This window comes from Panthera onca, chromosome C1, assembly GCF_046562875.1.
Source record: "Panthera onca isolate mPanOnc1 chromosome C1, mPanOnc1 haplotype 2, whole genome shotgun sequence".
NCBI classification, from domain to species: domain Eukaryota; kingdom Metazoa; phylum Chordata; class Mammalia; order Carnivora; family Felidae; genus Panthera; species Panthera onca.
In genome coordinates this window covers 141553181-142031863 of record NC_138346.1, presented here as the reverse complement: position 1 = coordinate 142031863, position 478683 = coordinate 141553181, and the positions used below count along the sequence as shown (strand labels likewise).

Sequence of the window (478683 nt, the reverse complement as noted above, 5' to 3'; positions counted from 1 at the left end):
CAGTACTAGGTGGGTCAGTGGGGCGAAAAAAATTGGAGGTCTTAACACTATCAGATATCAAGACCTATTATAAAGCTATAGAAATAGTAACTGGCAACAAGAATAGACAAACCGACCAATAAAATAGAGAGTCAGGAAGCAGATCTACGTTAAATGGCCACAATTCATGTCAGAGATACTGTTGTGATGCGCTGAGAAAAGACTATATGTCTTTTCAGTAAATGATGCTGGATCAGCTGAACATTCACATGCAGAGAAAGGAAGAATCTTGACCCCTACCTCACACCATGCCAAAGAAAAAAAGCAATTCCAGATGGATTTTAAATCTGAATGCGAAAGATAAAATATTAAATTCAAGGTAAAAAATCAAAAAAACATCTTCATGACCTCGAGGTAGGCAGACTTCCTAAACACATATAGTACTAACTATAAAGGAAAAAATTCATCATTGGACAACATTAAAATTAAGAACTCCTGTTCCTCAAGACACCATTAGTGAATAGTCAAACCACAAAGGGAGAAAAGATCATTGCAACCCATGTATCCAATAAAAGACTTGTATACAGAATCTACAAAGAACACTTACAAATCAGAAAAAGAGGGCAGGATATCCAACTGAAAATAGGCAGAATTTTTGAATAGCATTTCTTAAAAGGGGGGGGTGATAAACAGGCATTTCTCAAAACAAAACAATAAACATATGGAAAGGTTCTCCATTATTAATCACCCCCAAAATGAAAACTGAAGTTGCAATGTCTCACTTTACACTGCCCAGAATGGCTAAAATTGGAGAACTTTGTATAACACTTTACAGACCTAGGTGGTATTATCTACTAAAACTAAATTAACATGTAGCCTGTGACCCAGCAATTCTATCCTTAGGGATCTTGTCTACTGAACAGAGAGGTATACACATACTCACCAAAAGACATGTTCAAAGATGTTTATAGCATCTCTCTTTATAACAGCCCCAAAGAAACAACCCAACTGTCCATCATTGGAAGAGAAGATAAACTCTGTGAAATACTATACAGGAATAACGACTACCTCTATACTCAACAAGATGCATGATTCTAACAAATATAATGTTGAGTGAAAGAAGATGAACACAAATGGGTACATGTTATATACATCCACTTATGTGAATTCCAAAAACAGTCTAAACATACCTATGATGTTAGAGGTAAAGATAATGGTTATCTTGAGGGTTGGGAAGTGATGGAAAGGGAGCCCAGAGGGGGCTCCAGATGTTAGTAATAATCCATTTCTTGATCCAGGTGCTGGCTATATCAATGTATCCATTTTATAAAAATTAACTGTCCTTCAGTCTATAAAAACTAATTGGCTTGTGCACTGTTCTTCTTGTATGTTCTACTCCAATCAAAATGCTTTAAAAATTGTGCCATGTTGTGTATATTTTATGTCATTTTCATCCCCCTAAGAAAGAACTATATTGGCAAGTCTGTAAGATTCTAAGTGCAGCATCCCTAAGAATTCGTTTCTAGGGGCACCTGGGTGGCTCAGTGGGTTAAGCAGCCAACTTTGGCTCAGGTCATGATCTCATGGTTTGTAAGTTCGAGCCTCGCGTTGGGCTCTGCACTGACAACTCAGAGCTTGGAGTCTACTTCAGATTCTGTGTCTCTCCCTCTCTTTGTCCCTCCCCCACTCATGCTATCTCTCAAAACTGAATAAGGGTTAAAAAATTAAAAAAAAAAAAGAATGAGTTTCTACATTTTCCTCATAGGTGTTTTTGTGGATTGGTCTTTATCTTCCCTACCTCATGACAGGCACATGCTTTTTATTTTTGTTGAATTTTCCCAAAATGTTCAGCACAGTGAATGTCAAACAGAACAGCTGGTTTATTTCTGAACTGAATGATTAGAAATACAGTGACTGACTTTCTGCTGCTCTGAAGTGTCACTAAAAACAGTGATCAAACTTGCATTGGATTTTCTTGATTTTCAAAATTCCCTGAGCACCTACTATATGTAAAGCTTATACTTTGTGGAGCATCATAGGCAGGTAGCCATAAAGAAAGACTAGACAATTCACACCTAGAGAGGCCTTGGCAAGTCACTGTTCCTCTCAGTTCTTCCTTTTCCTCATGAGTGAGTGAGCAAATGCACATGAGGAGTCAAGGGAATAAAAAGTGCGAAAGTGACTGGCATATAGTGGTCATCATTAGCTATGCTCTGATTCATGACAGTCTATGTCTTCCCAAACCCCTGTGAGATGGGAAGCGTCTTTATCCCCATTTACGTGGGAGGAAACAGACTCAGAAAGGTTAAGTAACCTCAACCATAAATTGATTCAACAAAGATTCGTTGCATGCCTACGATGTGCCAAGATCCATAGCTACTAGTAAGAGGCAGAGGCAGAATTTGAATCAGGCGGTTTCACTTCAAGTTCAGTGGTCTTTCTGCCACACAACTCCTTTCACACTTGTATCCCCAGTGTCTAGCTCACAGTAAGTGCTCAATACGTTAATGGCTGGATAACAGTATTTTTAATATACAGTTGATCCTTGAGCAACATAGGTTTGAATTGTGCAGGTCCACTTATAGAAGGATTCTTTTTGATATATATAGTACATTTTACTGTAAGCGTATTTTCTCTTCCTCATGATTTTCTTAAAAACATTTCCTTAATAACAATAACAACATATAATACATGTAACATACAAAATATATGTTAACTGACTGTTTATGTAAGGTAAGGCTTCTGGGCAGCCACAGGTTATTAGTCAAGTTTTGGGAGAGTCCAAAATTATATCCAAGGGCACCTGGGTGGCTCAGTTGGTCGAGAAACCAACTTTTGATTTCGGCTCAGGTCACGACCTCACATTTTGTGTGGGCCCCACGTTCTGTCAGGGCAGAGCCTGCTTGGGATTCTCTCTCCTCTCTCTGTCCATCCCCGGCTCATGCTCTCTCTCTCTCTCTCTCTCGTTCTAAATAAACTTAAAAAAAATTTAGATGCAAATTTTCAACTGTACTGAGGTTGGTGCCGTAAACCCTGCATTGTTCAAGGGCTGACCGTAATTTTTGATTGGGTAACACTGAAAAATACATATAATGGCAGACAGTGAAAAGTCCCCCTCTCAACTCTGTCTCCCATCTGCCCAGTTCCCCTCCCATCAGAGGTAACAATTGAATTGCTATTAATATGTAGAACCATAGTTCTACACTTTGCTGTTTTGTTTTGTTTTGTTTTACCTAACCCTATATCTTGGAGATTTTCCCATTTTAGTACATGGTACTCCTTTGAAGAGATGTGCTGTAACTTACTTAATCAGTGCTCTATTCATGGACATTTAGGTTGTTTCCAACCCTTTCTTAATACAAACAATACTGCAATGAATAATCTTGGATATATGTTATTAGTATGTGCAAGTATATCTGTAAGATAAATTTCCCAAGGTACAATTGCTGAGCCACAGAGTATATGCCTTTGTAATTCTCAGAAGTAATGCCAAATTGCCTCCCGTTGGCATCATACCAATTTATACCCTCCAGCAATTTAAGGAAATGCCTATTTTCCCCCTATGCTGGGCCGAAGTTATCATTAAACTTTTGAATTTTTGTCAATCTGATAAAATGTGAATTTTAGTGCAATTTTAATTTGCGCTTCTCTTAGTATAAGTGAGGCTGCTCATCTTTTCATGTTTAGTAGCCATTTATTTTTCCTTTTTGGAATTTGTACCCCCATTTTTCTATCCATTTGTAGGTCCTTTTATGATCAACGTTCTACAACTTCCTTCTATATTAGCTCTCTGTGGAATGAGCTGCAATCTTTTTTCCAGTGGTGATATTAAAGAAAAGAGATGATATATGCTAAGCACTATTATTTTAGGAAGCTCCTTCTGGAAACCAGGCAGAATGAAGCAGAGAAGTGAGAGGCAGGATACTGATTAGAAAGCTGTGGTAATTGTCACATGACAAGGTCCTTGAAGAGGCTGGTGGCAGTGGGGATGGAAGGACCAAAATAAGCAAAGTTATCGCCAAGAAATAATTAGCAAGAGTTAATAATTAGCAATGATAACAGAAGCTACAATTGGGTTAGGAGTAACTACTAACCAAATACTGTGCTTTAAGTCTTTACAAGCCTTAAGCCATGAGCTGGTATGATATCACCCCATTTCACAAGTGAGAAAAGTGAATTTTTAGCAGCTAAGTAACCCACCCAAATTTGCACTAGATGTAGGTAGCAGCACCAAGGCTAACTCCAAGTCCATCTGACCCCAGCTGCCTGGCAGGTGGAGGAAAATGATCAAAGGTCTGCAGTCCAAGTGCCTGAGTAATGCCTGTCTTGACGACAGATGTAGAAGTCAGAACGCAGCTGCCTCTGCTAGAGAGCAGCAGGATCACTTTCAGGTACACTGAGCATTTTTCAAAGCCTCTCTCATGTACATGATCATTCTTTCCACAATGTCTGTGAGTCAAAGAGGGTTAATAGTATCCCTATTTTACTGATGAGGAGACTGAGGCACCCTGAAATCAAATGACCAATCCCAGTTCAGATGTCCTATTCTCTGGGAAACCTTCCCAGAAACCCAGAACAGGCTCTCCATCAATATGTGCCCCATAGACCCCTCTCCTTCTTGGAATTCATTACAGTTCATAGTCACACATTTATTTTTGTTATTTCTGTTTAACATCTGTTGTTCTATAGACTCTAAGATCCATGTCTGGTTTTACTTCTGTTTTGTCCCTAGTTTGGGGCCTGGCACATTATTGGTAGTTAGTACATAGTTACTGAATGAATGAATGAACTCCAGGACTCTAGACCCTTTGCCCTTTCATTTTACACGAATGCTAAAGCTCCCTCATAAGCTAAATAAATATAATGCCAAGGACGTGAGCTGTGCTATAAACAATTTTCAGATTCAGATTTCTTCAGGTGCACAGGCAGCTCCCACATTAATGTTTAAACAGTAAAACCCTGGGCTAAAAGAGACTCATAAAAGGACAATGTAACCAGTGATACGGAGTTGATGTCTTCTGGACAGTGTAAGAGGCTTTGTCAGGGAGCACTCCACCTAGAGTGGATCCCTTCCTGCCACAAAGTAATTTGTTGATCCCCACCCCCTCCAGGACATCACTAGTTAAGAGGCTGCTGGGGCAGACATTGGGTGAAACGTATTTTAATGAAAAATAACTCCTAAAATTCTGGCTTTCCCCAGCCTTAAATGGTAAAAAGTAAGGAACACCAGATATTTAAGCTATAACCGATAAAGACCAAACGGAAAATCTGAACTTGAACAACTGCAGACAGAGAGACAGAATTCCCTGAAGTTATATATAATAAACCACTGACACAAAGAGCTGGTATCTCTGACACGCACTTGGGCAGCAAGCACTGCAAGATTTTCAGAAGCCTCACCATTCAGGTTCCTGCTCTGTGAAGAGCTAACCATGGACTTGGTGTCATGGAAATCCCCAGTCTACCAAGCAGGGAAGTCAACTCACCTCCCAAAAGGTCTGGGTGATGGCTGCCAACTAACTCAGTCATATCGGCTACAGAAGTCATTGCAGGAGGGCCATGGCTGCATAGACCCTCACATACTCACTGAATGAGTGAGTGAGTGAAAAAGACGCAGTTCTTGACAACAGAGGCTCACTTTCTACACAAGATACACCTTGGCCTGGTGGTCTACATTTGAACTACTATTTCAGGTCCTGCCTCATCACCAAAGTCTGGACACTTGTTCCGTAGTTACTTTCTTAATTTAATGACAAGGTTTGCATGAATTAGCTTCTCCACTTATTTAACAATTGAAAGAGAATACACCAAAATATCTCTGGATAATTCGGGAAATCCAGATGATTTTAATTTCCTTATTTACCCAGCTCTCCTTTACAGGTTTTCCTTTTTCAGCAAACATGTATTATTTTTATTATTAAAAATGTCAATCTGGGGGTGCCAGGGTGGCTCAGTCGGTTGGGTGTCCGACTTCAGCTCAGGTCGTGATCTCACAGTCTGTGAGTCCAAGCCCCATGTCGGGCTCCGTGTTGGCAGCTCAGAGACTACAGCCTGCTTCAGATTCTGTGTCTCCCTCTCTCTCTGCCCCTCCCCTGCTCATGCTCTGTCTCTCTCTGTCTCAAAAATAAATAAAACCATTAAAAAAAAAATTTTTTTTTTTAATGTCGATTGGTGTGCCTGGGTGGCTCAGCGGGTTAAGCCTCTGACTCCAGTTCGGGTCATGATCCCATGGTCCATGAGTTCAAACCCCAAATGGGGCTCTGCACTGGTGGTGTGGAGCCTGCTTGGGATTCTCTCTCTGTCTCCCTCTCTCTCTGCCCCTTCCCCACTTGTGCTCTCTCTCTCTCTCTCAAAATAAATAAATTTTAAAAAATAAATAAGTAAATAATAAATAAATAAATAAATAAATAAATAAATAAATAAAGTCACTTGAATAGGGTGCCTGGGTGGTTCAGTTGGTTAAGCTTCCAAGTCTTGGTTTCGGCTCAGGTCATGATCTCAGCTAACAGTGTGGAGCCTGCTTGGGATTCTCTCTTTCTCCCTTTCTCTGCACATCTCTTGCTCACTCGCTCTCTGTCTCAAACTAAAGAAATAAACATTTTTTTAGAAGTCACTAAAAAACAAATTCATTAGGCCCTACATTATGGAAAGCATCACTAGCCTGGGGAGATAGGGAGCTGAGTATGTCATCAGATAGCATAGCATAGATAGATACAGAGAGAAAGACTGGATCAGCTGAGGCCCCTGTGCTTTGGAACACAGAGAAGGGAGAGCTGAAAAGTACTGGGGACAGACTGTTGACGCTGGTGAATTTGCTGAGAAGGAGTTTGGGAAAAGAAATGCTTCACTATGGAATGAAGGAAGAGGAAACACATGTATGTAAAACCTAGTGCAATGGCCACTTGGCTGCCATCTTGAATCATGATGGGAAGGGGCTTAGTTTAGATGCTGCAGGTTGCACCAGCACGGGGTGGAGGGGAGCCCTGCAGCAGTGTCTAGTGCAGCAGAAGGAACCTGGAAAGTTGTAGGAAATGAAGGGAACATGAAGTCTGCCAGCTCCCCTAAACAGGAGGAGCCAGGCTGAAAGAAAAGCCTGATGTGCTTAGATGTACTAATTCAATCTTTGATAGCAAAGCTGGTCTCCCAGATAAGTGGGCTTCAGCCTAATAGAATGGTTTGTGGGATGTTGGTAGCACTCACTCACCATCTTAAAAAAAAAAAAAAAATCTTCCTAACAATGTTATCACTTAAAACTCCATGATTAGCTGCTCATTCCTTTGTGTTAGGCACCAACTTCTCTCTACAGTTCTCTGTTCTGTAAAACAATGTTAATCCTTAATGGATGACCTAATAGAACACTACCTCTGAATGTGTTCTTTGCCCCACAACTCTCCTTCTGGGAATCTCTCCGGCAGAAATACTCACTCACCTGTACACACTAGGATATTCATGGCAGCATTGTTTGCAGCTTAAATAAAAACGTGTTTATCTGTAGAGAGATGACTACATTACACTGTGCAACTGATAAGAATGAGGTAATTCTATAGGAACTGATACAGAAACATATCTGAAACGTCATAAAGTGAAAAAAACCAAATTGCACTGTTAATGTAAAAGTAGCAAACATATATTAGTGTGGGGTTATGTGTCTACATGGACAAAATGTCTGAAAGGATTTTCTCCCATCAAACTGAGAGGTAAAATTGACAGGTGAGCAGGAGAGGACTTTGCTTTGTCCTTCATGTTATTCCAAACTGTTTGAATTTTTTCCTTGAGCACTGACTGTTTTCATAATTAATGATAACTTACATAGTGCTTTCTATGTGCCAGGTACCATTCTAAGAGCTTTATGCATGTTAACTCATTGAATTCCAACAATGATCTTATGAGGTGGCACTATTCTTAGCCCTTTTTATGGATGAGGACACAGTTCCTGCCCAGGTCACACAGTGATATGTAAAGGCACTGAGCTTTGAACCCAGGCCATCTGGCTCAGGTTTGTGCTCTGAATCACTAGGTTATAATATCTTACAAAGAGGATATAAACAAACAAATAGCAGTGCTTTTAGAGTCAGACATAACTACATTTGAATCCCAGTTTTTGTGGATTGGTTCCATGATTCTTGGCAAACATCTTACTTCTGTCAGTTCCTCATCTGTAAAATGGGGATGATGGTCACATACCTGATGACACTGCTGTGAGGACTGCACAAAATATAGTCGGTGCCTGGCACTTAGTGACCACTTGATAAATAGAGACTGTTTCCTCAATTGAGATTAAATTACCAGCCGTTTTGTGAATATTAATGTAAATGGCTGTTTTTTTCATTGGCTGTCTGGAAGCATCTGATGCTTTCAGGATAAGCAGAGAAGGGGGACTTGGGAATAAGGGGGAATTGGCTCAGATGCAGAATGTGGGAAGTGCTGAATTAACCCTTCACTTTTTTTACAGTTTTGCCTAAAGCCAGTGCAGTTAAGAAAATATAATGAATAATCCTTATATGGGTTTTTAAATCACTCTGGGATAAAACATCATCATCCCCATTTTTTGAATGAGGTAGGAGGTTCAGGGGTTTGCCCAAGAGCAAATCAAATAACAGAACAACAGCACTGAACCAATTAAACAACAGAGCCAGGACTGACATGTAGATTTTCTCATTCTACAGTCCCTGCTCTTTCCTGGACCCCCACTGCCTGAGTAGGTGTGGGGATGTCATGGCTGGGGGGTGGTGACCACAGCCTCTCAGAAGGAAAGCACTATAGAAATGATGACAGTATGGTAATAATCATGCCTCTGGGAGAAATGTTTCATCAGTTCATCAGTTCATAGGCTGCCACTGCTGAGTGGGGACAATGGCCTCCTCCCCACCTCAGAGCTAAAGTTGATTCACTGATAAGTGTGACAGACCCCCTCCCTATGGGGTCCACACAGCTCAGGGTCAGATTACACTATCCCTTTCTCTCCATTGTTTAAGGTGCTTATCAAAAACAGTAGTCATCATTCTACAAAACAGGACGCAAGCCATCCTGGAGGACACTGGTGACCTCAGCAGGCAGGTGGCTTCTGAGAGATGGTCGGAGGGTCCATAGTGGAGGCTAGCTCATGGCTCACAGCTAAGCAATCTCTTGCCTCTGTCTGATCCTTCCTCATTTTCGACTCAAGAGTAGAGAGGGTCAGTCAGGAGCAAAGAGAGGACACTCCGTTTGTGAGGCTCCAATGGTACCACCCATTTTTCGAGCTCGGTCAATCCTGGCCATGTAGGGGTTACTACCATTCTCCAGAGGGAAGAGATGGCAACCCGAAATGAATTGGAAAGATGCAGAATTTTCAGCCTTTTTTCCAACAAGACATGAATGTTGTAGAACTCACTCCCAGGTGAGTGCAGGGGTATGCAATCCCAGGGCATGATACCACAACTTTCTCTTTCACTCAGGACACCCTTTGCTGGCCCAAATGTGGATAATTATTAAAGTTGGGATTCATTACACTATTTTCTTTACTTGTGTGTATGCTTGAAAAACACCATAATGACCAGTTAAAATTTAAATTTGAAAAGCCATTTGGAAGGCAAGCGCATAAAAGTGATATTAAGATAGAGACAATCTTGTGTCTGCCAGTTGACTTTTTAAATTTTTTTTTTTTCAACGTTTTTTATTTATTTTTGGGACAGAGAGAGACAGAGCATGAACAGGGGAGGGGCAGAGAGAGAGGGAGACACAGAATCGGAAACAGGCTCCAGGCTCCGAGCCATCAGCCCAGAGCCTGACGCGGGGCTCGAACTCACAGACCGCGAGATCGTGACCTGGCTGAAGTCGGACGCTTAACCGACTGCGCCACCCAGGCGCCCCTGCCAGTTGACTTTTTAAATACGTTATTTACAATCTGCAGTACTGCGGTTATTAGTAATGAAGTGCTTGCCACACACATCTTAATACCCAAGTGCAAGGGCATCTGGGATAGCAAGCTGGAGGGCTGGGCAAGGTCATCAATTTGGTCCTTTCCTTTCTGGTTCCTTCTTCACACGAACCCCTCCCCCCCACCACACACACACTCAGTTGGTGTGGGGCACTCCTCGTGGGTGGCGGCCATTTGGAACTCCTTTGAATGGGGTACCAAGATTACCAAAAGGTAAGGACACAGTCAAGCATGCCTAGAATTGGTATAGGTGTCTGCCATGAGGGGCAGAGGACCCAAGGGCCTGTGGGAGGAAACACAGCCCGAATTCAAATTCATAGCTATGTTCTTAGTGCTGGACTAAGAGCTTTACACATCACCTTGGTCAATCCCTTCAGCAACTCAGGTGATTAAGCCCATTAATCACCCAATAGATGAAAAAACAGAGGCCGAGTAACCAGCCAAGTTCACATAGTGAAGACACGGAAGTCTCTCAACTGGACTTCCTGACTCCGCTGTTCACATCTCCTCCCAGTAAACCCCTATTTCTCATAGTGAGTGGGGGAGTCAGGGTTGAGTTGCTTGAGAATGGCACGACTTAGCAAAGTGACTCTTAAAAGAAATAAGCCAGCTGGGTTAACTCAGTGCCCGGCACTTGGTAGGCATTCGGTAGATATCTATGAACTGGACTTTTGAACAGACTTTCAGGCACAGGGTGCAAGCGGTGGGAGTTTTCAGTGGGTTGGGAATCACAGTCTGCCTCCACATACACTTACATTTCCTCCATGGCAGGAAACCACATAGAAGGGCCTTGCCCTGGGTCAGCAACCCTCTTACAGGGGAATGTGCCAGTCATCCTCCTCGTCATCCCCAGGCAGCCTGAGGAAAATTCCTTTCTCCTGTTGTAGATTTAGGGGGGCTAACTAAGCTGCTGCCCTGTTCTCCTCCTGCTCAGAGGACCTGTCTGAATGAGAGCAGGAGGCAGACTTCTTGGTTGTCAGCATTTCCAGGAAGTTCAAACCCCCGTGTGCTCCCCATGTGACCTCATCTGTCTCGGTCTTGGGGCTTCTGAACTTGGAAGGCATAAGAAGAACTCTTCTTCCCAGCGTGACCAGGCAGTGACAAATGCACCACATGGAAGGAAATTAGTGAATAATCCTTGCATATTCTGAAGTGAGTCACATTGGCCTTTCTTAAACACTGCACCCCAGATGATTCGACTTGTGGTTTCTGTTCCTTCAGAGTATGTTATTAATGAACACCCAAAGTACTAAGTGCTAGGGACAGCAGATCAGGTAGTCCCTGACCTTGAAGCATGTATACAGAAATAATACTATACTGTTACCACCTCTGGTAACAAAGTAAAAATAAAGAACAGGTAAGATGCCTCTGTGAACCTGGACTGCAGTGATTCTGGTAACTACTGGAGACAGAAACTAGTCAACAGTACCTCCAGGGACCCTTACCCCCTGTACTCTCCCTCCCCAGTCCCTTTCTCTGGGTTCTCCATGCAGATTGCAGTCAACAGTGATCCATAGTGACTGACTCTGCCAGGTACTTGAGCACCTACGCCTGGCACTCTGTGCTTTGCCTGTCTAATCTGCACAGCAGCCCCCAGAGGTAGATATAATGCCCTTCTTCCCAGAAGAAGAAATTGAGAATCAGGGAAGTTAAGTTGCTTAAGGTCACATGTCTAGAAAGCATCAGAGGACTGGAATATAGATCTGATAGGGATTCTAAAGCCCACGTCTCTCCTTCCACACCTGGCTGCTTCAACCTCACCTGCCTCCTTGTGGAATTTCAGGTGAGGAATGCATACTGAGTTGGGCAGCGGTGGTTGTCATACTGGTGGCCGCCGACTCCACTTATGTATCTATCTGCTGCCGGCTCCAGGACCCAGCAATGCCCTGCTTGAATCACCACAGGGTGAAAAGAGGAAACCCTCCAGTCCTAGAGGGTTATCTGAGCCTATAAAATTTCAGAGATGGTGTGAACTCCTTCTTAGAATGGCCTTTTAGCTTTTTATTGGCTCTATTTGGAAACAGAGATGAGGTAACTTAATAAAGCCCCTCTGTGTTTTGAAACCCAGTGACAAGTTCCGGCCATTTTCTCTTGGGACCCGCCAGGATGACAGCCAGACAACAAGGAAGAGGAAGAGAGGCAGAGGAGTTGATTTGACTTTCAACCTTCCCCCTATTTACAGATGAGACAATTCAGAGGAGAGACGATCCAAACCCACATCCACAAATGATTCAGCGACTAGTGTTCCAGGCACACTCTCCCGTCTTCCCTACCAGGACCAGAAGTTGACTGTGATCCAGTTCTGTCACACAGTAAAGAAAGGGGAACCCTTGCTCACCATCCAAAATAAGCCCTCTGGGCATGGCTTCTCTCCACCCTCTTCAGGGCCCTCTTACCTGGCCTGCCTCTCTCTGCTTCCTTCCCAGGGCGTCTTCCAAACCTTTCCTCTATCCATTCTTCTCAAAATCCCCCCTTCTTCACCCTGATATCAATGTTCTCCAGTTGGCCTGATCCTAAGAATCACCTGGGGAACTTGAACATGCAGATTTCCAGGCTCCTCTCCTACAGGTCTGGGTTGGAGAGATCCAGGCAGAGACTTGGAGAACTCGTGTTTAACGAGACTCCATGTGTCCTTATGATCACACATTCTTGGGAAACCCTGGACTGTGCTCTCCCTGTCGTCGGACACTCCTCCGAAACCAGCCTGGAGCTGGCCAGTCCTCAAAGCCACCTACGTCTGTCCTGTGACAACACCTCCGGTGCTCCAGTGTCAAAGCACACTGACCTCCCACCTCCAGTGATCTGCACCTGAACTCCATCCCACCTACCAGGTACCACCTGCCATACTACCTCTCTCCTTTCATTCACCGGCGGATCTGCAGTTCCTCTGCTGAAAGTGCTCTCCGTGAGGCTGACAACAGCCTTCAGAGTGCATGACCCAGCAGGCATGATTCGGACATTGCGTGATTGACCTTTCTGTTACATGTGACACTGGTGACCGCTTCCTCCTTCGTGAATCTTTCTACTCCCTTGACGTCTAATACATCGTTTTCCCCTGGTTCTCCTACCTCTCCAACCCTCTCCAGCCCACCTTCCTTGTGGGTCCTCTTTCTCCAACCACCCTGAAAGTGGATGTATCCAGGTCCTGAATTCAGCTCACTCTCTCTGGTTATCACACACACTCCATAGTTTTACTGCAACCTGCTTCTTGAGCTACAGTCTCACATCCAAATGGTCTGCTAAATGTTGATTTTGGTACAGACAGTTCAAAACCAGTACATCCCAAAGCTAACTCACCCCGAAGCCAGTCCTTCTCTTTTCTTCCACATGTCAGGCTACTTGCCTGAGCTGGAACTCTGGGAGCTGTCCTGGGTCTCAGTCTCCCTTCATCACCGCCCCACACAAATGCACACACGCAGCCAAACTATGCACCAAGTCTTGGGGACTCTATGCCTCAACGGTCCTCAAATCCATGCCCTCCTCTCCTTCCCCACTGCCACACCAGTAGAGGTCCTTCTCTTCTGTCACCTGGACTCTGTCACCTTAGCCTCCTGGCTGGTCTCCCGCCCTTCCATCCTGCCCTTCTCTAACCAGTCTTGCACCCAGCCGCCTGAGCGATGCTGCTAAGATGTGGGCCTGATCCCATCTCTCCACCATTTACAGCCCCTCAAGAGCTTCTTGCCACCCACAAATTACAGTCCAAACTCCTCAGGGTGGCTCCCCTGAAGCCCTCACTTGTCCCAAGCCGCCACGTCATTGCTCAGTTTCCCTCCTCCTTCATCCAACTGCCTTCCGCCCCACCACTACCCCCAGCCCAGGCATCGCATTCCCCACAACTTCTTTGCTGGCTCTACACAGCTGGGCTAGTGCCCTTCCAACATTTCCCTATAACACACTACATTTACCAGATTACCTGGGAACATCCAGCTATTAACTAGGGAGAAAGTTTGGGGATTGTTTTACAGGTTTACAGCGTCTCTCCACCCTTAGTTGTTACCACAGTGACCAACGGCTGGCTCTTCCTTGCACCTATGATTGTGTCTCAAGTCAATTCTCCCCTCCTTCTGCCTTTCAGAATACAGCACGAGGACCACCCAGGGATCGGCCCACCTCTATCTCTGTTCCTCAAAGGGAGTGGCCTCTCCTGGCTATTGGCAAAGCTACCAGAAACTTGGCTTTGAACCATTCGTGTCTAACAGGTGGTCCGGATATTCTGACAGAGACTGTGGGTTTAAAGAGAGGGAGAGATGGAATCATAAAATGCCATGTTTTCAGACCACCCTGAACCCCAAGGGCCAGTCACTGGTGAAGGAATACTGTACTGTGGAGTCTAGGTGGGAGAGAGGACACTGATCCACATACCTGCCCCTTCAGGAATTCTGGGATGTCAGAGCAGGCCTTTAGGAAGGTTATTTCCAAGCCAACCTGCCAGACCTCTGGGAGGAATGGTGAAAAGCTAAGACTGATGCTAGAACGCCCAGGGCTATAAGGTGTATACTACCATAGTGGAGGGAAACACTGCCCTCAGCCTCTGCAGGAGCTCTTTGGATAGACAAGGTATTCATACTCTATAGGAGATGGGGTAAATCTCCACCTGGGCTTAGGTTGCTCAATAATGTCACAAAGATTATTGCTGAATTGGACTCCATGGAGCCCTTCAAATGTCCTCTGACCCAGCCCTAGTACTAATGGATCACAAACTTCTTCAAAGAGGGGCTGGAAAAGTTGATAGTGCCAGGCTATCTTTTGTAACCTATCAATAGCTGGCCATGCTATGGGAAGGGAAGTGGAGACAGGAGCAGTAAGTTCGGAATAAGCAGCAGAAGCAGCATGGCCAATCCAGACCATTAAAGCAAAGAATGGAAAATGGGCTGCCGTGCACAGTTGTGCAGGTTGTTCACTGCAAAAGGTTGCTCAACTGAAGGAGCAAATGGAGGCTGAAATCTAGCCCGTGCACCCATTTCCCAAGCTCTTTGTCCTGGTGCAGAACTGCATTTGCTGGAAAGAAGAGGTGCCTGTTTCTAAATTGCAAAAAGGTACCATTTGGGATTGTTGTGACTTTGAGGGAGAAGACATTGGCAGCAGCAATGAGAAAAGCTTATATGAATGCAAGAGAAAGCCAGGATCTGGCAGAAGACGGCAAGGGCTTTGAGAGCCCCAGGAACCCTAATGGGTGGAAGCTCAGAACGTCAGCCTACTATTGATATGCTGCCCAGACCCATGATTATGCCCTACTTCTCCCTATCACCTCCTTTACCATCATCCTGCTCCCTCGCAGCCCACCCCCGGCCATCCAAAGTCTCCCTGGCCAGAGGAAAGAAGGCCAGTCTATCCACGGCTGTGGCTCCAGTCACCCAAACCCTAATGACTCATTCCTGAATGGGGTGGAGGATACCTGGTAAAGACAGGCAGTCTCCCCAAGCCCACCCTGTGACTACCACCAGTCTTGGCTATTATCAGAGACCTCAGCTGGAGAGCTAGGCCACCAGCCTTTGGCTGAATGCCAAGTGAGAAAGGGTTGTTGAGTTTCCCCCCTTGTTCCATTTCTATTTATAGCCTCACCTTAATAACATCCACTCCTGGTGACAGCTCACAGGTTCTAACCTGCCAGGAGCACTTCTAGAAAGATTACAGCCTTGTTCAGAAAACTAACAGCACAGAACAGAAAGGAGCCTGGGGATGGCCTCCTGCCTTTTTTGCTTGGGACCAAAGATGGACAGGCAGGTAGAGGAGCCTCTAAGGCACAGATGTCCAGGGGAGGCAAGGGGAGGGGAAACTAGCTTTTCTGAGCCCCTGTTTTGTGCTGTGAGTAGCTGATCATATTTCAGTCTCCAAAAACCCTGTAAAATAAGTATCATTATTTCCATTTTACAGATGAAGAAACTAAACCTCAGAGAGGAGAAATACCCTTGGCCAGCTGGTAAGCGGCAGGGCTCTGATTTGAATTTTCTGATCTTTCTGGCTCAGACACATGGGGTTTTTTAACCCAAAGTATGTCACCTGCAAAGTATCTCCCTTGGGGAGAGAGAAACTCAAAATAGTGAAAAGGAACAGAAAAAGCTTACAGAGTTTTGCTTCAGCAACTGAAGCCAATCTCCCTACTATCTTCTCCCTCCCTGATCATACTTCCTGGGCACCCTCAGGGGAAAATTACACTCCTTGCTCCCCACACCCCACCCCTAAGGATTTTTATTCAGATGAAATAATTGTATTAAAGCTGTACCTTGTGGCGGGGAGGAAGGGTGAGTAGAAGAACTCATGAGCTGATTAAATATGAGCCAGCAAGGGAGAAACTTCTTTCCCTCCATCCAGCTTCTCAACCCACTACTCAACCAAAGCATCACCTCTCAGGGAATAACTGCCAAGACCCACAGTTTAGTTAATAAAATGTGAGAGCAGGAAGGGGCTGTAAATAATAATAACAATGTTTACCTAGTGCTTTTTATGTAATAGCCAAGCACCGTTCCAGGGATGGGATATTACACAGAGACCCATTTAATACACACACACACACACACACACACACACACACACACACACACACAGTACAAATGGGAAAACTGAGACCCAGAAAGGTGACAGAATGTGCCCAAAGTCTCTCAGCTCTTAGGAAAGGGACTTGGAATCAAGCTCACACAGCCTGGCTCCTAGACGCTCCCCTGCCTCTCAAAGGTCATCTCTCCTCACTGTCCCCTCTGCCCCCACAAAGGCAGAGTCAGGCAAGATGTTGGGTCTTCTGGCTGGGACCCAGGGCTCATGTCACACCCGAGGGGCTTGGCACACTCAAGACTCCAGGAGGGTGCTAATGGCACTTCATTCAGTTCAGATTTCAGATCCCACCAAACTAGAAAGTACTTTCTTTTTTAATTATTTTTTTAAACATTTGTATTTACTGTTGAGAGAGAGAGAGAGAGAGACAGCGCACGCGCGTGTACGCGCATGCATCAGTGGGGGAGGGGCAGAGAGAGGGGGAGACAAAGAATCCGAAGCAGGTTCCAGACTCTGAGCTGTCAGCACAGAGCCTGACACGCGGGGCTGGAATCCATGAACCGTGAGATCATGACCTGAGCCAAAGTCTGACGCTGAACCAGCTGAGCCACCCAGGCACCCCTGAAACTAGAAAATTCTTAAATACCTATTTATTTGTCTGACATCTGTGCTCTGCTGGGCTTATCGAAGGCTAGCTAGAACTTCCACTGGATTCTTCCCATTTCCCTTCAACAGAGATATGAACGGAAGCCAGAGGGACGGTGGCACCTTGCACCTCACACACCCAGCAGGGCCTGGCAATGGCTCTAAGCACTCCCTGCAAGGCCAGCAAGTATTTTGATAATCTTTTCCCTATGGGATTCTCCTGTGGAGAACACATGGACGCAGTCGAGAGCAATCTCTCAGCAGATTCCACAGGAAGGAACACTACATCACTGGAGGGCATTTTGACGCTCAGGGCTTGGGAGAAGGGAAGCAGGCTTGGAGGCAAGGGCTGCCCAGACGTTCGTGGACCCCTCAGCCCCCAGTGTACAGGGGTGGCTGGCTGCAGTGGACGTGGTCGAGTGGGAGGCAGACGGGGTGGGGGTCGAAAGCACAGCCTACAGAGTCAAACCTGGGCTTCAGGACTGGTCCCGCTGCTTGAGGCCACGTGACCTCCAGCGAACCGCTTCACCCTCTCTGGACCTCAAGTTCCGCCCTGGAAAACGGGGATAATAGAACAGTACTCACCTCTTGGACTGGCCCTGGAGAATCAGACACAATAACATTAGCAAAGCATTGAGCACAGGGCCTGGCACATGCATGCGCTGAGTCACTACCATACAGACAACTGTCATCGTGAGATCCTTCTCTTTCCTTGAAAACGAGCTCATGGGGTGTGTCCTCTGCTGTCACCGGTCCCCTTTATTGAGCCTCCTTTAGGGGACCCGGGACCCCACATCTGACCCCAAATGTGCCTTTGGGAGGAGAGGGAGAACCCTGAAACATTGTCCCTTGTGGCCACAAGTTCCTTCTGCCGGCACAGAAGTTCCAGGGCCCATCCTGGCTCACAGCCAACTCCCGACACGTGTCAGGTCAGCTGGGCAATGAGAAAAGCCCCACAGACTCCTAGCATGGGACATTTCTTCACAAAGGCATATAACTTTGAAAAAGATAAAACAAAATTAAACATTTACAAGAAGAGGAATAATACAAAGCCACTGGGGACAAAAAAGACTTGGTGCAGACCAAGGGGCACAGGGTAGAGTCCAGGCTGGTCAGGACCTCAGGGGCCTGTCTGACACGGTGGCTCCCCCCACCCCTCATGCCCATTTTCTAGCCCCACCCCCAGGGCCTCTTTCAGAAGACTGATTTGCATCTTTGGTATCTATAGGCCCCAAATGATACAGAGGATTGCCCTGGGGCCCAACATGCTCCTAGTGACTCAAGGTCAGACAGTGGATCCCTGAGGCAGAAAAGCCACTTCCTATGTCCCTAAGCCACCTGCCTGATAGCTACTTTCTCCTTTGAGGGCACCCGAGTCACCTGCAGGGGCAGGGCAGGACCTGGTCCAGAGAAGGGGCTGGGAGAACGAAGAGCCCAGGCCACACACAAACCTGTGGTTTGGGATGGTGTAGAGTGGACACACTGCTTATCCACAGAAGAAACCTAACCCTCCTGTAAAGGGATTGACCATCCCACCTGAACTTTAGGAGAGATAGTCTCACGTCGCAAGGTCTTGGGGCCAACACACTAATCCTTGTACACATCCCGCCCCCATCCCCCAACCTGTGCATACCCACATCACTGCCCTCCTGATCCCAGATCCCTCCTGAAGCCACAGGGCCCCTCTTTTTAAATGATCCAAGAATCCTGTTTGGTGTTATTGGGGGGGGGGAAATGTGTGTCTAGGTGTAGAGGTGTGTGTGTAGGGGTGGGTATTCATGTAGGGAGGGAGAAGGTTGACAAGAAATCCAAGCACATGGGCCAGAAAGAAGTCTTAAACACAACTGCAGCCTACCTCCTCTCTATTACCCCAACTTACTAGCTCAGGCCCAGGGTCACAGGAGGTCAGCAAGCCGACCTAGTTCCCACACCTGGCACGTGGCTTTGAGCAGTGGAAGTGGCTGCCGTGGCAACTAGGTCCTGCAATAAGTCTGTGGAGTCCTGGGCTCGGGCCCAGATCCTGTATGGTGGGGACAGCAGTGTGCCCTGTCCCTGATCTGACTATGCCGTGCCAGTCCCAGAAGCTCCCTCAGAGGCAGGCATGAAGCCAGAACACTTCATTAAGACTGGATGTCTGATAACAGCCCCAGCCCTCTGGAAACCTCACACTGGCCAGTGGCATAGAACCCACCAGGTCCCAGCCCTCCCTGGAGCTCTGGGCATCCGATTTCAGTGCACTTATGCTTCAGCTACTCCCACAGGAAGGAGAGGGCATGCTCCCACCCTGTTTTTAATTTCAGGAATACAGCAATCACCCATACTTGTGGTTTCATTATAGTCAGAGTGGTAGCTACCCACATTCTTCACAGACTTCAAACCTGATCCTAGTAGAGCCCCAAACTGTGACTCTGGAAGTAGACAAATAGGCCCAGGAGACCAGCAAAGGGACCCCACTCTCTGTGGTAATGGATGAGAACACAGGTACAGAGAAGTAGACACACTTAACCAAAGTCACACAGCTAGTGAGAAGGCAGAGCCGGATTTTAATTGGGTGCCATGGCCGTGGAGCACTTAGCCACTGTGCTGCACTCTGTCTCTGCAAAGAGATAAGGGCCATGCCCTAAATGCCCAGTGAGGAGCTGGGACCCATCTGGGTGTGACAGGAAGTCACTGTGTTTTTAGGCAGGAGAGTGACCTGATCTATTACACTTTTTGGGTAATGTTTATTTATTTATTGAGAAAGAGAGAGAAAGCATGAGGCTGGGAGCGGCAGAGAGAGAGTGGGAGAGAGGATCTCAAGCAGTCTCCACTATCAATAGGGAGCCTGATGCGGACTCCATCTCGTGAACTGTGAGATCATGACCTGAGCTAAAATCAAAAGTCAGAAGCTTAACCGACTGAGCCACCCAGGCACCTCTATAGCACTTTTAAGTGACTGATCTGCTCACAGTGGGGAGAATAGATTGTAGAAGATCAAGTCAGAGACTACATCATTAATCCAGGCACTAACATTATTGTAACTGACTAGCATACCAGCAACTCTTTGTTTTTAATTTTTAAAGCCTATCAGACATTGCACTTTTATTTTTTGTGGTTTATCTTCAAAGACTTTGGCAGCTAAAACAATACATCTTTTCTTTCCTTAAAAAAAAAAAAAAACCTCCAAAACTCAATAGACACACACCCCCAAAATGATTTAGGATAGGAAAGCCAGTTTTTGCCAGTCTTACCTAATTCCACTATAAAGCATCTTTTCTATGGTCTTTAGATTGTTATCAAATGAAGCCAATGATCTTCCTAAGTTGGGAAGTTGATTCTTGCTCCACCCAGGGTTGTTTCCACAGCTAGGAAAAGGGGGTAGAGTCTTAACTCCAGTGGGAACTTGGGGTGTGGGTTTATGTGTGGAAGAGAAGTTCATGGGCTCTACAAAATTTAAGCATCTGATCTTGAGCATTTAGGGGGGCGGGTATTAGGACTACAGTGATAAATCATGGCTCCCCAGACCAATTTACCCTGTGACACTGACTCTGGATGTGGTGTCTGTGTGTTCCAGGAGCTCTTGTAAAAGAAAACAATAAAGGCATATGGATAGACCTCCCAGGGAAAGATGCAGAAATGTTATTTCATACAAACCTCCAAGCTCCTGTAAACAATTGCCTAAGGTACTTATGTAAAACGCAACTTCTAAGGGCATCTGGATGACTTAGCCAGTTAAGTCTCTAATTTCCGCTCAGATCATGATCTCATGGTTCTCGAGTTTGAGCCCCACATCAGGCTCTGTGCTGACAGCTCAGAGCCTGGAGCCTGCTTCAGATTCTGTGTCTCCCTCTCTCTCTCTGCTCTCCCCTGCCTCTAGCATTTCCCTTCCAGCCCAGCTACCTTCTGATGCCCAGAGTGGGGTGGCCTGTTCTGGGGTGCAGGTTCAAGGCAAGTTTCCCTGCCCTGACACCCTTTCCCGGATGTCAGGTTGTCTAACTTCTGTGTGACTCCCTTGCCTCATCACTAAAATGATAACTATTGTTAACTATTGTTCACCCCGTAGTGTGCTTGTGTTTCTGCAAGTAAAACAGAACAATTATCATCATTAGTGATGACATCATATGATCATTACTGGAAGTGAAAGGGTAGGAGAGGAGGTGGTCAAATCTAAAGCACACACTCAAAGCTACGATGAATAAGGACCCAGAATTACCCAGGAAACAACCACCCTGGAGCCTGGGCAGGTTAGTCAGAGGATTCTCTTAAGCTCCCGGCGCTACTCCAGAAGCCACTTCATAGGCTGGATCAACACCATTCCACAACCCCAGGGCCAGCTTCTGCTGGCTCAGCATTGCCCTGAGCTCCAGGGCCCAGCACCAGGCTGGCAGCTTCCTACCTGGCTGGTCCCAGTCTCCCGAGGCTGGTTTGGATCAGATGCAGCTGTTCCTGTGGCTGAATGCAAAGCAAAGGCCTTCTGGGTTTGGTGTGAGGAAATTCCGGGAACTCAGGCAAGGCTGGGGCTGCCTTCCAAGGCTGGTTCTGCTGGAAGGGGAGTAAGCCGGGTCACAGGCTGGTTGGACCTGGGTCTGCAGCCTCTCCTGGGATTGCCTTCCGGGCTACAGAGCTAACACTGTCCATCCAGCCCAGATGCTTCCCTGCCCGTTGTCTGAACAGCTCACAATTTAATTCTAAATAACAGTGACTCACAGGACAGTCGTTCCTTTTTTTGCCAGAGCAGTCTTCTATAAATCAAGCCTTTCTCCTAGGTGGAGAAAGGTCTTTACTTTTCAATAGAGCAGGAGGCAAGCAAAGTGTTGTGATTGGAAGCACACATGTGCAGTCAGATTATCTGCATTTCGAGGTGGTTCCACCATTGACAAAGTGGTGTGACCTTGGGCAAGTTCTTTAACCTCTCTGTGCCATAGGTTCCCCACCTGCAAAATGGGGATAACAGTAGCACTTCCTTTATAGGGTCATGATGAGGGTTAAGTGAGTTTAGAGCTATGCCTGGCTCATAGTAGGCCCTTCTTCTATCAGTGTTTGATAAATGTCCAATCGTGGAGAACTGGTCATGTAAAATCTATATAATGGAATACTACACAGCTACTAAAATCTGTATTATAAAAGAATAGCAGTATGGAAATATATTCATCATCTATTATCAGGTGAAACAGTAGACTCTACAACAAACCACAGTGTAACCATTATTGTTGAAAAAATAATATAAATCTACATACGTGGAAAAATGTACTAAAATACACCAAGAGTGTTTTTCTATCTTCCAAAATTTGTGTTCTCTGTATTACTTTAGTAATTAAAAAAATAAGAAAACAATAAAAATTATTCAGTAATACAATATAGGAACAATTATTTAAGTGTAGTAGAGGTGCAAAATCCAGATTAAATGATCATGCTTTACAATGATGATGATGATGATGATGATGAGTGTCACCTGGGCGGCTCAGTTGGTTAAGGATCCGACTTTGGCTCAGGTCATGATCTCGTGGTCTGTGAGTTCGAGCCCCATGTCGGGCTCTGTGCTGACAGCTCAAAGCCTGGAGCCTGTTTCAGATTCTGTGTCTCCCTCTCTCTCTGCCCCTCCCCCGCTCATGCTCTGTCTCTCTCTCTCTCTGTCAAAAATAAACATTAAAAAAAATTTAAAAAAAAAAAGGATACAGTGCTTGATTTCAGCTCAGCTCATGATCTCATGGTCAATGGGTTTAAGCCTTGAGTCGGGCTCTGCACTGGCAGCACACAGCCTGCTTGGGATTCTCTCTCTCCCTCTCTCTTTGCCCCTCCCCTGCTGGCATGCTCTCTCTCAAACTAAATAAATAAACTTAAAAAAATGATGATGAAGATGATGATGATGATATTGGTTCTAACAGTCCCTAGCCTAGATCATTCAGAGCTGAGGCTAAGAAGTAACCACTACCACGTGATTTAATGGTTGGCAAATGTTATCATCAAAAAGAAAAAATAATACTACATGCTACGACATACTATTGTGCTTCTGGGAATAATCAAAAGCTAATCATACCAACACAGCCAGATTTAAAACTTACCTAGGCAACAGGTGACCCACATACGTAAAATAAACAAAAAAGCAAATGACCATGTGTAAAAGCAGTGAATTGAGAGTGCTTTGCAAGGTGGTGAGTGAAGGGGTGTCATGCAAGCTGCATGCATGGACAGGATGGGGTGGGGTGGGGGAGGGTTCCTCCAGCCATTGAGTCAGAGGTTTCAAGAAGGAAATGGAACTTCAGGCTGCTAAAATAAAGGAAGGAGATAAGCATCTCCTTTTACTGCTCACTTGTGTAGAACTCGAATGGAGAAAAGAATAAGTCGAGAAGTATCGCCCGAAACATGACCTTCGGTAATAAGCAGACTTCTCTACTCTGTCACCAAGCCACTTCTCCCTCTGCTCCAGGGTTTGACAAAACAATGAAAACCCCCAAACATGCTGCATGTGGGCTCTGGTGGATGAGGCTAATGTGAAATTGAACCCTTGGTGTGACAGAGAACAGGTAGTAGGAAGAATCCCCAGACCACTTTAACCTCACCTACAATGTGCCTCATCTGGTTTTGCCTGGTGTTCTTGTTAACACCAATAGTTTCATACATCCTTTTCCCAAATCCAACCAACTGGGGGTCCCTTTGCAAGTTGTCATGATCTTGTTCATCTCCATACTTTTAATCCATAAATTCCCTCCCCAGCATCCTGTTACCCTCAGAAGACACGAAGACATTTGCAAGGAAAAAATACTAATTGCAAATACTGAAATGTGCTGGCTGCATGAAACTTTTGACTGACAGAAACTGGTTTCAGTTCCTACTTTGTGGTTTCCACCAAAGTCCCTCATGTTACTTACCTACTCACAAACCACACTGATATCCACATGGAAAGGATCATCTCGACAATCTCCCAAACACCTGAGCTGGCTGGAATTCTTTCTTTCTTTCCAAAGACTCATGGGGTCCTGGGGTTGCCCTCCCAGGCCTGTGTCCAGTGCCCAGCCAGGATGAGGTTGGCAGGTTGTTTTTTCAGCAAGAGCCAACAGTGATTAGAATACCCAGGTGCTTTCTGTTGATGCTTGTGGGGAAAAGACTTCTAAGCTTCAGGTTTATAAAAACAAAATTGGTATCAGGAGGAGAACTGATTGCGAAGTTGAAGAAGGCAATGAAAAGCAGCAGCCGAAGTGCCACAATAACCTGAAAAAAAGTCCTCATTGTGTTCAGAGAAGGGAGGGCCCGGGAGCCCAAATGAAGTCAGTGCTTTTTCCCTTCCAAGAGCATTTGGTTCAAAGCCACAGAGAAGAAAGGAACGACAGGGTGTCCACAGGTGACCGCTCAGGCACATGTGATAACAGCAGGCCTTCCTGGTGGTGGGGGTGTCTCTCGTCCCTTCCTCTGCTTTCTGACCCCAAGAGTTGGAGAGGCTACATTGATTTACAGCCTCATCTCTTTCCCCTTCTTTCCGATCCTCCCAGTCTGCGGTCTGGTCAAAAGCACACTCAAGGGAGGGAGAAGCCAATGAATCTGCCTAACTGGGGAGGGGTTTTGAGCAAGCACTGACATTCTGACACGGACTTTGTTTTCAAATGTCCCCCACCCCCACCCTGCGCTTCAGTGGAGCAAGGCTGTGGTGTGGACAGGTGTTCGCAGGGGCCCCCAGAACACAGAGCCTTTTCTTAGCATAGGGCGACCCTGACGAGGAGGTCTTCAACTACTGGCATCAGACTAGGATTGACAGTGCTGAGTGCTCAAAGGAAGCCCTCCTCTCCATTAGAGTGGCAAGAAGGGGGGGAGGGCAATATCTCCTGGCAAGAAGCAGGGAGGGCAGTATCTCCTGGACTAGACATGGAGAGAGAAAAAAGATGGCAGTTTAGATACAAAAGCTGTTGTGTGTATGTTTTTAAAATTCTATTTCTCACTTATGGGGTTTAGATTGGAGGAAAAATTCTTTATCTGATCAATGCAACCCTCCTCTGTAAGGACGATCATATAATTCTTTCACATCTCTATCTTAAATATATGTTATTTAAAACAAGAAAAAATAAGTTAACTTTCTATAGTCAAGTCACAAAATAAATCTATCTGTTCAATGCTCTGTTTTCATTGCTTTCCCTCTGCAAAGGTGTTTTGGGGAACACTGAAATCTTCATTTTACTTATTTTTAAGAGAGAGAGAGAGTGCACAGAGCAGGGAGAGAGAGAGAATCCCAAGAATCTCTGCCAGCACAGAGTCTGAGCTCTATCTCACAAACTGTGAGCTCATGACCTTAGTCAAAATCAAGAGCCAGTGGCTTAACCGACTGAGCCACCCAAGTGCCCCCACTCATACCTTTAGACTCGTTTTTGCTACACAAAAAAGATCAGGCTAGCTTGACCAAATCCATAAGGGAATGAAATAAAAATCCAGGTGCCCCAGTACTTATTAAGCAGTATAAATCCATTCCTGGTGGGACAGGGGTTAGAAGGGTAGACAAGGCTGGCCAGGGGTGGCCTCCCTCCCTGCACGTGAGCCCTTGTTTCTGTCTTTGCATCTGCTGGAGGGGCCAGCCCAGGAAGCCAGGCGAGCATAGCTATGCTACACCTGGCAAAGCTGGGGCCGCAGAAGCCTCCCTGCTCTGCTGGTGCAGGTTATCTGCCCCCTCTTCCTCAGCCCCTCGAAAGGTAATTTGAGTACCGAGAACTAAAACCCAAAGTCACTAATTTGGAGAGACCTTACCCTAGCAGGGCTAATCAGAGCCGGAAGGGCCCATGAGCTCTGCCCTGGGGCAAACACATCTTAGGCGCTCAAACTGGGAAACTCATCCCTTTTCCCTAAAAGATGGCTGTTAGGGTCCCTTCTGCAGGTCACGTGCAGCCCCAAGTGATGCCTGTGAGTTCAAGCCCCTGAGCGGGGACTACTTTCCAAGGCGGCGCCAGCTGCCCCCCCCCCCCCCCCCAAGTACCACTGCTCTCCTACTTTCCATCTCTCTATTTCATCCAAGTGACTGTTCCTGTCCTTGAATGCTACACACAGATCCCTGAGTGAGTTCTCCAGGTTTTCTGAACACCAGTGTCTCTAATAGCCTCCTACTCCCTGGTTAGGTCTCCAACTGTCTAGTGACAGCAGACTTCCTAGGCCTCTCTGTGGCTCCCACTCCCTCTTCCTCCTTTCGCCTTTCCCTCCGCAGCCTCTCCAGACACTGCACTTCTCTCTCTCCAGCCACCTCTTCCTTCGCTGGCTCTTCCTCCTTCCTGCCACCATCCTCTCTTGTTCCACACGCTTTCCGCACTCTTGCCTGACCTCTGCTGCCTACGATCATCCCCGGCCACCACCGTAACTGGCCTTCAGGGTCCCAGGCTGGCATCACAGGGAGACAAGGAGCTGCCCCCACTGAGGATGGCCTCCAAAGGGGTTTTCCCGATTCCAGTTGTTACAAGTCGTGATGGAGGGCAAAGCAGGACAATATTCCTTAGACCTGGGTTGCCACCCTCTTCTTCTCACTAGTCTAAGAACCTAGGCTTCCTTGGAGTCCCCAGGCTGGTCCCCCCAAAATCTGATTTCTTGTTGCTCCTAGAGGCAAACTCCTTAGTAAGACCCACAAGGCCATGCTTGCTCTCTGAACCCTTGCCACATTGGTCTGCCTTCTGTTTCTTGAATGTGCTATAGTCCCTCCTGTAGGCCCTTCAGTCACCTCTATCTGGAACATTCCACCTCCTTCCCCTCTTTTATCTATTAACTCCTTTTGTTACTTATCTGTTGCTATGTAACAAATTAGCCCCCAAATCTGCCAGCCTAAAACAACACAAATTTGCTATTTCACAGTTTCTTTGGGTCAGGAAACTGGGAGCGGCTTAGCCTGATGGTTCTGGGTCAGGAGTCTCTCAGGAGGTTACATGTGAGCTGTTAACCTGGGTTTCTGTCATCTGGAACCCCTTCCTAGCTCCCTCACTTGGTGGTTGGTAGACCTCAGTATCTTCTGGACTATTGGTGGAGAGATGGGTTCCTTGTCACCTGACATTTACGTGGGCTGCCTGAGTATCTTTAGGATATGCAAGCTGGCTTCTTCCAGAATTAATGACCAGAAAGAGAGAAAAGGAGGGGCGCCTCGGTGGCTCAGTTGGTTAAACATCTGGCTCTTGATCTCAGCTCAGGTCTTGATCTCAGGGTTGTAGGCTCAAGCCCTGTGTTGGGCTCCATGCTGGGTGTGAAGCCTACTTAAAAAAAGAGAGAGAGAAAGAGAAGGAGCCTAAAACAGAAGCTGCAGTCTTTGGAACCTAATCTCAGAAGGGACATATCATCCCTTCTGCCATATGTTATTGGTTAAGTACACCAAACCTGGTACAGAGTGGGAAAAGACCACACATGGTATGAATACCAGCATATGAGGGTCATAAGGCCTATCATGGGAGGCTGACTTAAGTATCACTTCCTTTTCCTTAACATATATTTGTAGGATTTTCTGATTAAAGTTTGTCTCTCCCATTTGATCGTAAGCTTCTTGAGAACTGGTATCTGTTTTGCTCATGTATCAGTTAGTTCTTGCTTTTAAACAAACCAACTGAAGACTCAGTGGCTTAAAAACACATCCATGCATACGTTCTCAGGTGTCTATGGGTCAGCTTATGCATCTGGTATCATCTATTGGGTTAGCTGGGGCTGATAGGCCCAAAATGGCCTCATTAATCTGTCTGGGGGATAGCTGGCCATTGGCTGGAACAATGAAAGTCAATGGGCCACGTGTCTCTCATTATTTAGCAGGCTAAGCAGGGTGCGTTTGCATGACAGGTGTAGGGTTTCAAGAGTAGGAACCGAAAGGTACAAGGCCTCTTAAATGATTTGGTAAAGGTACAACAGCCCTTCCACCACTTTCTATTGGTCAAGACAAGTCATAAAGCCAGCCCAGATTCAAAAGGTAGAGAAATAGGGGCACCTGGGTGGCTCAGTTAGTTTAAGCATCCAACTTCAGGTCATGATCTCGCGGTTCGTGAGTTCGAGCCCTGCGTTGCGCTCTGTGCTGACAGCTCAGAGCCTGGAGCCTGCTTCAGATTCTGTGTCTCCCTCTCTCTCTGACCCTCCCCTGCTCATGCTCTGTCTCTCTCTCTCTCTCCCAAAAATAAATAAACACTAAACACACACACACACACACACACACACACACACACAAACCCAAAGGTAGAAAAATAGACACACGCTGGGAGAAACTGCAAAGTCACACTGCAAAGAGGTACGGATAATGGGAAAGGGAAAATGCAGCAATGTTTGTAAACAATTTATGACAGCACACCACAGTATCTCCAGAGCCTAGCACGGTGCCTGGCACATACAAGGTATTCAATAAAAAGTATTTCTTTCTTTCTTTCTTTCTTTCTTTCTTTCTTTCTTTCTTTCTTTCTTTCTTTTTTTACAAGTTTATTTCTTTATTTTCAGAGAAAGAGCATGAGTGGGAGAGGGGCAGACAGAAAGGGAGAGAGAGAGAATCCCAAGCAGGCTCTGTGTTGTTAGTGCGGAGTCTGATACAGGGCTTGATCCCATGAACTGAGAAATCATGACCTGAGCTAAAATCAAGTGCTGGACACTTAACTGAGCCAGCTAGGTGCCCCAAAAGAGTATTTCATAAATGAATGAGTTTGTTTGAACATTTTATCTTTAGCTGTCTTTATTTTGCTTTTTTTTGTTGTTGTTGTTGCTGTTGTTTTTTTGCTTTTCGCCCATCTCCGTTGCTGTTGTGCAAGCACTTTGAAGACAGGGAACTTATCTTATTCATGTTTGTGACCTCACGATATTGACACAGCATTGGGCAGGCTTCAATAGTGATGAATAAGCGTAATGCCAACTCTTTCAAACCCTGTCCACACATCACTATCATTTTGCCTTCCTCAGAGTTTAAAGGCTTCCATAGCAGATTTGTGTAGGCTCTGCAATGCAACAAACCAGGGCTTGGATCCTGAATCTGTCATTGACCAGCCGTGTGACTTTGGCAAGTCCTTCACCCAGCTGAGCCCCAGTTTCTTATTCCACAAAATGGGGGTGACTTCCCCAGAACAGCTGTATGGCTTCAGTGCAACTGGATGTGCGAGTACTGAACACAGTAGTAGGCACTGAATAAATGTCCCCCCCCTTTCCCTTTACCCTGATGCCCCACATCACCTTGACATCAGACCCCTCCGGCCCCTGCCCTGGCTCTCCTAGCCTTGCCCAGGAAGGCCACATCTGTTGCACACCCCTCAGGTCCCTTGAGCACAATCACTGATGTAAACCTAACAGCTAAAGCCCATCGGCAGTGCAATTCCTACGGACACAGATGGGCAGGAAAACTGTCCATCACAGGTGATTTTTGTCACTGCCTGGTCGAGCTTCTCTAATCCTGAGGCCAGAGGATCTTCCTCTTGTGCCCCTCAGGTGTCTGGAGGCCCAGCTGCCTTCTGTTGCTCTGTCCTACTGATCATTCACCCTCCAGTCACGATACAAGTGCTTACTGCTCGGGTCCTTTTAAAGATCCTCTATGTATTTCTTCTTCCCGGCTTGGCTGTCTTATCTCATGTTCTTCCCTTTCTTTCTTTACACCTTCTTCTCCCCTCTTCCTCCACCCTTTACTATTTTTGACCTTTTTTCCATATGCCAGGCAGCATGCTAAGCACTTTACACTAATTGTCTCATTAATTCTTACATCACACCTAATGGCATAAGAACTATTATCACACCACTGTTTCCCTGATGAGACTGAGGCTCAGAGAGTTCACCTAACTTGCTCATGGCCACACACTTGGTAGGTGGTAGAGCCAGGATTAAGCCTGGGTTCTTGCCTCAAAGCTTATACCATCTCCCTCATTTTATACTCCCTTTCCTCTTGTCACCTAGTTGTTCATCCTGCAGGGACTTCCTGGTAGAACATTCCTTCTCCTCTCTAGATGGCTGGTCTTAGAAGTTCTTCAAAATTACCTCCTTCCTCCTCAGCTCCTTACTTTCCTTTCTCCCTTGGGCAGCACAGTTCAACAGAACTTTCTGTGATGATGGGAATGTTCTCTGCACTGTTCTTTACCATAGTTACTAGACACATGTGGCTTTTAAGTACTTTTGATATGTGATCAGTATGACAGAAATTGCATTTTAAATTTTATCTAATTTTAATTAACTTAAATGTAAATAGCCACCTGTGGCTATTGGACAACACAGCAGTACGGTGTCATCTTTGTGTAGTGTCTACCGGAGAGAGGATGGGAAGTGGAGGTGGGGAAGGATACACGGGGAGAAAAGCAACTTGAGGAAGCCACAGACTATTTTCTCGTGAATCAAATTGACCTAAGACTAAGCTTCTCGTAAGGAAAAATCATTTAATAATGACCAGATTTCTGGTCCAAGATCTTTTCCTGGACTTCTGCCTTCCAATCACCAAATTCCTGGTGAGGTCATCAAGAATGCCAAGCTTTTGGAATCATGTGGAGGCTCTCCAGAGGGACAGCCTTCCTAAGCAACATGCAGGCTGAAATGTACTCATTTCAGTGTAGGGAGAGTGTGAAATCACTGAAATAAGGTTTCCTTTTTCAGTGTATTGCTGCTGAAATCCATGTGCCATCCATATGACCTTTGACTTGCAATTTACAATTCTATAGAGCTTCCCACTCTATAGAATTTCTGGAAATGCAGATTTAAAAACTCACCAGCAATAGTTTCAGAAACCCAGAGTGGCACTTTTTTTTGTCTTGAATTAAGACAGCTTCCAGGATTTATACACAAAGAGACCTCAGAAATGGTTTCTTGATGAATTTGATAATCATGAGCCTTCAATGATTAACAAATTTCTATTGGAAAAATCTGCCCAGTTCTGGAAGCAAAAAATTCATTCTTTTACTCATGTATTCATCTAACTATCCATCCATCCATCCATCCACCGACAAACATTTTCTGAGTTTATAGGAAGGTTTAAAATGCAGGTGGGGAAGGGAGCTGAAAAGAAAAAGAGAAACACAAAAACTTATAGATTCAACTTCCTTTTAATTTCAAAAGCAAATAGGTAGGTTTTATGCTAGTAATCCAAAGGACATATAGCACTGAGTCCCTGTTCTTAGTGTTTTCTACCAGGTATCTTTTATCTATCTATCTATCTATCTATCTATTAATCAATTAAATATTATCAAGTCCTTTTAATGCACAGACTGTTCATTTAGTTATTATCACATAATTGTGAAGTTATAAAGCATTTTAATTATGTTTTTTATTATGAAACTGACAGCCTTAATAAACTGCAATTTATCTTTTCATATACCTGCTTCTATCTCTAGAGTGGGGGTCCTAGAAGGCTAGGACATCACATTGACTGTTGTGTCCTCACACCCTAGAGCACTGCCTGGCACACATTGGGTGCTATTAAATGTTGGAACATAAAGCCACAGAAATGTGATACTTGGTTAGATCCATGATCCACCCAATCAGCAGTTTGTCTCCAACATGGGAGTCAAAATCCCAAAGGAATCTGAAGAACTTGTGCTGAGATCAATTCATTGACTCCCTCCCTTCCTGATTATATGTCTAGCTTCTGATGTCAAGGGATAAGAAATTCTCTAAGTATACTAATCACAAATAGGACCTCGTTTTTTTCCCCTCATTTCTTTTTGTACATGTGTCCTAAAACCTCATCACATTCAAAAGTTATTTGTTCCCTATCTACTTCTAACAACATAATATTTGGTGAAGATTTCAAGATTATCATAGTCTTATCCATGACTTTCACAGTTTTTATGAACTTTTGTCACATCCAGTTTTGACTTGTGCCTTTACAGACCAGAATGTATTCTTGAGAAAAGCCTTTTTTGAATATGGAAGTCACCCATTTTGCCATTTTGTCATGTCTGTACAGTCTTCTCTGGGGACCTTTCATAAGGTACAGGGACAAAAACTATATAGAATATTCATTCTTTTATTTATTTACTTGATGACTCATTCAGCAAATATTTATTGCATGCCTACTATGTGTCAGCCACTGCAGTTCTGTATTGGGTTAAGACTGAATAAAATTATAAATCCCCTCTGTTCCTCCCTTCCTGATGCTCTCTCCTGTTCAACTTCTAGAGCAAACATTATGTTTGCTCTTATGGGCTGAACTGTATTCCCGCCAAATTCAGATATTGATGTCCTAACCCTTAGTACCTCAGAATGTGACTATATTTGGAGATAAGGCCTTTAAAGGCATCACTAAGGTAAAATGAAGTCATACAGGTGGGCTTTATCCAATATGACTGGTGTCCTTCTAAGTAAGAAAAGATTAGGACACAGATATGCACAGAGGGAAGAGCATGTGAAGACATAGGAAGAAGAGAGTCATGTACAAATCAAGGAAAGAGACCTCAGACAAAACCAACCCTCCTGACACCTTGATCCTGGACTTCTACTCTCCAGAACTGTGAAAAAATTAATTTCTGTTGTTTAAGCCACACAGCCTGAGGTGCTTTGTTATGGCAGCCCCAGCAGACTAATAGCTTTGGAAACTCATAACCCCTGTGTATATATCCTTTTATTTCTTTTCCTTCATTTTCTTCTCTTTTCTCTTTTTTGTTTTGTTTTGAGGTGTTGATGATCTCTTAGAGATATTTTCTTTACTTTTCACATGTTCCTCTTTCCTTGGCTAGGTCATATGTTCCTCAAGGGAAAAGCCAAGGAAACAAGACACCATCTTTGGGATTTTCACCTACCCCTGAGCAATAGGCAGGGCCATTTTATTTTATTTTTCAACGTTTATTTATTTTTGAGAAAGACAGATAGATTGAGAGTTGGGGATGGACAGAGAGAGAGGGAGACACAGAATCTGAAGTAGGCTCTAGGCTAGCTGTCAGCACAGAGCCTGACGCAGGGCTCGAACTCATGGACTATGAGATCATGACCTGAGCTGAAGTCAGATTCTTAACTGACTGAGCCACCCAGGCACCCCAATGCAGGGGCCATTTTAGAGTTGAGGAAAAAGAGGCTCTGGAGAGATAGCCAAGTTGCCCGAGATCTCTCCAGTTGGTGAGGGAGGTGAGGGTGTGCTGGGTTCTCCATACACCTGCCTGGTCTCAAAGCCATCACACCTGCCACCTCACCAGTCTTCTTTCTTGAGTGCCTGAGCTGGTGGCTCACAATTAGTTAAATACTTCAGAGAGCTGAGCTCAGAGCTGACCCACAGCAGATGCTCAAAAACTGTTTATGGACTTCAGTGATTTAAATCAAGATGGTTTGGCTGACCCAGGGCGATTAACCTGACAGCACTTCTCTCACATAGTGGACAGACGGAAACTCTCTGGGAGAAATGTAAAGACCCGGGGTGTCAGGAATCACTATCTCTTCCTCCCCCCAGCTAACAGATAAAAGCTCTGTCTTAACTGTTCACTTTCAAATTTTCTGTCAGAACAAGTTGCAAACATTAATGTATTTGGTAGCGCTCAGTCAACTGGCAGTTATTTGTTGTGACAGGGCAAAAGATGGCATCCGCCAAGGATGTTGACATCCTCCAACCCAGCCCAGTTTCCTTTGGACCAAGAATGTCAGCATCCTTCTCCAGGGAGGACAACTGTTTCACCCCCAGCAGAGGCCTGCAGGCAACAGGATGCAGAAAGAGCCCCAGGGCAGGTTGCAGGGGCAGGCAGGGCCAGGAGCAGCCTCCACAGGAGTCCAACTCTACCATGGTTTAAAACACTCTGGAAACAATGGCCATTTAAATGCTCCTTTGGTAGTGAAAATGGTTATAAAAATAGATCTGACCTTTTGTGTTTTTCTAATCTTGCACCATGTGTATTTATCACCTATTCAAAAATAAATTAAAAAAAATTGTTTTAAGTTTCCCATGGTCTTACACCCAGAGCTTGAAACAGTGTAGAACTGACTTAAGAGCACTGGCCCGGGGGGTCAGTGAAATGGTATTAATTTCTGCTCTACCACTAACTTAGTTTCTGAAACACAAATTCTTCCTGCTTAAAATCCTCAGAAGCTCAATCACCCACAGAATAAATTCAAACTCATTAACTTGGCCTGTGAGACGAGGGGTGATCTAACTCCTACCTACCTGTCTTAGTGTAAGATCCCCCCAGAAGCAGACCCCTCCATAAGGATTTGGGTGCTAGTGCAAGATGGCTAAAGGGAAGTGATCCTTAGAGCATGGTAAGGCAGTGGGGGCATGAGAGACAAGGAAGGAAGGGATGCCAATAAGGGGTGGGAAACTTGGGTTCAATCCCTCAGGGTCCCTCTGAGAGAATGTGTAGACACTGCTTAGAATTATCTGACCAGGGTGAGGAAGCTGAGGGGTTTGTTCACCACCTCCCTTCCTCACCAGTTGAGGGTTGACCTGAGGACCCTGACTCCTTACCCCTTCTCATCTGCCTCATGTAAGGGCTGAATACATTCTTAGGACCAAAGAACACTCAGGCAGGGAGACGTGGGTGCTTGAGATAGAAACTACAGATGGGCTGGACAGACCATAACAACGTCCGCAGTGCCCTGCCGCTCTTTCCATTGAGAGGTGAAATCTACTTTTCTACCCCTTGAATCTGGATTTGCCTTTTGGCAAAGAGCATGCAGAGCATACAAAGTGATAGGAGTTCTTGGCCTAGGTCCCAAAAGACCTTACAGCATCTGCTCTTACACTCTTGGAACAGTGCTACCAGCTGGGAATAAGGCCAGGCTCGGTTGCTGAAGGATGAGAGACAAATGGGGCTGAGAGGAGTCATCAAGCTAAGCACACTCAGGTCAACCAGCACCCCGTCAACTTGCCAGCTGACCAGGAACACACGCCCTAGTGAGCCCAGCTCAGCCCAGAAGGTCGACTTGGCCTAATTTGCTGAGCTCACAATCATAAACTAAATAGGTTGTTGCTTCACACTACTAAATTTGGGGGTGGTTTGTTATGCAGCAAAAGCTAATTGATACAGCAATTTAAGGGAACTGACTGAAGCTGCAGGTAAGCTCTAGAGTAGGACAAGGGACACCAACAGCTTCTACCACACTACCTGTATTATTCTCTATTGCTGTGCAACAAATCACACTAAAACATAGCAGCTTAAAACAACCTTCCATTATTTCATATGGTTTCTGAAGGTCAGAACTGGGGAGGGGCTTAGCTGGGTGGTTCCAGCTCAGGGTCTCTCATTATGGGCGGGCAGACACAGGAAGGTTTGACTGGGACTGGAAGGTGTGCTTCCAAGCTCATTCACGTGGCTACTGACAAGTCTTTTGTTCTTTACTGGCTGTTGGCTGGAAGCCTCAGCTCCTTACCACATGGGCTTCCATAGGACTGCCTGCGGCACGGCTGTATTCTATCAGTCCACACAGACTAACTGTGGAACAATGTAGGAGAGGGCTGCCCAAGGGTGGCAATACCAGAAGTGGGATTGCTGGAGGCTGCCTACCCCACTGTCTTTTCTCTCTCATCCGCCCACATCCCCCCGCCATATATTCCACCCTTCAAATGACTCATTCATTCCCTGAATACTTCATAATGATAACAGCTATTACTGTTTTTGTAAGGCCACTAAGTACCAGGCACTGTGATAGTTCATGTATGAAAGCCGTATCTTTTCTTCATCTGTGAGTCCTCCTGGGAAAAGATCTCCTATGATATTGTGTTATAGTAAGAAATATGTATTTGGTCTCTGTTCTTCATCCTGGCACAGAGCTCTTAGAACCCTGGGAATTTCTGAGTGATGGGGTAAGAGGAATGTCTTCCGTTATTCATAATGAGCCCCCTTCAACCATACCTGCCTTCCTTGGAGGGTGGTGCCTTCTCACCCCCAGTCCCCTCCTGAGGCCACAGTGCCTGACAGAGAACCAAAGTCAGAGCAGAACCAAAGTCACTGTGGGAGTCACCCCTGCCACCCACAGGCAAAGATCATAAAACTTCTACCTGCCTATAGTTGTTTTCACTTTTGTTTTCCAGTGAAAGGAATCAGAATCGCTTTTGTTAAAAGAAATGAACAACAGCAAGAAAAGGTAGAAAGAAAGAGAACATTCTGAGGAACAAAAGAAACACACTCCCACCCAATACCACACACACTGGTTCTGGGAGCCTTTTGTCACTTGGGAGAAGAAAACAACGAAGAAGCACGCTGGAACCCCAGTGCTCTGTGCCTGTCCCTGTGTTCTCGAGGTACCTACCTGTCCTGCCACACGCCCGCATCAGGATCTTGAGTGGCTGCAATGAGCCTGAGCCAACTCCATGGGCACTGCTGGCTGAGGCCATGCTAACCCCTGATAGTGTGCACGGATCACAGCCACTGGCAGTAGCTGGATTGGCCGCTCTGGAAGCCTTAGAAATTCAAAGATGCCTCAGTCTGGAAAAATTTCATAAGCATTTAGGTGGGGCAGGAAGGAAGGGGAGAAGAGGCTCCTGTGAAGTCAGCACTGTAGGGGCCAGTGGTGAGGGGAAGAGCAATGGTTACTCAGTTCCTGCCATGCCCTTCAGACTGCAGCCCAGGTCCAGTGGCTCATAATCCTGAACGTCCCCTCCCCTGGGAAGCCCTCCTTGACTGCACACAGGAAGCATTCCTCTCTAAGAACACACATGGCCTTGTGTTGTGATTCTCCCTTTAATAACACTGAAATTTTGGTAGACACCCACAGCCCGGTGGGCTAGAGACTTTGGGAACCGAGTGGGACCCTCGGTAAGTGTTTGTTGACCTGAGGATGATGGAGAATATCTAAGGCGAGGCTCTACATGTGCTCTGAGAAGGAGAAACACCACTCACCATGCCTGTGCTTCTGGTGACCTCCACTTGGGAACTGAATGCATCCTTCCCACAGATGGCAGTTCCTGAGACGCTGAGTGTAAAGTAGGGAGGGGGTAACCCCTGGAACAAGGATTCCTTGGGCTCACATTCTGTCTCTACCACCTACTAGCTGTGTGGCTCTGAGCAGGTTAGAAAATAGCAAAGGCACCCACTGTGAGGACTTGTGAGGACGGAAGGAGTCACTACACACGTGAGTAGGTAGACCTGTGTCTGCCAGGTGACAAGCACTCTGCAATGTCAGCTCTTAGCATCTGCCCTGTCTTCCCCAGAGCACAGAAGCAGAACTCCAAACTCGTTCAGGGACTGCCCCGAACGTGCATGGGGACAGAGAGCGTGCTAGGGACTGGCTGTAACTGCTGCTCCAATAAGCTCACACCAGGTCCTGCGAGGGAGAGGGCAGCCCTAGGTCAGTGTCAAAGGAAAGGGCTCTATTAGGGAGGGGAGTAGAGGGTGACCTTGGCTCCAAGTGCCTGATCCCATGGACTTGTGAGGCTCCCCAAACCTCTGCACCCTGGTTTGGGACTCCAAATGAGGGCCTGCTTGGACCTTGGGCCTTTCTGTTTCTGGACTCCTGGCCTTTGCTGCTGTCCTCAGGGACAAGCTATTTTAGGTAGCAGTCAAAATAAAACTGAGATTAACCCAGAATTCTTGGCAGTCAAACAATACCATAATTATGTGCTTTTTAACTTCAGAAATCGGGCAGCTGAAGCTGAGCCTCTGGGGTGTGTGGGGTGCTTTGAGGATAAGAAGCCTCTATCCAGCACTAAGTTACCTTCACATGCCGATCGCCACGGTGGCCACCAAAGAACCTTCAGGGTCTTAGGGACACTATTTCTCCCCAGGGAGTCATATTGTCTGAACAGCAATACAACTTGCTTTCACACTAGACGCTGGCAGGTTGGAAGGGTAACTTATTACTTTCTATATCATAAATCCTTCTCCCAGAAGTCCTGGTCCCAGGGGCTGGTGGCCGTGAGGGAACAGAGGACGCTTGTGTTCAAGGGCTGGGTTTTCAGGGCAGGAAATCACCCAGAGGAATGTATTTGTGCTTTGATTGCCGACAAGGGGCGCGGACCCCCTAGTCGGGCAAATAGGCCCCTTCGTCTTTGCCAGGAGCCGAGGGGGAGGGGAGGGAATTAGTCACACACAAGAGTAACAGGATTAGGCCCCTGAGAGTAAAATCCTTCACTCCAACCAGAAAGAGGAAAAAGAATGGGGGATTCAAGTAGATGGGGGAGGGGGTTGAGATTATGTCAATAAAGGTCACTGCATGAAGAACAAAGAGGCAGCCGTGATTGGAGGCTCCAGGCACATCTTTAAGCTCCCAGGCAAGATCTCATAACACAAGGAAGGGAAAAAAGAACCAACAGGTCCCAGGTCCAGGGGCAGCCCCAGAGGTGTGGCTGAAAAAACAGTTTCCCACCAAACACTCACTTGGCCCTAGGAACAAGGGGCATCTGGAAACATGATGCTCTTAGAAGAGTGCTAGATATTTGCCAGGAAAGTTGACCTTGCAGGGAGAATGGAAATAGAAAAAATACACCCCAGTGCTCTCTAGCAGAGCCACCCGGTTGATATGGAGGCAAAAAGACACCTTGGATGGTGACAGACCTTCTCCATTCCTTTAGGGGAAGGCCATCTGGGCTTGGGCACTCTGCATGGCAAAGAAGTGATATGTGGGATGGTCCCTTGGCCCCTGCCCTCCCCACCGGGAATGCATACGGTTCCACTGTTGTAGTTGAGGGGTTTGCCCCTTTCATGGCTCCCGGGGCCCTTCATTTACCTCCTACCCAGGGTCCTGCGACCCAGTCTTCCCGACAGTTCTCTTGGGAGGTGCCCTGGGAGGAATGCATATCTTTAATGGAGGATGTGGACTTCCTACTTGGTTTTAGTTTGTGTGATTATTATTTTTGTCTCAAAAGCCTGAAACATCTTTCTCTGCCACACAAGCCAAAAGAAAGCAAGCCTTAGGAGGTTGACCCTGGGGACTGGACATGCCCAGAGAAACAAACCTGTCTCAAAGACAGAACCTTGAGTTTGGACTGGGGGCAGGCAAAGGAAAAAGAGGCTTAATGATAGACAGTGAAAGAGGTCAGCAGTTCTAAACAGGTGGGCCTGGAATGCAGGCCCCCCAACTGTTCTTCCTGGTAAAAGGTGATGGGTTTTCATGCTGGAAGGGCTGCCTTGCTCATACTTTTCATCCTGTGTGGTCTTTAATTGGAAAAGGAAGTCTCATTCCAGTGTGAAAAAGAAGCCACTTGGCCACCCACGTCTGGGGACTTCATGGTGGGGCCTTTGTCCCTGCAGACCTGGACAAAATGGGCTGGCCCTCTGTCTAGGGCAAAAGGGGCTTTGGACAAACAGGTTGGGTGGTAATAAAATGATTAACAAGGGCCAGAAACTGATCCCATTGGGCCTTAGCCAGTGTTTGGGGAGATCAGCCAAAGTGAAAATAAGGGAAACATTAGAGGGGAGCAGGGGCCCCATGAATTAAGATGCCAGCTGCTGGTGGTTGGGGCTCCACATCTGGCCTCCCAGGCTGCGGACATTATAAAGAAAGGACTACCACCGCACTGATCTCATTGTAGGAGGACTTCTGAGGTCTGTGTCCATTACCAGCCAATAGTGTCTTCCAGGCTGCTCCCACTTGACCAACACTAACCTCAGGCCAATGTATACATGGGAGCCCTCATTTGTTGGATTTTTTAGAAATTCCCAGGAGATAGACCCCCACCCAACTTGTACACATAAGCAGAGCCTGCAGAATTCAGAAAGCTGCCTTAAATTCTTGCTCATGCAAGGGGGTACATCTAGCTATCATGTTTCAGAAAATGCTTGCTTCCTGCCAATGTGGTGAGGCAGCATCTACAAGGGCAACTGGTTATCCAGTCTGAACAACCCCGGTGCTCCTCCTGCTACCCAGCCTGGGTGGCAGAGGACTTTCTTCCCTGAAAAGCTTTTCTCTAGTGGGTTTTTTGGAGAGGGAGTCCCCTTCTGTGGGATAAGCTGTAGGAGGGGATGGAGGAAAAGTGATGGAATGTCCCCTGTGCCTTACATGCCCCACCGCGCTGCCTCTCCTACCCCTGACTTGCCATCTGTACCTGAGTATGCTGGGGCTGGGGGAGGCATTCTCGAGTTTCTCCTCTCACCCACCCGCCTGCAAATATCTCTGAGAGGAGTGAGTCCTCCAAGCTGTTGTTAGCTGATACTCCAGGAAGCAACCTACTGAAGGGCTCAAGGGAATCCACGAGCAAGGGAGACGCTATGAGGCATACTTTGTTTAAATACCAGTCCTCAGAGACTTCTGTCCTGCAATCCACTTCTTCCCCCACACTATGCTTCCTCTTTATCCCATAGCATTCATTGCCTTCTAGCCCATTACTACCCAGTTACCTCTTCATGCTTGCCATCTATGTTCCACCCAAAATAAGCTCCATGAGGGCAAGGACTTTTGTCATTTTTGCTCACCAATATGTCCCAGGTGTACAGAACGTTTCCTGGCACCTGGCAGGCATTCAAAAATACATACTGAGTAAATGAGTTTCATATGGCATGTAGATGCATTATGGTATGTGAAATATTAGATGAAGCCTCCAAAAATAAGCATAGGTAGAGCCTGTGATGGTCTTAAAATGACCCAGCCTGCCCTGTACCTCTTTTGCTGATAAAGCTGAGAATCTTTCCATATATTTACCAGCCATTTACCAGGTGTTGTTTTTTGTTTTTGTTTTTGTTTCTGTTTTTTTTTTTGTTTTTGTTTGTTTGTTTGTTTGTTTATTTGGTTTGCTTTGTTTGTGAGTAAAATGCCTGTTTTTGCCTCTTGCTCATTTTCCCCCTTGGACTGTCTTTCTTTTTGATTTATAGGAATTCTTTGTATATTCTAGAAACCAATCCTTTATTGATTATATGTATTTCTCCCAGTTTGGAGATTGTCTTTTAATTTTCTTTATGGTGCATTAATTTTAATGTGTTTAATTCATTAATCTTTTCTTTTAAATCTGTGTCTTATTTAAGGATACTTTTTCTACCTAGAGCTCATAAACAGATTCTCCAGTAGTTTTTCTAAAAGTTTTAAAGTTTTGCCTTTCAAATTTAATTCTTTAATCCATTAAGGATTGATTTTGGGGTATGAGGCAAGGAGAGATCCAATCTTTTCCCTTATAAATCCTTAATTATCTTAGCACGTATTGACCAGTCTCTTTTCCTGAGATTTACAATACCACTTCCGTCATGTATCAAGATTCTACGTGTTGCCAGTTGTTTCAGGGCTCTCTATTCTATTTCATTGGCCAATTTTTTCCATCCTTGCATCAATACATTTCATCTTAATTGTTATAGCTTTATAATAAGTCTTGATATTTGGTAGGGCGATTCCCTCATCCTCATTCTTTTTCTTCAGAAGTTCTTGGATATTCTCAACACCATATTCCATTTAAAATTTAGAATTATAAAGTGCACCCCAACATTTTGTTAGGATTTTGATGGGAATTGTATTGACTCTATTGATCCATTTAGGGTATATTTATACCTCTATGATATTGAGTTTTCCTGTCCATGGGAACAGATTATTTATTTTTTAGATTTTCTTTAGTACCTTTCAATAAAGTTACAATTTTCTCCACATAGTTCTCTTACTTTTTACCATCATCTGAGCTGTGGCTTACAACTCATGGCATTTTTCTATAATAATTGACAGTCTTTTTCTTAGGGTTTATCTTATTATTTATGGTTTCCTGGATTCCATGAAATATGTACTTTTGTTGCTTTGCAAGCAAAACACACTAAATTTTTAATTTCCTATAGGTGATGATGAAATACAACTGATTTTTGTATATTGTTTTTATATCCAGCAACTCTTATTTTTCTAATAATTTATAATCTGTTGTTTGTCCCTTCTACTGACTCTTGTACATGGTAGTTTTGTTTCCTTGCGTATTTGCCAATCTTTCATTATGAGCATATTTGCTTGATCTTAATCCTTGGGAATCCCATGGGCCTAAAGTGGGTGTGTTTCCTTTAGAGATAATTTGCACTTGTTTCTGTCTAGATTCAGACTGATGCTATTAATATGGGACCATTTAAGCCCCTTAAGAAGTCCCTGGGTTCAATGTGGCAGGCTTACCTTGCTACTAGACCAAGGCTTATACTCCTGGACTGGCTCCCAGAATAACACTTATTCTCAGGTCAACTTTTACTCTTGGTTGTTCACTGCTCTACCCAGTTTTGGTTTCATCTTCCGTATTTTGGGAGAAAAGATTGGAGGAGAACTTAGAGTCACCATACTTCTTGTAAGACTAGCAATGTATTAAACATTATACTTTATTTAAGAATTTAGGATCTAATAGTTTTATAACGGGAGAGTCCTTTAGCATATCTATAGTCACCACCTCTTGCCCTCCATTCAGAGAGCAGGTACATTTTAATCCAGACTCTACACTTTAGGTCAAACTACCAACTTAAAAAAAATTACTCTTACAAAAGTAATACATGTTCTCTGTACAACATTTGAATTAAACAAAAAAGTACAAAAAAAAGAACATTTAAATCATCTATAGACACACTCGCACCCTAGGATAGAACATTTTTAATATTTTAGTGTGTATAGTGGTTTGAGTGTGGTCCCCAAAAAGATATGTCTGCCAACCTTTAGATATTATTATTATTTGGAAAAAGGATCTTTGTAGATGTAATTAAATTATGGATCTCAAGAGGAGATCATCCTGGATTAGTGTGGGCCCTAAAACCAATGACAAGCCTTAGAAGAGGAGAGAAGGACAAAATAGACCTGGGGAGAAAGCCACATGTATGCAGCCACCAGAAGCTGAAACAGGAAAAGAAGGATTCTCCCCTAGAGCCTTTAGAGGGAGCATGGCCCTGCCGACACTTAGATTGTGAACTTCTGGCCTCCCGAGCAGAAAGAGAATAAATTTCTACTGTTTTAAGCTATTCAGTTTATGGTAACTTGTTACAGTAGCCCTAGGAAACCAACACAGTGTAGATCTGCTATAGGTCAAGTTCCCCAAGAAACAGATTCTAAAGCAGAAGTTTGCATACGGGTAGTTTATTGGCCAGTGCTCTCAGAAATGATACCTGTAAGGCTATGAAGGAGGTCAGATCAGGCAGGGGAAGTGATGAACTGAGCTGTGGTTGTAACAGAGGCCTCAGCCTATCCGGGAGCCCTGAAGCTGGCACAGCCTTTCAGAGTTGTCTCAGACTGAGGCCAGGGAGCCAGACTGTGGCACCTGCATCAACCAATCATGGATGTGGGAAGTCCCATGGGAGGGTAGCTCTCTTCAGAGGAAAACAATGCCTGGGAAGGGACCATCACTCCCAGTATCTAGGGAAATGAGAGGCTCCGTCCTAAAATGGGGAACTGGGGATGCCTCAACTTGCACTGAAATACCCTTGTAGTCATTTCTATACTTCTGTCTAATATACATTTTCAGTTTTAGCATTTAATTTTTGAAACACTCGAACTTCTTTATGTATGTTTCTACATAAATTTAGCAGAATATTTTAGCTATAAATTTATTATTAAAATATCACTGAGCTTTATGTGTTAAAGTCTATAGAAGAAGCTCATTTTAAGGAAGTAGAAATATTCCACATGACTAAAATATCATGTGATTTTTCCAGGAAATAAAGTTTTCCTTCTATATATACCTCTCAGTTCCAGACATCCTGGCCTTCTTTCAGTTCTTCCAGATGCCTCTCTTGACACTAGTTTGTTTTTGATGTGCATGCTGTTCTCCCTCCCTGGCCAGCTTTTCTCCGGGAGCTCCCCCACCTCCCAGTCCCCTGCCTCTCATATGTGTGGCTCCCTCCTGCTCATCCCTCATTTCTCAGCTGAAACACAGCCTCACAGAGAGGCCTTCACTGGTGTCCCCCAAATGAACTCCCCCCAAAACACTTCAAACTTTCCTTCTTATTCCTCATCACACTTGTGGTTTCTGCTTCATCAGGACCTAGCACTGAGCAGACAGTGGAGTGCAAAGATACTGCTGAACTGCACGTAATCTTGTCCTGCACTGCCTGGGGTCTGATTCAGTCTTATTTACTGCAACAGGCCTTCAGCACCCACAGGGTGTCATGGACTTATGGGCACTTGCTAAATGGGGTCTGTGGCACCAGCCCTACAGTAGCCCTGGCACCACTGGCCTTCTAGTAAGTGCTCAAGGGTATTTCTGGCTTGCTTTAAAAACATCTCTGGCATCTTTCCTACAGGATTTCCAAGTAATATATGTGAGACCCCCTCCTCTGGAAGATGGAACTTGGCTTTTCCCCCCACCTTCCCTGAGTGTGGGCTTGCTTCCCAGGAGTGCAGTATGGAAAGAAGAGACAGTAAGGTGACAGCAGAGACGTGATCACTTAGGCAATCCAGGTTCACATCAGCGATAAGTTATGTTGATCATGTGTACCCTTGATAAAATAGTTGTACTCTACCTCTGTGTTCTTCCCTCCCCAAATTCATAACTTTAGTCTAACCATGACAAAAGCATCAGACAAATGCAAATTGTACAAAATACCTCACCAGTATTCCTCAAAACTGCCAAAGTCTTTTATTTTATTTTTTTTTAATTTATTTATTTTGAGAGACAGGGCAGGAGCAGGGGAGAGGCAGAGAGAGAGGGAGAGAGAGAGAATCCCAAGCAGGCTCCACACTGGTCAGTGTGGAGCCCGATGTGGGGCTCAAACTCGCCAACTGTGAGATCATGACTTGAGCTGAAATCAAGAGTTGGCCACTTTACTGACTGAGCCATCCAGGTGCCCCAAAACTGCCAAAGTCTTTTAAACAAGGAAAGTCAGAAACTGTCACAGGCCAGAGGAGACCAAGGAAAAGTAAATGCAATGTGGTATCCTAGACAGGATCCTGAAACAGAAAGAGTGGGAAAACTAATGAAATCTGAATAAAAGGCAGAGATTACTTAATTGTAATGTACCAGTGTTGGTTTCTTGGTGTGACAAATGTCCCCTAGTGATGGAAGATGTGAACAAAAAAGAAAAGGCAGGTGAGGGGTATATGGGAATTCTATTCTATCTTTGTAACTTTTCCATAAATCTAAATCTATTGTTTTTTTAAAAATCTGGGAGAAGTACAACACCAATTCCATGCCAGGGAAAAGCCTCTGGGCCTGCTCTGTCCTCTGATGGGCCTATTTTATTGGAGTGGGGAGGTAGGCTGGAAAGGAAGGAGGTTCAAGGTCAGGGACTCAGCTATAAAAACATGTCCTAAATGAGCTGAAAACATCAGTGGGAAGCCTGTGTCTTACATAAATAAATAGCAGATATTAAAATATTGCAGGTGCTATCTGAATCCAAGCAACTTTCTCTCCCTTTGACACAGTGAATGACTGAAAGCTTCCAAAAGGAAGTTCAAAAACCCACACTCTTCTTCCCTAGCTCAGGTCATGTGTAGACAGTGTTAACATCCAGCATCTCCTCACAAACAGTTCTATTCTATTCAGGAATGGGGAATGTCCTGGGCCCCTGGGGGCGGGGGCAACGGGTGGAGGGACCAGTGCTCTGAGGCTGTAGCTTTGAGAGGCCTTCTGTCACCCATCCCACCTCATCTGAGCGAAGAAGGCAGGACGGACTCTGACACTGGAGGCTCCCGGGAGAGCCCCAGAAGTGGGCCTGGCAGGCAAAGCTGTGAAACAAGTCTGTGGAACACTCAGGCAGGTCACTTCTTCCTAGTGCCAGGAGGCCCAGGAGATACTGTACTCTCCAGGGAAAATAAGAAAGAGAAAAAGATAGAAAACTAATTAGCATATTTAGGGAAAAGAAAGAAGTTCACAGAACCAGCTTCACAGTATGAAGCCAAAATTAGCAGAGTCGGTGGCATAGGACAGGACCCTGGAGATAGAACCTGCTCCCTGGACAGGAGCTCAATGCCAGAGGAACTTTGTAAGGCCAGCAAAGTCACAGGGACAGGAAACTAGCAGTGAGAGTGGGGAGTGGGCAGACAATGAAGGAGGACTGAGAAGGAAAATCTGATTGGGAAGACCTGTACTGTATTTATTTTTTTATAGTTTTTCAAGAAATGTTTATTTAAAAAATTTTTTTAAAAGTTTATTTGAGAGAGAGAAACAGAGCATGAATGGGGGAGGGGCAGAGAGAGGGAGACATAGAATCAGAAGCAGGCTCCAGGTTCTGAGCTATCAGCACAGAGCTTGATGCGGGGCTTGAACCCATGAACAATGAGATTATGACCCAAGCTGAAGTTGGGCACTTAACCAACTGAGCCACCCAGTCTCCCTATAAATATTTAGATTTGAGAGAGAGAGAGCAAACAGGGGAGGGGCAGAGAGAGGAGGACAGAGGATCAGAAGTAGGCTCCACATTGTCAATAGCAAGGCCAACAGGCCTGTGGGGCTCAAACTCATGAGCCACAAGATCATGACCTGAGGCAAAGTCTAACTCAACCTACTGAGCCACCCAGGCACCCCATAAAGACCTGCACTTTACAAAGTGACTTCGGCAGTTGCTGTGGAGTTAGAACAGCATTTTCTAAGCCACGGCCCTTGTGATGACCAGGCTGCCCATGTCAATCACTGGATCTCGGCCTATGGCTCTCTACCATCTCCTCTTGCCCCCTACCCCTGGGAGCCTCCACTGTCCTTCAGCCACATCATCTGCTTCAAAACCTTGAACCCCAGAAAATGTCTGTGAGGAAATCAAGAGATCTTCCCTCCCCTAGTGTCTGACTTCTCCTTGGGCAACAACTCCAGAATCTCTAGATATAGACCGGGCCCTGCCCAGTGGGACTTCTCCTCTGCCTGACCTGCAGCAATGAGATCATTTCTAGACAAATATTGGCTACACCCAAGCAATGGCAGCAGAAGGAGAAGTGTCTGCTGTGCATCTAAAACCCTCTGTCAGTGGGGTTAGGATCAGAGGCCCCTGAAAAGCAGCACACAAAATACAAAATTGAGAGCCGGGCAGCATTTTACCAGGCTTTAATGGGAAAGGAGTTAGAGGATACGATCTTTAATAGAATCTAGGTTCTAGACAGTTTTTAAAAGACTTTGAGGAGGGGAGCCTGGGTGGCTCAGTTGGTTAAGTGCCCGACTTTAGCTCAGGTCATGATCTTGCAGTCTGTGAGTTCAAGCCCCGCATCAGGCCCTGTGCTGACAGCTCCAAACCTGCTTTAGATTCTATGTCTCCCTCTCTCTCTCTCTCTCTCCCCTTCCCCTGCTCATGCTCTGCCTCCCTCACTCTCAAAACTGAATAAAAGCTAAAAAATTTTATTTTTAATAAAACTAAATAAAAGTCTCTGAGGATCCAGGCACCAAATGAGATACTCCCTCTACCTGCAACGGCCCTGCAGGGTCCACTCCAGCCCATTTAACCAGACTCACCCAACTTCCTATTTGGAGGAGGGCTTTAGATGAGAAGAAAACCATAGGTTCCCCCTTTGTTTATAGAGATTCAGAAGCCGCTTTCTACCAGAAGAGACATGAAGACTCAAGTTCATCAAAGGTTTATTCTGTCTGTCCTTTGAAGTATCTCAGAATCATGGAAGGCTAAATAACACCACCATGTGATTCTTGGAAAATAGGATTCTTTTCAGAAAAACAATTCATGGTTCTAAGGGATCTGGAATGAATATATTACAGGGGGATTATGAAGTGAACGCATAATATCTCATATTCAGTGGTAAACATAAAATAGTGAGAAGACGTTTGAAGAGAGTCAGGAAATTCCTGATGTTACTCACCACCACCCAGTTTTGTAGGTCTTTGGTCATTTATCCTCAGCTTGATTATCCAAAAAATGTAGCTTCTTCTTCAGTGGAATATATAGTTCATTGAAATATCTTAGATGTAGATTTTGCTTTTGAGAGCACTGAATTTCTATAGGAAAAGTAAAGAAGCAGAGGTACCATGGAACACAGGAACTGAATCTATATAATGTGTGTATATATATATATATATATATATATATATATATATATATATGCATATCTATATAATGTGCATATATATATGTGCATATCTATATAATGTGCATATATATAATCTATATAAGGTCCAAAATTAAACCAGTAATATGGAGTAAAGATACAAATTGATCGGGGCGCCTGGGTGGCTCAGTCAGTTAGGCGTCTGCCTTCAGCTCAGGTCATGGTCTCGCGGTCTGTGATTTCAAGCCCTGCGTCGGACTCTGTGTTGACAGCTCAGAGCCTGGAGCCTGTTTCAGATTCTGTGTCTCCCTCTCTCTCTGACCCTCCCCTGTTCATGCTCTGTCTCTCTCTGTCTCAAAAATAAATAAACGTTAAAAAAAATTTAAAAAAAAAGATACAAATTGATCTAATATAAAACTCACTTTGGACCTGTGAGACCCATCTGGACCAAGGCTGAGGCAAATACAGTTCATATGAAAAGAAAGGGTGCATATGAAGAACTCCCAAGCCAGAATACTGTGAAAAATTTTTAAGCAAATGAAGTCCATTATCATAAAAATAGTTGGCAAAAAAGAACAATCCCCAAGAAATAAGCAGAGCACAGAGGATTTCAGGGAAGTGAAAATACTCTGTATGATGCTGTAACAATGGATATATGTCATCATTATACATTTGTCCAAATTCATTGCAAGTACAACACCAAGAGTGAACTATAAGGTAAACTATGAACTTTGGGTAATTAAGATGTGTCAATGTAGATTCATCCTTGGAAAAAAAAAAAAAGCCATTCTGGTTAGTGATGCTGATAATGGTGGAGGCTTTGCATGTGTTCAGGCAGGGGGTAAATGGGAAATCTCTGTACCTTCCTTTCAAGGTAAAGAGAAAAAGTCCCTAAGCAATAAGCACACTGAAAATTCCAAATGTTTATCTTCTAATCCCCCCTCCCCAAACAGTGGGAGCCCCTCCCCAGACTGTTACAGTTGTTACAGAACACCCTGTTGGGCACAAGGACAAGAGGACATAGGTCTAGGGGCAGAGCAAAGTTTAGAGGGAGACCGTCATGGGGAGGCTGTGAGGATTAACACCCCACCTTCCTTGCAAGGAGTTTTCAGCCCCTCAGATGAAAGGTACGTCACCACAGACCAGCACCCTTTCCTCTACTCAGACTCTAGCACAGCTGGGTGGGGTTTGTGGGTATGTGTGTGCATGCATGTGTGTGTGCATGTGAGCGTGTGTGTATGTGTGTGTGTATGTGTGTGTACATTCACTCCTTTCTAGACCTTCTTCTTTGCTCAGAGCCTTGGCCCACTGGGTGACAGTGTAAATATTACTGAAACAACATTTTTTTCTTTCAAGCATTAGGCCACACAGGCAGCAGACAAGTTAATCTGAAAAGCAGAATTTAAAACCGAAATCCAATCTCTGAGGAGTAGAAACCAGTGGGTTTTCTCTTGAAAATCTGGCCTTATGTTGTTCCTCCAGGAAGTGGAACCAGGTCTTTATTGGAGGAGAAAGCTCCAGATTACTGAGGTGAATAGGGTGGCTGGCCTCTATCAGCTGGCAGACAAGATCAAGACAGATAACAACAACACATTTGTAATTACCCAGTATTTTCAGGTAGAGTGCAAAGTGTTGATGGACCTCATGTAATGACATAATTTTGGGGAAGTATGTAACAAGTGGGCAGTGTAAGCCCATTTCTGATATGGGAAAGCTTGGGGCCCAAAAAGATGAGGGATTCTCCATACTCTAAGGCTTCAAAGTGGGGTCTACAAACCCCTCAGTAGTCCAAGAAAGCATTCTAAGGTTAGCCATAAGCATTCTCTGTAAGAATTTTTTTTAAGTTTATTTATTTATTTTGAATGAGAGACACAGAGTGTGAGCAGGGAAGGGGCAGAGAGAGAGGGAGACAGATAATCCTAAGCAGGTTCCACATGGTCAGCACAGAGCCTGACGTAGGGCTCAAACCCACAAGCCATGAGATTATGACCTGAACTAATGTCAAGAGTGAGATACTTAACTGACTAAGCCACCCAGGAGCCCCATGTCTCTGTGGGAATTATTACTTTGTTATTCATTTTGATGCTAATTTTAAAAAATAAACGTTTTGTAACATGTGGTTGGCCACCTGACAACTCAGTACCAGCATGGTTTCAGGCACACACTGACGTTTGTATTTATAATCATGTAATCATATAAACATCTAGAAGTGCCTGCCTTTATCCTTCAGGTAGTGTTCCTCAAGCTGGGGTGCATGGATATATTTTTAGGGATCACTGGACGCGGGAAACACTGCTTCATGACACACAGCATTCCTGTAGGATCTGCCACAAGGTGTGGCTGAGCCTCAGGAACAAGCCAGAGGGAAACAGCGGGAATGTAAAAGGGTGATTTCTTTGTCAGAGAAGCCAAAGAGAGGGTAGCACACGAGGTTGTGACCTGGCCTGGACTGACCTCTGAGGAGGTCAGATGGGGTGGTGAGGATGTGGTGTTTGGGAGCAGGAAAGATGCCCCTAAACAGGTGGTGACAGCCTTACAGTTTTGCATGGGCCACCCAGGGGCCAGACGTCATCATGGGCAGAGGCTAGGACATCCAGGTGGGGGAGGGGCCTGGCACAACAGGCAGAGCCAGCCGTAGTGCCTGCAGAACTTAGGGCAAATCAGGAAACCAAGGCAGGGGTCAGAGCTATTACTGGGCCAACCCGGAGGGGCTTCAGCAGGCACACACAGGATGCACATCCCTGGCATCCCAGTACCAGGTGTAGGGTGGCGCAGGGCCTGTGTGAAAGTCTTTCCACGTAGTCTACTTCCCTTCACCCTTCAGTTGTCATGACTTAAATGCCAGTTCTTCTGGGAAGTTCTCCCTGGCCTCCAGACTAGCCTCTCTGCCCAACACCCACAGCCCCCTGCCCTTCCCTGTGACCTTTCTTCCTTTGGTGATGAGCTGTGCCAGGACTGGCCTATGAGCTTCCTGAGGGCAGGGGCTGTGCCTGGCCTATTCACTGTTGTATCCCCAGTGCTGGGAATATAGGAGGGCTCTGCAGGCATCTGTGGATGAAATAAAAACAATGGGAATTCCAGGTTTGGTGGGTCTGAGCTTCTAGAACACCCACTGGTCAGAAGTGATCTGGACCAGGCCACATTTGCCGGGGCTGCAGTGTCCTATGCCAAAAGCTGAGAAACAACCTTCCACAGGAATGTTCTGTTGTGCCAAAAGCCTGAATTGCAGGAAAATTTTGCTGCCATCCCACAGGATCTCCTGATCTGACTGCCCAGATAAGGGCCTTCTTTGACTCCTTAAGCCCACGTCATTGAAAGCCATGAGCTCTGTCACAGCAGGCAACACGAGCCCATGCTGAGATGTTCCTAAGCCCCAGGCACTTTTACTTTTGGAGTAATCCTATATCAAAAAAATCACTAAAATGTTCTGTCACTTCACATGAAATATAACATATTTAACCAGGTTAAGAGGTGAATTCAGATGCAGTTGACCAGCTGGAGTCATGTTGCATTTTGGAGATGTTTCATTAAAGATTTATCAATTTTAATTTCACAGTTTCTTTTTCTTATTTTGTAAAGTTTATGTTGTTTTTCAAGTCTTAAAAAATTTTATAGGCCTATATAAAGCTCATTTATCCATTTATTGGATAAAGTGGTCCTGGGTCCAAGGTAGCTATGCTCCTTGGCCTGGAACTCCCAGACAAGCTTCTAGCATCTGCTGATAGGAGCCAAACTTCTTTATGAGACTTGGACACATCTACTCAAAGCACAGCATTTGGCAGCCTTCCTAGGGACCCTGTAGGCAGAACAGAGGAAGAACATTCCCGCCACCAGAATGGAGGGCCATGTCTCTGAGTGGGTGGTGAGCATTAGCTCCCAAAGAAGGCATTCTGAATGCAAAACAATCCAAGCAGCCTAGTCATTGCACTCTGACCATGGCGAGGAAACTCTGGAGAATCCAGGAGAGAGAAAACAAGGAGAGTGGTAGGAAGGGGGTGTGGGGGTGGAGAAGAGCTAATTTAATACTATAATTTTTACATTAAACTCAGAAAAAAGTTCCCAAAGCTCAGTTCTAAACTAACAGATTGAACATGCAATTTTACAAAATGGGGAGTAGAAATGAGGAATTTAATTCCAAAATAAGCCAGGATTGGGGTGCTTGGGTGGCTCAGTCTGTTCAGTGTCTGACTTTGGCTCAGGTCATGCTCTTGTGGTTTGTGAGTTCGAGCCCCATGTGCTGATAGCTCAGCTGTGCTGACAGCTCAGAGCCTGGAGCCTGCTTTGAATTCTGTGTCTCCCTCTCTCTCTGACCCTCCCCTGCTCATGCTCTGTCTCTCTCTGTCTCAAAAATAAATAAAACATTAAAAAATTAATATATATGACATATATAATATATATTATGTATTATATATAATATTATATATATATATATATATATATATATATATACACACATACATATATGCCAAGATTATACTAAGTCCTCCAAAAAGGTAGGTGCCCTCAGGCAGTTCACATATATAGATCAAATCTCTGTGATTCCCTGGTACAATATGATAGTATGAATAAAGAACGTAAAGCAATAATTACGGGGAAATGGACGAGGAGACAGGGATTGATGGGACCTGAAGAGCCCAGGAAGATCTCACAGAGATCTTTTTAACTGGATCTTAAAGGATGAAAGGAATTTCTCCAGATGATAATAGGAGGGAACAAAATCCCAGGAAGAGAAGGCAAAATGAGCAAAGCTATATAAATAAAAAATAACAATGTTTAACTTTCACTGAGCGCTTTCTATGTGCCCGGTTCTGCACTAAGCACTTCATAGTAATTCTCCTCCTAACACTCTTATGGTAAGAAGGTTATCCCACTGTATGGCTGAGGAACCTGAGGCATGGGGAGGCTAAGCGATTTTGCAATCAAGCTCCAGGGCCCTGATCTTCTAACCCCTTGCCAGGACCTGTGCAGGCATGGCGGGGAGGGGAAGGGGGGTCGGAGGGAGAGGAGAGGGGAGGAGAGGGGAGGTGGGAGTCCAGTTGAGGGGATATAGGCTCAATGGCCAGGTCTAGAGAACTGGACAATGAGACTGAAAATGGAAGTTGGACCAGACTGGAAGGATTCTTTGATGCCATGTTAGGATTTGGCTTTTATCCCATAGGCCTTCCTCAGAGTGGGGGTCTCTGGATCATCTTGGACTTGTGAAAATACAGATTCCAGGCATGGCCCCTGATCTGCTGAAGCAGAAGCTCTAGGATGGATCCTGGCAATCCGAATTTTACAAAGCTCTCTGAGCGGTTCTTACGCATACACAAGGTCGAGAACCCCAGCCGCAGGTTATGTGAACATATGGCCATTTGTAAGTTGGGGGATAAGTGGTCAGATTTGCTTTTCAGAAAGCAAAGTTTTGAGTAATGGATGGGTTGGAGAGGGGAAAGACTCAAAGCAGAAGATCAACCAAAAGCCTGCTGTCCTTTCCAGCCACGTGAGAGTCTGGACTGATAGTGGTATGAGAGGTGTTTCAGTGACAGCATGAGAAAGACGGGGATCGGATCAGATTGGAGAGTGAGGTATGACCAATTAATTAATTATTCACAAGTTCCTGCTTGGGTGGCTGATGATGAACTTGGGTCGTAAGAGTGCACAGACGTGGATTTAGAAAACTCAAGTTCAGACTCAAGCTCTGGTACCTGCCAGCAGTAAGACACTGGCTCCTCAGTTTTCTCATCTCCAAATAGGGACAATTTTACCCACCTCATATGATGGTCGTGAGGATTCAATGACACACCATAAGGAAACACTGCATACACATGCCTGACACTCAATACTGTTCACCCTCATCTCCAAAAAGGAAGATTACAAGTGAAATGAAATAGAGGGGAGACCTTGACTAATGAGCATCCCCTACACCACACCGTCGGAACCCACTCCACGCCCACCCTACAGGAGGGTGATGGAGCCGAGCTTAGACCTCCCTCTGCCGCTGGTCTCAGCGCCAAGGATGAGCTGAGCTGGGAAGGAATGTGCTGAGGCTGAGCAGACCTGGCCGCGGGTCAGAGATGAGTCTCTGCCTGGCATCAGCATCTTCCATGGCAGCTAACAGCTCCTCTGGCAGCATGCCTGTGAGGTCCATCACCAAAGGGCTGGGCAGGCCAGGGCAGACCAGCAGCCAGGTCCAGGAAAGCTGGATGGAAGATGCTGGTGGGGAAAGCATCGGCTCTGGGAGCTTTAGTAGCTGTGCTGAAGCTGTCCTGAGCCAGGTGAGGGGGTCTAGGGTTAGCGCTAGGGCTGCCGGACAAAATGTTTCATGTAATGCTTACACTAAAACATTATTCATCATTTATCTGAAAGTCAAATGTAACCAGATGTCCCATATTTTTTGTTTAGTAAATTTAGCAACCTTAGTTAGGACCCTTAGTTAGGACACCTTCAGGTCCACACAGGTTAATCCTGGAGGCAGTACCAGAGAATAGGACCCATGGGAGAATGGGTGGGGGTGGAGGGGTGGGGGAGGTGGGCTTTGGCTCAGTGCTCTGAGGGTGACATGGCTCCCTGACCCCCACCCAGGAGACTGGTGGATCTAGACATGGCACTGCCTCTGACCTGGAATTCCGACCTCGACCTGCCGGTCACACATTGAACTTCTTTCTTCCTCCTTGTCATCCATGTTCACCTCCCAGATCTGGTTCCCGGTTTTCCAGATCTACAACTATGAGCTGAACTTCCCTTCCCCTGAAAACTGCTTCCTTGTGATTGGCATGGCTATATGACAACGGCCACATCCTCAGGTGACCCCCACTCCAGTTATGAGATGTGCTTTCGGAGTCACAGAGGAGCTGGTGAGATGGGAGTGGCAGTGGTACAAGGGTGGGAGAAATTAGGTTTATGATACGCAGCAATCAAAAACAGTCATGTATCGGGGCACCTGGGTGGCTCAGTTGGTTGAGTGTCCGACTCTTGATTTTGGCTCAGGTCATGATCCCAGGGTTGTAGGATTGAGCCCCTTGTCAGGGCTTGTGAAGCCTGTTTATGATTCCCTCTCTCTCCCTCCCTCTGCCCCTCTCCCCAGCTCATGTGCTCTCGCTTTCTCTCAAAAAAAAAAAAAAAAAAAATTATGTGTTAATGACTGCCATGCCTAGATGTTCATGTCTCCTGAATTCAATGACCTGTATATTTTTATACATCCAGTAATGACTAAAATCTTTATCCTTTGATCTTTTAATACAGTGTTATAATCATCTAAAACTAAAAAAAAGACTAAAAATGTACACTGTGTAATTTTTTTAAATATGAAATTTATTGTCAAATTGGTTTCCATACAACACCCAGTGCTCATCCCAACAGGTGCCCTCCTCGATGCCCATCACCCACCCCCCACCTCAGTTTGTTCTCAGTTTTTAAGAGTCTCTTATGGTTTGACTTTCTCCCTCCCTAACTTTTTTTTTCCTAGGGTAGATCTATTTTTATATTTTTGAGGAACTTCCACACTGCTTTCCAGAGTGGCTGCACCAGTATGCATTCCCACCAACAGTGCAAGAGGGTTCCCATTTCTCCACATCCTCACCAGCATCTATAGTCTCCTGATTTGTTCATTTTAGCCACTTGGACTGGCGTGAGGTGGTATCTCAGTGTGGTTTTGATTTGTATTTCCCTGATGAGGAGCGACGTTGAGCATCTTTTCATGTGCCTGTTGGCCATCTGGATGTCTTCTTTAGAGAAGTGTCTTTTCATGTTTTCTGCCCATTTCTTCACTGGATTATTTGTTTTTCAGGTGTGGAGTCTGGTGAGTTCTTTATAGACTTTGGATACTAGCCCTTTGTCTATGTCATTTGCAAATATCTTTTCCCATTCTGTTGGTTGCCTTTTAATTTTGTTGATTGTTTCCTTTGCAGTGCAGAAGCTTTTTATCTTCATGAGGTCCCAATAGTTCATTTTTGCTTTTAATTCCCTTGCCCTTGGGGATGTGTCACGTAAGAAATTGCTGCGGCTGAGGTCAGAGAGGTTTTTTCCTGCTTTCTCCTCTAGGGTTTTGATGGTTTCCTGTCTCACATTCAGGTCCTTTATCCATTTTGAGTTTATTTTTTATTTTTTTTTTAAATTTTTTTTCAACGTTTTTTATTTATTGTTGGGACAGAGAGAGACACAGCATGAACGGGGGAGGGGCAGAGACAGAGGGAGACACAGAATCGGAAACAGGCTCCAGGCTCCGAGCCATCAGCCCAGAGCCTGACGCAGGGCTCGAACTCACGGACCGCGAGATCGTGACCTGGCTGAAGTCGGACGCTTAACCAACTGCGCCACCCAGGCGCCCCTATTTTGAGTTTATTTTTGTGAATGGTGTGTAAGAAAGTGGTCTAGTTTCATTCTTCTGCATGTTGCTGTCCAGTTCTCCCAGCACCATTTGTTAAAGAGACTGTCTTTTTTCCATTGGATATTCTTTCCTGCTTTGTCAAAGATTAGTTGGCCATACTTTTGTGGGTCCAATTCTGGAGTCTCTATTCTATTCCATTGGTCTATGTGTCTGTTTTATGCCAATACCATGCTGGCTTGATGATTACAGCTTTTTAGTAGAGGCTAAAGTCTGGGATTGCGATGCATCCCGCTTTGGTCTTCTTCTTCAATATTACTTTGGCTATTTGGGGTCTGTTGTGGCTCTGTACAAATTTTAGGATTGCTTGTTCTAACTTTGAGAAGAATGCTGGTGCAATTTTGATTGGGATTGCACTGAATGTGTAGATAGCTTTGGGTAGTATTGACATTTTAACAATACTAATTCTTCCAATCCATGGGCATGGGATGTTTTTCCATTTCTTTGTGTCTTCTTCAATTTCCTTCATAAGCTTTCTATAGTTTTCAGCATACAGATCTTTTACATCTTTGGTTAGATTTATTCCTAGGTATTTTATGATTCTTGGTGCGTACACCGTGTAATTTTTGATTCAGTTAACCTTGCCTATAGAAATATAGCCTCTCAGGCCCAGGCAGGACCAGCTTCGTGGATGTGACTGGTACAGGGCTCTGAACTCAGAAACACCCCGTGCTTGGTCTACTGCTATACTATCACCATCTTGCGATTCTTAATGACTTTTGAACCAGGGCCCTACATTTTCATTCTGCACCGAGCTTCACATATTATGTACTTTGCCCTACCCTGAGGGCATGATGGGATATGCCCCGAAATCGAGTTTAGCACATGCGGGACAAAAAGAGCTTCTGAAACACCAGCCTTGAAAACCCTACACTTGTGCTGTGGTGGCACAAAATCATAAATAGGAAGGCATTTTCATTTGGGGGAGGAGAGTCAAGTCAAATCATATCAGGCAGGTATCCTGTCACCTGGAAGGCAGCTCACCGTGACAGGAAACAGTGACGATAGCTGCCAAGTGTGGCATGGGAGGCCTAGGGAAGCCTAGGAAAGAGAGCATGTCCACAAAGATGCTCCTTCCCACAGACACAGGGTAAACAGCACAAACTTAAGAGTGCGCTGTGGGGAGGGGGGCCTTCCCGCCTCCGCTATGACCTGGGCCATCCGTTTCAATCCCACAGAGCTCAACCTCTCCATCCGCAGCCAGAATCTCCCCCGCCCCCACCAACCTGTCAGGCTGGCACTGGGCCTCCCCTAGTGGACTCTGTCAGTGGGCCCTGGTGTGCCTGGGACTTGCAGCAAGGGGCAGGGCACTGAGAGCCAGAAGGGGGTACTTGGGCTTGTCTCCTCTGCTCACTCAGCACTCATTTCCTTCTCTTGTCTTCCTGCTCTGTCCTCTCCCCTCCCGACACTCCCCCCCCCCCCATCCCCCTACCCCATCCAGGCTGGAAAACCCTGATGCATCTGGATTCCCACAGGATCAGTCGCTTAGCGGAGCAGAGGTCAGGGAGGGGATGGCCTTTCCCATCCTTTTTGTTCTAGTCCAGCGGCTATCTTTGCTATCTTAGGTGATAGGCATTAGGGACTGTTGCCAAGCCGTAAGGCCGAGTGGGAAATTCAGTAGAGCGGGCTTTTTGTTTATTTCTAATAGGAAGTCAGGAATTACCCGAGAGCAAGGGCTGTGTTTCCAGCTGACAGCCTTGTGTTCAGCCTGGGATAAAAGTGCTCCTGCTGATTCCACATCCTCTGCCACCAGCCTGATTGATAACAGCTGCAGATGACCCTGGGTAGAGCTTGGCTTTCAGCCTGCTCATCTCTGCTCAGGAGTCCTTGCTTGGCCAACATCGAGTGACCAGTGCCCAAATCTGCCAGATGGTTTCAGACAATATGCTCACCAGAGTCAGATGTAATTCAAGAGGAAGTTCTAAGAATGTCACTTAGTGGTTGGGTTGGTTGTAGAGGCTCATATCCCACCAACATCCCAGTAACATCAATGGTAGCAGGGCCCAGACTTAGCAGCTCGCAAAGTGGGAAGGACATGCCAAATAATAATAGCTGATATTACTATTAATGCCTGACACCTCCACGGAGACATTACAGTGTGGCATTAAGATCATCGGTTCAGTTCAGATTGCCCAGATTTGAGGCCTCGCTCTGACATTTGTTAACTCTGTGACCATGGGGAAGTTACTTAACCTTTCTGTGCCTCAGTTTCCTCATCAGTAAAATGGGGATAATGAAAGTGCCTACTTCATAAGGTTGTTGTGAGGATTAAATGTGTTAATATTCATAAACATCTTAGAATGATGCCTGGTACATAGGAAGTACTTAATTACTGCCAAGTATTATATTTTTTATCCTCACAATGACCCTATAAGGAATGCATGTTGACAGATTAAAAACCAGCTTCAAAGAGTTTAAATAACTTGTCCAAGTGACACAGATTGTAAATGACAGAGCCCTGCCTTCGATCAGAGCCTGTATACCAACCTCCACACCATGGCGCCTCAGTACAGAGAGGTAAATGGAGAGGTGTCTGGGTCTGGCATCTCTATCCAGCATTTCTGACCCCAAAGATGTCCTACTGAGTTGACCCAGGACACCGGAGACAGGGAGGAAGGGGGTTGCAGGGTGCCAGAATGAAGACATCTCTTTGAAAGAACAATCTGCCAGCCAGAAGACTTTCACTCCAGAAGGAGTAGATGGAATTAAGGTGAGGACCCTAGACTTGTCCCATTCACCCTTCCCACTATAATCCAAGGAGCTCCTCTGAGTGAGATCATAGCAAGCAGGGTTGCTTCATGTAACTCCCTGAACCTGGTCTTTCATGGTCTCAGAGAGAAAGTGGTGGCTACAGTTTAAAGCAAAAGGCACTCTTGATTGCTGTGGTTGACAAGGTGCTAATGGTTTCTAATAATCTCCAAATCTCCATTAAGTGTTCCTCACCGCTGGGCTATGATTAAAACCCCTGCTCCCAGGGGACCCTGGTGAGCGTCTCTCCATCTGCCAGGTTCCATTTCCTCTAATTGGCTTGGGCACCTGGGCCTGCTTAAATAGAATTTACACCTATTAGAAGCAGTTTTCCATACACACAGATTCCATCCTTGCCATCTACTTTTGGTGAAAGAAACTCTTCCCCAAATTGAATTAGACTGAGAATAAAATCCCAGAAACTAAAAATCTCGGGTGTTTAAAAACACTGACAAAGTTATCCTGGGTTTCTGCTGAAGTACTTTTTTTTTTTTTTTTTACAAATTGAAACAGGGATCTTTTTTTTTGTAAACCTACTATTTAGAAAACAAACAAACAACGAAACACACATACAACTATTTCAGAAATGCCACCACACAGAAAAGAAATCCTCTTGCCAAAATGCCACCATGTAAAGAAGGCAATTGAAGAAAAGAGTATTTGTCAAAATGCCACTGCCATTATACTAAGTGGAACTGAAGGAAAATGAATATCCTGTCAAACTCTATAAACCTTTTTCCAAATCGCTTATTTTTTTAAAATGCAACCTATTTTATTAAATATTTATTGAACCACAGACTGTGAAGTTTCTTTATATAAAAATAATAAAAAGTATTTGACAAGGTTTTGGTAGCAGAAAAAATTGGAGTGCTACATTGAAAATGGTCGAGAGATTACTGGGTTGGGTAACAGGGCACCTGTATTCTTCACATAGGTGTTAGGTTCATTATTTATTGCTGCTTCACAAATCACCCCAAAACTTAGTGGCTGAAAACAATACCAATCGCTTATTGTCTCGCACACGTTCCCTGAGTCAAGAATTTGGTTCTGGCTCAGACTTTCTCGTGCGATTCTAGCCGGTGCTCAGCAGGGCTGAGTTATCTGAATTTTGCCTGGGGCTGCAAGAGCCCCTCGCAGGGTGGTCCACTCACTTGGCTGGCAAGTTGGTGTTGGCTGATGGCAGAGGCTTTGGCTCTTCTCCATGGACTTCTCCATGGACTGCTTGAGTGTCCTCACAGCATCGGGGCTGCCTTCCCCAGGAGCGAGTCAAGAGACAGAGGTAAAACCCACAGTGGCATTTGTGACCCCCATCATGCCCCCTACCAGACCCCGTGTGGGCAAACACTACACAAGGGCTTGAAGACCAGAAGGCAAGAATCACTGGGGGCCACCTGGGAGGCTGGCTACCACAGGTAGCTCTAACACTGCCCAGTTTCAAAAAGGCTTCTGTGATCTTCCAATTTGTGCCAAGTGTTCCTTTCTTGTTTTTTTTTGTAACACCTAACTGCATTCATCACCCCACTAAAGGCTTATGCTTTTTCAGTTATAGATGCCTAGAAATTTAGAGCTGAATAGCACTGTAGCAATCACCTATTCCAATTCCAAATGCCTCTTGAGATCATTTATTCAAATGATATGTTGGGACACCTGGGTGGCTCAGTTGGTTAGGCATCTGACTCCTGATTTCGGCTGAGGTCATGATCCCAGGATCACGGGATTGAGCCCTGCCTCAGGCTCCACACTGAGCATGGAGCCTGCTTGAGCTTCTTTCTTTCTCTGCTCCTCTCCTCCACTTTCTCTAAATTAAAAATAATCTTAAAACAATAAAATAAAATGATATGTTTAGGTGTTCTTCTCCTTTCCAGACTGTAAGCTCCTTGAGGACAGGGACCATGTCTTATTTTCATGGGTTCTCAGTGCCCAACACAAAGCCTGTAATGTAGAGGTGCCCTTGAAGGTTGATTGAAATGTTTTACTCACCTTGGTTGAATCATTTCATTCTCTGGACCTGTTTTCCCATTTGCATTGGACTGGATGATTTTTTTTTTTAATTTTTTTTAACGTTTATTTATTTTTGAGACAGAGAGACAGAGCATGAACAGGGGAGGGTCAGAGAGAGGAAGACACAGAATCTGAAACAGGCTCCAGGCTCTGAGCTGTCAGCACAGAGCCCGACTCGGGGCTCAAACTCACTGGTCGCAAGATCATGACCTGAGCCGAAGTCGGACGCTCAACAAACTGAGCCACTCAGGCACCCCCAACTGGATGATTTTTAAGCCACTTACCATTTTATCATGTGAAGAGCCTTTTTTCCTAATGGAATGAGGTCATGTGGCTTGATAGCTTTTCATCGCTTTCTGGAAGTATCTCCTTTTGGTTTGGGATAGAGAAAGTCCACTGGCTACGGTACTATAGAAGTGGGGCAGCTTATAGCAGACTCTCACAAAAACACTGGTGGAATAAATTGTCAGCCTAGGGTCCAGTCTTTGAGCCAAGACTAGTTCCAGAACACTTCCCTGCCGTGTTGTGGAAAGGGAAAAGAGGGATGACAAGTGAAGACAAAGAGACTCCCTTACTCTGTGAATTAATCTGATCATTGCTCCCCTGCTTAAAAGTCCTTTTCATCCTTCATTGCCAACAGAGCAAAACTCAAATTCCTTAGTCTGCATCCAGGCACCTTCCCTTTCATGGACCCCTTGCTCCAGGCATACATGCTGGCCATACCCTGTCCAGAGCTGTTTTCTTTACTGGTCTAATCCCTTACCCCTATGTGGCCTGTTCCAAGCAAACTCTACGCCAGCACCTCCAAAAACCACTCACACTGAGTATAAGTTTTTTTGGAAGTTGTATTCCCAAGAAACACTTGAAATAAATTTTTAAAAAACCAACCATTTTCTTTAATGTTTATTTATTTTTAATTTTTTTAACATTTATTTATTTTTGAGACAGAGAGAGACAGAGCATGAACAGGGGAGGGGCAGAAAGAGAGGGAGACACAGAATCTGAAACAGGCTCCAGGCTCTGAGCTGTCAGCACAGAGCCCGACGCGGGGCTCGAACCGTGAGATCATGACCTGAGCCGAAGTCGGACGCTTAACCGACCAAGCCACCCAGGCGCCCCTAATGTTTATTTATTTTTGAAAGAGAAAGACACAGAGCGTGAGCGGGGGAAGGGGCAGAAAGAGAGGGAGACACAGAATCCAAAGCAGTCTCCAGGTTATGAGCTGTCAGCACAGAGCCCGACATGGGGCTCAAACTTACAAATCGCGAGATCATGACCTGAGCTGAAACCAAGAGTCAGACGCTTAAGTGACTGAACCACCCAGGCACCCCTTGAATTAAATTTTTTTTAAGTTTGTTTATTTCGAGAGACAGAGAGAGTGAGCAGGGGAGGGGCAGAGAGAGAGAGGGAGAGAATCCCAAGCAGACTCTGCACTGTCAGCATGGAGCCTAACATGGGGCTCGAACTCATGAACCGTGAGATCATGACCTGAGCAGAAACCAAGAGTTGGACACTTAACTGACTGAGCCACCCAGGCGCCCCACACTTGAAACTAAACCTATACCAAGATGAGTTTAAAAAAATTATGCTGTGTAATTTTTCTTAAAACATTTCATCTAATAGGGTATGGGAAAAAGACTCTAAATGAATTAATTGAGCCTTTCTGGGGTTTTATCCGAGGTACTAAATCATACTAGAGAGAAAACTGAGCCCAGGAGAAAGAAAGATCTAGAGATGACCCTTTCATATCAGTGGGCTAGTTCCCCACACAGAGGTTGGTAGTCCTGTAAACAATCCTGACTACCCCATAGATCTCACATATCACAGTCTCTACTGCTCTGGAGCATACAGACTCTGCATTGGGAGCTTCATAAAAATTTACTCATATTTCTCCACCCAGCCCCTCTCACTGTTAAGAGATGGCCCATGAGGGGAAAGTGCTGACCCTGCTTTTCCCTGAGGCGTTGGACTAATGCAGTTCCAAGCAGGTGGTGTTTTCCCAGGTTGACTCCTTTGTTTAGAAAATGTTTGGGGACTTTGCTGAGAGCAGTCAATCACCCAGGAAGTACAGACAAGCCCATTCTTACCAAGTTATTCCTAAGTACACTGACCTCATTATTTGCCCATAAATGTGAATTGATATTTATTTAATGTGTCTGTTTGTATAGAGATTGTCGATTGTTCTGTGTGCCTGTCATCCCTCTGTCTACACTGCTGTTTCTTAAAAAGGAGGGTTACGGCTTGATGGTGCGATATGTCACAGGCTGCTGAGGAAGGGCACTGGGATCCACAGTAGGAGAGGACAGAAAATGCAGGGAAAACCCGTGGATCTAAACCAGCTAGCCCGACTAACCAGATCCTGAGAGACAGCAGGCTGGATGCCTCCAGAACCTGCACTGTATATTGCAGCTACCCAGAGCTTTTACTTCACGATGTCACTTCACCCCTGTAATGGCCCTGTTAGGTAGGCATTATCACTACTTCACAGATTATAAGAGCTGAGGCATAGAGTGGGAGGGTCTTTGTCACATTAGAACTTTATGGCAAAATCACTTATTTTTTTTAAAATTTTTTAATGTTTATTTATTTTTGAGATACAGAGGGACAGAACATGAGTGGGTGAGGGGCAGAGACAGAGGGAGACACAGAATTTGAAGCAGGTTCCAGGCTCTGAGCTGTCAGCATAGAGTCCAACACGGGGCTGGAACACGCAAACCATGAGATCATGACCTGAGCTGAAGTTGGATACGTAACTGAGTCACCCAGGTGCCCCCCAAATCACTTATTCTTAATGGAGCTTTGCTGCAGGGCCTGCTCTAGGTAAAGTCTGACGTTGGTGGGGTTGCCCTGCTTAGTTCTGGTCTCCCCCTCAGGACACATTCTAATGGGGGTGAACAGCCCTAAAACTAGCTGAACTCCAGGGTAGGTGAATTGAGAAGAACACAGTGCTTCTCCAGTAGTAGCACTTTCCATGAGCAACGGTGAGTACAGGAGACAATGTGGGACCCTCCCTTGGCTCTTCCACATCACATCACACAGGCCACCCACCTGCAGTGTATACTATAGAAGTTGACCCTTCTGCACACGAGGGAACCAGGATTTGAGAAGACCCCTCCACCCCCCTTGAGAAATCAAGAAGCACACTGGGGCTTCCCTGCAGGCTCTCTTGGGCACCTCCCTCGCAACCTTCATTCTCCCCCACTGTATTGTTGATTATAAAAGAGACCAAGCCTGAGGAAGATGGTTACCCTCCCTTTCCTCCAGAAACCCCTATCCCACCTTCCCTGGCTCAGCTCTCCCAGACCTCCCTCACTGACATGATTTATTGCTTTCATTAAATGGGATGCTCAGCCAAATTCAACGGATTTCATGTCTTCCCTACGAGGAAACCCCCTTAGGAGGCAAGTTGACATAGTGTCTGAAAGAAGAAAGAAGCTACAAATGAAAGCAATTTGCCCCAATTGTGCAGTCTGTCTTTCCCCTTCCAGGCCTTCTCTAACTTGACTGAGCTGGGCCAAGACCCAAAGGCATTTCTTTTGAACTTAATTATCTCCAGGGAACCGTAGCTAGAAATCAGGCACACACACGTCTGCCCTACACGACAGGTACACTCTTGTTGGATGGCTGGGGTCTCGGGGTCAGAGGTCTTACGGGTGACAGCAACTCTTCCCCACAAACAAACAGACCCTTTTAGAAAGCCATTGATGAAAGGTCTCCCAAGGGGGAACCCACCGCAGGGGCAGAAGCACACTGTCCACATCACCTGCTGGTTGAGTCAGGAGACAATCGGTGGGGCAGAAGAGGGACGCTGAAGGCTTGGCCATGCCACCCAGGGTAGGCAGTTGGATTCAGCCTCTGCCTGCCTCTGATTTAGGCACTTTGATGACAGACCGTTTCACCCTGCGGCAAATGAACAGAGCCTCTGTCAACAGCATCAGTGCAGGGAGCCGGGTGGCCCACTGCTCAGTTGTTTCCAGAACTGCTTTGTCACAGGCTTTTCTGGTTATTCACAAAGTACTCAACATTGTCTTCTTGGGCTAAAATCTTTCATGCAAATTAAAGGTGGGTGATAAATATGCATTTGTCTCCCATCCACTATCTTTTTCCCCCCTGAATCTACCCCCACCCCCACTCCCACTGCTTTAGCACAATCAAATAAACATTCCATAGTCTCTTACCACTTGATAGGCAGAAAAAAGGGTCCTGGGTCTCGTGTTGTCTCCTCCAGGTGTTTAGAACTCTGTGTGTGATTTATGAAAAGCCCACAGCTAACATCATCCTCAATGGGGAAAAACTGAGAGCTTTTTCCCTGAGATCAAGAACACGACAGGGATGCCCACTCTCACCGCTGTTGTTTAACATAGTGCTGGAAGTTCTAGCATCAGCAATCAGACAACAAAAGGAAATCAAAGGCATCAAAATTGGCAAAGATGAAGTCAAGCTTTCGCTTTTTGCAGATGACATGATATTATACATGGTAAATCCGATAGACTCCACCAAAAGTCTGCTAGAACTGATACATGAATTCAGCAAAGTTGCAGGATACAAAATCAATGTACAGAAATCAGTTGCATTCTTATACACTAACAATGAAGCAACAGAAAGACAAATAAAGAAACTGATCCCATTCATAATTGCACCAAGAAGCATAAAATACCTAGGAATAAATCTAACCAAAGATGTAAAAGATCTGTATGCTGAAAACTATAGAAAGCTTATGAAGGTAATTGAAGAAGATTTAAAGAAATGGAAAGACATTCCCTGCTCATGGATTGGAAGAATAAATATTGTCAAAATGTCAATACTACCCAAAGCTATCTACACATTCAATGCAATCCCAATCAAAATTGCACCAGCATTCTTCTCGAAACTAGAACAAGCAATCCTAAAATTCATATGGAACCACAAAAGGCCCCGAATAGCCAAAGTAATTTTGAAGAAGAAGACCAAAGCAGGAGGCATCACAATCCCAGACTTTACCCTCTACTACAAAGCTGTCATCATCAAGACAGCATGGTATTGGCACAAAAACAGACACATAGACCAATGGAATAGAATAGAAACCCCAGAACTAGACCCACAAACGTATGGCCAACTCATCTTTGACAAAGCAGGAAAGAACATCCAATGGAAAAAAGACAGTCTCTTTAACAAATGGTGCTGGAAGAACTGGACAGCAACATGCAGAAGGTTGAAACTAGACCACTTTCTCACACCATTCACAAAAATAAACTCAAAATGGATAAAGGACCTGAATGTGAGACAGGAAACCATCAAAACCTTAGAGGAGAAAGCAGGAAAAGACCTCTCTGACCTCAGCCGTAGCAATCTCTTACTCGACACATCCCCAAAGGCAAGGGAATTAAAAGCAAAAGTGAATTACTGGGACCTTATGAAGATAAAAAGCTTCTGCGCAGCAAAGGAAACAACCAACAAAACTAAAAGGCAACCAATGGAATGGGAAAAGATATTTGCAAATGACATATCGGACAAAGGGCTAGTATCCAAAATCTATAAAGAGCTCACCAAACTCCACACCTGAAAAACAAATAACCCAGTGAAAAAATGGGCAGAAAACATGAATAGACACTTCTCTAAAGAAGACATCCGGATGGCCAACAGGCACATGAAAAGATGTTCAACGTCGCTCCTTATCAGGGAAATACAAATCAAAACCACACTCAGATATCACCTCACACCAGTCAGAGTGGCCAAAACGAACAAATCAGGAGACTACAGATGCTGGAGAGGATGTGGAGAAACGGGAACCCTCTTGCACTGTTGGTGGGAATGCAAATTGGTGCAGCCGCTTTGGAAAGCAGTGTGGAAGTTCCTCAGAAAATAAAAAATAGACCTACCCTATGACCCAGCAATAGCACTGCTAGGAATTTATCCAAGGGATACAGGAGTATGGATGCATAGGGGCACTTGTACCCCAATGTTTATAGCAGCACTCTCAACAATAGCCAAATTATGGAAAGAGCCTAAATGTCCATCAACTGATGAATGCATAAAGAAATTGTGGTGTATAGACACAATGGAATACTACGTGACAATGAGAAAAAATGAAATATGGCCTTTTGTAGCAACGTGGATGGAACTGGAGAGTGATGCTAAGTGAAATAAGCCATACAGAGAAAGACAGATACCATATGGTTTCACTCTTATGTGGATCCTGAGAAACTTAACAGAAACCCATGGGGGAGGGGAAGGAAAAAAAAAAAAAAAAGAGGTTAGAGTGGGAGAGAGCCAAAGCATAAGAGACTGTTAAAAACTGAGAACAAACTGAGGGTTGATGGGGGGTGGGAGGGAGGGGAGGGTGGGGATGGGTATTGAGGAGGGCACCTTTTGGGATGAGCACTGGGTGTTGTATGGAAACCAATTTGACAAGAAATTTCATATATTAAAAAAAAAAAAAAAAGAACTCTGTGTGTGGTGGGGGTAGGGACCTGTCTTCTTGTCTTACTTGCTCGTTGGTTTCCCACCTCAAAAATGAGGCCATTCACAAATTTTACGCCTGGGCATATTTCTGAGGGTATGTGATAAGTGAAAGTATCCAGAACTCCTCAGAAGTTAGAAGCTTTTATCTACTCATCTATAATAATCGGGTGAACCTAGAGGTTGATGAGAGGTCTTTGGAGTGACAGAAGGTTACAACTTCAATGAATAGTTCAACAAAGTTCTAATGCTCTCCTTGAGTTCTATGAATCAGCTCTTAGATTTGTAAACATGTTGGGTAGGAGGATGTTGACAGCATCCAACTTGATGAGTCTCCCAGGACAGGCACAGAAGGCACAGCCACCAGCCCAGGTGCCAAAGGAGCCTAGGCTGGGTGTCATGCCTGTCCTAGAGCTGGAAAGGGAAGATGTCCTGGCTGAGATGCTACCAGGTCATGCTCAGTCCCAGTCTCTCCCTCCCAATCCATGCCCCCCCCGCCCACCATACTCCTTCAGGATGTCTTCTGCAGTGAACATGTGCAAACACTACATGCAAAGTTTGAGACTTTCCATGTTCTTAATTCCTGAAGAAGGAAAACTTCATGGGTAGTTCGGAATCTTAAAAAGAACACTAACACCTTTCGCTGAACATAGCAACGTTCTCAGAGCAACATAAAGTGAGAGGCCATTGCTAAATTGGTTCTTCCTACAATGGGTGGGCACCCTCAGGGAGCACAGGGTTGGCCTGGCACATACACCTATAAACATACTTGAGGTGCTTCAGGCTCAAAACCCAAATCCATACCCTCCCATCCTATGCCACTCCTTAGTTTTGACTTTCTTTTTCTTTGTTCTTCTTTTCCTGGCCAAACTTCTTGAAAGAGTAGTCTACACCATCTTCACTAACATAACACACATTCCTGAGTCCCCTATACTCTAGTCTTCACTCCCACTTGCTCTTGAAAATGCTCCCCCCAAGGCCCCTGGCTGCCTCTCAATCATCCAATCCAGTGGCTGTTCAGTCCTGCTCAAAGCCCTCTCTTTACAGGGCTTCTGCAACACTGCACTCTCTTATTTTTCTGAATCTTCTCTTAGCTTCTGATTCTTCCTTTCTGGTTTCCTTCACTGACTTTGTACCTTTTTTTCCTTAAATAATGGCTTTCCCCAGGGTTCTGGTCTTGGTCTTGGTTTTCCTCATTCCTCATATTTTTTAGTAGACATCAGTCTTTCTTTAAGGCTGAGCAGCCCCTCTGAACAGACTTCTGTAGGAGAATTCTCCACCTTAATAGTTAAGGTGGAACCAAAGATAGCATAGGTACTCAGTTTCTCAGCTTCCCTTAAAGCTGGCGTACAGGCATGTGCCCTGGGCTCTGGCAAATAGGTGCGCCTGAAACCCACCTTCGAGACGGGAGCCAGGCTCAAAAAGGCATGCACTGGTGGGCCCCATTCTGGTGAGGATAGATGCTGCTATCTCCAGGTGTTAGAGATAGTGGCCAGTGGCCAGTAGTACAAGCTATGGTCCCCTCGCCCAGTGTTACGATGGTCAGTGTGGGGGCGGTCACCCTTTGCTTTCCACAAAGATCCTTGTCTTGAGTAAGGGTTACATTGCCACATGTGCAGGCCTGTCATCTTCACCCCATGTCTTGACTGAGCCTCCTAAATACCTCTTTATTGTGTCTCCTGCTATGTCCAGAACCATTATATGAGTGTAGGATCTCATTAGCTTTCACCTGCACTATGAAAACAATCTCCAAATGAGTTTCCCTGCCTCTTGCCTCATCCCTTCCAAACAAATTTGCACCACTGCCAGGGTGGTCTTTCCCAAATATAAACCCGACTGTCATTCCCATGTTTAAAATCTTCCAGTAGCTCCACATGGCTTCCAGGATAAAATCCAAACCCCTTCACATGACATTCAGGGTCCATCTCCCACTGCTGCCCCACATACCCCATGCTCCAGCAACGCCCAGCCCCTCATGTTTCCTGCACCTGCCACACTGATTTACACCTTGAGGCCTTTGCTTACTGCGATCCTGGAAGCTCCTACCTACTCCAGTCTCACCCACCTACCAGCATTGATGATCCGCCAAATGCCTGTGCACCTGACCAAGAACCAAGCCTGCTAGTTCACTGGAAGGCCCTCACCTTAAGAGAATGGAATTGCCAGCTCCCCAGAGTCTTCTGTCCAGTGTCCATGGAGCAAAAGGAACCCTAGGAAGCCTCCTATTCTTCCCCTCTTCCTAACTCACTCACTTATTCCCTCAGCACATATTTATTGAATGACCACTCAATGTTAGCTACTGAGCCAGTGCCAGGGTGGGGCAGTAGACCATCCTCATGGAACACGGGACCAGCTGAACTCCCACTGTCTGAGGCTAGCCTGCTTGCCCAGGCTTCTGCACCATCTCCTGAATTCCACTCCTGTTCATCTCCCCACCCCCAAACAGCCAGCTTCTATCTCTGTCTTTCTTCTCCTCTCCCACAGGGGATGGCATCCTAACTCCTGCATCCTTTCCTCACCTGGCCTGATCTTCATCTCTGTCATCCACCCATCCCTGGGAACTGCTCCCTCCTAGAGCCCTTGGCACTGTGCCTGACTCCATTCCTTGGACCAGATGCCTTGACTATTAACGCTGGTCCAGGCTGGATTGGAGGTGGCCACTCTCAATGACCCTGTGACTTTAACTTTTAGCTCTTCTGTATCCCAAAGTATCTGGTCTGATCACCACCACTTTCAACCTCCCTTCCACACCCCACTGTTCATTTCTCCACTCATTGGGTCACTGCAAGTCTTGCTATTTATAATTCCTTCTTCCCCCATGATTCCATGCTTGGCAACTTTTACTCTTCCTTCAGACTGTGCAAAGGTCGTCTCCTCTGAGAAGTCCCCATCTCGCCTCTACTTTTCCTGCACACTGTCTTTGGGGTATGCTCGTATCTTTATTAGCTGTTACCCAATCCTACTGGAACTGTCTTCCCCACTCAACCGCAAACTCCATGAGGCTGGGTCTGTGTCTTAAAGCATTACTGTACTCCCGTGCCTGGCCCAGTATATGACATAGGGTGGAATATAAGATAAATATAAATGCAGTAAATGCAAGGAGAAAATCCAAATCCCATGCTGAATTCCTATCTCTAAAATTAGATCACCTTCCCTATGTTCCCATTTCCATTAATGGCACATAAGTATTCATGCAAACAACAATGCTGGTCTTCTCAGCCCTACTTTCTAAACCTAACCCACCTTCCATTTCTCCTTTTCCCTTCACTCAATGGCAAATATTAAATGGCTGGCTCTCCAGGAGAAAAGCCCTGTTTTGTAGTGTTTGCCATTTTCCATGGTGTAGACAGTCCCACCACCACTGACTTCAAGCTACCAAGGTGATGGCGCTAAACGTGGAGCTGGGAAAAGGTGTGCGCAGTGACTCATGTGAGGCAATAAGAGGAGCCAGCTCCAGCACACCACTGCCTCTTATCACCGTGAGTCAGTGCCAAGTCCAGCTAACCCTCCCTTAACCCCCAACATCCAATTCTTCTTCATCACTTCATGCCTTCTTTCCATACTGCACCTTTCTCCAGGGGAACCTGTCTTTCCAGTGTTACAGTTTTTCATTGCATTAGTTTTCCTGCCGCTGCTGTAACAAATTGTCACCGACTTGGTGGCTTAAAGCAACACAAATGTATTTTCTCACAGTTTGGAGGCTGGAAGTCTGAAATCAGTTTCACTGGTCTGAAATTAAGGTGTTGGCAGGGCCGTGTTCTTTCTGGAGACTCCAAGGAAGAATCTGCTCCTTGCCTTTTCCGGCTTCTGGGAACCGCTAGCATTGCTTGGCTTGTCGCTACATCGCTCCAATCACTGCGTCTCTGTGGTCACACTGCTTTCTCCCCTTCTGTCTGTGACAAATCTCCCTCTGCCTCTAACAGAGACACTTGTGATTGCATTTAGAGCCCACCAAGATAACCCAGGATAATGTCCCCATCTCATGATCCTTAACTTAACCACATCTACAAAGACCCCTTATCCTATAAAGCAACATAACAGGTTCCAGAGATCTTTAGGGGTCATTATTCAACACACTACATTCATTATTTTTAAAATGCCTAGCGTTCAAGAATATGCAATGGGAAAAAGATAGTCTTTTCAAAAATGGTGTTGGGAAAACTGGAGAGCTACATGCAAAAGAATGAAACTGGACCACTTTCTTATACCACACACAAAAATAAACTCAAAATGGATTAAGGACCTAAATATGAGACCTAAAACCATAAAAATCCTGGAAGACACCACAGGCAGTAATTTTTCTGTCATTGGTCACAGCAACATCCTTCTAGATATGTCTCCTGAGGCAAGGGAAACAAAAGCAAAAACAAACTAACTATTGGGACTACATCAAAATAAAAAGCTTCTGCACAGCAAAGGAAATGACCAAGAAAACTAAAAGACAACCTATGGAATGGGAGAAGATATTGCAAATGACATATCTAAAAAAAGGGTTAGTGTCCTAAATATATAAGGAATTTATATAACTCAACATTCCCCCCAGACAAATAATCCAATTAAAAAGTGGGCAGAAGGGGCGCCTAGGTGGCTCAGTCAGTTAAATATATGACTTTGGCTCAGGTCCTGATCTCACAGCTTGTGGTTTCAAGCCCTGCATTGGGCTCTGTGCTGATAGCTCAGAGCCCCCAGCCTGCTTCAGATTCTGTCTCCCTCTCTCTCTGCCCCTCCCCTGCTCACGCTCTCTCTCTCTCTCCTTCAAAAATAAATAAACATTAAAAAAAATGTTTAATGGGCAGAAGACACGAACATCTCTCCAAAGAAGACACACAGATGGCTAACAGACATATGAAAAGATGCTCAATGTCACTAATCATCAGAGAAATGCAAATCAAAACCACAATGAGATATTACTTCACACCTGTCAGAATGGCTATAATCAAAAACACAAGAAACAAGAAGTGTTGGCAAGGATGTGGAGAAAAAGGAATCCTTGTGCACTGTTGGTGAGAATGCAAACTGGTGTGGCCACTCTGGAAAACAGTATGGAGGTTCCTCAAAAAATTACAAATAGAAGTATCATAATATCCAGTAATGCCACTGCTGGGTATTTACCCAAAGAATATGAAAACACTAATTGGAAGGGGTATGTGCACCCCTATGTTTACAGCAGTATTATTTACAATAGCCAAATTATGAAAGCAGCCCAAGTGTCATCAATAGCTAAGTGAATACAGAAGATGTGATATATATACAATGGAATATTGTTCACCCATAAAAAGAATGAAATCTTGCCATTTGCAACAACATGGATGGATCTAGAAGGTACAATGCTAAGTGAAATAAGTCAGTCAAAGAAAAATACCATGTGATTTCACTCATATGTGGAATTTAAGAAACAAAACAAATGAGCAAAGGGGAAAAAGAGAGAGAAAGAAACCAAAAAAGCAGACTCTTAACTATAGAGAACAAACAGATGGTTACCAGAGGGGAGATGGGGGTGGGGTGGGGGTGGGGATGGGTGAAATAGGTGATGGGGACTAAGAGTACATTTACCTTAATGAGCTCTGAGTGATGTATAGAATTGTTAAATCACTATATTGTACACCTAAAGCTAATAAACACTGTATGTTAGCTACACTGGAATTAAAATTTGTAAAAAAGACAAAAAGAAAAATAAACATTTAAAAAATGCCTAGGCCTTCCCCAATCAGTGTTGTCCAAAGTGCTGACTGAGCCAGAAAGGAGAGTAAGCACCATCTTTTGCTCCCAACAGTGTGCTTGCTGCATTCTCCTGTGCTGTCTTCCACTTGCCTGGCCTTTTCCAGTCTGTTTGGTTTTCACCTCTGGTGACCTTTCAGCCATTAATGATTTTAATTTCCTGATGACAGCCTTTTGACTCACAGTAAATAGCAAGTTGGCTTTCCAAAGAAAAACAAACATGAACTTATTTTAATGGTTAGATAACCCACTGGATATTAGCTTTTAAGTGTGCTGTGCTCTACACTGGTGTGTGGGGTGGGGGGCGAGCTATGTCTTTCATCAGGACAGTTCTATAGGATGTGGAGAAGTTAAAGACATGGCCCTCTCAATCCCAAGGAAATGTTGATCATTGGTAATAAATTATGTCAGGAACATATCTCTTTGGACACTAGATATAATGATCCCATAGGATGCCCATTCATAAATGTTCATGTACTTAGAAGCCCATCCCTACCCCTAAATGTAAAATTTTGGAAATAGGGCAAGAACCTAAAGCAGCCTAGAGTGTAACCTAGCATAACCACTATTGGCATGTCTGGTGCTGATAAAGCTTTGATGATCATCTTTATGCAAACTGTTTTTCCATATTCAAGGCCATTTCTTTATATCCATGAAGTCCCAGAATGAATGAATCCAACTGAATATTGTTAAAAATATTTCATATCACTTCTGGGCATCAGTGCTCTGTACCATTTTTGGCCCTGAGATCCAGACCTCTTGTAATCAGCCCACCTCTACCTGTTCAAGCTTCCTCTACTTTATTCCCCCATGAGATCCATCCACAACAGCCAGGCTGGTTGGTCTACTGCCTCCCATTTGTCTGTGCTTTGGCTCTGGTATAGTTTCTCAGGTTCCTCCAATGGCCGCTCTTCTCAGACTGCTCATCTCTCGCCCCTCTTTCAAGGACCATTCAAGTCCCCTCTTGGGAAAATCTTCCCTTAAAAAGGCGGCCACTTTAGGGGGTTGTGTTATGCAGGGAAAGAGTATCTGATCTGGAGTCACAGTCTCTGGATTCATGTCCATGAGATGTCTGAGATAAAAGTCACTTATCCTTCTGGGGCCTCAATTTCCTGATTCGTAAAACAGGAGTTATGATCCTGGCTCAGGCTACATTCAAGGTTGCTTTCCAAAACAAATTAATGGGGAAAAAAAGGAAATAAAATAATGAATATGAAAATGTTTTAAAAGTTTCATAAGTGTACAGCATTCTGTTATTTCTTCCTTCACTAATTCTCCTTTTGTCCTTAATGTCTGTGCTACATATTTAATAGTACTTGATATATAGTCCTATTTATTCTTCAATAGCATCATATACCTGGACCTACATTCCTACTTGATATAATGTTGTATAGGAAGATGGCTTATTCCCTATGGCTTGCGTGTGCCTCAGCCTTCCTGCTAAATTGGGATGTACAGGAGTAAGAATAGTGTGATTGGCATTGTCTGCTTTTGTTCTGTGTGCTGCCCAGCACAACGCTAGACACAACAAAGGTGCTGAGTAACATTTGACTAGAAGCCTTACTACCAGCTTAACTTCCGTCTTAAAAAGTTTAAATTAATCATTTAGTTGAGAATTACAAGATAATCTGCATTAGCTACAGGTCATGGTGTACATCTCAAAGATATGTTACTGTGTCCTTCAACAGAAAAATTGCGGCGATGATGGTGGTCGTTTTGTACGCATCTTTCGCTATGGCTTCCAAAGCAACCGGAGAACAGACTTGGATTTATGTTTGGTCAATGTTCTTTCATGGTTCTCCTTTTTTTATCACCTTTACCTACACTTTCTTTTTAAATCATATTGAATAAAGTAACAGGAAAAAAAGTAGGTTAACAAAATCTTCAAAGTGGATTTCAACAATAGAAAGGTAAAAATTTCTAAAATCAGATTCTTTAACAATGACTAGGAAACAATGTAATATAGGTTGCCCACTCTTAAAGAAAATCCAATTGCTAGAAACCCAAATTTGTAAAATTAAAATTGGGAAGTATATTTTCACGGGAGTCTTTTACTAGGAAATTCCTCATTCTTATAAAACTCTTGAATCAACTAAACAGACAACGCAAAAATGTTTCATTTTCACTTACCAAATGAGGCTCATAAGTATCAAGTAAAGTAAATTGCACCTGCACAAACGGGGTAATTTTATACTCATTAAAATCTTAGTTCTTGGTATTCACTTGCTCAGTGAATCATTTGCTTAAAGGTGATCTTGATTTTTTGCTTTTCCTGCTTTGGTTGAAATATATAATAAACGGGGTTTCCTTATCTTAAGCGGAGGCACCAGAATTGGTCTCAATTGAAAGAATTTGTACTCCAACTGAGCAAAGACTGTTCTTTCAACTCTCCTTTGATACTTGGCACTGAAACAAGGAATCTAAAATTAGCTGCCTTCAGAATCCAGGTGTGGACTAAGTGGAAGCAATTCAATTTGCCCCAGGAAGTCACAGAAATCGTTGAAATAGCACATAAGGGTCTGGTCAAACCGCTTCCTTCACTAAAGCCAACTTTTCAGGACTGCCTCCCTCTGCAAGGAACAGAAAACCACCATACTGTAGTGTTGAAGGGGATCAGACAGAGCATCTCATATACACTCTTCATTCTGTAGCTCATGGGAATAAGTGACTGGCCTCTCTGAGCCTGTTCTCACATCTGCAAAATGGGGTCATATTACTTGCCAGTCTACTTCTCAAAGGTACCGGGAAGATTAAGTGAATGGGTTTTTTAAACTGTAAGCATAAGGCATGCTTTATTCATTTCCACAGATATTTTGGTGGTTTTAAGTCATGTCTATACATTCTTTAACACTCCTCCCATCTAGAAATCCCCTCCTTCTGAATATAGGCAGCCAACCTTAAAGGCTTGCTTACAACCAAGAGAATGTAGCCAGCTTCTGAGGCCAGGCTAGAAAAGGCAACTCAGCTTTCACCTGATTCTCCTGGGACACTCACCCCAGGAGAAGCTTGGCACCATATTACAAGCCCAGCTACCCTGAGACCGCCATGCTGGAGGGAAACCACATGTCAGCAATCCTCACCTTCAAGTCCCTCCCAGGCCAGGCACCAGTCATGTGAGGGAGTGATCCTTTAGATGACTCAAGCCTTCAACCATGGAGACACCCCAGATTTTGAACTTTCCTAGTTGATGTCCCAGACATCATGGAATAGGGACGAGCCATTCTTATTGTGTCCCTTCTGAATTCCTGACCCAGAGAATCCATGAACATAATAAAATGGTTGTTTTGTTTTGCAACTGAATTTGTGCTATTTGTTACACAGCAGTGGAAAAGCAAACAGTCACACTGAGTAATAAGGATCACAGCAACCACAGAAACAACACCAAGCACAGCACTTGCTATGTGCCAGAAACATTGGCAAGCATGGCACACATGCTTGCCCCGGGCAGGGACCCACTCCTCCCATATGGTGAGTGACAGTCAGGCCCTCAAGGCAAACCTTTGGTCTTCCACTATAAGGGCCTTTCCCTCATGTCCAGTCTGTTTGGTTCCAGTCTATTTGGTTCCTCTAGTTCCTCTCTTTTCCCATCTGCCACTTACAATCCCCTTCTCTCAAGAGATGGAATAAAACTTGGTTTTTCTGACTTGGTCAACTTTCAGACTGGTTTGGTATCACCAGGGAGGTTTCTAGCATTCTTCTGGCAGCCATTATGCCCATCCTGAATGCTGAATCAGCCATGTGGCAATATCTCAGAGCCCTGCTTTGCCTCATAGGCCAAGCCCATCAGATCTAGTTTTTTCTGAGCCGCCTGGAGAAAATAACAACTCACAGAGCAACTCATTCACACATTCTAATCTCAAAAACATGCTGTGTGACCCATTTGCTCTTGACCCCCAGAGCCATTAGCACACTTGTGACAAATTATCTAGAAGTTCTCCATACCAGTGCCAGCTCTTCTGGGCTGCCAGCCTCCAGATTTCTCCTACACAAGGGTGTGTGGTCCAGGCTGCTGCCCTGGCAGGCCTTCCCCATCTGGAAGGGAAAATCCACTCCAGCTTTGGCCCTGATACCCCAGATTCCTTGAATCTGCAGATCCACCCAAAGGCCCCAGGTAAAAACGTGTCTTTGAATGTCTTTAGGAACAGCACTCAGAATGAACCTCTTTGCCATGTATTTAAAGATCTACTTTGGCTTTTCAGGTTTATCCTCTGAACAGTACCACCTGCACACTCAATTTGACCAGCCCTCACCAAGTGCAAACTTCAGGCACCTCTGTCTGGCAAGGGGCTACTCTCTTCAAAGGCGGACTTTTTTGCATGTGGACTTAAGGGTACTTCACTGTGACTTAAATCACAGGAGATTTTGCAGAGAAGGAATAAAAAATGCTCCCATAGCTTTACCCCTTCCTCCCAACACACACACACACACACACACACACACACACACACAGGCAGACACACACACACACACACACACACACGCACACACACACACACATACACAGACACACACACCTGCCCTAGATCAGGCTTTGGCTCTGTGACTAAGATGATCTACCCAGTCACCTTCAGCCTGGAAGAATGTGGTGCCCATACTGTGACATGGGCACTGCTCATCATGTGCCATTTAAAGCCAAGGACCTTTCACCCCTCAGTTTAAGTGTTTCTCAATCAAAGTGCTTATTGAACTTCAAACCGAATGGTCACTTAAAGGCTGATTGCAGCACTCCCACAGTCAAAGAAATGAAACTTTTGGCTTTGTTAATGCTGAGTCTTGGCTCAAGGTTTGAAGGCTGCATGGAATTTTGCCCTGTTCTTGCAAACATTTGGAGAACTGCTCAGTCAGCCTTCCGGGAAAAACACGCCCGCGTCCTACTGTATGCCTTCAGCTTTGGTCTTGTCAACACAGGGATCATTGAGAGCCTAACTCTAAAGCTCTGCCCTCCTTTGTTCTCTGAATGTGGAGGACAAGATGCAGAGTAATCGGAAAACAAATGATGGAATTATGGTTATCAGTGGGGATGCACTTCATCTTTCCCCAGGACTTGTATGATATCATTGGACCCACATCTCAGAGGTGAAGTTGAGCTAGACTTTTTATCACCATTATGTGGATGAAGAGTAAGAAATGTATAAATACATAAAGAGATACAGAGCGAAAGAGTGTGTGTGTCTGCATGTCCAAGTGCACACATGCACTCTCATAAAGAAGGAAATACATAATCATTTAAAATTATCCAAGTTGACATCTGATGATAGGGGCTTTTGTATCATTTTAATTTTTTGTTTCATATTCCACATCAGGGTTATCTGGAGTCATGTTGACTGCAGGGCTCAGACCAAAGAGTGGGAATCCCCACAGGCAGGAGCCAGCCTGCAGTTGAAGTTCACTGCTCTTGACAAATAAGCAATGGGAGAATATGCCCCCTGTCATGTGGGCTGCATGGCTCTCCCATCTAGAGCCTCTGACAATTTGAGTGGATGGTAAACAACCAATAATAACACAGACAACATGCAAGAATCGATGATCAGAATTTTACAGCTATGTTTAATATTAGAGGACAAAATTAAGCTGCTTTTTAACTGCATGCAGTGTTCCAGGATTGAGTTTTTTCCCTACCCTGTGTGTTAGTGCCCTTAGTAGCATGAGTTTCTCCTCTTCCTGAAAACAATGTCTGGCCCAGGTCATCCAAGGGCTATTCTTGGAGTGCTCACTCTTAACCTTCTCCCCTCTACTCTGTCCCTGCAACACCAACCCCTGGTCTAATAATCAACCTTCTAACTAGTATAAAAATTTTTTTTAATGTTTATTTAGGAGAGAAACAGAATCCGAAGCAGGCTCCAGGCTCTGAGCTGTCGGCATGGAGCCCAATGCGGGGCTTGAATCCCATGAACCACGAGATCATGACCTGAACTGAAACTGGATGCTTAACCAACTGAGCCACCCAGGTACCCCCCTAACTAGTATGGAGCCTTCCTCACTACATGCTAGAAACCAGCCTCTGGCCAACCTGCAGAGCCCAGTATCTGCTTTATGTTATACAGGTTATTTCAAACTTTGCATTTCACTTTTCTTACTGTCTGAGATCTCTTGGTTTTGGTATAAATGCTGATGAAGTAAATTAGTATCTTATGCTTATTTTTCAATTTCAACTGAAATTGTTATAAAATCTATTTTTTAATGTACCTTTTATTTTTAAACAAAAACATTAACGGAGACTGAAGGGGCCTTGGCTGGTTCCTAAGAGGTAATATATCATTTGGACAAAAGTATGTCTGTACCCATTGTCCCTCCTGCATAAAGCACACCCCAGGGAATGCCCAGCTACAGCCTCTGGGAAGAACTGCAATGGTTTTTGGCACTAACAGCACTCAGAGAGTCCCATGGCTTTTAAAATGATTCCCCTGCATTCCTATGGCTGCTATGTCAGGGACTATGTAAAAGTTAGCCTCAAACGTGGGGATGTCTGGACTTATAAAATTTGCACTCTAGGCTCCTAGGGTTGCCTGGGATGGGAAAGGGAGAGATGCTGAGCTGTACAGGCCTCTCTGGGGTCAGGGAAGGGTGGGAGGAAGTGAGGAGTACACAGTGACTAGTTGTGGTCCAGCTCAGCCTCCAGGTAAGAAAGTCATAATGGCCGGGGTCTGCTCTGGACCTGATGGGCAGGTGTGTGTTTCTGGCCCCTGGGTTCTGGGGAAACAGTGCCTTTGGGTTCCTTATTGACGTGCAAAGAAGAAAACCCTCACTTCTGCTTCCTGTCATAGTCAGGGGGATTGTGTTCAGACTGAGGAAATCTAGTGGTCTTCAAAAGAAGCTCACAAAAGAAGCTGAGGGACAAGGCCAGGCCAAAGAATGGGGCTAGGCCTGGCTGACAACCTCCCTTCGGTTCCTCTCTTTTCCCAGAGTGGACCATACAGCTGCCTCTAGTTTCTCTTATCCCCACTTTCGCATTTACACCCCACCTATCTAATTTCCTGGCCAACTTCAAAAGGAGGGAAGTAATGACTTTGTAAGGTAAGTTTGTCCAGACACAGAATGAGATGGTTTCTTCATTAGGTGTTTAGTCACCTGTTAGATAAATGGTCAGCCCTCTCTAGAGAACACCATGACTCTTCAGTGCTTCTCTACCTCTTCAAGAGGGAGGAGACAATCCTCCCTGGGCTGCAGAGGGCCAGGCAGGTGTCCTTTAGAATTAACTCCTTCTCCCCTGGGTCATTCTTTCATCAACCTCCCCTCCTGGTGGTAGGGCATCCCCCTATTTCTTCTCCCCCACCAGCCTCACTGGGGTTGTAAAAGCAGCCTGCAGACTGTTCATGCCTAGACGTCAGCTGACCAGCCTCCTGTCTAATATCTCTAGGTGTCATGGGTTGGGTTCCCTGGCAACAGACTTTGAGAGAGAGATCTACATGCAACTGGCTTGCTGAGTAGTGTTCTTGGTGTGAACACCTGTAACGGAGTGAGGGAAGACGGCTCAGGCATACAGTGGTCAGTGTCCAGTGTACAGAGGCCTCAGCTGATCCCACAGGGAGCTCTGAAGCTAGGTTGGTCCTTCAGAGAGGTCCTGAATGGAGACAAAAGACTCAGAGCTTGGAGCTTCTGCATCATCCAGTCACTTGAATGCAGTTACCCTGGGCTGGGGGTATAACCTTGGGCAAGGCAGGGCCCTTTGGCTAAGGGCAATTTCTAGGGAGGGACCCAGCTACACCCCCCATCAATGGACAACACTCCTGGCAGTAAGGAGAATGAGTGCCTCTGTTCTGAAGAGAAATCTGGGCAACACCTTCCTGCCAGGGACCAGAGAAAGCTGTGGCTTCTAGTTCCCACTGTGGTTCCTAGTTCCCGCTGTTTCAGGTCAAACTCTTGGCCTGACCGGTCAGGAGATGAGGCCAGCAAGGGGAGGAGGGAAGGAGAGTTTTCAGGCAGCCCTGCCAGCGGCTGGAAAAGAACAAGCATTAGGTGTTTGCTGCTCGGCAGACCTGGCCTATAGAAGATGAACCAGCTGCCATCTTGGGGAGGGAGCTCAAGTGACCTACCTTAGGCTGAGGTGGAGAGTCCAACACAGCCCAATAATTCCTCTGGGAAAAGACGCTAATTGGGAGCTAGTTCTGGCATGGTCTAAATCTAGGCTACATTACTGGATTCCCAAATGTTATTGTAACCCAACTCTGCTTTGAGCTTCCCGGTGTATGTCACTTTTATTAAAAAAAAATTTTTTTTAAATTTTTTTTTAACGTTTATTTATTTTTGAGACAGAGAGAGACAGAGCATGAACGGGGGGAGGGTCAGAGAGAGAGGGAGACACAGAATCAGAAGCAGGCTCCAGGTTCTGGGCTGTCAGCACAGAGCCCGACGCGGGGCTCGAACTCACGGAGTGTGAGATCACAACCTGAGCCGAAGTCAGACGATCACAACCTGAGCTGAAGTCGGACGCTTAACCGACTGAGCCACCCAGGTGCCCCCCCCCCCAATTTTTTTTTTAATGTTTACTTTTGGGAGAGAGAGAGAGTGTGTGTGTGTGAGCAGGGGAGGGGCAGGGAGAGAGGGAGACACAAAATTCAAAGCAGGCTCCAGGCTCTGAGCTGTCAGCACAGATCCCGATGTGGGGCTCAAAACCATGAACTGTGAGATCATGATCTGAGCCAAAGCCAGACACTTAACTGACTGAGCCACCTAGGCCCTCCAGCCCCCAGTATATGTCATTTTTAAAGTAGGGCAGTCTCGGGGCGCCTGAGTAGCTCAGTCGGTTAAGCATCTGACTTTGACTCAGGTCATGATCTCGTGGTTCGTGAGTTCATACCCCACATCGGGCTCTGTGCTGACAGCTCAGAGCCTGGAGCCTACTTTGGATTCTGTGTCTCCCTCTCTCTCTGCCCCTCCATCACATTCTCTCCCTCTCTCTCTCTCAAAAATAAACATTAAAATTAAAAAAATAATAAAGTATGGCAGTCTCATGGGGACCTGGGAGGAGAATATCTGAGAAATGTTTTGAGAAATACTGACCAAAGCTAGAAGCAACATCTGCCTATCTTTTTATCTTTCTTCATTAAAAAAAAAAAAAAAGTTTATTTATTTATTTTGAGAGAGAGAGCATGTATGCATGAGCAAGGGGAGGGGCATAAAGAGAGACAGGGGCTCAATCCCGTGAACCCTTGAGATCATGACAGAATCAAGAGTCAGATGCTTAACTGACTGAGCCCACTTAGGTGCCCCTCTTTTTTATCTTTCTTGTATGTATTTATCTTCTTCCTTCAAATAACCTGAATTCACCAAGTCACTTAATCTGATCCAGTTTGTCTCCCCTCTATCTGTTCACCCACTTGGCACCATTGCCACATCTTTATTTTTCCATCTCATTTGGGAGGAGGGACAGTGGGTGGTGGCTGAGGAGCGGCTGTGTGAGTACAGAATGGGAGAAAAGTCCCACACTTTGCCACTGCCAACCCTTCTCCAGGCAAAGTAGGAGAGTGGTTGATGAGGCAGGTGAATGGTGGAAGGTTCCAGGCCTGTATGCCCCAAGAGCACACCCCATTATCTCTCTCCCTATACTACCAGGCAGAATTGGATAAAACACCAGCTCATTATCCCCTAAACTAATCCCACAGAGGACAGGCTGATGCAACACGAAGCCTGTGACACACTTAGCCAGCCCCTGGCAACAGCGTTCGAAGTATGGCAAGGGTGAAATATTGCCCTACTGGCTGAAAGAGCCTTTGCCACCAACAAAGAGCCATTGTGACAACAGGAAGACTCCAAAAGCTGGGTGCAGTGTAGACAGGAAAGAGCTCTCTCTACTTCTCCCCCTCAAGAAAGAGAGGTTTAACCCGCCAGTGTTTGGCTAATTTCCTAGGCCCATCCTCATCTGGGCACCCAGGAGGGGCCAGCGGCTCTTGGCTGGAGGGCTGCCTGCTGGGCAGGTCAGGGATGGCACCTGGGCCTGTCACCAAGTGGCTTCTGTAGGTGCTAGAGGAACAGAGCACCACAGGAACCTTACGGGTAGTTTTTGTTTTTTGAAGCCTACTGCTTTTCCTTGTTTTCATTCCATCTGCATCAATTAAACATTTAAAAAATCAAATGACAAATGTTTATTGAAAACGGACACTCTCTGAACACGAACATGGACACTCTCTGAAAAACCCTTGTTCTCTTCTTATACCTGCTTCTACCCATCAGGTCCTCCTCCCTCTCCTCTGCCGAAATACCCCTTCACGACCCAGCCTGAGGTCCACCCCTTTCTCCAAGGCTTTCCCGGTCACCCCTGCTGGTGACAACTTCCCTTCCTCTCTCTTTCCCTCCTGCATCGTGTTCCCAGCCCTCTCCATCCCGCCTGGGTGTCCCCAAACCTATTCTCTTCCCTCCACGTTTTCATGTCCCTACCACCCCTGGTCTAATGATTGCTCGCTCTTTTCCTGCTCTTCCTGCCTTTTTTATCTCGCCCCTTCCAATCTGTTCTGCATGCTGAACTATTTGTTCCAAAAGACAAATATGACCGGGTCATCTACCGGTCTGAATGTTTCTATAATAGCTAACACTTACTGAACGTTTGCTGCATGCCATGCTCTGTGCTAAGTGCTCTGCATGAAAAACTCATTCAAAGCTCACAGTAACCCTATGAAGCAGGCACTGTTTTTCCCATTTCACAGATGAGGAAACCAAGGCCCAGAGAAGTTAAGTAACCTGCCCAGGATCACACAGCCAGTAAGTGGCAGAGCCAGCATTTGAACCCATGCAAAGAGGATTCAAAATATCACCCTCTCTGGGGGTGCCTGGATGGCTCAGTCATTTAAGTGTTTGGACTCTTGATTTCAGCTCAGGTCATGATCTTACTGTTTGTGGGATCAAGCCCCATGGTAGACTCTGAGCTGACAACATGGAGCCTGCTTGGGATTCTCTCTCCCTCTCTCTGCCCCTCCCCCACTTGATCTCTCTCTCTCTCTCTCTCTCTCTCTCTCTCTCTTTCTTTCTCTCTCTCTCTGAAAATAAATAATAATAATTAAAAAAAACCCCACCACACTCTCAAGCAATGGACCATAATTATACTGCTTCTCAATGGCTCTCCACAGCTCTCAGGATAAAGTCCACACTCCTTAGCACTCAAGGCTTCTCATCTTAGGCTCATCCCTTTCCACTTGCTGATATGTACCCTTTACTCCCCTACACCCCAGTGGTGTGCAGCTAAAGGTTTAACAACTGGATCTCTGCAAAATAAAGCCCTGATTGGTAACATTTGCCAGTCTCCATGGTGTCAGTCCTCCCACATGGACAATTTCAGGATGTGACCACAGCATCACTGAATGTGGAGTTGGGGAGAGGTGGGCACAACCAGCTGGCAGGAGTAGCTCTGGGTTCAGGCACCCACACGCTCCACCCGTCTCTATCACCCACAATGACTCCGCCCACCCAGGACAGTCCCTTGGACCACAGACCACCCATCTGCCCTATCACTGACCCATGGTTCATGTGTGGATCTGGAAAGCTCCACTAAAAGTCGACAGACATTCGTTTCTTCCTGCTCACTACCCACCACGGGCAGTCTGAGAGCAGGGCTGAGAACATCGACTAGGCCATGAAGTCTGCTGACCATCCTTCGAACAGGCATGTGTCCCCCTGCATCTCTCCCACAGCCCCTGCCCTCCACCCAGAACACGCTACCCACAGCAGTCACATCTTTGCCCCTAAGACATAGGCCCAAGCTGCAGAGCATCCCTGCTGCCCTACTGCACCCTGCCCACAGCAGTCCTGGCCTCTCATCAGTGGATAGCTGCCTGAGGCTCATCCCTTAGCCTCTCCTCTTCTCAATCCACCCACACTTCCAGGGGCTCACGTCTTCATGTTTCATGATGTGATAATTTCTGAATATAGATGTCACTGGATCTCCGCTCAGACATCCCCCAGGCACCTCACGCTCAGGACCTCTCAGGCCTCATCTATCCTCTTTATTCACAGACCTAGTCTTTCCTCTCCAGCCCCAACCTCTGTGATTCCACCCCATAGTCCTTGGGAGCAGTGTCCTTCCAGCTGCGGCACACCTGTGTGTTTGCATCTCCTGTCTGAGCAGGGACTCACCCACAGGCCAGGCAGCCCCTGGGTGTTCCTTCTCAGAAGCTGGAGAATCTCCCTAAAGTCAGGCATGAGCTAGAACAAACACCCCAGGGGGTAGTCCTAGCAGAAGGGGACACCGCTGTCTTCTCCCTGCTCCTAATTAGAGACCAGGTAGTTTCCCCAAGGCAAGTACTGGCTTTCCCTTCAGTGTCCCTGATGCAAAGTGCAATGACCCACTCCTGCTGGGTGTGTGGCTTAGGAGCAACATCTTCTTATTAATTAAATATTTAATATGGTATGACTATGTAAATTGTGGATGCCATACACGAATGCCAGTTTTTACAGGTTCATGAATGAAACTTAACGCTTCCATGAGACTACAGAAATCTGCTGTTCTTGGTCATTCTGAATTTTGTGGTACTTGAGGCAGTATCTTTAAAAAAATTTTTTTTAATGTTTATTTATTTTTGAGAGAGAGAGACAGAGACAGAGCACGAGCAGGGGAGGGGCAGAGACAGAGGGAGACACAGAATCTGAATCAGGCTCCAAGATCTGAGCTGTCAACACAGAGCCCAATGTGGGGCTCCAACCCACAAACTATGAAATCATGACCTGAGCCGAAGTTGGACGCTTAACTGACTGAGCCACCGAGGCGTGAGGCAGCATCTTTAAATGCAGCTCAAGGTCACAGAGATCTGTGGGACAGCAGGTTAAACACAGAGAAAGTTTACACAGATGACGTTCTGGATTCACAGCTGAGCCATCAAATTGCACTGATGCAATTTGCCCTCCGGACCAGTGCAGAACCCTGTGGGGCAGTGACTGAAAAGCACTTCAGAGAAGTGAAAAATTGGGACAAATGTATTAGGTGGCACTAAGAGTGTGTATATGAGTGTGTATGTAGGGTGTAACTGCCCTGAGCAGTCTCAGAGATTGTCCCGATAATGACTGGGCTGCCAGCTGCCTTTCCAGCCACGCCCCAAGGTGATTGTGCCCAGGAAGTGGGCGGCCGTAACTCTCTAAAGGTTTATCTGCACAGACATTTCTCTTTCTGAATGGAGGAATGTTGCCTCTCCTATTGCCTGGTCCAATGACCTCTGTTCAGAGGAAGCCCTGACTTCAGTGCACACCCAGCCAGAGGCTGATCACATCTGCCTTCTCACACTTCCCTCCCAGCTCCTCTCCTTGGAGCCCTCTTCCGGTTATTTAGGTAACCACAAGGTCTCCCCCATTTTGATGGTGTCAGCTGGAATCAGGTCGTGATAAACCAATTGTGCTGGATCTTTCATGTCTATCTGTTGAAGGTTTCCAGGGAATTTTTCTAGTGCTTATCTGATTAACTGGGGCCAATTCACTAAGCTCCCAAGTAATGGAATCTGCTTTAAGCTTTGAGACATTGAAACAAAGACACTTAGACAAAGATGGCTGAGATAAAAATTCATAGTACAACAAAGGCTATGTTGTAGGGACAGAAAGACAAAGACCTTAGGACAGAATTTATATAGCCACAGGGGTAGGGGAGGGGAAGGTACCTCAATCTTAAGAGGCAAATTGGTGTCAGAGTGAAACAGGCCTCCTCTTCTATTTAGCCAGCGTGTCATTGTTTTTGAAGCAGCTAAATGATTTTGAATCTGGTATAAGATTATCAAGATCCATCAAGAACTAAGAAAGAGCTACAAGAAACTAAGCACTCAACTTGATTTACTCTGCTATTTTGGAAATAAATATAATATCCAATTCAACATTTTTATCAGGCAGATCTTCTAAAATCAGAGTTACAAAAGTACGTATTTCTAGGTGTGGAAAACACCATCTGTGAAAGAGCTCTGAGCCCTTTTGAGCTCTGCCTTAGTCTAGGGGCAGGGATATTGTGGGGCTGGCACCTTTCATGATGGGTGGGTCAAGGTGGAGAATAAGTGGGTTCCTGCGGGGCCATACTATCAGAGTCAATGGCCAGGGCAGTGATGAATAACCTTATCTGCAGAGAGAAACCCTCAGGGAGAAACCAAGTGCCAAGGAGAGAGGCTGGCAAAGTCCTACCCAACAGGCTGAGTGAGACAGGAGGGATGTGGACAGCTGCCAAAAAAGCAGGTATGCAGATAGGAGGGAACCAGTAAGTGGAATCCATGCCAAAGGATGAGATAAGCGAAGACAGAAAATTGCATCCTGGGGGTTTTCAGCTGAGAAGTGTGGTGTAAAAAGTATACAGCCCACGTGGGGAAGTCGGAGAGGCACTGGCCACTTAGAGCCGAGCTGGACAAGTATCTGTGGGAGAATGCCAGTAAAAACATCATCGCCCCCCTATTCTAGAGGGGGATGTGCTGAACTTTGGGAAAGTGGAGAAGTTAGAACTAGAAGCAAAAGTGCGATCTGGTCACCCAAAGAGAGAATGCATAAACAAAGTAAGAGGGGACTATGTAGAGGAGAAGAGTTTAAATTAAAAAGTCAGCAGCTATGAGAGATTTGATTTCAGCCAGGCCCCATTCTGCGGGGCCCCCCTGGGGGGATGTACAGATAAGGCAGCCTCAGAGGAAGGAAGGCTAGAAGGGCTCTTTGGGGCTTCTCTTCTCATGGAGTTAAGGTGTCTGGCAGCCTCCAGAATGGGGCCCTTCATGGAAGAGATGCAGGTTCCCCTCGAGCCATAAAATCTCTCCTCTGGTTCCCCATGGGCTACAGTAGGTCACCCAAGGGGATTGAACAGCCACAGATAAAAGCCATCCCTTTTAGCTCAAAGGCCATCCTCTCTTGCCCTGTTCATGGCCAGCAGGCTGCAAGACGTGAGATCTGAGAGTTACCACAGGTCCCAAGGGCTTTGAGCCCTGTCTCAGAAAGGCCTTTGAGTGTTCTGGGCTCTGTGGGGTAAGGTCAGTGTGCACATTTCCAAGACAAGCAAAGAGAGCCGGCTCTATAATTTCCTAACACGAAGGGAGGAGACAGAGGAGCGCAGACCATATAACTTCCCGAAAAGCACAGCTGGCAAGCTCACCCACACTGTGAGGTTACAACTCCCTAAACTAATTAAAAGGCAGAGCATGAGAATGTCTGGATTGCTGCATAAGCATCTCTTGGGGGAAAATATGTTTATGGTATTGCATACCCAAGGCTCCCTCTTCACTTCCGAGAGCCAAGGCTGACACAGGTGATTATGGCCTAGAAGTGTTAAGTGTGAGTGTGTGTGAGTGTGTGAGTGTGTGAGTGTGTGTGTGTGTGTGTGTGTGTGTGTGAGAGAGAGAGAGAGAGAGAGAGAGAGAGAGGGAGAGAGAGAGGGAGAGAGATGGGGTGGATAAGAACTCACGTAGAGAGGTATATAAACATAAACAAATAAAAAAACATAAAAAAGAACTCAGGGAGAGAGAATTACACTGTGATGGGAAACAGCTAAGACAGGATACATCTTCCCTGTGATTCTCCTCAAGGACACAACAATAAGCAAAGGGCTTGAATTGCTCCAAGAAGGAACTGGCATGGCCATTAGGGAAAAAACAAACAAACAAACAAACAAACAAACATTAAAAACAAAACCAGAAAAAATTTAAAACCAAAAGAATCCTACAACCTATAAGGGGGTGTTTCAGCATTTCAGTCTCTGGGAGGTGTTGTTTTACTCTCTAAGTATAAACAGCTACTGGAGCGACTGGGTGGCTCAGTCAGTTAAGTGTCTGACTTCGGCTCAGGTCATGATCTCTCAGTTTGTGAGTTCAAGCCCTGCATTGGGCTCTGTGCTGACAGCTCAGAGCCTGGAACCTGCTTCAGATTCTGTCTCCCTCTCGCTCTGCCCCTCCCCTGCTTGCACTCTGGTGCATGTACTCTCTCTCTCTCAAAAATAAACAAACATTAAAAAAATTTTTTTTAATTTTGAAAAATGGTAAGAAACATGAAACTCCATGAGACAACTTGGCTCATGATATCATGGAGCTTCCAGGGAAAGCCATCTGCTTTAACTGCTGGGACCCAAGAGTTCTGTTTCCTTAAGATCCTGCCTCATTACCTACAAAACTGGGACCGGTTATATGACTTCTCCAGGTCCTTATTTATTTTCCCAAGGGAACAGTTGAGTGGAGCAGGCATTGTGGGTGGATTTGGAATAGGTAAAATACTCTGAAGCTGCTAAGGAAGAAAAATTAGAATCAGATACTAGGAAATCTGCTCTGCTTTCTAACTTGCATGGTGTTGTGGCCTTGATGAAATTATCACAGATCTTCAGAGCTATTGAGACCTGCAGATGTTCAAATCCATGGTGTGAAGGACCTTCTGTGTTATTGGGGTGAATGCCTCACCCAGCATCAGAATGCTTCCAACCATACTCCTGAGACGGTGCTGGGACCAGGGAACTCTCTAGGTCACCAGGAATCCATCCCTTCTCTGTCAAGGCATCCAACATAGCATGCCATGGTGCTCGCCAAAGCTGCTTCTTAGATTGCACTGTATCTATCTCCCTCCTACCAGAGGCTAATTCTGCCTTCTGTAAAGGCTGGAGTAAATCAGATCCCACTCGCCCACGGCAGCACTTCACAGGAAGGTGAGTTATTATGCCCCCAGATGCTCTCTTCTGCAGGCATTCAACCTTATCTCCACAGCCCTCACCATCCTTGTCTCTCTTCTCTGAATGCACTTGTTCCCCTACGCTTCCACTGATTGTACAAATATTTAAGGAGTGTCTACCAGAAAGACAGTACATGTTGTGTGTGGACAGACAAAGCACAATCCCTGCCTTGAGTGGCCCCCTGGCTTGGAATGGGGTGGGGGGCGTCAAGCAGCTGCAGTATGGTGTGGGAAGTGCTATGACAGGGCTCTGGAAGCTCAGAGGATGGAGAAGCTGGCAGGCAGAAGGGCACACACGTGTGTGTGTGCATACGTATATGCATGCACACGTGTGTGTGTGTGTGTGTGTGTGTGTGTGTGTTAGAAACTGCATTCTAGAGGAAAGAGACAGAAGGGCAAGTTCTGGGAACAGCTGTGGTTTGGAACTGTTAGAGTCAGGGTTGTGGGTCAGTGAAGGGCCAGAGGTAGGCTTGCGAGGTCAACTGGGGCCAGATCATGAAGGACTTTGCATGAGACTATTCTGAGGGCAATAGGGAGCTACCGAAGGCTTATAAGCAGGAGACTGACACAATCACATTTAGATTTTGAGAATAATTACTCTGATTGCAAGTTGGAGAGAGGACTGGAGGCAGACGTGACAGGAGGCAGGAGATGCCATAGCCATTTCAGAGCAGACCCAAGCAGGACTCTAACCTCCCTTATTCTGAAAGCTGAACTTTTTTTTTTTTTTTTCAATTTTTATTGAAATTTATTTTGAGATAGAGAGTGTGAGGGGCAGAGAGAGAGAGAGAGAGAGAGAGAGAGAGAGAATCCCAAGCAGGCTCTGCATTGTCAGTGCGGAACCTGATGCAAGCCTTGAACCCATGAACAGTGAGATCATGGCCTAAGCTAAGGTGGGACGCTTAACATGACTTGAGTCACCCAGGGGCCACTGAAAGATGATGAGTTTCTATCAATGCTGCTTGTGATTACGAACTAGCCAGTGTCCACAGCTCACTCTTGTTTCACATGCACAGGCCACTGAACCTTTTCTGTAGGGACAGCAATGCCAGCTCTTTCCCAGCATCCATCTCTACAACCAATCATTTCAAATTTAATCTTGTCAATTTCAGTTCCTCCTTTCAGGCTATTGAAACTGTGCACATCTTGATTCAACCCCTGCATCTTTACTTAAGGGGAATTACTGAAGGATTTGCCCAAGGACAGGGGGTTAATCGGTGGTGGAAGCAACCCCAGAAACCTGAACCCAGGTTTTCTGACTCCTACACCAGGCAGCCTGTTACTCTGCCTCTCTAGGAAATCGATCTGTTTAGAGGAACTGGAATCAAGATTTACTTGGAAGAACAAGTCTTAGTTTACAGACCCCAAAGGCAGGAAGGGAGGACCCCTTACCCCTTTCTAGTATTTCCTCCTGCTGACTGAAAGGATCCCTGAGTTTGAATCTAAGATCAACAGGGATGGCGTTACATGTCCTCAGGCAGCTGAAGGTCACAGTTGTTCAAAGCCAATCACGGAGGCACTTGACAATGTCAGAAGGCTGAGAGAATTTCATAGGGTGAAAAAAAACCTTACAAACTAATGAATGCTTAACAAAAGCTCCTCTATGGAACTGAACTAGTTCAGGACGTAAAAGCTGTTCAGGGAGACTGGACAGGTGATGGGAAATGGGACACCCTGTGGGTGGGGGCAGGAGAGAGAAAAGGGGAGGGGGGCTGCAAACAGAAAGCTTCTCTGGCTGAATGCCCAGAGAATCAGGGTCTTTCTCAGCTGGGATCTAATCCACTTGGCCTCTGGACAGGATTTTTTGGGTGACTGGTTTTCCCCCGGGCCCTGCTCACTAGTGTCTGACCCTCGGTGCGCGGAATCAGCAGTGGATTACATGCAGAACCCGGTGCTCAGATTTACCAGCGTATCAGTCCACCCCCACACTGCACACCATACCTTCATTAGCTCTTTTCCTCTTTTCTTATTTTTCTTAGATGTCAATGCCTTCTTTCTTTCCTTTTTTTCTTTAAAAAAAACAAAACAAAACAGCCCTCATAGTGTATCTCCTCTGGCGAACTCATGGGAAGCCCACCCCTTCCGAAGACCCAACCCCTTTCCCATAAGCCATCCTCTCACACGTCACTTGAATCCTGACCTCAGGTTCCATGAGCGCAATGCTTTTTCTGTTCTTAAGCCAAATGCCATTATGGAAACCTTAGACCTGTTGGCTGAGCAAGAATTTTATGGATCCCTTCAAAATAAGCATATGTTTGTCTTTTAATAACTGTCAGTTCGCCCAATTTCATAAAGGGAGCTGAAAGCAATAAGGAGCAGGAGCAATTCCAAAATATACTCTTCAGGTAGGACTGTGCGGACAACCTTTACCTACTTTTCAAACACCAGGCACCATAAGCATTTTTTTTAAAGAGGAGAAACAAATTAAATCATATGCATTTTGCTGCGGGCCCCAAGCTGGAATAGAAGCCCCACACAGCCTGCAGGAGTCCTTGCCCTCTCCCAAAGCCTTTCCCTGCAGTCTAACAAAACTCTCCTCATTGAAGCAGGAGCCTGAACTTATCCAGTTTAGGAGATCAGGTGGCAAGAGCTTCACTAAAGCCATCGACTGGAGAATACTTGTTTCAATAGCATTTTCTATAGCTTTCTGTCTGGTTTCTCACACATCTTCAATGACACCTAAAAACCTTTGTTGAAGCGAAATGTGTTTGTCTGTGCCTGGGTGACTCAAATTGCTTCTCTTCCTTGCCAGGAAATTCCGATTTCTGGCAAGAAATGCCCACATAAAGTCCCACATGGCAGAAAAGAAAAGCCTAACTGACACAGAGACTTCCAGAGCATTAAACACTGACTGCTTAAATTAAAAAAAGAGAGAGAGAGAGAAATAAAGAAAAGAAAGAAAAAACTAAAATAAAAGCTTACTCTGCTTACCTACTCAGTGTGCCACTTTTTTTTTTAATTTTTAAAAAATGTTTATTTATTTTTGAGAAACTGACAGAAACAGAGCATGAGCGGAGGAGGAGCAGAGAGAGAGGGAGACACAGAATTCGAAGCAAGCTCCAGGCTCTGAGCTGTCAGCACAGAGACCGATGTGGGGCTTGAACCACAAACCATGAGAAAATGACCTGAGCCAAAGTCGGATGCTCAATCGGCTGAGCCACCCGGGCACCACAGTGTGCCACTTTCAGAGACAGAGAGATACTAGGCACTGAGCCACCCTTGGCCATCAGGGCACCAGTCCGCATGATCATTTTTGTGTCTCACTTTCAACATACTACCAACTGAACCATTGCTACCTCCTGGCAAATCTGAGTTTAACATCCCTCAGCCCCAGTGTCCTTTAAAGCCAGCAGACTTACCTAATGATTGGATGCTGATGCTTCACCTCTCCCGGGCTGGGGCATCATACACAAGGGGATCCAGGGGTGTATCCGCCACCCTCATCTGGGAAGCTGTCTGCTTTCACCTGCAGAGCTGCCTCAGGGTCCAGGCATGACCCCCACTGCCCAGCCTCTAGCTGCCCAGCAGCAGGAGAATCACCAGGTGAGTGGTCAGGTACAGGAGGTTTGCTACGTGATTGCTTCATGCAGCAGACCACTTCCTGTCCTGAGTTGGAAGAATGAAGGAGGGTTTTTTTTAGGAAACACAGATTTTTCAACAAAATTCCTTTTCGATGTGTGTACAAGAAGGTGCATTGCAATGTTATCTGTAAGAGGAAATAACTGAGAAAAACTGCTTGCCAAGTGGTGACTGAAATAAATTATGGTACAATAGTTCCCTCTTGCCCTTATAAGCCAGGCGTATGTTCCAAGACCCCCAGTGGATGCCTGAAACTACCTATACATACATACTCTAATAAAGTTTAATTTATAAATTAGGCACAGTAAGAGATTAGCAACAATGATAATAAAACAATTATGACAATATACTGTAATACAGTTATGTGACAGGCACCTGGCTGGCTCAGTCAGTAGAGCATGTGACTCTTGATCTCGGTGTTATGAGTTCAAGCCCCATGTTGGACATAGAGCTTACTTAAAAAAAAAAAAAGTTATGTGAAGTGGTTTGTCTCTCTCAAAATACCTTATTGTCCATACTTACTATTCTTCTGGTGATGATGTGAGATGATAAAATGCCTATCTAATGAGATGAAGTGAGGTGAATGATGTAGGCCTTGTGATGTAGTGTTACACTACCATATGTCAGAAGGATCGTCTGCTTCCACATGGCAGCTGACTTCAGATAACCGAAACCACACAAAGCAAAACCTTGGATAAGAGGACCTACTATATTTCCATAACGTGGAATTAAAGAGAAGAAAATCTATATTTGCTGCTGTGAAAAAGGTCTCAAAGATATACTGCTGGGTGAGGGGAAGAGGGCAAGTTGCAGATAGTATTTGTGATAAGGTCCAAGTTGTGTTTGTTTTTGTATACGCTGAGAAAAATGTCTAGAGTGATTCACAAGAAATTTGGAACTTTGGAGGCTCTGGGGAGAACTGGGAAGGAGAAATAATCTTACTTTTTTGGCACTTATTGGATTTTCTTTTTTACCCTCTTTATGTACATGGTATTTTTACAATTAAAAGAGGTTTTTTTTTAAATTCCTTTCTTGCCTAATGAAAAATATTTTTTTCAGCTAGCCAGGAGCTTCCAACAAACAAAATTTGTCCATTAACAATCAAGCTGCAGTGGATGACTTTGTAAAGAGAAACTCAATATCCCGCAAAAGTAAATTAAATAGTGGACAATAGCCAAACTACGGATAGAGCCCAACTGTCCATTGACTGATGAATGGATAAAAAAGATGTTGTATATATGTGCGTGTGTATGTACACACACATACACACACACACACACACACACACACACAGTGGAATATTATTCAGCCATAAAAAGATGAAATCTTGCCATCTGCAAAGATGTGGATAGAGCTAGAGTGTATTATGCCAAGCGAAATAAGTTAGTCAGAAGATAAATATCATATGATTTCACTCATATGTGGAATTGAAGAAACAAAACATGAACTTAGGGGAAGGGAAAGAGAGAGAGAGAGAGAGGGAAGCCATAAGAGACTCTTAGCTATAGAGAACAAACTGAAGGTTGCTGGATGGGCTAAATGGGGGATGGGCACTAAGGAGGGCACTTGTGATGAGCACAAGTGTTATATGTGATGAATCACTAAATTCTACTCCTGAAATCAATTTTACCATATATGTTAACTAACTACAATTTAAATAAAAACTTTGGGGGAAAAATATTGAACAGTAGAACTCAGGGAGTCCAGGGGAGGGAGATGTTTTCAGAAGATAGATTCTGATAATGCCCCAAGTTGAGAAACACTGAATGAACATACTGCATTTTTATTTTTATAATCTTATATGCCAGAAAATTTAAGCATATAAGGTAGAGAAAACACTACAATGAACCCTCATGTACCCAAACCTAAGCTTCATTAAATAACATAGCTAATCTGTTTCATACCTAAACCATCCCTTACAGTCTTTCCACCTTCCAAACATCATGTCATCTTATCTGAGGGTATGTATTCTGTTAAGAACCCTCTCTTTTTTAAACATTACCATCATACTATTAAAATAGATTTTAAGAAATTATCCATAATGCCTTTATACCATTAAATATCTACTAGTATTCAAATTTCCAAACAAAATCTATATATTGTATTTGGTTGCTATGCCCATTACGGCCACTTTAATTTATAAGTTTCTCTCCCTCTGTTTTTCCCTTGCAATCTATTTGTTGAAGAAACCAAGTCATTTGTCCTATAGAATTTCCCACATTCCGGACTTTGCTGATTATATGCCTGTGGTGTTTCTGAGTGTGCTCTTCTGTCCTTCTGTTTCCTGTAAATTGGTAGTTAGATCTAGACTTGTCTGATTATGGTCTAGTTCTTCAGCAATAATATATAATGCCCTAAGGGCGCCTGGGTAGCTAAGTTGGTTAAGTGCCTGGCTCTTGGTTTCGGCTCAGGTCATGATCTCATAGTTTATGGGATCAAGCTCCATGTTGGGCTCTGTGCTGACAGTGTGGAACCTGCTTGGGATTCTCTCTCCCTCTCTCTCTCTGCCCCTCCCCCGCTTGTACTCTTGGTCTCACTCCCTCTCAAAATGAATAAATATACATTCAAAAATTTTAAAAAATATATATAATGTCTTGTGTCTTTGAATTGTGTCCCCCTAAAAGATATGTTGGAGTCCTAACCTCCATGCCTGTGGATATAATTGGTTAAAATGAGGCCCACCCTAATCCAGCCTTTATAAAAGGAGGAACACTTATTTAAAAAAAATTTTTTTTAATGTTTATTTATTTTTGAGAGATGTTTAATGTTTATTTATTTTGAGACAGACAGACAGGGCATGAGCAGGGGAGGGGCAGAGAGAGACACAGAATCCAAAGCAGGTTCCAGGCTCTGAGCTGTCAGCACAGAGCCGGACGTGGGGATCGAACCCATAAACCGTGAGATCATGACCTGAGCCAAAGTCGGGCACTCAACCGACTGAGCCACCCAGGCACCCCTAAGAGGAGTAACATTTAAACACAGACTCAAGAAGATGGCTTTGTGACCACAGAGGCAGAAATTAGAGTATTGCATCTACAAGTCAAGGAATGCCAAAGATTGCTGGAAAATAACAAAAGCTAAAAAAGGAAAGGAAGGATCCTCTCCTAGAGTTTCAGAGGGAACATGGTCCTGCCAACACCTAGATTTCGGACTTCTCCAGAACTGGGAACCAGTAAATTTTTGTTTTAAGCCACCAGTTTGTGGTACTTTGTTATGGCCACCCTAGGAAACGAATATTCTCATCATTGTCTAGAACCATTACTTCTTTAAAGGCTTTGAGGATGGTGATATTCCCTCTAGACCTTCCTATAAAAAGAAACATCTCCTCTCCTACTATTTGGTTACCCTGAAGTTTACTCTACATGGAAAGGTATATTCTTTCTCTTTACTCACCTGTGTTCAGAACAATAAGTTGGTTCTCGAGCATCATACAAAAGTGACAATGGCAATATTTTTTCTATCATTACGAACTTGTGAATTTTCAACATGATTCATGTGTTTTAATCTTTTTTAGTTTTTCTTACTCATGTTTAAATGGTCCCATTTGTGTCACTGAAAGCCTTGATAAGTTGACTTCTGAGTCCTTTTGACATAATCCCAGAAATTTGGGGTACATGGGATGCTGTAGGCTCATCATATATATTCCTGCTTCGGACCAGAACCACTCATTTCCCCAAGGAGCCCTGGGTCCATTTAGTGAGAAATGCTATTTGAATACTGTGAGCTGGCACTAGGGGCATGCATTGCATTTGATTGCTCATTGTTTCTGGGACTTTTTAATGGACAGAGCTAGGAAATAGGTTTCTCAAAATAAGAAAAGTCTATCATAAATTCATACCAATACTTTTTATTCAAATTTAAGATTATAAAATGTTTACTAAATTTTTAATATATTTTTCCATTGAAGTATAATTAATATACAGTATTATATTAGTTTCAGATATATAATATAGTAATTCAACAATTCTATATATTACTCAGTGCTTGTCACAATAAGTGTACTCTTAATCCCCTTTATCTATTTAATCCATCCCCCTACCCACCTCCCTTCTCTGTATTTAAGAGTCTGTTCTTTTGTCTCTTTTTTGTTTTGTTTCTTAAATTCCACATAAGAGTGAAATCATATGGTATTTGTCTCTGTTTGACTTATTTTACTTAGTGTTATACTTTCTAGGTCCATCCATATTCTTTATATATAAAGAAGAAAGATCTCATTATTATGGCTGAATAATATTCTATTGTATATATACCATATCTTCTTCATTCATTCATCTATAGATGGACAGTTGGGTTGCTTCCATACCTTGACCATTGTAAATAATGCTTCAATAAGCATGGGGGTGCATATATCTTTTCGAATCAGTAATTTTGTTCTCTTTAGGTAAATACCCAGCATTGGCATTACTGGATATTATGGTATTCCTAATTTTTTGAGCAATCTCCATACTGTTTTCCACAGTGGCTGCACCAATTTGCATTCCCACCAACAGTGCAGAAAGGGTTCCTTTTTCTGCACATCCTCGCCAACACTTGCTATATCTTGCCTTTTTGATTCTAGTCATTCTAGGAGGTGTGAGGTGGTATCTCATTGTAGTTTGGATTTGCATTTCCCAGATGATTAGTGATGTTGAGCACGTTTTCATGTGCCTGTTGACCATCTGTACGTCTTCTTTGAAAAAATGTCTGTTCAGGTCCTCTGCCTATTTTTAATCAGGTTATCTGGGTTTTGTTTTTGTTTTGGGGGTTGAATTATTTTAGTTCTTTATAGTTTGGGGGCATTAACCCCTTATCAGGTATATCATTTGCAAATACCTTCCCCATTCACTAAGCTCCCTTGTTTTGTTGATGGTTTACTTCACTGTACAAATGGTTTTTATTTTGTAGTCCCCATAGTTTATTTTTGCTTTTGTTTCTCTTGCCTAGGGAGACATAATTAGAAAAATGTTGCTACAGCCTGTGTCAAAGAAATTACTGTTTATGTTTTCTTCTAGGAGTTTTATGGTTTCAGGTCTCACATTTAGGTCTTTGATCCATTTTAAGTTTATTTTTGTGTATGGTGTAAGAAAGTGGTCCAGTTTCATTCTTTTGCATGTAGCTATACAATTTTCCCAAAGCCATTTGTTGCAAAGATTGTCTTTTCCCTAGTGTATGCTCTTGTCTCTTTGTCATACATTAATTGACCATATAATTGTGGGTTTATTTCTGAGCTCTCTGTTCTGTTCCATTGATCTGTGTGTCTAATTTTGTGCCAGTACCATACTGTTTTGATTACTGTTGCTTTGTCATATATCTTGAAAACTGGGATTATACCTCCAGCTTTGTTCTTCTTTCTAAAGATTGCTTTAGCTATCTGGAGTCTTTTATAGTTCCATACAAATTTTAAGATGAATTGTGCTAACTCTGTGACAAATACTGTTGGTATTTTGATAGGGATCGCATTAAATCTGTATATAGCACGGGGTAGTATGAATATTTTAACAATAATGATTCTCCTAAGCCATGAACATGAAATAGAATATTTTCCCATTTGTTTGTATCATCTTCTATTTCTTTCATCAATGTTTTATAGTTTTCAGAGTACAGGTCTTTCACCTCGTTGGTTAAGTTTATTTCTAGAAGGTTTTCTGTAGATTGAATTTTTGTCATAGGAAAGTTTCAGGGAAAAAGTAATGTTACTGTTACAAGGGGACCCATAAATTACCCATGATTATGAGCTTATTTATCTTAGCCTCAATTAAACCATGAAACAAAACCATGGAGTCACCAGAACCATTGAGAGGCTGGATTCTCTTGGATTCTGGGACCTCTCACCTCTAGGAGCTAGGTCCCTTGGTAACCCTCACCCTCACCGCACACCCAGATCTGGACTCAAGCTTATGACGTTTGGTCAAAAATGACCCAGCCTTTCCATTTCGAGGCCTTTCACTGTTTTCCTCAAGCAGCCCCCTCAGGTGGCCTGTAGGGGGGGGGGAAAGTTCCAGTAAGTCAGCCTGACTGGTGTGAAGCAGCCTATAGCAAGTGGAGTGGGTTTCTTGGTGATGAAGAGCTGGGTGGCTGGGGACAGAGCAGCTGCCTCTAGGAGCTGTGGTTCATTCATATGTCTGTTGAACACCCAGCGTGTCCTGGGCACTGCACAGCTACTATTTAGGACAAGATAAAACATGCAGTTAATAGTTACTGTGGGGCAGGCATTTGGCTAAGCATTTTAGCTATGTGGCCTCATCCTAAAGTCACCCTAGATACTACTACTCTCTTTGCAATAAGGAAACTGATCCTCAAATGGGCTAATTAGCTTGCTCAGGATCATACAACTAGTAGTGTTGGAACTATGATTCCAACCTGGTTGTTTTTGGCCATAGCTTTAGCTTTATCCACTTCTCCCATGTCCTGCCAAGCTTCTAGCCACCTGGCACTTCTGGTTCCTCCAGCAGGCCCCATTCATCAAGTCTCGGGAACTTTCCCAAATACATTCTTTTTCCCAACCCTTCCTTGCTCAGCTAAATCCTACCCATCCCTCAGTTTATACTCAGATATCATTCCTTAAGGGAAGGCTTTCTGAAGTTGGCTCCTTCCCTATTGTCCTTATCATACTATCATATAATCACATTAATTATCAACCCTCCCACAAATTCTGGCTCTTAGGAAGAGGAGAGTGTTTGATTGTTTCAGTTATTAAAAAACCTACAGCTTTGGTATGGAGTCATGGTAGGGACCCAATTTTCTGACTCTGATCTCAGGTTCTGATATCTTGGTCAACATCAAAAAAAGGAGGTTAGGAGGAAAGGCAAGAAGGGGAGAGGGAGTGGTCAAAGCAAGAAGTGGAATTTCTAGCAATCAGATTTAGTTGTATAAAACTGAGAGAGACACTGTGGGCACTGACTTTTAGGCAATTCACTTTTTTTTTCTTCTTGGAGGCATGGTGAAGAGAAATTACCCAATGGTTAACAGAAGCATTGTAGGAACAACTTCTGAGAAATGAAATCCTGCAGGGCCATGTGTACGCCAGGAGGCGAGTGTGCTCTGTTCACCACTTTCATCCATCTAGTCATTCATTCATTTGTTCACAAATATTTACTAAGCTCTGCTAGTGTCAGGCACTGCTCTAGGCTCAACGGAATAGGGCAGAGAACAAAAGGAAGCCCTTGATCTCTTGGGGCTTACATTCTAGAAGGGAAGATAGTTAACTAATAAACAAATACAGAAAGTGTCGGGGGACTTAAGTGGAATTAAGAAAAAGAAATCATTCCCTTGGTTGCCTTTTGTTGATTATTTCCTTTGCTGTGCAGAAGCTTTTTATCTTGATGAGGTCCCAATAGTTCATTTTTGTTTTTATTTCCCTTGCCCCCAGAGACATGTCAAGTAAGACGTTGCTGTGGCTGAGGTCAAAGAGGTTGCTGCCTGTACTCTCCTCTAGGATTTTGATGGTTTCCTGTCTCACTTTTAGGTCTTTCATCCATTTTGAATTTATTTTTGTGTATGGTGTAAGAAAGTGGTCCAGCTTCATTCTTCTGCATGTTGCTGTCCAGTTCTCCCAACACCATTTGCTGAAGAGACTCTCTTTTTTTCCATTGGATACTCTTTCCTGCTTTGTCAAAGACTAGTTGGCCATATATTTGTGGGTCCAATTCTGGGTTCTCTATTCTATTCCATTGGTTTATGTGTCTGTTTTTGTGCCAATACCATACTGTCCTGATGATTACAGCTTTGTAATACAGCTTAAAGTCCAGAATTGTGATGCCTGCAGCTTTGGTTTTCTTTTTTAACATTACTTTGGCTATTCAGGGTCTTTTCTGGTTCCATACAAATTTTAGGATTGTTTGTTCTAGCTCTGTGAAGAATGCTGGTGTCATTTTGATAGGGGTTGCATTGAATATGTAGATTTCTTTGGGTAGTATAGACATTTTAACAATATTTGTTCTTCTGATCTATGAGCATGGGATGTTTTACCGTTTCTATGTGTCTTCTTCAATTTCTTCCATAAGCTTTCTATAGTTTTCAGCGTACAGATCCTTTACCTCTTTGGTTAGGTTTATTCCTAGATATCTTAAAGTTTTTGGTGCCACTGCAAAAGAGACTCTTAGATACAGAGAACAAACTGAGGGCTGTTGGAGGGGAGGTGGGTGGGGGAATGGGTTAAATGGATGATGGGCATTAAGGAGGGCACTTATTGGGATGAGCACTGGGTGACATATGTTAGGAATGAATCACTGGGTTCTACTCCTGAAGTTAAGACTACATTGTACATTAACTAACTTGAATTTAAATTTAAATAAATAAATAAATAGTTAAAAAAGAAGAAGAAAAAGAAATCAGGGTAAGATGATTGCAAGTAACAAGAAGGGCTGTTTGGGTGCAGGGCTCAGAGAAGGCCCCTCTTTGAGAGGAACCTGGGTGAAGAGCGGGGTGCTGCACAGATACCCGGGGGAAGGGTGTCCCAGGGTTGTATTAGTCATACCAACAGAATGTCATTCGAAACCTGAGCCTCCTCCTTCAGCCCTTTTAAGTAACTGCTTAGTATTGAATTCATCCAGGAAATGAGGACAAACTTACCAATGTCTGTACATGCACTTTGCTAAAGCTTTTTCCACCAAGGCAATGGCTTATGAGATGCTATCCATCTCCCAGCCTGCAGTGTCACCAGGCTTCTCCTGCAGGCTCCTCTCCCTCCTCCCCTGGCCCCAGGACAGGAACCACCCTACCCCAGCATCTCATTCAGAATTTGGGGCCAACTCATCCTGGGGTGACTCAGGTTCCTGCCACCCTCAGCCTCCACCCTAAAGGCAAACCCCGCAGGGCAATGCCTTCTCTGCTCTCAACCTCACATTGTTTTCACCATCCTTTCCACTAATATCACACCCCTACTGCTCCTGAACTCCCTCCAGCCCTTCGCTGTAGGTCCCCTGTGGCCCACACCCTGGACCTCCACCTTTCCCCCAGTGCTCTCTGATCCTCTGTGAGAGCCCCTCCCAGCCTCCCTTTACTACCTTCTCCAGGGCAGTCTGCTCATTGTCCCACATCCAGGGGACCCCAAACGGACCAGCTGTCCTAACTCTCCTGGTGCTTTGCAACATCCACTGATTCTGAAGCCTCTTTTCCTCTCTGCTTTTCCTCACCGATGCCCCTATCAAATCCTGGGTCTCCCATAATAGTTATTGAGGAATTGGCTCATAGTGTTCCTCCCACTCCAGCACTTACAACCACCTTGGGGAATCTGGCTGAAGAGTCTCTTAAAACCCTGGCCTCACAATTTCTTGGCTTCTTCAAATGCAGTGACCTTCATCTGTTCCCTACTTGGCCACCCACAGCAATCAAGCTGTCCAAAGCACAGAGACCACAAAAGAAAATAAAGATGGACCAACAGGAAGCAAAGAGAAAGCAAAACCAAAATGGTGGGAGCCAGGATTTTCTCTAGAAACGGTGAGGACGCTCAGAATTCCCTTTTGAGGGTGGATTTGACATGCTTTATGGATGATTTCACTTGGTTTAAAAATGTACATGGTTTGGTCAGAAATGAGAGCATTCTGGCTAATAAAACTTTTTTTGTTTAAAGAAAATGAGTCATGCATACATTATTCAACATACAAACAAGAATAAATTATACTGAAACCGCAATGAATATCACTTAACCCTTATCTGCTGAGTAATGCCATCCCTCACATTTACATAGTGCTTTTGCACATTTTATTTCATTTTATCTGAAAACAGTCCTGTCCTGGCTCCCCCGTATGATCCTTCAGTGACTCAGACTCGTTCAGGAATCTGGATATCAGTGCATTGTATCAACTGAGGCACTTCCTATAGGAAGGGAAAGGCTGCCAGCATGCACTGGGCTGTGGAGTGGAGGAGACAGCCCAGTGCTGCAGGGCCCAGCTGACTAAAGCTTTTGCCCCTAGTCTGATGGGTCTGTGCCAGGGGTCAGCAAACTCTCTGCAAAGAGGCAGAAACTAAGACAATGCAAAGGAAATAGCATGGCTATGTCCCAGTAAAACTTTCTTTACGGACACTGAAATTTGAATTTCAGTTAATTTTCACACATCATGAAATATTACTTTTATTTTGATTTTTTCAACTATTTACAAACGTGAAAAACATTCTTAGTTAATGGGCCATTACAGAAACAGCTAGTGACCTGGATTTGGCCCATGGGCCCCAGTTTGCTGACCCCTGTCCTGTGCCGATATACCTCTAAGGAACTTGACAGCTGGCATTCTGTTCACAGACTAATAGTGAGAACAACAGCTGCCATTTTGAACACTTTATTCATGCCAAATACTACGGAAATATTTTACATATTATCATGCAAGTTATTATGGTATCCCCACTTCACAGATGATAAAAACAGGGCTCCCAGAGAAAAATCTGCCTGAGATCATGCCACCAGTAAGGTTAGAGGGTTCCTCACCTGTCTATAGAGACTGCTCTTAACTAATATGCTGTAGTGTCCCTCACACCAGATCTCCGCCATATACATTTCTGGGTCTCAAGTCCCCTTGCTCTACCTACTTATCCTCCTATATCATCCTGTTGTTTGGCTGTTTTGATTCTTGCTTTCACCTTCTCTTTATTCCCCACTTTAAGACTTATCTTCTCTCTGGCCTGGCGACCATTCAGGCTGGATACCTAGACACTTATCTCTTTAACTTTATCCAAATCTATGGGTTTGGGTCATGGAAACTTGAGCCTGGATAAGCTGGAAGCATGCTGCCTTTCATGAGGCAGATTGGAGCTGTTGGAGCCAAAGGTGAGTTTCACCCAAAGCCCTTACAAGATGTGCCAAGTATCAAAGCCGGAAAACCCAGACCAATGTGAAGTCTAAAGGTGGGGGACCCAAGAGGGAGGGGCACCAAAGGCCAGGACCTGGGTGGAGCCAGAAGGGAAGGGAAGGGAAGCAAAGTTAAGTCCTCCTTGGTTTCCCTGGATGGAGCCAAGCTCCAAGGCTCTCCATTGTGGTCAGTTTTGAAGGGCAGTGGGCAGGCAGGCCTGGCTTGAAGGTACATACATGGTCAGAACAGGTAGGCTCATCTTGGGGCTCTCTTCCTGTGAGCAGCAATATTCCTGAGCACTACTCAGCATCTTTAGCTCCAGTCCATGTTATGGACCCTAAAGGCAAGTATTCCAAATGAGTCCACATGAAACTATCCACATACTATAGAAAACTGGAGCCCAACCTGGCCAGACTGATATCTAAAGGGCACTTCAGAAGTGCTGACACTGTAGGGCACTGTGGTTCCCAAGAAGTCAGTTCATTTTGAGGCCAGTCCACAGATGGCAGAGTCCAGTCCTGGGTGGAGAGGGGTAGAGAGGTCATGGAAAGAGTCCAATCTCAGCAGAGAAAGTGGAGTCCATAATACCCCCAAATCACAAACCGGAAGAGCTATTATAAGACTGATTAATTTAACTACAGAAAACGTAAGAACATCTATTGAACAAAAAGAAATAAGACAAGCCATGAAATGGGGCAAGATATTTGCAACACCTACAACTGACAAAAGATTAGCGTCCAGAATATATGAAGAACTCCTATAAATCAATTCTATAAAAAATGAGCAAGGTGTGCCTGAATGGCTCAGTCAGCTGAGCGTCTGACTCTTGGTTTCAGCTTGGGTCACGGGTTCCAGCCTTGTGTTGGGCTCTGTGCTACCAGCGCGGGGCCTACTTGGGATTTTCTCTCTCCCTCTCTCTGTCCCTCCCCTGCTCATACTCTCTCAAAATAAACAAATAAGCTTTAAAAAAAAATAGTTTGGAAAGCCATTTTTAAAAAGATAGGCAAAATATACAAACATGCATTTCAGAGGAAAGAAAACATGAATTAGCAAAAGCTAAGACGAATGGCAATATCAAAGGGTGTGGAGCATTCCACTCTGGCAAAGTGTAAACTGGTTCAATCACTTGGGAAAACTGTTTAGTATCATATAGTAAAGCTGAAACTACAGATACGATACCCCATCACCTGGGACTTCCACTCATATATATATACCTGACGCTAGGGTTTCTCAGCTTCAGCATGGCTGGCATCTTGGACCAGATGGTTCTGTGTTGTGGGGACTGTCCCATGTGTTGCAGGATATTTGGCAGCAGCCTGACCTCTACCCATCAGATGCCAGTAGCAATGCTCCCTACCTAGTCGTGGAAATCAAAAACGTCTGGGACATCTGCTAACTGTCCCTGACTTGACATTTCTAAAAATCACCCCTGTTTGAGAACCACTCCTCTAGGCTCTTGTGCACCAGCAGAGTTCTACAAGAATGTTCACAGCAACACTGCACAACACAGCAAAAAGCATAAACACATGAGCAAAAAAAAAAAAAAAAAAAAAAAAAGACTGTAAAACATAAATATCCAGCAAGTGAATGGACATCTAAATTATAAATAATTGCAAGGAAAGATCACACAGTTCTAAAAATGAATGAACTTCTCCTAAGAATCAAAATTACTCTTATAAACATTGGGGAAATAAAGTTTTAGAAGAACAGATTTAGTATAATTGTTTCTACAAAGTTTAAAACATAGGGGTGCCTGGGTGGCTCAGTAGGTTATGCATCTGACTTTGGCTCAGGTCATGATCTCATGGTTTGTGAGTTTGAGCCCCGTATCAGGCTCTGTGCTGACAGCTCAGAGCCTGGAGCTTGCTTTGTATTCTATGTGTGTCTCTCTCTCTGTTCCTCCCCTACTTGCTCTCTCTCTCTCTCAAAATAAATGAAGATTTAAAAAATAATAAAATAAAACATGTGAAGTTAAATGGTTTATTATCTAGGAGCACCTACATAGATGGTGTGGTAGACTGTACTTCCCAAACATGGCTGCAACAGTATCTCTGGTTTCATATGCTCTTCCAGAACCTTGTCACTCTTCACTCAAGGTGGAGTCAGTGTCCCTTCCCCCTTGAACTCAGGTAGGACTTTGTGACCACTTCAACTAACAGACACTATGAGGCTTCTGAGGTTAGGTCATAAAAGGTGATAGAACTTCTGCCTGGTTTTCTCTCCTGGGATGCTCACCCCTGAAACTCAGCCACCATGTTGTGAGGAAGCCTGGGCCACATGGAAAGGGCCACGTGGATTTAAGCAAGACTCTAGGCCTCACCCCAGCTCTAGCAGCCAGCTGAGGAATCGCTTTGGAAGTAGATCCAAGAGCCCTCAGTTGAGCTGCCCCAGCTGATGGTGTGAAGCAGAGATTAGTTTTACCTATAGAATCCTGCCCAAATTACAGATTTGTGAGGAAAAAAAAAAAAAAGAAGAAGAAGAAGATCGTTCCTGTTTTAGGCCACTAAGCTTTGGGGTAAGCAGCCAACAGCCATCTAGAATAGATGGTAAAAACTATAATGAACAATATGGGTTGAGAACATAAAACTTGGGACCAGAGTTACTAATGGGAGAGGATGGGGAATGTGATTGAGCAGGTGCATGTGGGGAACTGCCTGCCACAGAACGTTCTAGCCTGCTGGCTGAGCCTACCCTCCTAGATGAGTGAAGCCACACACCTCTCCTACTCCTAAGCACCTGCTGTGTGGAGGGTGAGCAGTCCTGTGTGGCATTCAAGAGCTAAAGAAAAAAGTTCAGCCCACAAGGGGAAGAAAGTGCCTCGATTCCATGGTGTGGACACAGCTGGCCCCACCAGTCTGCTGCCGTCTTCATGCAGGCCCGAGCTTTTCTGAAGGGCTAGACAGAGACTGTGCAGTGAAGGCTCTCCTTAGGCAATGCTCTTCTGGCAGTTTAATCAACACTTACAGTTATCTGCTGACACTCTGGAAACAAAAGCAAGAACCCTTGAAAGGACAACAGTGAACACTCTGTGTCTGAGCCACCAGGAATATTCAGAACTGATCCTCAACAGTAGCATGAACACTGGACACTTATCTTCCAGAGAGAAGGTCTTTGTGTGCAGACCTGGCTCTTGGCAAGGTTGTGGTGGTGGAAAACTGACACTGATACTCCCTGTATGAGATTCCCTTACTCCTATTGAGAATTCCATGTCCTGTGGATCCAGTGTTTTTCAGGCAGTGAAGATGGCAAATGCAAGGTCTCAAGAGGAATTCTGCTCAATCGTGGGGATTCCCAGGAGGGCCAGTCTGGGAGGGGTAAGGCTGGAACTCAGCAGCGGGATCATTCTGGAAGCTGAGGCATATCACTCATTCCTGGTCTCTAAATGAGTAGAGACCTGGGGCGCCTGGGTGGCTCAGTTGGTTAAGCGTCCGACTTTGGCTCAGGTCATGATCTCACAGTGCGTGGGTTCGAGCCCCGCATCGGGCTCTGTGCTGACAGCTCGGAGCCTGGAGCCTGCTTCAAAGTCTGTGTTTCCTTCTCTCTCTGCCCTTCCCCAACTTTCACTTTGTTTCTCTCTCTCTCAAAAATAAAACATTACCAAAAAAATTTAAATGAGGAGAGAGCTGAAGATGCCCTTCAAACAAGCAATGGTGACCTAACAGTGTCCACCAAAGAGAGAGCAGATTTAAAAAGAAAGAAACCCCAAAAGGTAGCTTTTTATAGAAAGTGCTTTGAAAATTAAAAAAAAAAATCACTATTATTTGCTATTTTTCTATGATAGAATCTGGGTCTATTTTTTCTAAAGCAGAAAAGCCTCAAAGTCAAATGCTTCTGAGACATAAAATGTAATGAGTAAAGGGTAATAGAAAGTGGTGGAGACTGTAGCAAAGAGACTAAGGACAAGCCTTTACTAAGGGGGCCACCACTACTCCCCTTCTGCCTGTTGCTGAGATGAGGAAAGCTTGCCCTGGAATGTACTCAATCTCCTGGTTGTAAAGAGAAGCCAGAAGTTCAGACGCTCACATAAAAATTCACAATTTCCAAAATAAGATGCCAGCTAAAACAAACATGTATATGAGTAGCATTTGGATGTGTGAAGAGGTAAATAACTACCTCACGGGGTTGTGGAGAGGATGAGTGAGATAGAATTTAACCAACAATCTTTACTTACTAAACAGGCATCAGAAAAACCTAGAAACGAAAATAATCAGCGTCTATTCACTGTATTTTCCAAAGACAGCCGCACTGGTACCTTCCATCCCACAGGCTATTTTTATTATGTAATCTTGACATTCCTTCAAGTGGTGGGGCTCCTTTTCCTCTCCTGAACCTGAGAAGGACGTTATGACTTCCTGAAGCAACAGTATGGTGGAAGTGATACTATGGGACTTTTGAAGCTGGGTCACAAAAATGCCATGTATTTCTGCCTTGCTCTCGGAAGATGGTCACTCTGTCACCCTGCCTCCATGCTAGAAGGGAGCCCAAGCAGCCTGTGGAGGCCGATGTTGAGTAGAACCAGAGCACCCAGTTCACACATCCAGCTGGGCTCCTCGCCAAGGCCAGCTCCAACTCGCCAGCAATATGAGCAAACCATCTCGAAAGTACGTCCTCCAGCTCTAATTTAAGCAGCCCCAGCTGAAACCATGTCAAGCAGAGACAAACCAGCCCTGCTGAGGCATGCCCAAATTGCAGATTCATAGGCAAAATAAATCAGTGTTGTTGTTTTAAGTCATTAAGATTAGGGTGTTTTTTTTTACACAGCAATAGATAACTGCAACAGGTTCAAACAACAAACTATTAGCCAGAGACACTCCCGGAAGAGTAAAGGAAGAGATCCAAGGTCAATTCAGGATCTCCTATGGCAGAGAAGCAAAATTTTGTGAGTCAAAAGGAAAAGGTGTTTTTCTTCCAGATTTCCAAGGCTGAGGCAGAACCCAATGAGACAAGTAGTGGAGGGGAATGGACACACTGAGCCCTAATTCAACCTAACAATCAGACTGAAGAAGGCACTGTAACCCTTCCACATCTGAGTGTACAGTCCAAATCCTTTTCAAGTTTGAACAGCATTTCTATTTATCATCTGGACAAGTGTTCCCCAGAACAGGTTCTCATACTACCCTCCCTCTATATCCAACTTTCTTAGAAGGGGGTCTGGGAAACTGCATTTTTTAAACCACCCGCTAGAGGATTATCTGTGCCAATTTACATCCACCCATCTCTCACGTAACGCTTTCAGACATTTTCTTGGGGTTATTATTAGGATAATGCTTATGGCTTAACATTTAGACAGCCCATGGCTCTGTCAGGGGAAGAGCAGGTGGGTCATTTTTTTTTTTAATGTTTCTTTATTTTTGAGAGACAGAGAGAGACAGAGCATGAGCAGGGGAGGGACAGAGAGAGAGGGAGACACAGAATCTGAAGCAGGTTCCAGGCTCTGAGCTGTCAGCACAGAGCCCAATGCAGGGCTTGAACCCATGAACCGTGATATCACAACTTGAGCTGAAGTCAGACGCTTAACTGACTGAGCCACCCAGGGGCCTCAGCTGTGTTGTTTCTCAGCCAGCAGAAGCCCTACCTCCTCAGTGACTGGGTATGATGGGCTTGGCATTAGGCTTCAAGAGGTGCAGGGAAGGGAGCATCCAAGACAGATGGTGGGTGAAAACTTAAAAATCAAATAAAGTCAGAGACAGTTGTGCAGACCAGAGCCTCAGTCCCCCATCACCCCATTCTTTGGGCATTCACCACCTTTTCCCTTCACCAAGTCACTTGCTCAGTCCCAAAGAGGACCCCAGCTGCACCTGCCTTCTCTTCAGTAGTAGAAATAGGCTACAAGAACTTAAGCTAAAAGTTAAAAAGTATGTGATTTTAGTAAAAGTGATAACTGAAAATGTCATTAAATATGTTCTCTTGAAGCAAAAGGAAATGCTTGCCAGCCAATGAAGATATAGAATCTAACACGTAAAAGCCTACTATGCGCAGGGCACTTTGCTAGGTACTCATTGCTGGGGAAGGCAATTGGACCATCTGTATCGGACAAAAGCCACAAAACGTTACATGCAAGTTGCAAAAATATACCTACAGGTATATGATGGTATCTTTATCAGGTAATCTGGAAGCTGAAACACCAAGCTAATCACTGTGGTTGTAACTTGGGGTTGGATGGGGTGGGGTTGGAGTGGGAGGCAGTGTGAGATTGTGAGGAAATTTCATTCCTTTTTTTTTTTTTTTTTTTTTTTTTTTTTTTTTTTTTTTTAGAGAATGAGAAAGGGAGCTCATGCACAGGGCTTGATGCAGGGCCCAACGTGGGGCTCAATCTCAAGTTGTAAAATCAAACCCGATGTGGGGCTCCATCTCAGGACTATGAGATCATGACCTGAGCCGATATCACCAGTTGGCATAACTGAGCCACCCAGGTGACCCTGGAAATTTCACTTTCTAAAATAAATTTCTCTGGGGCGCCTGATTGGCTCAGTCAACAGAACGTACAACTCTTGATCTCAGGGTTGTGAGTTTGAGCCCCACATTGGGTGTAGAGATTACTTAAAAATAATATCTTAAAAAAATTTTTTTAATGAATTTCTCTGAAATGTTTCTCTTCTGTTTTTATATTTTGGTGATGGCAGTGTATTAAGAAATTGTAATAAGAAATATAATAAAAACTGTAAGGATTATTTTAAAATACAATACTAGTACTTTAAAACTATCTTTGTGGGGGTAATATTTGTACACAAAAATGCACCTATTTTAAGCATACACTTTTGTTTGGTGAGTTTTGATAAAAATACACACACCTACAAACACCACCTCAATCAGGATATGGAATGTTTACATCACCCCAAAAAGATTTCTATCCCTTCTACCCCAGACAACCATTAATCTGCTTTCCTCACTAGAGATTATTTTTGTCTACTCTAGATTTCATAGAAGTTAGAAGAAAATGTAATGTTCTTTCCTGTATCTAGCTTCTTTTACTCAGCATGTTTTCTTTTTTTTTTTAATTTTTTTTATGTTTATTTGTTTTTGAGAGAGAGAGAGAGAGAGAGAGAAAGAGAGAGAGAGAGAGAGAGAGAGAGAGAGAGAGAACATAAGCAGGGGAAGGGCAGAGAGAGAGTGAGACAGAATCTGAAGCAGACTCCAGGCTCTGAGCTATCAGCACAGAGCCTGATGCAGGGCTCAAACCCACAAACCGTGAGATCATGACCTGAGCTGAAGTTGGACACATAACCAACTGAGCCACCCAGGTACCACTCTTGCTTTCTTTTTTTCTTAATTGATTTATTTTGTGTGTAAGAGAGAAAGGGAGCACAAGTGGGGGAGGGGCAGAAAGAGAGAGAGGGAGAGAGAGAATCCCAAGCAGTCTCCATGCTGTTAGCAAGAGGCCAATGAGGGGCGTGAACTCACAAACTGTGAGATCATGACCTGAGCTGAAATCAAGAGTTAGATGCCTAACTGACTAAGCCACCTAGATGCCCCTCACTCAGCATGTTTCTATGATTCATTCATATTGTTATGGACTGGTCATCTGTTCCCTCTTATTTATGAATAGTGTTCTATTGTATAAATACATAGCAGTTTATTCATTCCTCAGATGATGGACATTTGGATTACTTCTAGTTTTGAGCCATTTTGTATAGCATCAAATTGTTATGAATATTTACGGACAGGTCTTTGTATGGGAATATGCTTTCATTTCTCTGACGTATATGCCTCAGAGTGGAATTGCTAGGCTCTAAAGTAAATGTATGTTTAATTTTATTTTTTTAAAAATAGGTGTTTGGGATGCTCAGTTGGCTAAGTGTCCAGCTTTGGCTCAGGTCATGATTTCATGGCTCGTGAGTTGGAGCCCCACGTCAGGCTCTGCACTGACAGCTCAGAGCCTGGAGCCTGCTTTGGATTCTGTGTCTCCCTCTCTCTCTGCCCCTCCCCTGCTTGCGCTCTGTCTCTCTGTGTCTCAAAAATAAATAGACATTAACAACAAAATAGGTGCTTGCATTTTGAAGCAGCAATTCTCCCATCCAAGTACTAACCAGGCCCGACCCTGCTTAGCTTCAGAGATCAGACGAGATCGGGCGCATTCAGGGTGGTATGGCCATTCACTGAAGCAGCAATTCTCACAATTTACTCTAAATAAATAATCATGGCTGTATAGAAAGATTTAGCTATCTGGATCTACATTACAACATTGCTTATACATTTGCTACAATTTAAGGTATGTATAACCCTGTTATGGATTACCACATGGCAATTTAAAGGGATATTTCAGCCTTCCAGTTCAGGTTAAAGACTTAGCATAGGTATTTACCTTCTCAACTTCCACCATTAAAATAACAGTAAGTGGGTTGAAATGGCATAGACCCACAATAAACAGGGACAGGGGCCATCAATAGTCAGAGATTTCGGGGAGACTGGAGGAAGATGGCAGCATAGGAGGACTCTGGGCTCACCGCGTCCTGCTGACCACTTAGATTCCACCCACATCTACCTAAATAACCCAGAAAACTGCCAGAAGACTAGCAGAACAGACTCTCCGGAGCCAAGCGTAGACGAGACGCCCACGGAAGAGGGTAGGAAGGGTAGAGAGGCGGTGCACGCTACATGGACTGGCGGGAGGGAGCCAGGGCGGTGGAGGGGCAGCCAGCCTACCCGGCAAGGCAGAGCCCCCAAATCTGGCTTGCAAAAGCAGAGGGGCCGGATGGAGTGTGTTCTGACAGCCAGCAGGACTTAACATCTGGAATGTTATAAGTCAACAGCTCTACTCCAAGAGCGGGAGGGCTAGAAGACAACGGGAGGGAGAGTTGTTGAGCTCCAGAGGACAGAGCTCAGCTTGGCAGGGAACAAAGGTGCTGGAAAGTGCCATCTCCCTCACCCATCCCCCAGCCAAAATCCCAAAGGGAACCAGTTCCTGTTAGGGAACTTGCTTGCAACGCGCAAACACCCAATGCTGTGCTTCTGCGGATCCATCCCTCTGACGGGTCTGCCACCCTCCAGTACTGCAGAGCCCCTCCCTAAGCGGACCACCGAAGGCAAAGCGAGCTGAGTCTACCCCTTCCGCCCCTGTGCACCTTGCGGATCCACCCCGGCTAATACGCCAGATCCTATCAAAGCAGCACACAAGCTTGGCAGTGTGCAAGTAGCCCAGACAGGGGCCACACCACTCCACAGTGAGTCTTGCCCCTGGGAGAGGGGAAGATAAGGTACACACCAGTCTGACTATGGCCCCAGCGGCGGGCTGGGGGCAGACATCAGGTCTGACTGCGGCCCTGCCCACCAATGCAAGTTACTCCAGACAGCACAGAGGAAGAGCCCTGAAGTCCCGGGCCACCCCAGGGACTATCCAAAATGACAAAACGGAAGAATTCTCCTCAAAAGAAACTCCAGGAAGTGGCAACACCTAAAGAACTGATCAAAAACGATTTAAGCAATGTAACAGAAAATGAATTTAAAATAATAGTCATAAAATTAATCACTGGGCTTGAAAAAAGTATAGAGGACAGCAGAGAATCTATTACTACAGAGATCAAGGGACTAAGAAACAGTCAGGAGGAGCTAAAAAATGCTATAAATGAGCTGCAGAATAAAATGGAGGCGGCCACAGCTCAGATTGAAGAAGCAGAGGAGAGAATAGGTGAATTAGAAAATAAAATTATGGAAAAAGAGGAAGCTGAGAAAAAGAGAGATAAAAAAAAATCCAGGAGTATGAGGGGAGGATTAGAGAACTAAGTGACACAATTAAGTGTAATAACATACGCATAATTGTGATTCCAGAGGAGGAAGAGAGAGGGAAAGGTGCTGAAGGTGTACTTGAAGAAATCATAGCTGAGAACTTCCCGGATCTGGGGAAGGAAAAAGGCATTGAAATCCAAGAGGCACAGAGAACTCCCTTCAGATGTAACTTGAATCGATCTTCTGCACAACATATCATAGTCAAACTGGCAAAATACAAGGATAAAGAGAAAATTCTGAAAGCAGCTAGGGATAAACATGCTCTAACATATAAAGGGAGACCGATAAGACTAGTGACGGATTTATCTACTGAAACTTGGCAGGCCAGAAAGGAATGGCAGGAGATCTTCAATGTGATGAACAGAAAAAAATATGCAGCCGAGAATCCTTTATCCAGCAAGTCTGTCATTTAGAATAGAAGGAGAGATAAAGGTCTTCCCAAAGAAACAAAAACTGAAGGAACTCGTCACCACTAAACCAGCCCTACAAGAGATCCTAAGGGGGTCCTGTGAGACAAGGTACCAGAGACATCACTACAAGCATGAAACCTACAGACATCACAATGACTCTAAACCCATATCTTTCTACAATAACACTGAATGTAAATGGACTAAATGCTCCAACCAAAAGACATAGGGTATCAGAATGGATAAAAAAACAAGACCCATCTATTTGCTGTCTACAAGAGACTCATTTTAGACCTGACGACACCTTCAGATTGAAAGTGAGGAGATAGAGAACTATCTATCACGCTACTGGAAGTCAAAAGAAAGCTGGAGTAGCCATACTTATATCAGACAAACTAGACTTTAAATTAAAGGCTGTAACAAGAGATGAAGAAGGCCATTATATAATAATTACAGTGTCTATCCATCAGGAAGAGCTAACAATTATAAATGTCTATGCGCCAAATATGGGAGCCCCCAAATATATAAAACAATTAATCACAAACATAGGCAACCTTATTGATAAGAATGTGGTAATTGCAGGGGACTTTAATACTCCACTTACAACAATGGATAAATCATCTAGACATAGGATCAATAAAGAAACAAGAGCCCTGAATGATACATTGGATCAGATGGGCTTGACAGATATATTTAGAACTCTGCATTCCAAAGCAACAGAATATACTTTCTTCTTGAATGCACATGGAACATTCTCCAAGATAGATCACATACTGGGTCACAAAACAGGCCTTCATAAATATACAAGAACTGAGATCATACTATGCATACTTTCAGACCACAATGCTATGAAGCTTGAAATCAACCGCAGGAAAAAGTCTGGAAAACCTCCAAAAGCATGGAGGTTAAAGAACACCCTAATAAAGAATGAATGGGTCAACCAGGCAATTAGAGAAGAAATTAAGAAATATATGGAAACAAATGAAAATGAAAATACAACAATCCAAACGCTCTGGATGCAGCAAAGGCAGTCCTGAGAGGAAAATACATTGCAATCCAGGACTATCTCAAGAAACAAGAAAAATCCCCAATACAAAATCCTTTAGCACGGCTAAAGGAAATAGAAGCAGAACAGCAAAGACACCCCAAACCCAGCAGAAGAAGAGAAATAATAAAGATCAGAGCAGAAATAAATAATACAGAATCTAAAAAAACTGTAGAGCAGATCAATGAAAACAAGAGTTGGTTTTTCGAAAAAATAAACAAAATGGATAAACCTCTAGCCAGGCTTCTCAAAAAGAAAAGGGAGATGACCCAAATAGATAAAATCATGAATGAAAACGGAATTATTACAACCAATCCCTCAGAAATACAAGCAATTATCAGGGAATACTATGAAAAATTATATGCCAACAAACTGGACAACCTGGAAGAAATGGACAAATTCCTAAACACCCACACTCTTCCAAAACTCAAACAGGAAGACAGAAAGCTTGAACAGACCCATAACCAGTGAAGAAATTGAAGCAGTTATCAAAAATCTCCCAACAAATAAGAGTCCAGGACCAGATGGCTTCCCAGGGGAGTTCTACCAGACGTTTAAAGCAAAATAATACCTATCCTTCTCAAGCTATTCCAAAAAATAGAAAGGGAAGGAAAACTTCCAGACTCATTCTGTGAAGCCAGCAGTACTTTGATTCCTAAACCAGACAGAGACCCAGTAAAAAAAAGAGAACTACAGGCCAATATCCCTGATGAATATGGATGCAAAAATTCTCAATAAGATACTAGCAAATCGAATTCAACAGCATATAAAAAGAATTATTCACCATGATCAAGTGGGATTCATTTCTGGGCTGCAGGGCTGGTTCAACATTCACAAATCAATCAATGTGATACATCACATTAATCAAAGAAAAGATAAGAACCATATGATCCTGTCAATCAATGCAGAAAAGGCCTTTGACAAAATTCAACATCCTTTCTTAATAAAAACCCTCGAGAAAGTCGGGATAGAAGGAACATACTTAAACATCATAAAAGCCATTTATGAAAAGCCCACAGCTAATATCATCCTCAATGGGGAAAAACTGAGAGCTTTTCCCCTGAGATCAGGAACACGACAGGGATGCCCACTCTCACCGCTGTTGTTTAACATCGTGTTGGAAGTGCTAGCGTCAGCAATCAGACAACAAAAGGAAATCAAAGGCATCAAAATTGGCAAAGATGAAGTTAAGCTTTCACTTTTTGCAGATGACATGATGTTATACATGGAAAATCCAATAGACTCCACCAAAAGTCTGCTAGAACTGATACATGAATTCAGCAAAGTTGCAGGATACAAAATCAATGTACAGAAATCAGTTGCATTCTTATACACTAACAATGAAGCAACAGAAAGACAAATAAAGAAACTGATCCCATTCACAATTGCACCAAGAAGCATAAAATACCTAGGAATAAACCTAACCAAAGATGTAAAAGATCTGTATGCTGAAAACTATAGAAAGCTTATGAAGGTAATTGAAGAAGGTATAAAGAAATGGAAAAACATTCCATGCTCATGGATTGGAAGAATAAACATTGTTAAAATGTCAATACTACCCAAAGCTATCTACACATTCAATGCAATCCCAATCAAAATTGCACCAGCATTCTTCTCGAAACTAGAACAAGCAGTCCTAAAATTCATATGGAACCACAAAAGGCCCCAAATAGCCAAAGTAATTTTGAAGAGGAAGACCAAAGCAGGAGGCATCACAATCCCAGACTTTAGCCTCTACTCCAAAGCTGTCATCATCAAGACAGCATGGTATTGGCACAAAAACAGACACATAGACCAATGGAATAGAATAGAAACCCCAGAACTAGACCCACGAAAGTATGGCCAAGTAATCTTTGACAAAGGAGGAAAGAACATCCAATGGAAAAAAAGACAGTCTCTTTAACAAATGGTGTGGGAGAACTGGACAGCAGCATGCAGAAGAATGAAACTAGACCACTTTCTTACACCATTCACAAAAACAAACTCAAAATGGATAAAGGACCTGAATGTGAGACAGGAAACCATCAAAACCCTAGAGGAGAAAGCAGGAAAAAACCTCTCTGACCTCAGCCGCAGCAATTTCTTACTTGACACATCCCCAAGGGCAAGGGAATTAAAAGCAAAAATGAACTATTGGGACCTCATGAAGATAAATAACTTCTGCACAGCGAAGGAAACAATCAGCAAAACTAAAAGGCAATGAACATAATGGTAAAAAATATTTGAAAATGACATATCGGACAAAGGGCTAGTATCCAAAATCTATAAAGAGCTCACCAAACTCCACACCCGAAAAACAAATAATCCAGTGAAGAAATGGGCAGAAAACATGAAAAGACACTTCTCTAAAGAAGACATCCAGATGGCCAACAGGCACATGAAAAGATGCTCAACGTCGCTCCTCATCAGGGAAACACAAATCAAAACCACGCTGAGATACCACCTCACGCTAAAATGAACAAATCAGGAGACTACAGATGCTGGAGAGGATGTGGAGAAATGGGAACCCTCTTGCACTGTTGGTGGGAATGCAAACTGGTGCAGCCGCTCTGGGAAACAGTGTGGAGGTTCCTCAAAAAATTAAAAATAGACCTACCCTATGACCCAGCAGTAGCACTGGTAGGAATTTACCCAAGGGATACAGAAGTGCTGATGCATAGGGGCACTTGTACCCCAATGTTTATAGCAGCACTTTCAACAATAGCTAAATTATGGAAAGAGCCTAAATGTCCATCAACTGACGAATGGATAAATTGTGGTTTATATACACAATGGAATACTACGTGGCAATGAGAAAAAATGAAATATGGCCTTTTGTAGCAACGTGGATGGAACTGGAGAGTGTGATGCTAAGTGAAATAAGCCATACAGAGAAAGACAGATACCATATGTTTTCACTCTTATGTGGATCCTGAGAAACTTAACAGAAGTCTATGGGGGAGGGGAAGAAAAAAAAAAAGAGGTTAGAGAGGGAGAGAGCCAAAGCATAAGAGACTCTTAAAAACTGAGAACAAACTGAGGGTTAATGGGGGGTGGGTGATGGGTATTGAGGAGGGCACCTTTTGGGATGAGCACTGGGTGTTGCATGGAAACCAATCTGACAATACATTTCATATTAAAAAAAATAGAGATTTCAACAAATTTCTTGGAAACAGAAGGGGTTGGGTAAATATTGACTAATACAGCAGGGGGACTGGACTGTAACCAATGAGGGCTCAAGTCAGTCCACAGACCCTGAGAGATGCCTCAGCCTGCAAGTGAAAAGGATTCCAGACAGCAGACATGGCAAATGGGTCTGAAAAACCACTGTAGTTCCCTAATGCAGGAGCCGGCACCTTTGCTCCCTGATTGGACGGGGCCAATCACTTTCTCTGGGTCAAACACTGAAGGGCTCATTTCTGAACAAATTGTACACGCCCCCTGGGAGAACTAGGGCAGCCAATGGGGAGTTTAGAAGTCCAGAGTGGAACCTTCAACACTACTGCCTTCAGGGACCCCTAACAAGAACAACAACAAACACCTGTCTTCCTGCCAGCTTTGCCTGGAGAGAAGCCTGGGAGCGGACCAGTTCTGCCTTGGCTCTTCCAACCTCCCATCAGCTCCTTAATGCCTCAGTCTTAAATAGGAATGAAGAACCAAGAGTAAACAGATATGGGAGGAAAGTTGGCAATAGAAAAAAATTAAGAAAAAAATGAATCAGCAGGCCAATATGATTCTAGAGGAAATAGAGATGATTCATGGGACAAAAGAGGATTAAACAAAAACTTTTGAAAACCTCAGCAACAACTGGGCAAATATCACAGTGGTAAAACAAGAGAAGGTGCTATGAAGAAGAAACAATCAGAAAACAAAGAGTTCTTTAAAATCCAAAATATGTTTGAGAAAAAATGCTACTACTAACAATAATAGGGTTAGAACATAAAGTTGAAGAAATTTCCTAAGTATAGATTTTAAGATTTTAAAACAAATGCAAAATATGGCAGAAAAGCCAAAAGAAAGAAGGGGGTGATCTAGAAGTTTGAGATCTAAGTAAGAGGAATTCCACAAAGGGGCGCTTGGGGGGCTGAGGCCATTAAGCGCCGGACTTCGGCTCAGGTCATGATCTCAGGGTTTGTAAGTTCGCGCCCCATGTTGGGCTCTGTGCTGACAGCTCAGAGCCTGGAGCCTGCTTTGGATTCCATGTGTGTCTCTCTCTCTGCCCCTCCCCCGCTCACACTCTGTTTCTCTCACGCACTCTCAGAAATGAACATTAAAAAAATAGTTTAAAAAAGAGGAATTCCACAAAGAGAAAAAATAAATATAAAAATAGTAAATAATTTTCTAAAATGACAAAGGGCATGTCTTTGACTGCCAGGGCCCAGTGAAAGCCCAGCACAGAGAAATGAAAAAGTATCCACACATGGTCATAATCACCAGAAGCTGTCAGAACACCAGGAATAAGGAGTGGATGCTAAAAGATTCCAGAGAGAAAAAAACCCAAGTCTCCTCTGAGGGATTTGATGTTGGATTAGAATTGCAGACACAGCCAATTCATGAATCAAGGGGAAAGCTGAGTAAAGGTATTTGCAGTATCAAAGTATTTTATTTTATTTAAAAAAAATTTTTAACGTTTATTTATTATTGAGAGACAGAGAGACACAGAGCATGAGCAGGGGAGGGGTAGAGAGAGGTAGAATCCGAATGAAGCAGGTTCCAGGTTCCAAGCAATCAACACAGAGCCTCACACGGGGCTCGAACTCACAAACTGCGAGATCATGACCTGAGCCGAAGTTGGTCACCCAACCAACTGAGCCACCCAGGCACCCTGTATCAGAGTATTTTAAATTCTACCTCACGCATAGTTTATCCCAGGGAGTTACCTGAGGACATGCTCCAGCAAAATGAGAAAGGAAATGAAGAGAGAGGAGGCTCTGGGGGTCCTGAGAAGAGTGACTCTACTCACTGAAAGCCACAAAGGGAATCAGCTGCAGACCAAGAGAAACAGGAGCAGGAACATACGGAACTACAGAGAGCGACAGGCAGTTGGTTCTGGCTTTGCTTTCTGGTTTGCTTTGTTTTTGGAGAGGAGGTGGAAAGGAGAGAGAGAGAACCAATAGAAAAATAGCATGATTGAAAGCCTGGAAAACATGATGAGTGGATAAGATTAAGGAAATCAGTGAAATGTAAAAAAAGAAATAAATTTGTTCCAGAACATTCTCCTTTGAGGACAGACATTGGCCCCATAAAAAAAGTACTATAAACCTAGTTCCTACTTTGATCTGCTATGAACTGTATTTACGCAGCCAACAAGGGATAAACATCATTTTTTGGTCTTCAACTCTTAGAATCAACCTCAGACCCAGGTAAACAGCAATGATAATTTTAGAATATGTTGGGAGGTGGAAGGAAAGATAGGAAGGAGTGCCATGTCCTTACCTTACAAAGTGAGGAGTAAAGAGATACTATCTATAGTTGACAGGAAGTGGGGGTTTAATTATGTCCTTTGAAGTTGCAGGGACCAGGAAGCTTTGGGAATGGGGGCTTAACTATATTTAGAAGAGTGGAGGGAGGAAGTAGGAGTGGGAGAGCAGTGAACAGATCCTCACATATCACAGTGGGAAGTCAACAGAAAACACTGAAGTTGCTAAATAACAAAGAGCAGCTTATTTAGAAATGTGCAGGTAACCAACAAATGAATTTGAAATAGGAATATTTAAAATTTGTCCCAGGGGAGCAAGACTGGGCGGGGAGGGGGGGGGGGGGAAGCAGGTGACTCTCGTTTTGCATATAAGGTCTTTGGTATTATTTGATCTTAAACCATCTGCATACATTACTACTTGAAATCTTTAATGTGGAATTTCTCATAAGCAGTTTATAAGACTGTGGAACATAACGGCCTGCAAAAAGTTAGAGGGATATAAAGCCAACTGGTGTTGAAGTCATTGCTGGGTCTTTGGATAACAAATTATTTTATTTTCTTGTAACTTATACATATATACATCTTTTTTTTTTTTTAATTTATTTTGAGAGAGAGAGAGAGAGCTAGTGAGACTGAGCTGGGGAGGGACAGAGAAAGAGAGGGAGAGAGAGAGAATTCCAAGCAGGGTCTACACTGTCAGCGCAGAGCCCAATGTGGGACTTGAACCCTCGAACCATGAGATCATGACCTCAGCCAAGACCAAGAGTCAGTCACTTAACCAACTGAGCCACCGAGGCACCCCTACATCTTTCATAATAATTAGTGTTTTACTCTTACAGTAACAAAAAATAACTTAAAAAAAAGTTTATTTATTTTGAGAAAGAGAGCGTGAGTGGGGGAGTGACAGAGAGAGGGAGAATTTCAAGCAGTCTCTGCACTCCCCGTGCAAAGCCCAACAAGGGGCTCAGACCCATGAAGCTGCGAGATCAAGACCTGAGCTGAAATTAAGATATCAGATGCTCAACCGAGGCACCCAGGAGCCCCCAAAAATAACTTTTAAAGATGGACCCCACAAGTTTCTCCTGGGGGCACAAACTATCTCCAGGGGAGGAATACTCAAGGCGGTTATGGTTATGCCTGATCTGAAGTGCCCACCTCTCCCCTGTCCCCTCCCCGTCTCAGATGCAGGCCACTGGCCCAGGCCAGCCCAATCTGATGTCAGGGTCAGGAACCCTAGGATTCTGCCTGGCTTCAAACATATTACTAAAAATCTTACCAACCTACAGCATCAGCCTCCCCCATGCCGGCATCCAGCAGACTTCCACCGTCCTCCACAGGTCCTAGGACCCTAGGACCCTCTACAACCACCAGGGCTGAGCTCACTGGGCTCTCACCCATGTTTTGGGCCCAGATAGGATTGGTCAGGGAGTCACTCAGCCCGGTCCAAATATGAAGGTCCCTGGACTTCAAAACAAACTCATTTGTGGCTAATGAAACAGGGTGGGCATTTTGCTATAATACACCCCACATTAGGATAAAGATACACGGCATAGAGCTGTACTGTAGAGCTGGAATTCCCTTACATTCATTTATCTGTTCATTCTATAGACAAGAAATCGAGACCCAGAGAGGCTCAGTCACTTGCCCAAGGTCAAAACCTAGATCTGATTCCCAGTCTTTTGTCTATAGAATTTTAAAAGGAAGATAATTAAGGTGTCTCAAGTTCTTTGGATTACAGGTAACAGAATCTCAGTTTTAAGCCAAAGGAAAAAAATGACCAGAAAAACATTAGAATCCAAGGGCATGAAGTTCAGCTCAGGAGGGATCAGAGCGAGGTGGAGAATGCCTACAGACAGCCGCTCACCTCTGTCTCTCTCTCTCCAACTGGCTGACAGGCGTACATGGCTCCCAGGACGTAGCCCCACATGCCTGGGATACTCCTCAGATGGGAGGATGGATCATGCTGGGCAGACACAGGGTCTGGGCCAGCATAAGCACAGGGTGGGAAGGAAGTTATCTGGAATATCTTTGTTGCAGGGGGTTGGGAGTGAAGTTCTGACAAGCGTTGAATGCTTCTGGGCTATCCTGCTGGGGACATTATTAGTACAGGTACTGTCCTCATTTTGAAGGCAAAGGCCTGAGGCTCAGGGCAGATAAGCACATGGCTATTAAGTAGCACAGACTGTAACTGACTCTCCTTCCTCTTAGTGTAAGACGCTTTCCTTTATGCTCCTCCTCTCTTGTGAAATGATGCTATTAGCATTGGGAGCCCTGGAACAAATCCTGCCTCTCCTATTTGCCATTCTTTGGGGAGACCTGCAGTTATGTGAGGCTCAGTGCTTACTGCTCAAAGCCACCAGGTCTGTGGGCCTCTCTGGGTCCTCGAAATAATGCTGAAAAGCGACTTACCTGCTTTGTTGCCTTAGGGGCTCTCTCCATTTCCTGGTATTTTGTCTCCGTTCAGGAGTGTGTCAGGGAGAGCTCATTCTAGCTCCCAAGAGTCAACTGCTCTCTTTTTTGGAATTTTGCAAGCTAGCTGACATCATGTTGGCTGCCTGAAATTGGCCATTCTGGGAGAATCCTACAGCATGGAAATTGACAAATGCTATCAATCAGGGTTCTCTGGCAATCCCTGTCAGTTGTTAAATATTTATTAGCACATCACTGTCTCCATCTGCCCACTTCCTGCCTGGAAGACTATTGAAGATGTTCATGTGAAAACTCACACTTAATTTTCAGTTCTGAACATCCTTTATATATGCTGAATGGATTTTTAAAAATATCTTTGCAAACATGAATGCTTCGTATCAATTTCGGTGGTAACTCCAGGCCAAATGCCTAAGAGAACAAATGGATTCTTTGTGTAACTCAACTCCCACCCCCACCCCCCACCCCTTTAGCTATAATGCTTAAACACTCTTGTTTTCCACACTCACTGCCATGTCTTTACCTCAGGTCCTTATCTCCCATGGAGCCTGTCACTGAGACCCCTATCTGGTTTCCCTGTCTCCAACCCCCTCTTTTCCTACTCCATCCTCCAGCAGATCTCTGCCTGGTCAATCTTCTGAAAGCCCTGCCTCTGCCACATCTCCTATCAGAGGCTCCAACTGGCTCCTAACAGTTCAAGCTCCTGAGCTGGTGCTCAGACCACCACCCTCCTCTGTCTTTGCGCCCATTAATTCCCAGGGAATTCAAGTCATGAACCTGGACTGGACTGATCTTGGCTTGTGTGCATTCCCTCTCCCTAGAAGGCCTTCCTTCACCCCATCTTTTCTGAAACCTAAGTGTTATTTCATCCATGATACTGTCTGTAAACCCCATGGTCCAGCCAGAGGTGACCCCAGTCACCCTTGGACCTGTTAGAACTCTTTAATTGTGGCTCCCACATGTCCCTCACAGCCATGACTACTCTAAGGTGGGCTGGACACGATCATCTACTACATCACTGCAACTCAAATTGTGGTTCAGACTGGCAGCCCCTGGGACTCTATTAGAAATGTAAATTCTAAATCCCCATCCCAGGCCTAAGTGAATCAGAATTCTGGGGTACCCTCCAGGTGATTCTAATGCACACTGGTCTACACCCTTTCCAGGTGTTTTTTTTTTTTTTTCCTACACAACATCCTTTTTTATGGCTGCTCCTTATAGTATGTGTTTACTGTTAACGTTTTCCCTGCTCATTCAGATTCTAGAAGTCTTTACCTTCTAGGATTGCCCAAGGCTATAGGTGGTTGGTTCCATCTGCCCCAAATCGCATGCCTTTTCTATATTTCACAGGCCCAGGAATGTTCCCTGTGTCCCTCACGCCTCCTGAGATGTGGAGCCTTGAGTTCTATACTGCATTCAGCTAGGTGCACCGTCCCTCCTCCACAGACTGGCATTAACTACATTAACTCCCCTCAAAACATTTAGATCAAAGGCCATCTTGTACCTCAGGCAATTCTGTTATCAGGTAGGCTTTGGGTGCAGCCACTTTGGTCAGCCCAGGAGACAGGGCTCCAGAGAGGTTGAAGCCATGTTTCCTGAGGAGAGCGCCTTTCTCTGCCTGGAATCAAGTGTGGCCACCATAAGGCCCAACCTTCAGAGAACTAGGGCAGCCCCTCTTCACCTTTTTGGTAACTTTTTATTTGGAAATAATTTCAAATAATTTGGAAATAATTTCAATAATTTCAAAATTGCAAATAGAGAATAAGGAAATACCATGTACCCTTTACCCAGATTCACCCATCACATACATTTTGCTCTATTTCTTTCATTGTGTTATTCTGTTTTTTCTTAACTGTTTAAAAGCAAGTTACAGACATTGTGCCCCTTTGCCTCTCAATATTTCCTAGAACAAGAACATTCCCTTATATAAACACAGTATGATTGTCAACTTCAGGAAATTTAACACGGATAGAATATAGTTCGAATTCAAATTTCATCAATTGTTTCCCCAAATGTCCTTTACATCTATTACTTCCCCCCTCCCCCCCCCAGCCCAGAAACCCATCAAGGATCAGTCATGTGTTGCATTTAGTTGTCTTGTCTATTTAGTCTCTTAATTTGGAACAGCTCCTCAGCCATTCTCTGAATTTTTTGACCTTGACATTTTTGAAGGGCCCTAGCCAGTTACTTTAATAAGACCGTTTTTGAATGTAGGTAAATGTGGTATTTCGGTGTTAGATTTGGGTAAGCTCTTTTACTGGCAGGGAAATCACAGGAGAGGATGTTCTACCCCTCTCAGTGTAGCTCACTAGGGGATCCATGAGGTAAGTCTGTCCCAAGAGCAGGAATGTTAGCTTTGAGCTCTGGAAAGGCAATGCACAGTTTCTTTGTGAAGGCTGCCCTCTGCTGGCCATTTTCTACAGTGAGGCGCTACGCCTCTGATGACAGGGAGGACAAGGGGCCAGAAGCCCTGAAGTACAGATCCTGACCCTTTACTGGTTGTGAGAGTATAGGAAAGTTATTCAGCCCTATCGAACCTCGTTTTCCTCATCTGTAAAAATCGGGCGACAGTCTCTGAGTCTGAAGGGGTCCTTTAAATGTGGCCAAGTGCAAATGTCTACACGGGCTGCTAGGACTCCTCTTCAGGCCCAGCCCAGGAGGTCCTTGAGTGCCAAAGCTGCTCTTCCGGACCCCCATCCACTACCTAAAAAGCCTCCAAAGTGTCTCGTCTGTGGCTGCCAAGGCAGAACTATTCTCCTTACCCGAGGGTTCCGTGAACAACACGTTCCCATGAATCGTTTTGTGAAGGAACTCGAGGAGGCCTGGGCTTCCATGTTTCTGTGCTGTGGGTCGTCCGGGGTCCTCTGTGCACCCACCAGCCCTCACTCCCACTTCCGCTGGCTGCTGCCACACCGCCGCTCCCAGCCTGGCGGAGCTGTGGGCCCTCCCCTTCCGGGGCTGCTGGAGCAGGCGCTCTCCACCCCCACCAAACTCCGCAAACCTGGGCTCTCAGCGCGTCAGACTCCCACCTGCACCAACCCTGGGGAATTGTGCCAATTCTGTTCTCACCGAGACTTTAGGTCTTTCTCCACATTTTCTTCGGGTCCTTTTTCAGAAACTTAGGTAACCACACACACCACACACACATTTCTTCCTGGCTGCCTGGAAAGATTTATTGAGCACCAATTATACCCGAGGCTTTGCATTGGGGCTGCACGGAACCCCACAGAGCTGATGGCTTATGGGGTGCTGGAGACAAGCAGAGCAGCAACGACATCACAAATGCGATCGCTGTGCCTTCTGAGGCAGACTTCTCATGTCCCACGAGAAGCAGGGCCATGCTTAGTACCTCCCGTGTGGCCCAGGGCCTCCTTTTGAGGGCTTTATTTTTATTAAGTGTTCCCCCAGGACACCAGAGAGAGTCATTTTGTATGCCCCCAGGAGAAGCTCAGAGGAGAATTATGAGAAATAAGTATATCAAGAAAGAGAGGAGAGAAATATTTCTCAGCATGGAATCAATGAGTGGTTTCTTTTCTTACTTAAATTTACTCTTCAGGGGCGCCTGGGTGGCTCAGTTGGTTAAGCATCCAGCTTTTGATTTCAGCTCAGGTCATGATCTCACGGTTTGTGACATCCATCCCCACGCTGGGCTGTGCGCTGGCAGCCTGAAGCCTGCTTGGGATTCTCTCTCTCCCCATCCCCAACTCTTGTGCATATGCACAACTCTCTCTTTCAAAATAAATAAATGTTTATTTTAAAAAATACTTTTCAGAGCAGAGGTATCTGTAGTAGTAAATCTGACCTATTCTTTGGAGCATCTGTGGTCTCTTCGTGTTTGGAGGATCTTGGGATTCTTGAGAACCCATAATTCAATGAATGGAATTCTGAGCCTGCTCAGAGGAATGAGTCTCACACAGACAAGTACTCAGTATATGCTGACTTACAAGTGAACTTCACTTATAAAGCTAGTGCCCAGGTTAGGCTGTAAGAGGTCAGGCCAGAAGGCACTGGGGGGGGGGGGGGGGGGGGGGGAGCTGGGGGGTGGAGTAGTCCCAACGGACTTGATGAGAAGCCTCCCAGCTTCCCCTCATTTACATGACAGACAGAAGTCACTTCTCATGCACATGAGACGTACCACTGGCTGACCAATCTGCCTCACAGGCTTCTCAGGGAAAATGAATTCCAACATGGAAAGGGCCAGGTACCATTTGCGTGAAGATGCCCTACATGTAAACAGATATACAGAGAACGTGCTTGGGCCAGAAACATGAATCAGGAGTCACTTTACAATGTAATTTTGTAGGGATTGATTAGGGAGCAAACATACTTGTCTTCAACTAGAGAGGGGCGAGTTAGGACAGAGTGCAGCTTACGCAGCCATGGTCAGGGCCTGTGTTGGGTTTATCCTGGTCTATTCCCACCTGCCCTGCTTCCTCATTTGTGTGTATGCTCCCCCACAAAGGATGCTGGGGAAGAATGTGAATGGAGCATTCACAAATGCATCACTACTTCCTAAAGAACAAGTGGGTAAATAATTAAGTCATTCTGCTCTGCAAAGGGGTGAATGCTATTTGGGAAAGTACACTAGAAAATTCCATGGTGGTAAGGACTATGCTGTCTTGTTCACCACTTTGAAGTTAGTATCACACCTGGCAGATATTAGGCACATTAAAAAAAAAAAAATTAGCTGTGGTGGAAGCCCACCAGGACCTACTTTATTCTATCACCGTAGTGTAACTCCTTCTCAGGAACAAACAGAAGGATAGAGTTCATGTTTTCTCGTGACCATATGCCCCAAGCAATACTTTGAAATAAACGATGCTGCAATTTCCAGTTTTGTTTTAATTGGTAATTCATAAAATCCTTTAGAAACCCAAACCGTTTAAACAACCAATTGATGGTAATACTGATGGCATTTAAGCTGTTGTCAGCTTAGTTCTTGATTGACAACGTCAAAACCACCACCATAGCTAGGGTCACAATAACTCAGGAATGCAAAAAAAATGAAGACAGAACAAAATGAACCCCCTCCCCGCCCCCTGCAAACTATCTCAGCTATAATTATACAAACAGGTAGTAACTTGTATTTTACTGAAGTCCGGAAACTGCCTTGAGGGGCAGGTGAGCAAACAGTACATTAAGAAAACCAAAAAAGTTATAATAATAAAACTAGTTTGTCTGTCCTGAGCCTAGGAGGGCAATACCTTCCTGATTGCTCCACAACATTTACTCTTTGGCCATCTGTTTTCCTGGTCCCTTCACATCCTGTGTTAGTAATCCCTGCTGTGACTTTATGGTAACTCAGGGTGTCTTAACTAGCTGGGCTGTGTACCTGGGCTAAGAGTCTACTGTTACAACTTTGTGTCTCCAGAACCAAATTGCCTGGACGTGTATCCCAATTCTGCCACTTCCTAGCTATGATCTGAGCAGGCTGCTTATCCACTCAGGGCCCCAGTTTCCTCATCTGTAAAAAAGGGATAATAGTACTATCAATCATTCATCAACTATTTATTGAGGACCTATATGCCAGGCATTATTCTAGGTGCTGGGAACAAAACAAATACATCAGGAGGCTTACATTTTAGTGGAGAAACAGACAAGTAATGAAGTAAACATATAGTATGTCAAAGAGTGAGAAGTGCCATGGATGGGCATAAAATGGGTTGGTGAAGAACTGTGGTTTTTATTTTAAGTTTATTTATTTATTTTGAGAGAGAGAGGAAGGGAGACCATGTGCATGCATGTGTGCACGAGCAGGGGAGAGAGGGAGAGAGAGAGAGAGAGAGAGAGAATCCTAAGCAGGCATTGTACTATCAGTGCAGAGCCTGATGCGGGACTCAAACCCACAGACCGTGAGATCAGGACCAAAGCCGAAACCAAGAGGTGGGTGTCTAACCAACTGAACCACCCAGGTACCCAGAGGAACTGTGGTTATTAAACAACATGGTAAAATGACCTTGGAACATAGACCCTTAAGATTCTGTGATTAAATTATCAAATGAATTAAGCACTTCAACTGTGCTTGGTACATGGCAAGTGGTACATTTTTGTTAGATATGAGGTATTATCAATGTATGTTAGATTTTTTTGTACATGTCCATGTTGTACGACTGCTAACCAATTTATACCTGTCTGCTATGACTAAGCCACTTGCAAAGGAGCAGTTTCTAACTCAACCTGGAGGCAGCAATCAAGGAAGGCTTTTGGGAATGTGCGTGCTTGATCAGGGTGGTGATTGACCAAGAATTGGCTGGGAGAACAAGGCGGGGAGGGCCAGGGACAGTATGGGCAAAGGTACTGAGTCACTAGAGAACAAAGAGGGTTCAGATCATCACAATGCTTTGATATGGCTCCAGAAAGACACTTGGGTGTTGTTGATAAAGATAAGACCAAAGGAGCAGGCAGGGACCAGCTCATGAAGTGCCTTTGATGTCCTGCTACATAGATTGAGCAGGGGGAGTCATCTGTAACAGACATCTGTGGCCACCTACCCACCAACCAGTCACCACTCACCCTTTTCTCCTTAACTAACAGAACCCCTTTCTGTGGTCACAATCCCTACTCCCCGCATGGTCCTGTGCTTCTCAGAGACAACCATGGAAATGCCATTCCCTTGCCAGTGATTTAGGAGACCCACAAGTCCTGAGGGCAAGTCTGCTGGGGGCCCTGGGAAGGCTTTCCTCCCTGTCGTACACAGAGACAAAGACTTTCCTCCCAGATACACAGGGACAAAGTGCCTCTTCTGCTGCTGGGTGTGGAGGTGCCTGCATGCAGCAGGCATTGTGCATACCTTAAGGGATCCAGCCTGGGAATGGCACAGCAGAAGGGAAGCACTGGGGCTCCCAGACCTGGAACCACTGAATTCGTCTATGGGGAGCCCCTTCCTCAGGTTTCTTGTTGGGTGAGATGATGGGTGTCTTTTGGCCACGCCGGTTTAGTCAGGGCTTTCTAGCTCTTAGAAGTCACGTGATGACATTAGCATTTAGTAAGGCTTCCTCTAGGAGTACAGAAAGGTGAGTGAGGGGAAGACACCAGCAGAAGGAATCCAAGTTAGGAGGCAGCCGTGTCTCCTTCTGGAAGGGTCCACTCTCAGAAGCCTTTCTTTTTCACCCTTGAAAGGATTGTTGACTATCTTGGAAATAGTGAAAAGAAAAGAATGCAAAAAAGTATTACAAAACCAAGTAGTGACCCACAAAAGGACCGACTATGTTTCTGCTCCGTTCTGTCGCCACCAGAGTTAAGAAGACCTGGTTCTAGTCAGCCTCCATCTGGTTGGGAAGTGAAGAACCAAAGAGTTTGCTTAACATACCTACAGGACCCGCTTATTGTTCACCTATCTATCACCTCTGACTAGAACGTAATCTAGAATGTAAACTAGAATCCAAGAGATAGAGACTTTGTCTTGTTTGCTGTCTTAGTAGACAGTCAACAAATGTTTGTCAAATGACCAAATGAACCCCGGGCCATCATGCCAGGCATGGCCCACGCGGCCTGGCCAACTGCACCCCCTGCCTCCTACGTACTCCGTGCCTCCAGTGCCCCTGCACTAGCCCCGGGAACTGTCTCCACCAGTATGTTTAGGACTCCCAAAGAATAAAATAGTATAGACAGAAATAACTTCTTTCCACATTTTCTCTCAGAATTCCCAGTGCTGCTACCCCGGTCTCTGTGAGGTGAGGTTTGGCAGGAGCCTGTGTTTTTCCTCAGCTGGCCAGGAGGCGGAGGCTGACTCCCTCAGCTAAGGGGAGGGCAGAGCATTCCGATGGAGAGGGCTGGATGGGGCTGGACTCCACCATGGAGGCTAAGTGGGGGGTTATACCCTCCAGACCTCTGATGACAACTCTCCCTGTCAGAAGAATCACTTACCAGGAACCAGCCACTCTTCTCTCTCCTGAAGGCCTCCCTCACTCTTGCTTAGATGCACCATCCTTCACCCCTTTGTTCTTCTGCCTCCTCCTGGCAAGGGTCCTCTTCCTCTCTTGGCGGCCCTCTTTCCCTCCTACTCTGCTTCCTGGCTTTATTCCTCTCAGCTTTCCCGTCACACTAACCTCTTTGTCTTCTCTCATTGCTCAAATGACTTCTTTCTTTTTACCCCACCCCCACCCCCCCGCCGATCTGTAAGCCCATAGCTGCCTGCCGGGGTCTTTCCTCCTCTTCATTTCTTCGGTCTCATCAAAAAAGCCACCTAATCTGGATTTAAAGTTTCCTACTGGGCAGGTGGTTCTGTGTGCCCAGGTGGTCTGAGGCAGACTCTGTGCGAGAGGCAGCTTTGCAAGGCTTGGCTGTGAGCCACACACACCTGAGTTTTGTTCCCAGACATACCCTCCCTCACCTCCTCACAAGTACTGACGGAGACCTCTCAGTGGGGTTTAGTCAGCTCTGGGACGGATTCCCCGGGCAACGTATAAGTGGATGGCATTGTTTCAACACCCAAGGTCAAGTCAGGGAACCAGTACACACAAAACTCCACTCCATAATACAAGATAAAATATTTGAGTGCTAAATGTGTGTCCCCAAGCCAACCTCAGGGCTACAGTCTCACTTCCAAGGCCATCACTGCTGGGCCTCCACCTAAGCTGGCAGCTCACCACAGGCGGCCTGAACTCTGGGACTCATCTTGCCCCACCGCACTGCTTTGCTTTCAGGAGCTAAGTAGCAGCCTCTGTGGGCAGATTCTCCTTCCTACCTGCAGGGAGGTAAGGCATTTTGCAGGTTTAAGCTCCTCCCTGGTAGAGAAAAGCAACCAAGGCAAAAGTTAAGGTCTCTTCAGAGAGAGAACCAGAGGTCATCCAGCAGGAGGCAGTAATATTTCTTTTGTGAAAAGCAAACAAGGCCATGCTCCCTGCCTTTCTGCATTCTCTGCCTGCCCCTTCTGGTGGAGATTCAGGATGGCCCTTTTCACTATCCTCAGCTCAGCCTCCCTCCTTCCCCAGGGCCAAAGCTTTGGAATCAGCAGCCACTGGCTGGGCACTTCCACGTGAAGCAGAGCAGAGGCATTTAGAGGGCATGCAACATGAGTGAAGCTTGTTTGGCCCTCCTTACCCCATTTCTGTTCTGGGCAACTCAGCCTACTTGGCCCCTCTAAATCTGTGCCTACTTTGGGTTTCAGCCAGAGCATGTTTCTGCCCTTGTTTGCCCCCATGGCAGCCTTTCTTGGTGTCCCAGACCACAGTTCCAGCCCAGTGGAACCATTGCTGGGTTTTGGAGGGATTCATTTTTCAAAGAGAAAAGCTTTCAAAGAGAAAGAGAAATCTCTAACTTAACTCATAGAAGGAGCTCAGTAAACATGAGCTGAATTTGGTGGAGAATGGAAGGAAAGAAGGAAGGAAGGAAGGAAGGAAGGAAGGAAGGAAGGAGAGGAGGGAAGGAAGGTAGGAAGGGAAGAGGGAGGGAGGGAGGGAGGGAGAAGGAAAGAAGTTCTGGAAGGGAGGGAGGGAGGGGAGGAGGAAGAAGGGAAGGAAAGCAGGGAAGGAAGGGAGGGAAGGTGGGGAGGGAGGGAAGGTGGGGAGGAGGGAGAAGTCTGCTATCTCGAGTGCCCTGCCATGGGAAGAACCTCAGAGCCAGAGCTTCTAAAAGGTCCAAAGCTGGGTGTCTGGGGTGGGCGGAGGCAGTGGAGAGACAGAGCAGAAGGAACCATCTCCTGCAAGAAGGCAGGCCAAGGGCTGGGCACTCTGTCTGCCCCAGAGCTCCTCTGCCTAGGTCCTGAGGACCCCAGGGGCCACACCCCTTGTCTACACTCCTGCTCTCTCTTCTACCTGAGCTGCTCCTTCCTCTCCTATTCATGCTTCCCATTCCTACTCCTTCAAGACTGGCTACAAATGTCCTGTGAGACTTCCCACTATCCCTTCCCTGTCCCAGTGGCCAGGACTCTTCCTCCTGGGCTGGCCATCAGCCTTGCTCACATTCTCGGAGTAGTGCCTGACCGAACATATTTGTTTCTATGTCTCTCCCCTTCACAGCTTTGCTTATCCATGTACACATCTATGCCTCGTTCATCCCAGAATCGGCTCCTCAGTGACGGAGAGAGACCTGGCTCCCCAGGGCTGCCAGGTAGCTCCCAGGCCAGCGAGGTAGGAGCAGACTTAATGAGGAGTTACGAGATGGTGACTGTTTTGAAAAGGAGGGCCAGGGTGCTGTGGGAGAATGTAAGAAGGGGGTGTGTTCAGTCGGGCTGGGGCGGGGCAGTCAGGGATGGTCTCCCTGACCATTTAAGCTGAAACATGCAGAATGAGGGGGTCCAGAGAGAGGAAGGGGTGTGCGTGTGTGTGTGTGTGTGTGTGTGTGTGTGTGTGAGAGAGAGAGAGAGAGAGAGAGAGAGAGAGAGAGAGAGAGATGGGGGTAGGGTCCCAGTTCACACTGAGCATGTGCATGTGCAAAATCTCGCCAGGGAAGGAGACAGTGCTCCAGGCGGGAGGAACCCAAGCACAGCCATGCAGCCAGGAGGGAAATAGGCTGGAGAGTTAGGTAGGAAAAGATCAGGACACACTGGGAAAGCCATGTTCACTGCCAGCTCCGGAAAGGGAGGGCCTTATTTGTTTTTGTATTCTTGGGGCCCTGCAGAGTAACAGGTGCTCAAGAAGCACTTATCGAAAAAACAAAGAAATGAAAACACTTTAACTAGGGAAACAGAATTTAAACAGGATACGGAGATATGACAAGTGAAACAAAACCTCTCTCAAAGCCAGCTGTGCCACGATGAGAGCCATTTTGACCTTTAACTAGGAGACCAGGAAGCACCCCATCCTTCTGACTGACGCAAAGACAGGTTTGTAATGAGCACATGTGGCATGATTTGAGTTGGTCAGATGTAGCAAGATACATGTGCCAGCTAACCAAAGCAGGCCTATCTGGAGCCAGTGGGGAGAATCTAAGTGACATCTGCCAGGCGGGGACTTCACGCGGCAGGGAAGTCTGGCAGACAGAGACCCAGCCAGGGGCTGTCTTGATGCCACTCATCAGAGAGGGGCTTTCTCTGCTGCACCCTGCAGTCTTGCAGCTCCAAAGATTTGAAGCATTTTAGAGCGAGGGAGGAGTCTAGGGGCCATCTGGTCGGCCCCTCGTTTTACAGAGGAAGACACTGAAGCCAGAGAGGTTGAGTGACTTACCTCCACCCTGGCTCTCAGGCCTCCGGGTTCTACATCTGGGCCTCTTAGAAGCACATCTAATAGGAAGAAAGGAGGGGGAGAGGAGAGCAGGAGAGGAGGGCTGGAGGCATGAAAGGAGAGAAGGAGGAGACTGTGCCAGGGCCATCTGGTTGGAACTAAAAGGGCAAGCAGGGGAGGGGTAGACTAGGAAACATTGCTTGTAACGTGCTCCTATCCCTATTTAGGCAACATGTTGAAAGGCAATAAGAGAGAACCCAATATTTGTCTCTCAGAGGAAGGCTTATCTCTGGGAGGAGAGTGCCCACCTCATAGATCCTGGGTGCCACTGGCTGCAGCTGGGACCATACATCCTCCTTCTTAAGGCTGTTCCATCCTTAGCCAGTAGGTAGGAGCTGGGATCTGGGACCCACCAGTCAAGTTTATCTGAGTCCTCACACTTGCATTATCTCCCATACCTCTCATCTCTTTCCTTCTAGTAGAACTGAGTTTTAGCTGGCGCATGGCTGTCTGGAATAAAGACTACATTTCCCAACTCCTCGTAACTGAGTTGCCTCTGTGACTAAGTTCTGATCAATGGTATGTGAGCAAGGGATCAGGTGCGGCCTCAGAAAGTCAGCAGTGGTTCTCTATCTGGAGAGATGGTGCCCTCAGGGGACATTTGGCAATGTCTGGGGACATTTTTGTTTGTCACACCTGGGAAGGAGGAAGTCAACACTGGCATCTAGTGCATAGAGACCAAGGATGCTGCTTAACATCCTACAATGCACAGGAGAGCCCCTACAATAATGAATTATCTGACCCCAAATGCCAGTGGTACCAAGACTGAGAAATCCTATCTCAAAAGGAGAGAGCATGCTCATCTCACTCCTTCCTCTATACTACTGACTGGAGTGTAGACATGAAGCCTGGAGTCTGAACTGCCATCTTTGATCATGAGGTAGAAGCCACATGTTGAGGATGATGAAGCAGGAAGAGAAAAGGAGTCTGGATCCCTGATGATCCCCAAACTGCCATATCAGCTATGGACAGCTCTCTTCCAGATTTCTCTACCTACAAGTTAATAAAGTTCTAGTTCACTTAAGCCTCTGTTGCTTTGGTTTTCTGTCACTTACAGCTGAACTTAATTAATATACCTTCCCCTCTTGCTCCTTTTTCATTCCTATCAACTATGGGAGCCTCTGTTCACCTAGCCCTTGTTCCTGGTCTCTCCTCCCTTTGTATTCCTTTGTTGCTCCCAGGTTTCACCCCCAGATTTACCTGACAGCTATATTCATTCATTCTCAGTTTGATTTACTTTGAATTCTGACATCTGCTCCAAGAGCCATCTTGTTGCAGCTCTGAGACTATCAGGTTCTGCTCCTTCCAGATTCCCAGTCAATCAGGCTCTAATCAGTCCTATGAATCAGCCATAACATTTAGATTCTAAACATTTCTTTGTAACCCACTTTGCAACATGGAGCCACATTCTCCCAGACTAGGCACTATCTGTAATGACCAGCATATAATGGGTGCCAGTACAGCTGAGTAGAAGCTTGACCAAAGGAATAGACCCCGACCCTTACTCCATACAGGCACTACCAACTGGGTATCAGCCCTGGTCATATTGTACCTGAAGAATTCATCCATCCATCCATCTATCCATCCATGCATCCATTTATTCAACACCTGCATGAGTCATGTTCAAGGCTCTCGCATGGAATCTGTTATGACAATACCCTGGAGGTCTTTCTATTTATCATTATTATTTACCCACAGGCTTAAAAATGACAAACCCTTGGCTACCAAGTAGGATCACCCAGAAAAACAGAGGGGAATAGCTGCACCTCTCTTTATCCCTTTGTGGCTCCCCTTTGCTAGCATTGAAGAACTTGGTATTCATTAGCCCTTTCCTTTCTGGGAATTTAAAGTCTGCTACTGAAGAGCTGAGAAAAAAGTCATGGTGACCCCACCACTATAAAAATGAATTCAGTTTTACAGTCAGAGTCAGGGATCCAAAAGTAAATCATTTGTATTCAAGAGCAAATATTCCAGAACAAGGAGGAAAATTCAGCCAGCTTACTTGCTATTGCTTGAGATTGTCCACCTGACATCTTGAGAATATAATAAAATGCATAGAACAAATCATTTCAAGGGGAAAGTGGGCAAGGACTAAAGAAAAGTAAAACAAGGAACATCCCTGTGCGCCTCTGTAGCCTTCAGATGAACTGGGATAAATTATGAATCTAGTCCCAAATTTCTGAGTCATGACTGTAAATCTGATGTGAGGGTGGAAACTTCCAGCTCAGCCAAAATAATTTAGTGTGAGAAGAACAAAGGTGAATCATTTTAACTGTCTTCCTTTTCAGAGTATTTGTTGGTTGAAGTAGAAGAGCAAGAATATGGCTGTCATATTAAAAAGGGGCAAGAAGTAATGTTCTGGATGCTATGGAAGCCAACTTCTGTGATGGACGCCAATATTCCCACCTCCAGGTATTCACACCACTGTGTAGTCTCCTCCCACATTGTATTAGAGTTGGTCCATGTGACCAGTAGAATACAGTGGAAGTGATGGTATGTGATCTCTGAGGCTAGGTCATAAAAAAATATGTGGCTTACACCTTTCTCTCTCTCACTCTTAGATTATTCACTATGGGGGATGTAGCCCCGTGGAGGGGTCTGTGGCAAAGAACTGAGGCCTCCTGCCAACTGCCACAGGAGTGTGTCATCTTGGAAGCAGATTCTCTAGCCCCAGTCAAACCTTCAGATAACTACAACCCCAAACAACCTCATGAGAGACCCTGAGTGTAAACCATTTGGCATATGCTCCCTGACCCATAGAAATTGTGAGGTAATAACTTTTTATTGTTTTAAACTGCTAAGGTCTAGGGTAATACATTGTTGGTGGTGGTGGTTTTGTTTTTTGTTTTTTTTTTAATTTTAGAGAGAGAGCCTGAGAGGAGAAGAGGGGCAGAGAGAAAGAGAGAGAGAGAATCTCAAGCAGGCTCCATGCTTAGCATGGAGCATGACATGGGGCTTGATCCCATGACCCTGATATCATGACCTGAACCAAAACCAAGAGTCAGACACTCAACTGACTGAGCTACCCAGGAGCCCCAATAGACAATTATTATATCCTTTAATGTCATGTCAGTGTGTTAGAAGTTCAGTTAATTCCCATGACAATCTTGTGAAATAGAAATTATTTTCTCCATCTTTGAAGTGTGAAAATTCAGAGAGGTAATTTCCTAGGGTTGTACAACTGCCTCCAAAGCCCACTAAGCCACGCTGCCTCACTTAGCCAAGCCTCTCAGGCTTTCTCCCTCCTCCCACCGACTTGCAGAGATGAGCCAGGCTGTCCTACAGACAGGGTTTAATGATGGTATTATATGATCATAGGGTGGCGGTAGATGAAGATTTGAAAAGTACCTCTGCCTACAAAAATGTTATTCTTTCACACTTGGTGGAGACAAGGTGAAGCAAATGGCATTCTAAAGCAATGACAAATAAATGAAATAACTAAAAAATGGACAAGATGGGGTGCCTGGGCAGGTCAGTCAATTGAGCATCCAGCTCTTGATTTTGGCTCAGGTCATGATCCCAGGGTCATTGGATAGATCCTCGAGTTAGGATCTGTGCTGAGCATGGAGCCTTCTTGAGATTCTCTCTCCCCCGCTCTGCCCCTCTCCTGCTCGTGTGCTCTAAATAAATAAATAAATAAATAAATAAATAAATAATGCTTCTAATTAGAATCAGTACTCTGATGCCAAATAACAAGACTCCCATTGAGACAAAGGGTTGTTGGGGTCACTTGGGGGTCTATGACAGACATGCCATGGGGAAAGAGCTGAGACCCTAAAAGCTTGGACACCTCTGCCTGGAAGATTTCCTTCTCACTCATAAGCCTTGTCCCTCAGTCTGACTCAGGAGAAAGGCAGCCTGGAGTGATTCTTCTGCCAATCTTGGAATGGACTCAACCCAGGTTCTGTTGGACGTCATTAACAACATACCTTTCCTTCCCCAATTCCCCACACAGTGGGAAGTAAAAGGGCATAATTTCCTCCGAGCTGATGTTTTGGGCCAATAAATCAGATTAGTCCTGAACTTTCTGATGTAGTTTTGAGATCTCCTTGAGAATTTAAATTAATGCTGATAACAGAAGCCCAAGTGGACTAATGAGAATCTGAATACCTAAATCCCAAACCAGTGCTTTTCAAACTTTAATGCAAATGAATCACCTGGCGGATCTTATTAAAATACAGATTATGGTTTCACCCACCCCAGCTCATCCTCTCCTTGCCCCACAAACTACCCCCACACATACCCCAAGCCACATATTGCATCCTGTGAGCCTTCTTTGCCCCCTTGGAAAAACACCACACTCCACCCGCCCTGAAGAAAAAAAAATGCAGATTCTGATCAGCAGGTCTGGGGAAGGTCTGAGACCTTGCATTTCTGTCCATCTTACAGGCTCTGCTGATGCTCCTGGGCCATGGTCATCACTGTAGTAGGAATGGGCAGAAAGCATTTGTTCTCATACTTGGCTGCATATGAAAATCACCTGAGGAGCTAAAACAAAACAAAACAAAACAAAACAAAACACAACACAACTAGTGCGGAGCCCCGCATTTAGCCATGCTCAATGCGTAAAAGAACAAATGTGCTATCTGCAGGCGCAAAGCCTGACCAAACCCAGACTAGGGTCAGGCTTGGCCTTTGTCCAGCCATCTCAACAGCAGATGGTGACTGCCACCTGCAGGATGGTCCTACATCCTTCCTGAGCTCTGCTCTGCTTAGAAACCTGCTCAGCAACCCAGTCAACCCAGCCACAAGGTCCAGAGCTGGCTCTGCCTTCCTCAGAACATGAATACCTGCTTCTACCCCACTTTCCCTTTGTGAATAGGCCCCCCTCCCCCGAACACCAGCCTACTTGTCTGAGATTTTCAACCAGCATTTCCCAAGCCCTTCCCTTTGAGGGCTCAATCATGTTCCATTTATCTTCAGCTGTGATTCTCGTCCTCTTGAGAATGGGCTGATGGCACAGAACCACGGAACTGACCCACACTTGACTTTGTCACTAGCACCCTGAACCCCAGTGACCTACTCTACCAGCACCAAGGCCAAATTAGCTGCAACCAAGGCCAAGTTAGCTTGACCCTTTTTCACACCATGCATTGGACTGCTCAGCCTCTACCATTTTCCCAGACTGGTCTTCTTCATCACATCCCCCAGGCTGTATGCTAATCCCTGCCAGTATCCCTGAGCACAAATTGGCCGTAGGTTAGAGAATGTTTTCATATGTGGCCTTCCTCCCTAATTCCCTCTCTCTGGATGAAATCTCTCTCCCCTAAAGTCCCGTTCCGCCTGTACCTCACCTGGAGACCTCTTGAGCCAGCATCACAGTTGGTTGTGTATCTGTGTTCATTTCAATTAGGCTTATAAACCAGGCACATGTCTTTTTTCTTTGGATCTCATGTAGACCCTCAATCATCACTTGCTGAAGAGATGAAGCAGCATAGGAAAACACCAAGTATGCATTTAATGAAATGCATACCCTTTGACCCTTGCCCCACACCCCCATTCAGCCTGCACGCCACCTCCTAAATCATTTTCTAAAGCCCAGTCATTCTAAAGCACACACCAAAAGAACCTAGTAGCTCCCCATTGCCTGTTGCATTACATCCACATTCCTCATCCTGAACCAGGCCTGCCCAGGCTGCTTTGTCACACTTGGCCTCAATCCTACCTGTCCAACCTAATCTCCCAACACATTTAACTCCTCACCCCCCATGGTACTTCTGTAAGGGCCTATTTGTCCCTCTTTTCTGTCCTAATGTCTATATTTCTTCATCTTGGAAAATCTTATTGTCTTTTCCTTATTCCCATCTTGCCACCTATGTAGTTTGGTTATTGGTCTAGCTAATACTTCCGTGCTAAGATTTTTTAGGATGAAAAGGGCCATCATTTAAATGTTGAGGGATTTTGTCTGGCAAAAAGTTTTCGTTTTGGAAAACCATGCGGTTGCACAAGTAGAAATAAGAATCCACTCAAGGTTCTTTGAGACAGAACTGAGGAAATCATGAAGCTGAAGGTAAATGTTTCCAGCTTTCAGACTGAGAAGCTGGGTGTTCTGTTTGGTAACAGACATGATGTCTACAGTCCAGTAGGAGCTGGGTCATGGGTTGTGACAAATTTAGCTGATGCTGTATCTGAACTCTGGTTTGTTCCTTTAGGCTGTGGCTTTTTTTTTTTTTTCTTAATTGAGAGTTTCTTGCTAATAATAACAGCAAACACTTGTTACACACTTACCATGTGCCAGGCCTGAGATAAACCCTTGCAAGGATTAATTTCTGCAATCCTCAAAACAACTTTGGGACTTTTTCAGATGAGGAAAGAAAGGCTCTGGGAAGTTGAGGATTATGTCTTTCAAATCAGAGTCAGAGCCAGGATGTGAACACCAGGAGTGTGACTTTATAGTCTGTGCTCCAAACCTCAGCATCTTTACTTTTTTTAAAAAATCTCATCCTTCTAAAACTTCTAATTGGGGTATGCTTATAATTAATATAGTAGTACATACTTATTATTTGGGAGTGGAAACTGAAAAACCTTACACTGGCAGGGGTGCCCATCACACTTTGCCATTTGTTTTCATATGCTGTGCTGCATTATTTGCGTATTGCTTCATTGTCATTGGTCACATTTCTCCCAAGGAATTGGGTCTCCTTGGATTGTGTCTTAAACTTCCACTCTGTCTCCCACAGTAGACCCAGGTATATCCTCCCTAAACACTCCATGAACTGAGTTAAATCCATACTCCAATGACCTTCTCCCTCTGAAGCAAAGCAAAGCTAGCGAAAATACACAACACTATAGATTTCTAGGCCTTCTGGGGGAGGCTAGAGCTACTAGTAAGCACTGCAAATAGAACAACATAGTAACTTAAAAATAATTCTGCTGTACAAACATGAAAAGTGTGACTGCAGTCTCCCAGGGATGGATTTGAACTTTAAAACACCAAAATGAAGTTCTATTTAATTTAGGGCTTTGCTGTTCAGGAAACTCGAATTGGGTGTGATCAGCCTGAGTGGAGGTGGTTACAGTTCATGCTTTGGCTCCCTCTGTCGGCAGGAAGGAAGAGGTAATTTTTTTTTTTACTTGGAGTATGGCTCCGGTTTTATAATGGCTGCTGTTTACTGTATGTACTGTCTGAAAAAATTCATCTTTTAAAGTTAGGAAAGGCTTAAGACTTAAAACATACTGAATCTTTCTTCTCAGATGGAAACTAAATACACATTTTCATTCCCTTTACGTGCTAACATTACTGTCTCTGAAGCTAGATTCACTATAAAGCGCTTATTAATTGTCATAGAACACACACAGAGCTTGTTCCACTGTGGCTTTCCCAGTCTTCTAACTGTAGGGGGTAAAAAGTGCAACCTCGATTGCTAGCAGAGTTTGTTAGCCTCATTTTCCCACACTGTCTGCTAACCCTGTATCTTGGTAGTGTTTTCCATGACAGGAGAAGGAGCTTTGATCTCAACTAGTAAAAGGAATCAAATATCCAAAATTCTTTGTTTGATTCATCAAGTGGAATAAGGAACACACACATCATCCTCTAGCATGCTGTCTCTTTCCCAATGTCCCCTACGCAGAACTTTTATATATGAGTCTGAATTGTTACTTATGTCAATGACTCATCATTTGAGAGTTGGCACCAACACCTCCAGACAAAATTCCTCTGCAAAGTGTTTCCACAGGGGCACTGAACACCTGTCTCTTCCTCTGTTCCTCCATGTTCAACTCCAAGAACCAGTGAAGACAGATGCCACAAGTGCCTGGTACATTGCAGAGTTCAGTAAAGATTTATGTAAATATGATTTAAAGTCATATTCTATTTTACAGGCTAATTTTGCACATGTAAGAATTCCTTGATGCTTGCAAAGACATATTTTATTTCACTAATCTTTATTAAAGAGGGCATAACAATGTTATACACAAAATGCTTGTTGTCAAGGAATGTTACTTATATTATGGTGGAATGAAACAGGCCTGACAGCAATCAGGGTCCTGCCACTTACTGTTTGGAGAGACAGGCAACCATGGGCCCTCAGAATCCTTGCACACTAAGGATCCTTGCACTAAGATGCAAAAGCCTGCTCACTTGGGCCATTTCTCAGGGTTGTGCTTACAGTGAGCAAACTTGAGGGTGTCTCCCATAGGACAAAGAGCAGTCTTGCTTACTGCTTGCTATAAAATGGTGGGTTCCCCAAGTTTAGCATTTCTCTCCTGTAATGCAATCCATTTTGTGTGCAAGCATCCATCTGGGCCCATCTGCTTCATTCCTGTGAGAATTGGGGTTCGGAACCCAACACAAACATGTTGACACTGCGGCTACTGCTTTTGCTGTAAGTCTTTCATTTATGACCCAGTACTCTCGTGTGCTCTGTCAGCACCCATGAAGCTGTGGCAAGCTAATGTGTTAGCCTGCAAGGAGGGTAAAATCTCAGATTCTTCACAGTTCTTGATACTTACTAGCTGGGTGTCCCTACACAATTAATTTAACCTCTCTTAGTTGCAGTGTCCCTTCTTTCTGAAGGGGACAATAGTAGCTGCCTCATAGCACCGTTGAGGAGTTAACGGTGCTCTTTCCCTCTTTAGAACACTGAGAGACTACTCTGCTTTGATGCCTGATGATGCTAGGCAGGGACGAATGGCGTGAGGCATGGCGTGAGCTGTGGCTGCTGGTGGTTTGGTGCAATGGTGGGCCGAGGACAGACCTGAAGAGCGCGCACAGCTGCAGAGCCGAAATTTCTACGTGGGCGGGGCTCGGAAAGCCGCAAACTGATTGAAGAGGGAGGCCCTGGGGTTTTGTCTGCAGCGGTTGCATAGCAACCACGCAGTATTTACTTAGACTGTCTATTTCAAGTGGCTTCGGGGTCGCGCTGTTGGGGACTACTGGGGCACTGAGCCCCCCCCCCCCCCCCCCCATCACCCACCTGATTCGTGGCGACCACGCCATTCCGAGGAGCCACTGGCTTGGCCGCCTCCCGCCGCCCCGGGAACCCCGCGGCAGCGCTCGGGCGCGCGCCCTCCAGCCGCACGCACCCGCACACGCATGCTCCCGGCGCTCCCACGCGCGCAGCCACCCTCACGGCTGCCGCCCACGCAACCGCGTGGTCTTGAGGCGCGGGCTGGGGGCGGCCGCCCGGCGCCCGCGGACACAGCTCCCGGCCCTCGGACAAGCTCTCAGAGGATGCCAGGCGCGGGGCGCGTCGCCCCCCTCAGTCCACCAGAGCCCGGATACCTCAGAAATTCGGCTCTGGGTCTGTGGGGAGCGAAATGCAACCCAAACCCCGTTTTACCGAACCCTGCGCAAATAAAACACGCACAAGCACGCACACAGACGTCGCCGCGGCCCGCCAGGGAAGAGCCAGGGACCCGGGAGGGGCCGCCGCTCGAGATCGGCGGCTAAAAGGTGCGACGTAAGTGCCCGGCGTTACCGGCCCGGCTTAACGGCGCAACGGCCGGCCTGGTTCCGTGTCGCCGGGGCCAGGGCGGGGCGGGAGCGGCCGCCGGAGAGACCCGGTAGGCGGGGGCGCTCGGGGCAGGAAGGGACCGGGGAGGAAGAGCGAGGGTGTGATTTGTCCTGAGCGGCCAGATACGGCGGCGCCCCGGGTAGGCCCAGGACCCGGCTCTGGCAGCCCTCGGACCGACCGGCTGGGGCCCGGCGGAGTCGCAGGGCTCGGCGACCTCGTGTGAGGCGGCCGCTGGGGAAGGACGGGCGCCTTCGGCTCACGTTTGGTGGCCGCTACCCAGGCTAGCAATACCGTGGTCTCGGCAAGACAGACGGATGGCTGGGGGGACGGCTCAGGGGGCGGTGGGAAGGGCGCGGGGCCGTCGCCTCTGGCTTAACACAGCAGATGCGCGAAGACTCCAACAGGTGGCTCCGTGGCGCAATGGATAGCGCATTGGACTTCTAGAGGCTGAAGGCATTCAAAGGTTCCGGGTTCGAGTCCCGGCGGAGTCGCAGTTTTTCCCGATTTCCCCCCCGAAATTATTTTCTGACCCCATCGTTTCTCTCCCCGTTATTTTTTTCCCTAAACGGTTGAACTTGCCTCTCCATCTCTGCCCTTTCTCCTTCTGCATTGGGCTTCTGCGGCCGTTCCACCTCTAGCCGCTCGCGCCAGTGCGCTCGCCCCCCGCCCCGCTTCCTCAGCTCTGTGGCTCAGGATCTGGGCCCAGCTGACAGCGGAACCTGATCCAGGACCTGGGAGGAACGGCTCCGGCCGGTGGCCCAAGCGAGGCCTCGCCATTTCGGCACAAAGTTGGCCCGGGTCTCGGCTGTTCCGGAGGAGTGTCCCCCACGCTCCTGTGCTGACAACCCCCTAGCTCGGAGCGCGGCGGTGAGCACTAGGGAGGGCGCGGGAAGGATGAGAAAATGGGCCTACACCGTGACCTGCGCTGTGCAGGCTGACTGCCCTTCCAGTCCCGGAGGCTTCAAAATTGTCACGTACCGGAATCCCCAGTAGGATCCTGTCAGAAATGCAGATTCCTGGGCGTAGTTGAGGGCCTCGAATGGAGTCGATTGGGGATGGGGCCCAGGAATCTGCATTTCTGGTAAGAACGCCCGCTCCTCAATCCCAGGATTCCAGTGCTAAGAGGTCCCAGGTCCGTTCTGCCTGTCAGCTCCTCCAGGCAGGGATTGCTATCTTGCATCTCTTCTGACAACTCATAGGTTTGCATGTGATTAGGGTTCCACCTCACTAAATGAAAGTACATCAATGAATGGGCTTTTCAAAATTCACTGTAACAAATTTGATGCAAAAAATTAAAAATCCAAAATTGTCAAAAAAACATACAGAGAAAAGTAAGCGTTGTTGTTCCTATACCTTAGCCTTTCAATTCTCTTTATAAGCTTTATATAAGCTTACAAGCCTTTCAATTCTCTTTATAACCATTAGTGAAAATGGTTTCTTGGAAATATTTTCAAATTTATTTTATGCACATGTCAATTTTTATATCTGTTGTCTCTGTTGATGTTGTTGATATACAATTGGTAGTATGCTACACTTGCTCTTTCACTTAATATAGGTAGACCTGCCTTGTTCCATTGTACATATGTATTGTAATGATTTAACAGTCTTCAGTAGTTGGAAATTCAGGTGTAAATATTTTCCTGTTACAATGCTTCAGTGAACATGCTTGTTCTTACATTGTTGTAGACAAGTGCAAGTATATCTATAGGATAGATTCCTAGGAAGTTGGATTGTTGGGTCAAGGGTTGGTTTGTTCATTCTTTGATAGATATTGCCAAATTGCTCTCCTAGAGATTGTACCCACTTTACTCTCACAGACCCATGTGTTATCAAACAGGTGAAAAATGGTTTCTAGTTGTAGTGTCAATTCATGTCTTTTATTACGAGGGAAAGCTGAGCGTTTTTTCATATGGGGAATGATTTGTATTTCTTTTTTGTTATTTATCTGTTCTTAGGTTTTGTTCATTTTTCTGTTGCATAGTTGGTCATTTTCGTATTGGTTTGTAGTTCTTTACATATTCTGGAAACCAGTCCTTTGTTTATATGTGTTACAGTTATTCTTTCTCAATTGATTTGTCTTTTGATTTCCTATATAGTATTTTATTTTATTGCCTTACAGAAATTCATATATTTGGATTTATCAGTCTTTTCCTTTATGGCTTCTAGGTTTGGGGTTATACTGCACTCAGATTCTTAAATAATTTCATTATGTTTTATTTTAGTGCTTTATCTGGTTTTATTTTTATACTTAAATTTTAATTTCATCCAGAATATACTTTTGTATCAAAGGTAAGGTGGGAATTTCGTCCCAGAATCACTGGTAATGAACACCCTAACTCTTCTTTTCTATACTCATTTATTTGAAATGCCTATTTTATCATTTTCTAAATTTCCACTTGCATTGGGGTGCTTGGATTCTCTATTCTGTTCCATTGATCTGTCTTCATTCTGATTCACCAGAACTGTGCTGTTTTTATGTCTAATGGGGCCAATCCTTTCTCATAACATTTTTTGAAAATTTTTTCCTCAGCTATTCTTGAATTGTTTTTCCCACATAATGTTAATAACTAGCACTTATTTAGCATTTATTATATACCAGGTACTATTCTAAGTGCTTTATGCATTTTAAGGCATTTAATCCTCCTGACAACTCTACCAGGTAGATATTATCCCCTTTCATGGAAGGGGCATCTGAAACAGAGAGGTTAAGTAACTTGACCAGGAATACACAGCTAATAATAAGCAGTATGCCAGGATGGGAACCCAGGAAGCCTGGGTCTTTGGGTAAAACCGTAATTCTGCGTTGCCTTTTCACTTTAGTTACTTGAGCTTTAGTTACAGCTAGTCTGGTTCTAATCTTAGGAGATATTTGTATTGGAGTCATGTTATATATAGATTAATATAGGGAGAATTGAACTGATTATGTTGAATCTTACTATTTAAGAGCAGAAAGGAGGGAAAAAAGAACACCTATGCCTTTCCATTTGTTCAGTTGCTTTTCAGGAGTATATAAAAGTTTTCTATTATATATCTTGAATTATTTGTTAACTTTATTCCTACTTTATCCTTTTTGTTGGAGTCTTTTATTCCATTATGTTTTCTAAGTGATTATTGTTTGTATATAAGAAGGCTTTCGATATTTTAAATAATAAATTTATATGTAGCCATCTTAATTGAACTGTTTTACTATTTAAAATGGCTTTTCAGTTCCAAACCATGGGATACCACTTCACATCCACTAGGATGGCTGGAATAAAAAAGACAGACAATAACACACGTTGGCAAGGATGTGGAGAAGTGGGGATGTAAAATGGTGGTATCTTTTTGGAAAAAAGTTTGGCAGTGAGTCAAAAATTTGTACAGAGTTACTATAGAACCTATCAATCTCACTCATAGAGAAGTGAAACCTGTGTTAACACAGAAATTTGTACGATTGTTCATAGCAGCATTATGCTTAATAGACAAAAAGTAGAAACAACCCAAATGTCCATCAAGTGATGAGTGGATAAACAAAATATGGTGTATCCATACAGTGGAATATTATTATCCAGCAATAAAAAGGAATGAAATAGTGATTCATGTTGCAACATCGATAAATCTTGAAAACATTCTGCCAAGTAAAAGAAACTAGTCATATAAGACCACATATTATATTATTGCATTTAAACAAAATATTCAAAATAGGCAAATCTATTGAGACAGGAAGTAAATTAGTTATTGCTAAGTGCTGGGGATAAGGGGAATATGAAGTGACTGCTAATGGGTATTTAATGGGATTTTTTGGGAGTGATAAAAATGTTTTGGAATGAGTGATGACAATTGCTCAACTCTGAATATACAAAATCCCAGCAAGCTACACATTTTAAAGGGGTGAACGTTATGGTATGTGAATTATATCTCACTTTTTTAAAAGGAAAAGTTTTTTCAGTTAACTACATTGTGGTTTTTGGAAATCTATCACCCACAAATAATTATAGTATTATCTTTCTGTTTTTTATGCCTCATTATTATTTCTCTTGTAATAGCATCTGCTAGTATCTCTTGAAAATGTTCATTTTTGTGATAATGGTGACAGTAGACTGAGTCGTCCTGTTTCCGATCATTATAGGAATGCTTCTCCACTAAGCATGATGCTAGCTTTTGGGGTTGGCGTGCACACACACACCTATTTAAGAGCACACACACACTTTATCACATTAAGAAACTATACCTAGTTGTCAGTAATCTGTGGAGATTTTTCTCCTTTGATCTATAATATTGTGCAGTATATTGAGAGATTTTCTAATATTCAACCCTTCTTGCATTCCTGAAGTGAATCCTACTTGGTTGTGATGTGTATTTATTTTGGTATTCTAGTATTTTGCAGTTTTTGCATATTTAGAAAGATTGACATTTGTTTATATACCATAAATGCAGCATTATTTAGAATGGCCCCAAACTGGAAATGACCTAGATGTCTATCAATAGTGAAGTGTTTGAAAACAAACAGAAGCAGTCTCCTAAATACACAGAATGAACTGGTGGTTGTTGGGGGTGGGAGGATGGGCGATAAATAGGTAAAGGATGTTAAGAGGTACCAACGTCAGCTATAAAATAAGTCACAGGGATGAAAAGTACAGCACAAGGAATATAGTCAATATTGTATTAACTTTGTATGGTGACAGATGGTAACTACACCTATTATGGTGAGTATTGCTTAATGTATGGAATTGTCAAATCACCATATTGTACACCTGAAACTAATCTATGCCAACTATACTTCAATTGAAAAATTTAAAAAACAATTTAACTGTTTGAAGCAAGTATGGTAGAGCCATATAATTGAATACAATGCAGACCTTTACAAAACGAGGAAGATTTATGTATACTATGGAAAAATATCCAAGATTATATGAAGAAAGCCAATATGAAAATGAGCATGTTTAATATGATTCTCTTGGGCTAAATAATGCTAATAATAATAGTAATAATGTGTATTACTGTGGTTGTATGTGCGTAGAAAATTTCTGGAATCATATGCAGTTAACAATGCTGGAGCAGGAAGAACAGTGATATGGGGGGGGGGGGTGGGCCTTCTTTTTTTATATCTCATTGTAATGTTTGAATTTTTTCATATGAAGTCTATCTTATCCTTGTAACAAAAAAGTTAAGTTTTGAAAGGGTAAAGCAAAAGAAAAAACAACAAAAACAAAACCTAATGTTAATGATGAAGGGGAAAAAAAACATTTTGTCTGTTCCCTAGATCACTTTCATATAGGCAGCCTTGTGATACTACTTGTCCATTAAAGATTTTCTGAACTTCATCCAACATTTATTGACTACTTACATTTTACTATATGCTGGATCTCAGGCATAAGTACACTGTTTAGGAGCTCCTCCTGTTAAGAGTGGAGAAACATGTAAACAAAGTATCTCTTTACAGTGATTCCAGCAGGCACTGTGTCCTGAAGGTCTTATACAAACATGTTAAGGACTGTGGACTTGACAGAAAAGGTAGTGAGTGGGAAACCACTGAACAGCTTTTTAGGTAGGAAGCAGTGTGACTATTCAATGTGTGCTTTCTGTCCCCACTCTGGCTATAGTGTGGATATCTGGCTGGAACAGTGCAGGACTGGAAGCTGGAAGACCAGTTCAAGGGACTTTGAGTTGTTTAGGTACGAAAATGATGGAGGCTGGGGCGCCTGGGTGAGTCAGTCAGTTGAGCATCCGACTTCGGCTCCGGTCATGATCTTGTGGTCTGTGAGTTCAAGCCCTGTGTCAGGCTCTGTGCTGACAGCTCAGAGCCTGGAACCTGCTTTGGATTCTGTGCCTCCCTCTCTCGCCCCTCCCCCACTCATGCGCGCACGCGCGCGCTCTGTCAAAAATAAATAAACTTAAAAAAAAAAAAACGATGGAGGCTGGAACTAGGGGTGGTGTGGGGAGAAACCCAGAACACAGGCATTTGATGGATAGGCAAAGAATGAGGTTTTCAAAGAGTCCAAGAAAGGGTAGCCAGAGAAGTAGGAAGAAAACTAGGAGGAAGTATTCTCTCCAAGAATTGATGGAGCAAGGTGCCTCTAGAGAAGGGAGTCAAGAGGAAAAGGCAAACGTCTAGCAGTTTTCCAGACAACTGCTTATGCCAACCAGTTTAGCCCTCACCATTTAATTACTCCCCAGATCCTAGCAAGTAATGATTATCCCCGTTTTACAGATGAGAAAATTAAGATGCAAAGATTTTAATTCTTAAACTTGCATCTTAAATTAAGATGCAAAGATCATCAGGAATAAGATGAAAAGAGTAGCCTAGAGATGATGGGAAAATATCTGCTCTTCTAAGGCAGGTAGGAAGAGAGGGGGATACAAGCATGAAGGTCAAGGGAAAACCAAAGGTGTTCATTTTTGAAGACCTATTTTCTTTGTGCTCTTTTCCAGCTCTGCCCCACACACCCAGGACTCCAGGAAGGTATTGACAAAGAAGGAGTTGCCTGAAGGGGTGGAGACACTCTCATCCTACTGCTGCCTGTGGTCCATAAAGACTTGAAAGACCAGAGGCCGGGAGTGGTTTCATTCAGCTTCCTCCTGATCTGGGGTTCTCCATCTTAATATAAAATATTAAGAAATATTTTATAATCTCATTCATCCTCAATTTGATTTATATTCTTGAGTACTAGCATAAAGAACCACGTAGGAAAGACATACAAAGGTGAGATAGAGTGCATTTTCTTAAGAGTTCACCCTAGTGTGGGGCAGGGAGCCATGGATCGATACTCCCATTAATTAGGATTGGCTTTGGCTGTGAGTGGCAGGAAACTCAAACAGTGCATTTAGCAAGATAGAGGTGTCTTCCTCAGGTGAAAGATCAGGCAGTGGCAACTACTGGATCAAGAGACACCCAGGCTCCTTTTTATTCTTTCACCTTAAAATGCAGCCTCCTCCTGATGTTCCGAGACGATTGCTCCTCTCCTGCCATCAGGTCAACATACTAGTTAGTGGGGAGAAAATAAAGGGACAGAGTCCCACTCCAAGCTCACTCATCTCAGGGACACTTCCCAGAAGTTGCACATACTGTTTTCACTCACATCCCATAGAAAGGTGAGAATCATAGCTTTTTTTCTTTTTCCAGGTAGCCACATTCTCAGCTACAAATTATGTGTTCCGTAACTAGTAAAGAAAGGAACAAAGCTCAGCAGATTTTGTTGGTGATGTGGAAACAGGTATGCAGATAGTTATAGTGCAAGGCTAAAATACAAGTGTGACAAGAGTTACACTTACTAGTTCTGTGACCTTAGGCAAGTTACTTCTTAAGCTGTCTGTGCCTGTTTCTTAACTTACATAATGACGGTAATAGTAACATCTACTTCGTAGGTTTACCTGAGGTTACCTAAATTATTATATATGTTTTGTATGTACACACATACACAGTTACCTAAAAATTTAACTCCCCTCTATATCAAGGCAGCTGAGATGAACTTTTGCGAAGCTCAAGTCGGAAGTAGTGGCAGATTTGGCTGGAAGGGCAGACGTTAGACAAATTAGCCAAGGTTTTGATGAGCTTCACATTCCGGAATTAAGCTAGGACTTGTTCTTCTCAATGTTCATTGCTATTTTGGCAACGTCTATGTGTATAAATCTGAGTACACACACACATACATACATACATTTAAGGGAAAAAATAAGTCTTGCTGATAATACGCTAACATTAATATCTACAAAGTCTAACCACAATGTGTGTCTTTTTTGTGTTTACTTTAGCATGTTACTCTATGGAGGGTGGAGGAGTAGGTGTAGGAGAGAATGAGACTGAACTTCATACATTTCTTTTCACATGGGTGACTACAAGCACATATTTCTTTCCTATCATTTAAAAAGGTCGAGGAAAACACCTTCTCATCATTTGTAATATTCTTCACTGCATATGGTAACTAAAATTCTCATGGTAACTGGAACCAAATCTAACCATAGTTTTCATATCCATATTTCACTTTTTCTCCCCTTAATGAACAAGATGTCAGAATTTCAGTATGTTGCATGGGGTCTGAGGTCAGATTTGGTGCCTGAGCCCTACCAGTCCCTCCTTTGTAATCCTGGTTGTAACCATAAGAAAAGCCCATGGGAGGGAAAGTACCACTCATCGCACAGCTGGGGACACTGAAGGACTTCTCAGCTAAGTTGTGAGGGAATAATTTATATTCCCATCATCCCCTACTTTTAGTAGAGAAAGTGAGGCTCAGAATAGCCCCAACTCCAGTTTCCCATCTTCCCTGGAAGAGAGGAGGTAGACCTGTACCCTAACAGGGCAAGAGTGACTGCACATTTTCAGACTTGTTAATACAGCAATTCTCTTCACTTACAAAGATAGAGCCCAGTATCTTGGGTTCACTTCAATCCTTTTTCCTCCGGAGGGGTGAGTAGGAAGGAGGCAGGTAGGGAGAATTTCCTAAATACTATGCGTTGAGCCCAAAATAGAACATTATAAGGTGCTAACATGTTAGGGAAGTATCTTGAACCATCCAGATCTACTCAGCTACTAGCTGAATACCAGAGTGACCTCATCTTAATACCATGTGGAGCCCAAATCACCCAGCCACGCCTTGACCCACCAAATCATGATTTATAAAAACACAGTGGTTGTTTGTTTGGAGTCACTGAGCTTTGGGGGGTAATTTGTTACACAGCGATAACTGGAACATACACTATGCACCACCCATCACCTGTACCTAAAATAATTTTGCCTTCCTCACTGTTGATGTATTTACTAATCACGTTTTTTTCCACGTCAGGAACTCTCCACTGTTATCTAACTTCACATCTCCTAGCTCGTTTTGAGGTTTCATTTCTTTGATACAACACTGATCTGCTAGGATAGTTAATAACAGGTCATGCTATAAACTCTGCTTCTTGGAAGCTATTAATCGGAAGCATTCCTTCTTCACTTTTAAAACTAGAAACCTTTCTTCCTCATTTTAGCTTATGTAATAATGAGAAGACCTGCATCTTACATTTTAATTGGTCAGATGCTTGGGGAACAGCTATTTAGAATGCATTTTTTGTTTCAGTCCTTACTGAAAACTTCCAATAAAATGTCCTAGGTTGTTACTCTGAACGGTAGTTGTCTGTAATGGAGAAACTGAATGGAAAAAGTACCTATACATACCTCAGAAATGGTATTAACATTTTTTTTTTTCATTTGTTTTCTTGCAACTTACTGTTTCTAAAAGTGGGAATCCCATAAATTTATCTCAGTTACTCAAGTTTTTATTAAACTTTTCTATATAGCTCTCAACCACCCCCCCCCCCCCTTTTCTTTTTAAAACTGCCATGGATCCTTGACAGCCAAGTATGGCCTCTCATCAGACATCCTTGTTATGGGGACCCATGAGACAGTTTCTCAGGTCTTAATAATAAGGAATAAATGTTTCTCTAAAGCAGTTTTTATATCAATACTGCACGTAGGACTGATTTTTGTGTTAGACATTAGGAAGCTCAGGCCCCACCTTTACCGTTACACTTGGTTTTACAGAACTGTTTACTGACTTCACCCTGGCTTCATCTGATTTCTACCATCCTCCTTTTCTGTTCCCTCATTTCCTCACTTAAGCCTGTGCAACAAGGTAGGGCGTTTTAGAAATCTTTCAAGGTCTTACAATGTGTTGATGTCCCTTTTATCAGCACACTCTACCATACTGGCACTTTGTATGTTTTATAATGCTTTTCAGCTGAGGAGTCAAGCTACTTTCTCAGTCATTAAGCCTTAGTTCAGGTGAACCAAATTCAGGGACACAAGCCAAAATCACCAAAAAACCTACTTCTCCATAGAACTGCTTTGCTTAAAAACAAAGGACAAATACATCCATTATTCAAATATACAGATATTTGTAGAAGGTTATTTGTAGATTTCCCTCTGACCTTTACTATAATTATACTTAGATATCTTTCTTTAGTTTTGAAGGTTTAAAATAAATTTAAGATCATATTTGAGATGAAACTATAACATATAAATGTTAATAGAGATACCTTTAAATGATTTTTAGTTGAATTGTTTATTCCACTGAATAAGTTTTGTTAATTGTTAAAAACTCTTCTTTTTGTTCCAAGTTATTTAAGTGGCTCCACAAAAATACATATAATGAAGTAATGTTAAAAATGAATCCATGGGGACAGAACAAAAGAGAGCATGTTAAAATGTAACTAAAAGTAAACCCTCAGAACACCTCTGTGGTGGCTTATGGACTGACTGAGCTGGACTCGGCACGTAGGCTCAATTCTCTTTCCTCACCACTGCCTCCTAACCTAGAGAGCTCGAATGCTTTTTTTGTGTGGCAAAGATCAGAGGTCACTAATCTTGTTTTCCTTGTAATATGCACTGGACATCACAAATATTTGTCATAGCTGCAGTTTTCAAATACCAAATATTCAACCCATCATGGCATTCATGAGTCAGAAACCATAACGAAAATCATACAGTAGATAAGAAGTTGATATACACCATGACGCTGAGAAAAGCTGGGTAAGTCCTCAACCTTCTGTGCACAGAGACATCATACTGAATGATTATAACAATTTTGAATCTTCTTACAGCATAGTAGCATGAGTTGAAGTAATGTTCTGAGAACAGCGACTCCTGGAAGAATCTGCGAAGGTTAAACTAACTTATTTCTTGTTTTGATTATTCAATGCTCTCATAGTGGGGTCCTTATTTTACCCAGTGGGAAGCAAAACTTAATATTCTTGGAATAAAAATTTTTCTGTAAAAGAGAACAGATGCAGATACTTGCCTAACTCCACCTATGAATGCCACTGTCAGTTCTAATACTAGGTTGGTTATGATCCCAAGCAATAAACACAAAATACGAGATTTTATTTTTACTGAAATCCCAAGGAAGCAGTTTGCTGGAAAAATAAGAGGTTCCATAAATGATGACATTAAAGGGAAGAACCCACGAAGAAGCATTATAAGAAATGGCCAACACGCCTTGGGTACCACAAGTAGGTTAGCCAGGATGCATACTTCTGCCATTGGAGAAGGAGATAAACGCAACCACTTTAAAATTATTCCTGGCCAAATTAAAATTATACTGATTTAATCCTAGTTCACCTGAAACACAACACTCAATCTAGATAAAATTAATCTTTCTTCCCGTTTTAGTTGCTAGGGAAAGAAAACAGTTCTCCTGTGTCTTCTACCTTTAACCCAAACTTCCTGGGAAGTCTTTGTTACCTTTTTAAGACTTTTTTATAATTTCATTTAGCTTTTCAGTCATACTGCTCCAAAAATACTTTGGTTCCAACTATGCCTTTTATACTTGAAACAACTGTAGCTTCACCAATTTTCTGGACCTAAACTTGGAAATGGGCATTTCCTGTCTACCATCTCCACCCCCCCCCCCGCCCCCCACACCCCTACGTGTGAATCACGGTATTGTTTAGCTTTATTATAGAATTTTAAAGTTTTTGTATATGTTAACAAACTTTATACTTTCTAAATGTTTTTTAATTCAATTTTCTTTAAATAACTAAGTGTCGAAAACTTTACAAAAATGTTAATCATCTTAAAATGGTTGATGTTTTCCTTTTTCTCCCTCAAAGGGTCTAAGGATGGGTGGGTCTTTTGTAGACACGCTTGTTTTTATCCCAAGGGGTATGTGATTGATTCTCCCTCAAGTCAACTTCTTTCAGACAGGGCCATTCTATATTAATTTGTGTGATGATGTTAGTTCTCAAAAACATCTTGAGTAAACAAAGAGATGTAAAATACGTGGCTTGCTCGGTGAATCTCAATTGCGAAATTTCTTCTTCTTTCGAAACTTCTTTCCTGCTGCATTTGCTGCTTTTTCAGCCATGATCTCTGAGTACTTCCTTCGGTTATATCTAAAAAGAAAACCAAACCTTTAAGTTCTAAAGTATGACATTAGAAGTTAATGTAATGGTGGCTGTATAACTTCTAACCCTCAAAACATTTTTTGCATTATCACTGTTTAATCACATTTGTACTAAGTTGCACCATGTGAAGCTGTACCTGGAGCTGGGAGACTGAGCAGTGAACAAGACAGCCACATTCCCTACCCTCATAGAGCCTGCAGTCCATTGAGGAAAAAATGGCAACTGTAAGGGAGGGCTTTTGAAAACTTTCAACCACTGGACACCCATGCACTATATCCAGTTATCAGATGGTATCAAATGCTTTAAACATTTTTTGTAGGGTGAAAATGTAAAAATAGACTAATGCAGAAGCAGATATGAGGCCCTATCTATCTTTAAGCCAGACATTAAAGAGATCTGCACTAAATTATTTTTGTTTTGTTCATGAAAATATTTGTTTTTGTTAATGTGTAATGGGATATTATTTTAAAAGGAATTAATAAACATTTTTAAAGTTTCTTAATTTTAATTGCCATTATGTCAAATATTAATAAAATGTAGTACACAAAAGTTCAAAAGAAGGGCTTATCAGTACAGTTAATTAGGAAAAAGTAAAAATTCTCTAACCTGTAAAATTAGCCAGAAAGTTCTAGACCACTTTCACTGTTACATAAATCTGTTATTACTAAAGCTGAGGATTAGCTAATACTCTCTTTAAAACAGAAGCTATTTAACAGTTTTAAGAAAAGCAGAGGGGAGGGGACCTGGGTGACTCAGTTGGATGTGTGACTCTTGGTTTTGGATCAGGTCATGATCTCATGGTTCATGAGTTGGGAGTTGGAGCCCCGTGTCTGGCTCTGTGCTGACAGAGTGGAGCCTGCTTGGGATTCTCGGTCTCCCTCTCTCTCTGCCCCTCCCCTGTGCACAGGCTCTCTCAAAAATAAACATTTAAAAAATAAAACAGAAGCTATTGAAGCCCATTACAATATTACAACTCACTCAATCCCACAAGAAGTCAGCACCACAATTTACACACATTCTAACAAATGTAAGATTACATTAAAAATGAAACAAAATCAAATGTGTTCAAACTTCAGTGACATTAAAGTAATATAGACTGCTGTACACATGGGATGTTACATATGAATCCAATGATGACCACAAATCTAAAACCGTAACAGATACACAAAAAATGAAGAGAAAGGAATCCAAGCATAATACTAAAGAAAGCCATCAAACCATAAGGGAAGAGAGCAAGAGAAGAAAGATCAGAGAAAAACTATAAAAACAACCAGCAAACAATTAAAATGGAAATAATTACAACCTATCAGCAATTACTTTAAATGTAAACGGCCTCAATGTTCCAATCAAAAGACACAGGGTGAATGACTGAATAAAAAAAGAAGACTCCTCTATATACTGCCTACAAGAGACTCACTGCAGCCTGAAAGTGAAGGAATGGAAAGAGATATTCCATGCAAATGAAGTGGGGTGGGGGGTGGGAGGGCAGGGTAGCAATACTTGTATCAGATGAAATAGACTAAAAAGGCTGTTGCAAGAGACACAGAATGGCATTATATAATAAAGGGATCAAACAACAGGATATAACTATTGTAATTTCTATGCATTCAATATAGAAGCCCCTAAATAGATAAAGCAAAAACTAACAGACATAAAGGGAGAAACTGACAGTAATACAATAATTGTAGGGAACTTTAACACCCCATTTACACCAACAGATAGATCACCCAGATAGAAAATCAAGGAGAAAACAATGGCTTTAAACAACACGCTGGATCAGATGGACCTAACAGAACGGTCCATCCCAGGAACAACAGAATACACATTCCTTTCTTTTTTTTAATACATAATTTATTGAAATGCTTTTCTTTATTTACTTTTTAATGTTCACTTATTTTTGAGGAAGAGAGAGAGAGAGAGAGAGAGAGACAGAGCATGAGTGGGGGAGGGTCAGAAAGTGAGGGAGACACAGAATCAGAAGCAGGCTCCGGGCTCTGAGCTGTTAGCTCAGAGACCGATGCGGGGCTTGAACTCACAGACCATGAGATCATGACCTAGGCTGAAATCAGACACTCAACTGACTAAGCCACCTAGGCGCCCCATGAATACACATTCTTTTCAAGTCCACATGGAACATTCTCCAGGATAGGTCATGTGCTAGCTCATAAAACAAGTCTCAATAAATTTACGACTGAAATCTTACCAAGCATCTTTTCTAAAGATAATGATGTGAAACAAAATGAATTATAAGAAAACAAACACATGGAAGCTAAACAACATGCTACTAAACAACCAATGGGTCAATGAAGAAATCAAAGAGGAAAAAAATACATGAAGACAAATAAAAAATGAAAATGGTCAAAAATCTTTGGGACACAGCAAAAGCAGTTATGAGGGAACTTTATTGTGATAAAGGCCTACCTCAAGAAAAATACTTCAAACAATGTAACCTTACACCTATGGGAACTAGGAAAGAACAAACGAAGACCAAAGTTAGTAGGATGGAAATAAAGATCAGAATGGAAATAAATGAAACAGAGACTAAAAAAACAAAAAAGCCAGTCTCGTCAAGAAAAGAGAACTCAAAATCAGAAATGAAGGAGAATTAATAGATACCACAGAAATACAAAGAATTATAAGAGAATACTAAAATAAAAAAAGTATATGCCAACAAATTGTGGACAACCAAAAAAAAAAAAAAAAAAAAGATAAACTGCTAGAAACATAAAATCTTCCATAACTGAATCAGAAATAGGAAATTTGAACAGACCTATTACTAGTAACAAAACTGAAACAGTACTCCAGACTCTCAACAAAGTTCAAGATCAGATGGATTCACAGCTGAATACTATCAAACATTTAAAGAACAGTTAACATCTATTCTTCTCAAACTATTCCAAAAAATAGAAAAGGAAGGAAAAACTTCCAAATTCAATCTGTAAGGCATTTTCCTGATACTGAAGCCAGACAAAGACACCACAAAAACAAAAAAAAACCCAAAACACTATATGCCTCATGAACAGAAATGTAAAAATCCTCAACAAAATATTAGCAAACCAAATCCAACAATGTTAAAAGAAATCATTTACCACCATCAAATGGGATTTAATCCTCAGATTCAAGGGCAGTACAATATTTGCAAATCAATGTGGTGCATTAGTAGGAAAAAGGATAAAAACCACATGATCATCTCAGTAGGTGACCAAATACAACATCCATTTATGATTTAAAAACTCTCAACAAAGTGGGTTTAGAGGAAACCTACCTCAACAAAATAAAGGCCATATATGAAAAACTCTCAACTAACATCATACTCAATGGAGAAAAACTTTAAGAGCTTTCCTTCTAAGATTAGGAAAAAAACAAGGATGTCCACTCTCACTAGTTTTATTCAATATAGTACCAGAAGTCCTAGCTGCAGCAATTACAGAAAAGAAATACAAGGTATCCAAATTGGTAAGGAAAAAGTAAAACTGTCACTACTTAGATGACCTGACATACATATAGAAAACCCTAGACACTAACAAAACACTAACAAAGTGTTTAACCCTAGATACTAACAAAACACTAACAAAGACACTAACAAAAAATAATCAGAATAAATAAATTCAGTAAAGCTGTAGAATACAAAATTAATATGGAAGTTGCATTTCTGAACACAAATAATGAAGTAGCAAAAAGAGAAGAAAACAATACCATTTACAATTGTACCAGAAAGAAAATACCTAGGAATAAATGTAACCAAGGAGATTGAAACGACCTATATGCTGAAAGCTTTAAGACACTGATGAAAAAAACTGAAGACAACACAAATGGAAAGATGTATCACACTCATGTACTGGAAGAATTAATATTTGTAAAATGTCCATAGCACCCAACATAATATACAGAATCAGTACAATCCCTGTTAAAATACCAACAGCATTTCTTGAAGAGCTAGAACAAATAAACCTAGAATTTGTATGGAACCACAAAAGACATCAAATAGCCAAGGCTATCTTTAGAAAGAAGAACAAAGCTGGAGGTATCATAATCCCAGATTTCAAGATATACTACAAAGCTATAGTAATCAAAACAGTAAGGTACTGGCACAAAAACAGACACAGAGATCAATGGAAGAGAATAGGGAACCCAGAAAATAAACACACACTTACACGGTCAGTTAATCTAGGACAAAGGAGGCAAGAATATACAATGGAGAAAAAGTCTTTTTAATAATTGGGAAACCTGGATAGCTACATGCAAAAGAATGAAACTAGTCCACTTTGTTATTCCATACACAAAAATAAACTCAAAATGGATTAAAGAACTAAATATGAGACCTATAACCATAAAACTCCTAGAAGAAAACATAGACAGTAATACTTTAGGACATAAGTCTTAGCAACATATTTATGGATAGGTCTTCTCAGGCAAGGGAAAACAAAAGCAAAAATAAACAAGTGGGACTACACCCAAATAAAAAACTTTTGCAAAGCAAAGGAAACCAACAAAACAAAAAGAGACAACCTACTGAATGGAAGATTTATGTGGAAATGGTATCTGATAAGGAGTTAGTATTCAAAATACGTAACTTCCACAATTCAGACCAAAAAAACCAATCTGATTAAAAAATGGGCAAAGGGACCATAACATTCTCCCAAAGAAGACATACAGAAGGGCAATGCACATGAAAAGATGCTCAACATCACTAATTACCAGGCAAAATCAAATCAAAACCACAGTGAGACATCATATCATACCAGTCAGATTGGCTAGTATCAAAAATACAAGAAGCAACAAATGTTGGCAAGGATTTGGAGAAAAGGGAACCTTCGTGCACTGTTGGTAGGAATAGAAATTGGTGCAACCCTGTTGAGAACACCATGGAGGTACCTCAAAACATTTAAAATAGAAATACCATATGACTCAGTAATTCCACTAGCGGGTATTTACCGAAATAAAACAAAACCTCAAACTTGGAAAGATATATGTACCCCCCCCCCCATGTTTATTGCAACATTATTTACAATAGCCAAGATATGGAAGCAACCCAAGTGTTCCAAGAACAGATGATGAATAAAGATGGTGTTAGACACAGACACACAGACACATAATGGAATATTACTGAGCTACATAAACGAATGATATCTTGCCATTCATGACAACATGGATAGACCTAGAGGATATTATGCTGAATGAAATAAGTCAAAGAGAAAGACGAACACTGTAGGATTTCACTTATATGTGCAATCTAACAAACAAAAAACAGACTCTCAAATACTAGTCAGAATGGCTATTATCAAAAAGAAGTAACAAGTGTTGGTGAGGATATAGAGAAAAGGGAACCCTTGGGCTTGGTTGGTGGGATGTAATTTGGTGCAACCACTATGGAAAACAGTATGGGGGTTCCTCAGAGAGAGAGACAGATAATAAACTGATGGTTGCCAAAGGGAGGCTGGTGGGGGAATGGGTGAAGTAGGTAAAGAGGATAAAGAGGCACAGACTTCCAGTTGTAAAATAAGTCATGGAGATGGAAAGCACAGCAGAGAATATAGTCAAAATTACAAAAATATATGGTGAGATGATAACTACCCTTATAGTGATGAGCATTTTGTAATGTACAGAATTGTCAAATCACTACATTGTACACCTGAAACTAATAAAACACTGTATATCAACTATACCTCAACAAAACCAAAAACCACATACAACGCTGAAAATCACATTTCCTTCTGTATATCACACTTACTTCTTCTGTTCCAAGACATTCCTACTAATGGAACATATGACACATTAAAAATGTTAAGTTCCCTATCCTAAAGTATTCAGAGGCCAGAAACCTCTTAAGGAGAATGTTGTAGAAAGAATTAAAACATTCCATGGGCTAGTAGAGTGTTTCACATAGTGTGATACATAAATTTAGGTGATAGACAATATTCACCTAAAGCAATGTATTTATCTTCAGGTACATTACAAAAATTATAAGCCAACTAACCCATTTATAGTAGGCAATATAAAGTTCCCTTTTATTTTTTTCTTAAAAATTTTTAAGTTTATTTATTCTGAGAGAGAGAGAGAGAGCGCGCGAGTGAGCGCATGCCAGCAGGGGAGGGGCAGAAAGAAAATCCTAAGCAGGTGCCAGTGTCAGCGCAGAGCCTGATGTGGGGCTTTCATGAACCGTGAGATCATGACCTGAGCCAAAGTCAAGAGCTGGATGCTTAACCGACTGTGCACCCAGGGGCCCCTCAAGTTTCCCTTTAAAATAAAAGCAGGCAACATACAGATGATGCAAACATGAAAATGGTACTCAGTGACTGAAGTATAGGAACAATGAACTGTAAGACTACCTGTAACCTGCAATTTTATGAGTTTCATTCTACGAAATTTCTAGTTTACTGCCATCTTCCTCATGCTATTACTTTTTAGTGAAAGCACTATCAACACTGCTGTGATTTCTGAGATTGCTAGCATCGAGATTACAAAATACAGGCCAATTTTTAACCAGAACATATGGATCACACTTAGTAAGCAAAGAATCAGCTTGCACCACACCTCTGTGGGGATGGAGAGAAAATGACAGGCTTGAGATAGAACAGGAGAGACAGTCTGAATGTGGGATTAAAGGAAGTGCTAACGGATGGATGGTGATGCTGTTCAGTCATGAGGTACAGAGCACTGGGAAAGGATCAGACTGTATTGCAAGGGTGGGGTCAGGAAAGACCAAGTTAGCCCTTAGAGGTGCTTGTGAGATATCCACTGGATGCTCCTGAGGCAGCAGATGGCTATGTGGGTATGGACTCAGGAGAGATCCGGACTACACATAATACATTTGGAAGCCAGCAGTATATAAATTATAACTGACGCCCTATGGGGGATGAAACTCCCAAGGAGAGAGTAGTGAGAAAAGAGCATTGCTTATTTCTAAAATTTTTACCATTACCCAGACTAATTAGGTTATGTTACACTTGGGTTAAATTTGTTTTCCATGCTGACAAAGTTTTTAAAACCCTTTGACAGACCTTTTCGCTTTTGCTATTAAACCAATCTGGAAGTTCAACACGGGTTTCTGTATGAGGTATGCTTTTAAATCTCCTAGAATACACACATAGCTGCTTTAAGGACATTTAAACATACTCCCAATTGCTCCCATCTTAAAAAAATCCTCCAACTCCACTTCCACTTCACAAACTTCAAAGAATTGTCTCCATGTCTCCAACTCTCTCCAATCCAGTTTCCTCCCCATCACTCCCCTAAAACTCCTGGCAAGAATGCTGTGACCCCCATGTAAATCCAAAGGAAGTTTTTAGTTCTTATTTGATCTCTCTGCAGCATTTATTCCTGTTAACCATTCCCTCCAGTTTATATCTGCTTGTAACACTCTCTTTCCTGCCTGCTATGACACTATGCCATCCTGGTTGTCTTAATGTCTGTTGGCCATTCTTGCCCAGTCTCCTTCACAGGTTCAGTCTCCTCTAGCCAGTCAAATATTTACGAGCTTCCATGTAAAGCAGTAGTTCTAAACTGGAAACTGCTTATGCCCCACAGGGGACATCTGAAAATGTCAGTAGTCATTTCTGTCACATATTGGGAATGGAGTGCTACTGGCTTATAGTGGGCAGACACCAGGGATGCTGTTAAACATTCTATAATGCACAGGACAGTTCCCCCTAATAAACAGTTATCTCATCCAAAATGTAAATAGTGCTGCCATGCTAAAGCATTTAAAAATTACCTGAAATTTAAAAGTTTATGTATGTTCGAAAGGAAAGCATATGTAATTCAAAATGAAACATAAATTCCTTTACCTTCTGAACTCAGAATCAGCCAGCAGTTCTTCCACAATAGTTCTCTTCCTTTGTTTTTTGGGAATTCGGGAATGGTAGAAGTCAGCTGGATTGTCAACAATGGTTCCAATCTATGAGCAAATGATTGAAACAAGTCATGTAATACTTGAATGCTAAGTTGCCTTCATATTTCAGGGTAGCTCTAACAAACTGTATTTATAGAAAGGAAAGGAAAACCCAACTTAAATTGAACTGATATTAAAGTTAGTTTTGCCATTTTTTTAAGGCAAAAAGAAGTCACTTATTCAATTGGCATTGAGTCCTACTAATGACATTTCAATAGAATTTATAGTAAAGTCAAAAATCCTTTTATGTAATTTAGTGCTAGGCAGTACAGCAAACTCTTGATGAACAGTGTAACTAGAAAAGTGGGACAGAGAATTTAAATTCTTTTACGTTTTAGTTTCTCAATATAACTGACACATAAATTCTACTACACGCTTATTTGATCTCATACGTTATCATAAATGCTACCTTCTTAGTAACCACTCTGTTCATACATTCAACCAAGTAAAACTTACAGTGTCTACTATGTGCCAAATACTGTGCTAAGTGTTTGGGAAACAAAGACAACATCTGGCTCCTGCCAGCAAAGAGCCCACAGTCTTAAGGAAAATCCATAGACAGGTAACTAAAAGATTAAAGCATAACATATTATGCTGAACAAAACACTGCAGATGCCATGAAAAGATAAGTGACCACTTCCACCTAATGGAAGTCAGCGTTTCACAAGGATGACATTTTAGCTTAGATTCGTATGGGCAAAATTTCACCAAGCAAACATAGCAGAGCTAAGTACATCATGCAAAGTCGGAATGCCAAGACCAGTCTGTGTATATTCTGAAAAGACAGTGGCTGAGTGTGTTGAAGCTTAAGAGGGCTATGTGACAAAAGAAGGGCTAGTTAGCCAGTTGGAGTGCAGACTGTATAGACTCTACCCTCTATGTCATAAAGAAACATCGAAGGTATCATTGCATGATACCTGTGATATCACTGAGCAGAGGTGTATCATGAGCAGACTGCCTTTTTTTTTTTTGTAAAGAAAAGATGACTGGCTACGATGTAAAGGATAGACTATAAGGGAGAGCAGACCTGGAGGAGAAGGACTACTATAGTAATTCAGATGACTGACAAGTAAGGTAATCAACAAGAACAGAATAAAGTTGACAGCTACCAGAGGGTGAATCAACTGGATTTTCATCTGCAAACACTTTGAAAACCAACTTTTAACTTATTTTCAGCATTTGCCTGGAGATGACCCTCTACCTGGAGAAGTGGAGTTTGGTGCAAATGATTCTCTATGTCCTCCTCCATCTTGTAAGGATTCTTGCTGTTAAGCTAATATTATTTATACACGATACACCCAACTTAGAAGTTCCGTAACTTTTAGAGGTATGACCTGGCAACTTAGTTACCATTTGCAACACCTTCTCTCTATAGAGAACGCCATTACAAGTTGGTGGCCAACTGGGTTCCGGCCATTATTACACAGCCTAAGCAGATGTGCGTCATAAATATTCATCTGTGTTAAGAGTAAACAGAAAGAACACTATAGTGCTCTCCAAACTAAAATCCACAGAACATCACCACCACCATTGTTGTTTCATACCTGGAAGTACTTGGGGAAGCCATCCCTATCATTTTTCTTGTAAAACCTTTTTGGGTCCATGCTAGCTCTCATCTTCAGTGCTTTGAGATCATTTTTAAGTTCATCTGTCAATTCTGGAGCTTTCATACCAAACCAGCCATCACCCGCTGATTTTTGTCGTTCTTTCTGAAATTCAGATTTCAAGAACAATTAAACTGAAAATTCTGACCTTAATAAGCAGTGTATAAACTATACCTCATTCCCTCCAAAATTATATATAGAGAATTTCATGAATTAAAAACAAAAGAGGTTACTTTACAGAATATATTAGTCCTCAGATTCACCTTTCATAAAAGAAATTGAATCACAAGTGTTTACTTTGGTAAATTAGGCACAGTATTATCAGTTTCATAAATGAGGGTTCCTTAAAATTTATTTTGTGTCTTAGTAAGAATTGCTGATTTGCCGGAGAATAACCCACACCTTTAATCTTTATTCTGTAATCTGGCCTACACAAGAGATAGTGTATAAAAACATTTTCACTTCTGGAGCTTGTATGTTAACATTAACATTTTTATTCAGTCACCCAGGTGACTCAAAGTCACTTAGTCTGACCAGTCCAGAAATTTATGTTATTTCTAAAATTAAAAAAAAAAAAAAAAAAAAAAAAAAAAAAGGATTCTATTCTTTGAGAAACTCCCAGCAAGTTATTTACCTAATTTTATTTTTCATTCATACAACATTATGGAGTGTCTACCACATGCCCGTAATGCTCCATCTTAGTGCTGAGACATTACCAGGGAACAGCCTCAAATTTCCTTCAAGCTCCCTTGATAACTTTACCCTTATTAGTTGAAATGGCAGATGGAAACAATCCCGTATTTTTACAAAAGAAACTAGTTTGTTAGGGGTGCCTGGGTGGCTTAGTCGATTGAGCATCTGATTTCACTTCAGGTCATGATCTCACGGCTTGTGAGTTTAAGCCCTGTGTCGGGCTCTGCGCTGACAGCTCGGATACCTGCTTCAGATTCTGTCTCCATCTCTCTCTGCACCTCCCCTCTGTTTGTGCACTCTCTCTCTCTTTCTCTAATATAAACTTGAAAAAAATTAAAAGTAAATAGTTTCCTACCCTCTCAGTGGGCAGACTACAGAGACCTGGGTTTTTTTTTACATTAAGTTCCCTATGACAGCTTACAACAGAGCTCTTAACTCTTTGTGAACAGTACCTATAAACCGAGAGGTGTGGACAGTAACCTTATATGCTGGCTGTCTAAGGAAGGGGAAAAAAAGATTTTCACCAAGTGAAAATCTATATAAAACGTGTTTATGAAACTGTATTTTATGGGCCCTTAAATTTTTGTGACAACTTTCTTTGCAAATACATTTTTTTTTAAGATTTTATTTTTCTTACATAATCTCTACACCCATTATGGGGCTAGAACTCACAACCCTGAGATCAAGAGTCACGTGCTTTACTGACTGAGCCAGCCAGGTGCCCCAAAAATACATATCTTTAAGTTACACAACCATGGTGTATAAGCTGAATATATATAGTCAAACGCACCTAAACATTCTAAATAATGAGAGCCACTATACTTACTCTGCGTTTTTTCTGAAGTTGATACTTTGATTCACTATATGGTGGGACACAGTAGTTTTTTTCAAAATCAGGAGTAATGATGGTTTTCTGCAAAAGCTGCAAAAATATTAAATTGGTTTTAAAAATATCAGAATTATCATATAATCTTTTCCAACATCTTTTACCTTCTAAGCAAAACATCTCCCACACTGAAGACTACTCCAAATATATTAGCCCTCTTTATATACAACCATACTACTGCAAAGTTGTTTCAGTCCTTAAGTTTGTAAATTCTATTACAATAAAAATGCTTTAGAAAGCAAACTGAAGGATTATTTTAGGAAACTTCATCTTAAATTTCTTTTTCTAAACTAAATCAGCACACATCAGATTTACATTAATTTGTCTAACTTGTTTTCATGGATTTGCAAACAGCCACTTGCACCAAACTGGAAAATAAAGTCAACAAGAAAAATCCCATAACAGCTCTTGAAATCTCTGAAAAAAACAAGCAAAAAACCCCTAGCCTTTAGTAAGTTCTTTTGATGTTGGTAAAACAGCTTCCTCTGATCTGAGGAGTTGATATTAAGTACAGTGATATAAATCTGATTAAACAACACCCACTTTTTTATATCAACGAAATCATCCTCTCGATAAATCTGCTTTGTACAATTCAACAACATATCTCAGACACTCTTTTAACATCAATTCACACATAGATCAACTTCATACTTTTTAATAGCTGTTACGCACTATAATTTTTCTTCCAATATTTAAGTGTCCATCAAACCTTTTCCCACTTAAACACTATAAACATCATCTCTACACACATATGATTATTTCTGTAAGATTCTAAGTTTTGACAGGTACTGCTAAATTGCCTTGTATTCAAGTAAGGTTAAATCCTACCAACGGTTAATCAGTGCCTTTTTCTTTACATTGCTACCAACACTTGGTGTTTTTGTGTGTCGTTAGTGGTGCCTTATGGCTGTTTCCATTTGCTGTTGATCATCTTTTTGTGTATTTATTAGTTATATACAAGTCTTCTGTGGGAGATGCCTGTACTTTTGGGGGTTCTTTTTCAGAGGTTCTTCTGCATTTTTTGTTTGCATACGATAAACAAATATTGTCATAATACTATTTATGTTACTAAAAAGTGCTTCAGGGTAATTAGTCCTCTCCCATAGTGTAAGAACTAAAGAAGACTGCTCCTGAGCCCTCAAAATAGTTCACAGAAATATTAATTTGGTCAATAATATTTGAAATTAATCAATTCAGAAATCCTCAATTCAGGTTCAGGCGTAGGAGTTTCTGGATAGTAGAGTAGCAGTCTAGACTTTCCTTTCACTCAGAAATGAGAGCATGACATTTATTTAGCAGATTGTTAGGAGCTTGTTGTGTATCAAGTACTATAGTGTGAGTGAGTGAGTGAGTGAGTGAGTGTGTGTGTGTGTGTGTGTGTGTGTGTGTAGAGAGAGGTTGGGGGGTGGATGCCACTGACCAGTAGTGGGTAGAGGCCAGGGATGCCGCTACATATACTAAAGTGAACCAGACACCTTCCTACAACAAAGAGTTACTAGCACAAAAGACCAGTATTGCTGAGGTTGAGGAATCCTGTTTTAGAAACATAAACCCAAAAGACAGGAAAGTAACAATTACATTATATGATCAATAATGAGTCAACTCTATATTGGGTGTTGCAGAAGCACAGAGATGGTGGAAAAGACTAGAGTTGGAGAATGTCTCCCAAAGGCAGTGGTCTATGAACTCTGCACTGGCTTTGGAAAGAGCAGAACATGTTCAGGAAACACAGCATGTGAACACAGCTGAAGGAACAGAAGCACCTTGTTTTGAAGAACCACTGAAGGACTTAAACAGGAGAATTTCATGGTTAGATTTGTGTTTGTGTGTTTTTTTAAGTAAACTCTACACCCAATATGGGGCTTGTACTCACAACATGGAGATCAAGAGTGGTATACCACATATACAACTTCCAACCGAGCCAGATTTGTATTTTTAAAAAGAGAAATCTAGCACAAGTATGGAGGGTGGCTCGAAGAAAAGAATAAAGAGACCACTGCAGTAGTCTAGATGAAAAAACAAAGCCCTGCACTAGCCAATGACAGTGGGGTGAAAAGGAGGGAACAGAGGACAAGGATGTAAGAAGCGGCATCCTTTAGGCTCAGTGATTGACTGCAAAAGGAAAAGAGATTTTGGCATCATTAACCAGCACAGAGAATACTGAAGAAGGAGCTGGTTCCAGCCAGAAAGAGAAGGAGGGCTATTAGTGAGGTCGAATGCCTGAGCAAATCTGAATAAAGAGTCCACAGGCACAACAGGATTTAGACACAACAGGCACAACAGACCTGAAGGGACAGCAAGGCTAGAAAATACAGATTTGGGGAAGCCATGCACGGTTGTGATGAAAGATGAGGGTTTGGGTGAGGTTGCCTACCTGGGATTTCCTTCTGCAATTACATGTATAATTTTAGGTCTACATGCAGGTATGTATTGTTCCTGATGGGGGGAGTGGGCACCCAGTTTTCAGATTCTCAACAGCATCCAGGACAGTTAAGAACTAAAAATATAGCAGGAAAAGAGAAGAAAACACAACCCCTGGGATAACTGGTAGGTGCAAGAAGAGGAATGCTGATCCTGTATTATTTTTCAAATGTCATCTTTTATAGCTAGGACTTTGAGGGAGGGAAAAGGAGCACAGTAGGCTAATGTGGTTTTCCTGCAGGAAAATTAGTCTCTTATCAAGGACTAATAATTTCTAGAAGTGACTGCATAGTTCTGTGAAAACCAACAGGACACTCCGTGTAACTTACCGTGTCTTTCTTTTTCTCCTTGATCTGTGTTAGGGTTCTCTTGTTTGACTGTAGTTTGTCTGCATTGAAATTAATATACAAACCACCCAACTGCTTGATACTCATACCAGGGTCTATGCTGCTGCTTGTCAACTTCAGACTGAAAGAGAAACAATCACTTAAAGATCAAGTAATCAAATAAAAATGGAAACAACTGAGACTGTATTTTTTTTTTTTTTAAACTTTTTTTGAGAGAGTGTGTGAGTGAGTGGGGGAGGGGGTCGCAGAGAGAGAGGGAGAGAGAGAATCCCAAGCAGGCTCTGTGCTGTCAGTACAGAACCCAACGCAGGACTCGAACTAACAAACCGTGAGGATCATGACCTGAGCTGAAGTCAGATGCTTAACCGACTGAGCCACTAGGTGCCCCGAAACTATATTTTTAAAATCACCTTTTTCTTTCTCTCCTTTATTGCCAATGACCTCTCCCCCTACAAAAAAAAGAAAAATCTTACTTTTACAATGGATTCTGAAAAACTGAATACATGTTTTAAATCTAATACAACCATTTAGAAGAACATTCTAGGATGAATAATGAATGAAAAAAGTTTTTTTGATTTCCTAGATTTTCTTAAAGATTAAGACCACATAATATGCCAATGTACTTCATAAAGGAATTTTATAAAGAAAAGAATTACAGAAAAGAAGAGATACATCTGGCAGTTTAGCTCAACTTCATACACAGGCAGTGAGTTAACAAATATACACCTGCCATCGCTAATAACAATGAGAAAGGTTTTGAACTTCCAAGTTACCCAAACTTAAAACGTTTTCCTGGGTAACTAAGGGCATTTGGTAATGCTTCTAAATCAGTGAGTTTTAAACAGTAATGAGTATCTGTATTTCCCACTGAAGGTTTTTAAAAATATAGAAGTCATATTCCAGGATCTACCAAATCGGAATCTTCTACAGTTGGGTCTGGGCTCCTGCTATATTTATGTAATAAGAATTTCTACTTTTACATTACTGAAAGGTCCTGTTTATAAGCAAATACATTTGGACTTAAAGTTACTTTCTTACCTAATTATTCATATAAACAGCAGTTGAAAGCTTTGATCAATCTCTACTGGAAAGTGAAATCACTACTGTAGTGGTTTGGCAGTGATTCTCAACCCTAAAGGTACATCAGAATTATCCTGGAGGAGAGTGACTTTAAAAAATAATAAATATGCCTGCGGCTAGCCTCAGAGGTTTATTTCATTGGTTTAGAGTGAAGACTGGGCATCCATTAATGTATAGGCCCTTACCAAGGATGTCTGTATTTCCAGTGGATACACTGCCACCAGGGACCTGTGCCTAGAAAAACAAATTTAAAAGAGAAAACAAAAGAAACTAAAGAAATAGCCCCAAACATTGGTACTTTTCAATGGGTGACAGATTATAGGTGATTATTTTTCCTCCAGCTTTTCTCTATTTTTCAACTTGTCTATGATCCGCATGGAGGAAAAGAAAAAAAAAAGTTCCTTTCCTTTCATGTTGTTCTTAACTATCATGTAGGAAAATCTTTAATAGATTTCTAATAGGTCACTGGTGGGAGAAATACGACTAACAAAGGCACACACAGAGACCAGGGAAATGGGGGATAAAAGAGCTCTTTCATAAAGAACCTGAGGCAGGGGCTCCTGGGTGGCTCAGTCCGGTAAGTGGCTGACTTGTGCTCAGGTCATAATCTCACAGTCTGTGAGTTGGAGCCCCACATCTGGCTCCCTGCTGTTAGGGCAGAGCCTGCTTCAGATCCTCCCCCCCCCACCCCCTTCCCCGCTCATGCTCTCTCTCAAAAATAAACAAACATTAAAAGAAAGAAGAAGAACATGAGACAGTAATTTTCTCAATTCCCTTGATTTCTTTTATATTTTTATGGTAAATTAGCCACTTGAAGTATGTATCAAAAACCTACTTTTAAAAATAAAGGTAAAACTTACAGTTTAGACTTTGTGCTATTTAATAAGTCGTCTTCATCACTAAAGTCATCATCTTTATTTCTGTCAAGGTCTGATGGTTCTTCACTTTTTTCATCTTCTTCCCCCTCTTCTTCCTCAGTGGCAACCTCACTTGCCTTGTCTCCCTCATCCAGGTAAAAATGTTTATCAGTACTCAGTCCGGGAGTTGTGTCGATTACAAACAATGGGTTGTCACAAGACATATTTTCTGAGTCTCCATTTAATGACTCCTTTTGACCATTATTTTCAACAAAACACACAGTGTCCTCTTCGTTCTCACTGTTTTCAGACTGCTGGCTCTCATCACTGCTGAGCACTAATAAAACAGAATCACCTTTATCCAGAGATGTGTTGAGCTCAGACTTGAACAGTTTGGTTTCGCTCTCAAAATCTATATCCCTTTCGTCATTCATGTCTTCATGGATACCTTTGACTGTGCACTCTTCTTCTTCATCACTACCACCACCAAATTCTGTCAGGTCACTTGTTTTTATGGTGTTCTTTCTCTCTTCATTCCATCTGTCCACTTCTACCACTGCAAATGTCTGAGCTAACGATTTCATTATAGCCTCACAGTTCAGATGTGAGGACTCTGATGTAGTTTTGTTATTTTGGGGGGTTGACTGCCTCTGAGAAACTAACTGCTGAATGTCAGTGTCCTGAGGTTCAGAAAGGCTCTCCAACTGAGAATTTTTCTCATTTCTTTCTTTCTCCTCCTCTACCATTCCTTTGGATTCTTCATCTAAATTCTTACAATTCTGTTTTGTTACTTCTTTGAGAGGTACAACACTGGCCTGTTTTTCCTCTCTTAGATTAGAATGTTGACGTTTTTGCACTGCTTTTTTTCCCCCTGAATTTCTGTGGAAGGAATCATCAAAGTCTTTATAAGTTTCATTACTATAGAAATTTGGCTTATTTATCTGAGAAAGAGATCTTGCAAGTAAACAAGCTGTTTGTCTGGTATCTGAATCCTCTGAATTCGTTGGCAAATTTATAATCTGCTTTTCAGTTTCTGGTACAACGTTAGTATATTTCTCCTCAGTTTGTGACTGTAATTTCTTCTGCATACTTCTTGTTGTTCTCATAGTTGTAACTTCAGAAAATGAAGAAATGTCTGAGTATGATGATTCAGCATCAGAAATAATTTCTGCATATAATTCTTGGTTTGGCTCACTTAGGGATTTAGCCTTACTTCTTCTAGTTCTTGTAGTTATTAATGTGGGCGGCACAATTCTAGAAATACCTGAGACATGTGATTCAGCTTCAGAGTCATCGTCTTCTTCAGCATGAGACTGATTTATTGGAGTTATTTTCAGCCTTTTCCTAACACTAGACACCGGGGTGCATGCAACCAAGATCTGCCGTCTCCTAGTTACTCTTAAGATGGGATCCTGGAGCTCAGACACAGAAGAACAATCTGACTCTGCCTCAGAGGTCTCTCCATCAGTATACGGCTTGTTTATCTCTGGTAATGAGACTGTAGTTCCACTCTTCCTCTTTCTGCTTTTAGGAGTTCTAGGGACTGGACTTTGTTTCCTCGTGGTTTGTGATTCAGCAGTAGTTGGGTCAACAGGTGGAGATTCTTTCCTGCTTTTTGGATGTGCCTGAATTCTTTTAGCAGAATTCTGGAAGTCAGAACAAATACACTGTCATTTAGGTAGGGCTGGAATTAGGGCAAAGCGAGTGAAATACTCCTCTCAGGAGCAAATTTTAAGAGGGCACTAAAAAACTCCAGTGAGATTAATACAAGGACAACCACCACCACCACCCACAATTAAAGAAAAAAAAAAATCAACTTAAATACTGGATCTGCCCCTGCATTTGCAGGACCCTTCCTCATAACAACGAGTACCCATGATTTTAGAAGTAAAAATAAAAAACACATTGGATCTGACTCTACATTTGGAGGACCCTGCCTCAGTCTCCTCCCCAAGACCTAGATCTAACTTTAGGGACAAAACAAGTAATTGAAAATTTTCTGCACTGAGTTATCAAATGCCAAATATGCTTGGTGGACCTGCATTCCGACACACACACACACACACAGGAGAAGAGAGAAGAAGGGAAATACTAACTCTGAGCACAGATGTGTTTAGGAACACACACACACACACACCAGTGGAATCAGTCGCGTCCCTTACCTTCACGTACCTAAAGGAATTAACGCTCCATTCCCTTGGCCGCACAATCAGACCAACGGACCACTAGCGCCACTAACAGCCACCAGGCGGCGTCACTGAAGCTCTCCCCCACGCCGAAAGAAAGTGCTGAGGCCATTACCAGCTCCCCCACGTGAAAACGGTCACCTTCTTTTCACCCTCATCAACTCGTATTTGGTTGCCGAAATTAATCCTCCTTCGTACGGTGCTAACAGGTTAAAAGGCCGCAGCCGTGCACCTGCATTACGGAGGTGTTCTGCCCGAAGCAAGTTACCTGACCTCTCTGTTCCCTGCTGAGGACTGCCTTAAAAGATAACAGCGAGGACCGAAGAGGTAGCTATGGGCTTGGCAACGGGCCTGAAACAAGGCAGCGTGCGACCGGCTCGGGCCCTTCCCGCCGCTCGTCCTCACGCTGCTCCGCCGGGCCTGCGCGCCGCCCTACCACCCAAGCGCCGTTCTGCGAAGCGGCGGGCAGAAATGACGGCACGCTGCGACCCCTACCTTCTGCTGGGAGTCTTCAGCCAACGTGGCTTGGATCGTGGCCTGAGGCCGTCCGGACCTGGTTACCACCATCTTCCCGGCTCGCGGCCACCTCGGTTCCGGCGCCCCGGAAGTGCGTCAAAGAAGCGACTTGCTAGCCTTTCCCGCGAGGATTTCGGAACTAGCGAGACTCTCGTGCCAGTCTCCGGCCCACGGACCTAGAAATTCTCAAGGCCACGGCTTCTAGCGTTCGCTGCGGTGTTTGCTGTGGAGGACTGATCCACCGGCCTTCTGCAGGGAGTGACCTTCGTGGCGGCGGCGGAACCCGCAGTGACCGAGGGCCCCGTGCCAGTTTCACACAAAACTGGAAAATTGCATCTTCTTTCCAACTTCATCCATCCTCTTATTTGGCAGTTCTAAAGATCTTAATGTAGTCATGGGTGTGACCGAAGGAATCATTTGCATTGTTTATAATACCTTTTTTTTTCAACATCCTGCCCTTATTCGTACAGTTAAATAGTAATAACATTGAAAGACTCTTTGAGGTAAAGATGTATTTGTTAAATGTCTCAGAAACACGGAGACTAGTTAGGAAGCTGTGTGATCTAAAGGTGGGATGGTAACTAGTGATCGGAAATAAGCAGAAAAGAAGAAATGTAAATTGTAAAGGAGAGCGATCGTTTTGTTTTGTTTTTGTTGCAGTGAAGGAAATGACCAGAATCAAAAGGCGTTTCATTTTCTTTTAGGATGAAGGATGGAGACCTAGAATATATCTGAGGAGAATGGAAAAGGATTGAAGTAGGTAAACGGATATTGGAAGTGAGAAAGGATGAATGCCTCATCAAATCTATTCTTTACTGTTTTATAAGAGAAAACCAATTTCTCTTACTGTCACAAAACATACTTAAGTGGGCACATTGCCATCTAGCTAAATAGGTCCTTTCGGTAGCTTCCCTTGCAGCCAAATGTGGCTAAATTTTGGCCAATTACATACAAATTAAGGGTTGTGTAGTTATTTAGGGACTACATGAAAAGTAGGGATTTTTCATATAGGGACTATATGAAAAGAGAGGAGGTCCTCCCTGCCTTCTTTAATTCATTTTTCTCCCTGGAAAGCTATATTCTCCGGTTTCATGCAGCAAGTTTGTGCCATGAGGATAAAGCCAAACTTTAGGGATGGCAGAGCAGTGAGAAAGAAAAAGTGAGTCCCTGACAACTGATGGAGCTGCCATTTCAGTCCTAAACAGCCTACTTCTAGATCTGTGTCACCTGAGAGAAATACCTGTGTTTTTATTTTTTTTCTTTTTCAAGTTTTTATTTAAATCCCAGTTAACATACAGTGTAATACTAGTTTCTAGTGTAGAACTTAGTGACTCATCACTTAAACTGTCATCTGGAGATTTTCTGTTACTTGCAGCTGAGCCTAATCCCTACTGAAGAATGGAATAAAAAATAGAAATGGAGGAGTTAGTCACAAAAGAATGCTCCTTCCTTTGAGGCAGGAGGGAAGAGTTGATATCAAGCACAGAGAGAATGTGAATGCAAGGAAATTAAAGGGGAGGAAAGAAGAGGGGCTTTTGGATGGATAACCTCAATTTTCTCTGTAAATAGAAGATTCATCTACTTAGAGGAATGGAAAAGGTTTAGACTGACTCTTATGGGGAATGTGGTAAAACAAAGGAGGAATTTTAGTATGGCCAAGTAGCAATGAGACTATGTAAGGAAGAACATAAAAGAAAACAGGCTAGATTTAAAGACAAGATAGAATGCTGTAGAGGAAGGAAAACGAACCTATTGGAGGTGGGTAGTGGAGATCAAAAACATGGAGGACAAAATGTCAATTATAGTAATAGCAATGAGCTCGAATTTGCTGGGTACTAAGTGCTTTACATGCATTAACTGTACAACTTTAACACGAACAAATTCATGAAAATAGCAATTAAGATCATAGGAGTGGGTATAGAAAATTGGGAAGTATTAGAAAATCAATGTGTAATGTTCACTTGTAAGTATAGCCCCTTTAAAGTAAAACAAATAGGGGCACCTGCGTGGCTCAGTTGGTTAAACAACTGACTTTGGCTCAGGTCATGATCTCACTGCTTATGAGTTGGAGCCCTGCATTGGGCTCTGTGCTGACAATTCAGAGACTGGAGCCTGCTTCGGATCCTGTGTGTCTCTCTCTCTCAAAAATAAATAAAACATTAAAAAAAAAAAGTAAAACAAATAAAACCCCCAAACATTACAATCTTAACAAGCTCAAGAAACAAAATGCAAAAATTAAAATGGAAGTACATATTCATAATCTGAGAAGACTGAGCTGGTCTACTATAAACAGTCTGCTGATAATAGGCAAAACTGTGATGTGTTCTGTTTTTATGTGGGCTAATCAGGTCTGCCATGTTTCTATTTCTACCTTTATTGCCTACCCTCTTTATCCAAGGTGGATTTAGGGCCAATTCAGTATACCCAATTTTAGTTAGATATAGTATGAAAATACAGTAGTTATCACTCAGGCTCAAAGGGAAATTCTCCCTTGATAATATTTTACTAATTAAACCTTTAAACTGAAGGTTTGAATCTCCCTGGAACTTCAAGCATTAACCAAAAGATGGGGGTTTTAGTTCATGAGCCTTCTAAAACTAAATACTATTTGTAACCATTCTGTATTAAATAATATAAAACACTAAAGTTTGGCTTGTAAGATGGTCCCCAATGGTCCAGTCTCCAAGTTTCAAACCTTTGAATGTGGACTGGACTTACAATGAAAGGAATAACAAGTGATACATATCTATTTTATGATTAGATTACAAAAAAAAGCTGGCTTCCATCTTGCAGTCTCACTTGTTCATTTTGTGGGAAGCCAGTTGCTTGTTATGAGTTGCCCTTTGGAGACACCATGTGGCAAGGAAGTGAGGGAGGCCTCTTGGCCTATAGCCAACCAGGAACTCATTCCAGCCAACAACCATATGAGCAAGCTTGGAAGTAGACCAACCTCAATCAAGTATATAGATGAGACTGTAATTCCAGCTGATGCTTTTTTTTTTTTATGTTTATTTTTGAGAGGGAGACAGAGTGGAGTGGGGGAAGGGCAGAGAAAGAGAGAGGGAGAACAGAATCTGAAACAGGCTCCAAGCTCTGAGCTGTCAGCACAGAGCCTGACGTGGGGCTCAAACTTGGGAACAGTGAGATCGTGACGTAGGCCCAAGATGAACGCTTAAGCGACTGAGCCATCCAGGCACCCCCTGACACTTTTGATTGCAACCTTTTGTGACACTTTGAGGTACCCAGACACAGCAATAAATCAAAGTCACTATCGAATAATTCTGCTTTAAAATTTCAAGTAGGTGCTCTTTAATGTCTAGCTTCTTGCACTCCGCATGTGTCTGAGATTCATCTATGCTACTGTATGTAATTTTTATTGCTGAGGAGTATTCTATGATAATACAATTCATTTATCCATTCAGCTGTTGATAGCATTAGGGTGGCTTCCAGTTTTCAGCTATTATAAGTGCTATAAACATTTATGTCCTTTTTGGACATATGTTTTTATTTTTCTTGAGTAAATACTTAGAAGAATGATTGCTGGGTCATATAGTAAGTGAACACTTAATTTTGTAAGAAATGCCAAGGTATTTTCCGTAGTGGCATACCATTTTACATTCCCACCAGCAATATCAGAGTTATGCTTGCTCCACATCTTTGTCAGTACTTGGTACTATCAGTCTTTTAAAATTTTAGATATTTTGTGTTTTAGTGACATCTCATTGTGGTTTTAAATTGCATATCTCTGATGTTAAGCATCTTTTAATTTTTTTTTTTTTTTAACGTTTATTTATTTTGAGAGAGAGAGAGAGAGAATGCATGCACGCACGCACTGGGGAGGGGCAGAGAGAGAGGGAGAGAGAATCCCAAGCAGGCTCTGCACTGTCAGCACAGAGCTCCATGTGGGGCTCAATCCCATGAAACATGAGATCATGACCTGAGCCAAAACCAAGAGTCAGATGCTTAAATGACTGAGCCACCCAGGTGCCTCTATTCATGTTATCTTTGGAGAAAAATCTGTTCTAACATTTTGTCTGCTTTTCATTGGGTTATTATGAAGTTATGAGTTCTTTATACAATCTGGATACAAGTACCTTACACATGATTTACAAATATTTTCTCATTCTGTGGGTTGTCTTTCTACTTTCTTAACAGTGTACTTTGAAGTGTAATTTTAAAATAATTTTATTATGTCCTATTTTTCCTCAGAAATATGTACTAGAAATATTTTCCCTGCATCTTGTATTTTCACTTTCTTAATGTCTTTTGAAGGATGTAAGATTTAAACTTTGATTAAATCCAGTTATCTGTTTTCTTTTGTGGTTAAGTTTTATGTTATCAAAAAGTTTTGCAGCCAGCTTTAATTTCCTGCTTTGTTCTAATTCCAATCATATCAAAGTAGGTTGAAATTTTCAACTAAAAATAAAAAAGAGACTAGAGAAAAAGACATTACTTTTAGGGACAGAAATCCAGATTTTCATCAGGAAGAGTATATATACTGGGAATCAGTGTAATATTGTCTTCAAATTGCTCAGGGAAAGTATTTGGAAACTTAGAATTCTATAATGTCAAATGATCATTTAAGATTGAGAACTAAATTAAGATGTTTTCAGACAAAAGAGACCTGGAAAGTTTACTGCCCAATGACCTTCCAGGAAAGAATTACTAAGGACATATTCTTAAGCAAGAAAAGTTGAAAGAGTCAACAGTGAGGAAAGAAACAAGGAAAATAGAGTTAAAATAAGTAATGGACATTGTCAAACATGAACCTTTCTAAAATAATGGACCAACAGACACACAAAAATCTTGTATGACATTTTATACATTTATTAATTGTTGAGAGATACATATTAAAGTTTTGTTTGACTTTTCTGGTAGTGAAACTACGTAACAGCCATATTCTGATCTATGTGGGGGATTTGGGCAAGTTTTAGCCTCTTGATTATAAAACATTACTTTTTCAACCTTACTCTTGTCTCAACAGAAGCCATTCCTTTTTATCTGTAAGGGCAAGCTCTCTAAGAAAGTGTTTTCACTGAGTTTCTAAAGTTTACATATAAATTGTTCATCATTCAATAAAAGCATATTTACAAATGAGGCAAACAAAGGCCTCTGCCAGAATGCCCACCTATCCTGTCATCCTACTCTAAGACTAATTTCTTCAGGGAGTCTCCTAGCAGTAGATATTCCCTAGCCCCACTTCCTTCCATATGCCCCCAATCCCTTTTCACCACTTCAGTCATTAACAGATGCAGCCTTTATTGCTTATTCATGTACAGATCTCTCTTCCCCCCCCCCCCCCCCCATATACTATATGCTCCTTGAAGACACAGGTTCTTTTTCATTTCTATGTTTATCTGCCAATACCTTACACAGTGGTTGGCATATAGTAGGCATTTGATAAATCACTGAATGAATGAATGCATGAATAGCTTTATGGCTTGGATACTTAAAAGCTATTCATAATTTTCAAATCATACTGTTTATGAATTCAAATAGGTCAAAATCAATATAATATTCTAGATGCTTACACTATTCAACTCAGTTAAAAAATATACAACACACTATTAGGTAATTCATTAATACTCATAGGTGATATTAAAGACTATTATAAACATGTTTATTAATGCTTTTATTTTGCCTGTATTTCATGATACACTACTACAGACACATAAAAGTAGAATTATGTAATGAAAACATTTTCCCCTAAGTGTATTTCTAATTCTGAAAACTATAAAAAATATTAGTGAAAATTATGTTACATAGTTTTCAAAAATAAAACTGACCTATCCCATCATCAACTTTATGGGGGAAATGACAGGTAAAAGTTCTGGTACACTAGGAAGTTAACTTTAAAAAAGAGGTTCAGAATCATAAGTTGGTATATTTGCTTATGAAAACAAGTGGTTTAAATTCTCCTTAAAACAACTTCAGATTTCTGTAAACATACAATTTGCAGAGAGATCAACTGTCGGCAAATATATAATAAACTGTCAATCACTTACATTCCCCAATATTGAAAATGCTAGGTGGAAAAGTTGGAAAGAAATCTGTTAAAAAATGAGATGTAATTAAATGAGACTTAAGCCTTTATCATTGAAAACAAAGATCTTATTTCAGTTACTACTCGGCTCTGGTAGGGAAAAGTCTCAGCATTTATGCAAAATAGAGTAACTTTATTTTCTATTCCATACATAGCTGTTTAAGTGATCTTTGAGAACAGAAAAATCATTAGCTAACTTGTGATTCAATCTAGCACCCGCCATCCCTAAATGGATACTCTAACTTGGATACCAGCACAATGTAGTCTTCAGAATTTACACAATGTGAACGTATTTTATAAGACACCTTGGTCCTTCTGGTGACTATAGTTTCTTGGATGGGAATTCAAGATAGACTCATCATAGAACAAATTCTAAGTTACAGTACATTGTGTTAAAGTAAGGCTCCAGTGTATTTTGGAAATGTAATAACAAGCTGTAGCTTCTTTTCATGTTTATGGGGAAAAAAAATTATATAAATTCTTTCTATATTGAGTCATGGACACACCTCTCCTGAGAAAACGTATCTGTTATATACACTATTGATAACTTAGCTTTCAGCTTTAAGCAATTATTTGGTAGTATTACTGCTCTTTATTTTATGGCTTTTTAAACATTAAGTCCTTAAGTATTTGGAAAGTATTCACTATATTCTGATAGTTTATGAAAAAAAGATGCAAATATCAGCTTGGAAAATTGTAAAGCCTTAAAAAAATCATTTTTACAGGTTATTCAAAAACAGAAATTAAAGGTACAGAAGTGAAACAAAAAATAATCTTAAAATTCCATATCTACCTGATCCCCTTCACAACATGAAACTATAATCTTGCTTCTTCATTGAGAGGGGGGAGAGAAGAACACACAAAAAAGCTCCTCTGACACTTGCATAAATCAGCAACATTAGTTTTTTTTTTTTTTTTTTTTAGTCTTCAAAATAACCCTTCAGGGGCGCCTGGGTGGCGCAGTCGGTTAAGCGTCCGACTTCAGCCAGGTCACGATCTCACGGTCCGTGAGTTCGAGCCCCGCGTCAGGCTCTGGGCTGATGGCTCGGAGCCTGGGGCCTGTTTCCGATTCTGTGTCTCCCTCTCTCTCTGCCCCTCCCCCGTTCATGCTCTGTCTCTCTCTGTCCCAAAAATAAATTAAAAAAAAAAAAAAAAAAAAAAAAAAAAATAACCCTTCAAACAATCCATTTCTGTAAGTCTAGGGTTTTAAAAAAAAAAAAAAATGTGATATTAAAGTTCCCTCCTAAAATACCTTGACCAATTCACTGTTTAGGCTTAAATTAAAATGAACATTTGTTTAAAAACTTAGGTTGTATGAAAAAAATGTTGTACATTTCCAGGTTAAAAAAAAAAGTTAACTATATACATTCAATAACATATACAATTACTAAAAAGGCTATATAAGGCTTTAGGAAGCTCTAAGTTTAAATGAGTTTTAGCAAGTAATTCAGCGGATTTCACATTATAATTCTAATGATGAAATTATCCAACCAGTAAACTATAAAACCTTGTTTAGAATAGGAAGAGTCTAGTGTATTTACTTTGAATATGAAACCATATTTTTTTTTTTGTCTAAGTTGAAAAAACTTCGGCAAAATTAGTTTTATATCTTAATTTTTATAAACCATGTATTAGGACACATGGTTTAAAAGTACTGATTGAGATATGAGATTTTTGAAGAAATTTTCAAACTATTTGGATGACAGACACAAATTTATAGAACTATGGAGACATATAGTATATATCAGAGGTCATGGCTTATTTATTTGCTATTTTCTGGTTCTTAAACTAATGAGGAATTATAATAAATAATCTACAGCCTCTTCTAGTTCTAAAGTTTGTATTATACCATTTTGCTTTTAAATAGTTAAGACTGCATCTCAAAAAAGTTGTCCAAAAAGACAATGTTGGCCCTGAATTAAAGATTTTTTTCACTCCTTTTCTGGCTTTTAGTACCTCCTAGCCAGTTATTAGTGGGGAGCAAATATTACCTATTTTACTCAGCTGGTTCTGAATGCTTATGCCCCCCACTTCCCATAGCCCACAATGCCCAGTACATGGTAAACACTCAATACTTTTGAATATTCTTGAATGAGTAGCAAAATATTAAGGATGGACCAAGAATTAAAAAGAATCTGGAGATGATAACAGTTGCTTTTATAAAACCCCAAATAATAATTTCAAAGCTTCTAGTCTCCTTTTTCAGATTTGCTTTGGTTTGTCTTGGAAATCATTGCAAGGAAAATATGGCACAAGAATACAAGGTTAAATCATTATAGGTAAATACAAGCAAGGACACATAAAGTTTAAGTTTTCATTCATGTATTGAAGAAATGAATTTTATTTACACTACTGTGGATCCCAGCTACTCCAGTTACTCTGGATATAATCATTAATAACAGAAAAAATATCTTCCAGTATTTCAATCTTAACAATTGTAATTGCTTAGTTATACTATAGAATAAGAAGCCTTTAATTAATTTTTGGAAATAAAAAATATGTATATACATTACCCTGATGCCTAGGCCCAAAATATATGCAACAACAAATTTTCTTGATTTCTATTAGTCATAAAAATAAAGGAAAAATATATTGCAAGTATTTTCTTTATAGGCAATTTCAATTAGAAAATAATAGTTTAATGAAAACAATACAGTGGTTCAGGTGAGTGAACTGATATGGAGGCAGGAGAAGTATTCAAAACTTGACGGATAACATGTTGTCAAATATAACTGAAGAATATCTGCCTCCATGACAGCATTTACAGGAAGTAACCAGATTTTTATACATCTCAATTTTATCTTATATTCAAGGAAACTACAAGTCAGTAAGTAGGTTATGATCCTAAGTCATAGTTAGGAACCCCTTCTTTTAGCTTGTAAGATGTAGCCTTTTGATTTGATAATTCCTCTACTTTTAACAATGACTGAATACCGCAGTAGCCACAGGGGCACCCACTCGTGTGCTTGAATGTCAGGGATGCTTTCCTGAAGAGCTTCTTGGAAACTGGCTTCAGAAAGCAGTTCTTAAAACAAACAAACAACAAATAAAAACCCAAAGTGTTAAATTTGAAAATAACAACACTTTACCATGTAGGTAAGCATTTAGATACAACAAAAGAAACACTTCAAAGAAATATAAAATATGAAGAATATAAAATATGCTTTTCCTTAATGTATGCTATGAATCTGAACCAGAATATCAGAAAGAGCCAGGCAGTTCTTTAAGGTATCTACACCTGTACCCCGGCCTATTTAATTCATAACTTCTGATGAGTGGAGCCTGCATAGTTGTTTTGGTTTTTTTTGTTGTTGTTTTGTTTTTGAAGATTTCCAGGCGATTCTAATGTAGAGCCAGTGAAAATACAGGAAAGTTACATACAATGATGAAAAAGGAAAGTTATCCATAATCCTATCAACTGGAGACAGATCATTTCCATTGCCACGTATTTCCTTCCAACTTTTTTTCTGCATCTATTTTCCATATCTTAAAAATCATAACTGTAGTTACAACCTATTTTTTCAACTTATATTATGAATCTTTCCATGTAATTATTCTTTGGATGCATCACTTTTTTTTTTTAATGTTTATTTTTGAGAAAGAGAGACACAGGTGAGTGGGAGAGGGGCAGACAAAGAGGAAGACACAGAATCCATGCTCCAGCCTCTGAGCTGTCAGCACAGAGCCGACGTAGGGCTCAAACCCACAAACTGTGAGATCATGACCTGAGCCGAAGTCAGACGCTTATCTGACTGAGCCACCCAGGTGCCCCGGAAGTATCACTTTTAATAATTACCCAGATACTACATTATCTAGATCTCATAATTTATACATTTCCTCATTGCTGACCAAAAAAATTAAATTTTTCCTAGTATTTTGCTAATAAAAATAATGCTATGCTGAACATCTTTAAAATGCATGCCTGGCTATGGAATAGCAAAGTCAAAGTACAAGTACATTTTGAAAGCTTGATCTATAGTATACTCTGAGTTGCTTTCCAGATGGGCTGTACTTTACAATTCCACTAGCAGTTGATAATGTTAGAATGCCAATCTTATCATATTCTCTCGGGCACCAGTGATCATTTAAAAACTCTTTGGCATCTCTTTGATAAAGTAATTATTTTCTGATTCTACATTTACATCCTGCTCTGATGTACTACTCTCTTTCTCACTGCCTCTTCTCCAGCCACACTGGCCTTGAAATCCTCAAGCACATTCACACTTTTGAATCAGTTGATTACTCTTTGCTGAATCCTCTTCCTCCAGATTCCCACAGGTTCTCTCCCTTCTTGCAGGTCTCTGATTAATGTCACCTTAGCAGAGAGGTCTCCCTGACTACCCCATATAAAACAACAATCCCTAACCTGGGCACTCTTTTCTCCTTCAGTCAACTTTTCTCCATAGCATGTACCACCATTTATCACATTTAACATTTATCTTATGGTCTGTCTCCTCCCATCATGAGTGTTGGAATTTATATGACTTGGTCCTATATCCCTAGTATTCTGAACACTGCCTGACACATAATAGGTACTCAAATGTCTGTTGAATCAACCAATCAATGTGAAAAGTTTCTACTAGGGTCAGAGCCAACCACACAGATAGGGATTAAGTGACCATCTAGACTGTATGATTTGGGAGCGCTAAAGGACCCACTTCCCCCAAAAGAACTGCTGTGATATTTGAATAATGTCAATAGTAAACTCTCAGTAAATGTTTGCTATTATCATGTGCTAGGCACTTTTCTGAGTACATGTACTAGCTCATTTAATCCACAAGTTAACCCTATAAAATAGATATATTCTCCCCTTTTCCAGGGGGAAACTGAGGCAGAGAGGTTAGATAACTTGGCAGCCTAGTAAAGTGTAGCTTTCATAAATGGAAGGCAAATGTCTCTTTGGGAAAGTAACATGAACATGGATTTGCTTATCAGACCATCTGACAGAGAAGAGGATTCTGGAGGAAATGAGACATAAAGCAGAGGAGACTTAATGGGAGTGAGGGGAGGGTGAAACAAATGAAAACGGGAAGGTTCTGAGTCAGGATCACCCACTTCACAGTTTCACCCTGACTGTAGTTGAACTGTTACCGCAACTTCTAGGGCAAAGAGTAATGGAAAATAAACACTTTCTGAAGAACAGGGTAATTTTAGAACAGAGGAAGGGCTTTAGAGGGGACTTAAAAACAAAACTCTATTTTAGATGACAAGTAGAGTTAAATGTTTTACAACTTGAGTGCTTAAAAAATAAAATGTGACACACATAATCAGAGAGCTATGCTATTATTCATCAACTTAACTACACACTTTTACATTAACCATGCGAGCTCTTTAGAATCAGTAAACACAATCTTTTAAGAAAAGAATTGCTTCATTATAGATCAAAGTGAAGATTCACTAATGGTATATGCAGAATCAGCCTATAAATTCTAGTCAAAGGGTTTAGAATTAAAATTAGAAAGACATCTGAGTGTCAAGTTATGTCAGTAAAACAAAAAAATATCAAAAAAGGATTAAATCTCTCTTCTCATATATATATGCAATTTATTTCACCATAACAACATGCATTAGCACATAATCCACATGCCAACATTTAGATAACATGGAAATAAAATACCAGACACCTTAGTCTTTTCCTATTTCCTTTCCTACTGGAAGAAGGAAAGAGTTTTTTTCAAGTGGAGCTAGAATGGGGTGCAGGCTCATCCATCAGCTGTTGGTAATAATTACTGTTGGAAAAGCCCCCCTCCTCCTCACCCCCACCAAATAAATAGATAAGTGATATAATATCTACTAACATATGGAAAGTTGGAATTTAAAGTTGGGTTTATGTTTCAGAACAAATCAGCATAGAAATTCTTGGTTAGATTTTCAACTAAAATGACTTTTTAAAAAATCAATCTAATTACTTACGAAAGTAATTACTAAAGGGAGAGGCAAAAGTCATTATCTCCTATTCTGGTATCATTTAAATGAAAACTGACAAGAAAGTAAGGTTTTCAGGCTGAAATACCACAACGCTACCATCTCAAATCAAAAAGATAGTATAGTATAGGGAGGAAGGCTCCAAATTCAGCCAGGACCAAGTCCAAGTTTAAACTCTGTCCCATGCCAGCTGGGTGGCCTTGGCTACTTTCTTAATTCTGAGGCTTACCAATAAAATGTCTAGTTTCAGCTGTTGTGAGGATTACAGATCATCTCTCAAAGGCATTTAGCATGATACCTAGTATCTAATGAACAGTAACTATTAAAACTCCTCCTCTTCATACAAAACAGTGAAAAAATGAAAATGTGGCAGACTGCTAATAAATAGTGTAACATCTTAAGGGGGTATACATGAGCACACTAACTGAATCCAACCACCAGTATAAAGCCATCTTTTTAGACATGGAGGTAAAAGCTAAATATTTTTTCTCTAAGAATCACCTAGAAAATGTAATTTCTTCCAGTATTTATTAAGCTAAAACCTCTATAAAAATGTCATAGGTACCTGGGTAGCTCAGTTGGATGAGCGTCCCACTCTTGATCTCAGCTCAGGTCTTGATCTCAGGGTCATGAGTTCAAGACCCACACTGGATTCCACACTGGTGTGGAGCCTACTTTGGGGGGTAAAAAAGGCCAAATCTCTGGGGCACCTGCGTGGCTCAGTTAGTTAAGTGTCCGACTCTTAATTTCAGTTCAGGTCATGATCTCAGGTTTGTAAAATAGAGCCCTGCATTGGGCTCTGTGCTGAGCATGGAGCCTGCTTGGGATTCTCGATTCCTCTCTCTCTGCCCATGTCCTGCTCACACTCACTCTCTCCCCCTCTCTCTCAAAATAAATTAAAATTTCAAAAAATGTCTTAGGGATTTAAAACTTTCACAAGACATTTCTCACTTAGAACTATACCAAAAACACTGTTTCATTTTTTTCAGTGAAAAAATAAGAATGGAGCAGACTGCTAAATAAATAAGTATAAAGTATAAAACATTCTCTTCCCGGTTTCCCTACTTATCCTGTAAAATGTTAATAAAAATTATTCTACAGAAGGCAGAGAAGCCATTCTCAATAATCAAATGTTTCTGGTCAACACAAAACATACGTCTTGATAGTAATGATTAATAAAATACCTAATCAATTACCTATCCTAAGATGCTTAAATTTTAAATTAAATTTTACCTGCCTCTCTTTCTAGATATTTATCCCCTTTAAGTGGCTATTCGGTACAATTTTTGCTGTACTATACAAGATTTTATATGATACTATTTAAAATATCCTAAAAGATCCTTAATATTTATAAACTTCAACAGACTGGATATTCAGGAAATGATCCCATTAATTTTTTTCCCATTGATATAAAGACAAAATAAAGCTTTCTGAAACTAAAATAAAGGCATATGTATTTTGAACTAACCATTAAGAGAAGTTCTAGGAAACATTTATCACTGTACAAAATTAAAAATTAAATTTTAACAAGTAGCTTCTTGTAAGATAAAACCTCATGATCAATCAAGAAATGAAAATCTCAATCTTACCTTTTGGATCATTATGAGTCAATAGCTGTATGTCAAATTGTTTAGCAAATGCAGTCAAATCAGGTGGCATCACACAGCAAGAGGCAAGATTAACTTGGTTACTATTTGGTTTTACCTAAAGTGAAGAAAATCATGACATTGCCACTAAATTAAGTACTACAAAAAGTGGAAAGCAATAAAAGGACACAACTTTAGAAAATATGAAATATTGCATGTATAATGCTTACAGTTTATAAAATACTTTAAATGAATGTATTTATTAACATATGTTTTTCTAACTCATGTTAGTGGTAACAGGGAAAGGAAAGAACTCCAGGTGGTAGCCAATGTAATGCTACACTATTAGAAACTCTCCCGCTAGTACCTGCAACCTAGTACACCTGTCTCAGAAATAAACATGATTCTAAGTGTGATGGTTCCAGCTAAAGAGGGAGTATGTCTTAAAGGTAAAAGATCAAAGAGGAGTGATACAAACATTTAATATTAGAGTATAAAATATGGTTATAGGGGCGCCCGGATGGCTTAGTTGGTTGGGCTTCTGACCAGCTCAGGTCATGATCTCACAGCTTGTGAGTCTGAGCCCTGCATCGGGCTCTGTGCTGACAGCTCAGAGCCTGGAGCTTGCCTCAGATTCTGTGTCTCCCTCTCTCTCTGCCCCTCCCCAACTTGTGCTCTGTCTCTCTCTCAAAAATAAATAAACATTAAATAAAATTAAAATATGGTTATAAATCAGACACATTTTGAAAAAGAACTAGATAATTTCTAACAGCTGCTCCGGTTAATTTATAGATACATTCCAGATCACCCAAGTCTCTCCCAAGCAGAATCTTGGCCACATTCTGGCTATCACCAAATCAAAGGGAGAAGGGGCAACATGTTCTCTGGGGTCTTCCTGTCCATAAGAAACTGAAAAATCTGAAAAGGAGAAGATTGGGGATGAAGTATAAGGAAAAAAGAACAACACAGAGAGTAAAGGTAAAATACTAGTTAGTAAGCAACTTCCCTAATAGTTTTGTACATTATTAGGCCAGAGAGTTGTGATTAATTTATGACACCTACTCTGTATCAAATTCTATGAACCTAAAGTCTTTTTTATCTTTAAGTAACAGCAAAATATTTGTTATATATGATATTCCCTTACTTAAGAAATCAGAACCACGATGTAATCTTATCTAAAGAAAAATGTAATAATTTTATCACAAAAGTAAAACTGAAGGAAACAGCCTTAATTCATTTTGGCTATCAGTGCTTTAGGACACATTTTCCAGTGTTTTTGTCACTCATTTTTTTTAAGTGTATTTATTTTGAGAGAGTGAGAGTGCATGCATGGGGGAGGGGGGGGGGGAGAGAGAGAGAGAGAGAGAGAGAGAGAGAGAGAGAGAGAGAGAGAGAGGGAATCCTAAGCAGGCTCCATGCTGTCAGCATGAAGCCCAACATGGGGCTTGATCTCACAAACTGTAGGATCATGACCTGAGCTGAAATCAAGAGTTGGACACTTAACCGATTGAGTCACCCAGGCACCCCAATATGTCACTTATTTGAAATCAAATTAATAATTAAGCTCAATTAGGCACGTATTTGAGACCAAAAAATCCAATGTTTTAGATAAATCTTGCCTCAAAACTCCCACATTTGGAATAGCAAATCAACAGTGACTGTCCACTATTGTGTATGATGCTAAACAGTATGTAGCAAAGACTGTAACAGCTGGGCTCCTCCCAGAGTACTTGTGATCTAGCTGTGCTTTACCTGTGCCCACTGATACAGCTGTTCCAACTGTGTTTTGTCTAGATCAGAGGTACCTATTGCAACAATCTTTTTGCTCTGAACTAAGTTTTCTAATTCCTCCCAGTAAGGCTGCAAATGCTCCAGGGAAAGATTAACTCCATCTTCAATAGGAGGTGAAGCAATGATCACAGAATCCAGCTGTGCAACTCCAAGGACTGAACAGGCTGATGTGAAGGAAAACACGAAAAGGATAAATATTTGTTACATAATAAAAACAAGTATTTCTAATGTCCTTCAAGTATCCCACTAAATTCCGTCCATATGGTTCACTAGTTTTCTAATATAGCAGATTATTTCACTCAGTTTCATAATCATTTACAACATTTCCATCTCTTAAAAAAGTATAAGCCCCTGTTCATCTATTGGGTCTGTGTGGCAGACAGGTCAGTTTCTTTGACCTGCCTCCTTCCTAGGGACTCACAGTTATTATAGTCCTTCTGGAGAACAGGCCTTCATCTTGTTTCTAAGACAATTTTTTGGTAGCTTCCTTATCTTCATAAAATTTTCTTCTCCAGTTCTACTAGTATCTTATATGGATGACTATAAGAATTCTGACCTCATATTCTGTAATTGGTAGTCATGGCAAAGAATAGTCTTGAGACTCTGAAAAACTAAATTTATGGTTCTAATCTATATTTATAGAGGTAATTTAATTTCTTTTTTAAAAATTTTTTAAGATGTTTATTTATTTTTGAAGGAAAGAGAGACAGAGTGTGAGTGGGGGAGGGCCACAGAGAGAGGGAGACACAGAATCTGAAGCAGGCTCCAGGCTCTGCACTGTCAGCACAGAGCCCAATGCGGGCCTCAATCTCACGAACTGTGAGATCATGACCTGAGCTGAAGTCAGACACTTAACCAACTGAGTCACCCAGGCACCCCAATAGAGGTAATTTCTATAAAAATAATTTAAAGAGTTTACTTTAAATGATTTTTTCATTCCACAGTTATATTATAGAGCTAATTACTTAAGCGTCCAACCTCTATACTGTAAGAACATTTTAGAAGAAAAAATATTGAATAATTGTAATATCACAATAATCTAACCAAGAGCCAAAGATGAAAATGCTTGTTTTGTTGTGGTGGTGGTTGTGGTATTTCATTATAGTACTAAAAGGGCTAAGAATAGGGTTAAGAATTTCTATCTCCAAACATATAGTCAATATTTGATTATATCTTTTACATTCTTCTTATATATCAAAATATGAACCTACAAATGCTTATATGATCTGACATAAGCCTTAAGAAATTAGGCTAGAACCTTAAAGAGTAAAATTGGAATGAGCTCATTTTCTTTGTTTCTGGACCTGAACACAAGACCTAACTAATACACCTATACTAATTTAAAGATCATTATGAAGGTAAAAAGTTAAATTTTTGCTTACCCATGTCAACTGCATTTCTAGTTGATGATGAAGAGTTTGATCCTACAATGAACAGTTTTGCTGGGTAACAAAAGAAAACAAAACTGATTACTACATTTGGGTAACTTTTACTACACAGTATTAACATTGCCAACAATATTAAGATGACAGAGAATCCTGTATGAATTATCTTTCCTTTCCTAGTCACATAATTTTATAGTTTCCATTTTAAGACATGAAAGTACATTTCCATTGTAATTTTTAACTTATATGTCAGTTGCCAAAAAAATACCCATTTGTCAAAACAAAAAAGCAAATATTAATTTTCCATCTGTTAGAAGGCAGGTCAGATAAATATACAAACTTAAATTACTCAAAATGTATATTTTTATGTATTAAATATTAATGGAGCATATTACTTTCTTCAATAAACTAAAATCAATGCAAAGACTAAATTAAAATTACTTATAATGAGAAGAAAAATGAAAAGAACACCACAACCTCATCTTTCTAATACAATCGTTCTAAGTTTTAGACATTACCTTTCAGTTACTGGTCATATGAAGCAGGGTATAGCATTTATTCCTATCTATTTAGTTTACCTTTACATAATTTTTTTTACATCTTTATCAAGTATTTAGTTCCCTTAAAGTTTTCTTAAAATCATAATAGCAATATATTGACTCTAGAAATGAGAAGAACCTACAAGAATACAAAGACCAAAAAAAAAAAAAAAAAAAAAAAGCCAATTGTCTCATCACTGAAAGCAGTCACTATTTAGGTTTCTGTATACTCTCTATTTTTAATGAATAATTTTACATACTCATTTTTAATGGCTGAACATTATTCTGTAATTTTGATAGGGTATAACTTACTAAATAATTTCCTACTTTTTGAACACTTACATTAGTGCCAGTTTTTTGTTATTACATACAATGTTAAAGAAACATCTTGGTAACTTTGTTCAACTTTATGCTGAAGCATTTCCCAAGGACAAATTGTCAGAAATGTATTTATGAGTCAAAGGGTATGAGCTTTTTTGTGAGTCTTCTTATATTTTATTTACCTCCTACTGTTATATAAAAGATTTGGGGGTGCCTGGGTGGCTCAGTCGGTTAAGTGTCTGACTCTTGACTTTGGCTCAGGTCATGATCTCACGGTTCATGAGTTAAAGTCCAGCATCAGGCTCTCTGCTTTCAGCGCAGAGCCCACTTCAGATCCTCTGTCTCCCTCTCTCTCTGCCTTCCCCTGCTTGCGCTTGCACTCTCTCTCAGAAATAAACATTTGAAAAAAACCCAAAAAACAGAATTTCTCTCCTAACAATATAGAACACTATCAAATGTAAGTTTTTTGCTAATTTAATAGGTACAATATACACCTAATGTGGTTTCAGGACCACATTAATTGGCATTTCTTTGGTTACCAGGAAAGCAGAGTAGTTTTCTGTAAGCCTCTGTAAGAGGCTTTGGCTTGATTTAAATTCAAATTTATTTGTATAGATTTACCTCATGTAAATTCAGTATTCAAAATCTAAATTTACTCAATAGACAAATAGGTGGAGTAGTGGGAGAGCAAGAAGAGAGAAAATCAGAAAAGGGAATGGAGAAAAAAAACAGGGCTAATGAAGTATTTGTATGTAAATTGCCTGGTATTCAACAAATACAACAAATTTACCTTGTACATTTCTTTTGTTTGTCCCTTCCTTTCTACTGCTAATATTCCTAAAGCATTGCTTTCCTCATGCAGCTTCTCTGTTTAAAAGTCATCACCACTCTCTACCAGGTGAGAGTCAATCTTCACCACTTTGGTCCAACCATAGCTACCATAGTTATGCTCCATGAAAACCCTCCCCACCACTATCCCTGTGGTCATGAATCTGGGCTATTTGAAATGGTCTCCTTTCTCTGAAAAAGGAGGTATTTTTAGATACGTAGGGAAAGGGAAGCTCTTCAAATAGGGAAAAATTTGATACTTATCAAAAATCTCAAGCCCTCTAGGAACTGAGGACAACCTGTACAAGCTCCAAGATGGATCTAAACCATGAAGAACTGCAATCAACCACAGAGAAAAGGTTGCTTTTACCTCCTTTTCCAACACAAATAGCAATGTGTTGTAAAATAAATGGGTTTTAGAGTCAGGCATACCTGGATGGATTCCTGGTTCAACCACATACTGGTTATATGACAACTTCTAAGTTATTTAACGTCACTTGTGCAATGGGGACAATAGACCTACCTTGTAGAATTGTTTTGAGAATCATGTGAGGAAATATAACCAAATCGTTATATTGCTAACTCAATATAATTCAACAAATGGTAGTTATTGAGTCAAAAGACAATGCCCTATCTCATCTTACATGTCCATCCTAATAAAGTAACAGCCACAACACAACCACAAATGGTAATAAATAACAACTATCTAGCTAGCACTTAAATGTTTTGCCAAGCACTATGTTAAGTGCTTTTGTTATTTCACCTAATTTACGAAGAAGCCTGTGAAACAGATGCATCCCTGTTTTATAAATGAGAAAACCGAGGCTCAGAGAGGTTAAGTAATTAGTTAGCCCAAAATTACACCAGTCAGTAATCTGTATATGAAGGAATTTCAATCTAGCCAAGGTCAAGCTTTTAATAACTGTGCTATGCTGACTGTAAACTGAGGGCAAAAACAGCACATCTCTATTTTTTCATTCCTTGAGCTTAGCATGGTCTCTGGAAAACAGTCACTCAATACATTTGTTGAATGAGTTTAACATGTATTTTACTTCTCTTCATGCAACTTGTTGCCAGACTTCTGTTTATGCTTTCAGATGACTTCAGCCATCGCTCAGCAGTGTTCCACCAGGAAGAGAAGGCTTATGCTCGCTTCAGGTAGACACTGCTCTTAAGCCTTCTCTTTCTTCTTTCCATTCCCTCCACCTTAATCTTCCTACTGCTCTGAAGTCCAACATATAAATTAATGAGACCACCATGAAGAAGAGCAAGGTGAAGTTCTATTCTGACTCTGCTTAAGTAGCCAAAACTGACCTCCTATAACTTCCTCTTGGAGTTTACAAGATTATGTTTAAAAAGAATCTCTGTATTTCTCACACTTAGTGACTGAGTCTCTCATTACCAGAGGGAAGAAAGGTTTATTCCCATGCCTGACAAAATCTATCACTTCCACTGTATTACAAAATAAATTGTAAAGGCTGGACTTTACCAGAAACTTTCATTTCTTCTCTTTCATCAGGATTTATCTTTTCTACTGCATGAGATACAGTACATTCCAAGACATCTGGAAACTCCTATAATAAACACACAATGTTTACAATAAATATAAAATTAATGTTTCTGATTAGCTATATGTTTTCTATTGTCCATAGTGCCCTTTAGAAGCAGAGAGCCCATAAAATAACTGGGTTCTTTACTGAATGTCTGGATGAGCTTCATAAGGTTTGCAAAACCTTGAAACAAAGGTAAAATGCTGTGTGTGTGTGTCCATTTACTGGGAAAAATTATCTAATTTTGAGCAGGTACTCAGAGGAATGCATCATAAAAAACAAAAACAAAACAAATAGTGGTGGCGGTGGGGAAACATGTGAAGAGTTAGAACTACTAGCACAGTACATAATTTTAGTTAAAAAAGAAACCAATGAAAAATGATAAATATTTATCCATTCAGGATAATGACATGTTAAAAACTTCTTATATTAATCACAAACACTTTAAAACAAGTTTTTTTTTTCCTGAATGCAATAAAAAAAGTAAAGGCCATTCTAATGCATTATAATGAATAAATTATGAGGAAAATGATAAAATGTTAGTACATATAAATCAGAAATATATTAACCCACATTTACAAAGTAAATAGTGAGGGCTTCCTCACAGTTCTTGAGCATATTACAATGCCTAGCACACATCAAGGGCTTACAGTAAGTGTTTATCAGTCATGCATAGAGGCAAATGGTCATTTCAGAGAAACACAGACTGATCAAAGACATTAATCAACATCTGCCTAGCAGCTAGAGAGTTTAAACTTGCAGAATGCCCAGGGAAACAAGCGTTTCCAGCACATGTCCTCTTTCACAGTTTTAAAGTAGTCTATGTAATTTGTTATGAGCTTTTGGCTGAATTGGATTCCAAAGAGTGGCTTGCAACCACTCTGGTTTATATATTAATATTTATGATAATAGTCATATATTGGTATTTAATGTGACACCCAGTGTTTCACTTGAAACTGACATTAATAAAATTATATTGAGAGTTATGATGCTCTACCAAAGCAATCTAGCAACCAAAATTGCTCAACAGTCATTCCTTTACTAGACCAAATATAAACTGGAACAAAATACATTGTGAAGATACCGTGCTAGGAATTAAGCACCGAGAATCCTGATTATCTTGTCTAGTTGAAGATTTGGTGACACATCCTGGATTTTCTGTTTTATGCTTAAGCATACTGGGTCAGGCAGCCAGCCATCTCAGCAAATCAGCTACAGGGAGTTTTATGCTAATTGCCTATATGACTTCCCTATCACAACTGGGGAATTAATTCCCTGCTTACTGCATTTCCCTTTTGACCCACATGATTTCTTCATTCACATTTTACTCACCCTGACCAAATCAGGGCTGATTTGGGAACTCCACTCATTCAAGGTCTTTTGGATACAATCTCGAAGCTGTAAAAGGAATGCGTTTTGAAACTGTTAATCAAACTCTATACATTTTTCCATACTTCTACAATAAGAATGTATTTGTTTGATAAGTGGAAAAAAGATGTCAATAGGAAAAATCATAAAAACCAAAATTTTAGTTTTACAAGTTTTTTGTTTTCTTCAACAAAAACGTATTTAAATCTGTTTTTATCTTAATCTTCAAATGATGATAAACAGTACTTATTTTAAAAGTATTTTTGTACTAATGAAAGTTTAAGTAAACTTTTGAGACATAAAAGTATTCACAAAGAAACAAAAAGAAACAGGGGTTGAAGTTCAGGGAGGCTGACTAAAATTATTATTAATCACTATGAGATATTCCTCAAAGACAAACAAATGATTCTCTAAGTGTGGCCAGAGGAACTCCTACATTATTCACCTGTGGTATTCATTAAAAATTACAGTACCTGAGCCCCATCTTAGACCTGCTGAATCACTCTAAGGGCAGTGGAAATTGCATTTTAACAAGTATCCCATGTGAGCAACATATAAAGTTTGAGAACTACCATAGTCATATCTTTTTTTCTTTCTTTTTTTAACTATTTAAAAAAAATTTTTTTTAACATTTATTTCTGAGAGATAGAGAGAGACAGAGCATGAGCAGGGGAGGGGCAGAGAGAGAGAGAGAGAGAGAGAGAGAGAGAGAGAGAGAATCTGAAGCAGGATCCAGGCTGTCAGCACAGAGCCCAACGCAGGGCTCGAACTCACGAATCCACGAGATCATGACCTGAGCCGAAGTTGGTGGCTTAACTGACTGAGCCACCCAGGTGCCTTGCACTGTAGTCATATCTTAACACAAGTCAACTTGCATAATGTCAGCCCACATGTCATTTCCTAACACTTAGGTATACCTCCAACCTGCCTTCAATATATTCTTGTACAAACAAAAATTTGTTTATACTGACATTATGTATGTTGTAAATCCATTAAAGTGCTCATTCATCTTTCATGCTTTATGTCAGTGTATTTCAAACTTGTCTAATAGTGGTCCAGAGTAAGACGTACATACATTCACATAGAGAGTGACTACCTACATACACAGAACAAAATATTTACAAAACAAATAGTTTGCTACATGCCAGGCATTCTGATGGCTTCTATTAATTAGAAAAAAATATGCTGTTCTATGACTCAGCAAACTGATTTAGGACCACTAATGGGCAACACTAGCAATTTGAGATCACTTACAAACATCCAAGGATACAGTGCTTTGCATTCTGTGGGCAATCAATGAGAAAATAAATGAGTAACTGGGAGCAAGTCCCTGAACTGCACAAGCACTTTCCAAATAGGAATAACACAGACTCAGCTTCTGAACTATCTGATCTATGACTGCTTATGATAAAAATGGACACAAGCCCTTTACTGCTTTTATCTTAGTACAGATAATTACAAGAAACTGGTCTATCAATTTAAGAGCTCAGAGTCATCTAGATTAAGCTTCATAATCTACTACAAAACTATATGTGCTATCCACAATAACCCATACGAATTCAATCTACAAGGTCTGTATCTTCATAGAAAATATATAATCAAATTTTAAATAGTAAATAAAATTAGTTGATAATCATTCCAGAGAGAATTACAAGACAATATTCTTTTCAAAATTAGTAAAAGTTGAGGCAGCAGGTTAAGAATTCTATCAAGTATGGTTTGGCTCATATCATGAGAGAATTTTAAGAAAACTTCCTCTGGAAGGATGGCTTATTTGCATACTTAAGGCTCTCCTGATGAATTCTCCAATTCAGGAAGGAAGTATATTTTCAGAGTATTCACCCCTTCTTGAAACCATTTCTTTAATAATCTTGGATTCTGCAAAATGTCAGAACAGACCCAATGTTACAATAATATGAGAAATTCATTGACTATATCACTAGTGATTTCTAATCTTTTATATGTATATTGACCCAACATTAACCTTATACTTTTTTATGCTCTGCTCTCTTCATTCTTATCATATACACATATGATCACTGAAGAGAAGTATCATCATAATGTCATGTATCATTAGATCTCATGTTGTTTAAGAGTTGTAAATATACTTACTATGTGAGTCCTCTGGCCAAATACTCTTACAACAAAGAACTAAGCAAAACAGTCCTATAATGGCTCATTTAAAAAACAAGATTTGACTTCCTAAAATTCTAGTGAAAAAAATTTTTTTTAAAGATCATAGAATTGACAAAACACATTAGAGGGGCACCTGGGTGGCTCAGTCAGTTGAGTGGCCAACTTTGGCTCACGGTCACGATCTCACGGTTCATGGTTTCTTGAGCCCTGCGTCTGCACTGACAGCTCAGAGCCTGGAGTCTGCTTTGGATTCTGTATCTCCCTCTCTCTCTGCCCCTCCCCTGCTTGTTTGTTTCTCTCTCTCTCTCTCTCTCTCTCTCTCTCTCTCTCTGTCTCAAAACTGGATAAACATTAAAAAGAAAGAAAAGAAAGACATTAGAACTAGAAGAGACCTTTTTAGGAAACTTGAACTCTCTACTCAATGTGTAAATTTTCTTAATAATGAGTGATTTATTCAGTTTCTTTATTCTAGGAGGTTAAACTGTTTCAAGTAGCATATCCTAATTTGGAGCTTTGGGTGATACAAAGTTCCTTTTTACATGGAAACAAAACATGCCTCTCCTAACTAAACTGTCATATTTTCCCTACAATATGCTGCCATATCTTCAAGTTTTCCTCAAATGTTTTCTAGCTTATTTTGTCCCTCTTATGCAGCAACCCAAAATAAAACACCCAAACCAGAATTAGTCCTTTGAACAATGTTTTTCAAATTGTGGAGTATGACTTGTTACATTAAGAAATAAAAAGTGTAGGGACACCTCGGGGGCTCAGTCAGTTAAGCTTCCTACTCTTGATTTCAGCTCCTCTGCACTGACAGTGAGGAGCCTATTTGGGATCCTCTCTCTCTCTCTCTCTCTCTCTCTCTCTCTCTCCCCCACACACACACACACACACACTCTCTCAAAATAAATAAACTTAATAAAATAAAATAAAATAAAATAAAATAAAATAAAATAAAATAAAATAAAATAAGTGTAGGGGCACCTGGGTGGCTCAGTCAGTTAAGCATCTGACTTCAGCTCAGGTCATGATCTCACAGTCCGCGGATTCCAGCCCTGAGTCAGAGCCTGCTTGGGATTCTCTCTCCCTCTCTCTCTGCCCCTCCCGCACTTGTGCTTCCTTTCTCTTTCAAAAATAAACAAACTTAAAAAAAAAAAGAAAGAAATAAAGAGTGTGGGATGTGACTTGTTACATTGAAAAGTAAGAAAAAAAATCAGAATACACAGTATATACTAAAGGTTAATATTTTCATAAAACCTTTTGAGATTTTTTGTTTTACTTAAGTATAATTTACATAAATAAAATTCACTCATTTTAAGTGCACAACTCAATGAGCTTTAGAGAATTTGTGCAGAGTTTTACAGAGTTGTGCAGCATCACCACAATCCAATTTTAGAACATCTCCATGTGCCTAGTAGGAGTCACTACCCATTCCTACCCCCAGCCCCAGGCAACCACGCATCCTACTTTCTGTCCTTATGGACTATGAACGCGACTGCAAGGTAAAATTTCTTACTGGGCTTGCAGTCAAAAAACTCTGAAGGCCACTACTTTAGAGGGTGTTGCAGTGAGATAAGAGAGCAAAAGTTTCACCCAATATTGTTAATATACATGGAAAATGGTGCAGTGAACCAACAGCGCTGAGAGGAAATTAAGGGACCAGAAATACAGGAATATTTACTTGGGGGAGAAACAGTCTAAGTGGGGCGGTTTAAACAGAAAAAGGTACACACACTGAGGTGGATGGAATCTGGTCACAGAATATGGTGCGGACTTTGATTCCTATTAAAGTTACAGCCCAGAGTTCTCACTCTGATGGGTGCTCGCTCTCAACACCAGGCCTGGCCACGGGCCCAGAGCATACGCGGATGCCCTGTGCTCCTGCACAGACTACCGGCATCTCCAATAAAAGAGCAAAAGCTGCCTAGGACTACAGCTGATAGCGTCATAAGGTTGGCATAGGGCACTTTTTCTTTTAATCAAGCTTTGTTTTAGCTTTCTGACGCAATCAGATGAAAATAATAATGAGATAAATGCCTGCATGGTGAACATTTTCCTATATTCTTTTCATCCTCACAGCGGGTTGATCAGCTTCAAAGTTGTGGAGACAGACCGAGGGAAGGGAACTTTCTCACAGTCACACAGCTCCTGAACGAAAAGGTGTGTTTCATTTAGTCGTCCCTCGATACTCGATCGTCCCACACCACCGACATGCCTCCGCAACGGGCTGTGCACACGGACTCGCCACGCAGGGATGACCAGCACCGAACCCGTAACACGTGTGTAATTCCAGACTGATCTCTGCCACTTCAAACTAGCGGTTAGTCTTCAGGGAAAATAAACTAAGGGAGATTCACCCTGGGCGAGAAAATCTGTACCTTATTCCAAAGCCGAACCTGAGCGTTTAGTCATCTGCCTTACAGTAATAGAGAAACTCCTGTCAGCCTCCGAGCTAAGTGGATTATTTACTGCTACCCTCACCTGAATCCCGGAAAAGCGAGTCTCTACACTGTCTTCAGCTGGCCGCGGGGTGGGGAGGGGGGAAGGGGCCGGGGGGCTGGGAGAGGGTGGGAGCGAGGTACTGGCTCTCTCTGCACCCATCCCGCCCATCCCACCCCTGCGAGGAAGAGGGGGTCGGTACGTTCGAGAGCTCGGCTGTCGCCCGGAAGCTTGACAGAGGCGTCCCCCGGGGTGAAGTTGCACCTGCCAAGTGTTTTAAGACGCGCGGCCGCGGGGCAGCAGGTTTGGAGGCGACGTCGTAACCCCGGCGGCCTCACCCGGCGCCCTCCGCCGCGCCCCGAGCCTGGCCGCCCGCCCTCCCCTCGGGCGCTGCCTCCCTCTCGAAGCCGCCCGGCCGGCGGCCTGCCCCGGGAGCTCCGCGTCTCTCACCTCCTCGCTGTGCGTGGACGGGCATTTCTTCCGCAGGCGGCCCCAGTTCAGCAGGTTCCCCGTCTGCAGGTGCAGGGTGCGGGCCCGCGCCAGCAGCGCCCCGGCCGCGCGGCTGTCGGTGCCCATGGCAGCGGCCGACCGAAGGGGCCAGGAGGCGACGGGGTCGCAGGCGAGGAAGGAGGCCGCCCCGCAGGACGCGGTGCCCGAGGCGGGAGAGCCGAGCGCGAGGCTGCCGGCCCCACGCGGCGGGACCTCGGCCTGCGCTCGGGACCGAGGGAGGCCGGACGGTGACGGAGCGGCGGCCCGGGAGGGACGCGCTGGCGGCTGCGGCTGCTGCTACTGCGGCTGCCGCCTCAGAGTTGACTCCCAACTGAAGGGACCGTTTCCTGGAAGACAATGACTAAGCAGAAATCGCGGCTGAGAAAGTGCTTGGTAACCGTTACCCGTCCCGCGGCGGGGCCGGGCGGGGCGGGGCGGCGAGAAGGCTGCGGGACGCCTGCCCGCGGGTGACTGGTCCTTGGCCTGTGGCGGGCGTGGCGCCGGGCGGGCGCGCGGCGCAGAGAGCGCTGGGCGCGCGGGGCGCGCGGGGCGCGCGCGGCGGGGCGGGGCGGGGAGGGACCCGGCGCTCGGCAGGGCTCCCCCTGCCGGTCAGAGGACGGAGCGCCGGCCCGTGCCCCCTCCACCTAGCGTCACCAGCCGCGCTCGCGGTTTCGCCTCCCAGCCAATGGGCGGTCGCGCTGGTGATTTCCTTCCATACCTCTTTAAAAAGACAGCGAAAGCATCTACCATGGCTTTGAAACACTAGTTGGTTTTAGTACCTAAAGGCAGGTGTTAAGCCAAAGTTCCCCTTCTTTGCTTTTCTACCCTTTTAGTTCATTTTCTTTCTTAAGGCCTTTTCCCCCAAACTGCGGGTGTTTCTTCATGTTCGTTAAGGTCTCTTGATTTGCACTATTTGCTGGACAGTGTGTGAAGTCAGAGTAAAACTTAATCTTTGTCTTTGAGAAGCTAATACTCTAGTTCTAAAGGTAAGGCCTAAGCGTATGAAAGGGTAGCGTAGGGCAGTTTCCTGATGAGTTCAGATTAAAGAGAACACTTCGACCGGTGAGATCAGGGAAGATTTTGTGATTCTTTACTACTAAGTTTCATATGTAGTAGACTTGGTATGAACCTCAAATAGAACATTTATTGAGCTTTCCTCAAGAAACATTTACCCTCGTTAAGAGCAATTAGATATATTAAAAAGCAAAATTCTATTATAAAAGAGATAAATTCCGGTTGGTAAAAATTCAGGGGGAGGTGGAAAGAAGCTGGTAGCAGGAGGTTAGAGATTGAGTCTGATTTTGAGTAAATATTTGTTGGCTGAATGAAAGTAAGAATTCATTGAAAAGGGTAATGCCAGAAGCAGGAGCAAGCATGGAGTATTTTAATTAATGTAAACATTTGGTTCTTTAAAAATTTTTTTTAAAATTATTTATTTTTTGAGAGACAGAGCAGGAGTGGGAGAAGGGCAGAGAGAGAGAGAGAGGGAGATAAAGAATCCCAAGCAGGCTCCAAGCTCTGAGCTGTCAGCACAGAGCCCGCCCGCCCTAGGGCTGGAACCCAGGAACCCTGAGATCAGGACTTGAGCCCAAGTCTAATTCTTAACTATCTGAGCCCCTGTAAACATTTGATTCTTGTGTTAATTTGCTGTGGCGTTGTTTCTTGACTTCCTGTATATTCTCTAATATCATGCAAATAATTCTTGATTAAAACTTAGAGGTTATACATCCTAAACTATAGACCTGCTATCTTGCTAGGAATTTATACAGCATACTGGTCACAGATGTAAACCTGTATGCCTTGCAAACCTGACTTTACCAGGTACTGGCTATTTTAACTCAGTCTCTCTCTTTGACTTTCTCCATTCTGGGCAGATGATAGTTTAAGCCATATGAAATTGCTGATAATTGACCATTTTTGACCTACAGAAATGGTTCCATAGTTCCACCTGACATAGTATCTACCACATTGAGCAGGTGTGAGGAATTAGAGAACTTACAGTCCTTAGTATAGTACTTGCCTCATCGTAAAGGTTCAGTAAGTGAGAGCCCCTATCATTAACACCTCCACTCTTTTCCCCTGACAATCCAGTTTTCACAACATTGGCAAATTCATAAAATGAATTCATAGCAGCATTGTGTTATGTTTTTAAAATTTATGTTATGTAAACTCATTTACTCTTCACAGCAAGTCAGATAAACTTACTGAAAATCTCACTACTAAAAGGAATTGGGGCCCCAATCAAAACCCAGACCCCTTATCTTCAAACTCCTTACTCTTCCATGTTACAATTTACTTTTGACACAAAAAGTGTATTTATTGATGTGATTTTAATTCTTGAGTGTGTGCATGAATGCTTTATATGCTTTTTATACCTGTACAGCTTTAAAAAATCTATATATTATACTTACTGATAGCCTCGTCATAATTTCATAGTATTGAGAAAGGGAAACTTAATCTTCTAAATTTATTTGGTGACAAAAACAAAAAATGAAAAATCAGAAGAACTTTATCATACACAGTTATTTTGAAGGAATCTTTTCTATAGAACAGGAGTAATATTGCTGACATTTCCATTTTTTGGGAATAGCATAATTTTGGTTTTACCTGCTTTAAAGTTCTTCTACAGATGTTTGTAAATACAAAAGTCAGTAACATCCACCACTTTTTTTTCATTTTCCTTGACCTCTCCAGGATCTGATACTATAATCCATGCTTCCCTTTGAGAACCATTCTCCTCAACTGGCTTGTAATTACACTACACCCAAATTTCCTCAACATATTTGATCACAGAACAATTAAAAAAAAACGTAATGAACTGTTGGAAGCCCAACAAGAGCTCATGAGCTATAAGTGTTTAGATTCAAGCAAAGAGCAAAAATGTTCTCATGAGTGAATTAATTGTTGCAGGAAGTGGTCACATTTTTATTCATAGTCTGTTTTTATATTATCCAAGAATAAACGAAATGTGAGAATTAGAATTAATTTTACCTTATTAAGGAATCACCTGGTACATTTTATTCTTAATAAGGTAAAATGGGTTCAAATTATCAAATCTTGGTTTAATATTATTTTATGCAATTGATTTAAATTTTTTTAATTTTTACAGTTTGTTTGTTTATTTATTTATTTATTTATTTATTTAGAGAATGCAAATGGGAGGGGCAGAGAAAAAGGAGAGAATCCCAGGCAGGCTCTGCACTGACCGTGCGGGGCTGTTATCTCACAAACATGAGATCATGACGTGAGCCAAAATCAAGAGTCTGACGCTTAACTGACTGAGCCACGCAGGCACCCCACTCTCAATTTTAAATTTAATAATACACTATTATATTATTCTCCATAACAGACAATACAGTACACAGATGTCTATCTTGTCCATATTAAACACAACGTAATACTCCATTATATGAACATACTATAATTTATTCATTTATTTATTTTCCAAATGGTTATTTTATCAGATTGTTTGAACATTAAATTTATCCTTGTTTACAATCCAAAATAGTTACCTGAAGTTTGTTCCGTGTGTGTCTCTGTGTGTGCGTGTGTGTTTACTTTTATTGTATATTTGTTTTTAAACCCTTTGGCACAATTTTCTGGGGGTGTTCAGACTGCCACGATACATGTCAGGAGAGACCTTTCCTTTTGTGCTGCCCATACTATAATTTATTTATTCTCTGTATTTAATGGCCAGATAATTGCTTTCAGAATTTTGCTAGAATAAACATTGTGGCCATAAACATTCTTAGTACTTGCCTCTTTGTACACAGGGGAACATTTTTCTCCAATAACTAAATGTAGTACTACAGTCTTAAAGGGTGTGCATTTCCTGCTTTTATTAAAGCTACTGCTGAACCAATTTACACTCAAATTTAAATTGTGTAAGACTACCTATTTCCTCCCACAGTCACTAACACTAGATATTATCTGTCTCTTCAGTTTTTGCCTGTCTGATGGGTAAGTGTATCTTGTTATTCTTTGATTACTGGTAAGATTTTATTGTTTTATGATATATTGTGATCATACTCTATGTAGTTTTATATGCCTTTAAAATTAATATTGTAGCATAAGCATTTTTCCCATTTTTATACTGAATTATTTTTCCAGTCTCTCTTGACACACAGACCAGAACATTGCTAATTTGGGGCATGTTTTTGGCCTTAAAGCATGTTTGATCAAGGCAACTAGCACATATCTATTCAGTATGTAACCCCTGGAGACAAACAAGCTTTTAGTAAGGAGTAATTGAGACATGTTTTAAAAAACTTCACAGGCCAAGTTTCTTCCCTCCCGGTTCCTGTTTCTGTAGCAATTCCAATGAGGCATGTTAGACAACAGTCCATGAAAGACCGGAGGCTGCTGTTCAATTCCTGGGGTGGTGGTTTGCCGGTGGAACACAGTCCGCAGTGCCTCACTGCTATAGGAAGTCCATGCTACGTTATTTGATAATGTGCTCTGTGGTAGAAATCTTCGGTTGGCACTCAATCCCCAAATACCTTCCGGGGTGCCTTCGTGTGCAGCAGAGCGTGGAAGCGAAACCCTGTCATCTCAGCATCCTTTGCAGCCCTCCTTCTAGGTACAAGTTAGATTATGTCAATGCCATGTGCGAGTTTTAGATCTCAAAGTGTGATGGAGGGTATCCTGCATCTTGCGACAGCCACGGTCTCGTGTCCTATCCCCAGCTTTACAGGTGTCAGGAGGCAGTTTGCGCCGCTTCCTGATCCCTGGAACAAAGTGATAGTAATACTTTCTCAAAATCAGCAGGTTCAGTGGCAGCCTGTTGATTGCTCACACTTCTTATTGTGACACAGGAGCAGTTCTTTTGGAAGGACGCTTAGGTTAGCAGTGTCACTCTGGGAGTTATTCCTAGAGGCCCAGACTCAAAGTTATCTACTTTGTTTTTTTAAAAACATTTTTTTTACATGACTAGAATTCATACTGTCAACAACTATCTTTATTTAAAAAAAACTTGGAGCACATGGGTGGCTCAGTCGGTTGAGCATCTTACTTTGCCTCAGGTCATGATATCATGGTTTGTGGGTTCGAACCCCACATCAAGCTCTATGCTGACAGCTCAGAGCCTGGAGCCTGCTTCGGATTTCTGTGTCTCCCTTGCTCTCTGCCCCACCCCCCCACCCCCTACCTCATGCTCTGTCTCTCAAAAAAAACCAGTAAACAATTTTTTTAATAAAAAAACAACATCATAGAAGACATTTTCTTTTGTTATTAAAGCTACTTTTAAGTACATCATTAATATTTTTTTAAACTTTTTTTGTTGTTAAATTCTTTTTAAGTTTATTTATTTATTTGGAGAGAGAGAGAAAGAAATAGTGACAGAGAGCACAAGCAACAGAAGGGGCAGAGAGAACGGGAGGGGGAGTATCCAAAGCAGGTTTAACGCTGTCAGTGCAGAGCCAGAAGCTGGGTTTGAACTCACCAACTGTGAGATCATGACCTGAGCCAAAACCAAGTCAGACGCTTTAACTGACTGAGCCACCCAGGCACCCCTGTCATGTTTTATTTTCTTACTGATTTGTAAAAACTAAGGACATAATTGCTTTGTTAGTCTTATGTCACATGTAATTTCCCATTTGGAATTTTCTTTTTAGTTTTGTTAAACCAAAAACAGTTTTGGTTACTGTGTTAATTGATTTATGGAAGCTTTTTATTTCTTTAGAAACGAATCTGATATTCTTTTCCCTTGTGGCTTTAGCTTTTGGTGTTATGCTTAGAAAGGCCTTTCTACCATGAGGTAACATAACAATATCTCCCTCTATTTTCTGCTAGTACTTTTATTGCTTCAGTTTCTACACTAAATCTTTATTCCATTTGGCATTTTTTTGATACAAGATATGAAATAGGTATCTTCTAATTCATCTACATACTTGGATTTGTTTCTAGTCGTTCCCTTCTATCTCTGTCTTCCATCCAGTGGCACACTATCATATTGTTTTATTTCATTTATTTTAATCTCGTAGTACGAGTTCACTTGTATTGCTAACACCATACCATACCATTTGAGGATGCATACATAGGTATTAAAAGTAGAGGGACGCTTGGGTGGCTCAGTTGCTCAAGCGTACGACTTCCACTCAGGTCTCGAGGTTCATGGGTTCCAGCCCCGCATCAGGCTCTGTGCTGACAGCTCAGAGCCTGGAGCCCGCTTGGGATTCTGTGTCTCCCTCTCTCTCTGCCCCTCTCCCGCTTGCACACGCTCTCTCTCTTTCTCAAAAATAAATAAGCATTAAACAAACAAGTAGAAAGTAAAGAAAAGCAGTAGTCCCAAAAGTCAAGACAGTGGTCACTTCTGAGAGTGAGGGCAGGGTTGTGAGTTGAGAGGTGCACACAGCTGGCTTCTGGAGTGCCGCCAACATTTTACTTTCTGACCTAGGTGAGGTTACACAGGGGCTCACCTTATGATAATTCAAGCCGCACCAATGTTTCACTTACTTTTTCTGTAAAGAAGATGTCCCACATCAGATAGAACAAGCCAGTTTCTCTGGGGTGTGGCTGTTATTCTCCAGCTAACGTGTGTTAAAAGTTGATAGGGTTTGGATTCTACTAGATAGCTTAGGGAAGAAGAAACATACAACACACAATTTCAGCAAATTCTAGTTACTACAAGCCTTCAGACAGGGGGAAACAGGGCAGTGGCTCGTCCTTGAGAAGTTAGAGCCTTGTGTGGTGTGCACCATTGGATGACTCTTACACCCACGTCCTTGCTGGACACCTCCACTTGGAGTGCCCACTGGCACCCTGAACTCTTGGCCACTAAACCTGGCTCCCCGTCTCCCTCCTAAACTGTTCTGTATCTCACTTGGTGCACTACCTTCTAGCAGTTTCTGGAATTGTGGGAGCCCAGGGAGCCCTCCTTGCCTCCTTTATGGCTTCCACTCCCCACACTGATTTTCTTTGTGAAAACCACCTGGTTTCCATCTCTGCTTTTGGTCCCCTCCTTTCAACCCTTTGCAGAAGCCTTCTCATGCTGTGGATCTCCACAATGCCACCGCGGTGATCTTTCTCAACTGAAAATGGGCACCTCTCGCCTGCATTTAAAACCTGTTTCTGAACTCCCGGGATGAGAAGTCCCTCCTCTCCTGTCTGCCTGCTGACAAACTCATCCTTGGAAACACAGCATGGGTGTCTTTTCTTCTGGGCCATCTTCGCTTCTCCCAGTGAACTCCTCTCTTCACCCCTCCCCCACCTGTGTAGCTACCCTGCAGGTCCACCACTGCGGTCTCACACTGGCTGTTGCTGGGGTTTCTATTGTGTCTTCTGTACTAGCCCAGGTGCGCTGGGGTGGTGGGTGGCTTACTTGCTTTTGGATTGCTGTACCCAGCATGCTGCCTAGCACCTAATAGCAGATGCTCAGCTAATGTCTGTTGATCTGAACATGTGAATAAATCATTGTTGGCTGGTAATCCAGCAGAAAGATGGGATATGCTGTCTTCTCACATAAGCAGGGATCTTGGAGCCCCCGAACAGCTAGTAGCCACTGCATGCCTTTGCCCTGCCCCATCCTTCTGTGCGTTTAACAGGGCAGTCCTCCTCTTCATGCTCCGTCCGCTTCCCATCAGCCACCTTCTCCATGTTAGTGAGCGTATTTCCCCTCCTGTCTGTGTAGTGTCATGGAAGGGTCACTGAATTTGCAGTGGTAGACCTAGGAACTTCTCCTGGCTCTGCTAGCGGCTAGCTGTGTGGCCTAGGACAAGTCAAATATTTTCCTATGAGCCTCGGGCTTTTCTTCTGTAAAGTGACAGGTGCAGTGGGTTAGACCACAAGGAGTGGTTTTAGAAGTGCTCAAGGGTCAGGTGGGCAACAGCTGGAACTGGGGCCTCGACCCTGCCTTTAGCCAGAGCAGCTCTGTCTTAGTGTGTTTTACTTACACATCTTGGTAAATATTTCATGTGAACAAAGGTTTCCCTCCGGCAAAACCTGTTCAAAAATCCACAGCTTAGGTGAATTTTCAAATCCTTTTCCTTTGTTTATTATCTCAGGAACTACAAAATCTCCATTTGTTAATAAGAAAAAGGTCTTGCTCTTCTGAAAAGGATTCTTATCTGCTGGGAAGGCTTCTCCTCCTATAGTTGTTGGTTTTTTGTTTCTTTTTTTTTATTAAAATTTAATCATAGGTCCAGCTGGTTCTCTGAACTAACCTGACTTGTACAATCCTGGCTTGTTTGTATTTTTATTGTCTTTCTAACCTTTGCTCTCGGTTCATGCTGAGATTTGCTAGCTGATTATAAAACACAGTTCTGCAGTGAGGTCATCTTGGAGATTAGCTTGCTGCTGCAAGAGATCAGAGGCAGGCCCAAACTTGCTTTCTGTGAACTGAGTGGGAAGAGAAGCATGGGGCATTGGCAAAATTCATTTTAACATTTGCCGTCTAAAAAGCATTTGTTAAAAAAAATCCAAACAATTAGGATACGAACTAAAATTCAGTGCATGTGAGTATAAAGAAAAAAAAAAGCCATTTGTTGTGTAACTAGCACATGCAGGTGAGGAGAGCCGGGGACAGAGGTGGGGACTAAAAAGCAAGACTCTGCTATGTCTTCTGTTACAGATCAGAAATCTTCCAAGAAATGATCCAGCTAACCCCGAACTGTGAGGTCCATAAATGTTTGTTTCCTATTGGAAATAAAGAAAACTTGTGAGCCATTCTGACCCGTTGGTATAACCTTCAGAGATAAATTTAGTTCAGACTTGCTCTTTGTCATCTGAATCTGAATTCTTCGCTGTTTTTACATTAATGGTTAAAGCACATTACAAAGTCTGTAATAACTGTTATTTGGTGACTTACTGTCACTTGTTTCTTTAAATGAAGCAAAGTTGCCAAAGAAAGCATGGATTTTTGCCTCCATGCTTTTGCACCTGCTGTCCCTCCTTCTGGACCCTCTCCTGTCCTCACATACCCTCACTTTGGTTATCTGATTCTTTAAGTGTCTGTTGAACGTGTGACATCTTTTGGCCCCTTGTCTGGGTTATGCACCCCTCTCGTGTCCTCCTAAAACATCCTGTACTAATGCTGGCTGTAGAGAGCACTTTTATCAGGTTCATGATCACGACAGTCTGTAGTACTAACTTATACATAGGATTTACTGGCTACTAATCATAAATACAGTGAATTCACCTAAACATGAATTCACTTAATCCTCTCATAGCTGGGAGGTGGGTACTGTTATCACCACTGTATACAAGAGGAAACTAAGATACACAGAGGTTAAGTGACTTTCCCAGGATCACATAGTTAGCATGTGGGAGAGCTGAGATTCTGATCCAGGCAATCTAGCTGCAGAGTCTGTACTCTTAAGTATGATAAGTCCGATGCCTTTCCAATGCCAGGACAGTCTTGCTCACAGCTAGCTGTATTCCAGAGCCCCGCAATTTCCTTGTACTTAGAAGGCAATAAGGCATACTTGTTGGAAGAGTGGATGAAGCATGACACTCACCTCCAGGAACTTTCCTACATGGTGGTTTGGTCACAGAGAGATCTGTGAGTCGGAGGCAGAGACTTACCTATGGCTGAGGGCCTGAGGAGGAAGGAGAGACTCGTGCTATCTGGGAGCTGGGGGCTGACGGTGGGCTCAACATTCTCCCATGGGGAACTGGGGGCTCAGCCAGACAGTGACAGTCCCTCTCTGGTTGTGTCAGGACATCCTGGAATGCATCTTGTTCTGAATCTTGAACTAGTCACCCAGATGACCTCAATTTAAGAGAAATATTATACGTTTGATTTGCATAAGTCTATTAAAAACAAAAGCAAAATTCTCAGTGCCGAAGAGTGAAGAAATTAAACTTGCAGAACCATCTGAACAGTAGTTTCCAAAGAGCAAAGAAAGAACAACTTAAAAAAAAAAAAAAAAAAGGATTTTGAGTCCAAAGAGCTTGTGTGGAGGAAGCTGTCATGAGCCGCCCCACCTTGCAATGCCTGAGGTCCATGGAGGGAAAGGAATGTCAGCAGAGTTTGGCTGAGGAGACCCACTTGGGAAGACACATGCCCTCCTGGCAGCTCTTCCATCCTGAGTGCCCGGGCAAGGCATTTATAAGAGCTGCTAAAATTAATAGGTGTTTTGACAGCGCTCAAGTAGCCTTTTATACATGCTCTGGTAGCCTTTAATTTCCAGATTAGATATGTTACAGGAGGGAAGTGAGAACATTTGCTGTAGAAAAGTCTGATCTGGGTCTTGCCCCTGCTTCTTGCACATGTAGGACTTCTTCCCAGCACATGGGGTCTTTGCCTCTTCCCCTTCCCCGGGACCCTGCAAATCCTTCCCCTTTTCCAAACCTTCCCAGATAAATCCACTGCTTACTAATTTCCTAATTTTTGGAAATACTACATCATTTGCAATTTGTAGTGAAATGGTAAAGGCAGTATTATGATACCCTCCCACATCAAGTTGTGGGGTTTAAGATTATTTCTGCCAATTTCTTGAGCATGCCACTCAACCCCTTGGAGCCATCATACTAATAACAGTTTCCCGGTATGGGGTTATGAGGATTAACTAAGGAGATACATGGAAAGTGGTTGGCACACTGCCAGGCATACACCATGCCCTCATGGGCCAATTTTGTTTATCAGGGCCCCAGAACCTTCTCTTTGCCTCTGGATCCTTTCTGGTCCTGGCGGTATCCCAGAAGTGACTCTGGGGTTCGAGGTGGTCTTGTCAACCACCACATTCAGCAGACACAGACACAGGGAAGTTGGGTAGGGACTGAAGCTACTAATCTAGTGTCCATGTCCCTTGGAATGAGGAGGATCCCTTCTGGGCTACAGAATAGAATGTGCTAGAGCAGCTTAATCCCTGGCTTATTTATTAACCAAGTCAAGGAGAGTTTGGCTGAGGATGTCTTTTTTCGCTCTACTCCATGCCCCATCTTGATCCTTTGGTTTCATTTAAATATAAGAAACTGAGACCAACCCAAACAGCAAAAAAAGATTTATTGGCCCAGAGCTGGCAGAGACAGCTCTTTGTCCAGGGGCCACTCATTATCATGCATTCCCAAGGTGTTTCTAACTTCCTTGTTCTTACTCCCTCACAGGGATTTTTCATGAGATTCAAAAGTAAGTATTCTAAAGGTTCCCCTATGAACAAAAGCTCACTGGGGGAGAGGCATCCCAGGCTCAAAGTCAGTAACTTGGAATTGGGCCGCCTGATCTCAGGGCTGTACTGCTAGGACAGAAAGAAACCGCAGATCCGAGCTGTGGGGATTCCTGGGTTTGGGTCTGCCCCTGTGGTCAGGAGCGGGACAGTCTTTGCCTGGAGATTTTCATTTTCACAACTCTGAGTTCTCCATTGTTTAATCAAAAGTAGCTGAAACTATGGGGTGGTAAGTGAGGTGGCATGACAAGACCTGAATTCTGGGCTGTGGGATCAGGATTTGGTTCTGACCATGATTAATGGGGAAATTATTTTAAAAACATAAACCCCATTGCTCTGTGCCAGACATTTCCAGGCTGTTAACAGTTGCTAGCATTTGCTAAGCACTTAGCGCTAAAAAGGCCCTGTGCTGGATGTTTGTCAGGTGTTTCATTTAATCCTCATAACAACCCTTCAAGGGAGGCCTCCAGTATGAGCATTATATCCCCACTCTACAGATTTGAAACAGATGCAGAGAGGCTGGTAACTGGTCCAAAGTGAAATAATTAGAAAGCGGCAGAATTGGGACTTGAACTCACATGTGATCAATATCCAAGCTAGTGTGCATTTGGTAGAATTCAGGAAAAATAGCAGCAAATTCTCTCCTTTTCCCCCAGTTCAGTAAAATCGGTGGGAATAGATGTGCTCCCCTCTTCCTTATAACGTGGTCCGCAGTCTCCCAACCCTAGTGCCTTGGAAAGGGGGCGTGGATTTACCTCCAGCATTGTCTCAGGGAGGGAGGCTCAGGCTGGTGACATAGCCCAGCACCATGGGTCTGGTAATTGCCCGGTCTGGGTAGAAATAAGGTCCAAGCACAACTTGTACTGTGGGGAATATGGTGTGAGGAGGTGTCCTTCCTGTCCTTCCTCTTAAAGGAAAGGTGCCAGTTCAGTCTAGATTTGTTTGTTTGTCAAAAGCACCAACTGCAAGGCCTTGGTGGGAATTTTGCCCTGTAACCCAGACTGTAAATGCCCACTGTAGGGGGGTTTGTTTTAGGGAGGAGGATTTGAGTTGGGCCATATCCAGGGCTGAGGTCAAGGTTGAGTGGGGCCCAACTAATGTGCTTTTCAGATCGCTCAGCTTCTCTCCTGCCTCTCCTCCCAGGATTTTAGCGAGGACCTGACCCAGCCCTTTACTTCCTAGGCCTGGGACAGACAGGCCAGAGAAGTGAAGGGATCTGCCCAAAGTCACAGTGCTTTGGGGTGGCGTCAGAGCCAGAACTCCAGTCCCTTGGTATGCCTTTCTCTGCCCTGCCGGGCTCTTTGTTCCTGGTAAATTGACACAGTGAGAACTTCATGAGGAAAGTCTATATGCCATTACTTCTGTTGGTATGTAACTCTCTTTTTGTGTTGAAGTTTCTCTTCCAGGAAGAGACACTTTAGTAAGGGCAGTTAACTGTTGGGGTTTTCCCACCATCTTTCCCTCAGGAACTCTGAGGAGGTCATGGTGAGCCAGCAAGAACACAGTGGTGCCTGACCTGAAGGTGCCTGATGGGCTAGGCCAGGCCAGCAAGTTACTCATTCAGCAAATGTTTATGGAGCCTAGGGCCCAAACTGGAGGTCACTGTGGTAATACTATCACCCTGGCCAGGACAATAGCTACCAGGCGGGTGGGAGCCATGGGCATGTAATCAGGCAACCATTCTACAGAGTGGTAATGTTTCAGAGATGACCCAGGCTGTTCCAGGAGAGAGCTGATGGTTTCTCACTCAGTGGGGGACTCTGGCAGGACTCTGAGGTAACAGTGCAGCTGGGGATAGAAGAAGGAATGAAGGGGCAGGCAAGGGGTTCCAGGTGAGAGAGGTGACAGTCTGGGGACAGCACGTAGTTTATTGCCTGGAGCAAGAGCTGGAAGAGGGGAGAGATAGGCTGGAGAGGAAGTCAGGGGCCAGGCCTTGTGAATCTTGATGAAGACGTTGGACATTTTCCCGAGAGCAGCAGGGCGTGAGACCTCGATTCCATCTCTTGCTTGCAGCTTAAGTGGGTGTGAGAGAAGCCCTTTGAGCCCACAAAAGAAGGTGTTTTTTCAAAAGAGAAAAAGGGGCAGAAAAAGTTCTGGCCTCTATGCCAGGGATTATAACTAACTCTGGCACTCCATGCTGGCCACCAAACCAGCTTTTGCCCTTGGATGTGGTTCAGTTCCAGACCTGGGGCTAGGGAATCTCTCATGCATCTTACCCCTCCGTGCTTTCTTCCCTGCCACAGGCTGCAATGTACACTTGATGACGTGATTGTGGGTTCGTGCTGTCTGTCACCAGCACACTTTCAATCTCTGAAAGCCAAATGCTACATCTGGTGCCTTTTTGTTTGTTTGTTTGTTTTTCTAAATGGGACTGTCTTCTTGTATGTTACTGTTACGAAAGTAATATATGTTCCTTACAAGAAAAAATTAAACATCACAGAAGTGTATACAATCAAAAGTGAAATTTCCTGCCTCCTTTTATAATCCCATTTCCCTAAGAAAATCATCCTTCCAGACAAAGGAATGCATATACATGTATGCCTAGACATTTTCTATTGCAGGATCCCACGTAAAAATAGGCTCCCTGGTCCCTTAAAACGTCCTTCAGTTCTTTTTGGAAGTCCCCAGAAGGGTGTCTCCCCTGTGTCCATAACCCTGTTGGTTGTCCCTCCACATAGCAACTTCTGTGTCCCCTCTCCCATGCTTCTAGTGTATCTGCTGTTCACAGAAGCTTGAAGAAACTCACAGAAGCCAAACACCAAAGTCCAGGTCATGGGTGCCATGTCTTCAAAGCTTCCTGTCCTTGGCTGGCAGAGTTGAGACAGTGAGTTTCAGGCGGGTATGGGGAAAAGGTCATCTGTTCACCATGTGCTGACCACCCTTTGTCATCGGGGGCCCAAGGCTGCTCTGCTTAGACCCTGAGACTCAACGCGTCTCTTCTGAATGGTCCCATCAATTTCTGCTGCTAGGAGCCTAAAATTCAGTCTGGGAATCAAGTGGGAGGGGAGATGCTCTTCTTGTTTTATTGCTCCTTTCCCTTTTTTTTTGGCCCTGTCCACCCTCACAAAGAAAAATCTCTTCCTTCTTGTCCTTTGTCTTCAAAGGGTTTACATTAATTTGTAGAAGCTCTTTATATGTTATCAGTATCATGTATTATTTACCTTTACATATTATCACTTTTAATCTAAACTGAAAATATTTCTATCAGTTTAGCTTTCACATTGTTAGTCTTGTCCTTTGTCCTTAAGAGATTCAAAGTTTATTTAGTCTAATCTACATCATTTTTCGTTTATTGCCTCTATGTTAAGGACTCTTCCACTGCAAGATTACAATAATATTCTTTTCTAGTAATGTAGGAGTTGTATATTTAAGTTAAACACTTGAACCTGTCTGGAATTTGTTCTTGTGAATGTTGTGTGGTAAGTGGAGTTTCTTTAAAATTCCCCAAATGTTGGCTGTAGAAGCTAAAAGCTAAGAGAAGAGATAGACCAAGAGACTCAACTGGCTCTTGGATGCTCTATGTGGGAGAAACTTGTTTGCTGAAAACATAGAGGATTGTGCTCTTGGCCACTTTGCAGTTCCATCTGTTTCCTGCTGAGAATGACTCTCAAACTTTGTGTCTTTAGAGCCAGTCTTTTCCAGGTGATGTTAGTCCAGGCTTCAGAAGTTTGGATGAATTCAGGGCTGTGTTTCGCTGCATGTGAGGTAAGCTGAAGAATCACTGTAGATAAACTGAGGACTGACTTTCAGAGGAGGCCAGGGCTCTCCTGTCCACAACATCCAAACCTACCCTGGTGGGGTAGGCAAGTAACCACAAGTTCTGAGCTGCCCTGAGACCCTAAGATCCTCAATGACTCTTGGCTAACTTCATCAATGTTGGTAACTCTCCGTACCTGGCACTTGTTGGGACCTCAAAAATATTCATTTGTTGGATTATCAGAGAGCCATTAGGAAGAAAGTATGGATGCCAAAGAAGATGATGACCAAAATAGGAGAACTTTCACAGCAGTTCGGTATAGGGGAGATGACATCCCTCCATCATATATTCAGCAAATATTAGTTGAGTGCCTACTATGTGCCAGACACTTTCCTAGGAGCATAAGTGTGTCATTTTTTATCAAAAACCAATTCTCCAATACCAACTGGGTGTCCAGCAATTCAACTCAATTATCACACTAACTGTTGGAAGTTAGCAAAGACCCCAGAGGTTAAGAGTGCAGTCCCATAAGACTGCCCCGCTTTAGATGCCAAGTACAAATGGGGTCCCCAGGGTACCAGTATTTCTACCCAGCTGACTACAAAACTGGGGCTTCCCATGATCCTCTTACCCCCTCAGTTTTGATAATTTGCTAGAACAATACTCAGAACTCAGGAACACATACTTACGATCACATTTTATTGTAAAGAATATAAATGGACCTGGGGCACATGGGTGGCTCAGTTGGTTAAGCATCCAACTTCAGCTCAGGTCATGATCTCATGGTTTGTGGGTTCAAGCCCCACATCGGGTTCTCTGCTGTCAGCTCAGAGCCTGGAGCCAGCTTCGGATTCTGTGTCTCCCTCTCTCTCTGCCCCTCCCCTGCTTACAGTCTATCTCTCTCTTTCTCAAAAATAAATATTAAAAAAATGTTTTAAAGAATATAAATGGAACAGATGAAGAGGTACATAAGACGAGGTCCAGAAAGGTCTCCAGTGTAGGAGTTTTTGTCCTGGTGAAGTAGTGGTACCCAACGCTCCCAGTATGTGATTATGGTTATCAAATTTGAAGCTCCCAAACCCTGTTGTTTACAATTTTTATATGGGGTTTCTTTATATAGGCATGGCTGAAGAAATCATTGGCAATTGGTGATTGAACTCAACTTTCAGCCCTTCCCCCTCCCACCCCCAGATCTAATCACATGGTTGCTTCCTCTGAAGCTATGTAGGGGGCCCACTACTAGTCACCTCATTAGCATAGATTTAGCCAAGGTCAGAAAGAAGTATGCTATGAATAAAAATACCTTCATCATCATAAGGAAGAATAAAATTATATGAAATGAAATTAAATGAGATAACCATGAAACCATTGAAGAGATAACCATTAAATGAAATAGAATGAGGTACTGTCATTGATTAAGTCATCCAGGAGACATTGAGGATCTTAGGGTCTCAGAGCTGCTCAGAACTCATGGTTACTTGCCCACCTCACCAGGGTAGGGATGACATTGTGGGCAGGAGAGTCCTGTACCCCTCTGAAGCTCAGTCTCCATGGTCTATAGTGATTCTTCAGCTTGCCCCTATATGCAACAAACACAGCCCTGAACACCTCCCTCCAAACCCATGGGTGTTAAGAGAGATAGGCTTAGGTTTAAATCTTAGCTGTGTCTCTCATTAGTTCTATAGCTTGGTAGATAATTCAATCTCCCGGTTTGGGTGGCTTTATCTTAAAAGCAGGGGTAAAAATAACTACTTCGCAGGGTTATTTTGAAAGCTTCTAGCTCATAATGAGAACTTGACAAATGTTAGTGTTCCTCATTCCTATTATGTCTCTTCAGCCTACTCTGTTTGCTATGGGTGGGAGGTAGTTAAGGAGTCACAGCCTTTGTCACACAATTATTACAGCTTGAGGCATTTGGGGTTTATTTGAAAATGGGAAGGACTCTGCCCAACCTGTCTGATATCCAGTCTCTGAGAGGAAACAGCCAGGGGCACATAAAGCCTTTTGTATGGCTGTTAAGATGAAGGGCAGCACAGCTGTTTGTGTGCACGTTTCAGGAGTAAATATTAATCTACTGAAACTCACTTTTGTCATTGGGTGTCTGAAAACCTGTCCTGTGCTTCTGAGTAGTGTCCCTGGGCTGAAGGCATTTGGGAAGGGTAGAAGTGTGGCAGTGGACCCCCTAACCTTTGGTTCTGGCCTTATTGGCACTGGTTTAAATATGCCAGGGGACACCCTAGACCAGTAGGACACATATGACCAATATGTAGAGTTTTTCGTTGTAATTTTTGTTTACACCAGCTGGAAATTCTTGACTATAAGATCGAGAAACAATTGTGTCTTCTGGATAAAAGGAGCAAACCTAGGTATCATAGGTGTGATGTGATAGAAAGTGTAGCAGAAGGAATATGAAAATTGGGGCAGACAGATCTGGGTGAGTCCCAACTCTGCGACTTACCAGTTATATGATCTTGAGTCTCTCCCTGAGCCCCAGGTTAATCCTCTTAATAAAAGTTGGGATAATAATATCTAGAATTAAATGACATAGAATGAATATCGTGTATGTGAAAGTATCTTACATATATGTCCTTATTTTTGACAAAATAGTTATAAGATGACAAGAACATATCATTTTGAAGACTACTTAAAGGTTTATTTTAATTAAAATAAACCAATTCCTGAATCCTAAATCTTAAAGTTCTCTCAAGATTTCAGATATCTTTATTCCATATCACGATGGGTGGTGACAGTGCCCACCAGTTAGGTGAATTACAAACTCACCAGGCATTATGGACAGCAAAGAGACCATCATCATTGGATTGTCCTGACCTCTTGGCCTCTGTACCAAGACATAGTGTACTTGATTGGGTCTTACTAGGGCCAACCACTCAACTCCTCATATTAATGAACTGTAATGACATTATTACTTTAGTTCTTTAGAGTAGAATAGTATCTTTGATAGCCATTTCTTCAAGCTTGAATCATGGTATTGAAAGCTGATTACAAATGCTTGACTCTCTATAAACTCACTGTTAATGATAAATATTTTATATGTTTATTTGAGAGAGAGAGAGAGAAATTGTGCATGAAGGGGAGGGACAGAGAGAGAGGAGACAGAGAATCTTGAGCAGACTCTACACTGTCAGCAGCAGAGCCTGATGTGGGGCTCGATCTCATGAACTGTGAGATCATGACCTGAGCCCAAATCAAGAGTCAGACACTCAACCAACTGAGCCACCCAGGTGCCCCATGATAAAGATTTTTGATACCTATATTGAAACTTATCTTTTGATTAATTATATGAGGTTGATGTTTCTTAGATTTTTTAGGTATTGACTACACACTCACAAATGTCATTAGATCACATACAAATGATTTTTTAAATGTTTATGGCCTGGAAACTGACAGACAAGTTGAAACAGAAAAGCCAAAATATTTCAGTTAGGTACCTTGTAGCTGCTTTAAATGGAATCATCTCCTACTGGCTGTTTAAAGCAGTTGAAAGTGATTATTTTTCCATTTTCTTCTCTAGATCCTCAGTGGTGTTCCACCAGAGTGTCAATGAGGCTTAGTCACAGCAAATGCCAGTCAGGATTCATCCAGTGGTGGGGCAATCCTGCTAAGTGTAAGCCAAAAAAAGAAAAATCTAGGGAGTGTTCAAGAAACACATGTCTTGGTCTAGAAGCTGGTGACTGGGTGGCTGCAGGGCTGAGCTCTTAGCATGTTGGCTCAGTGGCTGAACATGGGCCCAGACAGAGGCCTCATGGTTGTTTCAAGCATGCTCATTTGAGTGGCCACTCATTGGCGTAGGGAATCAGAAAAAAGAAGCCTGAAACATATGGTTCTTGCCCTCTGAGATCGCAGAATATGAAATGAAATGTTATAGATGATGGCATTGTGCAATCCTGGGGGAAACGCAGCTTTGCCATGGAAGAGGCACGGAAGATGCGACCAGGGCTGGGCTCTGAGGGTTCATCCTGGGATGCACGTGGGTGGTGAGCACCAGGGTAATGTGAACATTACCTAACCTTCCATGCTGTCAGCCAGTGTCAGTCGGCTTGGGTTTTTTACCAGGCTCAGAATCACCATATAATGAGCAGGCATTTTTTCTGCAGAAATCTTGCTCAGTTGGTTAGGCAGCTCCAAGGGGGTGAGTGGGCAGGCTCTTGGTTGGAATGTCATTGTCATATTTATCAATGCATTAATCACCACTGGCTGTAGGAAACTGGGCTACAAGCAGGGTGAGTTCCATTCTCTGAAATGATAGACTTGGCATTTCAGGTAAGTAGCTGACATGGCCTGCACCCAAATTCCCCCTGGGCTTTTGTTAACCAAACGAGCACAGGTTCTGTCCTGTCCAGAGCTCCTGTGGCCCTGACTAGACTGGACGTAGATCTACCCCAGGCTCCAGCCCCCAGCACAGCCTGTATTCTCTAGAATCCAGAGGTCCATCAGTGGACCTAGGGCCCCAAAGCTTTTGTATTTTCGCAGCAAGCACTGGTTGCCCTGGGTTTGGGGCTACAAATGTCGCAAGGAAAACAGTCCAGGAGTACTCAGGCATGACCCTCCCAGTGGCCTCTTTTCTCAGGAGTCTGTCTCTTTCAGAGCCTACTCTGAGCTCTACACCCCATGGGTAGCAGAAGGTTACTGGGGGATTATCAAAGGATTAGGGAGCTTTGCTGAGTGAGCATGGATGGGGTACTTTCTGCCAGAATGACTTTTCTGAAACAGATCTGATCACACCACCCCTCTATGGCTCTACATCTCCTACAGCTGTATTTAGACAAGTGTTGTCCAATCATCCTCTTCAACAAACTCATCCAGCAAAGGGAGTGCTTATAAAAATGCAGATTCCTGGGTCCACTCCCTGACCTGCTAAATCTGAATTTCTGTGTGCAGCATTCGGGAACCACAGTTAGAACAAACTCCCCCATGGATATCTCCTCTTACAGGATAAAATCCAAACTGCAGAGCCTGGAGTACAAGACCCACCAGGATGCGGATCTGTCCCTATCGTCTCTCCCCCTGGAAGCACCTGCTCACCCTGTACTCCCAGCTTCTAGCCAGACTGATGCACTGCACAGAGTTAGGGTCTCTCACCCCGCCCCCCCCCCCCCCCCCCCCGCTGCTCCCACTGCTTAGAACATGCTCCCTCCCATTCCCCTGCCTCCTTCCCTTTGTTTTCTTTTCTCCTTTTAATAATGTACTCAGCCATGTCTCCTTTGGGTTAAGCATGCTTCTTCCACTTACCTCTTAGTGGTGCTTATGCTGACTCATAATCATTTGGGTACTCATATTTCTCCCCATTGGACTATGAGTTCCACAGGAATGGGGGCCATGTCTTGTCCCTGGTTCCTGGCCCTTAGTAGAGGCTCCGAAACAGTTGCAAATGAATCTAGTTCTCAAGTTAGAGGCACCAGAGACTTGGGTCTACTGGGTTTAGTACATATTCTTAACAGAACTCCAATGGCAGCCGTGGTATTTATTTTAAATTCTCTTAAGGACAACAAAGGGATTAATACAGTAGCAGCTCAGGCAGTAAGATTAACCATGCACACTTTAGTAGCCATGATTAGGCATACTATATGCAACAAAGTACAAATGGAAGTATAATCACAAGTCCCACTGTAGTCCTGTCCAAACTATGCAAAACCATGCTCAACAGGCCCGTGGTAGGACTGGTAGGCCACTGGGGTCGTTGGTTGGGGGTAGGCTATAGTGGGGGGTCAGGGAACCCAGAAGCTGAAACTAAGATAGAGGTCCTACCCCAGGACTTTCAAGGAGAAAGGAGTGACGGTCTGGGTCAGCATTGGCGGGCACACCAAGGGTTGGCGCTCCTAAGATCAAGTAGCGTTGCCAAGTCCTGAAGGCAGCAACTGTGGAAGGGGCCACAAACACCACCATCAGCAAGAGTCCGGAACCAGACAAAAACTGGGCCAAGAACTATGAAGAGTTTGGAAAAGGTAGAGCTAGCACTACCTTCCATGAGCTCCGGGGACAGCGTGGCAAGCCCGTGCGGTGAGGTTTTACGATGAAGGCCTTGTTTTGGGCAGTCCACTGAAGACTAGCTGTGGGCCCTGTGTGTGTTTGTGGGAACATGACACCTGCGGGAGGGTGGGCATCTGGGCCTGGTGTCGAGAAACCAACCCCTTGATGACAATCTTAACCTCCCCCCTCCCCTTTTAAATAAGCAACAAAATTTTATTTCTCACGGTTCTGGAGGCTGGAAGTTTAAGAGCAGGGTGCCAGCATGGTGGAGTTCTGATGAGGTCCCTCTTCTGGGTTGCAGACTGCTGACTTCCCTTGTGTCCCCACATGGCTGAAAGCAGAGAGAGGAAGCAAGCCTTCTCCCTTCTTGGACTCTGCTCCAGACCATGGCTTTTGTGGTTTTAAAAGAGGCCACCATCCCTCTTTCTGCTCTGGCCAACCATAACTCTTCTTTATCTGTCGCCCACATGAAGGCAGATCACGGAATAGGAGGCCTATGTGTTTTCACGTTTAGAACATTCTCAACACTCCTAAAGCTGCGAGACGCAGGCTCTGGAACTTCCACTGCCGGCTTTACCTCTGCCTGCCTTTTGCAACCGCAGCCTGACAGGAGGCTCTTGTCCAGCCTCTCCTCGCTCGTGGAGTCTGTTCCCAGAGCCCCAGGGCATGTCACGGCTCCGGAGTGTTTAGTCCAAGTGTCTCACCACCTCTGCTGCTTTAGCTTTCTTAAATCCTTTTGTCTCTTCTAGTTTGGCCTGATATCTGCCATTCTTTTCACCTCATCACAGAACCTCATGAAACAATGTTTGTTCATCGGATTTCCCATGGAATGATGCTGTTGGAGAGTGTCGTGAGGAAATACTGTCCCTGTGTCCCCCAAAGTCCGTTCCAGCCTGATGCTCCCTGCTCAGTTCTGTGCACGACCTCAGCTACCTGGTCTCTCTGCACACAGTTACGGCACTGTTTCAGATCTCTTCTCCACCTATCCTCCTGCCCAATCCCTAGCTTTGCGTCTCATTAGTGTTTTAAGAACTGCAAAACCTATCCCCTTCCTCTCTTCTTTCCTTCCTTTCAGCTCTTTGTTGGTAATTATAGAAATACTATGCTTTCTGAGAAGAGGGTCTGGCAAGCATATACATGCAGTTTTGGCCTTTGCTTGATACCCATCTGTTTCTCTTTTTTTTCCTTTAAAATTTTTTTTTAATTTTTATTTATTTTTGAGAGAGAGAGAGAGAAAGAAAGAGTGAGCAGGTGAGGGACAGAGAGAGAGGGAGACACAGAATCCAAAGCATGCTCCAGGCTCTTAGCTGTCAGCACAAAGCCTGATGCGGGGTTGAAACCCACGAACCTGCAAGATCATGACCTGAGCCAAAGCCAAATGCTTAACTGACTGAACCACCCAGGCGCCTCTCTCTGCTCTTCTTTTTAATTAAAAGACTTGAAGGTGTGAGCGTTGGCTGAAGACCGATGGGGGCCATTAAGACTTGAGCCTAATTCTGGCTCCGACATGGAGTCTCCCTCTGGCCTTGGGCAAGTTCCTTAAATCTTTTTATTGCCTCTAATGAAGAGTCCAGGCTGTTTCTCAGAGACAGACTGAAAATTGTTGAAAATGCTAATTATTGAAAATATCTTCATAGCTACATCCGTTGGCAAATTCCACACTCCTTTTTGCAAGGTCCAGGGTCAGATACCCTAGTTTCCTTCTGCCTTAGTGCCTTCAGATAGCTGGCCTATTTTTTTTTTTTTTTTTTATAGAACATCAAAAATAGGCATTCATTATTTGGAGTTATTAAAAATAAAAACACACTCCTGAGCAAATGGGGTAGAATGTAGTTATCAAAGCCAAGGTCTGCTGCTAATAAAAGTGTGTGTGTGTGTATGTGTGTGCACGCACGTGCACCCCTGCTGTGGGCCATGTCTATGTTATGTAACAACTGATCTTTGATCCCTGAGCGTTATCTGGTGAGTAGCCAGTTGGAATTGGGATTCACATGGCTTGGGAGCTGCTAGTAGCCTTGCTCGGAACCGGATAATTTTATGGAGATTCAATCCTGCTTGATAAACACTCTCTCTCCCTGGTCTATCCAACACCAGCCCAGCTGGTTTTTGGGTCCAGTGATGTTGCTTACTGCGTCTTCCTAGAGAAAGAGTTCCCAATGATTAGTGTGGAGCCGGCTGCTGAGCTGGCAGCCGGTCCCAGGCTTGCAGGAAGTGTTCTGGGTTCTCCTGAGGACATTTGTACATCTAAGCAGGGGTTTCCAGGCTTGCTCTGTTGAGAAGCTTTAATGCCCTATGTAGCTGCCTGAGTTTCTTCGGAGGGAGTGTGTATGCTTCCCCACGTGGGATGGGGAGCCCAGTTTCCTTCCCTTCAAGGCAAGCTCCTTGTTAGCTGACCCAGGGCCCGTTGTTGCCAGTGCACAGGGCCTAGGGGCCTGTTACAGCATTGGCTTCTTGGCTTCAGTCTAGAATGGCTCGTTTTTGGCTGTTGGGTGAGTCAAAAATGATATTTCTATCACATCACTTAAGTCAACCAATCTAGGCTGCTGTAAGCAAGATGCAAACGATTTTGGGCCACCTCATAGTCTAGGGGGTGTGTGCTGCATTTTTGGGCAGCTCTGCCCCCTCCCAGCCCCTGCCCCCCGCCCCCCTCCCTACTCAGGAACCCATAGTCCTTCTATCTTGTAGCTCTGCCATCCCAAGTCCTTGAGGTCATTTCCATGGTTGAAGCTGGGTTACCACAAAACCAAGTCCAGATATTAGATTGGAGAAGAGAGCAGGGAAGTGCACTCCGGTTCCAATGGTGCACATTATCACTTCCACTTCATTCTGCCAGAGTGAACTCAGTGACAACACTACCCCTTGCTACAAGTGTAAGGAACGCAGTCCCTACCTGGGCAACCACACACCGAGCCATTACTCTGTTATTGTGGAAGAGGAGGACAGACACTATATTGCATTGTAATAAATCTTAGCCATGACTACAACTATATGCAAGTCCTCCTAGCCAGTCTCTGAACGTAGGGGTGGCCTTGGGGACAACCATCACATGCTCCCACCAGTAGTGAGAGTTCCCACAACCCTGTGACTTTGCCCCAGGTTTGATAGCTTTTATGGACTGAATGTTTGTGCCCCCTGAAATTCATGTATTGAAATCTAGTCTCCAATGTGATGGTATTAGGAGGTGGGGGTCTTTGGGAAGTAATTAGGTCATGAGGGTAGAGCCCTTATCCATGGGCTGAGTGCCTTTATAAGAGGCTAGAAAGCTAGATTGCTCTCCTTCTGCATGTGAGGATACAACAAAAATCAGCAATGTGCAACCCAGAAAAGGGCTCTCACCAGAGCCTGACCATGTTGGTGCCCTGACTTCCAGCCTCTAGAACTATGAGAAGTACATCTCTGTTGGTCATAAGCCACCCAGTCTATGGTACTTATAGCAGCCCAAGCTGACTTAAGACAGTATTATTTGACAGTATTATTGACAGTATTATTTGATAGGTGCTAAGTAGTATCCTATTATTTGGATTTCCATTTCCTTGATTACTAGTGAGACTGAGCATCTTTTCATATGTTTAGTGACATATGAGTTTCCTCTTCTGTGAAGTGCCTATTTATATTCCTTGCTCATTGTTCTCTAGGGCTGTTTGTCTTCTCTTTTTGAATCTTAATAGTTCTTAATATCTGGATACTAGGGGGGAGGAGAATGATTAAAAACAGGGAGATAAGAAAATGAAGGCCTTTTAGGGATTTGGTTTGGCTGGATTATACATATATAATGGGGATTGACAAGGATTAAAACTGGAAGGGTAAATTGGGGACAAATGAAAGGCTATTAATGCCAAGTTGAGGGTTTTGTACCTTATTCTGAGATTTATGAGAATCACTGGAAACTTGAGTAGGTGCATGATCTTTTTGGGAAGACTTCTCTATTCCCTCCTACTTCCTGCTTGTCAGGATTGAGTGGGCTTCCTCTGGGCTCCTATAGGTCATTCATTTATATTCTCTCTCTCTCTCCTTCTCTTTTCCTCTTCCTTCTATCTCAGTCTGTTCAGACTGCCACAATAGAATACTGTAGCCTGGGTAGCTTATAAACAGCAGAAATTTCTTTCTCACAGTTTTGGAGGCTAGAAGTCTAAGATCAAGATGCTGGAAGATTGGGCATCTGATGAAGATCCACTTCCTGATTCACAGATGGCTGTTTTTTCCCTGTAATTGTGTATGACAGAATGGCTGGGGAGCTCTCTAGGATGGGACTAATCCCATTCACAAGGGTTCTACCTTCATGACCTAAGGACCCCCTAAAGGCCCCACCACCTCCAAGTACCAGCACATTGGGGGTTAGATTTCACCATATGAATTTTGAGGGGACATAAACATTTGGTCTATAGCACTCTTCCTACTGCATTGACCTGATCTGTTTCTGGGACAGCTTCCCAACCGGAGTGATGTTAGAGCTTTATTCTTGTTTCATCGTAATTAGCACAGTGCCTATTTCAAAACAGCTGCTCAGTAATGATTACTGAACAGAATTCAAGAGCTTAATTTTGGGAAGCAGAGTATGGTATCAATGGATGGGAGAAAAGACAGATCAGCCCAGTTAGAAGCTGGAACATCACCCAGGCAAAAAGCAGTAAAGGTAGTGGAGAAAGGGAAATGATAAAAGCAAAATAAGAGGGACCGCTGAGAATGACCTAGTGATGCTGGAAGCTGGAAGGAGGAGGAGGAGATCGAGGAGGAGGGTGACCCTGAGATGTTGAGCCTTAGGGGGAGAAGAGTTCAGAATCTCAGAGATGGATGATAATTAAAAATTTTAAAAATGTACAAAGTTGCTTATAATGGCTTAGCATTCTGTAAATTTCAAGGCTTATGTCTTTATAGTGGTAAATACCACTGGTTACTCCAAAAAAGGGAAACTCTGTCCAAATAGAGGACTAAAAATAAATGCAGACTTCCTAGTTCTTCCCTGACATTTTTGCCCAAGAGCCCATATTTAAACATTAATCAATCTACTGACAGTGCTACTTTGTTTCTATAGAGCTTCTTGGTTAGCTGAGGGAAGGAACATGGATATTTGGAGCTGGGCCCTTAGGCGCTGCTTTAGGCCAAGAATTGACGCTTCCGCCCATAAGATATCCTGTTGCATAAGACCTGGTGGATGTGAAGCAGGCAAAAAGCCAAGCTCGGTGACACCTTCCTGTAGGCTGGTTGCTGTCGGTTGTTATTGATAAGGATCATCTTCTGTTTTGGAGCCATCAATCAAGATTGGAGATCTAAAATGATAGCTTCTGAGCTTGAAAATCGTCCTCATTCTCCATCCTAAGAATTATCCTTGCTCATTTGGAGTGAAAGTCCCCACTGTATAACGGGAAAGGCAACAAGTGGTTTGGGAGTCCCTAAAAGGCACCCGGAGCTGCTTTTGCTGTCCCTCTAATACTAACTCTGCTTACTCACTGGAACAGGGTGGGCACAGTATGGCCTGTGAGCCAAATCCAGCCTCACCCATTCCATTAAATGCTGTCCACAGCTGCTTCCGTGCTACAGTGGCCAAATTGAGTGTTTCAACCAGAGACTGTCTGACCTGCAAAGCTGAAAATGTTTGATATTTTTCGGAAAGTGGGCTGACCCCTGTGTGAGGATGTTAACACCATGAAGACAGAGGCTATGTCTTCTTTTCTGCTTAATTCCCAGAAAAATGGAACACTGGAATTTTTTCTGTTCCTCTTCTTCTGCCTTCAGTTTCTTTCCTCTTCTCTCTTACTCCTTTGCTTCTCTGGCAGCAGTCAGACCAAAGAGACTGCCAAGCTATGGTGGAAAACGAAACTAGCAGCACTGCCACACCGCGGGCCGGAATGCTGTCTGACCAGGTGCTACCCATGCTGTGCTTTGTAGATGAAATGTGCTTCCTGAAACTCACCATGACTGAAGACTATGGGATTTGGTAATAGTAAGCTGTGGTTCCTTGTGAAAGTTACGAATGTACAAGATCAAGAGGATGACTAGTTTAGGCCAAGTCCCACAAGACATATACATCTGAAGCTTAATTATCAGGCACCTGCCCAGAAAGCTGAGTGTATCATGGTGAGCTTTGGGAAAGGCTCTGAGGAGAGTACCTTTTGGGAGTTCTCATGTAATATATGTCTCAATTCTTTAAGAATATAAATTAAGTTATGACCCAGCAATAGCACTGCTAGGAATTTACCCAAGGGATACAGGAGTACTGATGCATAGGGGCACTTGTACCCCAATGTTTATAGCAGCACTCTCAACAATAGCCAAATTATGGAAAGAGCCTAAATGTCCATCAACTGATGAATGGATAAAGAAATTGTGGTTTATATACACAATGGAGTACTACGTGGCAATGAGAAAGAATGAAATATGGCCCTTTGTAGCAACGTGGATGGAACTGGAGAGTGTGATGCTAAGTGAAGTAAGCCATACAGAGAAAGACAGATACCATATGTTTTCACTCTTATGTGGATCCTGAGAAACTTAACAGGAACCCATGGGGGAGGGGAAGGAAAAAAAAAAAAAAAAAAGAGGTTAGAGTGGGAGAGAGCCAAAGCATAAGAGACTGTTAAAAACTGAGAACAAACTGAGGGTTGATGGGGGGGTGGGAGGGAGCGGAGGGTGGGTGATGGGTATTGAGGAGGACACCTTTTGGGATGAGCACTGGGTGCTGTATGGAAACAAATTTGACAATAAATTTCATATATTGAAAAAAAAAGAATATAAATTAAGCTAGCAAACTGCTCCATAATGACCTTCATGATGACAGAAGTTCAAATTCTGACTTCTTGGTTTCCACGGAGCTCCATGTTGGACTACGTTGATGCAGAGCCAACTGCCCCATGGCTCACCTCCCTCTCCTGCTTTCCCAAGGGGCCTCACGTGCCACGTGTAGACATGAGTCTGCATGATTGAAGACCACCTTTAATCCAGGAAAGAGGCCCATGCAGGCCCTACAAACAGACTTTAGAACATTTGGGAAGGGAATTCCAGAGTTCTGGGCCTGATGCCTCCTTGGACACGGGCGTGAAATAACTGGAGGAAGACCAGAGTGGGACTCGCAGGGAAGGCTGCATGGCCAGCCAAGTAATTTAATCTTTTTGGGAAATGGTTTCCTTTTCCAATAAAATGGTGCAAAAAAAACCAGTTCGTTAAGGCCTTAGTTTTTGAACACTGAGGTATTTTGTAGTTCTACAAGGCTGTTCTATGAATCTGAAACTTCTAGCACCTAAGTTTTTCTTAACTTGACAACCACCTTGGACAATATGTGGTAGCAATTCTGCCCTGTAAACATCAGGAGTCACAAATGATTAATCTTGGGATCTGCTTGAGGCACTGAATTATCACATTGAGGAAACCAAGCCCCACATAGCTTGGGCTTAGTGGTCTAAGTCTTTCTGGTGCTTGAAACAGCTGTCCCACCAAGGTCATGCTGCCGTATTTCTAGGGATAATCTTTCTTTCTCCATAAACTTTGCAGGACTGGTGTTACAGAACTGCGTCCTTGTTGGCCCCGGGGCAAGTACCCAAGGTGTCACAGGGTATCTTTCTTCCAAGCCCAAAGCTTGTTGTCTGCCTCACTTTCCCTTTACTGTCTCTTTAGGAGAGCATAATAGCAGGCAAAAGTAAAGTTTTCTAGGAGTTTTGTTTTGTTTTGTTTTACTCAGAGTAAAAGATTCTTTTTTGATTCTCCATTATTCCAAAATCTTCAGCTCCCCCAGAGAACTGGAACCTGAGAAGATCTGGCAACAAGTCACATTCCTGGAATATCTCCTGAGTGGTCTTTTTTCTGAACTGACTCTCTATTTCTCTACCTCTTCTTTGTAAATCTTATTAAATCAGATTGGGAGACCTTTTAATAGAGTAATATGTTCTCAGGATATTTGAGCCACGCTTCCAACAGGAATACTCTTCAAACCCAAATGAAGCGTAAACATGCCTGTTCCTCCTGGATTTTTTTCCCCCTGCGTGTGTTTTGTAATTGGTATTTTTTAAAAAAGCATGGCATCCCTGTTGGTCTACCTGCCCTTTGCTGCTGTCTTTAGCTTTCAGAGGTATCATTTTCTTGGACCTATTTCTTTTCTGCATATCTTTCCTTGCTGGGTTTTTATAATGTTTAGTTTGGCAAGTAATTATTGAGTGTTTTTTGTGTGTCAGGAGCCGGGGAAAATGACAGAAAAGACAGACATTTCCAGTGGAGAGCTCAGGTGTAGTTGAGACGGGCAGCTAAACTGAGCTTCCCTCCCCCAGGCAGGGTGGGATTTCCTCCCATATCTGACTCTTCCCAGTCCTGGACTCCTTCCCCAAACCATCACGACCCAGCACAAATGAGTGACTATGCTCCTCTCCCCACACCTTAGTCTCCTTTGTGATATGGTAGTTGCTGACTTAGATGACAAAACCAAACAGAATGCAAGGGCATGTGGTAAGTATCAACAGCATGCTCTGGGCTTTCCCAAACTATTTTAATTCTAGTTAAAATGGTTTTATGGTTTGGGTCATTGGTAGATTAAAAAAAAAGTCAAAACCAGATTAAGCTATGAGGCTACCAGAGTGGTTTTGTAAATCTGTAGTTTCCTGATAAACATCTATAATGGGTAAAGCGGTGGGCCAGTAACTGTGCAGGATTTAAAGCTGTGTAAGCCCTCTGCTTTCTGCCTCTGGGGAAGCATAGGAGTCTCGCCGAGGGAAAAAAGGTCACCTCCTCATGTTCACTTTCTTCCACTTGCCCTTCTCGGGAAGAGCTACTGAGTGTCAGCATCTCTCTCCTGCTTTCCTCCCTCACCCCAGGACTTTGGATTACACTGAGTGTTATGTGTGTGGAGCAGCCCTGCTTCAGAAAGTGCTTGAACTAGGAAGCCTGTCTGTGGACCATATAGAGAAGACCGCCTTGGCAAGGCACCGTTTGCTCTCCTAATCCACAAGTCTCTTAAAATGGTTTGGATTAAAAACAATTATGTTCTGATTCTTCGTGAGCTTTTCTGTGAGCAATCGGATGTCCTGTGAACCACTACCCCCTAACATCCCTGCAGAAGATGCACACGTCAGCACTGTGGAAATGGCACAGCACTGTATGAGTGAGGCGTCGACATCTTTAAACAGTTACATATACATACTGGATCTCATATCCAACCGAGGATCCACTCTCACCTGCCCTTGCCTCTTTGTCTCCTGTCCTAATTACACCTATGAGGTAGGCACTCAATAAGCTGGGCAAGCAGACAGGAAACCTAGATTCAGGTAATACCCGGCTGACGATGGATAATGTTTACATGCATTACCAGCTGGGTGTTTTCCTCAAACCCTCTAAAGCAGACTTGCCGTGGAACCTCAAGACCAGTCCATTCACTTCCACCCCAGTGTTGCAGAATCCTGCCGTGACTAGCACTTCTGGGACAACTCTCACAGAAGCTCACACAGCGACAGGAAGCTACGCAGGCACAAAGGAGGTCTAAATACCAGATGACGCACACCGGGGAGACGAGTGAATTCAGTCTGTGATAAGCACGTTTGCACTTTATTTTCTCCTTAAAAATCACACACACACACACACACACACACACACACACACACACACACACACACAAGCAGATCCATTGAAAATGAGAGTGATATCCAGTCAGTGCCACTAGGAGGGTAGGCTGGGGTTCTACTTCTGCTGGCTGGATGAAAAGGGTTTCACATTTGTTTGCCCGGGTCAGTTTTACCGTCAGGTGTTCCAGGTGAGCAAGTCAGTCTTGGTTTTTCTCTGAAAGAGTCCGCTTTGGAGTCCGCTGCCTGGCCTGCATGTGTTTGTTTCTGCTGCTGAGCTGGTCTGGTCAGATGACCACATGGCAAAGGCTCCCGCATTTCCAGCTGCCCGCGGTTTCTTTCCGGCCATAGTGAATGAGTGGTATGGAGATCAGACCTGTGGAGGAGGTCAGATGGACTCTTGTCATCCTGGATTTTTGAAGAGATGGCACAATGGCTTTTAGATTTTAAAAGTTAAACAGCTGTCAATCAATTGCTGAAGGAAGCTCCGCTGAGGACAGTGGTTCTGTCAGATCACCAACGTATGGGCCATGCTTGTTTCCTTGTCTGCGAAAAGGTTGGACCAGATGACCCCTCAGGTCCCTCTGGCTCTACAGTGTAGACATTACAAAGACTCATGCCATATGTGTGCACATGCTTACCTCTTACAGGGAAGCTACACCCTCTGTGCAGTTTCCAAAGGCTGTCATGGTATCTTTTGGTTTGTTTTTAGCCTAAAAACGTTACCATGCTCTTCTTGTCTTGAAAACCAAGATCATAACTTAGGTAATTCATGAGGTACAGAATTCCCTTTGTGTAGTTCCTACAGAGGTGGCTCCTGGGAAGCATGAAAATCTGACAGGGGCATGGAAAGGTGGGAGAAATTGAAGCTGGGGTTAGGATAGCAGGCTCCAAATCAAAGTCAGGCATTACGTCCAGCTCCTAGAGAATCGGACACCTTTTTAACTGCAGAGACATGGTGTCTGGTTAGAAGGTACAGGTTGAATTCCTATACCAGTTATGGGGGGTGGGTGGGAGTGTCAGTAAGGAGGGGGTTGGATGTAGGCCTACCCAAATCTGGACAAAGTGTGGTTTATCAATTCTCTGGTTTAAAAATCACACATCCTCTTAAGGAGATGATTAATCTAGTATTAAGGGCTAAGAACATGCTTTGAGGTAGGGCAAAGATCCCAGTAAAGGTTGACAATACTTCAGAAACTAATTGATAAGGTTATGAGTTATACATGGAAACTCTTTAACAATGTGTAAGATTAAGGATCAGACTCACCACCAGAAAAAAAAAAATCCAATTAAAAAATGGGCAGAGGACCTGAATAGACATTTTTCCAAAGAAGACATACAAAGGGCCATCAGACATATGAAAGGATGCTCAACATCACTCAACATCAGGGAAATACAAATCAAAACCACAATGAGATGTCATCTCATACTAGTCAAAATGGCTAGTATCGAAAAGATAAGAAATAACAAGTGTTGGTGAGGATGTGGAGAAAAGGAAACCCTCATGCACTGTTGGTGGGAATACAAATTGGTGCAGCCACTGTGGAAAACACCGTGGAAAACAGAAATACCATATGATCCAGTAATTCCACTTCTGGGTATTTACCCAAAGAAAACAAAAACACTAACTCACAGGGATACATGCACTCCTCTGTTTATTGCAGCATTATTTACAATAGCCAAGATATGGAAGCAGCCCAAGTGTCCACTGAGAGATGAATGGATAAAGATGTGGTATATTGTGGTAAGCATAGCATAAGGTATAGAGAAGTTGAATTATTATGTTGTATACCTGAAACATAACATTGTGTGTCAACTATACTCAAATAAAAAAACTAAAGAAAAAGATGTGACATACAAACACACACACACACACACATACATACATACATACAATGCAATATAATTCAGCCATAAAAGAATGAAATCTTGCCATTCATGACAACATGGATGGACCTAGAGGCTATGATGCTAACTGAAATAAGACAGAAAGACAGATACCATGTGATTTCACTTGTATGTGTAACCTAAAAATCAAAACAAATAAGTCAGAAACACTCATAAATACAGAGAATAAACTGGCGGTTGCCAGAGGGAGGGGTGGGGGGCATGGATGAAATAGGTAAAGATGATAAAGACGTACAAACTTGCAGTTATAAAATAAATAAGTCATGGGGATGAAAAGTATGGCATAGGGAATACAGTCAATAATATTGTAACAATGTTGTATGGTGACTATCATGAGCATTTGTAATGAATATAATTGCCAAATCACTACAGTTTCACAACATTTTATGTTGTACACCTGAAAGTAATATTGTATGTCAATTACATTTCAGTTAAAAAAAATTGCATACCAAAAAAAAAAAAAGAAAAAAAAGAATAAGGGTCAGGAACTCGTCTGAGTTGTTCCTGATTCTGGAAACACATGTGATGGTCACTCAATCATAAACCGTAGTTGACTGATCATCTATCTACTAGTTTTCTATCAAAACCTTGACCCTTACTTGTTTCCATAAAACAGATTGTGACCCTCTATAAACCTCATCCCAAAAGATATTTTCCAGTACTGAGTACTTTAAGAACTCAAAACATCCTTGATAAGTAGTCACACTGCTCTGAAGATAATGAAATGTTGGTGTGGTCCTTGCTCACAAATTGGGGCTGGGAAGCCACCAGCCTGATTGAATTTCATCAAGCTGTGCTCTCACATTTCTTTGGAGGCAAGTGGTGAATGTTTACTAGAACTTATTGAGAGACATGACCTTTTTCTTGTTTGTAAGAGACATTAAGGGAAATTATTTTAAAGTAGTACAATGTAAACAAGAATGTAGTTACTATTGGTTTCGTGACATTTATTTACATACAATGTTATACAAGAGGATTTTTGCAAACCTTTATAAAGGTAATATATCATTAAGTCAGACTTAGGGTTTAAGCCACAAATTTATTATAAAAATGTGCCAATTTAATAAATGTGTTGCAGTAGGTTTTCTAATATTTGTATACTAAAATGTGGCAAACAAAATAGAAAAATGGTCACATCCAAGAAGAGGGACAATTTTGGAATTAAATGCTGCAGATCACAGACAATCAGCGGCCCCTGCCTGGCCTAGGGATGACCTGGTTTATCCCTTTATACTGGGTGGTGGTGGGGAGACCATTGCCAGTTCTAAGAAATACTTTTGCTGCCCAGTGATGTATTTTAAGTTACAAAAGATATTCATAACTGGAAATGGCGTTCAAAGAATAATTTTCTACAGGTGTAAACATCAAGTATAAGATTTATAAATGAGGAAGAGTGGCCAGAAAATATTAGCAGAACTATCATTACCTGGACAGATGCCTTTATTTAGGCCTTTCTGGGTCCTCTAGGGAGATGGGGTGGGGGCAAGGTTAACCTTGTCAAGTAGCTATTAGATCTCTACTGGTCAAGAGCAAAGGGAAAAATTCATTGCAAGCATGGCCTTGAAAAGAAGTGTTTCAATCCATGGCAAGATTTGTGTGTTTTTTGCAATTAAGAAGCCTGTGGGAGGAATGAGAATTTTATAGGAAATAAGGTTTTGCACATCTTTACTTACTGTAAAACTGCTTTGATTTTATTCTCCAGGTAAGTTTGGATAGAATGGCTGAATTAATTTGTCCCTTTAAAATCCCAGGCTTGGGATGCCTGGCTGGCTCAGTCAGTAGAGCATAAGACTCTCAATCTCAGGGTCCTGAGTTCATGCCCCATGTTGGGCATGGACCCTCCTTAAAAAAAAAAAAAAAAATTCCCAGGCTTCAGCCAAGGCACTTGGATCCTGGTGCCTCCTGCAGTACTTTGCTCTCTCTCTCTTTCTGGCAACTGGGATGAGGTGGACATGCTCCTTACATGGATCACCATGCCAGGAGAGGCTCCTGGAAGCACCTAACCCAAAGGTTATCACAGGCCAGGACATACCTTCTGTTGCTTCTTCCTCCACCATCTTGATACATTTTTTAAATTAATTATTTTTTAAGTAATCTCTACACCCAACATAGAGCTCAAACTCACAACCCAAGGTCAAGAGTAGCATGCTCCACTGACTGAGTCAGCCAGGGGCCCCTTGACATTTTTATAAAGAACAAAGAGCCCTCTTCCCAAAACAGACAATCTTTGCTCTAACCAAATATGTCCACCATTGAAATGGAGTGTCAATTAATTTCCTTCCTTTGAAACTCAAACATATGACCAAAAACATAAATGTCAAGTATCCCAACAACCCAAGCATTTAAATATTCTCTATTTTCCCTGCGTCATATTTCCAAAATCCAAGTTTTTTCATTATAAGCAAAAACGTACAGGAAAATTCTTTTCAAAAACACTCTCCCACACCACCCAGATGGCTCCCTGATCACAAAAGGAAACTACACAACCACTGACTGAACAGGCCTTAGCTCAGAACTGGTGGGGAGTGGCAGGGATGTGGTGATGTGGTGTGGGTGGAGTTCTCTGTGGGAGGCGTATCTGGGCCTTGGGGTCCCTCAGGCCCAGTGGACCAGTCCCCAAGCTGAGGATGTGCCTCAAATAGTGAACTAGGAGAGAGTGACAGGAGTACCTTGGCTTGTCGGCTTGCTCCAGCAGCTCGAGGGTGCAAAGGGAGGTCATGAATTTCAGTGTGCTGTTTAGCAAAATTCACAAATACCTAGAAGCAAGAGTAGGAGAGAAAGAGTAGGTAGATGTTTCCAGAAGAATGGTATCTGCCACCCATCACTTCCTTTCTCTTTTCCCAGTTAATATACAGCCCTGCTAGAGCAGCCATGTTCCGCAGGAGAGGTAGCCTAGCCACGAGTGCCCAGGATAGGGCTGGTTTCTTAGAATTCTGAGCTAAGCCAAAGGAATTCCTGAGGGAGGATTCAAAGGCCTCAGGGCAGATTCTCAGCTAGCAACTACCCTCCTAAACCTCTAAAGAAACTGAAAACAAAAAAACAAAAACAAAAGCAGGAGTCTGATCTCTTCTCTCTTCTGTTCTTTATTCATTGTGCACTATGGCTAGGACTCTCTCTCCTGCCTTCATCCACTGGCAAGAAGGTGCTGGGGAGCCAGCTCCTCAAAGGGGAAATGGAGACTTGCCTATTCCCATTGCTTTATTAAACAGTCTTAAGGATGTTTATTTAAAAAAATAGCAACAACAAAACCCTCAGAAACCACGCAAACGTCCAAATGGATGAATGGATAAACAAAACGTGGTATGTACATACAATGGAACATGACTCAGCCTTTAAAAGAAGGCTGACACGTACTACAACATGGATGAACTGGAGGACATGATGTTAAGTGAAATAAACCAGAGGCCGAAGGACAACTGTACGGTTCCACTTACACGAGGTAGGTGGAGTAGTCAGTCAACAGAAAGTAGAACGGTGGTTAACAGTGGCTGGTGGCGGGGGGGTGGGGAGCAGTTAATGGGGAATTATTGTCTAATGGATACAGAGTCTCAGTTTGAGAAGATAAAAGATTTCTGGAGATGGATGGTGGTGATCCAGTTTACAATAATGTAACTGTACTTAATGCCACTGAATTGTACATTTAAGAATGGTTAATTTTGTTATGTATACTTTGCCATAATAAAAAAAAAGTGATCACATTAAAAACCCTGACATACTGCACACAGGTTTATCAAAAATCACTGAATTGAACACTTTGAATGGGTGCATTTGAATGTATGTAAATTAAGCATCAGTAAAATTGATTTGAAAAGATAACAAAAGCTACCACCACAAGGCAGGAAGGATGAAATAAAGTCATAGTATAGTGGGGAAGGATGATGTCAAGTCAGTGAAATTTGCTTGTATTTCTAACATATTTCTAACATATTGTTAGAAAACAATTTCTGATCTACCAAGCTTTACTCTAATGGACAGAGGAACCAGAGTGTTAAAAATCAGGCATGCCGTGCTCCCTATCATGTGGCTTCCAGCCCAGCCTGTGCATCAGTTCTGTACATGGTACCCCTCAGGCAACTTGCCTGGTCCAGTGTGGTCTGCGTGACTGAGTACTCCTCGATGAGCAGGCTGTCCTTGTGGGAGATGAGCAGCCGGAAGATCCGGGCCAGGGAGGAGGAGGAGACCTGGAACTGGAGCATGTTGTAGTGTCTCTCCCTCTGCACGCTGCCCGGGAAATTCCCCTGGAAGAACTGCTCCACTGGATTCAGGTCCGGAAGCAAGTCTTCCTTTGGGGATTTGATTTTCATTGTGACAATGTAGCCATCTCCAAACCTAGGGGATACACGTGGTGGCATGGCACAGACATGTTAGTGGCTGGGTCCAAGACAATTCCAAAATAAGGAATAGATACATCAAAAATACTGGGGATTAAAGGCCCATAAAACAGACCTTGTGTGTATGTTTAAAACTAATAGGAAAAAAAAAAACCAATGACAGTTCCTGGAGAGATAGATTGATACTAGTTTTTAGAGGTCTAAATGTCTGTGTGGTGAAGTAAGTCACCAGACCTGTGACACAGATGTTCCTTGCTCCCTTCCCTCCCACATCCCTGCTGAAGTCAAAGTGGTTTGAGCCCCTTGGGGAGATCACCACCTACACATGAAGGAATATGGGGCTAGTGTGTACTCAGTGATAGAAATGCTGCCTGGTCCTTCTAAGGGATCTCCAGGAGGGAACAGAGACTTAGGAAGGCAGCACTTCCCTGTGGAAGCTTCCAGAAAAAATGAAGCTGCTAGGGTCAGAACTATCAGTGCTTCTCTCTTCCCCTCACCAGGTGAACTGGTCACCCACATATGAAAAAAGACTGGTCCACCAGGGAGTGCGGCTAGCTGGCTTCCCTACATGCTCATGTCAGGGTATACTGTGTCAGTTCTAATTTATTTCAATGCTCCCTCCATGACCAAGGGTTGTTCCCCTCTACAATAAAATACCTTTCCATTCAGCTCCAGAAAACTGACGGTCTCTCTACATTGGAAACATTCCCCTCTCACCTGTTCTCCCATGAGGACAGTGAGGAGTGAGAGGGAAAGGGGTAGGGAATCCATCGTGTCTTCTGCATTTGGGCCCAGGAAGCTATGACACGGGTCTGGTGGCTTCATATGCTGATGTCCCCCTAGATATTTGTGCAGTGACCTAGCTGTCATTGCTCAAGGGGCCAAACACCCAAAAGCAGCGAATCTACTAGACCTTGCTGTCAATGGCTTATCTGCCCTGATGCATATGAAGGATGATGTGTCCTGTGCAACAGTCCCAGGGGTACATCAAAACTAAGCCTCTTAGCCTACATAAGGTGGGTTATGTACTGTTCTTTTACCAACTAGCACACTGACTTTCATATTCTGGACTCTTACAAAGTGTTTGTTAAATAAATGAGTGGTAACTATAAATCTACCCTTCCTAGTTTTTAAAGCATATCAGAACGCAAGGAAGCATGGCATTATTATCATAATCTTATTTTAACTGATTGTTGGCTTTGGCACACAAACTATTATTCATAATGCATTATATCTAGTAGTTTACAATTTGTAGGGACAGGGTAATCCTACTGAAGATTATTGGCGTTGTTAGTTTGTCATATACTACATTGTTACTTCTCAAACCCCAAAGCATACATGTGTGTCAGAAAGGAAAACTGATTCCCAGGCCATTTGGTCCCCTAACCATCCCTATGTTGGTCATGGACTCTTATTCAATTGATCATGAGCGCTGGATCCATGGGGATAAGTGGTGGGATAATGAGGCAGTGGTAGTGGCCCTCCCTCATCTCAGCCAGGCTCTGTATGCCCCAATCAGATCCCCATCTGGAGACTCAGGGAACCCTCAACCACAGGCAATTAGCCCAACACAGACGAGTTTCTTTCAGCACAGCAGCTTTCTCTGTTGCTGTGGAACAAGGACCATACCGTACCTCTGACTGTGGGATAAGGCAGCAGGACCCTCCCAAGTGTCAGCAGAGAGCACAGGGCCTGGCTGACTCCCCTCTACTCCCAAGAAAGGTAACAAAGGCAATCCGCTAGCATATCCTTACTTGTACTTGAGGTGCTGAATGGTGCCCAGACACTGAAAGGTGCCTTTTACCATGATGGCCAGCCGGGTACACAGAGCCTCACATTCTTCCATGCTGTGGGGCAGGAGAGAGGAAGTAAGAAGTAGGGAGGACTCCTGTCTGCCTAACTGCTCCATCCCAGCCCCTGGGAATCTCTTGCCTGTGGGATGTGAGGACCACAGCTCTCCCTTCTCTGATGATGCTCACGATGATGTTCCACAACATGCGGCGTGCCTGGGGATCCATGCCCGTGGTGGGCTCATCCTGTGGGGAGACAGAGAGGGCAGTGAGCTAGGCTTGGAGCCAGCCTCTCCTGGTTATTGCACCCTGCTTGGTTGACTCTCTCTGAGCAGCTGTGCTCTCTGCTCTCTGGCACACAATGGGCAAAGTGCCTCCCCAGTGGGCAAGACTTGGGGAATCTAGGCTTTGGATATGGAAGACAGAAGATGAACCAGGAGAATAAAGAGAAATTATGATACCCATTGGCCCATTTCAGCCCATGAATGGGTTAAAGTTGATTAAGGCAATGGGAGAATGATATTAAAAATAAAAAAAAAGCAACAACCCTACACATACATTTACAAGGAGGCAGAGAGATAGCCCAGGTGACTTTTATGAGTCACCTCCCAGTCCTGAGACTCCTGCCCTCATAAACCCCAGACCACATGGGCACAAGGGCCTTCAGTCTGGTACAGATCCAGTGAGAATCACATGACCCTTTGATCTAGGCCAATGCTCCTGCCCACTTTGTATCCCAAACAGACCTCCTCAGTAGTAATTCCTGACCGGAGGGACTGAACTTCCCTGCTGTAAGCCTGTGGGCCCACAAGAGAGTTCCCAGGGACTCACAGTAAGAATATGTTGTGACTCCAGTTTCCCCCAAGAGTTGTGAATCAAACACTGGGTTGATTTGTTCAAAACAAGCAGTATAGGAAACCGTCTAGATGAAAAGAGACCGTAGCAGTTTCTAAGTCTACTGCCCCAAACACAGAGATGCAGCACTTATTTTAAGCCCTTGGGCTCATCTGTCCCTGCAGGTCCTGGTGGTCCTTACCAGCAGCACCAGAGGCGGGCAGCCTATCAGTGCAATGGCTGTGGAGAGTTTCCGCTTATTGCCTCCACTATAGGTGCCAACCAGGCGGTCTGCATAAAGAGACAGGCCCAGGCTCTGAATACTCCAGTTTGTCACCTAGGGAAGAGAAAGAGATCCCATTTGGAAAAGATATACAATCAAACACATCAAACCTCCACCAATTCAAAGTCTTGGGCTCCCAGATCTCACACCTTCAGGATAGACCCAGCTAGGCTGAAACAAGGCCACCTGCTGGCTCATGTGGTGGTTCATGGGCTTCAGGAGCCAGATGTCTCCCTTCCACACTGTGCCTGACATCACAGTGTGGCTTGGTGTAGCCCCCTGAGAAATGACCTTCAGCCTTGTGAAGAGCAAGACTATGCTTCTCACCCAGTGTCCCAGACTATGGCTAGAGTGGAAGACTCCTAGGGTCTCAGACCTGTTGCTTCCATCCTTCAACCGGGTCACACTTGAAGTCTCATGCATCTAATATATACTTATCGAGCAACTACTATGAGTCAGGCACTGGAGAATAATGGTGAACACATCCATTGTTGTTGTACTCACAGGGTGGAGGATGACACACAATCAAAATAAACAAAAACGACAGGTTGTAATAGGGCTTTGAGGAAAATCAACAGGAAAAAATGATTAAGAAAACAGTGTGAGAGTGTGTGTGTATGAATGTGCACAGGAAGAAAACTAGACAAGTCTTTGGAGACAAGGCCACCATGCTTCTGCCTTCTGTGCTTATAACTCTGCCTAGAATGTTCTTCCCCTAGATATCCACGTGACTCCCTCTGTCACCTCTTTTAGGTCTTCACTAAGAGGTCACTTCCTCTGTAATGCTTGCCCTGGGCCACCCTACTTGAAAGTGCAATTCCTCCCCCCAACAATTCTTTCCTACTTTATTTTTCCCTTACCGGCTTTTCACTTTCAAATGTACTGTGTATTTTATTTACTTATCTATTATCTGTCCCATTAGAATGTAAGTTTCACTTTTTAACTTATTTGGAATAGTTTCCAACTTATAGAAATGTTTAAAAATAAGAATAATACAAAAACACTCATAAACACTTTACTCTCTTTTCTTTCCTCTTTCCCTCTCTTACACACACACACACACACACACACACACACACACACACACACATGCACACACGATTTTTTCAGAGCCATTTAAGGTAGTTACATATCGTGGCCCTTTACTCCTAAATACTTCAGTGTCTACTTCCTAAGAAGAGGAATACTCTTACATAACCTCAGTATAGTTATCAATGTCAGTAAATTTAACATTGTTATGATATTTTCATTTGATCTACCCTTCATAGTCTGGTTCTGTCAACTGGCCCAATAGTGTCCTTCATGGCATTATTCTCTTTTCAGTATAGGATACAATCTAGTGTCCATTACTTAGTCACTCTGTCTACTTAGCTCTTGTGGTCAGAACATTTCCATAGCCTTTGTCTTTTAGACTTTGATACTTTTGAAGGGTACAGCCCCTATATATATATATTTTAATAGAATGTTCCTTTAGAGTTTGTCTGGTATTTTCTCATGATAATATTCAGGTTACACATTCCCAATCAGAATATTATGGAGGTGAAGCTGTGTCCTTCCCAGAGTATCACCTCTAGGGGTAGAAATGTCCAGGTGCCCCTCACAGGGGATGTTGATTTTGAACACCCAATTAAGGTGTTGTGTAATTTCTCCATTGTGAAATTATTATGCTTCCCCCTCACAACCAATAAACAATCTGTGGAGATACTTTTAAGATATACAAATATCTTCCTTCTCAAAAAAGTTTCCCCTAGATTTAGCAGCCATTGATGATTCTTGTACAGTCCAATCTTTATTATGATCACTGCAAAATGATTTTTCCAACTCTAGAATTTCTTCCACACTAACCAGTTGGCTCTAAGCATTTGAGTGTAGGCAGAAACCATCCCCTTTTCTCTTGTTTATCTATTTAACAGTATGGAGTTATGAATTCCCATGGCTCTCCCAATGTTTTATAATTTGTCATGGTATTTAATTATTTTGACGCTCAAATTGTACCATATTTGGCTATTGGGAGCCCCTTTGAGATGGTTCCTATGTGGCTATGACATGGTTCTTTTTTTTTTTTTTTTTTTAAGCACTTTACTTTCTGGTATAATAAGATGTTCCAAGCTCATTTTATACCTACATTTTCCCAGCCCTGGAATTTGTCATTTGTCTGAGGAGTTATGGTTCCTGTTATTGGGGAATGAGATTAGACACCAAAATTTGGGCTTTAAGTTGTACTCACTGCTACTAGAGTATTTCTGCTTCTTGGCCCTTTCAGAGGACAGATATAAACATACACAAACATGCACATGTGTATGTATACACATTTATATGCATATGTGCAATATACACAAGCCCATATGCATGCATGCACAAACACATGCATATCAATATTTCATGAGTTCACAGAGATATTTTAATTCCAATCCAACCCCACAGGGTTCTTTCTTGCTTTCCCCCTTTCCATATTTGTAGGTCTTTTCTTACACAGCGAGAACTCTGGCTTCAAACAACATTAACACATGTATTCATTTACTTAATCCAGTAACACATCTAAAAATGTTTCAGAATTGCTTTGCTCATGACACCATAAAAAAACAAATCAACTAAAAGGAGCTTGGAATTTGTTTGTAGTTCTTTCCCTCTGCTCTGCCTGCCCAAGGCTGAGGAAATATAGTCAGATACTGTGCCCTCAGTTATTTGTAGTTCTTTTCCTCCCTTTCTGTATGGTTATGATACTTACTTCAAATAAAATTGGATTAATTTGTTTCTATTTGCTTTCAGAGTCAGAATTTTCTTTTTGTTTTTATTTTTACCCCCTTCCCATTTTTATTAATTTAGTTTTATTTTATTAATACACAGAACACTAACATGCTTCCAAGAGTCAAAACCATACAAAAAGATATCCTGAGAGAAGTGTTATTCCCTCCCATTTCCATTTTACCCCATTTCCCTATTGTTAGTTACCAAATTCATTGTGTTTTAGGCCTATCATTCCTGTATTTGTATTTGTAAAGCTAAGCAGACATATGTCTGCTTTCTTGGTTTTCCTACTTTCTTACATTAAAAAGTAGCATCCTACAGCCCATTGTAATAGTGTCTTAATGTATGGAGTTGACAAATCACTGCTATACACCTGAAACTAATATAATATTGTATGTCAACTATACTTCAATAGAAAATAGTGGGAGAAAAAAAGTAGAATTCTACATGTGCTCTTTTACCCTTTGCTTTTTTCACTTAAAAATATCTCTTGGGGGGCACCTGGGTGGTTCTGTCGGTTGAGCGTCTGACTTTGGCTCAGGTCATGATCTCACGGGCTGTGAGTTCGAGCCCCGTGTCAGGCTCTGGGCTGACAGCTCAGAGCCTGGAGCCTGCTTTGGAGTCTGTGTCTCCCTCTCCCTCTGCCCCTCCCCCACTTGCACTCTGTCTCTCTCTCAAAATAATAAATACATATTAAAAAATTTTTTAAAATATCTCTTGGAAATAACTGCATTATCAGTTCACAGAGATTTTCTCTCTCTGTGCATGCATGTGTGTATGTGTGTAACAGCTGCATAAGATGTATTCAACCAATCTCCTATGCCTGTATGTTTAGGTAATTTCTAATGTTTTAATTTTTTGTGACTACTAGTACAATGAATAACTTTGTGCATATGCATTTTGCGCTGTGGGAGGTATATATCTGGGGTAAGCTCCCAGAAGTGGGATTGCTGAATCAAAGGGTAAATACATGTATTATTTTGTTAGATATGAAGGCAGGGATTTTCTTGTTTTGTTTACTGCCATACCCCCATTTTCTATAACAGTATTTGGCACATAGTAGACACACAGTAAGCATTTGTTGAATGGATAGCATGCTCTAACTTTCCCACGTCTAAATAAATGCACTCTCACGAAACAGGTTTAGGGTTTACCAAACTTCTGAGTAGCCACAAGAAACCATTTTTTACCCTTTCGATTTCATCTGCTGGTACGCCTCGAAGACGGGCATAAAGATAAAGATGTTCTCGCCCTGTGAGCAGGTCATCGACTGCATCAAACTGAGGACAGTAGCCCATACTTTGATGGACATCAGATATATTGGTTAAAATACTGCAAGAAGAAAAGGCAATTAGCAAGTTTCCTTCATAGAGGGGGTGACGAGAGAACTGGGGCTGGAGAGCTTCCGCCTGTGAGATAAGCAAGCTACCTCTTCTGCTTTGCTTCAGAAATGTGCGCAACATTTACAAATCAAAGCAGAAGCCCTTTGGTTAGAAACTGATGAACTCTGGAATTCTGAGCTTTGAATCCAATAGATCTTTTCAAGTTTCTCTGTCTAGGATAAACTGAATATCTCTTACCCAAAATTAGCTTTACTTTTGGAGTGGATCACCTCACATGTGGGTTTAAAGACAAAGGGAAGATCAAGTGTTAGAAAACGTCAGTGATTTTTGATCCCTTTCAAACATTTGGGCAATACAGAAGATGCATGCTTCTGAAAGGAAGTAAACTTGATCTATCTTTGACTATTGGCAGATATACAGTAAGCGAAAGAGGAACCAGTCAGATCACTACCCAGAGCCAGACACTGGCAGGGAGCAGAGAGGAAGTGAATTGAGTTCTATTAACTCCCTTTCACTGATATATTCTCCCTCAGTAGAAAATACACTATCTTGATGAAAACAAACTGTCCATAGACTGGTCCAATCTCTCCCTGCTTCCCTTGTAGCTTAGGGTCTATGAACAAAAGATACAGGCAAGGGGCGCCTGGGTGGCTCAAGTCGGTTAAGCGTCCGACTTCGGCTCGGGTCATGATCTCGCCGTTTCTGAGTTTGAGCCCTGTGTTGGGCTCTATGCTGACAGCCTGGAGCCTGCTTCAGATTCTGTGTCCCCCTCTCTCTGCTCCTCCCCCACTCACACTCTGTCTCTCTCTCTCACAAATAAACATTTTTTTAAAATTAAAAAAAAAAGATACAGGCAATATGATGGGAGAGGCACCATGTAGTCCCCCACTATAACAAAAAGTACTTCAGGCATGGCTGGGCCAATTAAAACCACCCAGGAAAGCAAGGACAGTACTTTGCCAAATTCATGGGAGCTGCCCTCCCAGAGAAACCCAATCTTGCATCTTAAATCCAAAGTTGTGTTCCAGTTTCCATTTCATCTAGCTTCCCTCTTGTAAGTATCAGGCTGTGTCTTACTTGGGCTGTCATTTGATGTCTTATGGTAAATCCTATTACATCCTCCTGCCTGCTGTCCCTTAGCCCCTCAAGATTCCTTTTGTTACAACTGTCAAGTTATTTGCTTGGTTGCAGGCTAAGCTGCATCTACAGATGAGACAGATTAAGCCATGGCCTGGTTGCACCCTGCTTGTTTGTTTGCTTTAAACCCAACAGGGATGGTGGAGAAGGCTGGGGAACCAAATTCATCCTGTTTGAGCCATGTTCAGTGGACATTCAGCCATGTTGCTGAGGATGGCTTCCAGGAGACAGAAGGAGGCCTTAGTCAGGCAGTTGCTGAGTGAAGTCAGCACTGCCTAACTCCTCTTATAAACCAGGGCAGAGGGTTCCTCAAGGCACATCTAATGCCCGTGAGCTCTGCTGTTTAAGGAGCAGCCTGGAAAATGGCAAACAGCATAGGTTCATGTTCTTGATCCTGTGCCACAGAGGACCAGTGTGTTTACTCATACCTTATTACAGAGAACAGCAGGCACCCTCCAGAATCCAAGGACACATGCCAGTTTTCCCTTTATAAAGCTCCTTGGCCTGGCAAAGCCAAGGATCAGCACAGAAATAGCCAATTCAGACTAAGGCCCCTGAAGGCTCTTAAACCAGCCCCCATTTAGAAACTTGATCCAGAGAAAGGATGCTTCACCACAGGGGTTCTTAACCAGGGACTCAGGGAACATAAATGTGATTCAGGGCACAGTAAATTCCCTTAAACTCTTTGCAAAAAATGTATGGAAGGAGGTAATGGGGGATAATGGTATATGTATGTATGTGCACGCGCACACACACACACATATAAAGTATGTTTTTAATATATATATATGGTTTTAAAAAAAAAGATTTTAAAAAAGTAATCTCCATACCCAATGTGGGGCTCAAACCTACAACCCCAAGATCAAGAGTCACATGCTCCACCAACTGAACCAGCCAGGTGCCCCAACAATGGTATATTTTTTAGGAAGACTGCGCAAGTGTTCATCAGATACTCAAAGGAATCCACGACCCCAGAAAGAGTAAGAACCACTGACTTGGTGCTTCCCAGAAGTTTCCAAGAATCCATGCTAAGAGGAGCATGTCTTAACAATCACAATTAATTTCAGTTTCCCAGAGAGTCTATGTCTTATACTTGTGGACCATGCTCTCTTGGAGGTCTACTCATCCACACAGCTCTTCCATGCTCTCAGAGTCACCCTCAGTACAGAATCTGATGCTCACTCTCCCTATGCTGGGATGAGAACATGGCCGAGGACCTGTGACAGGCACCCTGAGACAGGATAAGCAAGACACTCACCTCTTGCCTGCTATAGTGGCATCGCCTGAAGTCACTGTGGTATCCCCAGTAAGCATCTTGAACGTGGTTGTTTTGCCAGCTCCATTCACTCCCAGAAGACCAAAGCACTGAGGGAAGACACACAGAACTGGCCTCATCCTAGAGTCTAAGAAGCCTAAGGAATGTGGAATGTCAGGCCCTAGGGCAGGTGTGTGGGCAGGTGGGAGACATTCTAGACCTGTGCTGCCATTACAGAGGCCACTGGCCATGTGTGGTGCGGGCTAGCAGGATTTGCCACCCCAACATATGCCACTTTGGCATAAGGATGATTTTAAGCTGAAAGCAATTAAGTAGCAGCAGACACGAGAAAAGCTCTCTGTCCTCCCGTTTGCCTAAAAGCAGGACTTAAATTTATAAGGTGTCTCTTCTTCTCCTCTGTACCAGGAAGAACAAAAGTTAACTGCCAGAAACAACTTTGAAACCTTGGCCTGGAGACAGCACCAGAGGAATCTACATAGCAAACTTTGCTAACTAGACTTTATCTGCCATTACTTTCCTCCACATTTGCCTTCCTATAATTTGCCACCCCTACTGACTCCAGGCTCTTTCCCCTTTGTCTTGTCACTTCTCTGAAAACGTATCATTCCTTTGCTAAGATGCAATGCAAGCCCAAGTTCTAACCACCCCATGTGTCATTCACCTCTGATGGGTCCCTTGTGTAGGTGCCACACATGTGCTAATAAATGTCTGTTTGTTTTTCTCTTCCTAATGTCTTTCATCAGTCAAATTTACAGTGGTCTACCCAGAGAACCCAGAAGAGTAGAGGAAAGAGGATTTCCTCCCTTACAGTGACTACTGAGCACTTGAAATGCATCTAGTCTGAATTGACATGTGCTGTATGTGTAAAACACACCCTGGATTTTGAAAACGTAAAACAAAACAAAAAACAAACATAAAATATTGAATCAATAATGTTTTATATACATTACATGTTGATGTGACAATATTTTGAATACACTGGGTAAAATCAATGATCAAGATTAATTTCACCTGTTTTCTTTTTTTTCTTTTAATTTTTTTTCATGTGGCTGCTAAAAAATTTCAAGTGACCTCTGTGGCTGCATTTTATTTCTTTGGGATAGCTCTGCTTTAGAAGGGAGAAGAGGTGTGCACAGGAGTCCGCAGGGTACCCACCTCTCCAGGCCGGACTCCGACACACAGCCTGTCCACTGCTGGGCTGGAGGAGCCTGAATAAATCTGCAAGATGCAGAGAAACTGGACTGAGAACTGAGAGAGGTTAGAGAGAGCAAGGGGTTAAGGATGGTTTAGGTGAGAACTACCAACATGAGGAGGTTATACGTTGGCACAGGTGTTCAGAGAAGTGTCGTGAGCACTGGGAAACCTCAAAGCCGACCTGCCGTGCAGAGAAGGAACGGAGAAGGCTTAGTGAGGCTCGGTTGTAGGGGCTCTCACCGAGGCCCTGTGCCTGTGCCCAAGATGAATACTAGGGAGAATGCTCTGGAATTAGGTGTTCTTGGAAGACAAGTTAAAACACAGTTCTGACAACCTCGCGTAAATTAGGAAAATGAATTGCCTGTACGGGCATATTGCTGATGATACCAAAGGCAAATTACAATGTTGTAATTATGTTGTTGTGCCATTTCTGGATCCAACTGGCACCTCAAAACTAACTCACCTCCACCTATTCCCTTACCTTGGTCAGTTCATTTAGCCTTAAGATATCAGTTTTATTTCCCCCACTAATAATTCTTTGTCTTTCTTCAGCCACATCATCATCTTCATCTATAATGGGCTCCTTAGCAGGCTCGGCAACCCTACAGGAGGGAAAGGGGACAGGACTGAGTTGGTATACCGCGTCCCTGGCACTCTCCTTTTCCTATTACTTTCTTCCCGTTCCCTCACTTCAGCTCCAGCCTTGCCTTATATCCCCTAATGCTTGATTCTCAAAAGGACTCCAAACAGAAGAGTTAGACATTAGGCAGAGAAGGCAAGTCCTCGAGTCCAGAGTCAGCCTTGTTCCCAGTTCTGGCCTACCCATGTGTGACCTTGGGCATGTCACTAAACCTCTCTAAACGTCACCTCCTTCGACGATATGGTAGGGAGGGGATAACAGTGTCCACCTCATAGACCGTGGAGAAGATGAACTTGGCACAGCCTCTGGCAAAGAGTCAGAACCCAAAACCTGGTAGCTGTTATCATTATTAAAACACTTCATCTACAGTAAGCACTCAGTGAATGTCACCCAGCTCCCACTTATCTTTAGAACTAACTCCTCCACCAACCTTTTGATCAACCCTTGCTCCCCAGCCTATGCTGGTCTTTCCCAATTCCCAGCTTCTGCAGGCATTTCCAGGGCCTCAATGCTCTCTTCCTCCTGCCCTGCCAAACAGAATCTTCCCCATCCTTAAAGACACAGCTTCTTCTATGAAACCCTCCCTGACCACCCTGGCCTATAAACTTTCTTTCCTCCCTCACTGGCCACATCTAATTCATGTCTAAATCTTGCCTTGCTTACCATTTATCCAATCAACCTATTTTTCTCCATCTCCCAATGCCCTGAACTCCTATCCAGGCCACCAATGACTCTTGCCTTGCCTTGGTGCCCAAATGGCCTCCTGTCTGGTCTCTCCTTCTAGACCTGGAAGATCACTCACCTGCCTGATCAAAATACCCCAATAGCTCCCTGCTGCCTTCAGACTTAAACTTGAAGTCCTCATCGAGGTGAGAGAGCATTTTAGGACTTGGCTCTGCCTACCTCTCCAGGCTCTTCTCTCAGCCCCTTCTTCCTCCCCCTTCACAGCTATCCTGAACTCTCCACACGTTAGCATGTTCTCTACCAAAAGCACCCTTTCTTCTGTCCTTCCCTTCTTCTCTTTGCCTGGTTGCCTCTCAGCATAGGCATGGGTGTGGGCTTCCTAAAGCCAGAGATTGTGGAATGCTTCTCTGGTGCTGTTTCAGGCCTAATGTGGAAGACTTGCTCAATTGTTTGACACAGAGTTTGAAGCTAATGAGGCTGTTTTGGTAAACAAGTCTGCCTCCTCCCTCCTACCCCAAGGTCTCTTCAAGATGTGGCCAGAGGTACGGAAGGGGGCCTGTGAGGGCTGAGGGTCTATGGACCACTGTCCCTCATAACCAGCACCACTTCCTGGTCATGTCATTTTATTCCAAGTGTGTTGACACCTATTATCTCATTCAATCCTCACAACCCTGTGAGTAGGGAGGTAGATTCATTTCTAATAACTTGATTCCTGGTGGATCAAAACCTAATATGAGTCCTCTGAATCTTTATTTACATGTGACCAGACACTGCCTGAAAGGATGATAAGAAACGAAACACCGTGATTTGCAGTTTAGGACCCTGTGCTGAGCCCTAATAAAGGTCTGTCAGCCTGGATTGCAGAGGACTGCCTTCTGGAAATCTGAGTGCCCATGTCAGAACGAGGCCAGGCCTGGGTCAAGTGGCCAGGGAAGAATGGCACAGCTGGGCTGGGTCACAGCAGGCAGTCAGCCCCACCTCCACCCCCACCCAGAAGGGCACAATCGCTTCCCCTACACTGCTCCTGGCTGCAGTCACCTTGGATGTCACCCCCATCTTACTACTTCTCTCTACTCTCAAATCTCTAATTAGCAAAGGGCCCCACTTTGTCTATTTTCTTATGAATGCATAAATCTGTTTCCCAGTACTTTGGATCTCCCTTAAACGTTATCATTTGCAATGCTATCATTCAAATTGAAATGAGTATCTGTTAATTAAATGAGAGGGATTAAATATTAGTGACTGAAATTAAAAATTGTAATTTAGGGGCACCTGGTGGCTCAGTCAGTAGAGCGTGTGACTTCAGCTCAGGTCATAATCTTGCAGTTCGTGAGCTCGAGCCCCATATTGGGCTTGCTGCTATCAGTGTGGAGCCCAACTTGGATCCTCTGTCCCTCTCTCTCTCTGCCCCTCCCTTGCTCATGCTCTCTCTCTCTCTCAAAAATAAATAAACCTCAAAAACCCTGTATTTTAAATACTTTAGAGTTTAGATTCTTCACAAACTCCAATGTGCCTATTTTAATGTGTCTCTCCTTGTGTTATTCAGAACAAGCCAGGCTTTAAGAGTGTAAAAACCATCATGGAGTGGGGCTGGTGAGGAGACACGACCACATGGATATGAAGCCAAGTCCCTGGACAGAAGCAAGGAGCTGCCCTTGATACCCTTAGGGCAGCAGCCTGAACGTACCATTGGATGAGAAAGAAGTGGTGCTGGATGAGGAGAGTCAGGAGGAAGTACACCACCCCTTCTACTGCCATGGCAACCAGGTTCTTCCCAATCAGGTTCCACTGGAATGGATTTGAAGAGTGCTCCTCACCTGGGGACAGGAATTAAGTCCATTCAGCTGCCCTAGCTGCCCCTAAAGACCTAGTCACAACATTTGGCCCAGTTAGACCAAGCCTCAGGCAAAGCAGTGAGAGCTGAACCCACGTCTCATCTCAGCCTCTTGAGTCAGAGTAGGGAAGAGTAGGAAGCTAGTCTTGACCCCTCCTGTGGCTCCTCAGCCACAGAAACAGAGGCACCTGATCCCTCCTGGAGAGTAGGACACTACCAGAACAACCAGGTGTCCCCCTCCCGCCCCAGTCCAGGCTGCGGGTCTGGCATAGAAACTCCGGAGGCAGCCCTCCCACACACAGAGGATCTGGGGCCATGTTCCACAGGTCTGGAATGCCACCCACCAAACCGGGCGTAGACATCGGTCACGGCCTGGCTCAGTGCCAAATCAATGAGGCCCCGGCCCAGGCAGAAGTGGGGAAAGATAATGAGCAGCATCCTCAGCATGGCGTTGAATCTGAGTAGCGTCTGAAACATAGAAAAGCAGGACAGTTAGCCGTGGGGACCAAGCCCACCTGCCCTTCCTGAGCAGAGAGGGGCCTGGATGCCCTCATAAGGTGGAAGCAGGGGAAGGCCTGAAGAGACAGGGGGCCTAGCAGCCAGCCTGGCCACAGGAGGGATCTGTCACACAGAAACAGAGGTTTTAGAATACTCACAGGAGGTGCTGCTAGCCAGGTAGCCTGCCTGGGGAGCTGTCGTTGCAGACTCACTTTGAAATTACATGTGAGCCCTCCAGGGCATTTGTTTCCAGGAGGTACAGCAGCTGCTGGGACTTCGGTCCAGGCTCTCTCTCCTTTGGTACAGCTGTGAGCTGTCACTGCGTTCTGAGGCTCTTTCATCTGCTCCTAGCCTAGCTTGTGCCAAAGGAGAGAGGGGCCCTGCACATCTTCCAGCTCTGCTTCTCAGCTCCCACAGGACAGCGAGGTGTCTGGCTGCTGCCAGTAGAAAAGAGGGCCAGGGACTTTCTGGTGTCTGTGTTGAGTTGGGGGGACTTGTTTTCAGATGGTCAGACTGTGCTTGCTACTTTAGCCTAGCGGTGTTGGGCAGAGCCTCCCCCAAGATGGGAGAGGGGACACTGAGGGGGCGAGACTGACGAGGCTGAGGCTGCCCACTTCTCTGGCCCATCCCTACTGCACAACTGGCTTCCTCCTGGTCTCCACACCTTTGCTCATATGACCTCCTCTCTCTCACTCTCCTCCCCGTATCCCCCCTCCCCTGCTCCCAGCATGATGCTTTTTTGCCCCCAGGCCTTTGCACCCCCAGCTTCTATTAATCATTGCTGTCAGGAAAGAATGCTCTCTCCCCTTCTGTTCTTGGCAGATTCCTGCTCTTCTTTAGAAAGCCAGCTTGAATAACCCCTTCTCTCATAAGCATTTCCAGATTCCCGTGTAACATACCTACTTCTCTCTTCTAGTACTTATAACATTGCCAGCCAGGGCTAATTATTTTTTACTTGCCTACTGTCCTCACTAGTCAGTGGTTCCCGGAGAACAACCAGGTCCTAATTATTTTGGTGTACTTTCTAAATACCTTAATCAATGATTAGCTCAAAATAGGTACTTCATTGTTTGTGACATGGGCTAATAAAATTCTGCTTATTCCAGGCCAGGCTCAATTGTGTTTCCTCTACCCAGATTCTCCTGATCCCTGTAGCCCCGTTCTTTTGGCCCACTCTGATCTGTAGTGTTTTATCTGTCTCGTTCCTTTGCTGTTCTACCACACACTGTGTTATGGGATGACGTGTACGGTGGTTCACATTGGTTCCTAGCTTGGTGCACAGGTCATTTCTTGACTGTAACAGGAGTTCCTGCAGGGCAGGATAAGCGGGTCATACTTGTTTCCATCAGCACATCCATTACATGGTGTTCACCTGGTCGATACCTCTTGACTCAGTAGAGACAGCAGCTACTGGGACCTGAGAGCCTGCTGAGGGATACTGGGAATTTCTGTAGCATCTGTCTATCTGATAACTTACATGAAAGCAACCAGGCTTTATGCAGGGGAAAGGAGTATGATCAGTAAATGTTGGCTAAATGAGTGTAACCCTCGGGGGAGAATGTTTTGAGTTGCTTTGAGCTTACTCTTTAATTATTCTGAAGTAACACAATTTTTTTTAAGACTTAGTGGGCTGTGAGCCCATGACAAACAATTCTGGAGAGGAGGATTTTCAGTCTGCCAGAAGACTCTGCCATTGGCAGGGTCTGTGTTCTCATCCCTCTCCCTTCTGGGGTCTGACCGTGACATGTTACATTTTTTTTTTTACCAGTCATGGGAAATTTGGGGTTTTATTTCTTGCTTAGTGGCTGCAAAAAGTCTGACAAGGTCTGGGAAAGCATCACTCAGGAGGCCATGGGATGAGGGGGAAGGGGGGGTTAGTGCAGATTTGCCATAGGTCCTCCCAGCAGGGCCTAGGGGTAGGAGTGGGGACAGGGGCCACAGAACAGCAGTGCAGATGTGCTGGCTGGTGCTTACACTCTGAACTACGAAGACCTACTAGGGGAGGGACAGGCTAGAGAGGCCACTGGGGACACAGGCATGTGGTGAGCCTACTGGTGCTTGAGAGTGCTCCAGGCCAGCCACAGGCAAGGCTCGGACACACCAGGCTGGGAGTGGGAGTGCAAGCAGAAACAGCCCTGGAGCCACTGCCATTGTTTTAGGGATTAGTCTGGCCAGCTCTTTCTGGGCAAGGAGAAGTCTGGGGAATGTGGACAGGTCAACTGTAATTTATAGCTCATAAAAATGAATCATCAGCACCATAAATTCCTAACCCTATCTTCAGGATTAAGTTTCATGTAGTAAATGTTATTCTGTTACAATTTGTATAAGAAAGTGGGAGAAAGAAAACATATACATTTGCTTATTTGTTGCCAGAACACCAAGAAACTGAAATGCAAGTTTGCCTCCTAAGTGACTGGGAAACAGGGGTAGGAAGGAGACTTCCTATGTGACTTTTTGCTCCTTTTACATTTTGAAATCACATGAATGTATTACGTGTGTGTGTGTGTGTGTGTGTGTGTGTGTGTGTGTGTAGAAAACCGAACACCAAAAGTCACCAAGGAAACCCTAAAAGAATAAGAAAATCTAAAAGTTTAGGATCACAAAAAGTCATTTATAGCTTGCAGAATGAGCTCAGAAAACCATGACACTCAGAGCACACAAATAAACTTAAAAGAGTTAAATGAGCTTAAAGGAAGGAAGAAAGGAAGGAAGGAAGGAAGGAAGGAAGGAAGGAAGGAAGGAAGGAAGGAAAGGAACGGAAAGGAAAGGAAATGAAAGGAAAGAGGGAGGCAGGCACAGAGGTAGGCATGGAGGGAGGGAGCAAGAGAGAGGGAGGAGAGGAGGAAGCAACATTCATGTATGCACTAAGATTTTCCAGCCACAGTACTTGCCCATGGCTCTACCTGACCATCAAATACTCTCTAGTATTTTAGTAATCAAAGAAAGCCATGAAAGTTATGCTTACCTGGTTATTCTCAAACAATTCTAAGATGAAGGTGATGGCACTGCTGTTGATGCCGATGAACAGATTAGCACAAGACAAGGCCACATAGGCTGTGCTGGGGATATCAAACAGGAAGGATGCTGGGTACATCATGGGAATGACTGCCCATCTGTGTGAAATGACATAACTCAGTGGGACAGAACTCCAGTCTCTATTCCATTTCCTGTACCACCACTAAATATAATACATTCCCTTCACACGAGGTGACGTGTTTGAACTGGTGGGAGTCCCAGGAAGACCAGAAAGCTACTCCATCCCTTGGTCTTTGTTCCTTATCTTTGAAGGTAGATAATAATGCCTCCCCTGACCACCTATGGGGGTTTGGTGAGGAGCAAGTGAGATGGTGGCTGTGAATGTACCTATAAACTACAAAGCCTTTTACAAAGCAGAGGGGGCAGTTTCTAACCTGCAATGCTTCCCACTCTAGTCTGGATCACCAAACCTGAGCTAAGATCCCAATAGGCTCATCATTAAAATTCACTTGAGTTGGTATGTCACGGTCAGGCTGGTTCCTGAATTCTCTATTTCTAAGAGAGAGGAATAGAGACCATTGCTCTGGCAGGACTTTACTGACCCACGTAGGAAGGATCAGGTATCACTATCTCCATTTCATAGATGAGGAAACTGAGGCCCAGATTACTTGTCCGTGGTTACAGGACAGTGTTATACAGTAAGAGGTAGGCCTGGATATAAAGTTGCATGCTTTGCTGTATGATTCTATGGGATTTAATCCTTGTGTCATCCTCTGGCCCTGACTCAGGAACAGCCTTTCAGCTGCAGTCTTCTGTGTGCAAATAACTCTTGGCCAGTACAGCTGGAAACACTGAGATGGACAGGCTGGCCACAGATGAATCAGAATCAGAGCTGGGTGAGGCATGGGAGAATGACAGATCCCCAGACTCTGGTCAGGCCACAGTTTGTGTGGAAGAAGATTAATTTGAGCCCCAGGAACACCTCCATGTGTGGAGTCAGAAACAGAAGACAGACAAATTCCTTGTCGGTAGTCACACACCCTATTGGGTATTGGAAGCTAACGTGGCTGCCAGAAACTCTGTTTTTTTGTCAGAAGAGCATCCCCCTCCCCTGGCTTTCCTTTGGGCAGCATTAGCTAATGCCAAACAACTCACCCGTACAGCATGAGCAGTGCAACAAGGGCAGGAAGATTTTCCGGAGAAGTGTAGGCTTTCTTCTGAAACCCAATAAAGATGCCCACCACCAAAGCAGTGCTCACAGTATAATTCATCTTGAAGAGAGGAGAACAAGGCACTTAACCTCTAGAGACCTCTATTTTCAGTTCTATAAAATGAGGCTTGGGGCAGACTCCTCCAGGACTTATTATGGTCTGGGATTCTGATTCTGTCTGAACAGTTCTTAGTTAGCAAACATATGATAAGTCATCCTTTGTCCTCCTTTTCCTCCCCACTTCCACGTCCCAGTGCAGGAAAGTTTCAGCCTATATCTTTTGAAAGAATGAATTATCAAATTCCACCTAATCTTTCATTTCCTCTTTCTAATTGGTCACAAAGTCCTGTTGATTCTACTTTCTAAGCATGTCTCTGGATTCAGAAAAAACTTAAAATATTTAGGTCTTGGCCTCATGAATTTCAAATAGATGATACCATTTTACCACTTGATCCCTTTTCTTCCCTTCCTACACAATTCAGTCCTAAAGCCATCAGGATGGACAGGGAGAGGTGGGCACCCACAATGGGGTTACAGGAGGTGTCACAGCAGTCCCAAGCAGGATGAGAACCTGAGAAGAGTGAGGAGAGCATCCCACAGAGGGCCGGCTGGTGTGGGGTATTGGAGCATGTCCTTATAGGGGTCGATCTGGTTGGGGCTATCAGAGCCAGAGCAGAATGAGGAGGACCTCCACACAGGGGGCAGCTGGAGCAACTAGAGGGGGATGTCCACATGAGGGAGAAGATGGTGGCAGAGATGGGAGACTTGGTCCATACAGGTATATTGTGCAGGCAGGTAAATGAGTCAGGGGTAACAGAAACCAGTTCCTCACTCTTGAGGAAGAGTCACAAATATGGAAACACAGAGAACCCATGGTGTTGGGATTGGAAATGGAGGTTTTAGTGAGCTCATATTGTTTGGTGTGTAGACAGAGAAATACAGATGTAAATGCGTGTATATCTATGTATATACATACATCTCTCTCCATTGAGAAGGCCTGAAGCCACTGATACCTCAGTGGCAGAGAAAATATATAGCCCTGAGATCTTGGTTTCTGAGGATTATTTTCCATAGGAAGGAACCAGCGTTCCACAAGGAGATGGCTGATTCCAGGATAGGGCTGAGGGACGTGCACGATGAGCCTGGAACATCTCACTATGCCAGGGAGCATGGAGGTGCTCAAGCAAGATGAAGACACAAGTCGAGAGAAAACAAAAGTTGGCTTGAAGGGGCTCCCACTGGCCAAACGGGATAATCTGAGCATCAAAATAAATAAGAATGGTATCAGGCTGTAATTAACACAGGAACCATTAGTCCACATGGCTATACATAAATAAATGGAAAGTCTGATAACAAATAGGATATTTACATAGCTTCGAAGTACCTCTCCCCCAACTCTTATCAATTATAAAATGGAGGAACTCAGCAGACACCTTGTGACCAAAGTGACCATCATCAGTAATAGAACAAACTGAAATCAGAAGCTACCTGATCAGATGCAGTGAGAAGAACAGAGTACATTCATGATACCACTGAATGAATGATACCACCATTCACGATAACCTGAATCTAATCATGAGAAAACTTGGGTCAAACTCAAAGAACATTTTACAAAATAACTGGCCTATGATCTTTAAAAGGTCAAGGTTGTGTGTGTCAAGAAAAGACTGAGGAACCATTCCAAATTGAAGGAGACTGAAGAGAGAGGACAACAAAATGCAGTGACTCAGAGCTAGACTCTTTTCTAGAAAAGACATTATTGGGGCAATTAATGAAATTTGAGTGGGGTCTGAGGACAAGATGGAGGTGACCCACCAGTGCTAGTGTCCTGATGTTGACAGTTATGTTGTGACTGTATTGGGTGTGTCCTCATTTATAGGAGGTAGGCACTGGAGGTACGAGGTGTGTGTGTGTGTGTGTGTGTGTGTGTGTGTGTGTGTGTGTGTGTGAAAAGCATCCTGTTGGGAAGTTACCCTCAAATGGCTTAGAAAAAAAGTGTTGAACTATTTTTATAACAATTTTGTGATTGTTTCAAAATTGAAAGAAAAACAGATGACATATAAAAAATAACTTAGGGGTGCCTGGGTGGCTCAGTCGGTTAAGTGTCAAACTTCAGCTCAGGTCATGATCTCACGATTCATGGATTCCAGCCCCGCGTGTCGGGCTCTGTGCTGACAGCTCAGAGCCTGGAGCTTGCTTCAGACAGAGCTTGCTCTGTCCCTCCCCCACTTGCACTTGCACATGTGCTCTCTCTCTCAAAAATAAACATTAAAAAAATAACCTAAAATATCCTATCTGTGCTGAGTGAATGATATAAACAATAAGTGCTTATTCATTCATTCATTCATTCATTCACTCATTCATTCAACAATGACCCTCAGGCATATGTTATCTTTTTGCCACTGGTTAGTGAGGGTGCTAAGCTCCAACACTGTAGATCCTAAAGTTCAGATTCCAGGCCAGTCTTAAAATTTTAGAGCCTCAGAAGCATGACAGCATCATATTCACCATCTTCTAACTCTTCATTGGCCTGCCAAATGTCTACTTTGCTAATATCACCTCCCATCGAGATACCCACTCTACCCTTCCAGCCACAAATTTCTCCTTTGGCTCAGAGATCTCTATAGATAGGCAAACACATGGGTTAGCCTGAAGTATAAATTTTATAATCCTTGTCTTTAAAAAAAAGTAGAATGCAAAGACCAGGACTTGAATAGCTTTTCAATGCAGGCAAGCCTAGCTCCTTTCATGTTTAAAGCACAGGGCCAGTGTGGGTGGCTACACGTGATGTTCTCATCCAAAGCGAGGCTTGCAGGTTCTGATTCCTCCCCATGCATTCAGTGTTTTCTCAGGTAGACAGGACAGAGAGGAAAGAACTTAGCTGCTACTGATAGATTTCTGGTTTTGTAATGTTAAGTGATGAATGTGTTTAGGAAGCTGAGTAAGAGAAAAGAAATCATGTCTTTATAAACCCTAGTATTTATCATAATTATTAAAAACCACAGTGAAAAAAGTTGTTTGTGTTGACCTCCACCATGATATATCTTATCATAACATGAAGTAGAGACTCCCGTTAGTCTTAGAATACTGGGATAAAATAAAGGATCTTGTTACCCACCCACAGTCCCCAGAAAACACGAGCTGGTATCATAATGATCCCTGCTACAATATAACTAAGCCTTTGCTACCAATTTATTTTGATCCTGTGGCCTGTCATAAATTAACCCACCCTGACTTCTTCCTGCTCCCAACAACCTTGGTTGTCAGAGAGGTGGTAGTCTGCTGTTGACTTGATAAATAATTTTTTCTTTATGTTCCCTAAAGTGGTGGCTAATTGGATTTAATGGGGAAAACAAAGTAAGGCCACTGGGTAGGGTTGCCAGATTTGCCAATAGAAATATAGGATGCTCATTTAAATTTGAATTTCAGATAAACAACCAATACTTTTTTTTTAGTGTAAGTCTGTCCTATGCAATTTTGGGGGGGGGGGTGAGTGGGATATACTCATACTAAAATCATTGTTTTATCTGAAATTTAAAATTAACTGATGTCCTATATTTATTTGGTGATTCTACCACAAGGGAAATTCCATCCTCCCCCTTTTAGGGGTAGGTCAGTATGTAAGAAGAGAATGTAGGATGAAGGACCTCTTGATATTACCTCTTCAGCTCCAGATTATGTCCAGAAGGCCAGCCTCATGCCTGCAGTGCAATGATTATTCAGTGGGTCAGAAGGCCCCTCGGTGCCCTCACTCAACAGTTGTTAGGCTGAGCCCCACATCCTTCCCCAGCTCGGGGCTTCTAATTCTGTGCCTTTCAAAGAGACAGCGAACATACAAGGCCCTCAGCACAGCACCTCCTGTAGCCCTGACAGTATGAGAGCCCCACCCTGCCATGTCCCCTCAGTCAGAGCAGACAAACACCTGCCACCTTGGGCCTTGGAGGCAAGGGAGGTGCCATGATCTGACACTTACAATGTCCCAGAGGAAGTTGGTCAGCCAGTAGGTTATGGGGCTCACTCCACTGACAAACTGGAGGTGCTTGGCTTTGTTTACCCTCTCCTGGATCAAATAAAGGACAAAGCTGGCTGGGATGAAGGACATGGCGAAAATCACACAGATGGCAACCATAGCATCTACCGAAGTAGTCAGCCTGCAGCAGGACGAGAGACAAGGGGAGACAGAGGTGAAGAAGGAGGAGCAAATGCAGGAGAAAGACAAAGTTAGACTCTGGGAAGTCCTCACCCAACTCCAGGTAGCAGCCTCCAGAATCCCCTTCAGTGGCTGGAAGCTTGTCGCTTCACTCAATTGTGCTAGTCAAACTGGGTCAAGGTTAAATGGGTATCTGTGGCTTCCTGTTCCACGTTACAACTGAATACTAATATTAATGTGAACATTGAATATTTTCCATGTTAATATGATAATCTAAACAAATTTTATTATGTTTTCTAATTATCTGTTGATGGTATATAGAAATGGATTCTTATATTAATCTCATATACTATAATGCTCTCATTAGTTCTCATAATTTGTCAATAGATAACTTGAATTTTCTATGTAGAGCAATAGGGTGTGTGAAATCTTGTTAAGTCACGTTTTCAAGAAACATATCACAACATGGAGAAATGTTCATAATGTAAATTTAAGTGAAAAGAGTACAGGCCAGTTACATAGAAGCTTGGCTCTATTCACCCTTCCCTGGATTGAAGAGAAAGCATGTGGCTAAGGGGGCAGGTGTGGGCTGAAGTCTGCCTGAGCTTCACATACAAACTATGACCCTGGTGTGGGGCAGTGCCCTCACAGAGAAAGGAGCGCTTTTTGTGCTGCCCTGATAAAACTACAAAGAACATGATCCATGCATATAGTAAAAACAGAATAAATAACTGGAAGAAAACACACAAAAATGTTTAGAGGCAAAAACTGTGTAGGGTTACGGCAAGTAAGTTTTTAAAACCCTATTCTATAAACTGACATATAAAAAAATAAATAAAAAATAAAATTCTAGGGGCGCCTGGGTGGCTCAGTCGGTTAAGCATCTGACTTCGGCTCAGGTCATGATCTCATGGTCTGTGAGTTCGAGCCCTGCGTCAGGCTCTGTGCTGACAGCTCGGGGCCTGGAGCCTGTTTCGGATTCTGTGTCTTCCTCTCTCTCTGCCCCTCCCCTGCTCATGCTCTGTCTCTCTCTGTCTCAAAAATAAATGAAAACATTAAATAAATTTAAAAAACCCTATTCTATAAACTTTATTTAATGAACATATACTATTTCATATGCTACTTTTGTAACCTCAGAAGATTCCTATTTCTTATTTCAGATTCAAGAGGCTTAGCAGAAGACACAGAAACTTGGACTGAGTGAGAACTGGTGTAGGATAGACTATTCTTCCTTAGTTTAGGGCCTCAGAGGGTATCCAGAGGAAGGCCAGAGGGACCAGGGCCCAAGTTTTAGCTGATGACATTTGACATGTTCAGGGCCCAGTGTTCAGGGCAATATACTGGGATAGGAAAACGTGGACCCTCACAGCCTACCAGAAGAATTCTGCACTAACAAAGGCATACCCACCAAAAACAGGCCTCAAATGGAGCACACATACTACAAAATTGCACAAGATTATTGTTTTTTACTGCCAGAAAATGTGCAGTAAGAACCTAAGCTTGAGGAAGGCAAAGATCTATTGATATCTTGAAAACCTGGTCATCTGAGGGATATTACCAGAATCTAAGATGATTACTTCCGGGGAGATGAAAGACTGACTCAACTTTCCCAGTTCCTGGCAGTCACTTTGCATACTGGAAAGGAGAATATTTGTGTAAGCTCCAGGAGCAACTTGTTATCAAGACCTGAAAGGGAAGAGAACTATATACATGCTTACTTTCCAAATAAATACCGAGAGAAAGAATGGCCAAACAGTTTGGTACACAAGGCGTTTGAAAGTCTCATGTTCATGTGTGCCTAATTTAACAACCTTGCCATCCAGCCCAGCAGCTCATGTTAGTGAGAATCTTCTTGGGGTGTCCAAAGAATGGAGAGGGTGACAAGCAAGCTGTGAGGTTGGGGGCCATGGTGGCTTACACTGTGATCTCTGAGAGCTGCTCCTTGGTCAGGTTCAGGGGCTGGCTTATGACGGTGATGCCATACTCCTCAGGGTTCTTGTCCTTGTGCAGGCTGGCCCGCAAGATGGCGTTATGAGCCACGTTGAGAAAGCTCACCAGGGCATGCCAACCTTTGTTGTTAAACCATACCTATGGGACAGAGATAATAGGCTTTGTTAGGTGGTGCTACAGCTGTTTAGAGAAAAAATGAGCTGCAGGAAAAAGAATGTAAGGAGGAAGAAGGGTTTGGCAGCTGGAAGACATTCCATGCTAGATTTCAACAGGAGAAGGGATGGAATTTAATTAAGCTGGGAAAATAAAACTAAAATAACTAGCTTATGCGAATTTTTAGCTCTAGGGCAGATTATGTAGGGCCAATACCTTAATGTTGTCTTCAGTTTCTAGATGTTTCAGGAAAGCAGGCATTTCTTTAGAGGCCTCTCTGGTGATGGGGCCCTAGAAAACCATAATGAACAAGCACCAGGGTTTCTTCCCTGCTTAGCCCTCATGATCATTTGTTTCATGATAACCAGCATGTCAAAAGTTCTATTCAAATCTTCAATCTGTTTACATACCCCGCTCACATTCATTATCTGGCCAAGGTGGCTTAAAAATCCAACGAGTGCTTCCCCAGTGATGGGAAGAACCGGGAGCTTTCCTCCGATGGAAATTCCTCCGTACCTGACAAGGGAACAAGAAGTCCTCAAGTCAGTGCCATGAACTGTGCTTGTGCTGCTTCCTACTTGTCAGTAACTCTCTCAGGTTCTGAAGGGAAATGTGTACTTTGAGGGGGATTTTCTGGACCAGGGAACAACATGGCTCCACTTTACAAACCTACTATTAACACTTCCTTGTTGCCTCCGGGATAAGTCCTAATCTTTACTGAGCTTGGTCTCTGCCTACCTCTCCAACTTAGCCCCTCCTCATGCCTTCCCTCAAGTGGCATATTTCAGCCACATCAAATTACTTCCAGAGCCCCTGATGGTCCAGGCTGCCTTAGTTTCTCTGCCTCTGCGGGGCTGCTAGCTTCCTGGGAGTGTCTTTCCCTCTTTTGAGCAACTGGCCAACTCCAACTCATCTGTTATATGTCATCTTCTCTTTGAAGTCTTCCCTGACTCTCCTTACACTCCAACCAATGATTCCTTTATGGGTCCACTTCTGTGCTTTGCGGGCACTTCTGGCAGCAGTGGGCTCACCTTCATCTGGTCAGGATCAGTCCCGCTGGGCCTCTCTGTCCGTGCCTCTCAACCCCTGCCTGCCTCCGGCAGTCCCTCACCATCCTCTCTGCCTTTAGCCCCATATTTGGGGTCCTAGCATTGGCTCTCCTGCTCTAATCGATCTTCCACAGTGCTTGGAAGTCTCAAGTGATCATCCTCAAACACTGATCTGAGCCTGTCACTCTCTGGTTTAAAGCCCTTCAGTGGCAGGATAAAAGCCAAACTCCCAGACAGGATAAAATTAATGTGCTGCTTAGGCAAGGCAGAAGAGGGGAACTTTATTTCTCGGGGATTTAAACTGCACCCCCCCCCCCCAATATTTCTGCTTCAACTGAAGCCCCACACTTCCCTCTAGGGGGATTTCCCTTTCGTGGTCCAGACTCTACCCAGGAAATCAAGTCAACATCAGCTCTGCTTTCATTGTAGAAGTCCTATTCCTGAGGGACCCCGGGAGGACAGCTCATTCTTAGAATATCCCTGGATGATCCTCCAAACCTCTGAAACCATTTGAGCCTCCAGAATGTCCCAGGAACAGGGTGAGTCTGGGGCTGGGCCAGACTCCCTGAGGCTCGAAAGGGATATGCCAGAGTGGCAGGGCTTAGGTTATGAGTCCTCTCACTGCAGCCTTCTACACTGTTATCCTTGTGAAGTTTTAGAACCCTCTCCAAGTGAGAATGCTCTGGAACTCCTCCTCAGGAAATACCACCTCCCATATAGATCCACCGAGATCAACTGCTGAGCACCTACTGTCAGAGCTACATATCCTTCAGGACGTGTCTTGTGAATTCCTGAGTACATACAGAGCAGCCCACATGGCTTTGAGATGTGGCTTTTTTTTATGTGCAATTATTTTAGAGGGATATGAGATTTCAACTTCTTACAAAAATAGTTTCTTACCTCTGTTCATTGACCCAGAATTTGCTCTTTAAGCTGAAAGCCAAAACAAATCATACGATGAATACCATAAGTAAGGCAGTAGTGTTAACTTTCCTTCCTAAACACTCATTGGGGCAGCTCAGTCCTCCAGGGCAGTTTTGCATTTCCTGATATCCAAACAGTGTGGAAGCCTCCAGGCCCAAGGGCTGAACCCAAATACACATGCAGAGGAAGGACCATACTCCACCACTGGTTCTCCAAGTCACATCCCACATGCTGGGCCCTCTGCGTGGCCCTGTGGTCAGGTCATTTGTCAGACCATCTGGACCCAGAAAATATGGACCACTATACCAGTTCAGAGTGAAGACTGCAGCCCTCCCATCTTCCATCCTGCATAAATAAGACTCTCATAATTACCTGCACACTTGGGAAAAGTTCTGACTTAGTCTAAGCCCAAAGTTAAGGACTGAATTCCAGCCAATCAGGGGTAAAATTATAAGACAAGAAATGAGCAGATGCCAATTCTAGACCTCATAGTTTAGGCCCAGAAACTATCACGGTCATCAAGCACAAAATCCCAAATTCCATATTGCAAAAATTTGTTGCTGAGAACAAAGTTTGGGTGGTTGCTGTTTATTATAGTATTGAATAAATTCTGTGCACTCTGCTCTTAATTTTTGTGCTTGGATGGCATTTTTCATTTTGCTAACTGCTGGCTTGGCACTGCCCTCTCAGCAGCGGCTCTCACCACCAGCAGTGTGTTCTGAGTCCATTTATCCCTTGTTCAGAGTTTGATAGAGGAAGCAACTGAATGCACTACTAAAATTAGTATGTTTTAAGGCCTCAGAGCACATGGGGACTGAATTAGGGTTTCCTTTGACCCTCTTTTTAGAGCATGCTGTTGTGGATCTCTGATAGGGGCTGCTGAAACCACTCATCCCCGGGGTGGAGCCTGATAAGACCAGCTGCAGAGCTGAGAGAAGCGAGCACTTACAGAAGAGCTCACTGGCATACTAAGGCGATGGAGGTGATAATTTACAGCAATGTGCAGTTAACCTGGCCAACCTGTGGGCTCACTCACACACTGCCATCCCACTGTCTTTTTCCTATGTTGGTCTGATTTTTTCCTTTCTCTTCTTTGCTTCTTACTTTCCCTCTTGCTTCTCTCCTTTTCTTCTACCTTTTCTCCTTTACTCTCCCTCTAAATGTGGTCTCTGTTTCTTAACCAGTTAAAACATGAGGCTGCATTACTGGATAAACTCTATGCTTTCTTATGTTACTTTTAATGGTACATGGGTTAAACTTTAAGACTGCTTGGCCTAAATAAAACAAAAAACAAAAGCAAAAACAAAATTAATCTTAAATTACATTTTACTTGTATATGTCTCAATTGGTTTTTTTTGGTTGGATGAGGCCCTCAAATCAGGGAAAATAAAATTTTCCGCTGCCCTGATAGTTGATACATTGTGAGAATCAATTATCTTCTGTCTCTAGTTAATATATTCTACAGGAAGCCAGGATTAAAAGTATAAAAGAATCTCTTCTTACCTGCTTCGTATAAGAGCAGGATATGTTTTTACCAAGAAGTCAGAGATGTTCCTGTTTGTAAGATCTTGTAGAATTTCAGAGCTGTGCTGTATTCTCTGAGGCAATGAGACATCTGTGTTAATCACCTTGGAATTTGAGGCTTGTTCTTCTCCAAAAATTATTTATGGACTCAGCTGCTGGGAAAATACTAACTAAAGCACTGGCATGTGCCTATTTCCCACACTAAAAAGTGGGAGTCATCTTTGGCCCCTCTCTTTTCTCCAATCCATTTTCAAGGTAGGATAGAGCCAACTCCAAAACAAATATCCTCATTCCTCCGGTTCCAGACTGCCACCCTAGTCCAAGCCTCCACTCAGATCTCACCTGGACCTCGACACAGACTTCCAGACTGGTATCCCTCATTCAACCCTGGCCTTCCAAAATCCATTTTCTACCTAGAAGCCAGACTGAGCTCTAAAAATATAAATCAGAATACCCCACTCCATGCTTTCCATACTCAAATAACCCGTGGGATTCTCTGAGGATCATCACCATGGCTGCCACGGCCTCATGATCTGGCCCTGCCCTGCTCTCTGAGGCCCTCTGCCGCCACTCTCCTTACTCCTCACCCTCCCCACGTATCTTCCCTGCATCTCCAGTGCACACTCCTCATTCCTGAGGTCGCTTTGCACTTGGCAGTGCCTTCTGTCTTCTTTGCTCTGCCCGGACAACCTCACACGGCTAGCTCTTCCTCATTCAAGTATCAACCTACATTTTTCTCCTCAGAGAAGTATTTTATATTTCTGTCATTCTCGATCATAACCTACTGCTGTATTATCTTCACATCTGCATCTCTGCTTGAAATTTTCTCTCCAGTTGATCTGCTTGTTTCTCTGTTACCTCCCCATAGGACATGAATTCTGTGAGAGCTCTGTGGTGTCCCCAGCACTCAGAACAGTAGCTGGAATGTAGCTTAAACAATAAATTTGTGACATGAATGAAAGAAGTCAAGCAGTGCCTTATAATTTACAGATTGTAATAATACGCTTCAAAATATATCCAGAACTGGAAACTTATTTCGACTTTAGAGGATTCAAAAAGCCCATGAGTTTGGCCACCAGGTGGCAATACTACTTTAAATTTGGGTCTACACTGTTAGTTCAGTTTCTGGTCAATCAGGAGCCTGGGGTGTCGGGCACCACCCAGATGTAGCTGAGGGGATTTTTGGTGGCATTAAAAACACATCACATATACCATCACATACCATTCCTTATATTTTTATATACTTTCTGTCTCCCTTCCCCATTCCCATTTTACTCCTTTTAATTCATTTTCTTCACTTGGTTCCTCAAATGCTAGGAGAACTACCATCTACTGACCGCTTACTGTGAGCCAGACATTGTATTAAATCCTCCATATATGTTGTCTCCCTTCATCCTTATACTCTTATGAAAGAGGAACTGTTGCTTTAATTTACAGCCAGAGAAATTGAGGTCCAGAAAGCTCAGCTAACTTGCACCAGGTTACATAACTTGTAGGTGATTGTTCTAGGATTTCAATCTCTAGCTGTCTGTCTCCACAGCCCAGCTATTTTCACTCTATCACCCTGTATTCTCACCAAGCTGAGAATGGTACCCAGGGGACCAAGCTACCCTGGTAGAATCTAGGCTGGAACAATTGCTGGTGCCTGGTAATTTGTGAGAAAAATTTTTTTAATTCTGTCAAATAAAATACTCCTACAACTTGATCTCTGTGCATTCTAGAAGTTAGGGATGGAGCACTTCCACCTCAGGGCCCACCACCATTCAAAGAATGTTAGGGCAGCAAGGGACCCTAGAGAAGACTGCATCACCATCCCCGTTTTCCTGATGTGTACAATTTACTACCTCTGAGTGAAGCCCATACCCTTTGGCCTTATTTCAGGCTGAATAGGAGAGTGTGTCTGAGTGAACAGGGTGAGTGGGTATAAATATGAGTATGTGACACACACACACACACACAGGGCACCTCCTGTGCAGATGCCTGAGATTCAATTTTGTTTCCAAGAGAAGCATTAATGATAGTGAGGAAATGCAGAAGTGACCAAAAAAAAAATCACAGGAACTGGCTCGTCTTTTCCCAAGACTCGGCTATGGTGGTCTGTTAAAGCCCACCCTGCCCAGGGACCAAGGAGTAACTACTGAAAAAAGTTCCTAAACTAGGCGGGCAGCTTGAAGGTAGGATTCACGGATGAAATGAAACCTCACACAGCTATGCTTAGCCTTCTTTCCCTGTCTTCCCAGCCAAGGACTTGACATCCAGCGTCTCACCCTCAGTGTCCTGATGCTGGATATACCTGAGTGGACATGGTCACAGGGCCCCTCAGTAATCACAACAGAAGCAAAGCTTTCTCTTGGGGTACAGAGAATTGGGGCAAGTTCCCTGATTCCCTACTATGGGATCTCTATGATGCTACAGTGGCTGAGTTGTGATTCAAGGGGAAAACATATTGCTTGAGAAGTATAAAGCCATATGCTTTTAGCATAAAAAAAGAGAAAGGAGGATGCTTACAAACACAGAATCATTTATAGGCCAGCAACTGTGACTGACGCTATGGTAAAATTCAGTTGTCCCCCATTATGTGCTCTTTCTGCTGTAGGCCATAGTAACATACTTTTATCTTGGGTACAAGGCCACTCAGAATAAAGACTATAGTTCCTAGTCTGCCTTGATGTTCAGTTGTGGTTAATCATGTACAAGAGAAAGTGCAGTGTGGTAGCTTCTGGAAATCTTTCTTAAAAGATGGTGTATTTGCACACTGTCCTCTCTTCTTCATCCCTTCTTCTATTCTGCTGCCAGAGAAGTAGATTCTGCCATCTTGGGCAGTGAGGCTGAGGCGTGTTTACCATAGAGGAGCAACAAAACACAAGGTCATGGACTGCCTGCAGAAACTTCCACATGAGAGAAAAACAAACTGCCTCTTATTTTACTCACTGTTAGCTTGACGTTGTCATCAATTGAGTTTACAGTTTCTTTAGTCACATTATTTCATTGAGTTCTCAACATAATGCTATCAAATAAGTAGTTACCTTTAATTTATAAGTGAGGAAATTAAGGCTCAGAAAGGCCAAGTAACCAACCCAGGGCTCTCTAATGCCAACACCAGTGCTCGTCCCACTGTGTTACACTATGATTGTTGGGGAATCATCAGTCAGTGGCAAATCATTAGAGAGGGCCACACAAGGCCCAGTTCTGGGCAAGTCAGCTGTGGGGCTTGTTAGCAACTGAACACAGGATGAGACTCCTCTGGCCCCTTTCACTGTCTCTGAAACCCCTGGGAAAGACTCACTGTGATACATTAAGGGATTCAGAACTCCCAAGAGAGGATGCTGCTCAGAGAAAAGCATAGGTGGCTGTGTGTGTCTGTGTGTGCATATGCATGCATGTGTATGCATGTTAGTTACGTGGCACATGACAAACTTCTTAATTAGGTTGTTAACAAGAGTGCAAATACATATGCATTTGAATGGACACTATGACACTGCTTATAATGGAAAAAACTGAAAACTCACATGTTCAACGAGAGGTTAAATAAATTAAAATAAGTCGAAACAGAGGGATAGTATGCAGGCATGAAAAACAATGATGCAAATGGATACTTATTGACATGAACATATGTTTTAAGTGAAAATGGCAGGTTTTGAGACAGCACTTTGAATATAATCCTGTTTGGATGGATAAAAAGCAAAGGTTATTGGCTATTTCCAATTATATGATGATTTTTTTCTCCTGACTTAATGGTATTTTCTAATCTTTTTGTAACAAGCATATACGACTTGTATATTTTTTTCAATGTTTAAAGTTTTTTTGACTAGAATGAAGAGGCAGTGCTTGGTGGAAAATGAAGCTATTGGATACTTCTCTAATTGGCTGTGTTAGAGCCTTTTGGCACCTTTCTGAGAGGACCCCAGGACTCACCTGGGTCTTCACTCAGCTGTCAGTTTGAAATGTTAGTTGGCTAGAAACTCAGGAGGCACAGTGTATTACTTTCCCTAATCCCTGCTGTCATAGGCAGATTCGGGGCCCCTGGTTTCCCATGGAGGGTCAAGGTACCTGAGGGGGTGGGAGCCCCCCTGCGCCCTCTGGGCACTCAGGGAGCATGGTGAGCTTCTCTCTGGTGCTGCACCTGCAGGAAGGCGAGGGGTCGTCTGGTGTCCATTTCTGCTTCTGGAACAGGTGGGTGATGTTTGGGGACACAGACGGAGTCTTCCAGGGGGTTGAATTGCCACAGGGGTACTCCCTCATGGAAGGCAAAAAAATATTTCACAAGCAGCTCCAGCTGATAAAAAAATCCCTAAAAATGAGAGATAATGCCCAACCCTCTCCTTAGCCTTTCCTCTTTCTCCTCAGACCCATGCATTTTCTTCTTCTATTCTTGGGAGGTTAGTTTCTGCTCAAAAAAAAAAAAAATCAAGACTAGAATTTTGTTGATTGACTAGGTGTGGGGCTGGGCAATAATTATCTACTTTGTGGACTGTTTTATCTGCTTTCTTCCTTCTGGCACCTCTAGCTGTTGAGAAACAGAACAAATAAGAGTTTGAAATTAGTCTATTTTGGCCCTTATCTATATCTGAAAAATACTGAATGAGAGCAGTTACAATTATATTTAAATTGTTGGATTTTTGGTGGGTTTCAACTGCCTTCTATAACTCACTTCTCTATACTTACAGCAATAATTGAAAGTTAGCCATTTATGTAATTAATGCCACTCTTGGTCCAATTAAACAACAGCACATCCCCCACCTCCTTCCTTTCTCTGTTCAGATTCCTTTCAAATAAGTGGGAAGCTTATGTCAGTTCAGTATGGAACTTTCTATATTGAGAATTATAGAAATACAGAGCTGCCGGTGATGCAGGGGCTTCCTAAGAAGTGGTGACACCCTTGCACATGGGTGTCGAAAGAGAGGCTGGGGGACAGTGAGGGATATGGAAGCACCCATGTAATAGAGAGCTGCACTGAGGTGGAGCCTCTCTCAACCTGCCATCCCGGAACCCCACCATAAGGGTCCCCCTCCCCGGGAGGGGCAGCTGGTGATGGTAGGACGGGGGTGCGCAAAGACTTACGGAAGCCACTCTTCCTTCAGGCAGCGGTTGCCAAAGCCTGGCTTGTTCAGGAGGACGTCTGCAAGTGCTGCAAGCTGCTCACTGCCTGGCTGGTCCAAACTAGACAGAGTGACAGGGGCTGAGCTGACAGACATGTGACTGGGACATAGGGACAAAGCAGTCAACATGCAACTTGACAAGTATTTATTGAATGGCTGCTACATACCGGGCACATACACAAGCCACAGAATGCTGCCTAGGAGTGATCATAGGTCTTCCGAGAAGGGAGTGTGCTACTCAAACATGCCCAGTGATCTGATGCCATATCATGTCTGTGCCTCAAAAAGGTGGAGTTCAACCCACTCACCCAACCTTTACTTTCTCTTTCCTTACTCTTGGCAGTCCTGATTGTCCACTTGGAATCACCACTTCCAAGTGGCAGGTACACTAACTTCCTTTTGGAGGGCAGTCCAAGGACCTCTACCACATTAGCTGCTGTCCCAGGGAGTCAAAAGGTGAAGGTCCACCACGCAGTCTGACCTGGGAGCCCCACAATCCATGGGATCGAATGATGACCTTTAGGGATGAGAGAGACTATGCACCTGAAGAAAGTGTACTGCTGCCCATACATCCAGGGGTGAAGGATCAAAGCAGGATATTCACCAAAGGGAGGGACGATGATGGAAAGCATCAGAGCCAAAAACACAAAAGTGGCCGGGAGCACAATCTGTTAGAAAATAAACATGGCAATGTGGGCTGTGGTATGTTAAAGACACACTCCCACACCAACACACAGACACACACACAGACAGACACACACACATACACACACACTCATTGTTCTAAATATCTCATAGCCTCATAACTAGGCCCCTGGCAAAGAAGGTCAGGCTTCTGGGGAACATTACAAGGGAAGATGTGCAAAGGCAAGCTGTGTAGCAGTAAGCACAATGTTCTGGTAGCCACTGAAGAATGGCTGAAGTAGGCCAATCCTGAGCACTGAAGCAGGCCAATGTTCAACCAGAGGTGAACCAGAGTTTCCATATCTGAATAACAAATAAAAAGAAAAAAAGGAGTGCCCAATCTACAGATTGAATGCAATCCCTATCAAAATACCAACAGCATTTTCCACAGAACTAGAACGAACAATCCAAAAAGCTGCAGGGAACCACAGATATTAGCCAAAGATATTTTGAAAAAGAAAAACAGAACTGGAGGTATCACAATTCCAGACTGCAAGTTATATTACAAAGCTGTAGTAATCAAAACGATATGGTACCAGCACAAAAACAGACACATAGATCAATGGAACACAAAAGAAAACACAAAAATAAACCCACAATTATATGGTCAATTAATCTTTGACAAAGAATGAAAGAAGAAGCAATGGAAAAAAGACAGTGTCTTCAACAAATGGTGTTGGGAAAACTGGACCACTTTCTTATACCATACACAAAAATAAGCTCAAAATGGAGAAGAGACCTAAATGTGATACCCAAAACCATAAAAATCCTAGAAGAGAGCACAGGCACTAATTTCTCTGACATCAGAAATAGCAACGTTTTTCTAGATATGTCTCCTGAGGCACAGGAGATAAAAACAAAAATAAACTGTTGAAACTACATCAGAATAAAAAGCTTCTGCATGGCAAAGGAAACAATCAACAAAACTAAAAGGTAACCTATGGAGTGGGAGAAAATATTTGCAAAGGACAGATCCTATAAAGGGCTGGCATTCAAAATTTATAAAGAACTGATATAACTCAACACACAAAAACCAAATAATCCAATTAAAAAATGGGCAGAAGACATGAACAGACATTTCTCCAAGGAAGGCATCCAGATAGCCAACAGACACATGAAAAGATTCTCAACATCACTCATCATCAGGGAAATGCAAATCAAAACTACAACGAGATACCACCCATACCAGTCATATAGTCAGAATGACTATAATCAAAAAACACAAGAAACAAAAGTGTTGGCGAGGATGTGGAGAAAAAGGAACCCTTATGCACTGCTGGTGGGAATGCAAACTGGTGCAGCCACTGTGAAAAACAGTATGGAGGTTCCTCAAAAGTTAAAAATAGAACTACCTTATGATCCAGTAATCACACTACTGAGTATTTATCCAAAACATACAAAAACACTAATTCAAAGGATCCATGCACTGCTATGTGTATTGCAGCATTATTTACAATAGCCAAACAATGGAAGCGGATCAAGTATCCATCGTTACATGAACGGATAAAGATGTGGTGTATGTAGACAACGCAATATTACTCAGCCATAAGAAACAATGAAACCTTGCCATTTGCAATGACATGGATGGAGCTAGAGAGTATTATGCTAAGTAAAATCAGTCAGTCTGAGAAAGACAAATACCATATGATTTCACTCATATGTGGAATTAAAGAGGCAAAATTAACGAGCACAGGGGTAAAAAAAAGAGAGACAAACCAAGAAACAGACTCTTAACTACAGAGAACAAACTGATGATTACCAAAGGTGGGATAGGTGGTGGAAGGTGGGTGAAACAGGTGATGGGGATTGAGGAGGGCACTTGTCATGAGTAACATATAAAATTGCTGAATCTCTATATGATATACCTGATCCAAATAGAACACTGTAGGTTAACAACACTGGAATTAAAATTTAAAAGTTAATAAAAAAGTAATAAAAAGAAAAAAGAGGCCAATGACCTTGATATGTAGGGTCAATGCAAAAATGAATGAAAATATGACTTCACCCTTCGCTGTAAAAATAAAAATAATCTTAAAAACAAAAATCTTAAAAACAAAAATAAAAACAATCACTATTATTTTATTTTCTCCGCTATGTGAGGTTAAAAGCTTACAAAGGATCTTCATGTTACTAAGAACCAAAATAAAGGTTGGCAAGGAGCAAAGAAAGCCAATAGAACCTAAAGAGGGTGCTCATTGCTGTGTTTGAACTCCTGTGCAGGAGAAAGCCAAGGAGAGGATGGAAAGGCCGGCAGAGTGCAGGCAGGCCTTGGCCACCGGCAACCAAGCACAGGCAAGGGCCCAAAGTAGTACCTGGGCCAGGAAGTCCTTGTGGCTGCGAGCAGTGTGGTGGAATCGCTTGACCAGCAATGCCTGCATATGTTGGATGATGAGCTGTGCTCCTGTGTTGAGCCGGCTGCGTTCCTCTGGCTTCGAGGAAGAGTGGTCCTGGTGAGGAGCTGGCTCTGCAGAGCAGCCATTGGAGCCCAGGGGAATCTGTCTGGCCTTCTCCATAGGGTGTCGGAGACTGGCGTTTTCTCTCTTCTGTGGAGCGCCACCTGATTTGAAAGACTGAATTAGTAATTTAGAAAAATGCTCACAGGGTCTGGCTCCCATATGCCATTTTGTTTTTTTTCTCACTTAACTCATTTTCTCTTCATTGAAATCAGCAAGAGGGGTACCTGGGTGGCTCAGTCAGTTAAGTGTCTGACTTTGTCTTGGGTCATGATTTCGTAGTTCGTGAGTTCAAGCCCCACATGGGGCTCTGTGCTGACAGCTCACAGCCTGGAGCCTGCTTCAGATTCTGTGTCTCCCTCTCTCTCTGCCCCTCCCCTGCTCACACTCCGTCTCTTTCTCAAAAATAAATAAAACATTAAATTTTTCTTTAAATCAGCAACAAAATATCAATTCAGGCATGTCAATAAATTTTTACAAATTCTAATTTGGGGGGCACCTAGCTGGATTACTCAGTAGAGCATGTGACTGTTATACTCAGGGTCATGACTTTAAGACCCACATTGGGTATGGAGCCTACTTAAAATAAAATAAAATTCTGTTTTTGGGTGCATGGGTGACTCAGTCAGTTGAACATCCAACTCTTGGTATTGGCTTAGATTGTGATCTCACAGTTGTGAGGTCAAGCCTTGTGTCAGGCTCTGTGCTGAGCGTTGAGCCTGCTTGGGATTCTCTCTCTCCCTCTCTCTTCTCCTCCCCCTCTCTCAAAATAAATAAACTTAAAAAAAATTGTCTTTTTTTGGTGTAAATCATCTGTCAACAGAATCACCTGAAATCCTTTAAAAATTCTCTACAGTAGCTAAAGAGAAGAGGATAGATATAAATGCATTGACAGAGAGGTCTAAAATGTATAACTAGTAAAAAAAAAATTGAAGTTGCAGAACAATATGTGTAATAAGATCATATTTATGTTAGGTAGCACGTTTATCATATACAACAAAATGCATCTTATACACACATACGCACATCTGTAACTGCAAGGCTGTGACAGAATACCCACCAACTGTTAAAGCAGTTACCACTCCAGAGGTGGAGCTGGATAAAGGGCGGGGATGGGGGGGTGGGGACGGGTGAGGGTGAAGAGTGATTTTAGCCTTTTTTTACTATTTGAATCTTTAAACAGCAAAATATATTCATGTGTAACCTGTGGATTTAAGAGTTGAATTGGTTCTTTCTAAATTCTTGGAGGCCACTGAGAAGTGGTGGAAAGACTAATGAACTAGGGTTAGGAGACCTGGGTTTGAATCCTGACTCTTAGTAGATGCACAAATTGGGCTAAGTGACTCATCCTATCTGAATCTGGGCTTTCTCACCTGTAAAATGAAAATGAAAATATTTTACAGTGTCGTTATGAAGATTAAATGAGCTAACACATGAGAATGTGCTTTAAAAACTACTCACTGCAAGTCACTAGTTATGTTGAAGCTATATAGTTCATCATCACTGATTTTTAAAAAAATTTTCCCAATGTTTATTTTTGAGGGGGAGAGGGGCAGAGAGAGGGAGACACAGAAACTGAAGCAGGCTCCAGGTTACAAGCTGTCAGCACAGAGCCTAACGCGGGGCTTGAACTCATGAACAGTGAGATCATGACCTGAGCCAAAGTCGGACATTTAACCAACTGAGGCACCCAGGCGCCTCTATCATCAGTGATTAAGGCTCATTTATAGAACGTGTTGTTGGACATAAAGGGAGAGCTTATAGGAACATTGGTTGGTTTCAGCTGCTTTCTTAACCCTCCTGAAGTCCCCCAGGACAAGGGTAGCTGCAAAGGGAGTTGGGCCAGCCCAGTCATCCTTTCAGCGAACACTTCTTGCACCTGCAATGCACTATCCTGGCTTCTCTAGGCTCTCTGACGACCAGGTGCCAGAGCCCCAGATCTCCACCTCCTTTCCCTGATCAGGGCTCAGGTTTGATGTCTGCTGTGGTTGGTCCTCCTCTGGCGGGATTCGTGCTGCCTCTCCTCATGTCTATCCCATGAGCTCTGCTCTCTCTCTGATGCCCCATCCAGACTGGAGCCCACTGTTCAGGCCAGAGCTGAGTGCGCCAGCTGAGGGTGGTCAGAATCATGTTTGTCCCTGGCTTTCCACTGCCCTCTAGCGGTCACTGGCTGTGAGCCACACCTTCAGAAGTAGCACTGACCCTTCTGGTACCATGCAACTTGTGACCCAATGGACAGCTACAAGTTCCTTCAGACTTTGGAAACATGATCAGAAAACATCATCCTCTAAAACTGAGCCAATTAAAAACAATGTATTTAGCCATCTGAAAAATGGGAGGCAGTGAGAGTATAGAATTGAGGTTCCTAGATCTGAGAGCTAAAACCAGGGGTAAGACTCAGAAGCCCGTGTGACTTTAAAGTAAGTCATCCAATCTGTGTGAGCTCAGTTTCCCCCAAGTGGGGCTAATCCGTGCCTTGGCATCCTCACAAGATTATGACAATCGAAACAATGGATGTTAAGCGCTCCCTGAAGTATAAATGGCTAAACTAGTTTGAGGTAAAAGATGATTTATTTTTTTTAATTTCTTAATGTTTTTATTTATTTTTGAAGAAGAGAGAGAGACAGAGCATGAGTGGGGGAGGAGCAGAGAGAGAGGGAGACACAAAATTCGAAGCAGGCTCCAGGCTCTAAGCTGTCAGCACAGAGCCTGATGCGGGCTCAAACTCACAAACTGTGAGATCATGACCTGAGCCAAAGTCGGATGCTTAACCGACTGAGCCACCCTGGCGCCCCTAAGTAAAAGATTTGTAAATGTTGAGATAATGGTTGCTAAGTCTTAATCAGAAATCACACATTGTGTTAAAACTTGGCGTGTATTAACTCATTTAATTCTCTCAACAATCCTAACAGGTGGATACTGTTATTAATCCCATTTTGCAGATAAGGAAACTGAGATACAAAGAGGCTGAGTATTTACCCAAAGCCACTCAATTAGCAAATTATGCACATCTGCCCTATTCTAAAAGCTATACTCTTAACCTCTACCCCTGCATGTCTCATTGGAACATCCTATTCTATGCTCAGGTTGACCAGTCTTCTGATATTCTCCTGAGAAGACCTAATTATTAAGGAGTATTCTGTGCAGATAAAAGGCCCCAACTCTTGATTCCATCATAGTTTCTGATATAAATTCGCTTATTTTCATTCTGGTCTTGGTTAACGTAAGTCTTTGCCTTAGTGACCTGGGAGAGAATTCAATTTCTGTGTCTGCAAAGCTGGAAAGAAAAGCTGGGCCCTGTGGTGAGCTGCTACCACTCTCTCCAGAGGACTGCCTTCCCTCCCCACTCTGCCAGGATGCCCACCTCTTCTAGCTGCCACATGAGCTACCTGGGTCAGGGAGCACATTTGGGCTGGCATATTTGCCCACTGGTAGTTTTAGGCATAACTGATAAACAGACTTCTGGGACCACTTATGAAGCAAGATGAAAACCACATTATCTTAACAGTTGGCATCAGAAACTTTACAGGGAGGAAATGGTCTTTGCCCAGGAAAATACTGTGATATGTTACACTGGGTAGAAAGAGATAACCAACCACAGGAGCCCAAGGCAGCAAAGGAGAATGGCCATTCAGCTTTGCCTGTGAGTGCGAGAGAAGAAAACAGAATGGAGAGAGAGGAGCCAGATCAAGGATTTTATCAGTGTGGATGGACCCCTATTGTTCTATCAAGAGCGGCCTGTGCTGTGGCATGTAATCCCTCCTACATGTCCATTTCTCTTTCCTCCACCCTCCACAGTCAAGTGCACTCATGAACGCTTTGGGTGGCTCTGGGGTTTAGAAATCACAGGAGGAGCTAGTTGGTGTCCAGGCTCACACATGTAGAAGACAGACCCCTGAATTCACAGAAATTATGGTCCCCACAGTTTCAAAGTTCCAGAGGGCACTAAATGAAGGCTCAGAATAATTTTATCTGTCTCAAAAAAGACAGAAGATCCCAGATGGCATACTGTCGTCATTATCTCTAGGGACTCTGTGGGCTGTCACTCATGCAGACAGGGGTGAATCAGAGGCCTGGTGGAGATAAGAGGAGCAGATGAGGATGGTGATGTGGCAGGTACAGGAGACCAGAAAGTGGGATGAGAAGCTTGGGGGTGGTGAAGCTCCCAGGCTGAACTCCTTAAGGATCCTGATTCATCTAGAGTCCTTCCACCCAGATGTAATTCCGTTTGTCATTCCTTTGTCATTTAAAGGAGCCAAGAATGCAAAACATGCATTGTTTGACAGGTCAGATAAATACCGTGGAGGAGTATTTGCCTGCTTTGTTGTTTCATGAGTTTTTCCTTAGATTTTCAATATAGAGCTTGGGGAGTGTGGGGAGGGAACAAGCTACACACTCTGGAACCGTACCAGCAAACAAGAGTCCTGAATCAGAATCTTCCGTGACCTTCAGAAAAATCTGTCAAGAAGGAAAAAAGAGAACATGTGGTTTAGGCATTCCATTCTCAGAAAAAAGTCTGACCCAAGCTCAGTTTTGTTGGGTACTGCTTCCTAATGGAGGGAAAATACATTACGATTTATCTAAGAACACAGTCTTCTATAAATATAAAAGTGTATGCACACAGTGACCACAACTACGTAAAACACGTTTCTGTATGGACAAAGGTATGAGGAAGTGAGCCAAAAGTGAAGATGGTTACTACGCTTGGGTGGGGAATTATGGCTTTCTGCCTTATATAAAACTTCCCCTAGTGTTAGACATTTGCAAAGAGCCACCTTTTCTGCTACCTGACAGGAACCAGCTAGAATCTCTGCCTTACCTCTTCCAGGGGAGTGTCAGAAATTCCAAAACTGCTGAGCCCCAGTTCGGCCAGTGTTTCCTCGAGCTCTCTGAAAAGGCTGGCGTATGCTCTCTGCTTGAAATTCTTATTTGGAAGAAGGAAGATAAGTTCTTGACCAATGCATTCCACCAGCTTTGCCTCTGGAACATGGTGCTGTACCATATCCATCAGTTCATTCACATCCCCTAGGACACAAAAAGAGACTGCTAGCAACTCTGTTTACCAGAACCTGGGAGACTGTGAACTTCCTTACATCCCCTTTCTTCCCATCTGGGCAAGGGGTATTTCATTCCTCAGTCACAACCCTCGCAGAGGACTGATGCTCCAGCCCATCCGGTTTTAGCCCAGTTGGCCCAGTGAAGGGCACTGAGGAGAGGAAGATGTAAGCAAAAGCACTCCCCACTAACTAGCTGGACAAACTTGGGGAGGTCATGTAACACCCCCCTCCCAGTTTTCTCCTTTTTTCAATCAAATGGTCTGTCCCTTACAAGCTATGTAACAGGAAGCAGGTCATACCCTAGTTTTTTCATCTGTGCAAAGGGGAAAATAATGGCAGCCAGGCACTTTACTGTTATTTATGAGGACTGGATGAGTTCATATACATAAAACACTTAGAATGATGTACCTGGTGCCTAGGTAAGCATTAGCTGCTATTGTTATCATGAACATCATGTCTAGTAAGAAAGCTTTTATCATTGTTATTATTCATTCTTATTCACCACGAGCCTGAAGGTTAAGTCAAAGCTGCTTTCACTTTCCTGGTCTGGCCCAAGCTACAGGTGACTTGTGTAAGACGTACACCTGGAACTGATGACCAAGCTGGGTGAGAACTCTCTTTCCCAAATCACACAGCCATGCCTGGTCTAACTTTTTGAAGAAATGTGCCATTTCCTTTGGGACTGTACCTGCCTCCTCAAATGAACAAACAAACAAACTATAACACCCTGATCTCAGGAAATGCAGAAGGGGATTGAGAAGCTGTGGAGTCAGACTGGGGCTGAGGGGAGGGAGTGTGGCATGCACAACATAGGGCATGAGGAAGTGTCCAGTGACAAGTATTTCCCTGACACCCTCGTACAGTCGGAATTGAATTTTATGCATCAGCATGTATTAGTTTAACATCTAGAATCTAATTTAAAATTTTAAAGCATATATATGAAAAGCGGTTCCCTATTATCTTGAGAGGGAGGTCAAAGGGAGAGGGATTGTAGGGACTCAGAACCCAGCTCTCATGCACTTCTGAAGACAATCCTCTCAGTGAGGGTCACCCAGTGGGTTCTTTGCTTTCTTTGTTCTAAAAATTACCCACATGGAGGGATTACATGGCTTCAAACCCATGTCCTTCTGGCTACCTGGAGTGGAAGGCTTGATTTATGTCAAGTTTGTAAAGTGGACTCAATTGTCTTTAGCTCTGGGATGACTTCACACAGGGGCTGGAGGGCTCCCTGCGTGAGGAAGCAGCTTTGCCCTAACAGCTCTCCAGGGGTCATGTTCATTGTTCTCTGAGGAAGGAAATCAAGCCCGAAGCTGCTGGATTCCCAGGAATTGTGTCTTAGTCATGTGTGTCAGCCTTCCAGAGGTAGTCCTGGAGGGCAGCAGGGCTCACAGCGCCTGGCAGAGAGAGGTCAGTGAGTGTGTGGTGCTCAGTTGTGGGTCCTCCTTCAAGGAGCTAACTAGGGAATAGAATGATATTCCTCCGCTTACTTGGGGCATAACAACTTACTGCGCTTCCTACCATTCACAGCATCCCTCTTCTAGTCAAAGAAAATAAACATTTATTTAGAAATAAAGGAATATATAAAAAAAAATTACTCCAGCCAGGAGTCCCTGTTTCCAACTTGATTGTGGTGCACCACTGCATTGGTTTGTTAAAAACTATCAGTGTCTTGACCAAGATTCCTCCTGGGAGGAACCTTCAGAAAGCAGGGAGAGACCCACAGCAAGGCAGGCTAGGGAAAGACATAAAGCTGTCATCCTGAAAGGATGTGTTCATGTTCACTGCAGGTTCTGTCAGTGCAGAGTGGGCGAGAGAGGAAACGTGAGGCAAACCTTGACATTTTCCCTCAACTTTCAAGCACAGAATATAAATAGTGTCCAGTTTTCGTGTTTTATCAGATTTTAATCAGTAAATTCCTCAGACTTAGAAAAAAAAATTAAAAAAGAAAACTTGTTTTTTTTGTTTGTTTTTTTTTTGATAAGCAGATTCCCCTAACCCCACCTATCATCAACCTGAGTCAGTACACGGGTTGAATTTTGCCCCCTCTGAGGGATATGGGGTATGTGGTATTCCATTTGCAAAGATACCCCAGAAGATGGATGGAAGTGGGCCTTCATGGAGAACAGTGAGAGATGTTGGCAAACGCTTGGGGTCCCCGAGGTCAGATCCTGTGAGGTGAGTGCCTATGGTGAGAGCCCCTCTTTCTGCCTCTCCCTGGAGGTGGAGGCGCTCCTGAGGAGTTTTAATGCACCCTAACTCAAGGGAGAACTACTAGGAAGTTGGGACGCTGAGGGGAAGGTCAGGAGTGTAACAGGGATGTGTAACTCGGCATCCAGTCCATGCAATCTCTCTGGAATAGTTCACTATGAGACTGTATGTCACCATGGCTTCACCAGAAGGGCCCACCTGGCACCTAGAGAAGCCCTTCTCAGACACTAATGCCACCTGCAGCCAAGGCAGAAGGACCCAGGAGGGGAGTGGGCAGGGCAAGGAGTGAACATAGACTGTATTCCTCATTTAAGAGAAGAGGCCCGGGGCGCCTGGGTGGCTCAGTCGGTTAAGCGGCCGACTTCGGCTCAGGTCATGATCTCGTGGTCCGTGAGTTCGAGCCCCGCGTCGGGCTCTGTGCTGACAGCTCAGAGCCTGGAGCTGGTTTCGGATTCTGTGTCTCCCTCTCTCTGACCCTCCCCTGTTCATGCTCTGTCTCTGTCTCAAAAATAAATAAACATTAAAAAAAAAAAAAAAAGAGAAGAGGCCCTTAGGCCCAGGACTTTTCAAATTCCTCTGGGAATGGAGGAGAAGGAAGGCCAAAGAAAAAGATGAGCAACTGCAGGAGCACAGGCTTGAAAGTACACAGAGTGTTCTCTTTGCCCCCATTAAAGCCTATGACAACAGGACACACCCCACAACACCGAGAGATGATCACCAGACAAGAACCAAGATACAGCCTGCCCCACTCCTTACCATCTAAGACTTGTTCCGGACTTATCTCGTCTATGTGGGCTGGACACCTGGTAGAGAAACCCTGAGATGCACAGCTGCAGGTCCCCTGAAACAGACAAGATTCAGTCACTTGAATGACAACATCTCCCTGATGCTGACTGCTATCACCACCAAGCTTCATTTGTTTCTGGCCACCAAAAGTGGTCAACAGATTTTCTGTCACCATTTGAATGTATTGCTTCATGTGAGCATTCTGAGGGTGTGGTTATTTGATTTTATCCTGGCCAGTGTGTGAGTCAGGCAGAGAGTAGTAGAACCTCAAAGGATACCTTTGGCTTGCTATTATAATATGACAGCTGTGGGTCTGCCTGTGTGAGACACTGTGCTCCTCCTTCCCCATGGATGCACACTGGGCTGTGGAAATCCACCTAGAAAGCCTAGAGGCAGGAACACTTACGCCACAGTGGCCAGAGGCATAGGTAATGCTACAAAATAATAATTGGGACAACTGAAATGTGAACAGTGTCTATTCTCAAGGAGTCCACAGCACATTCATAATGCTTTACCTGATTTATCTTCACCACATCCCTGATAAGCAGAAGCAGAGATAACCAGTTTCATTTTCTGCATGCAAGGAAACCAACGAAGATGAAGAATTAAGGAATTTACCCAGGATGACACTGGTTGTCCACCTTGCTACCCAGACCTGAACTTCGTCTCCTGACATGTTGAGGGGGTCTCTGCTAATTGGTATTGTTTGGCTTCACCATTTTTAGGGTATAGTCCCCAAGAAAGCCTTTTCTTGGCTTTCATTTACTAGTGGACTTTGGGTTTAATTAGGGAACATAAGGGGCACCTGGATGGCTCAATCGGTTGGGCATCCGACTTTGGCTCAGGTCATGATCTCACAGTCCGTGAGTTCAGGCCCCACGTCAGGCTCTGTGCTGACAGCTCAGAGCCTGGAGCCTGCTTGGGATTCTGTGTCTCCCTCTCTCTCTACCCCTCCTCTGCTCATGCTCTGTCTCTCACTGTCTCAAAAATAAATAAACATTAAAAAAAATAAAAAAAAAATAATTAGGGAACATAAATGTTAGAATGAAAAACAGGAAGCTTAAATAACCACTCTCCTTAAAACTGTGTAACCTTATAGACTGAGACACTTCTACATTGCAGCACACCGTGTGTGTAGTTTAGGATTCTGGACTACAATAATCTCAGGTTTAAAACTACTTGTTTCATTTAGGGTAAAGCATCTCTGTAGGAGGGTTCGAAATGTCCATTTATCAAAATCTGCAAACAGTCTCAGAAACAAAGAGGTTGATTGCGACAACAAGAGCCCGTTTTGGGTAGAGAGGTCTGGAATGGCAGCACCACACTGTACATTTCTGTTCACCCAAAACGGACTCTTTCCCTGGGCAGACACATACCTCATAGCCTGTTCTTTGGCTCTGGATGTTTTTCATCTTGCGCACCAAAGTTAAGTAGAAGCCTGTGCCAAAGCAGTTCTTCAGGAAGAGTGGGGTGCCTGAGCAATAGAGCCTTCCCTGGGAAATGATGGCGATGCGGTCCCCGAGGAGGTCAGCCTCATCCATGTGATGAGTGGACATGATGATGGTTCTGCCTGCAAGGGCAGAGGTCAGGGGGATCACCAGGCAGGCCTGGGCAAGGCTGGATGGGAGAGGATGTAGTAACCTCCCTTTTACATGGGCATAAAAATTTGAAGTTGATAAATAAAAACAGGTATTCTGTAGCAAAGTCCAGAAAACTGGAATAATAGTGACAACAATTAACATTTGACAGCATCTTGCATGTTGTAAAACACTGTCACACACAGTATCTCTTCATCTGGCATTGGACCTGATTCAAATAAATCACCATGTATGGGACATATTTATTATAGTAATTGGCATCTATTGAGTTCCATATGCATATTCTCTGGAGCATTAAGCATTGCACTTATAATCTTTGCAAAGAACACACACACCCTTTGAAACCAACAGAAGATGTCACTAAAAGAAAACAGTAATGAGGATTCCAGGATGGCAAACTGACCACGGGATTCACCCATGCCGTCTTGTTCATGGGCACGCTGAGCTCTGCCTGCTGTCTTTCTGGATCTGCACCCTCTGGTTGGAAGGTGCTGGGATAGAGGAAAGAAGGTCCCATTTTGAGACACTGCCCTGCTATCTGCAGTAGTCCTCTGGAGCACTGGACACCTGCGTGTCACCCTCACACCTGGTCTTGAGTGACCATCTGACAGTTATGGAGTTCCTTGGGATGTCTGCATGTGACCTGGGTTTTCTTAGTCAAGGAGGAATTTCGCATAGAGCTGCACACATTGTTCCAGACAGAAGGGCCGCAGGTTGAGAGAACCTTTTAGAATATTTGGGAAGTAGTCTGCTCCATCAGTGATTCCTGTTTACATTTGTGTAAAAACTTCAGGAGGCTTCCACGGGAACTTAGATTTACTTGAGTGACTGCTGAAGTCCCACCAGAGTGTAGTTATGGCTGTTAACTATACTCAGTTACAGAGCACCAGGAATGAGAGTGGAGATCACAGATAGAGCTTCAGTGAGAAGAAAGGGCACCGAGCAGTGGCTATTACCTGAGCGATACTTCAGAAGCAGGTCCCAAATTGAGCGTCTCGAATAGGGGTCCACCCCAGAGGTTGGCTCATCCAGAATAACCACCTTGGCACCTCCCACGAAGGCAATGGCAACAGACAGCTTCCTCTGCATGCCACCTAGAGGTACGCACAAGGCAACAGGTTCATGAGAGCTGTGGAGGATTGGAAGAGAAAGGCCCAGGGCTGTGGTATAAGGGGGGTTACCTTAAGACCAGCAGCAGCTTGACGCTGCCTCCTTAGATGTTTATATAGTGTTCAAACCTAGTGGGGTCCGCTTTAAATGCAGAAAAGGCAAGAAATGCAGAAATGGATAAGACCATCTGAAGGTTGTTCTCACATTTTAGTCCAAACACATAAACACCAGAATCAATACAGCTCAGGCTGCTCTAACATAGGGTTCCATGTGGGAAATGATCCAGAGGTGGGGTGCTCTTAGGTGCACAGAATAACGTTATAGAAGTGTTCCACCTCTTACGAGGTCTGTAATAAGCCTCCCCCTCTCAGGGCCCTGTGTCCTGGAAGACAATTCATTTGCCATCTGTAGTCCTGTCTTTTTCCAATACCGAGCACCTGACAGATCCTGAGCTTCTTCATTCCTCTTGTGGTGGAGGCCTGTGTCCTCCAACATGGCTTCCATCTCCAGCTGGGCCTCCTCCCAGGACTTCCCTTTCAGCTGGGAGTAGAACAGGATGTGTTCAGCCACTGTGAGGCTATGGGGACAGGGCAATGAGAAAGGCAATGGGCTCAGCAATTCTACCTCTAATGATTCACCTTATAGAAAGAATTAAGGGTGAGCACAAAGTTTTAGCAATCAAGATGATCACTGTGGTGCTGTTTATAACACAAAAAAACAAAACAAAAAACAGACCATGCTAAGTATCTAATAAGAAAGGATGGTACACTTATATAATAGTGTAGTATATAAACAAAAAATTATTTTATAGAGGAATATATAATGACATGAAAAGATGTTCATGACATCCTGAGTGAAAAAAAACCCTAACTGCATTAAAAAATGGCAGGTTACAAAATTGTATGCAGAGTTTCACTCTCCTTTATAATTAAAACACACACACACACACACACACACACACACACACACACACACACACGCCTGCATAGGAGAAGTTCTGAAAAATCATACACCAAGGTGTTATGGATGGTGAAATTACAGGTGACTTCCATTTTCTTCTTTTTTGTTTTTAACTTTTTTAAAATGTTTGTTTATTTTTGAGAGAGACAGCGACAGAGCACAAGCGGGGAAGGTGCAAAGAAGAGAGGGAAACAGAATCTGAGGCAGGCTCCAGGCTCTGAGCTGTCAGCACAGAGCCCAACGTGGGGTTCAAACCCACAAGCTGTGAGATCATGACCTGAGCTGAAGTCAGATGCTTAACTGACTGAGCCACCCAGGTGCCCCAATCCATTTATATTTCTTTCCTTCCTTTCTCTAAACACAATATAGCTTTTAAAATAATAAATAAAAGTTTCGGGGGAAAGCAAGTGAAAAGCCTCCTGAAAAGTCAGTTTTTAGTGCCTGGCTTAAGAGAGAAACAGGAACAATGGTCTCCTCTCTTGGTCCCTGAGAGGGAATATTTCAGAACTGAACAAGGGGCCCCAGGATGGACCACTCTGTCAGAGAGCAGGGGGAAGTACTTTTCTTAGGGGGTAGACCTCAGCTCCCAATGCCAGAGGCATAGCCTGACTTTCTGAGGGATACCTCTTATAGCAAGCAGGACAAAGGACCTTGAACATGGGGAAACCAAACAAGAACACACTGCCTGCTGCCCCCAGAACAGGCATCCTTGAGCTCAGCTCTAGAGAACATGTGTGTTGGGGGCCAGGGGAGAGCAAGGCAAGGGGACGATCTCAATTCCTGTTCTACTTACTGGTGGAACAGGATGTTGTGCTGTGGACACATGCCAAGACTCTGTCGGACTGCATCCAGGCTGGTTTCAATGTCCTTTCCCCCAATGAGCACAGTCCCTGATGTTGGTGGCAACAGACCCGTCAGGATGGACCTGCCAAATACAGGAGTCAGTGGCAGAAAAGATGGCCATTAGGACTGCTTTGGGATGGCAGCCCCCCACTCAAGGGTCAGTGATGACTCTCACAGTGATTCCTGCACTGGCTCTCAATTGAACCCAAACCATTATTAGCTGTGGGGACCAACAGTTTCCCATACAGGCTTTAGAACCAGTGTGTACATCCAGCCCTACTGAGGATCCACATCTGTCGTCTTTGCTTCTACTTATTTCCTAGTGCCCCAGGCAGGCACTGATAGGTTCCTGGCGTTCCCAGCTGCAGAACCTTCACTTACAGCTAAAGATCCCTCCCCAGCTCAGCCATCACCGCTCCTGGTGATGTGGAGGCTTAATTAAAGTGTGCAGCGTGTGATCAATGCTGTGCCTCATATTATTACCACAAAAGCATAGGGCAGGGTCTTAATGAGAGCCCAGGCATTCAATATGTATTTGCTGATTGAATGATTGAAGGAAGACAGGGGAATTACCACCAACAATACTATTTCTGGATTCAAAACAAGAAGCCCAATATCAACATTGGCCCTTTTTTGGTAAAATGAGAAATAATGATGCCTGCCTCATGGGTTTGTTATGAAGATTAAATGAGCTAATACTTGTAAACACTTAGAACTATGCCAGCATAAAGCAAAACTCGAAAGTATTATTACTATTTTTATTAAACATTGTGCTTCAACCCCCGGGGGAAGTTGCATTTCAGTAGTTGATGCAGTCATGTGTTTGCCTTTGAGAACACTTGGGGTCCTGGATGGCGCTCTGGGCTCTCTGCCCATATTAGTTAACAAGGAGAAAAATCACTTGGATTTAGGGCTGCCTGGTCCAGCTCTGTCCCTGAGTTCAGATACAATCTCAGGTTATCTGGACCTGTACTTACAAGCTGAAATCTCTGTTGATCAACCACTAGAGGGAAACAGAACCAAATATAATGGCACCAGCCCCACATTCCATTCACCCTGAACCGCCCTCAGAGAACATTCCAATGTAGGGTGTACACTACATTGTTCCTTCCTGGGGCTCTGTAAGAGGTCAAAGGACTTGAAGACTGTGTGTCACGTGGCTTCCCTGCCCCCTGCGAGGGCCGCCTCTGACGCTCCTTGGGAAACCTTAGCTAGCCATGGTCTCCTTCTCAGCAGATGGTGCTCTGGTCCCTCAGAAAAGTGAAGGGAACTTCTTGACTTTTCTATGCAGAGCTTGCATCTTCCTGAACTTTACCTTCAATTGTCAGCCGGTTACCCCACAGGCCCCTCTAGAGACTACACCTTTTTATTTTCTCCAGAACTACCACCAACCCTTACAGGTAGGAAAAGGAATCCTCTTTGTTTTGTTTTTGTTTTTTGTTTCTCTGTTTTTACTTTTATTTGCATTTATTTTATGTAGAATTTACTCCTGGGCCATAAGTTTTTGTTTCTTCAGTTTCTTCTGTGGTATCTTTTTCTTCTGTGAACTTCCTCTTAAAGTTTAGGAACACTGCTCTTTTTCAGTGAGGATCATCTCAATGTGTCAGGGAGAGTTCATCCACGAGCCCTGTAAGTTCTATGCTGTATCTTGGGGGGCTTTGTTCACCTGAATGTGCTCAATGACCAGAGAATCTACATCTAAACCCTTAAGTTCAGTATTACTCTCTGCATTTTTAAGCATGTGCAGTAAAAATTCAGCACTTCTTTTTGGGCCACCGACCCTGTGTCCTGCCCCACTGTTTGGCCTGGGCACACCTACCAACTCCACCATTGTAGCGTCAGAATGGCACACACTGCTTCTGCAAAGTGACATCTTTCAGATACTTGGTGGCTTTTCGGATATGCATACCCTTGATGGCCTGGGCAGTTTCACCTGTGTTCTTAAAGTGAACATGAAGATTTGAACCTCTTGATTTGCATGATTTTGTGGGGTTTTCCAGGTCAAGTGAATAGCGAACCATTTTCAGAGATCACCTCAGGCCACTTACAGGAAGAGCTAAAGGAATCCTCTTTGAAAATAAGTAGTACTCTCTGTAGACCAGGGGTATGTGGTGGTGATGGTCATAGTTTTATCACCATCATTGATGGTAGTGACACGGGAGAGGTTGGGGGTGGGAGGACAGGCTTACAGTGTCATAGATGAGACAATTGATAAGATCTAGCTCTTGCTCTCACTGAAGCATTGCAAATTGGTGACACCAGAAAGTCACTTTGACTCTCTGGATGTCCACTTCCCCAGCACACATAAGGGGCAATAAACTTACTTTACCTCCCTCTCCCACTTCTTGTGAGGATCAAATAAAACAACGTATGTGAGTGAGCTTTAAATATTGCAGTGTGCTTTATACGCACTTGGGACACAAATACATAGTATATTTTTGTCACTAATACTCAATGGGAAAGAGTAAACTGTAGCTAATGGGGCAGAAGAGAGCCGGAAATGACAGGATAGAATGGCAATCCAGGCTCTTTGCCCATAAAACTTACAAGGTGGTGGTTTTCCCTGCTCCATTGTGACCAAGCAACGCAGTGATCTGGTTCTCGTAGAAGGTAATGTTAAGACGGTCCACGGCTGGCCTGCTGTAGGGCTCAAAAATCTTTACCAGATTTTTTACACATACCCCAGGAACCAAGCCCGGAAGCTCTCGTTCAAAGAAGGAGTCTTAGAGGAAAAAAATGAACATGATATTAGTGTAATGCCTTAATGTATTCATTCCCCAAGGTTCTTTCTTCAGGCCACTGTCTTTTTCCCCCATGGCCTTAGTTATAGCCTCTGTATGGATTACTAGAGAATAACAATGGTAATAATAGTACCTAACACTTATTGAGCAGTTACCATGTGCCAGGCATTGTTTCAAATACTTTATATGTATTACCTCATTTTACCCTTATAACAGCTCTGTGGGCGTAGATGTTATTATGCCCATTTTTATAGATGGGGAAACCTAAGACACAGAGACATCAGATATCCAATCAAGGTCACATAGTTCATGAACAGCAGAGCTGAGATTCGAACCCAGAGCGCACTCACTGTCTATTTGGAGAGTTAGTCCCTAAGCTCAATCTTCAGGCCAGGCTGCCATTTCCAAGTCTGTAGGGACATTTCCTCATGGGCTTCTGGTAGCAGCTCAGGCTCCTTATCTTCCTCCCAAAACATAACTTTCCTTCAGACTCTCCCACGTCTGGTCCTGTAATGCCCCTCTCTTAGTCATCTTGGCTCAGGCCTTTGCATTAACTTTGTATAAAGCAGCTTTTTTGTTCCTCATACTTCATAGATTCTCAGTTACTGGGTAAACTCCATTCTTTTTTTTTTTTTATGTTTATTTTTGACAGAGAGTGTGAGCTGGGGAGGGGCAGACAGAGAGGGAGACACAGAATCTGAAGCAGGCTCCAGGCTGTGAGATGTTAGCACAGAGCCTGATGCAGAGCCTGAACTCACAAACTGTGAGATCATGACCTGAGCCAAAGTCAGATGCTTAACCAACTGAGCCAACCAGGTGCCCCAGGGTATAGTCCACTCTTCTTCATTACCGCCCCTCCAACTCTGCCCCTCCACTCATCCACTCTGACACCCTCCTGGTGCAGACCCTCATTAATGTGGTGTCCACTTCTCCCAACCTCCAGTCACTCTCTCCTTTAGTTCACCCTATATAGCACCCCCTAATTTGTTAACATCGTAGTTCTGAGCATTTACTCCCCTACAAAACAACATCCCAATGCTTCTCCTATGTGTGCTTCCTGGTGTCTCCTAAAAATAAGGTGGGCCAGGCCCCAGCCCCCCAATTTTGGCCTTAGAATTCCACTCTGGGAGGAGGGCCTTCCCAGAGGCACTATTGACTGCAGACCAGCTCTCTGATGAGCCGTGCATCATTGACTTCAGCTTTGTGAAATAGCACCTGGGGTAGGCCAGAGGCCAGACCCTTCTCACACGGTGGCAGGCAAAGTCCAGAGGCCATGTTGCTTCTCTGACCCCAAGATGAGGATGGCAAGAGCATTTTAGCATAACAGAGAAGTGTACATGCTTAGGGAATGGAGAACATGGGGAGAAGTACAGAACTGGTTTAAGAGAGAAGGTAAAGAAGGCAAAGCCAGGGAATAGTTGCAAACCTAATTCATCAGCTCAGGAATTGTTAGGTAACTTCCACGGTCAGGAAAGGCTTTTGATGGTTTGAATGAATGGACCTCTAGATTTGTAAACTACGAATGAAGTGTAGTCAGCTCCACTAGACTCCTTCCTCCTGTGCACAGAAGCATTTATTTTTGTCTTTCCTTATAGCTCATATCCGCTTTAAGTCCCAGTGACCCAAGTTATTGTTCTTGCTAAATCCTCGGAAGTCAGCACATTTGTGCAACTCACTTGGGAATTGCCTAACAAGGGCACAAACACACCACATACTTGGGATTTGCTTTCTCTAGGAAATATGCGTTAATGTCTGGCTGGACCATTCATCCCACACACGTGCAGCTTGGCCTTTGAGGAGCTATCAGGTTTTAACCCTTGTCACCACAGAGTCAGTATCCTGGGTTTTACTTCACACCAGGCATGAAGGGTTTTGCTCTAGCCTTTTACAGTAGTCTGAGCCTTTCCCTTGCCTCTGTTCTCTGCCCCTAATGGAGGTTTTTACCATGGGTCCCTTCTGGGTGTTCCGGATCCTCCATTTCCTCTGTTATGGGTTCCGTCTTTTCCAGGGCCCTTTCTTCTCTGGTTGAACAGCCTGCACCAACCAGAAGCCACTGTTATTCCTGGTGAGAGCTAACAATCAGTAAAGGCAGGAAAAGGAGGGGAGAAGGAAGTAGTTGCAGAGTTTCCTACCATAGCTGGAAAACAGTTCCCTCAGAAGGCCAAGTCAGCATTCCCAGGGGCCTGTGGGCCTAAAGTTCTCAAAATGGCTGGTATTGCTGGCTGGCTGGACTGTCAATCTTTGCTGAGCCCAGAGTGTATTTTGTAACAGGTGTTTCACCTCATCCTCTTAACATGCCAGCAGGGGCCCACAATGTCAGAAATTGTAATTAAAAAAAATTCACAAAACCAGGACCAAGTTTGCAATGGGGTAATTTTCTTTACCTCACCAACAGTAGTTCCTGCTCCAATCAAAAACATGTTAAAGTCATGATGAATCTTGAGAGAAGACCATTCAAGGTGATATGATGGGTAGCCAGCTTAAATTACAGATTGAAAAATAATTTACCTAAGCATTTTTATGGGCATTCAAGTCTTTTGGAACTAACACCAGAGTTAGGACTGGTTGAGGTATAGGCTTATACAAATCGTTGGGGCACTTGGGTGGCTCAGTTGGTTAAGCGTCCGACTTTGGTTCAGGTCATGATCTTGTGGTTTGTGGGTTCGAGTCCCATGTCAGACTCTGTGCTGACAGCTCAGAGGCTAGAGCCTGCTTCAGATTCTGTGTCTCCCTCTCTCTCTGCCCCTCCCCTGCTTGCACTGTCTCTGTCTCTCAAAAATGAATAAACATTAAAAACAACAACAATAACAAACTGTGAAGGTGGTGTAAACACACACAGAGGCTTTCTTTTTTCTTTTCTTTTTTCTTTTTTTGTAAATTTGGCATTTGGTTTAAAAGGACATCAGGACATCCTGGAAGGGGAAGAGAAGCAAGCTGAAGAGCAAGCCAGCCAGAGAGGTAAGCAGGGGCAGGAGGAAACCACTGTCGCCAAGAATCTAAAGGCTCTGGTCTCAGGAGCACAGATGTGGGCAGGGCGAGCTTTTTTTAATGCAGCAGCCAACCAGGGACTCTGTCATTCCTGGTCGCCCTCTTCGATCTGCAGGCTGTGGGTGGAGGAGCAAGTAATGGGCCTGGTGGCCAGGGACCTGCCACCTTTGGCACTTCTATTTCTGCTTCCTGGGGGATTTTCAAATCGACTACCCACAATTCCTTTGATCACTTTACTAGCTATCCTACTGCACTAACATGCAACAAAATAGCAGGGGGAGATCTTCTACATAGTTTAGTCAGCGGGTGAGTTCCTTGCCAGGAAATGTGTGTCCCAGTTCCAGATTTTGTCCCAAGTGACAAAAGTGACTTAGACAAGACACTGGTCCTCTTGAGCTCCATTTCTTTGTCTGTGAGAGGAGGGGATTAAGTGGGAAAACTCAGCTCTTTTCTGATTTTAGAGACAGTTAGGAATCTATTTCAGTCTAGTCTGTGAGGCAGGTGAAAAATATTTGGCTGCTGTTAGCAAAAATACATGTGATTCATTTTTGAAGGAGCACATTTGTCTTAAGAATTTTTTTTTTGAGAGACAGATTATCTGCTGAAATTGTAGAGGGAAAAAATGCCCACAAGTTTTGATACTCACTGAAATTAGAAATGTTCAGGAATATGCTCCTGTGTTGAAAAACCCCATTTACAATGGATAACTTTATTATGGTTAAAATTTAAAAGTTATAGACAAGATAGACAAACTAACATAACAGAAAAATACTGGGCTGTTGAAGTGCTATTTGTTTGAACCATAAAAACAAAACAAAACAAAACAAAACAAAATAAACCACCCAAGCCTTTTTTAAAGGCCCCAGGCTAATCACCTACAGAAAACAAACATCATTCTTAGTGCTTAAAGGATAAATCCTGGCCTGGACCTAATAGTATAAAATAAAGTGCAGGTAGGTGAGGAAGAGATTGGAAAGTATTTCTTTTGCTTCCAGAAACTACCAGCTCCAAGGAAGTCCCCAGTAATCATGGCAGGAATTTCTTGCCTTCTCATACCTCACAAAAGAGTCTATGGAACTTCTAGAACTCTCCCTGGGATTCCTGTCCTGTTTAGTAGGAGAGGTACATTTTAGCTAAGATGCATTCTGGGCAAATACTCCCTTACCCCTCTTCCCCAACCATAAGTAAGATGAGTATTAGAGAAGAGTCTGGGAGTGTTTGTCTTGAAGATCATAGCTTCGCCCCAACCTCTGGATATACCTTTACCTTTGGAGAATGCATTAATTTATATTTTGGAAAGGAATAAAAAAGCAGGAGGGGAGGCAAAAGATAACCAGTACAAAGGTTTCTTCATGATTCTATGGATCTCCCTGCTTTAAATTGAGGAGTCGCAAAAGTCATTTGCACCCTAACGTGGTTTGGCCTTTTTTTACTAGGCAATTTAATCCGCTGGGCGCAAGCTGTATAGGACACAAGGGTTTAGCAATGCTCAGCCATTCACCCTGGCCCAGCAACTCCCAAAGGTGGGTTCCTAGAGGCTATGATGCTGCACCACAGTGGCAGAGCCCTCAGGAGGTAGCTAACTAATCAGGAATCACACACTTGACAGAAGGAGCCACCTCTATAGCCTATGTGTATCCATGACATAGCCAAAGGAGTTAGTTTCAAACATTAAGATTTTTATTAAAAAATTTTAAACAACTCACCTTCACCACCAAGCCAATAGGACTCTTGCAGAAGGAAGTACCAAGGAAGTGGGGTTCCATAGTTCCCTAAAAATGACAGGTAAATCATTTGAAATGACAGGGAAAAAGCCAAAGGAGTCCTGCATTACCACAGTTCTATAAAATCTGGAATTTATTTCTCTGAATCTCAAAGTAGAACTATAGATATTTATAGTTCATAAGCATTACACAGCTACCCAGGGGCTCCCACAAAGACTACTCCTTCCAACATGTTTGAATTCAAAAGGTCACTTTTTTGGGTGGACCCAGCAACACTAAGACTGATGATCTTGGTTGACATTAGTTTTCCAAGAAAACATTTTATTAAAGAATTTAATCATGCCCTTTCTCAACAATCACCAGATGATAGTAATGATGATAGTCACTAACATTTATTGGATGCTCTTTCCATGTCAGGCATTATTGTAAGCACTTTTCATGCATTAAATATATTTTTTAAGTTTATTTATTTACTTTGAGATAGAGAGCAGATGGGGGCAGAGAGAGAGGGAGAGAGAGAATCTTAAGCAAGTTCTGCGCTGTCAATTCAAAGGCTGGTGTGGGGCTCAAAGTCACAAACCCTGAGGTCATGACCTGAACCAAAATCAGGTTAAGTGACTGAGCCATCCAGGTGCCCCTGCATTAAGTAATTTAATCCTGGAAACAACCCTAGGAGATAGGCAATGGTATTCTTGTGAATAAGGAAACTGAGGCACACTGAGTTTGATTCTTCTGCCCAAGGTCACAGATAATTAAACAGAGGTATAGGAATTCCAATATGGGTAATCTGGTTCTAATACCACTGATCTAAACTATCCTATGCTATTGGATCCATCTGGATTTCAAGGAAAAGACTCCCAAATTCTCCACTTCTCTTAGCAGGCTTTGCTCCCTTTAAAATGTTAATTTTGTAAGAATACTTTGTTTATTTAATATCATCCCATGTTCCACGACCACTAGAACGTCAGCCCTTCAAGCGTAGGTCTGGGTTTGTCTTTTCCACCCCTCTTTGCCCAAATGCTAGTGTTAAGCCAAACATATAGGTGCTGCTCAGTAAATAGTTGTTGGACAAATTAAAGTTTCAGCTCTGCTAAAATAAAGCCCTTGGATTATGGACAAATTTCATTTTCAATCCAACTAGTTTTCAATTATTATATCTCCTAGTGGCCCAGTGAGATAGAAAAGCTGAGGCAAAGCAGGTCAAGTGTATTGCTCAAAGTCACCATTATGGGTTGAATTGCACCCCCTCCCAACCCCCAAAGATACGTTGAGGTCCATGGTAGAATACAAAATAGTTGGTTTTGTCCCCAGTTCCCAGCACAGAGCTTGTAAACCCCTTAGAATTTCCTGAGTCATAGGAATGTCTTTTGTTGTTCATAACAAGCCCCTTTCTCAACCATATCTGTGTTTATGCTAATGAGGTGACTCAGGGTAGGGGCCCTAGATAGCTTCAGGATGGGGGCTGGTCGCCAGAAAGACCAGGCCTGGGAAAAGAGGATAGAAACTTTCAGCCGTACCCTCCATCCTGATAGAGAAGGGGGCTGGAGATGGAGTTATAGAAACTTTTGAAGGAGATTCAGGGAGCTTCCGGGTTGGTGAGCACATCAAGGTGCTCTCAAGGTAGTGCACCTGGAGAGGGTATGGAGGCTCCATGCACCACCCCTCCTGTACCTCCACTTAAGCACCTCTCCCGTTTGGCTGTTCCTGAGTTGTGTTCTTTATTATAAAGCTGTAATTGTAAATAGACAACTTTCCTGAATTCTGTGAGTTGTTCTAGTTAATTATTGAACTGGGGGGTTGGTTGTGAGAACACCTGAATTTGTGTTCAGTTGGACAAAAGTATGGTAGCTTGGGCACTGTATTTGCTGCTGGTATCTGAAGTGGGAACAATCTTGTAGGACTGAATCTGTTTGTGGGGTCTGTGCTAATTCTGGGTAGTTACTATTAGAATTGAATCGTATTGTTGGACACCTGGTTGCATTAGAGAAATAGCTGATGCTGGGAAAAAATGACACATTTGGTATCAGAAAAAAAAAGACCCCAGAGTCTTAACCTCTGGCCCTGTTTGGAAATAGTTACTGCTAATGTGCTTAGTTGAGATTAAGTCACATTGGACTAGATAGAACCCTAATCCAATATGACTGGTATCCTTATAAGAAGATGGCCCTGTGAAGACAGACACACAGAGGGAGAATGCCACGTGAAGACAGAGATTGTTGAAAAACCACCAGAAGGGGGAAGAGGCAGGGGAGGCTCCTTCCCCTGCAGATTTCAGGGGGAGCATGGCCCTGCCAACACCTTGATTTTCTACTTCTAGTCTCCAGAACTGTGAGACAAAAAGAAAAAAAAGAAAAAAAATTGTTTTAAGCTACCCAGTTTGTGATGTTTTGTTATGGCAGCCCTAGGAAACTAAGATAGTCACACGGCTAGGATCCAAACCCAGGCCTTCTGGCTCAGCCTAGCAATCCTTCTCCTATTCCAGGGTTGCTGCCTGTGTATTTCTGCCAACAACGGCTGCCCCAAGACGATGTGAGTTCATCCCTCCCCAGGGACTGGGCCCAGCCTCACTCCCCCTGCCTGCTGTTGGCCATAGCACTGAAAGCCTGGTCATGGCTGCCACAGCATTAGGTGGCAGTTGGTTGACTTGGAACCCACTCAAATGGAGGTTGGACTTCTCTAGCTACTGGGAAATGCTGATTTGAAGGAAAATCTGATTTCTACACAGCAAAAGAAAACTGTGAAAACACCCAGTTTTGATTCAGGAGTTGCTTTTCCACGCTGCAGATTAATCAGGTATTCATTCAATGTCCACCAAAAGTCAGGTACTATTTGTGGCACTGAGCCTGAAACACTGAACAAAACAGACTGTGGGCCCACTCTCATTGGCCCATATTCTACTAAGGGTAGAGGGTCAAGAAACAAACACATAAAGATACATCACGGCAGATAGTGATGTCTCAAAAATAAAGCGGGATATTCAGGAGCACTAAAGGAATGTTATTTATGTAGGGATAGATATTTAGATATTTTCAATCTGGAAAGATTCCAGTGATGAGGTGACATCTGAACATAAGACTGAACAAAAGTGAGGAAGCAAGCCTGCAGGTATGTAGGGAGGGTGATGTAGAAACATGCTCCAGGCAGTGAGAACAGCAGGTGCAATGGTCCTGAGGAGGAAATGTACTTAGTGTATTGAAGAATAGTCAGTGAGGAGGCGGATGTGGCTGGAACAGAGAACATGAGGTAGAAGGGAAGGACACGAAATGGGGCAAACAGTTAGAGGCTGATAATGAAGCACTTTATAGGCCAGGGCTGGGACACTGGATTTTACTCTGGGCAAGAGGAAAAACCACTGGAGGGATCTGAACAGAAGGCTGACACTATCTGACCCAGATTCTGAAAGAATCTCTGAATACAGCATGGAGAACAGACTGGTAGGCGATGACTATAGAAGGAGGCTTGGACTGGTAAGGTAGTGGTAGAGGTGGTGACAAGGGATCAGATTCTGGATCTACTTCTAAAGTAGGGCCACCAACATTCACTGATGGATTTTTGACCTAAGTTTAAGTTTCAAATGCTGGCTATGAAAGTCCAAATTGAAAGAACTTAGGAAGGATGAGATTTAAACCAGATGAAAAGATGGGAGAGGGCTGGGAATCTGAAGAACCCAGTACCAGTACCTTTACCCTCAAGAGGTTGACACTTACCTGGAAAAACCTGGTCGAGGTACCAGGCAAGCAGTCCATACAGAGCAGCATCAAGGAGCATCATCTTCATAGACATCAGGAAGCTGAATTCATCCCCTTCCATGGGGCTATTCCCGATATTGCCCCACTGCAGCCCCAGGCCTTGCTCCTCAAAGCGTACCAGGTACTCAGTGCCAAACCCAAATGCCACAGGAGACAGCAGGCTCTGCAGTGAGGCAGAGGGCACAGGAGATCAGCAGAGGTCTTTTATTCAACACAACAGCAGCCAGATGCCCTCAGGCTAGGAAGGAAGGCCAAAATAGTGTCCAGGTTGTGTCCGGGTGTAAGGATACCCCAGGGAGGGGTTAAGGCAGTCTTTCCACAGGAAGAAAATTCTGAAAATGCCTCTCAGGACTTGGGGACCCCTACCCAATACTCACTGGGCCATCTCTCACCTGTTCAATGGAATACAGTTGTGTCATGGGAAAGACAAATACCACAAAAGCACAACACACCAAAGGACCAGAGGTCCTCATGTTCACCTTCCTACCTTTCCCCCCTTCTTCCTACCTCTTTCTTAACATCACAGAGTTCTTGACAGAACAATGGGAATAACTTGAGCTTCTCTGTGTGAATCCCATTAGAAGGGTCCACAAAGTCATCGGTGTCCTAGGGCAGTCTAGGGGCCAGGCAAAGGATGGTCCCATGACTTCCTGAGGTCTGTCAGTGAGGCCAGAAAAGCCTCAGATTACACTGATGTCACCTTTTCTCATCTCCAGACTGGGGACAATCATTTTCTTAGGTTCTCTGTAGAGAGAACAAGTCAACTAAATAGGTGGTGTCCAAAAGGAAGCTGAAGAGGAAGGTCCACAGCCAAATCCCCACAGGTGGTCCCTTGTATGGCATAAAGCACACAAGCACATACAGAGGGACGGGCTCTTCTCATTTCCTCTGCTCAGAGGCCTCTCTGTAGCTTGCAGGACCCAGGGTAGGGTTCAAATTGTCTGTCTATTGAAGGAAGAGATTCTCCAGCTGTAGGTTCACAAAAACCATTGTAGAAATATCAGCTCAGCCCTGGTCCACACAGCTGTCAGAACTATAGCTTCTTGGTGGATCCATACACCCATGAAGCTAGTGGTGGCCTCAAAGTACTGATGTCTACTCAGTATATCAAGAGAGCCCAGCTCTGCCCACAGGCTGAGTCAGAAGGACTTCTTGCTACTAGCCCATTATGATTTTAGAAAATTGGATACTATAAATAGCAACAATTAATTTCTTGTTTAACATGAGAAGTAAAAGGCAGATGCCCTGACAGCTCTACAGCCAGATAAGTTTGAGTTTGATTAGGACAACTTACACCTTGGATCTTTCCTCAATAAGAAGCAGGTGGTAGTCCTTTCTTGACTCCACTGCATAGAGAACTATGGAGGGAAGTTCTCAAAGACAAAACAGTGCACCCAAGAGAGCATGAAAACTGTTTGAGCCTGGTTAATGAGAGGGTGGAAATGGCCCATTTGAAAATGATAGAGAGAAAGGCAGTACTGTTAGTTTAGGAATTGTGAACTAAGAAGTCTATCTTTCAAGAAATAAAAAGTCAATTTCTAGAATCCTCTACTGGCAAGAAGGCTTGGCTCTTAACTGGCTCATTTCTGTACCCTTTCTGCACAGTGGTACACCATGATGAAGACCCTTGTAAGCTACCCGGATTCAAGTTTTTACGGAGAAAAACAAAAGTTTATTTAAAGAATGGAAACATCTTTCTGGGCCTAACAGTTAGGGGGCTAGCTCCCTCCCTTCTGCATCTTTTCACATGATTTGAAAATAAAACTGAGTGAAATGGTCCACATTCTTCTCCTCTTGTGGACACATAAAGGGACCAATGAGTTGAACTGGTTTTTGATTGCTTCCCAGGGCAGACTCATCAGGCGGGTTTGGTAAAGAGGGACGGTTAGGTAGCTCAGGGTGAAGACTGCTCCAACTTTTGCCCCTATGTCTTTAAACCTTACTTCCCTTTGAGCCAAAAGGCAAAGCGGATCCCCTCAAAGGGCAGGCCTGTTTTCCAGGACCACTACAGACCCCTCAAAGAAAATGTATCATATATTAGGAGTAAGCCCAAGGTCCCTCACCACAGCCATCTTCAGATCAGCCGTCATTCGGTCCTGCCAGGCGAAGCAGAGAATGTGTGGCAGGTAGAGGGTAAAGTAGATGACACCACTACAGGCTGCTGCCAGGCTGGCCCTGGAGAAGAAGGTGCTGAGCAGGAAGCACTGCATGATCGTAGCAATGGAGAAGGCCAACAGGAACAGGAAGAGGATGAATGGATTGCTGTAATGCAGGATCCTTCCATGCTGAAACCAAAGAGGCCATCCGAGTCAGTAATTTCCACCCATGTCCACGGCACCATCCCTCTCAGGGGGCAACCTCTGTGCAGCGATTCTGGGCCTTCAGAAGCCCTCTGCTCCAAAGTGGTCTCTCCACCATCTTTCGTGCCTAAATTTCCACATTTGAGACTCAGTGTGTTGAATTCCTTTAATCCTATGAGTGTCATTCTCCCTGGGAGGGTAACATATTAGGCTGCCTATCAGTATGAGTAATTATTATGTATTAAGTAAGCAAATCTTTGATGGGAAGGGAGAAATAAGTCTAGAGGAGGAAGTCGAGGGGAGGAAGATCTTAGAACATCAAGAGCTCCAAGATACACTGAGGAGATGAGGGACAAGAAAGGGAGATAGGAGAGCCCCCAACAAGATGTAATGTTTTGCTTGGGGCCTAACCTGCTGACTCAATCATGTGTCTTCTCAGATTTACTACTCACACTGGTAAAAATATCAGTAATTAATCCACATCACTTGGAAGTGGATTAATCATCCTCCTCCAACAATATCATCCAAATACATTTCATAGAACCCGTGGCAAATACTCAGTATCTTTAACATTAACTAATGGCTATGTAGAAATCAGGACCAAATCAGCAATTTTCAGTAAGTGAGCTGTTGCCCAACCACATTATAGGAAAAACTGAGATGTTCACGCTTATTAGGCTTTCTTAGTTCTCCTTTACTATAGACCTCCTATGAGGAATTTTACGCTTTGCACATAACTCCAAATACATATAGATTGTCTTGTTCTTTTCTCGGGAGCATAAAGGCACAAATAGGTTCATCTCTTGAATGGGTTCTGATCAAGTGGTAGTGGTGCCCTGAAGCACCAGATTCCTCATAGGAAAGAGAGACAATGAGCAATGTGTGAGTGTGTGGAAGCTGAGTGGAACAGATGCGCCACTTAGCTGCTATTGCTACTGATTCTCCCTCATTCACACTCTTGTGCCTGCCAGGCACAACGGAACAGATTAAAAAATAGAATAAAACAAATGGCAAAGGAGGGTGGAAGAGGGCTATGCCTAACTAGAACAAAACTCTGAGGAACTCTAAATGAAAGTCAAAATTAGGACTCAGAGCTCCTGATTTTGTGTGTCAAAGAGCTCCCCACATCACCTGGAAAGAGCAGTTCTTTTCCTTAATCACACAACTCAGGAAAAGCAAGTCCATGGCTGAACATGTGGCTATGGCTGGAAGAACTTTAAGATGGTTGCTGGTATTTTCAGAAGAATAAAATCAGTTTCTTACCCCAGCTCAAAGCAAAGTCCTAGAAACTTCCAGACCTGTGTAGTCTCTCACTGACAAGGCAGAGGGGACAGCTACTTGGCTGACCCAACAGACTTACAGGCCTTAGCTTCCTCTAATGACCACTGTTCTTCTTTGTTCCTAATAGCCTGAATAACAGTGGAACCCGCCCCATTGTCCAGCTTCCAGATTCTTTCCTGCAGAGTTGAGGTGGGAAGGAAGAACAAGGCAAAGATGGGAGCGTCATCCTAAGGAATCCTATTCTGGTGTGGAAAGCTCTGTTTCCGTCATCACTGGAACAATGTTCTGGTTCCCACAAGGAGAAACCTCTTTGTGCAAGAAACTCTTAGTGAACATTCTTTACCTCACGTCCTAAAAGCTTTGAAGTCTTAATGCCCATTCTTAGGAAGGCAGATCTCAATGTCACTTCTCAGACATTGCAAGAAAACACACACGTTTATCCATTTTGCCTAAGTCTGACGCTTATGCATTTTGACTCCTTTAATCCTGAGGACACAAAATGCCTTGGAAATGGAAAAAGGAGCAGACTGAAGGATGGGAAGGAACAAGGGACCACTAGAGGAAGATAAGGAGCTTAGCTTCTCCCCTCCTCTTTGTGGAGCTCCAGGACTCTGCACATTTAAAGCCACCAATTTAAAGCGAGGTTGCCTGAGCAGAATGACCTCTACATCAGAATTTTGACAGGGCTCTAGCACTGGGTTTGACTAAGGTCACAGAGCACACTGAATCTCAGTGCAACACTGAAAACAAAACCCTTCAGAATTGGTACATTTTACTGCAAAGAGAAGGGATAGGATTTGGTTTAACTGAATATCTGCTGGATGGGCAGGATATATGATGGAATATTCTTGGATCAGGTTGACACCAGTATGATCCACCACGGGATGGGACACAGCCAGAATCTATGGTTCAGCATACATGTTGCCTACTGCAGAGGGGCACTTAATATGACAATGCTAGGGAGGCAGAACAAGCTTGATAACACCAAGCTTGAAGTTTATACCAAATCCCATCTAATAAACATTTTAAAAAACTACCCAAATTTATGAAGTTATCATCTAACAAGTACAGAAGATCATCTGCTGTGGAGGAACTGCAAATGAAGGATAAGAATATATTATGAAATACTGTTTTATTTCCAAGTCTGGCCTGTGAGGGAGCTGCAAGCTTGCAGAGGATAGACCTATGTGTGCTGTCTGCAGCTATAAATACTCCTACCATGGAGAAAGGACAGACTCTAAATTCCATCCTTCGAAACAGAGTGGTCTTGGAGACTGTTCAGGCAGCAGAATGTCTTCTGATCAAGCCATGAATGGTGTCACCGTGATGGTAATTAAACAGTCCAGGTCTTCTCTCCTAATACACTGAAAAGGCTCTTCACATTCCAACTCCAGCTGCTGGCTAGGGCAGTAATCCCAGGAAAACATTCTTTGTACTCATTTCTTCTGTGTCTGCAAAGATAGAACCCTTTGCACATACAATCACTCTGTGCTGGGCTCTCCTAACGGCAGCTTCTCCAGATAGTCCATGGAATGGGGTTAGATAATCTATGCAGACTGTAGCACACTGGGCAGAAAGTGGGAGCAGGGAACACAGTATGATACAGAGGTTCCTTGGGGGGGACATTTTATCTGAGTATTTTCCACCTTGGCTGAAATCACCAGGCAGCTGCATATGGCCACTTTGGCTAAAATGGGCAGGCAGCTACATATCAGGCTATCCTTGCTGGCCAGATGACTGATGTAGGCATGAGTTCATTAATAGGAGGAAAGGTGGGAAATACAAAACTATTCAAGATTTCCTGGGCCTTCTCCATCTGGCTTACCATGATGAATGTGGTCAGAAGGAAGATGCTCATTGACATGATAGAGAAGCTGTCCAGGAACCAGGTAGACCAAATCACTGCATTGGAGACACCCTGATTTTTCAAGGTCTCCTTCAGTCGCAACTCCTTCTCCAAGACGATGCTCTTTACAGTCATGGAGACAGAGTAGATCCAGGCCAGCACCATGAAGATAGGGAAACAGCGGTTCAGGATGATCATAAAACTGAAGCAAGAGGAGAGAAGCAGAATAGTAGAATGCCCTGTACCTGGTAGAGGTGGACTAAATGTTTGTCAAATGAATGTGTTGAGAACAAAGCCCAGATGTAGGGAAAGGCAGAAAATCCCCACTGGGCATTCAAAAGGCATGAATCTTTTACCGCAATGCACTTTGCCCCGAAAGAATTACTTTTTCCTTAGAGCAAGATGGTAGCTTTTTGGTTAGCCCAGATGAATGCTCTACAAGTAATATGTGTAAATAAAATTGTACTATGTATGTTACACAGTACAGACCTTGTAAATTCTTCTGGGAAAAAACTACAAACCTGTTGATGCAGTGGTGACTGGAATAGATACATGCTGACACTGAAGTCCAAGAAGGTGAACCACAAACAAAGGGACTTGGTGTTGGAGGTGAGATCAATAACTGGGCCTCCCAAACAGGTCAGGCAGCTTAGCACTATATATCCCAGAGGATCAAACCCCAATTAAGCAGGAAGAGGCACAAAAAAACCAGTGCCACCAGTGTGACACTTTCAGAAGGCAAATGATCCATCAATAAATCAATCAGTAATCCAATAGCCACTAACTCCACCAGCCATGTACCAGTGGAATAATTCCATGGATATTCATTCTAGCAAGCAGGATAGATTTGATATTCTGGAATTATTTTATTGTGAACTTTATACATATTTTGCCTGCGCTTGATGTGCTAGGAAAGCCCTTAAGACTATTATCTATTGAAAACTGTTGGTTGTCAAAGGAAGGGCCCAATTCCAGTATGGGAGGGTTCTTTCTCAAGATGGCCCTAAGGACAGAACCAGAAATTATAAAGCCTGCACTTTGGGGACCTGCCACCAGAGGGCTCTCCCACTCTAAATGGCCAGAATCCCTACTGCCTCCTCATTGTGTACCCCACTACCTTGCCAGCCACTCCCATTCTGATCCTAAAAGTGGAACCCCGCTTTTGCCCGTGGCTCCACATCCCATCTCCATCTATTATCCGAAACCATAGTGACTACAGAACGACATCATTATCTCTTTAGTCTTGTGTTGAGCTGAGGAAGAAGAACCAATTGGACTAGGGTGCTGAGAGAGCATTTCCTGTGCCCATACTGGGCTTTATCTTACTGTCTTGTAGCAGTACCTTGTCAGGTAGCAATTTGACTGTTCCTTTTTTCAGGCTGTGTGTGTTTGTCTCCTCTCTGAACCCCACAGACACAATGTGCACTATGGCGAACTTGCTAGTTTTTTCTTTTTTCTTTTCTAGGAGTTGAATCCTAAGCCAATTGTAGGTCTCTGCTGCTGTCCTGGAAGCATTTCTGCCCCCATCCACCATGGTAAATGAGGCCTCCTAGTGTCCTCTTCCTCTTTGTCCCTCTATCATCCCCCAAATACACCTTCAGTAAATAATAGGCTACTTGCTTAGCTTGCTATTGGCCAACAAATGTACAGTCCTGGGGGTGGGGATAGGGGTGGGCAGGAAGGGAGGGTTCCAGCTCATCCAACACATTCCTCTACATTCTCATTAAGCATGCAGCATGGGAATGTTAATTAAGGAAGGAGCTGCATTATTCTGAGGCTCCTAGGAACCAGACCTACTTGCAATGCAGAGTCCCAATTTGCTGATTTGGCAATCATTGGGGAAACACTCTGACCAGAACTCTTCCACATACCAAACATACTACGTAGTGGAAATTTAAAAAGCCTTTGTCCCCTTCCCCAACCTCACTTCCCTTGCTTTTATTTTCACCTTCCCTTTTCCACCCACAACACCAACTCCTTTCTCCCTGCCACTTCACTTGACCATCTGGCCCTGCCTGGAGTCTAGGAGAAGCCAGCTCCTCAGTTAGAGCTCTATTCTCTTCAAGCCGGCCCCACTCTCTGGGTTTCTTTCCAAAGAGACTGAAGCCTGAGGAGTACTCCCATCCCACCCCAGCAACCTGATTAGTGTGTCTGGGAGGGAGATTGGGAGCCTGTGACTCACGAGTCATCCACAAAGCAGGGATAAGGCATCTGCTGGAGATAGATTCCAACTGGAACTTCAACCTGAGCCTGACTCCTTGTGATCCCCTGTTCGATCATATCCTGCAGATAGGCAAACCCTCCCCAGATGTATCGGAAATCTTCCACAGGATCGGCTCTGGGACCAGAATCCCAGTACCTACAAAGAAACCAACGGGAGGGACAAAGGATGTGAATGGAAATGGACAGCTCGCTGATGCTTCATAAGCACAAGGGGATTTGGAACTCATTTCTTGAAATCTCACCCATAAAAATTTCCAAACTATCTGACTCTATTCTCTAATTCACAGTTTAAATCTGTTACAAATATCAGCCACAAAAAGACTTGTAATTGCTTTCATTCAAGGACCCTACATTGTGCTTTATGAAATATCTTATCTCCTCTTAATTTTATTTTTAGCCTGAGTCCAGTCTCAATCCCTCACTCTGTATTCAAATGTAATTTCCCAGTGACTTTGGAAAAACCTTATTTGTAGAATCTCTATGTGAAGATAATTCAATCCCTAGAGGTTTCCATCTCCACAATGCACAAAGGCCAGCTGGGGACAAGTGCTGAGTTGGCGGGGTGGGGGGGGGTTGTTGGTGATGACAGGGTAACTGAGCTCTCCTGGTCCCACCAACTAACAGGGCCAACTAGTTAGTTAGCTTAGTTCTCTGGTGCCAAAGTGTTTCTGTGCCTTTCCAAGTAACCCTCCTGTCCCTAGGAGGAGATGCTCCTTGCCCTTAAATTTCTGGGGATATGTAGGGCCTTCAAGGTTGCCTGAAACATCACCTGTCCTTGATCTTATTGGTTTTCTCCACCACATCTATGTCCATCCGGATCTTGTACTTCACGTGGGGTGGCAGGGCAGTGGTCCAGGGATACATGTCAGGGAACACGACACCAGCCCAGAACCTGTTTTCCTCCAGCAGAGACAGGGCTCGTTGAGTGAGCTGAATTTCATCATCATAGCTTTCAAACTTATCCAGGATCAAGCACTGCAGATAATCACAAAAGTTGAGAGCATTTGAAGAACACCAACAGAAAAGTCTCAACTGCAAAAAAGGGCAGAGGGTAAGGGCTGCTGCCCCAAGGGATGGGTCAAACGCAAGGAGATCTATGAACTTACTCTCTGCTTACCTGTGAGGTCTGGTGTCAATTTTTCACTGTGTCTAGATTTGTGGGTAAAGAGGGCCTACAAACGCTGACTTGCTCTCATCCCTCCAGATTTAGTGAGGGCTGCACTACTCGGCTGTCCAAGGCTGTCCAAATATGCAAGCCTTTAAAATGACAAAAATACTCACAGCTCTCACTCCTCAGCACGGGGAGGCAAGGGAGTGGGGTCACATTGGATACAGGCTGCTTTGAAGATCAGAAAGCAAGCTGATAAAAGAGTTTTAAAGAGAGAGAGAAATAGTCCTAGTGGCGAACCTTCCTGCCTCTCTGCAAACACACAATGATGGCCAGCTGAAGGATTAGAACAAGGAGGAAGAAAGAAAATAAAAGAAAGAGCCAAAATGATTTAGTCAGGAAAATCATTTCCAGTTACAGTTTTGACAGGTAATGTGGGTGGGGGAGAATTTCCTAATAGGTCTTTTTTCTCCCCCGGAAGAGACAAAACTCATTACCCACAAAAAAGCACTAAGAATTTCTTTTAATTTGAACACTGGGGCTTGTTCACTTTTATAGATTTGTTAAGGTATTAGACTACACTGGGATCTGATTTTTCCTTAACTTCTTGTTCCTATAATACACTAGGGTTATTGTGTCAATGTTTGTTTCTTAGAATATAACTCACGAGAGGTCAAATGGCCTTGTCTTGATTAATTTGTTCACTGAATACTTACCGAGAGCCTGTAATGTGCCAGAGCCTGCTGGCTCCAGGGATACAAGGAGGAAAGATAAAGTTTCTTCTGAAACTCTAGACCTAATAAAGAGAGGGTTGGAGTACACCAACCATAATACAGAATTACTGGGTTCTGATGAAAGCAAGCCCAGGGTAGTCTGAGAGTCCATCAGTAGCTAAGTCTACCTGGAGGGGTATAGGAGGGCTGCCTGGAGGAAGGAACTCCTGAGTAGGATGAGGATAAGGAATTAGTCAAGAGAAAAAATCAAGGGGAAGGTCAGCTCCAGCATAGGGAACAGCATGTGGGGTGTCCGGAGACCTACGAGAACAGAGCAGTGGTTTCCATCTTTGGCTGTGTTTAGAACCACTGGAGAGCTTTACACAGACACCTACTCTCAGACACCACTCTAAACAATGACATCAGACCCTCAAAAGGGAGGGCCAGGGCATCAGCATTGTGCTGAATGCTCTTTCCAATGTGCAGACAAGTGGCAGTGGCCAGAGGTGAGTGGTGACAGGTGAGCACTAGGAAGGTGGATGGGGACATCAGTTGCCCTACTGCACTTACAGTGTGACCAACCAGCAAAGGGTTTCCTAGGACATGCAGCTTTCCATGCTAACCAGAGGCCTTCAAGACAAACTCTAAAAAGGCATAAGAAACCAGTGGAAAGTTTTAAGCAAGGGTATGATGTGTGGGGTCCGACTGTGTTTCAGTCACTGGTGAGGCAAGAAGGGAAGCAGGAAGACTGGTTAGGCAGTTGTGACAGAGGCTTAAAGGAACACATAAACTTACACAGAGTCTGCGAGTTACCTGGAATCCTCAGTTTACTGAAGAAGAAACAGAACTGGAGGAGATCTGACAGAGGTCACACAGCTAGCAAGTGGCTGGCCGCGGATTCCCTCCCCACTGTCCAGGAGGCCCAGACTTCCTCCCCTCATGTCAGGAACCTCAGATATAGCCTGGTCCACTGCCCCAGCTGTGCGCTTCCAACTGTCTCGTAAAGCAGGAGAGCACAGTTATTATTTATCCTCACTTCGCAGTCCAGGGAACTTAGGTTCCAAGAAGTTGAGTAACTTCCCCAAAGTGGTGGAGTAGGTATCAAACTCTAGCTCACTTGATCCCACAACTAATATCTGAAGTAGAGAAGCAAGGATGGTGGACAGGTCATAAAGGAACTGATCAGACACCTGAGCTCCCGCTGACCTGGTAAGAAGTAGGCGAGCCCAACTCTTCACACAACCCCTCACTGCTAAGTCTCCTTTAGGAAACCTCAGAGGGTCAATCAGAAGCCTCACTGTGGCCAAGGAGCTGAATCGGAACAACAAAGTACTGCAAACCCACCCTCTTTGGGCCTTCTGAACTAAACTGTCCCACCTCAGGCTCCACATCCTGGGAGCAGGTCCCATGTAATGTTCTCAGTCTTCTAGATAAAAAGAAAGGAAACAAAAGAAACTGTTAGCTTTCCAGATGATATGGGAAAGAGGAACACAGGTAATGAGAAAATATAGAGGGCCAAGGCTTAAGTGACACCATACTAAGTTATCTTAAATGGAAGTGGAATTTCTTTTTAAAATACCAGTAAGTGGGGTGCCTGGGTGACTCAGTCAATTGAGCGTCCAACTTCGGCTCAGGTCATGATCTCATGGTTCGTGAGTTTGAGCCCCACATGGGCTCACCGCTGTCAGCACAGAGCCTGGAGCCTGCTTCGGATCCTCTGCTCCCCTCTCTCTCTGCCCCTCCCCTGCTTATGCACTCTCTCTCCAAAACAAGTAACATGTTAAAAAAAAAAAAACACAAGTATAGTCATATATCACAGAATTAAAAAAATAGGACATTTTCTTGACCCAGCTATTCTTTTGCAAACAGGCATTGCCCAGCATAGCACTGAAGGACTTAGTACCTCATGACACTGAAAGTCCTAAACATGTGTTTATTTTTTCTGGATGGAACTAACACAGGGTTTGGTATTTTATGATTTCCTTTTTTTTTTTTTGGGGGGGGGTGGGGAATATAGATTTTCACCACAGTCTAAGACCAAGGGTGTGACTCCTAGCCCTGGTCAGTACTTAAAAGCACCCTACGGGGACAGAGAACTGACAACCTGCTTAGGCAAGGAAGCATCAAAACTAAACTGCTAGAGTACATTAAAAAAGGAAAGAAAAAGAAACACATTTAAGTTTCCTCTGGGGAGACCCTGTCCAATAAAAATGTAATAAAATAATCTCATTAAAAAAAATCAGTTTGGGTGGCATCTGGCTGGCTCAGTTGGTAGAGCATACAACTATTTGATCTTGGGGTCATAAGTTTGAGCCCCATGTTGGGTATAGAGATGACTTAAAAAAATCTTTAAAAAAAAAAACACAATAAAAATAAATTAATAAATAAATCAGTTTAGCAAGTTTAGGTCTGCGTATATAGAATTTTAGTATTGACAATTAAGGTGAATTTGAAATTAAATTTCTAAGATGAAAAAATTATTTTGGGAGATGGGATTCATCATAGTTTAGCTGTGGTACACTGTGACACACAGACTATTCTACAAATTCACTCACAGTATCACAGGGCATTTGGACAGAAGGAGTCATAGAGGTTTTGTGGTCTGATGTCCTTGCTTTACTGAAGAGGAAACTGGCACCAGAAGGGCAAAGGGCCTTGCCCAAGATCAATACAGGTCAGGAGCAGAATCTGAATCCGTGTCTTCAAACATCAAGCCTGAAGGGTAGTGCTGTTTCCACACGTTCCTCTAAGAGTAAGCCTCACTTACTCTACAAAGTCAGGGCAAGAGAATTCCCAAACAGAAGGATCTCTTGCCCCTGTCCAGCAGAGCAGCACTGTACAGCAGAACTTGCCACATGGTGGAAATGTTCTATATCTGCCCTATCCAATATGGTGGCCAGTAACCAAAAAAAGCTATTGAGCACTTGAAAATGTCTAGCGCATCTGAGGCACTGAATTTTTTTCTTTAATTAAAATTTAGCCACATGTTGCCACAGATTATTGCTTTGGTCATCAAAGCTCTAGAGACAGTAAGTTATCAGAGGTCAAGGGCCATTCTTGTTCACTGTGGTCTCTGGAAGAGTGTTTTCTCATGAAAAGGACGCAGTAAGTGTTTACTGAATTGAATTGATTTAAATTTAGACATCTTGAATGCTGTAAGAAATATAGCTTTACTACTGTATTTTGAACATAATCCTGTGCACCCTGGATTCAGAGGATAAACTAGGAGTAATTAGTGAAAAGTGAGTTTTTGGTATAATGTTAATGAGAGTGTAACTCTCACTGAAGCAACAAAAGCTAATAAAAACAAATATATTTTAATAATGTGACTTTCTGAGCCATCTAGCTCATTCTCTTTGAACTCTCCTTTCATGTCTTAAAGGGAAATCCATACTGGAATAAGCAGCTGATGTTTTCAGTGACATTGTTGAGACCCACAATGACGTGGGCTCCATCCTGGCTGTTTTATCAGGCAGCTGATTCACAGTCATGTTTCCTGCTGCCTCCCCCTAGATTGGTACCCTGATACTCTGTGGAAAAACAAAACTTAATAGGTTCTCAAACACTCATTTCTATCCTGAAACATCTGACCCATTTTCACAGCTATTTTCCCCATCTTGGAAAGTGATATGGCATAGTGTTTAAGAGACAAACAGCCTTGAATGCCATCCCCATTCTGCTGTTTTCTAATTGTATGGTCTGTGTTTCCCTATTGGCAAAACTGAGATACACCCTACCCCTCATAGGTGTGTTTTAAGGGTCACATGACAGTGTTTGGGAAGGGCCAGCCAGTGCCTCCTGGTAAGAATAAAAGCTGATGCTTACTGAAGGCTTACTACATACCCAAGCTGGCCCAAGGGCTTTACTCATATTAACCCTTGAATCCTTACAACCACGTCATGAGGTCAGTTACAATTATCATTCCAAGCTCATGTATGAGGCATAACGAGGCAAAATTGCTCTGGAGTGAGCCTATTTTTTTTTTTTTAAACCACTTTATTGGCAAATGATTGACATACATGGAATGAGCCTATATTTTAACCACGGAGGACACTAAATGGTCTCACAAATAAGAATTTGATAAATACCACTTTTATTACTGTTTTTGCAAAATATTTTAAAAGTCAACAAAATCTAACGGCTTTTAAGCCCCTGCCAAGTTGCCCTTCATTTGTGACAGCTGTCTGTCCGGGAAGGAGGGCAGCTATTTTCTTTCAATAATATGGCTGGGAACACAACCCATCCCAAGCTGATCTACAGCATTTTATCTGGTTCGAACAATACTATAGACTGAAGCCAAAGCCTGTGTCCCTCCTGGGCAATGGGGATATGGGTGGGGGTGTGTCCTAAATCACTAGTGTTCACTAGCTGCTCATTGGCCATCCAGTGAAAGTCAGACAACTCTACCCAGAGGAAGGTCTTATGAAGATAATCCAGAATGTCATCCTCACCAAATCTCCCTCAAGTAAAGGCGCAGTAATTGTGGAAGCTGTTTTGGACATAAGTCAGAAGTTCCTGGGTCATCCTCTGAGATATGACTCATGATGTACCTTTGTATTCTCATGGGGAGGTCACCTACCTCAGAGCAAGTGGCCTCATTATCTGTTGGTACTTGCTCTTGTCCCTGAAGTTAAAATCTTGGATAATGGGCATGTACACTTATGTGAGTGTGTGCATGAGTGTGTTTGGGAGGCAAAGATGAATGACTAAACCCATAGCTAGGGTCATGGATTTTGGCATATTTGGTCTGGTCTGATTAGCTTATAAGTGAAAGCATAGTAGGCTCTAACAAGGCTGAGGCCATGGAGTCTATCTAGAAAAGCTATCTGATTCTACACAGAGAGAAACTGTATGGTCATGGACGTTAGGGAAGAATACTGTAGGTTAGGTAAGAATTGGCCAGTTTAAGGGTCTCAACATAAAGATAGCATCGCTAATGGGAAAAAAATTCAAAGGACATCTTCTGTGAATAAAAAGTCTGTGTCTTATGGCCTCAGAGGCTGATGATTCCAGGCAAATTTTGCAACCAGAGTTCAGAATCTGAAAGAGAACCATTACAATGCCCTGTGACAGCCACGGGCAGTAGGACGAGAGAAAAGGCTTCCTCGTTCCCTTCATTTCCCAACTGCTGTAGCCAGACCCCGGTGGCAAGGTGACCAGCACTTGAAGTCCGCACAAGCCCTACATTTCCTCGTTGGTTGTTTTGCTGATACTCCCCAGGAAGCAGAGTTCACCCTAGCGGAAGAGGTCCAAGCTCTCTCCACGGAAGGCAGCTGTGCTCAAGAGCCCTAGAGAATGCAGTCATTTGTTTACTCTGCTAAATCAAACACCACCTTGGGAGGAGAAGCTGCAGTAGCAGCAGGCTTCCTTCTTCAACTCTGACCTGCCAGACGCTAAATTCAAACACATTAAGTAATAGATGAATTAAATTATATACCAAGTGGAAGCGTGGCCCAGTGGAGGCAAAGAAAGAATCTCTCTTTTCGTTTGAACTTGATAATCACAGGGGAATGGCACCCTGCGCGGACATATTCTGACTAATACACCCAGGATGTGTCCAGGGATAAGGGAGAGGCTGCACCCTTAGAGATGTAGGCTCTGTAGTCCTGCCTCTTACATCTTTAACTTCCATACTAAGGCTGAGAACAAAGCAGCTGATGAATGCCAATGGAGGCCTGAGGTGGTCCTGCTGGTGTTAATGTGGACACCTGGGGTTCCTTTTGAAAAGTGCCAATGGATGTGGGCAAACATCCCAGAATGACTTTCCTGGCAGCTCTAGACTCCAACACTTAACATTCATTTCCCACCACGTGGAAAAAGCCACCAAATAAAATAGCTTTGGGCTGCTCAAGTTGGTTGGGATGGTGAGACAGAGAGGCCAAAGGCACTACAATAAATTTTATCTAACACACTGGGCACTGTGGACAGACATCTGAAACCTTCTACCACAAAGAGTGAGGAAATGCACTACGACTGGAAAACAAAGGGACAGGAAATGCACAGCTGCTAAAAAAAATGTCTGTTTCTAAAACAAATAAATAATGAAACAAAAAAGGCAAGTTGGAGCACAAAGATATACACTGGGCAAAGCCACCAGATAATGCTTCCTATCTAATTGGTCCAAGGAAAGACATAATAACCTGGATAATAATTGCAGAAGACTGGAGCTCTCAAAGCTTTCGAGTTTAATCATTCCAACAACTCCGGGAGGTCAGTGTTACTGTATTCAAAGTGTTTCATAACCACCAGAGTCAGGCACTGTCCAGTCAGAGCACATTCTGATTACAAATAGCCAGTTCAGCCACTCTGGTAAACACTTCCCAAACTGCAGCTCAGGTTATCACCCTCATTTTTCAGGCGGTGGAATAGTATTGTTGCCCCAAATCACAGAACCCGTGAATAAGTGCTGGAGATGGCATCCTGTAACCTACAGAGTGAAAGCTCTCAGAAGCCAGGCCAGCTGACCTTTCCAGTCTCATCTCCAGACACTGCTGCTCCTCCCTACCCCCACCTACTCCCCTGATGCTACAGCCACACCTCTGCGCTGTGATTATGCTCTTCCTGTTGCCTGAAAGTATCTTTCTGCCTTGCTTAGCCAGCAAGTTCAATCTTTTAGACCGAGCATATATGTATTTTCAGTCTTAATTTGGCATGTATGGGCATTTACTTCATGTCACTGCAGCTCCACTAAGATAAAGTGGGAAATCAAAAGATAAATAAGACCGAGTTTCAGCCCTTAAGGGGCTCAGGTCTATGGGGATGGGGAGGCTTATGAACAAATAATTATCAAGGGCTACGATGGAGGAATAGCATGTGTAGAGGAAGGCCTGAAAAACAGGCGCTGAGTCCTGAAGGGGAGCCAGCAGGTGAAGGAGGGGAGGAGATGGCTGTCCAGGTGGGAGGCCTGGGGCAGCATGCCATCTCATACAATGCGGAAGACTCCTGGAGGAGCTAGACTGGGAATGTCTTCACCTTTACAGCAACCAGGTGTCACTAAGGAGTTTTCAACAGGAATGTCATGGTGAAATTGGTTTTACAAAGACCTCACTGGAGGCAGTGTGGGAGCTGAGTAGAAGCAGTAGAAGAGAATGGAGATCCAGGGACCAGCTAGGAGAGATAATACAGACTCTGAACAGAGGCCATACGTGGAGAAGGAGAGGAAGCAGGGATTTCAGAGATGATTTGGAGAAGAATTGACAGTTCTTGGAGGATAGGTGACATGTGAATTTGGATTTGTGCAATTTGTTTCTACTTCATCAGACTAAATTATTGTTCTAGGAGTCCTCTGAGAGACCATTAATATGGCGTTATTTAATATCATTCTTATCTCTCCCAATAGTGTGAGCTATTAGGGGTCAGGGATTATTTGTTTTCAGATGTAGGTAGTTCAGAGCATGCGAATATATGAATGACCAAATCAGCTAAAATCATTTTGGTTTCCCACTCTAAATCTAGTTATTTCCAAGCAGAAAAGTTCCAATCAAAATAATGTCTATCATTCAGAGTATTACAAAATAATTGCTGTGTTCATTCAACTCATTATATAATTTATCCAGACAATACATACTGAGCCCCCACCAATGTGCCCCTCATAGTATAAAAGAAAGAACTTCCTCATTAGAGCCAGACAGGTCTGGACTTGAATTCTGGATCCCCCACTTATCTGCTGCGCTGTTAGGCAAGTCAGTCAACTTCTTTGAGCCTCCATTTTTAATTATATAAAATGAAAACAATCATGCCTACTGGCAGGCAGTTAGGAGGCTTACATGAGATGGCATATAAAAGTGCCTCAAATACAAGTCCCTTCCCTTCACCCATGACCCCAGCTCACCCCTCACCTGCGTTCTCCTTCCTCAGTCCCATTCTACGCTTCTGAGAGATTGAAGAGGCAGAGAATAAGGTCACTGCTTATGATCTAGTTCATGGCCCTCTAAATAGCACTGCTCTGATGGTATAGACTTCTGCACTTTCTACCTCTCCCCTGATTTCTCTCTAGCTTCCCAGTGCATATCTAGAGCCAACGCATCAACAGAAGAAAGCAGTAGGAGAGATATTCCACAAATATCTATATACCTGACTCTAAAGATATTATGTGATCAGTGGCTTTATCTTTCTAATCCTATTTTTTCTTAGGCTAGCCTGAAAACTATACTCCCTGAGCACATTCTGGTTGGGTGGTGGTGGCATGTGGCCAGGAGCATGCAAGGTACAGAGGAAAAGCAGTCCAGAAAATCCCACTATGGCTAATTTATCAGCAAGATAATCACCATGAAGAAAACAAATATTAACTATACACATATACTGACTGTGATGACATCTGAGGCAAAACCAGTTAATGAGTGCATGTTTTCTCAAGACTTAGGGAAAGGTAGTTTTGACTGGTTCAAATACAATTTTATGCCTTGATTGGAGGTATTTTCATATTGAAATTTGGCTGAATTCAGCTTCCTGATGCGAAATTCAAGACCTGAAATTCAAATATACTATGTAAATTAAATACACTGTGAACTCTAAACAGTATCCCATTTGTGCCAGGCCTAATCTTTCACTAAACAAAGAAATCAAAGGGGAGGGGTATGTATGTTTGTTTTAACTAAAGGGTAATCAGAGGAATAATTTGTTAATTTTTCCACTGTGTTTTTCTCAAGAAAAAAATATATGTAAGACACACATAAATTATGACCATAAAGTATACATACACCAGTTTAAGAGATTTACCTATGTGAAGACTCATTTGCCTTCAGTCTCCTTAAATGTGAGGAAGACGGTGATCAGAAGGCCTGCAGAAATGAATCTCTCCATATGTTTGAGATGCGAGGCTCCCCAAACACTACCCTCACCCCTTTCCCTAGCCCATTGCCCACGTTCTCACTAGGAAGGCTGCCTTTGTTCATTTCTTTCTTTTTCCCTACTAAGGGCAGGGGATCAGAGGATTATGGAATGAATGAGATTTTAGAAGCGTCTTGTTGAGCAGGTACTCTGAGGACAGGAGAAGTTCTAGAGCCACTGGACCACCGTCCACAGAAGTTACAAAATGGAGCCCAGGGCAGAGCCATCCTTCTGGGCCTTCAGGAATGATCTGGCCGTCTTGTTTCTAAGCCATTTCACTAAGGTTAATGTAAATAGTAGCTTCATAGTGTCTCATTAAAGTTTACACAAAGTTTTTCAATCTGAGAAAGACTTTACCTGGTCTGTGGTTCAGGGGAAGAGTTGCCATGCATGGAACGTCTCTACTATGCATCCAGCCCTCTCCCATTCACCCTCATAGCCGCCTGGAAAGGAGGGCATTACCACCCCCACCTAACAGCCAGAACCCAAGGTTGAGAATTTATACACATGCCAAACTATTAATGGCATGAATGTACAGACTGCTCTGCACACTTCTCTCATTTTGTCCTGACATCAACTCTTTGAAGTCTGTTATCTGGATTTTACATATAAGCCAATCGAGCCTTAGCAGGTAAAGTGAATTTCTCACAGTGACTTAGCTCATAAGAAGCAGAGATTCAGGCCCATTTGTCCTCACTGGACAGCTGAGAAGTTTCTATAAGCAGTAGCCTAAAATTGCATAGAAGTGACCCAGCAAGGCGGCTCCAGGGGAATGAGAACTCTCCAGGCTACTTAATGGAATTTCCAGTAACTAAAGCCTCATTCCAAGTAGAAAGGAAGCAGATTTAGCTTTTCTATCAGTTGAAGAGAAAACCAATTAAATCATTCCCTTTTCCTATAAAGACAAAAGGCTTAAAGGTCTTTACTTCTAGTTCTGACAGCTTGTGTTATTGTTCAATATCACATCTGAGTACCACATTGACCTAAATCAACATAATTTTCACTTAAAAGGCTGTTTTTGCTTAATAGTCCTGAAATGATTTTTTTCTTTCTTGGAACATGCAGGGAAGTAGACAACAAGCGTGGCCCAAGAGGAAGTTCTTAAACCTCTTTAGTGCAAGTCATATTCCTGAAAAGGAGAGCTTCATTTGAGTCTTAAACAGCCTGTAAAGAAATATACTTGCTCTCCTGTCCTGAAGAGACTCTTAGAGCCACTGGGGAGGAGGTCTCATCCCCATCTGCTCTTAAGCAGTCATCAGGATGGGAGATGGAGGCTCTCCAGGTCTCTTCCAGACTTCCCGAAGCACAAGAACAAAAGCAGAAAATCCCAGGACCCATTGCAATGATTGGTTTCTTCCTCACTGCACATTTCCCCTTTCAGTTCATCGCCCCCTTGCTTTCCGTCTCTCTCCTATCTCTGCAACAGCAGGAAGACCAGACATCTCATCATAATCACCTGTTGGGCTTGTGACTCCACCAAAACCACTCTTAGGAACACTTGGGGGAGGCCACTGGCCTGTGGCCACTATGGCCTTTGCTTAGGAGCACTTAGCTTGGTTAATGGGACTGCAAGGCTCTTGGAAGTCTTGGTGGCTGAGACAGGATGTGATCAGCTCCTTCAAAAATCCCTACAAGGGCACCAGGAACAGCTCAGCGGTTGGGTCTGATTTCACTAATACCAGTCCTCTTCCTAAGCCTTATTTTTGGTTGGTTTGTATATTGTTAAAAAGTTAGTATTAAAGTGCTTACTATATTCCAGGAATTGTTCCAAGTGCTTTGCATGAATTAACTCAGTTAATTCTCATATCAAGACTATTAGGTAAGTACTATTAATATCCCCATTTTACAGATTCAGAAACTGAGGCACAAGTAACAGAGATTTGAACCCAAGCAATATGGTTCTAGAAACTGAATTCTTATCCATCTAAACAGTTGGTATATATTAAGTACCTGTTGGGTTGCCTGGTGCTACATTAAGCGTAAGCTACATGGAAAAAATAATCCTTTAAGACCTCTGTGTCACCATGCAAATGTCAAGTCAAACAAAAGAAGTATTCTTTACTACTGATGTACCTAACAAAAACACTGTGAGAACCAATGAACTCCATTCTGCAAGAATAAAGGAATAGAGCTCTTCTCTTCCATCTCTGCCCCCCACCCCCAGAGTCCTGCCTGTATTATAACCACAGCAGGTGGATGGTAGTGACGTGGCCAGGGATGGGGATACAGGTGGTAGAGGAAGCTCAGAGGACTGAATGGCTAAAATTTATGTTGAAGCAGAAGGGACATCTGAGAGCTGACTCTCAAAGAATGACTGAATGGAAGCTCAACAGATGGGGAAGGAAAAGTCACTTCAGGCTTTTCTGCCTTATGTTTCTTCTTTTGGAGGAAACAGCCTCCTCCACTTTCCAGTAATCCTGCTCAGTCCCTGAGACTCAGATTAAGCTAACTCTGCTTTCCTTACTCCATGGTGGACATATGACCCAGACCTCTCCATCATAGTACACAATCCCCCAAGAGACTCAGGGATAGGTAGAGCCAGGCCAATCAGAGAACTATCCAGGAGTATGCTTATGGTATAGGAAACCCACTCCCTGTTTTTGCAGAATTTTTGGGGTGAAGAAAATCACTGAGGGCTGTGAGCAGCTGATGCACCACCAAACGGAGAGGGCCGAGCTGAGATTGAAGCTGAGCAGAAGCAAGCACAATGTGAGATGGAAAGACATAAGGATCCCATGGCGTCATTCAATCCCTAGAGCCCCCGAACTTCCAGGTTATGTCCAAAAAATTATCTTTTTCTGTTTAGGCAAAAAAGCTCTAATAAATGGCAGCATTTGCACACAGTAAATTCTGAGTATTCAGTGTATGTCTGAGGGTGGCAAAAGGGCCAGTGGAGAAGAGCAGAAGATGTGTGAGCAAGCAATGACTGGGGAGGTGGGCTGTGGCAGGTGTGGAAGGAATTTCTGTTCCCTGGGGACTGAGTCAGTGAGATTTTAAGCATGAGAGTGATGCCAGCAGATGTGTGTTTGGGATGTAACTCTGGAGAAATGCCTGATCCAACAGAGACTGGACCCTGGAACCCAGGGAAGAAGCTACTGGAACAGGCTGGTAGAGAGATGATAATGCCTCCAGAAATCAGAGCCTAAAAAGCAAGAGGTGAAGTTGAGAGATATTTAGGAGATAGATAAAGCTCAGTGTGATGCCATGACATATAATAAGATATATGTATTTGGTCTTTGTCTGTTTCTGGTACAGAGCTCCTAAAACCCTTAGAATTTCCTAAGTGAAGAGCACCATTAAGGTGTGTTTTGTTAAGTTCATAAGGTGACTTTTATACCTCACCTAAGGATGAGGACTGGTTTCCAGAGGAGCCAATCATGTGATCAGAGGGTAGGAGGGGAGGGAGAGAAGTGGGCTGGAAACTGAGTTCAATCACTAATGGCCATTGTTTAATCAATCATGCCTAAGTAATAAAACCTCCATAAAAACTTAAAAGGATGGGGTTTGGTGAGCTTCTGAATTAGGTGAACATGTGGAGATTTGGAGAGAATGGTGTGCCCAGAGAGGACACTTAAGCTCCACACCCTTTCCCTTGCCCTATGTATCTCTTCCACTTGGCTGTTCCTGAGTTATATCCTTTTATAATAAACCAGTGATCTAATGAGTAAAATGTTTCTGAATTCTGTGGACTGCTCTAACAAATTAACTGAATCCAAGAAGGATTCATGGGAACCTGTGATCTAAACTTGTGGGCAGAAGTGAGGGTGGTGTCTGAAGTAGGGGTGGGGGCCAGTGTCATGGGACTGAGCCCTTAACCTGTGGGATCTGATGCTAACTCCAGGCAGTGTCAGAATTGAGTTGAAATGCAGGACATTCAGCTGGTGTTGAAGAATTTCTTGGTGGTATGGGAAAAAGCATCATGTGTTAGAATTGGGTGCACAATTATCCTTGGTGACTGGACATGACAGAGGCAGTAGAGGGGTCAGTAGGGCAGGCTCTGAATTTAGACACACCCAGATCTGGATCTTATCTGCTATACATAACAGCTACAGGAGGAGATCTTATTTAGCCTCTTTAAGCCTCAGCTTCTGCATCTGTAAAATAAGAATGATTACAGTGCACACTTTGTGGAGCTCTTGTGAGGACTAAATGAGCTAATATGTATAAAAGCACATAGCACAGTGCTTGGCACAAAGAAACACCCAGTAAATAATAGCTGTTGGGTCAAATGTGAAGACGGTAAAAAGGATGACCCTAAAATCTCTGGCTTGAGAATTAGGTTCAGTGCTGAGCTCTAAGAAGACATTCATATGGCTAACAGACACATGAAAAGATGCTCAATATCCCTCATCATCAAGAGAAATACAGATCAAAACCACAATGAGATACCACCTCACACCTGTCAGAATGGCTACACTTAACAACTCAGGCAATGACAGAGGTTGGCAAAGATGCGGAGAAAAGAGGAACCCTCTTGCACTGCTGGTGGGAATGCAAACTGGTGCAGCCACTCCGGAAAACAGTATGGAGGTTCCTCAAAAAATTAAAAATAGAAATACCCTACAACCCAGCAATTGCAGTAGTAGGTATTTACCCAAAGAATATAGGAGTGCTGTTTCGAAGGGCACATGAACCCCAATGTTTATAGCAGCACTATTGACAATAACCAAAGTATGAAAAGAGCCCAAATGTCCATTGATGGATGAATGGATAAAGAAGATGTGGTGTATATATATACAATGGAGTATTACTCAGTGATTAAAAAGAATGAAATCTTGCCATTTGCAACAACATGGATGGAACTAGAGTGTATTATGCTAAGTGAAATTAGTCACAGAAAGACAAATATCATACGACTTCAATCATATGTGGAATTTAAGATACAAAACAGATGAATATAAGGGAAGGGAAGCAAAAATAAGATAAAAACAGTGAAAGGGACAAACCATAAGAGACTTTTAAATACAGAGAACAAACTGAGGGTTGCTGGAGGGGTGTTGGGTGGGGAATGGGCTAAATGGGCGAGGGGCATAAAGGAAGGCACTTGTTGGGAGAAGCACTGGGTGTTACATGTAAGTGATGAGTCACTAAATTCTACTCCTGAAATCATTATTACACTATATGTTAACTACCTTGGATGTAAATTTTAAAAAATAAACTAATTAATTATAGAAGGAAAAAAATGAAAATCATTCCTATTGTAAGAAAAAAAAAGGAATAACGCTGAGGACAGGGATCAGGGTAGGAAATGCTAGAGGAGGACAGATTTTATGGAGGAAAATCTGTTTTGGGATATATTGAGTCTGATGTGCCTGTAGAACCTGGGGATGAGAGTTTCTACAAAGCAGTGGGACCTCAGAACTTGAGGCCAATGATGAACGAAGCTATGGCAGACAAGAGAGGGCTGAGGACAAGCACAACTACGGTATAGGCTACAAGGGAGGAGGAGCAGCCAGGGTGGAGTCAGGGAGCCATCAGGAGGTAGGGGATGTAAAAAGGGAACTTTTTCAAGTGTGCAAAAGCTATTAGAGAACAGGATCCATCTCTGTTTGGGAACTGTGAGAATTCCTGGTTCATCAATGAGGAAAATGAGATGCCTTACCTCCAGATATCTACTAGCCAGGCGTAGGGTGCGATCAGTGATGTTAAATACATCCCTCCAGTCAAAGGTGGCCACGTCATCAGCCTGATTCTCTTGAGGACCCTTATACAGGAAGTTCAGCACAGTTTCTACAGTAATACCTTCCTCATCAAGCTGACTATTCAAGAAGTCTTTCACTGTTGGGTTCTGCAGGGTGTCCTTGGGAGGAAGCAATATTATTACATTATTATTATATTACTTAGAGATTCCATAGGATCTCTGGCCTTGTTTCAGGCCATTTCCAATTTTTAATGAATAGGGATAGACTTTAAACCTCCCTAAAAAGCTAGTGGGTTTCATTCCACGATAAGGCATACCTATCTATATCCAATTTCCCTTAAATACACAGGTCTGTATAGAATAAAAATGTGTATGTTGGGGGTTGGGAAGAATGACAGGGAAAATGGTATATCAGAAGCTTTCTTTTTGTTGTTGTTGGTTTTTTTGTTGTTGTTGTTGCTGTTGTTCTCTTTTAATTATCCCTGCTATAGAAGACTCTGGTCTCCTGGCTTTGCAAAGTTGGTAACGACAGCAGACAGACATACACAACCACCTTTGCAGTTACAGAGCTGGCCCCTTGGGTAGATGATCCTTTGAATCTGAGGCCCTCAAGTGAATCTATAAAAGCAAGAAACTTCAGGAAGCCACTGATGTTGTGGCAGTTTGCACCATTTCCCTCAGATTTTAAGAAACATTTCCCACCCAAAGTCAGTGACTCCAGAACTAGTGCCTTTGGCCCATGCTTGTTGTATTTCGATCCAACTCCAGTAGATCAACCCTTACTGAGAAAAGGAAATTTATGGAACTTTCTTGGCCCTTCTCCTCCCCTTCCCCTGCCATACGTACTCTGATCATGGTCATCTGTGTGCTCTTGTCAAAGAAGTACCAGATCTGAGGGCCTACTTCTTCCCAAGCTTTGACCAACTTCCTAAGGCGCTCCAGCTCCTCAAAAGTTGAGTTGGCCTAAAACCAGAGACAAGAACAGAGAGGAAAAAAGTGAGAGAGAACTTTTTATTCTACTTTCCCTGCTCCTGTCACAAACCCTCAGTGTTTGAGAAAGGATTTCAAGGAAGCATCTTTATTTTCTCAGTCTACTGATATTTCCCAAAAAAATATGCTACTTCCCAGCCTGTACAATGACAGAATCTGTTTCTTAATACCTCAGAGATACATGTAATATTGATGATGCTATTGTCTCAGAACCTCATTAAAGCTAGATTTGGACTCCCTCTGAGGAAATGCTCTTCCTCCCTTCTTCCCTTTGTTCCTGGGTAGCCAGGGTTCAGAGAACAGTGATCCCTTCCATTAGATAAAAGTCAGGCTCTGGGGAAGAAAACCTCATTGTAGGTTTTGTAGAGAAGGGAGGGCCCAGCCAGTGACTCTGGCACAAAGCATTCCAATGATGACTGTGGATGGGGGAGGAACCCAAGACTCCACTAAGCAAAAAACAAACATAAGGCTTGCTACCAGAGGAATATGAGTACTTGAGTGCCTGTGTGCATTTGCTTGTGTGCATGTGCACAGGCGCATGCTTTTCCTCACTCTCTCATTCTTCTGGGAGGTCCAAGGTAGAAAGGGCAAGACCAGCTGGGACCTTACATTCTGCAGTATTCTGCGAGCTGCAGGAGAATCTGGAGTAAAGAGGATTTTTCCCATCAGCAAAGGTTTTGCTGCCCTCCAGGCTATTTTGGTGAGAGGGTTTGACTCCAGGCTCTGGATCAATGCATTACAAAAGGTCGCTGCCAGGAGAGAAGGGACAGATTTTAAAGAAACTCCAGTTGCTCAGAGCTAAACATAGTCATTAGTGTGTTCAAATCACATGTCTCATTCAACTCTATGCTGGAGGATTTGACAAATAACCTAAATTAATAGGCTGTACCCCACCAATAACAAGCTCATCATTAGTAAGTAACAAAATGCCACAGTGCATCTCAATAAGGGCCTCATCAGAGAAACAAAGGATGGGGTTTGCCCTGTGGTTTATTCTGCTTTAGAAGGAGCCTGAGAAGCCTGCCTGGGATTATAGCAAGGAACAGATGCCATTCTCACATGCAAGGGACAAGAAGCCAAACAAAGCCTCCCCTTGGAATCTCAGCTCTAGTCTCAATAATTTCCCTCCACATAGCTGCTTAATTTGTCGTGTGGGCTATCTTAGGGCACAGCTACTTCTGGTGCGTGCCTTGCTGCCTCTTTTCAATTTTTAACTAAAAGGTCACCCGGTTGTATTTCTTCCCCACTCCACCCTCCCGTACCCCACAGAAGCCTCCCCCTCCCAAAATAATAAAAGACGGGAAAGATGGCTTGCCAGGGACCTGCCATTTGAAACGTAACTCAGTACTGCACACACAGAATTTCACTGCACTGTGTTTGTAAAAACATCCTGCAGCCGTGTTTACTTGCCAGGGCCCTTCTGACCTGAGCTTTGCTTGTAACTCTGGGTTGCCTCCTCATTTATCTTTCTTCCCTTCTTCAGAACTTAACCCTAGTTCAGTCAGATCAGTGGAAAATGTCCCCTCTGTTCCCCTTCCAAGTGGATCTCAGTTCTTGCCCTGGCTCATATCCAAAATGTTTTTATGAGCATTGCCCCTTTCCTTCAAGGGGAAATGGACTTTCTGGAAGAAGATTCTTTGCCTGGGGCCCCTTAACAAAACCAACTTAACCCCAGGACTGGGGTTCCCTGGAAGTGTTAAACCATCAGCTTAACCAACATCAGATGCCATTTTACATACACATGACTCAGAAAACTTACTTGTTCTTTTGTCATAAGAATAGACAGGATCTTTCCTTGTGGAGTCAATCCCTAGGAAGGCCTTATAGTTATTGTCTTCATACCAGTTGAAGGAGAACACTCGAGAGCCTCCTCCCTCTGGGTAGCCACACAAGAGGTCAGACAGGATGCTCATCAGCTGTGTGAAGGTCTCTGGACCCCCAGCCTGCATGAGAGGCCTGGTCACCCACAGCAAGTCTTGAACACTCGGTTGATGAACGAACTAAGGCAAGGCAAATGCTTCGGGTTATTTTAAGGCAGTTAGAATCATCACTGTGATGCCAGAGCTGCAAAGTTTGGGGAGACCTCCACATATGCGTTTAACTTTCATATTGAAAAGAAAACATACATATTCTCAGCAATTCTTAATCTAGCTGTGAAATAAAAACCTTCTTCCATCTACTCAGGGCCTAAAAGGAAACTAGGATGAGGCTCAAAGAAAATCAAAGAGTGAATTCCAATGTATTTTCCTAACACTTCTTTTTTCCAGTACCCTTTATCTGAATTCCTTGGTAATATGTCCTTGGATAAATGTAGAGAATATTTCTTTACAACCCAGTTCTTGGATTCTATTACCCCTCAAGATGGGGATACTGGAAAAAAATGGAAATAAAATGATAAAGCAATGGTTCCATCCTAAAAAAGCAAGATCACAGCAAATTTCTTTGGCTAAGTAGTTTAGAATTTAGTTTCTTATATTTGGAAAATTACCTTCTTATTAGCTTAATTTTATCAAAGGTGAATTCTTCTATTTCCCTGAAAGTGTAGTTTGTAGTTTCTGTGTGTGTGTGTGTGTGTGTGTGTGTGTGTGTGTGTGTGACTTAAGATGCAAGCAAATATAGAACCAAGTCTCCATTCTTGGAAAAACACGTTGTAAATTCTGCACCAGACTAAGAACAGGCTGGTGGTCTTCTCCTCTCCTTGTGGGTACCTGTGGTCCTTGCTGGACTCATCCTCTGAAGGTAGATCTGTAATGCTAAGAACTAAGTTGACGGTTGCCAGAGTTGTCAGAGTCTCAGGTTCCATATGCCACCTGGCTTTGGTTTAGGGGAAAATACAAAATAAAAACAATGCTGCTTTTATTCCCCAAACACACTTACTACTAATTTCCAAAGGCACTTGGGAATTAAAAAAAAAAAGAAGGAAAACACTAGGATTCAAATCACAGGAGACTTAAAACAGTTCCCCCTACTTCAATAAGTGATGTTTACCTGCCATCCCTGTCTTTGTCCACATGCCAACACTTGCCCTCTGAAACTGTTGAGTGCTGTGTAGAATCCACACTGTGAGTCATGCCTATAATCACAGCCTAGGCTTCAATAATAAAGTTGGAATCTCAAATTGCTTCGACAACAGTAAGTCTTATGATAAGTCTTGAAAGAGGTTATTATCATTATTATGTTGCTCATTTAATCAAAGCACTTGGAGATGAAGGGGCTGTTCTGGGGTCAAATGGTCTAGTATCAGTTAATATAAACTGAGCCATCTGCTGCAACCCAGTTCAGAAATGCTTACACTTGCTATCTAGACAGGCAAGAAGACTTCTGGGACTCCCACACGGAATGAGGAGTGTTGATATGTTTTGGGAACTTTTTTCACATTCTCTACCATTTTCTACCCTATTATACTGCTAAGAATTTTTTAAATGCTTATGAAGAAAAGAATGTCAGAGACTCCTACTAGAACAGGTGGCCATCAGTACAATGGACCTTTCTCTAACTTTCCCTCATAGCAGCACTCACACCCTGATCAGGATGAACTTAGTTTTATGCAGACAGATTCCACAATGCAATTTTCCAGGTTGGCTAAGCCCAAGTCAGCTGAGAAATACTGGAAGGCAGAAATGTTTGGCGAAAATCATACTTCAGCTTTTGCCTCCCTTTCATAATCACACTTGAAGGTAACTGTTTATTTTACGTTGCTCTTCCCCATTAGATTGCATGTTTCACAGGGTAGTGATCATACTTGTCTCTTCATTATTATGCCCCCAGTAGTTTTCATCTATTGAGTGGAGAATCAATTCCTATATGGAAAAGGCTTGGGCAAACAGATGTTAATTAAAACATGCACTTCTTTCACAAAACACAAAAATGTCAATTATTTTATGATGGAATGAGTCAATATATTTAAGACACTTTAAAATAGTGCCTGTAAGCAGTCTGTAAGTATATGTTGTTGCTATTAGCAGTATAGATTTTAGGTGAATTGTAAAAGCATAAGAGGATGAACCACATCAATACTGGAAGGAATTAGATTCAATGCAAATCCACTGATAATCTGCCACACAAGACAGGGTGCCATTTCTTCCTAGGTGTGAAATCAGAACCATGGTTCCCTTCTTTTTGCCTCCAACCTAGGACTACAGATAATTTAGGATATGAACAGGTGCTTTGAAATTACTAGATGGAAAGTTCAAACAGTACTTCTCCTTGAACAGATCTAAGGTAAAATTAAGTTGTTTGATATAGTAAGTGTGGTAAAATGGTGGAAAGATATAATAAAATTATCATTAGTATCATCAGGCTACTTACCTCTTGAATTCTTGATGACATAACAGATAATATTCTTCCCCAGGATCTCAGATTGATACCTGGAGAACTGCTGTCCAGGAGTGTGGGAAGCTATGATTGATAGGAAAAAAATATATAAAAAGTTTATAGTATGTGTATATACATATATATGTATAAGTTATATGTATACACATGGGTGCTATCCAATCTCCTGTATGCTTGAAAAACATTTCCTCCTTTTTTTTCATCATAGGACCTCTTCTGCTAAATTACTTTCAAAAGCAAACTTGTTTTATCTAATTGAGAAAAATCAATTCCGAGTGATGCCGCTGAGCTAGCCAATCACAAATAGTTTCACAGTGACATTAAATATGCCAAAGCGATTCTGATTGCTGGTTTAGCAACATCAAACAGGCCTCCTGGAGGAAGAAAAACAGCACAGCTGCTGGACTGTAAGGGAAGGCTGTGCACAGAGGTGCCCATCTGTGTACCTTGGGCTCTGCAGACACTCTCAGGCTTCCGCACTGTTCACGTCTCTGCTCCCTTTGTGGCCCTTCGAGTAGGCTGTGACTCTTCCTCTGTTCAATACTATTTTCTTACATGGAAGATTTGGCTAGTTATGTCATTCTGCTTTTAAAGCTGCTGCTGTAGCTTTGAAGAGAAGTTTCCTTGCAGATTATCTAGTTGACGGCGGTGTTCTGGTGATCCCAGGCCCATGTGACAACACAAAACTATTCACCACTTTCCATCTATATGGGGAATGTGGAAGCCCACAAGTTTGCTGGCTCCAAACCTGAGCCCAATTTGAAAAATTCATTTTCCTGAAACCAAGTTCTAGTCCTGAGTGAATGGCTTCATTCTTTATAGTTTCAGAACTGATTGAACCACTGATCCTGTGTCTTTTAGGAATGAATTCTAAGTTTTAAGATGGTGGTTTTCAAAGTGCATCTTGAGTATGTCTGCAGGGGCTTTGCATTTTTAACAAAATCAATGTGTAATATCTGACTCAAATATCTGTGGACCACAAGCCACAAGCCTCAGCTTTTTATGTGCCAAGGTGGTTCTCCTAAACGATGGGTGGGCTGATCCAGCCACGGCATAGCTGAGAAGCAGGTGGAATTAGGGTGTGAGCAGTCTAGCCTCCCATTTCAAGCAGTGGTCCTGCCCTCCCTTCTCCCTGCTGTAGGTACAGGGGCCCTCGCATTCTCTCTGACCTGGATACTGGAGAATAAATATAGGCACACTCATGGAACATCAGCATTTCTAGATCATTTTCTAGCTGGAAAATGAAAGGTTTTGTTCTGAGAGCTACAAAGCAGACAGGAGAACAATTTACCAGAGGAAGTAGCAGCAAAGCCACCACTGAAACTATACCACTGAGAAGCATCTTCTCTCCTTAACCTTCACACTGAGCCTAGCTATTGGTCTTGCCAGGACTTCTTTTCAAACTCCTTGAAAATAGTTTCAGCATACGCTGGGCAAAGCACTTTAATTCCTGTTTTCATTTCATGGGAGGGTGGGGCTGAGAACACTAGGCAGGGAGGAAACCAGCAGGTAAAAATGTATGCCAGTGGCAAGTTATCACCAACTCCTGTTGATTCACCTCCTAAGTACATCCAATAAGATCTATTAGAGATGAAAGGAGATCTCTAAGAGATACAGCAATAAAATGTCATGTGTGCACCTTATTTTGATTCTGAACCTAATAAACCAACTGCAACAATCAGAGGGAAAGTGAACATGATCAGGTATTAGATAATATTAAGGAATTATTGTTTTGTTGGGTATGATCACAGAATTGTGGTTTTGTTAAAACAAGTAAGTTTTCATCTGTTAGAGATACATAGGGAAGTATCTAAGGGTGAAATGATATGTTGCCTGTGATTTGCTTTAAAAGATTTCAGGGAGGGGCTCCTGGGTGGTTCAGGTGGTTGAGTGTCCAACTCTTGATTTCGGCTCAGGTCATCATCTCATGGTTCATGGGTTCAAGCCCTGCATGGGGCTCTGTGCTGTCGGTGCGGAACCTGCTTGGGATTTTCTCTCTCTCTCTCTCTCTCTGCCCCTTCTTTCTCTCTCTCTCAGAATAAAAATTAAAAAAAAAAAAAAAGATATCGGGGAAAAAAAAGTGAGGAACAGATTACAATAACAGCCAAATGTTGAAAATAGTTGAAGCTGTGTGACAGATAAATGGGAGTTCATTATATTAGTCAACTTTTATACTTGTTTCTGTAATAGAAAGTTTTAAAAATAGAGGCTATTTACAAGCAAAAATAAGTAAATAGCTGAATAAATGAATACTAAATAAATACTCCCTCCTATCCTTTTTCTCTTCCTCACTAGGACTGCCTTTGCCCATGCTCTCCATGCCTCTCTCCCAGAACACTTCATCAGAATAGCCTTCCTGATGGACCCTAACTTCTAGATTCCTTCCTTCCAATGCATTCCCCAAACTGTAACCTGAGTTACTTAACAAGCCAATCCAACCATGTCACCTCTCCTGCTCAAAGATCTTATATAGCTCCCTACTGCCTCCAGGAGAAAGAGTCAATATCAGTGCTATACACACATGGCCTCTCATGAACTGGTACATGGCTCTCCCTCTAGCCTTCTCTCTTGCTTCTCTTCCATAGAGCTGGACTTCTTTCTACATTTCCTAATATGTAGGTCTATCTGATTTTGCTAATGGTGATAATGCCTAGCTTAAAAAACTACATTGCCCAGCCTCCCTTGTATATGGGGTGATCATGTGACAAAACTGGACCAATATGGCATCAGGAAAAGTCACGAAGTGGGGCTCCTGGGGAACGCCATTTGAAGGAGGAACACTGGAACACTGATGTGCTGAGAGAGGTAGAGCAGACATCTCAAGATCACCAGATGACAAGCACATGCTAGGGATGAGTGGCAGATGGAAGAGGAGCCTGGGTTCTTGGGAAAATTTGTGGAGCCTCCACATCACTCCTGAATGACCTACTGCAGGACTCTGCTTTGGAAAGAATATGAAACCCACTGTTTTTTTCAGCATTCTGTTACAGTTTCTAAGTGACATAATTACACATTTGACAAATAGGAATAGACTGTCTGCTATGTGCCAGGTGCTGGGGGGGGGGAGCGGGTATTGCAATGATCAAAACAAAGTTCTCCCTTTAATTAAGTTTACCTTCAAGAATCTCACTGATGTATCTTCAGCTTTCCTTTCACTATTCTCACATATATGTGCTCAAGATCCTCACATGTGAGAGAACTTCCTCTGATGCCTTATTCCCTGGTAGCTACAGTCTAACTGCCTTCCTCCACTCTCTATTCCCAAATTTCTTGGAAAAGTAGTCCATGTTCAGTGACATCAATTCATCACCAATACTCCTGTCTTCCATCCTCACCATCCAACCAAGATGCTATAACATTCTAGCTAAATCCCCAGTTTCTTCCTAGTTTTTACGTCTAATAGATACTTTTGATTCTTGTGTTTTCAGACCTCTCTGCTTCTCTCAACACTTTTAATCATGTCCTTTTCATTCCTCAATGTCTGTGACACTGCTCTTCTCTGGTTTGCTCTGATTTTTCTCTGATTTTCCCAGGAGCTCTTCTGCCTCCACCTTCTCTTCAGTGCTGAGGTTCCTGAGGGCCTCTGTGGCCTCACTCCTCTCACTTTGCATACTCTCTCTGGATAGTTTCATTCCCCTCATCATTTAATCTGCTACCTTTTTGCTGATGACTTCTACTCCCAACCTCTACCCCCAACCATCTGCTGGACCTTTGCCCAGATCCAACTCATCCTAAACTAATCACATCACCATCCCCAGACCAGCTTCTGCTCTTGTGCACACTTCTTCATCTGGTGGCACCAACTTCTGACCTGTTACCAAAGCTAAAAGCCTAAAAGTCATCACTGATCCATACCCATTCCCATTCCATTGTCAAAATCCTCAGCCTAGAGACCTAGGAACTGGTACTCAGTCTGAGTGTGGGCAGGATAAGCCCTCAGATTGCAAAGAGGGTAGCCAAGGGACATATGAAAAACTGGTATGGGAGGAAGCTGGAGTCAAGGACTAGAGTCCTAAGTGCAGAGAAATAAAGCAACCAGGTCCTAGGTAATGAGAAGGAACCCAAAAGGGGCTAGGAACCCAGAGCATGGAAAATAAAGAACTGTCACATTCATGTGTCCAAAGAGATTGGACATCAGTAAGTCACCAGCTCCAACTGTTTTTAATTACTTCCCCTTCTTTGTGAGTTTGTTGTCTATTTTCCTCATTTGACCGTGGGCTGAGGATGATCGGAGGCTGTGTTTTACATAAGTGGACATCTTTTCTCCATCCCCTCTCTTTTACCTCCATAGGTTCTAGGCATAGTCTGGTCTTAAAACTCCATCCTGCATCAAATTCAAACAACGCACACGTGAAAAGCACCTGTGTCTCTGTCATATCTACATATCAGTATAGATATATTTCTACATATACACTTTTGAAGGCCCTTAATTTTGCTTTTGAAATTATTTAGCTTTGAGTAGCTCACTTAATGAATGATCCAATATGATTTCTTAGCAATCATTGCAAATACTTAGGAATGTTTGTAAAGTTGGACTGCAAACTAGCTTTTGAATTTTAAATTTTATGAATACTAAATTTAACTAAACTTGAATAATATTATCTTCCTTAAACATTCAATGTAATGCTTATTAATTTCAGTTTTAAAGCTTTTTCTTTGTATTTCAGAGCCATAATTTTTTTTTATTTTCAAGTCTCAAACATTCTTGTAGGCCTCTGCAAAGCTACACCTATCACTTCAGAGCCTAATAAATAAAATGGCCAATCCATCCCATTCCACCCCATTCTCACCACCACTCCTAGTGGCCACTGTCAACTCATCTGAAACCACCTTGACTTCTCCAGAAAGTCTTCCTTCCCTCACTACCATGCTCTTTCAGCCTTCCTTCCCCATGAATTAGGTGCTCCTCCTAGCTGCTAGTAGAATTCTCAGGGCATTCATTTATCATTTTTATATTGGTTTACTATTATTTGTAATGTGTCTGTTTCTCCACTATACTGTAAACATAAAGCATAGTAAGCATAAAGATAGGCTTTAATTTTGTATCTTCACGGCATGGTGCACAACAGATGCTCAATAAATATTTTATAGTAATTAATGAGTAAATTAACTATAATCTAGTGGGAAAAAGACAGAGTATATTGAGGCTTTAGGTTCCATGACGTATGTCTCTACAGATATAATGGTGGCTTACAGGAAAGGAGTGGTCAGTTCCACCTGGGGACAGGAAAGGTTACTGTTCGAAAGAAGACAAGGTGATGGTCCTGAGGGTGAGGACAGTGTTTGTGGATGGAAAGGGAGGGCCAGGAATTCCAGGTGGAGGGAGGAATGTGAAGAGAGAGTGACTAGAGACATAGCCAGATAAGAACAAGACCAGGAATTTGGGGGAGAGGAGACAGGAGGAACAACAGCTTGAGATGCATTTTTATATCTAGTTAATATTCTCTTTTTCGATCTTGCTAATAGTAATATTCATTATTCATATATTTACTAAGCTCCAGTAATGTGCTTATACCATATCTGCAATTCTTGTCCTAGCTCTTTCCAGTGGAGATGGTAAATGATGGGGGTCTCGTATTCACATCTCTTTTACCATTTACATCTCAGAACAGTGCCTACCCCCTCTAGAGAACTCTCCATGCATATCTAGTCACCGACTGTCTGACTGATGTTGCCATAAATTATAAAATAACTTTCCCAGGGATCTCCTCTTCCTTTGGTTTCCTCCCCCATTATCTATTCAAATTCACATGGATTGTTCCTGCCAAAAGAACCGGAAGAGACTATAAGTTTATTTGAATGGAAATGTAAAAACATTTCTGGAAAAAAGGTCAGAGACCAAAATGGCAAGTATCCTCCCTCTCTGTCTCTCAATCACACACGCACCCCACTGCTTCCTATGCCAACACATTCTCTTAATTTCCCAAATAACAAGTAACCCTTCCATGTCACAACCGGGCTCAGCACTGTCAACCCAAGTTCAAGGTCTGATTAGGCCTCCTTAGAAAGACTGGATATATAAACAGGGCTATGGAAAGGGTATGTCCCTATCATTTCCCATCATGTGTGGTTGGTCTGGGAGTGGGGGGAGGGGATCCCTGGGCCTTGATCTGTATTCAAGAAATGGATAGAAGGACCTAGCTGGCAGCCAAAAAGACTCTATACTAGGTTTCTGTTTGGGTTCTCAAGGGATAAGAAATATGTCTGTCCTTTGGGACTACATATTATTTTTTGCTAAGGAAGAATAAAGGATATTAGCTACTAAAAAAAAAAATCTTGTTTGAGCAATATTTGCTGATGCTTTAGACCCAATAGATTAATCAAACAGATACCACTCTGCCGACACACAAAAGAATGTTTTTGTGAGTTGAGATTTTTGTTTGTTTTACTTTCTCCGATTCAAAAAAGACCATCTGGAAAACAGTATTATTTCTAAGCTGAGGATCTATCTAACACAAGGGTAAATAGGTAGCCTCAGGTTAAAAGTGTATTTACAGGGATGACATGGCCTTTGGGAACTGGTGGAAGGTTCTGGAGTGAAGGATGAACTGCTGTTTTGAAAGCACCCAGACAGAGGTGAAAAGCAGATGAAGCTGTGGATAGACAGTACAGGCTTGCTGTGTTCAGTCCTGGGCTGCTGCTACAGGAAATCCAGATTTATCCAGGAGGGAAGTTGTTGCTGGGCAACTGGGAGAATGTGGATTTGAAGTATGTTTGTTGCAACCTGACAGTTGTTAAGCATCAGATGAAAAGAGAGGAAGCAGGCTTCAGTGGTGAGGGGGCAACCAGGAGGGGACACCCTGAGTACCAGGAAATGCGTCATGAGTGGAGAATTCAGACTAAATCACTCAGGGTTGGGGGAAATGCCAAACTGTCTCTACCAGGAGAGGTCACAGAGACATGCTGTCTCCCAAGACTGGAAGGGACAGAGCATCTGAATGAGAGGGTGGGCTCTGGAGTATGTGAACAGACAAGTGATGGGACTTTGTTTGGCTCCAAAGAAACTAGGCCTTTTTTCCTCTGCTGTGACTTTAGTCCCGATATTTGTGGCTGATGAAAGCAAAACTGAGTGTGGAATCTAAGGGCAGTTGAAAGGTCAATGCGTGAGACAGACTCTTGCTAGTCTGAGGGGTCTGAGAAGGGAGAATGTCCTACCTAAGTGTTTGAGCAGAACATTTCTGGGAGTGTAGCAATGACAAGGGAGCAATGGGGCCTCTGCAAAGTGGCTGCATTCTTGCTTTGGTAAGAGCAAAAATGCTTTGTTTCAAAGTTCTTTTCCATCTCTTCTCTAATGTGAATTTCACTATCACATTAGACAACTAGCATAGGTCTTATTATCTTGATTCTACAAATGGGGAGCAAGTGTGTAGCAAGTAAGCAAACTGTCACTTAAATGACAGCAAGTTAGGGGCCAACCCAGAGCCAAGACCCAGTGTCCTGACCCCCAGATCTGTGTGTGCTCCAGCAGGCTGCCCAGCCTCTGGTCCTCTCACTACTGCGTCCCATGCTCAGGGGAGAAGCTGATTACTTCATAAGGAGAGTTAAGGAAGAATCTGTGACTATGAGACACTTGAGGGAAGGACATATGAGGGAAGGACATATACTAATAGTAGGTAAGAAAGAAATTTTAATGCAAAAGTTCTTAACCTAGGGCCTGGCTTCACAGACTCCATGAACTCCTACCCTGTGTGTCTACGTGAACTTCTTTTTCTTTAGGGAAAAGGTTTAGAGCTGTTATCAGATTCTCAAAGGTAGTCCTAATTCATAAAAAGGTTAAGAACTATCTGAGGCCAAAATCCTTCTCAAAACCAGTATACCCTGGAGAGAAACTGATCCCTAATACATTGGTGCTCAATCTGTATCTGCTAAGCAAAGGCCAGGACCCAGGACCTGTTATCAGAAGAGCAACTTTCGCAGGGGTCCTCTTGTGTCTGATTTTCATTTTGACCTCTCAGTATTTTTTTCCTTTTAAATTGATGAAAATAACATCTCATGTATCATGAAAACACACTCTGGCCTCCTGTATGCCTGGGGCCCACAAGAAATCTAAGTAGACCAGTAACAATCAAGCCCATTGGCCAGATGCACATTTAATGTACATTAATGTTTCTCTTTCCTATTTCCTCTTTATTTCTTTACCGAAATCCATTCACCCAGTGGAGATTTTGATTGTAATAGATACATGGTTTTACAGATGCAGGCAGAACAAATACTAATGCTATAAACCAAATATACTTGCTGTGAGCTTTATAATTTTCAAAAAAAGCAAAAACCCTAATTTCTGACATCATTTTTTTTCATCCAACAGCTGCTGCCCCTCGCCCATGCTGCTGGCACTGGGTATCACTCCTTTCTCTCCCTCCCTCCCAAAACTCACACAGAAGTGGGAGAAAGTTGTCAGTCCAAAGATTCAGAATCAGGAGGGAGAGGAAATCATGAGGTTAAGTCATTAACGGAACCTCATTATAAATTCCTGGAGACTGGGGCTTTTCCAGAGAATTGTGACACAGCACCATTATCTGAAAATTGAAATGCGCTAAGTTGAATTTAACAAACTGCAGTGAAAGATCCCAGAGAACAGAAACCATGGCCACCTCACATGGGGCAGTCCACCCACATTTATTCCCCACGATTCAGCAAGTTAGGGAGCAGAGCCAAGAACAAAGCAGGACATTGAAAGGCGCATACGGTCGGCCCCCCAAGACCGGGTCCTTCCCCGTTCCAATCAGTGTTCAGCCACCCCACAGTGAAAGAGATATAGGTGAAATGAAGTCAGAAAAGTAAAAACTGTGACAGAATAGTGGCTGAGGGCAAGTAAGGAAAACTGAACTGTGCCACACTGAAAGCGATTGCAAAGGGGAAAACCGGGGGCCAAAATGCCCGTGAGGCCAAATTTCCTCCATCAACAGCCATTGAGAAGGGGGAAGGGAGGGAAATTCAGATTTCCCAGCAGTGTGGCAGGTCTTGGCACAGCCTCCGTTCCCCTGCCGAACTTCCACAAATAAACATTCAGAGCAGAAGGGACAGATTTGCTTCTCAGCAAGATTTCAAAGCTGTGCAGCAGAGTCGGAGAGAAAACAGGAAGGACCTTAGAGGGAGGAGAAGGAGGAGGAGGGGCATGCAAGCCTTGGGCCAAATCTGATGGGAAACGTCCCAACCCCTCACCCGAAACTGACATACCATTTTTACGAGGTGTGCAACGTTTCAGGTAGCGTTGGCGCGCACGCTACTTGATACAGATACCGTGGGCCCAGGCCTGAGCTGCTGGTTTTCCAGCTAGGGGCATCAAGCCCGAGAAGACCGCAGGTGAAGGCAAGCTCTTTCAAGCTATCTCCGCCCAGCTGAAACCAGGAGGGCCTAAATCTCCTCAGAGAAAAATCCTGCCACCCGACAGTCCACCCAGGTCCCTGGGCGTGCGGTGCGCGTGCGCGTGCCTGCCTGTGCGCACGCCCTGGCAGGCACGTGCGCTTGGTGTGCGTGACTGTACGTATAGGGACGGGCGGGGTGGGAGTCAGGCCGCGGATACCGTGTTGGGATTATTTGAGGATGAGAACACTGGCTTCTGATCTCCAAGGGGCCGAGGGAAAACACAGCTGGCCCCAGTTGGTGCTAACGGCCAAACCCTCCTCCCGGATTCCCTCAGCTGAACCGCCGGGTCTGGAGGTTGCACGCCCACCCACTAACGCACGCCCCGCACCTTACACCACGGGGCGGGGATGGTCACACCGGCTTGCTGATAGTGCCCCTCTTTCTTTGTTAATGAGCACTAACTTGGCATTTAATAAACCTTATTTGCACACTGGCGGACACGCGTATGAGAAACAGCCCAGGAGAACAGAAGGTGCAGCATTCCCCCGTGCTGCAGCTAAGCGTGGCTGCCCGCCAACCAGCTGCAACAACAGCCTAGTCCCGGAGTGGCCCCCACCCTTGGCCTCGGAGCAGCCCCTGCTTCCCTGATGGCAGTCTCAGAGGGTCTGAGGGTCTTCCCTGAGCCTTTCTCTGCTGCCTCAGGGTTGTTTTTCTGAAAACACTGAGAAGATAGGTACAGGAGCAGTAAAAGCAAAACTCTGGTGTTCATGCCTGCAATCTCTTTTGGGTTTCCTTGTTAGTTATTATTATTTTTTAATGTTTAGCCACTCTATCCATTTTTCAAATGAAGAAGGACATTTCAAGGGCACCAGACAGGGTGTTTGTCTTCTTTGCTTGCACTCCATGCGTCCTGTCTTGGTCTCGTCTTTCCCCAGAGAGGAGCAGGAGCAAGAAGAATGCTGGTAGGGGGTTGTCTTGGGGACCCACTTCCTGCTGAGTTTTTTTTTTCCTCCAGGGTGTCTCTGGGGCTATGAGTTGTCTTTGTTAAAAGAATGGCAAGGAGGATGGGGTCCACAGCACCCTGGTCTTATGGGTGATCAAATGAAAGCGCTTTGAAGCCTTCGTGGCATTTGGGATACTATTATTATGCTTCATCTACAGAAACTGAGACTGTAAATCAAACTCCTATGTTCTAGGTCAGTGATTCTCAACCTGGGAATCAAACTCCTATGTTCTAGGTCAGTGATTCTCAACCCAGCTGGATATTGAAATGATCTGGGAAGCTTTTAAAAACACTAAGGCCCACTGGGAGTGGGAGCCAGGCATTGGTAATTTTTAAAAGTTACCCAGGTGGTTCAATGTGCAGCCAGGCTGGGAACCACTGCTACAGTGACCAAATGTTGTCAGTGTTGGTTTTTCTAACACCTTTTTGCTTATCTCAGGCTGAGAGCTCAGTGAGGGTGGGAGGGCTCATGGCTCAAGGCTCACGGCTGGAGACTTGACCTCAGCACAGTGCCTAGCCCCTTGAAGGCACCCGGTCAGGTTTGAGTGCATGAACACATGTACAGAGGTTGTGAGCAACCACGCAGGACAGGTCTCAGGTCAGTGAGGACGACCAGCCAGAGTTCTCCTCTGGTTTCTGAACTCTAGCACTTACAGAAGGAAAGACTTTCTGGTCGTTCTGAAGCCAGTGACCTGAGTTTGGTTCTAGTCCCTAATGGAAAGTTTTGCCTAGGTCCCCCATTATCCTGCTACAAGCTGTTTTCCCAGTATTGGTGGTCATGCCCTAAAGGTACATTTGCCTATTCCAGAAGCCAAGGTACTTCAAAAAGAGATGCATAACCCTGTCTTTTTTCTAGTGACCAGAAGATTTCACGATCCTGGGTGCCCAGGGCCCTTTAACACCTCTGTAAACACAGATACTAGTCCCTAGCTGTGCTGGTGTTCAGCTGTCCAGAATAAGGGATCTTTATCACCTTACTCCCTCTTCCGATTCTAAAAGCAAACCAAGGAATGAGTCTAAAATTGACTCCCTTTGGAATTTTGGACAGAGAAGTTTGAACCACATGCCTTTAATTCTCCCTGCGGCATGGGGAGCCAAGAGAGCTTTCTGGGGTCCTGGGCTCTCAGTGGTGATGGCATCCATAAGTACCGACCCCTCTTACCACTCTGGAGACCCACCCGATGAGATGAGCTGGGAACATTGTAGAGTAACATTCTAAGGGAGAGTCACACTTCGAAAGGAATGAAGTATAAACTCTGCCAGAAATGGAGGGGTCTTGTTTTATTTTGTTTTATTTTTAAAAGCTTTCAGCTTGCTTTTTAAGACAAGCTGAGAGTGGATTTTCTCAGACTTGAGAGAGCAACCATAAAAAGGCAAAACGCAAATTCCTCAACGAAGTTCTCATGATTGACGTATTCCTACAACACAGTTTCAGAAAGTAAAATGCAGGCACAAGAGGGCCACCTGGGTGGCTCAGTCTGTTAAGTGTCTGACTTTGGCTCAGGTCATGATCTCACCGTTCATGAGTTCGAGTCCCACATCAAGCTCTGTGCTGATGGCTCAGAGCCTGGAGCTTGCTTCAGATTCTGTGTCTCCCTCTCTCTCTGCCCCTCTCCTGCTCATGCTCTGTCTCTCTCTCTCAAAAATAAGCAAAAATTGAAAAAAAATTTTTTTAAATGTAGGCACAAGAAAAAACACAATTGGATCCTAGAAACATTTATATATACATGAGCTATATATATAGTTATTATATATAACTATATATAATTATTAAGTTATATTAAGTTATATATAATAACTACATATAATTATATGTATAACTGTATATAGTTATTATATTATTATATATGTCATCTTCTCTGAAGGATTCTAATTTTGAGTGTTTCTTAAAGCACGGCCTGCAATGATGTCCACTGGAATCCCTTAAGGTAACAGGGCAGGTTCTGGGCCCAGCCCAGATCTCCTGCATCAGTCTCTGGGGATGGCAGTTTGGAACTTGCATCTTTTACCAGCTGCCCTGATGATTTTCATACACTCTGAAGTGTGAGAACTGCTGCTCTTCACCTCCTTTTTATAATTCCCGCTCATCCTCCTAGCAAAAGAGGAGGTATTATCAAGTCCCAAGAAGTGTGTCTGGGATGCAGTTCTAGAACACAGGTTTGAGCTAATTGAGGGCTTTCCAAATTTTTGAGACTATGAAGTTTTCTGTTACTCTTTTCTACCCAGAAAAGGCAACCTTTGTGGTCAAGAGCAGACCCAGAGTGTGAAGCTCTCATTTGTTGAAATTTATTAAATGCTTTACATTTATTTTTCCATGTCTCCCTTGTTAACATTCTATACAGTATTATATTTGTTTTATACATGAGTAATGGGGCCAGTAAAGGTCAGCTATCTTATGAAATGGTAGGGCAGGGAGTCAAACCAGGCCTTCTCCTTTCCACCACTGCTAGCGGCGGTAGAGAGGATTTGTCCCACATTTGGAGTGGACTCAGACCTGCCCCATAACTAAGGGTGAACCTAGCCACGTAACTACATAACCACATAACTTTTTTTACTTTTTTAATTTTTTTATTAAATATAATTTATTGTCAGATTGGTTTCCATACAACACCCAGTGCTCATCCCAACAGGTGCCTCCTCAATGCCCATCACCCACCTTCCCCTCTCCCCCACCCCCCATCAACCCTCAGCTTGTTCTCAGTATCTAGGAGTCTCTTATGGTTTGCCTCCCTCCCTCTCTGCAATTCTTCCCCCACCCATGGTTCTCTCATAACCACAAAACTAATGGTGAACCCAACAGTGACTCCTGGGTGCCTGGACAACTGCTCTAGATATATTATCAGTCAAGATTCCTTAGGTCTTTGGAGCCTGGAGTTTCCTTAAGAACTGTGAACGCCAGGCTCAAGCCTTTCTGTCAATCTGTGAGTCCCTGATGACCTGCGACAGGCTCCACTGCACCCAGGAATTACCTTCCACGAGGTAAGCCGCTAAATGCCTCCCTTACCACACGGAAGAGCTTGAAGAAGTCCACGTTGGCATACAGAGTGTCTTCCACCCACTGGAGGGTGCCCTGGGAGAGGGAGCACATGGCATCACGCACTGTCTGTGCCCCACGGCGCTGGCTAAAGATTAAGAAGCGCTCCAGGAGGGCCTCGCTGCAGGCAATGTCCTTCAGTGTCAGGTCTGGGACTCCATGAGCAAACTGCAGGCAAGAGAAGCAAAATTGGAAACTTCCCTGTAGGAAAATACTAGCCACCCCAAAGGTGTCCATGTCCTAACAGACAGAAACTGTATATACATTGTGTTGTAGGGCAAGGGGAATTAGAATTGCAGGTGGAATTAAGGCTTGCTAATTAGCTGACTTTTAGACCAGGAGATTATTTTGGATTATCTGGGTGGACCCAATGGAATCACAAGGGTTTTTTGCTTTGTTTTGTTTTGTTTTTGTTTTTGTTTTAAACCTAGTGGAAGAAGGAGGTAGAAGACACAATGTCAAAATAATGTGATATGAGAAAGACTTGACTAGCCACTGCTGGGGAGGCCACCAGCCAAGGAATGTTGGAAACTGGAAATGGATTTCCCTCTAGATTCCCCAGTAAGAAATGTAGCCGTGCCAACACCTTGACTTTCAGACTTCTGACCTGTAGAACAAGAACATAATAAATTTGTGTTGTCTTAAGCCACTAAGTTTGTGGTGGTTTGTTACAGCAGCCACAGGAAACTATACGCTCCCAAGGCTCATTTTATCAGAGAGCCACTTAAAATGTGAGAGATCCGTTCTTAGCATGATGCTAAGGTACCATCAGGACCTACTCCCCTGAAGCTGAGGAGTGGGAGTGGCTAGGATGCATTCAGAGTGATGGCAAGAGACCAACACCCTCTCTCCTTTCTCAATAGATTTAGCAAATAAAAATACTGGATGCCCAGTTAAATTTAGATTTCAGATAAACCATGAGCACCTTTTAGTATGAGTATGTTCCAAATAGAGTCCAAATGGGACATACTTACGCTAAAAAATCATTTGTTTATCTGAAATTCAAACTAACTTGGATATCCTGTGTTTGATCTGGTGACCCTAACTGCTGGATAGCCCACACCCTACAGCTCCTGTGGAGCTCATGGGCAGTGACTCTTGGACCCTGAATCACAGTCCCCATGATGGCCTCAGAGACCAAGGAGACCTCAACCCTGCCCAGGGAGCCTTGGCCACCTAGGATACCAACTGGCCTCCTGGAGTCTTGGACTCCTGACACCTAGGTATTGTGAACAGGTTCCTGAGCTTCCCTGGTCTCTGTAGTCTCCTCAAACCTTCAGATTACACAGTTCTCAGGGCAGGAGAGCAGGGCAGGTTTAGGCTCTACTACTTACATCCCTCCACCCCACCCCACCCCATCACCCGCTAAATGAGGCACAGGTCATGGCTGACATTGGGTTGATGTGGACTCCATCAAACTCAGGGGACTGTAACTGGGTGCATGTTCCAACAGAGACTTTCTGTTTTGCCCACACTCTGCTTCTTATCCCCAGGCAAAATCCCACCCCCAACCCTAATCCCAGCATCTAAAACATTCTGAGGTGGAGGGAATCAATGAGCTCACTTTGTCCAAACCTCTAATATTCTAGGGGAAAAAAGCGATGGAGGAGGGGTTAGGTGACTTGAGAAAATTACACAGCAGGCTAGTGGAAAAGCTGGGATACCACAGAGGTTCCAGCTCATTCTTTCATTCAGTGACTCATCCATTCAATGCCCTTTCACTGAGTCCCTTTCTGCAGGGACTAAAACGGTTACTGGGGATACAGAAAATAAGGTGAGTTTTTTGCTCTCCAAGGAGTTTATCGGTTAGCTGGAAATGCAGGCATTTAAAGAGCAGGTAAGTGCTAAAGTGAATGCAGTGAAACCAGAGCACAGAAGAGGGAAGTGTTAAGAATAGCCAGGGTTTACTGAGCGTTTACTGTGTGCCAGGCACTGTTCTAAGTGCTTTACATATATTAATTTTTTGACCCCCATAACAATCAAATATGGTAGGCACCTTTACTGTCTCCATTTTACAAATGAGGACACAGAGGCACAGAGTGGTTATTTAACTTGCCTGAGGTCACATAGTTAACTGTGCCGCCATGCTGAGATTTGAACCGAGAGCTTGTGCTTTATCACTACCTCTTTGCTCCTTGTTGAGTAGGGAAGAGGGAGGGGGCAAGACAAAGAAAGGAGGGATTATGAATGATTTCATTGGGGAGGCAACACTTGAGCTGGACCTTGAAGCAAGTCCAGGAGTTTACAGAGCTGGGTGTGGGAGCGGGGTGAGGGACAAGCCAGACAACTATTCCACTCTCATCGTCTAACAATTTCCTAGATGGAGGGAGACCTGCTTGGATGCCAGGCAGAGAGGACGAGGAGGGGCATCCAGTCCTGATGGTGAAGAACAAAATCCCATGTTTGCTGAGAATGACCGATCAGAGAGCTGTAAGCCACACACGGTTTTTTAAATTTAAAGTAATCACGGGGCACCTGGTGGCTCAGTCAGTTAAGCCTCTGATTTTCCGCTCAGGTCAGGATCTCACGGTTCATGAGTTCGAATCCCGCGTCGGGATTCTATGTCTCCCTCTCTCTCTGCCCCTCCCCCCGCTTTCACTCTGTCCCTCTCTCTCACTCTCCCAAAAATAAACATTGAGAAAATAATAATAATGAGTTTAAAGTGATCTACATTAAATCACATTTAAAATTCAGTTCCTCAGCTGCACTAGCCCTGTCTTGAGTGCTACCAGCCGCATCCGGCTAGTGGCTACCATATTGGACAGCACAGAGAGAGAACACTGCTGCCATAGGGGAAAGCTCTGGTGCACGGTGCTGGGAAGGAGTTGCACAGCTGGATGGAGACTGAGTTAGAGATCAGGAGGCAGGTGTAGCCCACAACCAGGCTGAGAAGCAGGGAGGGCATGGGGGGGCCCAGAGAGAGCTGGGACAACAGGATTGGCCCAGAGAGAGATGGGACAACAGCACTGGCATCTGCAAGCAGCAGGAGTTTGGGGTTCCCGACTCAAGCTCTCACGTTTGCTGATCAGGGAAGGACCAGCTAATCAGAGCAAGCAGCCTAAATAATAGCCAGTGACTCTGGCCCCTTCTCCCCACGTGAGAGGCTCAGCTCTGATGCCAGCAGCACAGCAACTAGAGATCCAAATGTCACGCCAGTGAGGAACTGGAAAGAAATTTCCCCTAAATTCCTGCCCTTATCTCCATCTCCCTTTTATTACCAACTGGAAGTCATCACAGGCATTTCCAGGACTTAAGTTTTATGAGCTAAGAGAAAGCAAAGGGGAGAATGAGCCATCAATGCTGCAGCCACCACCCCCTCAGGTGGGGGTGGGAGGGAGAGCAGAGCAGGGCCACCAGGCCTGACTTCAAGGGACAAGGCCTGGGTGCTGTGGGCACTGAGTCCCAAGGGCCCTGATGGACCACCTCAAGGCTGACCCTCTGTTCCCCTCAGGAAGTTTCAGGGAAAACCTCAGGGCCTGAGAAGCCAGAAAAGCAGGTATGGGCTTCTTTACTGCTGTGCAGGGAACCAGCTTGAAAACCCCTTTCCACGGAGCCAGCCCTGCCCAGGCGGGTGGGATCCCCCTCCCTCCTCTGGGTTCAGACTTTATCTCAGGACTGACACCGGCTCTGAAATTCTCTGTTTATGTCTCAGTCTTCCCTGGGGTCTGGAGGAGGTGCAGACCTGGCCAGGAAAGGCAGGAGGGGCGTCTGCACTATGGGGCCACTGCTTATCTTACATTCTCACTGTGTTCATCACGCCAGGAACCCACAGGCCCAGGAGGCTGGGCAGGAGGCTGTGAGGCCCAGACTTTCACAGATGAGAAAGTCTTGTGTTAGTGGTGAACACACTGTGAATGCCTATAGGAGATTATGAAGGTGCATGAAATAGATTCTGGGGGGATTAGGTCAGAATGTGCAATGCGGATTGCCTGGCACCGAGAAGAAAACATGCAGGAAATCAGAGGTCTGCCACCCGGGCAGGTTAGCTCAGCACACTCAGACACCGCATGCGTGGCCTGTTTTCGCACCGAACTCTCCTCTTCCAGTTATTTCCATGGCTGCCTTCTGTTCAGGCAGGTCTACTCAGATACCACCTCGGCAGAAAGGCTCTCCCTGACTGTCTCATTTCAGTAGGCCCCCACCCCATGCCTCCCAGCTCCTCCCGAACTCCCAACTCTGTCACGTTTTCTTCCCAGCACCTATCTTAACCTGGAAGCGCTTATTTGATTATTACTTGTTGTTCCCACTGGAATGTAAGCTCCCAGAGGCAGGGGCTTGCCTGTATTGTTCACACTGTAGTCTGGTACCTAAAATGTCCCTAAGTATTTGATGAATACATGAAGAAACCCCAGTTTCCTCAAATATAAGAGGAGTCTGAGCTACGTGATCTCTAAGGTTCTTTCCAGCTATAAAAATCTGAGCTGTTTGAAGTGTTTCCAGGATTTGGCCTGCTTCAGAATCCTATGATGGGAAGGCCCATTATCTCAAGTGACCCCCAGGTATTTTTCTGAATATTTGGAACAAAGCATGGATTCTGAATGTGAAAGCAAGAAGGAAAAATAATGCAAGGTCTCCCCTGTTTTTCTCAGGCTCAGGGCTCACCTTTCCACTCCAGGGACCAGTGACATCCACCCACCTGCTCAGGACGAACTTGGGAGTTGACCAGAAGGTAGACGACTGAGTCAGACAGGCCAATATTTTTCATGAGAAATAGCGTCAGTGTTTCTTCATCTTTTAGGACATCCCGAATTCGTATCCCTCTTCCTGCATATGAATGAAAGAACAGGGTGACAAATGGGGAAGGAGTCAAAAAAGGAAAAACATGTAGAACTGATTGGAAACATTTCTAATTGGCTCTCAGCAGAAGACTCCGTTCTTGGGTTCCCTCGGAGCTTGGAGGTCAGGGCTCCTGCCAGTAGGCTGTCACCAACACAGTCACAGCATTTACTGCTGACGCAGCCTGGCAAAACTTAGTGAGAAGGCACAGAAGGTGGAAAAAGTTAGCTCAGGGCAGGGGAGGGGTCATCAGATGCCTGGTGGAGTTGGTCTGTAACAGTGACTCTCTACCGGATGGGGGTGAGGAGCTAAAGTGGGGCAATTTTGTCGCCCCTGGAAATATTTGGCAACGTCTGGAGACATTTTTGTCTGGGGAGGTGCTATTGGGTAAAGGCCAGGGATGCTGGTCACATTCCACAGTAGACAGGATAACTTCCCTCCTCACTACAAACTGAGGAACCATCTGGTCCAAAATGTCATTAGTGTTAAGGTTGAAAAAAACCTAATCTAGGGTCAGAGGACATACATGCTGTGTCCACACTGTGTTGTCACAGGGTAGAGGACCCTTCCTGGCATTTCTGCCATCTCAGCTAAGGCTCTCAGCTTAGGGTGTTGACATGGGCAAGGAGAGGTGGGGCTGTGTGAGGCAAGAAAAACTTCAAGTGGGAAAGAGGAGATGGCCAATAGCCTGGACTTGTAATTTCATGCTCTGATCGGCCCCAGTCACATTCTCTCTGACTTCACTCAAAACATACTAGAAGCAGAAATTAAAAACAAATTTTTTTTTAATGTTTATTTATTTTTGAGAGAGAGAGACAGCGTGAGCAGTGGAGGGGCAGAGAGAGGGAGACACAGAATCAGAAGTTGGCTCCAGGGGGCGCTTGGGTGGCTCGGTGGGCTAAGCCACCACTTCAGCTCAGGTGGTGATCTCACGGATCGTGAGTTCAAGCCCCGCATCAGGCTCTGTGCTGACAGATTCGGATTCTGTGTCTCCCTCTCTCTCTGCCCCTTCCCTGCTCACTCTCTGTCTCTCGATCCTTCAAAAATAAATAAACATTAAAAAAAATTATAAAAAAAAAAAAAAAGAAGCTGGCTCCAGGCTCTGAGCTGTCAGCACAGAGCCCAACATGGGGCTTGAACTCACAAACTACGAGATTATGACCTGAGGGTGGGTCAACCCCAAGGGCCTGCCCGTACAACTGGGCAGATGCTTAACCAACTGAGTTACCCAGGCTCTCCAGAAGCAGAAATGTTTTATCAGGAGGCATAAAGGACTCCTAACAGTTAAGGTGACCCTGCAGCAAGTGATTGAACCCTTGCGTCTGTACTTGCCACAACTCACAGGGTTATTGTGAGGGTGACTCGGGGTAAGGACTGTGAAGTGGCTAACTCCCAGGCCCGAAAACAGTGAACCCTGGATAAGTGCTTGTTCTGAATGTGTTGTTATTATTCTGACACCTCCCGGGGGATTCACACCCAGGGTACCCACCTCCACTGCCTGCTTCCAGGGCCAACACTCAGCTTCAAGCAGGCCACTGCCACAGTTCGTGAGGCCCTGGCCACCAAAGAAGGCTATAGGCCCAGATATTTATGAAATCATTTCAACATCAAGGGAAAGCATCTGTGTTACATGAAAATGCCTCTGTCTATATCCCAGCTCCCCTGGGAGCCTGGTTGACAACTTATCTCTTAGTGCTTCTTTAACTAACTTTACTTATCAAATGTCCCTGCTCCTTCCTGGTTCTAACACCACAGCACCCCATCCTCTCCCACCCCCCACATTCTCTCCTCACCAGGCGACCTAGAGGCCTGCCCTGCTGAGTGCTTGACAGCCTTCACTTCCGTTTTTCAGGTCGGTCCTCTCCCTGCGGGGCTCGTCCAGATTGAGGTTGCTGCTGATTGCCTCTTAAAAGAGGGTGGGACAACACCACGGGCCTGCCCATGCAACTGGGTCAGGGGCACCCGGCCCCAAGACTCCCCTCCACAGCAGCCTCTCAGACGTTGTGCCACCAGGGAGTCCAGTCTCCCCACCTTCCCCATAGGGAAAGCCCAAAGGCTTCAGGGGAACTGGAATACAAGAGGGAACCCTTCTGGGAGCAGGAGGGGTCTGAAAAGTGCTGCTCTATTTTATTCTTGCCTTCCCCTTTCCCTGCTAAGGTGAGTCATGTCGTCTTCCAAACTCTGCTTCCTTTCTTCCTTCCCCTGAACCCCACCTCAGTTGTTCTTTCTCCCAATCACTTCTTCACCTATAGCATTATGTCATAGACTGGCTTAGTGACACCCCCAACACACACACACACACACACACACACACACATCTCTGGAGAGTAGAGGACTATAGACCCTGCTTTCATGATACCCCTCATCATACCTAGCAGTGCTGGGCACACAGCTGTAAGCCCTTGAAGTCACCTCTCTCTGACACCCAGCATGAGAGCCTGACATGGAATTAGGGCCTCGATAAATGCCTGTGGAGTGACAGGAGGCACCCAATAAATACCTATTGTCGGGACCTGAGATTAGGGACCCCATCAGACTGTTGATCAATTCGTTATTCTTTAACTAACTCACCTGAACTTACATACAAATATCTTGCTTGGAGAGGGTAGCCATTCCCCCCCACCCCAGGTGACTGGGTTGCTGTGGCCCCAGGGAGAAGGGGCAGGAGTGTGCTGGTTCCACACACCTGCAGAGGGGTGGGGGCCACCCTGTAGGGAGAGTGTGGGGCCCAAAATGTAAGAGGTGGCTGATACCAGACAGAAGCTCTACCAGACTCCTGAGGGAGAAATGTGAACTGGGGGCCTGAGGAAAGAAAAATAAATTTTGTTTAAAATGTGGTTCTTCTTGTTCTCTTCCCTGGGAAGAGGCTGGGGGAGGGGGATGCTGAGGCCCATGGAGCTGAGGGGAGCTGAGGGTTGGGGTGGGAGAGAAGCAAGGAGAATGTGTAGGGCTCATGGGAAGAAGGTGTTTGAAGATGATTGAGAGACCACAGAACTTGCTTGGGGGTGAGAGGGGAGGGGGCTTCATGTCTGGTGTTTTACCATTAATCCTCCCCTGCTGAGAATGCTGCACTACAGGTTTGCTAGGAAAAGAAAAGGCCGCCTGGGTCAACCATCGGCATACTTTCCCAGGTGACTGGGAACTGACAGGCAAAAGCACATACCAACGACAGCCGCCCACCTTGCTCTCAAAGGCTTTACCCTCCAATGGAGCTTTGGGTTGAGGACAAATGTTCACAGTGAGCAAGGTCCCCAAGTGACCCTAGAATGGACCCTAAAGTAGTCTGCCATGCTGATGGTGGACCCCAGTCCCTGGCCTAGAATTCCTTCAGAGACTTTGGGGATGGTCCCCTCTCACGGCCACCAAGGTCAGGGGTTCCGCGAAATCTTTGCTTCCAGCCCCCAAATTCCTTTGGGCAGCCTTGGCTGACCCTGTCTCCCCAGACCGCCAAAACTGCTCTCAATTAGAGAATTTCCCTCACAGCCTGGAGGCCTGCAGAAGGAACCACCTGTATGCCAACTCAAAAGTAGGCCCGTGTTGGGGTTAGCAAGTAGTGACTTTGGTTCTCATGTACACACTGTAAAGACCACAGAGAAATTGTGGTTTGAAATGACTTCCTTTACATTTCCTCCCAGCTGGACTCCATCTGACAATCAGATACCGAAACGAAATGTCTGCCTCCTTCCAGATCCCACTGGATGAATGGGGTGGACAATCACTCGAGCGGTTGGACAGCCATGTTCTCATCTGCTTCTTTAATCCTGGGCAAAAGTGTTCTCTGGTTGCTGCCTCTCCCCCTTTTTTTCTTACCATTAAAATGTTGATTTTACTCACACCTTACTTAGCTTGAGCTAAGTAAACTCTTCTATCCAGAGCAGCAAAGAAGGTAGTGTTTATAATCTGGTTTGTAGAAAGTTACTACACAAAGAACATATGTCACTATTTTTGAAAGAATTAAAATGTAATGAAGTAATCTTAACATGCCATCTGAACATGCCCCTGTCCTTCATTGCTCCAATAGGCAGAGGAAGGAGAAGGTGGCCCGGTGGGAATTCTCCTAAAAGAACTTTCCCCTCCTGACTGTCCTGAGCTCTGGAAGCCTGCCTGCTTCCCTCCACCATCCTCCCCAGGTTATGGTCACTGTTCTCTCAGTCCTGGGAGCCCTCGGGGTGACCACCCACTCTGATCTGTGTGTCGAGCTGCATGGGTGAGGAGCCCCAGAGGGCTGATGTGTGCCATTCTCCCGCTTGTCTTGTTTGGAACCCTGAGCAGGAGCTGTTCTATCCAGCCCCTCCTATCCCCTTGGTAGACCCTTGCTTGTCCCTGTCATCCTCTAAGGTCATCCCGAGAGTCACTGCCCCCCATCCCTATCCCAGGAACATAGGATGATCCAGCATCTCCAAACCTCTTCCGTCCCAGCCTCTGAGCCACATCCCTTAATAGTTCCCTCACTGGCAGCCTTTTCTCTGCCTGCAGGACTGTAAAGACTGGATTTCTGTCAAGGCTTGCTCCCTCCCTGATGCTCATTTGCTCTCCTGGGGGCAGGTGGGAAGGGGGATAGGGTTCCAGCTGGTGCTCAGGCCTCTGCCATATCCAGCTCTCACTGTTTCTGAGCCCAGGTGGCTCTCCTACCCTGATGCCCGGCTCCTCTATTCGCCCGCACAAACTCAGTGACCCAATGGCCTGGCCTCTCTTTCCCTCAACCTCCCCATCGCCTACCTTCGCCTCTGCTCTACTTCAGCCACCGTGGCCACCCCCAGGGGCTCGTTCTCATTGCTCCCGCCTGCTGTGGAAATCCTGAATCCACATAGATCACTCTTTGAAGTCACCAAGCCTTCCATCCTGCTCAGTTCCCCAGTCCTTAAACAGGATCATGGAACTTCAGGAGACCTCTATTCCTTTGTACCCCCATTTCCTCCCGGCCATTTCAGCACTTCTGGCATCCCATCATCCATCCTTATACAGCCTGGACCCGATGCATGTCTTCCAGTCACTGCCCTCAACCGCTTGCCTCCTGGACTTTCTGCAGCACCTCCCTGTATCCCCCCAGGGCTGTATCACCCACCTATGCACCTGCTCTGCCTCAGGGTCTGGGATGCTGAATATCCCTGGAAGAAATGGAATGATCGTATATATTTATGCCACAATACACATATGCACTCTGACCTCCCTGGCCCCTTACTTGGCATTGCTTCCACACATCTTTGGCTAGCTTGCTCTCTAGTGCTCTATGAAAACAGTTCCACACCTTTCCTTTTACCTCTTTCTTCCTGCTTCCACATCTAATCTAGCTTCATACTTCCCAGAGTACAACCTCTCTTGGCATTTTCCTTTCTGTCTCTAGACTTACCTGGAATGAGAACTTTCCTGCCCTCTTCAATTTCCTAACTTCGAAGCTGATGGAAAGAGGAGTCCTCCCCAAGGTGAACTTCATGCCACCTCTATATCCATTCCTTCCTGCCTCCTCTAGTACCTTTTCCCATCAAATCTCCCTGCTCTTTCCTGTGCCTTCTGTCTCCCTGATGGATGAGGCAAGTGATGGTTGAGAACACGCAAGAGCAGCACACCTGCAACTCTCTCAGGGTGAGTCCGGAGGGTGTCCATGAGTTGGGAAAAAGTTTGAAGTTCTTTCCAAACATGGCCAAGGTGCTGGCTCTCTGGTGCATCCATAAGGAGTTCTTGAAAATCTCGAAACACTCGTGCCAAGCTGTAAGAAAGACAAAGCTTCATCAGGAAAGATATCGTTGTCACTTTCATAATAATAATAACACTCTTGCTATTCTTTAAGATACCACATGCTTGACCCAGCTACTACATTATGTATCCTTATCATACTGTGAAGGTCAAAGGAGAAAAGGACATTTGAACTTTGTTGTACATATAGGCTAATAGAGCTGGTGAGCAATTTGTTTCGTTTTCTAGTTTTGGCAGGGCTGGGTCACCTCTCAACCCCATGCTCTGTGTGTCTTCTGTCCAGAGAAGCCTTAAGCAGGATGACATTAGAAGATATTACTGGAAGTTCTTTCCAACCATTGCCACTTCTCTGACACCTGCCCTTCCAGCCATTCATAGGCAGGGACAGCCATGCTAAATCTCCAATTCCTCCCTGCATGTGTACATGCGCGTGCGCACACACACACACACCCTCTCCCATGGCTAACTGGACAACAAAATGAAGCTGAACCAATCAGCTATGTTCCCAGGAATTTGAATGGTAGTCAAGGATGCTCTTATGATTGGCCGGGGCAAGGTGCTCTGAACTAGACAACCAGAGCCAGCCTGGGCTTTGAGAAGCAGGGACATTGGTCCATGGAGAGAGGTGAATGTAGTAGATGCCCAGAGAGGGCCAGAGGGCTGAACCCTGTAGGCCCAGACAGAAGAGAGCTGGTCCCCAGCCGTCCAGTTCTTGTCCTGAGGCCTGCTTGGCTTCCCTTGACTTTGCAAGGAGGTCTAGTGTCCAAATCATATATTTGTCTCTAGAGCTTCAGCTTGCTTGAATGGGCTTCTGTGCCTTGCAAGTAAAATAACCTTGAATAAGTCAATATTTCACCTGCAACAAGTGTGTGAAATGTGAAACCTATATTTCCTGGTTCAAATGCCAAGTACAGCTGGAGTCTGAAGCCCTTCTTCCCCAACTCCCTCAGATTATAGACACCTCTAGTGCCAGTCCACCAAAGCTCCATCTAGCCTCCACTGAGGCATCTCCAAAACTCTTCTGATCCCACCATATAACCCCATGGGATCTCTATGGTTGGGTGGGTGTTTCCTCTCACGTACCTCAGGGAGACTCAAGCTGAAGTTGTAGATTACAAGTTAAAATCTCCAGGTGGTGTTTGCAACCACGTGAGCCCAACTAAAATGTCACCTCCCTGACATTCTTAGGAAAACAGATGTTCCCTCTTGTATCTTCCTATATTCCAGGGATTAGCGAACAGATACATATTATAGGCTAACAGGCCGTAAGTCTCTGTTGCAATTACTCTACTCTGCCATTGTAGGGCAAAAACAGCCATCGTTTGTTCCCAATGGGGAAGGCTACCTCTGAGCATTGGGCTGACTTGCCAAGTGCTCCTTTTCTTGAGTCAAAATACAGGTTTGTCCTAGAGGAATTATATCTGGAGCTCCTCTAAGGAAAACAACCGGAGTAACCAAATATCCTTTTCCATCTGACCTGTGTTGTTATACAAGTATAGTGAAGCCCACTTCCCAACAACCCCTTGTTGGTGTCCTTCAGATGTAAGTTGAAGATCAGCTCAGTGGGTAAAGGACAACCCTGTGAGCATTCCTGAGCCTCTGTCCATAGGACATGCTCACATTATGTTCTCCCACCTCCTGCTCTGAAAGGGAATTCCAAAGGCAGATTCTCTTTCTATGTGATTTGACTTGAAATTAGACCCCAGATGAGAGGTCATTAGCCTGGAGTCCACGACTCCCCCCAAATCATATGCACAATGTAATATTTTATGTGTGTGTCCATTTTGGGGGATGGGGGTTTTCATCGGTTTCTCAGAAGGGTTGTTAGCTCCTCAGGTTAAGAACCAGTGCTCTCAAGATTCGGGGGAATCTCAACACTTACATGGAGTCGTTATAGTTTGACACAATTCCAGGAGATTCTCCCGGGGTGGGACTTTGAAAACAAGGATTGTTCACATTGCAGAACATCCCCTGAAGCCACGGCAACATTCCTGCTGAGGGCATCGCCTTGTTGGGAAAATGGCCTTGAGGACAGGAAATGAAGACAAGGAGTTAGTCTTGGGAATCACACAGGATGCTGGTTCTAGTTGCTGGGGCCTCTGCAGGAAGGATCCTGGCCCCTCTGGTGTTTTCCTTCATTCGTCAACATTTAAGAAGCAGGAGCCTCTAATAGATGTCAGGCCCTATGCTGAGTACCAGAGACAGGCTCTCTCCTCTCAAGCTCCCAGTGTAGTGGGGAGACAGACAAATGTTCTAGTAGAGGTACGGAGGGAAGTGTGGAGGGGAACAGAGGAGGGATGGTGGAGGGATGTTAGCTCAAGATGGCTCCACAGTGTTGCTGACACTTTAGGAGGAAAGGAGGTTCATCTATTCCTTATGTTCTTATGAGCACCTACCCCAAGCATGCAAGAAGGTTGCAGGTTATGGGCTCCTTGGGGTGTAAGCAAGAGTTTGATGAACAGGAAACTGACCCAGAACTTGAGGCTTAAAACTCATGAACAATACAGTAAAAAACAAGAATAGAGGACTGAGAAGCTTTGTATTACTCCTGAGGTCTGCACGTCAGCTGCTCAGAGGGAGAAGATGTCATCCTGGCTGGAAACCATGACATAGTATAAAAGAGGCACTCACAGGCTCATTCCATGTCCCAAGGTACCTCTGGGATCCAAGAAATAATGTATGACTACATGTGGCTGTACAGCATCCCTTCTCATTTTTCTCTAGCACCGTATATAACATATCCCTAGACTTGTCTCCAAAATAAACTCATTTATAATCTGCTTTTAAAACCAGTAAGAGTTTAAGTATAGGAAAAAAAAGAAAAGAACTGGCAGAAACAAAAACTAATTTCACAATTCTTCAGTAACTACATACAAGTATTTGCAAAGATGTAGGATTAAAATATTAGTTTGTATGATGCTAATGAATCTCTGTTTTTTGTACTGTAGGCATGAAATGATAAGTAGATCCAATCTGGCACCCTTAGCCCCCAAGGCTTTCCTAAACGAAAGTATTGGACCTCCAGGCTGGCCAGAGCTACCCCCCTCCATTATGCTTACATTCATGTTGGCTGTAGAGCGGGTTGACATTCCTTAACCAGATCAAGAGCAGAAATAAAGATAAAGGCCATACAAGTTCCACCACAAAGCGAATCTGGAAAAACAAAACAAAAAGAAGGAAGAGTGATGCTAAGACATTACTGGAAACACACCCAGATAAGACACACAAATCAGCACCTATCTGTGCAATAGGGTTTGGTTGTGGTCTATTTCCTAAAGGACTTCCTCCTTTTGTCGCCTCTCCCTCATTACCTCTATCCTGACATATTAGACCAATAAGACTTTTTGTCCATTTGGGTTCTGCTCTGCCTCTATTTTAGGAAACTGCATTAACAAAGATTTCCAGCAAGGACCAAGATGGGTGCTTCAGTACTTTTCAGACGTCACTGTGCACGTGAATACAGACTCTGTTCTGTAGAGGCCTACCGGGATCTCACATGTCTAACAAGCTCCCAGGTAATGATAATGCTTCGGGTAGCAAAGATTTCATTATAACCTCTCATTCTGCAGATGAGGCCCAGAGAGGGCAGGTGACCTGTGTAGTGTCAGAATAGCAGTGACAACATCTGAACCAGAATCCAGCCTCCTGTCTCCAGAACCAGTGCTCTTTCTGCATCTCTCCACTGCCCTGCCTTCTTCTAGTGCACACTAGACCTCGTGTGTATCGCCAATGAATGACCTTGCATATGAGGTCACTGAATGAATGAGCAAATGACTCCTGAGTACTGTGATCCATAGCAAGGTCAATAAAAATCTGTTTACCGACATCTTTCCTTCCACAATTTCTTGTTGCTTAAAGGAAGAAAGCAGGGCATACTATTGTGAGTTTTTACAATTCTGGCTGCTGCTAACAACACATGGTTGAAAGCCATTACTAAAATATAGGTTCAATTAGAGTTTAAGGACTTGACTCCAAAGGAAGAAGCAACTGGTTGTTTCAGCCATATTCTGTGGCATTGCACAGCCATATTCTGTTGCAGGCGTGGGACTGTGGGAGGGAAGAAGAGGAGGGGGCATGTGAATTGGGGAAATGGAATAGCAATTCTACCCAACCCCCACTCCAGAGACCTTAGGAAGGAAACTCCTAAGATCTGAAGGAGAACTTTTGCTGATGGCTAAGAATAGAGACTTAAGTATATATAGATCAGCTAGGGGTCATTTGCATGGTCTTTGACCCTTTGTCATTCCTTTCTTCTTCTTCTTTTTTTTTAAGTTTATTTATTTTGAGAGAGAGAATGAGAGAGCAAGAAAGAGCAAGGGAGGGGCAGAGAGAGAGTCCCAAGCAGATTCCACACTGGCAGCGTGTGGAGCCCAACTCAGGGCTCAAACTCATAAACCATGACATCATGACCTGAGCTGAAACCAAGAATTGGACACTTAACCAACTGAGCCACCCAGGTGCCCTGACCGTTTGCCGTTCCTTTCAAAGAAATGTACATAAGTGCTCAGCAAAGTGATAGACACCACAGCAGGTACTCAGTGAATATTTGTTCCTTTCCTGCTAGTAGAGTATGCTGGCTATGGAACTATTGCAAATTGTAACATAAATCAGTGCAGGGGAAAGGATAATGTATTGAAGAAAAAACAAAACATGCATAGGGCAGGTGGTTGCAGTTGGAACTTATTTTTTTAAGTTTATTTTTAGAGAGAGAGTGCACTTGGGTGTGCATGAGCCCACAAGTGGTGGGGGGCACAGAGAGAGGGAGAAGGAGAATCCCAAGCAGGTTCTGTGGTTTGTGCAGAGCCCAGAGCCTGACTTGGAGTTCTGTCTCATGAACCCTGAGATCATGACCTGAACCGAAATCAAGAGTCAGATGCTCAACCAATTGAGCCACCCAGGTGCCTCAAGGTTATAACTTTTTACTCAATGTTTTATTCAAAATATGTCTAGGGAAGATATGTTAGAGGAAACACACCAAAATATTATTATATATGATATAAATTTTCCTTAAGACACTCACTTTTCAGGGCTCCCCGTACACATTTTTCTATAAGATGGCAAAGCATCGAAATTGGCCAATTCCCATCCAGTGTTACAAAGACTGACCCCATTGGATAACCATTGGAATGTTGGCAGTTCCCCTAGGGCAAGCAAACCAAAGGAGGAGGGTATTGAGCCTCTTCCCCAGGGACCCTATCTCACTGTTAACACCCTCCCCAGCACAGCTGTTCCCACAGCACCCTGCACTCCCCTTATCACTCATTGTAAATCAGAGTCCTTACTCCTTCATGGAAATGGAACCCTCACTGGTTACGAGCTTCCTAAGGGCAGGGGCCGTGTCTATCCTTGTCACTACTTTGATTCCACACCTGACACAGGGCCAGCTTCATGATAGGTGCCCCATAAGTATGGAATGAACGAACCTTTGCTGAGACTGGTCCAGGAGGTTCCTGGAGGAGGTGGAGGTGACACAGAGGCTCAAGTCACCAACACTTTGCAGATTTAACAAACTGCACCCCCCGAGGCATGTTCTGTACACTGGCTCCATGCCTTCTATCCTAGGTCCTTCTGTCAATGAGTAAGACCGGGAAGCAAGTCTGGCAAGATAACCATGTGAGTGACAAGTACGAGCAATGAAACCGGAAGTTGTTCCTGGTGTCTTCACCAAGGAAGCGAGACAACTAGCCCAGATTCCACACATCAGATTCTTCCCCTTAAGACAATTGCTTGCAACCTTGGCTTTCTTCCAAGTCAGTCAGCTTCCTTCCACGTAGCAATGTCTATCCGGAGTAGTCTGGTATGTGAGACATTTGGGAATGGGAAGATCTGGGATAAGAATCACTTTGGGGCTTGTTTCATCACTGAATCTCAGTTTTCTCATCTGTGAAATGAGACCGTTTCGTCCTTCAGCATACACAAAGAGTTGAGAGTGTCAGTACTGAGGTTTTTATCCAGCTCTGCTCCCTATTAGCTGTATGACTTTGGGTAACCCATTCAATCTCTCCATGTCTCAGGACTTCATCTGTAAAATGGGGGCTGATACCAGGGCCTCCCCCCGCCCCCCCCCGCCCAGAGTGGATGAGAGGAGGAAGTGAATGTGAAACACCTAGAGCAGAATCGGGTACAAGGTAACATTCAATAGACACATATCATTTATTATTGACCCTCACTTTCACAGAGATCACAGGGACGCTGTAGGTCACAGCACATTGTAAAGGCTAAAGAGCAAAGAGATCTCATTTACTTTTTACCTGTGAGGTCTTAGGTCTGCCCTCCACTCACATTCAGGTCCCCTCTCTTTCTCCCTTTCTGGATTCAGAACTGTTCATTTGCTGGTTTGGAAACATGGGCTTCTTGAGTTACTGACCACCCACTGTCCCTTGCTCCATCTCTTAGAGGGGCTTGCACCAGGGGAGGGATGGGCCAGCCTGGCCTACCCGTCCGTGGATAAAATTCCCAAACCCAAGCTAGCACACACACACATCCCTTCCAGTGTTTGTCACACACGTTCTCTCCTCTCCTCACTCACTCCTTGTATTTTTGAAGTATCTGGTCTTTGCAGGACATTGTGATTTGAAGTCCCCCATCCCCCCACCCCCACGCCAACTGGGAGACCAGATCAGAATTCTCCTTTTCCTCCTTCATTCTTTGCCTGGCCTAGGACTAGTGTGGCTCTGCAGGTGTTCCTCTCCACCGTATCTCGGAGTTAGGGCTGCTGTTGTCTGCCCCCCACCCCCTCTTGACCACCTTCTTTCAAGGCAGGTCCCAGGTGGCTGCCAGCTGGAATCAGGTGGGGAGCTCAGGCTGTGCCCCACATCAATTACACCGGACATCAGGTTGGTTTTTGTTTGTTTGTTTTTAACACTTCTCAGGTAATTCCAATTGTGCAGCTGGGTCTGAGAACCACCAGCACAGGTAGAGCTTGGTAAATGAAAAACGTCTGTTGAGAGGTCAGTGCTATTGTTCTAACTCTGCGACGTTTGTCTTGGAGGGGCCGCATTTCACACTCCCTCCTGCACAAAGACCACTGGCAATTCTTTTCCAGATGGGCAGGTCCTCACAACAACCTCTCCCCATGGTCCCCACCCCAGTCATGCTCAGCATCCCCACCCCAAAGCGGCATCCTTGTCCTTGATGCTCAACTGTGCGCAGGCATACCCCAGGGAGAAATTCCACAGCGTAATTAAAAACATGTTTTGAAGGCGGCTCTGACTCCCCCCACCCTTTCCCTTTAAACATGTCTGTAACTTTAATTAAGCCCAGCCAAGGCTCAGAAGGGGCCGGTGGAAATTTTTTTTTTTCCCCTAACTGGTATTTCCTTGTTCTCTCTCTCTCTCCTTTTTTTTTTCTTCCCCTCCCCCTCTCTTTATAGCTCAGTCTACATGGGGGAGGAGGGGTTGCAAGGAAGGGCAGAATTGTGCTTGTTGTTTTAAATCTCCGCCAGCTAGATTTCCTTCCCTCCTAGTCTGTTTCCAATTTAAAGGTGGGTAGCCAAGGCTTGAAATGAACTGCTTGATTCTCCCTTCTGCACCAACAACCCAGCCAGGATTCTTAGCCTGGATGAATCTACCCTGGGACCTGGGCAGGCTTGCAGCGGGCTGCCCACCCTCCCTGCACCTGCCAGGTTCTCCTTGCCTATTGCTGGGCCTGGAACCAAAGGCCACAGGCCTAGCAGGTGCCCAGGTCATAATAACCCCCCCTACTCTCATGAGTCCTCAGGCCTCCCCAAATATCCTGCTCTGACATGGAAGCTGGGACAAGGGGAGAACACCAAGGAGGCCTTGCACCGGGAGCTCTCAGGGGCAGGAAACACACCCAGTGATCTTTATAAACCTGGCACAGTGCCTGGCCCGTAGCAGATACGGGCGGGTGTTTATTTGTCTGGGGCAGTGGGGAGAGCTCTCGTCATTGGAAGTGCATGTTCTAGGGCTAGGCTTGAGAAGTCTTCTCTCACGCTCTCCAAACCCCATTTCTCTTCTGAGCGCCCGGAGCTCATCCTCACCTCCCACCCCATGCTTCCTTCTACTCCACTGTTGCGCGCACTATTCTGTCGGTAATTTTGTGCAGGTGTGAGCTCCCACCGGGCTCCAAATTCCATGAGAGCAGGGGCTGTGTCTGACTCACTGGGCTGTGCTGGATGTATAGGGTGATCATACAGCCCAGTTTGCCAGGTTAAGTGTTAGTGTCCATTTATTGCCCTGGTGCCATTGCTCCTAGTACCTCCTTTCACTTTCAGAACTGCCCCAGTTTGGATAATAAATTAGATGGCCACCCTATCTTTGTGGTCTCCATGACCACAGTGTGGGTCACGGCCATATCTGCCTGTCCTGAAGTCCCAGGACCAGTCCCACCCGTCACTAACCTCTGAAGCCTCATTAACCTCATCAGTACCTGTGGAGATACCAGTGGTATCTCTCCCATGGAGCTGAGGTGACACTACAGTGCCAGGCACTTGGTAATACTTGATACATGTTAACGGAGGAAGAAAATTTTTAAAAAGGGGTGGGAGGAAAGCCCGGATCTAAAGATTTTCATCTTCTTCCGTCAGGGGTTGGGAGAAGAGGAATGGGGACATTTGATACCTGTTTTGCTGTTGCTCACAATAGTAAACACCCAAAGACCACGGACGTTTGAGCAAGTAAAAACCTGGGAGCTGAGTTGCAGGCTAGGTGTGTTGTACTTTCCTTACAGTCACTATTTGTAGAGGCAAAAGCTTCCAGAAGAACCAAAAGCTTAGGGAAGGAGCCACAGACCCCTGTCAGGGCTGCAGGGGGCTGTGGAAGATGCCCCCATCTTCCTCAGACATCCTGGAAATTCCTGGAATATGGTAACATTGGGAAGTCGGCTGGAGGCATACCGGGCAGAGATCTCAAATTCCAGGCCATCGGGATGACACCAAATGAATGTCAGCCCAGACTGGGTCTAGTCTTAGGAGATTCCCCCAGTCAAGGTTCTCAGCCCAGCTGGTCCTATCTCACCACAGAGAGGCTGGCCACGTGTTCCTCTGCGGAGAACACCATGAGAAAGACAGAGTCCCCGAACAGGGGACACCCACCAACATCAGGGAAAGGGAGCAGAGGTTGTGAGGGACTCTGAGCCAAATCCCGTCTTTAAAAATAGGGTCGTTCTCTGTAATAGCAGCATGCCTGACACAGAAATAGAATCATTTCAGCAGGTAAAGTCCTCAAGCATATTGTCTGAAGGCCACAAAGAGCACATTGCGAGTAGAATTAAGTGATATTCTTAATTTCTTCAGGAAATGAGATAAAGAAAACAGTTGCTGATTGGGTTTTCCTTGGCATTTCACAGATGGTGAACATCTTGTGGACAAAGACCATGCTTGTCTTGTTTGCCATTGTGTACCCAGCACCTGGCACAGTGCCTACTGATTAATAAGTACTGGTTGATTCAAGGAACACATTAATAAATAAATGGATTTAATAGTGAATCTTGTTTGGGGCACCTGGGTGGCTCAGTCAGTTAAGCGTCCGACTCTCCATTGCAGCTCAGGTCACGATCTCATGTTTCATGTGTTCGAGCCCCGCATCAGGCTCTGCTCTGGCAGTGAGGAGCCTGCTTGTGATTCTCTGTCTCCCTCTCTCTCTCTGCCCCTCCCTCACTAGTGTGCACTCTCTCTCAAAAAAATAAATAAATAAATAAATAAACTTAAAAAAATAGTGAGTCTTGGGGCACCTGGGTGGCTCAGCCGGTTAAGCATCCAACTTTGGCTCAGGTCATGATCTCGAGGTTCATGAGTTCAAGCCCCACGTCGGGCTCTGTGCTGACAGCTCAGAGCCTGGAGCCCGCTTCAGATTCTATGTCTCCCTCTCTCTCTGCCCCTCCCCTGTTCATGGTCTGTCTCTCTCTGTCTCTCAATAATAAATAAACGTTAAAAAAAAAAATAGTGAATCTTGCTTAACTTTTGTCTATTTTCATTCTGGAAGGGAAGCTCTTGGAAGCCAGGGACTGAGTCTCTGATTACTGTTAGCACTTGGCTCCTGAGGGCAACAACTGACTTCAACACTTTGGAAAATCAGAGTTTCTTTGACAAAGGAAAGCAGCCTGAAGAGAGTGGTGTTTCCCAAATATGAGGGGATCCTAACTTGGCTTCCCTCTGCAGCCTCCCTAAGTCCTATCCAAGCCACACACACGGCAGAAAGGACCGACCACCTGTGCACATGGTTGGACTGTCTCCTTTGCTGCTTGCTCCCTTTGGGCTAGTTATTAAGCTATTGTCCCTCTGCTCCAAACCCACCCACCAGCCAGGGTCCCTCTGGGCAGGGGACCCCAGGAGCAGCCTCATTGTGCCCCTTCCTCACAGGTGTGAGTTACAGCTCCGCCAGCATCTTCTCAGTGTTTCCAAGTGCTACCAATTCCACGTCCTTCCTTTGGTTCCCTCAGCACTGGGGGTGGGAGCTGTGTCCTGCAATTGCTGCCTCTATGATACCTTGCTCTCTTCCACCCACGTGGGTAGCAGCTTTGTACTTAGCCAACACCTTTTTACATTCCAGATTTTCTCTGACTGAACCCTGACCGAGACAATCACAGGTCTTCAGATGTTCTACCAGATGGCCCCCTTCTTCCCTAACATTTTTTCCAACACCCAGGAAAACCCTGTCCCGCCTGTATATACCCATCTCAAATCGAGGCTTGGAACAAATCCATTCTCTTCTTCCTCCCCGTCCTCCTTCCAAAGTCTCCCTGCCTTGCCTGCCTCTAGTCTGTCTAATCTCAGCTCTATCCACCCCTGGGTCCTTCCTCCTTCCTTCCTCCTCCAGCATCTTTAGTCATTTGACGTTTCCAAGACTGCAAGGCTATAGCAAAGTGCATATTTCTTTATAGTTACCTATTTACTTCACCCCTTTCCAGAAAAAAAATTAGAAGCCAGTTGGCATTTGCTTGTATACCCTTGGGGTCCTCTGATCCCCTGTGGCTCTCGCCTATACTTCTCAGGGGATATCTGACCTGTCCTACCTTTTATTGCTCTTGGTCTCAAAACACCCTTCAGGTTTCCCCAGCCAGACTGGAAGTGAGTCCAGGGTATAATCTGTGTCTTTTTCTTTTACATCCCTGGTCCAGCCCAGCCACGTATCAGCCCCTTTCACTGAAAGGGCTCAGTGAAAATCCGGGCTGGGTGATAAGCAGTTGTATCTCATTGAATCTAAGACACCATCAATTGTAAGGCGCAATGTTACTTCTTGCACACTAGGAAACAAATGTGTCCAGTTAAGGTGCCGGTTGACCGCACGCTGCACCCAATGTCAGAAATGTGAAAGTGTGAAAAGCCAGTGTAACTCATAGAATCAATGAAATACAGTATCATTGGTCTGGAAAGCTCTTGGAGTGTTGTTTTCCTTTGAGCCTGTTCTTCAGGGCTTAGGATCTTCCCACACAGCAGAGTATGGATGCTCAAAGGGCTTGTGGACTGGAATGGCAGGTTTCAACACCAGGGGGTGGGGGAAGGGATGGGCAGGCTGTGGATTCACATGCAGGGAGGGCAAAAGAAGACTACAATTGGCCGTGCTGGGCTGCAGGAGGAAAGGGCCCATCTCTGGACAAAGAAACATGTCTTCCTATGAAGGACACTTGTCAGAGAGGTTCACAGAGCAGCCGGCTGTTACTTCCGTGCTAAATGGCAAGGAGCCCACCGACCTCTCACCTTCCCCACCCCACCCCCACCTCACCCTCTCCACTGTTTCTTTGCTCTCCACCTCACTTTGAGACCACAGACTGCCCTTCTTACCTTTTGCCTTTTCCTCAGGGTCCAGTTCTTCCAGAGCAAAAGCTGGATCTGTCTCACAAAGCCCATGGCGGTGGCCACACGAACAGGAGATCACTCCAAGCCCTCGGTTTATGGAGGGACAGCAACGGACATACAACACCGCTCAGAGCACCTCTGTCTCAGGCCACTGTGTCCTTCTCTGGGTGATTAGAGGCTAGTTTCCCCCTTCAAAGCATAATCCCTTTTAATTCACGTAAGCCCTTTGTTGAGGAAAGCAGGCTGCCACTCTGTTGCCCCCATCTTAGGAAGGGAAGAGACACCTAAAGATAGGAATGGCTGGGCACTGAGCAAAAGGAGGTGGGGGACTTCAAGGGAAGCATAAACACATCACAAAAACATAGAGGCTATGAGAAATTAGATCTGTGCTGGGGAACTAGATTCAGTTTGTACCCCAGGCAACGGCGCCCAGGCCAAGAGCTGAGTTTGGGTTGAAATCTCACTTGTTTGTGCTGACTGAACCTTGGGCCCTGGTAGAGGGCTGCATTCAGGGAAAAGGAGTGTCTTTTTTCTTTTCACGAAGGGGCCTTCAGCTCACCAGAGAGGTGAGCCATATGGGTCGGCAGAGCCCAGAGGCTGTGTACCCCATGGCTGGAGAAATTCGATCTGCAGCAAAAGGGAATGAAGGGAGCGCATAGAGAGGAAAGGCGGAGGGCATGAGTCCCAGCCGTGTCCCTGTTTCCAGTTGTCCTTGGGCCACAGCTGCTCCCTAGCTTTTCTTTCAGGCTATTTAGCTGTAAGACACCCCAATCCCTCCAGTAAAATCCCCTTTTGCCTAAATTAGCTCATTTGGCTCCTATCAATTGCAGCCAGAAAGGTTCCTGCCTATTTATTTATTGTGAGTTACCTTAATCAACAAGGGGATCTGACCTGGACAGACTGACAAAGGGTCAAAGAATTTATCCGCAGCCCATTGGAATGTATCTGAATACAATTCCTGGGTAGGCACAGGATTGCAACAGCAACGCAAATAGAAAACTCAATAGAGTTGCAGTAGTTTAAAAGAGAAGAACTAGACTTCATGAGTATCTTTTAAGGAAGTCAAAGAACTCCAAAATAATCAATATTGTCAGTTCCTGTATCTATTAGGAAAAGGCTGACAATTTTTCAAAACCTGCTGAGCAACGTGAAGGCTTCACAAGTGGGAAGATGCGTGGCAGGTTCAAACCACACCAGTCATGATACATTATCAGCTGGGACTAACCCACTTTCATAGTTGATCAAAACACTGAAAATTCTATCAACTGATTTTCCAAACACTTTGGTGGCCCATGAATCAAGTGGGGTATTGCTATTTGTTTCTAGTTTTGAACCAACTTTTTGTTTAAAATGTATTTACCATTCACTGTTATAAGAATTCTCTCTAGAGAGTCTCAAAGTGAAACTGTAAACACATTTTTCCTTTGTTTTTCAAAGCAGAAGCAATACCACATAGTTCATCGTCAGAGAGAAATGATGAATATTTCAAAACCATTTGGCACAGAGTAGAGGAATTTCTCTAGAAAAATAATCTCTAAAAGTTCCATATTTAAAAATATCTTTGGAGGAGAAAAAGTTAGAAATCATGAGAATGGAGGTAGTGCATGTTTCCCTGAGTCCTCAGGATAGCATAAAATGAATATCTATTACATGCCAGTACTAACTAATTTCTAGATTTGGATTTACATTTTTTTTGAGAACGATTAAAAATAAAAATAGTTTCTTAATTATTAAACAATAGCAAAATACATAAAAAATGTCTTTAGGGGCACCTGGGTGGCTTAGTCAGTTGAGCATCCGACTTCGGCTCAGGTCGTGATCTCGCAGTTCATGAGTTCAAACCCCGTGTCAGGCTCTGTGCTGACAGCTGAGAGCCTGGAACCTGCTTCCGATTCTGTGTCTCCCTCTCTCTCTGCCCCTCCCCCACTCTTGCTCTGTCTTTCTCTCTCAAAAATAAATAAGCATTAAAAAAAATGTCTTTATAGACTTGATATGAGTATAATCCCAGAACTTTGCTTTTACCTAAAATATCTACACCTTGATTTTATGTATTAATCAGTCTTGACTCTTACTTGATATGGTCTCATTAATGAATTTTGGGGCTTGGAGCTATCCTTTTGAGGTGGCCGCTCACTGCAGCAAGAATGGTATGCCCATTTTCTACTTTGCCTTGCTAGGGACATTTACATAGTGTCATAAAAGAGAACCAGGTCCCGTCACTAATTATTGTGGAGTAGAAATTAATACCAAACTAATAGAACTTAAGCATTCAGTGGAATTATGGAATCATAGGCTCTATACACTAAGAAATAAATTATATTTTACTAATTTAATCTCTACTATGAGAATCTTGCACATAGCTGGCACTAATTTAGTCTTTCCTGTAAGAATTTTGGACTTCACATTGTTATTGTTGTTCAACTGGCATATAGATATTACATTTTAGTGTGTAAAAATAGTACTATTTGAAAACATATTCACCTGAAACATGTCCACAAGCTTCTATCTTACTTAGTGAGAGGAGGCACGGCTCTCATGTTTAAGCAATCTCTGCCTCCCCAAATATTCCAGAGCCACTCTGGACACCACGTAAAAAGGGAGGTCTTGAAATCTAGAGAGCTCACTGTTTAAAAAGCAGGCACTGAGGGTTTTATCATGGCACACTTTCTAACAGCAACGTGTGGATACTCACCAAATGCCCATCACAGAAGAACAGATACATGAACTGTGGAGTATTCTCTCTGTCAAATCTCCTACAGCAGTAAGCATGAACAAAGTGCACCTACAAAAAAAAATATATATGGACAGTTCTACCATCCAGATGCTGAGCAAAAAAAGCCTGACACAAAACATGTTCGTCCACATTTATATAAAGTTCAAACACAGGCAAAACACATCTCTGACGTTCAAAGTCTAGATGGTGGTCACTCTTTAGGAGCGCGGGGCGGCTGTAAGAGGGTACAAGGGGTATTTCTGGGGGTGCTGGAAACAGTTTTTTTTTTTTTGATCTATGTGTCAGTTACTTGGGTATGTTCAGCTGGTAAAAATTGGTCTGTAAAGTCAGGATTTGTACACTTCTCTGTATGTATGTCAGACTTTAATAATCGTAGTTTTTTAAAGAGCAGGTGAAGGAAGAGAACGCAGTGAAGGAGCCTGAGCCGGAAGAGCTAGAGATGATGGGGAAAAGTCTGGAAAGAGGGGTAACCTTGAAGTCACGGAAAGGGGATGTTTCAAGAAGGAGGAATTGTTCCACAGTACCAAATGGCTCAAGGAGAGTGGGTAGCATAAAGGTCACTGGATTTGATGACTTCAAAGCCATTCTGCAAGAATGGCAGAAACCAGAAGCAGCGGGCTGAAGACTGAGACAGGAGAGTGCAGCTGCTGTCACGTAGCTAGACTGTGCAGGCAGATGATGGAGACAGTAGCTAGAGGCAACATCAGGTCAACCGGGTCTTCGTTTCCCTGAAGACAGGAGAGATTTGGCCATGTTAGTGTGTGGGAAAGAGCCAGTTGAAAGAAAGATGCTAAAGTTAGTGGTGGATGATTGATGGGGTCCCCAGGAAGGGGAGGAGGTGGAATTAGCCTTGGGCAGGGGAAGGGGCACTTTGCATTCCATGGACACGGCAGGGAAGGAGGCCAGGGAGGTGCAGGTGCAGAATTCATTCAGGAAGCCCAGATGGAGAGTTGAGGGAGCTCATCCTAGTGGCTCTTGTCTTCAATGTGGCATAAGAAGAATAGGGAGATTAAGTGGGATAATGTGAAAATACTTTGTGAATTATAAATCGTAACAAACACACAAATTTACAGGGAGGGTATGTTACAGGAGAGCGATTTAATAGACAATGTGTGGAGATCTCAGGAGCCAAATTATTCATAGACAATCCCTCTCCCACCATAGACAACGCCCCTCCTGCCCCCAACACACACTGGCTATTATATTTATCTAATTAGCTGGTAAATCACAGGTACAATCTTGTTATTCAGTTCAGCTTAGCAGTTTAAACCAATAATCAGCACCAACAGAAATGTTTTCTGGAGATTCTTTTTCCAGTTACAGTTAATTCTGCTCCAAGAGAACTGGTCCCTTTTAAAGGTCTGCTGTCCCTTGGAAGACAAGGTCCTAGTTTCTGGATCTCATTCTCCTTCTCCATCTATGCTGCCTCCCCCACAGGTCCCCCTGGGGGTTCCCTGTGTTTCTCTTTTTCCTGGAGACCCAGCCCACTCAGATCTCTGGAGTTGGTTCAGCTTTTTCCTCATTCTTTAGAATGCACGAAGCATCTAGTGGCACCCCTACCTCCAAAGGCAGATGACTTTGGGGAAATTATTCATACAGAAATTAAAGGTCTAGAAATGTCTTTGTGTCGACTCTCTTGCCTGATACCTTTGGGAAGTGTTTGTGGACTTTGGGAGGTAGAAGGTAGGGTATGTGGTCCACACACCCCAGCATGAAGAGCATTGCTCTCGCAGAAGACAAAAGTCAAGCTGTTACAAAAGTGAGGAGGCAAACTGCTGTTCCAAGCACGTTTTATACACTTGCTTCAAAAGCTGCTTAGCATTTTGCTGACTTGAGATTCAGAGAACCCACCAGAGCCCAGAGATTTTACATTTTCTGGGTATTAAGTGCAAAATACTTGCCAGATAACAGACTTTTGGGGGATGCCGGGGAGTGTTTCATAGCAGACCATTAGTCTGGGCTGTTATCACACTGAGCTGGAGTGGGGTTTTGAGCGGCTGGCGGTGCACAGTCTGATAACACCTGAGTAACCTCACTCCCAGGGCCAGGCCTGACACTCGGCAATCTCAGGGCATCGTGCACTCAGCTTCAAGAGTAAGGCATTCCAAAGGGCTCTGGCTAGAGGCAAGCAACACAACCAATGACAAACTTTAAGAGAGGGAAAGAGACATTTCAGTGCCAAAATAATTTTTGAAAATCAGGGACCTGGGCTAAATCAAAACAAGTTCTTTGTGGCGATCCATTTCATATGATAAATAATGGCAATGACCCCGTGGGGGGGGGGGCAGCGTGGAAGGTGCCTGTCTCCTCACAATGTTAAGGAAGCCGTCAGGAACTTTCCATCAGGAGGTTGGCAGTGGAAATCTCTGCAAACTGGACCACATGTGTCTGCCTAACTTTCAACAGTGGGTACAGAGCCTGCCTCCTGTGCAACCTTGCCAACAGGCAACTGATCAGGAGGAGCTCACTTCAATCCTCCCGCTGAGTGGCAGAACCAAACAGTGACCGAGAGCAATGACGTTTTTCGGTTACTGTTTGACCTCGGGCTGGGGGGACACAGAAGGAAAACAGAAACCACTCAGGCAGTTTTCTGCGAGGTGGTAGAAGTGGCGTGGGAAAATACTTCGCATGGGTCCTGCCTGCTCAGCCCAACAAAGAAATCTCGTGGTTTGTTGTCAGATTCCTCCAGCTAAATTCGTCAAAGGGGGGGAAGAAAACCTCTGTTGGGTGAGGGAAATCTCTCCCTTGAGACAGTGCCCTAGCACTCCCCTCCTTAATGATTCATAGCCGCCCCGGCCCTCTGCTTACACCTGTGGGCAGGGTAAGGAGGAACGGGGAAGAGGAGCATCAGCCTTTGTTCCTGCCCTGGACTCCTCTCCGGCTCAGCCCCAGTGGGGATGCTCCTCCAGCATTTTCGCCAACACCGAGAGCCACGACAGCGCTGGGGTCCAAGCGGTCCCCCTTCGCAACCAGCCTGGAAGCCCCCATGAATGGTGTGTGCAGGCGGTTTCCGTACACATAGCTTTCAAATTCTGATTCTCTTCACTCCCTAATGAAATTAAATTATTTTAAAAAGTGCTAGTCCTCGATATCGCTTAATAAAGATTTGAGTGTGAGTACTGTGGTATGGTGGAAAGTCATAGTCTCTGCAACCACACAGAACTGGGCTCAGATCACAGCTCTGCCCCTTAGCTGTGGACCACTGGTGAATCTCTAAACCTCCTTCTCTATGTTTTAAAAATCCAGATGTTGCTGTTAAATGATGAGAGGGGCGCCACCTGGGTGGCTCAGTTGGTTAAGCGTCCGACTCTTGATTTCAGCTCAGGTCATGATCTTCTGGTTCATGAGTTCAAGCCCCACGTCGGGCTCTGCACTGACAGTGTGGAGCCTGCTTGGGATTCTCTCTCTCTGCCCCTACCCTGCACATGATCTCTCTCTCTCTCTCTCTCAAAATAAATAAATAAAATTTAAAAAGCATTAAAATGATGAGAGAAAATGTCTGCATTAACCCAGGAGCTCCTTGAGAAAATACAGGAAGGTTTCTTTTCCTTAATAAATGATGCTTCTTTATTTTTCTTTCAACCACTGTCTGAGTAGTTAGATTATATTTGGAGAAAGATTGGATATGGTCCACTGAAGTCCCTTAATACAGAAAACTGTGTTGCTTTTTAAGAGGCCACATCAGGTCAATACTGGTTTCTCAGAAAGGCCTGGAGAAGCCATCTTAAGTGAAAGTCCTGTCATCAAAGACAAAAACCTTGCAGTAAAATAGTTATCACTGGCTTTCAACCTTTAGTAGCTTAACTGCAGCTAGAGAATGGCAGACACTCAGGGCCTAAACTGGGAATTAATCACAGCGGGACTGTTCTAATCCTTTTCCGGAACACTTAGACTTTCTCTCTGAAAGATGCTGGATCAGGACTTCTGAGATATCAAAAGTAAATTTTTAAACTAGACTCAGGCTCTGTGTAGAAGGCACATCCGGGGTTTGAATCCTCTGGGTAACACACAGAGTGAAGAGCATATTTCTTAGAGAAGGAAAAAAGGAGCCCTTTGGCTTCAATTGCCTTTCTTGTGGAGTGCATTCAGCTGGAGCAGGGGAGCGGGGCATGGGATAAACTTTGAGGAGTGTCCACAGGCCTCTTCACTGTCATGATGACTGCTGTTGAAGACGTGAGGAGATCAACAGAGATCAAGCGGAGAGAACCCTGACCAACTCCTCCAAGATTAGTCTGTTTCCAAACAGAGCAAGTGTTTCTCGGTGTTTCCTAAAGGCACTTGCCTTCTACTTTTACTATGCTTGCCAGATCCATGGGACACCTGTACTTGATAATACTTAGTCAACTTTAAATTGACTCAATTTTTATGCTTAGCCAAATCCTCAACAATCATCAGGGAAATCACAGGTTTTGTATATTTTCCTGTAGTACTTTAGAGCATAAAACTCTGAAAATAATTTTTCACATACCCCTTTAAATAATGTCGTGTGCCACCAGTAGGTACACCAGGATTTGAAAGACACTTCTTTAGATGAGCAAATACATCATGAGAAGAGTGACTATTACAGGCAGGGGGTTAATGGTTATTTTTATTTTTCTGTACTACTTGCCAAACCACCTCCCAACCTCTTTCTGGTGGAAGAGATTCTTTCTTCCTTTCTTTCTTTTTAAATGTTTATTTCTTTATTTTGAGAGAGAGAAAGAGAGTACAAGTGGGTGGATAGGGCCAGAAAGGAGAAAGAGAATCCCAAGCAGAGCCTGACATGGGGCTTGATCCCTGGTCTCACAAATTGGGAGATCATGAACTGAGCAGAAATCAAGGAGTCAGATGCTTAGTTGACTGAGCCACTCACACGCCCTGGAAGACATTTTTTTAAATGTTTATTTATTTTTGAGAGAGAGCGAGCAGGGGAGAGCAGAGAGAGACAGGGGGACAGAGGATCTGAAGCGGGCTCTGCACTAACAGCAGAGAGCCCAATGTGGGGCTCGAACTCATGAACCACAGGATCATGACCTGAGCCAAAGTCAGATGCTCAACCAACTGAGCCACGCAGATGCCCCATCCCTGGAAGAGATTCTTAATAAAGCCCTCCCTTTTCTTTAGTATCTATAAACACTTTCGTGTGCACCATGTCATTTGAACCTCACCCAGTGAGGTGGGCTGGATAAACATTTGGACTTCCACTCATAGAAGAAATCAAGGCTCAGAATTTAAATTCCTTACTCAAAGACACATAGCTGTCAGTACTAAGGCAGGAGGAGTAAAAGCCTAAGCTTTTTTATTTCATCAGTTATAGCAACTTCTTAGCAAATAAATCATGGTTGACAGGGACCGGGTGTGAGGCAGGGGAGTGTGCGTGTGTGTGTGTGTGTGTGTGTGTGTGTGTGTGTGTGTGTGTGTTTACACTACTCTCATCACCATTCACCTATTTCAAAAACAGTAACTTAAGTAAAGGTCAGCTTGTCACAGAGACAGGACTTTTGTTTCAATTCAGTGGAAAACAATGTGGCTTCTATTCTCTTCAAGATTTTGGTGGTTAAGGACACATGTTTCTGAGTCAGACACACTTGGGTTTGAAACTCTGCTCCACTGCCTAGTAGGTGTATGACTCTGGGAAAGTTTTTAACAGTTTAATTTTGATGAGTTTCATCATGTTTAAAGTGGGAATAATAATACTATATGATAAATACTATATAATACTCAATGCACGGGGTTGTTGATAGTGGCTGTTGAGAACTTCCGCATCACAGGGCTATGATTAAATGAGATCATCTGAAAAAGAGCGTATTACTATGCTGAGTCTAAAGGGAGCATTAAATGATGGCTATTATTCTTTAATCAGAAATGTCTACTGTTGACACATTTGTTACCTAACATTTTGAAATCAATGATGGTCATGATTGAGTTTTTATACGGAAGGCCCATCTTCAGATATATGAAATATGATAACAGGGATGTCCATTCAAACATTTACCATTTCCCCTCAAAGCAGTAATAGTGCACTCCCTCTCTCTCGCCTCATTTCTGTGACCCAAGGCCATTGCCATCCCTCCAAATACCTTCACAGCAGCAAAGATACTTTACATTTTTTAGGGCTTAAAAATGTGCACTAACTCAGGTATACTTTCTCACTTGCCCTTCACAACTGCCCTGTGATGCAGATATTATTCTCACTTCACAGAAGAGAAAACACTGTCAAAAAGGTTGTATGACCTGCCAAAGTCACACAGCGTGTAAACAGAAAAGTTGGGATGGAAACACAGGCCTTCTCATTCTTTCCAATCACATGAGTCTCTGACAAAGCAGGAAATAAATACATGGTTGAATCTTCCTTTGACTTACATCTCCTCTTCCTGGTACATAATGTCATAAGCTTCTGCAAAAAGTTTCCTAGAGCACTAGTGAGTGGGAAACCTCACTTTTTTGACTGACACCAATGCAGGAAGCTGTCCCTAACTGTCCAACCTGGACTGCCATTGGCTGGCCATGGTTTCATCCTTTTTATTTAAATGGGGAAATCAGGCCACTGGAACTGAGCATTTTCTAAAAAGGAAAACTGAGTCATTTGTTTTTCGCTGATTTCCATTCTAACCTCCTTCTGCGTTGATAGATGGCAAACAGCTCCCAGACCTTTTGGTGACTCATCCGCACAATGGCGGCTTGTCTGAGGTTCCAAATCAGTTTCAGAATACTAATTTCCTATTTCCTCCCCATTTCAGAAATCCTCACGATAGACTTTACTACCGTGAGCATCGAAAAGGAGGAAAAGATGGATTGGTTTTACAAACTGTTGCGCCCTTTCAATTGTGAGGATGAGACCTCTGACTGACAGTCTGCAGGAAAATGTATCATCGTCATGTTTTTCAAAGGTCAAGTGGCCCCCTTCAAAGGGCTCTACTTGGGTCCCCGACTTCACTATACCTCTGAGAAAAAGTAAGGGAAACCAAAATGGGAGAGCAAGGGACAGAAGAGGAAAATGGTGTGAAAAGAGCAGACAGGGGAAGGGACTCACCTCAGGTCCTTCTCCCACTACCTTAGTCCAAAGTAGGGAAGATCTCAGTGGTACTAAAGCAGTGAGAAAGGTCCTTCTCATCTCTCCTCTCCTCCCACAATGGTCTCACAGCCTGAACTACCATTTCAGTCGAGCCCTTTTGCAACACTGCTTACCAACTACTTCCCACTACAGAGAACTAGTCATGTTGTCAGATTACTTAGCAGTATCCTCTCTTGGTTAGATCATGCATTGTATCTGAAGTCATTTTAGTGGAGTCTCTATTTTATTTTCATTCAGATTAAAGGGTAGCACTTGTAAAAACACTCCCAGTAACTTTGGTGAGACAGTTTAATTCATTGGGTTTGAAAACATTGGCTCCAAGACTGAATTTCAACCAGGAATAAATGTCTCCAAGGGGCAGAAGAGGTTCTTTGACGTATAAATACACTTGTTAGAAAACAGGTCATAAAAACAGTTTACTACATGCCTAGCGTGGGAAAACCCCATGATAGCTGAGGTTGTTAAGCTCTTTCATTAGTTTCCTTCAGACACTGGAAGTGAAAAAAAAAAATAAATAAAGCACAACCCAGCATGATATTTCTGTAGGTATCACCTCCCCTACATCAGAGTCAACCTGGCGTGGCTGTTAAACCTGCAGATTCCTAGGCTTTGTGGCTGAGCTACTCGATCAAAATCTCTGGAGGTGAGGTCTAGGAATCTGCGTGTTTAACAAGCTTTCCAGGCGATTCTGACACACCTAGCATTTGTGAAGCACCACGGAAGTCAGGAAGACAGGTCCTTCTTCCACTAGGGTACCAGGGCTGGCCTTCAGGCCCCATCGTCTAAATCCAGTTAATTCTTGCAGTTTTAGGATTGCCGCAAACTAATTGCCGTTGTTGGAGCTACCAAGCGTGGAAATGGTTTCTACCAAGAAAATATAACACTGACTTCCATTACATTACCCGCAAATCTTCAGGAATTTTAACTTACTGCATCATAAAACTCAGCTCTGGGATCTTATATGTGAAGCGCTTATTGGAATAGATGGTTATTTCCCCACTTTTAAGTCAAGGAAAAGAACTCCATAAATATAAAGAGTGTTTTATGACAATAGAGGCATATTCTTTCTTAGATTGTTAGCAACCTAGAATCTTTACACACAAATTTTTTTTTTTAAGATTTTATTTTATTTCTTTTAAAGTAATCTCCATACCTAAAATGGGACTCGAACTTACAACCCTGAGATCAAGAGTTGCATGCTCCACCCACTGAGCCAGCCAGGTGCCCCACAAAAGTTTTTTTAGTTATAAAAGAGGTTGGGCCTGTCCTGGTTAAATCAATAATCTGGTGGGCTCAAGGGACACAGGTCAAGTGCATCTGTGGATTTGTCAGCATCGTATTTCCTTAGAATCACTGGACTTACTTGTGCAAGGACTGCCTGTGACCCCTCAAGTGAGGCTCCATCTCAAACCAGTTCACCAGTTACAGAAAGAGTTTTTGAGGGTCAGTATGCTGGGTACTATGGATAGGACTTGACATAATATTAAAAAGAGTGCCTCTCAACTCTTGTGCATCAGAATTAGTGGTAAGGCCCGCTTCACATCTTTTTTTTTTTTTTTAATTTTTTAATGTTTATTTTTGAGAGAGAGAGAGACAGAGCACAAGCAGGGGAGGGGCAGAGAGAGAGAGAGGGAGACACAGAATCCGAAGCAGACTCCAGGTTCTGAGCCTGACATGGCGATCGGACTCACAAACCATGAGATCGTGACCTCAGTCCAAGTCGGACGCTTCACTGACTGGGCCACCCACACACCCCAGACCCACCCCACATCTATTGAATAGGAACCTTCAGGGGCAACATCCTTGTTTGAATAAACAAATCACCCCAGGTGGGTGTAATGCAGACCCAAGGCTCAAGACATTGGCTATTAAAACTCCTCCCTTCTGAAGGGCACCTGAGATTTTTTAGCCTATAATAGATAACACTGATACAAATGCATCTGACATAGGATGTGTATTAAGAACACATTACAGACGGGGCCCCTGAGTGGCTCAGTCGGTTAAGCGTCCGACTATGGCTCAGGTCATGATCTCACGGTTCGTGAGTTTGAGCCCCACATTGGGCTCTGTGCTGACAGCTCAGAGCCTGGAGCCTGCTTTGGACTGTGTGTCTCCCTCTCTCTCTGCCCCTCCTCCACTTGCCATTCTGTCTTTCTCTCTCAAAAATAAATAAAACATTAAAAAAAAAAAAGAGAGAGAACACATTATAGACAAAACACAACAGCCACAGATAACATCAAATCCAACATAGAAACAAATGCATAGAAGGAAGGATAAATGCAAAATTGGCAGTAGTTCAGGAAAGCACAGATGTATTTCTGTGCAGATTCTATGGCCTCTGGTTGATGGGAGGAGCAATAGACTTTGCTGTTGGTTTTGGTATTTCAGATTAAAGGCTCAGAGTCAAAAACTGGTTCTAGTTTAAAAGGCAATGCTTTAACTTTTTCATAATTCTGATGTATTGGAAGTTATATAAAAATCATATGAAGAACATACCTAGAGTATATACAATTTGTATTAAGATTGTATGGTCTTTAATTTTTATTTTAGGGTAGAGTGATAATTTAACTGAGTTCTGCATAAGACTGAATATGGTGTCCAGGAAAAATGAAAGACTAAACCAAATATTCTGTGAACACATATGAACACATATTACACCCATGTTTAAATGAAACCCAGGCAGTTGTATAGCAAGTGAAAAGAAATCAAAGCTTTGCAGTCTGGCTAATGAGAGGTTCTCTGAAGGGCATTCTGCGGAATGCATTTCTCTTGGCAGTTGCTCTAGTGGACTCAATTCACTTCTAAGCAGATTTCTTTAATCCTTAGCTCTAACTGGGTCAGCATCATCTGATTTTAAGTATTATTACAGGAGACATATGCACAATGATTATTGAAATAGCTACAACAAACCTGCCTAGAAAGTTACCTTTTCTTGGAAAAATGCTCAAAAGACCCAATTCACATAAGTGGACAAATCTCTGGTGGGACCACCGCTATTGCAGGGGAAGGAACAAATGGAGGTGGCCCTCAGATGATAAACATGCCAAAACTTCCATTGAGATTTTTGTTTAATAGGCTGCTTAGGAAAAATGTTCAGTTAGCTTACCTTATTCTCTGTATTGGCTCAGGAAGATTCTGTTGGGTAATTTGTGGACATGGACTTGAAAAGAATTTTCACAGTTGGGAGGGTAACACATTTTGTTTTTCAATCAGAAAATCTAAATAAAACAATTGTGTGGTTACCCCTTACCAGCGGCAATTATCAACAGGTGGGTCAGTGCTACTCGTTCAAGATAGCTGTTAGGTGCTACTCATTAACTTAGAATCCTTTCCCTGTACCCGATCATCTTGCTGGATTCTCCTACTCTTTGTACTTTGTTGGTGATTCTCTTTGAGGTTGTAGGCTTACAATTATATTTCATCTACAAATAGTGATCATTTTATCTTGTCCTTTCCAAGTTTTTTACCTCTACATTCTTTCTCTTGCTTAATTATATTAGCTGATATTTCCAGTACAATGTTCAATAGTAGTTAAATAGCAGTAGTGATCAGCATTCTTACTATGTTTCTCTAGATCAGTTTGCCTCTGGTGTGGTTCATCCATTAAGTATGATGCAGACATTGGGTTACTACTCCACTCCATCCCCAAATACAATTATATGAATAGATTTTATGTTACAGGACCCTCCAGAGTTTACAAATGTAACAGGCATTATACTGGCTGGGCCTAAGGAAGCCATCGTACCATTTTTCAAGTAAATGATTTAAGGAAGAGAGGGTCTTATTCTGTTTGCTTTTGAGGTCTCTAGATCAAAAATTCACCACAGGAAACACACTTTGTTCATCTCCGTATTCCTAAATATTTATTGCCCAAATGTGCACGGTAAGAACCATCTTCAAATGCCCTTTCATCTTTGTAATTAACACTTGAAGTTATGAAGCCAGATTACCTAGAATTCCCCAACTCCTCAGGTACCGTTTTCATGACCTACACAGTTCACTAACCATGAGGACTTCTGGTAGTCAGTAGGCCTTTTAGCTCAATACTACTGCTCTTTTCCCTCAGGCAAATTTCCCTGCCCATTTGTAATGTCACCTTCCAGTTAGTGATTTCCACAATAGAAAAAGTAGCAACTCTTCTTGTTTAATGGCCTTCAGAAGCTAGTGAGTGTCAACAGGCTGAGGATTAAAAATAGGATGAGACTGCAGGGACCCTGAAGGCAGGATTTCCTTGCTTGTCTCAGATTATACAGGTAGGGTGTTGGGAATGGACAGGAAAATCAGGCAAGAAAGGAGGAATGACAGCAAGGAATAGTTCTCCCATTGACATTTGCCAGTGAGAGGAAACAAAGATGTCAATTTACTGAGTAATTCCATTATATTCTCTGGGTTGGTTATATTAACACGTTAAAGGACATGTGAAAGTATATGAAAGTGCAAAAATACTCACACCTATTATTTAATAGTGAGATTAAGGGCCCTGATTTAGTAATCTGACCATTCTATGTGTGAGTCTTGGTTCTGTTGATTACGGGTTCTGTGATTTTGGGCAAGTGTCTTAATTAAGACTTAGTTTCCTCATTTGTAAAATGGAGAAACTCACCAACCTGTTTCTTATGCTTATGTGGATATAATGAGAGAATGTATATAGAGTACCTAGCAGTACCTGGCACATAATGGAGTCTCAATAACTGTTAGGTACCATGATTTTCTATTTAGGCTTCCTTAAGTAATGTGATTTATATTTCATATAGTAAGGACTAAAGGCAAAACTCCAGGGCAAAGAGGGCGGGCTATTCATTTCCCTCTAGTTTTAGGGCCATTTAGAACTATAATATAACTTCCCATGAAATGTATTTCATTTCATAACCAAAGGAAGTGTGATTCAAAATGTTGAAAACCAAATGTATGGCTCACCGTCTTGAAAAATATCTGAGGCCATGATTTCAGAGGAGACACGAGTCTTTGAAATAGGTTTTGAAAATGAGTGTATATATGTATACTATATATACTATACTATATATATATATATATATATATATATATATATATACACACTAGCTCTAACAAGGTCATAAAAAATCAACAAGTAAATATGATATGAATGGACTAATGTGGACATTTAGACTATCTTGGCTATCTTTTAAACACATTAGTCAAAAGCCGGAAGAGGGAATTCCTATAGGCACAAACAACACTTACTAGAATAGCAGGTGAAATAGTCAACTCATAGTCAGACTCATTCATCAAATTCAGGGATCAGCAAACTTTTTTTCTGTAAAGGGACAGATAGGAAATATTTTAGGCTTTGCAGACCATAGGGTCTCTGTCCTAACTACTCAACTCTGACTTTGCAGCCACAGACACTAGGTAAATTGATGGCATGGCTATGCTCTAATAAAACTTTATTTACGAAAACAGGTGGCAGACCAGATGTGCTCTGTGGGCCATAGCTTTTTCATTCTGATTTAAACCATATAGCATACTCTAATGTGATGTACTCAACTATTCAGAAACAAACTTAATCTGATCTCTGTACTGGTTAACAATTTGTGCATTGTTCACACATAAAGATCTATAATTATTTATTATATATACTATATATAATTGATGTATTATAAATATGTAACAAAGTTTAAATGTTTTATTTAATTATGAAAAAGCTTAAAACTGTATTGTATTTGTTTTATGCCAATATTCAGTTGTTTACAATTTTGTGTCCCTTTACAATAAAAAAATACAGTTGATCTCATTTGTGAATGTGAGATTCACAGAAGTCATACTATTCAGAATAAGGTTTGATGGCTTTGAAACACTAGGAGTCCATCCCTCTTCCAATATTTCTGCTTTGTTGTGTATACACTTTGATTTTTTAAATCTGCAATCCAGTTCTGGGTTTTTTTCCACCATTACATAAAATATTTATGTTGTCAGCACTGAATTTGACTGGAAATTTAAAATTTATATATGTCAAAGACTAAGTGCTGAAAGAAATTATCAACATATTTTAAAATCCAACTAATGAGATTTAACTAAACCACATGATTCAGAAACAGGCTTAGGTGCATCTTCTTTATGCAATCCAGATGACCATCACTGATAAATACTATGATTCTGGTATAAAAATATATAGGGATGCCTGGGTGGCTCACTCAGTTAAGCATCTAACTCTTGATTTCACCTCAGGTCATGATCTCACAGTTGATGGGACTGAGCCCCATGTGGGACTTTGTGCTGATGGCACAGAGCCTGCTTCTGATTCTCTCTCCCCCTCTCTCTGTCCCTCCACTGCTTGTGCTCTTTTTCTCTTAAAATAAATAAATAAATTTATTTATACACACACACACACACACACACATATATATATATATATACACACACACACACACACATATATATATATATATACATATATATATAGATATATATGTATATATATATACATAAACACAGTTGCTAGCCCATGGCTATTACATAAAATATTTGAAAATGAAGCTGTCAATTGTCATTTGGAGGACAGAAGCTTATGTTTACCAGGAGACAACTATTAAAAAAAAATCCTGTCATCTATTTTTACAAGTACATAATTTATATTGGAGACTTTTTTTTTTAAAACACTGTAGTCAGAAACATTATTTCTATAAATCAGCACTTAGTTCCATTCTAGAGGGTAAAATTGCTTCTTACTGATTGTACTTATTAGTTTGATAGCTGTGCCTTATTGAAAATAGATTAAAAGAGGGCATTTTATGGAAACAAAATAATCAATGGAATTTAAAAAATTTTAAATCAGCATTTTGTATTTATAAGCTTCAAAACATAAAATGTAATGATGTCACTCGAGGTGTACAGAATGTCACTGCTTGTTTTGGCTGCAATGTTCTCAGTGCTCTGAAAGCACAAATTCGGAAAGAACTTGAAGTTGAGCAAGATCTAGATATTTACTGTTTTTTTTTAAAGAACATCTTGGTCCCAGGCCAAAAACCTGTTGTTTTCTTTAAAAAGGAATGAATGTCAATTAATTTTTTACAAACCCAACTTGAAGGGCATTTAATTAATAGCCAAGTTTGACTGAATTCATAGATGTATAACTTCATAAATCAATAAAGAGCTCACTAGAGTTTGTTGAGAGGTAGAGGCAAAGTACGTAAAACAGTACCTGACCTAATAAAATCTGTTTATTTTAGCTATTTATTATGATCAACATTTCTTGTAATATATACTTTATCATGGGATAGAACTACCACAGTCTTAGAAATCATATTTGCTTGGGTTCACATTCTGATAAAACTAAATTACTTAACCTCATTGGATGGTTTCACCAGGGGCAAAATGGTGATATTCCAGATTCTATAGAAGACCTGAAAAACTGTTCTTAATTTACATTTCTTATTTCTTCTTCTCTCTCTCTCTCTCTCTCTTAAAATAAATAACTAAACAAGCAACCAACTCTTGATTTTGGCTCAGGTCATGATCTCATGGTTTGTGGGATCAATCCCCGCTTGGGGCTCTCTGCTGATGGCATAGAGCCTACTTAAGATTCTCTGTTTCCCTCTCTCTCTCTCTCTGCCCCTCTCATGCTTCAGCTCTCTCTCTCTCTCTCTCTCTCTCTCTCAAAATAAAGAAATAAACTTAAAAAAGAAGAGGAAGCTGATTAGGGGTTTTTCAGGCATTTTTCATTTTGAGTTCTTGTCTGCAAACAGGTATATAATGTCCTAAAGAAAAAAAAAAAAAGGAAGAGAAAAGAAAAGAAAAGGGTTGTCACTTTATATATCAAAATCAAACTTGGGTATCCCTTGATAAAAAAAGCCCAATTGACAGATGCACTCACTCTCAGAATAATAGAGAAATTATATAATTTTTTTTAAACAAGTTACTCTCAGTCTAAAAGATGCATAGGAATTAGTGAATATTCTTTTCTGCTTTAGAGAAAAACTGTTAGCTACTCACTAGAAATACCTATCCCCAAAATTATATTAAAAGATCAAAGCTATACTTTGAATGAAATAGTAAAGTTATATATGAGTGTGTATTTATTTATTTTTAATGTGTATTTAAGTTAATGTAATAAACAACTACAAAACACAGTTTTTGTTTTGTTTTTTTTTTAAACACACTTAGTTGAAAAAAACGTTTCTATGAAATTACTTTTATGAAAATTTCAGCAAATATTTCCACAAGACAAATTCATAGGAGTGAAATTGTTGGATCAAAGAGTTGTCATGATTTTAACAGGCATATATTGATAAATAAACCTCAGAAAAGCTACACCAATTTACACAACCAAACGCAGGTGTGCCCTGAATCCCAAGGCTTTTGCCAACTCACTCAATTTGCTGTTTTCAGTTACATTCAACCCACAGTGAGAACATATCCTATTAGAGGCCTTAGATGCCCCTTCTTATCTGATCAACTAATAAATGCACTATAACATTCGTCCTGTCCCATTAAGGTTGAATTGTTCTGTTTTTGGTAAAGACAACACCATTCTCCCCATTTACTGTTTACTCCCAGGCTTACTTTCTTCTCTCTCCTACAGTCTGGACCCGTGGTCCACGTTTTCTCAAACTAGAATGCTCAGCTCCTTCAAACCTTGTCCTGTTTTGCAGTGTCTCCCCCGAAAAATTCCCATTCCTGGAAAATTCCAGCCCTCTGCTCATGGCTCCTCTTTACTGCTGGAAAACATCAAACAAGTCTGTGCCTCGGCACCATTCTGGCTTTGAACTTCAGCTGCCCTGAGCACAGCAGGCAGTCCTTTCCCGTTGCTGGGCCCTCCCCCCACATCTCTTAGGCAGAGCTTTGCAGACAGGAGGCCATCAGAATCACTGGTCAGTCTTCATCTCAGCTGACCTTCCTCCTTACCTGACACCACTGACCTGTCTCCCCTGGGCTTCCAGGGCAATGCTGTCTCGTGTTTCTTTCCCAGGTCCTTCCCCACATTTAAGGACCACTCTAAGGGAACTGAGCGGTTGTGGTCGGGCTATGGGCACCAACTAAAATATGTTCCTTAAGTTCTGAGGGACAAACTTATCGTGTAATGGGTAAGAGTGCATACTCTGAAGCCCACGTGCTGGGTTTAGCTCAGCTCTACCGCTTTTGCACTGGGCAAGGCAATGTCACTGTCCCGAGTTCCTTTTTCATTAAAGTAGCTTTCATTGCTATTTTTGTAGTTATGAATAATTAGAAGGTTTGTGCCAGTAGACCTTGCTCCTAAATCAGTACCCCCAAATCCTTGGGCCTCTAGCTTTTGTTCAGGCTCTTTGAATTTGAGCAGAGTACAATTTTACTATGAAATGGTGCAGTGAAACTGTGCAGTGAAAGGAAAGGGGGGTTGGGGTGATAAGCCTTAAAACATGTGTGTGGCCTAAATGATATAATCATGAAAAGTGTTCAGAATTATCTGGTATATAATAAGCACTTGAAAAATGACATTTCTCTTTCTACCATCTGAAGGTACAGCAATAAAATGGCAGACTGGAGACCAGGAAGAGGGTTCTCATCAGACATTGAATCTGCCGACACCTTGATCTTGGAGTTCCCAGTCACAATGAAAAATAAATGTGTTTTCTAAGCCAAAAAAAAAAAAAAAGAAAGAAAGAAAAAAAAAGAAAAAAAGAAAAAATAATACTATTCATAATTGGGAGCCCTAAATAATAGGATAATGAAATAAGCACAGATACAGGCATCAGACTGGCTTCAAATCCTGACTGAACAATTCACTAGGAGTATGATATGGGGTATGCTGTGACACTGATCTTGGCCTGCTGGACTATGTGTTTAATGAAGCTAATTCTATCTTTTTTATATCACGGCATTCTTATATGAGATAAAATAAATAGAATTAAGTATCTAGTGCAGTATCCAGAATAAAGCAAGCAGAAATTTTCTGTTTTTTATTGCCATGCTTTTTAGACCCTGTGATTATTGATACTATCAGCAAGCAGATAGTAAGCAGACCAAATTTAACATGTAGGGTTCTACTTTCAAATATATATTGGAATTTAGCTCTACTAGTGTATAAAACTGCAGTTAACAGTGGAGACTTTGCCATCGCGGCTATGAAGTCCTGCAACTAAAAAAATTGTCATACAGAGAAAAACAGTGAATAAAGTGGTATATTTTAAAGAAATAAAAAATATACATACATATGTATGTGCATAATGAGTTAGACAGACCATAGCCAAAACTATTTAGGAACAACATAAAAACTCTATAAATTTCAGAAGTCTAGTTTGACCACTTTTGAGCAGTTAGACTAATATACTTAACTGTGGGACCAGAAGTTGTAAAGAATTCTCACTTTACACAACACATACCTTAGTTGTCATTGATTCATGGCAGAATTTCCAGTCTGTAATTTTAGTACTATGCCAGTACCTATTAGATAAATTAGTTTTACTGGCCATTTTAATACCTGTACTTGTAACATTTGATTGACACATTATCAACCCATATTTGTACAAACCAGGGCTATAATTAATTCTGATGCCTTTTGTATCTAGATACAATAAATGGCTATTTTTCAAATTATCTGCTTTTTGGAAAAATACGAGTCATACTATTTTAGTTTCAATATAAACATTTGCTTGTATCCTCAAACTTTGTATACAGGAAAATTCTGCTATCATTCCTGGAAAAAAAAAAAAGGTATTAAGCCAAACCGGACTTTTCTAAATGTAAACTAGAACTCCCTGAGGGCCAGCTTCTGACAATAATAGGTTGTCAGCTTCACAAAGACAGGGAGTATTTTTTAACTTCTATTTTGTCTGCATTATCTGGTATAGTGGATGGCACACGGTAAATTGTCAGTAAATGCTTGTTGAATTGAATTACAAAGAAATGTATACAATGTGACCTAAAGCTGTCTAAAATACACAAAAATCTTCCTCTCTCCAGAGGTGCCGACATTTCCACTTGTGCCTGGTGGTCACTGCTCAGGACCTCAAGCTTGGGAGGTTGGTGTGCATTGGTAGCCTTGTCATTCCATTTCTTCTCTGAATCTACAAAAAATTCCTGGAGCAATACACATACCCTCTGATGTCCCCTTTTGTTAGTCCTATGTGGCCTAACAAAGTTCTTTGAGAGTCCCGTGATAAAAACAAAGGCAAAGTAGACTATAAGGGTGCAGACATAAATGGATTACCAAGAAAAGGACCAATGGAAATCTCTGGTAAAAAAAAAGACTGAAATGATTGTTCCAAAAGATCTCATTGTTGTAAATGGACCTGCCAAGGTGAAGCACCTTGCTTATAATGGTCTCTGACCTTTTTCTCTGAGACCAGAATTCGGGATAGATAGCTTAGATATGTACCTGACACTAATCAGGAAATACATGACATTTATATTTAAAATGTGTTTAGTTATATTTAATGATCTCATTCCCGAGTTCCTTTTTCATTAAAGTAGCTTTCATTGCTATTTTTGTAGTTATGAATAATTAGAAGGTTTATGCCAGTAGTAGACCCTGCTCCTAAATCAGTACCCCCAAATCCTTGGGCCTCTAGCTTTTGTTCAGGCTCTTTGAATTTGAGCAGAGTACAATTTTACTATGAAATGGTGCAGTGAAACTGTGCAGTGAAAGGAAAGGGGGGTTGGGGTGATAAGCCTTAAAACATAAAGACATAATTACTGTCCAATACAACCGAGCAGCTTACTTATGAGAGTAGTAATTATTGCTTATTGCTCTAAGGAAAGTAGAATAGGGAAATAGGAGAAACTCCTTTGAAAAATGGAATACCTTTTACAGAAATATCCAATGTATATTATAAAGTTCTAGGGGTGCCTGGGTGGCTCAGTTGGTTGAGCTTCCGACTTCAGCTCAGGTCATGATCTCATGGTCTGTGAGTTCGAGCCCTGCATTGGGCTCTGTGCTATCAGCTCAGAGCCTGGAGCCTGCTTCAGATTCTGTGTCTTCCTCTCTCTCTGTTCCTCTCCCACTCTCACTCTGTCTCTGTCTCTCTCTCAAAAGTAAACATTAAAAAATAAATAAATACAATTCTAAAAATAAAATAAACAAATATCTATGAATACAGCAACAGTGAGATCACATTCATGTTGCCCAGGAAGATGGGAGAACAGGAAACAGGAATAAAGATCTCTGGCAGGGAGGTGAGAGCACAGGACACAAGCCATGTCAGTCAGCAAATGACGCTGTGTGGACTAGGTAACGAGGTTCATCTGCTCCCTGCTGATATTACAAACAGGGCGATATCTAAGAGGAAGATTTCACTCACCTCAAGGCCTTAACGATCTTAGGGCTGAGAGATGATTTAAACCAACATCTTTCCTTCCAAAAGATTCCTTTCAAAATATGTTTAAGAGATACGTGGTCATCTAGTCTTTGTTTTGAATGTGTTCTCACCGACTGAGAAATCATGGGGTCACATGTTCCATTTAGAACTATTCTAACTGTAAAATGGCTTCCTGACATTTTTGAGCAGCAGTCTGCCCACCTATGAATCCCAGCCTCTGGTCACACTTCTCCCTAAAGGAGCAGACAAGCCGTGTCCCTGTAATCTCTTCACACTCCAGTATGTGAGGACGGCTGTCACGTCCCCGGGTTTCCTCATTCCCAGGCCAGTGCGTCCCCAGTGGTCCATCCCCACTACCAACAAGTGTTATGTCTAAAATGTTTTAAAACTATACATTTAATGATCACATATCATACCTCAAATATCTGGCCAGTCACGACTTCTATGTGATTTCAATGGAGTTGGCTAACATCGGGGAAACCCTGAACAGCTCTGGGAACATTATTTTACGAGGAACGTTTTCAGATAATAGCTTAGCCCAAATAAGATTATAGGCTTTAAAGAATTCCCTTTGAAATTAGATTTAGTTTAAACAAAGGGAAATAGTGAGGAAAGAAAAGACTTATTCAATGGCTAACCAAAAGAATTTGCAACTAACATAACCCACTCAACTCTGTCATGTTAGGAGATTTTTGTCTTTATTACATGAAGTCTTTACAGGATCCTAAATAATTTAGGGCTTGTTCTATAATGGGTCTTAATTTCTGGTGATAGCTAGAAACACTTTGTTTTCTACAAAGCTAATTATAAATATTCAGTTAAATGTTTAGGGCCCACATCTCCAGGGGGTCCCTCAAATAGCACTTGGTTTAAAGTGGGACCCAAAGTAGTTGCTAACAGTCAGCCTATAAGCCCCAGTGCTGTGTGGAGAGGTTTTTCTAAGTTTAAATTCAAGGGATTTACTTAAATGAATAAAATTTCTGTAATATATAGCGTGCACGCACACACAAACACAGCTGTGGACTTTGAGGTAGGTTAAATCCTAGACTGTACCTTATGCAGCCTGGGGTCCTAGGAGGAGGGAACACAGCCAGGAAGAACAAGACTGGAGCAGTCTGGTGGGAGAGTGGAGGAGAAAGAAAAAGGTCAAAAAAAGAAGCTTGTGCGTTCTTCTACCTTCTTCTCTTGTTAGCCATATTACCTCTGGGCAGTTATCCTCTTTCAGGCCACTAAAGGAAAGTTCAGAACACCTATTCTGCCTCTGAGGATAAGACCACCTATATTAACATACCTTAAAGCACATCTGTAAAAATTAACAAGAATCAGTAAGACTGGGTTGACTGTCTACACCAGTTTGGTGAGAACTACTATCTCCATATTTTTGAATCTTCCAACCCACAAAAATGGAATATCCTTCTATTTGTTTGGTTCTTCATATAAAAAATAGTTTGTGTATTTCAGTATAGAAATAAATATCTCTACACATCTCCCCTTAGACTTCTTAGCTCTTGGATGTTTTGAGTGTTATTTTAAATGATATCACTTCATAAAGTCCATTTTCTATTTGGTATTGATTTATAAATATAAGTGACTTTTGAGTACTGTACTTATAAGAAGTTTGTTAAATTCACCTACTAATTCTAATAGTCGGTAAATTCATTTGGATTTTCTATGTACATAGTATCTGCAAATGACTATTTTATTTCTTCCTTTTTAGTCTTTATGCCATTCATTTTCTTTTCTTGCCTTATTATATATGGCAAGAATCTCTAGTACAATGTTGAATAGAAGAAGTGATTATGGGAATCCTTGTGTCATTCCTGCTCTCAAGGGCAAAACTTTCAATATTTTACCACCAGATATGTCTGCTAGTAGACTGTATAGCAGTTTACAGAAGTTCTATTCATAGTTTGCTAAGAATTTTTTATAAATGGTTGTTAAATTTCATCAAATCCTTTTTCCAATTTGTATCAGTTGAGATAACTATTTTTCTCCCTTTATAAAAATTAACGTGGCAGAGTACATTGGTTTCTCAAGTGTTAAGCCACATTTGCATACATTGAGAATTAACGTCACTTGGTAGTGAGATACTATCTTTTGTATCTATTTCAGTTTCCCTTATTATACATCATGATGCCTTTGTCATGTTTTGGTATCATGATTAGGATGGACTTAATTGGGAAATATTCCATTTTTCTATTTATTGGAAGAATTTGTTTAAAATTAAGGTAATTTCTTCCTCAAATGTTTGAAAGAGCTCACTGAAAAGGCTTTACGTTGTCTCTGGAAGGACTTTTGAATAACTGATTCAACTTCCACTAACAGAAGACACTCTCCAGATTTTCCATTTGTGTTGTCAGTTTAATTTTTTGAGGTATTTGCCCTTATTCACATTTTAAAATTGATGTTAAATGTTCATTTTATCATCACATCTTTTCATTGTTGGTGTAGTCTCCAATGATAATGTATTTTTCATTCCTGATGTTACTTTTTCTCTTTTTTTATTGATGTCTTAATGGGGGTATGTCAGTTCTCTTAAACTTTTCAAAGAACAAGCTTTTAGCTTGTTTTTGTTTAACTTTTTTTTTTTTAATAAATTTTTTTTGAGTCTGAACATTTAAATTTTTTTTTTTAATGTTTGTTTATTTTTGAGACAGAGAGAGACAGAGCATGAATGGGGGAGGGTCAGAGAGAGGGAGACACAGAATCTGAAACAGCCTCCAGGCTCTGAGCTGTCAGCACAGAGCCCGATGCGGGGCTCGAACTCACAGACCCTGAGATCATGACCTGAGCCGAAGTCGGAAGCTCAACTGCCTGAGCCACCCAGGCGCCCCTGTTTTTGTTTAACTTTTTTTTTTTTTTTAATGTTTATTTATTTTGAGGGACAGTGGGGGGGTGGGGCAGAGAATGGGGGAGGGGCAGAGAGAGGGAGAGAGAGAATCCCAAGCAGTCTCCATTCAATCAGTGCAGAGCCCAGTGTGGGGCTCCATCTCAAGAACTGTGAGAGCATGACCTGAACTGAAGCCAAGAATTAGACACTTAACTGACTGAGCCACCCAGGCGCCCTTAGATTCGTTTTCTATTTCACCGATTTCTGATTTTTATTGTTTTCTTCTTTCTGCATTCTTTGTTTTACTCTTCTTGCTTCTTGAGATGAAGTGTAAATGATTTTAGTCTTTCAACTTTTATAGTAAATATAGTTAAGGCTATACATTTCTCTCCAAGCATTGTGTTAGCTGTAGCCCACAACTTTTGATATGGCACATCTTCATTATCATTCAGCTTAAAATATTTTCTAAAGCCTGTTATTTCTTCTTCGTTCCATGGATTATTTAGAAGTGTGTTCTGTTTAATTTCCAGGCACCTGAGAATTTTCTAGTGATCTTTTGTTACTGATTTCGAGCATCATTTCCCTGAAGTCAGAGCATATTTTCAATTATTTTGATCCTCTGAAATGTTTTGGGGCTTCCTTTAAGGCCTGCTTATTGTCAGTTTTGATAAATTTTAAATATGGTTTTAAGTAAAACATTGTCATTGTTGGCAGTATTTTCTATATATCAATCACATCAAGTTTGCTAACTGTTCTTCAGATCTATTATTTTTCCTACTTTTTTGTCTGTTTGTTTAGAGGTATGTTAAAGTAACCCTTATGATTGTGGATTGTCCATTTTTCTTTTTGGTTGTCTATTTTTTGCCTATTTAAGCCTGGTAAACTGGCTTCCCATTTCAGAATATCCCTCTTCCTCTCCAGTAATGCTTCCCGACTTCAATCTGTTTTATCTAACATTACTGTAGCTACACCTGTTTTTTCATTAGCTGTTATATGGTTGATTTTCTGCCATCCTTGTACTTTCTATGCACCTTTACTTAATATGTGTGTCTTGTAAATCAGAAATACATACGTAGGCTTTGTTTTCTTCCCCAATCTGACATTAGCTTATTACTTGAAGTATTTGATCCATTTTCATTTAATGTAATTACTGATTTAGGTGATTTTGTACCTACTATCCAACTACTTGTTTTCTATCTGACCCACTGTTTCATTTACCTTTTTTTTTTTTTCTGTCTTGTCTTCTTTTGGATTACTCTTTTTGATGTTATGATACACATTTGGGTTAAATTTAATACAAATTATTGTATTTACCACTTCCTTGACGATACCAGAACTTTATTCTTCCATGTTTTCCACCTTTTCCATATTATTGTTACCATGTATTCTAACTCTACAAAAATTTTAAACTTCACATTGCCAGTATTGTTTTGTAACAGTCAAAATTCACTCGCATTCGCTTTTTGTAAAAATCTTCTTTCCATTTCTGTATTTCTACTTAGGATCACTTTCCTTCTGCCTAAAGACCTCTCTACAGACTTTAGTTAATGCAGCCCTGCTAGTAACTTTTTTTTTAAACTTCTACATTTCACATTTATAGAGAATATTTTTATTCTACATAGAATTTTGGGTTGACTTTTGCCCCCCAGCACTTTAAAAAGTCTTCAATGATGTCTCTAATGAAGTATAATGTTTCCTTGCCTACATTAATAAAAGGGGCATAATGAAAAAACTAAAATTGCTTAATGCAGTGATTTTAGAAACATCTCCTTCACTTTAAATTCAAGGTCATAAAATTAGGATCAGAGCTTGAAGACTTTACAGATCTAGCCCAACTTCCTCCCTAGAAATAATCCTTATAGGAGGTTAGTGTTTGCCTTGAATACTTTTCCAGTTTTGAGGAATTCACCAAATCACAAGATAATGTATTCTATTTATAAACAGTTCTAATCATAAATGGATTCCTTAGAGAGGACTGAAACAAAATCTGCCTCTGTTTTACTACCAGTCATGGGATCTCATTCTGCCTAAAGGAGCAAGTAAGATGTTTAACTTCAATCCTTTGTTTTCACTTCTAGCATGTAAAAAGAACTACTCTGTCCCTGGCTTCCAGGGTAAGCATCACTTTCTCTACCCTGCCAACTCCACCCTCAACCTTCACTAACTCCACATTCACAATGGGTCACTAATCCCTGTCAATTATGTTCCTAAAAATAAACTGGAATTAGGTCAGTGGCTTAATTTAGGACCTATTTCTCACCTGGATTGCTGACTCTTTTCCTGATTATAAACAGAAGCTAGGAGATCTCATACAAACACTATTCTCAATATACTTAAATTCCTTAATAGCTCTCCATTACAGCACTGTTTTCCAAACTATTCTTTTGGAACTGAGTGTGGAGAGGTAGAATTGTTTGTTTATTCCATCACTGCTCTGTTATTCTCTCATTATTAGCAAAGTTTAACCTACAAAATTTGCTGCAATCCAGAAAAACTTCACCAATTTTAGATGCAGTGGTTTTAAGAAATGAATAAACTTTAATACGCATGTACACTAAAAATGACCTTGGAGTTGGAATATAACCCTAAATTTTAGTATCCTAGCAACTAGTAAGAAAAACTTTAGCCTGAAAGTATATTATTTATGAAAGCCTCTGGCTTAAAAATTGAAGATGAATTTAGAAATGACAGCATTTATAATAAAGACACCTGGGTCCAAGTCTTAGCACCCTTTCTTATTAGCTATATAACATAAAGTAAGTTATTTAACCTCTTTGAAGTCTATTTGCTCATCTGAAAAAGGCAGTTAAGAATTCTTGCCTTGGTAAATTTACCACAGGGATACTTTACAGTAGTTAAAAAAAGGAAAAATATGCTTGCAGCTACAAACATTTACATGGATTAATCTCAAAAATATGAATGTAAGAAGCCACAAAAGATTCAATGATGCTCTGGTAAAAGGTTAAAGAAACAGTCAAAATTAAATAATACATAGGTAGCAAATTTTTTTAAAAGCCAGGAAATGGTGAACATAGAATTCAAGACAGAGGTTACACCAGAGAGAGTGTGTGTGTCGGAGGAGGGGAAGAGACAGTCATGTGATCAGGGAGGCTGCTCTGGTGTCTCCCTAACATTCTCTGAAGGGGATATTGAGAGTTCATTTTATTCTTTAAACGATACACATATATTACACACTTCTGCATTTATGACTCAAGTTAAAACAAAAAGTCATTTAAATCTCCCAGTGAATCTGAATTAAATACGTATCTGCACTTGTCGACGGGGAATTCATAGGTTCACAGCTTTCTCTTGTGCTGAATAACACCACCATGGACTGATTTCACTGGCACCTGGCTAGATGAACTCTCACAACTTTGAAGAAAATAGCTGGATGCAGGAAAGTTTTTAATTCATTGGAAGTAGATCTCAAAAAGCAAATTTCTGGTGTAAAATGAAATGAGATACAGATAATTAATTTAGTGGAAAGCAACCATGTGTCAGGCTTTGTGTCTAAAATTGTAAATAAGATCTTACCTAATACTTGGTCTGTGACCTGATTTTATTTCAGGGCCATATTCATTTACCAATTATCACTCTCTAGACAATGAAAAGCTCATTGGTCTATTCACATTTGTAACTCAGAAACAGGGGAAAGTAGTCTTTTTCACCCTATTTTCTGAAAAGTATGTTAATTTTATGTATATAGGGTAATAAACTTTAGTTGTAAAGACATTAAAAAACAGCATATGTAATATGGCCTAGATATTCAGGAAGTATTAATATTTAAAATTTACTTGCAAGTATTAGAGTGGGAACAAAAGGGATATTAAAATAATTTAAAATTCTATGAATTTCACAAATATACTAATGTATGTTTAAACATTGCTGATATATATGTATAACCTTTCATTTGCAGACTTGTCCTAGTGAATTTAGTAAACAAATACTTAATACTTGCTTATTATCAAAAGATCATGAATTTGTCCTTTCCCTTCCTTCTGATTGGGGTGGAAGATTCAGCCAGATGACCAGGGCTGAGGATCGAATGGTTAGGATTGACATCATTAGGGTCAAGGCTCAGCTGGCCTGGTCCTTGTGGTTGAGACTAGGGTTTCAACTGGTGTTATTAGGGAGTCGTGTGGTCAGGGCAGTGCAGTGGTGGCTGACATATTTGACATATTTGGAGCTAGGTGGCCCAATGCAGCAGCTAGCGTTGTCAGGAGGCTGGAACATAAAAAGTAAGCAAATAATACATTTAGGATTATGGGAGCCAGATTCCTCACTATGAGAGAAAGGAGTTACAAATATGGAAAGGGAAATACTAAACTCTAAACTATTGAATTAGAATTGAAGGTACTAATGTGAACTCAAGGTTTTTCAATATATATGTATATATAGATACACATATAGCATATGTCTGTTGTGTACACACATGTATTTCTTTGATCTGTCTGCCAATAGGGCTTAAAACCAATGACTCTCCAGAAGCAATGAGCACTTCTCAGGTCTTGGTTTCCATATACTATTTTCCATTTAAAGGAACCAATGTTCCTCAGGAAAAAGTACAAGATAAGCTTGGGATACCTTCATGTGCCAAAAAATAAGGAAGAGCTAAAAAAATATCAAAAGGACAGGGGAGCCTGGGTGGCTCAAGTCGGTTTAGCGTCCTACTTTGGCTCGGGCCATGATCTCACGGTTCATGAGTTTGAGCCCTGCGTCGGGCTCTGTGCTGACAGTTCAGAGCCTGGAGCCTGCTTTAGATTCTGTCTCCATCTCTCTGCCCCTCCCCTGCTCATGCTTCAGCCTCTGTCTCTCAAAAATAAATAAACATTAAAAAAAAATTTTGTTTTAAATCAAAAGGACATAGAAGCAAGGTGGAATAGACTCCCATAGACCAAATCTGGAAAAAGTTCAGTATCAAAATAAATGATAGTCATATATAGGAATTTACTGAATAAAGGAGGAATACATAAGTCCACATTGATATAAATGAATAAACAATAAATGGAGAAGGGACTGCTTTTCCTCACATCAATCAAAGCATAAGCAATGATGAATTCACCATTTGGCAACCAGAATAATAATAATTGATTCAGGCAACAGGTGTTAATAGACTCAAACTGGTGACAATTTGATGGGAAACAGGACCTTCACAGTCTCAAAAACTCTCCTCACAAAGTTCTTTTTATTAATTTTAAAATAGACAAAACTGATAGATACTATCCTAAACCAAGTGATTGAAGTTAACATGACCAGCAATGGGACAATTTGACATTGTGTATCTCCTGGTAGGATATAATGAGAAGAATATCATTTCTGACAAAAATGTATATCCTGAGGAAAAACTGGATAAACCCAAACTGGATAAACCCATGTAGGGACATGCTACAAAGTACCTGGCTTATACTCTTCAAAAAATCAAGGTCATGAAAAAAAAGACTGAAAAACTGTTCCCAGTCAAAGGAGGTAATAAGACAGGACAACGAAATGCACCATTTGATCTTGCCTAGGGATGCTGAAGCAAAGAACATTGGGACAATCAGCACATTTGAATGTGGTCTATGGATTGGATGTCCTACATCAATGTTAATTTCCTGGTTTTGATTGTCATACTATGGTTCCGTAGGAGTGTTCTTGTTTCAAGGAAATATCATTAAAGTATTTAGGCGGGATGGGGAATCATGTCTGCAGCTTACTTTCAAAATTACATTGGATGACCCTACATTTGAATCGATAAATGCTAGGTAAATGAACACCTTCACAATATTGAGGCTTCCATTCCATGCACATCACAGAGCACTCCATTTTTTCCAAGATCTCTTTAAATGCTTCTTGATGGAGTTTAGATTGTCTCCATGAAGATCTTGTATATATTTTGTTAGATTTATTCTTAGGTATTTCAAACTTATTTTAAGAGATCTTTCCAAAAAATTGTATTGCCTGTTACTGATATGTAGGAATATAACGGACGTCTGCATATTGATTGTGAATGTAGCAACTTTGCTAAACTCCAGATGTTACTGAATTATCTACATATATAATCATATCAGCACATCAAAACAATTTCTTGCCTCTAGGAAAGAAAAACCCAGAGATTATATTGATGATAACTTATCATAAAATATACAATGGTTGCCATTGAAAGAGACTTTTATAGCTGTACAAATGCTGTAAGCAACACAATGTTAGCTGGGAGTAGTGTCGCTTTAGTATCATGTTTAAATTAATTTTAATCACTCAAGGAAGGGAGGTGTGATTTCATTTGCTTCTGAGATCTCTGGACAAGTCCTTCACAGGGATCATCTCTTCTTCATCTATACATCAAAAGAAATACATTGCCTGAAGTGCACTAAAAGTGACTTTAAATATTCATAGATGCTAATTAACTTCTCACTATGTAAAATAAGCCTATCTAAGAAAGTCTGGATCAACCCTTCACAAATGACTTCTTGCAAACTTGAATGAGATGCTTTCCACAAACCTTTCTAGTGGCGTGGCAGCTCTAAAAGGACTCCCCACTATTGCTCTTTCCCTTGACTCACATTCTTTCCATGTGTCATAAAACAATTTCCTATGAGGAATTGCTGCCATGTTACTGAGTAGAGTAGGGCACAGTGAGTACTCTAGAAACAGCAACATCTTCTGGGAGATACTTGCTTAATGTCTCAGGAAACTAGAAGCACCCATAGACTGACGGTTTAAGCTGGATGAGATGCCAGAGGGCCCTAAAGACAGAAAGGCCCAAGTGGAACTCTCACATGTGAGCTTTAACAGTAAGGGGAAACAGAGACGCCAGTTGATTCTATGACATATGTTTTGACTCTGTTGTCTCAATACATTAAAAGAAAACTGAAGGAATTTAAATGTATACTTTCTAAGTTTCAGTATGGGATGATGAGAACATTCTGGAGATGGGATAGTGGTAACGGTTGCAGAATAATGTGAATGTAGTTAATGTTATTGTATACCTAAAAATGGTTAAAATGGCTAATTTTATGTTACACATATTTTACCACAATGAAAAAATTTTTAAGGTGCATTTTATATTGTTAAATACTACCTGATAATACTTAGCAATAACACAGTAAGAGTTCTAACCACCAAGAGTCTGATAACCAGTTTGAGACTTGACTCCAACTGTGATACCAGTGGAACCTAGAGCACATCATAACTAAGCCTCAGTTTCCTTATCTGTAAGACAGGAATAGTAAAGTACTTACCTACATATTATAGGTTGCAGTGAACCTGAAATGAAATCATTTATGTAGGGATTTAGTAGAGTTCATGGCACAAAGAGAGGGCTCAATAAATGTTGGCTCTTATTTACTTTTTAGGTTTTTGAAGCAATACGATTCTTTTATATTCTGTACAATAAAGACTAACAACAAGGCTCCAGAACAAAGGAGTGAGTTACTCATTTCTCCCTAGTCTCTAATGTCATATAGAGCTATAACAGCAATGTCCTATAAATGCATTCCATGTTATATAGTAAGGGATGTATGAGCCCAAGTGTTGACCATTAAGCCAACAGTTAATAAATCTTAAAGTCTCAGGCCCTAAGAGGCAACAATTTCAGAGAAACCATGAGAACTTAATTTATACATGAGAAGCCATGTATACACACACACACACACACACACACACACACTTTTTATCAACTATAACACGGTCATATAAAAGCATTTGCTACAAATATAATTCACACATAGGAAAAGAGGCTATTTTACTTTTTTAGTCCCTTTTATACCCTATTTTAGGCAAAATAATGAAACCCAGAAAATAACAGGACTGTACTAGTTCTAAAAACTGAGAATTTGATAAATGAAATACATCTGTCCAATCATCTACACCTTCTCTCAAGTTCCAAACAATGATCCTTATCGAACTATACTCTTAGAATCAACTTAAATAAATCTCTGCATGATTTGGATGAAACATACATCGTCAATGGTTAAAAGTCCTGGTAGAAAAAGTACACAGAATTACTTAAAAGCGAAAACATTTCATACCAAAGAGTGGTTTAAAAAAAAAAACAAAAAACAGACAATATGAAGAGGAAATGCATTGAATTTTAAAACATTTTTGGACCATTATATAAAATACCAAAAGTTTCAGAACTGTTGAACAAAAGTTTATGCAGAACAAAGCCAAGAGATAAAAAAAATATTAAATGTATTAAAACCATCTAAAGCCAAATAAGGCAGAGCTGAACTATGTAATTTAGAAACAAGCTTAAGTGCACTTTCTTTGTACAATTCAATTGACTACCACATGGAAAATCTGGCAATTAACCAAAATGCAATTAAATAGAGATTTGCAAGCCTTTTGGCCATTATGTAAATATTAAAAAGTGAACTGCCAACTGAAAAATAAAAGGTTACATATATACCATACAAATGGACGAAGACACACTATAAAATTGTGTGAACAAAACAATCCTACCAAACAAAGATCTTTCAGGCACTTGCATTCAGAAATATTTCTTTTATAAATAAGCAACATAGTTTCACTTCAAAAAATAAAGCTGATTTTCCCCAATTGCACCTGTTAGTTGAGAACTATATCATATATTAGGGATGCATTTAAATGAACCATTTTATGGGAAAAATCAACTGAACTTTAAAAAACATGAGTCCACCTATTTATTCACAACTTTAAAAATACATATAATTCCAGTGAGGCACAGATGGGGCCCTATCAAAACAATCTACCACTCAATAAACATAACCAACACAGTATAATGTAAGGACGACGACAAATAGCAAAATCCATGATTTGGCAATACTATACAAAAGGGGCCCTGTCAAAAGTTTCTTTCACAAAACATAATACCACAAAACAAAACAACAAAAAGAGAAAAGCTGAATTCTGACAACCCTACACAAACTGTGGGATTTCATCTTCAAGGTCTTCGAATTGTTGCATTCGTTTTAGCCTTGGTCTCTGACACGCTGGCGGCACATCAGGCAAGTCCCGTTCCTCAGGGCTCTCTTTAGGCTTCCTGGTGGGCTGTGTGGGGGCAGCTGGGGCGTTTTCAGAGTCTGGCACTGTTCTTAGTGCATGCCCCTGGGGGGTGGGAGTTGTGCTGGGAGGCGGTGCTGGGGAGGGTGCTGCAGGTTTCTCCTCATCCCCTTTCACACCACCCATGGGAGCACGTGGTTTATAAAACGTTGTCCAATGCTGCGGCTGCAGTGTTCTGGGCGCTCGGACAGGAGCAGGAGGACAGGAATCAGAGGACCGTCTCCCAGACACCTGTCTTGCTGGCCTCACTGGTTCTGAGTATGGCTTACTGGGCTGGGCGGCACTGACTGGGTGGCCCCCAGTGATCCTGGGGCTCGTTGTCAGTCCTCTGTCCTGGAGTGCACTGGGCACAGTCACTGCAGTCTTTACAGTTAGTCCATTTTGTTCCCATTGTTGCTCCCAAGGGCTTTGCAGAGTTGACTGCTCAGAGCCATCCAATTTGGAACAACCAACAGAAGGAGTATCTTTCTTACTAACTCCTTCAAAGGTAGGATTCTTGCAAAACTTGTCGGAATTTACGGTCCCCATATTTCTGCCATTTCTCTCATTAGGAGGGCTTGCCAGAAGAAGTAGTCTATCTACAGGCAAACTTACAGGTCTCATCTTGGTCCTTGGAGCATGCCTTTCAACACTGTTTGCTTCCCTATCTGATTTCAGATTAAGTGGCTTGGAGGTTTTACAAACATCTTCCATCTTCTGTGATGTTGATTCAAGCTCTAGGTCTATAAGCAAACCCACTTTGTTGTCTAAAAAAGGAAAAGATTTATTTAAAAATCAAATTTCATGGCATGTGGTTAACAAGAGAGTGAATGATTTATAGATGAAGAGCCAATCAAAACAGAAGTCTTATGTATTTTTCCAAGTTATTCTCAATTATCTATGCAGAGCTCAATCTGCTATTTTCAGTTACATTCAACCCACAGTGAGAACATATCCTATTAGATGCCTTAGATGCCCCTTCTTATCTGATCAACTAATAAATGCACTATAACATTCGTCCTGTCCCATTAAGGTTGAATTGTTCTGTTTTTGGTAAAGACAACACCATTCTCCCCATTTACTGTTTACTCCCAGGCTTACTTTCTTCTCTCTCCTACAGTCTGGACCCGTGGTCCACGTTTTCTCAAACTAGAATGCTCAGCTCCTTCAAACCTTGTCCTGTTTTGCAGTGTCTCCCCCGAAAAATTCCCATTCCTGGAAAATTCCAGCCCTCTGCTCATGGCTCCTCTTTACTGCTGGAAAACATCAAACAAGTCTGTGCCTCGGCACCATTCTGGCTTTGAACTTCAGCTGCCCTGAGCACAGCAGGCAGTCCTTTCCCGTTGCTGGGCCCTCCCCCCACATCTCTTAGGCAGAGCTTTGCAGACAGGAGGCCATCAGAATCACTGGTCAGTCTTCATCTCAGCTGACCTTCCTCCTTACCTGACACCACTGACCTGTCTCCCCTGGGCTTCCAGGGCAATGCTGTCTCGTGTTTCTTTCCCAGGTCCTTCCCCACATTTAAGGACCACTCTAAGGGAACTGAGCGGTTGTGGTCGGGCTATGGGCACCAACTAAAATATGTTCCTTAAGTTCTGAGGGACAAACTTATCGTGTAATGGGTAAGAGTGCATACTCTGAAGCCCACGTGCTGGGTTTAGCTCAGCTCTACCGCTTTTGCACTGGGCAAGGCAATGTCACTGTCCCTGTCTTCATCTACCAAGAAAAAGAAATCATAAAATTATATCTATGATGATGTGTGGCCTAAATGATGTAATCATGAAAAGTGTTCACAATTTTCTGATATGTAATATGCTTTCAAAAAAAGGACATTTATGAAAACTGCTGTTCCTAATTGGGAGCCCTAGATCACAAGAGTGAAATAAGCACAGATATAAGTTCAAATACTGACTCAACAATTTATTGGGGGCATGACCTTTGACTTTAACCACCCTCAGACTATTAGGCTATGAGTCAAATGGGGCTGGTACTACCTACCTTACAGCACAGAATTGTTATGAAGATCAACTCAGATATACGGAATCGAACAACAATCACAGTGCTTAGCACAGAGCAGGCAAATACTTAATGAATGTTAGCTTCCTTACCTTTTAGATCCTGTCAGACTATGATCACTGATATAGGATTACACATCAAATTTAATGTATATCACTACATTTTTAAAAACTGGAAGTTAGCTCTGGTGATATATCAAATTATAGTAACAAATGGAAGCCTTTCACCAGCTTGACAGCTAACCGCTGCAACTAAACTTATCATACAGTGAATAAATTGACTGTAGTCAAGTAAATAAAAAAAGATATACACATATTTATGCTTAATACATGAAAGGTGACAGGTAAAAGCACTTGAAAAAAGTTTTAGGAGTTTTAGGAGTCTATTTTTAATTTTAGGATTCTAGTTGACTTCGTATGAGCAGTTAGGTCAATACAATACTCTATATACTAACAGATTGTATGATAATTCATACTGTTCAACACATTTCTGCCTTGACTTTACTTGAAGGCAAAAATGAAAAAGAACTTTTTGGAAAGGGAACAAAAACGACTATGAATTCCAAGATGTCTTATTGTAAAGAATGACATTCATTCAAATGTAAGGTATAGTACAGAGCAACTTTTTAATGGCCAGTAAAGATCCATTTACTAATGAAATTTCTTTCTCTGATTTCTTTTGACTTCACTCATTTTGGCTTTTAGACATAGTTAACTGGCACAGTTTTAAGTCAGCAAACATGTATTTTACATGGTCACTCACCGGTGAGACATGCATCACATTTTTCTAATGCGTTTTGCTTTCGTTCTGATTCCTCAAATGATGTAGCTGGCTCAAAACTTTTGGTTTCACTACCCACAGTATGCATATCCTGTTGACAGAGAAGAATTTTAAATGTAAGAAGTAAAACACACCTTAAAACAATTAAAAGATTTTTAACTTACTAATACAAACATTGCAAATTTCCAACACAATTCCATAAAGGTCAAAACTCACTTCCTTTGAAGAGAAAAACAGTGACTTCGTAGAATGTTCTGGGTCTCTTTCTTCTGGTGACAATAGAGGCTTTGGAAGACAGCCTTGATCAACTTGAGATGCAACACCACCTATACTACACACAACTACATCTTGTGGCTGCAGGGACCCATCGAAGATCTTCTGTGAGTAAGTAATGAGGAACTCTACCAACCGTGCTTGATTTGAGTATTCAGCAAGAGAGGAGATGGTGACAGGTGCTGTTGTGGGCCTTGGCCTAATGAGACTTGGGCCAAATATCACCCCCAAATTTTTGGAGTTCATTTTGTTTTCTTCTGCATGATCCACGACTCTGTGAAATAGAACACAGAAAGCTGTATAAGATTCGCCTATTAGATTTCCTTGATGGTAGTTTACTATGGGTTGGGAAGGGTGGAGGAAAAATGGGTGGTACAAGTCTAGAAAAAGGATATATTTATTTGATTAGATATTGACCACACAGAAAATTGGGTTTCACAGTACTGGATCAAATTTAATTAAGTAGAAAGAACTACTAAAGTTTTACCAGCAGAAAAGCAGAAGCAAAAAAACCCTAAGAGATGCTCCCATCTTAGTATATAGCACATCCTCCAGGTGTTTATGCTGGAAAGTTAAACATTGTCGATTTCTCTCTTACTGCCACAGCTAGTCTTCTGATTCTGCCTCCTAAAGATCTCTCTGCTCTACTGCCTTGTTTCAAGCTCTCTACACCTTTCACTTCTAGACTACCCAAGAAGTTCTGAACTGCAGTAGAGGACCCCCTCCAACTCATTCTCCATATGGCTGCCAGAAAGACCTAACGAGCAAATCCGAACATGTTAAATTCCTGGATCAAAATTCTTCAGTAGGTACAGAAGGAAGACAGTCAACTCATCTGGCAGGTATGTATGACTTTATCAGGCCTCTACCTAACTCACTTCAAGCTACTGCTTGCTTTGTCCTAGCCTAACTGAATTACCTATACTTCCCAAATGCAAACTTATCTCGTGTCTCTGTGTCTGTTACCTCCTACCCGGAATGCCTTTTCAGATTCTTGGTCACCAAACCACCACCCAGCTCTTCACATCTGGCTAAGGGCTACCTTCTCTGATTCACGACCTTCCAATCCCCCATGTTCCTTTGCATGCTGTGCACAGCTCCCTTAGAACAAGAACCGTGCTGCAACTGCACTTCTCTGCAGGTCTGCCCCGAGGCTGACAAGCACAACAGGTGACAGAAACCTTACATTCTCATCCTTATTTTCCCAGCGAGAGCCTGGCACATAGGAGGCAACTGAAGGAAGGATGTTAGCTGTACAATATGAATGCACTTAATACTACTGAACCATACACTTAAAAAGTGATTAAGATGGTCAATTTATGTGTATTTTGCTACAATTTTTAAAAAACCAAAAAAAGCAAAACGAAAACACTGATTTCCACCCACTAATGAATGCTTGTCTTATACAAAATTCTTACCGCTTAAGATGAACTATGAGGTAATGAAGACTGTTAAAATTTGACACTGGTAGTTGTCTTAGGAGGTCCTTGCTTTTTATAAGAATTCGGTTTATTTCTATACATATACTCGGCCATTTTTTGTCCTCGGGGTTATCCTTTTTTGACTCCTGTTCTTCATTTACATGTTGGATCTCTTTTGCAAGGTCTATAAATTCTTTGTACAATCTGAATAAAATGAATGGTTCTGGGAGCTAAAGAAATAAGATTACATTAGGAATATCAATCTGTCCATTTTTCCCCCGTTAATAATTTACTAACTAGCTACTGAGTGATTTAGCATGTCTATTACGATTCACAAGATTTAAGGTTAATCCTCATTATAAATGTACACGTTTGTTACCAATGTGATCTATAAGGTGAATCTGACATCGCCAAAAATTATATCTATATTAAATATGAGTTAATTGATAATCAGTAAAACTTTTTTAAAACCTAAAGCTGCATGATGGGAATTTAAAACTCTGCTGTACCCTATACCAATTACATTCATGACTGCCCCAAAGTTAGCAAGATCTAGAGCTGTTTTATTAAAACCATATTAAAAGTCATATTAATAACATTAATTAGAAAAAGTTTATATTCTCAATTTTATTGGTATGGGGTAGACAGAGAACAAAATAATACAGGGTCCTTGTGTTTTACTTTGGCCAGACTGAAGACCAGCATAAGACAATATGGCTTACAAGAAAGACACTGTCAACGTTCTATCTAATTTTTAAGGACAACTTGAATTGCCCTAAGTGGGTTGAAGAAAAGTTCCTCTCTCAAACTATCAAGGGGCATGATCTCCCTACCGGCATAACTGATTCCAATGTTTACACTGCTCAGCAATGGAAACAGCATATCTCTGGCTAGCTGGTGTCCTACACTATCTGTGGTGAGGTTGGCACCCACCTCTCTGATCTCCCCTGCTGGAGGAGAAGCCTTGACATTAATTTTTACCCCTACTACTCTGGGATCTAAAGGTCACTTAGCCTCTTGAAGTTTCAAATTTCCCATATATAAGTAAAATGAAGACTGCTTTCTAATACTGTAAGAATTGAATAGTTTCCCCACACTAAAGTGTTGGTCCCACAGTATTCCTGAGACGGAATAGTACTGGACTCCGTTTATTTCCTCTCCCTGACTGGCTAGGAGAGATAAAGGATGATTCATTGTGAGATTAAAAGTCATTCAGAGGTACTCTGTCTCCATTTCTCAGCTGAATTCTGCAAATGTGAACATCCTGTAAAAAGTAATATAAATAGTTCTGTGGGCTAACATGACGGATCCAACATTTGTACCTAGTTTCTCTCCCTCTGCAACCCCACTAAAACACAGTTAAGCCCACAAGACTAGCAGAAAAGGAATGCAGATAAAAGCAACATTTCACCACTGAAGAGCAGATAAATAAGTAATGACAGCAGTCCTGAGAAAGGTGAAATGAGAAACAACACAATTTATAGGAGACTCAGGAACTGTCAGCACTAGGTACTCTGATCCTGGAGAACGGTGAACTATTTAAGAAGTATTAGATATCCAGATCTTTGTCTCAGCAACATGCTTCTGACCAACCTCTTCCCCAGAAGTGTGAGAATTTTTTTTCTGTGGGCAGTGTAGAAGAGAGGGCTTCTGGATGGGCAACGTCAAGCACAAACAACAGGTGGTCAACTTCTAAAAATAGGGATTTAGTGATTGTATGCATGCTGAGGCAGAGACCCTGGGGTCTTCTTACCCAAATTGGCTCACAGAGTTCTGGCACCACACCTATAGGCAGGGAAAGACCCTTCTGTGGGGTATGAAGCCAGCCTGAGAGCACAGACCTAGAGATACAGACATCAGGTGTTTCCCAAATAGCCCTTCTAGATGACACTAAAGCTAAGAATCTTTAAAGCCTTCACGTATTCAAAAACTTCCAAAGAGACTTCAATTTCCAATTCTTTCATTTCAAGTAGACAACCACAGAAGACAGAAATCAAAATAAGTTTCAAAAAAACCAAATGAAGGTCTAGAACTGGCAATATTGTAATCACTAGCCACACGGGGCTACTGAGCACTGGAAATGTGGTTAAACGACATGTACTCTATATGAAAAATACACGCCAGATTTCAAAGACTCAGTAACCTTTCCTTCTAATAATTTAAAAATACTGATTAGATGTTCAGATGATATTTCAGTATGTTAAGTATTAAAATTAACTTCACCTTTTTATGTGGCTCCTAGAAATTTTACTATTATATATAGGGCTCACATTATATTCCTATTGAATAGTGCTGAAGGCTAAGCAAAGAATCCTTTTTAGAAAAAAGCTGTGAACATCTCAGATAAATAAAATATTACATTCATTAAAAAAGGATGCTGTAAAAGGAACAGACAGCCAAGTTCTTGGAAATTAAACCATGATCTCAGAAATGAAATAGATCAAAGTAGATGTGGAAAATAAAACTGAGGAAATCTTTTTAAAAAGTGTTAAGACAAAAACAAAGCAGAGAGAAGATGAGGGAACTAGAGAACCAGTGTAAGGTGTCAGGTATACACATTTAAGTTCCAGAAAGAAAATACAGAGAAAACAGAGAGGAGGAAATGAGCAACAAAATTAGTCCCAAGAACAAAAGGCCAAGGAGGACAGAGCTTGTGGGGTGCCTGGAAGGACAGAGGAGAAGACACATGCATCAAGGCATCAAGGTTGTGAAATCTTAAAACAATGGGGAGAAAAGAAGATTTGACAAGCTTTCAAAGAGAAAACAACAGCCCTCATACAAAAAATCAGAAATGAGAAAGATTTCAGGCTTCAAGGAGAATAAAAAATGTCTCAAAAAAAAAAAAAGTCTTCAAAATTGTGAAGGAAAAGAATTTCTAGAGTAAGATACTATAACCTTCCATACTATCCATACTCTTCCATCCCATTTAAGAAAGCAGAATAAAGACATTTACAGATAAATAAGATTTCAAGAATCTACTCTTATTCCACCTTGCTCAAGGATGGCATGACCAACACAGGAACATAAACCATGAATAGGAAGACAAGACACAGAAGACAGGTGTCCCCCTAAGAGGGGAGAAGGTGAAGGGAGATCCTAGGATGACAGATATTCACAATAATTAAAAAGGATCTAGATGCAGAACAGAACTCCAGAGATGGACATGGCCAAGACCATCACTGCTCTGCTCTCTGTGACTCTCTCTTCATTTTCACCCAAGGACAGAATGCAGCCACACTTGACCCGTATCTTTTTTGTATTTGGCTCATCATAACAATGTGCTGATTGTTTCTACAACTGCTCCATGAACTGCTGCCTGAAGCCACGAAGACCGATTATTACTTTACCCCACAGGAGTGTTTTCTTTGGATCTACTCCTAAAAGCCCCAGATTCAACAGTGAGCATAAAAAGAAAAAATACAGAGCAGCCCACCCCTGACCATATTCCTGCTAAATCTCCAGTACTCAGCTTATTTGAAAGCCCTGCAGATGCCCCAGATACACTGAACTTCACGTTCCCAGGCCCACTGGCCTCCCACATTAGCTATGTGAGAATATCAATGAAGGTAAAGTTGGATTATGGCCTTTGCTTACACAGCTAGATTTATGCTTTCCTCTCAGTTACCTAAACTCATTACCTCTCAGTCCTCAATGACACATTAACAACACACTGTGTAGGAATATACAACAGGTATTAAAACTATTAAGAAAAGAGAAGGAGGTATTAACAAGGTTAGAAAAGAGCCCAGGAGCTGAGTTGAGCACCACAACTGGAGAAGGGCACACAGGAGCCTTCTACAGGGTGATGTTCTATTTCCTTAAGTGAGGTGATGGGAAATGAATGTTTTGATTATTATTGGTCTTTAAACTATATATGTATTTTATATACTCTTTGATCTGTACAATGATTAGAGACACATCGATATAGTCTATGTCAATGAAAATATATGTGTAGTAAATGTTATCAGCAAAACACAAGTCATATTTTTTCTTTCTGTTTAATGGTACTTTTCAAGGATGAAAACGTTACCTGTCGAAGGTATAATTTCAAGACGTCACAGATGTCATGTGAACTAAATTCTGAAATGTCTACCAAGTGCATTCCATTTTCCAAGGCTTGACACAGTTTTTCAGTTTTTATTTTGTTTCCACATACACGATAAATTCCCTTAAGAAAATGGAAAAATTGGGCACAATTCTCCTTTAGTATCAATGGTTAAATGAAGATATATAAATATATCTGATGTGTCTATTTCAATTTTTCTTAATAATTAAGGAAAAAAACTAGGGCCAAGTGAGGTATTTTCCAAATAAATCTGAATAAATTCAGTTCCTTATTAAAAATTGAGAGCACTGTTTTCCTTTAAAGTCTCACCATTAGAACAAATCATATAGGCATTTGTGTTTTTAAACTTAATTTTAAGAGTTACAATGTACCTGTAGACACAAGGCTCTATGTTCAATCTCTGAAGCACATATTTTGAGTATAAATGGGATGCCATCTGATTCCTTTTTTGCAACTTGTGTGAATTCTGCTCCAAATAAGTGTATTTTCCCTGGAAGTTTCTGATGACCACAAATGATGACTAAATTTTCCAAACACTTTCGGTGACAAACAAGGAGACACTACAAGAAAATAACAGTTAAAACATGGTTCACTCACTTTAAAGCTGTGAACAACAGAGCCAACTAGGTAGAGTGGTAACATAACAAAAACGAGTTTAAAAGGTACTGGTGTTTGAAATACACTCAATATCTGAATGAAATATAAAATTACAGAAAGTACACTATAGTTTAATTTCTTAAAAATATACCCGCAAGAGATCTCAATCAATAAAATTAGCAACAAAAAAGTATACAGAAAAGAGCATAAAGGAGCTAATGTAATTCCAGAAATGTCTTACCTCTTCACATTCAACACCTTGGAATACTACAATGCCTTCACAATCCCTACATTTTGTGGGGGACCTTAATTTTCGAAACTTGTGAGTGAGAGCTGCCTTTGACATCAATGTTTTCTTAAATGTTCCAAGGGAGTTGGGTCCTTGAAACAGAGATAAATTAGTATAAGAATTATAAAATGGCATAAAAATTATAACACATGATACTAAGTTTTAAAAAATCTTTAGACCTGGTAATAATTCATGCATTACAAAAAGTTGTTAATTTGAGTCTGTAACATCAAAATAAACATTCAATTGATAGATCTCTTAAAGGTAAACATTTATTAAATATTTGAGCAATGGGTAAAAGTCATGACCAAACCAGTAAGATACTTCTAATATAGCATGGCATAATGTTTTCAGAATCAGTAAATCTACACTGTTATTAATATACTCTTTATAGCGCCTGGAAGGGTGTTATGGAGGTGGCATTACATTCTTAGAAAATGCCCCTATAAAAGTTTGAAAGAAAGAAAACTAGCTGTATGAGACCAGTTTGTCAGTATTATTTGCATTGAAGATAAAGCTACTCTTATTCTTTTTTTTTTTTAATGTTTTTATTTATTTTTGAGACAGAGAGAGACAGAGCACGAGCAGTGGAGGGGCAGAGAGAGAGGGAGACACAGAATCCAAAGCAGGCTCCAGGCTCTGAGCTGTCAGCACAGAACCCAACGCAGGGCTCGAACTCATGGACTGCGAGATCATGACCTGAGCTGAAGTCGGACGCTTAACCGAATGAGCCACCCAGGCACCCCAAGCTACTTATTCTTAATTCATTATAAAATTACAGATAATACTAGCTAGTTCTGTATCAATACCCTACCAGAGGTCAGATGTTCCATATTATCTTAGTTAATGATGCCCAAAAAGGTATATCAAGTTTTCAAATGTGCAAAACTTATTTATATGAGTCTAATTCAAGTCATTAAGGTAACTGATATCTTTTGTATCTGTCAACCTCTATAACTTTCCTTGTCCTCAAGAATGTATTTACTTTTTCTGCCTAGCTTCTTCCACTATTTCTTTTAAAGAGACTTTTTCTGAGTTTCTCATGCATTGCAACCTTTTAACAGTTCAGTCACTGTATTTGTTTTATAAAAGATCAAAATAACTAGCCTATTTTGGCATCAAATACATTTTAGAGTTAGTAGTTTTGTTGCTTATTCTTTTATTTTTATTTGTAACATTTCACTAGTACATTATTAGCCCATACTTTACATAATTTGGGGGGATATATTTAAGTCATTATAATGTCTCTTAACACACAGCAAAGTAATTCTTTATACTATTTTCCTAATATCATGCAGTGCTGCTGACTCAAAGGGTTTAGTGGGTACTTGATTCACATTAAAGCAATACCAGCTTCTGAAGGGGAAGGTGGCTCTCTCTCATCTAAATCATCGGCAGAAGACATGGTTCCACTGGATGGAGTTCGTGGAAGTTTTCGATGAAAGTCTCCTAAAAGAAAATTGTGAATACAATCACCTGACCAATGTAGAATTTAAGAAATGGGTAATGACAATATTTTTGGAATAACACAATCATACTATTCTGCTCAAGAGAACAAACAGAAATAGAAAAAGCTGCTTCCATTCGCAGACTTTGGATACAGGGAATTATGATATTTATTACTAGGAACAACAGAAAATTCAACCAAACCTGACTTTTCCAAATAAATTTAAAATTGAGGAATCATACATCCCAGTAAGACCTTACTGCCAACTTCTGATAGTAAGTGTTAGAGACTGTATGCTTTACAAGGGCAAGGAATACTGGCACAATGGTAAATTGTCATTAAATACTCGTTGAATTGAGTTACAAAGAAATGTATACAGTGTAACCTAAAGCTGTCTAAAATATACAAACATCTATGATTACAGCAACACAACAGTAAGATCACATTAATGTTGCCCAGGAAGATGGGAGAATGGGAAGCAGGAATAGAGATCCCTGGCAGGGAGGTGAGAACACAGGACACAAGCCACATCAGCAAAGGACACTGTGCAGGTATCAGAGCAGCTGGACTAGGTAACGAGGTTTATCTGCTCCCTGCTGATATTACAAAGAGGGTGATATCTAAGTGGAAGATTTCACTCACCTCAAGGCCTTAACGATCTTAGGGCTGAGAGATGATTTAAACCAACATCTTTCCCTCCAAAAGATTCCTTTCAAAATATGTTTAAGAGATACGTGGTCATCTAGTTTTTGTTTTGAATGTGTTCCTACCGACTGAGAAATCATGGGGTCACATGTTCCATTCACAACGATTCCAACTGTAAAATGGTTTCCTTACATTTTTGAGCAGCAGTCTGCCCGCTTATGAAACCCAGCCTCTGGTCACACTTCTCCCTAAAGGAGCAGACAAGCCCTGTCCCTGTAATCTCTTCACACTCCAATATGTGAGGACAGCGGTCATGTCCCCAGGTTTCCTCATTCCCAGGTCAGGCATCCCTAGGTCTTTACCATTTATCTTGTGACTAGTTTACAAATTTTTGTCTTTATCACATGAAGTCTTATAGGATTCCAAATAATTTAGGGTGTGCCCTAGTTTGGGTCTTAATTTCTGGGGATAGCTACAACCATCTTGTGTTTACAAAGCTAATTAGAAATATCTAGTTAAGTATTTAGGCTCTTATCCCTGGGGTGCCACCTGAATGGAGCTAGTTTTAAAGGAAGACACAAAGTAAGCCTACAAACCCCAATGCTGCATAGAAGTTATTTCTAAATTTAAACTCAAGAGATGTATTTATATGAATAAAATTTCTGTAATATGTAGAACACTGTAAAAAATATCTTGGACTTTTGAGGTAGGCTAAATCTTATATCTCCCACAGTGCCAAGGATCCTAGGAGAAGGGCCAGGAAGAATAGGACTAGAGCAATCTTTGGTAAAAGAGTGGAGGAGAAAGAATGCCAAAGTAAGAATCTCATGGGTTTGAAGTAAAAATCTCATGGGTTCAAACACCACCTTCTTTTCCTGCTAGTTGTATTACCTATGGCTTATCTTCGTTAAAGCCACTAAAGCAGAGTTCAGAATATCTATCCTGCCTCTCTAAGGAGCATGGAATTCTCTTTATCAAAGTACCTTTTAAGGTACACTTACAAAAATTGAGTAACTATAGGCACAAAAAGTGGTGTTAACTATATTGTTCATCTTAGCAATTAACTACAAAGCAATCTAAAAAATACAGTTATATTCACAGAATAGTATACTATAGAAGATATGATATGAAATAAATAGCTATTCACATCAACATGAATCTTAAAAAAAAAGATGAAAGAAGTCACACACAAAAAATAGTATATAATTCCATCTGTATAACATTCCAAAGAGGGAAAAGCTCAAGTAGATACAGGCACTAACACATTTAAAATAGCTACAGAATTATTAACAGAATTCAGGATGATGGCTTATTCTGGTGGGCAACAGGGCAAAGTTTTCAAGGAGGTGTCCACAGGGCCCTTCTCATATACTGATAATATTTTATTTCTTATAGGCTGGGTGGTGAACACATGAGGATCTGTTTATTTTTCTTTAAACTGTGCGTGTATATATACACACTCCTCTAGGACACATTCCTTATAAAAATAGTGTAGTTAAAATATATCCCCCCAAAAGGAGTATTTCATTGAATTTTCTCTGCTAGACTTAAATACTTACATACCTGGACTTATAGATTCAGAATCCAGAGATCTAGATTCACTGCTTCCACCAGTGCTCTCAGAGTCACTAAACATCCCAAATGTCCATGACCTTATAAAAGAGGGACCTTCAAGAAAAGAATATTTAAAGTCAAACTTGGCTACAGAAGGATTTCATCAGGCAAAATACTGACATTACAGAAATGAGACAAGTCAAATTCCTTTAGCAGTGATCAACCATTGACTTTAAGATAGTCGCAGTGTGGGGTGCCTGGGTGGCTCAGCGGGTTAAGCATCCAACTTCCTCTGAGGTGATTATCTCACAGTTCATGAGTTCGAGCCCTGGATCTGGCTCACTGCTGTCAATGCAGAACCCGCTTTGGATCCTCTGTCTCCCTCTCTCTCTGCTTCTCCCTCACTCACACACTCTCTCTCTCAAAAATAAAGATTAAAAAAAAAAAAAAAAAGAGCCACAGTGCTTACAACTTTGACTAAGGTCTCACAGAGTTATAATTCAAGGCCTGATTTTTAAATTTCAGAGCTGCAACTCATTTAATAATCACATTTAAATAATTTGATCTTTCATAAATTAGAGCTCCCTTTAATGTTAAACGCTACCTGTTACATCAGCACTATTGGAGCATCTGTCCTCTTCAATCTTACTAGAGGGGTCAGCAAGGCGCACTACATCTTCTAACGAGTCGCTGGGTCCATATCCAGAAGTGTGAGGACTATTTGTTAACTGCTTATTTACATTCCTAAGAAAAACCCAAATAAAATTCATCATTTAGGAGAATGACTGACTAACAGCCTATTTTATTCTATTTTTAGAAAAATCTGTTAATTTAATGAAGAGTAATTAAACTAGGTGAATATCAAGAATAAACATTATAAGGGTTCAGCTTCTTAAAGGAGATGTGAAAAAAATTTATTAATCACTTGAACTTGTTACAGCTGAAACATGGAAAAGAGGAGCAAAAGTATGGTTAATAATTCGTGTCATGGTTAAACGTTTCTAGTATAACCACTGCAGAAAATGGAGGTTGTTAAATCTGTGGGCATTCAAAATTGACATGGTTTGCCACTCTCAGAGGATGTCTAAATCTCAAAGAACTGAGTCTTGTGTCAAACTGAAAAGCTTTAGTCTTACATGAGTTACATCAGGATATTAAAAAAATTCAGAAATTCTGCCGTTAGAAAAGACACCATCTTATACCAGATAGAAACTTATTTTATCTTTTGAAATAATTTCATCTATACATTAATTCTCACCCATCAACTTTTTCTTCTTCAGTTGAATTTGTGGCCTTGACAAACTCACTGTACTCCTGGCCTGGGTCATAGAGTTTGGCGCTATCACAGAGAGACTGTAAATTGCTTGCAAGGGAGGCTGCCTGTAGGTGTTGCATCTGGAAGAGGTTAACTGTTACCTATGGTCACAGAGACAAAAGGCAAAATAACTTATGCTATCCAGAATGCCTTGTAAATAAATATACATTTATTTCAAGTGCCAGCACCAAGAAAAAGGCCACACTGGGAAGCATACAACACTGAACACCATCGTGAGCATATTATGTTTCCTGACTTTGGGCAAGGTCTAGAAAAAACAAACAAACAGATTTAATCCAACATCTAGAAGTAATCATTGCCGCAAAACTGTCTTTAAACTGAAAAGTTCAAATCTTTTTTGTCCCCCAGTCTGCTCCCTGAGTCAGGAACTTAAGTCCTTTTCTTCTGGATCCTCTATGGTAGCACAGTGTCCTAAGTGCTTTGTAAAGGGGAAATGACCAAATGAACAGTAATAGAAAGTGTCATTAGCCAAAGTCATACTGTAATTCTGCACATTTTCTGGTATTGCTCACTCAAACATATACGACTTCCAACGCCATGCCCAGCTTTCATCACCTACATCAAATTTTTAGTTATTCCAGGGTACATGGATTAGAGCAAATGTTTATGACAGCTATTCAACTAGAATTTACCTTAATTTCAAATAAGGGAAAAAGTTTCTCTCATATAAATTAGTAATAAATCTAAAATAAATTTAGTTCAGTGTAATTTTCTACCCTGTATCTTTTTAAAGATAAATTTTTCTTAAATGTATTTTAAAACAAAAGAAAAAACAAAGCAAAACAAAGCAAAACAACTCTTGTTCTAATTCTTTTCACTCTTCAAAGCCCATTGATTTGCTTAGGTCTTTAATGACTGACCTGGTCATTTCTCCTTCCTCTCAGTCATGTAATTATGATCTTTATCCCATAACCTTCAACACTTCATAATTCAAGACAATTTTAGATATTCAGAAGTAATCCTTGATGTCCATGATATAACTTACAATTTTTTCTGGGATATAATGTCATTTCTGTATCTTCTCTAAGATAGTGAGAGAACCTGTCTAGCATCTTTGTATCTCAAATAATTTGTCTTTTCTTGCAATCTCTAAAAAATGGATATGTCCTAGGGTGAAAATAAAATGTTTTAAAAAACAATTTGAGAGATGGTGTTGAAAAATAAGTCACCCAAGTTCCCAAGTTCTGCTTTTGATGGAGGAGAAGAGAACATAAAGAAATATGAGAAAGTCATGGTTCTTCCTAGAAAATAATATCTATATTCAAGAACTGAATGTTGGATTTGGTATCTGTTTGGATCTGCATGTGAATAAATGCTAGTCAGAACAACTAAAATTGATCAACTAAATTGGTTCCAAAGAACTCTAGTCAATAAGAAATTTTTTTCACAAATATATACACAGAACACCTTTATTATAACTGTCTCTATACATTACATGCTGTAGAGATTTTTGTAAGTTTGGGGATTTGTCCAAATTTGAGAGACTTTAACCTCAAAGTCTACTTCATACACTGATAGGTATTGCTCTCCAATTTTTCAGATGGGTTAATTCTTTCTTCCTAAATATATGCTACACTCTTTGAGAGCATATAACTGACTTAAATTTCTTTTATATACATAGAGGGCATTAATAAATACATACATGCTATATACAAAATTAAGTAAACTCTTATGTACATCAAATTAAAGGAAATCATAATTGTTGGATCACCAAATAGCATCATTTTTTAAGAGGTATGTAGACAAATAAGATTATAGTTTGTGAAAGAGCTTAGTCTGAAAAAAAAAAAAAAAAAAAAAACATCCAGGAAAGGAAGATAACAATTATCTTTAAATATTTAAAGTGTTATTCTGTAGAAGAGGGAGTATATCACAGTATAGTATGACCTGAAAGGGCAACAAGAAAACATTTTTTTCACTCAGTAGAAACATTATATTAGTTTTGGAGCTGTCACACCCAGGCTAAATAATCATTCAGCAAGACAGCACGGTATTTAAGAGCACAGGTTCTGAAGTCATTCAACCAAGTTCTATCCTAGCTTTACAACTTACATGCTGGGTGACCTTGATCAAGTTATTTGTAACCTCTCTAAGCAAATGCTTCAAAAAAAAAAAAAAAAGTTAATGTGCAAATGAATCATATGGGGGATTCTGTTCAAAATACAGATTCAGGGGCGCCTGGGTGGCGCAGTCGGTTAAGCGTCCGACTTCAGCCAGGTCACGATCTCGCGGTCCGTGAGTTCGAGCCCCGCGTCGGGCTCTGGGCTGATGGCTCAGAGCCTGGAGCCTGCTTCCGATTCTGTGTCTCCCTCTCTCTCTGACCCTCCCCCGTTCATGCTATGTCTCTCTCTGTCCCAAAAATAAATTAAAAAAAAAAAAAAATGCAGATTCAGATTCCAAAAGTCTGAATTGAAACCTAAAATTCTGCATTCCTCATAGGTTCCCAACGTCATGAGAATGGGACTGGACCAAGGACTGCATTTTGAGAAGAAAGGTTTTCTAAACTTTAGTTTCTTTCCCAGTGAGACGGAGCTAAAAACCAGTTATATTTACTTAATGGAATTGTGTAAGAATTAAATGAGTTAATGTAGGCCAGGAACTTAATACACTGGCAGGTGCATACTCAATTTTAGCTATCATTAGCTATTGCCTGAGGTGAAAAGGACTCTTTAAATGTAAAGGGTTGGCCTAAGTGACTCATAAGGTAATTTTGATTCCTGGGATTTTATAATTCTTTTACATCATTTTGTTAAAATTGACTCTATAAGTTAATCACATATTGATTGGAATTTGGTAAATGAATGAGATACAATTTTAAATACTCAGGAACATTTTATGGAGAGTTTCTGATTCAAATGGAATAGGCTCAATGCTCCCAGTCTCCCACCGAATTCTCAACTATCTGAAAATGCTGAAAAGTAAACAGTAGCAGGCAGATGGTAGAAAGGAACAACAGGTGTGCGTGGGTGGCTAGGTCGGTTGAGTGCCCAACTCCTGATTTCGGCTCAGGTTGTGATCTCACAGTTGTGGGATTGAGCCCGGTATCTGGCTCTGTGCTGAGCATGGAGCCTGCTCGAGATTCTCATTCTCTCCCCAACCCCCCCCCCCCCCCGCCACCCACCTCTCTCCCTCGCTATCTCCCCCTTCTGCCCCTTTCCTGCTCATGTTATCTCTGTCTCTCTCAAAATAAAGAAATAAACATTAAGAGAAGAAAACTACTAACCAAGGTATGAGCAGTCCAGTGCTATGCTTCCTGTATTTCTGTTGCTACTTGTTTCCCAGCCAATACTGAACTCCTATTCAAAGACATGTGACTGAAAGAGTTGGGGGAAACCTTCTGGTTTCTTTTGTATGTTTGTTTTCTCTTGTCCCCCAGCCCCAAAGCAAGTTCCAAGCACAAAGACGCAGTGCTGTGGCAGTGGTGGCAGTAGCAGCTGAGCAGACATCTAAAACTTTGAGAGGAATTCTCTATGATCAAATAAACTGTGATCTGAAGAGGGAGGGGTCTGAAATACCTGTTGTTTTTTGTCTTTATCCTTTTCCTACTTGACCCTCACAGCAGCAGAGTAGGCCTACTAGGTTTCAGAGCTAGAAAACCTGGAAGGGATTCCTTAGGAGCTGTGACGTGAACCTAACTAGGTAGATCAAATGCTTGCTGAAATTTTTTAACAATAAACATTCAGTATAGGTTATAAAGTCACATAAGGTAATACTGGAAAGTGCAGGATATTATCCAAAATTACTTGTTAGAAGAACCAGGAAATCTCAATTGACAAGAGAAAAGACAATAAACAGACACTAACCCTGAGATGACTCAGGTATTGGATTATTAGATAAAGACGTTAAAGCAACTATTATGACAGTTTAAATAAGTACAGGCAAACAATCTTGAAATATGGTAAGACTGAAGTCTCAGCACAGAAATGGAAGATATTAAAAAATAAAAATTTACTACTGAAAAATATAGTATCCCAAACAAAAAAATTTACTATTTTGACTGTATAGGAAAATGGAGATAACAAAGGGAAGAGTCCGTGAACTCAATGACAGATCCAATAGAACAACAATCAAGATAAAAAAGAGGGGTGCCTGGGGTGGCTAAGTTGGTTAAGCATCCAACTTTGGCTCAGGTCATGATCTCAAGGTTTGTGGGTTCGAGTCCAACATTGGGCTCTGCGCTGACAGCTTACAGCCTGGAGCCTGCTTCAAATTCTGTGTTTCCCTCTCTCTGTCCCTCCCCCACTCATGCTCTGTCTCTCTCTGTCTCTGGATAATAAATGTTAAAAAAAAGAGAAAGAAAAAAAGATTAGGAAAAAAAAAAAAAAAAAAGACCCTCCAGCCCCTTAGGATAACAAAGGTCTAAAATTTGAGTCACTGAAGCCTTAGAGGAAGAGGAGAAAGTGCTACAAAAAAAAAAAATTTTGAAGAAACAATAGCTGACAACCTCCCAAATATTCCAAGAGTCAAACTTGTAGATGCAAAAAGTTCAGGGAACCAAAAAGAGAACAACTTCCAACAAAATTCACACTCAAATGAGTGTTGTTTCAAAATGGTGAAAACCAAAGACAAAGAAAAAACCTTGCAAGCAAAAAACAAAACAACCCCCCCAAAAACATTCCATATAGAGGGAGCAATAATTCAAATGACTATGGATTTCTCAAAGTATATAGATGTAGCATACATGTATCAACTACAACCCAAAGCAAGTAAAAGGGACTTACAGTGGGACTATGTGCTTTCTACATTCCACTTGAAGTGGTAAATATATTAGTTCTAAGTAGAAGAAAGTTTTTATAAACATGTCCCTACAGCAACCATTAAAAAAAAAATTGTATAAAGCAATATAGTCAAAAACCCAATAAATCTAAATGTGGATAACAAATTAATTAAAATGTAAATGAGCATTTTAGGTAAATTAAAATATAACTCTAGGGGCACGTGTGTGGCTCAGTCAGTTAAGTGTCTGATTTTGGCTCAGGTAATGATCTGAAGGTTCATGAGTTCAAGCCCCACATTGGGCTCTCTGATGTCAGCATGGAGCCTGCTTCAGATCCTCTGTCTCCCTCCCTTTGCCCCTCCCCTCCTTGCTCTCTCTCTCTCTCTCAAAATTAAATAAACATTTAAAAACATATATAATTGTAATACATAAATAAAAATAGATTAAATCTGTAATATAGATTAGCTGTAATTCTAAAAAATTATCAATTTATCCAATATAAGGCAACAAAATGGAAACAAAGGGAAACATTAAGGTATAAACAGAAAAAAAGAGTAGGCCTAAATTTGAACATACATTTGCATTAAATAGAATGGTCTAAATATTTCACTTAAAAGACAGATTATCAACGGATTAAAAAAAAAAAAAAGACTGAACTATATGTTGTATAAGAAATTCACTTTAAATATAATGAAAAATACGATAAAAATAGGGAGGCAAATGATAAGAGACTCTTAAATACAGATAACGAACCAAGGGTTGCTGGAGGGGAGGTGGGTGGTGGGATGGGTTAAATGGGTGATGGACATTAAGAAGGGCACTTTACAGAATGAGTGCTGGGTATCATATGTAAGAGATGAATCACTGGGTTCTGCTCCTGAGGTCAAGACTACACTGCATGTTAATGAGCTTGAATTTAAATAAATAGATAAATAAAATGATAAAACTAAAACTAGAAGAATGTAAAAAGATATACCATGATAAAAATTACTAAAAGAAAATTGAAATACTTGTATCAGTATTAAATAAAGTAGACTAAAAAATAAAATAAAAATTACCAGGATAAAAAGAAACATTTTGTAAGGATAAAAGGATTAATTTACCAAGAATATGTAACAATCATTAATGCACAAGCAACTGAGTTTCAAAATACATAAAGCAAAAACTGATACAACTAAAAATATACAATATGTTGAAGACTTCAAAACTCCTTTCTCTGAACAAATTGATGGTTACCAAAAGGGAAGTGAGTGGGGGTTGGGTTAAATAGATGATGGGGATTAAGGAGAGCACTTGTTGTGATGAGTATACTTATTGTATGGAAGTGTTGAATCACTATATTATACACCCGAAACTAATATTACACTGTATGTTAACTAATGAATTTAAATAAAAATTTAGGGGCGCTTGGGTTAAGCATCTGACTCTTAATTTCAGCTCAGGTCATAATCTCACAGTTTGTGGGTTTGAGCCCTGGGTAGGGCTCTGCACTTGGGATTCTCTCTCTCTCCCTCTCTCTGTCCCTTCCCCACTCTCTTTCTCTCAAAAATAAGTAAACATTAAAAAATTTAATTAAATAAAAACTTAAAAAAAAAAACCCTCCTTCCTCTGTAATTGACAGAAGTAAAAGGTAAATCCTCAAAGATATAGAATAAATAGCACCATAAACCAACAACAACCAATTGACATAAAATACCCAAGGCAACAAAAGCAGAATACATACACATTTTTATAAGTATATGCATGGAACATTCACCAAGACAGACCATATCCTGAATCATAAAACAAACCACAATAAATCTAAGAAAATTGAAATTATACAAAATATTTCTCTCATTATAACACAATGAAACTAGAAATCAGTATCAGGAATATATCCAGAAAATCCTTAAACACTTGGAAATTAAACAATCAACTTCTACATTACCCATAGGTCAAAGATGAAGTCTCAAGGGAAATTAGGAAATATTTTGTAATGTACAAAAATAGAGCCATAAAATTCAAAATTTGTGGGATGTAAGCATTACTTAGAAATCTAAATACTTAAATATTTGTATTAAAAAAGTACAGAGGTCTCAATGAACAATCTAAGCTTCCACCTCTAAAAAAGAAGAGCTAAAAGAAACTAAAATGAAGAGCAAAATAAACCCAAAGCAAGCAAAAATAAATGAAATTTTAAAAAGAACAATAGAGAAACCAATGAAATTAAAAGCTAGCTCTGGGATGCCTGGGTGGCTCAGTCAATTAAGCATCAGACTCGATTTCAGCTCAGGTTATTATCTCATGGTTCAAGCCCCACATCAAGCTCTGTGCTGACAGAGAACACTTGGGATTCTCTCTCTCTCCGCCCCCTCCCCCATGTGCCCCTGTGCACTCCCATGTGCTGTACTTTCTCTCAAAAATTAATAAACATTTTAAAATAAATTAAAAACAAATAAATAAAAGCTAGTTTTCTGAAAAGGTCAATCAAAATGATAAACCTCTAGCCAGACTAACTAGAGGGAAAGAAAGCAAGCACAATTACCAATATCAGGAATATCACTACAGTCTGTTGAGACACTGAAAGTTTATAGAAAACCTATGAACAACTTTTTGCACATAAATTACACAACTGAGGTAAAAGGGACTGATTACATGAAAGCCACAAACTAGCAAAAATCACCCCAAAAGAAATAATTAACTCAAATAGGCCTATATCAAAATAAATTGAATACATAATGAAAAACCTTCCAAAAAAACGGGGCACCTAGATGGCTCAGTCAGATGGCATCTGAATCTTGGTTTCGGCTCAGGTCATGATCTCACGGTTTGTGAGTTCGAGCCCCACATTGGGCTTAGCGCTGACAGCACAGAGCCTGCTTGGAATTCTTTCTCTCCCTTTGTCTCTGCCCCTCCCCTGCTCACTCTCTGTCTCTCTCTTAAAATAAATAAACTTAAAAAAAAAAAAAAAAAAAAGAAAGAAAGAAAAGAAAAACCTTCCAAAAATGAAAACCCTAAGCCCATTTGCTTTCGCCAGAGAATGCCACCAAACAATTGAAGAAATAACACCAGTTTCTCTTCCAGAAAACTGATAAGAAGGAACACTTCCCCATTCATTTTATAAGGCCAGAATTACCCTGATATAAAACCAGATTAAAAAAAAATAGCATAGATACCAATGTCTTTCATTAACAGAGAAGAAAAAGAAAAAAATACTCAACAAAATACTAACAAATTGAATCCAGCAATATATAAAAAGAACAATGTATAACAACCAAAAGCAGCTTATCCAGGAATAAAAGACTAGAGATCAACACTCAACTATTAATATAATCCATCATATTAACAGACTACAAAAGAAAAACTGTGTTATCACATCAAATGATGCAAAAAAATCATTTGATAAAATCATCTCTTTTTTTAAAAAACAAAGACACAATTATAAATGTTTATAATAATTTAATTAGCAAACATTGCATATTTAAGTTTTGTAAATTGTATTTATACATTATTTGTTCTAAATATGTTCCTTTCCCATATTTAGGTGTACATGAAATAGTACATAAAGGTACCTATAAAAGAATTTAGAAAATATATACACATATATTAAATACATACTATAGCAGACAGATTTGCTAGTTTATGCTGTAATAAAAAACAATCCCAAAATTCTCAACAGTTAAAAAAAAATTCTCTCTTCATGATAAAACTCTCTGCAAATTAGAAAAAGGGAAATTCCTTACCCTGATAAAGGGCATCATCAAAAGACCTATAAGCTATTACATTTAATGGTGAAAGACTAAGTGCTTTGCCCTTAAAATCCAGAATAGGACAAAGATATCTTCTGTCACAGCCACAGTCAGTGCAAAAAAGAAAAAGAAATAAAAGGAATACAGACTGGAAATGAAGAAATAAAACTGTCCTTATTAGTAGATAATATGATTTTCTATGTAGAAAAGCCCAATGTTTCTACAAAAAAAGTTCTAGGACTAATTTCAGCAAGGTTGCAAGATTCAAGATCAATACACAAAAATCACTTGTATTTCTGAATAGTAACAATGAACAATTGAAATTTGAAATTAAAGAAATGTGTATGCATAGATACATACACATAAATTATATGTGGTATGTATTTAATCTATTTATTTATTTGTATCAATCACACTCACAATAGCCGCCCAAATAAATACATACATACATAGGTTTAAATCTAACAAAACATGTGGAAAACCTTTATGCTGAAAACTATAAAATTCTGATTAAAAAAATACCATGTTTCTAAATAAGTGGAGAGACATACTCTCTACATGGATTGAGCAACTCTATATATATTTAAGATGCTACATATACAGTCAATTCTTCCTATCTGATCTAAGGTTTAACACAATTCCAATTAAAATACTAACAGGCTTTGTTTATAGATACAGACAAGCTAATTCCAACATTTTTATGGGCAAAGAATCTTAAATACTCACAACAATTCTAAAAAAGAATAAAGTTGAAGACTCACACTACCTGATTTTAAGACTTGACATAAAACAGTAGTAATCAACATAGTAGAATTTGGGCCAAAGGAAAGGTACATATATCCATGGAACAAAATAGGGAGTCTAGAAACTGACCTATAAAAATTCGGTCAATTGATTTTTCACAAAGACGCAAAGGCAAATCATTGGAGAGGGCTCAATGTTTTCAACAAATGGTACTGGAACAAGTGGACACCTGTATTAATGCTTTTCATTTTCCATATTTTATAATGTTTTGATATCTTAAAAAGCTTGCTCGCTGGGGAGAGTCTGCTCCTCCCAGGGCTAACCAATTCTTAGCCCAGGAGTAGAGGGTGGAGGGGGCACATCTTTCATATACAACCTGAACAACCTCATTAACTAACTCTCACACACCAAGTCGGTATTTTCTCCTGCTCTGAATCATCCCAGGGCTAGGTACAAGCAACTAGAGACCACCCCTATATCCCAAAGCACACTGGACTTATTCAAGCTAACCAATCCTATACTGCTTATCCTGATGTACCTTGCTTTTCCCTTGAAAACCCAATAAAGGCTATGTACTCAGCTTTCCCCTCACTCCTGCCTCTGCTTCACCAAACCTGGCACTTCTGTGACCCTGTGTGGCACAGCATGTTCCCTTCTCTCGGGAAATGGAAGTAAGCAGTTCATCTTTCAATAACATTGACCTCTCCATGTCAGCACTCAGTCATTTCCACAAATTAAAACCCCATGGGTATAATTTTAATACATCTATATGCAAAAAAATACACCTCGATCTATACTTCATGCCTTATATAAAACTTAAGTCAAAATAGATCATATATCAATGTCGAACTATAACATTTTTAGGAGAAAACATAGAAGTTTTTGTGACCTTTAGTTGGGTGAAACACTCTTAGATATAATGCCAAAAGCATGACCCATAAAAGAAATTCCTAAGTTAGACTCCATCAAAATTAAAACCCTTTGTTCCCTGAAAGAAACTGATATATGAATAAAGTTTCAGACTGGAAGACAAAATATGCAAACTCAACAATAAGAAAACAAACTCAAGTTTTAAAAACTGGCAAAACAGAGATTGCAAATAAGTCCTTGAAAAGATGCTCAGTATCATTAGTCACTCCAGAAATACAAATTAAAACAACTACCACTACACACGTATTAGAACAGTTAAGATATAAAAACAACAACTGACAAGTGTTGTGAAGGATGCAGAACTACCGGAACTCTCGTATATTACTGGTTAGAATGAAAAATGTTATGGTCATTCTGGAAAACAATGTGGCAATTTCTTGTAACGTTAAACAGACATTTACCATACCATCCAGTAAGCTCGCTCCTAGGTACTTACCCTAGAAATATGAAAACTTATGCTCACACAAAAACCTGTAAACAAATATTCATAGCAGCTCTATATTCACAATCACCCAAAACTCGAAACAACACAAATGTCCAACTGATAAATGCATAAACACTGTGGTACACTCATGTAACAGAATACTATTCAGCAATAAAAAGAAATGAACTATTGATCCATGCATAGCACTGATGAATCTCAAAGACATTATGCTGAGGAAAAGAAGCCAGTCTCCAAGTTACACGCTATAGGATTCCATTTATATGACACTCTGGAAAAGACCCACCTATAAACACAGAGCACAGGTCAATATTTGCCAGGGGTCAGTGTTGGGTAGACAGTCTGACTACAAAGGGGCAGCATGAGCCAAATTTTTTGGAGTGATGGAATTGTTCTGAATCCTGATTGTGATGGTGGTGGTTACACAAATTTATACATGGGTTACAGCTTGTGAAATGTATACCCAAAAAAGGTATTTTGTATATAAACTTTTAATAAAAGTCATTTTAAAGAGGCAAATGAAAATATTTGAGGGAAGGATACTTTTTTCCCAAATAAATCATTGGGTTCAATTTTAATATTTAGTTTATGCAAATTTTGAAGAATAGATCTTATAGTACTGATAGAAGTTGCAATGGTCAAATCCATTTTGTCAACCAAGTTAAGAAAGACAGTGGCTTAGAGGCATGTTCAAACTCTCAGACTTTAATTTTAATTGGACAAATCATCAATCCATGGGGTGGCTGTCCAGATAAAAAATGTTACTCAAATCATATACTGCTATGAAAAACTGAAATTCAATTTTCAAACTCTAAATGTTTCATTAATCTCAGAAATTAAATCCCTTAAGAATCATGACCCATCAAGCATCGCACTCCCTTCTGCAGATATTTACTCTTTTTTGCCCCTGGCCTTCAAAATACTGAAAGAAAAAAAAACTTACAGCTTTAAGGGTAAGATCACACTGAAAAACAAGTTTCTGGAGTTGTGTTAAAATTTCTCTTTTGGTATTTTCTAGATCGTTTCGTCTCTCTTCAACATTTGTCACACAAACTTTGTAGAGTTCATTTGCTTCTTCTACCTTCAGGAATATCACAGAAAAAAAGAAAATAACACTGACCACTAGAATTTATATTTTAAAACAAATACATATATAATAAAACTCAATTTAAATAATTGAAAAATCTTTTTATACAAAAATTATGAAATAATCTGTTTCAAAGAGAATATTTCTGAAGATAACAATGTGTTCTGGTCAGTGATTCATGGGCACCTGACTTTAATGGACAGTCAAGTAGGACTTACAATTAGTATACTATGTACGAAATACATGTGTACTTCTATTTAACAGCCTTTTCTATTTACAGTCACCATTTTCTTTATAATCTTCTTATAAACAATATAAAGTTCCAGCCTAGCTTTGCTATCAGGTACTGGAATCAGTATACATATACACACAGTTGCCTAAAGGTGAACTTCCTGAACAATCAAGTCAAAATATTAAACTACTGCTTTCTCTAAGATACTTTTTCATAAACAAACCCAAAGATTTAGAAGGTAGGCAAAAACCTCTTAGCATACTGATTCTCAGGGTGTGGATCCCACCACCAGCAGCAGCAGCATGACCTGGGGACCTGTTGGAAGTGCAAGCTGCCTGGGGCCAATCCTAGAGCTACTCAATCAGAAACTCTGGATTTGGGGGGTGGGGGGCAGTAGCCTGTTTTAACAAGCCTTCCAGGCCATCCTGAGACTTAGCAGATTATTGCTAATTCAACTTGCAAACAAAAAAGATGATTACTTTTTGAAGAGCCTCCTCTTCCAACCTTCGCTTTTTTTCTAGCTGCTTGTTGAGATTTTTGACTACTCCACCAGTTGAGCACAGATGCTCCTCTTCTGCACGAAACATGGAAGATTTTGCTTTTTCGTACTCATCCTGACGTTGCATGCATAACAGTTTTGCCTTTTTAAGAGCAGTCTCTGTTTCAAGCTACACAGAAAAAAAAAAAAAGACTATTAAATGCAGAATAAGAAACCCTAATGTATAAGCTTCTTTAGCATATTCAACAAGCTAATTAAGACAGCATTTTAGAAAAACTACAGAGTAAGATGCATCTTCTACGGTAGGTGCTTATATACTGCAGATGATTTTAGATATTCACAAATAGGTAGATGAAACTCCATCATAACCTGTTTAATTTTTTTTTTTTAATTTTTTATTTTTTAACGTCTATTTATTTTCGAGACAGGGAGAGACAGAGCATGAACAGGGGAGGGTCAGAGAGAGGGAGACACAGAATCTGAAACAGGCTCCAGGCTCTGAGCCATCAGCACAGAGCCTGACACGGGGCTCGAACTCACGGACCGCGAGATCATGACCTGAGCCGAAGTCGGCCGCCCAACCGACTGAGCCACCCAGGCGCCCCTGTTTTTTTTTTTTAAATTTACATCCAAATTAGTTAGCATATAGTGCAACAATGATTTCAGGAGTGGATTCCTTAGTGCCCCTTACCCATTTAGCCCATCCCCCCTCCCACAACCTCTCCAGTAACCCTCAGTTTGTTCTCCATATTTATGAGTCTCTCCTGTTTTGTCCCCCTCCCTGTTTTTCTAGTATTTTTGTTTCCCTTCCCTTATGTTCATCTGTTTTGTCTATTAAAGTCTTCATATGAGTGAAGTCATATGATTTTTGTCTTTCTCTAATTTCACTTAGCATTAATACCCTCCAGTTCCATCCACGTAGCTGCAAATGGCAAGATTTCATTCTTTTCGATTGCCGAGTAATACTCCATTGTATATATATACCACATCTTCTTTATCCATTCTAGATGAAACTCCATTATAATACTAACCATTTTATTTTGTTCCTGTTTCCAAAGTTCTTTTATTTCTTTCCTTTGTTTTTCCATTTCATTTTTCCTCCCAAGTAGAGGCTGTCAAGAGCATTTTAAAAAAAGGAAAAAAAGCTGTTATCTAAAGGTATGCTGTTGTTAAAGAAATGTGTATTACACATATACATTTTTACCTGCACAAATTTGTTGGCTTGGAGTGCTGCGATTGTTTGTTGCAAAAGATGACTGTTTTTGATATCACTAAGAAGAGCACTGGTAAATAGAGACTGCAATGGCATAAACTCCTAGAATTCAAAATTGAAAAGTAAATTTTCCAATAGAAATAGCACTAAAGTTCTAGATCTCCCATTACTCTTCTTCAGAAGGAGAAATTTTAAGTTTAGACTTTTTTTGCAGAAAAACTAGTCATAAATACGACTATATGAAAAAAATACTGAAGAATATTAATTATAAAACTAGGTAGCAAAACTAGTGGCTAACAAGACAATCAATATTTGCATAAAATTGTGAATTTCCTCATTTTTTTCCATAATGGGTATCCATGTAAGTTTAAAAGGATTTTAAGTCTAGGGGTGCCTGGGTGGCTCAGTCAGTTTAGTGTCCAACTTCAGCTCAGGTCATGATCTCATGGTTCATGAGTTCAAGCCCCGCATCAGGCTCTGTGCTGACAGCTCAGAGCCTGGATCCCACTTCGATTCTGTGTCTCACTCTTTCTCTGCCCACACCTGCCGCCCCCCAGCCCCACCCCCCCCAGCCTGTGCTCTATCTCTCTCAAAATTAAATAAATGTTAAAAAAAAAATTTTTTTTTAAATAAAAGGATTTTAAGTTGAGCATTTCATTTCTTTCCTATATTAACTACACAATTTTCTGATTTTGAGAGGCACTATCAGTAGCTCATCTGGGTAATCTCTTGGTACAAAACCCTAGGAGTTCACTGAACACTTACCTGCATTCCAATGTTACTTCTAGTTGCCTCTGCCAACTTGACAATATTTCTAGTGGACTCCAATTCTGAAAAGGTCAAAGAAAGTATCAGAAGGTAAATTAACTTATTTTTCCCTTCTATACTCTAAAATTATTTGTAATTCCCAATTTAAAGAGTGAGCACACATAGTAGTCTGCATCATATGATACTATGACTCTTAACCAGAAATGCTCATGAAACCCACTAGGAAACTTTCAAAATATAGTTGCTTGGCCTCAATTCTTAGGAGATGTGACCTAGGCCTGTGTATTGCCCTTTTATAAGGCTATTCAGGTGATTCTGATGGGCATTCCCTATAAAGGGCAAATAATGTGGTAGAAAGAGCACAGGCTTTGGGTAAATCCCATATTCTTCCAGTTACTTATATAATCCTAGGCAAATCTGCTATCTGACCTTAGGCAAATCACCTGTCTTGTTTGCCTGAGCTGTAAAATGGGAAGAATTCTTTTCTTGCCTTCTTTCCAGGGTTTTGGTAAGGATTAAATGAAGTACAGGATGTGAAAGTATTTTGTCAACTGAAAACACTGGGGAAAAAAACCTAACTATTAAGATGTTTCTATCGCCTGTGCTCATACACCTATTGTTGCTTTTATTTCTTTTAACCATATTATCTGATTGCAATTCTTTTCACCCACTGGAGTATGACTTCCTTAAAGTCAAAGACAGTATACTATTTGTCTTTGTGTTCCCAGATTGAGTGGTTGGCCCAAAGTAAAGTTCAGTAAGTACATTTATTGTAAGAAAAGTCTTTCCTATTTCAAGAAGAGAAAATGGACAATGATTTTATTCACTACAATGAAACAGCTACTAATTTGGAATCATATTAGTCATCGTCTGTAGAAAATGAATTGTGAACAATTTAGTTCTTACACTCCAAAGTTAATCAGATGCCCTAAAGGGCAACTCACCCAAGTTAAGCTTCTTCTCAACCCATGAAACTATGTTCTTGGTATATTTTGACCACGTTTTAGCATAAGACAAAGCCAATTCTACAGAATCAGTGTTCTTTAATAGCACGCTGTCTAGCTCTATGGGAGAAAAATTTCCTGAAAATAAAAATATCAAGTATATATTAAATATCAGCACATAACTCTAAACAAAGAAGCATTCAAATCCTAAGATGTTCTTCAATGAAAACTGTTTTAAAAAAATTCCAGTGGCAAATTTAGACATAAAGGTCACAGTTCAAATTTAAAATGGTTTTAAATTATAATGTATGTTTTATTTTTAATATATATTCCTATTATTCATCAAGTTACAAGCCCTATAGAATTTTTTTAAGTTTATTTATTTTGAGAGAGTGAGAGAGAGCGGGGGGTGGGGGCAGAGAGACAGGGACAGAGAGAGACTCCTAAGCAACTCCACACTGTCAGTGCAGAGCCAGATGAGGGGCTCAAATCTGAGATTGTGACCTGAGCCAAAGTCGGACGCTTAACCAACTAAGCCACCCAGGGGCCCCAAGCCGTTTAGAATTCTTGACCAGTCTCTCCATTATCTATCTACTGTAGCAGGTTTTTTCCCTTAAGTATTTATGTAAAGTTTGATACATCAGTTTGTGTTAAAAATGAACACTTTAGGTTACCAAGCAAGACATTAAGTAATCCAAAAACACTTATGAAAAGTAATCGCAAAAAAATTTGACTAAGATTTTAAGTACCTCAAGCATTACCTTTTTCATTAGATGAGTCCACCGATTCCACAGAAACATTTTCAAAAGACTTACAACATGGAAGAAAACAAACTTAAGATTAGAGCAGAAGCTAACAGATTTTTGCTTCAGAAACTTTTCATTCTGATTTGTTATGTGACATAATTCCTGTTAAAGAATGTCAAGTATTTAGAACTCAAAGGGCTTAAGAAATCTGTTTAAATGCTATGACATCTTTTAAGAATTGTATACCTATTTACAACTGCAGTTCTCAAGATCTAAGAATAAATAACCTCATTGTTTGCTAACAGCATTAATTAACATTAATAAATCCATTCAAAACATACAATTCTGCAAATTTTAAAAATATTAGTCAGGAAGTTATAGAAGCAATCTAAATATTTATATTGTCACTTAAACAGAACACAAAGACCTGTTTCTTCCAGCCATCTTTTACCATTTTATCATATAATAAGCATTTCTCTGAAGGTCTAGTGAACAGCTTAGAGCACAATGTTCTATGATGATGGAAATGTTCTGTATCTGCACTGTACAATAAGGTAGATACTAGTTACATGTGGTTATTTGAGCATATGAAAAGTGGCTAATGTAAATCAGAAGTATATTTTTAATTTTACTTAATTGAAATTTAAAGAGTTACATATGGCAAGTGGCTACCTTACTGGACAGTGTAGGAAAACATATCTACCAAAATTGTGAGATCTTAAACAAATTTGATCTCTTTGGTTGGGCAATACAGACCATGCAGGGATTCAATGCAAAAGGGATTAAAGAGACTGGGTTTGAAGTCCAGCACTCACTTAGTAGCTGTAGGACACCGGGCTCAATATTTAAGCTCACGTAACTTTGGTTTGCCCTCTGTAAAATGGGGATAAGAACACTACTTCCCTAAGGCTACTTTAAGGATTAAGATGATGGAGGCTGAGCACAGTGCATAGTACATAATAAACAGCATTAAGTAAATGGCAACTAGTATTTAAAGATATTTTTAAAAACTCTTCACCAAAGTAACTTAACTTTATGATTAGAATTCTATCATCATGGACCTTTAAAGCTCAATCTCGGTTTAATTAAAAACTGCAAAAAGGAAAACAAGGTGCAAAAGAAAAAAGGAAAAGGTATTTTCCTATTAAGAATTATTATAATAAGTGTGAACAATAGAGGCACAAAAACAAGAAATACGAGTCACACCAAAAATTTTAATTGTCCAGAGCTGTCACACTGATATAATGTTATTATAGCTTCTGAATTAGTAGTTATGTTTAAAAGATAAAATTAAAGGAAAATTATAAATGATAGCAAAATAATTAAAGATCACTAGTGTGATATGGTTTATACATTATCCTTCCTGACTAATCAATGGATGACTTCAGAAATAATCATAATTGTTTTCTCAGTGTTACTGTACATATAACAAATACTTCAATTAGTCGTTCATATTTTGTATCATTTTAAGAAAGATCTGCAGTTTTTATACTATTTTGATATAATACAAATACTTGGCACAGTTCCAAGTATTTGCTGAAATCTTTTTGGATTTGAACATTCTTAACAAGAAATGAACAACATATGTCCTTATTGCAGTTTTTTAAAAATGATTATTTATTTATTTATTTATTTATTTATTTTGAGAGCAAATGAGGGAGAGGCAGAGAGAGGGAGGGAGAAGAGAGAATCTCAAGCAGTCTCCCAGTTGTCAACCCAGAGCCTGACACAGGGCTCAATCCCATAACCATGAGATCAGGACCTGAGCTCAAATCAAGAGTTGGACGCTTAACTGAGCCACCCAGTGCCCCCTTATCACAGTTTTGAAAAATAGCTTCTTGCATTTAGAGAACAATTTTTAGTCAAACAAAAATATTACTATTATAAATCTTTAAAGCAGCAATATTCTACAAATATTCTTCATGTTCTATTATTCCACAGCAATTTTTCTTCAAATTGGGAACCAGAACTGCAATCCTCTGACATAATACTCTTAGGCAGAATTAAGACCTTCAGGTCTACTAATAAGTGTTTCATGGCAACAAACTATAGGCTGTGTAAAAAGATTAACACCCTCTCTACTTCTTGCATTATTTTTCTGTTTCCACCAATCTTTAAGATCTGTGACAATGTCAGGAAGAAAAAATGGTTAAGAATTACTTACTAAAATTTTGGACCGTATGACATATAGATTCATTACATAAAACACCATAAAACTATCAGAGATAGTCTTTTAAAATGATAGCTCCACTTAGAAAGTATAATTAAATTTTTGCTCCAGAAACTGACCATAATTATATTTAAAATAATTTTTTTAATGTTTATTTATTTTTGACAGAGAGACAGAGCATGAGGAAGGGAGGGGCAGAGAGAGGGGGAGACACAGAATCGGAAGCAGGCTCCAGGCTCTGAGCTGTCAGCACAGAGCCCGATGTGAGGCTCGAACTCACAGACTGTGAGATCATGACCTGAGCTGAAGTCGGACGCTCAACCAACTCAGCCACCCAGGTGACCCTACCATAATTATATTTAAAATGAACTGATCTGTTTTTCTTGCTCAACTCAAAAACTATCAAAGACTACTGCTGAGATTAAAATCAGGAAATTACTGGAATATTATGTTAAAAATATTAAACTCTCTGCTTTCACACAAACCTGGCTTACCTTACTTTCCCGAGAAACAGGCAGCCGCAATAACGAATCATTGCCTACATCTCCCATAAGGAAGTTTGTCAGGCTATCCAGGGAAGTAAGAATAAGAAACAGAAATAAAAAGACAAGTCATTACATTGCTCTGTCACAGGCTTTACATTCAACATGTAATCTAGAATAAATTTTTTTTTAAGTAAGAACCTTAGAAATAAACTCCTAGGAACTTATTCACATAGTCACTTGCAAATGGATGTTGCTTCTGAACAGCTCTAAAGACACTGGCAAATACAGTAATAAAACAATAATGAATATAGCTTTTCCAGTATTGTGATAATATTTTATATTGGTTAATATTTACTTTCCAAGTCTCTACTGAATTATATGACATACTCTGAGATACCCAGGCCCAAATTCTTTAAATGACAGTCTCTACTTACATATTCCCAAAGGTAAAGGCCAAGGTTTCAATGGAAGAAAATACTTCTTTGAAGAGATCGTTTTTATTTTCTTCATTAACTTCTGTGAAGTTCACAGCTATGGGGAAAGGTTGGTTACAATAAATGAGAGAGAAAACATTTTATTTTTTAATTGTTTTTTTAATGTTTATTTTTGAGAGAGAAAGAGAGCACACGTGAGCATGTACATGATCAGGGAGGGGCAGAAAGAGAGGAGGAGAGACAGAATCCCAAGCAGGCTCCGCGCTGCCAGCCTGGAGCCTGACAGAGGGCTCAAACTCACTAACTGTGAGATCATGACCTGAGCCAAAATGAAGAGCTGAATGCTTAACTGACTGAGCCATCCAGGTGCCCTGAGGGAGAAAACATTTTAAACTAGATTCATACAAAGTCATTTAATCTCTTAAAAATTCACCATTACTTCTAGAAGCACTAGAAGATTTGGGAACTGAGAAGCCTAATACACACAATGAATATGATGTTCAAGTTCTTCATTAAGAAAAATAATACAAAAGAATCAGCTTGCATAAAAGTAGCTGGCATTCCAAACTTCCTACTCCATGCATTACATAATTTGACACATCTAAAAAGTGATGCAATGTGAAATCAATCCATCTTGAAGTCACAGAGTCCATATTACATCAGACCTCTCATTAAGAGCACCCTATTTTCTCTATGTTTATTGCTTTATGGCATTTAAAAAAATAGATAAATGCACTGTGGGCCCACTTTAGTCAAATGAACTACATTTTTCACTAAGAATTACCACTAATTGACACCATATATACATTTGACATAGCATAAATCCTACATACAAAGCATATCACATAAACACCCAATGCTTTAGAAAATTTAAATTCCTAGTTATTTATAGCTTTATTTCTTTCAGGCTCTTGGGCTCTGAGGTTCAGGCTAATTTGATATATATAGCTGTCTCTTGTTTGCCAAAGAGACAGTCCAACCATTTTGCATTTTGTGAAAAGCAAATTGTGAAACATAACTGAAAAAGGTTTCTTATTATAACTTCTCTAGGCACCTTTGTTAAAAGCCCAGATATAATTTACCAAGACAAAATCTGAAGGTGGAATTGGCAATTTTTTTTAAAGTAACCCCTTCTACTTAAGTTGAGTTTAATGAGCAACTGGCTCCCTGTGTCCCGTCCTCCCTAGGATCCTAGCCAGTAAAGGAAAGGTAAAGAGACCAAGTGAAGAGGAAGCCATCCTTTGCTTAACACAAGATGTTTTAAAGCTTGGCTGCATAATACAATCATTGCTTAAAACCAAAAATCTGGGTCCTACCGCCAAAAATTCAGATTTCAAAGGTCTGATGAAGCATTGGTATTTGTTCAAAAATCTAGGAGGTTTAAAAACCAAAAATCTGGTCCTACCACCAAAAATTCAGATTTCAAAGGTCTGATGGAGCATACGTATTTATTCAAAAGCTCTCCCAGGTGATTCTAATGTGCAACTGGGGTTGAAAATGCTTGCTGGAAAGCAAGAATTCCTAAGCAAGGATGAATGAAACCTCAAGCCTCTAAACCTCATGAAATTACAACCAAGCTTTTACATGGATAAGCCTCTGTAGACATGAGGGGCTCAGGTCTATATCTTTTATTAGACTCTTCTAAGGTATCCCCAGTACAAACAAAAAGAAAAACTTAAGAACCACAATAAATAATTTAAAAACTATTTTTGGACTTCTACTCTGGCCAAGATGGAAAATCAGGTTTATACTTCTGTCTGAAACAACTAGAAGAAACTCATACCAAATACATGAAACAAAAATTTTCAAGACATCGGCTGTCAGGCAACGAAGGACAAGTATCTTGACAGACAAGAAACATGGGAGACAAGAAACATGGAAAGCTCAAAAAGAGCCCCAGCTTACTGCCTAACATCACACAAATTACATTTCCCAGCAAAGGTAACTACTATGGGTAAAGGTCACTTTATAATAATGGAGTCAATTTATCAAGGACATAATTCTATACAGTTATGCCCCTGATAAACAACTCAAAATGCACGAAGCAAAACCTAGTAGAATTGCAAATAGACAAATTTATTTACAGTTACAGCCAGAGATTTCAATAGCCCTCTCTCAATAATTGACAGAACAGGTAGATGGAAAATCAGTAAGGATATGGAAGACTTCGACGATACTATCAGCTACCTCTCCTAGACAGACATTTATAGAACATTCCATCCAGTAACAGCAGAACACATGTCTTTTCAAATACACACTAAATATTTGCCAAGATAGACTACATTATGGGCCATAACACAAGTTAAAATGTGTTTAAAAGGATTCAAATCAGGCAAAAAATGTTCTGTGACTAGATGGAATTAAATTAGAAATAACGGAAAGATCTCTGGAAAATCCCAGATACCAGGAAACTAAATAACACACTTCTAAATAACCCATAGCTTGAAGAAGAAAAAAGGAAATTAGAAAATGTTTTGAACACAAGGAAGATGAAAACACAACATATCAAAATTGATGAAGGAGGGGTGGCGCCTAGGTGGCTCAGTAGGTTAAGCATCTGACTCTTGATTTTGGCTCAGATCATGATCTCATAGTTCATGGGATGGAGTTCAGCGTCAGGCACTGTGCTGAGAGTGTGGAACCTGCTTGGGATTCTCTCTGCCCTTCCCCCCATGTCTTTCTCAAGAAAAGAAAGAAAGAAAGAAAGAAAGAAAGAAAGAAAGAAAGAAAGAAAGTTAGTTTTAATGAAAGGGGGCCGCAGGCAGGTGTAGAAAGGAGGGTTTACAAAGGGGTACACATTATCTGAACTGTGACAGTTTCACAGGGTATGCATGTCAAAATTGATCAAATTGTGTCCTTTAAATACATGTACTTTATTGCATATCAGTTATACCCTGCTTTAAACATCTCATTGGAAAGTAAACTTTATTATTTTTTTATTTGGATTTTATATTGAGATGGTTTTTTTTTTTGAAGATTTCATTTTTTATTTATTTTTCAACATATGAAATTTATTGTCAAATTGGTTTCCATACAACACCCAGTGCTCATCCCAAAAGGTGCCTTCCTCAATACCCATCACCCACCCTCCCCTCCCTCCCACCCCCCATCAACCCTCAGTTTGTTCTCAGTTTTTAAGAGTCTCTTATGCTTTGGCTCTCTCCCACTCTAACCTCTTTTTTTTTTTTTCCCCTTGGAAAGTAAACTTTAAATAGTAACTTATAATGTATATTTAAAATAACCTATAACCAGCAAAAATGTAAAGCCTACTTATATTTCCTAACCTTAACCTGTTAGACTTTAAAGAAAAAAAAAATACCTTATAACACCACACCAAATTCTACAATTATTGTTTCTTTCCTAAATGGTTTTCATAGCACTAAACATGACTGGGAGATTTAAGAAGTAGTAATTGTGAATAGTGAAAAGACACTTACTTGAACATCTTCTTTCTTTGCCTTCCTCCTTACTTGAATGAGATTACAACCATCCAATGAAAATTCCTATTATTGCCCTTGCCTCCAATTCAAAACAGCCCTATATTTCTAATATCCTTTCTCTTTTTTTTTTTTTCTTTTTCTTCTGCTCAGTGTTTCAAAGAAAAGTCTTTGGCTCCTTTCCAGTAATAAATCTTCCCACTCTCTCCTGCATTCTCCAAAACTCTGGGCCACCTTCCTCCATAGTTTTATGATCTCTAACTCAACTGACCTTTTTTCTAGGGCGCCTGGGTGACTCAGTCGGTTGAGCGTCTGACTTTGGCTCAGGTCATGAGTTTGAGCCCCACATCGGGCTCTGTGCTGACAGCTCAGGGCCTGGAGCCTGCTTTGAATTCTGTGTCTCCCTCTTTGCTCCTCCCCTGCTCACACTCTTGTCTATCAAAAATAAATAAAGATAAAAAAAAAATTTAACTGACATTTTTTCTTATGCTACTAACATACTCAAATCTTTCCTATGTGAAAAAACTTTAATTTTACCATATTTCCTCTTCAAACTTAACATTTATTTATTTATTTATTTATTTATTTATTTATTTATTTTTTACTGCCAAACCTCTATAAATAGGTCATAACTAAATTCACCAGGATTTGGCTTTTCATCCAGTTTAATCGTTATCAGAGGCTGAAAAACTTTGTAAAGGGCTTGAGAGCAAATAGTTTAGACTTTTCAGACCATACGGTAGGTTGTAACTATTCAACTTGGTCTAAAGGAGCCATACATAAATGAATGAGATATGGTGATATATAAATGAGTAAGAATGGCTGTGCTCTGGTAAGACTATTTACAAAAATAGGCAGGCCAGATTTGGCCCACCAGAAGTAGTTTGCTGAGCCTGGTTAAGAGGATGGGTCCCGAAGCCAGTCTGCCTAGGTTAAATCTAACTATGTCTCCTACTAAGTTAAGTAACACAACTGCTCTGTGCCTCAGTTTCCTTATTTATAAAATATGGACAATAGTATGTATTTTGAGAACTGTTATAAAAACTGAATAAACTCAGAACAGAGCCTGCTACACAGAAAATGCTCAATAAATGTTAGTTATTATTTTCACTCAAAACCACTTTGAACACTGGCAACAAAAACCTATTGGTCAAACTTGGAGGCCTTTTTTCTTCCAAGTTTTCATCCTACCTGACTACTCTGCAACTCTCAACAACTCTACCACCTAATTTGTGTGCAACCTTGGGCAAACCTCTCTATGTCCCAGCTTCCTTATCTGCAAAATAAGTTGACAGTACAATATAGTATTGACCTGAAAAATTTGCTGTGCAGATTAATAGCATAATCCAAGCAAAATTTAACAGTGTCTAGCATACAGGAAGTATATCGTCAATAATGTCTGCTATTACTACTACAAATATTAACCACTTGCTTCCATCTTGAAGTCTTCTGCACTGTTAGAAGCAGTTTGTTAAAGATAGTAACTAGAAGGAGAGGGCTTCAGAGTTTCAGACCAGAGTTCAAATCTAACCATTACCACTTCTGGAGTTATTCTGGATACACCACCTCACTACAATTTCTTCGTCTGTAAAATGGTGTATTATTCAAAGAAACGTCAAGCGCTTAGAGTACCCTGCTTGATAGTGAACATGGTGCCCTCATGTTCTATATCTATCTATTGACAATTTTACTTAATAGTCGTTCCACTCAGCCTGCAGTTCTCACCTTGGCTCTCTTCTCTATACATTATGCCCACAGAATCACATCCTCTTTCATATCTTTGAGGTAAATGGATCCTTAAAAACTACCTGTCTAGTTTTAACCTCTGAGCTCCAGATCCACACTTCCAATGGTCTGTTTGATATATTCCTTCTGCTTCCCAGGCTTTACCCACATTATAATCTCAACATGTCCTAATTGAACTCTACCCTCTCTTCTAGTCTGCCCTTTAAGCCAACTCTTTTCCATACATTTCTTAGCTCATTATCTTTACTTTCAAGATGGCTCTAAAATATTTTCTTCCCTTCCATTCCCACTGCCATTTAGTTCAAAAGGCCACATTTTACTTCTAGTCTGGACTATTTAACAACCTGCTAACTGGTTTCTCTGTCTCCACTCTCTTCTTCCTATTAGACATTCTTCAAAATTCCATCAAAATTTTGCTCAAGGTTTAAATAATTATCTCCCTTGGGTTCCTTATTAAGTCACTAAGCACTAAGGCACATTTAGTATCTCTTTAAGAAATCACATGAATAGCTTTCATACATATCATCTATTAGTGATTTTCAAACTTTTTTGACCACAACCTTGTGTAAGAAATACATATTATATCATGACCAAGTATACCATACACACATAATAGTTATAAGTTATATAACACCTATAAAGTTTCTGAAACATTCTTAGGTCTTTTTTTTTTTTTAAGTTTATTTATTTATTTTGAGAGACAGAGAGTGAGCAGGGGAGGGGCAGAGAGAAAGAGAGAGAAAGAATTCCAAGCAGGAATTCCAAGCAGGAATGTGCTAAGAGCACAGAGCCTGATGTGAGGCTCCATCTCATGAACTGTGAGATCATGACCTGAGCTGAAATCAAGAGTAGGATGCTTAACCAACTGAGTCACCCAGAAACCCCACATCTTTACATCTGATACAATAGTGTTGTATTCTGGTTTTTCTTTTCTATTCTCTTTTGTATTTTAAAAATGTTGGTCACAATCCACTAACCTGATGTCATAAATTAGGGACCACAGTTGAAAACCACTGAATTAAAAGATATAATGAAGCAAATTTTCACCTTATGCATGGGAAAAAATGTTTAGGGGAAAAAACAAACAAACCAAAAACAATAAGACTTACAAAACGAAAACCTTAAGTTGCTTCTGAGAAACATAAAAGACAACTTGAAGAAATGAAATGCATACTGTTTTCAGAAATGCTAAGTATATAACTTCTCCTTAATTCATAACTTTAATTATGACTTTATGAATTTATAAACCTTACTCATCCCCTCAAAAATACCAATAGATATTTTTGGGAACTACATAAGCCAATTCAAAAGTCCTGATGGAAAAATAAAATCCTGAACAAAAAGAGTAATAGAAAGAGGAGTTACCCCTTTCAGATGCTAAAACATACTTTACAACTACAGTAAAGATGGTGTGTATTGGCACATGACTAAACAAATCAGCGGGACATAATATGGTCCAAACATAGATATAAGCACATATGACAGTTTAGTGTACTTATGATAAAAATGGCATCTCAAATCAGTCAGGAAAAGATGAATTATGTGATAAATAAGCCAGACATGTAGACACTCTAGAATGTATCAAGGACTTAAATTTAGTAAATGACACTATGACAACATTCAATGAAAAAACACTGGAGAATGCTATTATAATCTCAGAGCAGGGAAGTCCTTCCTATTACTTAAAACCCAACAACCATACAAAAGATTGATAAATTTATTATTTCTTTTAATGTTTATTTATTTTTGAGAGAAAGAGGGCTGGGGAGAGGCAGAGAGAGAAGGAGACAGAGGATGTGAAGCAGGCTCCGCACTGACAGCATAGAGCCCGATGTGGGGCTTGAACTCATGAACTGTGAGATCATGACCTAGGCCAGAGTCAGACACTTAACTAACTGAGCCACCCAGGTTCCCAAGACTGATAAATTTAAATGCAAAAATAAAATAAAATACCATAAGCACATCAAAAGATAAAGGAAGTCTGCAACTTACATCAAAGTTTAAGGATTAATTTCACTTAACACAGAGTTTCTACAAATCAAAATAGAAAAAAAAAGACCAACCATCAAAAAAAAGGGTCAACTCACATAGAAGGATGTATAAATGTCTCCAAAGCATATGAAAAGACAACTGCACTCAAAATAAGGGAAATGCAAATCAAATCTACACTGAGATGCCAATTTTTACTATTAGACTGGATAACAAAGTGTGGTAACCAACTGTGTTGGCAAATGTGCAGTAAATCAGCATTTTCAGTACTGCTATCAGAAGGGCAGAACCACTGCAAAGGGTGTTTAGCGATATCAGAAATACAAATACAAATGAATAAGGCTATTCATCAAAGCATTATTTGTAACAGAAAAAAATTGGAAACAATCCAAACATCTATTAGTGAACTGGTTAAATAGATTATATAGCACATAAATATAATAGACTACCATGCAGCTTTGAAAAAAACAGAACAAATCACAACAAAAGAATTAGGAAATGCTTTATGTACAGAACATAACTCAGAACAATGAGCAAGGAGCAAAAAGGCTACCATTTGTGTAAAAAGGAGGGTAAAGAAGAGAACATATTGTATCTTTTATATATGCATAACATGTCTCTGGAAAGATACACAAAAAAATCAATAATAGTTGTTGCTTATCCAGGTAAAGGAAAGGGTAGCTAAGGGAGATAAAATAGACACTTCACTGTTGAATACTCTTTTATGCCATTTGCATTATGAACCATTTGAATGTACTGCCTATTAGAAAATTAAGTTTTCAAAACAGAAAGAAGACACGAGGCTTCTACAATTTTAGATATGTAATTAAAAGCTTTTTTTGTCAATTTTTTTGTCAATTTTTAAATCTAGGGCAAACTACAGATCATGAAAAACCTAAATAAATGGCCCTAGTCCTATTAATTTATATTACAAGACTGACCAAAATAACTATAAATCGTGAAAACACAAATACTAAAGTACCTAACAAATTACTGAGCGCTGAAGATGTCTTTTATCTACTTCAAAAATAAGCTGTATCTCTCTTACCATATTGCAAATATTTTGTCAGACTGAACTTCCTGCTTGGAAATAGGAGGAGACACAGGAAATACAAATCACTATTAGAATGAATGAGGAAAACCTTATCTTTTAAAGTTTTTAATTTAAAGTTTTAAAATGTTCTTTTAAAGTTATTAAAAAGGTAAATTCCAAAGTTAAAATAAAAAGTAAAAGGAGTTAAAGATTCCAATTTCATTCCAATGCATTTAGTATGCAGAGGAAGCAGACAGACTTTATGCATTAACACCTGTAGTAGCACAAACAAGATTAGACCTCCATGATTCTAAAGTCATTCTGTGTATGTTATCTCTTAATGTTTTGGTATATTTGTCAAATGCATCGACAGTGAAGACATTCAGAACAAGTCATGTCACCTTTGTTTTTTTAAATGTAATCACGGGTTTAAAACAAAATGATCTTCACATTCCTGTCAGCTTTCTGATCCTAATGTATGACAGCTTTTTTCTTTAAATTTTCCCCCTTTAAAATAGAAATAAAAACACGCTTTTATAGGTTTTTTTAAAATATTAAAATAGCATATGAAAAATATCTAGATTGCCAGAGAACAGAGATTCAAAAATAGTTTCTACCTCCCCCTTGCCTTTCCAGGGTTTTAAAATTAAATTATCATTAGAAGAAAAAATTAAGTATGTTTGAATTTGACCTCAATTTTTCGGGTCACTAAATATTTTTCATTTGAGGTATCAGTGATGTTCTTAGATGGCCTCAACAATAAGAGTGAGCTGGAAAGGTTTTATTTAAACACATAAATTTATACCAAGGAAAACACAATTTAAAAAATTTTCTAATCTCATGGGGCATATTGAAACAGAAGTTTAGGAACAAAAAAGTAATCTTTTAAATTTCACCCAACACAAAAGTAAAATTGTAACAATAATCCCAAGGGTAAAGACACTCATAGTGGGAGATAATATTCAAAAGATTGCTTTACCTCAAAGGAAAAAAGATCTCCAAGGCAGCTGAGAGGCCACTTTCTTCAAGTCTGTTTCTGGAATGTGGACACCAACTATACACAGGCACACTCCTTCCCCAGGACATCCTGACTGCACACAATAGCTACTGACAACAATTGAATGAACTGTGGTCGCTATTTCCAAGCATGGAAATTTTACTATCTATAGACGCAAATTTCCCTATCTAAGTTAAACGACACTTATAAACAATCTATTTAAAAACAAATTTGGTTACCAAGCACATTTTTAAAAGTCGCAACAGAAACTACCCATTTTTCTCATTTAAAGCCATCTATATGTTTCTCAATGCTTGAAATACAGGGGGAACAAAAAGAACCACACAAACACAATACATCTATGTCAAAAAGCAGAGGAAGTGTTTCTCAGGTATATGGACCATATTTTATTGACAAGCTTTTTATTTTGTCCTCATGCCTCACTCAGCCCTTGACACTTGCCCTTTGCCTTCTCTAGATAGGAGTGTGTTCACCAATTGCACCATGTTCTCCACATCCAGATTTCTCGTGCAAGTGCCCCAAATCACAGTCCCAACCTCCACCACCCCAACTCAAAAATGCCCACTCAACCTCTGAGACTCAGTACAGTAATTTCCCTGCCCCAAAGAATCCTTTCCTTTCCTTACTCAACCTGCAGGTAATCACTTTCTACAATTACATTACTTGAATTCATATTACTTGTAAGTGACATACAACACTGACAATCACTTCTTGTACTTTAAAATTCCATGACATCTTTCTCCAGACCATCTCCTTACTTCTTAGGTGTTCATCAGGTTTCTCCATCCTCTCTCTGTCCCTGGGATCTCTTACTCAGCCTATATTTACTCTGCACAGTCTGAGTTGGTCACCTTCTTCCATTACCACCTAGACACCACACCTTTCAAGTCTGCCTCTTCAACTCACATTAATCATCAACATCCTGCATTTCATCAAATCAATATCCATCCCCTCCTCTAGAACAACCACATTCCACCTCCACCACACTCAAGCTTCTGCCTTAGATCAGACTGCCAATCCACATCCAGTCCCTTATTTCTACTAATCTCCTAACTGAATTCCGTCCCATTCTTCTCAAATACTCCCTTCACTTTCAATCCTTCTTATATACTGTAGTCCAGAAAAACAGATTCTAACACTTTGGGTGGCAAGTCCTTTCATTAGAGGATAAATCCTAATTCTTGATTCTTTATTATATGTAATACACGTGTGTGTGTTTATCCATACATATAATTAGTTTCACTTTTTTTACATTAAAAAAAAGTCTTTTTCTCTATTCAGCTCCCTCCTTTAAGTGGAGTTGCTACAAATTACCATTTTCCAGCACCAACTGTCCTCACAAAACAAAGACTTTTGTACACTAATGACCTACTTCAAAAGAGCATGCCCTCTTTCAAAAAACTCAAAAATTTTAAATATCATTTGTTTAATTTATTTCAGGTAGTATTTTTAGACTGCTTCCTGCCAAATAAGTTTTCATTTTCGAAAGGAAAAGAGTTTCAGGTGTGACTCCATGGGAATATCCACATATCAAAGTATACATAACTCCTACTGACACATGATACCAATACCACATGGGGAGATGGCACTATAGTCATTATAGGCCAAAATGTATCACTTGGATGCCTTTTGCCCACACCACCCACATTTAATAGATCTTTCTTACCTTTTACTTTTGCAGTAAGCATTTCTGCAGCATTTTGAAGATCAACAGAATTGAGGTTCTGATGTTTATTCATTACAGATTTTAAAACACGGAGGAGTTCATCCAGACGTATATGAATGACTTCTTTAAAGCAATCTTAAAGAAAAAAAAAAAAGGTTTGTTTCCCACCAGGTTTCAGGAATGCAAACTATGACAGATCATTTTGAAACACACTTTAAGTAGAAGCAGTGGCCCCACAATTTTTGCCCACTATACGTTCACTTGTGTTTTCACCATTGCAGTTAGTATATATAGTTTATACAGCCTCCAAAAATTCATAATTGTTTTAAGTCAGTAAAGATTTCAGTTACAGTCAAGTTAGTACTACCTTTTTCAGTTTTCCCAGTCTAAATATGTCTCCAGATTTCCTTTGAGGCAACTTTGAGGTCAGTTTTTCCTGTTTTATAGTTTCAACCATAACATGCTTTAGAATATATATGGTAACAGAATTAAAGCTCAACAATGCCTGGTATATAAACTAATACTAAAGAACACTTACATGTCAAGTTTCCACATTAGAATTGATTCTTTGCATTAGGTAATTATTAGATTAAAAGTCATATAAGAACTACCATTTGACCTGCCCATTTTAAAAACCTGTGATATAATTTACATATGATAAAATACTCAGATCTTTATATGGTTCAATGAATTTGTGTGCTTTTAGGAAAATCGAATTTGTTGCCAATGATGAAAAATTGAGACATCATTCCAAAAATTCCAGATTTCTGGAATTTACTCTTGAAAACTCAAAATCTGGTTATAGCAGGCTCACATCCTCCTTGGCCATAAACAGCTGTAACAAAGCAGCACTGCTCTCTTAGGTACCCCCTTCTTCCCAGTCTCTACCTGTCTACCCCAAGCCTGCTCTGCTCATTTATACCAACTCTGGGCAGATGGAGGCAGGCAGGATTTTATAATCCCTGGAAATAAGGTGGCCATATGAATTATCATTCAAACCAAAACACTCTAAGCAAGTAAAAAGGGTAATGCTACCCATAATCGTGTCAGCACAATAGGCATATTCCTGGACTGTCATCCCAGGCAAATAAGAACGTATAATCACCCTAAACTTTGAAATCCCTCAAGTAATCCTCAAACATCTAAAAGGACAACCACCTTAAATGCAATACTCTGATGTAATATTCCTTTCTGTAGCCTTACATATAGCGCTAGTTTAATAATAGTTAACATTTATTAATGGGTTCCTAGGTGCTAGGCACTGTTAAAAGCACTTAAAAAGGTATTATCTTATTTAACTTTCATATCAATCTAATTAGGTAGATAATTTTAAAATACCTATTGTACAGTTGAGAATATTGAAGTACACCTAAGTTCACCAAGTTACTAAACTGTGGGGCCAGAATTTGAACCCAGAGAGTATAATTACAGAAGCCATGCTCTTAATGCTACACTGCCTCCCTATTGAAATAGCTTAAAAAGCAAACAAAACCCATTTTTTAAAACACAATGTCATCTTATACAAATTTTTCAGAAATGTTAAAAAGATAACCATCAGAAAGAAAAACTGTCTTTAGATTAAAAAACAAAAATGAAAAATTCTACCACCATCTGTCAAATATTCCATTCATTAACTACATTATCAAGAGAAAAAAAATATGTATAAGAGGTGTAGGCAAGGTAGGGAGGTAGATCTATCAGGGCAAAGGGTATTCCAGGAAGAGGCAAACAATAGTTCAGGGAGAGATGGAAGCAGAGAGAACAGAGTACCTTCAGGAGAAAACATGACTCATTCATCCAATAAATTTTAATTTTAAAGGTGCTGGCCTAAGTAGCCTTAGAATGAGTGAGTCTATAAGACTAAAAGAAAACAAAACACACAAAAGTATTATACTCTATTGTATTGACAAAGTGCTTCCAATGAGGCTTTGGTTAATGATTCTGATGTTGTTATACATATGTACTGGAATTGAACAACTGGGTAAATGGATGGTGGATGGTGGGAACCAGGAATCTCACTGTTGGCACAGAAATTCACAAATAAACAGGAAAAGGAGGCTATAAGGATCCATACTGTGGTAGATTACAGTTGGATGCTTCATAAACCCATGTTTATGGAGCACCTGGCTGGCTCAGTCAGTAGGGCACGCAACTCTTCATCTTGGGGTTGTGAGTTCAAGCCCCACGTTGGGTATAAAGATTATTTAAAAATAAAAGCTTTAAAAAACGAATTTATGTTTAGCTTAATACAGACACAGGTGGCTGTATCTAATATAGAAATGTTTATAGATATGTGTATTTACACAGGTTAGTATACACACATATATTTCTTTGATCTGTCCACTGAAAGGGCGTAAAGGAAATGAAACCTATCATTGTGAGCTTGGTTTCTAATACTGTTCTCTAATAAAAGGAAAAGGAACCAGGGCTTCTTAGAGAAAGGGATGACCCTAGGACCAGGGAAGGAAACATGCAAGATGAGTTAGAAGGATCCAGTAGAACCAGAAAGTAAGAGCTTAGAAAAACTAACCCTCACACTGAATAAGGTATGCCAAGAGCACAAAGGAGCCAACTGAGAGAGCTCCTAATGGCCAAAGCTAGAAAAATTTGAGCAACAAATAAAGTAGTACTGGATTATAACCCAAAATATAAAATAAATATAAATGAGCACATACTGACACAAATGAATAAATTAACACGTGAAAGAGAAGAGACAAATCTCTTGTGTAGAAGAATGCCAAATAATTTATGTAGATCTTTTGTCCTCAAGGAGGTGGAGCATGCACATAGTGACTTCCTTCCAAAGAATACAGTAGAGAAAAGTGAACAAAATGAGTAACTTTAAAGTAGAGAAACTTTACTATTAAAGACAGGTGATCAAGGTCAACATTAACAGTGATATACCACGTTTATAGTAATTATTCTTGATATGATCCATGATGAAAATGGCACTTCACATATGTTATCTTCCTCCTCAATATCCCAATCTAATCATGAGAAAAACATCAAATTCTAATCAAGGTGCATCCTACAAAACAACTAGTACTCCCTAAAACCGTAAAGGTCATCAGGGCGCCTGGGTGGCTCAGTCAGTTACGCATCCAACTTCAGCTCAGGTCATGATCTCATGGTTTCTGGGTTGGGGCCGCATGTCCGGCCTTGTGCTGACAGCTCAGCGCCTGGAGCCTGCTTCAGATTCTGTGCTTCCCTCTCTTTCTGCCCCTCCCCAGCTCACGGTCTATCTCTCTCTCAAAAATAAAATAGACATTAAAAAAAAAAATAAATATGGGAATGCAAGCTGGTGCACCCACTCTGGAAAGCAGTATGGAGGTTCCTCAAAAAACAAAACATAGAACTACCCTACAACCCAGCAATTGCACTACTGGCCATTTACCCATGGGAAACAGGTGTGCTGTTTCAAAGGGACACATGCACCCCAATGTTTATAGCAGCCCTATCAATAATAGCCAAAGTATGGAAAGACCCCAAATGTCCATCGATGGATGAATGGATAAAGAAGATGTGGTATACACATACACACACACACACACACACACACACACACACACACAATGGAGTATTATTCAGCAATCAAAAAGAATGAAATCTTGCCATTTGCAACTACGTGGATGGAACTGGAGGGTATTACGCTAAGTGAAATTAGAAAAAGACAAAACTCATATGACTTCACTCATATGAGAACTTTAAGAGACAAAACAGATGAACATAAGGGAAGGGAAACAAAAATAATATAAAAACAGGGAGGGGGGCAAAACAGAAGAGACTCATAAATATGGAGAACAAACTGAGGGTTAATGGAGAGGTTGTGGGAGGGGGGATGGGCTAAATGGGTAAGGGGCACTAAGGAATCTATTCCTGAAATCACTGTTGCACTATATGCTAATTTGGATGTAAATTTTTAAAAATAAAAAATAAAATTTAAATAAATAAATAATAAAATAAAATAACTGTCAAGGGCATCCAAAGTGAAGAAAGTCTGAGAAACTGTCACAATCACGAACAGCCTAAGAAGACATGAGAATTAAATGTAATATGATAGGATCCTAGAAGAGAAAAACAACATTAGGAACAATTTATGGCAATATGAATAAACTATGGGCTTTAATCAATAGGAATGCATCATTAGTATCAAATATTGGTTCATTAACAGATGTACTCTACTAATGTAAGATATTAATAAATAAGGAAAACTGGGTATAAGAATATATGGGAATTCTCTATACGATCTTCTCAGTTTTTCTGTAAATCAAAACCTGTTCTAAAAATAAGGTCTATTTAAGCCAAAGTATGGAAAGAGCCCAAATGTCCATTGACAGATGAATGGATAGAGAAGATGTGGTATATATATACAATGGAGTATCAGCTAGCAATCAAAAAGCATGAAATCTTGCCATTTGCAACAACGAGAATGGAACTAGAAGGTATTATGCTAAACGAAATAAGTCAGAGAAAGACAAATATCATATGACTTCACTCATATGAGGAATTTAAGATACAAAAGAGATGAACATAGGGAAGGGAAGCAAAAAGAATATAAAAACAAGGAGGAGGACAAAACGTAAGAGACTCAAATACAAATACACACACAAATCCCACTCCACACACCCCCCACCGCCCCCCAAAAACAGTCGCAGTAATGAGCAAAGCAAATGAGGTTAGTAACTGTTCTTCCCCAATACAAAAGAAAGCTGTAAGTGGCTAATTGGTGTGATAGAAAATAATGGATTCAGGGGGGGCCTGGCTGGCTCAGTCAATAGAGCAGGCAACTCTTGATCTCAGGGTTTTTCACATCAGGTGTGGAGCCTACTCAAAAAAAAAAAAAAAAAAAAAAAAAAAAAAGAATAGACTTAGATCAAGAAACCTGGGTTCCAATGCTTGATCTTCTACTTCCTTGAAATAACCATATGCAACTAACTCTTAGTTTGTCTAATCCCTGATTTATCATCCATAGAACAGAATTAGTAAGAACACTGTTCTAGCTACTTTGTTATTGTGAATGTCAAATAAATGAACAAAAACAAAACTGTTTTACTGACTTAATACACATAAATAGCTATTATTTCTGTTAAACCTGTAAGCCAAACTAAATACCTTTGACAATAGATTTGTCTCACATAGAATTACATTCAACAACAAATACACTTACAACAAGGTCCTACAATATTTTGGCTAATGGAAAAGAGACCTTAAAGTTTAAGTTTCAATTTCATTTTACATGTACATTCTAAATTAATGAATTAACTGGAAATAAAGTTATTATTAAAGATATATTTTATAATATTTCTATTTTTATCACGTTATAGTATTTAATTTAGTCATATAACTAAATACAAGACCATTTTTAAGTTTTATAGTGCCCACATTGTAAATGCAATGAAATTTATACTACAAAGATATTCAATATGCAGTATTATAACATTCAGCCAAAATCTTAATACTAGTTATCTAGAAGAGTAAAACTCCTGTATCCCAATGTTTGCTTGTTTATCTACCATCCCTGTAATATGGTAATTTGAATTTTAATTTATCGTTTCACTCATTTGTGCCACTTATTTTCGGCTTCATTCAGCTTATCAAGTGAAAACAGATTAGCTAGCTCCATTTTTTGGTTCTCATATACTAACACAATACCACAGTGTTTATACTGCAAACACTTCATGGAAATGCTTAAGTAAATAAATGAAAAAACTATGGTGTTTTCCTTGATTTAAAAAAACTGACAATAATTTTTAAAACCAGTCTTGTTAATTCAGCTTAACCTCTGTGGGAAAGCAATGAAAACAAGGAGGAAAATAAGTTTCAGAACATATCACTAGGAAACTCCCCTTTTTTGCTGTAATGACTTCTGAATTTACATGATAAAAGCAAAGCCTGAACAGCAGCTTTCTTTATCCAGCCACTTGGGGATTATAAAACAAATAGCTGACGTTCAAAAACATTCATTCTAAGAGCTTTACGAATATGAACTCTAATGTTCACAACATCTCACTGATGTAGGTACTATTATTTCCTTTCAACAGATGTAGAAACTGAGGCACTGAGAAGGTAAGTAACTTGCTCAAGGCTATATACAACCAGCAAGTGTCAGAATGAGGATTCCACCTCAGTGTTCCACCTCTAGAATTGTGCTCTTGATCACTAGGATACATTAACATGATTAAAGAAGTTATAGCTTAATGACAGGTGATCTGCAGTCTGTGATTTAACAGACTTTAACTTCTAATCAAATATGCCAGTTACTATTATAAACGGTGTTAAATTATATAAACCATTCTAGGCAAGTGCAAAAAAACAGTCTCCTAAGAGCTGGTACATGTGTCATGAATAAGCTACCTATATTTCACACTTCATTCCTCAAAGGTTCACTTCTAAGTCATAACCTATCAACATTTACCTGAACTTCTCCTAAGTGCTATCCATTAGAAATCACTTCTGGAGAGGTTTCCTTCTAAAAGAACACAGTAGGAGGACATATCTAAGACTAGCAACCTAATGTTTTCAATATTTCACAAAATTTCTGGCACAATATAGAGGATGAAAGCTAAATATTAATATAAATATTAAGTATTAAGTTAAATATAAATATTCATCAATGGTAAAATAAACACTCATTGATATTTGTTGAAATAAATTTACACATTCTCCTATATATTCACCTGAGGAAATCTTAATTAATCAACAAGACAGGATTTCAATTGAAACTCTGAAAATTTATGCAGAACTTCCCTGTCACGACTGAATGTATTGGTTAATGGCATTAAATTTTTTTTTAAGTTTATTTGAGAGAGAGCGAGCACGTGAGCGAGCAGGGGAGGGGCAGAGAGAGAGGGAGAAAATCCCAAGCATGCTCCATGCTGTCAGCAAAGAGCCCAACAAAGGGCTTGAACTCACGAACTGTGAAATCATGACCTGAGCCAAAAGCAAGAGTCAGACGCTTAACCCACTGAGCCTGAGCCACCCAGGTGCCCAAGCATTAAACTTTTTATCTAACTTCTCCTATTCAAAAAAATTTGCTTTACAAAGTTAACATAACTCTTCTGACTAAAGTTCTGCCAAATTCAGGACCTACACAGAAATCATCAGAAGTTATCACTTATAAGATTCAGTTATATTTTTATAAAATAAAAGTGATACACCCTTAAATTAGAAAGTTCTTTTTTAATTAGAGAACTTTATTTGAAACAGATGATAAAGTTTTATCTTCCTTTCTAGCCTATTTAAGGAACAAAACAGGGGCGCCTGGGTGGCTAGTTAAGCATCTGACTCTTGATCTCGGCTCAGGTCAAGATCTCACAGTTTGTGAGTTCAAGACCTGCATTGGGCTCTGCACTGACAGAGGGGAGCCTGCTTGTGATTCTCTCTCTCCCTCTCTGCCCCTCCCCTGCTCTCTCTCTCTCTCAAAAATAAACAAACATTTGAAAAAATAAAGGACAAAACAAAATAAGGCACCATTGTCACAACAGTAAACTTTTATTAAAATCCATCCTTAAAATAATGTTACATAATAAAGAAGATGTAAGAAGTATTAGACTAACTACTGATTTTCCTTAAAATATATTTTACAGTGGCAATGGACCCTTCTAAGTGCTGAGTGCAGAAAAATTAAGTAATTTGCACTATTCTTTCTAATCTAATTAAAAAGCCTTGCACCTTTCAAAATCACTGTTGAATCTCCTTGAATGGTGTTTACTTGGAAATGAGGAGGTATGCCACAGAGTTTAAGATTATTGTATGAACTAGAACAACACTTATGAATCTGTTCTTTGGAATTCAGAACACATTATTCCTCAGGGGGACAGCTGTGAACTTGAGGTAGTTTATACAGCACATACGTTAATCTGCAGTGTTAGATATAAACACAGACAGTATATGTATAATAGAGTGCATTCAGCATTTTAATATAAAATGTAAAATTTGGCCTTGTAATTATTCATACTGCACCTTAATAGCACTGGATAGAAATCTAAAACTTCAAATTCCACATGTGCTAGTTATATAAGAGAAGAGGATAACCTCCTCCTGGAAATAAACAGTGGTCAGAGAAGCAGCAAACTCTATCAGTCATCCTATCTAAGTATGTGTTTTCAAAGTCCTCTGATGTCGCACATTAAACTCTCCATTTTTATTTGTAAATAAAAAGAGCAAAAACAAACTGCATACCTATCTTTCATATTACCACAGAGCTCTTTGGTAGATGCTTATTTCTGTCATCAGTTCCTCAACAACTATGGCAATATGAGTTTCACATTCTCACTTGGGAAATTTTCACAAATACCACACTTAAGATAGTTATCATGAAATTCACCTTTAAAAAATCCTATGGGGCACCTGGCAGCTCAGTCAGTTAAACATCCAACTCTTGGTTTCAGCTCAGGTCATGATCTCACGGTTCATGAGTTCAAGCCTTGCACTGGGCTCTGTGCTGACAGCATGAAGCCTGCATGGGATTCTCTCTCTCCCTCTCCCCCTGCCCCTCCCCCACTCCCACTGTGTCTCTCTCTCTTTCAAAATAAATAAACTTTAAAACTTTTTTAAAAATAAAAATTAAAAAATTCTATAGACTGATGGGAGGCAGATGTCCTCTAAAATGCATTATATAGTTTAAAGACATATACTTAACTGTCTTCTCTAGCTCTGAACTCTTCAATATTCAGAACAATGTAGAATCTCCAATCAAATTTTGGGAATCACAGAATTATAAAACTGATAGCATCTGGTATAGCACCTCATTCTTAAATCATTAAGTGACTTAAACCATATTCTAAAACTAGTCAGTAGCAGAACAAGGCCTAGAACCTAGAAAATGTGATTCTCTTTCCAGAGCTCTTCTGCCATCAATTACTGACGATTTTTATCAATTTGTATAATTGCGCTGGAAACTGATCTGCTAGTTCAAATCAAAGAAGGGCATGAAAGCTATATACTTCAAAAGCAACTTAACAGGATTCCAAATAGACTAAGAGTTCCTACTTCTAGGTAAAATTTTCTTAAATTTGCTCTGATAACTTTTTCTAGGTTTCTTTTAATGCTATAGAATTAAAAAATATTTACAGTTCAAGAATTCATCTGAATGTTCTTGAGATTGATAAAGATCAAATGTCTATGCCAGCACCATCCAATAGAAATTTATGCAATAGTGTAAATATTTATATCTTCCACTGTCCAAGATGATAGCCACTAGCCACATGTGGCTAATAAGCACTTGAAATGTGGGTACTGCAACTGAGGAGCTGAATTTATGTTAAACAGCCACATTTCTAGAGATTACCATATTGGACAGTGCAGGTCTAGATAATCTCCACTAAAAACAGAACTGGTTGATGAAATAATGAAGACTGAGTGGTATTTTTAAAGTACTTGCCATGTGAAGCAGTTGAGACACCAAGGAAAGAAACACCATTCTGCATTTATAACCTCCAGATTCCAAACGAAATCACTATATATCAGCAATGAGAGGTTGATGAAATCACACAACCTATGTTATACATACAACTCATCTGTGAAATGGGGCTAAAAGTACCTGTCTTTGGGGGCACCTGGGTTGCTCAGTCTGTTGAGCATCAGACTCTTGATTTTAGCTCTTGTCATGATCTCACGGTTCATAGGATTGAGCACCACATCGGGCTCTGCTCTCATAGTACAAAGCTTGCTTGGGATTCTTTTTCCCTCTCTCTTTGCCCCTCCTCCACTCATGCATGCTCTCTCTCTCTCTCAAAAATAAACATTTAAAAAATAATAAAAATAAAATTCCCTGTGACTTAATAAATATGGAAATAAAATGGAAATCACTATGTTTAAAAAAAAAAAAAAGGTACCTGCCTTTGTGGAACTCTGTGATTAAATGCTGTTTCCCTGTAAAATGTAAAGCACCATATATAATTACGTATCATTTCTAGAACTAGTTTGAGAAAAAGGAAAACGTGGCTATAAACCAATCACAAAGCTGCTAATCCAAGCCTAGCCTCAAAAATATGAACACCGGAAGCAACAGTCAACTGATTTTGCATATCATTGCCTCATGACAGGTAACGTATATAAAGAAAATGGTATTCAGATTAAACCAAAAAGTGATTTAACTGTATACCTACATTCTGTATTCTTAAAAGCTAACTTTTCAGCAATTTGAACAGCCAATTGATATGAATTAAAGGGTAACAATGCCAATAATTTGGCATCCTTCCTCTTAAGGAGTCAAAAGACAAAATATTGACATGGCCACTGACAAGGCTCTGTCACTCCAAAAGGAAAACAGTGAAACAGCTCTCTATCTGACCAGTTTACAACTGTGGTGGAATAAAGAACAGCAGAAGTCCAGGGAAATTTCTCAATACCCAGAAGACAAAAGTATGGCCCATGTCTAATGCATAGGTATATAATAACACCATATTAAATAATTACAGAATTTTAAACTTTTTATCTGCTTTCCTGAAGATTATATCTTGTGTGATTCTTATAATAATTCTGTTAAGGAATAGTCTGATACTCTAACAAGCTAGAAATCATGACTAAGATTAGACACAAACATATTATTATGTAGCATTCTTATTATATATAATGAGGTGAATTTATATATTTATATATAGTCCCTTGTTTAAGAAAAACAAACAAAAAAATTTCTACCGACTCAAAACTAGTATATTTCTGGATCTTGATAACAAGGATCCAAAGACAGAAAATAAATTCTTGTTAAATCCAAGGTTTATTTTGAGATAGCATACACATATCCTTTTAACTCTGATTGAAGAACCAAACATTAAAATCAATCCAAGGTAAATAATGAAATAATGAAAATTCTCTGGCCACAGCTTACTAATGACAGCGCTGGTTATCCAAAAGATGGTTTTTACATTTTAAAAATTAATTTGCCAGCCATAAATGGCAAGCATTTTTATTATTAGCAATAAAATCAAGTATTTAAATTTTGAAGTACTGGCTTTCTTATTAAAAAGATAGTATCTTTACAAAATGTTAATACTAAATGTCCATAAAAACTTTGTTTCCATATGCCTCCTTTCATCTCAGGGGTTAGCCTCCTTTTGCCATATTATAAATGTTTCTCCTTTTTCACTTAGAATCAACTTTCAATCCTCTTCCTTCCTAGTCTCTGACTTGTCTATTCACAAATTAAAACTCACGTAAAAAAAACTGAAGTTAAAGAGTTGTCCAACTTGTTTTAAATTACTATCATTTTAAATCTGTGAGAGAAGAGATAAATATGCAAGATCAGGATTTTTAAATGATATCAATCTCCTGAGAACACAAATAAAAACAAAAATCGTACCTAAGAATCTTATTTATATTAATGAACATTTACTTAAACTGATACATTAAAGAAAACCATACTTTACCCTAAATTGAGGTAAATGATTTGTCAACCAAGACATCATTTTAAATTTCACTTTCAAAACTAACCCAGTTAATGAACTTACATCAAAAAGAATGACTCTTACTGTAAAATTTTCAAAACTAATTTAAAACAATTAACCCAATTAAGAACAAGCCTTTATTTAAAGCTAGGCTTTTTAAAATAAATGGCAGATAGTGTCACTTGGCAGAAATTTGTTCCCAGTATAATGCTGAAAGTATTTAAAATACCTTTTCACAATAAATTAAAATTTTATTACCATTGAATCAACTATAATTAGACTTGAAAATCAAGCTATTAAAATGAACAAGAATATAGGCAACTTATTTATTTATATATATACTTATACATAGTCCCAAAAACATGATACTAAAATTTTGAGGCTACAATTCAAGTCCAGTTATTTTGGACATTTCAAATTGAAAAATTAGGTTAGAAATAAACTCTTAAAAGCAGCATACTTGTACTAAAAGCATTTTAGTACAAGATGTGATTTTATGATATTTCTAGAACATGTATCAGAAAATGAATATTTAACATATATACAAAAAATATTTATTAAACATTTATGTTTATGAAGCCCAAGGAGGTCTCATATAAATAAAACTAGTATCTTCATTCTCTACATCCAGATCTACCATTATGAATATGGAAATGAACTACTATTTATCACAAAAGAATAGGGGCTGTATCTTTTTTATCACTGCCATCAAATATGAATATAAAACAGGCATCAAAAGTTAAAAGACTTAGAGACTAAGATCAAGTTGGGGAATGCAGATGTGTGTAACTCTTTAGAAGAATCAAGTCTTGGGCTTCATTGTCCATTTCTAACTAGACAGAGAATAAATTCTGTGACTATCCCTTAATTCTATAATAGGTTATATATGGGAGGAGCACCTGGGTGGCTTAGTCCGTTAAGCCTCTGACTTCGGCTCAGGTCATGATCTCACCGTTCGTGAGTTCGAGCCCCGTGTCAGACTCTGTGCTGACAGCTCAGAGCCTGGAACCTGCTTCAGATTCTGTGTGTCCCTCTCTCTGCCCCTCCCTTGCTTGCACCCTGTCTCTCTCTCTCAAAAATAAATAAACATTAAAAAAATTTTTTTAATAGGTTATGTAGAACAGCAAAACAGAATTGTGATTTTTGAGGAACAAAACTCACTCAAATGCAGAGATTCTAGATTAAGTTTTAGGAACAATATAGAAAACTAAATCTAGGTATAAGTATCAAAAATGTAAATTATAAACATTAGTTTGCTTTTTATAGACCAATCAATGCACTGTGGTACCATTAACAAGAAAGTTACAATTTCAATGATCTAAAATTTTTCCATGTTCAAATGGGCCCAACTGCTAAGAAGCAAAGACTGAGTTTTGTTTTTTGTATTCTTATTTCCTCACATCTACCAACGCTTCTATTATGTATTATACTATATCTAATAATAAAATAGTTTACATCATAACACCAAACACCAAACATCTGTTGGGGAAGAAGCTGTTAATTAACTAAAGCAGAATACCCTGTTCCTACCACTGTGTAAGCATTTATCTGAAACTAGGCTGGCATTTAAAATTTTACCAACTATCCAGTAAGAATGCTAAGAGAAAATAATTGACAAACCTGAAAGAATAGCTTCTTTCAAATATAGTAACATATGCGAGAACTTCCTGATATCATTCACCAACTCCTTGATGTAATCCGGATCAAAAATGGAATTGGAACTTATGGACTTGAGCCCCATTTCAGGAGCTGTAACATCGGTAGAGAGTTGGCCTGATGACAAAACACGTTTTTTCTTTGTCTTTTTCTGTTTGTGAGCAATCATCCTTTCACAGAACAGTCAGAAAAACTGAAATCCTTAAGCAGAAGGGAGAAAAAAGAAAAGAGAGAAACACAAAAACTACATCAACCAGGGGAAACATTATACTAGGTTTTCACAAATAGCCCATAGCCCACCTAGTATTCTATTAGTAGTATTCTATTAACAACAACAAACACTGTATTACTGATGGCAGCAGCTTCCATTTAGTAAGTGCCATTGATCTTGACAACTCTATGATGTGCAAACTACTGTTCTCTTCATTTCACAAATAAGCAACCTGAGCTTTGTAGGTGAAATAATTTGTCTCAGTTCTCAGCTAAAAAATGATGAACTGGTACTTAAAACCCAGATCTGTCTTGTTGCCAAAATCCATTCTCTTAATAACTTCCTCTTAACTCCTAGGGTACAGAATTTTTTAAATTGTAAAAGTTATTCTGAAATGTCATTTAGAAGAATATATTCTACCACCATGACATCAGCTTCAAAAATAAAGATGCAGTATGAGTTCTGAAAAAAGAAAAGACCTGTTTTCAAAACCCCCTCCCCATCACTTACTATGTGTGTCGTGATAAACTGTTAATCCTCTCTTAACTTTGGTATGCTCATTAATAAAATGGGAATAACATTCTAACAACACCTACGTTGTGAGATTATGGTAAGCATTAAAAGATACAATGGTATAGAAGTGTACGACACATAAAAGAAGTTCAATCATAGTTATTTTTCAGTAATAACGCTTACAGACACACACACAGACACACACACACAGATTTGAGGTTATCAATTTCCAGCAAGAACATTTTTTTGTTGAAAACAAGTTCTAAGGGTGTCTACTAATCTGATACACCCTAATTGATTGAACAAATAAATGTATGAATATCAGAGCAATATTTTTGTTAATTCCAGGATGGTATAGTAAAAACACAGTCTTTTGAAATGAGATTTAGACTTGACTTCTGGCTGAATCCTTTCTAAACATACAACCTATACAATTTGCTTACAGGCTGTGTGAGAATTAAAAGTGACCACAAAATTAAAAGATCTCATATGTTAAAACACTTAATCCTGGCACATAATTGGCTCAAGAAAATCTTAGCTTGTTTCTGCTTCATCCTCACATTTTACCTTTCCAGAACTGAAAGTCCTAATTTTGTTTGCATTTCTTACAATCAAAAAGGAAACTACTGGAGAAATTATGTTAGTTCAAGCATATCACTAAGGCATTTTACAAATATTTTGTCTTCAATATTTTGTTACTTTCAGAATGGTAGAATTACTAAGGACTCTGTGAAACTTACAGTGGGAAGTTTTATGTAATATTCACTTCCAGGTCATGTGTAAGATTTATTACTGAATCACTTATTCTTTCCTATACCTCACCCAATTCTCTAAATTTTTTCCTTCCTCATCTACAGTATCTTTAATCTATCTACTTCTATCTATACTATCATACTAGGTAAATTTTGTGAATGTTTCTGTGCAGTATGTGTGTTGGAATGCATAAAACATAAAACAGATTCTAAGGAACCAGGTGATATACTCAGATGTTTTCTATGCTATCGCATTTCATTTTTTAAAATGGTGGCTACAGCCCACCAAATTGGTTTTATACTCATAATGGGTCATGACCCTACAACCTGAAAAACACTGACTATTTGACTCAGGATCCTGTCTATATACATTTCCATTTGCCTGGGGTACTCCTTCCCCTTTGTTTACTCATTCTGACCTCAGCTCAAAGATCATTTCCTCAAAGAAATCTTCCTGGACCACCAATACCCCTGTAAATACCACCACCAAAGGAGAATGGAATCTCCTCTTAGATGCATTCTAGCATCTTACACTTTTCATCACTGCACTTATCAAAGTTCAAATAGACTATTCATATTTTCCTCTCTAGACTATAATCTCAAGGGATCAAGGATTCAGTTTGCTAACCATGTGTTCTCAGCTCACAGCACAGTGCCTGGCATAGGAGGGATGATCTGCTCAAAACTATTTGCAGAATAAATGATTTTGCAGAATGAATACTGGGCTTATAAATTTGTAAAGTTGCAATTAATTTTTACAGAAACAAAAAAGGTTAACTTTGGATTATTGCAGTAAAATCTGTTGTAAGATCTGTAAAAATCTGCCTCTAAAACAGTATATTTCAAGAAAGAAAAAAACAAGTATGTAAAGCCGATAAAGGCAAGATCACACAAAACTGGAATCAAAGTTGGACTTCTACTCTTCTTTCTCTACTGTTGACTATTATATAAGGTTTCCCTACCTCTCTTAGCTTTTAAAGTTCCTTTATTAAATATTTGTTAATCTCAAATTATTTCTGAGAATGTGATTTCTACATTTAAGCTAGTTCCAACTTACCTAACATTAATCCTTAAATGTGTAGATAATTCTAAAATGAGCCTAGAACAATTTTTTAGTACAATTATTATATATAAGTCTTCCCACCAACACTAAAAACAGGACAGTACCTTGTGTGGGAAGCTTTCACAAATCACTAATTGAGAAGACAACTCCTAACATCACTTTTGCAGCTTACTTATTAAAGTCACTCTGATTAATTCTGACAGCTTTTAGTTTAGTAAAAAGATAGTTATTAAAGACATATATCATAAATTTCAAATAAAACAACTCACCTATCTAAGCAATTCACCTATTTCACCATCTTCACTTATGTCAAGTTAGTAACCCAAAGTTGTAAAAAGTGTTTCAATACTCAAGACTAAGAAAATCTATAAGCAAACAAAATTGGGGGGGGGGAGGAGTGGGGGGACAAAGGAACTAAAGAGTTATACTTTACCTCTATTCAGCATTATAGTGAGTAATGTACTAACTTTCTTATATATACTTTACTATTTTTCATACTTCAAACTGAAAAAAAAAGGAAAGATGAACAAAGTTTATCCAAGTTTTTATAAAATTGAACTATGACAGTGAAAACATTTGGAGGATATACACTTTCCGAGATCATACTACTTTCCTATGTCCCAAAATGAATACCCTCTAGTTGGTGGTAACATAAAATGTAGTTACTAACATAACATACTGCAAGAGGCAATTTAATTAAATGAGGTAATAATATAAAAAACACTTAATGCTGTGCCTGGTTCATCATGAAGACTCAAAAACTGTTAGCCATTATGACTAGCTGTGCTTTATTGTGGGAGATTGTGGGGTGTTTTTTTTTTTTTAACATACTTAAGTAATGAACAAAATGTGGGCTTTACCACAATATATCTGTAGATTGTGAGCAAGAAATATAGCACTGGAAACACTTCCAGACACTTAACTGACTTCGTGGAAACCTACTAAATGGCTTCCAAGTGAAGTTTGAACTATGCAAACAGACTGTTGAGCAAGATATTTGTGAAACTCTAATTCTCATGCATCTCTTCCAACTTCAAACCATCAACATTTACAACGTGTTTTAATCACTTAGCAAAGAACTTTGTAGCAAACAAAATATTACTATGCAAAACTACTTTCTCTGTATGTTGTAAATTCTAAGTAATATATGCATTAGAAATGTGAACATTAACTTCCCAGTACCCTGGAATGTGACTTTCCCAAGACTTGAGTAGCCTCTATTAATCAAATGTCCTATGCCCCATGTACATCCTCCCAAGAACACATCATTACAGAAGTGTTTTCATTTTAGGCACTGGGCTGTTTAACACAAGTATAAAACTGCCCCCAAATATCTACTTAATAGCTCCCATTTTACTATTCCTACATCAGGAAAAATTGCCAGATATTTCAGAAATCTGCCATTTCAGCACAATTTCTGATTTGGTAAGAATCTACTTAAAGACGCTTTTAAAAAATCAGAAAAATTCATTCTGGAGGTCTTTGATTATACTTTTGTAAAGTACTCCCCACAAAAACAGCATACGGCCATGTCAAAAGGTTTCATCAATAATATGCAAGTAACTAATTTCTAAAGAAAGGCATGCAATGCACATACACTTCATTCCTGTGCAGTTAGAACCTAGCACGTTTAAAAAAGAGGAAGCTGCCCAACCTCCCACGCCTCCAGAATGTCTAGCATTCCTGGCAGGCATGGCTCTCTCTTGACCAGCCAAAACTACTCAATGCCAAAGAGCCCGCTCCCCATCCCCATATTTAAACACAGAGTGGGGAAATGGAGCAACCGAAAAGAGCAGCGGACATGGATAGAGACGGACAAGAGATGCCATCACAGAGACAGCTGGAGAAAGGGGAAGGGGTGCTCAGCTCCTGACCTTAGCAGCTAACAGTTCTGCCCTCCCAAATGAGGTGAGGCCAATTCCTTCTTGAGAAGGAGAGTAGGAAAAGATTAACATGGAGACACAAGGCTCATCAGTCGCTAGGGCTCCTGAGCTCACCCACCAAGAATAAAACAACAGTCAAGCCCGAAACAACGGAATTGGGAAAAACAATTGACACTGAGGCCTTAGAACGACAGAGCCCTCCTCAGCCCAAAAGACCGAGACGAGAACAATGCACCACGGAAATCCTGAAATGTCTGAGGAATGGGACCCAGCTGAAGTGAGGACTGCTGTCAGGACAGGTGGGAGCGAGACGGGTCAGAGCCAAGACCAGGCTTTTAGCGCTCAAAAGCATATACTTTAAACCTACACTCTGACAATTACTAGCCTGTGTGCTCCGGCAGGTTAACCTCATTTTCTCCGCGTAAAAAATGAGTTAAAACAATCATGGAGCTGTCGCAGAGCTTAAAGAAGTTAAAATGTGGAGCATTCTTAACAGTACGTGCACGGTGGGACGTGCTATGTGCCTGCTTTAATTTTAATCGTCATCTGCTCTGGGCTACCGCTCCCGCCGCGCCCCGCTCGCCCCGTCGGACCCCTCCGGGAGGACAGGAGCGCGGAGGACACGCGCCCGGCCTCCCGCGCAGCCCTCAGCCGCCTCAGCTCGGGGGCCGCCGCGTGGGCCGCTCACACCCTGGACCGCAACTGGCCGGCAGCACCGACGACGACCCCAGCCCGGAGCCCTGGCCGCCGCGGCCGGAGCGAGCGCCGCCGCCCCACACTCACCGCGGCGCTCCATCCCGCGTCCTGGACGCGGACGCCCGCCCAACACTCACGGCCGCCGCCGCCTCCGCCGAGGGCTGGAGCTCGCCGCCCCCATCCCCCACGGCCCGCGGACGCCCGGCCAAGCCGCCGCCGCCGCCGCCGCCCCAGCAGCTACGGCCACCACCGCGCCGCTCGGGCCGCCCCGCCCCCAGGCCTCGCGCCTCGCGCCTCCCGCCCGGCCGCGGCCCGCCCCCTGAAGCCCAGCCCATTGGCCCGCGCGCCCGGGGAGGCGGGGCTCCGGCGCCCAGCCGCAGGTTGGGGCGGCTGCCGGCTCAGGCGCGCGGGGCGCGGGCTGTCAGCTGCGCCCCAGCCGGCAGGCTGTCCCCAACATGGCAGGTCGTGTTAGCCACCCTGTGCGGCTTGTGGCACAACAGGCGAACCTCAGGCACAAGTCACCTGAAGAGCAGATCTGGTTAAAAGGTGCTTATCAGATGATCAATCTACATTTCTTTTAAGGTACGTCTTCCTCCTTCTCCAAACCATTTAAGAAAACAAAAACAGGACTCCACACAGGTAAAGTGTAATGCAGGCCTGATCCGAATCCCCTCTATAGAGGAAAAATATTTTCCACTTAGACTTATATTACTTTCTTAAACTACAAACTCAAAGTTCACTCGGAATGAGAAAAAATGTCTGAGGAAGATAAAATAATTACAGAAAGCATTAGGGGCCCAAAGCAGGTAAAGCTTCCATATCCTACTACACACTGAAACAAGCAATGTCCTTTGTCTCAGTGCTGGGACATTTAGAAAGAACTGATGGAGAAACACAGGGCATGTGGGGCAGGCGACTGTGGGTAGTGCTGGAGACAGAAAAATTATCACCATGGGAGAAAGGAGAAAAGGACACAAGGAGGGTGTGAGGAGGAAAAGTAGAAAGAAAATGGGGGTACAGACATAGGGAGATGAAACCAAGGAAGGCAGAAAAAGGTGGTGACAGAGAAAATAAGAATGATAAATAAAAGAGAGAAGGAAGAGAGACTACCTACTTAGAAAAAAGAAGTGAGCATGACAGAGCCAACACATGGAGTAGTGAGACTCATTGACAAAGAGATGCACCTTTGAACTTTTACAGGAAAAAACAATGTTGGGGAAATAAATGTGGCCCCTCAGATGCTACCTGGAAAAGATAAATATGAAAATGCTCAGTTCCATGGTTATTTCAGCTGTACACTGGATTTTCAGACTCAACCTATACAAATTTACCCCTTAAGACCCCAAACACAGCAGTACTAAACATGCCAGGGATACTGAGTTTCATCAAAACCAAACTGTCCTTATAAAAACACTTAAAAAGAAAACTGCACCATGGACTCTCACCACAGAAACTGATGATGCCATGAAAAGAAACAACTAGGAGGAGGAGAGGTCAGGAGTCCCCAGGCCAAAAGGGGACTGGAGCAGTGCAATGCTGATTAAATCATAAGACTTGGGGGAAGAAATCTGAGGTACTCCAGCAACCTCAAACATCCCCTTACATCTATTTTAAACTGTGTTAATTACTGAGTGCTATCTTATCCACCATTATCCTTAATAAGGAGGAATGTGTTCCTTACTAAAGTGGAATTTGCAATGTCACTGCCAATGTCATGAATAAGGTCCTGTTGGGGAGAAAGGATGTGTGGGGAGGAGGTGGTGGTATGAAAGAAACAGTAAGGAGACAGAGAAGGGAGGAAGAGGAAAACGTGAAGAGAGACAAAGATGTGAGGAGGTGAAAAACAACTGTGAAGAGGAGAGAAAGGCAGAGGGGAAAAGAAGACAGAGAAAGATGCAGAGACAAGTGGAAGGAAAGGAAGAATTTAAATGGAGACAGAATAAAGAAGAGAAGAGAGAGAAAAAGAGGTGATAGAAAGAGATTGACAAACTACCCCCTGATAGAGAAAGGGAAGAGGGATACCTCTCATAGTTCTAGGGAAGTGAAGCCAAGCAGGCCTCTATGTTGTTACATGAAAAAGATAAATATAAGAACCCAGGGTGAAGAGTGAGTCTTCAATGAATATTAGACAGTTGGGGTGCCTGGGTGGCTCAGTAGGTTAAAGCGTCTGACTTCGTCTCAGGTCATGATCTCACTGTTTGTGAGTTCGAGTCCCACCTCGGGCTCTGTGCTGACGCTCAGAACCTGGAGCCTGTTTCAGATCTGTGTCTCCCTCTCTCTCTCTGCCCCTCCCCTACTCACTCTCTCTCTCTCTCAAAAATAACTAAACATTTTAAAAAAGAATATTAGACAGTTAAATTATAAGTAAGGTTATCTAAGGGAAATTTTAAAAAGTCTCTCAATCCTAATCCTCCTTTTACAATTTTTAAAAAATACATTATCTGTCATCTTCTTCACCCTATTCTTTAGTAAGGATGATAACATTTGGAAACATTTGTAAAAATGTTAGTTCACCTTAAAATTAAAAGGGTTATTTTATTAATTCCCCCAACTTGCATTTTAAGTAATTTTATATCACACAAATAATATCTTTCTGTAAGTTCAAAATTCTTGATTTAATAATTCAATTCTAAAGGGCTAAAAAAGAAAGAAAGAAAAAGTAAACCCATCTGTATATCTATTGTAGAAGTCCAACATCTTAAAATGTATAACAAGTTGCAGAAAAAACATGGAAGATACATAATTGGCAATAAACTACTTGTGTTTTTACCAGTTTACATTATTATTGTCTCTAGTATTTTTTCCCTCTGAAAGAGAAACTCGCATCCTCTATAATGCTGCTCTTGAGTCAGCCATTCTATAAAGCCTCAACTTGCATATTATTAAAATCTTTTTCATGTGTCCTCTGCAGTGTTAACATAGTCAGCATTGTTATTTTTGCTAGGTATGTGTCTTCATATTCCTGAAGTTATTTCTGTGGTTTAGGTAGCCAACTTTTCATACCAGAACATGGGTCTAAAAACATTTTACAATGTCTGGAGACATTTTTGGTTGTCACAACTGGGGAGGAGGTTGTACTGACATCTAGTGGGTAGAAGACAAGCATGCTGCTAAACAGCCTACTTGCACAGAAGAGCACCCCCCAATTCTTATACCCCCCCACTCCTAACAGAATTGTCAGGTACAAATAGTATCAAGTTTGAGAAATAATGTCTAGGTTGAAAAACTTTGCACAGGCCTAATTACTACTTTATAAGCAATATAGAAAACAGAGGAACATGTTAAATTATATCACAGGATGCACCCAGCAAAATCTAGACTGTGGGTCATTTTATAAAGCAAATAACACAATTTCTTAAAAAGTAAATTTCAAGGAAAAAGATGGAAAGAAAATCTCTACATTAAAAAAGACTTAAAATTTTATATATATCAAGTACAGGAATAAATGAGACAAGACTTATCCTTTTACTTATATCCTTTTCAGAACTGGACTATAGACAGCATAGAACTGTGATCCTTGAGATATGGGGTCCCAAACAAATGACGTAGGCCTTCAACTGCTGCAACTTTCTGCCTGGAGACACATTCTAGACCATGGCACAGGAAATGGAAAGACAAGCAGAGCAGACTGGGGCAGCTGGAATCTTTAGGACAGAGTACCAAAGAGGAAGGAGGTAGGCAAAGGAAGAGCTCCAGAAATTTGCACAGGCAATTCTTGCTGAAGTCTCTTGCTGAATACAAAGTTGCACATGTATGGGTGAAACCCCACAAGGATAGACAAAAAATTTCCAGGGAGCTGTAACTGAACAATTCCCAGGGTTTCCACTGGGTTGGAAGACCTCTGAGTATTCACCAGCCAGTGCTGAGAGACCTGATGAACACTGAATGGCACGTGTTAGTAGTGTTTCTAACCCAGACCTAACAAAAATGGTATTCTAGATTAACCCCCAAAAAAGCTTCAAAACAAGCCTCATTTTGTAAATTAAAAAAATTAATATTTAAAACAAAAGTAATAACAATGTGTCGTGGCATTCACAACATACAGAAGTAAAATGTACAACAATAACACAAAGTAAGAAAGGAGGGAAATGAAACTATACAATAAGATTCTTACATTATATATAAAGTAGCATAATATCATTTAAAGGTATATAGTAATAATAATTAGAAAAACCGTAACAGGAAAAAAATGTTTATTAAAATCTTCAGAGATATATTTAGGAAGCCAATAGAAGACATAAATGGAATTTTAAGGAATTAATCCAAAAGAAGGCAGAACAAGAATAAAATGAGAGAGAAAAAAAAAGCAGATGAGACAAATTAAAAACAAATAGCAAGATGACAGACCTAAACCCAATCATATCAATAATTACACTAGATATAAATACTCTAAACACCCCCATAAAAAGGCAGAAATTATCAAATTGAAAAGTAAAACTCAACTACATACTGTCTATAAGAAACAGACTTGAAATATAAAGACTGAGATAGATTGAAAGCAAAACAAAAGAAATAGATATACCATTAAAATACAAATCATAAGAAAGCAGAAGTAACTCAATTACATCAGACAAGGAGGTTTTCCAGGGATAGAGTATCATAATGATAAATGAGTCAATTCATCATAAAGACAATCCTACAAATATATGCATCTAAAAAACCCTCCAGAATATATGAGACAAAAACTGGCAGAAATGTAAGGAAAAATAGACAAATCCCAATGATAGTTAAGATTTAAATCCCCTCTCATTAATCGATAAACAACAGAAAATCTGTAAGGATACAGAAAATTTGAACAATACTATCTACCAACTTGACCTGATAGATATTTATATAAAACTCCACCCAACAACAGCAGAGTACACATTCTAATCAAATGTACATGAAATATTCACGAAGATAGACCATATATGGGCCATTCAACAAGTTCCAATACATTTAAGAGAAAATGAAAACATATAGTGTAGGGGCACCCGGATGGCTCAGTCGGTTAAGCATCCAACTCTTGGTTTTGGCTCAGGTCATGATCTCACAGTTTGTAAGTTTGCACTGTCAGTACAGGGCCTGCCTGAGATTGATTCTCTGTCTCCCTCTCTCTTTGCCCTTCCCCTGCTTTCTCTCTCTTTCAAAAATAAATAAGTAAACTTAAAAAGAAAAAGAAAACATAGTGTATGTTCTCTGACCCAAACAAAATTAAATTTGGAATAACAGTAAAATAATTGGAAAACCCCCAAATACTTGGAAATTATAAAATACATCTTTAAATAATAGTATTTCGAACTGAATGAAAATGAAACATAGCATTTCAAAATGTGTAAGTTACATAGTGAAAGCAGCAGTTAGATAAATATACAGTTCTAGATGCTTTTAAAAAGAAAGTTCTAAAAATCAATGATCCACTTAAAATCAATGTTCCACTTTAAGAAGCTAGAAAATGAAGAGCAAATTAAACACTAAGTAAGAGAAGAGAAATAATGCAAAGAGTGGAAATCAATGATACAGAAAACAGACAAAAAGTCAGCATTGTTATTTTTAATTTTTAGATGGAGACAGAATAAAGCATTGTAACAATGTAACTGAAAACTACTTCTTTGAAAAGATCTATTAAACAGATAAATGTCTAGCTAGACTAGTTAAAAAATAAAGGGAGAAAATGCAAATTATTAATATCATGAATGAAAGAAGAAACATCAGTATAGACCCTACAAATATTTAAAGAGTAACAGGAATGTTACAAACAAGTTGCCAGTTCAACAACTCAGATGAAATGGGAAAATTCCTAGAAAGACACAAATGACCAAACCTAACACAAGAAATAGAAAATATGAATAGTATTATATATATTAAAGAAATTGAATTCATAATTTGAAATGTCTCACAAAGAAAACTGCAGACCCAGATGGCCTCAATGATGAAGTCTGTTGAACCAGATAAAATAATCCTACAAAAACCCTCAGAAAATAGAGAAGGCAGGAGCACTTCTTAACTCATTTTATGAGATCAACATTACCCTGATAACAAAATCAAAGACATTACAAGAACACTTTAGGCCAAATTTCTGAACACAGGATTAGCAAGTCAAATCCAATAATATATGAAAAAGGATAATACATTATGATCAATAAGGGTTTGTCCCAGGAATGCAAGTTTATTTTAATATTCAATAGAGAAAAACCATCTGACAAAATTCCACATCTATTCATGATTAAAGCAGTCAGCAAAGAATAGAAAATGATTTTTTTCAACCTGATAAAAGGCATCTACAAAAAATCTATAGCTAACATCATAATGATGAAGGGGATCATGTTTTCCGCTTAAGATAAGGATTAATATTGTTACTGCAGGTGTTAGCCAGTACAATAGAACAAGACAAACAAAACACATTGAGGGGCACCTGGGTGGCTCAGTTCATGATCTCCTGGTTTGTGAGTTCAAGTCCCCCTTCGGGCTCTCTACTGTCAGCACCAGAGCCCACTTTGGATCCTCTGCCCCCCCCCCCCTCTCTGCCCCTCCCCTGCTTGTGCTCTTTCTCTCTGAAAAATAAACATTAAAAAAGGGGGGGAAAAACAAAACACACTGAGATTGAAAAGGAAAAAGTAAAACACTTTATTCTAAGTTGACATGTTTGTGTACCTAGAAAATCCTAAGGAACCTATAAAAAAAACCACTACACCTAATAAATGAATATTATAAGATCACAGAATATAAAGTCAATATACTTTAATCAATTTTACTTCTATATACTAGAAACAAACAATTGGACAATAAAATTTTAGAAACTCATACCATTTACAATAGCATCAAAAAACAAGATTTTTAAGGAATAAATTTAACGAAATGCATGCAGGATCCTAAATTTAAAACTACCAAACAGTAATGCAAGACATTAAAGAAACAAGTTAAATTAAAATAAATTTACTTAACAAGAAATTAAATGAACAAGTATACCATGTTCATGGATTGGAAAGGCTCTCTACTGTTAAGACTTTAATTTCTCTCAAATTGATCTACAGTTTCAAGCAATCCCAAACAATATTCTCCCTGGGGTTTTCTTGTAGAAATTGACAGACTGAGTCTAAAATGTATAAGAATAAAAAAACTGCAACAGCCAAAACAATTTTGAAAAAGAACAAGTTGGAAGACTTATACTGCCTGATTTCAAGACTTAACTATGGACCTACAGTAGTCAAGACAGCACGACACAATAAGACATAGACCAATAGAATAGAGTCCAGAAATAGAACCATATATATAGTCAAATGATTTTCAAGAGGTGTCAAAGGAATTCAATGGAGGAAAAGATGGTCTTTTCAATAAATGGTGCTGAAATAACTTGATCTTCACATGAAAAACAAATGATCCTGGACCCTTACTTTACAGCACACCTGAAATTAAACTCAACATGTATCATAGACCTAAATGTATAACCTAAATCTATCAGCCTTTTAAATTCAGGATTCAGAGAGGGCAGGCAGCTGCCTGTTTTTATAAATAAAAGTTTTGGGGGAAGACAGCCATTCCTAATTGTTTACATATTGTCAATAAATGCTTTTGAACTAAAACAACAGTTGAATAGTTGAGGTGCTATAGTCTATAAGCCTAAAATATTTATAATCTAGTCTTTTCAGAAAACAATTGAGGATCCCTCTTTTAAAGAAAACATGAGAGAAAACCTAGGGAACAATTTCTCAAACAGACACAAAAAGCAAGAACCACAAAAGAAAACACTGGTAAATTGGACTTCATGAAAATTTAAAACTTCTGGTCTTTGAAAAGCAACTTATGAAATGAAAGACAGCCAAAAACTGGGGGAAAATATCTGACAAAAGAATTATATCCAAATCATATCAAGAACTGTTACAACTCGGGGCGCCTGGGTGGCTCAGTCGGTGAAGCGGCCGACTTCGGCTCAGGTCATGATCTCGCGGTCCGTGAGTTCAAGTCCCGCGTCAGGCTCTGTGCTGACAGCTCAGAACCTGGAGCCTGTTTCAGATTCTGTGTCTCCCTCTCTCTGACCCTCCCCCATTCATGCTCTGTCTCTCTCTGTCTCAAAAATAAATAAACATTAAAAAAAAAATTAAAAAAAAAAAGACTGTTACAACTCAATAAGAAAACAACCCAATAAATTAATGAGTGAAATATTTGAACAGAAACTGCAAAAAGTGGCACACAAATGGGCAATAAGCACATGAAATAGTGTTCAACATCATTAGTATCAGGGAAATGCAAATTTTAACCGCAATGAGATACCACTAAATATCTACTAGAATTCTTCATTTTAGTTAGGTTGAAATACCAAATTTGGGGTAGGATGTAGAACAACTAAAACTCTCACACATTGCTGCTATATCAGGTACCACTTTGGAAAACAGGGTGGCAGTTTCTTATGCAGTTACACATACGTTTACCATACAACTCAGCAGAAATGAAAACGTACATTCATCCAACAACCTGTACACAGTACATAGCAACTTTTTTCATGATAGTCAAAAACTGGAGAAAAATCAAACGTCCATCAACAGATGAATGAATAAACAAATTGTGTTACAGCCTTACAAGGGAATACTACTTAACCATAGTTATCCATGATACAACAAAAACCATGGATGAAGCTCAAAAGCATACTAAATGAAAGAAGTCAGGCACAAAAGAATATATACTATATAATTCCATTTGCATGAAGTCTAGAAAAGATGAACCTAATCATCTGATGCCTGGAGACAGAGGTTGTGGTGTGGTGGGGGATGGAGGGGAGTTCCAAATGAGCATGAGGGCACTCATCACTTTTTGGAGTGATTGAAATATTCTAATATCTCGATTATGGAGGTGAACACATAATGTACGCATTTGTCAAAACTCAAAGTGTATAAAAACCTAACAGCATGCTAGTGTTTAATGGAAATATTAGGTAAATAAATTATAAAATTATAGAATGTTACACTTGAATAGTCCCTCAAACTCAACTTACTCCCCTTCCTTAACACTTTTCAATGTTTTCCATCTTCTTCCTTAAAAGGGAAGACAATGGTATTCGAAAACTTTCTCAATGCAAGTACGAAACATTTTCTAAGAAAAATTCTTATCTAGGGAGGCAGTATAATCAAATGGCTCTTTTGCTTAATCAGAGTAATAATAAAGAAAGGGCAACCGCTCCACAAAAATCCTAGTTCCTGACTTTCGTTTTAAACCTTCCTTGTCTCTTTACACATGAATGTGTCCTTATGTATTGGGGGCACTTCAGTGGCTGAGTCAGGTGAGCATCCGGCTCTTGATTTCAGCTCAGGTCATGATCCCAGGGTTGTGGGATTGAGCCCCATGTCAGGCTCTGTGCTGAGCATGGGTCTTGCTTGAGATTCTCTCTCTCTCTCTCTCTCTCTCTCTCTCACTCTCTCTCTCTCCCCCTCTGCCCCTCTCCCCTGCTCATGCTGTCTCTAAAATAAATAAATAAATAAATAGCAGAATCAGTGGCATCCTGGTAAGCATAGAGATAACCAACAATTCTCTTCAGAAGGGCCTTTCTGCCTGTGCTTATTAAAATCATTCTCTTAATTTCAATCTCACACAAAACATTGTTTCTTCCAAGAAGCCACTGAAAACAAATCATTCTTCTATTTTCCTATAGGACATTCAATATACTTCCTTGGGTAACCCAATATATTATGCTTTGGGCCCTGTTTATTTGAAATTACCTACTTCTACCCAATAGACTGAAAGGATCCACAGGACTCTGTCTAACATAGAGTGGGATGAAACTAAAGTTTCTGGGTGAATACTGAATGAATCATCAATGGCACAGGATTACAAATCCTTCCAGGGGGGCCTTCTGGGTGTGAGCTTTGTTCAACATAGTGCTCACTCCTGAGACCCAACAGCAGTGGTTGTAGAAGCTCACATTCCTAGGTCAAGGGCTTCTGCAGCTGGGAAGCGAAGGCTCGATAATTTAGGAGGATGTTCTATTTTAGGCAGGTGGGCAGAGTGGGAATTGACCAGCCACCACAGATTTGCTGAACAGTGCTTTCTTCGTCTCAGCCAAAGTTCTATTTCCTACCAATTTGGGGACTAAAACATTTTCTACCCAGGCCTACCTTACTTTCCTTCAAGTTCACTCTCAAACCGTTCTCAGAATCCGGAGACCAGAGCTATTTGTACTATAAAGCTAGCAGAAGTTAAGCTCAACGCTCCTCACTTGCACCCTTCCTACAATCAGGAAGCATTTCTAATTACGCATTTCTGGCAAACTGCCTAAAGAAACCTCTGAAGAAAGGAATCTAAATCTCCAGGACTCTCATAATTTGTTCTGACTTCTTTACTGGTAATTCTTTTTCTTGAAGAAGCTATCCCTTTCCCAAACTGAATAAAGGGGCAAAGCTAATTCCCAATCAAAGATGAGAAAAGGAAAAGAGAAATGAGGAACAAAAAGCTCCTTGGCAATTTTGGCTCTATCACAGTCTTGAAACTTTCACAAAACACTTCTTCACACTCCCAAAAGGTAAAAAAATAAAAACAAAAAAAAAACAAAATCACACACACTCTGGGAAGATCCAACATTAGAAGACAGAGGAACGTCAAAAAATTCAAAAATCCCAATGTATGGAGGAGTGGTAGTGAAAACAGTGATCAAAACAAAAAACAAAAACAAAAAACACCTCACCCTTGTCTGGAAAGAGGAGCGGTGGTGAAAAGGCGAGATAGACCCTGGACATGTCAGAGGGGTTCAAAGACAAGGAAGGTCCCTGGCTACTCTTCAGGTCAAAGGAAGGCCACCCCCAAGCACCAAGTTTTGATCACAGGGTCCTGGGACATCCAGGGAAACAAACTCACAGGGATACGTTCTCCTATTAGGTAGCTGCAAGCCCCCGCCTGTCAATTCCATTTTGCAAAGCACAGGACTTGTCCTAGAGCCAAGGCTTGGGAAAAGGTGGATGGAGGTGATGGTGAAGGGACAGTTACTCAGGGAAAAGAGAGGAGTGGGGAGAAGGGAGAGTGGAGGGGAGTGGTGTGAAGACAGTGACAGATAGGCACAAGTAGGGGCACTCGGAAAGGGAGAGTGTTTTTCTACATTCCGTTCTTTCTCTGCCTCTCCAAATAATAAACAGCCTGGGCCTAGGTTAGGTGAAGTGTGATAAGAAACGGCGGATATAGAATACGAGATGTCTGTTATTTTATCTCATCGTTTCCATTTGTCAGACTGAAATTTCAGCAAATGCCATCAAACTGCCAAAAAGATCCCAAGTGTCGAAGACGAACGTGAAGTCCCAGTGAAGTCCCAACGGAGTAAGGGTAAAGGAACTCCTGAATTGCGCACGGAAGCGATGAGGGCGTGTGGCCAGAAAAGGGAGAGGGGCTGCAGGACGCTCAGGGGCACCAGAAATGGGATGGAAGCCCGGCGACCCTCTCCCCCGCGGCCGTGCGGCGTCGCCTAATTCAAGACACCCATCCGGGGTCCGGGGTGCCCGCGCAACGACTGCTCGCGCCCTTCCCGGTTCCTCCGCTCCCGCCGCGCCCCGCTCGCCCCGTCGGACCCCTCCCGGAGGACAGGAGCGCGGAGGACACGCGCCCGGCCTCCCGCGCAGCCCTCAGCCGCCTCAGCTCGGGGGCCGCCGCGTGGGCCGCTCACACCCTGGACCGCAACTGGCCGGCAGCACCGACGACGACCCCAGCCCGGAGCCCTGGCCGCCGCGGCCGGAGCGAGCGCCGCCGCCCCACACTCACCGCGGCGCTCCATCCCGCGTCCTGGACGCGGACGCCCGCCCAACACTCACGGCCGCCGCCGCCTCCGCCGAGGGCTGGAGCTCGCCGCCCCCATCCCCCACGGCCCGCGGACGCCCGGCCAAGCCGCCGCCGCCCCAGCAGCTACGGCCACCACCGCGCCGCTCGGGCCGCCCCGCCCCCAGGCCTCGCGCCTCGCGCCTCCCGCCCGGCCGCGGCCCGCCCCCTGAAGCCCAGCCCATTGGCCCGCGCGCCCGGGGAGGCGGGGCTCCGGCGCCCAGCCGCAGGTTGGGGCGGCTGCCGGCTCAGGCGCGCGGGGCGCGGGCTGTCAGCTGCGCCCCAGCCGTCAGGCTGTCCCCAACATGGCAGGTCGTGTTAGCCACCCTGTGCGGTTTGTGGCACAACAGGCGAACCTTAGGCACAAGTTACCTTTTGCATCCTCCCGCAGGTAGCTGGTCCTCTGTTCTTGTTTAAGTGGACATTCCTTTGGTGGGCACTGAATTTCTCCCAGTCGGGAATCTGGTCTTAACTTGCTTTGTCCGCCTTCTTCCCACACCCTCCTTCTCTCCTTCTGAACAAAAATACATTTTGTGCTCAATTTTAAAACTGCCCCCACGCTCTTCTATCTTCAACTGATTGTCATTGTCCGAAAACAAACTACTCAAAACATGAAAATTTATATATAGTACCTGTCTATATATATAGAAGTATATACTTCTATATATATAGAAGTTGCTCAATAAATACTAGCTGAGTGCATATCCCCCTGATTATGTTCCTTGCTTCTTACCATTAGATGTGCCCTGAGTGATGGGACTCATCAATGCTGTAAGGGAAACGAACAACCAAAATTAAAGCCTTTATCATGATGTTGGATCACACATCATATATGAAAAAAAGTACAGAGTTTCTATTTAATAGAGTATAAATGAGTAACACTTAACATCTTACAGGGAATATCCTTCCTATCATCTATGCTGAGACATAACAGGCACCTAATGAATACTAGCTAAGTAAGTGGGCAAAATTACAGGAAGGGACTTTGAAAAAAAAATCCCTCAATCTCATACTCCCTTAAATCTTTCTCAAAATATATTAAATACCTGCCATAGTCTCCACTTTTCCCCATTCGTCTGGAGAAATAGGATATTTGAAAGCATTCTCAAGGAAAGATGGTAATTCATTTCAGCAATAAGTACAATTTTTAACTAAGAAAGAATGAGCATCAAAAATCTGTGCCCTGGGACAGACAGCTATGGGTTTAGTAAATAAAGAAGGAATAAAGGGCAAGCCCTCCACCAAATCCTATAGCAGTGTCCCAGTACATGGCCTTGTGAGCTGAGTTGTTTTTTACCTATAAATGTTTCTTGGTTAAAGAAGTGGTACAGAATCACAGGTTTGGAGCATGAGGAATCACAGACAAACAAAAAGTCAGAGACATATTGGATGCTGAATTAATAATGAAGCTTTTTCACAGATGTAGTATTTCTATTTCATAATTATAATATTTGTTAATAACACATAACCACTCTGTCCATTAAAACGTTATTCCTTCTTTCCATGATAAAGAGAATACCACTTCTGTTCGCAAGCTTTCCTGTTCTCCCTGAAAATCAATCATCCAATTTGACATTACATGATACATAGAATCCTATTTTTGTGCCACTTATGATTCTCATGAACTATGTGATTGTTTATTTGTACTAATTAGAGTATGAAGGCCTACAGTACTATGTTACCTTGGACTATGTCGAATGACCAGTTAGCCCAGGAATGAAAATCCTTCCAGGATGCTTTTTCCTTTTTTTTTTTCCCCATAAGTTCTGCTCAACCTGTTGGAACTAGTGAAACCTAGTGCAATGGCCACTAAACACAAAGGCTATTCCAGGTACCCTTTACCCTGAGTTGAAGGGCCTGATAATGAAGGTGGATGTTCCATGTGGCCAGTGGAGATGAGAGTCCAGCTCCCACAGAAGAGTACAATAAATAGGTGCTATACTTCTTGGTCATGCTTCAGTGATGGTCTGTTTAGGAGAGTGCAACATGGTCTACCAGACCTCTCCCATGTTTATTTATTCCACAAATACTTAGTACGTCCGATATGCCAGGCACTGTTCTAAGCACAGGGATTATATTAATGAACTTTAAATCCACTTCCAGACTCCCCTCAGCCATGATTAAATGCCTGGAAGAAGAAAAGAAATCATGGAAGCTGGTAGCGGTGGCCCAAAGGCAGGTATATTCCCCTTTGCTATTGTCCTTGACCCTCACTGCAGGAGCATTTAGAAAGAACCACAGAGAGCCTGACAAGACATAATGAGTACAAAGGCTCCAGATTCCAAAGTGTACAAAACTCACCAAGCAGGTTATTAATCTTGATTCCATGATGGTTGTAATTGAGAAACAAGGAATCAATTCAGACCACATGCTGGAAATGAATGTGAAAGAGATTGCAAACATCCGAAAATTCTGTGTTGTCACAAGGAGAGGAAACTAAGATTGACTGAAAAAAAAAAAAAGAAAGAAAGAAAGAAAAACTCAAGTGAGTATACAGATATATCATATTCATTTTATGTCTAAATTAACATATAAAATTTCAAACCCCAGTTCTTTTTCATGTTAAGTTCTCTGTAGGACATTTGATGACATGAACCTCTGTGCTTGAGTCACCACATACCATGACCCTAGCTAATGTCCTAAGAACATGTATAAAGAAACTCCCAATAATTCATGTTGGCACAAAATAATACTATTGGTCTCAAAAATTGAATTATTGACATTATTGTAAATAAAGAGATGATGATGATGATGATGATGATAGTAATAAAACTAGCCCTCCATGATCTACTCTGTGGTAGGCACTGTCTTAACTATTCTTTATATTTGGTAAGTCCTTTCCTTCTCACAACAACCTTATGAGGTACTATTATCATCCTCACCTTACAAATGAAAAACTGAGGCACAGAACCAAAGAAGTGCAATGAAGAGTTTCTGCTGGACTTAATGAAAGTTGATGTTAAGATGAAGATAAGCTTTTTTTTTTTTTTTTAATATCATTTGTTGTCAAGTTAGCTAACATACAGTGTGCTCTTAGCTTTGGGAGTAGATTCCCATGATTAAGATGAAGATAAGTTTGATCATTCTTTCCTTGGAAGAGATAATGGACAATCATTCCTCTCATTCTTCCTCTACCACTCTGGCCTTCTTGCTGTTTCCCAGATACCCCAAGGTCCCTCTTGCACGGAGCTCTTGCCTTTGCTGTTCCCTCTATGTGGACTGTATCTACATGACTTCCTCTCTGTTCCCTCCCAGTCTCTACTGTTGTTCTATATCATTGACATATTCCCTGGCCACTCCATAGAAAACAACATGTCTCCTTTTTGATACTCCCCATCTTTCTTAACCTGTTTTAAATATTGCCACGGCTGTGGACACCTGGGTGGCTCAGTTGGTTAAGCGTCAATTAAGCCTCCAACTCTTGGTTTCGGCTCAGGTCATGATTACAGTATGTGAGTTCAAGCCTTGTGTTGGGCTCTGCACTGGCAGTGCAGAGTCTGCTTGGGATTCTCTCTCTCTCTCTCTCTCTCTCTCTCTGCTCCTCTCCTGCTCATGCTCTCTCTCTCTCAAGATAAATAAACTTAAAAAAAAAAGTTGCAATGACACTTACCCCTCTACGGATTTAGTATAGTTATTAGTTTATTTGTACAAATTTTAATTTCCCCTCACTGGTGTGGGAAGGCAAACTCCCTGATGAAGGGATTCTGCTTGTTTTATTCACTATTGTATCCTCATCCCCTGGAAAAGTACTTGAAATTAATAAACAAATGAAAAAGTTTAAAGAAAATAACATGTGCCTAAATACTAGATTTCTCTTTTGAAAAGATTAGTTTGTTAACATTTTGAAAATGTTAATCTGAAAGGAGAACCATAATGCTTTGTTCCACAAAAACTTTACATTAGCTGCTTAAAACCAACATATTAACACATGACAAGTTTAATTACTTCACCCAATGTGTGTCTGAAAGAGCCATAAATAACTCTAGAATCTAAAATCATTTCCTTCTTTCTTTAAAGTGGAGAGGCAAACATTTTCTACTATTGTTTTTCTTACATTTGTTCTGCCAAATGCTGACTAGATAAGAAAGCAAATATGGCTACCCCTCACCTGTACATTCTATTCCATGGTTGACACTACATTTTGGAGTGCATCTTGTTATTTGATCCTCACAAAAACCTTATGAGAGAGGAAGATGAGATCTGTTTTTCCCAAGAGCATATCATAAATTTTCAGAGTCAGAGGGATATTAGAGTTCAAGTACTCCATTTCTCCTTTACTTTATAAGGAAAACCCAGCTCAGCATTCCCAGGGATCACACGGTTAGTCATTGGCCTGATTAGACTGGAACCGAGACCAGAGCGCTTTCTATACTAACGGATAGACTACCTTTTTAGACAATCTGTCAGTCTATGAAATGATATTGGAGCACCTACGCAACTCACTCTTCACTTCATGTGTAAATATTTAAGCTATACTAACATGTTTAAATAGGAAATTTGTTCTACATATTTACTCCTATTATTTTGGAGGTCTGACCTATTAAGTAACTAAAGTTAATGGTCTTCAAAAAACTGGATGGCTTAGCATGGACCCAATGAGGAGTTTGGTTTGCTCTTGAAGTAGAAAGTTGTCCTGAGACATTCTGGAACACATGCACAGATTACTGCCTTTCTCCTAGGGAGAAGACTGGCTGGCTTTAGGAAGGAGTAAAGCCCAATGGAAACATTGCTAATCTCTTTCTTTATCTACCCACTGAACAAATATTGCTGAACCCTGAGAAACAATGCTACCACTAGGGACTTTAATGAGTGTTTATCTTTCTAACTGCATATTTATATAGGGGTGGCTGCCTGTGGCATGCTTGCCAGAGGATTGGGAAGTGGCTGCTTGTAAAAGTTGAAAAATATTTAGTTTTACAAACCTGTTTCAGCAAAGTCTCCTTTTAAGTTTATTCAAGAGGAGGTTGCATTCCATAGCATCAGAAGAACTATTATTATCTAGTCATTTAGATGCCTGGATTTAAATGATTTTACTCTGAAACGATCTCAATAGCTAGGGCTTAAATTAGAAGGAAGAAAATATAGGGAAAAACAGTACTATGAGTTAATAATCCTATTTACTCCTATTGGTCTCTGGAAATGTCTGTAAACACTTCTGTTTCAAAGACCTTAGAAAATATTCATTGATTATCATTGATGGACTGATATCGTGTGCCAGTGACAGATTTGACATTCTTATTATGCTTGATGACAAATTCAGTTTAGGATGCTCATCAGTGTAATTAAATTTTGTCTGGGAGCTACATGGCCCTGAAGTATATGAGGTCACAAATATAACCATATATGCTACTAGCCAGAAAGCTGATGAAATACCTGTTATGTAACATCACTGAAACCATCAGCTTAGAATATTCAGGGTGGAGAACAAATGGAGTGGCAAACAAGGCATCAAGACAGTAAGTTGCCTTGCTTAGGAGTTAGCCTGAGTTGCACTGCAAGGTGAAACATGCTTTAGATCTCTCCTGTGAATAGATAAAGACAAATACTCTTAGTTGGAATGAACAAGATCAAGCCAACTTCTAATGACTTCCTTCTGGGTAATGACTAAGGATCAAGAGGGAAAAAAAAAAGAGTTCCATTCTGGAAAAATGACTAAAAGATAAAACAAACTTACCAAGAAACCAGAATCTAAGGAAATGAGTAGACCGGTAGAGAAGAGGTCTTGATATAGACCTTGGAGTTACTTAGCTGCTAAAATAAGTAGAAGCATAGGATGTGGGTCAAGGAACAGTGGCTTCTAAAAGGACTCTATGAAGATGTCTCACAGACAACTGATACTTTACACAAGTTTTTCTTGAACACCGAGTCAGTGAAATGGAGCTGCCAATTCCAACAGCAATGTTGTATTCATGAATTAGTGCTTGAACTGCTATGAAACTGAAGGGGCTAGATGGTTTTTGTAGTGGGGATAAGGAAGGACCATGGGGAGGAGGAAAAGATAAAGGAGATAGAAAGCACAGGGAAAATTTCTTGAGAACAAAGTAGATCACTGATTTATCTTACAAAGTGTTATGCGCTGAATTTTGTTCCCTTAAAATTCATATGTTGAAGTCCTAACCCCTCATATGTCAGAATGTGACTATATTTGGAGATAGGGTCTCCAAAGAGGTACTAAAATGAGGCCATTAGTGTGGGTTCTAATCCAAGATGACAGGTGTTCTTATAAGAAGAGAAGATTAGAACACAGACACACACAGGGAGACCATGTGAAGAAACAGAGAGAAGATAGACATCTACAAGCTGAAAGAAGCCTCAGAAGAAGCCAGTCACACCAAACTCTTGATCTTAGACTTTTAGCTTCCAGAATTGTGAAAAACTAAATTTCTGTTAAGCCACCCAATCTTTGGGACTTTGTTATGGCATCTGTAGCAAACTAACACACAAGATAACACCATTTAAGTTCTAGGAATCCAATAACAATACCAGTAATGGGTTCTAGTTCGACCTAAGACCATTCCCTTCTCTTGCCCCTTGAAATATTATGTCCAAGTCTGGCTGAATGTTGCCATTAAGGCATGTCTTCTTCATAATATTCACAAGTCGCAATGAGTCACTATCACTCCCACTCTAGGGTGTAGGCCAGGATGCAGCATCATCTCCATTGTAATATTGTCATTAAAATCAGAAGGCAGGATGTTTACAAGTCTGGTATTCTGTGAGTATTTTCAGTGGGAGGGGACTGGTTTCTGCTCATTGTAGAAGGGATGCTCTGGTCTCTTTATTTGTATCTAGCAGAGAAAGATTTAGATTGGCAATTTCAAGGATACCATAGCTGCCACTGCAATTAGTATTGGTAGCTAGCTAATAATAGTAATTCCATTGCAGTTCTTGGTTCATAATAAGAGCTTAATAAATATTAATTTACTTTTTGGTTATTGTTTCACAGCATTTCATAGTGTACAAAGCTGTATCACATATGTTATCTCAATTTATCTTCAAAACAAGTCTGTGAAATATGAATTATTGTTATCATTCTTATTCAGATTTCTGATAAGAAAGTCGTATCTCAATGAGGGTAAGCTATTTACCCAAAGTTGCACAATCAGTTAATAGCAGAGATTGAACTCAAAGCAAGTTCACCTGTGTCCTCAAGCAGGCCTCTTTACAACTCACCCACCATCTCTAAATAGTCTTGTTGCACACTGTAAGTTTCAAATAATCTACTTTAATCAAAGAATGACATTTCCTCTATATTTCTGTATTACGTACATTTATGTACGTCATATATTCTGGATAATAAAGAGCTTTGACATTAATTATATATATTGTGCCTATTTTACAAATACTACATGAATAAACATTTTGCACATACAAATTAGCAGAAGAAGAGAATGTCCACAAACCCCCTCGGTAAATTACTTCTCCCACTACCGGCCTTGGTTCAGAATTCCTAAAGAGTGAGTACTCAAAAAAAAAAAAATAATAATAATACTTAGGAGATACTTTCTCTTACGTACAGAATTCAAACTACTAATACCAAGGGATAGATTACTACCAGGTACTAATCTTTAGATATACTATGGTGTATTTATTTTATAATATATATAATTTATTTTATTTTGGCTGTATATATGTGTGTGGGGTGGAGAGGTGACAACATTGTTTTATAAGGATATGTCTTTTGATTCTTTATGCTAGACTTACAAGTAAACTTTTGGAACACAATCCATTCATGGATGGGGACTCCTTAAAAGTTCAGAATTGTCAAAGAACTAGTTTATGTTACTCTTAAACCAATTATTTTATGAGTCAGGGGCTCTTCAAGAATCTTACAATGTCTCTAGATTATTGTGACATATGTGACATAACCCAGTGATGTATGCCCTAAAGATGCAGAGAAGGTCTAATTAATAAGACACTGGATAATGACAAAGCATTAATGAAATTACATATGTGTTACTATAATGTTGGAAATTCTGTAAGAATCCCTGATAGCACCTGAATGAAGTCCAGCAAATGCACTGACTGACGACTCACCTCACACTCTTTCCTTCTTAGAGAAGGAAGATGACAGAAGCCCATGTCAGAGATGTTTGACTGTGGCAACAAAGGGCCAATTATTAGGCATAATATACAAACGTGTTAAAATAGAGGTTGAAAATTCAAAACACTAGAGGTAGAGTAGGGGCTGAGAGCACCAAGAAATAGGCATTTTTTCCTACTTAGCTCCAGACCACTGGGATCATGGGTAGGGTGACCAAACACATATCCCTACTTGCCTCAGTCAGTTTCACTTCATGCCTGTTGTTCGGGCATAATTATTAATAGAACCTCCTCTGGCTCTCAAAAATGTGCCAGTTTGTAAAATCTAGCACATGGCACTTTAGTCATAGGAAAATTTAGGCATAATATTGCCTGGTCTTCTGATTTTTCAACTCAGAAATTTGGGCTTTTAATAAAGAACACCTTTGGATCTTTAATATGGGCAACAAATTCCAAATTTGTAAAAACTTTGTCCAGGCGAAGGGGAAAACTCATGCGGGGCAGAAACTGCCGTGAAAGCTGCCAGTTTGCGAGCTCTAGGTTAAAACATCTGGATGATATGAGAGTACTCTCTGGTTTGTCTCAGGAGAATTTGT

General features: G+C 42.1%; 6 protein-coding genes, 4 long non-coding RNA genes, 1 other non-coding gene and 1 pseudogene across 26 annotated transcripts; 6 read left to right on the top strand and 6 right to left on the bottom strand.

The window, feature by feature from the left end:
- Positions 1-137699: 137699 nt before the first annotated feature.
- LOC132673815 (uncharacterized) lies at positions 137700-143024 on the bottom strand. The gene is made up of 3 exons (XR_009608211.2): positions 142921-143024; positions 139300-139421; positions 137700-138493 (listed from the first exon to the last, which is right to left on the bottom strand). It is a non-coding gene; the product is annotated as an uncharacterized LOC132673815 (long non-coding RNA).
- A 28-nt stretch (positions 143025-143052) lies between these two features.
- LOC144617225 (uncharacterized) lies at positions 143053-168206 on the top strand. Of its 7 annotated transcripts, XR_013557494.1 has the most exons (6): positions 143413-143509; positions 149043-149114; positions 149872-150142; positions 150563-150653; positions 164387-164462; positions 168016-168206. XR_013557494.1 is itself a non-coding variant. In XM_078451648.1 (5 exons), exons 1-4 carry the CDS (start codon positions 143264-143266, stop codon positions 150602-150604), a joined length of 288 nt encoding a protein of 95 aa, XP_078307774.1. In that variant the 5' UTR covers positions 143053-143263; the 3' UTR covers positions 150605-150653; positions 154018-154163. The 7 variants fall into 7 exon arrangements, 3 of the variants coding, with proteins under 3 accessions (XP_078307774.1, XP_078307773.1, XP_078307772.1); XM_078451648.1 differs by lacking the exons at positions 143413-143509; positions 164387-164462; positions 168016-168206 and adding exons at positions 143053-143406; positions 154018-154163 and having other exon boundaries at positions 149872-149902; XM_078451647.1 differs by lacking the exons at positions 143413-143509; positions 168016-168206 and adding an exon at positions 143064-143406 and having other exon boundaries at positions 149872-149902; positions 164387-164498.
- Positions 143867-143951, top strand: TRNAR-UCU (transfer RNA arginine (anticodon UCU)). Its single transcript is given in 2 exon segments — positions 143867-143903; positions 143916-143951. It is a non-coding gene; the product is annotated as a tRNA-Arg (tRNA).
- Positions 154851-174333, bottom strand: DNTTIP2 (deoxynucleotidyltransferase terminal interacting protein 2). The gene is made up of 7 exons (XM_060626651.3): positions 173780-174333; positions 171102-172744; positions 169144-169282; positions 166334-166429; positions 164755-164919; positions 163107-163216; positions 154851-155307 (listed from the first exon to the last, which is right to left on the bottom strand). The coding sequence occupies exons 1-7, from the start codon at positions 173849-173851 to the stop codon at positions 155214-155216; spliced, it is 2319 nt and encodes a 772-aa protein (XP_060482634.1). The 5' UTR covers positions 173852-174333; the 3' UTR covers positions 154851-155213.
- Positions 174334-181007: 6674 nt separating this feature from the next.
- On the bottom strand, positions 181008-200726 carry GCLM (glutamate-cysteine ligase modifier subunit). 2 transcript variants are annotated; one of them, XM_078451645.2, is made up of 7 exons: positions 200162-200726; positions 195101-195166; positions 193708-193792; positions 190528-190587; positions 189107-189309; positions 187358-187472; positions 181008-181041 (listed from the first exon to the last, which is right to left on the bottom strand). In XM_078451645.2, exons 1-7 carry the CDS (start codon positions 200285-200287, stop codon positions 181019-181021), a joined length of 678 nt encoding a protein of 225 aa, XP_078307771.1. In that variant the 5' UTR covers positions 200288-200726; the 3' UTR covers positions 181008-181018. The 2 variants fall into 2 exon arrangements, with proteins under 2 accessions (XP_078307771.1, XP_060482635.1); XM_060626652.3 differs by lacking the exon at positions 181008-181041 and adding an exon at positions 182149-182868 and having other exon boundaries at positions 200162-200723.
- Positions 200503-229957, top strand: LOC144617224 (uncharacterized). Its single transcript, XR_013557491.2, has 2 exons — positions 200503-200593; positions 229783-229957. It is a non-coding gene; the product is annotated as an uncharacterized LOC144617224 (long non-coding RNA).
- A 112-nt stretch (positions 229958-230069) lies between these two features.
- On the bottom strand, positions 230070-362062 carry ABCA4 (ATP binding cassette subfamily A member 4). 5 transcript variants are annotated; one of them, XM_060626648.3, is made up of 50 exons: positions 361782-362060; positions 353098-353191; positions 351921-352062; positions 349912-350051; positions 344205-344332; positions 339539-339736; positions 326199-326288; positions 323650-323890; positions 322500-322639; positions 321747-321863; positions 320862-321059; positions 305379-305584; positions 304569-304745; positions 302366-302588; positions 299023-299244; positions 296918-297122; positions 293193-293258; positions 290443-290532; positions 288305-288479; positions 285708-285839; positions 284392-284531; positions 283801-283938; positions 282623-282816; positions 281217-281301; positions 278015-278220; positions 277605-277653; positions 273055-273299; positions 270602-270726; positions 270021-270119; positions 269010-269196; positions 264939-265033; positions 263412-263444; positions 261873-261978; positions 261679-261753; positions 261278-261447; positions 259183-259360; positions 255155-255270; positions 253989-254136; positions 250870-250993; positions 250379-250508; positions 247849-247969; positions 247329-247391; positions 246156-246262; positions 243608-243749; positions 239589-239723; positions 238695-238798; positions 238517-238609; positions 236511-236760; positions 235101-235187; positions 230070-230899 (listed from the first exon to the last, which is right to left on the bottom strand). In XM_060626648.3, exons 1-50 carry the CDS (start codon positions 361845-361847, stop codon positions 230894-230896), a joined length of 6801 nt encoding a protein of 2266 aa, XP_060482631.3. In that variant the 5' UTR covers positions 361848-362060; the 3' UTR covers positions 230070-230893. The 5 variants fall into 5 exon arrangements, 4 of the variants coding, with proteins under 4 accessions (XP_060482631.3, XP_060482630.3, XP_060482632.3 ...); XM_060626647.3 differs by lacking the exon at positions 230070-230899 and adding an exon at positions 230906-231069 and having other exon boundaries at positions 361782-362061; XR_009608209.3 differs by lacking the exon at positions 236511-236760 and having other exon boundaries at positions 230888-230899; positions 361782-362062.
- LOC132673816 (uncharacterized) lies at positions 286949-298713 on the top strand. The gene is made up of 3 exons (XR_009608212.3): positions 286949-287157; positions 291397-291456; positions 298565-298713. It is a non-coding gene; the product is annotated as an uncharacterized LOC132673816 (long non-coding RNA).
- A 2596-nt stretch (positions 362063-364658) lies between the features above and the next one.
- LOC144617223 (uncharacterized) lies at positions 364659-386404 on the bottom strand. Its single transcript, XR_013557490.2, has 3 exons — positions 384889-386404; positions 376787-376859; positions 364659-365258 (listed from the first exon to the last, which is right to left on the bottom strand). It is a non-coding gene; the product is annotated as an uncharacterized LOC144617223 (long non-coding RNA).
- Positions 382454-382771, top strand: LOC144617319 (UPF0729 protein C18orf32 homolog pseudogene; annotated as a pseudogene).
- Positions 386405-394371: 7967 nt separating the features above from the next.
- ARHGAP29 (Rho GTPase activating protein 29) lies at positions 394372-458507 on the bottom strand. Of its 5 annotated transcripts, XM_078451641.2 has the most exons (24): positions 458366-458507; positions 456133-456203; positions 453125-453361; positions 440118-440252; positions 429229-429325; positions 428804-428876; positions 426155-426203; positions 425394-425531; positions 424447-424511; positions 423673-423783; positions 423500-423580; positions 422449-422637; positions 421594-421731; positions 410012-410169; positions 409358-409497; positions 408763-408867; positions 406458-406556; positions 405060-405199; positions 404593-404781; positions 404186-404323; positions 400153-400385; positions 398678-399008; positions 398444-398552; positions 394372-396432 (listed from the first exon to the last, which is right to left on the bottom strand). In XM_078451641.2, exons 3-24 carry the CDS (start codon positions 453327-453329, stop codon positions 395543-395545), a joined length of 3813 nt encoding a protein of 1270 aa, XP_078307767.1. In that variant the 5' UTR covers positions 453330-453361; positions 456133-456203; positions 458366-458507; the 3' UTR covers positions 394372-395542. The 5 variants fall into 5 exon arrangements, with proteins under 5 accessions (XP_078307767.1, XP_078307768.1, XP_078307766.1 ...); XM_078451642.2 differs by lacking the exon at positions 456133-456203 and having other exon boundaries at positions 453125-453353; positions 458366-458504; XM_078451640.2 differs by lacking the exon at positions 456133-456203 and having other exon boundaries at positions 458366-458493.
- Positions 458508-458631: 124 nt separating this feature from the next.
- Positions 458632-470461, top strand: LOC132675886 (uncharacterized). Its single transcript, XM_060628098.3, has 2 exons — positions 458632-458860; positions 469466-470461. The coding sequence occupies exon 2, from the start codon at positions 469649-469651 to the stop codon at positions 470459-470461; it is 813 nt and encodes a 270-aa protein (XP_060484081.2). The 5' UTR covers positions 458632-458860; positions 469466-469648.
- The last annotated feature ends 8222 nt before the right edge of the window (positions 470462-478683 follow it).

Excerpts from the sequence above, each read along its gene's own strand:
- DNTTIP2 (XM_060626651.3), bottom strand. The coding sequence starts at position 173,851 with ATGGTGGTAACCAGGTCCGGACGGCCTCAGGCCACGATCCAAGCCACG. Across the intron at positions 172,745-173,779 it reads CTGAAGACTCCCAGCAGAAG|AATTCTGCTAAAAGAATTCA; the intron begins GTAGGGGTCGCA and ends TCTGACTTCCAG. Across the intron at positions 155,308-163,106 it reads GCTGATTCTGAGTTCAGAAG|ATATAACCGAAGGAAGTACT; the intron begins GTAAAGGAATTT and ends TTTTCTTTTTAG.
- ABCA4 (XM_060626647.3), bottom strand. The coding sequence starts at position 361,847 with ATGGGCTTTGTGAGACAGATCCAGCTTTTGCTCTGGAAGAACTGGACC. Across the intron at positions 250,994-253,988 it reads AATTGTTTGAGAATAACCAG|ACGCTACTCAGATTCAACGC; the intron begins GTAAGCATAACT and ends TCTATGTTTCAG. Across the intron at positions 238,799-239,588 it reads GCCCGCCTCTGGTGCTGCTG|GATGAGCCCACCACGGGCAT; the intron begins GTAAGGACCACC and ends GTCTCCCCACAG.
- LOC132675886 (XM_060628098.3), top strand. The coding sequence starts at position 469,649 with ATGGGATGGAAGCCCGGCGACCCTCTCCCCCGCGGCCGTGCGGCGTCG.
- LOC144617225 (XM_078451646.2), top strand. The coding sequence starts at position 143,264 with ATGCAACCCAAACCCCGTTTTACCGAACCCTGCGCAAATAAAACACGC. Across the intron at positions 143,407-149,042 it reads CGGCGGCTAAAAGGTGCGAC|TGTGGATATCTGGCTGGAAC; the intron begins GTAAGTGCCCGG and ends CTCTGGCTATAG. Across the intron at positions 149,115-149,871 it reads AGGGACTTTGAGTTGTTTAG|CTCTGCCCCACACACCCAGG; the intron begins GTACGAAAATGA and ends GCTCTTTTCCAG.
- GCLM (XM_060626652.3), bottom strand. The coding sequence starts at position 200,287 with ATGGGCACCGACAGCCGCGCGGCCGGGGCGCTGCTGGCGCGGGCCCGC. Across the intron at positions 193,793-195,100 it reads TCAGCCCTGATTTGGTCAGG|GAGTTTCCAGATGTCTTGGA; the intron begins GTGAGTAAAATG and ends TGTTTATTATAG. Across the intron at positions 189,310-190,527 it reads TAGAAATGCAGTTGACATGG|CCTGTTCAGTCCTTGGAGTT; the intron begins GTAAGCAAAAAT and ends CCTTCACATCAG.
- ARHGAP29 (XM_078451641.2), bottom strand. The coding sequence starts at position 453,329 with ATGATTGCTCACAAACAGAAAAAGACAAAGAAAAAACGTGTTTTGTCA. Across the intron at positions 405,200-406,457 it reads ACCTTCCCCTTCAGAAGCTG|GACCCAACTCCCTTGGAACA; the intron begins GTATTGCTTTAA and ends CTCTGTTTCAAG. Across the intron at positions 396,433-398,443 it reads ATGTGATGCATGTCTCACCG|ACAACAAAGTGGGTTTGCTT; the intron begins GTGAGTGACCAT and ends TTCCTTTTTTAG.